At 55.7% G+C, this 531,009-nt stretch overlaps 12 protein-coding genes and 1 long non-coding RNA gene across 24 annotated transcripts; 7 read left to right on the forward strand and 6 right to left on the reverse strand.

Annotated features, from left to right (window-relative positions):
- Positions 1-5,378: 5,378 nt before the first annotated feature.
- IFNAR2 (interferon alpha and beta receptor subunit 2) lies at positions 5,379-29,448 on the forward strand. The gene is made up of 9 exons (XM_054713441.1): positions 5,379-5,504; positions 12,958-13,048; positions 13,732-14,006; positions 15,135-15,258; positions 16,866-17,041; positions 19,885-20,045; positions 22,724-22,892; positions 23,969-24,099; positions 27,386-29,448. Exons 3-9 carry the CDS (start codon positions 13,748-13,750, stop codon positions 28,019-28,021), a joined length of 1,656 nt encoding a protein of 551 aa, XP_054569416.1. The 5' UTR covers positions 5,379-5,504; positions 12,958-13,048; positions 13,732-13,747; the 3' UTR covers positions 28,022-29,448.
- Positions 29,449-31,043: 1,595 nt separating this feature from the next.
- Positions 31,044-53,779, forward strand: IL10RB (interleukin 10 receptor subunit beta). 2 transcript variants are annotated; one of them, XM_054713443.1, is made up of 7 exons: positions 31,044-31,212; positions 34,122-34,245; positions 37,931-38,088; positions 40,712-40,878; positions 44,324-44,471; positions 47,449-47,609; positions 53,196-53,779. In XM_054713443.1, the coding sequence occupies exons 1-7, from the start codon at positions 31,158-31,160 to the stop codon at positions 53,370-53,372; spliced, it is 990 nt and encodes a 329-aa protein (XP_054569418.1). In that variant the 5' UTR covers positions 31,044-31,157; the 3' UTR covers positions 53,373-53,779. The 2 variants fall into 2 exon arrangements, with proteins under 2 accessions (XP_054569418.1, XP_054569421.1); XM_054713446.1 differs by lacking the exon at positions 47,449-47,609 and having other exon boundaries at positions 53,196-53,361.
- A 26,156-nt stretch (positions 53,780-79,935) lies between these two features.
- On the forward strand, positions 79,936-100,399 carry IFNAR1 (interferon alpha and beta receptor subunit 1). The gene is made up of 11 exons (XM_054713440.1): positions 79,936-80,115; positions 83,825-83,960; positions 86,004-86,185; positions 87,095-87,252; positions 87,328-87,478; positions 91,139-91,253; positions 94,382-94,578; positions 94,674-94,819; positions 95,747-95,897; positions 96,979-97,121; positions 98,633-100,399. Exons 1-11 carry the CDS (start codon positions 80,043-80,045, stop codon positions 98,906-98,908), a joined length of 1,728 nt encoding a protein of 575 aa, XP_054569415.1. The 5' UTR covers positions 79,936-80,042; the 3' UTR covers positions 98,909-100,399.
- Positions 100,400-115,747: 15,348 nt separating this feature from the next.
- LOC129147665 (uncharacterized) lies at positions 115,748-119,060 on the forward strand. The gene is made up of 2 exons (XR_008554942.1): positions 115,748-115,969; positions 118,760-119,060. It is a non-coding gene; the product is annotated as an uncharacterized LOC129147665 (long non-coding RNA).
- Positions 119,061-120,025: 965 nt separating this feature from the next.
- On the forward strand, positions 120,026-141,486 carry IFNGR2 (interferon gamma receptor 2). Its single transcript, XM_054713454.1, has 7 exons — positions 120,026-120,183; positions 125,202-125,334; positions 128,623-128,831; positions 135,394-135,542; positions 138,957-139,116; positions 139,465-139,622; positions 140,880-141,486. Exons 1-7 carry the CDS (start codon positions 120,123-120,125, stop codon positions 141,030-141,032), a joined length of 1,023 nt encoding a protein of 340 aa, XP_054569429.1. The 5' UTR covers positions 120,026-120,122; the 3' UTR covers positions 141,033-141,486.
- Positions 141,487-145,110: 3,624 nt separating this feature from the next.
- TMEM50B (transmembrane protein 50B) lies at positions 145,111-172,251 on the reverse strand. Its single transcript, XM_054713459.1, has 7 exons — positions 172,127-172,251; positions 155,861-155,994; positions 154,377-154,489; positions 152,376-152,443; positions 150,012-150,104; positions 147,430-147,487; positions 145,111-146,356 (listed from the first exon to the last, which is right to left on the reverse strand). Exons 2-7 carry the CDS (start codon positions 155,957-155,959, stop codon positions 146,311-146,313), a joined length of 477 nt encoding a protein of 158 aa, XP_054569434.1. The 5' UTR covers positions 155,960-155,994; positions 172,127-172,251; the 3' UTR covers positions 145,111-146,310.
- Positions 172,252-178,115: 5,864 nt separating this feature from the next.
- On the reverse strand, positions 178,116-181,604 carry DNAJC28 (DnaJ heat shock protein family (Hsp40) member C28). The gene is made up of 2 exons (XM_008145802.3): positions 181,545-181,604; positions 178,116-179,626 (listed from the first exon to the last, which is right to left on the reverse strand). The coding sequence occupies exons 1-2, from the start codon at positions 181,602-181,604 to the stop codon at positions 178,439-178,441; spliced, it is 1,248 nt and encodes a 415-aa protein (XP_008144024.2). The 3' UTR covers positions 178,116-178,438.
- Positions 181,605-191,810: 10,206 nt separating this feature from the next.
- On the reverse strand, positions 191,811-215,413 carry GART (phosphoribosylglycinamide formyltransferase, phosphoribosylglycinamide synthetase, phosphoribosylaminoimidazole synthetase). The gene is made up of 22 exons (XM_054713469.1): positions 215,288-215,413; positions 212,677-212,856; positions 210,181-210,276; positions 209,568-209,742; positions 208,533-208,644; positions 207,112-207,180; positions 206,537-206,662; positions 206,170-206,257; positions 205,903-205,988; positions 205,170-205,338; positions 204,150-204,381; positions 202,482-202,576; positions 201,816-201,925; positions 201,278-201,476; positions 198,944-199,195; positions 198,221-198,373; positions 196,203-196,409; positions 195,001-195,135; positions 194,514-194,644; positions 194,121-194,262; positions 193,101-193,216; positions 191,811-193,018 (listed from the first exon to the last, which is right to left on the reverse strand). Exons 2-22 carry the CDS (start codon positions 212,819-212,821, stop codon positions 192,827-192,829), a joined length of 3,030 nt encoding a protein of 1,009 aa, XP_054569444.1. The 5' UTR covers positions 212,822-212,856; positions 215,288-215,413; the 3' UTR covers positions 191,811-192,826.
- Positions 215,414-215,835: 422 nt separating this feature from the next.
- On the forward strand, positions 215,836-249,601 carry SON (SON DNA and RNA binding protein). Of its 5 annotated transcripts, none has more exons than XM_054713473.1 (12): positions 215,836-216,385; positions 219,812-219,978; positions 222,752-228,607; positions 230,601-230,761; positions 232,666-232,812; positions 232,986-233,174; positions 240,218-240,328; positions 241,931-242,047; positions 246,098-246,245; positions 247,845-247,916; positions 248,020-248,135; positions 248,671-249,601. In XM_054713473.1, the coding sequence occupies exons 1-12, from the start codon at positions 216,309-216,311 to the stop codon at positions 248,827-248,829; spliced, it is 7,320 nt and encodes a 2,439-aa protein (XP_054569448.1). In that variant the 5' UTR covers positions 215,836-216,308; the 3' UTR covers positions 248,830-249,601. The 5 variants fall into 5 exon arrangements, with proteins under 5 accessions (XP_054569448.1, XP_054569451.1, XP_054569453.1 ...); XM_054713476.1 differs by having other exon boundaries at positions 248,618-248,739; XM_054713478.1 differs by lacking the exons at positions 240,218-240,328; positions 241,931-242,047; positions 246,098-246,245; ... (1 more) ...; positions 248,020-248,135; positions 248,671-249,601 and adding an exon at positions 233,276-234,072 and having other exon boundaries at positions 215,837-216,385.
- DONSON (DNA replication fork stabilization factor DONSON) lies at positions 232,952-260,287 on the reverse strand. 6 transcript variants are annotated; one of them, XR_008555484.1, is made up of 13 exons: positions 259,942-260,287; positions 259,534-259,635; positions 258,268-258,471; positions 256,906-257,084; positions 255,940-256,118; positions 254,760-254,841; positions 254,542-254,646; positions 253,636-253,834; positions 250,998-251,210; positions 250,414-250,559; positions 244,783-244,879; positions 239,269-239,352; positions 232,952-233,106 (listed from the first exon to the last, which is right to left on the reverse strand). XR_008555484.1 is itself a non-coding variant. In XM_054713500.1 (11 exons), exons 1-10 carry the CDS (start codon positions 260,230-260,232, stop codon positions 250,422-250,424), a joined length of 1,692 nt encoding a protein of 563 aa, XP_054569475.1. In that variant the 5' UTR covers positions 260,233-260,287; the 3' UTR covers positions 232,952-233,106; positions 250,414-250,421. The 6 variants fall into 6 exon arrangements, 3 of the variants coding, with proteins under 3 accessions (XP_054569475.1, XP_054569481.1, XP_054569470.1); XR_008555482.1 differs by lacking the exon at positions 244,783-244,879; XR_008555487.1 differs by lacking the exons at positions 232,952-233,106; positions 239,269-239,352 and adding an exon at positions 241,964-242,034.
- A 727-nt stretch (positions 260,288-261,014) lies between these two features.
- CRYZL1 (crystallin zeta like 1) lies at positions 261,015-292,260 on the reverse strand. The gene is made up of 13 exons (XM_008145730.3): positions 292,165-292,260; positions 281,177-281,248; positions 280,310-280,387; positions 278,023-278,095; positions 274,429-274,473; positions 273,116-273,184; positions 269,093-269,226; positions 268,261-268,372; positions 267,707-267,805; positions 266,017-266,138; positions 264,517-264,622; positions 262,329-262,374; positions 261,015-261,211 (listed from the first exon to the last, which is right to left on the reverse strand). The coding sequence occupies exons 2-13, from the start codon at positions 281,240-281,242 to the stop codon at positions 261,112-261,114; spliced, it is 1,050 nt and encodes a 349-aa protein (XP_008143952.2). The 5' UTR covers positions 281,243-281,248; positions 292,165-292,260; the 3' UTR covers positions 261,015-261,111.
- A 601-nt stretch (positions 292,261-292,861) lies between these two features.
- ITSN1 (intersectin 1) lies at positions 292,862-448,397 on the forward strand. Of its 2 annotated transcripts, XM_054713510.1 has the most exons (39): positions 292,862-293,096; positions 338,008-338,063; positions 340,134-340,226; positions 341,246-341,309; positions 347,655-347,815; positions 350,038-350,205; positions 351,520-351,616; positions 354,331-354,431; positions 356,676-356,739; positions 358,175-358,312; positions 359,590-359,702; positions 363,555-363,817; positions 364,578-364,727; positions 364,815-364,955; positions 375,768-375,855; positions 375,974-376,113; positions 386,273-386,400; positions 387,973-388,199; positions 390,069-390,190; positions 396,290-396,537; positions 397,896-398,052; positions 399,441-399,646; positions 400,261-400,343; positions 403,947-404,113; positions 409,443-409,488; positions 411,156-411,277; positions 412,947-413,064; positions 414,967-415,158; positions 431,579-431,700; positions 434,560-434,666; positions 438,286-438,469; positions 440,179-440,277; positions 440,706-440,873; positions 442,535-442,747; positions 444,138-444,259; positions 445,150-445,232; positions 445,475-445,558; positions 446,470-446,643; positions 448,101-448,397. In XM_054713510.1, exons 2-39 carry the CDS (start codon positions 338,036-338,038, stop codon positions 448,247-448,249), a joined length of 5,130 nt encoding a protein of 1,709 aa, XP_054569485.1. In that variant the 5' UTR covers positions 292,862-293,096; positions 338,008-338,035; the 3' UTR covers positions 448,250-448,397. The 2 variants fall into 2 exon arrangements, with proteins under 2 accessions (XP_054569485.1, XP_054569483.1); XM_054713508.1 differs by lacking the exons at positions 431,579-431,700; positions 434,560-434,666; positions 438,286-438,469; ... (6 more) ...; positions 446,470-446,643; positions 448,101-448,397 and adding an exon at positions 415,460-415,548.
- A 12,579-nt stretch (positions 448,398-460,976) lies between these two features.
- On the reverse strand, positions 460,977-469,388 carry ATP5PO (ATP synthase peripheral stalk subunit OSCP). The gene is made up of 7 exons (XM_008145727.3): positions 469,283-469,388; positions 468,124-468,174; positions 467,120-467,230; positions 465,977-466,106; positions 462,948-463,060; positions 461,386-461,472; positions 460,977-461,158 (listed from the first exon to the last, which is right to left on the reverse strand). Exons 1-7 carry the CDS (start codon positions 469,316-469,318, stop codon positions 461,045-461,047), a joined length of 642 nt encoding a protein of 213 aa, XP_008143949.2. The 5' UTR covers positions 469,319-469,388; the 3' UTR covers positions 460,977-461,044.
- Positions 469,389-531,009: the final 61,621 nt, after the last annotated feature.

Below are 531,009 nucleotides of genomic sequence, written 5' to 3' on the forward strand. Positions count from 1 at the left end.
GCTGTGCCAGGAGCCGGGGGGCGGGGGCGGGGGGTGCTGAGCCAGGAGCCGGGGCGGGAGCTGTGCCAGGAGCCGGGGCGGGTGCTGTGCGGGAGGGTCGCCCCATCAGAACTCTCCAGCCGGAGCGGCCCTCCCTCGGACAGCTGCCAGTCGATTCTCCGTATCCGAGTCTGCTTCTATGTTGATTGTGAGTCGTTTTTGTTCACTAGATCCCACATGAGAGAGATCACACGGCATCGTCCTTCTCTGACCGGCTCAGTGCACTCGGCACACTGCTCTCCAGGTCCCTCCACGGAGTGGCAAAGGGCAGGCGTTCCTTCCGTGTACGGCCGAGTGGATTCCACGTGCTGATCCCCGGCCTGCGACGGCACCGGGGCGGCTCCCAGACCCTGGCTGCGGTGAACACGCCCAGGGAGCCCAGGGGTGCGTGCCTTCTCTCCCACTGGTGGCTCCTGCTTCTCCCTCTCCCCCACCAAGTCCCACACAAGGACACCCCCACTGTCCTTCTCCACACACCGCCCTCCGGCCCTCCTGCTCACCTCGGTCTCAGCCGCGACTCTCGCCTCCCCCATGCTCCCTGCGAAAAGCAGAAGCTGTCAGACTCTCTTACCTTCAGCCCAAGTCCCCCACCTTGTCTGCCTTCCTCTCCCCGTCACAGAGAACGAAAGGTCCCTGCTCCCGCCTCAGACCAGCCCCACGGGGCCCCTCTCTCTCCCTCCCAATGGCTTCACCTGCCGTTATCTCCTCTCTTCCCGGGACCCAGTTATCTCTTCCCTCCCTCCGCTCTGCTCAAGAGACTGTGAACTTGCATGATGATCTCCCACCATAAAAACACCCTCCCTCTGTTTAAATAACAAGGAGAGCGCCAGCCGGAGTGGCTCAGTGGATAGAACGTTAGCCTGCGGACTGAAGGGTCCCGGGTTCGATTCCAGTCAAGGGCACGTACATCGGTTGCAGGCTCCTCCCCAGCCCGGGCCCTGGTCGGGGTGCAGGAGGCAACCAATTGATGTGTGTCTCTCACATCGATGTTTCTCTCTGTCTTTCCCTCTCTCTCCCACTCTCCCTAAAAGTCAATGAAAAAATATCCTCGGGTGAGGATTAACAACAACAACAACAACAACACACACACTCACACACACACACACACACACTCTCACACACACACACTCACACACACACTCTCACACACACACTCACACACACACACACACACACACACACTCACACACACACACTCTCACACACACACACACACACACACACACACACACACTCACACACACACACAAAAACCTGCCAAGGATAGACCCCCTGCCGTCTATCAGAACAGCTAAATCCCGGACGCAGACAACCCCCAAATGCAGGGAGGATGTGGAGCGACAGGAACTCGCGTCACCGCTGGCGCAGGTGTAAACGGGACACGCCACGTTGAAGTCCGTCTGACAGTTTCTTACAAAAGAATGATCTCTCTTGTTGCATTTATCGGGGTGACACGGGTTAATACAGTTGTGCAGGTTTCAGGTGGACGGTTCTCCGCATATTGTACTGTGTGCTCACCACCCCAAGTCAAGTCTCCTTCCACCGCCTCTTCCCCCCTCCCCCCTCCTCCCGCCCCCTCCCCTCCCCTCCCCTCAGGGAGTCGCCAGCTGCTGTCCGTGTGTGAGGTGTTGTGTGTGTGTGTGTGTGTGTGTCCGTGTGTGTGTGTGTGAGGTGTTGTGTGGAGCTCCCTCCGCGCTGACAGCTGCGGTCTGTCCTGTCTCCATGGGCCTGCTTCTATGTTGATTGCTATTAGTCTTGTTCATTAGATCCCACATCTGCGTGAGGTCCCAGGGCACTTGTCCTTCTCCGACAGGCTCGGTGCCCTCGGCATGCTGCTCTCCAGGTCCCTCCAGGCCATGGCGAAGGGTGATGAGACTTCCTTCCTCTGGACAGCCGAGTGGCATTCCATCGCGTTCGTCCCGCGTCTGCTGCGGGCACCGGGCTGCTGTAAATGCCGCTGCGGTGGACACGGGGGCAGATCTGTTAGGACTCCCTCTTGCTGGGTGGCCTTCCGTCGTGCGGGTCCGGAGGCCCCGGGCAGCCCCTTGCTCCCTGAGCCGGCGCTCCCGGAATGCCCCGTGTGGGATACGAGGGCCCTCCTGGTGGAGGCGAGTCTGGATTGCTGTCGGCCTGTTCGTGCCCCGGGCGGACCCTCAGGCTGGCTGAGTGTGCGGCCTGGCCCTGAGCACGGGTCCGAGATGCCGTGCAGGGCCGACCGCGCGTGGGATCCGCCCCCCAGGTCCCCGGTGCCCGCGAGCTCGTCCTCGGGACACGCCGCTCGGAGGCTCACGGATCCTGCTCCCTCGCGGCTGGACTGGCCCGGGGAGTGCCGGTTCTGGGCTCCCGAAGGGGCCCTGGTCCGGGCCCGTGTCCGAGGCCCCGGACTGGCTGGGCGGCCTGTCTGCAGCTGCACAGCACCCCAGTTTGTGGCGTCGCGCTCGGCCTGGTGAGCGGGGAGGACCGGCCGTGCACGAGGGCTGGGTTTACCGGCCCCGCGGCCCCGGCGCTGGCTGTGGCTCCGTGGGCGGCAGCGGCATCCCTGCACCAGGGGGCGGTGGCTGCGATTCGTGGCCAGGGCACACGCCTAGGCTGTGGGGTCAGGCCCCAGCTGGGGAACGTACCGGCGGCGATCGATGTTTCTCTCTCACATCGACGTTTCTCTCTCCCTCTCCCCCTCTCTCTCTCCCTTCTTCTCCCTCTAAAATCAATAAAAGCAGATCCTCAGGTGAGGATTTAAAAGGTCATGAGTACCCGAGATGCCCCTCCGCCCGCCCCTGCCTGCTGGCTGCCTGTGGGCTCGTCGCGGCCGGAGTGTCCGGCGGTACTGGGGTCCCACGGCGAGGGCTCCCCGGGAGGCACCGGATGGCTGCAGGTTCACACTCGGGGCCAGGGCTGTGGCCAAGGCCTCAGCACACGCCCCAGGCTCACCAGTCCTGTGTGTGTGTGTGTGGGGGGGGGTCCCAGGGAGTGTCAGGGTGAGGCCAGCAGCGGGTACCAGGCCGAACAAACCCAGGTCTGGCAGTGCGGAGGGAGGGCACTGCGCCCCCTGGGGGAGGAAATGGCCCATCCCGGGCCACACAACTCCGTCTGTCCGGACCCCGCCAGGCCCCAGGCCAGCGGCGAGACCTCCGGGAGCCGGGAAGGCGGGCCTAGTGGACCTCCCGTGAAGGCGAGGCGCCAGTCAAGTTCATGGGAAGGGAGGGGAGGCCCCAAAGCCACGGCCCAGTACCAACATCTCGCTCCAGTGCTCTGGGCTGAGAGGCCTGGCTTGGGGGTAGGCCCCAGGCTTTGCAGGGGGAACCCCCACAGCGATGTCCCTGGGAACCTCAGCTGCCCCTCCTCTCCCCGCCCCCCCCCCCCCCCCCAGCAGGGCCAGCCCTTCCTGTCAGCCTCGATGTGGCTGCTATGACCCCTCGGGGGTAAGACTCCTCCTGGGGTCAGGGGGGTGTCAGGACAGCCTGTTCCAGCTGGTTCCGGGGAAGGAGAGCATAGCTCCCGCCGGGTTTGCTGCCATCTTGTAACCCCCCAGAACTAAAGCGCTCTTCATGATGTGATCCAAAGTCACACGCCCTGGTGTTTACCCAAATGGCTGGAAAACACGTCCACGCACAAACCTGTGCGCGCGTGTCTCCCGCAGCCTTCCTCCTCGCCGCCACGCCTCGGGGCCCGGAGTCGCCCTGTGTGGGTGGCGGACAGACACCCTGTGCTGCGTCCCGACGGCGGGACACTGTTCGGCACTGGAAGGAACTGAGCTGCGGGGCCGGGGCAGACGTGGAGGAAGCGTAAGGGAATCGCTGAGCGAACGGGGCCATCCGAAAGGCTCACACCGCGTGATGCCAACAACACGTCCCGCAGAGAGAGCAAACACGGAGGCAGTGACAGGCTCGTGGGGCCGCGGGTTAGTGGGGCGGGGAGGGGAGGAGGGACACAGAGGCTGTTTAGAGCGATGAGCCCACTCGTGTGCTCCTGGATGGCGGATACGTGGCCTCACGCACTCGTCAAAACGCACAGAACGTGCAACACACAGAGCGAGCCGCCACGGAACCCAGGGACTCCAGTGAACAGTCAGGTACCGACATTGGCTCGTCGGTTGTAACAAATGGGCCCCACAGAGCGTGTCATTCGGGGAAACTGAGGGCGGGACAATACGGGCACCCTGCACTGTCCACTCACTTTCTCCGTCCGTCCAAAGCTGCTTAAAAGTAAAATCCGTTCAGCCCGGCGGCGTGGCTCAGGGGGGCCCAGGCCCGGGTTGCGGGCTCCATCCCCAGTGGGGGGCGTGCAGGAGGCAGCCGATCCGTGATTCTCTCTCATCATTGGTGTTTCTCTCCCTCTCCCTTCCTCTCTGAAATCAATAAAATATATTTTAAAAATAAATAAATAAAATCGATTCTTCTTTAAAAATAAAAATATCCACTCTTGCCCCCACAGCACCCCCGGCTCCCATGGTTGATGGTTTTGCTTCCCTCGCGGAGAAGACGTGTCCAAAATGCGCCGTGTCACTGAGCCATGTCGAAGAGAGGGCTGCCCAGGCGGAGTTTCACGGTCTTGCGTGTAAGTCTGGAGCCCATTTCGAGTTTGTTCTCGTGTGCGGGGTAAGAAAGTGGCCCGGCTTCATGTGTGTGTGTGTCTGTCCAGTTTCCCCAGCACCATTTGTTGAAGAGACTCCGTACCCCACGGTACGTCCCGGCTCTTCTGTTACAGGTCAGTCACACATGAAGGTGCGTGTTTGCCTCTGGGCTCTCCGCATGTCCCACGTACACATGTGCCTGTTTCTAGGCCGGAACCACGCTGTTTTGGTCACTATGGCCTTGTAGCATCGAGCCTGCAGCCCAGCAGGTGCCGGCCGGGGACCCAGCCCTGGCCTCCTGGTTCCCAGGTCGAGGCCCCACCCTGAGCCACGGGCTGTCACTGCGTCTGGGGAGGGCGGGCCGGGCCGTTAGTGATGCTGCTTCTGGTGACCCGTCCACGGAGCGCGTTTTTACTGAATAACACGCGCCAGGCACCGTGCTGAGGGCCAGGCGGTGTCCCCAGGCCCCTGCCGAACCCCGAACCCCGGGAGGATGTGGGGCGAAGGGCGCGTGGGGGGCGGGGGCGGGGAGGGCGGGGAGGGCGGGTGCTGTCAGCGGATGTCAGTGAATTCTGTGACGCGTGTCCCCGCCCCCCGCCCGCCCCGCCCACGACCCCGAAGGAGGCGGGCACTCCGCGCGCGCACCCGCGGGGACTTCCCCGCGCCGCCCGGGTCTGGGGAGGACGCGGAGGGTCCCGCCCGGCGCGTGGGGAGCAGAGTGTCCAGGCCCCACGGGCCGCTCCACCCGCTGCACCCGCTGTGCCCGCTCCACCCGCTCCACCCGCTGTGCCCGCTGTGCCCGCGGGAGGGGTCGCCGCGGAGCCGGGAGCGCGGAGCAGCTGCTGGGGGCCCAGGGCCCGCGTCCCGACCGGAGAGGCGACCGCAAGCTGCCAAGGTAATGGGGCCGCGGGGGGCGGGGGCCGGAGAGGGGCCACCAGCGCGGCGACCGCCCGGCCTGTGCGCGCCGCGGCCGCTTCCCGGAACCCCTGCGGGGCGCGCCTTCCCTCCCGCCTTCCCTCCGCGGCCCGCGGGCGTCCGTCCGTCTGTCCCGGCCGCGCTGGGCTGGCCTCACCCTGTCCCACCTGGACCCGCACCCCCTCCCCGAGGATGCCCGAGACCCCCCCCCCGCCCCCGCCCCCGCCCCTGGGCTCCCGGCTCCGGGCTCCGGGCTCCGGGCTCCGGGCGCCGCGGGTGCGCGCGGGCGGAGGGGGGCGCAGAGGAGCGGCCGGACCCGCCGCTGGGGAGCTGGAGGGGCGGGAGGGAGGAGGGGACCCCTCCAGGGTCCGGACGGGACGAGGAACGGGGTGCGAATCGAACTGCGCTTCCACCCCGAGCAAATGGGCCGGGAATGAACCTCAGTCCGAGTGCTGGCCTCACCTCTGCCGGGATGGCTCTCCGGGAGCGGCCAGCTGTCTCCTCCTCCCGGCACCCGCGGCCTCCTGGTCCTGGTGTGTTTTCCTGGAGGTCTCACCAGTGCCGGGGGCAGACGGGGGAGGGGTCAGAGGCCGGCCGGGGAGCCCTGGGGTCCACCCCCCACGCCCCCGCTCCGCCGGGGTCACCAGCCACACTGGCCGCACACACCTGCCCTCAGGTGCAGGGAGGAGCAGGGCCTCAGCACACATCTGTGTGGCCTTTTATTCGCATCTGCATTTCCTCTAACGCTTCTCGTTCTCGTGTATTTATTTTGAAAGCGAAAGAAAATCGGCCCGGAATTTGGCTCCTATGACTTGACAAATGGTAATTTGTCTTAAAAAAAAAAAGAGAGAGAGAGAGAGAGAGAGAGAATTAGAAGAGCCATGGTCCCCGAGGTACTGTCTGAGGAGTGAAGCTTTTCTTAAAACCCGACCCCACGGAGCCACGAGGGCCTTTTCCGGTTCGGGTGGAAGCCGCCCTCCAGGGAGGGGCCGTGGCCTATACATTCTCTGACTCTCGGTCATTACATCTCACCAAATCTAAAATGCTGTTGGGCCCCAGCCGGTGTGGCCCAGTGGACAGAGCGTCGGCCTGCGGACCAAAGGGTCCCGGGTTCGATTCCGGTCCCGGGCATGTACCTCGGTTGCAGGCTCCTCCCTGGCCGGGGCCCTGGCCGGGCTGGTGCAGGCGGCAACCCATCGATGTGTCTGTCTCACATCGATGCTTCTCGCTGTCTCTCCCTCTCTCTTCTACTCCCCCTAAAACCAATGGAGAAACATCCTCGGATGAGGCTGAACAAAAAAAATAAAAACCGCCGTTGAGTGTAAGATGCCCTTTTACTTCCTGTGACCGAGTGAGAAAAGCGCTGTCGTCCACGCCGCACGCACCGCGGGGCGCACGCAGGTTTCAGGGTGTCCGCCTGCCCGGAGGAAGTGGGCCCTTCCAGTCTGGGAGGCAGTCTGCGCCGAGGGAGCGAGCGGAGCTCAGCTGCCCCTCCCGGGACTCCCGCTGCTTTGAGGGATGAACCGGACCCACGGGCTCGGGAAGAGCGGGGCTCGCGGAGGGATGGGCCCAGGTAGGTGCTGGGAACCGGAGAAGACAACAGAGAAAGAGCGAGCCCGCTGGGGCTGCAGGAAAACGCACCCCACCCGCCCGCCCGCCCCGTGTCCCGCAGGCCGGGGCGCTCCAACGTACGTGGGAGAGGTACTCCTAAGCATTGCCGTCGCTGTTTTAGCTCTGAGGTTGGAAAAATATGTAAAATGTGCGTGTGCACAGCCACCAGAAACTAGACCGGGGAATCGGCGAATTGAAAATGCCCCGGTGAGGAGGGAAGGAGGAAGGGGCCTTCGCACGCTTGCGCTCTCCTTTTCTTTTCTTTTTTTATATATTTTATTGATTTTTACAGAGAGGAAGGGAGAGGGAGAGAGAGTTAGAAACATCGATGAGAGAGAAACATCGATCCGCTGCCTCCTGCACGCCCCCTACTGGGATGTGCCCGCAACCAAGGTACATGCCCTTGACCGGAATTGAACCCGGGACCCTTCAGTCCGCAGGCCGACGCTCTATCCACTGAGCCACACCGGTTAGGACTGCTCTCTCCTTTTCTGACAGAGTGTCAGGCCCTTCGTGCTGGTCAGAGGCCAGGGTGGTGGGCAGGTGCCGGGGCGAGCAGGAAAAGCCAGCCCGGACCAGGAGGCCCTCCCGCGGACCAGTGGTGGCCGGGAGCCGGGAACCTGCCCGCAGGACACTCCACAGAACCGTCCCGGAGGGTCCAGGCGTTCGCACCGAGGTGCACCCCCTTGTCCCCATCCCAGCACCACCCTCTGAGCCAAAGTCTTTACAGAACAGCCCAGCCGGCCGCTGTGGCTCAGGGGCTGAGCATCAACCTGTGAACCAGGAGGTCAGGGTTCGATTCCCGTCAGGGCACAGGCCCGGGTTGCAGGCTCCATCCCAGTGTGGGGCGTGCAGGAGGCAGCCGATCCATGATTCTCTCTCATCATGGATTTTTCTATCTCCCTCTCCCTTCCTCTCTGAAATCAATAAAAATATGTTTTAAAGAAATAAGCAAAGCCTTTACAGAACAAACCGGAATCGGGCACCGTTGTAAGAAGAGTCAAGACTTCACGCCGCTGCATCGCACTAAGGGGTGACAGCCGCCGGGTCCCAGCGAGCTGGCGGGCGGAGACGCGGGGACGCGGGGGAGGAGGGTACCGGCCGTGCCCGCAGGGAGTCTGACGGCAGCGGAAGTAGCGCTCTTGTTCCGACGGAAATGGCTTTCGATCGCCTCCGGTCCTCCACCGACTCGATGACGATAAGAATTCAGCGAAACGCGCTCAGAGGTGAGAGAGTGGGGACTGAGGTGAGGAGGAGGCTGCAGCCTCGAGAACGGACTGCAGACGCTGGGACATCCCACGGCGGACACAGGAGGCAGCCGCTGGGCGAGCACCTCGGCCCACGGACGGCGGCATCGGCCCCGGACGTCACGGGGACAGGGCTGGGGTCTGAGGAAGAACCTGGCGTGGGGCGCACAGCCCGCCAGGCCTCGGGGAGCGGCGGCCTGAGGGGGGCCCGCCAACGGGGCCGCAAGTGCCGCACCAACGGGAGGAAGGAGAGGGCGTTGAAACGAAGCGCAGACGGTCCTCGGGCCCAAAGACAGCGCGTTCCCGGGGGAAGTGCCCGCACCGGCGCCCCCCGCCCAGCGGCGGCCTCTCCGCCATCAGCGCCTGGCGCGGCGTGTTAAATCGCTCCTGAGCGTCCTTCCAGCTGAAAGTGAGGTTCTCCACCGGGCGCCTGCTTTCCCGCCTGCTTTCCGCGGTGCAGCCACATCCAGCCGCGGGGACCCGCTGCCACGCGCATGGGGAACCCCCGAGGCCACGGCCTGGAAGAGAGGGTCCCGGCGCTCCCGGCCCGAGGGGCGCTCGCTCGTGACGGACACCCAGGCCCGGAGCACCTCCCGCAGACACCGGGGCCCTCGGCCTGAAGGTGCCGGCCCCACACCCAGCGGGTGGGCTCGCGGGAGTCAACTCTCCCTCCCCAAGGACCTGCCCCCCCAGGCCTTGGCCGGCTGACAGTGTCCGAGGGCCCTGACCCTCTGCCCCCGCCGTCTGGGATCGGGGGGCCGTGGATGCCACCCCCGGGGAAGCAGGGCACTGCCGGCCTGGGAGGGGCCGCTGCCCGCTCCCTGCACACACCCCGGGAGGCATCGCGGCCACGTGGGCTCCCGGCCGTGGGGTCCCGGGCCGTGGGGGCACCCTCAGCCTGCAGAGAGAGGACGGGGGAGCCAGGCCGAGTGAGCCGAGCCCCAAGCCCAGGGCTCGGGGTCCCGTGGGCCCATCGGACGTCACTGACAGAAGACCATGCGGAGATGAAGTCGTTCGGAACTTGGCACGGCCACCCGGGAGCAGCCACCGCGTGTGGCCCTCTGCGCACGGGCCGGGGACAAAGCCGGGTGCGGGGCCAGTGGCTGGTCCCCGTCATCAGGGGCAGACGGGCAGCTTCGTGAGCCATGTCGGGCGGGACGCCAGGGCGAGGCAGGGACCTGCTGAGCCAGGAGAACCCAGCCCCAGGCATTCCGTGGGAAGCGGGGTGTGAGCCCCACGGGTGTGGCTGAGCATTGACCCACGAACCACGAGGTCACGGGTTCTGTTCCAGTCAGAGCACATGAGGAGTGGGCATGGGGGGGGGGGTTGTGGGCTCGATCCCCAGTGTGGGGCGTGCTGGAGGCAGCTGATCAAGGATTCTCATCGTTGATGTTTCTATCTCTCCCTCTGCCTTCCTCTCTCTCTCTAAAATCAATAGAACATATTTTTAAAAAGAGAGAGGCGGGGGGGGGGGGGGCGTGTGAGTCACCAGGAACCACGAGGGGGAGGGGCATTTCCTGGGTCCCGGGCCCAGAGTTGGAGAGCAGACTTCTTTGTTTATTTCCTCAAAATGTTTTAAAAGTCTTTATTGTTGAAAGTATTACACGCGTCCCCCTTTTTCCCCATTGACCCCCCCCCAGGCCTTCAGCACCTATTGTCTGTGTCCACGGGTCATGCAGGCATGCACACAGGTCACCTCCCCGCCTGCCCTCGGAGATTTGGAGAGCGGACTTCTCATTGTGTGATTGTGTGTGTGTGGTTGTGTGTGTGGTTGTGTGTGTGTGTGTTTGTGTGTGTGTATGATTGTGTGTGAGGTTTTTGTGTGTGTGTGGTTGTGTTTGTGTGGCTGTGTGTGTGGTTGTGTGTGATTCTGTATGTGGTTGTGTGTGGGGGGGTGTGGTTGTGTGTGATTCTGTATGTGGTTGTGTGTGGTTGTGTATGTGTGTGTGTGGTTGTGTGTGTGTGGTTGTGTGTGTATGTGGTTGTGTGTGTGTGTGTGTGTGTGTGTATGTGTATGTGTGCATGTGTGTGTGTGTGTGTGGTTGTGTGTGTGGTTGTGTGTGTGTGTGTGGTTGTGTGTGTATGTGGTTGTGTGTGTGTGGTTGTGTGTGTGTGTTGTGTGTGTGTTTGTGTGTGTGTATGTGGTTGTGTGTGTGTGTGTGGTTGTATGTGTGTGTATGGGGGGGCGGGGTGTCTCGGCTGCGGGAGGCACTGAGCTAGCCCGGTAGGTGCAGGCGCAGGGCGGGGCCCAGGAACAGCCCACGGGCTGCAGACCTGCATCCAAGGCCTTTGGTTGATCACCTCCGCCCACCCCGTCAGCAGAGGCCCCGGGGCCGGTGGGCACAGGGAGCCACGGGGGGCATCCTGCCATCTGGGTGCCCGCGGCTAAGGAATGTCCCCGCCACGCCCGCCTCTGCTGGGGGAGGGGGAGGCGCCCCGGGTGACAGACAGCGCTGTGGGCGCTCCGAGTGGGCGCGGGGTTAGGGGCTGCGCTGGGGCAGAGGGGCCTGGGATCTCGGGGGGGCGGGGGGGAGTCCAGGTCCCTCGAGGGAGCACCTGCCGGCACCCTGCCCTGCCCCCCGCAGGCAGGAGGGCTCGTTGAGGGGGCCGGGGACGCCCCGCATCCACAGAGCCCCCGTTTGGATGCGGCAGAAGCTCTGAGGGGGGACGTCCGTCCCTCGTCACCTCGGAGGAAGGGGGCTTTCTGGGGAAAAATGCCGTCGCTGAGAAAGAAGACTCCTTTAACTGTGAAAACACAGCTCAGAGCCTTCGGCGTGGCTCGAAAAAACAAACACAAAATCCAGCGTAAACAAATCGATGGGCAGCTGACAAGGAAAGGAGAGAAAAGGGGTTCTCCCCCCCGAGGGCCGGGCCTCCCCCCCACCCCCCCCCCTCCCCTCGCCCTCCCCACCGCCCTCACCCCACCGCGGGCCAGCGTGTGAGCTGCGGCCACCCGGGCGGGCGGGCGAGAACGCGGCCTTTCCCATCGGAATCGCAGCCGCTGCCTCTGTGCCCGGCGCCGACCGCTGCCCTTCCAGACCCGCCTCCACTCCCGCCCGTGGCTCTTCGGACCCTGTCTTCTGCGGGGACAGCCGCAGCTCCTGCTGGCTGACTTCCGGCTGGTTCAAGCCCGAGGGCGGGGAGGGCGGGGAGACCGCGGTGGGTCGTTCTCCGTCCTCAGCGCCCTCCCTGCACGTCCGCTCTGTCCATCCGTCCGGGGCGGGCCGAGTCTGGCTCCGGCCACCGCCTCACGGGGGCCTCTCCTCCCAGAGCCCTGAGCTGGCACCGTCCCTTTGCCCCTCGAACCCAGGCTGGGAGACAGCCCCGCTGTGGTGCCTTCCGCTGCTCCGTGCACAGTTTGCCTACATCCTGTTCACACATCTGGTTGAAGGCTGTCTCACCATTTCCTAACGTTCAGGTGCCGTTTGCTGTGGGGACTCTGACTCAGGCCCTTGGGCCATCCGTCCAACCTGGAAAGTCCCCCTTCACTCAGACACGCCCAGGAGCAGAAGGACGCGTGTCCAAGGTCGTTCAGCCCAGGAAAGAGGAGAAGCAATTCCAGTCGCCGTCGTAGGGACTAGGGATATGAATGATGCTCGTTCGCAGAGGAGGCAGGGCGACTGCTTAAACACAACAGGAAACTGGTGCTGATGTAGACAGATCCCCCCCCCCACGTGTGTAAGTGGGAAGAGCTGGGGCGGGACAGGGCACGGATATGCCATCTTTTATATGAAAACGTGGGAGAAAAATAGGTTTGTTTTGCTGATGCATAAAGGTATTCTGAAGGACTCACCAAAAAAAAATTATAGCTGGCTGGTTGGCTCAGTGTTGAGTGTTGACCTATGAACCAGGAGGTCACGGTTCCATTCCCAGTCAAGGTACATGCCGGGTTGCGGGCTTGATCCCCAGTAGGGGGCGTGCAGGAGGCAGCCGATCAATGATTCTCTCTCATCATTGATGTTTCTATCTCTCTCTCCCTCTCCCTTCCTCTGAAATCAATAAAAATATCCTATATAATCCTATATAATAAAAGGCTAATATGCAAATCAACGGAAGGGCGGAACAACCGGTTGCTATGATGTGCACTGACCACCAGGGGGCAGACGCTCAACACGGGAGCGCCGCTCAGCCAGAAGCCGGGCTCACGGCAGAGCACAGTGGGAGCGGCGGGAGCCTCTCCTGCCTCCGCAGGGGGCAGGCCTAAGCCGTCAGTCGGACATCCCCCGAAGGCTCCCGGACTGTGAGAAGGCTCAGGCCGGGCTGAGAGACCCCTCCCGAGTGTACGAATTTCATGCACCGGGCCCCTAGTAATAAAAAAGTAATAATAAAAGTAGTTTTCTAAAGGAAGCAAATCTCTTCACTGTCTACTTTTTTGTGTGTTTAAAATTTTGGAACCAGATTGCTGTGCTACCTGCTCAAGATTAAAATTAAAATCTCTTCCTGCCTCGGTGGGGACTCGGTTGCTCGTGGACGTGGGGGATGGGCCAGCTCCCAGCCGTCTCTCCTCATCTGGCCTCCGCCCGTTTGAACGAGGCGCTGCCGAATTTTGATCGCCCGATATCGATTCCCTTTCAGATGTGAACGTGAGGAAGGACGTCGGAAGCAACAAAGATGCTGTGGGCCCGCAGCGCCGCTGCGATTAGACTGGCTAGTTTGTATCTCGTGGGTAAGGGACACTTTTTATCGTCGCTCTTGTGGGAGCCAGCCTGTGACGCCATCGTCACTGAGCCTCGCGGGGGGGGGGGGGGGGCGGGTGCGCAGCTCGCTGAGACCCGGTCTCGGCCTGCCCACGGTCCAGGGCCAGGGGAAGGTGGACAGGAGGCCGGTGCCGATAGGTTCCTGCCCCACGGTCGCTTTTAGGAAAACAGGCGGGAGAAAAACAAGAACGGCTGAAGGCTCGCTCAGGACGGCCCGCGCCTGTGGGCCTGGGAGAGGGGTCCCGGGGGAGTTAGTGCGACTCCGATTCGGAGCGAGGCCAGGCCCTTACCTCCGACCAAGGTCACCACCCTGGAAGGCAACCCTGAACCTGGGCGTAACGCTCCGATTATTGTGGGTTTTCCCTCCCGTCATATGTGTGCCTGGCTCCGCCGCTCCGTGACTGCTTTAGCAGGCCTGTGTCACCTGTCTGTCCTCTGTCCGGGCAGGACTGCCCGTCCCTGCAGTGAATCTGCAGCTGCCGTGGCCTCCGCGGGCGGAAAATGTCCCAGCTCACCGTGACATCCGGCGGGCAAAGGACAAGCGAGTCCCCATCCCCTGCACCCTCCCTCCCCCCCCCCCCCCCCCCCCGCCCTTGGTGCCCATCCTCACCTTTGAGGTTGATTAACGAGCAGCGTGCTTCTTTACATCCAGAGGGTTCTCCAGGCGCATGACTGCTTCTCGGGACAGCCCCTCCGCCCGCCCGGCAGCGCCCCCTGGGCTCAGCATCCGCTCCCACGCCGCCCTCCTGTGGGGTCCACGCAGCACAGGGAGGTCTCCGTTCCGTGCTCCCACGCGCGTGGGGGAGAAGGCCCGACGCGGCGCGGCGCGTGTGCACGGAGCCCCGAGAATGTGCCGTCTGTCTAACGTGGCTTTCCTCCTCCTGGTGCACGTGGGGCCCGCGCTCGGAGCTCCGCAGGCCTGGTCTGGTAAGAGACGCCCCCCCCCCCCCATGGACTAACGGCTGTAGAGGGTCGGGGGGGGGGGGTGGCCTTCAGACGTCTCAGACGTGGGAAGTGTTCTGTCCGATCCCAGACCTGTGGCCCATTTTGTTTGAATCTTTTTCTCAAATGCTTGTCTCTGTAAAAGGAGCCAATCGGATGCTCCCATTTGCCTCACAAAATTATTGTAAGAAACGAACCCCAGAGGCCATTGTAAAACCCTTAGAAGACTCTCCCGTTTAAAACCCCTGCGTAGAAGAGTGAGGGAGACGCAGGCTATGCCCAACAGAAAGTGATCCAGGAACAATTCCCCTGCATTCGGCATCCTCCCGCCACCTACTCCATGCCTGGGGCCAGATAAAGGAAAGTACACGTTTAATTGAACGTGTGGGCTGACACTGGCTAATAAATGTACACAGGCTTCGGGTATACGATTCTACAGCACATCGTCTGTCTATTGTATTGTGCATTTACCACCGCACGTCGAAAATCATCTTTAAACTAAACTTCTTGCGCACACATGCAAACCCGCCCACCAACCCTCCCTCCGTGTTACATGCGTGTCCAGCTGAGAGGGTCTGAAGCGCCGTGAGCAGATCAGGCAGCTCTGACAGGCGTAGCTTCCGAGACTTGCAGCTCCCGGGCCCCGGCTGCCTAGCACTGGGTGCCTCCGGGCTCAGTCTCACAGTCTGCAGAATGGGTCCGCAGCGCCTACGGCAGCTTTGCCTGGGGCACAGGTTCTTCTCCCCCTCCCCCTGGGGGCGGGGAGTGAGGTCAGTGGGGGATTCCCAGGAGGAAGGGCCCGGAGAGGAGTTGGAGGGGAGCTGGGGGGATGGGGGGCCAGGACGGCACGGGCATTGGGTCCAGGGAGCCCCTGAGCTGGATCTGTGTACACGTTGCTGGCGGCCTGTGTGTGCCCTGAGCGCCCGTTTCCTGCGCTGCTCTTGGCTAATGCGATCGGGAGAGCTGCTTCCTTCCCGAGGGTCCCAGAGCCCCGGGCTGGCTCCGGGCTGCTCTGCCGGGAATGTGGGCCCCAGGTCCCGGGGGGCTGCGTGGCCAGGACCCGGCCCGGGCTCCTGTTAAGCCTCGTGTGGTTTTCCTCCTGCTTCCCTCTAGTGTCTTCGGATGAGTCCTGCATTTTCAGCCTGACCTTGAGGAATTTCCGGCCAATTTTATCCTGGGAATTAAAAAACCGCTCCATTGTGCCAACTCACTACACGCTGTGGCACACGAACATGAGGTCAGTTTCACATCTCGTTCTTCTCTGCTGAATACGTTACCTTTCGACGTGGTGGGAGGGAGGGTCCACCCTGAGACAGAGCTTCTCTCTCTCTCTCTCTCTCTCTCTCTCTCTACCCCGAACCCCCGCTCTCTGTGGGCAGGGGGGGTAGGGGGGGAGGTGTGTGTGTGTGTGTGTGTGTGTTTTATTGGGAGCTTTAAAAACCCAAAGACAAACGCACATCCTTGTTTAACTGAATGGAACACTTGGGCAGGTCACGGCCGTTTGGGACAAAGCTCACGTTGGTGACCAAAGCCAGTTCCTGCACTCAGAGCCTCAGGAGCAGAGAACGATGGTGTGTGGGCCCCACGGTCCCGTCCTCATCCGGGACGCGGGCTCTTTAAAAGGGCGCCCTTTCCTGGGACGGGCGTCCAGAGGCCCGAACCAGTGCCAGGGCCGGGCTCGCTTTGCTGAGCTCGGGGAGACGGAGGCGCAGGGCAAAGCTCCCGGGCCCAGAGTCCGACTGGGTCGCCCTGTGGCCCTGTGACCCTGTGACCCTGTGACCCTGTGACCCTGTGGCCCTGTGACCCTGTGGCCCTGTGGCCCTGTGACCCTGTGACCCTGTGACCCTGTGGCCCTGTGACCCTGTGGCCCTGTGACCCTGTGGCCCTGTGACCCTGTGGCCCTGTGACCCTGTGACCCTGTGCTACCCTGTGACCCCTTAGCAACGTCTGAGCTCAGCCTTCCGCCTCGGCCTTGCGGGGTTAACGATGTGGTGGACGCGCCTCCTTTGCTCTCCGCTCCCCGCGTGGGGCAGTCACCCCGGGTCCCATCTGGGCCCAGGAGGCCCACAGGGTCCTTTGGGTCTTTGCTTATGGCATCAGGCTGTTGCCACTCCTGACAGACACGGGGGCGCCTTTCCTTTGTAAACTCTATTTTTATTTCAGAGAGGGCGGGAGAGGGAGAGGGAGATGGAAACATCAGTGATGAGAGAGAGTCATGGACCGGCTGCCTCCTGCACGCCCCACACTGGGGGTGGAGCCCACTACCTGGGCATGTGCCCTGACCGGAATCGAACCCTGACCTCCTGGTTCATAGGTCGGCGCTCAGCCACGGAGCCGCGCGGCCGGCTGGGAGGGCTCTGGGAGCCTCTGCGGTGGCCCGTGCGCGCCGCTGCCTCTCCGAAGCCGAGGAGACCGAGGGCCGTGCGCCCTCATGGCCCTGGCTGGCTGGGCACAGGGCCTTGGGGTCCTCAGCTGGGGAGAGATGGGGTCTCGGCGGGGCAGCCGCGATTGCCCGGGAGGGGCAGGGAGCCCCAGGGCCTCCCCCATGAACGCCCCAGGTTTGCTCGATCATCCATGGGGGGGGGGGGTTTCCTGAGCGCCTGCCACATGCAGGGGGCAGCCGTGACCCCGCGCCCTGCCTGCTGCAGACCCCCCGACAGTGGGCGCAGAGGCAATAAGCAGATCCCGGTTCCCTGAGCAGGTGGGACGTGCTCTGAATGGACACGTGCAGGGCGGGGCGGGCGGAGGGCGGGACGGGGGAGAGAGACTGGGCCCCGGGCGCACCCCAGACGGCGTCTCCTCACGTAACACCGTGTTCCTCGCCCGTTTCTCGTCCCGTCGCAGTGAAAGAGAAGTCCCCCTGGAGCTGGTCCCGGAGTGCGCCAACATCACGCGGCCCTCCTGCGACCTCACGCACCACTGGCGCAGCCTGGCCGAGATGTACCTGCCCCGGCTCGTCGGGTCCCGGGGCAGCGCCACGCTGGTCGACTGCGGGGGCTCCATCTACCCGGACGTGGACAGTGAGTGCTCCGCTTCTCAGCCTCCGTGTCGCCGAGCTCAGTGTGGTTTCCTGCGGGAAGCAGGCCGGTCTGCGCAGGTGCGGGGCCTCGGCCCGGGCGCCCCTCCCGCCGGCCGCTGCCCGGCTCCGTGGCCGAGCGGTTCCTCGCTGCTCTGAGCCTCGGTTTCCGTCCGGACCGTGGAGCGGCTCCCCGGTGGGAGGCAGGCACGGGCAGTACCGCTGCTGCCTGTTGGCTTGTTCTTTTGTTTTGTTTTATATTTTTTTATTGATTTCAGAGAGGAAGGGAGAGGGGGGGAGAGAGAGATAGAAACATCAGCTGCCTCCTGCACGCCCCACACTGGGGATCAACCCTGCAACCCGGGCCTCTGCCCCGACCAGGAATCCAACCGTGACCTCCTGGTTCATAGGTCGACGCTCAACCCCGGAGCCGCGCCGGCCGGGCGGTGCTGGTTTGCTTCACCGCCTGACGGGAAGCGGGAGCAGGGTCCCCACCCCGGCCTGTTACCTGAGCTGTCACCCCTCTTGGGGCCAATGTTCTCCTGAGTCCCGCAACGCCTCCCCCAGATCGCATCTCAGGAGGCTTTTGACACGTGGGCGCCCGGGAGGGGGTGGGCATGCCCGGGGCCCCGGCTCAGACAAGGCTGTGCCCGGCGGCCCTGCCCTCCCTCCGCTCCTGACGGCGCCGGTGTTCACAGCCCGCGGCAGTGACGGCGCCCAGCCAGGCCCCTCGGCTTCTTGCTTTCTCCGTGTCCTCACTGCGGCTGTTCCCAAGGGAAAGACTCGTGGAAGGCGGCGAGGGCGCGCTCAGCAGAGCGCCGACAGCCGTCTGCCCCGGGCGGGCAGCGCAGATGGAGGCGGCCGTTCCTGTGGGTGTGTGCCCGCCGAGAAGAAAGGCACGGCTCACGGGCCGGGGCAGTGAGGGCATTGAAGAACGCTTGTTAAAGTAATGACATGCCCGGCCGGCGGGGCTCCGTGCTTGAGCGTCGACCTGTGAACCAGGAGGTCGAGGTTTGATTCCTGGTTGGAGCGCATGCCCGGGTTGTGGGCTCGATCCCCAGTGGGGGGCGTGCAGGAGGCAGCCGATCCATGATTCTCTCTCTCTCTCCCCCTCTCTCTTCCTCTGTGAAATCAATAAAAATATATACTTTTTTTTAAAGAAAGTAATAATGAGATACCATCTTTCAAGACTCCAAACGGCAGGTATTAAAAATATATAAGTGCCCAGGTTTAAAGGAAAGATAAGGCATTTGCTTTGGCACCGTCTTTCTGAAGGTATCGCTGTGAGTATTAGAAACCTTAACACCTGCCTGCCCTAACCCACAATTCCCCTGTAGTAGTTTATCCTAGAGATGATGGGCAAAAGCAAAGATTTAGCTCCAAGGATATTCATTGATACAGATTCTATTCAGAAAAACGAGAGTCAGCCTAAGTGTTCAAAGCAGTGAGTCCGTTCAATCGCGGTGCAGCCGCCTTGCGGGAGAGAATTAGCCGTGAGAAATTGCGAGGAAGGTCAGGGGTCAGCCGACTCTCCGTTGGGGCCAGAGAAAAGCACGTTAGACTGTGTGGGCCACGTATGGTCTCTGTGACACAGTCTTCATTTGTTTACAGCCCTTTCAAAGCTAAAAACCCTCTCAGCGTGCAGGCTGTGCAGAAGTTCACCCACCGGCCAGCGTTAGCCAGCCCTTCACATAGATACATGTATGTGCTGATATGTTTATGAAATAAGTGGAGACGTGTACCGGGTAAAACAGTGTGGGTAGAGAAGGGTTTGATTTTAGCTTAGGAGGGTGTGTGTGGGGGGTGTGCACACCAGTTCCATTGGTACATGTCTGTGTATGTTTACACGCATACAATAGAGACAGAATGACCGACCACGTTCAGAAACAGTTGTCCGTATTCTCCGATATTCCTGCAGTGGTTGTATGTTACCGTTGTTCTTAGGGTTTGGCCGGTGACGCGGGCTGTGAAAGAATTCACACGGAGGGAAGAGGTGCCGAGAGGAGGTTTTTATTACTTTCCGGGGAGGAAAGGGCCCAATACTGCTGCTGGTTGGTTCAGGGCAGGGAAGAAAGGGCGGCCTGATCTCTTAAGCAGGGGCTGTTGCTAAGCAACGAGGAAGGGTGGGGGTCAGGGGCTGGGTTGAGCAGATACCAGGGGCTCTCCTGAACAGTTAGTTTGTTTTCTAGGAACCAGGCCGACGTCCTAGGGAAGTGTCTCATCGCTGTTTTCCCCAGCCCTGTAAAACATGCTTAGGGCAAAGGCTATGGAGCTCAACAGAGGCCTGTTTGGAGGGGAGGGCGAGGGGACTTTCCTTCTCACTAGAGATTCGTTGGTGTGAATTGCCCCTGAGTTGTAGAAACAGCAGGGAGGTGGGGGGGATGCAAGAATGTAGCCTTGAGAGTAGCTTATCTTATCCCCTTGGAATCAGAGGAGCCATCAGTCTTGGGGTGTAATTACCAAGTGCTTCTCATAAATGGTGGGAGGAGGCCACAGCCAGGAAAGAGAGAGGCCGTGTCCCGTCCGTACAATAGTAATGGGGAAGGAAGTCACTTTTACTTCTGTATTTGGAAGGTAGCCTGGAAATTGGGCAAGGACCGACTTCTGTCCCACTTCGCGGTAACAGGAAGCAAGTCACTTTTGTTGGTCCCAGAGTTCCGTCAGTTAAACAGAGGACAAAAAGAATGCTCCTGAAAAATAACTAAAAACAAGCCACAGCCGGGCCTCCGGGAGGGCCGCGGGCAGGTTGGAAAGGAGGCAGCCGGGCCGGAGGGAGGAGGCCCTCTGGGGACGCGGGCGCGGCTGCCGGCCGGCATGGGGGTGCTTCTCACTTTGTTTCCTCTGCAGTGACTCTGGAACCCCCCGAGTTCGAGATCGTTGGCTTTGTGGACCACATCAACGTGATACTGAAATTCCCACCCTCCTTGCCCAAGTTGCCACCTGGGGAAGGATTGTGGCTTCACCTGTCACTTTCCATAGAAGAGGAGTCAGAGGGGATTGTAAAGAAGGTAAGAGGTCAGAACAGTTCGGAGCGGGTGATGACACTCTTTTACAGATATACTAGGGGCCCGGTGCACGAAATTTGTGCACTCGGGCATGGGGGGGTCCCTCGGCCCAGCCTGCACCCTCTCGCAGTCCGGGAGCCCTCGGGGGATGTCCGACTGCCGGCTGAGGCCCGCTCCCCGCTGCACTCTCCATCCGTGAGCCCAGCTTCTGGCTGAGTTCTACAACTCAGGGATAGTTGACCACCAGGGGACAGCTCCTGCACTGAGCAGGATCAGGCCAAAACCAGTTCTCTGACATCCCCCAAGGGGTGCCAGATTGAGAGAGGGCACAGGCCAGACCGAGGGACCCCACCGGTGCACAGTAGGGGATGTGGGAGGTTGGCCAGCCGGGGAGGGACCACAGGAGGGCTCCAGTGCATGTCCAGCCCGTCTCACCGAGTCCCAGTTGGCCAGACTCCAGTAGCAAACTAACCTACTGGTCAGCGCGTCTTCCCCCTGGTGGTCTGTGCACGTCATAGCGAGCGGTTGAGCGGCCTTAGCATATCATTCGTATATTATGTTTTGATTGGTTGAATGGCCAACCAGTTGACTGGACTATTAGGCTTTTACTATATAGGCTATACACTTTAAAAAAAAATAAAGTTATTTCGCCCTAGTCAGTTTTGCTCAGTGGATAGAGCATCAGCCTGTGGACCAAAGGGTCCCGGGTTCGATTCCAGTCAAGGGCACGTACTTTGGTTGCAGGCCCCTCTCGGCCCCGGCCCCGGTCAGGGTGTGTGCAGGAGGCATCCAATTGATGTGTTTCTCTCACATTGATATTTCTCAGTCTTTCCCTCTCTCTTCCACTCTCTCTAAAAATCAATGGAAAAATATCCTTGGGTGAGGATTTAAATAAATAAATAAAATAAAGATAAAGGTATTTGTAATGATTTGAGCAATTAGACCCGAAGGGTCGAGGTCAGCGTGGTCTGATTTCAGGAAAGAGGTCTCCAGCGTTCACTCATCATGGAACGACTCTGACTCGGCCCGCAGCACAGACTGCTTCCGGGAATTAGCCGTGGGCAGGGACACACCGGAGAGAGGCACATGGTGCCGGCGGGAGAACAGGCACAGCTCCCCACTCCGGGGAGATCTCGGAAGGGGTTGGTTTAGCCTCACATAAAAGGCATCTGCCTCTCCCGCTCCGGCCCCCACACGCAGCTCTGCTCCCTCCCCCCTTCCCCGAAGGACTAACTGGAGGTCAGGAGCCTCGGTGTTTCCGGTGTGAGAGAGACCTGGATCTTCCGGGATTTGTCCCTAAGAACATTGGAATGAGTCCGGCCTGCGTGGCTCAGGGGCTGAGCATCGACCTATGAACCAGGAGGTCACGGTTCAGTTCCCGGTCAGGGCACAGGCCCGGGTTGTGGGCTGGATCCCCAGCAGGGCCATCCAGGAGGCAGTCGATGGATGATTCTCTCTCATCATTGATGTTTCCATCTCTCTCTCCCTCTCTCTTCCATCTGAACTCAACTAAAAATATATGGATTTTTTTTTAAAAAAAATACATTTTACTGATTTTTACAGAGAGGAAGGGAGAGGGATAAAGAGCTAGAAACATCGATGAGAGAGAAACATCGATCAGCTGCCTCCTGCACACCCCCCACTGGGGATGTGCTCGCAACCAAGGTACATGCCCTTGACCGGAACCGAACCTGGGACCCTTCAGTCCGCAGGCCGACGCTCTATCCACTGAGCCAAACCGGCCAGGGCTAAAAATATACAGATTTTTTAAAAAAGGAACAGACCAGAGGGTGATGGGGGCGGACGCGGCAGCACCCAGACCCACCTCCAGGTGGGCTGCCCGGTGCTCCTGGGAAAAACACGCCCGTGTGGTACTCAGCAGCACGGCGGTGCCGGCCAGGCAGCCACGGCAGGGCAGGCAGCGCATCCGACCGGAGTGTGGCCGCCTGAGAAATGCGAACGAGAAGCTAAAGAAAAGACCCAGAAACGCGGTGCCGGTCTCGGGCCGTGGCCACAGCTGAGGAAGAACGCGAGGGGCTCACCGGGCGGAAGTGGGCCGTGCCTGTTCCGAAACCAGAAAGCTAGCCCGGACTTGGAAAGCCGTAGGTCGTTACGCAAAAGGACCTTCCTGGCGTCTGTCTAACTCCAGAACGGCCCTGGGAAGGAAGAGGCCAGGGTTTCAGGGAGGAGCCAGGGAGCCAGGCTCGGCCTCAGTTCTGCCCCAGGCTGTGTGGCCTCGGGGAAGTTGCTTACCCTCTCTGGACCACAGGAATGACGCCTGCTGGGCAGACGGTTCTGATTGTCCAAGAGCGCAACGAGAGCACTTTCTGGAATGTCAAGTGGAAGGTACCATTCATACAACAAGGCCCCGGGATGGCGCGCTAAGACTGGCTTGCAAAAGTGCCGTCATGGAGACTGTATTCCTCACTGGGCTTTCTCTCCTCGTCTGTGGAATGAGATTTCATGGTTTAGACATGTGAGCGTGTGTAGGCGTACATGTAGTTTCGTGGTAAACAGCTCGTCCCAGGTGACGAATGAACCCCTTTCCTTGCCGAGCGTAGGATCTTTCTCTCCCTCTGTGGGGCCTGGAGGCCACGCCCCAGGGGTGCTCTCAGGGCTTGCTTCTCAAGGAAACTCTACGCCACGGCGCACTGACCTGTTGTTTTTGCTTCGTTTCACAGCATCTGCTCAAAATAGATGAACGCACCACCGGGAACTTCACTTACGTCATCGACAAGTTGATTCCAAACACGAGCTACTGTGTGTCTGTCTATTTGAGGGGTAACATTCTGTCTCGATCACTGAGGTCTCCCTGGAAGTGTACCCGCCTCCCGCCCAGACAGGACTCAGGTACGCCCGGCCCTGGACACCCCCGCTCCGCTCTCCCCCGGAGGGGGCGCCCAGGGAAACGCAGGACCCTGCAGGCCGGGTCCCTGCGTGCCCAAGATCCGCCACCCTCCTGCGGGGGGAACACTTTTATGTCAAGGAATCGGGATTAAATTCAGTTCTTTCTTTCTTTTTTTTTTTAATCCTCACACGAGGATATTTTTCCATTGATTTTTAGAGAGAGTGGAAGAGAGAGAAAGACAGAAACATTGACGTGAGAGAAACACATCGATTGGCTGCCTCCTGCACGCGCCCTGACCAGGGGAGGAGCCCCGGGGAGGAGCCTGCAACCGAGGTACGTGCCCTGGACCGGAATCGAACCCAGGACCCTTTAGTCCACGGGCTGACACTCTATCCACTGAGCCACACCGGCCAGGGCTGGACAAGATTCTAAGATGGGACTCATAATAGAACAGAGAGAGTTACGCAGAGCCCGGACTTGGGGTCCTGGCGTGACCCAAGTCCACCTGAGGGTGGCCAGCTGTTGATTTTAGGCAGAACTCCCTCGCCCACTTCCTACCGCCCACAGCGCACACGGACATGTGGCCCGTGTGACTCAGGAGCTGAGGGGTGTTTTCAGTTTTGATAGATTAAATTTCAGTGGTCTCGTCACGTGCGGCTCACGGCTGCCGTGTTGGACAGTGCTGTCATAGAGCCTAAGTACGAAGCGAAGCACCCGGCCAGCGTGGCTCCGTGGCTGAGCATCGCCCTATGAACCAGGAGGTCGCAGTTCGATTCCCGGTCAGGGCACAGGCCTGGGTCATGGGCTCGATCCCCAGTGTGGGGCGTGCAGGAGGCAGCCTTCCTCTCTGAAATCAATAAAAATACGTTTTAAAAAATGAAATGGAAGTAATCTTACTTTTAAAAATTAAACCTGTCATTTTTATCATTTGAAAATGTATATTTGGGTTGCTTTCCATTTTCATTTTCGTATTTCACACGAGTCTTCCCAGCTATTGCTCCTTCGACATCCCCTTTGCCACCTGCGCGCATCTGTTGGATTTATTTTGAAATAAAGACATTTGATTTTTCCCCCGCAGAGTCCTCCGAGTCGGCCGCGGTGGGAGGCCTGGTCATTCCGTTTCTGGTAGCCGCCGTCCTCGGTAGCGTTGTCACAATACTGAAGCGGGTTGGTTACATATGCTTACGAAGCAAATTCCCCAAAGTGTTGGTACGTAGCTGTTTGTTCATTTCTGTCCTTCGTATTTTAGCTTAAGGATGGTTTTTTCTGCACTTGCGTGTTTGCAGCAGGAGGTCCCATTTTCTGGAGACGCCGAGGTGTTTCGTGGCTCTGGGCCCTTTTCCACCCTCAGAAACACACCGTGTGCATTTTAGGGTTTCCTTTCCGCTCTGCCCACGTGTTGCCTTTCTCTCAGTCACATCCCGGCTGGGGAGCACGGACCGGGATTTCCTTTTCATTTCTTTTCCTTTGATTTCTAAGAATAACACAGTGGCCCGGCTGGCGTGGCTCCGTGGTTGAGCATCGACCTAAGAGCCAGGAGGTCACGGTTCGATTCCCGGTCAGGGCACAGGCCCAGGTTGTAGGCTCCATCCCCAGGGTGGGGCGTGCAGGAGGCAGCCGGTCCATGATTCTCTCTCATCATGGATGTTTCTCTCTCTCTCTCCCTCTCCCTTCCTCTGAAATCAATAAAAATACTTTTAAGTTAAAAAAAAAAGAACGCAGTGAACATGTTTGTACAGGTGACCTTTCCACTTGGCATTACTGCAGTGGCGCCTGCACACGCGTGATGAGAAGGTAAAGAAGGAACTTAGACGCCAGCGCTGACACGGTGTGCACCCTCCTCCAAAGCTCTGCGGACGTTGGTCGGTCCCGGGGACCCCTTCTTCCCTCTGTCGGGGGTGATGCCCCACACACGCTCTCCTCTGCGTTCCCCTCGTTGTCAGTGGAAACCAGCCGGGCTTCCCGGAGCTTCCCGGGGCAGCGTTTCTGCTCAGAGCCTCCACGCATCGCCCCGTCTGGGTGTGGTACGTGTTTCTGAAACCTCCTCCTGTCTTCTGGCTCAACTGCGTCTGCCCATCATCTATCATCTCCCCTATCCCGTCGCTTTCTGTTTTTTTAGTATATTCTTATTGATTTCAGAGAGGAAGGACAGGCTGAGAGAAACATCAACGATGAGAGAGAATCATGGATCGGCTGCCTCCTAATCGAGCCTGTAACCCAGGCCTGTGCCCTGACCGAGAATCGAACTGTGACCTTCTTCTGGGTTCACAGGTTGACGCTCAGCCACTGAGCCATGCCGGCCAGGCCCACTGCTTTCTTTCTATATTAGTTTTGTGATTTTTTTTTAATTTTATTCAGAAATATCTTATTTTTCTACTAGAGGCCCAGTGCACAAATTCGTGCATGGGTGGGGTCCAGTCAGCCTGCCCTGATGGGAGCCCATCTGGCTGGGCCGGCGAGGGGGAGGGGCCACGGGCAGTTGGCCAGCTGACCCCGCCCCCAATTGGGGTTTTGGGGGCTGGGCTGGCGGGGTGGGGGGGCACAGAGGGGAGCCAATCAGAGCCTGCATCCGGCTGGTTGGCTGCTGCAGTGTGCGTCAGCCACCGGTCATTCCGCTATTCCCATCATTGGGCTTTTATATAAATGTAGATGTTTGAACTCATTCACCTTATCCTTCTAATCTTTTAACAGCCGCATGTTTAAATATTCCTCCACAGGTGATAAAATTGAACTCTTCTTCTTCTTGCTGTTTCTATCGGTTCGGGTGGGTTGGGGGAGAGTTCACTGGGGCGGGAAGTGTGCTTTTGGAGATTTTAATCCCCATTAGTATTTGAGCTCAGCTGGCATGGCTGTGCCTTTGGCGGCGGCCGGGCGGGTGGGGTTTCGCCCGCACTGTGATGGGAAAGGCCAGACTGTCCGTGTTTTAGAAGCGACACGGATTCTCTGTGGCCCTGGCGTGAGGAAGGGCCTCGGACACAGAGACCAGCACCGTAAAGGGAGACACCGCGGCGCCTTCTGACGTGAAAACGAACCCCCTTTCCTCCTCGGAAAGAGCAAATGGTGACACCACAGACAGGGACAGTCCAGGAGACAGAACCGCCCGGGAGCCACATCCGGGTGACGGAAGGCGCTCCCGGGAGTCACTAGGGGAAAGGTGGGCCGCCCAGTGGGAGACCCACCCGAGGCTGGGCCTGGGGAGCAGGCTGTCGGAGGCAGGCCGCCGGGGACCAGGGAGAGCGTGCTGCCGGGCCGGCCCGCGCATAGCCACGCCCGGCTCTGCGTCCCCGGCCCTCGGTGGTCCGCGGGGGACAGCGCACGCCCGCCTGCCTGCGTTCTCCTTCGTCTCCCCCGCGTGTCCCGGAGGCGTCCTCGCGAAGGGCTGGACCAGAGGGGGCCCCAGTCTCGGTTGTCCAGACCCTTTCAAGGCCAGTCCAGGGGTTCTGGCACCAAAGGAATCAGCTGCCTCGGTCTCTCCTCAGTTTCCTGACACCCCTCAAGCGTGTCTCGGCATTCCAGAACGGGGGTGTCTGGCCGGAATGCAGGTGGCGGCGAGGGGCAGGTGCAGGGACAAGTGGCCCGGACGTGGGCTGAGCCTCGGGGCCTAGTTCTCATCTCAGTCACACTCACCGGTCATGAGCCCTGGGCCAGTTTCTCAACCCGTGTGCCTCGTTTTCTCATCTGTAAAGTGGGGGTAGGCATAATAAGTTTAGCCCGGCCGCGTGGCTCAGTGGTTGAGCGTTGACCTATGAACCAGGAGTCACAGTTCGATTCCCGGTCAGGGCACATGCCCTGGTTGCGGGCTCGATCCGCAGTGTGGGGTGTGCAGGAGGCAGCCGGTCCGTGATTCTCTCATCATTGATGTTTCTATCTCTCTCCCCCTCTCTCTTCCTCTCTGAGATATATATGTATGTGTGTGTATATATATATATATTTTGGGTTTTTTTTGTTTTTTTAAAGAACAGTAAATCTTCTTCCCGGAGCAGGTGTGAGGGTGAAGTGAATGTTGAGTGCTCGGCCGTGCCTGGCCATCGGCAAACGTTCTAGAACTGGTCGCGGTGATTTCCGTTGTTGCCATCACCACCCCCATCTCTGTGCAGCTCACCTCATTAAGTTTTCGTTTTGTTTGTTCATCGTCACCCGAGGACATTTCTCCATTGATTTCAGGGAGAGTGGAAGGGAAAGGGAAAGACAGAGACGCACCGATGTGAGAGAAACACACTGATTGGTTGCCTTCTGCACGCGCCCCGACCAGGGCCTGGGCCAGGGAGGAGCCTGCCACCGAGGTACGTGCCCTTGACGGGAATCGAACCCGGGACTCTTCAGTCCACAGGCCAACGCTCTAGCCACCAAGCCAAACCGGCTAGGGCGATCGTTAAACTTTTATTACATCCACAAATGAAAAGCAAATACTCAGCTCTCTCTCTCTCTCTCCCCCCTCTCCTCTCTCTCCCCCTCTCTCTCTCCCCTCTCTCTCCCCTCTCTCTCCCGCCCCCAGAACTTCCACGGCGTGGCCATCTGGGCGTTTCCCGAGCTGCCGCCCTTGGAGGCGGTGGCCGTGGCGGAGGTCATCCACATCCACAGGAAGAGGAAAGTGTGGGATTACAACTACGACGACGAGAGCGATGGGGACGATGAGGCCGCCGCCCGAGCCAGCGCCGGGGGCTACACCATGCATGGGCTGGCCGTCAGGCCTCTGTGCCCGGGGTCCCCCTCCTCGGGCACCCTGGGGGGCGGCGAGGAAGCCGAGTCCCTGATGGCGCCGGGGCCCGAGCCCTGGCCGGCCGAGCGCAGCAGTGGAGCCTACGAGGGGAAGGGGAGTTGGGGGACAGAGCGCAGTGGGGCCTCCGAGGAGGAGGGGGCCTGGCCGGCGGACCCCTTTCCCAAGGAGGACAGCGGCCCCACCGAGAGCCCCGGGCACCGCATCTTCTTCAACGTGGACTTGAACTCCGTGCTTGTGAGGGTCCCCGATGGGGACGACTCCGGAGCCGCCGCAGTGTTCGGTCCTCCGGAGGAGACGGCGGGCTTGGACGACCCCGAGGACAGCGCCGCGGGGCCCGAAGAGGCTCCTTGTGATGAAAGTGACACCCCCACGTCCAACACGGGCATCGGGGACGGTTATATGATGAGATGACCCCAACATACGGCCTTACCCGCAGCTAGCTCTCCCCCCCTCGCTGCTCCTGTGGCGGGCAAGTGTTGGGGGGGGCAGAGCGCCCCTTCCTGGGACACCACCTATGCAAATGAGGGGAAGGGAGAGAGGGGAGACCGAGTGTCACCGTGTCGTCACCGGGGCCTCTCACATGTTCAGAGGGACAGGCTTTGCAGGGAATGCCCTGACCTCTATGCACGCACTGATCCCATTTCTGCCTCTGTTTCCCGAAGGAGCGGGGTCCCCTGGGGTTTCCAGGGGTGGCCCTGGGCCCTGGGGAGTAATTAAAGGGGCAGGGGAGGGCGTGGGGGAGAAAGCAGACGGTTCGGCCGCCGCAGGAGCCGTCCGCAGTGGCCCCCGCGGGCTCCGGGACAGAGCAGGAAGGCAGAGGGAGGACCCAGGAGGCCTTCACGGCCTCGGAAGAATGAAGGCCTGAGGTTCCCGGGCCTTCAGCCATCGCCGTGTGTGCTGACTCCAGATGCCCTACCTGTGACTACAGTCCTGTGAGGGGGGGGAGGGGCAGGCTCCAGAGCCTCAGTAGCAAACGCCCAGGACTCCCGCCTCTGAGCCCATTGTGCTGTGTGGCCCTGAGCCCTTTGCTCAGCCTCTCTGAGCCTGTGTACTCACTTGTGAAATAAGGCGACTGGACAAGGTCATCTCCGAGACCCTGTGATGCTGGGAGAAATATTAGGAAACTAGAGGCCCAGTGCACAAAATTCGTGCACCGGGAGGGTCCCTAGCCACTGCCAGCTGCCGGCCGGGGCCTCCCTTCGTCCCGCGCCGCTCCCTGGTGGTCAGCGCACGTCATAGCGAGCGATCGAACTCCCGGTTGGTTGAACTCCCAAGGGGACACTTTGCATATTAGGCTTTTCTATATCTAGATACACAGGTCTGATGACGGGCAGAGGGGCCACAGCCCAGGAGGCTCCGGGGTGAAGGGAGGGTATAGAAAACCCCCCCCCCCGCCCCCAACCTCGGCCCCTCACCCAGGAGCAGGGTCCTCGGACCTTCCTTCTGGATCCTTTTGAGGCTGGGGGACAGAGTTTACAGCAGTCCTACTAGGTCAAGGACGTTGAATAGATTATTTTCTTGTTGCTCTAAAGTAACTCAAAAGACAGGTCCGAGAGAGCGCGAGGCGGCGGCGATCTGATGGGTTCTGTAGCAAAGGGACAGGGTCACAGACCAGCGGTCGCCAGCCTTGCAGGCCTCACGGACCACCGGTTGGCGAACGCTGTTGTGGACGTCCGTCCCTCTGCCTCCAAGTGCCGCCGTCGGCCGTGCCCTGGAAGATTGCCAGAGTGACCCCTCCCGGTAGCCCCTCTCTGGCAGCGTGTGTACCTGTGTTTTTAAATTTTGTATCAGGGTTGGCGGTTGGGAAAGGATAACACAGAGATACTTTTTAATGCAAACGTGGCGCATTTTGTTTTCTTGATCCTCGCCTGCCTGAGGACGTGCTTAGAGAGAGGGGGAGAGAGGAACGTCAGTGTGACAGGAACTGCATCGGTGGCCTCGCACGTGTGCCCCACCGGAGGGAGCCGAAGCCAGGCGTGCGCCGACCCTGACCAGCCACCCGTGCGTGCACATTGAGCCGCCCAGGCCCGCCCAGCGTGCCCGCTGGAGGGCTGCTTCCCAGCGAGAGCGCATGCCGTGGGCTGGGGTTCTCTGGCGTCGCCACGTTGCACCAACTGCCTCACCGCTGCGGGACCGTGCGCTCGGGCATGTGGGGCCTCTGGCAGACACAGGCGGTCCCGGCGCTGACCCTGCCCCGGGACTCCCAGCCTCTCCCTGTGCAAGTCTGAAAAGAGGAAATCAAACCTTTCTCGTAGCCAAATGGCTGACTTGGGTCTGTGTCTCTTGTTCCTGGAGGGGAGGGGAGGGGAGGGGAGGGCAGGGGAGGGGAGGGGAGACCGGGTTTGCCAATGGACTGCTGTAACGTCAGCGTGTGTGCGGGAAGGGGACGGGGACTCGCTGGTTCACGGAGGACACGGTGCCAGGAGACACCCCGCCAGGTGATGCAGCAGACACCCCGCCAGGTGATGCCAGGACACACCCACCAGGTGATACAGCAGACACCCCACCAGGTGATGCAGCAGACACCCCCGCCAGGTGATGCCAGGACACACCCAGCCAGGTGATGCCAGGACACACACAGCCAGGTGATGCCAGGACACAGCCAGGTGATGCCAGGACACACACAGCCAGGTGATGCCAGGACACACACAGCCAGGTGATGCCAGGACACACCCACCAGGTGATGCAGCAGACACCCCACCAGGTGATGCCAGGACACACACAGCCAGGTGATGCAGCAGACACACAGCCAGGTGATGCAGCAGACACCCCACCAGGTGATGCCAGGACACACCCACCAGGTGATGCAGCAGACACCCCGCCAGGTGATGCCAGGACACCCCGCCAGGTGATGCAGCAGACACCCCACCAGGTGATGCCAGGACACACCCCGCCAGGTGATGCCAGGACACCCACCAGGTGATGCCAGGACACACCCACCAGGTGATGCAGCAGACAGGATGCAGCAGACACCCCACCAGGTGATGCCAGGACACACCCACCAGGTGATGCAGCAGACACCCCACCAGGTGATGCCAGGACACACCCACCAGGTGATGCAGCAGACACCCCACCAGGTGATGCCAGGACACACACAGCCAGGTGATGCCAGGACACACACCACCAGGTGATGCCAGGACACACCCACCAGGTGATGCAGCAGACACCCCGCCAGGTGATGCCAGGACATACACAGCCAGGTGGCGCCTCGGATGCCTGGCCTGTGTGAGCTCCATTCCGGGACCCTGAGCGCCAGTTTCGCAACCCGTTTCACGGTGTCGGTGTTTTCCACTCAGGAGGGCGGGGCTCAGGCGCTGGGGCGGCGGGAGGGGGCGGGGCCGGGAGGGGCGGGGCCGGGAGGGGGGCGGGGCCGGGAGGGGGCGGGGCCGGGAGGGGCGGGGCCGGGAGGGGGCGGGGCGGCGGGCGAAGGGGCCCCGCCCCGCGAACCCGGAAGCGGCCTGGGGCTGGGCCGGTGCGTCGCGGCGGAGGGGACTCGGGGGCCGCCTGCCCGCCGCCCAGCGCCCTCGGGCGGGGACCCGGCGCGGCCATGGCGCGCGGCCTCCGGGGCTGGCTGGGCGGCTGCCTGCTGGTGACGGCGACAGGTGAGGCCTGGGCGCGGCTGGTGCCCCCACATCCCCCCCCCGGCCCCGCCACCTGCGCGCCGACCGGACCCGCGTGGGGTGGGCCCCGCGTCCCGGCAGAGGCGCGCCGGGGAGCCCCGTGGGGCAGCGATGACCCCAAGGGCCACCCTGAGGGGTCCCCTCAGACGCCCTGGACGTACCCAGTGCTCCCTGGGCCACTCGGGCTGAGCACCCCCCGTCTGAGCTCTGCCCCCAGCTCCGGGCTCCGTGGTTCCGAGTCCTCAGCCCAGGGAGGCCTTCCTGCCCCGACGGACAGAGCGGCCCCCACCCCGACCCCCACCCCCCACCCCCCCCCCCCCCCCCCCCCCCCCCCACCCCCCCCCCCCCCCCCCCCCCCCCCCCCCCCCCCACCCCGACCCCCCCCCCCCCCCCCCCCCCCACCCCCCCCCCCCCCCCCACCCCCCCCCCCCCCCACCCCTCCCCACCCCCCCCCCCCCCCCCCCCCCCCCCCCCCCCATCCCCCCCCCCCCCCCCCCCCCCTCACCCCCCCCCCACCCCCCCCCCCCCCCCCCCCCCCCCCCCTCCCCCCCCCCCCCCCACCCCCCACCCCCACCCCCCCCCCCCCCCCCCCCACCCCCCCCCCCCCACCCCCCACCCCCCCCCCCCCCCCCCCCCCCCCCCCCCCCCTCACCCCCCCCCCCCCCCCCCCCCCCCCCCCCCCCCCCCCCCCCCCCCCCCCCCCCCCCCCCCCCCCCCCCCCCCCCCCCCCCCCCCCCCCCCCCCCCCCCCCCCCCCCCCCCCCCCCCCCCCCCCCCCCCCCCCCCCCCCCCCCCCCCCCCCCCCCCCCCCCCCCCCCCCCCCCCCCCCCCCCCCCCCCCCCCCCCCCCCCCCCCCCCCCCCCACCCCCCCCCCCCCCCCCCCACCCCCCCCCCCCCCCCCCCCCCCCCCCCCCCCCCCCCCCCCCCCCCCCCCCCCCCCCCCCCCCCCCCCCCACCCCCCCCCCCCCCCCCCCCCCCCCCCCCCCCCCCCCCCCCCCCCCCCCCCCCCCCACCCCCCCCCCCCCCCCCCCCCCCCCCCCCCCCCCCCCCCCCCCCCCCCCCCCCCCCCCCCCCCCCCCCCCCCCCCCCCCCCCCCCCCCCCCCCCCCCCCCCCCCCCCCCCCCCCCCCCCCCCCCCCCCCCCCCCCCCCCCCCCCCACCCCCCCCCCCCCACCCCCCCCCCCCCCCCCCCCCCCCCTGGCCCCCCCCCCCCCCCCCCCCCGCCCCCCCCCCCCCCCCCCCCCCCCCCCCCCCCCCCCCCCCACCCCCCCCCCCCCCCCCCCCACCCCCGCCCCCCCACCCTCACCCCTCGGCCCCCCACCCTCACCCCTCGCCCCCTCACCCTCACCCCTCGGCCCCCCACCCTCACCCCTCGCCCCCTCACCCTCACCCCTCGGCCTCCCACCCTCATCCCTCGCCCCCCCCACCCTCACCCTCACCACTCGCCCCCCCACCCTCACCCCTCGCCCCCTCACCCTCACCCCTCGGCCCCTCACCCTCACCCCTCGCCCCCCCACCCTCACCCTCACCCCTCGCCCCCTCACCCTCACCCCTCGGCCCCTCACCCTCACCCCTTGGCCCCCCACCTGGCTGCCGGAGCAAACACTAGACGGGGGCGCAGGGGGGGAAGACGGCTTTGTCCTGAGTGGCGCCCCAGGAGGACGGGCGGCGGTGGCCCAGCTCCCCAAAGCCGGGAGGTAACCCACGTGGCAGGGTGGGGCTGGGGGAGGAGAGGAGGTGAGGGACCCTCTCCCCGGCTGGGGGAGCTCTGACACCGCCCTGTCTGCTGGTCTCCCCGAGCATCGCCAGCAGCCGGCCCACCCCAGGGCTCAGGAGCCGAAACCAAACTGAGGCCCGGTGTCCCCTCCACCCGCCGGGGTCCCACCGGTGACCCGGGTGGCTGGTGATGGGGGGCCCCGGGTTCGAGGGTGTGGGAAGATGGGGTTTCCCGGCGCGGTTTTGAAACGGACGGCATCCGAGCCTGCAGCCCCTGGTCCCACGCTTCTCGGAACGGCCTCCCAGACACGGGGGCACGGGGACACGTCTCTCCCCGAGTCTCCTTCCCCTCCGTGTTCCCAGGTTCGTGCGGCCTGCCTCTCCCTCCCCGCACCCCTCCCTCAGCCGCACCGCGGCCCGGCTCAGACCCCTCTGCCGCGCCGGCTGGGGGACGGCCGTGGTGGTCTTCTCCTCTCGCCTCTGCTGGTGTGGATGTCAGACATTCCCTCTTAAGCTTAAAAATGACGTCCATCTCCAGCCCAGATCTGTCCTCGGCCCTCGGAGCCACTCATCCCGCTGTCCAGACACCCCCTGGGCATGGCTCCAGCACCCCAAACCTCATGCTGCTAGGACGGGGCGCTCGCCTCCCCTGCCCCAGCCCACCCCGGCGTCAGGTGCTCAGGCCGGGATGGAGATTGAGTTCGGGTCTCGGCCGCAGACGCGCTGAAATCTAGCCTCGATGCCTCTGGGACGTGTCTGAACCCGCCCGCCCACCCGCACCCGCACCCTTCCTCCCGCGGCGCCCTGGGCGCGGGGAGCGCGGGGGAGGCCGGAGCGCGGGAGCTGGGCATTTTCTTGGGCGACCTTTTCTCTTTAATCCTCACCCAGGGCTACTTTCCCGCTGATTTTCAGAGAGAGTAGAAAGGAGGGGGGAGGGGAGAGAGAGAGAAACATCCATGTGAGAGAGACACATCGACTGGCTGCCTCCCACATGCATGTGCCCCCGCTGTAAACGGGGATCGAACCTGCAACCCAGGCACTTGCCCTTGACCGGGATTCGAACCCTCGACCCCTCGACCCCTCGGTGCACAGGCAGGCGCTAACGCGGACGCAGCTGGCCAGGCTGGGTGACCTTCCAGAGGGAAAGGCTGCAGCCGCTTTCCCTTCATCTCCACAGCGTTCGGAGCGGTGCCTCCTCCAGAAAACGTCAGGATGAATTCCGTTAATTTCAAGAACATTCTGGAATGGGAGTCGCCCTCGTTTCCCAACGGGACTCTGACTTTCACAGCTCAGTACCTCAGGTGAGTCTGGGGCGTGGGCGGCAGGAAGCTGCCGAGGACGGTGGCCCCGGGCCGGGCTGGGCCTCGGAAACGCGCCTGCGTCACCCACGTGCCGGTGACAGCCACGGGCCGCCCCGTCTCTTCCTGCCCGGGACGTGCCGGTGAGAGCGCGGCCCCGGCGGACAGGTGAACCGGGTCCCCTTCGTCCCGGTGCCTGGCCGGGCCCCGCAGGGGCGGTGGGAGAGGGAGGCGCTTTGTCACCGGGACGTGGAGGCCGTCGGCCACGTGGTCACCGACGATGAAGCGAGCTTCTCGGGTTTTGTTTTGTTTTTTAAATATATTTTATTGATTTTTTATAGAGAAGAAGGGAGAGGGATAGAGAGTTAGAAACATCGATGAGAGAGAGACACCGATCAGCTGCCTCCTGCACACCCCCCACCGGGGATGTGCCCACAACCAAGGCACATGCCCTTGACCGGAATCGAACCCGGGACCCTTCAGTCCGCAGGCCCACGCTCTGTCCACTGAGCCACACCGGTCAGGGCTTTGTGTGTTTTTTAATAGGAGACATCACTCTGGAACTGGCACAAACCGCAGTTTTTAAATTTTATTTCATTTTTAAATATATTTTTATTGATTTCAGAGAAGAAGGGAGAGGGAGAGAGAGAGAGAAACATCAGTGATGAGAATCATTGATTGGCTGCCTTTTGCACACCCCCTACTGGGGATCCAGCCCACAACCTGGGCATGTGCCCTGACCGGGAATCAAACCCAGGACCCTTCAGTCCGCAGGCTCCATCCACTGAGCCATACTGGCTAGGGCTCTTTTTATTAATATATTTTTATTAATTTCAGAGAGGGAGAGAGGGATGGAAACATCAATGATGAGAGACTAATTGATCGGCTGCCTCCTGCACACCCCCTACTGAGGATGGAGCCCGCAACCCGGGCCTGTGCCCTGACCGGGAATCGAACCCTGATCTCCTGGTTCCTAGGTCGACGCTCAACGCTGAGCCACACCGGGCAGGCACATGGGTGTTTTTAAGAGAAACTGTTGCTGACAGCACCCCAGCTACAGAGTCGTGTTGCTAGAAGTCAGCAATGCCCAGTGGAAGCTGTCCAGGAGGGTGGAGGCCAAGTCCGAACGCCCTTGCCACCTCCCCTCCCCCCAATGACAGACCATAACCCCCCCCCCCCGCGCCGTGGGTGCAGGTGGTTCGCACAGAGGGTGCTCCGTGGCCATGGCAGAGACTGAGCAGAGACAGCTCCTGCCGAGCAAGGCTGGTCCCCGAAAGCTGCAGGGAGGTGCGAGGTGAGGGAGGGCGAGTGTCCGACCCGAGGATCTCTGTGGGGTGCTGACCTCCCAGACCCGGCCTGCCTGCTGGTTTCCCTCTGCGCCGGGCCTCCCTTCCCAGCCGCCCCCGCCCCCCGCACACCATGGGCTGGCCTGCAGGGTGCAGACAGAGGCACCTGCTGGCGGGTGACACAGAACCCACAGACGGACGGTCCCCTCGTGGAGCAGGAGGAAACGGGTCCAGGAGTACTCCCATGAACCCCACGCTCCTCCCCACCCAGCCTTCCGCCCGCAGACACAGGCCTGCGGGTGAGAGGAGCGGGCGGACGCGGAGGACAGCCTGGCGTGCCTCATTCCTCCCTTGATCGTCCCGAGGAATCCCGTGCTCACCCTACGGTCCCCAGAGCTTCCCAACGGCCTTACCCGGGCTCCCAGCTCCCCTGCCGCTCAGCGTGCCCTTTGCCCTCTGCTTCCCGGGGCGTTTCCTAAGAGCAGGGAGGTCTCGGCTCCGCGGCCCAGCACCCCAGCTCTCACACCCACCGCCCTTGGCTCGGGAGCTCGGCTGAGAATTCCGCCCTCGTCGCCTGGCACAGACCGCCTCCTGTGTGCGCATGGGGGCGGGGGACGGGGCGGGCACTCATGACTTCCTTGTAGAAACATCTAAACAGTGAAACGTAAAGATGGGGGAGGGGTCGCCTTGCCATTTAATGGGGAGGAAAATGCTTGTAAGTGCCACACAGGGGACCTGGCGGAGGAGAGGTTACGCGGAGCCACTTGGAAATACTGTGTCCCCCCCCCAGTGGATGCTTCAGTTTAACGGAAGGGGGGCCCCTGGGGGTCACCCCCTTAATGAAAGGGCCCTGGGGTTTTCCGAACGGCGGGCGGGGGCGGGGGGGGCAGCTGCGTGGCCGGCGGAATGTGGTGTGTGGAGTGGAGAGCGGGGTGTGAAGCGGGCATCTCGCCTGCTTTTCCCCAGACGGTCCGCTCCCCCGGGAACGGCAGGTCCCTGCTGGCCCCGGGCCCTGGCGCCCAGCAGGCCTGCGCGCCTCAGCCTCCCGCCTGCCGTCACCTGTGACACAGGAGCCGTGTCAGCCGCCCTCCTGGGGGGGACAGCACACCGCGTGCTCACCTGAGACCGCGTGCGACAGGTGTGAGCTGTCGGCAGTTTATCAGCGGCTTCCTGGTCACCTCGCTGGCGGTGGGCCCAGACGGCAGGTGGCGAGGAGCCGTGGGACAGAGCCCGGCTCTCCTGGGGCAGGTGGGGCTCAGGGCGCCTCCCCTCGGGGCTGGGGGAGGAGGAGTCACACCCCTGGGGTGCTCCCAGACACCCCTGTTCTGCCACCTCACGTGGCGGCCCCCTCCCTCCAGTGGCCGGGGTCAGGGCCGGGAGCGGAGGTCCACGAATTGATTCCCGTTTCTCCAGAGAAATCCCAGCAAAGTCACGCGTGGGGCGTTACCGAAATCGCTGCCACGTGCTCGTTGCGGCTGAGCGTGTGTGTCCCCCTTGCACAGCGTGTCCCGTCCTCAGAAGCGCGTCCCCGGGGACGGGGCGGCCTTCGTCACCGTGTGGAATGCTTGGCTCCCTCGGGGAGGCACGTGCTCCCGGGACGGGAACGTCTGGAACTTCTGTGTGAGCAGGCGCCTCTCCACGCTCAACCCAGCTTGTGCCCCAAATTGTTTGACCCTGGAACGGACCTTTTTTAAAAACAATGTGTATGTTTTTACTGATTTCAGAGAGAAGGGAGAGGGAGAGAGAAACATCAATGATGAGAGATGCCTCCTGCACGCCCCCCACTGGGGATCGAACCCACAACCCAGGCCTGTGCCCTTGACCGGAATCGAGCCCGGGACCCTTCAGCCCGCAGGCCGACGCTCTGTCCACTGAGACAAACCAGCCAGGGCTGGAACTGAACATTTTTAAAAACGTATTTTTATTGAGTTCAGAGAGGGAGAGAGAGAGAGAGAAACATCGATGATGAGAATCATTGACCGGCTGCCTCCTGCCTGCCCCCTACTGGGGATCGAGCCCGCAATCCAGGCACGTGCCCTGACCCAGAATCCTAGACCTCCTGGTTCACAGGTCGACACTCAACCACGGAGCCACGCCCACCGGGCTGGAATCGTTTTTTAGATCTCTCCATTTTTAAAATAGTTCCAGGAGTGTCCAGGCCCCGGGGGACTCCGTGTGTGAAATGCTCATGAATCGTGCATCCTAGTCGTCAGCACGGATGATGAATTTGCTTGCTCGCCTGGCTGGCGTGGCTCCATGGTGACCTGTGAACTAGGAGGTCACAGTTCAATCCCGGTCAAGGTCACATGCCTGGGTTGCAGGCTGGATCCCCGTGGGGGGCGTGCAGGAGGCCGCCGATCGGTGAGTTAGCAGCCTCAGGCGTCCCGTCTCCGGTTCTGTAGTTACAGGAAGTTCCAGGACATTTGCGTGGGCACCGCCGCCACGGAGTGCGACTTCTCGGAGCTCTCCAAGTACGGCGACCACACCCTGCGCGTCAGGGCCGAGCGCGGGGACGAGCACTCCGACTGGGTGAACATCACCTTCTGTCCCGTCGACGACAGTGAGTCGCCCCGCTCTCCGTGTCGTTGTGATGTCCTCGCCACGCCTTGGGGTCTTCCCCATCGCTGCCCGCCAGCCAGAATCCTTTGGGTGCCCACAGAGTGGGTGGCCTTGTCCCAGGAACTGGGGGAACACACAGCAGAGAGGATCGTGGCCTTCAGGAAGCCCCTGGAGAGACGGGAGGGTGGGCAGGAAGTCAGAAGGGTGACTAAGGAGGAATTTAGCAGCGGAATGCCTTCGAGGTGAGACGAGTTGGGCCAGGGCTGTTCAGGAGAAGACCTGGGATGGTTAGCGTACAGTCATGCACCGCTGAGCCCGGGGACCCCCTGAGAAGTGTGTCACCAGGTGATCTCAGTCCCCATAGCGACCCCCACATACCTGGACGGCACAGCCCACGGCACACCTGGGCGGCGTGGCCCAGCCCACGGCTCCTCGGCCACGGCCTGACCAGCTCGTTGCTGCACTGAATTCTGGAGGCAGGTGGGACGCCATGGAGAGTATCTGCGTATCCAAACAGACAAGGGCCCAGCCGGCGTGGCTCAGCGGTCGAGCGTCGACCCAGGAACCAAGGGGTTACCGGTTCAATCCCCAGTGAGGCCACATGCCCACAGTGCAGGAGGCACCCGGTCCATGATTCTCTCCCATCATCGATGTTTCTGTCTGTCTCTCCCTCTGCCTCGCACTTCCTCTCTGAACTCAATTAGGAGTATATGTATATACTCTATAGCACCCCCTGCCCTGGCCCCGGGGGCTCCCCCAGTTCCGCTCACTCGGGGAGGGAGGGCAGCCAGGGAGTCCTTCCGCCCTTCCCCAGTTCCCAGGCTTACGCAAAAACACTCCTTTCTCTGGAGTCAGAAGTTATTCAAGTTATGTTATCTCTTCTAAAGGCGTCTCTGTTAAATCTAAGAAAAACGTCATCGTTGAGAAATACAGAGCCGCGTCAGCAGTCAGGGGCTCTGCTCGCAGCACGGGCTCTGCTCCTGGAGCTGCGAAGCCACTGGCCAGTCCTGACTCGTTACCAACCCGCTTGGAGCATCTTGTTCTGGAAGTTCCCTTTAGGAACGGGCACAGAGATAGGGAAGGAGCTTGCCCAGGTCACAGCGGTAAAGAGCGAGGGACCCGGGCTCCTGCACCGCTTTCAGCAACAAGTGCCCCGTATGGGACATTTGCCTCTCAGTTTATGTGACAGGAACGTGCTTCGGGTGTCGTGTGGAGCTGTTGGTGCTTGCTGTGGAGAAACCGAGCGGGTTTGTGTGCCGGTGGTTAGCCCCCAGCAGGCAGGTTAGCAATGAGGTGGGGGCGGGCGGCAGGCCCACGCGCAGCCGCCGGAGGACAGCACGGAACAGGACGCGCCGCGGGCTTGCCCAGAGCCAGTCATTCTTCCTTCCTCAGTTGCTCCCGGGCGCCCGCTGTGTGCAGGCACATTCTCGGGCTGACGCTGCGGCCGTGAGCAGGACAGCGATGAAATCCTGCCCTGGGGAGCCTCCTTTCTAAGGGGGAAGGCAGATAGCGTATTTTTTAAAATATATTTTTATTGATTTCAGAGAGAAGGAGAGGGAGAGGGAGAGAGAGAAACATCAGTGATGAGAGAGAATCATGGATCGGCTGCCTCCTGCACGCCCCACACTGGGGATGGAGCCCGCACCCTGGGCCTGTGCCCTGACGGGAATCCAATGGTGACCTCCTGGTTCGTAGGTCAACACTCAACCCCTGAGCCGTGCCAGCCGGGCTGGATACATGTTCTATGACAGAGAGTGACCGTGTCTGTCAGGAGAATACAGCCAGGCCCCGGGCAGGAGGCGGGGAGCGGCTCTTCACACGGGGGTGAGAGTCGGCTCGCTGTGGAGGCAGCGATGGAGCTGAGACCCAGCCACATGCACGTCTAATCTAGTAAAAGAACATGTGGAAGGCAACAGCTTCAGACTCCCCTGGAAAACGTATGTGGTTAATGGTATCTGTTAAACTAAAAATAGCAGCAGTACCATCTGGAGCTTCTAACCCAGCCACGGAGATAAAGCCAATTCAACCTAGTAAGCCGGGCGGGGGCGGGGGGCGGGGGGCGGTCTTCACAGGAAGCAGAAATAAGGTCCGTGGGATGGTTCGGAAGACATCAGGAACTACAACAAATGTAAACGAACCACGATGGTTAATAGAAGAAAAGGTCATCAGGTTTGTTTTCCAGAAACAAAACCCAGCTGCCCTCAGCCACGCCCGTCCGGGCCCGGCAGTGGGGTCTCCAAGGGCAGAGCGCGCCAGTAGACGGCGGGTCTGCACGGTGATGAAAACTAAACGCTGACGTTTTTATTGTTTTTATTTTTATTATTTTTTTAATGTTAGTGACGCCTTCTTTTTCTTTTAAACATTTTTTATTGATTTCAGAGAGGAAGGGAGAGGGAGATAGAAACATTAATGATGAGAGAGAATCATTGATTGGCTGCCTCCTGCACGCCCCCCCACTTGGGATCAGGCCTGAAACCCAGGCATGTGCCCTTGGCCAGAAGCAAACCTGGGACCTTTCAGCCCGCAGTCCGACGCTCTATCCACTGAGCCACACCGGCCAGGGCAACGCTGACGTTTTTAAACGATGATTTTTGATTGTCATTTCGCTCTGTTCTCACCCGCAGCCGTTATCGGACCTCCGGGCGTGCGAGTGGAAGCGCTGGCTAATTCCTTACACGTCCGCTTCTTAGCCCCGAGGATCGAGAAGGAACATGAGACGTGGACCATGAGGAACATTTATAGCTCGTGGGTTTACAACGTGGAATATTGGAAGAACGGCTCGGACGCCAAGGTGAGCGGAGCAGGCTCTCTGCTCTCTGCTCGGTGTGGGTCTGAGGCCAGGATGATGGGGGGGGCGCTAGGGGGCCCTCCAGCCAGGGTCTCACCAGGAGGCAGCACCCTAAGGTCCAGAGGACCTGAGGCCTGAGAGCACCCAGAGCTCCCGGTCGGGGGAGGACCGTGTCCCCGGCTCCGCTCCCAGGCCCCGGGGAAGCGCAGGAGCAGCCTGGCGGGGCGCTGGCGGCGAGAGCAGACCCCGTGCCCTCCCGAGGGGAAGCTGCAGGAGAAGCCGCGCTGACTCGGCGGTTGGCTGGGGAACTTGGGGAGGCTGAGTCGGGAGATCCACTGAGTCAGGTGGTCGCTGAGTGACGGCTGTTTCATGGCCTGAACCCCAAGCCCCACCTCCACCCCGGACAGTCCCGTCCACGGTCAGGCAGCCCACCCCGGGCTGAGCGGGGTCCATGGTACCTGCTGCGGCCACTTTTCCCATCGCTCTCCCCCTCCCTGGGGGGCAGTCCCTTCCAAAACATGGGCTGGGGAGGGAAGACCTGTTGGGACGTGGCCCCTGCCACCGAGGGACTGTGGTCACATGCTCGACCTCAGCTTCCTCATGTCTGCGCAGTGGCCACCATGACCCCCTTCGTCAGCAAAGCGGGGGAAGAGCCGTGGCTGGGGCGGCTGGGGGCGGCGGGGGCGGCTGGGGGACTGGATGACAAGGAAGAACGAGGCCGCGCTCCCTCGCCTGGCCAGTGTGACGGGCAGCACCGGGGCCCCTTCCCCGGACGCAGACACGTGAAGTGGTTTCCTCTCGTCCTGGGTCAGGTTTATTCCTGTTCTTAGTGCTTCTCAGCCGAAAGCCACGTGTGGCCCTAAACGGACGTACCTGTGTGTTATGTACCTTACGTTACATACATGGGTGTTATCTCCTCCGCATCCGGTGTTGATTTTATCACTTAATTCCCAAGCGTTCGGCGGCAAAGGGTCAGCCATGTGTGTTGTCTTAGGAATGTTGTCATTAAATTTACATGTACGTACTGCGTAGCCCCCCGCAACATTTCAAGTTAACTTCCCCCCAGAAAATGCTCCATTGAAATATGCAAGATATCCGCCTTCCTTTTAAAAAAAAAAAATTTTTTTTTAATTGATTTCAGAGAGGAAGGGACAGGAAGAGAGAGATAGAAACCTCAATGATGAGAGAGGATCATGGATTGGCTGCCTCCTACACGATTGGGGATGGAGCCCACAACCCGGGCCTGTGCCCTGACCGGGAATCGAACCGTGACCTCCTGGTTCATAGGTCGATGCTCAACCCCTGAGCCACGCCGGCCGGATGCCATTGCCGGTTGATCTGTGCTGTGGCTGGGTGTCTGCGTCCCCCACCCCAGGTCCACGTGTTGGAACGTAAGCCCTCGTGGGATGGTGGCGGAAGGAGGGGTGATCGGGTTGTGAAGGGGGAGCTTTTATGATGAGACCCCGGAGACTCCTCGCCCCTCCGGCCCTGTGAGGACTCCCAGGAAGTAGCGCCTTCGAGCCAGGAAGTGCGTCCCCGCCAGACACCAGGCCTGCTGGCACCTGGACCTTGGACTCCAGCCTCCGGAGCTGTGAGGACGCCTGTTTATAAACCCCCGTCTGTGGTTTTCTGCCCAGGCAGCCCCCCCACTTCCCCAGCAACAAGACCAGGTGGTCCCTTCGGCCTGCAGATGCCGCCTACAGGCCCGAGTCAGGTTCCCAACTGATAGCAGACGCGGCTCTTAGAAACGCTATTGCTTCCTGATGGGAGAAGGGAGACCAGGAGTGCCCAGAGGGAAGGGGGGCCGGGGAAGCCATCGGAGCGCACCCCCCCCCCCCCCGCCCCGCGCGCCGCTCCCTCTCTGCCTTGGGCCCGCCTCTCAGGGTCGCCTTTGATAGAGCATCGCACGTGCCAGAGCGATTGGATTTCTAGGAACGAACGCAGGAGTTGGGGCTTTTCCCTTTTCGTTTTAATTAGGAGTCATGCCATCCTCTTCATGTGCCCGGTGGGTATAACCCAGTCCCTGCCCTCCGCGGATTTAGCTTCTCGTGCAATAAAGGAATATCCACAAGCTGTCGGTCAGCCCAGTCCCCAAGGAGAGAGAACCAACGCCCAACACAGCGCAGGTGTGCCCCCCTCCTGTGCGGTTCCTGCCCCGCGGCCGGCTGGCCGGGCCCCTTCCCCGGGCAGCTCCCACCAGGGTGGGCATGCACGCGGCAGGTGCTCCTGATTCCCTGCATTTTGCCAGGAACGGCTTTGGGTTCTCAGATTCCATCATGATCGCTTACATTCAGATCAAGCTAAGAGGAGTCGGGGATGCCCCCTCCAGGCAGGCGGCGGTGTGGGCCCTGCGGGGGAGGTGGGCCACCGGGGGAGGGCACCCTGGGTGCAGGAGCGGGGAAGCAGTGCGAGGGAACCCCAGCAGCCAGGCTCAAACCCGGACTCCTGACTTGGAAGGAAAGTCGCACTGAGTCTTCCTGTAGCCGACCGTGTACCCGTCAGCTCGGCTGCCGTAACAAAACACCCCAGGCGGCGACCTCAGGACAGGGTGATGGCCTCCAGGTTCTGGAGGCTGAGGCAGATCATGGCATCTGCAGGGCTGGGTCCCTCCAGGCTGAGGGACCGGCTGCTCCAGGCCCCTCCCAGCCCCTGCTGGTCGCTGATAACCTTGGGCTCCGGGCCTGGAGCCACATCGCTCCCATCTCTGCCCTCATCCTCACAGGCCGCCTCCCTGCCTGCGTGTCTGTGTCCACACGTCCTCTCCGTATGGGGACACAGGGCATGCTGGCATCCTCTTAACCTGATTGCCTCTTAAGGATGTCATGGTAGCCTGCTTGTCCCTGTAAAGCCCACACTATATCCGGCGAGGTCTCTAAGGCACCGGGGTGAGGACTTCAGCGTGTGAACTGGGGGGTGCACGATTCAACATCTACAACTAGTAGGTCCTTTTTGAAAAGGAAGTGGAATGGTTTGTGTGTTGTTTAAACTAGAGAATCGAAGAAACACATTTATGCTCTGGCCAGTGTGGCTCAGTGGATAGAGCGTCGGCCTGCAGACCAAGGGTCCCGGGTTCGATTCCGGTCAAGGGCACGTACCTCGGTTGCAGGCTCCTCCCCGGCCCGGGCCTGGTCGGGGCTCCTGCAGGAGGCCACCATTCTGTGTGTCTCTCTCTCTGTCTCTCTCCCTTTCTCTCCCTCTCCCTCTAAAAATCGATGGGAAAATCCCCTCGGATGAGGATGAACAAAATAAAACAAAGAAGCACGTGTGTGAGGATCAGTCAGTGCTCGCCCCCTCTTAGAAGGGACCCCGGGATGAACTGGGAGACGTGCGTGGTCCCCTCATCTTCCTGTTTCGAGCCTGACGTCCAGATTATACCTGGGAAGAGGGGGGCGGGGGGCGGGTGTCCCTTCCCTGCTGAGGCCGGTCCTTACTTTGTCTCCCTCACCAGCACCCAGTGACCTGTCAGTATGACTTCGAGGTCCTCAGAAACCTGGCGCCGTGGACCACGTACTGTGTTCGAGTCCGGGGCTTTCTTCCCCATCGGAACAAAACCGGGCGGTGGAGCGAGCCCGTCTGCGAGGGAACCGTCAGCGACGGTGAGTCGGCACTCCCGCCACACTTCCAGGAGCTTGGCACACGCCGTGCGGGTGGGAGGCCCCTCCACGTCACCCGTGCCTGTCACTCCCGGAGCCAATCCAGCGGAGACGGGGTTGAGTCCCAGATGAGCGTTTATTCCAGTCCCGCCGGCGGCACGGGAGCGCAGCGGGTCACCCACAAAATCTGCTCTGCCCCCCCTGAGCCGGCTGCTTGTGTGGGTAGCAGGACGCGGTTACCCGGGAAGGAGGCCATAGGGTGCCAAGTGGGCCGTTACAGGTGAGGCGGCGGGAGACTTGCCAAGGCCTGTGGGTGTGCACGGGGCCGGGGGTCAGAGGGCTGGCGGCTGCGGTCTCTGCCGAGGTTGTCAGTCTTCCCACGACCACAGGCAGCTCCCGACGGGGCGGACGGGCCGCGCTCCCGGTGAGCCCCCAGGTCCCCCGCGCACCTCCCAGCCGGGGGGGGGGGGGGGGCGGGGGGGGGGGACGCGCCTTCTCCCCTCAGAGCAGCACAGAGAGCGAACAGCACGGCTCGTGTCCTCACAGCCCGCTGGCGCCCGGCACTGTTTCCGCCCGTCGGTTCGCCTGACTCGGCATGCGGCCGACGGCCAGCTCTCCTCACGGCTGTTTTGTCTCTGAACTCATTTCTCGGCCATTTGCTTTGTCTCGTCTGCGGCTTGGCCCAGAGGAGCGGTGGGACCCTTGCCCCCTGGTCCTCAGAGTCAGAGCGTGGGTGTGCTCCGGGGCACCCCCACACCCCCCCCCCCCCGGGGCTGCGCACCGCCTGCCTGCAGGGCGCCAGCCGGCGGAATGGGGCGGGCTGTTACATACGCCGCTGGTTTTCCTGGTCCACAAAGGCGTGGGAGAGACTTTGCAGACATCAGCTGCAATGGACACCCTGGGCCGAGGGCGCCTGGGGCTGAGCCGGCAGTCCGGCTGCCTCAGGGTGTGTTTCCTCCTGGAAGAGCCGCCCTGGGGATCCGCATTCTTGGCGTAAGTGACACCTGGTGGAGGGTCCGCCACGCCTGCCGGGCGGCCCACTTGACCTGTGGTTCACCCCGCCCCAACGGGAGCAGCCACTGGGCGCCCCTCCTTCCGGGTGCCCGGCGGCTGTTCTCCTAGTCACCGCCTGTCTGAGCGGGCGAGGCTGCCACGGACGGGGCCCTTCTGGAATGTTCGTGTTGTTTCCGGAGAGCGGCCTCGAGCTCCTCGGCCCGTGGTTCCGGAATCGTCCCGGTGGTTCCTCTGCTTTGGTAAACGCGCCAGCCGTTGGCGCGGGTGCGGGGATCCTGCCCGTCCCGGGCTCGTGACCGCGGCTTCGTCTGAGCGGAGGGCGGGGGTCTGCTGCCTCTCGGGAGGGACCCCCTGGCCGCCCTCCTCCCTCTTCCTGCTGCCCCCCCGCTACCACACCCCCTTGCCCGGCCCAGGGTCAGTGGCGAGGGGACCCGCCTGCCCCTCCCCGGTCTCGGCCGCACCTTCAGATAACAGCCGCCAGCCCTCGGGGCCCCACCTCCGTCCCAGACCCGCCCTCACTGCAGTCCTCAGCAGTCATCTGGGCTGGGACCTGGGGCCCCATCCTGCAGTCACTAGAACCTCTGGCCTTGCAGTCACCCCTCTTTCCTCTAAACACCTGCCATCTGCCTTCCCAGAGCTTCACCAGGGCCCGACGGTCCCCACACCCCGTCCCTCCCGCTGTGAGCGCCACCCTCATGTGACCGGGCCAGGTCCTGAGCCGCCTGTGCCTCAGCGGCCGCCTCTGTGACACGGGAGGAAGGAAAGGGCCGCGGGCCCCGAGTGTGTGCCAGACCTCGTCACTGTGCCAGTAGCGATCGTACTGAAACCACGCCGCTGAGTGCTCCTATGCCAGCCGACGGGGCGGGAGCCATATAACTTGATCAAAAAGAACAATTTTCCAAGTATTTGGGGACGATAATGATCGCCCATTAACTGACAAAAACCGACATTTTCTCCCAGAAAAGGGGAAGTTTGCCCATTGAAAGGGGCTGTGGTCACACACCCCTCGAGGTTTGTTCAGACGGGGTGACCTCATTTAAAGCTCGCCGCCCTTTCCCGTGAGAGCTCTGTAAGGTCTCCTCTGCTTCCCCAGGAGGAAAAGGGAGGTGCGGAGGGGTGAGCTCACTCGTAAACGGCCGAGCACAGGCGGCGAGGCCCAGGCCGCCCGCGCTCTGATGCCTGCAGCTCCCTGGGTGGCGCAGCGCGTGCAGCGCCGTGTGAGGGCGGGTGGGCCGATGGGCGCCGGAGCCCCCGCCTGTGGGAAGCAGGTCCTCTCGGCCTCTCCTCCCTCGGGGTCCTTCTCACCACGGGCTGTGGGGGGCGGGGTGTCTGAGTGGGGCTCCGGCCCGGGGAGAAGAGGTTTTTCCAGAACAGGGGGCTCCTTGCCGCGGCGAGGGGGCGAGGGGATCCAGTTCCTGTTTGTTGTGTGTGTGTGTGTGTGTGTGTGTATGTGTTTGTGTGTGTGTGTACGCATGTGTGTACGTGTGTGTGTTTGTGTGTGTGTATGTGTGTACATATGTGTGTGTGTGTATATGTGTGTGTGTTTGTATGAGTGTGTGTTTGTGTGTGTACATATGTGTGTGAGTGTGTGTGTATGTGTTTGTGTGTGTGTGTGTGTTTGTGTGTGTGTGTTTGTATGTGTGTGCGTATGTGTGTGTGTTTGTGTGTGTTTGTGTGTGTACGTGTGTGTGTGAGTGTGTGTGTGTTTGTGTGTGAGTGTGTGTGTGTGTACGCGCGCTCACACGCCTCATGGCTGAAACCACGCTTGGAAAAAGACAGGAAAGGGTGACACTTGCTTGAGATGTTGGGTCCTCCCTCAAACAGCTGCTGGGTCCCCCCCCCCCCCGCCCCCGGGATGAAGGGACGGCCCTGCTCCGGGTGTGGCCGGACCCGGTGGTGGGGACAGTGTTCGGTGGCTGTGAGCCGCTTGGCAGGGACAGAATGTAACCCCGCTGCCTCCCTGCAGACAGCGCCCCCTCCTGGATCGTGGTGGCCTCGGTGCTGGCGGCCTCGGTGCTGGCGGCCTGCCTGCTGCTGGCCGGCTGCTTCGCGCTACTGTGGAGCATCTACAAGGGCACCAAGTACACCTTCTCCCCCGGCAACGCGCTCCCGCAGCACCTGAAGGAGGTAGGCGGTGGGGGCGGGTGCCGGGTGCAGGGCGGGCCCTGAGCGCAGGGAGCTTCCTCCTGAGTCGTTCAGGCCTGCGGGCGCCCGCTGGTCCTGCCTGGCGCCCGCTGGTCCTGCCTGGCGCCCGCTGGTCCTGCCTGGCGCCCGCTGGTCCTGCCTGGTGCCGGCTGGTCCTGCCTGGTGCCCGCTGGTCCTGCCTGGCGCCCGCTGGTCCTGCCTGGCGCCCGCTGGTCCTGCCTGGTGCCAGCTGGTCCTGCCTGGCGCCCGCTGGTCCTGCCTGGCGCCCGCTGGTCCTGCCTGGCGCCCGCTGGTCCTGCCTGGCGCCGGCTGGTCCTGCCTGGCGCCTGTGCTCAGCCGCGGCCCGAAGGGAGGAGCAGAGGTCGTCCCAGGAGCTGTCCCCCCACCTGGAGGTCGTGCCCTTTCCGACCTTCCTGCCTGAGCCCCAGGCCGTCGGGGAGCCCAGGTGGCGATGGCTCTGGGACAGGAAGGCGGTGCTCAGAGTGGCACCGGAGAAAGAAAGGGAAAACCCTCGGCTCCGGGCCAGCAAACAGCTGGGAGAGGGATGGTGTGTCCACGTCGGGGGCGCCCGAGTGACCGGAATGATGGGCGTGTGCCCTAGACTCAGAGGCTTAGGGAGGAGAGGCTGTGTCTGGATGGAGCCGGAGGACTCAGCTCAGCGGCACAGGGCTGTGCGCGGACACTTAGAATGAAACAGGCCTGCCCTAGCTGGTGTGGCTCAGTGGATAGAACGTCGGACCGAAGGGTCTCAATTCGATTCCGGTCAAGGGCACATGCCCAGTTTGCGGGCTCAATCCCCAGTCGGGGGGCGTGCAGGAGGCAGCCAATCCATGATTCTCTCTCTCTCTCTCTCTCTCTCTCTCTCTTCCTCTCTGAAAAGAAAAAAAAAAAGGCAGGCGGGGCCCAGCCCCAGAGGGCCCATCGCTGGTCTCACGCACCAGCAAGGACTCTAGGCTGGAGGTTGGCGTCCAGGAGGCGTAGTGGGGAGCACCCGTGGGAATAGTGCCTCTAGGGGTGCAGGGCAGCAGGATGTGGGGGCCCAGAGCTGGGATGCAGTCATAGCAGCGGCCTCAGCCGGTCTGGGGGCCTGGAGCTGGGACGGCTCTTGGGAGGTGCCCTACACTGAGGCCAGAGGGCCTGTGAGCCCCACGTTCCCCGGGGGGGGGGGGGTGGCTATGCCCAGGAGGGGGCTGCCGGCAAGGGGACCACTCGGCTGTGTCAGCGGCCAGCAGGCTCTGGGCACCCAGGGGGAGTGCCCACTCCCCGAAGGAGGTTGGGATGCACCTCAGCGTCCACGACAGGCCGCCCTGTGCCCGGGTCCATCGGAGCAGCGCCCGCAGGGGTCAGCCTGCTCCTGGGCAGTTACAGCAGGCCGGCCAGTGGCACCGGTCACACTCCTGGCCTGCCGCTCCGAGATCCCTCCACAGCCTCCGCCCGTGGCCAGGCTCTGCTGACCTGGCTGGGCGCCCGGACACTCGGCTCTGCCAGGGCTGCACCTCCGACCACCAGGCCCTTCTCCGGCCGTGGCTGCAGCCTGTAACCACCGCACAGAACTGGGCGGGCGCCACCAGGAGACGCCCGGTGACTGCGAGTGCCACCCATGGAGCGCGGCCTTGGCGTCTGCCTGGCGCCTGTGCTCAGCCGCGGCCCGAAGGGAGGAGCCGTCCCCCCACCTGGAGGTCGTGCCCTTTCCGACCTTGCCGGCTGGTTTCTTGGCCAGAGGGGCCTGGCGTGAGGAGGGGCAGCCTGACTCCGGGGCCCACGGGTTTCTGCTGTGTCTCCTGGGGGAACCCTCTCCGCCAGAGGTCAGCAGATATTCTTAAAGGGCCAGAAAGCAAATAGTTTAGGCTTTGCGGGTCAAGAGGCAAAACCGAGGTTTTATGTAGATATTTATATAACCACTTAAAAATAAGCATTTGGAACGCTAAAACTGGCCAGACCCATGTGGCTCAGAGGTGGAGCGTTGACCTGTGAACCAGGAGGTCACAGTTGGATGGTGGGCCCCATCCCCAGTGTGGGACGTGCAGGAGGCAGCCGATCAGTGATTCTCTTTCATCATTGATGTTTCTCTCTCTCTCTCTCCCTCTCCCTTCCTCTCTCTCTAAAAAGCAATAAAATAGTTGAACAGTAACTTTAAAGAAAGAATCTCCTGGCGGTGAAAGGCGAGACCCCGCATTTGCAGCAGGAAACACAGCGGGCGGCCCTTCCTCTGGGTAGAAGGCGCCTTGTAAATGGAGACCCGAGAGGAAGTCACGCTGTGGTGTTATTTTCGCTCCGGGCTTCGCCCTCAAAGAGACAGGAAAGGAGTGGGGGGCTCTGTGACAATCAAAGTGGAGCCCCCCCGCCCCCCAGGGCTGGACAGCTCTGCAGACGTGACCAGGCGCCAGCCCTGTAACAGCAGAGAACCAGGCGGGGCTGCTGGACAAGGGCCCTCGAGGACGGGAGCCCAGGAGCTGGGAGCGGGTCAGGCTCCTCCCAGGCCGCTCTCCCCCGACTGCAATGCAGAGGGTCGCGCCCCCCCCCCACCCCCCGGGAATGCTTCGGGCTGGGAGGGTTGCTGGGGTGGGGCGTTGTGGCTGTGAGCTGCATGCAGCCGGGATGCACTGCGCCACCACCGGCTCCCGGTCCCCCAGCAGCGCCGCCTGATGGGGCGCCTGAGCCCGAGCACGGCTCCCCTGTTCTCGCCTCTCCCCCTTTTCCAGGAGAATCGACGCAGCTTCTAGTCCATTCTCTGCACCCCCTGGGTCTGAGGACTGGGGGAGGTTCCTCTTTCCCCGGCCTCCTCCTTTACCCACAGAGAGCGGGACATACTTCCCTCCCCCTCCCCCCGGGCAGATCCTGGGGGCCACCCCAGGGGGCAGTGCAGCCAGCAGCTGACATCAGTCATGTCAGGGCGGGTGAGGTCACATTATGTTGCTACAGCACGTCAACTAACTGTAATGATAAAAGCATAATATGCAAATTGACCGAATGACCGAACAGCAGAACTACCATCCAGAGGACCACGCTATGACAGACACTGGCGCCAGGCCAGCCAAGGCGGGTGCAGTTCGATTGGTGGAGGGGGGATGGGGGGTTCCCGCCATCAGTCCATGATCGATCACCCCGCAGAGGGAGGCCCAGGCCACCGGCTGTCACCACGATCAATCGCGGAATCCCAGCCGGGTAGTCTGGGCCTCCCTCTGCTGGGCAGTCGATCGCAGGGCCTCCCTCTGTGGAGCCATCGATTGCGGAGCCATTGACCACGGAGCCATCGATCGCAGAGCCATCAATCACGGAGCCATCGATCACAAAGCCCCGCAATCGATCACCCCACAGAGGGAGGCCCAGGCCACCTGGCTGGCGGCGCTGCGGTGGGTGGGCGGGGCCTCCCTCTGCGGGGTGACCGATCTGGGGGCCCTGCAGTCAATCTCCCCACAGAGGGTGGCCCAGGCCACTGGCCAGCGATGCTGTGGCGGGTGTGCGGGGTCAGCCAGCGATCGCCCCGCAGAGGGAGACCCAGGCCAGCCAAGCGATCGCACCCCATGCCTGTCACCCACAGAGGGAGGCGACTGGTGGCGGGGAGGGGCGCAGCGCTGCACAGATGGCAAGCAGTGGCAGCGGCGGGGGGTGGGGGGACCAGCTCCATCAGCCAGGGGAAGGAAAGCCCCGATAGGCCCTGATGGCCGGCCAGGCCTAGGGACCCTACCTGAGGGGTCCCGGATTGCGAAAGGGCGCAGGCCGGGCTGAGGGACACCCCCACCCCACTCCCATGCACGAATTTCATGCACTGGGCCTCTAGTTATGGAATAAAACCTCACACGGTGGGAAGTAACGAGTGGGAGGCTGGAAAGAGCCCGGTACAGGGCGGACACGGGCCTCGCCATGAAGTGCGGCAGTGAGGTGTCACCTTCCGGAGGGAGGCACAGTGGAGCCAGACTCAGCCCCCATCCTCCTCTCTGGCTGCGACCTGCACAGGATCGCATCCGGGAGGGGCCCGCTGCTGGCCTAGAGGGGGACGAGGAACAGGCTGGGGACGGGTGGGCGTGCAGAAGGGTGCTTTTACATTGACATGACCTCCTGGGGTCACGTTCCTCCTGTTCCAAAGAAGGCTCCTCCGTCTCACCCTGGAGAGGAGGAGCGCGGTGGCCCCGGGGATAGAAACACGGCCGTGAAATCAGCAGGCCGTTCAGGGACCAGACACTGGACACGGGTGACTGGACGGTGGCTCGGGCCGACTCGCCCCGGCTGCCCTGAGGAGCCCATGTCCGTAGCATGAGGAGCCCGTGTCCGTAGCATGAGGAGCCCGTGTCCGTAGCATGCACTGGGTGGACACACAGGAGCCGCCGTGTTCAAAGTGAAAGGGGACAGACAGCCATAGTTGTAACCGCTGTATGGGACCCAGCATGTCCGAACGGCAGCGATTGAAACACCCTCCTCCGCACCAGCCTTCGGAGCCTGGCGTGTGCTTTGCGCTTAGCGCACCTGCTGATGGGGACCAGCTGCGTCTCGGGGGGTGGGGGGGGCTCGCGGCTCCCCAGCTGGACAGAGGACTGAGGGCTGACTCCAGGGACGCAGGATGCTGGGAGCAGCCGAGGCCCCGGCTCAGCCCCAGGACGCTCCCCCCGCCCGCGCCCCCCCACTCCGCCACCCCCATGCCCGCGACAGCCCTGCTTCTGGGGGAGATGGCGCGTGGGCTGTGTCGGGGCAGCCGCGGTGACGGGCCCCAAGCCTCCTCCCAGGCACCTGTGGGCCCTCGGGAAACGAGGTGCCGATTTGTCGTTTCTTTCTCTGTTTTTATATGTTTTTATTGATGTCAGAGAGGAAGGGAGAGGGAGAGAGAGAGAAACATCAATGATGAGAGAATCACTGATCGGCAGCCGCCTGCACGCCCCCCACTGGGGATCGAGCCTGCAACCCGGGCCTGTGCCCTGACCGGGAATCGAACTGCGACACAGCTCGACACAACCACCGAGCCATGCCGGTCGGGCAGAACGCCCTTCCCTTCTAGGCCGAATGCCATTCCCTTGTGTGGATGGACCACACGCTGTGCATCCGTTTATCTGCCAGGGGGCACCCGGTTGTTTTCATCTCTTGGCTGCGGCCGCGAATGTTGCCGTGACCTTGGGGGTGCAGGTACCTCTCCGAGGCCCTGCCTCGGGTCTCTGGGGGTCTCCCCAGGAGGGATTGCTGGGTCACATGGTCACTAATTTTGTGAGGAACTCTCATACTGTTCTTGTCATATTTTTTAAAACCGGGTTTTCCAGACCTAGCCAGTCTGGCTCAGTGGATAGAGCGTCGGCCTGTGGACTGAAGGGTCCCGGGTTTGATTCTGGTCAAGGTCACGTACCTAGGCCCTGGTCGGGGCGGGTGCAGGAGGCAGCCAATCAGTGTGTCTCTCACATCGATGTTTCTCTCTGTCTTTCCCTCTCCCTCCCACTCTCCCTAAAATCAATGGGAAACACCCTTGGGTGAGGACTAACTAACAAGTAAACAGAAAGCCGCGTTTTCCAGCCCGGAGTCCAGTAAAAGCTCTGAGCCCAGGCCAGGGCCCTCCGGTCACTCGCTCGCTCTCTCCTCCCCTCGCAGTTCCTGAGCCGCCCCCAGCACAACCGGCTCCTGTTCCTCTCCTTCCCGCCCTCGGACGAGAGTGACGTTTTCGACAAGCTGAGTGTCGTCACCGAAGTCTCGGGAAGCAGCCCGCAGCCCCCGGGGGACAGCGGCGGCCTCGGGACCCCGTCGGGGCAGGGCCTGCCCCCCAGCTAGCCCCTGGGAGGGGTACACCCCACTTCTCAGCACTGCCTCTGAGGGCGACCAACCACGAGGCCGGGACCCCAGCCCGGGACTCAGACGCTGGGCCAGGTCCGGAGCCTCGAACCCAAGCCTGGGTTGACCTGCCAGTGGACACTCGCCAGAGGACGCCTCACGGGGCCTGGCCGCACACACCTCTCGGCGCCCTGACCTAGGAACCGCGCAGTCGGGAGAAACGGAAGCGCCAGCCCGGGGATCAGAGCGGAAGCGGGAAAAGCCGACCCACCGCCCGACGCCATCAATCGATGGGGAAGGACGCTGGACAGCGCGGACTTGGGTTCTCGGGGTGCCTCCTCGGGGTCATGTTCCTCCTGTTCTATGTGGGGCCGGCGCCCCAATAAAGTTCTCCTCTCTGGTCGGCATGTGTTCCCAATGCCATCCGCAGAACTGTCTTGCTGCAGGAGGCTCTCAAGTGCGTTTATTATTATTATTATCATCATTATTATTATTATTACTAGAGGCCCGTTGCACAGAGATTTGTGCAATAGGCCTTCCTTCCCTTGGCTTCCAGCACCGGTTTTCCTCTGGCACCCGGGACCCAGGCGGAGTGCCTGCCATCTTCTCTCAGGCCGGAGTCTGCCATCTTCGTTTTCGCTGCAGACTCCGGAGTCTGCAGTCTTGTCTTCACTGCAGCACTTGGCTCCTGTAGGTCCCTTCGCCCGCCCCACCTGCCCAGCCTGGCCACTCTGTGGCTGGAGCAGCTGGGCGGCCGCCATCTTTGGCCTTCTAATTTGCATACTCACTCTGATTAGCTGTGGGTGTAGCAGAGGTAGGGTCAATTTACATGTTTGTCTATTAGGTAAGATTATTACTACTACTAGAAGCCCTGTGCACGAAATTCGTGCACGGAGGGGGGATTCCCTCAACTCAGCCTGCACCCTCTCCAATTGGGGACCCCTTGCGGGATGTCCGACTGCCATTTTAGGCAGTCAGACATCCCTCTCACAATCTGGGACTACTGGCTCCTAACTGCTCGCCTGCCTGCCTGCCTGATTGCCCCTAACTGCTTCTGCCTGCCAGCCTGAGCACCCCTAACTGCCCTCTCCTGCAGGCCTGATGTCGCCCCCAACTGCCCTCCTCTGCTGGCCAATTTGGTTCTCATTGGTCAGTTCCTATGCTAGTCAGCGTCAGAAGCTCCGCCTCCTAGGCAGCCATTGGTTCCCCACAGCACCCACCTTTGGTTCTGATTGGTTGGTTCCTATGCCAGTCAGCATCTCCAGGCCCATCTCTGGGCCTGATCAAAGAGGCGGGGCTTAACCGCAGCCCCGGGAGGCGGGGAGAGAAAGAAAAGCCTGGCTGCTGGTGAAGACCAGAAAGAAAGAGGGAGAGAGAGAGAGAGGTAAGTACACAGACCAACAGCTTCCACTGAGGCTGCAGTTCAGACCCCGACTTACTTCCTGGGTCTCAGCCACCCAGGCAGTCAGTGTTGGGTCTCAGGCTGCAGCTGGGCAACCCAGCGCTGACTTCCGGATGGTCTGCGTTTGGTCGCAGGCTCGGCCCCTTCCCAAGCCCCAGGCTTTAGGCTTGGGAAGTGCCACCCCCCCCGTCCCGCCCCACCCCTCCAATCGCAGGCTCAGCCCCTCCAATCGCAGGCTGGGAGTGACCTGGGTGCGAGGAGGTTCCCGGGACCCAGGTATGTACGCAAATTAACCGCCATCTTGTTGGGTTAATTTGCATACTCACTCTGATTGGCTGTGGGCGTAGCAGAGGTACGGTCAATTTACATGTTTCTCTATTATTAGGTAAGATTATTTTGGTTATTCCTCACCATTTTTCCATTTATTTTTATCTATTTTTGTTATTGTTGTTGTTTTGTTTGTTTTCTTTTATTGATTTTTAGAGAGAATGGAAGGAAGGGGGAGAGATACAGAGATAACGTCAAGGTGAGAGAGACGCATCAATTGGTTGGCTCGTTCGTGCATGCACCCTGACCAGGGCCAAGGATCAAGACTGCAACTGAGGTACATGCCCTTGACCAGGGTGGAGCCTGGGACCCTTCAGTCCACAGGCCAATGCTCTATCCAGTGAGCCACACTGGCCAGGGTTTGCTGCCATTTTTATGTCCATTCACTCAGTGGGTATTTGGTAGTCCTGCCTGCTGCCTGCACACAGTAGGTGCTCCCGCTCCCCGCACACAGCAGGCGCTCCACGAAGCCGTTCTTGCCTGAAACATACTCTCGTGGGTGTGACCTGAACTCCACATACAGCTCTGCCACACCCCCCTTCCCTGTGCCACATCACCCAGCAAAGCAGATTCAAAGGCCCCCAAAGAGGAGAAACACAACCTGAAATCACGGCATTTTTTTTTTTTTTTTTTTTTTAGTTTATTTTTTTATTATTTTTTTTTTTTTAAATTTCTTTATTGATTAAGGTGTCACATATTTGTCCTCATCCCCCCATTCCCATCCCACCCCTCTCCCCACGCATGCCCCAATCCCCTGTTGAACTTAACCGTTGGATAGGCTTATATGCATGCATACAGGTCCTTTGGTTGAACTCTCCCCCTCCCCCCACCCTCCCCCTACCCTCCCGTATCCTCCCTCTGAGGCCCGATAGTCCGATCGATGCCTCCTTGCTTCTGGTTCTGTTCTTGTTCCTCAGTCTATGTTGTTCATCATTTCCTCTAGATGAACGAGATCAAATGTCACTAGATATATACTAATAAGAACTGAATGTGAGACGAGCAATAATATTTATGCTGACAGGCAAATGAATCAATCTGTAGCGAGCTTCCCCCTGGACCAACAGTTCTTTTGAGACCCAATTTCGATGTCCAGTAGTTCCTTATGTGTACATGTCAGCACTGACCCCTCAGCTCTGGATGGTGGACAAATGGTGGTAATGGAGGTCTGACTCCCTCTGGTTTGGTCTCGGCCGATCCCAGGGGCACGGCGTCACCTGGACTAAGGGGCACGTGGCCTCACCCATATCCAAGGGGCGCGTGGTCTCACCCGGGCCTGGGACCCAGCCTCACCCGGATGGATCCAGGGGCGCACGGCTTCACCCGGACCCAGGATCTGGCTTCACCCGTACCCAAGGACACTTGGCCTCTCCCAGACCCAGGGGCACGTGGCCTCACCCGGGCTTAGTTGCACAAGGCCTCACCTGGATCCAGGGACACATGGTCTCTCCAGGACCCAGGGACGCTTGGCCTCTCCCAGACCCAGGGCCACTTGGGCTCACCCGGGCCTAGGTGCACGAGGCCTCACCCGGATCCAGGGACACATGGTCTCACCCGGACCCAGGGACGCTTGGCCTCTCCCAGACCCAGGGCCACTTGGGCTCACCCGGGCCTAGGTGCACGAGGCCTCACCCGGATCCAGGGACACATGGTCTCACCCGGACCCAGGGACGCTTGGCCTCTCCCCGACCCAGGGCCACTTGGGCTCACCCGGGCCTAGGTGCACGAGGCCTCACCCGGATCCAGGGACACATGGTCTCACCCGGACCCAGGGACGCTTGGCCTCTCCCAGACCCAGGGCCACTTGGGCTCACCCGGGCCTAGGTGCACGAGGCCTCACCCGGATCCAGGGACACATGGTCTCACCCGGACCCAGGGACGCTTGGCCTCTCCCAGACCCAGGGCCACTTGGGCTCACCCGGGCCTAGGTGCACGAGGCCTCACCCGGATCCAGGGACACATGGTCTCACCCGGACCCAGGGACGCTTGGCCTCTCCCAGACCCAGGGCCACTTGGGCTCACCCGGGCCTAGGTGCACGAGGCCTCATCCGGATCCAGGGACACATGGTCTCACCCGGACCCAGGGACGCTTGGCCTCTCCCAGACCCAGGGCCTCTTGGGCTCACCCGGGCCTAGGCGCACGAGGCCTCATCCGGATCCAGGGACGCATGGTCTCACCCGGACCCAGGGACGCTTGGCCTCTCCCAGACCCAGGGCCACTTGGGCTCACCCGGGCCTAGGTGCACGAGGCCTCACCCGGATCCTGGGACACATGGTCTCACCCGGACCCAGGGACGCTTGGCCTCTCCCAGACCCAGGGCCACTTGGGCTCACCCGGGCCTAGGTGCACGAGGCCTCACCCGGATCCAGGGACACATGGTCTCACCCGGACCCAGGGACGCTTGGCCTCTCCCAGACCCAGGGCCACTTGGGCTCACCCGGGCCTAGGTGCACGAGGCCTCACCCGGATCCAGGGACACATGGTCTCACCCGGACCCAGGGACGCTTGGCCTCTCCCCGACCCAGGGCCACTTGGGCTCACCCGGGCCTAGGTGCACGAGGCCTCGCCCGGATCCAGGGACACATGGTCTCACCCGGACCCAGGGACGCTTGGCCTCTCCCCGACCCAGGGCCACTTGGGCTCACCCGGGCCTAGGTGCACTAGGCCTCATCCGGATCCAGGGACGCATGGTCTCACCCGGACCCAGGGACGCTTGGCCTCTCCCAGACCCAGGGCCACTTGGGCTCACCCGGGCCTAGGTGCACGAGGCCTCATCCGGATCCAGGGACGCATGGTCTCGCCCGGACCCAGGGACGCTTGGCCTCTCCCAGACCCAGGGGCACGTGGCCTCACCCGGGCCTAGGTGCACGAGGCCTCACCCGGATCCAGGGACACATGGTCTCACCCGCACCCAGGGACGCTTGGCCTCTCCCAGACCCAGGGCCACTTGGGCTCACCCGGGCCTAGGTGCACGCAGCCTCACCCGGATCCAGGGACACATGGTCTCGCCTGGACCCAGGGGTGTGTGGGCTCTCCCAGACCCAGGGGCGCTTGGCCTCGCCCGGGCATGGGGTCCAGCGTCATCCGGGTCCAGGGGCACTTGGCCTCACCCGGACCCGGAGTCCGGCCTCACCTGGACCCAGGGGCATGTGGCCTCACCTAGACCCAGGGACGTGAGGCCTCACTTATACCCAGAGGCGTGTGACCAGACCCGAGTCCAGAGGCGCGCAACCCCGCCCGCACCCGGGTCTCAGCGGGGCCCCGTCTTCCCGATCCCAATTCCTGCCGGTCAATCCCCCCTCAGCAATTCCCCTGGCCATCCTTCCAGAGCTCCAGTATGGCTGCTGCAGAACTCGTCGGGCGGCGGCTCGGCGAAGTTCCGGTGCACCCGGTGCATGGCGGTGGGCCAGTCTGGCGTCGCTGCGTCGGCCCTTGGGTCTGCATAGGTGGCCGGTCGCCGAGCATGCGCACCTGGCCGCTTCCGGGGCGTTGAGATTCTTGACGGACTCAGAGGTCAGCAAGCGCGGAGTCTCCCACCCCATGTCTCATAGGGGCTCGTCTGTCCGTGCTTGGCTGCCAGTGGAGCCGTCCCCTTAGCCGGAGACCGCCGGGGGAACTGCGCCGAGCACGTTCCAGGCCGCTGTTGTATCGCCTGAGCCATAGTTCTTTTGTGTCGCCTGAGCTGTAGTTCTTAAAGTGTGGTCTTTGGGTCACCGGCATCAGCATCATCCCACATACCCCTCTTTTATTCTAGTTGTAGAGCATCTACTCAGCCAGCCCTATGGTGGTCTTGGATGGTGTCTGCTCTGCTCTCTTGTCGTAGTCTCAAAGTTGTTGTGGTAGGCAACAATCAGGCTTCCGCCCTATGCCTCCATCTTGGTCCTCCTTTGTATAGTTAAGTCTTGATTGTTGTTGGTGTCACTGGGGGGGCTCTCTTTGTCTATAAAGGAAGAGTTGCTGTGCAGGAGACACGTTTATGGGCCGGGTCTTGGTGCAGCAAAGCTTTGGCGCTCACTGAATATTCCCGTTGAATGTGTCCCTTATGCACATGGTTGAAATCTGGTGTCATCTCCCACAGACCACTAGATGCCCTCGTTTCTGGGTCTCCAATGGGGTGTAGATCAGCTACTGCCTTAGGCACTCAGCAAGGATTACAGCAAAAACTGTAGTTTCTTCCTCCTGTCTGAGTGGCCCTGGAGCAGTCCGACTAGAACAGCAGATCATCTGGTCCGCTGCCAGAGGGCAGGCCACCCACATGCATAAGCCGTTGCTTGGGGCGCAGGTGTGCCTGCAAGACTTGCGGGGCAGGTCTTCAAAACATGCGGGGCGGGTCCCAGGGCGGGGCGGGGTCTCAGGGCGCCAACAGGCCATGGTGCGGCGAGCCTCGATGGCTGTGAGTCTGGTCCTTCTGCCTTCCATGTATCTAAGTCCCCTCGTTCCGCACTCCAGCGCAGCAAACACTGATTGCTGGGCGCACCTCTGCAAGAGTCCCGCCTCTCCCCGCAGGCATCTGGGTCTCCCGGGGTTCGCCAGAAGATGGGTTTCAGGGTGATGGAGAGCTAATCTCCCTTAGGTTTGGAACAAAAGCCCCTTTCCCCCGCCACCAGCCAGACCCACGCACCTCCACACCTCATCCCCTCCGATTTCGCTGGGTGCGAGGCAACAGAACAGCCTTTAACCTCCGCCGCCATCTTTTTCAAACTTCTCAATTTGTACTTCTTAATCCCTTCATTTCAGTCAACTCTACTGAAGTCTAGCGCCGCCGGGAGGTGCAGGGAAAGGGCGCCCGGGCTTCCGTCCGGTTCGCGGTGCGCGCGTCCCGCGGAACCAGGCGCGCGAGGGCTGCGCGGCTGGGACGGGCGCTGGGCGGCCGCCGAGCTCCAGGCACCGCCATCACCGTGTTCCGGACGTCGCCGCCGCGGCGTCCCCCCAATTTATACTTTTTAATCCCTTGAATTCAGTCAACTCTACTGAAGTCTAGCGCCGCCGGGAGGTGCACGGAAAGGGCGCCCGGGCCTCCGTCTGGTGCGCGGTGCGCGCGTCCCGCGGAACCAGGCGCGCGAGGGCTGCGCGGCTGGGACGGGCGCTGGGCGGCCGCCGAGCTCCAGGCACCGCCATCACCGTGTTCCGGACGTCGCCGCCGCGGCATCCCCCCAATTTATACTTTTTAATCCCTTGAATTCAGTCAACTCTACTGAAGTCTAGCGCCGCCGGGAGGTGCACGGAGAGGGCGCCCGGGCCTCCGTCCGGTGTGCGGGGTGCGCGGCCCGCGGGACCAGGCGCGCGGGGGCTCCGCGGCGGGGACGGGTGCTGGGAGGCCGCCGGGCTCCGGGCGCCGCCGCTGCGGCGGCGTCCCCAGCGTCCCGGGCCGGGCGGCCTGCGGGGGCGGCGGAGTTGCGAAAGTGAGTGAGTTTCCCAGGGTTTCGCCCGGAATGGGGTTCAGTGCAATCGGAGCCGGTGCTCAGCGCACTCCGGAGCCTTTATCTCCTTCCTGCCAGTGAACGCCGGCCAGGTCATCAGCCGCCCCCTCCTCTCCGGTTCCATCCTCCCCGCAGGCGCGTGTGCTCATGTCTCCGCCCGTTTCTCCATACCTCAGGCTTTTGCGGCTCCCCCGACTGTCCCCGTGGCCTTCTCCTTCCCCCCAGCTGTGGGCATTTCAGTCCGCCAGCTCTCCTGTGGTTCTGGACGATGTCCGTTCTGACCTCTAGTTGTATTTTTGAAATTGTTGTGCCCGGCTGCAGGTTAGGTGTTTAACCTATGCCGCCATCTTGGTTTCCCTTCTGAAATCACGGCATTTTTAATGACGCGCCTGGGTGGAGACCAGAAGTCTGCGCTTTCCTGGTGTCATTTTACGGTGCGGAGTTTTAAAATCAGTCCCATAGCGGACTGTGAGGGCGTGACCGCTGTTTTCCGTTCCCAGTGCCCTCACTCTAGCTGGGGCTTGTCTCCCTCAGGGAGACATCACTTCTCTCCCGTAGGCTCCTCCCCGTGCGTGACGGGAGGCCTGTGGACGCCTGGGGCTCAGGAGGGAAGAAAGGAGATGCCCATGAGCACCCTCCCCCCCTGGACCCTCCGCATCCTTCCTGCCGATTTGCCTGAACCCCTCGTCCTCACCCTCTCCCCTCCTCTCTCACAGCAATAAAAACCATATTTAAAAAGAGAGAGAGCCCTGACCGGTGTGGCTCAGTGGATAGAGCGTCGGCCTGCGGACTGAAGGGTCCCAGGTTCGATTCCGGTCAAGGGCATGTACCTTGGTTGCGGGCACATCCCCAGTGGGGGGTGTGCAGGAGGCAGCTGATCGATGTTTCTCTCTCATCGATGTTTCTAACTATCCCTCTCCCTTCCTCTCTGTAAAAAATCAATAAAATATATTTTAAAATAAATAAATAAAATAAAAAATTTTTTAAAAGAGAGAGAGAGAGGGGCACTCTGCGTGGGTTCCCAGTGAGGAGTGGACGGAGCAGCTTCCCCCACAGGTGGGAGTCCTGGGGGGACAGGACGAGCTGGAGGCTGGGGCCCCAGCCCCCTCCCAAGGGCAGGGCAGGTCGGGAAGGGAGGGAAAGAGGGGAGGGGCTGACCCCGGGTTTATGCTGTGGGTGGGAACAGAGGCTTCTCCACGAACAGGGGCTCAGCTCACCTCCCCTGCACACACCTCCCCCTGCACACACCTCCCCCTGCACACACCTCCCCCTGCACACACCTCCCCCCGCACACACCTCCCCCCGCACACACCTCCCCCCGCACACACCTCCCCCTGCACACACCTCCCCTTACACACCTCCCCCCGCACACACCTCCCCCCGCACACACCTCCCCCCGCACACACCTCCCCCTGCACACACCTCCCCTGCACAGACCACCCCCTGCACACACCTCCCCCCGCACACACCTCCCCTTACATACACCTCCCCCCGCACACACCTCCCCCTGCACACACCTCCCCTGCACAGACCACCCCCTGCACACACCTCCCCCCGCACACACCTCCCCTTACATACACCTCCCCCCGCACACACCTCCTCCCGCACACACCTCCCCCCGCACACACCTCCCCCCGCACACACCTCCCCCCGCATACACCTCCCCCCGCACACACCTCCCCCCGCACACACCTCCCCTGCACACACCTCCCCCCGCACACACCTCCCCCCGCAAACACCTCCCCCCGCACACACCTCCCCCTGCATACACCTCCCCTTGCACACCTCCCCCTGCACACACCTCCCCTGCACAGACCACCCCCCGCACACACCTCCCCCCGCACACACCTCCCCCCGCACACACCTCCCCCCTCACACACCTCCCCCTGCATACACCTCCCCTTACACACCTCCCCCTGCACACACCTCCCCTGCACAGACCACCCCTGCACACACCTCCCCCCGCACACACCTCCCCCCGCACACACCTCCCCCCGCACACACCTCCCCCCGCACACACCTCCCCCCGCACACACCTCCCCCCGCACACACCTCCCCCCGCACACACCTCCCCCTGCACACACCTCCCCTGCACAGACCACCCCTGCACACACCTCCCCCCGCACACACCTCCCCTTACATACACCTCCCCCCGCACACACCTCCCCCTGCACACACCTCCCCTGCACAGACCACCCCTGCACACACCTCCCCCCGCACACACCTCCCCTTACATACACCTCCCCCCGCACACACCTCCCCCTGCACACACCTCCCCTGCACAGACCACCCCCCGCACACACCTCCCCCCGCACACACCTCCCCCCGCACACACCTCCCCCCGCACACACCTCCCCCCGCACACACCTCCCCCCGCACACACCTCCCCCCGCACACACCTCCCCTGCACAGACCACCCCCTGCACACACCTCCCCCCGCACACACCTCCCCTTACATACACCTCCCCCCGCACACACCTCCCTCCGCACACACCTCCCCCCGCACACACCTCCCCCCGCACACACCTCCCCCCGCACACACCTCCCCCCGCACACACCTCCCCTGCACAGACCACCCCTGCACACACCTCCCCCTGCACACACCTCCCCTTACATACACCTCCCCCCGCACACACCTCCCCCCGCACACACCTCCCCCCGCACACACCTCCCCCCGCACACACCTCCCCCTGCACACACCTCCCCTGCACAGACCACCCCCTGCACACACCTCCCCCCGCACACACCTCCCCTTACATACACCTCCCCCCGCACACACCTCCCCCCGCACACACCTCCCCCTGCACACACCTCCCCTGCACAGACCACCCCTGCACACACCTCCCCCTGCACACACCTCCCCCTGCACACACCTCCCCCCGCACACACCTCCCCCCGCACACACCTCCCCTTACATACACCTCCCCCCGCACACACCTCCCCCTGCACACACCTCCCCTGCACAGACCACCCCCTGCACACACCTCCCCCTGCACACACCTCCCCCCGCACACACCTCCCCTTACATACACCTCCCCCCGCACACACCTCCTCCCGCACACACCTCCCCCCGCACACACCTCCCCCCGCACACACCTCCCCCCGCATACACCTCCCCCCGCACACACCTCCCCCCGCACACACCTCCCCTGCACACACCTCCCCCCGCACACACCTCCCCCCGCAAACACCTCCCCCCGCACACACCTCCCCCTGCATACACCTCCCCTTGCACACCTCCCCCTGCACACACCTCCCCTGCACAGACCACCCCCCGCACACACCTCCCCCCGCACACACCTCCCCCCGCACACACCTCCCCCCTCACACACCTCCCCCTGCATACACCTCCCCTTACACACCTCCCCCTGCACACACCTCCCCTGCACAGACCACCCCTGCACACACCTCCCCCGCACACACCTCCCCCCGCACACACCTCCCCCCGCACACACCTCCCCCCGCACACACCTCCCCCCGCACACACCTCCCCCCGCACACACCTCCCCCTGCACACACCTCCCCTGCACAGACCACCCCTGCACACACCTCCCCCCGCACACACCTCCCCTTACATACACCTCCCCCCGCACACACCTCCCCCTGCACACACCTCCCCTGCACAGACCACCCCTGCACACACCTCCCCCCGCACACACCTCCCCTTACATACACCTCCCCCCGCACACACCTCCCCCTGCACACACCTCCCCTGCACAGACCACCCCCCGCACACACCTCCCCCCGCACACACCTCCCCCCGCACACACCTCCCCCCGCACACACCTCCCCCCGCACACACCTCCCCCCGCACACACCTCCCCCCGCACACACCTCCCCTGCACAGACCACCCCCTGCACACACCTCCCCCCGCACACACCTCCCCTGCACACACCTCCCCCCGCACACACCTCCCCTGCACACACCTCCCCTTACATACACCTCCCCCCGCACACACCTCCCTCCGCACACACCTCCCCCCGCACACACCTCCCCCCGCACACACCTCCCCCCGCACACACCTCCCCCAGCACACACCTCCCCCCGCACACACCTCCCCTGCACAGACCACCCCTGCACACACCTCCCCCTGCACACACCTCCCCTTACATACACCTCCCCCCGCACACACCTCCCCCCGCACACACCTCCCCCCGCACACACCTCCCCCCGCACACACCTCCCCCTGCACACACCTCCCCTGCACAGACCACCCCCTGCACACACCTCCCCCCGCACACACCTCCCCTTACATACACCTCCCCCCGCACACACCTCCCCCCGCACACACCTCCCCCCGCACACACCTCCCCCCGCACACACCTCCCCCCGCACACACCTCCCCCTGCACACACCTCCCCTGCACAGACCACCCCTGCACACACCTCCCCCTGCACACACCTCCCCCCGCACACACCTCCCCCCGCACACACCTCCCCCCGCACACACCTCCCCCCGCACGCACCTCCCCCTGCACACACCTCCCCTGCACAGACCACCCCCTGCACACACCTCCCCCCGCACACACCTCCCCTTACATACACCTCCCCCCGCACACACCTCCCCCCGCACACACCTCCCCCCGCACACACCTCCCCCCGCACACACCTCCCCCCGCACACACCTCCCCTTACATACACCTCCCCCCGCACACACCTCCCCCCGCACACACCTCCCCCTGCACACACCTCCCCCCGCACACACCTCCCCCCGCACACACCTCCCCCCGCACACACCTCCCCCCGCACACACCTCCCCCCGCACACACCTCCCCCCGCACACACCTCCCCCCGCACACACCTCCCCCTGCACACACCTCCCCTGCACAGACCACCCCTGCACACACCTCCCCCTGCACACACCTCCCCTGCACAGACCACCCCTGCACACACCTCCCCCTGCACACACCTCCCCCTGCACACACCTCCCCCCGCACACACCTCCCCCCGCACACACCTCCCCTTACATACACCTCCCCCCGCACACACCTCCCCCTGCACACACCTCCCCTGCACAGACCACCCCCTGCACACACCTCCCCCCGCACACACCTCCCCTTACATACACCTCCCCCCGCACACACCTCCCCCCGCACACACCTCCCCCCGCACACACCTCCCCCCGCACACACCTCCCCCCGCACACACCTCCCCCCGCACACACCTCCCCCCGCACACACCTCCCCCCGCACACACCTCCCCCCGCACACACCTCCCCCCGCACACACCTCCCCCCGCACACACCTCCCCTGCACAGACCTCCCCTGCACACACCTCCCCCTGCACACACCTCCCCTGCACAGACCACCCCTGCACACACCTCCCCCTGCACACACCTCCCCCTGCACACACCTCCCCCCGCACACACCTCCCCCTGCACACACCTCCCCCTGCACACACCTCCCCTGCACAGACCACCCCTGCACACACCTCCCCCTGCACACACCTCCCCTGCACAGACCACCCCTGCACACACCTCCCCCTTCACACACCTCCCCTGCACAGACCACCCCCTGCACACACCTCCCCCCGCACACACCTCCCCTTACATACACCTCCCCCCGCACACACCTCCCCCTGCACACACCTCCCCTGCACAGACCACCCCTGCACACACCTCCCCCTGCACACACCTCCCCCTGCACACACCTCCCCCTGCACACACCTCCCCCTGCACACACCTCCCCAGCACACACCACCCCCTGCACACACCTCCCCCCGCACACACCTCCCCTTACATACACCTCCCCCCGCACACACCTCCCCCTGCACACACCTCCCCTGCACAGACCACCCCTGCACACACCTCCCCCTGCACACACCTCCCCCCGCACACACCTCCCCCCGCACACACCTCCCCCCGCACACACCTCCCCTGCACAGACCACCCCCTGCACACACCTCCCCCCGCACACACCTCCCCTTACATACACCTCCCCCCGCACACACCTCCCCCTGCACACACCTCCCCTGCACAGACCACCCCTGCACACACCTCCCCCTGCACACACCTCCCCTGCACACACCTCCCCCTGCACACACCTCCCCTGCACACACCTCCCCTGCACACACCTCCCCCTGCACACACCTCCCCCCGCACACACCTCCCCCTACACACACCTCCCCCTGCACACACCTCCCCCTGCACACACCTCCTCTTACATACACCTCCCCCGCACACACCTCCCCCCGCACACACCTCCCCCTGCATACACCTCCCCTTACACACCTCCCCCTACACACACCTCCCCTGCACACACCTCCCCCCGCACACACCTCCCCCTGCACACACCTCCCCCTGCACACACCTCCCCTGCACACACCTCCCCCTGCACACACCTCCCCTTACACACCTCCCCCTACACACACCTCCCCCTGCACACACCTCCCCCTGCACACACCTCCCCCTACACACACCTCCCCCTGCATACACCTCCCCCTGCACACACCTCCCCTGCACACACCTCCCCTGCACACACCTCCCCCCGCACACACCTCCCCCCGCACACACCTCCCCCCGCACACACCTCCCCCTGCATACACCTCCCCTGCACACACCTCCCCCTGCACACACCTCCCCTTACACACCTCCCCCTACACACACCTCCCCTTACACACCTCCCCCTACACACACCTCCCCCTGCACACACCTCCCCTGCACACACCTCCCCCCGCACACACCTCCCCCCGCACACACCTCCCCCAGCTCTGACGGATATTGGTTTAGTTGTGAAAACAAGTCCTCCCACAAATTCTCTGTCCTCCTAACAACTCTTTTTTTTTTGTTTTTTATTGTGGGTTTTTTTTTTTAATATATTTTATTGATTTTTTACAGAGAGGAAGGGAGAGGGATAGAGAGTTAGAAACATCGATGAGAGAGAACCATCGATCAGCTGCCTCCTGCACACCCCCCACTGGGGATGTGCCCGCAACCCAGGTACATGCCCTTGACCGGAATCGAACCTGGGACCCTTCAGTCCACAGGCCGACGCTCTATCCACTGAGCCACACCGGTTTCGGCTGTTTTTTATTGTTGATAATGTTACAGATGTCTCCCATTTCCCCCACTTTACCTCCTTCCCCCCAGTCCCCCCCCAGGTCTTCCCCCGCTGTGGCCCGTGGCCCTGGCTGTGCCCATAAGTACACACGGTCTCTGCTCTGTCTCTTCTCGTCCCCAGCCCCACATCGAGGTTGTGGGTCTGGCCCATGCCTCCTGCTGCGGGTCTCATTCTGTTGGCCCATCTGTTTGTTCATTAGATTCCACAGATGAGTGAGGCCACGTGCTCTGTGTCTGTCTCGCTTTGGCTTATCCCACGGAGCATCATGCTCTCAGGTCCCTCCACGCTGTCCCCAAGGGCAAGCGACCCCCCTATTGCAGCTGCGCAGTGTTCCACGGCGCACTGCCCCCCGCTGTCTCTCCGCTCCCCACGGACGGGCCCTCGGGGTCCCCAGCTCTCCGCTATGGTCTCCGATTATGTCTTAACTGTCGCTTTAAGGATCAAATCTGCCACCCTGGCCCGTGGGGCTCAGTGGTTGGAGTGCCCCCCCCCCCCCCCACACACCCCCCCCAAAGGGTCGCAGGTCCTATTCCAGGTCAAGGGCACGGACCTGGGTTGTGGGTTCCATCCCCAGCCGATGGGGGCACATTCGGGAGGCAGCCCATCGATGTTCCCTCCCTCTGTCTCGCCCTGTCCCTCCCACGATCTCTGAAAGTCAACGGAAGGATACCTTCCGGGGGTTAGAGTGTCAGCCGTGCACCAAAGGGTCACGGGTTCAATTTCCGGTCAAGGGCATGGACCTGGGTTGCAGGCTCGACCCCTGGCTCCAGTCAGGGTGCGTGTGGGAGGCAACCAATCCGTGTCTCTCTCACGTCCATGTTTCTCTCTCTCCTCCCCCCCCTCCTTCCCTCCCTCTCTCTCAGCCTCTGGATCTCCTGGGAAACAGCCTGGGAGGCTCAGCAGAAAACAGAACACTCGGGCTGCTGCAGGGGTCGCAGGACCCGCACGGCAGCATCGTGAGAAAGAGGAGAAAGAGCAGAAACACCCGGAGGGCCACAGCCCCGGCCAGGGAGCGGCGCGGGCGCGGGCGGTGACTGGGACCCGCCCCGCGGCTTCTGTTCAGGCTCTTACACGGCTCGCTCTTCCTCGCGGCGGGGGCTGGGGCCGCTGTGGTTCCCCCACCCCGTGGCTCCCTTCTCGGGTCTGGGCAGCAGGACGTGCCGGAGGGGAAGGAAGTGCCGCCCTCGCGTCCCTGCAGCTTGTGCTGGGAATGGGCGGCGCCTCCGCCCACAGGCCTCCGCCCGCACGCGTGGCAAAGGTCAGCCGCGGGGTATCCAGGCGTTCAACGCTTTTATAGATCTGAAAGCTCCCACAGTGAAAAGTTGGGGGGCTGTGATGGATATGCAAACGCTTCCAACAGTCGTCCTCCCGCATGTATCCAATTCCCATGCGAGTCCACACAGAACCTTCTGGTCTCCGCTGACAGCGGGCCTGTCGGGACCAGCCTGTGGCCTCTCACGTGTGCCTGCCGCTCCGGTCAGCGGGCGGGGGCCTCGGACTCGGCGTCCCTCTGCCCCCGAGGACGCGGCAGGGCCCCGGGAGCCGTCCTGCCCTGGCGAGGCCCCCACGCCGCTTCTTTCGTTAACCCTCCCTGAAGATGCGTGTTTCTCATTGATTCTACGGAGAGAAGAAGGGGGGGAGAGAGAGAAACACCAACTGGCCGCCTCCTGTACGGTCCTGACCAGGGCTCGAACCTGAAACCTGGGTAGGTGCCCGGACCGGGGATGAACCCGAGCCCTCGGTGCCCGGACGACGCTCTAACCACTGGGCCACACCAGCCAGGGCTTGGCATGCTGGCTTCGTCAGCTCAGCACGTGAGGCCTTCCCTCCCCGGGATCGCCGCTGTCTGTCTGGCGTCCTGGAGCCGAGTGCAGGCTCCCCTCGGACGTGCAAGCCTTCTCTCTGAGGGAGGCCGAAGGGCGCGGGCCGTGTGCCCGGCTCCGGGAGGAAGGCGTGGCATCACTCTCCTTCCGAGCCATCGTGGGGGAGCCGTCGCAGGAACTTCCGCCACTGCGGGAAGGAAGGCCCGTCCCGGACGCCTGCACAGGCCGCTGTGCCCGGCCCGGGGCCTGGGCGGGGCCTGGGGGCCCGGCGGCACCGAGAGGGATGTGGGCGCTGTGAGGGGACGAGGAGGGAGGGGCACACGTGGGAGAAAAGGCCCAGAAGGGGTCAGCAGGTCACCTCGTGAGCCGTCACTACGCGTCGAGCCATTTCCACCGGCATCACTCCTGCACCGGCCCTGGTCCCGTCAGGCACTGTGCCCACGTGACCCTGCGGAACTGTCGGGGGGCCGTGGGCGGAGGTTTCTGGGAGCCCCCGGCCTCGCCTCCGGTCTGCACACGCCTCCCCACCTTGGGGGCCAGCGCCTCGCCCCAGCGTCAGACGCTCACCCAGAGGCGAGGAAGGAAGAAACGGGGGCCTGCGATGAGGGTGGACCAATCCTGCGAAAGAAAAGTGTGTGAGCCCGGCCCGCGGGCTCAGGGGCTGAGCACCGGCCTAGGAGCCAGGAGGTCAGGGTTCGATTCCCGGTCAGGGGCACAGGCCCGGGTTGTGGGCTCGATCCTCAGTGTGGAGCGTGCAGGAGGCAGCCGGTCCATGATTCTCTCACATCACTGATGTTTCTCTCTCTCTCCCTCTTTCTTCCTCTCTGAAATCAATTTAAAAAATGTATATTTTTTAAGATTAAAAAAAGTGTGTGAGGTTGTTTTTTTTTTTTAAATCAGTGTCTTCCCTTTTTCTAGTTTCCAGAAGTTCTGTGTGGAACGCACAGCTGGCGTACATGCTTTTTTAAATGACAGCAGGTCTCATGTGCTTGTTCATGCAGACGAGGGAACAGGTAGTTCTTGTTTTAACCCACAGGAAGCTGCTGCGGCTCACGGCGCGCTGGGGTGTCGGGGTGTCCGCCGGAAGAACGCGGGGTGCTCCTCGCCCGGCCGCGCCCTTAGAACTTAACCAAAACCCAACCGGCCGTCCTGAGGCGCCGTGCGACCCTCCCGGTTCACCTGCTGGGAACGCGCAGCCACCTCGTCAGCACACGCTCCGTCCGCATCACCGTCCCCTCCCCCAGAGGGACCCCCGCCCCCCATGAGCCGTCCCTCCCGGTCCTCCCGCCCTCAGCCGCCACGGATCTCCGCCCCGTGCCCGTGCGTTCGCCTCTCCCGGGCGGTTCCTAGGAGCGGGGTGACTGTGTGTTTGCTGAGCGTGTTGCCGAGGCCCGGTTCAGGCCCCGAGGGTTCCCATTGCAACATCCGCTCCACGGCAGGACGGACCGCGGGGTGCGGTCATCATTAGTTGACAGACATTTGTGTTGCTCCCATTTTTTTATTTTTTAATATGTTTTTATTGATTTTATAGAGAGAGGAAGGGCGAGGGAGAGAGAGAAGCATCAGTGATGAGAGAGAATCATGGATCGGCCGCCTCCTGCACGAGCCCACAACCCGGGCGTGTGCCCTGACCGGGAACGAACCCTGACCCTGACCTGTCTGTGCACGGGGCCACCCGCGGGCTCCGCTTCTCGACGGCTCTGATGTCCCCGTCTCTCCCGCCTGCCTCGCTGAATACACACACGGATACCTGAGCACGGGGGCCAGGAGGCGCACGCTCCTGATTCTCCTTGGGTCTCCCCGTTTGCAAACCAGAAACACGGCTGAGCAGAGAGCAGAGCGCCCAGGAGCGCTCCGAGGAACAGGGGAAGCTTCGGGCTCTCACAGCAACGCCGCCGCCTGGAGAATGCCGGCCTGCACTCAGCCCCGGCCAGGACGCGGGCGCAGCCGTGTGTGCCAGGGTCTCCAGACGCCGCCTGGACACGGGCCAGAGGGCGGTTCGCCCTTCCGTCTCAGCACACAGACTAACCCCCCCAATTCTGTGCCGCACCCAGAAATGCGCTGTGTTCTGACCCCCTGACCAGCAATAGGTCTGATCTGGCTGCACTCCCCCCTGGACAGCAATCGTCCTGCTGGCTGCTGTCCTTTTCCACGCGACAGCCTGAGGGGAAAGGTCATCCCCCGACCCCGCAGGCCGGTGCTGCCCGTTTCCACTCCTGCGGAGCGGGTGCGGGTCAGGGGCGTCGGCGTCCCGGCTCCCGCGGAGGCTGCCGGGCGCTGCCGGGAAACGTCAGGTGGACGCTGCCCCGCTGGCTGCCCAGGAGCGGCATCTTCTCCCCACGCCTCAGCCTTCTGGGTTCTGTGGCCTCGCAGCCTGACCGTGCTAACTACGCCCTGTCTTCCCTCCGGCCCCCGGGCCGCGGCCGCCGGGCCCTCGGCATGGTGAGCCGGGCCCTTGGCATGGTGAGCCGGGGGGAGCGGCCGGGGGAGCCTGACCCGCTCCCGGTTCCCACGCTGCCTGCTCCTCGCGGCCCTCGCCCAGCAGCCCCGCCTGCTCCTCGCGGCTACAGGCTGGCCCCGGCCACGTCTGCAGTCGTGCAGCCCGCAAGCTGGGCTCCTGCCAGCACCCCGTTACCATGTCCCTCCACTTTGATGTGCACGGGCCCCTGTCCTTACCTGCCTGACCTCTCTCTCTCTCTCTCTCTCTCTCTCTCTCTCTCTCTCTCCTTTTTTTTTTTTTTTTTAATATATTTTTATTGACTTCAGAGGGAAAGGGAGAGGGGGAGAGAGAGAGAAACACGGGCGTGTGCCCTTGACCAGAGTCGAACCTGGGACCCTTCCGTCCACAGGCCGGCGCTCTATCCACTGAGCCCAGCTGGCTAGGGCCGGCCCACCTCCCTGATGGCGAAGCCCGGAGTAAAAATACCACCACAGCGTGGCTTCCTCTCGGGTCTCCATCTACAAGGCGCCTTCTACCCAGAACAAAGGAACGCCCCTCTGTGTTTCCGGCTGCAAACGTGGTTTCTCACCTTTCATCTCTAGAAGCTTCTTGGCTCACTTTGGGCTGCCGTCCCGCCGGCCGTCTGTCTCTGGCCGAAGGCTCCAGCTGCTCGGAGGCCGTTTCCTTTGGCCGTGCGCCCACCTTGAACCTTTAGAACAAATCCTTTCAAGTCTGGGATCAAAGGAAACATGACTGGGGAAACGCACCGAGTTACACTCCTCTTTCGTCTGCACCTGGGACCCACGTCACGCTTTCTGCTCTCGGGGCCGCTCCCTGCCCCTGTGCCTGGGCGCACGCAGCCTTCACTTGTCCTCAGACATTCCGGAAACGACTTCCCCGCCGTCCGAGCACGGAGCACCTCTAGCTTTTCCTGGACAGGGCCGTCACGGAGGCCGCGTCCCCCCACTCCGTCCACGGGGCACCAGGCGTTAATTAAACCATGGGACTCGTTAGGCGGCAGGACGGGGTGATGTGGGGGCTGAAAAAACGGCCCCTACAAGATCCCCAGGTCCCAATGGCTGGAACCTGGGAAAGGGGTCTTTGCAGGCGGGATAAATTCCGGGTCCTGAGATGAAGATGTTATCCTGGATTATCGGGCGGGAGCCCAGATGCCCTTGATGTCCTTGTACGAGAGGCAGAGGCAGATGGCATTGACGGAGTGGGAGGCTGTGAGCACAGAGGCAGGAATGTCTGGGACCCGGGAACAGATTCCTTCCGAGAACCAGTGACGGCCGACACCTTGACGTTGGCTCGGTGGAACTTGGGAGGATCGGGAAGGGGCCTGTCTTTGTCTTTGCTGGGGCCTCCGCAGTCTAGGAGAAGCACCTGGTAATCATTCCCCGAGACGGTTAGCGCCTCTGACTCAGGCGGCCCCTCTGTTCAAACTGCAAGGCAGGGAAGCTGCTCTCGAGGCTACATTCTTGCATCCCCCTCCTCCCTGCTGTTTTCACAACTCAGGGGTAATCTGCACCGAGGAGTCTCTAGTAGAGGTCCCCTGCCCCCCCCTTCAAGCAACCCTCTTCTGAACTCCTCACACCTGTAGCTGGAAGCAGGCTTTACAGACCTGAGAAAAAATGCTGATAAGACACCTCCCTGGGACATCTGCCTGGTCTGTCTCCCGAGGAACTAAAGGAAGACAACCCCCTGCTGTCTGCTCAACTTCACCTAGCAACAGCAGCCGAGGCCAATCCCCCTCCCTTCCTCGTCACCTAGCAACAGCAGCCGCGGGCCAATCCCCCTCCCTTCCTCGTCACCTAGCAACAGCAGCCGCGGGCCAATCGTTTCTTTCCCTGTACTGATTGGCAGTGCATCGGCCCTTTCCTATGGTGGAGAGTAAAGAGTGAATAAATAGATAAACAAACTTCCTCTCTGCACCTCTCTCTTCTCTGAGCTGTGAATTCTTTCGCCGCCCCTGTCACCGGCCAAACCCTGACGGCACTGAGTTTGGGTTCTTTTCCCCAGGACTGTGGGAGAATAAATTTTTATTGTTTCCAGCCACACCCTCTGCGGTACTTGGTTACTGCAGCCCGCCCCAGACCATAAACACGACCTCAACTTGAACTTGCCCCGAATGTCTTGCTAGCTGTTCTAATTTTTTATTGACTCGTTAAGAGGCGTATCAATTGATTGCTCTCCTCATCTAAGCGCTCACTGGTTGGTTCTTACAATGCCCTGGCCGGCTATCAGGGAAGGTCTTACGGGTGGGGACGTGACCTTGTGCCCTGAGGCAGCCGCCGGGCCTGTGTTTCTGGCTGTGTCATTGCTGGCTGAGCGACCTTGGCCCAATAGTTACCCTCTCTCTGCCCTAGTTTTCTAATCTGTCACGTGAGAGGTGATGAAACGGGGCAATTACCTAAATGACATCTGATTGGGGGAAGGGGTTCTAAGGAAAGTGACCGCCCAGGTGATCGGATCCTAAATCCCTAACGGGGCGGCTCACGGTGGGAGCCAAAGGCTGATCTCTGCCTCGAGCAAGCCCTGTGCACCGTGTCCGTGCGTCCAGGTGAGCACACCTTTAAAGTAAGTCTTACCCGCCCGCCAGAGAGCAAAGCCCCTGTTCACCATCCTGTATCCCAAACCCCCTGGCTTCCTCCCACCTGCCCGGCATCTTCCTGCCGGTCCCCGCGTGGGCCTGAGAAAGAAGACACCTACGGGAAAGGCCTCCTGGGCTCAAGCGTAAAAGCAGAGTCCGGCAGCCATTCTGCACAGGGGCTCTCAGCAAGCCGACTCGGGGAGCAGCCGGCCCTGCCCTGCCGCCCGCCCTGTGCCGCCGCCTGAGTCAGCAGCCCTTACCGGCGGCTTCCGACCTCTTTCAACCAACAGTGTTCCCGGAAAGGGGACCTGGCGCCGGACTGCCGGGGCCGGCCTGTGGTGTGGGTTCTTGACTGTGCAGGACAGATGTCACCGCCCGAGCCCAGGTGATTGTGAGGAAGGTCATTAAAGTGGGGGCCGTGAACCCAGGAAGGGCCCAGGATAGAAGCAGCCACAGAAGAGGAACTGGGAGGGGAAGGGAGCCCAGGCTGGGGGGGGGGGGGGCTGCTCTGGCTCACGGGGGAGTCAGAGGAAGGGGGACCTTGGGGCAGGGGCAGGGGTGAGCCCAGGACGAGCTGCCGCCGCCCGCTGCTCCCCTGTTTGCAAGTCTCACGGGTCCCTTGGCGTTCAGGAGATGCTGCCTGTGGGGGAGGGGGTGGCACAGGCGCGCTCCCCGGAGGGAGACGCGCTGGGACGGGAGGCCCTGTGCAGACCGGGAGATGGCACCTGCCAGCCGAGGGAGGGGCCTCCGGAGGAACCAGCCTCTGGTGCCGATTCCCGATTCCCGCCGCTGACGTGAGAGAAAACAGCCTCGTTGGAGCCCAGCCCCAGGCGCTCAGACAGAGAGGCAGGCAAACAGCAGCAAAGCCAAAGCAGAGCTTCAACCTGCGGACCAGGAGGTCGGGGTTCGATTCCCGGTCCGGGCACAGGCCCGGGTTGCAGGCTTGATCGCCAGTGTGGGGTGTGCAGGAGGCAGCCGATCCATGATTCTCTCTCATCGCTGATGTTTCTCTCTCATCCCTCTCCCTTCCTCCCTGAAATCAATAAAATAAAAGAATTAAAGTAATAAAAATAAAAGGAAATGGACGCATAGTTGATGACTAAGGTCTCCAGAGACAAGGCTGTTCCCCCATGTTTCAGACACACTTGGGGAGCTGCCGCTGCTCCAGCCGGGGTGCCCCCCCCCCGCCCCCCCACTCCTCCAGCGCCCTCTCCCCCGCGGCCTCGCCCCGCGCCCCTCTCCACTCCCACCTGCCTGCGCCCTGCGGCCTCCTCCCCGGGTTAGGCCCTGCGGCACCCCCTCTGCTGTGACTCCCGCTGAGGTCTGCCCGCCTCTCCCTCCCCTGCCATCCCCCCGCCACTTCCAGGACACACCGTGGCCCACAAACTCCTCAGGGGACCCTGTTCTCCCTCCTGGGCACACGGGCACATGCCTCGGTGTGAGGGGAGCGAGGGGAGCGCGCAGCGTGTCCTGGAGATCGGGAGCCGCGTTGCCGTTGACAGAAGCCGCGCGGCATTTGCCGTGCGTTTGCGCACGTGGACGGCTGTTGGAAAAGGATGCGCTTGCTGGCCCCGGACGAAGGGTCTCGGGTTCAGTTCTCAGCCAGGGGCACCTCGGCTGCAGGTTCCATCCCGGCCCAGTCAGGGCGCATGCAGGAGGCAACCAACCGATGTGTCTCTCTCACACCCATCAGTCTCTCTCTCTCCTCCTCCCCCTCCCACCCTTGCTCTCTCTCTCTCTTCTCTCTCTCTCTCTCTCTCTAAATATCAATAGAAAAAATACCCTTGGGTGAGGATTTAAAAAAATAATTTCAGGTGCTTTTTAAAAAATATATACATTTTTATTGATTTCGGAGAGGAATGGAGAGAGAGAGAGAGAGATAGAAACATCAATAATTGTGAGAGAGAACCATGGATCAGCTGCCTCCTGCACGCCCCACACTGGGGATCGAGCCCACAACCCGGGCCTGTGCCGATTGTGAATCGAACCCGGGACCCTTCAGTCCGCAGGCCGACCCTCTTTCCACTGAGCCAAACTGGCTAGCGACATTTTAGGTGCTTTTGAAACTAAAGAAAAACAACAGCCTTTGACCTTTTCAATATAAATGGACAGCTGAAGTGTCCTAGAGTCAAGGACCTAGAGCAGGGGTCCTCAGACTTTTTAAACGGGGCCAGTCACTGTCCCTCAGACCGTGGAGGGCCGGACTATAGTTTAAAAAAAACTATGAACAGATTCCTATGCACACTGCACACATCTTATTTTGAAGTAAAAAAACAACACGGCAGAAGCCCCCGCCTGTGGCCCGCGGGCCGTGGTGTGAGGACGCCTGGCAGACGATGAGAAAACCAGCGGCACAGGAGGGAGCGGCAGAGCAGCAAACAGCCACAGTCCTTTGCGGAAACTGTGTCGAACACCAAACGGAGCAGGTTGGCGCTGCCCGGGGTGAGAGGACGGCCGACGGGGTGAGCCAGCCGCGGACACGGGGGATCCTAAGCATCCCGTCGTCAGGAACCGGTGACTCTGACCGTCCACGGCCACAGCAGCAGACCACGTGGGAAGCTAGGCGATCGCAGCGGAGAGCCGCAAAAGGCCGAGGCTGCGGGGACATCACATTCCTGACCGCGATGGCTCTCAGTGCGTTTCCTGGACAGACTGGCCTCCGGGAACCTATAGAAACGCAAGTGGTGAGAGTGCGACGAGAGGGGGTACACAGGCTGGCCGCCCCCCAGGCCTGGCGCTCACAGTGAGTCGTCTCAGCAGTGGTTGAGGAGAGCCCGCTCTGGGGGCTCATGGCCTCTTATGGCCTCCAGGCGGGGCGTCGGTGAGGACGCTCTGGAACCATTCTAGCACCCGGCCTGCTTCGCTCAGCGGTTCAAGCGTTGGCCCCTGGACGAAGGGTCAAGGGTTCGATTCCCAGTCCAAGGCACAAGTTGCAGGTTCAATTCCCGGCCCTGGTCAGGGCATGTGCAGGAGGCAGCCAATTGAGGTGGCTCGGTGGATAGAGCGTTGGCCTGCGGACCAAAGGGTCCTGGGTTCAAGTCCGGTCAAGGACACGCACCTCGGTTGCAGGCTCCTCTCTGGCCCGGGCCCTGGTCGGGGCTCGTGCAGGAGGCAACCCCTCGATGTGTTTCTCTGTCTTTCCCTCTCTCCCACCCAGTGGAAAAGCATCCTCGAGTGAGAATTAAAAAAAAACAAAACCGCTGGAGAGCTTATCCTCCAACTGGAGGAAGGGTGTCTGCCTCCCAACAGAAGGCAGGCAGGGGGGAGGGCGGCGGGTCCGGGGCGGCGGCGGAGGCCCGCTCTGGGCGTGGCGTGCACTTTGTGAGCAGCTGGGAGCCGGAGGGAGAGCACCTGCTGAGTGAGAAGTGGGGGGCCCAGATGTGCAGGAGGCGCCGGCTTTCGGTTTCAGCCTGTGGGGGTTGGAAGATGAAAGTGTGATGTGGGGGCCATGTGACCCCTCAGGTTTCTCAGGCAGAACTGACTCTCCCCCCTGAGCCTTTCGCGGGTGAAAATAGCCAATATTTAGCCCGGCTGGTGTGGTGCAGTGGTTGGAGGTCATGGTTGAGGGCTGAAATAAAATATATATCTAACTTAAAGCCAATATTTATTTTTTTAAATGTATTTTATTGATTTCTTACGGAGAGGAAGGGGGAGGGATAGAGAGTTAGAAACATCGATGAGAGAGAACCATTGATCAGCTGCCTCCTGCACACCCCCCACTGGGGATGTGCCCGCAACCAAGGTACATGCCCTTGACCGGAATCGAACCCGGGACCCTTCAGTCCGCAGGCCGACGCTCTATCCACTGAGCCACACCGGGTAGGGCAAAGCCAATATTTCTTGAACACCATGTGCCAGACACTGAACTCTTTATGCACTAATGACTGTAACCCTCATCACAGCCCTATGGCGTGTCCTCTGACGGCCTCCTTAAGGAAACAAGACTAAACAGCCCGGTCCCAGGCTGACAGAGCTGGGAGCGCAGCCCAGGTCAAGTCCCTCCAGAGCTCACTCTTTTAAAAAAATATATATGTTTTTATTGATTTCAGAGAGGAAGGGAGAGGGAAAGAGAGAAACATCAATGATGAGAGAGAATTATGGATCAGCTTCCTCCTGCACACCCCCTATGGGGAAGGAGCTCCTGGGCAGGTGCCCTGACTGGGAATCAAACCGTGACCTCCGGGTTCAGAAGTCCACGCCAAACCACTGAGCCACGCCAGCCGGGCTGACTCTTGCATTTTAAAATATATTTGGGGATATTTTCATTTGGATGTGATTTTTGTTACCAAAAACACTGTGTGCATCTATAAAAACTCTAGCTGTCCAACAAAGAGTGTGTGTGTGTAGGGCAATACACTTAAAACCTTTCAGATGAAATGTTTGTGGGTCTGGGCCCACTGTCCCACATGTAAAAATGCAGCCTGCTCCATCTAGTTTGCCAGAACAGCGTTGGACAACAGGAAATGGAATTTTAATAAAAACCGTAAGTCAGCGTCGCTGGGAACTCTCTTCATGAGTATGACTCGGTCATCGCACCAGGAATGTCCCTCCGTTTTGAGTTCCGGGCTTCTCGGGGTATTTTTCCATCCACAAATCGACGTCGTTCAAACAAAGCACTGGCATCGGCAGGATCGTCCAAAGAGCCACCGAATGGCGGAGGGGAGCCCCGTTTCCGGCTGGATTGACCAAAAACCTGCTCACAGCAAAGGCGGCCGGGCGGCCTGCGGACCTCGCCGCGTCCTCTGCAAACAGCCGCTCCCGCGCTGGGAACGGCTGGGCCTGGGATTGCCCCCTGCACCCTCTTCGTTTCATCTTTTCCCTTTTGCTCTTTTCATCATCTATGAGGTTCTTAGCCGACTGAACGGCGGACCAGTGATCACTGATGAGGTCCCCGGTCCCCGGTCCCCGCCCAACTCTCTCCCGCCCGCTCGCCCCGCCGCCGGGCCGCCCCGAAAACGACCACTGTCCCGGGCCCGCGGCGCTCCGGCAGGACCCACCCGGCCTGCCCCTTCCGGCCTGCCCGCAGCACCCGCTTCCGGCCTCCCCACTCCCCCAGGCGCCCCGAGGTCGCCGTCGGGCCGAGACCGCGAGCAGGGCGGGGCCCGCGGGGACGGGGCCGACTCCCAGACGGCGAGGCCTGCGCAGGCGCAGTGGCAACGCGTCGCCCCGCTGAGAACCCAGGGCGCCCGGGAGGCGCGGCTCTCGGGGGGGGGGAGGGGGGTGCTGGGCGGGGGGACCTCGAGTGGGCAGTCACTGCCCGGAAAGAGGGGGCGCGAGGAGGAGCGGGAAGGCTAACACTCCCCAGGCGCGCCACCCACGCCGCGGGCACCAACCCTCGCGGAGGGAGGTGGGAAGCGCGTGCGCGGAGGGAGATGGGAAGCGCGTGCGCGGAGGGAGGTGGGAAGCGCGTGCGCGAGGGAAGTGGGCGGAGTGTGCGGGGCGGGAGGCGCGTGCGCGAAGCGCTGGGGGCGGGGCGATGGGCGGGGCCTGGGGAGGGGCGGGGCGAGCGCTGGGGCCGGGCCGCGGCCCGGAGCGGATAACCTCGGGCGGCCCCGCGCAGCTCGGAGTGCGCCCGGCCGTGAAGGCGGCTCAGCTGCGGGCCGCGGAGGATGTTCGCCCTCCTGGGAGTGACGACCGTGGTTCTGGTCGCCGGGGCGCCGTGGGGGTCGCCCGCAGCGGCAGGTGAGAGACGGGGATCCCGGCGCCGGGCGCCACGGCCCCGGGAGGAGGGTGGCCCGGCACGGGCGTTCGGGGGGACCTCGGTCTTCCGTGGCCACGGCGCTCGTGGGGCTGGAAACTCGAACGGGAGGACGTGGGGTTGGAGCTCCGTCCAGCCGCTGGCTCGGCGGCCCGCGCCGGGTCCCGGTGCCCCCGCCCCCCGCTCCCCGGCCCCGCCCATCCCGCGGCGCCGGGTGCCGAGAGCCTCCGGCCGGGCTCGCTTCCTGCTTGGGAAGCCGGCAGCCCGGCCGGGCCGAAGCCCGTCTCCTCCGCTCAGGGAGCAGCTCGTCCGCGCGGGACGGCGGTGGGGGTCGCGGGACTTCCGTGCCCCCGGGTGCGTCTAATTGAAAGTAGCCCCAAAGGAACGTGCACCGCCGGCCCCCCTCCCCCTGCAGCCCCGCCCCAGCCCCAGGGGTGCTGCCAGGCTGCGGAGCCGGGACCGGGGCGGGGATGGCCTGTTGGGGCAGGAACCCAGGGGTCCGGGGGGCTGAACTGTTGGCTTAGAAAACTGCACCCCAGTGTGGTCCATGGCGCCCTCTTTCTCAAACTCTGCCGCAGACATGGTGTCCGGGATAGCATGTGGGTGCTGTAGGGCCTTGGTGCAATCCGTGGTCATTTCTTTGATGCCTTTGGTTCATGAACATTTGCATTAAACTAGTGTTTGCTTTAATATAGGAATTTTCACGTAAAATTAACATTACAGGAGGATGTGCATTAAGATCTGTAGTTGAAAAATTAAAAAATATTTTTTAAAAAGATCCTAATTTTAATTTGGATTAGCGGAGAGCTGCTAAAAGTAAGTTTTTATATATATATATATATATATATTTTTTTTTTTTATTGACCTCAGGAAGGGAGAGGGAGAGACAGAAACATCAATGATGAGAGAGAATCACTGATCAGCTGCCTCCCGCACGCCCCCCACTGGGGATGGAGACCGCAACCCAGGCCTGTGCCCTTGACCAGAATGGAACCCGGTACCCTTCAGTCCGAATGCTCTGTTCACTGAGCCAGACCAGCTGGGGCTAAAAGTAAGTTTTCTACACAGCTGGCATGTCCTGAGCCCTTAACTGCACAGCAGGCACTCCAGGTATTTTAACGGTAGGAACTCCTTCAGCCTTCAGAATGGCCCGAGGCACCGCCATCCTCGTGGCTGTGTGCTGCTGAGCCCGAAAGACCTGGAGAGGCTGAGTCACTGCCTACGGCGGTGGCGGCTGGGAAATCAAACTGGGAATCGGCCCCGAGGCTGCCTTTCATTAACCTACTTTTTTTCTCCGAAGGAAAGTAACGTTCAAAACTAAATGAGCCGAAACCGGTTTGGCTCAGTGGATAGAGCGTCGGCCTGCGGACTGAAAGGTCCCAGGTTCGATTCCGGTCAAGGGCATGTACCTTGGTTGCAGGCACATCCCCAGTAGGGGGGTGTGCAGGAGGCAGCTGGTCGATGTTTCTCTCTCATCGATGTTTCTAACTCTCTATCCCTCTCTCTTCCTCTCTGTAAAAAATCAATAAAATGTATTTTTTAAAAAACTAAATGAAACGTTAACCCTAACTTGAGATCATCGTGTTGCTCTGCCTTTCAAGTACTCATACTTTTACACCTACTAAGTGCCATCCCGGGACCCTCACCTCAGACAAGGATCCGAGCTGAGGGAGGAACACTCTCTTTGTATGGACGTATGTGCTGGGATTCATGTCACTTTAAAAACTGGTAAACATGTGTCCGGTGGTCGGTGTGAATGGGAAAGGTGGGGGGCAGCCAGTTGTATAAACAGAAGTTTGGATTAAGTGCCCGTGTATATAATTTACATGCTAAAGGGGTGAATAAACTATTGTCAGAAGAATATTGCTAATAGTAATAGAACGAAATCTGTGAAAGCTAAAATCCTGTTTGATAAATCTGCCTCCCAGTCTGTCCATCAACCTGCTGACCTCACCTAGGCCCAGCGGCCTCGCCCGCAGGCTCTCCCTCCTCCGGCAGAAGGGCCGCGTCCCTGAGGAACCCCTGCTCACACAGTCAGAGCCCCTCCGCCTGTCCAGGCCCAGGACCGTAGCCGCAGGATGTTCTAGAGTGGACACCACAGATGCCACCAGGCCCTTTGTCGACCCCGTAAACCCAGCCTCTGCCTTAGATGCCTGGAACCGATAAAACTCCAACCAGCGGGTGGGAATTGAGTTTCGAGGAGGGGCAGGGGAGTATTCTGCTCAGGGATGAAATCTCAGAGGATATGAGTGTGAAATAGGAAACAGAGGCTGGGGGCACTCACCAGGCACCTCCGAACATTTTGTAAAAAGTCAGAAAAGGTTTTCTCCAGGGGCCCCCTCCCCCACTTTGGACGCCGTACCGTCCTCTCCAGCCGAGAAGTAGCAGCAGCCGTCCCGGTACAGAACGGGCTCTGCCCCGGGCCCAGCCCCTGCTGCTGCTGCAGAATCCACAAGGAGGTGGCAGGCTGCAGAAGTAAAACTGGAAACGTGGTAGGAACCAGAAATAAATCTGAAATCGGCCAGTCGCAGTCTGTGACTCACAGTGAAAAACCAGGCCCTCGTGCATTGAAGTTCGTGCGCCCAGCACGGCTGAGCGCTCTGAGGGATGATCTGAGGGATGCCCGGGGCGGTGGGGGGGGGGTAGGCCTGCCCGCCCTCGGGGCCTGCCTCAGGTTGGAGATCTGTGTTTTAAAGACTGTTCCCCCGGGTGTGAGAGCCTGCCAGCCGGCGGGCACCGGGCTGCAGGACTTCTCGCCGATTCCGGTGGAATGGGCAGCGCGGGCCCCCGGTCCGCGGGAGCTGGGTCTTGGAGGACTGGTGGTCAGAGAAGAGAGACGCGGTTGCCGTTGCCCGAAAGGGGAGAAAGGGGCGAGGGCACGCAGCGGTGGGAGATGAAAGAGTGGGCCTCTGTGGAGGTCCTTGGGGGCCCCAGGAGGCCCCCCCTGATTTCTCGGGTGCCTGAGGGCGTGGCCGACAGGTAACGCGCAGGGATGTCTCCCTTCTGTGACGAGCCGGCAGCTCTGAAAGCACAGCTGCTCCGTGCTCTGTGGCGTGGGAGGCAGAGTATCTGCCTGGAACTCAGACTGGGAAACCGGCTTGAGGCCGTTAAACAGTGAGCCCTGTCTCCTTCGCATCACGTGGCTTCCCGGCCAAACACAAACTCGCTTTTATACAGAGAACATTCTTCCAATTAAAAGACACAGCCCAGCCCGGCTGGCGTGGCTCAGTGGTTGAATGTCGGCCTATGAGCCAGGAGGTCACGTTTCAATTCCCGGGCCGGGCACATGCCCAGTGGGGGGCGTCCAGGAGGCAGCCGATCAGTGATTCTCTGTCATCGCTGATGTTTCTATCTCCCTCTCCTTTCCTCTCTGGGATCAGTACAAATACTGTTTTTAAAAAGACAAAGCCTGCTTCCCCCCTTTGTTTTCCACCTTCATTGGGTTATACCAATAGCTGACGTACGACGCTTTTTGTAGGTTACAGAAACGCAGTCTCTCCCAGCCCTCAATGCAGGGGGATAACTCGCTAACGGCCGCCCTGTGCTGGGTCAATCCGGGCCGTGCTTAGGTGTTCGTACACTTACCTTGTTGCATGTAACTGTTCCCGTGCTCTCATCAGCGAGGGGGAGGGGGAGGGGCACTTGGACGGTCTGTAGCGTGTCTGTAACTCTTCTTTCTTGTTCCCTGTGTAGGCGGAACAAGACTAAAGCCTCCCCAAAATGTGCACGTCGACATCATCGATGACACCTTCACCCTGCGGTGGGACCGGAGCGGGAGGCCTGCGGGGGCCGTGGCCGTGGCCGTGGCCGTGTCAGCGGATTACCAAGTGTACGTGCCCCCACTGGTGGCCGAGCATCTGAAGGATTTTCATAGTTTAATGCCAACATTTCTTTCCAGTTTTTGGAGCACTTGGCGCTTCCCCCCAGTGTTTAGAGAAAGGTCATGTCTACGTAATGTTTAGGGCTTCGTTTCGGCAAACAGAGACAGAGTCAGATTTCTCGTTGGGCGTTGCCGCCAGAGGGCGGTGGGGGTGGCGATGGCGGCAGCTCCGTCCGCAGCGCCGTCTCCGCCCTGGGCGCCGGGTCCCGGAAACCAGCCTGCCCTGGAGCATCGCGGTCACCGGAGGGGGGAGGGGGCGGAGGGCTGCGAGGCTGTCCCCGTGGAGTAGGACACGGGCCTCCCGGCCGCCGCTTCCTGTCGCCTCCATCTCGCTCGGCGTGTTCGTGTTAGATGGAGTCGGAAGCAGCTCCGTGTGTCTGGAGGGTCAGTGTCCCCTCCCCGGGGCTGACCTCCTGCTTCCTAATCGCCGAGAGGGTGGGCGGCGGGAGCGGCAGCAGAGAGGGTTCCAGAAGGAAGCGGAGCTCGGGACAGTGCGTGGTGCCGGGCGCCGGGCCTGTGTGCTGACCGCCCTGGGCGAGAAGGAGCAGGTGATGGTGGCGAAGGAGCAGGCGCAGGGCGTCGGGGACCGGAACCCCTCCCTGCACCCTGCACCCCGCACCCCGCACCCCAGCCACGCGCTCTTGTTCTCCAGTGGGTGGTCGATGAAAGTGGGAGATGGGTAATCTCACAGCTTTGGTAATTTTTTTAACTTGATTTTTAGAGAGAGGGAGGGGGAGAGAGAGAAACATTGGTGTGAGAGCGAAACATTGACGGCTGCCTCCTGCGGGGGAGTCTCAGGCACGTTCATGGGGGAGTCTAGAGCTCAGGCAGGGCAAGGGGGAGGTGACTGGCCTGGAAGGATGTGTTGTTTTTGGTAATTTTTTTAAAATGTGCCTTTATTGATTTTTAGAGAGAGAGGAGAGAGAGATAGAAACATCAATGATGAAAGAGAAACATCATCAATCGGCTGCCTCCTGCACGCTCCCTCCCAGGGACCGAGCCCACGACCCAGGCGTGTGCCCTGACCGGGAATCGAACCATGACCTCCTGGTTCATGGGTCGAGCTGTGCCGGCTGGACTATTTTTGGTAATTTTTTTAAACGTTTCCTTTTTTAAAAATAAGGTAGACTTGAAATTGGGTCGGCACCAAAATTATTTGGATACCATTCCTAGTTTCTGTTGTCATAAAGCATCTTTAAAATGAAGTCTATAATGTCCCCCAAATCAGCTAATGCCGGGACTGTGGACTGAGCTGCACAAAGCGCCGCCTCCGACCAGTGTCCCGGGCGGGCAGGGCCGCTGGGCCGGAGTCGGATCCCACCTCTCGCTGCCTCCCCTCCTCGCCCTGTCGCAGCACGGCCTTCGCTTGAGGCGCTGGTGACCACGGCTTCCTCCTGCGTCGGAAGAACCTAACGTTCGTCCCAGGGGCTTTGGGTTGACTGAATCCACTCTGAGGGCTCTGCTAGTGACAGTTTCTGTGAGTCCCTTGTTGCTGGTGACGGGACAGCAGGAAGGCGGGGTCAGCAGGCAGAGGGGGTCTCGTATTGAGGGCAGAGGAGGCTCTTAAACTCTCAAACTCTACGGACTCCGAGGTCTCTCTTGGGCCGGTGGCTGTTCATGGGAGCAGACCAGCGGGGCCATCAGCTGCAGCCCCAGGCTCCCCGTAGGAGCAGAAGGGCCAGGAGTTAAGTGTTCGGCCAGCGGGCACCGCTGCTTCCAGCACAGTCCACTTCTGCCTTGTGGGTCCTTCTCTCTCTGCTTCCCCCACAAAATTACAGAACCGGGTATGAGAGTCACTCCGTCAGACCCGCCTTTTATGACTCAGAACCTGCTGTCTGCATTGAGAAGGTGGAAGGGCACTAACATGTTAGCAGGACAGAAACTGGAGTAGAAGTCGCCGTGAGCTAGCTGCACGCGGCGTGCGCAGACCGCCCGGCACGCTCCCGTGTTCAGACAGTCGCTCACGCGTTCTCGTGCCTTTTCGTTTTGCAGACCCGGGACGGTGGATAACTGGACCAAACTGCCTGGGTGTCAGCGTGTGACGAGTGCCGCGTGCGACTTTTCTTCCCTCAACACGCATGTTTATGAGGAAATTAAACTGCGAGTGAGAGCAGAAGAAGGAAACCATACTTCTCCGTGGCATGAGCTTGACCCATTCATCCCATTTCAGCAAGGTGAGAACAGCTGCTGGGATTGCCGTGTGTGGGCTGTTCACGTGACCAGGCAGCGCACTTCCCACACCCGCTCGTTTGCATGATGAACGAGCTCCATCTTTTTTTATGCGTATCCTAAAGGCCCGGTGCACAAAATTCGTGCAAGGGGCTCGGCCCTCACAGCCCCAGCTTCACCTGGAAGGTCGTCGGGAGGGTCTTTCTGCGGTTTGGTCTAATTAGCATATCAGCTCTTTATTCTATAGGATATTTTTCTTGATTTCAGAGAGGAAGGGAGAGATAGAAGCATCAATGACGAGAGACAATCATTGATCGGCTGCCTCCTGCACGCCCCCTACTGGGGATCAAGCCCGCAACCCGGGCATCGTGCCCACAACCTGAGCATGTGCCCTGACCAGGAATCGAACCATGATCTCCTGGTTCATGGGTCTATGCTCAACCCCTGTGCCATCCCGGCTGGGCCCAAATATAAATCAGATCATGGCATTCCTCCAATCAGGGCCCTCAGATTCCTTACCGCCGGGCCACGAGTGACCTCTCTGACCTCATTGTCCACCACCCAGCCATTCCAGCCCCTCCTGTCTCTCGAGCATGGGAGCCCCTGCCCACCTTCGGGGCCTAGGCCCGAGTGCCCGCTGGAACACTTTCTCCCCAGCTGTTTGCACGGTCACGTCTCAGAGGCTCCCCTGACTAACTCGCCTGACGTCCCTCGCTCATCCTCTGGCCCTGTGTGATCTTCATGTTTCCTTACAGCATGCCTGCCACACGCGTGTGTCTCTGGGGGTTCCGCGTACCCCGGGCAGTGGGCTCACGGGGACTGTTTCACGCTGGGAGGCTCGGGCTGAGCACCGAGGCGTGTGGGTGCGTGGCGTCGCGGTGATGAAGCGCACAGTAAGAGTCCTGATCTTACAGCTCGGATCGGCCCTCCGAAGGTTCGCCTGGAAGCCGAGGACAAGGCCATAGCGGTCAGCATCTCGCCGCCCGGAGCCGAGGACAGCGTCATGTGGCACCTGGACCGCGGGAACTTCGCGTACAGCGTGGTCATCTGGAGCAACGCGTCCGGGGCGCCGGTGAGCGCGGCCTGCCCTGTGGCCGGGGAGACGGGCCCGCTCACCCTAACGCTTGGCTCTGCTCTTCTCTGACAGACAAGGAACGAAACTCTCCACTCCAGATACCCCAGAATCAAGATTCACAAGCTCGTGCCGCAGACCACCTACTGTGTGACCGTGAAGGCGCGCCTGCTCCTGCAGCGGAACCCCGCCGAGTCCAGCCCCGTGCGCTGCGTGAGCACCACAGGTGGGGCCGCGGCCGCGGGCATCGTGCACGTTGGGTGCTGCTTCATGGGGTGGTTTAGAGGAGAGTTAAACAAAAGCATCTACATGAGAACCCACAAAAGGGGTGGCAGTTGCTGGAGGAACAGTCAGCCTTGCAAAGCTGCCTTCCAGGCGAAGCGTTAACATGGAAACGTCCCGGGAGGTTTATTTCCTCAGAGACATCAGCCAACGAGTCCGGTCAAGGGGAGGAGCTTAGGTTTGTTTATTTTATTTTTTTTTTATTTTTTTTTTAAAAATATATTTTATTGATTTTTTTACAGAGAGGAAGAGAGAGGGATAGAGAGTTAGAAACATCGATGAGAGAGAAACATCGATCAGCTGCCTCCTGCACACTCCCCACTGGGGATGTGCCCACAACCAAGGTACATGCCCTTGACCGGAATTGAACCTGGGACCCTTCAGTCCCCAGGCCGACGCTCTATCCACTGAGCCAAACCGGTTTCGGCAGGTTTGTTTATTTTAATTATAAATGTAGTATCCTTTGTGGGGGTTTTGTTTGTTTGTTTTTTATAGATTTTAGTTTGTTGTTTTTTTAATATTTTTTATTGTTTTCAAAAAGGAACGGAGAGGGAGAGAGAAATAGAAACATCAGTGATAAGAGAGCAGCATGGATCGGCTGCCTCCTGCACACCCCCTGCTGGGGATCGAGCTCACAACCCGGGCCTGTGCCCTGACCAGGAATCCAACCGTGACCTCCTGGTTCAGAGGTCGATGCTCAACCACTGAGCCACGCTGGCCGGGCTGTGCTTTGTTATTTAAGTCAAACCACAGGGCAGGGTGTGAAGTGATGGTTTCCACTGGTCAGAGAGCAGGTGGCTGGCTCCTGTCAGCATGTACGGACTTGCAGTGGTTCTGTTTTTGTTTGTTTTTATCTTTATAGTTCAGATTATTACAGATGTCCCTCCTTTTCCCCCCATAGCTCCCCTCCACCCGGTTCCCACCCCACGCTAAGCCCTCACCACCTCACCGTCCTCATCCATAGGTGTAAGCTCTTTGTCCAGTCTCTTCCCGCACCCCCACACCCTCGTCCCCCCGAGAATTGTCAGTCCGCTCCCTCTCCATGCCCCTGATTCTATTACATTCACCAGTTTCTTCTGTTCATCAGATTTTTTTATTCATTTGATTTTTAGATTCACTTGTTGATAGATATGTATTTTTTTTGTCACTGTTGTTCATATTTTTTATCTTTACCTTTTTCTTCTTCTTCCTCTTCTTAAAGAATTCCCTTCAGCATTTCACATAATCCTGGTTTGGTGGTGATGAACTCCTTTAGCTTTTTCTTGTCTGTGAAGCTCTTTATCTGACCTTCAATTCTGAATGATAGCTTGGCTGGGTAGAGTAGTCTTGGTTGTAGGTTCTTGCTATTCATCACTTTGAATATTTCTTGCCATTCCCATCTGGCCTGCATAGTTTCTGTTGAGAAATCAGCTGACAGTCGTATGGGAGCTCCCTTGTAGGTAACTAACTGTTTTTCTCTTGCTGCTTGTAAGATTCTCTCTTTGTCTTTTGCCCTTGGCATTTTAATTATGATGTGTCTTGGTGTGGTCCTCTTTGGATTCCTCTTGTTTGGGGTTCTGTGCGCTTCCTGGACTTGTAAGTCTATTTCATTCACCAGGTAGGGGAAGTTTTCTGTAATTATTTCTTCTAATAGGTTTTCAGTATCTTGCTCTCTCTCTTCTTCTGGCACCCCCATAATTCGGATGTTGGTATGCTTGAAGTTGTCCCAGAGGCTCCTTACGCTATCTTCATATTTTTGGATTCTTTTTTCTTTTTGCTCTTCTGGTTGGGTGTTTTTTGCTTCCTCGTATTTCAAATCTTTGACTTGATTCTTGGGATCCTCTAGTCTGCTGTTGAATCTCTGTATATGATTCTTTTTATTTTTTTAAAATATATTTTATTGATTTTTTATAGAGAGGAAGGGAGAGGGAGAGGGATAGAGAGTTAGAAACATCAATGAGAGAGAAACATTGGTCAGCTGCCTCCTGCATACCTCCTTCTGGGGATGTGCCTGCAACCAAGGTACATGCCCTTGACCGGAATCGAACCCGGGACCTTTCAGTCTGCAGGCCGACGCTCTATCCACTGAGCCAAACCGGTTAGGGCTATTATTCTTTATTTCAGTCAGTGTATGCTTAATTTCTGACTGGTCCTTTTCCATTTTTTTGGCATTCTCACTCAGATCCTTGAAGGTCTCACTAAGTTCCTCGGAGATTTCTAGAAGATTCTTGAGTAACCTTATAACCGTGGTTTTAAACTGTATATCCAGTAGTTTGCTTTCCTCCATTTTTTCATTTGTGACATGTTTCTTTGTCTCCGCATTTTGGCTGCTTCCCTGTGTTTGTTTCTATGTACTGGGTAGCTGCTAAGTCTCCCTGAGTTGATAGAGTGGCCTTGTATAGTAGGTGCCCTATAGGGCCCAGTGGCTCGGCCTCCCCAGTCACCTGAGGTGGACACTCTTGGTGCGCCCCTGTGTGGGCTGTGTGCACTGTCTTGTAGTTGAGCCTTGATTGCTGTTGGTATCACTGGGAGGAATTGACCTCCAGGCCAATTGGCTGGGACTACAGTGGAAGAACTATAGGAGACACCCGTATGGGGCAGGACTTGCTTCAATGGGGCTCTGGTGCTCACTGAGTCTGCCCCCTGAGTGTGTCTCTTACAGATCTGAAGAGTTGTAATCTGGATGGTCCCACTTTGACCACTGGGTACACTGGCTCTTGGGTCTCCAAGGAGGTGCAAGGTCAGCCACTGTCTGGGGCCACCCAGCAGGAGCTACAGAGAGATCTGCAGATTCCTCCTCTTTGTTTGGGGTTTGGAGGCGCCCAGACGAGGCCCAGCTGTGAAGCGAGGCAGGTGCTGGTGCCGGCCTTGGGCCCTTTATTGATAGCGTTGGGGCTCCCTGACCCAGCTGCAGCTTGTTTGACAGGTTTTAGGCTGAGAAAGGACAGGCCATTCCTATGCAAAAGCCTCTGTGCACAGCTTGGGCGGGGTCTCAGGGAATCACAGGGCGGAGCAAACGGCCCCCACGTTCCTGCCCCGATGCCAGACAGCCCAGTTTCTCCCCGAATGTGCCTGGGTCCCCCAGGGTGTCGCCCGGAACTGAAGTTCAGAGCAAGCGGGAGCATGTATCTCCCTCCCGATTAAAAGAGCGGCACACCGGGTGCCAGCCCGTTCCGCGCCTCCTCCCAGTCTCAGTGCGCTTTCTTCTTCACCTCTAGTTGTAGAACTTCCACTCGGCCAGCTTTCCCGCGGTTCTGGATGATCGCTGTTCTGTCTTTTAGTTGTAATTTTGATGCGGTTGTAGGAGGCAGCAAGTACAGTGTCTGCCTATGCCGCCATCTTGGTTCTCTGTCGGTTCTGTTTGGTTTTAAATTCTAAAGAAGGCCCTGCTACGTACATGTGACGGCCGCTTGTTTCAGCCGGCACGTTGAGGCTCTCCTTGTATGTCAGCAGGCACGCAGGGCCTCCCCATCCTCTTACGTGGCGGCAGAGCCGTGCCCGCGTGGACCGCCGCATGACTACGGAACCACGCGGTGACAGAGCCTTCCCCTGCCCGCTGAGAGCGAGCGTTCTCGCCACGTGGATTTCGCTCGAGCAGACGTGTTCTGTGTTCTGTGTCTTCCAGTGGAAAATGAGCTGCCTGCTCCCGAAAATGTGCAGGTCGTTCTGGAAAACCAGGCCTATGTCCTCAGGTGGAACTACACACGGGACAACGTGACGTTTCAAGCCCAGTGGCTCAAGTAAGTTCCGTCTGCACGCCCCCACCCACCTGCTGTTCGTGCTCCCGCGGCCCCCCACCCACTGGCCGGCCCCCCCACCCGCTGGCCGGCCCCCCCACCCGCTGGCCGGCCCCCCCACCTGCTGGCCGGCCCCCCCACCCGCTGGCCGGCCCCCCCACCCGCTGGCCGGCCCCCCCACCCGCTGGCCGGCCCCTCCACCCGCTGGCCGGCCCCCCCAACCGCTGGCCGGCCCCCCCACCCGCTGGCCAGTCCCGGGATCGTGTTGTTGGAGACGGGGCATCTCATGCCAGCGCTGGCTCTGCCCGCGGCTGCTGCTGGCCTCTCTGGGCCTCAGTGTCTTCATCTGTTGTAAGATGTGTGTGTTCTGTGACACGGATGGTGTAAGATGTGTGTGTTCTGTAACATGGATGGTGTAAGATGCGTGTGTTCTGTAACATGGATGGTGTAAGATGTGTGTGTTCTGTAACATGGATGGTGTAAGATGTATGTGCTCTGTTAAATGGATGGTGTAAAGTGCGTGTGTTCTGTAACATGGATGGTGTAAGAGGTGTGTGTTCTGTAACATGGATGGTGTAAGATGCGTGTGTTCTGTAACATGGATGGTGTAAGATGCGTGTGTTCTGTAACATGGATGGTGTAAGATGTGTGTGTTCTGTAACATGGATGGTGTAAGATGCGTGTGTTCTGTAACATGGATGGTGTAAGATGCGTGTGTTCTGTAACATGGATGGTGTAAGATGTGTGTGTTCTGTAACATGGTGTAAGGTGTGTGTGTTCTGTAACATGGATGGTGTAAGATGCGTGTGTTCTGTAACACGGATGGTGTAAGATGCGTGTGTTCTGTAACATGGATGGTGTAAGATGCGTGTGTTCTGTAACACGGATGGTGTAAGATGCATGTGTTCTGTAACATGGATGGTGTAAGATGCGTGTGTTCTGTAACATGGATGGTGTAAGATGTGTGTGTTCTGTAACATGGTGTAAGGTGTGTGTGTTCTGTAACATGGATGGTGTAAGGTGTGTGTGTTCTGTAACATGGATGGTGTACGATGCGTGTGTTCTGTAACATGGATGGTGTAAGATGTGTGTGTTCTGTAACATGGTGTAAGGTGTGTGTGTTCTGTAACATGGATGGTGTAAGGTGTGTGTGTTCTGTAACATGGATGGTGTACGATGCGTGTGTTCTGTAACATGGATGGTGTAAGATGTGTGTGTTCTGTAACATGGATGGTGTACGATGTGTGTGTCCTGTAACATGGGTGGTGTAAGATGTGTGTGTTCTGTAACATGGATGGTGTAAGATGTGTGTGTTCTATAACATGGATGGTGTAAGATGTGTGTGTCCTGTAACATGGGTGGTGTAAGATGTGTGTGTTCTGTAACATGGATGGTGTAAGATGTGTGTTCTGCAACATGGTGTAAGGTGTGTGTGTTCTGTAACATGGATGGTGTAAGATGTGTGTGTCCTGTAACATGGATGGTGTAAGATGTGTGTGTTCTGTAACATGGATGGTGTAAGATGTGTGTTCTGCAACATGGTGTAAGGTGTGTGTGTTCTGTAACATGGATGGTGTAAGATGTGTGTGTTCTGTAACATGGTGTAAGGTGTGTGTGTTCTGTAACATGGATGGTGTAAGATGTGTGTGTTCTGTAACATGGATGGTGTAAGATGTGTGTGTTCTGTAACATGGATGGTGTAAGATGTGTGTGTTCTATAACATGGATGGTGTAAGATGTGTGTGTCCTGTAACATGGGTGGTGTAAGATGTGTGTGTTCTGTAACATGGATGGTGTAAGATGTGTGTTCTGCAACATGGTGTAAGGTGTGTGTGTTCTGTAACATGGATGGTGTAAGATGTGTGTGTTCTGTAACATGGTGTAAGGTGTGTGTGTTCTGTAACATGGATGGTGTAAGATGTGTGTGTTCTGTAACATGGATGGTGTAAGGTGCGTGTGTTCTGTAACATGGATGGTGTAAGGTGCATGTGTTCTGTAACATGGATGGTGTAAGATGCGTGTGTTCTGTAACATGGATGGTGTAAGGTGTGTGTGTTCTGTAACATGGATGGTGTAAGGTGTGTGTGTTCTGTAACATGGATGGTGTAAGATGCGTGTGTTCTGTAACATGGATGGTGTAAGGTGTGTGTGTTCTGTAACATGGATGTGTAAGGTGTGTGTGTTCTGTAACATGGATGTGTAAGGTGTGTGTGTCATGTAACATGGATGGTGTAAGGTGTGTGTGTTCTGTAACACGGATGGTGTAAGATGCGTGTGTTCTGTAACATGGATGTGTAAGGTGTGTGTGTCATGTAACATGGATGGTGTAAGGTGTGTGTGTTCTGTAACACGGATGGTGTAAGATGCGTGTGTTCTGTAACACGGATGGTGTAAGATGCGTGTGTTCTGTGACATGGATGGTGTAAGATGCGTGTGTTCTGTAACATGGATGGTGTAAGATGCGTGTGTTCTGTAACACGGATGGTGTAAGGTGTGTGTGTTCTGTAACATGGATGGTGTAAGATGCATGTGTTCTGTAACACGGATGGTGTAAGGTGCGTGTGTTCTGTAACACGGATGGTGTAAGGTGCGTGTGTTCTGTAACATGGATGGTGTAAGGTGCGTGTGTTCTGTAACATGGATGGTGTAAGATGCGTGTGTTCTGTAACACGGAGTGCCGACGGCTCTGTCTGGCAGAGGCGTGGTTCTGGCTGCGATGTCGCCTCCCCGAAGGGAAGGTTCTCCCTCAGAGCTCACTTCTCCGCGGGGCTCGAGTGGCCTCAGTCCCGGCCCGGGGCCTTGGCCGCACCCCCACGGCCGCCGCCCGGCGCCGCCCGGTCAGAGCGCACGGAGAGCTGCCGGGCTCCACGCGAGTCGGCACCCCGGAGCCATCGAAAGTGCAGCCAACAAGACGCCGCTCCCCGCTCCTGTCTTCTCCGCGTCCCCGCAGCCCCGCGCCCCCGGGTGCTCCCCCGGGACAGGCTCTCGTCCCCGGGCACCCAGTTCCCGAGGGCACCGTTCACCGTTACAGCCCGCCCCTCGCAGGGTGGCTGCCTGTTACGGCGCTCCATACAAACACTGACTAAATCAACGTGTTTGGAACTGAAAACAAACAGTGTTTGTCTTTAAAGCTCCTATTTGAAAAGGTTCCCTGGAAGCGATTCAGAGAAGTGGGCGCACGTGCAGGGCTGCGAACGCGCCCCCGTGGCCCGGTGCGCCCTGCCCCGGGACCTGTTCCGGAAGGAGGTGTACTTCCGTGTCCGGGCCGCCCGCGGGAACCGCTCGTCCCCCTGGTCCGAGGAGGAGAAGTTTGATGCTGGAAGACGAGGTACGCAGTCGCCTTTACTCTGGATCCCAGTTCTTCACCCTGGAGGTCCTTTGATCTCCTCTAATCTGCGTTAACGCCGGCCTTACCCCTCCCAGCGGTCATCCCCCCTCCGGTCGTGGCCTTGAAGCCCCTGGACAGCCACTCGCTCCAGGTCGCCATCGGCTTCCCGGACCGGACCGAGTTCCAGTTCTACCTGCTCACCTACGAAGTCAGTTTTTGGGAAAACACTTCCAATACAGAGGTAAAAAGACTACAGCTTTGTAATTGAGCGTTATAATTGATTGAGTGAAAATAAAGCTTGGCTCGGCCGGCGTGGCTCAGTGATTGAGCATTGACCTATGAACCAGGAGGTCAAGGTTCGATTCCTGGTCAGAGCACATGCCCGGGTTGCAGGCTCGATCCCCAGTAGGGAGCGTGCAGGAAGCAGCTGATCAGTGATTCTCTCTCGTCATATCTCTCGCTCCGTCTCCCTTCCTCTCTGAAATCAATACAAATGTATTTTTTAAAAGCTGCACGTTACGATTATAGGGACATTTTTAGACTTTAAGACTGTGTGAGCACGCTGTCCCTCCAGGGGGCACGTCCGCACTGTTCCCCCCCTCCCCCCCCCCCCCCCCCCCCCCCCCCCGGGCGCCCGTCTCCTAACCTCAGACCCCAGGAGACGTGCGGGCCGCTCGCCCCCAGGCCCGTTCCTCTCACTCCCGGAGCCAGGACCGGCTCCGCTGCTGCTTCTGTTCGTCCTTCCTGCGTCACTGTCCGCGGCTTTGGTAACGGCCCCGACACACAGTGAGGAGAGACGCCGGCCGGCCCGGCGGGGTCAGCGGTGAGCGGAGCCCCTGCGCCGAGGCCACACCTCAGCCCCGTCGGGGCGCAGGCTGGGGGGCGGCCGTTCTCTCTTGGTTGACGTTTCTCTCTGACCCTCTCTCCTCTCTAAAGCCGACAAAGACATTGTTTCCATTGAAATTTAAAAACGATCACACGGCTCTTCGGCAGCGGCATCGCTGACTCTGGCTCGGCACCGCGTGTTGTCCCATCACGTGTGTCTCCTGAGCCTGTGTCCGCCGTGTGGGAGCCAGTCTTGGGGCGAATCTTAGAGAATCGGGGCAGGAGACGTTCCCCGTCCGAGCCCGCGGGGCTGAGTCCTGCGATGGCGGCTTGTCTTTCACAGAGGACCATCGTGGAGCAGAAAACCGACTTCCTGGTCCCCGGCCTGAGGCCGCACACGGTGTACTGCGCGGCCGCCCGGGCGCTGCTGGAGGCCGGGCCGAGGAGCCAGCGCAGCGGCCCCAGCAACACGGCGTGCGCCCGGACGGAAGCAGGTGCGCAGCTCCCGCCGCGTCTCCCCGAAAAGGCAGCCTCAGCCCTGGCCAGCGCGGCTCCGTGGAGAGCGCGTCGGCCTGCGGAGCAAAGGGTTCCGGGTTCGATTCCGGTCAAGGGCATGGACCTTGGTTGCGGGCTCCTCCCCGGCCTGGGCCCTGGTCAGGGCGCATGCGGGAGGCAGCCCATGGACGTATCTCTCTCACTTTGATATTTCTCTCCCTCTCTCCCTCTCTCTTCCACTCTCTCTAAAAATCAATGGAAACATATCCTTGGGCGAGGATTTAAAAAATAAAATACAAATGCAACTTCATAAAAATAACTCCGCTCGCTGAGGAGCGTGCAGTGCTTCATCCACTGCAGACGCGCGTCTGAGCTCAGGCTTGGCGTCTGGAAACTGTTAATGGTCACTCAGCTCAGTGTTTTAATGCTCACTCCATCCCGCGTCCACCCCGCTAACCTGTGGCCGCTGCCCGTTAGCGCTAACGACCCCCCTTCCCAGCTCCTCGGAGTTACCCTGTGGGAGTCCGCTGGCTCCGCGGGAGCTGGGTTTCTCTGGGAACCGCTCGGTCTCGTCTGGTTCTCGTTTCTGGCTCTGGTCCCCGTGCGGCCGTGTGGGAGGCGCCGGGTCAGGCTGTCCCTTCCCCTGGGTCCCGGATGCCCTCCAGGCCCCTCTTAGGAACGCCATGGCCAACAGGAGGCGTAGGCTCTGCCACCAGAGGTATTTCTAAGGCTATTGCAGTAGCCTTTTATTTAATAGATTTCCTGCCCTGGCTGGTGTGGCTCAGTGGATAGAGCATCAGCCTGTGGACTGAAGCGTCCCGGGTTAGATTCCAGTCAAGGGCACAGGCCTGGGTTGCAGGCTCGGTCCCCAGTAGGAGGTGTGCAGGAGGCAGCTGATCCATGATTCTCTCTCATCATTGATGTTTCTCTCTCCCTTCCTCCCTGAAATCAAGAAAAAATATATATTTTAAATAAACTTTAAAAACAGATTTCCTTCACCGGCTCTTGCTCTGCTGCGAACTCTCGGGCTCTGAGGTGTCCGTGTGCCAGACCCCCGGCTGACGTCTGTGCTTGTTTCAGGAGGCGCCCCCGGAGCCTGGCTGGCGGCCGGCGTTAGCGCTGTGCTCGCCGCCCTGCTCGGCCTCTGCGCTGTGGCCGCCCTCGGGAAGCTGGTCCATTACGTGTTCTTCCCGTCGGGAAAGCCGCCCTCCACCATCGACGAGGTGGGTGCCTCCTCTGTCTGCGGCTGGACTTGCCTCAGATGAACGCACGCGTCTCCCTGCTGTTAGGAGCAGTGCGGCCCTGGGGGTTTGCTTCCAGCGCCCGTGGGAGCGGCCGTGAGGGCTGTACCAGCGGGGGGCCTCGGCCTCCCTTTCCCGGCCCGCGGGCCGCCCGGCATCTGGTCACTGTCGGAGTGGTTCGCAGAGCTGTCCCGGGTTCTGTGGCGAACGCGGAACGTGAACCAGCAGCCTTGGTGTCCTTCCCGTCACCTCTGAGCGGGGCTGGAGCGCTGCTGTGAGGTCAGGTGTTGCCAGAAGCGCTCACTGATGAGGGCGCACCCCCAGCCTCCGCCCGGGCGGGGTCCATGGGGGGCTCCGGGCCTGTCCCAGAGGACAGCGCAGCCTCAGCTTTGGGCCAGAGGCGCTGCAGCTGAGGGGTGCTAGCTGATGCGTTTGCACTGCACGCTCCGTGACCTTGGCGTGCCCTTGGCTGTGAGGTGGGGCCGGGGAAGCCTCCCGCAGAGCTGTGAGCAGAGATGAGCCGGGAGGCCGGGCCATGCAGCCCGCGGTGTGTCACTCTCAGGGCCGGAGTCCGATCTCCCTACAGACTCTGCTCCTCGGGGCTGCTCCTTACAGCTCGCTGGGATAGCGAGTCCTGGCTGAACAGCGAGTCCTGGCTGAACAGCGAGTCCTGGCTGAACAGCTAGTCCTCGTTGAACAGCTAGTCCTGGCTGAACAGCTAGTCCTGGTTGAACAGCTAGTCCTGGCTGAACAGCTAGTCCTGGCTGAACAGCTAGTCCTGGTTGAACAGCTAGTCCTGGCTGAACAGCGAGTCCTGGCTGAACAGCTAGTCCTGGCTGAACAGCTAGTCCTCGTTGAACAGCTAGTCCTCGTTGAACAGCTAGTCCTGGCTGAACAGCTAGTCCTCGTTGAACAGCTAGTCCTGGTTGAACAGCTAGTCCTGGCTGAACAGCGAGTCCTGGCTGAACAGCTAGTCCTGGCTGAACAGCTAGTCCTCGGTGAACAGCTAGTCCTGGCTGAACAGCGAGTCCTGGCTGAACAGCTAGTCCTGGCTGAACAGCTAGTCCTCGTTGAACAGCTAGTCCTGGCTGAACAGCTAGTCCTGGCTGAACAGCTAGTCCTCGTTGAACAGCTAGTCCTGGCTGAACAGCTAGTCCTGGCTGACCAGGGTAAATTAACTTATCATTTGTGCTGCCGGAGCTTTGCGGATGGATGTTCAGTTTTTTATTATTTCGCAGTGAAATGCCCGCAGCCCCAGGGCCCTCGCTGTCCGCCCCTCGGCCTCTGCCCGCCAGCGCCGTGCATCTGTCTTAGGTCCCGTCAGATCCTCGCCAGAGACGACACCGCGTGTGCGGGACTCACGGACGGGTTTGTTCCGAACGTCGTGATGCACGCGATGTGCTCGGCACCGACTTCTGTGAAACTACAGCTGTGAGACCCGCAGCTGCTTCGTCCTTTAATGACCCGTTTCTCTCCTCTTCCTTTCAAACTAGTATTTCCCCGAGGAGCCGGTGAGGAACCTCTTGCTCTCCACGTCCGTGGAGCAGACGGAGAAGTGCTTCATCATTGAGAACGCAGACACCGTCTCTGCACACGTGACGCACGTGGATGAGGATCACAAAACATACAACTCCCAGACGAGCCAGGACTCGGGCAACTACTCCATCGAGGACGGGAGCGCTGAGAGCGGCGGCAGCCACACCGGCGAGGAGCCGGGCCCGCCGGGGGCGGGGACAGGCGCGCGCTCAGCGGGCGGGCGGTTTGCGTGACGCTGGGAGCCTGAGCCCGGCTCCTCCGGGAACTGTCGAGAGGGTCTCGCTTGTGGGAAAAGAAAAAACGCCTTCGGAGCACAGGCCCTCAGCGCGCAGGCTCGCTCCCGGTCTGTTGGCAGGTGAAGCTGCGGGAATCGGACGCCGTGGAAGAGCAGCCGAGTCGCCCCGACGGCGCTGCCCTGGTGGGACCTGGGGTCCGGTGCCAGCTCAGCCAGGGAGGCCTGGTGCTGCCAGTTACACTGCCTGGTGCCCCGGCCGTGCCTGGCCCGACGCATCCCCGTCCCCGGAGACAGCAGCCGCTTGGTCTTTGCTTGGGCGCTGACGCGGGCCCTGGGAGACGTCCTCTGACCCCGTTCTGAAGAGGGACTGACTCTGGAAGACGCCCGCCCCGCCCATGGCTCCGGGGGTTGGGCATTGTCCGTGCACGGAAAGGCCGCCGGCTCAATTCCCGGTCAGGGCACAGTGCCCAGTAGGGCCTGCCCAGCACGTGGGCCCCGGGCCTGCCTGCCTGTGTGGGGTGCGCCGGAGGGAAATCCCCGACGCCCGTTAACACACCAGTGGGGGCAGGCCCCTAAGATGGGGCGCACGGCTTCAGGGCCTCTGTGGTCCTCGGGGGCCGGCGGCCGGGCAGCAGACAGGCCCGGGTGCCTGCTCACCGGCCCCGCAGCCTCCGTGGTCAGCACAGCTGGCCGGCCTGTTTGCAGCTGACGGGGTTTCTTCTGAAAACCATGGACTCGGGAGCCCAGGAACCTGCCTCGGATTCCAGCAGGAAGGGTCTCGGGGAGGCCAGACGGCATCTGGGAGTGTACACGAGGCTTCTCAGCGCCGCCAGAACCGGCGTGTAGATTAATGTAGGCGTGAATGGCGACACGGCTCCGAACGTCACACTTACACCTGCGCGTGCACACCCACCCGAGGTGGCCCAGGTCCAGAAGCACCAAGTGCAGGTCCGTCAGAAATCAGCAGCTCAGAACGTCAGCGTCTGGCTGGGCGCGGTTTTAAAATACAACCTGGGGCGTGCGGCCGGCACGGGAGTGCCCGGGGATTTGGAGGGTGCACAGACACACACCCGCCCCCACCCCAACTGCCTGGCGCATCGTGCATTTGTTTTGTCTGCTGTCTGCCGTGCATTTGTTTTGTCTTCTGTCTGTCGTGCATTTGTTTTGTCTGCTGTCTGTCGTGCATTTGTTTTGTCTGCTGTCTGTCTGCCCTGCCAGGCCGGGCTCAGAGCACGCCTTCCCGGTACCCCGGGGCCCCCGGGGGGCAGGGCCTGCACACAGGAGTGCAGGAAACGTGATCGCGTGGATGAAATGGGACATTTGAACCCCGTGCGTGCTCTGACAACATCTGTATGTTTATTGCGTTCTGGAAGGACATACCAACATTTTTATGCAAAAATCTTTTGTACCAATAATTTCATTTGTACTTTTGCCCGAAGCCCTGTTGGTGTAAATAGTTTTATATAATAAAACTGGAGCCAAAGTCTGATCGGTTGTTGTGCTTGAACTTCGTAAACTTCTGTACGCCAACGGGGCTGCCCCTGGGGCCTTCGCCGAGTTTTCATAAGGGAGGGGCTGGGGCCAGAGCCTGGGCCTGCGATCCCGCGCAGCGTCCCCACCCCGCCCCTGCCCCTCCCCCCATCCCTGCCCCCATTGCCCCTCTCCCCCCACCCCCCAAGCCGCCTAGGTGTTTCCTTCCCAACCTCAGCTCCCTTCGGGCGGGCGGGCGGCGGCCTCAGGAGGGGGTGCAGGTGCCTGCTCTGTGCGCTGGACTCCATGGCTGTCCTCGTGCAAATGCTTCTTTTCCTACAGGATAAGCTCCTCCTACGGAGACCCCCACCCACGCGGCCCTGCCTCCTAGGCTTCTGCGTCTGACATCCCGTCGGGAACCCTTCCATTTCAGTGTTCCCAATGAGCCTTCTCCGTTTTCCCCCGAATGGACAGGGAAGCGAAACACTTAGTCCATCCATCTCTGATGCCCGAGAAGTGCCCCGTCCCTCGGCAGCAGCGACAATGCCAGCAGGGGCCGCGGGTCACTCCCCTTCCCCGGGTTAGGTGCTCCCAGCAGCTCGGCTCGGCCACGGCCACACGCACACGCACACGCGGGGGTTGGCTGGGCTGCTGTTAGGGAGGAAATGAGGAACGTGGATCCCACCGGAGGGCAAAGGAAAGGCGGGAAGAGGGCGTGACGTGCCCATGCAAAGGGCCTCGGGGTCCCGCCCCCCTGTGGCCGGTGCCCCTGAGCGCGCGCTCCCGCAGCGGGGGGTGGGGGGGGCCGCGAGTGGAGAAGCGGTGACGGGTGAAGACGAAGAAAAGAAGCAGTTGGAGCAGATATTCTGGCTCAGAGGAGAAAGGTCATGGGAAGGTCATGGGAAAGGGGGACTCTCCACAGCGGGTTTAATGGGACATTCCTCCCCGTGATTTCAGCCACGAGTGACTCCCGCCGCACCCCGTCCGGAGGCCATCCCAGCCCGGCAGCGAGGACGGGCTGCGGGGAGCGGAGGACGGAGAGGAAGAACATTTTCTTTCCTCTCCCGTGGAACGAGGAGACTCCCCAGTTTTCACCACGCTTTGGTACTCCGGAGTTTTGCTCATAAAAAATGACTGAATTTTATAGAATAAAAGTGCATCATCCGCTCTGAAATCCGCCCCAAAGGCCTCCCCCCACAGGGAGGGTCTCGTGTCCATCTGTCCGTGACCAGGCCCGGCACGCGCCCTGGGAGAGAGTGTCCAGTGTTTGCCCGCAGCCCCAGGGCAGCCGGGCTGTCTTTTCTGTTAATCCTCACCCGAGGGCATTTTTCCATGGATTTGGAGGGAGTGGACGAGAGAGGGAAAGACAGAGAGAAACATGGATGTGAAAGAGGCACATCGATCGGTTGCCTCCTGCACATGCACCCTGACCTGTGCCCTTGGCCAGAATCAAACCTGGGATCCTTCAGTCCAGAGGCCGACGTTCTGTCCACTGAGCCACATTGCCGGGCAGGACTCTGTTTTAACTTTGCAGCTGCCCCTTGAAGCGGTTAATAAATGTTTACGTGGATTCGCCGCCAGAGGGAGACAGCGCCCCTGTTTAGACTCACAACCAGCTGGTATTTCAGAAACTGACTCCTAACCTGAAGGAGGCGGCGTGTGGCTGACGCTGCTGTTACTTCGTTTAGAGTTGCTAGATTTCGCCAATAGAAATGCTGGCTACCCAGTTACATTTGAATTTCAGGTCAACAATAATTTTTGTAGCTGAAGTGTGTGCCAAATAGTGCATGGGACATATTTATAATAAAAATACTTTTTGTTGTAGAACGCTTTGAATATTCTGGCATTTTGCTTGTGGAAAGAGGTGGTTGTGAATTTTCTAGTATGGGCGTATATCATCCCCTCTTTGAACTCTCCTAAATGATTCTACCACATCAACACGTGCAAGTCGTGGGCCCCACCTGTAGTTTCAGATAAACAACCACCTCCAGTTTATGTCCCTTGCAATACTTGGGACGTACTTGCCGTGAAATATTATTCATTGTTTCCCTGAAATCCACACGTGGCTGGATGTCCTGCATTTTCAGTGAAGCCCTCGAGATGTTAAGCTTCAAAAGGACTATTGGGCCCTCCCAGGCCCACAGACCAATGTACATAACGCCCGACAGAGACGTACACCAGCCACATCACACACGACATGCTTCACCCACCACTGAAAACAATGGTTACAAACATTATTCAGGGAGAGTTATAGTTGTTCTTATGGAAAACAATACAATTATATATATATAAAGAGCCAGGGTCCATAACGTCCAAAACGACTGAATGGATGACCGAACACTGGAAGTCAGTCCTGCAGTCAGTGCTAGGTTGCCACGGCGACCCAGCACTGAATGCCGCTGCTGCAGGTGCTGAGACCCAGCACTGACTGCCGAGGGGGCTGCGGATCAGGCCCAGAGAGAGGCCCAAAGAGAGAAGCAGGGTCTGATCCGCAGCCTCCGTGGCAGCTGTTGATCAGTCCTTGCCTCTCTTTCACTCTGGGTCTCGCCAGCAGCTGTGGAGGCTGTTGATCAGCCCCGCCTCTCTGATCAGGCCTGGAGATAGGCCCGGAGATGCTGACTGGCATAGAAACGAACCAATCAGAACCCAATCTGGGTGAACTGCAAAGACAGAACCTGAGGAGGGGTTTTAAGGGCAACAGCTGTTTGGTGTAAGGTGTAAGAAAGTGGTTCAATTTTTTAACGACCTGTTTGGCAGTATAGTGCATACGGCTGGATATCAGTTCAGTTATAGGGATTATGTATTTTTGTCTGCCAAGAGCATCTCCTCCTGCTGAAAAAGGCTTTTTCCCCCCATTTAAGCGATCCTATCCTATGTAACCTATCTATACTAATAAAAGGGTAATATGCTAATTAGACCATGTAGACTGGCCATCTTCTGGATGTCTGACTTCCTTTCAGACAAAGCCATGGTGGTGGGGGCCAAAGCAGAGGCAGTTAAGGGTGATCAGGCCGGCAGGGGAGGGCAGATGGGGGTGAGATCAGGCCGGCAGGAGAGGGCAGTTGGGGGTGAGATCAGGCCGGCAGGGGAGGGCAGTTGGGGGCGAGATCAGGCCAGCAGGGGAGGGCAGCTGGCTTCACTGCTTGTTCAAGAGACGAGGGTAAGGGGGTGAGTCAGTGCTCAGAGTCATCTCAGCCACACGGTGTGCGGGCAGTGATCATGCCCTGGGCCAGGCCTGTCCCCTTTCAGGTCCAGCTCAGCTCAGACTCACGACCTACTCCGTCCAGCCTCCCAGGGCGGTCACAAGGGATGTGGCGCTTCCTTCTCCCGTTCTCCCTCACTGTAATGCCTGCTCCTTAGGAGACAAGCTTGCAGCAGAGAAGGCGGTGGCTCCGGGTCTGCCCACCTGCTCCCATCCTGCTCAGGAAAACCAACAACCAGACCCACCTGGGTCAGGACATGGCGGCCAGCTCGAGTCTTCTTTCGCTTGCCCTTTCCTCGTTGCTCAAAATGAGATGTTGCTGAATAGAACTTCAAGAAACCCCTTGCTAGCCGAAACCGGTTTGGCTCAGTGGATAGAGCATCGGCCTGTGGACTGAAGGGTCCCAGGTTCGATTCCGGTCAAGGGCATGTACCTTGGTTGCGGGCACATCCCCAGTAGAGGGTGTGCAAGAGGCAGCTGATCGATGTTTCTCTATCATCTATGTTTCTAACTCTCTATCCCTCTCCCTTCCTCTCTGTAAAAAATCAATAAAATATATATTTTTTAAAAAGAAACCCCCTGCACAGCCACATGCTGAGTACGTATTGTGAAGGACTGATATGCAACAAAGCATGACCCTTGACCACAAGAGAATGAAATTGGAAATCAATTCACAGAAGGACAGTTGAGACATTCACATACATGTGGAAATTAAACAGCGCACTCGTGAACAGCAGGCGTCACAAGGGGAGTGAAAACCTTAAAGATGTTTCAAAAGGAAGACACAACACACCCAAACCATGGGATGCAGCTAACGCTGTGCTCAGAGGGGAAGTTATAGCTGTAAGTGACTATGTGAAGAAAGAAGAAGGATCTCAAGTCAACAACTCAACCTTCCCCTTTAAGAAACTAGAAAAAAGAAGATCACACTAAACCCAAAGAAGCAGAAGGAATATTAGAGGGGAAAATACATGAAACAGAGAATAGAAAAACGATAAGGAAGATCAATGAAACCAAAAGCTTGTTCTGTGAAAAGATCAAGAAAACTGACGAGCCTTTAGCCAGACTGGCCAAGAAAAAAGAAAGACTGACATGACTAAAATCAGGAAAGACGCGACATTACTCTCAAACTTACAGACATAAACGGGCTGTAAAGGGATGCTGGGAACAAGTGCACGAAATATTAGATAACCTCGAAGAAGTGGATAAATTCCTACGACACAGACGACAAAAACGGGTTCAGGAAGAAACAGAACATCTGCCTAGACCTGTGGCCTGTAAAGAGATTGGGTGAGTAATCCAACCAATGACAACCCAGCGTCCCCCGCGGAAGGGCCTGGGTCCGAGGCGCCCCATCAGCCAGCGTTCAACGGAGAAGCAGAACCGCCGCGAGGGACACAGGACAAGGTTCCGCGGAGGCAGAAACCCAAACTCCAAAAACTGATTCAAGAAAAAACAGAACACCTGACTGGACCCGTAGCATGCAACCCGGGCATGTGCCCCTGACCGGAATCGAACCCGGGACCCTTCAGTCTGCAGGCCGACACTCTATCATCATTGAGGTTTCTATCTCTCTCTCCCTCCCCCTTCTCTCTGAAATCAATTTTAAAATATTTTTTTAAAAAAGAAGAAGGTAAAAGAGACAGAAAGCGTGACTTGGAGGGGCTGAAGGGAGGGGCATGGGAGCTGTTGCTCAGACTGAGTTTCAGTTCCGCTCGAGGAGGAGCCGGGGCCGTATTCCTCGTGGTTAGCGCCGCGCGGGGCCCTAACCAAGGAGGAGATGGTCCATTTCAGGCTGCGTGTTTTCCGCCGCGTTTCTAAGAAAGAATGGCCCGCCGTGTGCTCTGAAGTCTGTCCTTCCTCGTCTGGGGAAGAGAAGGCTGGCTCTGCCCGGGCGTTGACCACGTGCTCAGAGGCTCGGGCCGCTTTGCCGGCTGCGTGTCCGTGTCCCGGCTTCGCTGTGGAAGCGCAGACCTCCACGTCCTCACACGTGTGTCCGGGGGGGTGCTGTGTGCCTCCTTCTTTCTGGCGGCGAGAGTCGGGTCGGGTTCCCTCACGGAAAACACGGGAGGCGTCGAGTCGCACACGCGGAGTCCGGGGGGCCGGAGGGAAGCGCTCGGGGTCCGGGGAGAGGCCGACGAGGGGAAGGCGGCCGTGTTCTCATGACTAACGGGCGCCGGGCCTGACGGCGCAGCTGCAGCCGAGGTTCCTGGTGCGTTACTTCCTCCTTCCCCGGAGCCCGTTCTCCTACCCCCCACCCTCCCCCCGTGGTCTTGGCTGCCCAGAGTTCAAGGCCAGAAGTGCTTTATCACACGCTTGGATCACATGCAAATCTCTTTCGAAAGCAGCATGTGTTAGTCCCCGGCTGCTGCGGCTGTTACCGTCCAGCGTTCAACTTCCCCGTTGCTCTCACCCCGACGGACACCCGTCAGGAGGCGGGCGGGCAGCTGCGAGTCCTTCCCCGACGTTGGCTGCGAAGCCCCTACAAGAACGCACACGGCCGGACCCCGCACACGTCCCGACGTCCGAAATGTGTCCGAGAGTTTAAACAGTTGCAAAGGATGTACTCTGCAGTCGGTTGTAAGTGTTCACATTAAAAATAAACGTTGTTTATCGCTCACAAATGTCTCCAGTGTATACGTGTATGTTTTTTTTAAATATATATTTTTATTTCAGAGAGGAAGGGAAAGGGAGAGAGAGAAACATCAATGATGAGAGAGAATCATTGATCGGCTGCCGCCTACACGCCCCCTGCTGGGGATCAATCCCGCAACCCGGGCATTGAACCGTGTGCCCTGACCAGGAATCAAACCGTGACCTCCTGGTTCATAGGCCAACGCTCAACCACTGAGCCGCCCGGCCAGGCTTGGATGCATATACATTTTTTTAAATATATTTTTATTGATCTCAGAGAGGAAGGGAGAGGGAGAGAGAGATAGAAACATTAATGATGAGAGAGAATCATTGATCGGCTGCCTCCTGCACGCCCCCTACTGGGGATGGAGCCCGCAACCCGGGCCTGTGCCCTTGACCAGAATGGAACCTGGGACCCTTCAGTCTGCAGGCCAACGCTCTATCCACTGAACCACACCAGCCAGGGCGGATGTATATGTTTTGACTTAAACAAGCAAACTTCAGAGAAAGAGAGAGGGGAGTTTATGACGTTCGTGAGACAGTTAGAAACTCAAGCACTGACTGCACTTTTATAACGTGAATTACTCCTGGCCGGTGGCTCAGTTGGCTAGAGCATCGTCCCAATACACTAAGGTTGCGGGTTTGATCCGCGGTCAGGGCTCAGACAGGAACCAACCAGTGATGCACAGATAAGTGGAACCACAAATCGATGGCTCTCTCCTCCTCCTCTCTCTCCCCGCTCCCTCCCTCAAATGAATAAATAAAAACTTATTTTAAAAAGACCATACTATGAATTTTTAGTTTATTTTGGGCAATGGTCCCTTGTAAGTCAAAGACACAGAAACGTCTATAGATGACGTCATATGGTAGCCGGATTGAATTCGCAATCACCCCGATGAGTGGGGGGGGTGCCCCCAGTCGCTGCGATGCCCCTCGGAGGGAACAGCACATCCCTCCCGCCCCTGCCCCCACCCCCGTGTTGCCAGGAGGCACCGCCCTGACAGTGCCTTCGGGGGGCCTCGCTGCGGAGCCCCCGCCCACACCAGGGTCCTGTCCACGAGGGGCTGACCCCCTGGGACCCCCCTGAGGCCCTCCCGCCACAGGGCTCCCTTGTGCAAAGGGAGTTGACCCTGAGCCAGAGCCGCTCCCCGGACCCCACTCTGCAGCTGAGGAAACAAGCGGGGCCACGGGGCGGGGGGGGGGGAGGGGGCCGGCGAGCATTCTCGAAGCGGGGTGTGGGGGGCCGCGCTCAGGGAACGGCCCTGCCTCTCACAGCTGGAGCCCGAGCCATGATGGGTTCCGCTCCCACGATTAGGTTCTCCTAACCCCCGTGACCTTGAGACGGGCGCCAGCTGGGCCTGGGCCTTGTGAGCAGGGAGTTTCCTCTGCTCATCACAGAAGAGGAAGTCAGAGGCCCGCACCCCATCGCCGGCCTGGAGACGGAGGGAGCCACGAGGCCAGGCCGCCCTGTCAGCGCGGGGCCCGAGTTCTGCCCACGACCAGGAGGGACCTCTTTCCCCGGAGCCTCCGACAGGAGCTGGGCCCCTGCTCCTCGATGTCCACGTGGCGCTGAGAGAGAGCCAGCCGAGCCTCAGGGCCGCAGCCTGGGCTGCGAAGGGGGGCAGTGAGCGACGGGACAGCTCCCCGCGGCTCAGGGACGCGGGTGCCCTGAGCAAGGCTGTCCTTCCACAGCAGTGACATCTGGCTGCGGGGACAACCGCTGCTGTCCGCGCCGCCTGCCTTCAGAGAGAGGAGCTGGGAAAGGCCGCCTCCCTCACGGGTTTTCTCTCAAACCCGACCAGGCCGCCCCAGCCCCTGGCACCGCTTCCCGCGCTCACACCTCCCGGCGGCAGCCGCCAGGAGAGATTCAGAGATGCGGGAGCTGAAGCCCCGCTCTGCCTCCTCCGCCATTTCAGGGGCAGGAAGCTGGGAAGCCAAGGCCAGGGGCAGCCCCTCAGCCCCCAGAGCGGTGGGTGCTGGCCGCAGGGTGCAGCCCGCCTCACCCCCAAGGTCAAGGCCGGCCGCCGTGCCCCCCCTCCTCCCTCCCCCCAGGACACAGGACCGAGGCGGCTCGGTGCGGTCCGTGGGAAACAGCTCCGTGGGGAAGTGCACTTCTCGGATCCCGTGGGGCCGGTGGCCCGGCGGCCTGTTAACCCACTTCCTCAAACGGGAGCGCCGCCCGGACGGACGGAGCGCGGCGTCTGCTCAGACTTCCTCCCGCAGGCCCCGTGGCTCCGTGTGCGGGCCTGGGGAGCTCAGTGCCCCGGGGGGTACAGGCCACCCTCTTTCCCGGATGGGACCGACGTCCCGCCTTGCAGCCGGGCACCAACAAGTGCATCCGACAGACGGGCCTTCGGGGCATCCTCCCCCAGGGCAGCATGTCCCCCGTCCCCTCCCCCCTCCCCAGCCTAAGGGACCCCTGAGACTTGCCACCAGGGGAGCAGCGGGCAGTGGCAGCTGGTCCGAGCCTCCCCCCACCCTTTTCTCGGCTCCCCAGGGAGCGAGCCGCCCAGCCTGGGCCCTCCCGCGGCTGCTCGGCCCTCGCCCGGAGCTCTGTCCTAAGACCGTGGAATGCTGAGGAACCGTGGTCAGAAACAGAACCCGCTCTGTGAGCCGCGCTTGCCGTGTTCTGGCTGAAGAACGCACATGCTCCCCGGCTCAGGAGTGACCCTTGTCCCTGGCGGTCAGCCTCGCGGTGCGGTCCACCCCTGGGAAGATGAGCCTGCCCGCTTCCCCCGGCCGGCGACGCCTGCTGCCCACGTCACCTCTGTCCTCCCCAGTGGGAGCCGCCGGCTCCTGGGGGCAGAGCAGGCGTTTGCGGGTGACCCGCGGCTCGCCCACGCTGCCGGCAGGACAGGAATCGTGGCTCAGAGGATCCCACCCTGTCTCTGCCGAACCGGCTCAGGTCGGGACAGGCAGCCGACCCCTGCGTTGTCTGGTTTCATTCCTGCTGCAGCCAGGAAATTCTTGCTGAAAAAAGACGGGGGCTTCAAGGTGCCGCCGGGGTCCAGTCCCCTCCCCGCCCCTGTGGCGTGTGAGGCGGGCAGACGCCGGCCGGGGCGGCAGAGGAATGACGTGAGACGGGCGCTCACCCGGGCCACGGGGATGTCGCGGGGATGAGCAGTTTCTACGGCAGTTCGTGGTTTCAGGATTATCTAGGGGATTCTAGAATCCTGAGCTCCAGACACACTATCTTTTCTAAAATGTCAACATTATAAGGTGAGAGAGCCTGTCCCGCTGGCGGGGCTCAGTGGTTGAGCCTCGACCCACGAACCAGGAGGTCACGGTTTGATTCTGGGTCAGGGCTCAGGCTCCATCCCCAGTGGGGGGCGTGCAGGAGGCAGCCGGTCCATGATTCTGTCTCATCATTGATGTTCCTCTCTCTCCCTCCCTCTCCCTTCCTCCCTGAAATCAATAAAAATATATTTTTTAAAATAAGTAAAAAGAGAGAGACTGCTGCTGATTTGAAATCAAACCGACATTGCCAGCCTCAGACTTCCCGCTGCAACAAACAAACTCCTTCCTGACAGCGGCCAAGACCAAAGACTCAGAGCCGCTCTCGACCCGCGCCCCTCCCCCCACGTCTCACTCCGTCACTCAGGAAATCCGCCCGCACACCACCAGAGCTCTGAGTCTGACCACTTTCACCGCCTCCACGCCACGGCTGCCGCCTCGTCCAAGCCGCCATCACCTCTTGGTAGATGGTTGCAATTGCTTACAAGCTGGCCTTCCACCCTTCGCCTCCTCAGTCATTTTAAATATATTTTATTGATTTTTTACAGAGAGGAAGGGAGAGAGAGAGAAACATCGATGAGAGAGAAACATCGATCAGCTGCCTCCTGCACACCCCCTACTGGGGATGTGCCCACAACCAAGGTACATGCCCTTGACCGGAATCGAACCTGGGACCCTTCAGTCCGCAGACCGACGCTCTATCCACTGAGCCACACCAGTTAGGGCTTTTGTTTCTTTTTTCTTTTAATCTCTTTGAGTCAGCATCCCCAATGCTTAGAAAGTGCCTGGCACACAGTAGGTGCTCACTAACAATTAATGGTTACATGAATGAATGAGTAAACAAATGATTTATTCACCAAATTACAAAGTGGTAAGAAATTGGGAAGTGTTAAGCCTGTCGGATGGCTCAGCGTGACGCTCCCTGGAGTCGCAGTGGGAGGAGGACGGGGCAGGTCCGGTCGGCAGGTCGGGGAAGCCAGGCCTGCACAGGGCATGGCCTTCCCTCTACCACCTGCCTGTGAGAACTGGAGCACCTGTGGGCGGCACGGCCTCTGCCGACCTCCCGGCCTCATCACTCTCACAAAAATAAGCTCACGTTATTAAAAATTAAACTTGGACTCTCCAATCTGAGTGTTGTGAACTGAATGTCTGTGTCCCCCCAAAATTCACATATTGAAACCATACCCCCCATGTGATGTATTAGGAGGCGGGCTTTTAGCAGATAATTAGGGTTACACGAGGTCATGAGGGTGGAGCTCTCACAAATGGGATTAGTGCCCTTGTAAGAGTCACCCGAGAGCTTGCTCCCCACTTTGCTCTCTGCCAGGTGAGGACACGGGAGAATTTGGAGTCTGCAACCAGCAGGGGGCCTACACTCTGACCTTGGACTTCCGACCTCCAGAACTGCGAGCTTTCATAAACACACTCTCACAAGCCACCTGCAATCCTGCTGGGAAATCTTTCCTGCATGAAGTCAAGAACCCACACACTGCCCAGCCGGTGTGGCTCAGTGGTTGAGGGGTGACCCAGGACCCAAGAGGTCAGTGGATCCATTCCTGCTAGGGCACATGTGAGGGGTGCAGGCGCCATCCCCAGTAGGGGGTATGCAGGAGCAGCCAATTGATGTCTCTCTCTCCCTCTCCCTCTCCCTTCCTCTCTCTGAAATCAATAAAAAAATATTTAAAAAAATAAATTAATTAATCCCTAGACAGTTTGGCTCAGTGGATAGAGCACTGGCCTGCGGACTGAAGGGTCCCGGTTTCATTCCAGTCAAGGGCACATGCCTGGGTTGCCGGCTTGATCCCCAGTGGGGGGGCGTGTAGGAGTCAGCTGATCAATGATTCTCTCTCATCATTGATGTTTCTTTCCCTCTCTCCCTCTCCCCTCCTCTCTGAAATCAATTTTAAAATATATATTTTTTAAATTCCTTAAAAATAAATAAACACAAATTTCCGTTGGCCCCACCACCTCCTCAACTCACCGCCCTGCCGAAAGCGCTCCTCACACCCACTCTCTGGCTAACCCCCTGGTCCGGAGCCGCCTCCGGACACCCCCTCTGCGAGTCCCTGTGGCCGCCCCACCCGGGCTCTGACCCAGCCTCCCGGTCCTCTCCCCGGCAGTGGGCAGGGTGGACCCTGCTGACCAGCGCTCCTCTAGAATGGCCTCGGCCCCGCGGCCGCCTTCTCCCGGCCCCGCGCCTTCTCGCCTCTCCTCTTGTTTGGTGACAAGTCCCCGGAGGCAGCGTCCGTCCGTGTGATCAAGTCACACTCTTTGGAAGCTCACGTCTCATCCGCCCTCGAGGAACATCGGCCGATGTGCTCACTGGTGCTGTGAGTGCATTTGCTGCGCCATGGAGCCTCGCTGGCTCTGGGGTGGGACCCGAGGGCACCGCGCATCCGAGGGCACGGCCCGGCCCAGCCCCCGCCTGGGGGCACCGCATATCCGATCTGAGGGCACGGCCTGCACCTCGCGGGGTGCACACCGGCTTCGAGGAACGGCTGCTGGGCTGGGCGGCTGGGCGCTCACTGTTCCTCCACCTCCGCTGAGTAACCTTTGGGACTGTGGTTATAGCATGATAACCACATGTCACCGCTCGCCGTCAGCGGGAACGCGGAGGGCTGTAACCGCGGTAAGTGTCTTCTCACCTCGACCACAGCCTGCAGCGCGGGAGCAGGCGGCGGCCCCGTGGGCGCGGGCGGCGTGTCCCGGGCAGGAGGGCTGCTGGCTGCGCCGGGACCGGACCCGCGGGCCCAACCTGCGCTCCCCACCCCTTTCCTGCCGGGCTGACCCGCTCAGGGGCGCCCGGGGGGCCCGGGGGGCGGCCTCGCCTGCCTGCGCCCCTGGCCTGGCCCCCGCTGCGGTGGAGCTGCTTCTGGGCGGGCGCCTGGGGCGGGGACGGGCCGCCCGCCCGCGTGTCCAGCGGCTGGTCAAGGCCACGCTGCCCTCCCCGCTCCAGGGCGCGGCACGGAGCCTGGCTGGCCCGAGGGCCTGACCCTGCCAGGGACCCGCCAGCCCAGGTCAGCCCAGGTCTCCTCGCCACCGCTGGCCGCTCCGGGTCAGGAGGGAATAGCAGCTCTCTCCTAGCCCCACGGGGGATCCCCCGGCTGAGAGGCAGGGCGCTGTGCCACCGGAGTCAGCGCCGGGGACATTGCCGGCACCTCAGCAGGGTCCCAGGCCCCCTCTGCGCTGTCGGTGGTGACCTGGCCTCGGGGTTCCTGTGAACGTGTCCCGTGGGCCCCCCCGGCCAGCCCAGGTCTTGGCACCTTCTCAGGGTCCCTCCCTCGCCAGGCCGCTGACCAGGGACCAGGCGGCGTGTGGCTCTGGCCCGGGCCCAGGCCGTGCTCAGGCTGGGCAGTCAGCTGTGTCTGCAGAGTGTCCTGGAACTGGGGGCAGCCGGGTTCTACCAGCCCGTGACACACAACAGATTCCTTTCTATCTTGTCCCCATTGTGGGTCGCTCCGACCACTGAGCCACACGGGCCAGGGCCCGAGGGTGGTTTTCCTGGCCTTCTCAGAGAGGGTGCGTTCGCGCTGCCTCCTCACACCTCACGGGTGCTCGAGGGCCTGGGAGTTTCAAGATGTAAACTGTGGTCCCTTCTGGGGTGTAAGATTACGGGAAATTGTTTCTCTTTATGATTTTTCTGTAGTTTATAGATCCCCCCACAATCAAGTGTTGTTATTATCACAGGAAAACAATAGTAAAGAAAGCTGGCCTGTGTTACGTGTACAAGTCCCAAATCCATGGAAATTCTCCTTCAGTCAGACACACGCCCGCCATCCGGGCACGTGCCCTTGACCTGGAATCGAACCTGGGACCCTTCAGTCCGCGGGCCGACGCTCTATCCACTGAGCCACACAGCCAGGCCCGGCGGTGCACTGGTTACTCGGTGCCTGAGAGCAGAGGGCGCGGCACAGCGCTCACGCTCACTCTGCGTCAGCGAGTGGGTCCGGCTGACTTTTCCCAGGTCCCGCCCGCAGCCCGCGGGCCGGGATGGACTTTATCCCGTCGCTCCCCAGCTCGGCTGGACTCTCACGTCCGGCAGAGTCTTTTCAGGGGGAGTGCGGGCCCAGAAAAAAGGTTGTTTGTGGAGAGGAGGGCTTCGCTGAAGAAACCGCTGTCCCCCATCCACCCCTCCCCTGGGGCCCCGCAGACCCCACACACGCTCTGCCCTGCTTCCTGGCTCAGGGCTCCCGAGGCCCTGCGGCTCCTGGGTGGCAGGTGTCGTCTGTCCTGATGGGTGACTCGGGGTGGCCCTAGGATGAGGCTGGTCCCACAAAGTCAAACCTTGATTAGAACGGGGAGCACCAGCCACCCCGACTCCGTGGAGAAGGGAGACCGGCTGGAGGTTAATGGTTAACTTGCCTACGTGAGCGGCTCCACGAACCCCACGGGGTGTGCCCCGCCCCGCCCGGACCCCACCCTGTGTGTCTCCACCGCTGTCACCTGAACCCCTAACCACGCCCTCAGTCACCGGGCAGAGGTGGTCACTGCCCCTGAGGTCTGTGAGCTGCTCCCGGGAGGGGTCATGGAACCTCGATTTGTAGGCAAGTCAGACAGGATTGTGGGTGACCTGGGGACCTGCTACTCACAATGACTTCTGGAGCGGGGGGCAGTCTTGTGGGACAGAGCCCCGAGCCTGTGTGTCCGATTCACTCCAGACGGATGGGTCAGGATTGAGTTAAATTACAGGACACCCGCTCAGCTGGCGTGGCTCCGTGGCTGAGCGTGGACCTATGAACCAGGAGGTCGGGGTTTGATTCCCGGCCAGGGCACATGCCCGGGTTGCAGGCTCGATCCCTGGTGGGGGGAGTGCAGGAGGCAGCCAATTGATGTTTCTCTCTCATACCTCTATCCTCCCTTCCTCTCTTTATAATCAATAAAAACATATTTTAAAATCTATAAAAAAAAAATAGGAAAAGGAGGTGTGTGCATCGATGGATGAGTGGATAGAGAAAATGTGGTACATACTATGTGGGTGGACCTCCAAGGTACTGTGCTAAGTGAAATGAGTCAGATAAAGAAAAACAAATACTGGATAGTCTAACTTACATGTGAAATCTTTAAAAAAATAAAATAAAACACAAAACAAACTCATACGCCCTAGCTGGTCTGGCACACTCTCACACAGCCACACACACACACACACACACAGTCTCTCACACAGTCTCACACACACACACACACACTCACACACAAACACACAAACACACACACATGCACACTCTCACACAGTCACACACACACACATGCACACTCTCACACAGTCACACACAAACACACACACACGCACACTCTCACACACACACACACATGCACACTCTCACACAGTCACACACACACACACTCATACACGCACACGCACACATACACACACACACACACATGCACACTCTCACACAGTCTCTCTCACACACACAGTCTTACACACACACACACACACACTCTCTCTCACACAGTCACACACAAACACACACACACATGCACACTCTCACACAGTCTCTCTCACACACACAGTCTTACACACACACACACACACACACACACACACACACACACGGGGGGGGGGGAGCCCCTGTTTTCTCAGTGAACAAACCCACCGCAGACAGAGGCTCCAGGGTCCGTTTCCCAAACACAAACAGTAGCAGTGACCACACCAGAAGACGTGTGTGCAAACAGAGATTCACATGTGTGTTTCGAAAACAAGGGAATCACACAGGTGAGGAACATATCCGACGAGATTCACGTGTGTGCAAAGGGAGTTTCGAATAAAATTTTAAACACAGTTGTAACCTGTGTTTGTAGGACGGTGGCGTTAAGTTCTGGGCTGGCGTGGGGCCGGCTTCCCGGGAGAACGCTTCAAGCAGCGGGCCCTGCGGGAACTCCGCGCCCGCGGAGGGAGGTTTTCGGTGGTTTGGCTCCGAGGAGGTGTGCACAGGAGGGGGCCCGGCACCCAAACCCTCTGGAAGGGGGACTCCTCCGGCTGAGACTCCGGAAAGCGCGCGTGTCCCACCGCTGCTGGACGGGGAGAAGGCAAGACGCGGAGCCACCCAGCCTCCTGCCGTTTGCTACCAGGACGGAGGCTCCCCCCACAGACCCCGGGGGTGGGGCACGTGTCCTGACCCGAGGGAGAGGGCGGGTGACTCATCGATGTCCCTGCCCTGCCCTGCCTGCCTGTGCTTGTCTGCTAACCCCCGCTGAGGCCGCCCGCTGCTGCGTCTGCAGAGCCAGAGGCAGATCTAAGCACATCCGGGTAACGATAGGATCGCAATCTTCCCAGAAAACCGGGGTGCATTTGTGTTTCTCTGAATTACAAAACCCCAAGGGGCTCAGGACACACGCCCTGCCCCCAGGGCCCACGGAGGGATCCCCGGCCCACGCCTTCCGGTTCCCACGGCTTCCTGAGGCCGCACCGGCCCGGCGGCTGGGGCTTCGCAGGGCTCACCGGGGGCAGGACCCCGAGAGCCTCGGCATGTACCTGAGCGCAGGCAGAGCTTCTCTCTGGAGAGGGTTCAAGGACCAGTAAGTCTCCTCCTCTGCCTGTCTCTCCTGCCTGCTTCCGGAACAACAGGCGGTGCCGTCCCCCGACACCCGCCGGGCCCTCCAGCAGGGAGAAGGGGAGGAGAGAGCGTGTCATTTGGGGTCAAGGTTTTATTTTATTTTTTAATTTTTAAAAATGTATTTTTATTGATTTCAGAGAGGAAGGGAGAGGGAGAGTCAGAAACATCAATGAGGAGAGAGAATCATGGATCGGCTGCCTCCTGCACACCCCACACTGGGGATCGAGCCCACAACCCGGGCCTGCGCCCTGACTGGGAATCGAACCCTGACCTCCTGGTTCCTAGGTCAATGCTCAGCCCCTGAGCCTCAGCGGCTGGGCTGGAATGAGGTTTTGTGGTGGCCGTACGGGGGAGCAGAAATTGGGGAAGATGAAGGAGGGGCATGGGGACAGAGTGAGAGGACAGGACCGTCACCGGGCCCGGGACGAGCCCGCCCGGCCTGCAGGGGCACTTCCTGAGCAGCGGGCACAGAGCTCTTGCTGCTCTGTGGGGATCTGGGGGCGTCATCTCAGTGGAGAGCGACGCCGATCGAGACAGTGTCAAGTAGAAAAGAGGGTGATGGGGAAAGTGACAAAGCTCTCAGGATGTGGCAGCTCAGGCGAGAGATGGAGTCTTAGAAATCAGGTTGTGGGTACGGGAGGGGGAGGGGGAGAGGAAGCACGGCGGGGGCGGGGGGGGCGGGGAGGACGGGCAGCCTGGGAAGAGACATGGTGCACGTGACCTTCCAAAGCGCGTCTTCTTGTTGGCGGCCCGTGGGAAGAGTGCCCGGCAGGGTGAGGAGCGGGTCCGAGTGCACGGGGCTGTGGAGCGAGATGGGCCGGCCAGGGCCCACCCACCAGCGCCTGGCTGTGTGACGCGGGGGCACGACCGGTCAGCTTTGGATCACAGACACAGAGCACCAGCCACATCGTGTGTGTCGTGTGTGTGTGTGTGTGTGTGTGTGTGTGTGAGTGTGAGAGAGAGAGATAGAGAGAGAGAGAGAGAGAGAGAGGGATCTGACCTTAGGCAATGGTGGGCGTGGCCAAAGCCTGTGTCACACTGTTCTCGGGCTGGAGCCTGGAGTCCGGGCAGGGGCGGGGGGGGGGGGGGGGGGGGGGGGGGGTGGACGGAAGTGGAGGACGCAGGACAAGCTGGAACCGGCGGCCGAGCGGGAGCCCCAGGTCTCTCCCCATCTCCAAGCCTCCAACGTGGACGACTGTGCGTGTGTCCTCCGGAAGGCCGCCCTCTCATCGGAGCGGAACGGCCGCTCAGAGAGGCTGCAGGGGGCCAGGAGCTGGAGGAGCCGGGCGGCCGCCTGGTGCGGGTTGAAATAATGGTGATGATAATAAATTCATATCCGTTCATTACATCCTGCTGGACATACCTCTCTAATACTCTTTTACCTACATTTTAAAATATATATTTTTATTGATTTCAGAGAGGAAGGGAGAGAGAGAAACATCAATATGAGAGAGAATCACGGATGGGCTGCCTCCTGCACGCCCCCCACTGGGGATGGAGCCCACAACCCGGGCCTGTGCCCTGACCGGGAATCGAACCCTGACCTCCTGGCTCACAGGTCGATGCTCAGCCCCTGAGCCGCGCGGGCCGGGCTCACCTACATTTTTATTGTAATCTTTGCCTCTACATACGACAACCTTTTGTAATCGCACTGCAGAAAGTTCACTCAGTCTTTCCTCTAGAATAACTGATCACAATGTTTAATAATGATACTTAGAAGTGTTTTTTTAACGTCACGACTTGTGGTTGATGTATGATGTCCCAAACGTGGCACAGCCACCCCACCCCCAAGTCAGCGAGGGAAGGAGGAGTGGGGAGGACAGACCCAGGCCTACAGCTGGGAGAAGGCCTGAGCCTGCAGATTCCCCGGAAGCATGAGACCCTGCGGGGACAGTGCGGCCGCCCCCCAGGGCCTCGGGGGGGCACGGCGAGGGCCGGAGGTCTAAGCGCCCAGGTTTCACAGCGGTCCTGCCTCCAGAGGGGACCCGCTCGAAGGTGATGTGCGCGATACAGGCACTGCATGATCTGGGGGAGGGGGGGCCCACCAGACACCACCTCACCCTGATCAGGGCTCCGCGAGGACCCGAGGGTGGACCCGAGGATGGGTGCCAGATGAGCCGCCAACGGGATGGGAATGCCACCCGCCAGGAACTGGCTGCTCTGTGGCGAGCCGCTGCGGGTCAGGGCCGGCCCCTTGCTTTGGGGACACGGTGTCTCTGAGGTGACCGCAGGCCGCGCAGCACGGGGGGCACGCTCCCTTTAGTGCTCCCCAGGGCCTTCTGTGGGACCAGGAAACGGGTACCGCCCCCAACATCACAGGCTTCAGGCATGGCCTGGGCCGAGACAGGTGCACCTTCGTCCTGTTCAACAAGATATTTCTGTCGCCGAGACTGGTGTGGCTCAGTGGATAGAGCGTCGGCCTGCGGACTCAAGGGTCCCAGGTTCGATTCCGGTCAAGGGCATGTACCTTGGTTGTGGGCACATCCCCAGTGGGGGGTGTGCAAGAGGCAGCTGATCGATGTTTCTCTCTCATCAATGTTTCTAACTCTCTATCACTCTCTCTTCCTCTCTGTAAAAAATCAATAAAATATATATATATATATTTTTTAAAAAAGATATTTCTCTCCTGATTACAAGCGTTAAAATATGTCCATGGGGGCGGGGGGGGGGCGGGGACCACTGCCCACGGCATGGAGTATTCAGTTTCCGCCCGTCATTTTCTTCTTTTTGATTTTTACTTCTTTTATTTCAGAGGAAAGGAAATAGAAACATCAGTGATGAGAGATTGATGGACGCTGCCTCCTGCACGCCCCCCACTGGGGATGGAGCCCACGACCCGGGCCTGTGCCCTGACTGGGATCGAACCCTGACCTCCTGGTTCACAGGTCAACGCCCAACCCCTGAGCCACACCGGCCCGGCTCCAGCCATGTTCCACGCATCATTTTTGCAAGGATTCTGACGTGTGTCCCTGCTTTTTTCACTTCACATAGAACACGTCTCTGTCTTGAAAAACTCACATCATTCAAATAAAGCCTGGCTATTTCGTCACGTGTTTTTAAAAAGGGGCCCATTTCAGGAGTCCCCCACGAGGAAGTAGGAAGAGCCGAGGCGTCCATGACTGGAGGGAGGCAGAGAGCGGGGTGCAGGGCGGGGAGGGGGCCAAGGGGGGAGAGGGTGCGGGAGGGAGGCAGAGAGCGGGGTGCCCGCCCGGCTGAGCTGAGCGGGTGTGGGCCCATCTGGGGGACAGAGGGACTCGTCCTGCGGGGGCGCCCAAGGAGAACAGCGCAGGCTCAGGGCCCCTCCCCGCCCCACAGCCGTTCCCCCGTACCCCGCCCCCCCCAGACCCGCAGGCCCCCCCGTGAAGAGCGGGGCGTCCTCCCTCCCCCCTGCACGGTCCCCTCAAACCTGCTCCCGAACCAGAGTCAGCGCCGCCCCGGCCGCAGAGGCTGAGACCCAGGCGTTTGCCCGGGGGGGGGGGGGGTGCCAGGGCGGAGGGGGCACAGGCCGGTGCGGGGGTGCAGGAGCAGCCACCCAGGTCCCCTCTCTCCCCTCTCTCCCCTGTCCCCCTGAAATCCATGAGGCACCTGTAACAGGAAAAGCACGACGTGCTAATTAGAAGGACCTTCCCCAGAGGCGGGGGGGGGGGGGGGGGAGGGGAAGGGGGGAGTGGGGGGGGGGGAGGGGGAGGGGGGAGGGGAAGGCCTGCTCTTGCGCGGATTTGGGGCCCCGGCCCCCCAGCATTTAAAAAGAAAAAAGGCAAACGTTTGAACCGAAGGCCGGGGGCCCCGCATTGTGCGGGCCCGGGGGTCAAGGAGCGATGGGGGCGCAGCGGCGGGGGATGGGGGTCCACTCGGCGCGGGTTTGGGGGTCTCCCCAAGGGTCGCGAGTGCCCGCAGGAGGGTGTCCGCGGGCCCCTCCGCGCCCGGCGCCGCAGGGAACCCCGCCCGGGAGCGCGGGGGCGGCCGTGCGGGAAAGTCCCGGGCGGCGGGCGGAGCGGGGCGGGCGGGGCGGCGGGAAGGGGCGGGCCCGCCCTGCGCACCCAGGGCCGCCGCGACCTCAGCGGGTCGGCGGACCCCGTGCCGGGGCCGAGCCTGCGGCGCCCAGAGCCGGGGCCATGCGGCCGCCGCTGCTGTGGCTCCCGCTGCTGCTGCACCTCCGCGCCGCGGCCTCGGCAGGTGAGCGCGGCCTGGCCCGGCCTCACGGAGCGGCGCCGCGGCGGGGAGCCGGGGGGGGGGGGCGGGGAGCCGGGATCGGGTGGGGGGGGGCGGGGAGCCGGGATCGGGGGGGCGCGGGGAGCCGGGATCGGGTGGGGGGTGCGGGGAGCCGGGATCGGGTGGGGGGCGCGGGGATCCGGGATCGGGTGGGGGGTGCGGGGAGCCGGGATCGGGTGGGGGGCGCGGGGAGCCGGGATCGGGGGGCGCGGGGAGCCGGGGCGGCGGCGGGGAGTTCGGGGAGTTCCGGGAGCTCCGGGCCGCCCCGGGACTGGCCGCTGGGGACGGAGCGGCGAGGGCGGGACTGCGCAGCCGCTGCCGGCTTCTCCCGGGAACAAAGGGAGGTCGGAGTCTGGGCCCCCCCCCCCCCCCGGCTCGGTCCCGGCGACGCGCGTTGCTGTGAACGGCCTGCCCGCGGCTCCCGGCCGAGCGGGCGCGGACCCAGGCCGGCCTCGCCCCTGGGCGCTGGGCCGCCAGCCCGGGCGGGGACCGCGGACCGGCAGCGGGTGCGAGGCCCGGTGGCCGCTGTCCAGGGTCCGGTCGGTGGGGTGGGGCGGGGGCCGCGGAGCCCGTCCGGACCGCCCTGCCCGGCGCAGCCCCGGCCCCACGGCCTCCCTCACAGCCGAGCCCGAGCCGGTTCGGGCGGAAGGAGCCCGGCCGCTGTGGGTGGAGCGTTCGGCGGTTCCTTCCCGCGGAGCGGCCGGCGCCGGTGGGGCTGCGCCCGGGACGGCTGAGCGTTTGGAGGTCACCGGGCCCCCAGCGCCCTGGGGAGGGGGGCCCGGCCCGGGTCCGGGAAGCAGCCCGGTGGCTCCGGCTCCCGCCCGGCCCGGGCCTCGCAGAGGCGGTTTGGGAGCCGCAGGGTGTGGGCGGGCGATGGACTGACGGACGGAGCGGCGATGCTGCCCGCGGGAGGGGCGGGGGGAGCAGGGACGCCTGCACGGTCCCACGGCTCACACGTGTCCTGTGGGACCGTGAAGTTGTTTTTATGGGAAAAGGGGGGAAATGGAGTATCGGAGCCCTGGCCGGTGTGGCCCAGTGGATAGAGCGACGGCCTGAGGACTGAAGGGTCCCAGGTTCGGTTCCGGTCAAGGGCCCAGGCCCGGGTTGTGGGCTCCATCCCCAGTGGGGGGCGTGCAGGAGGCAGCTGATCCATGATTCTCATCATTGATGTTTCTATCTCTCTCCCTCTTCCTTTCTCTCTGAAACCAATAAAAATATATAAAAAAACAACAACAAAAAAAGAGAGTATTGGAAACAAATTTTTTAAAGGGAGACTTACACTATCTCCCCTTAGAGTTGTTTTAGGGATGATATATGTCAAATATGGGCCCTCACCCCATTTGTAGTGACCCTTTAAGTCAGGGGTGGGGAAGCCCCGCCCACGGGCCTATAAGGCCCAAGAAATCACGGGTCCGGCCCTGCCAAGGCAGCTGGAAGCAGACTCGAAATGCAATAAATCGAGGAGGTTTTTCAGAGCATAAATTTACATTAAGTGATTCTCTTCAGCGAATGATGTTATAAATGTGCAAATGGCCCTCGGCAGAAAGGCCCCCCCCCCCCCCCCCCTGCTGTAAGCGGGGCAGTTGCTTTGGTTAGAAACCTAACGGACAGCATTGAAGTGCAGCCCGGCAGCGGACTCCTGAGCAGTAAGCCTCTGGGCGCCGCCGGAGCTGCTGCTGGATTTTCCAGCGGGTTGGACCGGGCTGCCGGGGAGTTCTCACCGTGACTCTGACTTGAATCCACAAAGCTCCTACACCCCGAGAAAGACGGTAGCTCCCCGAGACAGAAAACCACTGCAGATGAGCCTGCATCGAGTCGCTCCCGTTCGCCGGACTTTCGGCAGTGGGAACGCCGGGATGTTTGGGGCGCACGCTGCCAGCGATGGGGATGACCCCCATTTGTGGGGCCGCTCTCCTGGGCAGCCAGGGGGCTGCGGCTTCGCATACATCCTCTTAATTTCCCCAGCCACCCTCTGAGCGGGGTAACCGCCCCGTTTCCGCCCCAAGAGACCAAACCACCCTTTGGGAAGAGACCGGTGGTCAGGGTAAACAAGCCGCCAGTGTCCACTGAGGGAGCCGCTTCCTGCTTACGGGGGGGGGGGGGGGACCCGGGTTTTATTTTGACCTCTGGCCTGCAGGGGGCTGGGGCGGGCTCACTTATGGTCGTGATTGGTGGTCACCAAATGCCCGGCCCAGAGGGGGACCTCAGGATGGGGGCGGAGCCTCAGGATGGGGGCGGGGCCTCAGGATGGGGGCGGGGCCTCAGGATGGGGGCGGGGCCTCAGCGGAGAGCCCTCAGCACTCCTGCACCAGGCTCTGAAGCCGGGGAGAGCAGTTAGGCAGTTAGGGGGATCAGGCAAGGAGGGGAGAGCAGTTAGGGCCATCAGGCCAGCAGGGGAGCAGTTAGGGGCATCAGGCAGGCAGATGAGCGCTTAGGAGCCAGTGGTTCTGGATTGCAAGAGGTAAACACCTAACTGTTGCCTACCACAACAATTTTGAAACTACAACTGGAAAACAGAGCGCACACCGTCCAGAACCACCGGAAAGCTGGCAGAGTGGAAAACCTACAACTAGAGAAAAACAGAGAGGGGGACGCTGAGCCTCAGGAGCTGTGGAGGTGCGGAGATCCGTGAGCGCGGAAAGGGCGGGCGGCTGAATACGTGGCAGGCTTGCTCGCAGCGCGGAGAGGGAGGGCAGCAGACGCTGCGTGGCGAGCTTTCTCGTTTGGGAGAAAAACAAAATCTCCCGACTGCACTGAAATCCAGCTGCGGTCGGGGAGAAACTGGGCTGTGTGGCAGCGGACGAGGCTCGAAAGCTGCCTTCTCTCAAGAGGCGCGCAGCCATTGATTAGGGCATGGAGAAACCGGCCCTCTTAGGGCGGAGCAGACGGGAAACCAAAGCTTGTCTGCGCCATTCTGAGACTCCGCCCCATCCAAGCTGAGCACAGAAGCTCTCCCAGCAGAGACACTGCTGATCCTCACAGCCAACTGGCTTGGAGATCAATTCCCGCCAGTGATACCAACAATCCCAACCACTCTGAACTCCAGTTTCTGGGGTCACGCGGGGGACCCAGACGCCTACGGGACTCTCGGCCATCGGTCGGAGAGTGAGAGTGACTTTTCTGTCGGTGTAGACGACACCAGATTTCAACCACTCTCATAAGGGACACATTCAAGAGGCAGACTCAGTGAGCACCAAAGCCCTACTGTGTCTCCAGCACAGCAATTCTTCCGTTATAGACACAGCAGGACCTCACAACCAACTGGACAGGAGGTCAATTCCTCCCAGTGTACCAACAGCAATCAGGGCTTTTAACTTCACCAAGACTTTCCACTCAGCCCACAACGAGGTGTACCAACAGCGACCACCTAGGGTGATTGGGGAAGCTGAGCTACCGGCCCCTATAGGTCACCGACCACACAGAGCCACTCCATCAACACAGGGAGGCAGCCAAAATGTGGAGACATCGAAGTATGTCACAAGTAGGAGAAATAGATGAAAGCAAACTAATGGACGACACAGTGTTCAGAACCATAGTTATAAGGTTACTCAAGAATCTTCTAAAAACCGCTGAGAAACTTGAAGAGACCTTCAAGGACCTTAATGAGAATACCAAAAAAATGGAAAAGGACCAGTCAGAAATTATGCATACACTGTCTGAAATAAAGAATATACAGAGTAGACCACCGCACCCGAAGAGTCAAACCAAAGATCTGGAATATGAGGAAGAAAAAAACACCCAACCAGAGAGGCGGAAAGAAAGAAGAATCCAAAAGTGTGAGGATAGCATAAGGAGCCTCCGGGATGGCTTTAAGCGTACCAACATCCGAATTTTGGGGGTGCCAGAAGAGAGAGAGCAAGATACTAAAAACCTATTTTAAGAAATAATTACAGAAAACTTCCCCCACCTGGTGAAAGAAATGGACTTACAAGTTCAGGAAGCGCACAGAACCCCAAACAAGAGGAATCCAAAGAGGACCACACCAAGACACATCATAATTAAAATGCCAAGGGCAAAAGACAAGGAGAGAATCTTACAAGCAGCAAGAGAAAAACAGTTAATTACCTACAAGGGAGCTCCCATACGATTATCAGCTAATTTCTCAACAGAAACTATGCAGGCCAGATGGGAATGGCAAGAAATATTCAAAGTGATGAATAGCAAGAACCTACGACCAAGACTACTCTACCCAGCAAAGCTATCATTCAGAATTGAAGGGCAGATAAAGAGCTTCACAGATAAGAAAAAGCTAAAGGAGTTCATCACCACCAAACCAGCATTATATGAAATGCTGAAGGGTATTCTTTAAAAAGAGGAAAAAGAAGAAACAAGTAAAGATAAAAATTATGAACAACAAATACATATCTATCAACAAGTGATTCTAAAAATCAAGTGAATTAAAAATCTGAGGAACAGAATAAACTGGTGAACATAATAGAGTCAGAGGCATAGAATGGGAGTGGATTGATAATTCTCAGGGGGAAAGGGGTGTCTGTGTGGGGAGTATGGGAAAATCATACACCTATGGATAAGGACAAAGTGGGGGGAGGGAACCGGGTGATGGGGAGATATGGGGGGGAAAGGAGAAACAATTGTAATAATCTGAACAATAAAGATTTATTTAAAAAAAAAGAAAGAAATGGAGGCGTTCTGGCGGTTACCTGCGCAGTCACACACTCGCAGAAACAGGCAGGCGTTCCAGGCCGGCCAGACTCCCAGCCCAGGGCCTGCGCGGAGGGCCGGCAGGGGGGGAGGCAGCCCACCCCTCCTTCCCCGGGGCCGTGTCGGCGGTGCCATCTCCGGTCACAGGTGGAGTGGGCAGCCTCCGGTCACAGGTGGAGTGGGCAGCCAGGGAGAGCAGGCAATGCCATTTCTAAACGGACAGACCGGAGTGTGTAAGTGGACCCACAGCGTGCGTTTCAGTACGTTTGTCATTGATTTGTCTTCTTTGCCCCCTTTTCTCCCCCCCCCTCCCTTTCAAGACTCTCCCTCCCAGCTGCCTGCTCCTCAGAACCCGAAGATTCGCCTGTACAACACGGAGCAGGTCCTGAGCTGGGAGCCGGGGCCGCTGAGCCACGAGGCGGGGCCGGTGGTGTACCAGGTGCAGTTCAAATAGTAAGCGGACGCTTCTGTGGGGCTGCGGGGGCTGCGGGGGGCTGTGGGGGGCTGCGGGGGGCTGTGGGGGCTGCGGGGGGCTGTGGGGGCTGCGGGGGGCTGTGGGGGCGGGGGGGCTGCTGGGGGCTCTGGGCAGGACTGCAGCAAGCACGCGGGAGCACAGCTTCCGCTCCGGCTGCTGGACCTGCGAGGACAGGGGTCCCAGCACCTCCCACTCACCAGAGAGCCCGCCGTCGAACCACGTGGCTTCTCAGTGTGCTGGGGTGACTCACTGGTTTCGGGGGACAGAAAGGCAAGCACAAGCGCTCCGTTGTTACTTATCAGTGACCGCTATTGGCTGAGCCCTTTTCTGAGACCCGATAAACCAACGTGAACCAAACGGTCCCGCCCCGGGGGGGTGAGAACGGGGCTGGCGGGTAGTGTGGGGGCTCCCCGGCCCTCCTGTCCATTCAGAGCCGCAGGAATGCCCGCAGTGCTTGCCCCCTGGGTGGGTAAGACAGCCCCCGCTCCCCACCTGCTCCATGGGGCGGGGCGGGGCGGGGCGGGGCGGGGGCCGTAAAACCTGTGTTCGTGATGGCATGCACCCAAGTGTGTACTCACGGCCGTCCACAGGAGAGGGGCGAGTCGGGTCCTGTGAACGCGCAGCTGAACGGCCGTTTCGACGGTGCCATTTGGAAAGCGTCTGTGGCCCCACCAGGCAGAGGCCCTGGGGAAGGTGTTGGAGGAGTGGCTTTCCAGAGGATTCTTTTTCATCTTTAAATCTCCACTCTAACAATACCTGCCCGCCCCAGCCGGTGTGGCTCAGTGGGCAGAGCGTCGGCCTGCGGACTGAAGGGTCCCGGTTCCATTCTGGTCAGAGGCACATGCCAGGGTTGTGGGCTCCATCCCCAGTGGGGGGCGTGCAGGAGGCAGCCGATCAATGATTCTCTCTCATCATGGATGTTTCTATCTCTCTCTCCCTCTCTGAAATTAATGAAAATATATTGACAAAAAATATCTGCTTAAAAACAGATTCTGAATTGGGGTTTAAGGTTATCTCTGAATCACATGTATCCCTCAAGGAATTATATTACCAACGTGATCGTCTCTAATAAATGGGCCAGCCCACTGGGACCAGCAGCATAACCTGCAGGGCCCATTGGGAACGAAACAGTGAGACCCCTTGTTCAGAGGTGACAGCAGAGCTTCAATCCCGGTGACCCCCAAAGGCGGGCTCTGTGCCTTGCTCGGGTCAGGCCGGAAGCTGCCCTACCCGGCGGTTAGGAAACTGTATCCTAGGGCCCAGCAAGGTTTCAGCAAGGGGAGTCCCAGCTGACGTACTGACTAGAAGTCCTTAACCTTGAACACGGAAGTACACTTGTGTGTTGACCGAGTGCTTGTAAATATTAGAAATATATGGTATACACTAGAGGCCCAGTGCACAAAAATGCGTGCTCTCGGGCATCCCCCAGCCTGGCCTGCGCCCTCTCGGAGTCTGGGAGCCCTCAGATGTCCCCCTGGGGAGCGGGCCTAAGCCGCAGCCTCGCCTCCCTCTGGAGGTGACCGGCGGGCCAATCAGGGATGGCCTGTGAGCGGCTGGCCCGGCCCCCATTACCCCGCCCCCCCAATTGCCCCTCCGCCACCTCTGGTTGCCACCACCCCCTGGTCACCATCCCTTCCCTCTATCCACTGGCACCCACCTCGGCCGGCCTGGTGCCGCCCACTCGCCAGCCCCACCCCCTGCTGACCGGTCATTCCGCTGTTCAGTCGATTTGCATATTACACTTTTTAAAAAATATATATTTTACTGATTTTTTACAGAGAGGAAGGGAGAGGGATAGAGAATCAGAAACATCGATGAGAGAGAATCATTGATCAGCTGCCTCCTGCACACCCCCCTACTGGGGATGTGCCCGCAACCAAGGTACATGCCCTTGACCAGAATCGAACCTGGGACCCTTCAGTCTGCAGGCCGACGCTCTATCCACTGGGCCAAACCGGTTTCGGCTACGCTTTTGTTATATAGGATTAATCCTTACCCGAGGATGTGTATTTCGGCTCCTCCGAGGATGTGTATTGATTTTTTATTTTTAGAGAGCGGGGAAGGGAGAGAAAGAGAAACATCGATATGAGAGAGAAATATCCATCGGTTGCTGCTTCCCATATGCACCCCGACGGGGATTAACACGAAACATGGTCATGTGCCCTGACCGGGAATCAAACCTGCAGCCTTTTGGTGTACGGGACGCTGCTCCAACCAGCGGAGCCGCCGGGCAGGGCTGTCAGAAATAAGTTCTGAGAGCTTTGGACAGTTTCCTGGTACAGACCACCTCACGGCACTTCGCCTTCTTTCTGGAGGAACTTTTCAGGCTGTAGAGGCCGGTTTTGGAAAAAGAAACAACGGCTGGAGGGCTGAGACTGTCCCTGTTCACAAAAGCCACGGGGCCACTAAGAACTCAAACAGGATGCTTTTTTGTTTGTTTTTCATGTTTTTATTGATTTCAGAGAGGAAGGGAGAGGGAGATAGAAACACCAATGATGAGAGGGAATCATGGACCGGCTGCCTCCTGCACGCTCCCGACTTTGGATCGAGACCGCAACCCGGGCCTGTGCCCTTGACGGGAATCGAACCCGGGACCCTTCAGTCCGAAGGCCGGCGCTCTATCCACGGGGCCACACCATCTAGGCTGCTTTGGTTTTCGTTTCCAGTCGCAAACTCAGTGATGAGAAAGGGCTTTGCTTTTATTTGTTTTAGACACTTTACATGTTTGGGGTGTTTCGGTCACACTGATAACTTAATGTTGAGGCCCTTCTATAGTTATGAGTAGAAACCACACACGGGCCTGTCGGCAGATGAGTGGACCAACCAGACGTCCTGTCCTCCTACGACGGGACGTTACTGGGCCATTATTCAGCCATTCGAAGGGCTAACATACTGACAGATGCTGCAACGTGTGTCATGCTTCAAAACATGCTAAGTGAAAAGAGCTTCTCACAAAAGGCCACACAGTGCATGATCCCATTTACAGGAAATGCCCAGAACAGGCGCGTCCATAGGGACAGGAAGTAGGTCCGTGGTTGCCTAGGGCCTGGGGCTGGGGAGAAGGGGGTGACTGTGATGGTTCGGGGTTTGGGGGTGAAACCTCCTGAGAGAGATTGTGTGGAGGTTGTACACCTGTTGGAAGGCGGAGAGTCAGAGTCACGCCCTCTAAGCGGGCACATGTGTGGCATGTGATCACATCCCGCCCCAGGAGGGTTATCCGCCAGGAGAGGCGGCTTCTGGCACGTGAGCTCCGGTTTTCGTTCCAGCCCCAGCAGCCGCAACTGGTCCGACGTCACGGTGAACAGCATCGGGGTGAACTGTTCCAAGATCTCGGCGACCAAGTGTGACTTCACCCGCACCGGCCTGTCCGGAGGCTTCCTGCGCTATTTCAACGTCTCCCTGCGCGTCCGGGCCGAGCTGCCGGGGCGCGTCTCCGCCTGGGCCTCGGCGCCCTGGTTCCAGCACTACCGGAACGGTAAGTGCCGGGCAGAGCCCTCGGCGGGTCCCCCGCGTCCCTCTCCGCCGAGCTGTGTGGCTCCACGTGCCTCGGGCCTGCCTCTCACCTGAACCACCAGCAAAGAGGTGGGCGCCCGGGCACACCCAGGTCCTGGCTGTGATGGGCAAACCCGGGGCCTGGCAAACCCACCGCCTGTTTTTATAAATGGTTTTATTGGGACGCAGCCACACCGGCTTCTAGCTCGCTGCGTCCGCTGCATCGGGCCGTCTGGCCTGCAAAGTCTGCGTTTGCCCGGGCCTTCACTGAGAGGTGTGCTGCCTCGTCCGGACGGACACTGGCGTGTGGCGCACGGTCTCCCTGTCCTGTCCTGGCACGGCTTCCTTTATGCTCTAGAAAGACTTTAATCCGCATGAACAGCGCCTGGCACGTGGCACATGCGGTGAATACCTGTTGAACGAAGGACTGAAACACGCGGTCCCGGCTTGCACGTGTTCCCTCGAGGGGTCGGTTCCCTCTCGGTGACTGTGGTTCATGCAGCACAAAGCACGGAGGTGACTGAGGCCCTGACGTAAATGAACGGGAGTGCGAGGCCCTTGAGGAGACGGGACCACCGCCTCGGTGGCTGCTGACACGTTAAGCCCTTACTATTCACTTATTCCAGCTGTTAGTTACAATGGTATCCGTGTGTGTTTTTAAAGGGGGTCCTGTTGTTTAGAGATACTACTGAAGCTCAGTCCAGATGAGATGATGTAATGTCTGAGATTCAATCAAAATAATGCAGAGAGGCCCAGCCGGTGTGGCTCAGGGGTTGAGCATCGACCTAGGAACCAGGAGGTCAGGGTTCGATTCCCGGGCAGGGCACAGGCCGGGGTGCGGGCTCGCTCCCCAGTGTGGGCCGTGCAGGGCCCAGCCGCTCCCATCGCTACGGTCCCCACGGGTGGAGGGGGATGAGCGAGCAGCGTGACGATGGCTCCCCAGCGCTAGAGGTGGAAGGAGCTGGCGCCACGCAGACCGGGTTCACATCCCAGCTCTGCCACTGGCTGTCCCTGGGCTTCGCTTCCTGCTCTGGGCCGCGGGGCCCCTCCTGTGGCTGCCGAGCGAGCTGGTGGACACGTGCACGTCCACGCCGCCTGGTGTGTAGCCGCTCAGGACGTGGCCACCGCTGCGCACAGCCCGCCGGGGGTCAGCGCGGAGAGAAGCCCGGTCCTCGGGACGGCCGGTCAGCTGGTGTCAGAATCCAGGTCGGGGCGCCCTGCAGAAGGGCAGGTCTGTGGGCGCTGACGTGCAGCGATGAAGGGCCTGCTCAGGGCTGGCTCCCAGGCCCCACGCCTCGCCCGGGGGTGCGTCACGGAAGTCTGGAGACTGCCTTGCGGCGGGTGCCCGAGCAGCGGCTGCCCCTGCGGGTCCCGGACTCCCGGGCTCCCGCCATTGCTCTGTAAAAGGGAAGCTGGAGCCCGGCCAGCATAGCTCAGCTGTTGAGCATCGACCCAGCAACCAAGAGGTCACCGGTTCGAATCCCGGTCGGGGCACATGCCAGGGTTGCAGGCTCGATCCCCTGCAGGGGGCATGCGGGAGGCAGCTGATCCATGACATTTCTCTCTCATTGATGTTTCTCTCTCTCTCTCTCTCCCCTCTCTCAAAAATCAATAACAACATATTTTAAAAATAAATAAAAAGAGAAGCTGGAGAGCACGTGGCAGGTGGCAGCACCTGCGAGCAGGGTCCGCGAATGAGCTGTCGCTCGTGGCCCATCGCGCACCGCCTCTCGCCTGCTGCGGGCCAGTCCCGCCCTGGCCCCCCCCCCCCCCCCCCGGCCCGTCAGGATCAGCTCCTCCAGCAGAGCACGTGCTCGGAGGGTGCGGGCGGAAGCCTGTAGGGACCGGTGACTCGGCGTAGAGAGGAGGGTGCTGACCGTACGCCTGACCCCGCCCAGGGGAGCGTGTAGGGCGCAAGGGGAGTCAGGCCACTGTCATGAACACAGCCTCTCACAGCGCTGTGATCATCTGTGTGTGTGACGTCTGCGTGTGTGGCGTCTGCATGTATGACGTCTGCGTGTGTGGCGTCTGCATAAGCAGCCTCTTTGAGCTTGGCGGGTGAGACTTGCCCTGTTCCCGGAGTTCATTTGGTTAATTGTACAGTTTATTTATTTGTTGTTAATCCTCACCTGAGGATGTTTTTCCATTGCTGTTTCAGAGTTGGAAGGAGAGGGGGAGAGAGAGAGAGAGACATTGATGTGAGAGACACATCGATTGGTTGCCTCCTACATGCACCCACCACCCGGGTGTGTGCCCTTGACTGGGAATCAAACCCCAAGACCCTCTGGTGTGCCCCCGAGGTTCTAACCACTGAGCCCACCGGCCAAACTGCGCCGTTTAAATGCTTCCTTGACAGTGTTGTCACTCGTTTATGGCACCTGCGTCGCGGCCTGGCTGGCCTGTGAAGTCCGTGAAAAGCCCTGACAAGTGGGCTTTGGCGGTAGCATTTCTCAGTGACGATATTTCGACTTTGGGTCCTGAGAAGCTGGCAGACAAGTGGTTTAAAGGCGGGTGCGTTTACATGACAAAATGTACGGAGTGGGGAAGGGCCCTGGAGACCTTTTCCCGTCGCATGAAAATAGGACCTTGGTTAGCCTCCCCCTCGGCTTCTCTGGAACCTGACCAGGGCGGGGTGTCTGCCAGGAACCTGGCCGCGTTGCTGTGGGCGCGGCCCTGGCTGGGACACGGCCTTTCAGCCGAACGGCCTGCAGTCCCGATGGGCAGCCGTGTCCCTGGCTGTGCTGAGCGCGGTGGTTCTGGGAACTGGGCCGTATTCTTGTGGAATGATGGATGCTAAGAGGTACCGCCTGGCCGGGCTGGCTCCTGGACAGAGCGTCAGCCCGAGGACTGAGGGGTCAATTCCCATCAAGGGCAGCACCCCGATGCAGGCCGGATCCCCAGGGCAGGAGGCAGCCAGTGGATGTGTCTCACATGGATGTTCCGCTCTCTGTCTCTCCCCTCCCTTCCACTCGCTACAAAATCAATGGAAGAACATCCTCGGGTGGGGATTAACCAAAAATAATCTCTGTGTACAAAAAGCCAGCTTCTGTAAGGACCAGACCGACCAGAGACCAGAACACCTGGCCCCTCGCCCCGCGGGCCCGCCCCCCAGGGAGCGGTTAGGGGCGCCCCTAGGCAGGCCATAGGGTGCGAGTTTGAGGGGGGAAGTGGAAGAAATGGGGGAAGGTCTTAGGGCCTGCGGGGTTGGGGGGTCGGCGGAGGAGGTTCGGAGTGAGCGGGGGAAGGAGGAAGATCCGCTTGGGAAACGGGTCACACAGAACCGCTCATGGCGGACCGGGGCGCCTGGGACCGGACCGGGGCGCCTGGGACCGGACCGGGGCGCCTGGGACCCGCGTGCTCCGGAGGCGGCAGGGCTCCCCAAATCACCCCGGTTCCCGACAGCGAACAGCCATCAACGCCAAAGAACAGAAAAACCCGCTCCAACCGGAGGCCCTGGACTTGCAACGCGACAGAAGGAAACACACCGGAGGCGCAGCTGCAGGGACCGGAAGTGGCGGCCGGAGGACTGGGATGGGGAGGACGCCTGGCCGGGCGTATGGGAGCCTGTCACTGCGCATGCGCACGGTCAGCCCCGCGGCCGCCGCCGCAGGTTTGGACGTGGCTTCCGGCGGGAAGTTGTTTCCATTGGGGTTTGCTGTTCCTGCGGCGGGAAGGTGGGAATGGAAGGTTTCCTTTGTTACCTCGGTGTGGAGGGAGGACCACCAGCCCCACGAGGGGCGCACGCGCCGTCGGGGCCGCAGTGCAGCCGCCCGGGTCGTGGAGGGGCAGGGCCGACTCGGAGCCGCGCACAGGAGCGCCCGGAGCTGCCGGTGAGGGCCATGCAGACGGGGTGCAGAGGGCCCCGCCGACTCAGAGCGGCGCACAGCGCGGAGGTCCGAGAGCCCAGGAAGCGGGCCCAGCTGCGGACACAGGCCCGGGACACCGGGAGTCGGTGGGCGTGCACGGCCTGCAGCCGGGCCTCAGCAGCTGCGCAGACCCGAGACCGGCCCTGGTCTGGCTCAGCGGACAGGCGCCCGGCAGAGGGAACCGAGGAGAGGCTGGGGACCAAATGAGCCTGCAGAGCGGAGTGCGCCGCTGGGGTGAGGGTGGCCCCTTCCCCCGTGAGAGCAGCCGGCGGGCCGCGGGCCTGCTCCGTGGGGGGGACGGCGACACCAAGCCCTTCATGGGCCGCCCGACAGCCTGTGGGGCCCCTGAGGAGCCGGTGCTGCGTTACCACACCTCCTCCTGCAACACAACGATGCCCTCCCCGTCACTCTGCACGTCCCGTGCGAGCCCTGGGCCCCGGCCCCCTCACGTCCCGCTGACTCATACCGAGCAGGACGCCTGTCTGTCTGTCTGTCTTCTTTGTGAATCTCTGTCTCAATCTCTCTCTGGCTTTCTCTGAGTCTCTCTTCCTGTCACTCTATCCCCATCTCTGTCCTCTGTCTCTTAGTCTCTGCACCCCTAAATCTCCATTAGAGGACATACCTCCTCCACCCCACGCCCCCTTTCCCCATGGGCACCAGTTCCTGCAGTCCCCCAGCTCCCCCTGCCTGTACCTGCCATGTTTACAAAGGCCCTGGGGTGCTCAGCCCCAGCCTGGCGCCCTGATTTTTATTAAACCATAGACCTGGGGTCGGGGCAGGAAGGAGGCAGGAAGGAACTTCGCTGCCATTTCAAGAACCTCAGCGCCGGTCCTGCCCCACAGACCCAACTTCCCGTCCAAACCCTGAAGTGAAACCCACACCGGTTACCCCCACATGGAGCTGCTGCCCAGAAGCCCTCCTCCCACAAAAGCAAAATCATTAAAAATAACCTCAAGAGCGGGGCCCTGTCTGACCCCAGGCTTCCCGGAGCCGAGACGCACGCTGCCCCCAGCACCCCCGCTCGATGCAGCTTCAAGGCTTCTCCTTGATCGTGTTGGGCTCTGACTTTGCTTCCTCGATTGTAAACCCATTTTCTCCTCTTTTGGGACAAGAACCCCGGTGTTCTACGCTGCCATGGACCCCCTCCTGCCCGCCCAGCTGGGCTGGCCGGTGGGTTCTGTGTGGTGTGTTGATACTGATGTGGATATAAAACGTTGAACTGAAAAAAAAAGGAAAACGGGACGGTGACGAGTAAGAAACTGGGGACAGTGGAGGGTGCTGAGAGCGCAGAGTCAGAGTTCAGTTGGGATAGAAACCCTGCTAACGGCACCCGGTGCCCGAACCCTGAGCACTCGCCTCCGGGTGTTCCATTCAAGCTTTGGAGGCCGCCTGTGAAAACACTCCTGGCTGGAGAGTGTTTGTACAGAAGCCCATAAGTATTACGTGTTTGCTGTGCATGCTCAGCTCTCTGTAGGAATATGGAGTAATGTTAAATGCCTCATGTTCTCAAGAAGCTTGACTTTTAAAATAAAAAATAAAGAGGAAATATAAATATTAAAAATAAAAAAAGAAGAAGCTTGAGTTTTAGGGGCAAAATCAGGCAGGCAGGCGAGTGGTTAGGGGCCATCAGGCAGGCAGGCAAGGTGGTTAGGGGTGATTAGACAGGCAGGCGAGCAGTTAGGAGCCAGCCGTCCTGGATTGCGAGAGGGATGTCCGACTGCTGGTTTAAGCCTGATCCCTCAGATCGGGCCTAAACCAGCAGTCTGACATCCCCAGAAAGGTCCTAGATTGCAAGAAGGTGCAGGCTGGGCTGAGGGCCCCCCCCCCCCCGTGCACGAATTTCATGCACCGGGCCTCTAGTAATAAAATAAAAAGATAAGAGGTACTGGCTCTCTCGGCTTTTAAGCCAAGGAGGCTCCGTGCCTGCCGACGTGGGTCTCGGCCGCTGGCACCTGAGCGTCTCCACGGGGACCCGAGAGACTGGGTCTGGGCCGCCGTGTGGACGGCGCGGGCCCCTCCCCTGGAGCTGCCCGGCAGCCCTGCCCGGCTTCCCGCCCTGCGGCCTCGCAGTGGGACGCGTGGCGGAGCAGCCTCCAGTGTCTCGTGAGCCCAAATGAATCTGTAAATAGATGCGTGTTTGTGCGTGCAGGCCAGGCGTCCTCAAACTACGGCCCGCGGGCCACATGCGGGTGTTTTTGCCGTTTTGTTTTTTACTTCAAAATAAGGTATGTGCAGTGTGCATAGGAATTTGTTCATAGTTTTGTTTTAAACTATAGTCCAGCCCTCCAACGGTCTGAGGGACAGTGAACTGGCCCCTGTTTAAAAAGTTTGAGGACCGCCGAAGCCGGTTTGGCTCAGTGGATAGAGCGTTGGCCTGTGGACTGAGAGGTCCCGGGTTCGATTCCGGTCAAGGGCATGTACATTGGTTGCGGGCACATCCCCAGTAGGGGTTGTGCAAGAGACAGCTAATCGATGTTTCTCTCTCATCGATGTTTCTAACTCTCTAGCCCTCTCTCTCCCTCTCTGTAAAAAATCAATAAAATATATTAAAAAAAAAAAAAGTTTGAGGACCCCTGGTGCAGGCCATATATATAACATTGTATACACGCACACGTTACACATAATGCAGTATGACGTGTGTACTTACACAGCTTTGTTCTGTTTGTGATTCTGTTTCAGTGACCATCGGGCCTCCAGGACACGTCTGGGTGACCCCAGGAGAAGGCTCCCTGGTCATCAAGCTGTCCCCGCCCTTCACCATCGGGGACCCCTCCATGGTCACGTTTCGCTATTACGTCCATTACTGGGAAAAGGCCGGAAACCTACAGGCAAGCGCGTTTTTAAATATTTTTATTTTCTTTGCTTGGAGTTCCTGATACAGGGAAAGAAGGTAGACATTAAAATGGCAAGGACAGCCCTGGCCGGTGTGGCTCAGTGGATAGAGCGTCGGCCTGCGGACCATCCTGGGTTCGATTCAGGTCAAGGACACGTACCTGGGTTGCAGGCTCCTCCCCGGCCCAGGCCCTGGTCGGGGCGCATGCAGGAGGCAGCCAATTGATGTGTTTCTCTCTGTCTCTCCCTCTCTCTCCCACTCTCTCTAAAAATCAGTGGGAAAATGTCCTGGGTGAGGATTAGAAAGGAAAATGGACAGGACCGGCTGCCCCGTGTCTCCCCAGCCTGAGACCGGAGCCGGCCTGCTCCGCCTCCTGCAGGCCTGTTTCTCCCCCACTCGGCGGCTCCCTCCCGCACTCCACGAGGGTCCCTCCATCCCAGTCACACCGCCCCGTCCCCAGGGGCCCAGGCTTTGCCGACACATGGCTTGTGGCGCCTGTGCCACGCTCTGGAGTTTGGAGAAGGTTCTAGTGGGTCAGTCTCGACACGGAACCCACCACGCCAGCCGCCACGTGTGACTGTTTAACTTCCTCTGGTGTGAAGGGTTTGCGGAGAGGCTCGTGTGAGCAGGGCGGCGTCCACTGGGGGCGAGAGCGCCCTGGGGGGACGGGACCGGAGACAGGAGCAGGCGGCCAGGGCACCCGTGGATCCGCCGGAAACTCACGTGATGAGGGACTGGGGCGGGGCGTCCGTGGACAGTGGGCCAGGCCGAGGGCCTGGTCGCTGCTGGGTGGTGCGGGCAGAGAAGGGCGGCTCTCGGTCTCTCTCATCCCGGTGCCCGGCTGGCTGCCACGGTGCATGTGATGAGGGTCCCTGTCCGTGTGTACGTCACCATTTCCCAGTTTCCGCATGATCACAGTTTTACGGTAAGAGCTGTGTGCATCGAGCGCTTTCTTCGCGTCCGGCACGGCAGGCGTCTGAGATGCATCATCCGTTTCATCTTCCCACGGACCTGCTGCCCACGAGGAGCCAGAGGGGCGGGCGCTGCCGGGCCAGCCGCTCTCAGCCGGCAGCGAGGGCGACCGCCGGCCCGGGCCCTGCGCACGCGGCTCCCCCGCCCCCCGTCACTCACACGGGCACCTCCTCGTCCTGGCTTCGCGGTGCGCTGACGTCCCCGGGGAGGCGAACCCCACTGAGCACAGGCTCGAGGCGCCCAGGGAAGAAGAAGGGCATTGCTTCCCAGGCCCGGGGGCAGGAGCTGGCCCTGGGACACAGGCCTGGACAAGCCGGGGCCGGAGCCGGGCGCCCTGACCGCGTTTCTCCTCCCGGAGAGCGCCTCTCGCCAGGGTGGCCGCCGCCTGCCCTTGCCCTTGTCGCGCAGGCTGGAGCCTCTGGCTGCCCTCCACGCATCGGCCCTGCGGGCGGGGCTGCCCGTGCTGAGGACTCGGCCTCCAGGAACGCACGCCCGGCTCGTGTGGCAGGGCCCACGCTCCCGCACCCGCAGCAGGTCCCTGCCGCTGCCCACGGGTGTGGAGTGAGACAGCTGCGTGGGACCCGGGGCCCCACGCCCCTCCCGCTCCAACCAGAGCGCCTGAACTGGGCTTCCGTGAGCAAAAGGCTCGAGAGCTGGGAGGACCCTGAAAGCCAGCAGCGCCTCCACCGGCTGTGCGTCTGTTGGGGTCCCGTGGTCACCAGGAAGGACACGCAGCAGCGCCCGCGCCGGGGGAAGCAGGCACGGCGTCCGGGTCCCGTCCCCCAGACTCACCGGCCCACGTGGCTCCACGTCACGGCCCGGGTCCGGCGTGTGCGGTGTCTGCGGGGCAGCGCGGGCGAGACTCCGTGCCCAGGGTTCCTGGGGCTGGTGCTGTGGGCGTCCTCTCCCTGCCCGTTCCAGAGCCACACGGCCGGCGGAAAGAGGGGTCCAGCCTACAACGTCCCCCGCCTCCCTCATCGGCTGTGGGCGCCGAGCGCCAGGTTCGGGGCCAGCCGTGCGGGCAGCAGGCCTCCCCCGGGGCCGAGGCTCCGGCCTGAACGCCGGCTCTTCCCTGCAGCCGGGGTTCCACCGTGAGAAGTGCCAGCCCGGCTGCCGAGGGGGGCCTGGCGGAGCTCCGGCCTCACAGCTGCTTCATGTGCGGCGGCAGCTTCCCCGCTGTGCCCGGCAGTCCATCAGCAGAAGCCGAAGAAATGAAACGAAAACTCACCTGCCACCTCCTGCTCGTGACGACGCCGTCACTTGTGCCTTTGAAGTGGGGTCGGGCCTGTGCACGATGAAGAGGCTGCCTTTTGCGGTCAGCGCCATCGCAGCCCCCGTTTCAAATGGCTGCCGTGCGTCACTGCCTCCGCGCCGCCCTCCCTCATTTCCCTGGGGGCGCGGACGGCCTTGTCCGGACCAGGAGGAGCCACTGACCAGTGGCCGGTGTGGAGGCCTGAGGGCGGGCAGCCTGCGGGGGGAGCAGCCAGAATCCTCGGAGAAGGGGGTCCAGCTGTCAGCCGGTTACATAAATAGCTCGGGTCATTTTGACCAAAACAAAGAGAAATCCGCACATTTCTGTTAAAACTGGAAGCAGGTTGGCAACTAAAGGCACATTTTTCCCAGAAGGCTTTGTTGTTGTTGACTAACTTGGAGTATCTAGACTAGATTAACCGCCAACTACAAAACGCTCCTTTCAAAGGAGAGAACGGCATTCTGGAAACTGGGAAGCTCCCGGGGGCCCCCGTTGCTGGGTGTCTGAGTCTCCGATGGGCCTGGAGGCCTCGCGGTCAGAAGCAGCGCCGAAGCCGGGGCGCCGTCCTCACGCTGCGGGGCTCACAGTAACGGCGCCTCGCCTTAAACGGCGGCTTGAACCCCGCACCTGCTCACAGGCCTCTGCCAGCTCCTTCCAGGGCTGGGCCCTCCCGAGGTGCCTTCGAGGGCGGTCAGACCAGCACCAGCTCTTACTCTGCTCGTGGGAGCTTCACAGAAGTGGTGTCTTGTAGGCTGAGAATGGGGCATTTAAAGCCAGAAAACTTGGGGTTTCTAACCAGTTTCATATAAACAAACATCTAAATAACCACTCATGATAAATACAATTCCACAAGTTATTTGCTTTTTATCATCTTAATTTGGAAACTGAAAAATAAGAATGCAGAGTTAAAACATTCTCCTTGGGATTTTGGGATTATGTACTGGAGTCAACTTGTAAAACGTTTTATATCAAATTTACTCTTAAAAATCTCTTAAATTGTTCACAAAGTAAAATTCCAATAAAGTGGATTTTACCTCCAAAAAAACCACAACCTGCCCCCTGCCGGCGAGGGAGCGCTCAGAACCGTCCGTTCTCCGGGATTGGGGGGGGGGCGGGTCCGGGGGGAAGGGGACCGCGGCTGCCCGGCTGGGGTCGGTCGCTCACGGGCCGGTGTTCCTCCCGCAGGAGAGGGGCCCCTTCAGGAACAGCGCCTTTGTGCTGGGGGGCCTGCAGCCCCTGAGCCAGTACTGCCTCCAGGTCCAGGCGCACCTGCTCTGGGAATCCCAGGGCCTCGACAGACCCGGGCTCTCAAGCAACGTCTCCTGTCACGAGACAGCAGCGGACGGTAAGATGTGCCTTCTCGTGCCCTTTCCAAGCGGGGACAAGAACGCCCCTGAGATAGTGAAACCGGGGAGCACGGGTTAGGTGAGGGGCGATTGTAGGGGGAGAGCCAGAGGGGAGGGGAGCCAGCGCGTGCTGAGGGCTCTCAGCAGCCAGGCCCCCGGCGGCCACAGCCACGCCCCCGGCCTTGGCTCGGTGTGAGGCTGCCTCACTAGCTACTGGTTGCGCATATGGGGCGGGGAGGGCCCCTCTCTGCCCGTCCCCCTGGGACAGGAGCAGGTGCGCAGGAGAAAATGACCCCAGGTTTGGGTCACGGGCTGGCCCTCTCGTTCACCTCGTACCCTCTCTCCAGCCGCCACCAGGCTGCAGCGAGCCGTCCTGATCGCCGTGGCCGCCTTCCTGTTGCTGGCGGGGCTGGCGGGCATCTGCGTCATCCTGATCCTGAAGTTCCGCAGCCACATCAAGCACTGGTTCCACACCCCGCCCCGCATCCCGGTGCAGATAGAGGAGGTGCGTGTGCACACACCGGGGGAGGCGTGGGCACCCACGGCCTCAGAGGGCGGGTGGGTACAGCCAGGGACACAGGGATTGGAGAGAAGAGGTGCAGGCGGCCTTGTTCACAACAGCCCCTGAGCGCCAGCGGGTGAAGGTGTGAACACGTGATACACACACACACGATGGAACATCACGCTGCCTCCAAAGAGCTGACCCGCTGCAGCATGGACGGCCCTGGAGGGCATTGTGCCGGTCAATCAAGAGACAAAAACCACTGACTCCATGCCATGAGGCACTTCAGGTCCTCAAGTTCATGGACAGTGGAGGCGGGTGGGTGCCAGGGCTGGGAGGGGGGTGGGAGTTTGCGTTCAGTGGGGACAGAGTTTCTGTTTTGCAAAATGAAAGTTGTTGAGCTGGAGGGTAGCGGTGTTGCACAGCAGTGTCCGTGTACTCGCCACTGCTAAGCTATACGCTTATAAATGGTTCGGTGATCGTTTTTGTTATGTGTATATTAACACAATTTAAAAAAAAATTTTAATGGCACCAGGTTAGCCAAAACGGCAACCTGGCCAAGAGATTGGCGGCAGGAGGGCCTTCTCTCGGGCAGCACAGCCGCCGGGTGCTTTCCGGGGACGCGGGGTGAGCCTGGCTGGGATGCGAGCAGCGGAGACGGAGGCCAGGAGAGAGCATGTGCTCCGGGCAGGCCGTGTGCACTGGGGCTTCTAGAGGGAACGCACCCAGAGCTGTGAGCACAGGCTTTGCACACCGGGGCCCAAGGGTGTAACTAGTGTGGCAAAGCCCTGCAAAAGGTTGGGGGGCTCTTGAGGGAAATCTCGTTTCCCTGCACAGCCCCCAGGCTCTGGAGGCAGCGGGCCCTCTGAGGTCAGTCGGGACGGAGTAGGGGTAGAAGCTGATAGAGAATTTGCTTCCGGCTGCGGCCAGCGGGCCTGCTCTCCCCATCGCTGACCGAGAGGTCCCAGTGCTCCTTCGCTGGGAACCAGACCGCGGCCTGCCGGGATGGGTCCCCACCACCGCGCCCAGTGCAGCGGGCAGGCCCCCTTTCCTGAGAGACCCCCTTGGTCACGGTCAGGGTCTGACCCGGTCAGAGCGCCAGGCCGGCGCAGGCCGGCGGCGCTCAGGGTTTGGAAGTGGTTCCTCGGGGCAGAATAGGAAGTGAACCTGAGTAGCACGCGATGGTGCCGACGAGACTCGAGTCCGAGGCCTGGGCTCGGAGCTGGGCAGCTCCTTACGGTGTTGGTTTCGCTCTCCCAGTATCTGAAGGACCCGGTCCAGCACATCCTGGAGGCCCTGGACCAGGACAGCCCGGCAGAGGACGATGCCTGGGACTCGGTGTCCGAAGTCTCGTCTGCAGAGCAGGAGCCGGGGACGCTCTCCGCGGCAGAGGACGCGCTCCCGACACTTTGAGCCACGGCGCTGTCGGCCCGGCCTGCGGGAGCCCACGCGCCCCCTGCTCCTGTCAGGACTTCCCGAGCCCAGGACTCACGTCCCCGCTGCAGACGGGCCATCGGGCCTGGGGTACAAGCGGGCCTTGCTGGGGAAGACCGTGTATTTTTTCCTTTAAGAATTTTCTAATCAGACGATTTTCTAGAATGATTACAGAGCTACCCCCCAAAACGGTTTCTCTTAAACACTAAGAAGGCCTGTCATTCGTTGTTAGCAAGTGGCCCTGGCGCTCCGGCGAGGTCCCCCCTGGACTCCGCAGGTCCCGCCGCCCGAGCTGACCGCCCGGCCGGCCCAGCCGGGACGCTGAGCGCCTTCACAGCCAGTCTCCCGGCTTCAGACGGAATTAATCCTGTAAATAGTTTCCTGGTAATTTAAGGGTTTTTTTCAACCTAGAAATAAAAGACTGTGTACTTAACTTTTTAAAAAGTCTACGTGAGCTTTTCCCTCTCCGCTTTGCCTTCTTATTTTGGCTATTTTCTGTGTTTCACGTTTTTACGTTTCCGTACCTCGACTTCGGTTCAAGGACGCCCAGCAGAGTGGCGAGAACTCCATGCGAGGGGCGCCTGGTTCCTTGGAAAGGTGTAACGGGACTTCCAGAAGCCGTGTCACCTTCGTTTCATGTGGTGGGCACACGGGCTGACAGCGGGTTGTGGGCAGCACCGAGAATCGGCCGGTGGCCGAACCCATGCCCACGGCACGCGCGTCTCCTGACTGGGAGTGCGGACGGCTCCACTGCTCCAAGCACGAGGGTTAAACTCGCTCCTACGACTCGGCATTTAGAAGGTGGATGTGTAGCTTCACACACACCCGCACACACACCTCACACACACCGCACACCACACACACACACACACACCGCACACACACCGCACACCACACACACACACACACGCACACACACCCACACACACACACACACACACACACCCGCACACCACACACACCGCGCACACACACACCGCACACCTCACACACACACACAACCGCGCACACGCGCACACGCACACACACACACACACCACACACACACACACACACACACATACCGCGCGCGCACACACACACACTCACACACACACACGCACACCACACACACACACACGCACACCCGCACACACAGTGACACAGGTGCTGTACAGTCTGCTTCAGAAAGACGCCCCTCCTGGCCACCTGACCTTGACATTGGGAAGAAGACAGCGACTGCGTGGCCATGAAGCTTCTAGCATGAACTGATGGAGCCCCCCCCCCCTCTCAGTTGGGGTCTGTCCTGCAGGTGAGGAAGGGCTCCTGGGCGGGCTTTCTGACCGAGCACAGTGCCCTGCCATCCGGGTGACAGGAGGTAAAGGGACACCCACCCGCCACCTGCACCGCAGGCCCTCTGAGCACCTACTTCATCTGCTGGGTGCCCCTCGCTTGGCGCAGAGTCAGTAGCTGGAAACGAAGGGCCTGCTGGGATCATTCGAGGTGGAAGAGCGCCCCCTGCTGGGCGGGTGCAGCTGCCGGGAGGCCGTTAGGCAGCAGCAGGAGCCGGTTAAGAGTTCAAACCCCTGCCCTGGCTGGTTTGCTCAGCAGATAGAGGGTCAGCCTGTGGATTGAAGGGTCCTGGGTTCGATTCCAGTCAAGGGCACATGCCAAGGTTGCGGGCTTAATCCCCAGCAGGAGGCGTGCAGGAGGCAGCGATGAAATGATTCTCTCTCAGCATTGATGTTTCTATCTCTCTCTCCCTCTCCCAACCTCTCTGAGATCAATAAAAATATATTTTTAAATAAAAAGAGTTCAAGCCCCTGCCCTGGCTGGTTTGCTCAGTGGATAGAGCTTCGGCCTATGGACTGAAGGGTCTTGGGTTCGATTCCAGTCAAGGGCATGTACCTAGGTTGCAGTGTGGGAGGCAGCCAATCGATGTGTCTCTTTCACATCAATGTTTCTCTCTCTCATCTCTCTCCCTTCTTCTCTCAAAAAAAAAAAAAAATTAATGGTAAAAATATCCTTGGGTGAGGATTAACAATAAATAAATAGTTCGAGCCCTGCAGAAAGGGGGCAGATCAATTCTGCCAGGAAGTTAGAAGTGAAGTTTGAAGTAAGCTCACATGTGCCCCCCTATGAAAAAGCGGGTACAGCTTGGCAGGGGCAGGCGGCTGGCCCTGGGGACGGATTCTGACCAGGCTGGACCCAGCCCGGATGGATTCGAGCTATGTCCCGGGGCGGCAGGTCGCCCAGAAAGGCCCTTCAGAGTCCAAGGCAGTGGTTTTTGTTTTTTTGTTTTTAATATATTTTACTGATTTTTTACAGAGAGGAAGGGAGAGGGATAGTTAGAAACATCGATGAGAGAGAGCCATCGATCGGCCGCCTCCTGCACACCCCCTACTGGGGATGTGCCCCCAACTAAGGTACATGCCCTTGACCGGAATCGAACCTGGGACCCTTCAGTCCGCAGACCGACGCTCTATCCACTGAGCCACATCGGCCAGGGCCCAAGGCAGCGGTTTAACCTGGTGACAGACCCGGAGCCCGAGCCCAGGACCAGCGCGGGGTCCAGGCGCCCCTCCAGGGCCAGGCTCACCATGGCTACTGCCTCACAGGGAGGGCACTCACCACACGGGGTCCCCAACACCCCGATGTGCTGCCCCCTGCAGCCCTCCACCCTCCTAACCCAGTAACCACCATGCCCAGTGGGTGTGGGGCTGGCCTGTTAGGAGGTCAAGGCTCAGGTACGGAAAACACCGTCGGACACCATACCAGGCCTTCGACAGGAGGCGCTCACAGCGGACTTTCCGGGGGATGTTGAACCTCGTTCAGCTCCTGGCCGGGCACACCTTCTCCTGGAGGCTCGCGGGTGTGGAGCAGGGAACTGCCGGCCGGAGGCAGGGCTCCCGTCGGGAGACGCGCCTGAGCCGCCATCACCTGGGCCGGGCTGACCCTCCAGGTAAAGCTCCCCCCTCCGGGCGGAGCAGGGCCCGGGATGTAGAAGTTCTCGGTGAGGTCCGCCATCAGTGGAGAGAAAGAGGACGTGAGGAGACGGGGCCCAAGACGGAAGCTGGGCCTCTTCCCTGGTTGGTGCGCGGAGGCTCCTACTTGGTCTGTGACAGCCTCAAGGACCGTGTGGTCCCCTACGACCACAGGACTCCCCCAAACTACGCGGTGCCTGGACCTTGTGCTGTCTGCGGACGCACGCCCTCCATCAGCAACAGATCGCCCGGCAGCATCAGGACTGCCCGCCGCAGGGCGTCGCGTGGACACAGCGTCCCGTACCGCGTACCGTTTGCAAAACCGTCCCTTCCTCCTGCTGGGGAAGGAGCCGGCCGGGTCCCTCCCGCGGGGCACAGGTGGCGTGTGCACCCCGCCTCTGCCTCTGGCCGCCCAGCAGGGGCCACCCACAGCCCCGCCCCGCGCTTTCCCTTCCGGCCGCTCTGCTGGGAGCAGGTCCTCCAACAGGCGCAGGAGGCCCGCCTGTGCTCTGGGCACCCCACGCTCCCAGGCAGTCCACGCGCATCTGACGGCGGGGCCACCGCTCCCCGCGCGGTAGGGGGACAGCGGGACTTCCTGCGGGGCCTCTCCGGCCGTCTGGTCTCCTGGCGGCCCCCCAACGGCGAGCACGCGGACCGGGAAAGCCGGGACAGCACCGGCTCCGCGGGCAGAGAGCAGAGCGGGACCGGGGAGAGGGGCGCCCCAGCCTGTCCCTGAGGGGCGGCCACGTACGGGGCACAGGCTGGGCAGCAGGACGAACGGATCCTGGAGCCTGGCAGGTGCCCACGACTTCCATGTGGACAGGGGCGGGGTCACGGTCCCAGAAGATGAGTGCCGCCAGGCTCGGGGGTCACTGCAGCTCTGTCATGCAGGAGGAGGTGCTGGCCAGGGAGGTGCTGGCCAGGGAGGTGCGGGTCAGCTGCGGGCCGCCCCCATCGGGCTGGGCCGGCTCACGGGTCAGGCAGGGGCAGGTGGGGAACAGCCTCTCCCCACCCCCCTTCTTTCATAAAGAGACACTGCTTCTCTGACGGGGTCCCCTCAAATAATCGAAAAATAAACAGCAAACCAATGTGTATGGCTTGTTTTCTCCAAGATTTAATAACATCAGGGTGTGCGAGGAGCGATTATTGCAACAGGTGACAAGAGAACGGGAACATGTCATTAGCCTGACCATGTGTTGAAGCAAGACAGACACACGGACAGTGAGACAGCAACCGCCAGGACAGGAGGCCGCAGGCCCGGCTCGGCGTCAGCACCCGCTCCGCACGCACGTGGCCCGGGGAAGGGCGCCGCGGCCGCACGGCTGCAGACGGCTCACCGACGGCGCGTCCTCTGTGAAAGGCTGTGACAGCCCCCGGAGGCAAACGTGCGACACAGACCTGCAGGGCCCGGGAGCCGCCGCAGCGAAGGGCCCGGGGCCCCTGGCCGCTGGCGGGGCCACCAGGGCGGTGTGTCCAGCTCCGCGCGGCTGTCGGGCGGGGCCGTGGCGCTTCAGGACAGAGCACCTGCAGGACGCGCCCAAGCCCAGAGCTGGAGCCGCTGCAGGGAACTACGCGGATCCTCACCCTCCCCAGGTCAGAACCCCGGGGGAAGGACTGGATCTTGAAACGCGTCCGCCGGGCCAGGCCGTGCTTCTGGGCGCAGCTGCCTCAGCCGTGCTCGCTGCCGACCCCCGCGGTGCCAGACGCTGCTGCTGGGCCGCCCGCCGCCCTCCATCTTCACGGAAACCACACGGAAGCGGGCTCAGCGCATCGGGGTCCCCTCCTCAATTAGTCACAGTCAAGGAGTCGTTTCCAAAATAGGCTTTCAAACCAGTCCTTCAGGCATTTAAAAATTCTTCATAGAAAAATCCACTTCTTTAATACACAACAAACATTTCCTTTAAAAAATGTCATTTTTAAGACAAAATAAATTACAATTTGCTGAAACACCCTTTGAATGGCTCGGCGCTTATTTGTATTTTCTGGTACATCTGGGGACTTGGAAGCAAAGCAGTGAACTCTGCATCATGTGATGATACCCCGACTCGGGACGCAGACCCAGCCTCAGCAGGAATAAAAGGCGATACCCTCTATCTGTACAGTCTTATATACATATCAACAATCTAGTCATTAAAACACAGAAAACTATTTCAAAACTCAGAGCATGAAAGTGTAAAGCAACACAACATTAATGTACAACCTATTCTATCTGACGATGTGAAAGCTACATTGAACGATAATAAAAACGTATCTACAAGTAGAATATGGCAGAGGAGGAGGTTTCGGAAGTGACCTCAGGTCCACAGCTCTTCAGTTCTCCCGAATTTGTAGACGAGCGTGCTGAGGACAGGAAAGCAGCCGTGAGGGGAGCTGGGCCGGCACCAGGAAAGCCAGCCCCCAGCCCGGTCTGTGCACACGGGCGCAGCCCCATCCGGGTCTTTTTAAATAAAGGCACCGCCTACGTTTGTGCTTGTTTGTTTTTTAAGAAAATACAGGCTATGGATGCAGCGACCTGGGGTCAGTGTCAGCTCTGCACCCCCGGCTGGGCATCCCTCCGTCAGCTCTGCACCCGCCACCCCCTGGCTGGGCGTCCCTCCGTCAGCTCTGCACCCCACCCCCCGGCTGGGCGTCCTTCCGTCAGCTCTGCACGCCGCCCCCCCCCCCCCCCCCGGGCTGGGCATCCCTCCGTCAGCTCTGCACCCCCCCCCCCCCCGGGCTGGGCGTCCCTCCGTCAGCTCTGCACCTCGCCCCCCCCCCCCGGGCTGGGCGTCCCTCCGTCAGCTCTGCACCCCCCCCACCCCCGGGCTGGGCGTCCCTCCGTCAGCTCTGCACGCCCCCCCCCACCCCCCCCCGGGCTGGGCATCCCTCCGTCAGCTCTGCACCTCGCCCCCCCCCCCCCCCCGGGCTGGGCGTCTCTCCGTCAGCTCTGCACGCCCACCCCCCCACCCCCGGGCTGGGTGTCCCTCCTTCAGCTCTGCATCCCCCCCCCCCCCGGGCTGGGTGTCCCTCCTTCAGCTCTGCATCCCCCCACCCCCCGGCTGGGCGTCCCTCCGTCAGCTCTGCATGCCGCCCCCCCCCCCCGGGCTGGGCATCCCTCCGTCAGCTCTGCACCCCTTGCTGGGCGTCTCGGTCAGCTCGGGGCCGTTTCTGCGTCTATTAAATGCGAGCACCCCTGCTTTCTACGTTTAAGGTCACTAAATGGGAATAAAGGGCCAGTAGAAAGCCCTGCACACAGCGGCCCCTGGTACACGGCCTGTGCACGCTCTTCATCGCAGACGGCTCCGTTCTAAGACGCTCCGTGCATGGTCCTAGCCTAAGGGTTCGTGTGTGCGAGTCCCCCCGTCCACGCTGCCCTTACAGGAGAGATGGCATCTCCGCACCTGTTCTAAGGTGGCTGAGAAACCAGCACCTACCTTAAAAAGATCAGCGCGTTCTGGAAGAACACCGCCAGCCCTGGGTAAACATCGGTATCTGCGGAGGACAGCGCACGGTTACACGGGCAACGGCTCGAGCATCACACAACCTGCGGCCACTCCTTCCTCTAAGACGGCGGTCACGAAACTGAACTCAGAAAAGGCTCGTCTCTGCGCCCAAACCCAAGGCCTGCTCTCCCTCTGGACGTCCTCCTCCATCACCGGACAGAAACACAGGGACACGAGGGACTCCTGGTGACGCAGGTCTGACCGTTCCTTTCCCTCTCGATTCTGAGTCTGCGTGCAGGTGCGGCAGGGAGAAGGGCCATTGTAACCCCCCACGTCCTCCCACCGGGTCTCCCCGGGCCAAGTCCCCGTCTCCACACGAGGAGAAGGGAAGTTGGCACCGGCTCCCATCGCTGTGCACAGCCAGGGTCCGTGGGCTACGGAGCTGATGAGAACCACCGCGGGCGAGGGCACGTCCGCGTGGGCCTCTGGCATGCAGCGGCGGGCTGAGCGCCAGGGCTGAGCCACACCCGGCCGCACCCCAGCTCCACCACTAAGCGCATGACCACCAACAGATGGGTCCCCTCCTCACGCCTTGGTTTCCCCTCTGGAACATGGGCATCGGGGCAGCACAGCCTGGCACGAGGGAGGTGGGGCCACGCAGTGCGCAGTGCAGGACGGCCCCTTGGGGCTGCGGCTCGCTGCTGGATGACAGTGAGTGACTGACAGTGAGTGACAGTGAGTGACTGACAGTGAGTGACTGACAGTGACTGACAGTGAGTGACTGACAGTGAGTGACAGTGAGTGACTGACAGTGAGTGACTGACAGTGAGTGACTGACAGTGAGTGACTGACAGTGAGTGACAGTGAGTGACTGACAGTGACTGACAGTGAGTGACTGACAGTGACAGTGAGTGACTGACAGTGAGTGACTGACAGTGAGTGACTGTGAGTGACTGACAGTGAGTGACTGACAGTGACTGACAGTGAGTGACTGACAGTGAGTGACTGACAGTGAGTGACAGTGAGTGAGTGACAGTGAGTGACAGTGAGTAACTGACAGTGAGTAACTGACAGTGAGTGACTGACAGTGAGTGACAGTGAGTGACTGACAGTGAGTGACAGTGAGCGGCGGTGTGAGACAGCTGCAGTGACAGTGAGCGGCGGTGTGAGACAGCTGCAGTGACAGTGAGCGGCGGTGTGAGACAGCTGCAGTGACAGACCAGGAACGTGTGTTGGAAAGAAAGGCTCCGAGGTGCAAGCGTGCTCCGTTCACGAAGAAAGGAGAGCAAAGCGCACTATGAACAACGCGAGGAACACGGGGCGAGGCCCACGGCCCAGAGGCTGCTCGGCACGTGCCGGTTCTTCAACGATGAAGACGCAACCGCTGAGTGCACAGCCCGCACTGGCCCGGACCTTCCCACACGCCTGTTTCCTAACAGAAACCGGGACGTTCACGCGTTGCTTCAAGTAGCCACGCAGGCCCTCCACGGAAGCCGGGCCTCACCGCCCGCAAGTCAGGGGTCAGAGAGCGGACAGGGGTCAGAGAGCGGACAGGGGTCAGAGAGCGGAGAGCGCGCTTCCCTCAGGACCCGCTTACACCAGCAGGCCAAGCTGCCCGGAGCAGGAGCAGGTGCCGGAAGCCAGTTCCAGCACGGCAGTGCAGCAGGGACGGCTGAATCAGGCAGAATCATCTGGGACGGCTAAAGAGCATCTCCCCTAAACTGAATAGGACTGAACTGCCAGACAGCTCAGGGCATGATACTGCCTCCTGTTGGCCAAACACCGGAACAGCTGTAGGCTATCCCCAATCTGACAATCTCTGTAAACCCTCTGAAACTGTACCTTTGAAGTGTATGTCTCCACCTGCCTTAGGACACATTGTGCTATTAAAAGCAGGTCCTAGACAGGAGGTAGTCTTCAGTTCCTTTAGCTGAAGCTCCCCTGACCCCCAATGCCTTTCAAAATTACCTTTCGTCTTTGGACTCCTTCTTCATCTACGCACAGCCCCTTCTCCAGATTGCCGAGCCCTTTGTAAGGCTGGGACCAGAACCCCGGAGCAGGGGAGTGCTGTCGGGCCGGGAGGGTGGCGGCAGGGACCGCCAGGGGGTCGGGGCTTTGTGGGGCGACAAGTCCTGCAGTGGACCTGGTGGCGGGCACAGCGCTGAACTTACACACTGAGCTGTATGCTGGATGGCGAGTCACAGGACGTGACACCACATCTCAGTAAAGCTGATTTAAGATGCGCTTTCCGCCCAGGGAGGGCACACGCACTGGCCATCAGGGTTCGGAATGAACTACATGACACGCCTTGGACACATTGGGGAGCAGTGGTGTTCCAGCACAGTCCCTCCCCGCTGTTCCCTTGCGCTGCCCGACTCTGTGCCACGGTCTTGCCGGTGGCACGTGTCCTGGCCAGGCCGCCCACTGCACCCCACAGCCCCTGCGACGACACCTGCAGTCTCCCTGCAGCAAGCGACTGAGCACCGACACTCAGCTCACTCCAGGGGAGGAGCAGACTCAGTGAGCATCGGGGACCCCTCGCCTCCCCGAGAACACAGGGAACGCTTACTCACTCTGGGTAACGTAGGCACCAAAGAGAATCCACATGGAAGCGATGAGCGACCCGAACATCAACATGAAGCCGATGAAGAGCCAGACGCGAGCACCTGCGTGAAGAACAGCTGCGTGAGGTCGCCCGCCCCGCACTCCGTCTTAGGGAACCTAACACCGGAGACGCTGCTGACCTCACACACGCTCTGCATGTCACACACGTCACATGCTCACATGCACCTGCTCGAACAGCTAACTGAAGGAAGATGTTTAAAAACTCCAAGGGAACATTACCTTTCTCCTGGCTAGAGAAACTAACGGCTGAATGAACTAAACCAGGCAAGCTTTGTAATTATTTGACTAAGTTGATTAATTACACCCTAACTGAAAATTTACCCTGTTGTATACTAGTACATTGCCAAAGTAATTGTTCCGTTAGAAGTAGCAAAGGTGTTTCAGGTAGCCATCGCCACGAAGGAATGAGAGGCTGTAAGGACCGATGTTGAAATCCTGCCGTTACTCAGTGTGGTGCGACACGTGAGCAAGCCTACCAAACCCTCAGCCCTCACTTCTTAAGCCCTCCCGCCGGATGCAACACAGAAACACGCAAAAACCACATGGCACGCTTCCTCTGTGTAGGGAATGGTCATGGCATAACACACAATGACTCAGAGAGGGTAAAAGTACGGGCTCTGGATCCAGAGAGACCCAAGGCTAATACACGTCCTACTTTTAAGCTAAAGAATCCAGGGAAGGTGCAATGAAATTTTCCACAGAAAACAGTTACTAGTCACATAACCCACAGCAATGTCTGTCAAATAAGAGTGGCCAGGAGGTGGGGGGAAGGGGTAACCACAAGGCGGGGAGGGAACTTCCTGGAGTGATGGCAAAGTTCTACATCATGATGGTGGCAAAGTCCCACAACTGTAGACATTTGTCAAAACTCACTGAACTGGGCACTTTAAACTGGTGAGTTTTATTTTCTACAAATTATACTCAATCAAGCTGACAATATCCTATATAATAAAAGCCTAACATGCTAAGTGTCCGACCGTTCACCCAGTCACTATGACACGCACTGACCACCAGGGGGCAGACGCTCCGACCAGTAGGTTAGCTTGCTGCTGGTGTCCGGCCCATCAGGACTGGTCGAGATGAACTGGACATAGCCTAGAGCCCTCCCACGGTCCCTTCCTGGCCCCAATCGTGCACCGGTAGGGTCCCTTGGCCTGGCCTGCACCTTCTAGCAATCCGGGACCCCTCAGGGGATGTCAGAGAGCTGGTTTTGGCTTGATCCCCACAGGCCAGGCCAATCCCTGCAGGCCAGGCCGAGGGACCCCACTAGTGCACGAATCCGTGCACCAGGCCTCTAGTGTATGTGTGTATGTATGTGTGTGTGTGTGTGTGTGTGTGTGTGTGTGTATGACCACATCAGACAAAGAGGCCAAATGCTCAACTAGAAACAGCAATGTGGTGGCTAACAGCCGGGCTTAGAGCCAGGTGGTGAGAGTCAAATCCCACTCCCTCGCTTGTGAATTCGGACAAGTTACGTAAGCAGCCTGTGCCCAGTGCCTTCACCTGAAAGTGGGGACAAGAGCACTACCTCCCGGGAACGCCGGGCCGGTTAAATGGGGTAACGCCGCAGCACTCGGGACAGTCCCTCCCGGGAACGCCGGGCCGGTTAAATGGGGTAACGCCGCAGCACTCGGGACAGTCCCTCCCGGGAACGCCGGGCCGGTTAAATGGGGTAACGCCGCAGCACTCGGGACAGTCCCGGCACACACCAGGTGTTCTAGAAGTAGTCCCTAGTATTGTTACGCATCTTTCAACGCCCCCACTCCAAATTTCCAGCCATAACCGCACAAACCCCTGCCTCGTCCTTAGAGGCCGGAAATAGTTTCTAGCCCCGCCTTCTGCATACAGCACGGAGATCCCACTGAAAACAGACCCCGTGGTTCCAGCAGATGTGTTACAACCTGAGCAAAAGGAAAAGACTACTGGTGACGATTCAAACTCCAGAAAAAGGCTTCACAGACAAACAGCACACGCTCGAAGCGATGCTGCCGCAGGGCGTGGTGGTTACCGGTAACCAGAACAGACGTGAAACACGAGCCCCGGCCTCATCTCCCGACGGCCACTCTGCCTGGTCGGCGTCTCGGGCAGCAGCACTGGCCGGCGCTGGTAAGAACAGGCCATCACCGCCGCGGGAGAGTGACTGAGCCACCACCCGCTGGCTCTGCGCAGTAACGTTCATCTCCACCCATGCGCCGTCACATGACACACACAGCAGCTCCGGCGGAACCTCCACTTTCCTAGGACTTAGCCGCGCCGGCCCCCCCGGCGCACCAGCGGCTTCGCTCTGTCTGCTGGGAGGCCTCTCCCTTTACCTGTTCTTCCCAAACAGCCGCTCTCGTAGCTGTCGCCTCTCACCTGGGCATTGGACACCGCGTTTATCCTGAAACGAGACAAAAGCCCGAAATGAGCTTTCTCGGCGCTTCAACACTCACAGGTGCCTACACACCATCAGCAGGAAAGCACTCCTCAGTCACGTCAGCATCTGAATAACTGAACGTACCTTTCACCTTCATCCCCTGTGCACACAGAGGTGCTGCTGGTCTTAGCTTCCCACGGTGCACCCCAAACACCCCTGCTTGCAGAGATGACTGTGGCTGGTCCCCAGAGATGAGGAGAGGCCATTTTTTGGATTCTCTGCCTGGCTTACATTTACCCCGATGACTCAGGGTGCGCCCCACCATTTAAGGTTCTTGTTATAATGAAGGGTTTCAAGGTTTCAGTGGTGATTGAGGGGGAGTGGAGGGGGAAATTAAAATAAAATAAGGAGAAAATATTGTAAAGAGCTTCAAGGTCTCTTGGTGTTGAGTGACGTGCCCTGGCCCATCTCTAACCCTCAGAAAACGAGGTCTGTGGGCCGGCCGCAGGCCGCTCTCGTCCACGTCGTCAGGCCAGTGCTTCTGCAGCAGAAACGGCCTTTTCGCAGCGTTCTGAACGCACGGGAGCGATTCCCCCACAATGAAACTGCAACAAGGTCCTGACAGTCTAAGGAAATTCTATAACCTTAATGTTCGACGTTTTTTAATTATTAAATGACATCCACGAAAAGCTTTCAAATTCTTTTATGAAGTGAGATAATGGATAAACCTGAAAATGATTTAATAAAAAAGAAAAGCCATTTCTTTCTCATTTGAGACCAATCCTGCCCCGCCCCACCCCCAATAATGGCAAACACAGTCAAGTAACCCATTTAAAAAATAATCCTCCATGGTGAAAGTTGAGTGCATGACAATACTTAAAGATGATTCACTAAAAATCTAGAAATGTAACATATTTCATTAACTCTAAGATGCCTTGATTTTTAAAATTCACCATTACTTTTTAAACTGCCAAGAAAGAAAAAATGTTATCAACCGTAATTATAAGACACCACTGACTACACTGAGTGGCCAGATTATTATGATCTCTGAATGCATAATAATCTGGCCACTCAGTGTCTATCCTATAGAATAAAAGGCTAATATGCAAATTGTCCCCTCGACCAGGAGTTCAACTAGCAGGCAGACCAACCAACCACCCATGTCCCCTCCCCCTGGCCAGGCTGGCCGGCCCCCACCCATGCACGAATTCAGGCACCAGGCCTCTAATATATATATATATATAAATATATACATACACACACACACACACACACACACACACACACACACACTGAGTGGCCAGATTATTATGTGTTCAGAGAGCATCATCATCTGGCCACATAAAAAGCACCCTGAGCCCTGGCTGGTGTGGCTCAGTGGTAGAGCACTGGCCCACACACCAAAGGGTCGAGGGTTCAATTCCTGGTGAAGGGCATTTACCTAGGTTGAAGGCTCTTTCCCTAGCCCTGGCTGGGGCGTGTGTGGGAGGCAATTAATCAATGTGTCTCTCTCCCCCTCCCCTGAAAAAAAAATCAATGGAAAAAATATCCTCGGGTGAGGGTTAACAATAACCAAAAAAAGCACCCTGATATTCAGAGGTATTAAAATATAAAAAATAACCTTGGCACTGATAGAGTGATCAGTTTAACAAATATAAGGAGAAAAATCACATGACAATCTTTATAGGTGCTAAAATGATATCTGACCAAATCAGCACTCATTTTTCCTTTTAACGTGGGAATGTATTTATTTATTTAGCAGTTAAAGAAGACTCCATCAGGGAGCATTTGAGATCTTGCTCCCCAGCATCTGTCACCAGTTTGACTTATATAAACTCTTATATAAATTCTCAAAAAAAAGAAGAATCCATCAATTGAACTAGTCATTTCCGACAGCAGACAGCACCAAGCCTCAGGCAAGCATCTTTCCGGGCTCCCGGCTGAGGGCCTGCCTTACATGAAGAAGGCCAGCGTGGAGAACACCCCGCAGGTGTGGAAGGCGGGGTTCAGCTGCTCGGGCTTCGCGTACACCACGGCCGCGTCGATCATCACCCACCAGCCTGCGGAGAACTGGAGACAGAGCCCGTCACTGGGAGCACGCGTGCCGCCCGCCCCCTCCCTGCCCGCCGGCACCACGGCTCAGGACGTCTCTCTGCTTCGAGTTTGGGATGTTGGAAAATGAAAAATACGAATCCCTGTTTACTTGTTCCTGTGAGTGAGCCGCTGTGAAACCGGTGTCAGATCCTCAAGTTCTGCTCTCAGTGCGCATGGAAAGTCATCATTTGGCACGAACTGTCTGACCTTCCCCCACTGTCCTTACCGCCACCACGGCTCTGACCAACCTCCAACCAACGCGCTTCCTGATGACGGTGTCTCACCCTCTGAACCGTCCTGGCTTAATGTGCCCTCACCTCTGCTTCCACCAGTGAGCGGTCAGCTGTCATGTCTCCAAAATGATTTAGCCCACTACATACTAGTTAAGCAATCTGATTAAATCCTGTCTGACTGACTGCACATAAGTTTGTCAAGAGCAATGCTTCTATGTAAACTAGGCTGAATGGACTTAAATTAGACACGCTGCTAATGAATTTCATAGACAAATTAAGGGCAGACGAGATGACCATGAAAAGCAAAAAGACTTGGAAACACCTGAAAGAATTCTGCGTGGAGACTGCTTCACAATTACCTTTAGTTCCTGCGGTGATTTTTTTCTATTGGACTTCAGGCAGAGAACTATATACTCAAAGAGATGAATTTGTAAATGTAATAGAAACTGACATTTGTTTTAAAAAAGGCGGTTGGGGCAAGGAGTGGTTGATGGAATGCTAAAGAAAAATTGGTCATGATTTTATTTTATTTTTTTTTGAGGCTGGATGGTAAGTAAAAGGAGTAAGATGGGAGAGGGGCTCTTTACACCAGTCTCTCCATTTTTGTTTATATGCCTGACATTTTCAGGAATAGAAAGTCAGAAGTGCTGGGAAGCAACGGAAGTTGAGCAGGTCTCTCCCGCTCTCCTGCTCCTCCAGCGCTGCCGCTGGGAAGGCCTGGGCTCCCTGGGGCCTGCGGCTTCAGCTCCCCGAGCCGAGGCCTTCACTGCGGCCCACACAGCCGAACGCCAAGCCTCACCACAGTGACAATGGCTGCATCCAATCCCGAGCCTCTGAGGCCCCTAGAGGACTTACACAGCAACTTTAAAATGCCTCTGCCTGCAACAACTGTATCATCGACGAGACGGAAGAGATGACTTTACGTTTGCAAGTTTCCAGGTCAAACGAACCAGGGCTTTCCACACTGTTCGGTAACAGCCCCCAGACTGCGATCGCTATTCACACAAACCGCAGGGACACAAACAGCTCCGATGGCAGTCACAGCTCCAAGGGATCAGCATGAACGTTCGGGGCGAACAATGAGCCTAAATGTGGCCAAGGGGCTTTCACTTACCAACACGCCTGCCACCACCGAGGCCACGGCGTTCCTGCGCTCGCTCCAGTCCACGCACTCACACTCCGGCCAGCGGACGTTGTCCAGGAAGCCCGCCATGGCCCCGGAGGCCGCTTTGTCGTTAAGTGCCGTGTCTGCAAATAAAGACAAAACCACAGAGGGAATACGTTAAGAAGTGGAGCGTCTAACACAAATGTCCCTTTTAAAGCTCTAACACAAATGTAAAGCTTTGAAACTATTTACTTGACCACAAATCTACCACAGCCAAGAAGAAAATCCAGTACTTCCACGAATACTACCGAGATGTACCAGGTGCGCGCGAGGACTGTGCTAGGACACGGGCTCACGGCTTGCTGACCGAGCACGTGGTTTTACAGCACGTGGTTTTACAGCACGTGGTTTTACAGCACGTCTGCAAACTGTGCCACCTCTCCCATTCCAAGTGGTAAAAGAGCAAAGACCTACAACCAAGACCACCCTACCCAGCAAAGCTATCATTAGAATGGAAGGACAGAAGTGAGCCTCCCACACAGGAAAAAGCTAAAATAAAAGAGCTCATCACCACCAAACCAGCAGCACATGAAATGTTAAAGGGTGTTCTTTAAGGAGAAGAAAAGAAAAAGGTGAAAAATATGAACAATAAAATGGCAATAAATACTACCTATCAACAACTGAATCTGAAAAACAGAAACAAGCAGAACAGAAACAGGCTCATAGATACAGAGAACATTTGACGGCTGCCAGATGGGCGGGTGCTGGAAGGCTAGGTGGGGGGAAAAAGGTGAAGGGATTAAGAAGTAGAAATTGGTTGTTACAGAATAGTCATGGGGTGTAAAGAACAGCACAGAAAATAGTCACTAATCCTATATAATAAAAGCTTAATATGCTAAGTGTCCGGTTGTCTGTTCAACCAATCAAAGCGTAATATGCTAATGATATGCTAAGGCCACTCAACCTCTCGCTATGATGTGCACTGACCACCAGGGGGCAGATGCTCTTACTCACAGGTTAGCTTCCTGCTGAGGTTCAGCCAATTGGGACTGAGCAAGAAGGACCGGACATGCCCTGGAGCCCTCTGTGGCCCCTCCCCTGCTGGCCAATCTCCCGCATCCCTCCTCGGCTTCGATCATGCACTGGTGGGTCCCTCGGCCTGGCCTGCACCCTCTTGCAACCCAGGACCCCTCGGGGGATGTCGGAGAGCCGGTTTCAGCCCGACACCGGAACGACCAGTTGCTATGATGTACACTGACCACCAGGGGGCAGATGCTCAACGCAGGAGCTTCCCTCTGGTGGTCAGTGTGCTCCCACAGGGGGAGCACCGCTCAGCCAGAAGCCAGGCTCATGGCTGGCAAGCACAGTGGCGGTGGCGGGAGCCTCTTCCGCCTCCATAGCAGCTCTAAGGATGTCTGACTGCCCCCAAGGGACCCGCTCCCCCAGGAGTGCACAAATTTCATGCACCGGGCCTCTAGTACTGTAATAACTATGTGTGTGATAGCAGATGGGTGCAAGATTTATCAGGATGGTCACTTAGTAAGTGACAGAATATCTAATCACTGGGGTGTACACCTGAAACTAATCTACACTAATAAAAGAGAAAGATGCAAACTGACTGTACCTTCGCGATGCCCACCAGCCAATCAGGAGTGAGCATGCAAATTAACCCAACAAAGATGGCGGGTTAATTTGCATATGCAGGTGCCGAACGGCTGGTAGGCGTCGCGTGGGAAGGCAGGGCTGGAGCAGAGAGAGGCGGCTCTGGGGGCCAGAGCGGAAAGGCGGTGCTGGCAGCCAGGGAAAGGAAGGCCCATTCTTTTTTTTTTTTTAGGAAGGCCCATTCTTGCACGAATCTTCATGCATTGGGCTTCTAGTGTATTATAAGTCAACTGTAATTGAAAAATAAAACATAAATAGAAAAAAAAAGACCTGAAATGGGCAAAAGATTTAAAAAGTCAATTACCAAAAGCATATAAAAAGGCATTTAACATCATTGATCATCAGGGAAATACAAATGAATGGAACACCACACCTTCACTAGAGCGGCTACAATGTAAAAGATGACACTAAATGTTAGCAAGAACGTAGAACTGGAAATCCCATGCATTTCTGGTGGCCGTTTCTCATAAAGTTAGAAGTAAACCTCCCTATAACCCAGCAATTCCATTCCTAGTATCACCAAGGGAAGTAAAAGCACATCCTGCACACAGAAAAGGTCTGTGCACGAAAGTTTGTAGTTTTACTCATAACAACCCCGAACCCAACCTAAATGCTCCTCAACAGAATTATCACCAAGGCACACAACAGAACCCTACTGAGCAACAGGAGAAGGAACTGGCTCAGAGCCACACAGAGAAAACCTCAGAAACACGACAAAGGGAAGAATGCCCACACAAGGAGCACAGGCCGTGTGGTTCCATTTACATGAAGCTCAGGAGGCGAACGAGTCAATGGTCCCGGCCATCAGAGTGGCTGCCCACAGGGCCCGAGAGCCGTCTAGGGAGCTTCTGGGTGAGGAAACGTCCTGTGTCCTCACTGCGGGGGGGGGTGTGGGGGGGGTGATGCAGGTGCAGGCGTGTAGCTGGGACGATGCTCAGCCACCTGAGCCACCACCAGGCCAAAAAGCCAAGATTTTAGAGCTGAACTAGGGGTCACTGGTCTGACCCACAAACCTTCTCACACGTCAGGTGATGTTCCTGTCCCTAATAGAAGCGACTCTCTCTGAGAGAAAATCTGACTCCTTTTCAGGGGGCTTTTTTTATTTTTTTGGTTAATCCTCGCCCGAGAATATTTTTCTTTCTTTTTTAAAACACATTTTTATTGATTTCAGAGAGGAAGGGAGAGGGAGAAGGAGTTCGAAACATTAATGATGAGAGAGAATCATTGATTAGCTGCCTCCTGGGCATGGAGCCCACAACCCGGGCACGTGCCCTTCACCGGAATCAAACCCAGGACCCTTAGTCCGCAGGCCGACTGAGCCAAACTGGCTAGGGCCTGAGGATGTTTCCCATTGATTTTAGGGAGAGTGGGAGAGAGAGGGAGAGACAGAAACACTGATGTGAGAGAAACACATGGATTGGTTGCCTCCAGCACGAGCCCGACCAGGGCCTGGGCTGGGGAGGAGCCTGCAACCAAGGTCCGTGCCCTTGACCGGAATCAAACCTGGGCCCTTTGGTCTGCAGGCCGACGCTCTATCCACTGAGCCAAACCAGCTAGAGCTAGTATATTTTTAAAAAACATATCCAGACAGGCAAAGCCTCCAAAATGTTCCTCTTCTTGTCAAGAGGGGCTGGAGTTTGAGCGCCAGCAGATCAATAGAGGACAGGAAAGGCGCGTCACGGGAGAGCTGAGCAGAGCAGCTGTGCCCCAGGCGAGGGGTGAGGGGCCAGGGGAAGCGTGGAACTTCAGACACACCTGTCCCGGCTGCTCCCGCAGCGTCTCCCTGAAGGACCGACTGCGGGAACCGGCCCAGATCCCATCTGTGCTCAGCTGGGCCGGCTGGGCCTGCTCACGGGCTAACACAGCTCCCCCTCCTCCCACCCAGCCGCTGCCTCAGCAGGGGACCCTCACTCCCTGCAGAGGGCTCGGCCTTTTTTTTTTTTTTTTTTTTTTTTTTTTTTTTTTTTTTTAATTTCTTTATTGATTAAGGTGTCACATATTTGTCCTCATCCCCCCATTCCCATCCCACCCCTCTCCCCACGCATGCCCCAATCCCCTGTTGAACTTAACCGTTGGATAGGCTTATATGCATGCATACAGGTCCTTTGGTTGAACTCTCCCCCTCCCCCCACCCTCCCCCTCCCCTCCCCTATGTCACTAGATATATACTAATAAGAACTGAATGTGAGACGAGCAATAATATTTATGCTGACAGGCAAATGAATCAATCTGTAGCGAGCTTCCGCCTGGACCAACAGTTCTTTTGAGACCCAATTTCGATGTCCAGTAGTTCCTTATGTGTACATGTCAGCACTGACCCCTCAGCTCTGGATGGTGGACAAATGGTGGTAATGGAGGTCCGACTCCCTCTGGTTTGGTCTCGGCCGAACCCAGGGGCACGGCGTCACCTGGACTAAGGGGCACGTGGCCTCACCCATACCCAAGGGGCGCGTGGTCTCACCCGGGCCTGGGACCCAGCCTCACCCGGATGGATCCAGGGGCGCACGGCCTCACCCGGACCCAGGATCTGGCTTCACCCGTACCCAGGGACGCTTGGCCTCTCCCAGACCCAGGGGCACGTGGCCTCACCCGGGCTTAGTTGCACAAGGCCTCACCTGGATCCAGGGACACATGGTCTCTCCCGGACCCAGGGACGCTTGGCCTCTCCCAGACCCAGGGCCACTTGGGCTCACCCGGGCCTAGGTGCACGAGGCCTCACTCGGATCCAGGGACACATGGTCTCACCCAGACCCAGGAACGTTTGGCCACTCCCAGACCCAGGGCCACTTGGGCTCACCCGGGCCTAGGTGCACGAGGCCTCATCCGGATCCAGGGACACATGGTCTCACCCGGACCCAGGGACGCTTGGCCTCTCCCAGACCCAGGGCCACTTGGGCTCACCCGGGCCTAGGTGCACGAGGCCTCACCCGGATCCTGGGACACATGGTCTCACCCGGACCCAGGGATGCTTGGCCTCTCCCAGACCCAGGGCCACTTGGGCTCACCCGGGCCTAGGTGCACGAGGCCTCACCCGGATCCAGGGACACATGGTCTCACCCGGACCCAGGGACGCTTGGCCTCTCCCAGACCCAGGGCCACTTGGGCTCACCCGGGCCTAGGTGCACGAGGCCTCACCCGGATCCAGGGACACATGGTCTCACCCGGACCCAGGGACGCTTGGCCTCTCCCCGACCCAGGGCCACTTGGGCTCACCCGGGCCTAGGTGCACGAGGCCTCACCCGGATCCAGGGACACATGGTCTCACCCGGACCCAGGGACGCTTGGCCTCTCCCCGACCCAGGGCCACTTGGGCTCACCCGGGCCTAGGTGCACGAGGCCTCACCCAGATCCTGGGACACATGGTCTCACCCAGACCCAGGGACGCTTGGCCTCTCCCAGACCCAGGGCCACTTGGGCTCACCCGGGCCTAGGTGCACGAGGCCTCACCCGGATCCAGGGACACATGGTCTCACCCAGACCCAGGAACGTTTGGCCACTCCCAGACCCAGGGCCACTTGGGCTCACCCGGGCCTAGGTGCACGAGGCCTCACCCAGATCCAGGGACGCATGGTCTCACCCGGACCCAGGGACGCTTGGCCTCTCCCAGACCCAGGGCCACTTGGGCTCACCCGGGCCTAGGTGCACGAGGCCTCACCCAGATCCAGGGACGCATGGTCTCACCCGGACCCAGGGACGCTTGGCCTCTCCCAGACCCAGGGCCACTTGGGCTCACCCGGGCCTAGGTGCACGAGGCTTCACCCGGATCCTGGGACACATGGTCTCACCCGGACCCAGGGATGCTTGGCCTCTCCCAGACCCAGGGCCACTTGGGCTCACCCGGGCCTAGGTGCACGAGGCCTCACCCGGATCCAGGGACACATGGTCTCACCCGGACCCAGGGATGCTTGGCCTCTCCCAGACCCAGGGCCACTTGGGCTCACCCGGGCCTAGGTGCACGAGGCCTCACCCGGATCCTGGGACACATGGTCTCACCCGGACCCAGGGATGCTTGGCCTCTCCCAGACCCAGGGCCACTTGGGCTCACCCGGGCCTAGGTGCACGAGGCCTCACCCGGATCCAGGGACACATGGTCTCACCCGGACCCAGGGACGCTTGGCCTCTCCCCGACCCAGGGCCACTTGGGCTCACCCGGGCCTAGGTGCACGAGGCCTCACCCGGATCCAGGGACACATGGTCTCACCCGGACCCAGGGACGCTTGGCCTCTCCCCGACCCAGGGCCACTTGGGCTCACCCGGGCCTAGGTGCACGAGGCCTCACCCAGATCCTGGGACACATGGTCTCACCCAGACCCAGGGACGCTTGGCCTCTCCCAGACCCAGGGCCACTTGGGCTCACCCGGGCCTAGGTGCACGAGGCCTCACCCGGATCCAGGGACACATGGTCTCACCCAGACCCAGGAACGTTTGGCCACTCCCAGACCCAGGGCCACTTGGGCTCACCCGGGCCTAGGTGCACGAGGCCTCACCCAGATCCAGGGACGCATGGTCTCACCCGGACCCAGGGACGCTTGGCCTCTCCCAGACCCAGGGCCACTTGGGCTCACCCGGGCCTAGGTGCACGAGGCTTCACCCGGATCCTGGGACACATGGTCTCACCCGGACCCAGGGACGCTTGGCCTCTCCCAGACCCAGGGCCACTTGGGCTCACCCGGGCCTAGGTGCACGAGGCCTCATCCGGATCCAGGGACACATGGTCTCACCCGGACCCAGGGACGCTTGGCCTCTCCCAGACCCAGGGCCACTTGGGCTCACCCGGGCCTAGGTGCACAAGGCCTCACCCGGATCCAGTGACACATGGTCTCACCCGGACCCAGGGACGCTTGGCCTCTCCCAGACCCAGGGCCACTTGGGCTCACCCGGGCCTAGGTGCACGAGGCCTCATCCGGATCCAGGGACGCATGGTCTCGCCCGGACCCAGGGACGCTTGGCCTCTCCCAGACCCAGGGGCACGTGGCCTCACCCGGGCCTAGGTGCACGAGGCCTCACCCGGATCCAGGGACACATGGTCTCACCCGGACCCTGGGACGCTTGGCCTCTCCCAGACCCAGGGCCACTTGGGCTCACCCGGGCCTAGGTGCACGCGGCCTCACCCGGATCCAGGGACACATGGTCTCGCCTGGACCCAGGGGTGTGTGGGCTCTCCCAGACCCAGGGGCGCTTGGCCTCGCCCGGGCACGGGATCCAGCGTCATCCGGGTCCAGGGGCACTTGGCCTCACCCGGACCCGGAGTCCGGCCTCACCTGGACCCAGGGGCATGTGGCCTCACCTAGACCCAGGGACGTGAGGCCTCACTTATACCCAGAGGCGTGTGACCACACCCGAGCCCAGAGGCGCGCAACCCCGCCCGCACCCGGGTCTCAGCGGGGCCCCGTCTTCCCGATCCCAATTCCTGCCGGTCAATCCCCCCTCAGCAATTCCCCTGGCCATCCTTCCAGAGCTCCAGTATGGCTGCTGCAGAACTCATCGGGCGGCGGCTCGGCGAAGCTCCGGTGCACCCGGTGCATGGCGGTGGGCCAGTCTGGCGTCGCTGCGTCGGCCCTTGGGTCTGCATCGGTGGCCGGTCACCGAGCATGCGCACCTGGCCGCTTCCGGGGCGTTGAGATTCTTGACGGACTCAGAGGTCAGCAAGCGCGGAGTCTCCCACCCCATGTCTCATAGGGGCTCGTCTGTCCGTGCTTGGCTGCCAGTGGAGCCGTCCCCTCAGCCGGAGACCGCCGGGGGAACTGCGCCGAGCACGTTCCAGGCCGCTGTTGTATCGCCTGAGCCATAGTTCTTTTGTGTCGCCTGAGCTGTAGTTCTTAAAGTGTGGTCTTTGGGTCACCGGCATCAGCATCATCCCACATACCCCTCTTTTATTCTAGTTGTAGAGCAACTACTCAGCCAGCCCTATGGTGGTCTTTGATGGTGTCTGCTCTGCTCTCTTGTCGTAGTCTCAAAGTTGTTGTGGTAGGCAACAATCAGGCTTCCGCCCTATGCCTCCATCTTGGTCCTCCTTTGTATAGTTAAGTCTTGATTGTTGTTGGTGTCACTGGGGGGGCTCTCTTTGTCTATAAAGGAAGAGTTGCTGTGCAGGAGACACGTTTATGGGCCGGGTCTTGGTGCAGCAAAGCTTTGGCGTTCACTGAATATTCCCGTTGAATGTGTCCCTTATGCACGTGGTTGAAATCTGGTGTCATCTCCCACAGACCACTAGATGCCCTCCTTTCTGGGTCTCCAATGGGGTGTAGATCAGCTACTGCCTTAGGCACTCAGCAAGGATTACAGTAAAAACTGTAGTTTCTTCCTCCTGTCTGAGTGGCCCTGGAGCAGTCCGACTAGAACAGCAGATCATCTGGTCCGCTGCCAGAGGGCAGGCCACCCACATGCATAAGCCGTTGCTTGGGGCGCAGGTGTGCCTGCAAGACTTGCGGGGCAGATCTTCAAAACGTGCGGGGCGGGTCCCAGGGCGGGGCGGGGTCTCAGGGCGCCAACAGGCCATGGTGCGGCGAGCCTCGATGGCTGTGAGTCTGGTCCTTCTGCCTTCCATGTGTCTAAGTCCCCTCGTTCCGCACTCCAGCGCAGCAAACACTGATTGCTGGGCGCACCTCTGCAAGAGTCCCGCCTCTCCCCGCAGGCATCTGGGTCTCCCGGGGTTCGCCAGAAGATGGGTTTCAGGGTGATGGAGAGCTAATCTCCCTTAGGTTTGGAACAAAAGCCCCTTTCCCCCGCCACCAGCCAGACCCACGCACCTCCACACCTCATCCCCTCCGATTTCGCTGGGTGCGAGGCAACAGAACAGCCTTTAACCTCCGCCGCCATCTTTTTCAAACTTCTCAATTTGTACTTCTTAATCCCTTCATTTCAGTCAACTCTACTGAAGTCTAGCGCCGCCGGGAGGTGCACGGAAAGGGCGCCCGGGCCTCCGTCCGGTGCGCGGAGCGCGCGTCCCGCGGAACCAGGCGCGCGAGGGCCGCGCGGCTGGGACGGGCGCTAGGCGGCCGCCGAGCTCCAGGCACCGCCATCGCCGTGTTCCGGACGTCGCCGCCGCGGCGTCCCCCCAATTTATACTTCTTAATCCCTTGAATTCAGTCAACTCTACTGAAGTCTAGCGCCGCCGGGAGGTGCACGGAGAGGGCGCCCGGGCCTCCGTCCGGTGTGCGGGGCGCGCGGCCCGCGACACCAGGCGCGCGGGGGCTGCGCGGCGGGGACGGGTGCTGGGAGGCCGCCGGGCTCCGGGCGCCGCCGCTGCGGCGGCGTCCCCAGCGTCCCGGGCCGGGCGGCCTGCGGGGGCGGCGGAGTTGCGAAAGTGAGTGAGTTTCCCAGGGTTTCGCCCGGAATGGGGTTCAGTGCAATCGGAGCCGGTGCTCAGCGCACTCCGGAGCCTTTATCTCCTTCCTGCCAGTGAACTCCGGCCAGGTCATCAGCCGCCCCCTCCTCTCCGATTCCATCCTCCCCGAAGGCGCGTGTGCTCGTGTCTCCGCCCGTTTCTCCATACCTCAGGCTTTTACGGCTTCCCCGACTGTCCCCGTGGCCTTCTCCTTCCCCCCAGCTGTGGGCATTTCAGTCCACCAACTTTCCTGTGGTTCTGGACGATGTCCGTTCTGACCTCTAGTTGTATTTTTGAAATTGTTGTGCCCGGCTGCAGGTTAGGTGTTTAACCTATGCCGCCATCTTGGTTTCTCTCGAGGGCTCGGCCTTGACCTACCCTGAGAACTGCAGGCAGGCGGCCCCCGCCCTGGGCCCATGTCTCCCTCGACCGGACCGGACCGGACCGGACCAGACCAGACCAGACAGACCGTACTTCTGCTGTCCTTGCAGCGCTGGGTCCACACAGGAGGCCCAGAGGCCCTGAGGGAGGGGAACCGTTGCCTGGGACCCCCTCGCTGCCCACCGCAAGTGGAAAGGCCGTCCGCAGGCAGGGAAGCCGGAGCCGTTCTGCTTGCTCCATCCCTGGCCCAGGGACATCTCCGGCCTTGCCTGCCGTCCGGTTTGTGCCTACGATTATGACAGTTTTAATCGCGTTTAGAAAGCTCCAGCATTTCCTATGAAGCCTATTTGGATCTCATATGCCCTCTGGGGGGAAAGAATTTTGTTATCAGTTTATTTAATAAAAAATCCACTGTTAATAAAGGTACAGTGTATAGTCCTATAAGGTTGAAATTTAACTGCAGAAATTAATACGGTGCTATGATTTTATGGCCTGGTAGAAAATATTAACTCCAAAGGTCTGATTTTGTTGCTCTTTGGAACATTAACCAATTATATGTAACTTATTGAGACATTTCTTTCCCTAAGTACTACATAAACACCTAATCCTTAAATCCTCTTAAAACCCGTTCTTTGTGGCACTCTCAGCAACAGTGAAAAAACTGAGACGTGCTACCTACTTGTAAGGGAATTTTATGTTTAACACCACTCATTCAAAACTACTAGGTGTACTGGTTAATAATGCGGATTTTTTTTCACTAGCTGGAGTTACACATATGTTGATATATTTGATATGTATGCTATTTTGTTATATTGACAACAAGCTTCAAAACTCCATGTCAAATTTGCTGAAGGTGTTAACATCATACATATTTTTACGCTTAAAAATGTCGAATTTTGTGCCAAAAAAAGAGCATTTGCGGGAAGTTTTAATTCATTACTTCATTTTCAAGATAAAGTTATCGTATACTTCGAGAAGCTTATGGTGAACATGCTCCATCTCAGGATACTTGTGAACGCTGGGTTAAACGCTTTAAAAGTGATGATTTCCATGTGAAAGACAAAGAACGTCCAGGTCAACTGAAAAAGTTTGAAGATCAACAATTACAAGCATTATTGGATGAAGATGCGTGTCAAACTCAAAAACAACTTGCAGAAAGATTAAACGTTGCTCAGCAAACAAATTCCGATCGTTTACAGGCGATGGGAAAGATTTTAAAGGAAGGAAAATGGGTGCCACATCAACTGAACGAAAGACAAATGGAAAACCGAAAAGTCATCAGTAAAATGTTGCTTCAACGGCACGAGAGTCTTTGTAGCATCGAATTATCAAATTGTGACTGGCAATTAAAAGTGGACTTATTTTGAGAATCCCAAATGTATGTCTGGCCTGTCCTGCTCAGTCCAGATTGGCTGGACCCTAGCAGCAAGCTAACCTACCAGTCAGAGCATCTGCCCCCTGGTGGTCAATGCCTGTCATAGCGAGTTGAGCAGCCTTAGCGTGTCATTAGCATATTACCCTTGATTGAAGGGCAGACCAGACGACCAGACACTTAGCATATTAGGCTTTTATTACATAGGATGTGTATATACAGAGTGTCCCAAAAAAATGTAAACACACTTTGAATAATTATAAAGGCAGTGTTTATTAAAATACATTTCATTTGGTTATATGGTTTTATTTTATTAATATATATAAATATATAAACACACACACATACACACACACACACACACATACATATTGATTTCAGAGAGGAAAGGAGAGGGAGAGAGAGAAACATCAATGATGAGAGAGAATCATTGATCAGCTACCTCCTGCGCACCCCCTATTGGGGATCGAGCCCACAACCCAGACATGTGCCCTGACCGGAATTGAGCTGTGACCTCCTGGTCGACGCTCAACCACTGAGCCATACCAGGTGGGCTGTTTTTATTGATTTTTTAAAGAAAGAGGAAGGAAGAGGGGTAGAGAGATTGGAGAAACATCAATCAGCTGCCTCCTGCACGCCCCCTACCAGCAATCAAGCCCACAACCTAAGCATGAGCCCTGACTGGGAATCGAACCAGAAACCTCTTGATCCATAGGTCTACACCCAACCACTCAGCCACACCAACTGGGCACATTTCATTTTCAAAATGTAATAGAATCAGCTGTTAAAGTGTGTATACAGCCCAGCCAGCTGTAGCTCAGCAGTTGAGTGTTGACCCAGTAACCAAGAGGTCACCGGTTTGATTCCTGGTCAGGGCATATGCCCAGGTTGCGGGCTCGATCCCCAGTGGGGGGGTGTGCAGGAGGCAGCCAATCATGATTCTCTCTCATCACTGATGTTTCTATCTCCCTCTCCCTTTCTCTCCAAAATCAATAAAAAATATATTAATAAATAAATAAATAAAAATAAAGTGTGTATACATTTTTGGGGACATCCTGTATATGTGTATTTTTACGTCCTATATAATAAAAGGCTAATATGCAAATTGTCCCCATAGGTGGGAGTTCGACCAACCGGGAGTTAGACATGCACTGACCACCAGGGGGCGGTGAGGAACATGTGGGTGTTGGCGACTCTGCACTGGCACCGGGTGGCAGTGGAGGTGCTGCCAGCCCTGAGAGGCCCCAACGAGAGTGGGGACCACTGCGGGATGGTGGAGCAGATGAGCAGGCAGTGCCAGGCCAAGGCAGGTGCAAAGGGAAGCCCCAGCCAGCGTTGAATAAAACTTATTTGTTTTAATCCTCACTGAGGATATGTTTTCATTGATTTGAGAGAGAGAGAAAGAGAAACATCGATGTGAGAGAGAAACATCAATTGAATGCTCCCCATACACACCCTGACTGGGGATCGAACCTGAAACCTTGGTATGTGCCCTGCGACCTTTTGGTACATGGGACAACGCTCAACCAATTGAGCCACATCAGCCAGGGCATGTAAAGCCTATTTAAAAAGCAAGAGAACCCTAGCAGGTTTGGCTCAGTGGATAGAGCGTCGGCCTGCGAACTGAAAGATCCCAGGTTCGATTCTGGTCAAGGGCACCTGCCCGGGTTGTGGGCTCGATCCCCAATGGGGGACTTGCAGAAGGCAGCCAATCCATGATTCTCTTTCATCATTGATGTTTCTATCTCTCTCCCTCTTCCTTCCTCTCTAAAATCATAAAAATATATTAAAAAAAAAAAAAAAAAAAGAGCTGAAACCGGTTTGGCTCAGTGGATAGAGCGTCGGCCTGCGGACTGAAGGGTCCCAGGTTCGATTCCAGTCAGGGGCATGTACCTTGGTTGCGGGCACATCCCATTAGGGGGTGTGCAGGAGGCAGCTGATCGATGTTTCTCACTCATCGATGTTTCTAACTCTCTATCCTTCTCCCTTCCTCTCTGTAAAAAATCAATGAAATATATTTTAAAAATAAAATAAAAATAAATTTTAAAAAAGAGCAAGACAAAGATTCACCAAAATAATCAGGACAGAGGCTACTTCTGGAAGATGTAAATGTCTTGTTTCTTCATCGGTGGTAGATACAGTGATAATCACTGCAATAATATTCTTTAAAGTAAATATGCATATCTGTTTTACATCTCACAGTAAAAGAAGCTTAGTCAAGCCTCGCCGACTGGCTCAATTGGTTGAGTGTTGTCCCATGAACCAAGGAGTAGCCAGTTCAATTCCTGGTCAGGGCACACGCAAGGTTGTGGGCTCAATCCCCAGTGGGTGGAGTGTGGCGGGGGCTGCCAAATGGATGTTTCTCTCTCACATCAATGTTTCCATCTCTCTCCCCCTCTCCCTTCTTCTCTCTCTAAAATAAAACGAATCTGCCCTGGCCGGTTTGACTCAATGGATAGAGCGTCGGCCTGCAGACTGAAGGGTCCCGGGTTTGATTCTAGTCAAGGGCACGTGCCCGGGTTGTGGGCTCAATCCCCAGTGGGGAGCGTGCAGGAGGGAGCCTATCGGTGATTCTCTCTCATCATTGATTTTCTCTCTTTCCATTTCTCTCTGAAATCAATAAAAATATATTTAATAAATAAATAAAATAAAACAAATCTTTGCCTCTAGCCAGTTTGGCTCAGCAGATAAGAGCATCAGACTGCAGACTAAAAGGGTCCCAGGTTTGATTCTGGTCAAGGGCACATGCCTGGGTTGCGGGCTCAATCCCAAGTGGGGGGCATGCAGGAGGCAGCTGATCAATGATTCTCTCTCATCACTGATGTTTCTATCTCTCTCCCCCTCTCCATTCCTCTCTGAAATCAATAGAAATATTTAGAATAAATAAATCCTATCCTATATAATAAAAGGGTAATATGCAAATTGACCCCAACAGTGGAACGACCAGGAAAGACCGGTCACTATGATGTGCACTGACCACTAGGGGGCAGACGCTCAACACAGGAGCTGCCCCCTGGTGGTCAGGCGCTCCCACAGGGGGAGCTCCGCTCAGCCACAAGCTGGGCTGACGGCTGGGAGCACAGTGGCGGTGGCGGGAGCCTCTCCGGCTTCCTCGGCAGCGCTAAGGGTGTCCAACTGACGGCAGGCCCAAGCCGGCAGTCGGACATCCTCCGAGGGCTCCCGGACTGCCAGAGGGATATCTGACTGTCAGCTTAGGCCCGCTTTGGTGGCAGGTGGACATCCCCCAAGGAGTCCTGGACTACAAGCGGGTGCAGGCTGGTCTGAGGGGGACCCCCACCCCCGAGTGCACGAATTTTCGTGCACCAGGCCTCTAGTAAATAAATAAATCTTTAAAAAAGAGAGAGGGACAACAAGAGCCCTGGCCAAGTAGTTCAGTTGCTTAGAGCATTGTCCCTATTCTCCAAGACCGCAGGTTCGAACCCCGGTCAGGGCACATACAAGGTTCAACCCATGAGTGCATAAGTAAGTGGAGCAAACTGACATCCCGGTCTCTGTCTCTCCCTCCTTTCCTCTCTAAAAGCAATCAATAAAAATTTTTAAGAGAACAAGAAGTCCTCTTACTGTTGGACATCCAAGGGGATTACCACCAGACGTTATTAAACAAAATATGTCAATTCCCATTTCTCTCCCTAAAGGCCCTCTCTATTCTTGCCAAGCCAATCAGAGTCAATATAACCTGAAAGTCAAGCCACTAAGTGGCAACAAAGTTAATTACGTTCCCCATATTAACCTGGTTCTCAAAATTTTCTCAATCCAACCTCTAAATATAAAAGGACACACAGCTTCTAAAGGCATTCCAACAGAACTAGCTCCTGCCTTAAATGATAAAATCCGCTCTAGGAAGATGGAAAAGAACATTAATTTACACTGATCTGTTTAATAGCTAATTAACTTACCCTACAATGCCAAAAGGATTTTTACGCAGCAATGCTTTTAATAGCTGATACCCAGGAACAACCAAAATGTCCATCAACAAGGGACTGAAAAATATATCAGAATACTTCCAAAAAATGGGATTTTAAAAATGAGGTAGGTTCACAGAACTGATTCAAAAATGTGTCTTTTTAGTAAGCCAAGTACCCAACAGTATTACGGTCTGATCCCCTTCTAGGGAGTGGGATTCAGGCTGTAAAGGAGGCAAAGCGAAGAAATAAGGAATTCTACCTTTATACTTTATATACTTTTATGCTGTATGAATTTTTTACTTGTTCTTCTGTGGTGTTAAACTTACAACCAGAATATATGGCTGTAATCAATTAAAAGGAGCAGATAGGAACAGCTGGTCAGATAAATGCTGAAGCCTGGACCCAGAAGGGAATCAGGGAGACCAGCCAGTTCAGGCGGCCGGACTCCGAGGGCACCCTCCGAGGGCACCGAGGGCAGAGGCTGCGGGGGGGGGGGGGGGGGGCGCGCCTCCGCCCCTGCGCCCCAAACCTGCTTTTCCACCCCATCCACACGCAAAGCAAACGCTGACGGCCCCTTTAAGAAGGGAGCCACTAGGCTGCGCACCTGAAACCAGTGCAAATACTGTTGAATGTGAACTAATGGAAACATTAAAAATCTGTTAAAAAGAAGGAAATCTTGCAACGCCATTCCCGGTAAGAATGTTTAACGTCTGTTCTTCGTCGGAAAGCTCGGCAGGTGGAAAGGAGAGAAGTGACCAGGATGGTGGGAGGAAGGGCCCGGGAGGGACTGCTAAGAGGGACTGACTCAACAATAAAGATTTAACTTAAAAAATCTTCAAAAATAGAGAGAGGGATGAGGACAGGCAGGCGGGGCTGAGAGGAGGGCATTCACGCCTTGAAGAAGCGTAAACGCTGGTGACACAGCCATTCCCATGGGAGGCAGACACGCAGACACACACACACACACACACACACACACACAGGTACACCCCGCCATGTGTTACACACACACACACACACACACACACCGCCCTGTGTTACACACACACACACACACACCGCCCTGTGTTACACACACACACACACCGCCATGTGTTACACACACACACACACACACCCGCCCTGTGTTGCTTTCACATTAATTCCCTCGGAAGCCCAGGTGCTCGCCGTAAACCACACGCCCTCCCGCCCCAGCGCCCTCCCGGCACCTCCGCTCCGCACCGGGGACCTCGCCGCGCGGCTCCCTCCGGGGAGGCCGACCCTGCCCTCCACAGGCTCGGGCCCGGCACAGGCTCGGAGGGGCCGGAGCGACCACGGAGCCCCGAGCCGCCCCGCGCGGGCCTGGCCCTGTCCTCCCGCCGGGGAAGCCGGCGGGCTCGCCCCGCAAACCTCCCCTGACCCCCCACCCGGTGCAGCCCTGCGACGGCGCGGCAGCGCGGAGTGCGACCCGCCCGGGCCGAGGGGACGCGGCTGGGCCGGAGGGGGGGCGGAGGCCCCCGTCCCGAGGCCCGCTCCGCCGGGCACCGCCGGGCACCGCCGCCCTCCGCAGGCCCGGCCCGGCCCCCTGGGGCGCCTCCCCGGCCGCGGAGACCGCCGCCCGCACTCACCCGACTCCCGCCGCCCACGCCGGCCCGGGGGGCGCCGAGGGGAGGCCTGCGCCGCGGCCCGGCCGGCGGGCTCCGCTCCTCTTCAGCCGGGGCCGCGAGCCGAGGGCGGCGCGAGGGGAGAGCGCGAGGGGCGGGACGCGGCGCCGTGCGCACCGCAGCGACCAATCGGCGCGCGGCAAGTGGTGGGCCGGGGGCGGGGCGAGGCTCAAGGGGCGGGGCGAGGCTCTAGGGGGCGGGGCCATGGCCGCAGCTCTGCGGGACTCCGCGCAGTGCGACTGGCGGCCGCACAGACCGGCCCCGTGCGACCCTCCGGCGGCCGCGCCGGGGCTGCCAGCGCCGCGTTTCTGCAGCGACCTCACGTGCAGCGTCGGGGAGGCCGCCTGCGCCCCTGCACCTGAAGGCGGGGCCCTCGGTGCCTTGGAACCGAGGCCGCACAGATGCCCTCTCCAGCCCCCCACCCAGCCATGGAGGCCCCCCCTCAGCCATGGAGCCCCCCCCTCAGCCATGGAGGCCCCCCTCAGCCATGGAGGCCCCCCCACCCAGCCATGGAGCCCCCCCACCCAGCCATGGAGGCCCCCCACCCAGCCATGGAGGCCCCCCCTCAGCCATGGAGGCCCCCCCACCCAGCCATGGAGGCCCCGCACCCAGCCATGGAGGCCCCCCCCTCAGCCATGGAGGCCCCCCCCCAGCCATGGAGGCCCCCCCTCAGCCATGGAGGCCGGGGAAGGGAAGCGACTGGTCCAAGACCACTAAGGAGTACTGTACCCCGAGGTGTCCGCGCAGTGCACCTGCCTGAGCTTTCCCGGCCACCCACCCAGGCAGGCAGCTTGCTTCTAGTCAGGTCCCTTCCTCCCGTCTCCCTCACAGACACGGCCTCTTGCCCTCACCGGTGTGGCTCAGTGGATAGAGCATCGGCCTGCGGAATGCAGGGTCCCGGGTTCGATTCCGGTCAAGGGCATGTACCCTGGTGGCAGGCACATCCCCAGTGGGAGGTGTGAAGGAGGCAGCTGATCAATGTTTCTAACTCTCTATCCCTCTCCCTTCCTCTCTGTAAAAAATCAATAAAATATATTTTAAAAAATAAAAATAAAGACACGGCATCTTGAATTTTCAGTGTAACTCCAACAGCCTTTGAAAGCCCCTTCTACATCTCCTCCGACCAGAAAACACCTCTTAGTTGTTTGAGGAGAAGACATGGTGTAAATCCCGGCACTATCAGTGGGACTCGGAGAGCCTGCACCTGAGGGATAATGGAATAAAAGGTTTTGTATCACAGAGTGCCATGCACTAGACTCCGTTCCTGCTGTAGATCTCAGTCCACATGTAAGAGGAGCAATCCCTGCTTTCCTTCTGCTTCCACTCTCTCCATTCTCATTTCCATGGAGACTATTATTTTGTCAATTGTCAAGTAATACATGTATCGTTACATTATCTCTCATCTTTTTTTTTTTTTTAATATATTTTATTGATTTTTCACAGAGAGGAAGGGAGAGGGATAGAAAGCCAGAAACATCGATGAGAGAGAGACATCGACCAGCCGCCTCCCGCACATCCCCCACCAGGAGATGTGCCCGCAACCAACGCACACGCCCCCGACCGGAACCGAACCCGGGACCCTCCAGTCCGCAGATCGACGCTCTATCCACCGAGCCAAACCGGTTTTGGCTATCTCTCATCTTGATACATGTGCTAGGTAGGATCTAGGTGCTCAGTAAACATTCACTTAATAAATTACTTTTGAAATATGTGCAACCTTAAAAAATTAAATTGCTGACCTGTAAAGGTTGGCTTTTTAAAAATAAGTTTTCGAATCTGGCATGGCTCCCTGGTTGAGTGTCGACCTGTGAACCAGCACAGGCCCGGGCTGCGGGCTCCGTCTCCAGTGGGGGGCGTGCAGGAGGCAGCCGATCAATGATTCTCTCTCATCACTGATGTTTCCATCTCTCCTTCTCCCGTCCTCTCTGAAATCAATAAAAACAAAACAAAACATTTTTTTAGAAAGACCTATATGGAGACAAATTCTTCAGTGGATAACAGGATAAGATGGGCCAGCAAAAGACACAGTCATACAGTAGTACCGGACGCCATAGAGCAGTTAGGTAGAGGGCCTTTGGGGACCATATAAAACAGAAGCACAAGCGGTGACCCCAAAATTAAGAAATCGCTCCAACACGCGATGTTTACACTATAGATTGTCATTACACTTGAAGAGTAGCACATATGAAATATGTTTAAAACAATGTTAAGACTCATGTATGCCTATTACATTAGTTATCTGTTGCTATATAGCAAATCATCCCCAAATTTAGCAACTTAATACAGCAAACATTCATTATTTTGCAGTTTCTTTATTTTTTCTCTTTTTTTTATTTCAAAGAGGAAGGGAGAAGAGAGAGATAGAAACACTGATGAGAGAAACATTGATCAGCTGCCTCCTGCACACCCCCTGCTGGGGATCAAGCCCGAAACCTGAGCATGTCCGTTACCTCCTGGTTCATAGGTCGACGCTCAACCACTGAGCCACCCCAGCCAGGCTGCACAGTTTCTAAGGGTCAGGAGTCGGGGAGCAGCTTAGCTGAGTGATTCCGATGCAGGACCATCATGAGTCTGTGGTTAAACTGGCGGCTGGGGGTACAGGCATCTGGAGGCTCTGCGCCCCCTGCGGCTCACCCCCTGGCTGCGGGCTGCAGGCCTCAGTGCTGGGCACATGCCTGTCTACACAGCTGCCTCGGACATGGCAGACAGAGAGAGAGAGAAAGAGAGAGAGAGAGAAGGAGGGCAGGAAGCTTCTAGGCTCAGAGAAACATGCCCTCACACTGGCTCTATTCTACCGGTCACACAGACCAATTCTCCGACGTGGTGAGAGGGCACCACACAGAAGGTGAATATCAAAAAGGGGGATCTTTGGGGGTCATCTGGGGTGCTGGCCATGACATCATAGCTTAGTAATATTTGGTTCTAAATGAAAACGCTCCCCAGTCTCCTCTGGCGCATCCCAGGGCAGACTGCCGGAAGCGTGTGCTGGTCTAGAGCCACGAGCCAGGGGCCAGCCGTAATGCTTCCTAAGATGGGGTCCAATTCCTGGTAAAATTCCCAAGAAAATGAAGGCAATTCTCATAGCAGTTGCATTTGTGTGTGTGTGGGGGGAATGAGTGTATATAAATCATGCAAAAAGTATGCTGTTGATATGTAAACTAGAGGCCCGGTGCATGGGGGGGAAGGCGGGGAGGAAGAGTCCCCTCAGCCCAGCCTGCACCCTCTCCAATCTGGGACCCCTGAGGGGATGTCCGACTGCCAGTTTAGGCCCGATCCTGGGGATTGGTCCTAAACCAGCAGTCAGATATCCCTCTCACAATCCAGGACCGCTGGCTCCTAACTGCTCACCTGCCTGCCTGCCTGATCACCCCTAACTGCCCCCCCCTGCTGCCCTGGTAGCCCCTAACTGCCCCCCTTGCTGTCCTGGTTGCCCCTAACTGCCCCCCCACCAGCCTGGTCATCCCCAACTGCCCCCAGACAGCCTGGTCGCCCCCAACTGCCCCCCACACCCCACTGGCCTGGTCGCCCCACACAGCCTGCTGTTCAGTCATTTGGTCGTCCCTCGCTAACCCCCCACCAGCTTTGTCGCCCCACGCAGCCTGCTGTTCGGTTGTTGCTGTGAGGGCATCCTGACCAATTTGCATGTTACCCTTTTGTCAGTGTAGATGTAATTCTGTTCTAGGCCTAGGTGGCTATAAACGCACTCTTCACCCACATGCATGTCTGGTGGGATGTTGGATGTTGGGCAGGACATGGAGAAATTCCTCCTTTTGCTCGACTGCCCTGTGCATTGTGAGCACCTGCCTCCCTGGCCCCACCTCCTACAATGCCTGTGGTCAGGGGTGATGCTCAAAATATTGAACAACCAATCAGAATAGATGCCAGCCAGCACCGCGTCCTGGTGGAATGGGCTAATAGAAGCTCTACCTCTCTAATCAGACGGTCAGCTGAGGATCCCCCCCCCCCATTTCCCAGATGTCCTCTAGAGGGCAGTGCACCCCCGCTGACAGCCACCAAGACCCACGCTGCACCCCGCCCCTCCTGTTCACCTAGGATTACAGCAACCCTGCAGGGTGGATCGGAGGCACTCCTTTGCCCGATGAGGAGAGGGGCGTTCAGGAAGGTCCACATAACCAGTGACTGGCAAAACCTGGATCGAAACGCAGAGCTCCCTGGCTCCAAGCCCACTCACTTCCCTGCTTCACACTGCCGGAGCTCACTGGGTTAGGGTTTCAGAGAGGAAGGGAGAGGGAGAGAGATAGAAACATGAATGATGAGAAACATTGATTGGCTGCCTCCTGCATGCCCCCCACTGGGGATCAAGCCGTAACCCTGGCATGTGTCCTGACCAGGAATCGAACCCGGGACCTCTTGGTTCATAGGTCGACGCTCAACCACTGAGCTACATCACCTGGGCCAGAATTAACTTCTTAACAAGAATAATCTATGTCACAGGCAGTTTTGATATCATCCATCTAAAAGATTTTTTTTAAAAAAGCATTTAGGTGGTCAGCCAAAAATACGGTTATTATTATTTTTAAACTCTTTATTGTTGAAAGTGTTCCATATGCCCTCTCTTTCCCCCCCCCCATTGACCCCTTCTAGTCCGCCCGCCCCAGTGGTTATTATTATTAGCTGTTTATGTAACAGTGGACCATTGATTAATCATGAAAATTAATTTTATTAACATTTACAAATATAAAGTGTGCTGTGCTAAAATTAAGGATTTACCAGAGTTTTCTGATCATTCCACCTTCCAATTATCCAATATTGAAAGTGCTTTCCTTGCTTATGGTCCTTCAATGCAACTGGGTGTCACACACTGAATTCCCTTTTTAGCAAGACTCACAGAATCATAGCCTTCTCGATGTTCCGGAACTCAGCCCTCACTATAAAGCTATACTCGTGTGTTGTGCTGTCACCATTTTGTTTGGAGTAACGCTATCATTCTAGAAGCCAAATAACTCATCAACAAAATAATCACACACTATAGCAATCAATGCCCATCTCTAAGCAAAAGGGTCTGAAATTTCCTTTTGAAGATGTAGTTTTGTTTTAACTCTCACGTTTCACAGAATAGCTGTTCCTCACACACGAGATGGCCCGGGCCACGCTCTGAACCGCGTCCAGAACGCGGCGCTCTGGGGTAGGCGAGGACATGACCTGCTCCTTTTGACCCCTCTCCAGACCCTTCCGGTTGCCCAGTTCTGTGGCCAGAGCACTTACACGGACCTCAGAAAGGCAGCTCTTCTTAACGTGGACGGGACACAACCATCTGACGGATGTCAAACTCGTGTCATCTGCCGAAGGTGCAACGTTCCGGCATCTTGTCCTTGTTCACTGAAGGGTTCCTAAGACAGGAAATTCGAACCCGAAGGCAGGAAACTGAGATTGTCATGTGGCTGACAACGGCTCTGGGGCGTCCCACACATGAAGAGACAGGCCTCAGGCACGTGTATGCAAATCTACCATTTCAATCTCTGAGGAGAGAGGAAGCCAGAAGTGAAATCTCACGTTTCCGTTGAGCCCAGGGGTTTTTCACTCCTGGAAGATCGGAATATGCCCTCAAAACTCTCTAACAGTGGACACGGGGATCGATTTCTAGAATAGCTATGTCACCAGCATGGCCGGGCCATTTCTGCAGCCAATGGGTCGTGAAGTTAGGGAGGAAAAAGTACAACCCAGATATACTTTTTAAAACTCAGGGCCCGCAGAGAAGACCTTTATAAGGAAAAGCAGTGACTCCCGAGGCTGATGTCCTCATCTTAACATTTCCACCCACAGGGTCCCAAAGCCTTACAACAGTTTTGAGCTTTGATAACCCAGCTGCCTACATTCTTGTTCAGGTTGATGACTTTTGATGTTTTGGGTTTGTTGTTGTTGTTGAAGTGCTGGTGTCTGCAACTGGCAAATGCAACTGGTTTGAAGTTATTAGAGTTTAAATCTGCACTACGACGTTTGGAATACCCTTTATGATTCCCAGCCCAAGCCCCTGTCCTAACGCATCTCACCTGATGACTGACAACTAAACTTGGAAATGGATTAAATTGTTTTTTCTTAGGGCGTCTCTTCTTCCCTTGCTATTTTCCCAGAGCAAAGCTGGCTGAACATTTCTGTGCCAGTCTCCTCCAGCTTTCTCCTCACACATCACCGGAGCTGTGACCAGTTTTGTGAAAAGTACGGCACACGGTTCTCTGACGCCTGTGTAACAGCCTCTATGTGTGACGTCAGCACAGCGGAAGATGATTTGGGCCGGGGCTGTGAACGTTGAAATGGTCAGGTTTTAATGAATTTCCACACATTCGTCCAGTTGAAAAACCCTGTCCTGACTCCAGGTGTTTTCTCCCCTTCACCCTGATCAATGCTGTTTGCGTTTCCCTCTGCGGCTTCTTTGGATTTGATAAGGGTCTCGTATACTCCCTGGGCTCTTGCGATTTCTTTCTGCGCATCGAAATGGACCTTTTGCCTGGTTAGGAGGGGAACAATCAAGTTAAAATCGTTCACTCGCTTGTTCAGTTTTCTGATGTCTTCCTGAAACTGCTCACAAACTTGCTTCCACTGTGTCTGTTCCGTGGGCGTCATGGGGTTCCCCAGTTTTTTCCTGGACACTACAATGGACTCTCGGAGTTGATCAATAGTATCCTTTATCTCCTTTTGCATTAGGATCCATTCTGGTTGGTATCCGTTATCTATCAATATTCTGTTCAGGTTGTGAGTCATGGGATCAATGTATGAACAGCCAGAAAACTTCTGTAGAGGCTTTCCTTTCCCACTGAGGTTATCGAAGTCTCCCCTGGCCATAGACTCCTGAATGAGATCCTCCACTAAGCGCTCTATTGCTTGAGTTATCTTTTGTTCTTTACTGTGTCTCACATCTTTGACAGTTAAACCTTCAGGGAAGTACTGGCTATGCAGTTTCTGCTTCTGATATTCCAACACCTGCTCAGCGGCACGGTCCGCTCTGAACTGCCTGTACTGCTTCTCTCGTTGACTTGGCGTTCCAAAACCAATACCTTCGAAGCTTAAGTAATGCCTGTGCTGGGGAGCTTTGTATTTGGAGTTTTCTTCCTCATCCTCTGCATCTTCGATTTTCTTCTGCCTGGCACTGGTTTGCTGCATCACGTGGGAGCGCACCGCCCTGTACGCTTCTTCGATCTTTATAAACGTCGCAGAATCCGCCGTGGGAGAGCCACTGTCTGGATGGTATTGCTTGGCGAGCTTCCGAAAAGATTCCCTGACATCGTCTGCAGAGCATCCTTCTTCCAGGTTCAGCCGCCTGTAATATTCTCTCATCTTCTTTGGTGATTTCTGAGTTGACATCATCCTGTTTCTAACGACTCCAAGAGATGAAAGCACGTTCATTCGATTACGAATCACTGCAGCGTTTATCAGACGAGATCTTAAGAGTTGAGCCATCATCACATACAAGGTGTTATCACGCCCAGAGTTCTTCCTAGCAATGATCTATAAAATGACAACAAATAAAGGGGATGAGAGTTGCTAATTTCATATTTTCAGCAACAAGGAAGAAATTGCAAGCACAATATGGGGCAGTTCTTCCTAAGGCGGCTGCCAACATTCTTTTTTTAAAAATATATATATAATTTATTGATTTTTTACAGAGAGGAAGAGAGAGTTAGAAACATCGATGAGAGAGAAACATCAATCAGCTGCCTCCTGCACACCCCCTACTGGGGATGTGCCCGCAACCAAGGTACATGCCCTTGACCGGAATCGAACCTGGGACCCTTGAGTCTGCAGGCTGATGCTCTATCCACTGAGCCGAACCGGTCAGGCTGCCAACATTCTTCTAGCTATATTTCACTAATGTTAGCAGAGAAATGGAAGTTGATGATGTCTAGCGTTAACACATTGTGATGTAATCTGGATTCTACTCACTAAGCACAGAATTTTAGAGCAGGCAAGTTCTTAGAAATCAACTAATCCAGTCTCCTATTTTTAAGAGAAAATGTAAGCCCAGAAGGTTAAGCAGCGTCACCAAGTCGCATAACCAAGCACAGTGTAAGCCAAATGGTTAGGGTTAGGGCACACTCAAATGTCTGGCCCAGCTGCCTGGGTGAGCCGCAACCTATGGTCAGGGCACGTGCCTGGACTGTGGGCTCAGTCCATCACTGATGATCTCATCATTGATGTTTCTATCGCTCCCTCTCCCTTCCTCTCTAAAAATCACTAAAAGTATATTTTAAAAAAGTGTTTGTCTGCATCCCCGGCTGGCGATAAACTTCATCAGCACCATTGTTCCCTTGGTGTTCGACTGTGTCCTCATGTGAACGAAAGGAGCCACATGCTAACCTGACAAGCTCAGGGGAGGCCTGCGTGGCAGTCTTGCAAACTCAGAGACCTGAAATAACCACAAAGGATGGTTTGAAAATTAAATATTTAACTACAAACAGGTTATAGTGGGCAGTCATGTCCTAGGCCAGTATCTTCCCTGACAAAGGTCAACTTAGATCTTTACTGAGCCCATTTGCCTTTTTGCCTCTAAGATAACATATCTGTGAGATGTCTGTGAGATGTCTGGGTAACTTGTAACTTCCTTCTTTTGCTGGAGCCCCTGGGGCACAACCAAATGTGGTGGGCGCCAGGATAGATACTTCAAATTCCTTCATTATCATGTTAATTGTTCCTGTACCCACCTAAGTATGTGTCCATCATTTTGCTTTTTATCCAATCCCAGGGGTTTCCCACCGGTTGACTTTATCCCACCTCCTTAATCCATCACCAATGAGTTTCATGTAGCCGACCTATGTCCCTCCTCTGATGGCAATGTATAAATACAGATGTAACCCACCATTTCCTCGGAGCATTATCTCAATTCATTGAGGTTCTGCTTCCCGGCATATGTCGACATTTTGGCTCAAATAAACTCACTAAAATTCTTTACAGGTTTCAATGTTTTTTTTTCGTTAACACTCATCTCAAGGACGATGAGACTTACACACACGCGACCCAGAGGAAGGACGCGGCCCAGAGGAAGGACGGGCCAAGCCTGCAGCTAGCTGAATGAATGGAGCATCCAAGCCTTTCATCGCCAGGCTCGTCAGGAAGGGGCTGGCTGCTGCCCGCGGGGAAGCCCAGTAAAAGGGGAGCCCCCCAACATGTCAGCCGTTCTGTAAAAACAGACGGAGCGTGCAGGAGAGAGACCGGGCACGGGAATGGCGATGCAACGGTGCCGAGGTCCAACTGTGAGAGGCATCTGGGTGTGTGAACGCTAACCCTGAGCGCCTGGAACCCCACCTTTCTGCACAACTGGGGTCCAGGGCTTCCAGACTAGTTGGGAGGTGGTGGTAGTGCCAACGGGGGTCGCCGCGGGGGAGCGTCCGTCCCCACGCGGGACACACCCCGCCGGGCCCCCACTCACCTTCACCGCCGCGGGGAAGGGGCTGCGCGGCTCCCGCCCCCACGCCGCGCCTCCGCGCATGCGCGCGCGGGCCGCCCTTCGCTCCCCGGAGTCTCCGCGCGCGGCCGGGGTCTCCTCCGGGCCGGACCATGTGCCGTTTACCCTGAGGGGACCTGCGAGGCGGCGGGGCACCGAGTCCTGCCTAACCGGGACAGGTGTCCTACCTTCCCGGGATCCCAGGATCTCTCTCAAAACGAATTCTGCCCACGAGGACACAGGCAGGACATTTCAGGAGGCCCGGTCCCGCCCCGGGGCGACCTGGTCCACCTCCCCCCCCCCCACCTCGAGCGGGAGGTGGTCCGGCCGATTGGGATTGTGGGAGATGTAGTTCGCGGAGAAGTGCGACGCGCCCTGGACTCCGCAGTGCGCCTGCGCCTACAGTGAGAGAGGTGGGAGGGAGCCGGATGTAGCGGAGCTGTGGGAGCAGCGGAGGTGTCGTGGAGTGGGCGGAGGTGTGTAGGGCTCGTGCAGGGTGTGCACAGCATAGATTGGGCCCCTTGAAGTCTTTTTTTTTTTTTTTTTTGGGGGGGGGTATTGATATCAGAGTGGAGGGGAGCTGGGAAAGGGGGACATCGGTGATAAGAGAGACTCACTGATGGGCTGCCTCCTGCATTATCAGAGCTCAAGCTGTAACCCAGGCATGCTGGGAAGCGAACCCTAACCTCCTGGTTCATAGGGCGAGGCCCAGCTGCTGAGACACGGAGGCCAGGCTTGAAGTATTTTTTTAATTTATTGATTTTGAGAGAGAGACAGGGAGAGAGAAACATTGGTTTGTTGTTCTGTTGTATTGTCAATCATCGAATGAGATACAAGACGCCTTAATGAGCCAATTAAATAGGAGTCATTTATTGCTCGAGGCCCAGAGGGAGGTGTTTCTTCCAAATCTCTCAGCCCTGAAATAGAGGAAGTGTCTCGTATTTATACTTTTCGAGCCTCTTTGCAGATATTACAAAGGGCTCTGTGTGAGTTATTGTTACAGACAGTTGTAACCTTGAATACATAATGAGTTAGTACTTGGCATAAGAATATGGGAATTATTATCAGTTTTAGTCTATTACATTGGATGGCTAGCTTGCAAGGTCAGACAGTTAAGTTTATCTTTTTCTGTTATTTGAACTAAAAACAAAGTCATTTTACAGAATAGCAGACTGTCTTAAGGTGACAGAGTTTATAGTGACAGAGTTCACAGGACCAGGGACGATCTAACAATAGCAGAGAGTTTCAAACAGCAGTTTTTTACACAAGATGGAGGTCACTCTGCTTCAGCTCCACTTGTTTATGCATCATTGGTTGCTTCTTGTATGTGCCCTGACCAGGGATCCAACCCACAACCTTGGTGTATGGGGACAGGTGCTCTAACCAGCTGACTACCTGGCTAGGGCTGGGATCCTTGACCTCAGTCACTTGTTTTGGGGAGGGAAGACGAGTCATTTCCCAGAACAGCCTCTTCGGGGCAAAGATCTACTGAGTCCAGAAAGATCTACCGAGTCCGAACCCGGCTGGACGCCCCGCCTTCATCAGCTCAGCAAGTATTTAGTGAGCAGCTCGCTTAGCCGGGCGTTGGGACAGGCTGAGGACAGTCGAGGGCAAAGTCAAAACCGGGGTCTCCTGGCTTTACGTGGGGACTTACTGTGGGCAGGTAGTTAAGGAAAGAAAAAGAAACTTGGGAGTCAGACCTGGGTTTAAAATCCTCTTTCTTTCATTCGCTTTTCTCTGCGCCTGTCTGTCTGTAAGATGAGAGCACCAGTCCCTGGTAAACGTGTATGTGGCACTTAGTTTTTGCCAGACTTGGTGCCAAGAGCTTTTAAATAGAGTCCAGTGATCCTTACAACAGCCCTTGAGGCAAATGCTGCTGTTTCCCCACTTTCCATGTGAGGAAACAATTGCACCAGACTCACTGGGTTTTTGTGAGAGTTGCACCATTAATATAAACCACCGTGCCTGGCACGTTAAGCAGTATTTTTTAAAAATATATTTTATTGATTTTTTCACAGAGAGGAAGAGAGAGGGATAGAGAGTCAGAAACATCGATGAGAGAGAAACATCGGTCAGCTGCCTCCTGCACACCCCCCACCGGGGACGTGCCCGCAACCAAGGTACATGCCCTTGACCGGATCCGAACCCGGGACCCTTGAGTCCGCAGGCCGACACTCTATCCACTGAGCCAAACCGGCTTCGGCTTTTTTTTTTTATTTTTTATAAGCAGTATTTTTTATTGTGACTATGCCTCCTAAAAAGAGCCGAACTAGGTCCTAGCTGTCCGGAGCTCCTGAGGGACAGACAACATGATAATGTGTTACCTTCTCTCTAGGTGCACAGGGAAAGCTTTACCTGCTGCCGCACAGGGATTTCCTTACAGGCCAACAGTGAGCATGGACGTGCCTACAGGTGTTTCCTCTTCTGGCCCGCATCTTAAACACGGCGTCGGAAAGCATCCGTGCCGCTTACCACACACTCAGACTTGCATGGCACTTAGCGTTTCACAAAGCTGCCATCACAAATCTCACTTTGATGTTTGCATCTTGTAAGTGACTCGTTTAAGTTGTTAAATGGCAAATCCAGGACTAGAATTGTAAGTCCATTTCTCTTTTCAGAGGATCAGTTTTTTTATTATTATTTTGAATATGTTTTTATTGATTTTAGAGAGAGGAAGGGAGGGGGAGAGAGAGAAATATCCTTGTGAGGGAGAAACATCTGTCACTTGCTTCCTGTATGCACCCTGAGCCAGGGGACGGGACCTGCCACCGGGGCATGTGCCCCGACTGGGAATCAAACCGGCAACCTTTCGGTGCATGGGATGATGCGCCATCAACTGAGCCACCCCGGCCAGGGCAGGACTAACTTGAAAGTATCTTGGGTTAGATCAGCAATTTCCAACTGGTGTGCCACGACAATTTTTAAACATCCACTACCCGCCGAGACCGGTGTGGCTCAGTGGATAGAGCGTCGGCCTGCGGACTGAAGGGTCCCGGGTTCGATTCCGGTCAAGAGCATGTACCTTGGTTGCAGGCACATCCCCAGTGGGAGGTGTGCAGGAGGCAGCTGATCGATGTTTCTAACTCTCTATCCCTCTCCCTTCCTCTCTGTAAAAAATCAATAAAATATATTAAAAAAACAAGCAAAAAACATGTACTACCTGACTATTTAGTCAGGTACTGACCTTTTTAAAAAAATTTTTTTTAAAAAATATATTTTTATTGATTTCAGAGAGGAAGGGAGAGGGAGAGAGAGATAGAAATGTCAGTGGTGAAAGAGAATCATCGATCGGCCACCTCCCACACCGGGGGTCGAGCCCACAACCAGAGCATGTGCCCTGACAGGGATTGAACCCGGGACCCTCCAGTCCGAAGGCCAATGCTCTATCCACTGAGCCACACCAGCTAGGGCGGGTACTGACCTCTTTTCTCTTAGGTTGTCAAATAAAAAAATGACAGCAGCCAACACCACAATAGCCATCCGGTGTGAATGAATCAAAATTATACCTATTTTTCTTCTCAGATCGGCAAAATATAGATATCTTTGGTGTGCTGCAGATTTCTAGTATTTAGTTTATGTGCCATGAAATGCAACAACGGTTGAAAATCGATGTTCATGACGTTTCCTAGTTTAGAGCATCTTTTTCATAATCCTGTGTCCTCACGATGTAGTTGAGCATTTTGAAACAACATTTTCCACAAACAGGAGACTAGACAGCTGGCGAGAACTCAGTGAGCGCATCCAAACCTTTACTCGTGGTGTTGCTGAGGGCTGGGAAGTAGATGACGCGACTTTAGAAAGCGACGGAACACCGGACGTCCTGACTCCGCGGTGACACGACACGTGTTGGCCGCCTGCGCAGCGCGGCACGGGCCACGCCGCGTGTCCTTTGTCTGACGGCTGTAATTTCCCACCTGGACCAAAGCGAGGGCGGGCTCTGCTGTAACTCACCGGCGTTTCATTTCGTTTCTTTCCGTCTGCTGGTTGTGTGGTGACCGCAAAGAAGGGGGTTTCTTCCTGCGAGCTGCAGTGCCATGCTGACCCAGACCCCACCTCCCTGACAGTTCAGTCTGGATGCTAAGAGCCGACGCTGTCCAGTGCCCTTTGCAAACAGTATCCTCTGCAGCCACAGTTTCTAGAATCCCCGTGAAAGTGCTTTCCCAGGTGGCATCCCCATTCTTCTTCTTAATCCCCAGCCGAGGACATTTTCCCATTGATTTCAGAGAGAGAGGAAGGGAGAGGGAGAGACAGGGAGAAACATCGATGTGAGAGAGAGGCATCGATTGGTTGCCTCCTGCCCGAGCCCCGACCAGGGCCTGGGAACCTGGAACCGAGGTACATGCCCTGGACAGGAATCGAACCCGGGACCTTTCAGTCCACAGGCGGACGCTGTATCCGCTGAGCCACACTGGCTAGCGCTGCATTCATTTCTTACTCTCTCTGGTCAGGGAAGAGCTTGGCATAGACTGTCGGCTTGAAGAGAAAGAAGGCGGAAATTAGTTTACGTCCAACGAGTGTGAGCTAAGGGCGGGTGTCCTGACAGGAGTCACACCCATTTGGGGTTGGTCCCCTTTCCCTCTGCCCCGCCGGCTGGCCAGCTACTCAACGACCCTCCGGTGGCCAGCGAGGGCCCCCCTCAGGGTTGGGGCATCTTTGTTCATGAAAACTGCCCTTCCGGCCAGGGTGCCTGATGGCCATTTGGTGTCGAATTCATGAGATGACTTATCTGACTGAAGCTGGTCCTTGAAATTATGAATAACGTGTGCCCCTCCCCTCACGGCAGCCACGCGTGGGAGGACAAGTGCGCGCCAGCTCCCTGGGCCCCACGATCCGCACCCTCCCAGCCTCCCCCTTGCTTTCCTCGCCTTCAGCAGCTGCGTCCCGCTTTACCGAGGAGCGATGGACAAATACTGTGTATATTTAAGGTGTACAACTTGGTAGTTCGATATACGCATATATTGACATATTCACCACAATCAAGCTAGTTAACATACTCATGTAGTTACCATTCTCTTTTTTGTTGTTGTTAATCCTCACCCAAGGATATTTTTTCCAGTGTTTTTTAGAGAAAGTGGAAGGGCGGGGGGTGGGGGAGATACAGAGAGAGATACATCCATGTGTGCTGGACACGGCAATTGGTTGCTTCCCACACGCCCCTACTGGGCCTGGGATTGAGCCTGCAACTGAGGTAGGCGCCCTGATGGGGAATGAACCGTGACCTCCTGGTTCACAGGTCAGTGCTCAGCCACGGAGCCGCGGCAGCCGGCGTGGAGACATTTTTGATGGTTACAGTTGGGCGTGGTTACTGGCGTCTAGTGGGTAGAGACCAGGGCAGGGCAGCTGCTCAGCACCCTACAATGCGCAGGACAGGACGCCCCACAACAAAGAGTTACTGGGCCTCGGATGCCGGTGCTGGGTGCTGAGGTCAGGCTGTGGCCTTCTCTGTGGTCACGCCACCCCGTCTGTGGTATTTCCGATAGGGGCCTAGCAACCTCCTACAGCCGGCCTCCCTCAGCCTCATGGTGCCTCAGTGCACGCCAGGGGTTTGTATTATCCCATCTTCCTCCAAGAGAGAAACTAAAAGCAAGTAGAAGCTTCAGCCTCCTCCCCTCCCCCAGGCTGGACACGCCCTTGGCCACCTAAATGATAAAAGGCCTTCTGCAGTGAGAGGCAACGAGCATTCTGTTTAATACTAGAGGCCCGGCGCATGAAATCCTGCACGGGGGTGGGGGGAGGCGGGTGTCCCTCAGCCCAGCCTGCGCCCTCTCACAATCTGGACTCCTCGGGGGATGTCGGGCCTAAACCGGCAGTCGGACATCCCTCTCGCAATCCGGGCGCTGCATGCACCAGTGACCATACTTTTCACACAGGTGAAAGGCATCTTGCTGTTGTATGGGCAGCTGCATTTTGCGCTGATTATATAAAGTAGTACATAACACGATCCTTCTGAGGCAGTAGTACCATTTTCCCCATCTTATGGGTGGGAAAACTGAAGCAGAGAGAAGCTAAGTAATTGGCTTTGTCACACAGTTGTAAGTGTCAGAATCAGGGCTGACCACAAATGTGCAAGCCAGAGTCCATGCATGTCATCACTGCATCATCCTGTTTTTTCAGTGTTAGAGGAGCCTTGCCAGGTTTTAATGTTTAAATCTAAGAGACTGTTCCCAACATATAGGGTAGGGTCCCCAGGCCTGGCTGGGGATCAGGGCCACCTGCTTTGGCTGGCCCCGCCCCCCATCACCTTGGGTCTCTGGTCAGTGGTCAGTGCGTGTCATAGCGACCGGTCGTTCCGCCGGTCATTCTGCCGTTTGGTCGATTTGCATGTTAGGGTTTTATTATATAGGATTACAAAAGAGAGGATAGCTGTTTGGGGAAACCCCAGCAGGACTCCGATCAGGAGAGGGAGGCCGGGGCAGTTAGGGGAAAGCGAGGGAACAATTGCATCCGTAGAAAGCCAGCATTGCTGTGGCTTCAGATGAGGTGGCAGAGTAGCCTAATGCTCAACCATGTATTGAACCTGCAGGTCCCTGGTCCTCAGTCCTCAGTCTCACCTGCGTCCTTGTTGTCCTCGCAAGCAGTTCTCCGGCACACGGTGTGCTTCAGGCCCAGAGCACAGGTCAGTCTGCCCTGTTTTCACCCCCGAAGGTCGGAGGCATGAGCCTGCCAGGCGGCTCCTCGGGGGGGCGGGAGGGGGGACAGCTCCATTTTAAAGCGACTCCTTTTATGGTTATTTTCACACCCTGTCCCATTGGCCTGGCTTTGGGTCGCTCCTCCAGGGCCATCGCACCACAGTGGTGTTTGTATTTTTTTGGGGGGGGGGGGGCGGGGCGTGAGCCTCCACTGCAGACTACGATCTCTCTCCTGGGCCCAGGCTTTCATTGCAGTGAGTACAGGTGGGCTCAGGAGTTGGCATTTTTATGCCTTTTTAAAAAAATTTTTTTTTAGAGCGAGAGGAAGGAAGAGGGGAGTTAGAAATATCGATGATGAGAGAGAACCATTGATTAGCTGCCTCCTGCACGCCCCCACTGGGAATCAAACCAGGATCTCCTGGTTCATAGGTTGACACTTAACCACTGAGCCATGCCAGCTGGGCCAAAACTACTTCTTTTTCTTTAAATATATTTTATTGATTTTTCACAGAGAGGAAGGGAGAGGGATAGAGAGCTAGAAACATCGATGAGAGAGAGACATCGACCAGCTGCCTCCTGCACCCCCCCCACCGGGGGATGTGCCCACAACCAATGTACATGCCCTTGACCGGAATCGAACCTGGGACCTTCCAGTCTGCAGACAGACGCTCTATCCACTGAGCCAAACCAGTTTCGGCAAAACTACTTCTTAAATACAGTTGGACTTTCAGTTCCACCAATATTTCCATTTGTGAGTCTTTTTTGCAACGTGAAGTAGATCCAGAACATTCCAATCTCCGGGCTCTCACGCAGTGCTGAGCACAGGTGGGCTGGGGAGGTGGCGTCTTGAAGGAGCTCACCCCCGAGAAGGGCCAGGTTCCCAGGTGGAGGGCCTGAGGGCCAGGACGGCCACGGACAGTGTTTAAAACGCTCTGTCACAAAGCATGAAGTCCTGTCCGTGTTCACCCGCGTGGCTTCATATGCTGCCTGTGGAACATTATCATGTAAGTGTGATGCGTTTTACAACATAAGATTACATGTAATCTTGATGTACTTCAAAAACCATGAATTGATTGTTTTACAGTGACAGAGGAACTGTACCTTTCTTGGGGAAGTTTTATTGAGATGGAAGTCACGGCCACACAACACACCTGTTTAAAGGGCACAGTTCAGTCCAGTGGCTTTAGGCAATGTTCATGGGGTGGCGGACAATCAATAGTCAACTTTAGAAATTCTCAGTCCCCAGAGAAACCCTGCACCCTTCAGTCATCGAGCCCAGAGGCTCTCCCTATCCCAGCCCTGGACAAACACCGATCCGCTCCGTCTCGGGATTTGCCTGTTCCGGGAATTCCGCGTAAACAGAACCGACGGTGTGTCCACAGGGCACTGGGTCCTCCCGCTTAGCCTAACGGTTCACCGTCCAGGTCGTAGTGTCTGCACTTCATTCCTTGTAAAGACCAAAGAACGCCCCAGTGTATGGCTAGACCACGTTGTTATCGATGCAGTAGCTGAGGGACACTTGGATTGTTTCTACTTTGAATTTCTAAGCGTTAATTTACAACAGGCTCCAGGTAAGAGAGAAGGGCCTTGTGTGTGGTAAACAGAAGGCTTGCCTGGCTTGAGAAAGAAGGGCCACCAGATGGTCTCTCAGACGGTGGAGGTGGTGGCACCGTTTACATTGAAGGATTGGTCAAAAGCAGCCCAGAGTTGAGAAGCCAGCTTCAAAAATAAACTGGATTTGCTCTGGCCGGTGTGGCTCAGTGGAGCGTCAGCCTGGGGACTGAAGCGTCCCGGATTCGATTCCGGTCAGGGCACATGCCCAGGTTTCGGGCTTGATCCCCAGTGGGGGGCATGCAGGAGGCAGCCGATCGATGATTCTCTCTCATCATTGATGTTTCTCTCTTTCTCTGCCTCCCCCGCTTCCTCTCTGAAATCAAGAAAAATATATTTAAAAAAAACTTAAAATAAAACATTTTTATTGATTTCAGAGAGAAAGGGAGAGGAAGATATAGAAACATCCATGAGAGAGAATCACCGATTGGCTGCCTCCTGCATTTCCCCTACTGGGGATTAAGCCCACAACCTGGGCACGTGCCCTTGACCAGAATCGAATCCGGGACCCTTCAGTCCCCAGGCGGACGCTCTATCCACTGAGCTACGCCGGCCAGGGCAGAAACTGGGCTTTATGTGTCTTCCTGAACCCCTTGCTGTTGCAACATCGCTTCAGCTGTGGGGCCAGACCTTTGTCCCAGGGGTGGGGGAGGAGGCTGCTGAGCTTGGCACCCATTGTCAGGTGAGTGGCAGTGTGACCCCGGCTGAGGGCAGGTGGGTGACCTAAACATGGCCAATCAGGTGACCCCGCCTAGGACTTTAAGGCTGAATGATCGACCCAGAGATACAGGCGACCAGAGCGTGTGGCCCATTTTTTTTCTTAGAAAAGCAAGAACTTACTGACCGAAGCCAAAACACACTCAGGACAGTGCAACAAGGGCAGAGAGGCAGCAGGAGGCCAGGCTGGGCTGCTCTGGCTCCCGGAGAAGGTCTGGGTGAGCCAGGACCAGCGGCTGCTGCCCACCGCTGCCCTGGCCGCACGTCTCCTGGGGTCCCGTGGAGGTTAGACGCGCGCCTGTGGGAGGAGAAGGGACAGGGTGGGCGTGCTCCCCGCAGGGAGAGCTCACCAGTGCGTCTGGCTGTGGGGCAGCCACAGGCCGAGTGCCCACGGGAAGTGGAGTCCGCAGGGCCCTTGCCAGCCTCTCCCTGGGGCACGATTTGGGCTATTTCTGGCCACTTAGCACGGAGAGAGGAGCCCAGGAGAGAAGTGATGAGTGACTAGCAGCACATTACTAAGCGCAGTACAACTACACAACTGCCTTGTACTGGAGTTAGTTAAGTTTGTACAGCAGTTAAAGGTAGTGAAGCATTGCCCTGAGCAGGTGGCGCAGGCGGTTGGAGCATTGCATCCGTGTGCCCAAAGGGTGCGGTCTCGATCCCGTCAGGGCACATACGAGGCTGCAAGTTCAATCCCTGGTGTGTGTGTGTGTGTGTGTGTGTGTGTGTGTGTGTGGTGTACAGGAAGCAACCAATGGATGTTTCTCTCATATCAATAAAAACATATCCTTGCCGAAACCGGTTTGGCTCAGTGGATAGAGCGTCAGCCTGCGGACGGAAAGGTCCCGGGTTCGATTCCGGTCAAGGGCATGTACCTTGGTTGCGGGCACATCCCCAGTGGGGAGTGTGCAGGAGGCAGCTGATCGATGTTTCTCTCATCAGTGTTTCTAACTCTCTATCCCTCTCCCTTCCTCTCTGTAAAAAATCAATAAAATATATTTAAAAAAAACCCCAAAAAAACACATCCTTGGGTAAGGATTTAAAAACTGTAGTAAAAAACTGAGAGGGAACCTGTAGACGAAATCGCTCTTAGAGATAACATCCCTCTTGAGGACATTTGAACTCACACCTGAATCCTTTCTCTGACTGCTGTGTGTAGCCTGCAGGGCTCACTGATGATGGGGACCCCCCCCCCCCCCCGCCCCGTCTCCCTAGCTTCCTACCTGAACACAGTGTCCTCAGGGGCCGAGGTTTCACGCCTGCTTACACAAACAGAAACAAAGACATCTAGAATAAAATGTCCGTGTTTATTACACCAGTAAAATATTGACATGTTTTTATCCTGTTTGTTATGGCTTTGTCATGGCTTAAAGGACCTTCTCTGTATCATTATGAACACATGCCACATGTCCAAATAATACTCCTCACAAGACGGGCTGTCAGCTGAAGCACCCCTGCCAGTTCCAGCTGTGTGCGCGGTTTCTGGCAATCCGATGTTCACACATTTTGGTTCTTCCGGCTCCAAGACATGGGCTTGGCGGTGCCCCCGGAGCCAGGGTCCCGTTAGTGGCGGCCGCGTCAGAGCGAGCTGGGAGTTTACTTCCGACGTCTGAACCTTACGCTGGTCTAACTCACCTCTCGGCACTGGCCTCTACCTTTTTTTTTTTTTAAAAAAAATATTTTTATTGATTTTTTTACAGAGAGGAAGGGAGAGGGATAGAGAGTCAGAAACATTGATCAGCTGCCTCCTGCACACCCCGCACTGGGGATGTGCCCACAACCAAGGTACATGCCCTTGACCGGAATCGAACCTGAGACCCTTCAGTCTGCAGGCCGACACTCTATCCACTGAGCCACACCGGTCAGGGCTGGCCTCTACCTTTAAAGCATGAGATTTTTTCCTATGAACTTCACAGGCCAGGGTTTGGCTTAACATCCAGGGAACGCTCCAGAACCTAAGGGCCGACAGTTCCTGAGCGAGGCACCAGAGTGCGGATGCCCGAGCCTGTTTATGTGATGACCTGCTGCCTCCAGTCGGCGTGAGGAAAGGGTGTGGCCAGAAGAAGAGGGAAGGAAGGCGAAGAGCTGGGAGTCCTGCTTGGCGGACGGCGGGAGGGATTCTGAATGACCAGCTGAAGCCCGCACAAGGTCGTGAACAGGTAACCCTACAGACCCCGGAGGCAACATCCATGTCCCGGGGGTGCCCACCAGCCAGCCTGTAAGGAATCGGTTTGTTAAAAACGGCCAAAGAGGAAACGGCGAGTTTCTGGGCTGAGGACGTGAGAAAACCACGGGACCGTGCGGGCGGCGTCACTGCTCCTGGGCCCAGCGGAGCCGGCCGTCCTCGCCCAGCCGCACGGCGCCGCTGGCCACCAGCTGCAGGGCGGCGGGGAAGATCCTGTGCTCCGCGGCCTTCACCCTCTCGGACAGGGTGGCCACGGTGTCGGCCCTCCTCACCGGCACAGCTTCCTGTAAAACAATCCGCCCGGCATCCACGTCTTCCTGCAAAAGGAAGCAACGTTGTGAACCCGACGTCCCAGCCGGTACCACTCACCCCGACCCCCAGGCCACGGGAGAGACTCACAGCCACGAAGTGCACGGTGCACCCCGTCACCGCGACGCCGGCGTCCAGGGCCTGCTCGTGGGCATTGGCGCCCTTGAAGGACGGCAGCAGGGACGGGTGGATGTTGAGCATTCTCCCTGGGAGGCGAGCACAGGGTCAGAGGGGACGTCCGTGTCCTGTTTCAGGCCGGCGCGCTCTCCTGGCGGGAGCAGGAGCGGGGGCAGGCTTTCTCTGGAGGGTGTTTTCTTCGTCAGAGACAGAAGGCAAAGGGAAACACAGGCTCGCGTCCCAGGACGGCGGGGGCGGCAGGTCCCTGCCCTGCACGGCTGAGGACTCGCCGAGGGACCCGCAGTGACTGAGGTTGGACGGGGACGGGGCGGGGCAGGGCGTCTCTGTGGGCCCTGGGGCTTTGGAAGATAATGCAGCGTGTCGCTGGCACACACTGGGAGACACACCACACCCTCGCCGTGTCCAGTGGGACCAGTGGCTCGCCCACCAGCCAGATGCCGGCTCAGCCCTGCGCCTCGCACCGAAGGCCCCGCCTGCTCATGGCGTGAGCGCCGCCGTCCTCTTAGGGGAACGTAAACCCTTCGGAGAGGAAGCGCATTTACTGCTCAGACGTGCACCGCACACAGCAGGGCGCAGGGGAGCTTCTGTGGGGAAGGCAGGGACCCAGGCATTTTGTTTTCTGGCCACAACGGCCCCTGCCTCCTCCAGCAGCGCCTGCACTGCCCGAGGAGCCACTCTCTCTTGCTCCCAGACAAGTAAAAAGGCCTCCTCCGAGCATGGCCTCAGAAGAGGAAGTACTGTCTGTGTGTGGGAAACGGCCCGCTGTTAGAAAAGCGCTAATACTCAGGCCAGAGGGACGGGTGACAGAGGACCCTGTCACCCTGGGCATGCTCTGGGCTAAGGCGAAGGAAGTGACTGTGACCGTGCCTCACTGTCAGTGTCACGGAAACACCACTGGGGTCGCCTGGCCAGTTGACCGCCTGAGGCCCTTTCACGAGGCCTCTCAACGTGGCGCCAGGCAGCTCCGCTCACCGTGCCACTTCCTGACGAAGGGGCCAGACAAGATCCTCATGAACCCTGCCAGGCAGACGATGTCCACGGAGAACTCCTCGAGGACCTGGTCAACGGCCGTGTCAAACTCGACACGGCTTTTATATAACTTGTGATTAAGCACCTGGAGGAGAAAAACAAGCACGATCTGTTTCACTGGAGGACACAATCGTTCCACACTCGGCCTCTCCACAGACCGCAGCCCACTTCCCTGCGAAGACGCGCGACAGAAAGAGGTAGGGAATGGACGGGACGAAGCAGAAAGGTCGGCCCAGCACCACCCAAACCCAGAAATCCCGAGGCCACGTGCCCGAGCCCCGGCCTGTGGGCGCGGAAGACACGTGTAAGCAGCGCGGCAGGACACGCAGGCCGTACCCTGGTGGGAATGCCCGCACGCGCCGCTCGGTCCAGCCCGGCCACCGCGGCCTTGTTGGAGACGACCACGGCGATGTGGGCGGCGCTGCTCGGCTCCCGGGTGCTGTCTATCAGCGCCTGCAGGTTGGAGCCTGAGAAAGACAAGCACAGCAAGCTCACGCTTCTTAAAGAGACCCGTGCCCTCAAAACCTTTCCCCTTTCCAATTCCAGTTCACATCCCACATGGGTTTCAGGGTTCAGCGTAGTGGTTAGGCAGTTACGTAACGTACGGAGTGGTCCCTCGCAGAGAAGTCTAGCCCCCACCTGGCACCCAGTTAGTCCGTCACTGACGGGACCCCTGTGCTGTGTGACTGACTAGATTCCCGGGGGCTGCAGAGATGACACCCCTCCGTGACCCCGCCCCTGAGTTTTTTTGGGGGAAAGGGTGGGGGGGGGGGGGGGGGAAGAGCGCCTGCAGCGCTGTAGGAAAGGGGAGGCCGCAGCTCACCTGTCCCGGAGATGAGGACGGCCACTCTGGCCTTTTCCGGGGCCGAGCAGGGACTGGGCACGGAGCCGTTGTGCAGCGCGGGCCCGCTCAGCCGCAGGGCGTCCAGCAGGTGCCTGACTCTCACTCGGGGGGAACCTGCAGTTCAAACACCAGGAGAGAAGCAAGCACAGCCATGACTTAACAGCGAGGACAGGCGGTCTGTGAACACTTCAGAACGCTGCATTTTATTCGGAAAAGATGTGCGAGGACTAAAGCAACAGCTTGTGTTACTTAACACCACTCGTTCATAGAAGCCCCCTCAGGGGAACGCACTGAACGCTGTAGCACAGGACGAGACCTAGCCAGTGGCGACACCCCTGCCTGCAGGGCTCCACCCGCCCTCCCCGCTCATCCCCGACAGAGGGGCGCTCCGGGCTCCCGCGGAGGCATGGGGACAAGCAAAGCCACTCAGAGCTCGGACACAGGACGCTGGCAAGAGAGGGCCTTTCTTACTGCCACGTGAGCTGAAGGACGTGGGCTCATTTTCCCGGTACTGGGAGAAACTGCCTTAACGTGAAACCGACACAACAAAGGAATGAGGGGTGAAGACAAAGCCCCACGCTCTGACATGCGTGGAGAATTCTGAGTGGGTCCTGCCACGCTGCTGCCTGCCGGCCCGTGAACAAGCCCCCGGGCAAGCAGAGCGCTGGGCAGGGTGCTCGCTCACCACGCCCGGGTCTGAGCCGAGCCCCAAACCACCGCCCGAGGGAGGTCTGGGAAGCGACCCCGGACCAGCGTGCGGACTGGAAGCGCAGCCAGTACAGGGCTGGGCGGGAAACCGGCGCCCACGCGGGCAGCGGGGCTCGACGCCCTGGGCCCTCGGATGGCGCCTCAGCACTGCTTCCCCTCTCCCCGGAGTGGCGCTTCACTCCCCGGACTCACCCCCCCCCCCCCCCCCGCCGGCCAAGGCGCTTCCCTCACCGGCTCTCACCCCCTGCCCCCGCCAAGGCGCGGCTGTGTGTGTGTGTGTGTGTGTGTGTGCCTGTGCGGCTGCTAGGGAGGCCTAGCCCCGCGGCAGAAGCGAGGAGGTTCATGGTGTCACCGTGTGGCTGTGGTCAGGCTACCCTGTGCCACAGCGATGCCGGAGCAAGAGGTGGACGGGCAGCGTGAGGTGGGACGGGCACTCAGGGTTACACGCCGAGAGCTAAGTAAGCAGTGACTACCTTCAGGGCGGGCCACCACCCTGCCGACCAGCCAGGCCTCCTCCTGGTGCTGCCGCACGTCCCTCAGCACCTGCTCCGCCAGGTCCCCCGACACCACGAGGGCAGCGCCGAGCCCGCAGTTAAAGGTCCTGGCCATCTCCTCGTCCGAGAGGCGTCCTTCGCGCTGCAGCCACGAGAAGATCGTGGGGACCCTCCAGGCCCGGGCATCTGGAAACGGCAAGCGTTGTCTGAGTACCCACCGTGGCTCCCGCAGAAAGGATGAAGGGAAACCTCAGAGGCTGAAGCAGGGACCGAGGGTCCTTTGTGTCGGGACAGACGTTTGCGAATTCAAACCAACCAAACCGGCTTTTAGGAACAGGGCCACACCCACTCAGTTCCCGGGTGGCGAGCCCTGTGTCCTTTTCAGCCAGCGGTGCTCGCGCCCGCCGGTGCCGGCAGCCGGTCCAGCCGTTAAGAATGGCCAGGAAGGGAGGCTGACACCGCAGGAACGGGCAGACGCCCCGGAAGCCCAGCCTCTCGCTCCATCATCAGCACGCCCCCGCTTTGAACGACTTCAAGAGGATGAGTGCTTCTTTAAGTTCTGCTTATCCTCACTGGGAACCTCTCCCCAGGGGTGTCCTAACCACTACGTTAACCCGTGGGCCCTTGCACGCTGCACTGCTACTGAGGGGGGTCCGTGCCGCCCCCGCCCCCCCTTCAGCTTCTCTCTGCTTCCTGGAGAGGCGCAATCCCGTCTGACCACTCTCCTCGCTCACGCCGCCCGTTTCCTCGCTTTCACAGCCGCCTATTGTGCCTCTTCGGACTCTCCCAGCTTCACGTGTGCTCCGACAGGAGGGCCAGCTCAGCACTTCTACAAACCCGCACCCCCACCCGCTCAGCCCAACCCCATCAGCCCCATCACTTCATGTTTTTCTGTTCTCGCTCCAAGGCTACGCATGCTCTTTCTCTGGGAGGAAAATGACACAACCAGCTTCAACTTCTCCTTCCGTCCTGCTTGCCGTCCCCGTCCGCCAGCCCAGGCCTGCGCGGGTCACTGAGCCCGTCCGCCTTCACTGGGAAAGGCACCCGTTTCTACCCCTCAGACCAGTGTGTGCAGCTGACGGACAGCTTGCCCACGTGCTCTGCCTGTCTCTCTCCCCTATAAACACAGGGGACACCCGTCCTTCACCTTGCTCTGAGCAGAAGTCACTTCCCCTCCCCTTTAACCAATCAGTTTCTGAGTCAGTGCTCTCCATCGTGGTCTTTGTATCTCTCCCCCCGTCAAGCTGCTTGTTGACCCCCCCTGAGAGGTACGGGTCTATCCTGGCCCTCATCCTAGAGCTACACGGCACCTGACACGGCCGACCGGGGTCCCGCTCAAGTCCCTGCTGGGGCTGATACCTTTACAGGGCTCACTCCCCGACGGCTCTTGCAGTAACCCTACCTCTGCCAAGGCCAGGCACTGAGGACAACCTCTGGCCCCTCCACTCTCTGGGCGTTAGCGGCGACTACCCACCTGACCTTCCATCTGACCTCACTTCTGATCAGACTCCTTGCAATAAGACCCTGAAGAGCTGAGACACAGACTCCAACTCCTGCTCCGGATCTGCTCTCCCTCCTGTGCTGGACGCTCCACCCTCACCTGCTTGGCTTAGCACTTGCTTTCCCTTCTGAGCACAATGACTCAGCCCCGCCTCCTCCCGCACGCCGTGGTCCCGGCTTCACCCCTGCAGAGGCCTCGTCAGGCTGCCCCTGCCCTCCCTGCACGTTCCTGGGTCCGACACGGCAGAGCTGAGACTACCCACCCCCGGAGGACCTAACAGCACTTCATCTGCTAGAAGACAATCACATGCGAGGATTTCACGATTTACAAACATGGCAAATAAGCAGAAGAGGTAAAAAGGGCAGCCCTGTCCTTTCCCCCAGACACCACAGGGATAAGAATGTTCCACGTGTAATCACACGTGCACTAACCAGCCATAGTGCCCCCAGCGTATCTATTCTCCTAACGGTTCCGAGTGAAAGCTCAGCGCGCTCACCTAACTCCACCCCGCACCTCGGAGGGAGGGCCCGGGGGATGTTCTCCAGCAGCCCGCCGCCGGTGATGTGGGCAAAGGCCTTGACACGGCCCGAACGCAGGACCGGTAACAGCGAGTGGCTGTAGATTCTGGTCGGAGTCAGAAGTAAGTCCCCTGGATATTGGAGAGAAAAGACAAAAACTTAGCCAGTGAATAGAAAACAACAAAATGCCCAGGACGGTGGCTCAGGGGCTGAGCATCGACCTCTGAACCAGGAGGTCACGGTTCAATTCCCGGTCAGGCCACATGCCCAGGTCGTGGGCTCCATCCCCAGTGTGGACGTGCAGGAGTCAGCTGACCAATGATTCTCTCTCATCACTGATGTTTCTCTCTCTCTCTCTCTCTCCCTCTCTCTCTCTCTCTCTCTCTGCAGGAGTCAGCTGATCAATGATTCTCTCTCATCACTGATGTTTCTCTCTCTCTCTCTCTCTCTCTCTCTCTCTCTCTCTCTCCCTCCCTCCCTCCCTCTCTGAAATCAATACAAATATCTTAAAAAACCCTAAAACAGCGAAATGAAAATGGAGGAGAGAATGCTCGGGACTCCGTGCAGGCACCCCAGTTCTAGAACCAGGTCCAGACAGGACCACCGGCAGTGCCGTTTGCTCCAGCTGAGCCACGAGAGGCTGCCCGCTCAGCGGTGCTCAGACATCCCCGAGCAGGCGTTTCCAAGGAAAGAGCACTCACCCAAGGTCTGGTCGCCGCAGCCGTGGGGTGCCGGGGAGGAGTACTGAAGGGAAGACTTCGCTACAATCTTCCTCACAAGGCTGAACCCGTTGCTGTGGAGACCAGATGACGCTATTCCAATAACAACATCCCCTTCAGCGATGCTTTCCAGGCGAGGGAGTTGCTGGTCCCGCTCCACGGCCCCCACGGCGAACCCGGCCAGGTCGTACTCCCCAGGGGGATACATGTCCGGCATTTCTGCTGTTTCCCCTCCTGGCGGGAAGACCAAACGAGAACAAGGAGGCTGTACTATTTATGCATCTATCAGGGAAGCAGTGCCACCAGCTACAACGAAACCCGTGCGGTAATCCTAAACATCCCTTCAGTGCACCCTGTGGGCTGCCCAGCAGCACTTTTAACCCAGCAGGATTTCAGAGGAAATAGCGCTAATTTCCAAAAAGGGCGCGGCCGCCTCCAGACATCGCTTGCATGAGACGATGAATAAAACGTCACGTCCCAGCAGTCTGGTCTCGGCAATGCTTTCCCTGCGGTTGATCTTTACAGCCACTCTACCTATGTTCTAGGTCAGCGGTCGCCAATCGGTGGTCCGTGGACCACTGGTGGTCCGCGAGGTCCGAAAGGTTGGTGACCTCTGTTCTAGATGACGGTACAGGCTGAGACAGCGATAAATCAGCCTGCCCAATGCCCAACGCCAAACGCCCCGGCCTGAAAAGCACCCACAGGTCACTTCAGGATAACATCGTGCAAAGACGGGGTCTAGTCGCTCAGACTCCAAATCAGAGGCTGTCCTAGAAAATGGCTGCAAAGGCAACTCTGGCTTCTGGAACGGACCTGTCCACAGAAACGGTAACACCAGGAGGTAGCTTTGTGTCTTGGTCAACCTGGATTCACTCTGCACAAGTCTCACACACATTTACGTAGTCTATATATATATAAAAGGCTAATATGCCAAGTGTCCGACCGGTCACTATGATGGGCACTGACCACCAGGGGGCAGACACTCAATGCAAGAGCTGCTGTGATGTGCACTGGCCATTTACAGAGAAAGGGCACCTTGGATCTGGTGCCCACAGAGCAACACTTGGCTTCCCCCAAGTGGGAAATAGGCCCCGTCACACCCTGGAGCGACACCCCACCATATCGCAGCTGACGGTGCTGAGAATGCAGCCCACAGCCCAGCCCAGCCCAGCCCAGAAACGGTGGCTGTGGGCCCAGGTAATGATGTCATGTAGCAATGCCCGGCTTCCTCTCCCTAGCAACTAGCCTCCTTGCAGTTTCTTCAGCCCAGGAACACGAATTGCTTTCTAGCCAGGTGGAAACACTGTACACTGTAACCAAATGTCTGTGAAGCGTTTTCCCAGTCCTCATCTCATTTGATCCTCACAGAAGTCCTGCAGTAGGTAGATAGGAGACTCAGTGGAATCCTATTTTCTTTTCATTAGCCGGAAAACGGAGGTTTAGAAAGCTTAGAAACTTGACCCGACTGAAAAGAAGAAATGGTGGACCTTGAAAATGACTTCAGATTTTCTCACTGCGCAGAATATAGTCAAACACTGCTGCAGTTAGATATTTCACCCTTTGTTCTCCCTGCGTGATCTACAATGATAATCTGCTTCATGTTGGTATTTACTGCTGTGTTGCTGACAACTACCTGAAAGAGAAGTTGGGGTGCTTCACTGGGCTGGAAAAAGTTTAGCTGCATCAGAAAGCAGGTCTAATTAAGCAAGTTTATTCTATATCTGTAAAAGGCTAAGTTGACTCACACATGCACAACACATATAAAGCTCTTGCTGGCGCCAATCGCATGTGTGTGTTTCGATCTGTCATTGTCGATCGTGAATTTGGTTGACACTTCTATTATAGAGAAAGGGAGGATAGCGATATTAAAATATTTCTTCTAATTAATTTCCTTTCAATGTGCATGAATCTGTGCACTGGGCCACTAGTGTTGCTATAAACCATGGGCACTTTTTTATTTTGTTTCCCTCCTGTGGGAAAAGTGAAGATTTAGATGCCCAGAACCCACCTGCCTGTGCTGCAGGGCCAGTCCCAGAGGGCATGACCCACCCTGACTGTCCGAGAGGCCACCGAGAAAGATGGGATGCAAAGGTGCCAAAGACCAGGGCGACAGGGAGGCCCGGCCGGCACAGGAATGTGAGCCCAGGAAGCACCTGGGGAGGCGCCGGGACACCAGGGGCCACGTTCTCTCGGGCAGTGTGGTTTCTACTTTCCTGGCCTCATCCTGTGATATGTGGTCTTGGCTGTATCGGTACCGATCCCACTTATACACGGGCTAACACACAGCGGAGGACACGTCACGGAAGGGGCTCCTACCGAGGAGGGCACACCCAGCTTTCCTGCACGCTTCGGCGATGCCGGCCACAACTGCTGCGGCCGTGCCGACGTCGAGGCGCCCGCAGGAAAAGTAGTCGAGGAAGAAGAGGGGCTCCGCCCCCTGGGCCAGGACATCGTTCACGCACATCGCCACCAAGTCCTGGCCAATGGAACCGTGCTGGTCGCACTGCTGGGCAACCTAGGAGCAGCAGAGACACCGTGGGAGGTTAAGCTCCAAATTACAGCGCGTCATTCAGCAGCGGAGGCGCAAATACTCTCAACTCCCGGCTAGCTGCTCTGAACAGTAAAGACAAAGAACACTAAATCCTGATGTTACTTGGTCCAAAGTACCCCCTTAAGTAACCCTTCCATCCAGATAGAGCCTCAACATTATGCTATAAAACATGTGGGTATTTTAGTCCTATTATATGGTTATTTGGGATGGTTCTTTTTAGTGCTTGAATGTTAAAAGGGGAAAAATACGTCAATTCTCTCTCTGTTCCACGCGAGGCCTTTATTCACAAAGGTGTCTGATTACCTTCAGCTTCGTGCCAACGCCATCTGTTCCACTGACCAGGAGAGGATCCCTGAAACCTGCTGCTTTCAAGTCAAAAAGACCAGCAAAACCGCCAAGATCCACATCACAGCCTGCCGGGGAGGAAACTCTTTAGTCGATGCATTTCTACAGGTCAGGGCAACGTGAGTACACAGAACACTTGTCCATGCCTGTCCAGAGAACGCGAGAGTGCACGTGCCTAAAGCCCGACCGGTAATTAAATATTAAAGGGACAGACATATCTCACTGAGTTTAACATCATAAATAAGAAATGGTTTTTCTTTCTTTTGTTGTTGTTCCTCCTCACTGGGGAATATTTTTCCACTGATTTTTTAGAAAGAGTCGAAGGGAGGGGGTGAGTCAGAGAGAGAAACATCGATGTGAGAGAGACACATCGACTGGTTGCCTCCTGCACATACCCTGACCAGGGCCGGGGATCGAACCTGGGACTCTTCAGTCTGCAGGCCGATGCTCCACCCACTGAGCTGAACTGGCTAGGGCAATGAGATAAGAAAGCAGAAAACTGTATGTCTGTCTGGCTTCCAGGGCATCAATTTCGAATATTATTCTTTGAAAACTACAGAGCCCCAATCAGTCCAGAGCGCTTGTCAGAGCTAATGGACTCGCCAAGGACTGGGTCAGACTCACCTGGTCTGGAGGTGGCTTTGGCTAGAGGCTTAATTTTCTGCACCAGCAGATTTCCGGCTGCAATGTCTACCCCCGAGTCCTTGTACGTCAGGCCCCTAAAGAATTAGAAAAACAAAACCAAACCGAGGCCATGACCTACAAGCCAGGGGAGATGATCGTAAGGGTAAACTGAGGACCGCCCCGGGGGAGGAGCCCGTGCCATCACTGCCCAGGAGGACTGCTCTAACTTATTTCCTCCATCAGCTCCTCGCACAGGGGAGATGCCGACAGTGCGCCACAGCCTTCTCTTGTGTTGGTGTGGGAAGGAGTGTCAAAACTAAGTCCAAAAAGTACAAATTAGCATTCTCAGAACTGGACACAGAAATCCTTAAATGGAACAGCTCTCACTGCAATAAAAGAGAGTTGTGTTTCCTGATAGCTGAAGCCAGCTACGCAACAAGGTGAGCACTATGAAGACAGCCCGGGATAACGGTGTTGGGCGCTCCTCCTTCTGTAGCAGGCCCACGTGGGGGAGCGGCACGTGAGGAAATCAAGCTCGAGTCGCACTGTGGGTTCAGTGGTCGCGCCTTACAAAAGCGAGAACGCAGGCCTCGTGGGATGCAGGGACACACGGAGAAATGTGAGGCTTTAAAAGGTGCAGCGGTAAGAACAGACTTGGTTCTACTGTTTAAAAACCTTCATCCTTAGAGTGCAGTCCCTGCCCAGCCACTGTGGCTCAGCGGCTGAGCGCCAACCCATGAACCAGGCCTCGGTTCGATTCCCGGTCAGGGCACATGCCTGGGTTGTGGGTTCGAACTAGCTCTCTCTCCTCTTCTCTCTCTGAAATAAAAACATATTTTTCAAAAAGTTCATTAAAAAAAAAAAAGGATTGTAGTCCCTTGAAATAGGTCATTCCAATGGAATTTACTCATTTTAAATTAAAACATAAATTTTTATCATGGTATTTTAATGTTCTTATATAAGAAAAAAGCTAGTATTTAAACTTTAAAAAAACTTCCTACAAGTAGCAGTATAGTTTGAATTAAATTGTTAAACATTTATTTTGCCCTAAAACTTACTTATTTTTCATAGTTGAACTCAAAAAGAATAGTAACTCTGATATTCAGTTAAGAAAGCAAAACACCCATACTTGTGACGAAGTTTATTGACTTTCACAAAGGAATAGCTGTACATGTCGATAAATGAACCGATGAGGGTGGAACCCGTTTCAGTGACAGACGGAAGTGCAGTGACAGAGAAGACCGCCCAAGTGGACAGTTTCACCAAATTAGGCCACAAAAATGGATGACCAGTAGTTTCACCTTGAATTCCTCCACAAAACCAGGAGCAATGATACAAGCAGTCAGTCACGTTTAAACATACGGAAACTCACGGAGTAAGAATGTCTTCGCTAGCTTTACTGATGAATAACAAATGACCGGATATATTTAAAGTGGACAATGTGAGAAAATCCTTCCCATCACTGTTATTTACTGGGCTTTTCAGAGGGAACTACCAGGACGTTTTTTCCATTTCAGTTGACTAGTGTTGTAAATTGTTTTGATTCAAACTAAATGCAAATCAAAGTCTGATCAGTCCCACCGGGAGGAGAGCGGGATGCCCGAGCACGGGGTCGGGGGGACTGCGCTCTCCGCCTGCCCGCGTGAGCTGCCGGCCCGAGGACATTACCTGGGCCGCTGGAGGAAGGCTATGGCGCGGCCGCCGATGTCCTTCCTGTAGACGGCGCCCTCAAACCTTATAGCAGCCAGTCCTTGCTTGGCCCCTTCGAGGGCTGCGACAAGAGTGTCCCGGATGGCCGTCACCGTGAGGACTCGCCCTCCGCTGGTCACCACTTTGCCGTCTTTCAGGGCGGTGCCTGCCTGGAACACCTCCAGCCCCAAAGCCTGGGCCTCGGCGACCCCTGTGGGACAGCACATTCGGCTCAGTAGCTGCAGTGAAAACGTTCTACACAGATGAGCTCCTTGTCATTCCCACAAGTTTTCTTAGAAATAAAATCTTTATTTCACTTTAACGAATCCGCACAAGAATCCTATCAGGAAGGCATTAATGCATTATAACAGTAAACAGACACTTCTCCCAAGAACAGTCTGAGAACTACCAGGAAGTTTTTTCCATTTCAGTTGACTAGTGTTGTAAATTGTTTTGATTCAAACTAAATGCAAATCAAAATCTGATCACATCTTTTACTTAAAAGTAAAGGAATCTCTCTCTTATCACAGCTACCCAAGTGAAGGTGCTTGCTTTCTTTCTTTTTAAAATAACCAATAGGGTCACTGCATTGAAAACACATTCTTCTGAAGGCGTTGGAATTCTGCCACCCAGGAGACGATGGAGTGCAGTGCAAATGGGGGACCCATTTATGATCATTCCGAGATCACACGCGTGACACTGATCTCATCGGTGTAGCTCACACTAATGTTCTCCTAACCCTCCGAGTCCCATTATCTTCCTGCCGCATGGCCAGGCCCATCTGTCTTTCCTGCCCAGAGGGAAATGGAGTGCAGTGTTCAAACACAGTAATTCTGGAATCTGAACACCCACATCGACAAGCAACATGATGATGAGAAGAGCCGCTGGAAGGTTTCTGACGGCTTACACCCTTAAGAACAGAGGATGGAAATAAAAGAGCAGAGCCGCCCGGGAGGGAGCCTGCTGCGGCCGACACCAGCTCCGCCCTCCAGCGCTCACCTGTTACCTCCACACCCTTGGCGTAGGATCCGGGATAGCCCTGACTTGCCATGACAACAGTGACGGCCGCCCGGTGTTCAAGCCAAACAGGCGGAGCTGCGCAGAGCAGGCCGTCCAGGGTGGACTGAATCACTTCGTAAAGATCGCTTTTAAGAAGCGGGAGGATCACCTGCAAAAACACAGTCCGCATGGCAACGGGGAGGAGTTTCCGTTCCCAGACACGCTGTTCACCGGCTTCGTGGCAAACCGCACCCCCAGCTGACCCACGAACAGGGAACGGACACGGAGCGAGGGGCCCCGACCCCTCCTCAAAAATTCACATGTAGTTTACGACTCCCCAAAACCTAACTACAGCTGTCCCTTGCTGTCCACAGGATATTGGTCCCAGGACCCCGCCGCAGATTGAAAAATCTGTGGATGCTCAAGTCCCTTATCCGAGACAGCGAAGATCAACGCACACGGCCAGGCCTCTAATCCGCGGACTTGGACCTGAGGCTGCTTGGACCTGAGGCTGGTTGAATCGACAGATTCAAAACCCAGGTACAGGGAGGGCTGACTGTGTATTTATTTTAAAAAATCTGCATTTAAGTGGATTCACACAGTTCAAACCCGTGTTGTTCTGAGTCAACTGTATTTCTCAAAGGTAATTATCTCAAGGCTCTAAGATCCGGGATTAAAACAACTCACATCTTCTACAAAGCAATGCTTGGTATTATCTGTAACCATTACCCACCTGGCACTCGGGGTCCCCGAAACGGCAGTTAAACTCCAGAACCTTCGGGCCATCCCTGGTCAGCATCACACCCGCATAGAGAACACCTGCGTTCCAAGGGGAAATCTATGATGAAGACTCTTGTGACCGACAATGAGAACACAGCCTTCTGACACGCAAAGGCACAGAGGGCCGTAATAACCGTTCCCTCGGGGTCAACGGAAGGTGGTGAAGGAGGAAACGGGGGCCTGTGAAGCCGCGCAGCCCGAGAGCACCCACAGCGCGCACCTGCGTACGGCGTGCCCTCCTGCTGCATGCCGTCCACTGTCCGCTGAAGGATGGCATTTCTAATCTGCAGCAGCAAATCCTGAGAGACCTGGGGAACAAGCAAGCATGCCAATGTAACTGGTATTTAAAAAGTCATCTTGTAGGCCATGGCACACGGGACAATGAAAGGGGACAAAGAAAATCATCACTTTAAATCCATAAACCTTTAAAATCCCCCCTACTCGCCCTATCAAGTCGGTACCTAGCTTTATTCTTACGAAATAGGAAAGGTGTCCTCTGAGAGTTAAAAATGACCATAAACAGCAGAGCACTGCTCAGAGCCCTTCGAGAAGACCACCCCCATCGCCTCCGCGGAGCTGGGACACACCTGCGGGGCGGGGCAGCAGGCCCCCATCCCCCCGGTGTTGGGGCCGCGATCTCCCTCCAGCAGCCGCTTGTGGTCCTGCGCGGGGGGCATGGGCGCCACGGTCCTCCCGTCGGTGAAGCACAGACACTGCACAGAAGACAGAAGAGTCCACTCACCTCTCACCCAGGAAGTACAAAGTTCATTAACAAGGGGAGCGTGAACCCTAACTTTTCTTACAGGGAGCTTTCTTTTTTCAAAGTAAAACGAGTTAAAACACAACCCTAAGCTACGTACATCAAGAATCAGGTTAGGTACAAAATCAAGCTCCTCTCAGATACAATATTTCAACCTTTCCTCCCTTTAAATAACACCTGATATAAGTCCACGTCCCTTACTGAGAACCGGGGATGAGTAAAAGAGGGCAAATCCCTTTTTCACTCGCATCCCCAACACCAAACACAAACGCGCTCCTTGGTTCCTGCTGGGTTTATGTTTTCAGGTGAAACACCAGGAATAAACCAAGTGTGTTGGGGCCCAGCGGTCAGATAACCCAGCTCCCAATACTCCGTAAGGGTCCAGAGGATGAACATACTTACAGAAACCTCTTCTCCTTCAAGAAGTTCTTCAACGACAATCGTTTCTCCAGCTGCTCCAAAAGCTTTATCCTTATTGTAGATTAAAAAGTACAAAAGTAAGTTGTAAGCTCTTAACATTTACTTAATTGGCTGTTACTTCCTACCATTTGCACTATAGGCCAATGCCTGGTGTTGTCATTTCCCTTTCCCTTTCTGAAAGCCTCCAAGGGATCTAGGAATGTTTCCTGTAGGGAGCGGCTATAGGGTTAAGCCTCGACTGACCTGTGGCAGAGCCACAAACAAGTCCCAGCTTGGAGGGCAGAGCCCTCCAGCACAATTAAGCTTGACCTTCTAGTCCTCCCTTGTTCCTAGGTAGCTAACGGGCTGTGGAGGTGCAAAGTGCTGCCAAAACAAGGCTTGAGTAAGAAATAGATTTGAAACTCGCAAGAACATTGTAAACATGTTGACCACTCCCCTTGTTTTGCTTTGTGTGATCTGACATAAAATAAAGCTTCGCTTACAGGCTGTGTCACTGTGTCCTCATCCAGGCACAGTGATCCACCTGGCCCCAACTGTATTCTCGTCTGTCTTCTTTAATCCTTCACCACCCCTCCTCAGGTTCACCCCTGGCCGTGGTTCAGTCTCCCATTTTTATTTATTTATTTTAAAAAAATATATTCCATTGATTTTTTTTACAGAGAGGAGGGGAGAGGTGGATAGAGAGTTAGAAACATCAATGGGAGAGAAACATCAACCAGCTGCCTCCTGCACACTCCCTTCTGGGGATGTGCCCACAACCAAGGTACATGGCCTTGACCGGAATTGAACCTGGACCCTTCAGTCCGCAGGCCGACGCGCTATCCACTGAGCCACACCAGTTCGGGCCAGTTTCCCATTTTTAAAGTGGCAATGATACGGAGCTGGCACAGGTAGAGATGAAAGGTAAAGGAAAGAGATGTCTTCACCTTCTCATTTTCATTTCTGATAATTTTATACGTTTGACTAAATCATCATTCTAAAGAATGTCTGTGAAAGTAGATCTCTATAAGGAGGGGACCTACAGCAACCAAGATGGATCAACAAAGAAAGCAACGTCCGCGAACTCATCGCTTCACTGCTCCGAGATGCGGAGCACGAAGGGGGGACTCCTGTCCTTGGTGGGGTTGAGGATTTACCTGGAGGCTCTGCCGGCCGAGGCCCTCCCACCTCTCAGCAGCAGACAAGGGGCGCTAGGAGAGCCCAGGCTCCGCCATCAGTGCGGAGCGGCCGGACTCCTTCAGAGGTGGGTCAGAACACAGTCTCATGAAAAACAGCCTACCTGCGTGTTTGCTGGATACGGTCTCCTTATCGCGAGCAAGTTTTATAAACTTAAGAGTGGAAAACTGTATGCTTTCCCCGGTGTGGGTGTGGCTAGGTGATAACCGTCTCCAGGAGTCCCCTACCTGCATGATCTCCTGCACGGCTCTGCAGGCCTCTTCTCTGCTCTCTGCCACGATCACCCCCTTCCCGGCGGCCAGGCCGCTGGCCTTCACGACCAGAGCAGGGAAGTCTGCACTGTGGAGACAGGTTAACCCTCAACACCCACACACCCTTACAACTCAAAAATGTAAGCTGCTCTGGGATTTTGTAATGATGTGCTCCAGCAACGAGAGGAAAGCAGAGGAAATTACTGATCATACTGACACCATTCTGTACTTCCCAGTTTCCTTATGCAGTCCTTTCTGGTTGTGATCCATGGCACACATAATTCCTCTCCCTTCCCCCCTCCGCTTATTATGAGACCATACTGATGCAATCTTTGGACAAATAAAGCAGCTGTAAATCGGGTATGGAATCATCTTTCAGAGACAAAGCAGTGAACCACACACTCATTCAAGTAGAAGATGTGGCTGTGTACGAGCAATATGACCACGGACACATGGACATTCCTCCAAGGGCACGTGAGAAACTGTTGCTGGTAGTTCCTTCTGTTGAGGGAGAGGGAGATCTGAAAGGACACTAAGTAACCAAGTCCTTAAACCCCCAGGCATCCGGCTGCCGGGAAAGAACACTGATTTTATGCCTGAGAGGCGAGTAGTGGTGGCACAAGGCCACCGAGTGCTGCCTCCTCACTCTGGTTAATTATTTATGTAGAAGTCCTACCCTTTGTTTCTTAAGTTGTCACTGTATACATCCAGCATGGGCCCGCCGGCCGCCAGTTTGACGTGCTCGGTGTATATCAACTTGGCTGTGAGAAGACTGCATGACTGCAAAACCAAGTACATCTCTTCCCCCAGGAACTGTTCAGTAATAAATAATAAATTCACCTTTCTGCAAGGCCGCAGGATCTACTACACATGCAGAGAATTCCATTTTCTTCTGATGTTGGAAAAAGGCAACCCAAATAGCACGAGCCCCTCCCCCATTATCTCACGTCCAACGGGCGACGTAAGAGTGACCCAAACAGGGGACTGTCATCGGAAACAGCGCCCTCCCACCTCAGGATGAAGCTGCGGGCCTCCTCGAGCTCGGTGAAGGCCCTCCACCGGGCGGTCGGGATGCCATGGCGGTCCATGAACTCTTTGGCAAACCTTTTGCTGGACTCTAGCCGAGCCGCTTGTGCTGTGGGGCCAAAGCACCGCACGCCGGCCGCCGCCAGGTCCCCGACGATCCCTACGAGGGAAAGAACACCTCCGCTGAGCCAGGCCCTCCGGGGCCTCTCCACCCTCAAGAACTGGGGTCACATGAAAGCTCCATGGAGACCAGGCACATGACTGCTGGCAAGATTTTCATGTTGTCTACAGAACAGGAACAAAAATGCTACAAACGTGACTCAGATCCCGAAGTTATTTGTTATACTGAAATACATGGATCACTGAATAGGAACATATAAAAACATATGTTTCCTGTGGCTGCAAATTTGATTTCTCATTCATCACATTTCTGCTGCTTGAGGAAAAATCAACCTAAACCCATAAATTTCAAGAGGGCGGAACGCCTTTTTCCAATGTCGAATCTCATTAGAATCCTCATCTCCAAAGCGAGCTGGGTTCGATGCTCCCGAGCTCCTTGGGCGCCGGACACAGTGACAATAAACAAAAACACACGTACCCGCAGCCAGAGGTGCCTCTGGTCCAACAACTACGAATTCAATGTTCTCATCTTTGCAGAACTGAGCGAGGGCTCTGTGATCGCCGACGGAGATGGCTGCGAACAGAGACAAACCACCTCGTTACAGACATTCTTGCAGTTACTGCCCCCTGAACAAGTGCTCAGCGCTGCCACGCCCATTCACTGGGGGCAGAGGTTTCCTCCCGGGACAGCCGGGACCAACAAGGCATAGCTCTCTGCCGTCACTGCAGCGTCAGACACGCAAGACCAGGAAGCGTCCCAAGGGCCTTCTCAACTGCGGTGTTTGTGTCAGTGTTGACTGCACAGTCAACAAACGTGCACGCACGACATACTCAGAAACTGGCTTCAGACTTCACTCGTTCAGAGGTACTGAGGACCGCTGGGTGCTGGGTGCTGCCCGGTCACTGGTGAGGACGTGAACACAAACAGGTCCCTACATGCAGGATGCTTAGAGTCCACCGGGGGGATGCTGGGTAATAAATATTCGAGGAGAAAACCCCCAGGTGTGAACCAAGTAGGCACATTTGGTCTGAGGTGAACTGGGAGGCCATTCTGGTCGAGTCAGGGAGGGGCCCCTCGTGCAGAGATGTTTACACTACGAACTGAATGACTGAAGACGGGTGCACGGCCGCCTGGTCAGACAGGCAGCTTTCTTTGCGGACGGAGTGCCAAGTAACGGGCAGAGGGCCAACCACGCACTGAGTCAGGCTGCTTCTCTAGGTTGCTCCCGCTTCCCGGCATCTGGACCACCCCCCTGGTCAGCCGGTTCGTTAGCCCACACAGCGCCATCCTGGTGACGAGCAGGGACGAGGGGGGAGGACCTCGCACGCTGGGCCAGCAGCTGCGAACACCCTGGCTGAGCAGAGCCAGCGACCTCAGCAGAGCGGAAGGCGGCAAGAGGAAGGGGCGCACCTAACCTGCCTCTGCCAGTGGCCGCAGCCTCGTGACGGGCTGAGATGTCACCTGCCTGCAGGACGGCAACTGCTTCTGGAGGAAACGTGCCCGTTCCAGAGCGAGCAGACACAAAGTCTCACCCCGACCTCAGATCCCGGGAAGCAGGCCTTTTCTTAGTGATCGTTTCATTTTATTTTTGGTCCTGTGCATGCAACCATCTTCTCCCAGTCTGTGGCTGGCTGGGTCACGGTCTTCTCTCCATACATACCGTGTGCCACATAGGGTACAAGGCATGGTGCACACAGTGCCAAACAGGACAGGCGAGTTCCTTGCCCTCATCTGGCTTATAGTCAAAGGCTTAGGTTCTAGAGAGGAAATGAGGATAGAAGACAGACAATAGGAAAGTAAAAATAAATACAGACAATGGTTCACAACTGAAAACATGAAATGGGGTGAGCATGCTTTATTTGGAACTTTAGGAAAGGCCTCTGTGAGAGGGAACATGTAGGCTGAGACCTGGACAGAGGAGCCAGTCATGCGAGGGGTGGGAACAAATACAAAGACCAAGGCAGCTGTGCTTGGGAAACCGGCAGGACTGCCTGCATAGAGCAGCGAAAGGACGCAAAAGATAGAAAAGATCAGGCTGGAAGGGCAGGCAGAGGCCAGATAGCAAGGGCTTTGTAAGGAACATCGGGGAGGCTGAGTTTTATTCTGAGCCCTATGGGAAGCCACTGAGGAGTTTAATGTAACCTAAGAAGTGGTCATTTTTTACTGGTTGAAGACATAAACCTTGAGATCTATTATGGAGCTAGAACTGTCAGAACTTATACTTAATAGCATCGCTCAACTTTTTTTTTAAAAATTGATTTCAGCCCTAACCGGTTTGGCTCAGTGGACAGAGCCTCGACCTGTGGACTGAAGGGTCCCAGGTTCAATTCCAGTCAAGGGCATGTACCTTGGATGCGGGCACATCCCCAGTAGGGGGTGTGCAAGAGGCAGCTGATCAATGTTTCTAACTCTCTATCCCTCACCCTTCCTCTCTGTAAAAAAATCAATAAAATATATATTTAAAAAAATTGATGTCAGAGAAGAAGGGAGAGGTAGAGACAGAAACATCAATGATGAGAGAATCGTTGATTGGCTGCCTCCTGCACGCCCCCTACTGGGGAATCAAGCCCAGCAACCCAGGCACGTGCCCTGACCTGGAATCAAACTGTGACCTTCTGGTTCATAGGTCAACCACTGAGCCACGCCAGCGGGGGTGGGTGGGGGGCATTGCTCAACTTTTCATGTCCAAAAATATACATTAAAATGCCTTTAACCTATATTAGGCACTTGCGACTTTAATGGATGTGACTTATAAGGTTTAAAGTAATTTAAGATAAGGAAATGCTACACTCCAAACAACAGAATACCTTAAATTTGCAATAGATGGCAAGTATTCAAACTACCCCACAGGTTTTAAGGTTAAGGAAAGCATTCAAATCTGAATAGCAACTGACCTTACAAAAGCACAGATGTAGCTGACAGTTTACCATTTATAATTGTTAATTATCACTCCCCACGTGAAAACATGATTACCGGCGTTTGAAATCTTCTCAGAGCCGGCAGTGCCTGCATTTCCGGGGGCGACCAACACCTGTTTGACGTGGGAAGACTGCGCCAGTTTCCAGGCCAGCGTGTGCTCTCTGCCCCCATTGCCAACGACAAGCACTCGGGCGGCCATGCTGGCGGCAGCAGGACTCCAGCAGGAAAATGCAGCTGCAGGAAGACCAGGGACAGGTCAGAACGCACACGCTTTAGAAATCACATTTCCTAATTTCGATGTCTACCCCCGACTCACTTGTGGAACATTAGGATTCGGAAGTTGAGAAATACGGCTGCATTCCTAAGATATTAGGGAGGATTTTAAAAATGAGGCAGACTGGCTAGAGAGCCAAGTTAAGGAGTGAAATGACAACTTTACTCCTTAGTTGATTAAAAAACAACAAAACTCCAGTGAACAATAACCCTTCTGTAGCCTTCGCTTCTAGAAGCTAGAGTAATCACCCAGCCTCAGGGAGACAGGAGTCCTGATGTTCAGACCAGAATTTAAAGTAACTGTTTTTAAATCTCGACAACAGACTTTGAGGGCCACAGTCTGTCACAACCACTGAATTCTGCCCTGCGTGAAAGCAGCCAGCAGCAGTGCGTGGTAAGTACCTGTGGCCACGTCCCGGAACTCACAGGAAGAGGCTGTAGGAAGCGGTCAGAGGTTTGTAAAGAACCATGGCTGGGTTTCAGTACCTTGAGGCACAGACATGGCAACGTGAACTTTATACTTTTCATGTGCCGTAAAAACATTCCTCCTGTAATTCTTTTCACCCACTTAATGATGTGAAAACTATTCTCATTTGGTGGCTGTATAAAAACAGGTGACAGGAAGGACTGGCACAGGGGCCATAGTTTGCTGACCCGACTTAAGAAGTGAGTGCAATGTCAGAAAATTCGCAGAGATGGCAAAATCAAATCTGAACACATCTCACATTAGTTCTGGCATTTGATTCTCAGCGCAACAGCTATCTCTCAACTGAAGTTAGCGGGGGATCTTGGATAAGCTCTATTTGTACTTCAATTTCTTCACATCTTAAAAGATGGAGGAAAGGCTACGTAAGAATGAACTGAAACAACATTTATATAAACAATTAGCACAATTTCTGACATTCAGCAGCAGTAAATGCTACCTTGTTATATTTTATTACCTACTTTTATCTAAATTAATACTTTAGGGATAGAAATAAATTTTAACAGAAAAAAAAGCCAACCCCCCCCCCCCAAATAATTTGTCACATTAATGTACTAATTTCCAGAGGCATTTAGTTATGTAGAAAGCAAACTGATAACAGGAAAAAGAAAACTGCAATCTTTAATTTCTTACATGATGCTAGGATTACACATTTAAGTAAAAATCTAAGCCCTGCCCGGTTTGGCTCAGTGGTCAGTGTCCGCCTGCGCACTGAAGGATCATGGGTTCGCTTCCCCCATGTAGCTCAGCTGCACTAATGGATATGTCTCTATCACATTCCCACTGTCTCTAAAAATCAATGGAAAAATATCCTCAGGTGAGGATTGAAAAAAAATCTAAGCTGATGATGCTGTATTCCAAATGGTTATCATGAATTAATCTCCATAAATTTATTAGGTAGATACTACTCCCACTCCTGCAGTACAGATAAGAAAGGGAGGTATTAGCCCTGGCTGGTTTTGCTCAGTGGATAGAGCCATTTGCCTGTGGACTGAAGGGCCCTGTGCTTGATTCCGGTCAAGGGCACATGCCTGGGTTGCAGGCTTAACCCCATAGGGGGCGTGCAGGAGGCAGATGATCCATGATTCACTCTCATCATTGATGTTTCTCTCTCTCCTCCTTTCCTCTCTGAAATCAATAAAGATATACTTTTTTTAAAAAAAAGGTGAGGTATTAGGTAGGTTAGGTAACTTGCTGAAGGTCACAGGGTTAGAGGGGGTGGACCCAGGATTGCAACACAAGCCATGTTCCATCAGACACTGGAACAACTGAGACGGTAATCATTGAAAATCTGAGAAAGAAAAAATTTCTGAATTATCGTTCCCGAGAGGGGAAAGCTATTGTAGCTCAATGGGAACCCCAGATTTGCCACGTGGATGGAAATATCTGAAATACACGTAGCTTTGCATTTAGTTTGAATAAGAGGGGAAGAGCGTCCACACCAGGCGTGGTCAGGAGGCCTCAGCCCCGGTGCCTTGGTTTGGGGTGAAACTCTGTCCCTTCCTAGCTAGACACCTTGAGGACTTGACCTTCTGGGCCTGGGTTATCTAAAGGAGCAACACAACGAGACCAGCGAGCCAGGGGGAGCCTGGGAGGCCGTGGTGAGGAACGGAGAGTAGAAAGCAAGTGCAAAAGTGCACCCATCTGCCCGACGATGGGTGCATAACAGCAGCAAAAAAAAGGCAACTCAGGTGGACCACCCAAAACGGCACGAGAACACAAAAGGCCTGAGCCTTAGCGAGGAGGAGTGGCAGCTCCGAGGTCAGCCGCAGTTAAAAGGAAAGAGCAGATGGCCGCCCCCACCCCCGGCCTTTAACACTCGGTGAGGAGCCCTGCAGCCGCACCCCTTCCCCCTGAGCTCCATTCCACTCCTGAGACGAGAGCCCCAGAGACCCGGCGGAGGCGTACTTTACTGATGGCGGAGGGGCTCGCGCACCGACGCAGGGCGACCAGGCGGGCTGCACGCCGCACTCACACGCTCGCTGCGCGCCGCGCCGGAAGTGGGCCGGGGGAGAGCGCGGCGCGCGCCGCCCGGGCCCCGCCCACCCGCGGGGGCCTCGCCTCCCCATTGGCCAGCGCGCACCGCGGCTCCTACCGCGAGGAATTGGGGCGTGTGAGGCCCGGGCGCCGCGGGGCGCGGCCCGAGGCGGGCCGAGCAGCCCCCGGGCCGGCGCGTTTACACTGTAACACTGTAGCGTCCAGGGCCACCCCACGTCTCACGCCGCCCCTAGGCCCTCAGCGCCGAGGAGGGGGCGGGGGGCGCCCTGAACGCTGGCCACACGCAGCGAGTTATGAGGCTGACGAGTCCGAACGGCCTGGTTCCCGACCCGAAGGCACCGGGCTTTGAACGCGGGCTGCTCACGACCTCCCGCCTAGTGCTTAACCAGCTCCCCACCGCTTCTAGGGTGTCATGGGGAGATGGGGGGGGGGGATCGTGTTCTTCGCGTTGCATCACTGTAGGGGCGGGCGCTGGCGGTGCTTCCCCGGGTACGGGTCCCTGCTGAAACCACCTGGGAACGTTGGGGGCCCCGTCGACCACCACGCCGCCCTTCTGGGCGCCTTCCCTTGTGCCACTGAACCTCGGGCACTGAGCAGCTAGGGCCTCTCCGGCCCCCAAACACCGCTGGGGGATGACAAAGTCGCCCCGAGAGAAACCTCCTGTAATGGCGCCTGCGTCACTCACTAACATGGCGGACAGAGCCGTGCGCGGCGCAAACGTCAGCAGCTCTCCCCCGGCGGCTCGGAAACAGCGGAGCAGAGCCAGGCCGTGCGCTCTGATTGGTCCTGAGGCGGAGCGTGCGTAGCCCAACGTTCCCACAGGAGCCAATCAGGACGGCGGCACACGGAATTGGCCGCTGCGCCCTCTCCCGAGGCATTCTGGGAGCCTGGAGGACTAGCGAGGAGGAGTTGAGAGAACGGAGCGGACGCCATGGCGACCAACATCGAGCAGATCTTTAGGTCTTTCGTGGTCAGTAAATTCCGGGAAATTCAACAGGAGCTCTCCAGGTAGGCGCTCTCCAGGCTCTTCTGCCCCCCAGGGACGGACGGGGCCCCGCGCAGGGCACCTTTATTCACAGTCGCCGTCGTTCCTCGCCTCGGGCCCCGCTACGGCCCCGCCTGGGCCCGGGATCCATTTTCCGCCCTCCGCCCCCCCCCCCCCATCCGCTCCCTTCCCAGCGCGGAACTTCGCCCTTTCCACCGTAACCCCGACTCCCTCTCCTGAAACCGAGCACCGACGCTCGCCCCACCGCTGTTCGATCGCCCCCTACCCTCCCGCGGCCGTGGGCCTGCTTGTGCGCCGACACGGCCTAGTTCCTCTTCGGCTCCTCCTCCGCCTCGCGTTTCCCCTCCCCCCCCGCAGCCGCCGCCGATTTCGCCGGCCGGTGCCTGCGACCGGAAAGGGTCTGTGCGGGCCGATGCCGGAGAGCAAACTTAAATCCGCTTCGTCCTGCGAGCTCTAGGCCGTCTCGGGGTCGGGATCCTCTAATTGGATTACGTGAGCCCCGGAGTACTGTGCCTTCCACCGGGCAGCGTCCTAATCGGCTAGAAATTCAAATGAAAACACCTCCAAAGTAGTTGACAAAAGACTCGAGGGAAGGGTGGGAGGGGAGTTTGAATCATGAGCAGTTTCTTAGTTTAGCAAGTGGACGGTGGGCTTTGTGTGCAGACACACATTCTTATTTGCTGCCCTGGTCCCAGTGGACGCGTTTGAATAACTCGTGGCTCCGGCCATTGCTGGTCGACATACCCTTGGTTCCACACCATGGAAACTGGAACCGATTTCCAAGGAAAAGTTGTTGACTCGGAAAGGAAACGAGCAGGGGTCGTGCTGTTCACCGGTTGGCTGTCTGAGTGTTTTGAGGCTGCATAACGTATTTGTTGCGAGTTCAGATGTTCTTGGTAGTTGTATTTTACAGGCTGAGAGCGAGCGTAATACTACGTAAATTTGAAAATCAGCCGAGGACGCAGTTGTAGGTTGAGTGCTCAGGTTCACCTAAGAGTTACCGGGGCAGTGATAGACAAATCTAGTTTTGTTTAGGACCGCTGTTTTTACAGGACACGTTATTTTAAGTGCGAAGCATATCCGCCCATTCAATTCGTTCCTTTTTAAAATTTTGCTATTACATGCTTGTGTTTTTAGGGTAATGAGAAAAGATTTGAGATAAGGAAGGTGTAATTTTTGAAAACTTTAATAGTCATGCAAATAAGTGATGGCGTTTGCTTATTGTAATGTCTTTATGCCTTTAAGAAATCAGTTTTTATTAGAAAGTAAGTGTGGTTGTAAAAAAACTTAGGAAAAAAAATTTAAGAACCTTTACATAGTCATTGATGTTCTTTCCCCCCCTGTGCATACAGAAGCACGTACATGTTTTGTGAAATGTGATCATCTCGTGTAGTGTTGATTTTTCACCTGAGAATTGTGAACAAGTTTGTCTTTTATCATAGTCTCAGTAGTCTTTTGGGATATTTGTCATGGTTCCATAGAATTTTGTTTTGATGGATATTTAGGTTGTTTGAAATTTTTATCTCAAGTATTTGCTGTAAGCATTCTAAAAGCTTTAAGATGATTACATTCTCGTAGACTTTTTTTTTTAGTTGTGCTTTTCTGATTTTTAAATCCGTTGCTTTTTTAGTGAGGTAATTATGTACGTGTAAGGAAAAGTGCAAAATAAAGAGCTCCTGAAGAACGGCGAAAAACAATGTTTGACAACGCAATTTATTACTAGAGGAATATTAGCTTCTCAAGTAACATGCAATACATTATTGGTCTAAAATTAGTTAAGATAAGCTATTAAAATAGATGTTGGTTAAGAGTATGAGTTCTGGCTTTAAATACCTGCTTCACTTCTTGATAGCTGTGTGACCTTCAGCTAGGTTTCTTGTCTTCTCTGGGCCTCATATTCCTCATTTATAAAATCAGAGTGATAGTGCTGATTTTAGAGTTTGGTTAGGATTAAGTGAGTTTAAAAGTGTAGAACCTTGTTTTTTTATTATGGGATTCATTGTAGTAGAAAACCAAATTTTTAAAATAACAATTAGTTAACTTTGCTGATGTATTTTTTTGGAATTTCAGACTTTTATCAGGTAGTGGAGCATAATTGTTCTGTTTTGTTAGCTAAAAATTAGGTTAGTTGAATGTGTTGAAATTATTTTTCAGAAACAATTTTGCAAATTGCACAAAAATAGTAAAAACGACTAGATAAATGGCATGTCCTTATGTCTGTTAAGATTCTTCTATGTAAAAAACAACAAACTCAATACGGAGAGCAGATAGATTGGTAGTTGTGAGGTGTTGGGTGAAAGGGGTCAATTGTAAGGTGATGAATGGTAACTAGAATTGTGTTGAGTGAATACAAACAGATGTTAAAATTATAATGTTGTACACCTGAAATGTTTATATATATTATACACACACATACACTTGAAATGTTTATATATATTACACACACACAATTTTACCTCAACTAAAGGAATTCTTTTGGCGCTGTGAATTGAAATATATTAAGCCATCCATTCATTGTTAGTATAAGTGAATTGTTACTTCTTTTATGTGAAATTTTTTGATCTCCAGAAATTTAATACTGGGATTTTTTAAAGTATATTTTTTATTGTTAATATAGTATTACAGATAATTACTAGGATTTTTTGTGACTGTCTAAAAATTATATATTTTTTTATTTTAAATATGTTTTTTAAATAATTGATTTCAGAGGGAGGGAGAGTTAGAAAGAAACATCAGTGATGAGAGAATTATTGATCGGCTGCCTTGTCCATCCTGCAAGCCCCCTGCTGGGATCTAGCCTGCAACTTAGGCCTGTGTCCTGACCAGGAATCGAACTATGACTCAGGTTGAGCCTCAACCACTGGCTGGGTTAATATATTTTTTCTTTTAAAACTTTTGGGCATTTTATTAACTGACCAGAGGCTATATGTTACCTTTTTACTTGACGTTTCTGTGGTTAACTTTATGTTCATTGTTATTGTTGATGATTGTGATCCATGGACAGGTGTGGCTTTATGGTGGCTATAGCTTCTATTATAATGTTGTCATATATATTTGGGGGGATTTTTGATTGTGATTTTGATGACTTTTCTCTCCTGAGATAAATATGCAGGTAACTAAAATCTAATTCAGTTTATATTTCTGGGAGCATTTTATTTTTTAAAAAGATAGGCTTAGAAACCTGTTCTAAAGGTTTTTTTCTCCATTCATGATCCCAAAAACTTTAATTATGTGAAAACAAAAATGTACCACCTATAAGTAGGAAGTGTTAAAGAAGTACAACTGGTAGGAAATACCATCTGGAAGTAATACAAAAATTGTGAAATGTGTTAATATGAGGTTATTTTAATAATTGAATTACAAATATTAATTTGTTACATGGTATGGTAAAAAATATTAATGAATTTTGATAAACTTTTCTTGTTAAGTGGAAGGAGTGAAGGCCAGCTCAATGGTGAAACAAATACACCTATTGAAGGAAACCAGGCAGGTGACGCAGCTGCCTCTGCCAGGAGCCTACCGAATGAAGAAATAGTTCAGAAGATAGAGGAAGTCCTTTCTGGGGTCTTAGATACAGAACTCCGCTGTAAGCCAGGTAAGTTGGAGATAATCAGCTGTCTACAAAGCCTGAAGATTTTGTTTAATGGTTTAACAGTAGATGTAATGTGCAGTAGACCTAAAACTTCAGTAAATTTAAGTTTTAGTTTAATTGGTTTACTGAAAATGTTGTTTGACTTTGAAATATGAGTAATGATGCACTTGTTTGCTTTGGTGGTGGGATACGACTTTGATTTGTCTTAAGCCTTAGTCCAAGGATTTTGAAAGCAGGTTTTCATTGAACAATTGTGTAAATATCCATTTTGGAAGGTTCAGGAGCCTGGACCACATTTGTAATGACTAAAACCCTGGGAGGTTTTATTTAAAAACCGCGTGTAGAGATTGCCTTGTTTTTGCATCTATCCCTCTTAAAAGTGCAGTGAATGCAAAGGAATCATTGCTTGGATATATAGCATTTTTGGAATTGATTAAATAATTGATGCTTAGAAATGAAAGTTATAGTCAACTACAAAAATTATAATATTTTCATTGTGTTTAAGAAAATGTGATAGGATTTTTTCATTTTAATTTTTAAAGTTTTTTGTTTTTTACTTAGGAATAGGATAGTCTTTTTAAGAAATATGTATTTTTATTGATTTTAGAGAGGAAGAGAGAGGGAGAGAGAGATAGAAACATCAATGATGAGAGAGAATCATTGACTGGCTGCCTCCTTCACGCCTCGCAACCCAGGCGTATGCCCTTGACTAGAATGGAACCCGTGACTCTTCAGTTCGAAGGCCGACGCTCTATCCACTGAGCCAAGCTGGGCTCATTTAAAAATTTTTTTTAAATTAAAATTTTTATTTTGGGTATAGGATATGGTTAAAAATAAGCAGAGACTTTAGCCATACTTAGATTCATGGGTCTAGTAACTTTTTCTTTTAATGTGTTTTTGTTGATTTCAGAGAGGAAGGAAGAGGAAGAGATAGAAACATCAATGATGAGAGAGAATCATTGATCGGCTGCCTCCTGCACACCCCTCACTGGGGATGGGGCCCAAAACCTGGGCATGTGCCCATGACCAGAATCGAACCTAGGACCCTTCATTCCACAGGCCAATGTTCTATCCCCTGAGCCAAACCAGCTAGGGCCTAGCAACTTTTTATTGATTGAAAGTATAACTTAGCTAACTAACAATTTGCTGCATAATAAACAATTGATAGAAACTGATTAGTTTTGTTTTGGAATAGGTCTTGTTAATATGTTTGTTTTATTTTTTTCCATAACCTTAATGGACTAACTTTATAATCAGCTTTTTCTGGGATCACTAAGATTTATCTAATTTGATACTGGCATTAGAATAAATCCCATCTGGTTGTAAAGTGGAATATAAACTACTTCCCTTCGGATGAATTGACATATTCTTTCTTTAAAAAAATATTTTTGTCTCAGAGAGGAAGAGAGAGGGAGAAAGAGATGAAAACATCAATGATGAGAGAATCATTGATCAGCTGCCTCCTGCAGGCCTCCCACTGGGGATCAAGCCTGCAGCCCAGGCATGTGCCCTGACCGGGAATTGAACTGTGACCTCTTTTTCATAGGTTGACGCTCAGCCACTGAGTCACGCCGACTGGGCAAAACGTTCTTTTTTTTTTTTTGTCAATCCTCACCTGAGGATATTGAAATATTCTTAAGTTACATGTTAAGGGCTATAAGAAATTTGTTTCCAGAATGATTTTATTATGAGTATGTTTTTTGGAGAAACATTAAAATTGTTAGCAATTTTAGAAGATTATTGTGGGAAAGGATATTATTTTTATTAGGATATAACATGTGTGATTAAGATAAATTCAAGTTCCATATTTATACTTTCCATTTGTTATTCAGACTTAAGTATATAAGAGCAATCACTAGCATTCACTGAGGGCTTACTTGCACCAGGCATTGTCCTATGTTCTTTGTATGTTTTAACTCACGTCATCCTTTACTCTAGGTCACAGTGTTAGTACTTTGGCCTAGTCCATTCATCTAGTTAGTGGTGGATTGATTCAGGATTTGAAAGCAATCAGCTTGTTCCAGATCCAGTGCCATGTTACTCTCTGTATAAATAGGGTTACAAAATACAACAATTACTTAACTATTTTTTTTTAAATAGGAGAAAATAAAAATTTTAATACAAACCTATGGGGAATTCACATAAGCATGAAAATTCCACGTGGGTATTTTTTATAGACATTCTAACAATTGATAATATAAAAGATTCATCTATAAGTGTAATTTGCTATAATTTGAGAGCTGCAGAAAATAATTGTTTTAAATTAATTTAATTGAAACACATTTTAATGTAATTCTAAAGCTTTTTGTTATAAACTACGAACTTAAAAAAATTATTATAATCCTTCCCCAAGGATATGTTTTCATTGATTTTTTTAGAGAAGCTAAGTGGGGAGGGAGGGAGGGAGGAACATCTATTGGTTGTTTGCCTCCCATATGTGCCCCAAGGGGATCAAACCCATAACCTAAGTATGTGCCCTGACCAGGAATTGAATTCACAACCTTTTGGTGTGCGGGACCATGCTCCAACCAACTGAGCCACCAGCCAGGGCATAGGCTAAGAATTATTTTTCACCCAGTCTTTAATTGGAGAAGTATTGGAGAAGTGGCAGTCTTCAGGTAATTGGCTTATGAAAAATAGTTTATTTGGTATCTTTTTATTTAACAAGTGTTATACTGTGGTGTCTTATCATGGAATGTAAATCTTGGCTTATATGATTGACCTAAACCTACTGTGAGGAATGTTTGACAAATTAAAATTAATTTCTCAATTTCAGACTTGAAGGAGGCCTCCAGAAAAAGTAGGTGTGTGTCTGTACAAACAGACCCTACTGATGAAGTTCCCACCAAAAAGTCAAAGAAACATAAAAAGCACAAAAATAAAAAGAAGAAAAAGAAGAAAGAAAAGGAAAAGAAGTACAAAAGGCAGCCAGAAGAGTCCGAATCAAAGCCGAAATCACATCATGAAGAGAACATGGATTTAGAATCAGATTCCTTTTTGAAGTTTGATTCTGAGCCTTCAGCAATGGCACTGGAGCACCCTGTAAGAGCTTTTGGGCTATCTGAGGGCAGTGAAACTCCTGCAGTTGTGCTCGAACCTCCTGTAGTATCAATGGAGGTGTCACAGCCACACACCTTAGAAACTCTGAAGCCAGCTACAAAAACTGCAGAACTGTCCGTTGCATCTACATCAGTAATCGCTGTGCAATCGGAACAGACTGTGGCAGGAATGCTGGAACCACCCATGACAAAGATTCTGGATTCTTTTTCAACAGCACCGGTGTCTACTACAACAGCAGTGCTAAAGTCATCTGAGCCAGTTGTGACGATGGCGGGGGAGTATCAGATGAAGTCTGTGCTGAAACCTTTGGAGTGCACATCTCCAGAGCCATCAAAGACCATATTGGAGCCTCCGGTAGCAAAAGAGCCAGAGCCATCAGAAACCCTTGTGGTGTCCTCACAGGCGCCTATTGAGGTATACCCTGAGCCAAGCACATCAACAGCAATGGATATTCCAGAGTCTTCTGAAACTGAAGACCTGAGATTGCCAGAGCAGCCTGCAGAAGTACCGTCGGAGACTGCAGATTCATCCATGACAAGATCACAGGAGGTGCTGGAGCTACCCAAGCACACGGCGGTGGAGCTGCCGGAGTCGTCGGTGGCCTCAGCGATGCAGTTGCCGGGGCCACCTGCGACCTCCATGCCGGAGTTGCAGGGGCCCCCTGTGACTCCCGGGCTGGAGTTACCTGGGCCCTCTGCTACCCCGGTGCCAGAGTTGCCAGGGCCCCCTTCTACCCCAGTGCCTGAGTTGCTAGGGCCCCCTGCGACAGCAGTGTCTGAGTTGCCGGGGCCCTCGGTGACATCAGTGCCTCAGTTGTCGCAGGAATTGCCGGGGCTTCCAGCACCATCCATGGGGTTGGAGCCAACACAGGAGGTACCAGAGCCACCTGTGATGGCACAGGAGTTGCCAGTGCAGCCTGCGGTAACAGTAGCAATGGAGTTGACCGAGCAACCTGCGACGACGACAGAGCTGGAGCAGCCTGTGGGGATGACGGCGATGGAACATCCTGGGCAGCCTGAGGCGACCACAGCAACGACGTTGCTGGGGCAGCCTGAGGCAGCGATGGTGCTGGAGTTGCCAGGGCAACCAGTGGCAACGACAGCGCTGGAGTTGCCAGGGCAGCCTTCGGTGACTGGGGTGCCCGAGTTGCCAGGGCTGCCTTCGGCAACTAGGGCACTGGAGTTGTCTGGGCAGCCTGTGGCAACTGGGGCACTGGAGTTGCCTGGGCAGCTCATGGCAACTGGGGCACTGGAGTTCTCGGGGCAGGCTGGGGCAGCTGGAGCACTGGAGCTTTTGGGGCAGCCTCTGGCAACAGGGGTTCTGGAGTTGCCAGGGCAGCCTGGGGCGCCAGAGTTGCCTGGGCAGCCTGCGGCAACTGTGGCGCTGGAGATCTCTGTTCAGTCTGTGGTGACAACGGAGCTGTCAACGATGACCGTGTCGCAGTCCCTGGAGGTGCCCTCGACGACAGCGCTGGAATCCTATAATACGGTAGCACAGGAGCTGCCTACTACATTAGTGGGGGAGACTTCTATAACAGTAGGAGTGGATCCCTTGATGGCCCAAGAATCCCATATGTTAGCTTCTAACACCATGGAGACCCATATGTTAGCGTCCAACACTATGGACTCCCAAATGCTAGCGTCCAACACCATGGACTCCCAGATGCTAGCATCCAACACCATGGACTCCCAGATGCTAGCGTCCAGCTCCATGGACTCCCAGATGCTAGCGTCCAGCTCCATGGATTCCCAGATGCTAGCGTCCAGCTCCATGGACTCTCAGATGCTAGCGTCCAGCTCCATGGACTCCCAGATGTTAGCAACCAGCTCCATGGACTCCCAGATGCTAGCGTCCAGCTCCATGGACTCCCAGATGCTAGCGTCCAGTTCCATGGACTCCCAGATGTTAGCAACCAGCTCCATGGACTCCCAGATGTTAGCAACTAGCTCCATGGACTCCCAGATGTTAGCAACCAGCTCCATGGACTCCCAGATGTTAGCAACTAGCTCTATGGATTCTCAGATGTTAGCATCTGGCACTATGGACTCTCAAATGTTAGCTTCCGGCACCATGGATGCGCAGATGTTAGCGTCTGGTACCATGGATGCCCAGATGTTAGCATCTAGTACCCAAGATTCTTCTATGCTGGGTTCAAAATCTCCTGATCCCTACAGGTTAGCTCAGGATCCTTACAGGTTAGCTCAGGATCCCTATAGGTTAGGTCATGACCCTTATAGGCTAGGTCATGATGCCTATAGATTAGGGCAAGACCCTTATAGATTAGGCCATGATCCCTACAGACTAACTCCTGATCCCTATAGGATGTCACCTAGACCTTATAGGATATCACCCAGGTCCTATAGGGCCGTTCCCAGACCTTATAGGTTAGCACCTAGACCCCTGATGTTAGCATCTAGACGTTCTATGATGATGTCCTATGCTGCAGAACGTTCTATGATGTCATCTTATGAACGCTCTATGATGTCTTATGAGCGGTCTATGATGTCCCCTATGGCTGAGCGCTCCATGATGTCGGCCTATGAGCGCTCTATGATGTCAGCCTATGAGCGTTCTATGATGTCCCCTATGGCCGAGCGCTCCATGATGTCAGCTTACGAGCGTTCTATGATGTCAGCTTACGAGCGCTCCATGATGGCTGACCGATCAATGATGGCTGACCGGTCTATGATGTCATCTTACTCTGCTGCCGACCGGTCTATGATGTCATCGTATTCTGCAGCTGACCGAACTATGATGTCATCTTACACTGCTGACCGTTCAATGATGTCTATGGCAGCTGATTCTTACACCGATTCTTACACTGATACATATACAGAGGCATATATGGTGCCACCCTTGCCTCCTGAAGAGCCTCCAACAATGCCACCGTTGCCACCTGAAGAGCCACCAATGACTCCCCCATTGCCTCCCGAGGAACCGCCGGAGGGCACAGCATTACCCACTGAGCAGTCGGCATTAACAGCTGAAAACACTTGGCCTACTGAGGTGCCAACATTACCTCCTGAAGAGTCTGTGTCCCTGCCTGAACCGCCTGTGAGTCAAAGTGAGATTTCAGAGCCTTCGGTAGTGCCTGCTAGTTATTCAGTGTCAGCAGCAGAGCCTGCCATGTTAGTGTCAGAGGCTGCCGTGACTGTTCCAGAGCCACCGCTGGAGCCAGAGTCTGCGGTTGCATCAACACCTATGGAGACTGCTGCACTAACACAAGAGCATGAAGTTCCAGAGAGACCAGGGACTTACATGGTATCTGAAACTACCATGATGTCAGCTGAACCAACTGTGCTAACATCAGAGCCTTCTCTTATGTCAGAGACCGCAGAAACCTTTGATTCCATGAGAGCTGCAGGACATGTTGCCTCCGAGGTATCTGTGTCTGTCCTGGAGCCTGCAGTAACTATTCCAGAGCCGTCCGAGAGTGCTCCAGAGCCCCCAGCTGTGGCTGTCCCGGAGCCCCCAGCCGAGGCGGTCCCAGAGCCCTCAGCTGAGGCTGTCGGAGATCTCTCAGCTGAGGTCCCGGAGCCCTTGGCTGTGACGGTCCCTGGGCCACTGGCCATGGCTGTACTGGAGCCATCACCTGAGGCTATCCCAGAGCCCGTGGCCTTGGTTGAGCCAGAGCGTGTTACCGTTCCTGTGCCAGTTGTTTCTGCCCCGGAGCCTGCTGTACCTGTCCTGGAACCAGCAGTGTCAGTTCAACCTAACATTAATTCAGAACCCCCTGTTGCTGTCCAAGAACCTACAGTGACAGTTGCAGAGCCTGCTGTCACTGTCTCAGAGCAGACTCAAATAATACCAACGGAGGTGGTTTTAGAGTCTCCATCTGTGCTGCTGAAGTCTGGTGTTATAACAGGAATGAATTTAATATCTACTTATCAAGATCTTACTCCAGAGATTGGTATGCAGGAGGCTTCCATGCACTCAGACGAAGAGCCACATGCTGAAGAGCACCTGAAGAATGACTCTTATGAAAGTGAACATGGTATGAATAGAGACCTTGATATAAACAATCATTTCATTGCTAAAGAGATGGAACATAGCACAGTGTCCACTGCCAGCACTGGTGCTGTTGGTGAAACTGGTGAAGAGAACACTTTGGCCGTCAGTGAGACTGAACAATGCACAGTGTTGGCTACCTGCCCTAGTGTTAGTGAAGCCGATGTGGGAGGAGCTCTGTCTTCTGCTGGTCCTCTTGCTGTTGAACCTGACACATTGGGAACTAGTAAGGGTTTTGAATTTGCCACAGTATCTGCTCTCAGTTCAATCAGTAAATATGATGTTGAAACTACTCAAGATACTGAACATGACATGGTGATTTCCACTAGCCCCAGTGGGGGTAGTGAGGCTGACATAGAGGGACCTTTGCCTGCTAAAGACATTCATCTTGACTTGCCATCTAATAACTTTATTAGCAATGATACAGAAGGACCATTACCTATAAAAGAGAGTGACCAGACATTAGCAGTTGCTCTCAGCCCTAAAGAAAGTAGTGAAGATAAAGAAGTACCACTCCCTACTAAAGAGACAGTGTCTGAATCTGGATTTCCTGCCAATATTGAAGATATTAACGAAGCAGATTTAGTGAGACCATTACTTCCTAAGGACATGGAACGTCTGACAAGCCTCAGAGCTGGTATTGAAGGACCTTTACTTGCAAGTGAAGCGGAACGTGACAAGGCTGCTGCCAGTCCAGTTGTAATGAGTGTGCCAGAGAGAGCTTCAGAGTCCTCTTCAGAGGAAAAAGATGATTATGAAATTTTTGTGAAAGTTAAGGACACACATGAAAAAAGCAAGAAAAATAAGAATCGTGATAAAGGTGAGAAAGAAAAGAAAAGAGACTCTTCACTAAGATCTCGAAGTAAGCGGTCCAAGTCTTCAGAACACAAATCACGCAAGCGTACCAGTGAATCTCGTTCTAGGGCAAGGAAGAGGTCATCTAAGTCCAAGTCTCGTCGCTCTCAAACACGTTCAAGGTCACGTTCCAGACGCAGAAGGAGGAGCAGCAGGTCAAGATCAAAGTCTAGAGGAAGGCGATCTGTATCAAAAGAGAAGCGCAAAAGGTCTCCAAAGCACAGATCCAAGTCCAGGGAAAGAAAAAGAAAAAGATCAAGCTCCAGGGATAATCGGAAAACTGTGAGAGCTCGGAGTCGAACCCCAAGTCGGCGGAGTCGGAGTCACAGTCCAAGTCGGCGAAGAAGATCTAGATCTGTGGGGAGAAGGAGCTTTAGCATTTCCCCAAGCCGGAGGAGCCGCACCCCAAGCCGGAGGAGCCGCACCCCAAGCCGACGGAGCCGCACCCCAAGCCGACGGAGCCGAACCCCAAGCCGAAGGAGCCGAACCCCAAGCCGACGGAGCCGAACTCCTAGCCGACGGAGCCGAACTCCTAGCAGACGGAGAAGATCCAGGTCTGTGGTGAGAAGACGAAGCTTCAGTATATCACCAGTCAGGTTAAGGCGATCACGAACACCCTTGAGAAGAAGGTTTAGCAGATCTCCCCTCCGACGTAAACGATCCCGATCTTCGGAAAGAGGCAGATCGCCTAAACGTCTGACAGATTTGAGTAAGTTATTTGAAAATGTAATGGTAGAGCATGGTTTAAGTCTGAGTTTTTCCTGCTCTGAGTCAAATGGAATATTTTGGGTTATTGGTTTAATTTAAATTAGCTAAGCTTGTGTTTAGAAAATGTAGGGATAAGTACTTGGGTAGTTTGAGTTCAGAGACCTCCTTTGGAGCACGGTAGAACCAAGGTGGTCCCATACCTGAAGGTTCTGCTTTGCCTGAACCCGTCTTCATAACCAGAGTGGGAAGTAGAAGTTCAGTGAAGTTCAAGGCTAGTATTATGGGATGCGTTTCAACATAAATCTTTACAAATAAGCCTACGGTTGCAGTATTTCTTCTGAGGTCAGTTACATGTGTGAAAATGGCAATATCGGACCCTTAAGTGTTTGTGTAGGTAATTCTAATGGTATAATGGGTAGTGGAGGTGCATAGGGAATTTTGTATGTGGGGAGTTATTTACCTGGGTAAAATAAAGTGATAGTAAAGCGATTTTAATAGTCGTGCTTAAAAAAAAAGTGCTCTAGTGTTCCTGATTTTAAGAAGTGCACATAGATGGTTAAAGATCGTGGGATAATGCATGACTACCGACAGAAATAATGGACAATTATTATCCCAGTAGTTGGACATTTCCAAGTTAGTGTCGTCTAAAGAGAAAGATGCCTAGCTGGTGTGGCTCAGTGGACAGAGCATCGGCCTGTGGACCAAGGGTCCTGGGTGTGATTCTGGTCTGGGGCACATACCTTGGTTGCAGGCTTCTCCCCCACCCAGGCCCTGGTTGGGGCACGTGCAGGAGGCTGCCATTCGATGTGCTTCTCTCACATCAATGTTTCTGTCTTTCCCTCTCTCTCCCACTCTCTCTAAAAGATCAACAGGAAAATATCCTCGGATGAGGATTAGCAACAACAACAACAAAAAGACCCTAACAGAACAATAAGGGAGAATGCATTCAGTTCAACAAAAAAGTTTTGAGTTCTTTTTTTATTCAAAGTAGAGGAATAGTATTTAATTCTTGAAGTGATTACAAGTTAGTAGAGGAGGCATGGGTAAAATACATATATGTCTCTTTTGCCAAATAGTAAAACTGCCAAAAAGAGCAGCATGTTATGATTGCTGTAAGTCCTGGGATAGGTGAGGTGCCTTGAAAGCACAGTGGAATGTTAAATTATGACTGAAGACTTGTTAGAAATGGTGACACTTGAATTGGGATCAAGTGGTTTATAAGTGGTTTAAAATGTCAAGATGTTTGAAGAAAAGTAAATTTTTAAAGATTTTTTTTTAAGAGGGAGAGAGAGAAAGAGACATCAATGTGAGAGCAAAACATCGATAGGCTGCCTCTTGCACGCCCCTTACTGGGGACCAAGCCCGAAACACGGGCATGTGCCCTGATCAGGAATTGAACCTGCAACCTTTTGGTACACGGAATGACAGTCCACTGAGCCACACTGGTGGGGGCTAAAAGGAAAGTAATATTAAGGCCGTGATAATTTTGGAAAACAAAGTAGGTTTTGGCAGGTATGCATCTTCTGGCAGGTATGTGGCAAGGTGATTGTAGTTACATTTAGTATTTTCTATGGTATTTGCATGGGAACCTAAAAGTGGACCTAATTATTTAAAAAAAAATATTTTTTATTGATTTCAGAGAGGAAGGAAGAGAGAGAGAGAGAGAAAGAAACATTGGTGATGAGAGAGAATCATTGATCAGCTGCCTTCTGCATGTCTACCAGGGTTCGAGCTGGCAACTGGACATGTGCCCTGACCTGGCATTGAACCGTGACCTTCTGGTTCATAGGCCAATGCTCAACCCCTGGGCCACACCAGCCAGGCTGGACTTAATTTAAATAGGCATTCTCTTAAAAACTAAGAGAGTGATTTGATTACTGTTGTAAGTTAGGGCAGAAAGTTGATGTATTCAATTTTGTTAGCATATAAAACTGTAGATAATACAAAATAATAGCCTTTTGGAAAAACTGCTTCTTGTATTTTTCCTTTTACAGATAAGGCTCAGTTACTTGAAATAGCCAAAGCTAACGCAGCTGCCATGTGTGCTAAGGCTGGTGTTCCTCTGCCGCCAAACCTAAAGCCCGCACCGCCGCCTACCATAGAAGAGAAGGTCGCTAAAAAGTCAGGAGGCGCTACTATCGAAGAACTAACGGAGGTAAGCTACACGGAATTTGTTTCCATTCTTAAGTGGATTATTCCAGTGATGTGGACTCTGGCGCGTGCCAAAACCCGAATTGTGGGCTGAACTGATAATGGCTGGCACCGAGCGGCCCAAACCCGAAACACAGGTGTGGCAGCGGCAGAAGCTCTGTTTAGCAGGCCAGCATCCGGGATGGCTAAGCTCCGCTAGCTAAACGTTACTTCCCATTACTTTTGCTTTCCAGTTTTAGAAGCCAAACTGACTGAGGAGTGGGACGGTTCGTTTGAATGGAGGAGGTGTTGAGTGAGCAACACGCAGAAGCTCGCCGACAGTTTCGTTTCCATTCACGACGTGTTCACTGATCGCCACGAGTGTACTGCATATACGCAAAGACACAGACAATCTTCAGAAATGATCTTTTGCCACCGGAGCTTGGAAATTAATGAGAATAGCTGGCCATTGCCTGAAAGGAACTTCTTTCGCATCATCATTTCGGGTTTTGGCTGTTCGGTACCAGCCATGGGTGATAATGGCCGGCCATTATCAGTTCTTCCTTGCGGTTCGGGTTTTGGCAGTAACATATATATTTTAAACACACTTATTTTTGTTCTTAAGAATTTGATCTTTTCAAATGAGGCTTGTTTTTGGCTTTGTTTTATTAATATTATTTTGTTTGTTTTCGGGGAGGGGGGAGGATGCTGAAATATTGCTGCTAGGATCCAGAATACCACACTGTTTCACGTATTGAAACTTGCTCTCGGCTAGCCTTATGCCAGCCTGCCACTGTCAATATATTCTGTTCCCCTTGGTTACAAGCGTAGCATACTCTGTTTTTGGCTAAATGAGCTTTTTATCCTATTGTAATATTTTCAATTGATAATGGATGTGACATTCTGCTTGTAAAGAGACAAGTCCACCCAGATTTACTCTGATCTTTTTATAAAGCCAGGCAATGGGGTCTGTTCCTTCGGACAGGAAGGAATTGACTTTGCTTTATGTGTCAGACCTCATCCATTACACCCCTCTCCATCATGCCTTATTTTCCAATCTTGAGTTCTAGTCCTTTAGAGACTCAACCTACGAGACATTTATGGAGAGATATTACTATCCAACCCAATTGCAATGTTTCACATCTTTCATTTTACCATACCTTTGGGGATCATAAAGTTTCTTAATCTGTTTCATCATTTAGATTTACTACAACATGAATTACAACTTTTTTTTAATTTAAGGACCTAGGAAAGGCTTTTACTGTTTGCTTATCAAACCCAAACTCCTTACTCGAGACCTATGAACAGTGTTTCCCTGTTTTTATCCTCCTCATTAGCCCTCTTGTCCCTCCTAATAAATTTTTTCTCACTTTTTTTTAACACCACCTGGCGAGGATCAACTTCTTTTCCTTTCCCTGCCAGTCCTTGTTCTCAACTCTGAAAATCTGGCTTTGAACTCTTCAAGGACTACCCTTTGATTATCAAATTCTGCCTGATTCTGTTCTCTCCTAAGCTTTTGTTCTCTCGGCACTTATGTACTCAGTTTGTATTTTATCAGTTTGCACTTGTTCCTTGTGCTGCTCTGTAAAAGCGTTCCTCAATTATTTCATGTGTATGTATTCTGTCTCTTAAACTAGATTGTAAGCTCCTTGGGAGCAGGGACCATGTCTTCTCCTTTTTTTTGTATGCCCTGGACAGTGCCCAGTACAGTGCTCTGCGCACAGTAGGTGCTCAATAAATGTTGTTGACTGACTGACCAGCAGAGTGTGCTTAAATAACACTAATCAGCCAGCATTCTATCTGTAACCCAGCATTAATCTTGTTTTAGTTTTGAAAGTTGATTTTATGTGGTTTTCATTCTTTTAAGAAGGAACATTTTATATTTTACCTAAAGTGTAAGATTTATCTTGTTTGTTTTTACTTTTTAAGAAATGCAAACAGATTGCACAGAGTAAAGAAGATGATGATGTAATAGTGAATAAGCCTCATGTTTCGGACGAAGAGGAAGAAGAACCTCCTTTTTACCATCATCCCTTTAAACTCAGTGAACCTAAACCCATTTTTTTCAACCTGAATGTGAGTATCAGTGTTTATGGATTGATTGAAACAGCAGGACTTAGGGAACTTTTAAACATTTGAATAAGACTCAAGTGGACTTTAGCTTAATTTTTGAATTAAATTCCAAGCAGTAAAGAACAAAGTCATTTTGAGACTGTTGAAGGAGTAATTAAGAAACTTTACTTTTTTAGATTGCTGCCGCAAAGCCCACTCCTCCAAAAAGCCAGGTCACGTTAACAAAAGAATTTCCTGTGTCGTCTGGGTCTCAGCACCGAAAAAAGGAAGCAGACAGCGTTTACGGAGAGTGGGTTCCTGTGGATAAAAACGGTGAAGAAAACAAAGATGACGACAATGTTTTCAGCAGCAATCTGCCCTCGGAGGTAAGTAAGAGAAATATTATGTGTTTTTCTTTTTTTATGCCTGAATCTGCCATTTTATTGTTACTTTATATCTGATTTGGATTCTGTTTCACTCTTCTTAGGGCCGGGGTAAACGGCAGGGCCGGGTTAAACGACAGATGAAACAACCCGCAGCTTCTCATTTGACAGTAACTCGATGCAATTCACTTTGTGGAGCCAAGCCACAAAGTGAAAAGCATCGAATTGCAGAGAACAGTGTTGTCACTTCCCTCCCCAACATTGGGCCCTCCCTGCACTTGTGGGAAGGCAGCCCACGGTACAACTACTTAGCTTCCCGTTTTGCTTCGAGGCTTTATAGCTCTAGGTTTTGGTGGTAGCACGTGTACCGGGTGGAGGGGTTGAGCGGACAGAGGCAGATCCTCAGGTTCAACACAAGAAGTGGATGGAAAAGGTCATTGTAGGCTGATGTGAGCATCTTGAATACATAGCCTGTTGCCCTGAAATGATGGTTTCTTAACTGTTCCCCTGGGTTGTTTGTCAGATAGCCCTTAATTTTAATCATTTCCCTTCCCTGTGCTACCTGGCCCTTTGGAATTCTTGTGTTTAACCTAATGCTCAGCCGTGGTGTACTCCATTTCCCTTCTCCTTTCTCTCTTTGCTACTAATGAAAGTTGGAGAAGTGGAATTCACACCCTGAAATTTTCACGAGGCTTTAGTTGTACCTTGTCATGATGCAGTAATAACGCCAGTGTCAAAAGAACCCCATTAAAATGCCACCTGATTTACAGAATGTGCTGCTAAATAGAGTGCACATGAAACAGCAAGACTGTATATATATGTAAATATATATATATGTACCTTTGTATGTATCTCTGTATCTGTACCTTTGCTGTATCTTTTAATAAACAGTTTACTTTTATTTAACTTGTTGTGCAAAATCACGCTTGGGGGATACGGGAGGGTGGAGACTTACTAGGGGGGGTGGGAGTTTTAAAAATCCCATAGACTAGTCATCACCTCTTGCCCTTTGTTTCCAAAGCCCAGACATTTGTCTAAGGACTGGATTAGATGCCGATGCCCTTACAATGTGGGACTTCTTCCCCCCTCCCTTTCCGTGCAGTTCTGGGATGTGCAGGTTAGAGACCTGTGCTCTCTCTCCACCTCAGGTTCTGTTTATCGCCCATGTGGTCATCTTCCACTAAACACCTCCAGTATTAGAAATAAATCAGAAAGTGAACAGAACCCAAATCAGAAACCTTTTCCCCTGAGCTATTCACGGGACATTTTCACTGTGTGTGTGCGGGGGTTTTGACCTGTAGCATTTTAAAGGAGAAAAGTTCTATACAGTGAAGCTGACTGGACCTGATAACTAGCCAGTGTAACTTACAGCCACCAGTGATGAGCAATGTTACATAGGGTCCAAAAATCTAAGCAAGTTATGCCATCACCAGTGAGGTTGGGGTAGCTGGTTTGGATAGTATTTTATTGAAACCACCTGATTGGCCAGTTGCTAATCCCCAAATCCGGGTACCTGCACATCTTAACAGGGAAAGGGGGAACTGATATTTGCAACTAACTTAAATTTTGTAGTAGTTGAATATTAATCATGATAAGAGGGCTAAACTGACTTAGAAATTATGATTCATATGCTTTTAGTAATTTCTTACAGATTACACATTTAACAGAGTTGGGACAAACTTTGTAGGGTGGTAATGTGAGAAATATTTTCTGATAGAATGAAGCCCTAGAAATACTGCAAAATTCCAAGGGTTTTTTCTGAGAAGATAGTGACTATAACTACTCAAGTGCTGAGTGATGCTGCTGAGCATTTCTTTTTGACTGAGAGTTTATATATACATCTACTTAGATATTTATATTAGAAATTTAGTGCTCAGCCAATTTTAGTCTTAACACTGATGGGGGGCGGTTGCCTTAGTCTTGGCATCAAAAATGGTTGTCAGAGTTTAATTAAAAGTTGATAATTATTTCAAAGAAATTTCAGGGGAAAAGGTGGGTATTATTTTATAATCAGTATAAAGGAGTGTTTTATTAAAGCAGGAGGGGAAAAGCTTCTATTCCTAAAGCCACATAAATAGAGCCGATTTTCCCTTTGGCAGGATGTACACAACTTTTTGATATTAGAACTCGAAGCTAGTTTTGTAGAAGATTAGGCTCAAACAATATATAGGTAAACTTTAATTTTAAGCAAAACAATCCCAAAGTTTTAGGAAAAGGGACAGGATCTCTCCCCCTCCCCCCCCCCCATCCCCCTCAGGTTTCTGTAGCAATAAAATAAAACACCTAGAGGAAATGTTCATATAAAATGTTTCGTTCTAGTTATTTAGCTGTGTCTTAGAAATATGTGTCTTAAAAACTATGTTTTTAAGATCGATGTTCTATATACCAGTGTTTGTGGAATACTATCAGTGACATTTTATGAGAGCATTAGCTCTCTTGATTCCGTCAGGGGTCTACAGTCTTAGGCAAAGGTCACAGATTTGACCTTAGTTTTGCTATAACCCTTAATCCCTTCCATTGTCTTGCTCTTTGACATAACTGGATAGACGTGGATGGATCAACAAATCCATTGCTTATGGATTGTCAGCTCATCAGATTGTGCTCTACTGCCAAATCCGCATCATCGACAGTAAAGAATGACTACAGAATTTTGACCATATTTGTGTGAATCTGGTTGATAAGCAAGGAACAGAAAAAATGTTGGAAAACTAATAGTTAAAAAATGGTCCTCAGGGCCATTAATTCTTGGTAATAAAGCCAGCAAAGACTTACTGGGGAGAAGATTTAAATGTAATCTGGGACAAAACTTCCTTGGGTTTGCTATCAGGCACCAGTACTTGAGAGGTCCAGAAGTTGCCCTCCCTTAAGTTCTAGTGATTATTTACATGTGAAGATAATGTTTTTGTCTTAGGCTGTGTGATTGGTTTTTATTACTGAAGAATATTTCCACATCCCAGTGGAGCTAAAAATCTCAGTGTTTAGAAGCTCTAGATTTATAAAGTTTTTAGTTTAAGTTCTTGAGGCAAGATGAAAATTTCCATTGGAAATTGAACACACAGTTCCTAGCGTACCGCAGTGTAAATATAGCCTTGATATTCATTCTCTCCTTAGATGGAATTAGAATTCACTGTATTTCCTTAAGCCAATAGGTTATCTGTTTGTTTTTCTGTTATAATTCATTTAGTTTAAATGTATAAGTTAAACCTAAGCATTGCACTAAATTATTTTATTTGATAAAAATATCCATAATTCACCTTTTAAAACTAATCAAACACATTTAACAACTGAAACATTCTCGATTTAATAGTGTGGCTTTTGTTTTTGTAGTTGTCATTTTCTTTTATAACTGAGCTTTTGTATTTTTGCTAAATATTTTAAAATCACGTTTTATATATAGATCATGTTTTTCTTACAGTTCCACTATAATTAAATTTTTTTTCTACGCTGTCTTCAAGATACCTGCAATTACCTGTGTAGAAAATAATTTTATATCCTTTCATTGTCTTTTTAAGAAACACTTAGAATATTTGTTCTGTCTATGTAAATAGATTAACAAAAGGGGGAAATAAATTGACTTAAAAGTTTGTTTTTTGTTTAAGGGGTGGTGGTGGGAGGGAAGAGAGAAACATTGATGTGAGAGAGATACACATCGATTAGTTGCCTCCCAAATTGCCCCGTCCAGTGGCAGGAATCAGACCTACAACCCAGGTATGTGCCCTTGACTGGGAATTGAACCTGAGACCTTTGTGACCTTTGTGCGCAGGCCTACGCTAACCACTGAGTCCGGCCAGGGCAACTGAGAAGGATTTTTCAATGAGAAGATAAAGAACATACATTTATAACTTAAGGCTCTGAAATGCATCTTCCTCGGTGCTAATGATATTACATATTTTACTATTCCTAATGCCTTTTGGGGGGGCGTTCAGTGAAGAAGGGAACTGCGGTGGGGATACAGCCTGGCTATCTCAGTACAGCGGTGAGGCAGCCTGAGGCCAGGCCTGCTGCAGTGAGGCGGCTCTGGCGGCTCTGGTCTGATCCGCTCCGCTGTGCCCCGCACTGCCCTGCCCTGCAGACACTAGCCAGGGAGCACAGTCCAGGGGGAAGGCAGGTGTGCTGCCACCGCCTTCTAGGTTAGAGAGGAAGTAGTAAGACAAGAGAACCTGAATAGGTTTCTACAAATGTGAGAACTGGGGTTATTCCCAACGCTTAAGTAGATTTCATATTTTAAAACAAGTCCTAGGGAAAAGGAAATGAAATATTTTCCTCATAATGTCTGGAATATTATTACAGAAGTATAATTACGCTTTAGATCATTATACTTTATACATTAGGTTGAAAGTCTATAGTATATCTGTGGAAAAGGCTTGCTGATGACATCTTGATCAAGTATTCTATAGGATTTAAGTTTTTTCCTTGGTTTTTATAAGGCCTTTTGGTATCATTTTGGTGCCTTTCACACATTCCTGTTTCTGAGCAACAGTAAAAGATGGTGAAGGCTCTGAGGCTTCACTATATGATACAGTTTACTCTGTCCCATCTGTATGTGTCCTCCAGTACAGCAGTCATCAGCCACCGAGAAGTCAGGTGGCTTCACTGCACTGGCCACGTTTCTAGGGCCATTAGCTGTCACTAGGAAATTCCATTGGACATTGCTCATGTAAAGGGCAGCTGTGTTTTACACGGATACACAATGTTTGGCCTAGCCCATGAATATCAATGCTTTGGGGATTATATAATTGCCTTTCATGCATTGTTGTATATCCTGCATTACCTGGAAAACTGGGAAACGTGCTTTTTGATACAAACTCTTAAGGTCCTTTAAGAGGGTAAGATAATCCTGATTCATTCTGAATATATTTCTTCACATTTAAAAAGATATGAAATTAATAGTCAAATTATTATTTAACTAAGTTCTGACATGATCTTACAGCTAACTTGCTAAGCCTGTTGAAGAATAAATGAAATTATATCACCTCAGCAGAAAACTGGTTGTAATTTTATCTGATGAAATTTATATTAAGCATCCAAGGTTGCTATGTTTAAGTTCTTTTCAGAATGTGATGTGAATTTGACATAAAATATTACTGAGATTTGAAAGAAGTTTCATCCTGGGGATAAGTGAGGAAGCATTAGGTCACCTGTTTCCACAATAAAGGCTTAAAGAGAAAGAAGTATGAAGATCTATAGAATGTCTTCAGGAGGATGAATTCAGAGAGGTAGATTCATTTGGTTTCCAGGTGGGAAGGATTTTGTTCTAGAAAAGTTGGAGTTTTCAGAGCCATATTAATTACTTTGTGTGTGTGTGGCTAATTTATAGTTGGAGATTGGGGATCAGGGATTGGGAATGGTTGGTTGGTAGGTAGATTTCCCCCCACTATCTCCTGAGTTTAGGCTTTTAGAATGAAACCCTATTACTAACGTATACCTAGACAGCAATGAGATCCAAAGTAACCCTGACAAGGGCTATGAACAATACTTAAGTTATATTCTCTGGGCCTTTTAAAATTACATCAATAATCCTTAGAGTCTTAGGAAACCTCTGAAGTAGGCCAAAGGAATATAAATTCTGACCAGAAAGTCCCAGCAGTCAGAATTCTAATAGAAATGAAAAGTGAAAATATAAAAAGTATTTTAGCTTGTTAGTCTGACTTCTTATAGGCCCCCCAAATAATTCTAATTAGTGTGGATAATTTATTAAGTTGACTAAGAAATTAAGATCTTCATTTATGAGATCTATAAATAGTTTAGTAAATACAGTGAATTCAGTTTAATTGTGCTTTCATTTTAAGAAGATAATGTATAAGAATCTATAGTGCTACTTTGTAAGAAAGTCTTTAATTTTGTTAAAGAACTATTAGAACTAGGAGTGATAGGGTGATTAAGGGGCTCTGAAGTTAGGAAAAGAAAGGTTAGTAATCCTTATGCATGAGGTAGAATTATTCTCTCTTAGTCATTTATCCTTCTCTAGATATAGCTCTTACTTTGAAAGAAGTCTTATACACAATATACAATGAAATTACAGGTAGCCTTTACTTAGCTTTTTAAACAAATCCTTAGCTGTGAACTTATTTTACTATCATACCCATGCAGTGCTTACTAATTATTCTTTGTACATTAATATAGGGAAACCTTCCGATGACATACAGCATTTTCCAAAAATGAATTTTCTTGGGTGAAATAACTAGGAAATATTAATGGGTTATGTTGTGTTAGAAGAAAAAAAGTATTAATAACTGGTTAGTTGATACAGACCCACCTGCACTCTTAATATTAGAACAAAAAACATCAGATACTTACTCACTTGATGGCTTTTTCCTTCTGTGGTTGAGCCTTCATTATGAAAATTTTTTTAAAGTTAAGTCACTGTCACCTGCTTAGCATAAGGTTTTTACAGGCAGACTCTGAACTTTGAAAAGGACTTAAGACTTCTCAAACATGTCTCAACTCTGTGTTTTATATGTACTTCCCCCCGAAATATTTTAACTGGTCATGAATGTACATAAAGTGAAAAGAGATCCATTTATTTACATAATGAGTATTTTGATAAAATTAGTTCTTAAGACCAAACTGCCAGGTGAGGAGACCCATCCGCACAGGAGTAGAGGACAGGTCATTGACACGACAGTGGTTTTCTGCTGCTTATTCAAGAACCTTGTTTATTGCTTCCGAAGGTTATGCTCACAAGCAGTTTAAAATGAAAACTGCTAGTAATACAAGATAGTTGAAAAAACTCTGTTTACCGCAAAAGACTTATTAGTGAAGGTTGGAGATTAAGTTTTTCATGGGATTTTCTATGATTGTAATTTGATATAGAAAACAAGCAGTCAGATTTTGCTTCCTCTGACACATTGTAACTTACCTGAAATACTCCTTGTCAGCTTCCCAAGGTTACTTTACCTTTTTGAGTCTTCTGCCTACTTATAAGACTGTTAATATGTATATAAGACTATTATTTTGTTTTTGATATATAGCAACTAAATACATGAGCACTTTTCTGAACTTAGGGGTTCTATCGTAATTTGAGATAATTATGTTTTCTTTCTTAGCCTGTGGACATCTCTACAGCAATGAGTGAGCGGGCACTTGCTCAGAAAAGACTAAGTGAGAATGCATTTGACCTTGAAGCCATGAGCATGTTAAATCGAGCTCAGGAACGGGTATGTAGCAGTTTAATATCTAAATAAGATTTTTACTAACTAGATTGTTGTGACATAAGCAAAATCAGTGGCATGCTGTTGAAATGTAGGTTCTTATCTTAAAAATCCAAGGGAAAAATCATTTTATTTTTTTTAAATCTTCACTGGAGGAGTGAAGATATTTTTTCCATTGATTCTAGGGAGAGTGGAAGGGAGGGGGGAAGGTAAGGGGTAAGGAGAGAGAGAGAAAAGCAAAGACACATTTGTTAGATGTCTTTCACATGAGCCTCAGGGGGGTGGGGGTGGGGGTGGGGATCGGACCTGCAATCCAGGTATGTGCCCTTGATCTGGAATTGGACCTGAGACCTGATGCTCAGGCCAATGCTCCAACCACTGAGCCATGGCCTACTTAGCTTATTTTAAACTAGAGACCCGGTGCACGACATTCGTGCACTGAGCGGAGGGGGGGGTTGGGGGGGCGTCCCTCAGACCAGACTGCAAGGGGATGTCCGCCTGCCGGCTTAGGCCCGCTCCCCATGAAGCTGGTAGGCGGACATCCCCGAGGGTTCCTTAGCGCTGCCTTGGAGGTGGGAGAGGCTCCCGCCACCATGGCTGTGCTCCCCAGCCATGAGCCCAGCTTCTGGCTGAGCTCCTCCTGTGGGAGCACACTGACCACCAGGGGACAGCTCCTGCCCCCTGGTGGTCAGTGCGCATCATAGTGACCGGTCATTCCGCTGTTCAGTCTATTTGCATGTTAGCCTTTTATTATATAGGATGGCCATGGCCTAATTAGCTTATTTTAATGATAGTGATTTGGGTCCTGGTCCTTCATTCAATAAATGTTTATTGTGTACTATATGACAGGAACTGTTCTTGAGCAAATAAAATAGAAAAGAATTCCTGCTGAGTTTATAATCCGGTTTGTAAAAATAGCACAGGCCATAACAGGTCTGTGAGATGTAAGTAGTAGTATGAGTTCCTGCTTTCCAGTGACGCACACTGAGCTAAAGAGTGGTTAACTGATGGCCAAGGTCACAAAACTAGTAAGTGAAGAGGGTGGCATTCAACCCAGTCAGCAGGGTCCAGAGTCACATGATTTTAACAATGGACAGCTTTCCTTCTACCTTTCTGTCTGTAAGTACATGTTCATACAGATAGGAAATCCATTGTTTGATGATACTGTGTTAATGGGATTCATTGAATGTTATTAAACTGCTGCTGATTTGAAATGTTTAAGAAAAAAAAAATTTTTTTTAAGAGAGTGGGATGGAGCAGGGGGAGACACATTGATGGGTTGTCTCCCGCATGCGCCCTGATCAGGGTAGGGATAGTGGGAGCAAGCCTGCAACTGAGGTTGTGTCCTTGACCTGAAGAGAACCCGGGACCCTTCAGTCCGAGGGCCGACGCTCGACCCACTGAGCAAAACTGGCGAGAGCTGGAAAACAATTTTAAATATGTGTAAAATCACTATATTCTCTTAAAAATTGAATATCTAAGCCAGTAATACAGCATTTCTGGAACTAAATAAACCATTTCTTTTAGTAAATTAAATTGTTAATTCCAGTGGCATTTTAACCAGCCGAGTAATTTTAATTAGTAATTGAGTCATCATCTTCTCTTCAGATCGATGCCTGGGCTCAGCTGAACTCTATTCCTGGCCAGTTCACCGGAAGTACGGGAGTCCAGGTCCTGACACAGGAACAGCTGGCCAATACTGGCGCCCAAGCCTGGATTAAAAAGGTACATGACATAATGCACACACCAAAGTGTCCAAGTAGAAAGCTCAAATTTTTTAGAACGTGTTTTATTAAAAATGCATTAAGAGGCCAGTGACTAAACAGAGTTCATGAGTAAATTGCTGTGTGTGCACTCCAGGATGGACACTGAGGATGGACCGGATTCATGAGACAATGGCCAGTGTATAAATACGGCTCAAGAGCCATGGGTTTATATCCTGAGGTTATTGTTATTCTTGCTGCTGCTGGTCTTTGGGGCGGGCGGTCTCTTTAAACTGTGTTTTGAATGCTCACACTGTGTCTCAGGTGCTGTTCTGAATGGGCCAGTTCCTGTTGGATGCTAATCTAATGATTTCAGAGCGGTGGTTCTCACATGCTTTCTCATCCGGGGATACTTTGTTACAGGTTTATTTTTGGTGGACACTGCCCCCAAGAGCCCTTTGCCACCCTCATTTCCATTTCTCTATTCCTCTGCCCTCTGCCCTTCCTTAGTGCCTGCACCTCCTTAAGCTCCCGTGCTCCCCTCGCCCTCTCGTGATCTTCAGGCCCAGGGCCCCGTGGTTGTCAGCTGTTGTTACAGCAAGTGGTGGGGAGGCCCCGGTATTAGCACTGCATGTGGTGATTTTGCCAAGGGACTGGAAGGCTGGGGGGACGGCTGGAGCGTGGGGTGGGCGTTGCCGAGGGTGAACGGGGTGGGGTGGGGTGGACAGTCCCATCTGTGGACCACCACGTGGGCCCTGGTGGCCTTTGGTGGTCCACAGGCTCATTGGAGAACCACTGGCCTCAAGGAAAAGCAGGACATAGAGCCCTAAATTCAAGGGAGGACGGACGCCGTGCTGTGAAGATGTAGGTGCCCCGGTGTCCGATGCCTGCAAGGAGACCTGTGAACTCCGCCCACGGCTGCCTCGCTGTGGGCAGTCTGAGGTGGTGCCAAGGGCTTCCGGGGCATGTGTGCTGGTGGAGGGTGTGGCTTGCTCGGTGGGGGGTGGTGGTTTGTTTCAGGAGGACGGGCAGCGGCGCTGCCACTGGGAGGCTGCGGGTCTAATGGATCGGGAAGGTCTCTTTAGCCTGCTGTACGGACTCCTGACGCCTTTTGTGGCCACGGGCCAGTACTGACGTGGAATTCAGCCTACACGTGTCCCAGAGAAGACAAGTCCCTTTCCTGCCTCAGGTGGGAATGTGACAGGTGCTGTGGAGAAGCGCCAGGAGCGCCAGGGAATGAGCTGATTTCTGAAAAAAGGAGATTTGGGTTGTTTTGGAACTTTTAATCTCATAACATTTCAATTTTGATTGCATTATCTCTGGTGATCCCCTTATTAACAAATTAATATACAAGTTTCACTTTGCCTGCCATTTTTTTGGGGGGGAATAAGCACTCTTAACATGTGTATATTTGAGTACAAAGATTCATTAAAAAATTACAATTTACATAGTTTACTAGGGGGTTGGAATTGGGAAAAGACGACGAGAATCTATCAGTTGTTAAGATTTAATTAATTTTGGACTAATTATATTACATTTCCAATGTGAAGTGACTTGTGTAGGATTTGAAAAATGCCTTTCATCTCATTGGGAAGAATTACAAAAGTACACCTATTTCTTTAACAGTTTAATTCTTTAAAACTGCTTAATCCTAAAGCTGAATACTCCGTATTTCAGGAAGTGAGACTTGAAACTTATATAAATGTTTTAGGCACATAATCATTAGTCGTGTACATTACTAGTTAGAAACTTTTGAGTGTGATTCTATTGCAAAATTTAATCTAATATTTATGTATAATGAAAGTGCTAATCTATAATGCTTCTAAACATACTTCTAAACATTGTGTTAATTTATGAAAAGTGAATCTTTTATAGATTCAATACCCTATAAACTTTCCCTTAATTTTTAAAAAATTTCCAGTTTTGTAGGCAGTTGACAGATTTTTAAATATTAATTTAAATCATTTTGATAAATTCTCATACCTTAAAGCTGTGTTCATTTGACCTAATTTTTAAATAACTGAAGAAAGCAATGCTTTCAGGAAAACTATTTGTATGTTACTTAAAGAATATTTGCTACTAACATCAAGGAAGGAATGCTTTATTTATAAAAATGAGGTAGGACATGTGGAAAAGTTATTAGGCAACAGGAAACTTAACACTACTTACTGCAGACCGTCTGCTTGTGTTTAGGAAATGTTCCCAAATGCTCACTTGGCTTTTCTTGCCTTGTTACAGCTCAGTGCCCTCTTCGTTAAAAGCCGCTTGGAATGCAGCATTTCCCTCACTCCTTTGTATTTTGTTGCAGTAAATCAATATATTATTAGTAGATAAAGGAGAGTTTTATTTTTTTTTTAAGTAAAAATTTAAAAATTGTTATTAAAACAACCTTTATTTTTTGAGATGGTATCATTTGGACATGACCTGATGAATATTGTTAACTATTGTAGTCTCATTAATGAGCTTTTTTGTTAACTATATACATCCTGGGGTAAAGAAACATGAATATATCAGAATGGAAACGAAATTGGACACCTGGGTTATTTGGGTATTTGTATGTACTCTGCACAGTTGCCCTTTTTTTTAGGAGTGTTTCCTGGAAAAGAGGGGCCGATGAACCTGGAAGTAAGTAAAAGCCATTCTAGGTGTGTAGCAACAAGGCAGTTGATATCCAAGCATCAGCTAACTTTTCTCTCAATACATCAGCACTGCATGGCCTGCACCAGATAAGGAACTGAACCAGGGGTATGTTTTTACCTCCACAGCCGCCTCCTTCCATCAGAGCACCTTGTTGGACTTAATGTCTGTCACACAAATCATTGGCATGCTTTCTCCCTAGCATGTAATTAAAAAGCTGGGGAGAAGAATATACAGTTTACATACTGTCAGAAAACAAGATTTAACAAATTTGGTATTAACTTGTCAATACAGGAATGTGATTAATGAATACTATTTCTAGACTTACCAAAAATTTTGATCCCCTCTATTGATAAGTTAATAACATCTATATATTTGCTGGAGAATGTAAATTTAAAATTTAATAACAAGGGGAAATAAAGAATGATTTGGCGATATCACACACACACACAAAAAGACCAACAGTAGAATTTAGTAGTAATTTGTTATCTGTATATGGACGCCCGAGAGGCATCACGGATTAATGTGTGACAATAATTGACTTGATCATGCTAATGTATATACTTGTGCATCTTATGACATTAAGTGGTTTGCTGCTTTGATGGAAATTATGGTTCAGTGGGTTGGATACAAGAGAGATGACTGTTCACAGAATAACCTGTGAACTTTCACCCCTCTGTATGGAAACTTGTTTCAGGGCCCAATCCTTGTAGCTGTCTTCTTGCCCCGGTCAGTGCCAGCCCTACTATTCACAACACTGCTGCCACCGAGGCCTAGGTATGTAAACGCTTAAGGAGTTCTTTAAGTCTTTTAACATCGAGCGAGGTTTTAAAGGAATTCCCATTCAGTTTGGCATAATAACAGGTTATTTTATGTGGTTGTCTTCCATTACTCACTGTTGGTTGATTTTATAGAGTTATTCTTTTGCTGCATAGGGTTTTTCTATGTAAAATATTTATACCTGCTCCATGGTAGAATGGGGAAATAAAATGGGCGATAACAGTATGCTTCTTCAGTGTCCGAACTATTTCTAAAATGACTTCTGGGCTTTATTTATTGACTAGGTACACCTGGGACAATTACTGACTGTTTTAACATTGCCTTCTTTTTATTTTGCAAGCTGAGAAGAGATACCAGTGAACGTAAATAGTGGACGAAAACAGGAGTGTTCTAATTTTTTTTGGAGGGGGCACGAGGGCCACTGTGTTAAAACTGCCATTTATATGCCTTACGTGACTTTCAAAATACTATTATGTTAATGTGGAAAAATTAGAACATACACACTACAGTATGTATAAGAAGCACTTAAATTTAACTGCTGTAACTGTAACAGATCTAGAAGTAAAATAAGATTTCTTTTTTAAAAACTTACACTGAGTTTACAGTCAATTTCTAACTGTAAGATGGGACATTTTACCTTTCTTTCTTTGGACAGGATCAATTCTTAAGAGCAGCCCCAGTAACTGGAGGAATGGGAGCCGTTTTGATGAGAAAAATGGGCTGGAGAGAAGGAGAAGGATTAGGGAAAAACAAAGAAGGAAATAAGGAACCTATCCTAGTTGATTTCAAGACTGACCGAAAAGGTAAACAAGTTTTGGGGGAAGTTTATTGTTCCCCCTTTAACATGGCACGTCTCATTCCAGTAGCTACATTCTTTGGATGTCTGTGATCCTGATCTGCAGGCATTCTGCTTATACAGCTGTTTTGTTGTTGTTGTTTTTCTTTTGGGGGGGGCGGGAGTTTAACCCATTCCCAACAGCTTATATAATTATAGGAGGAAACACTAATTTTAGCTTTAAAAAGGCAACCTGTGTTAATGTTAGTTGCTAAAAATTATGGAACTTTGAATCTATGATTTATATTTTAACTAGATTTTATATTTATAAAGCGGCCATTTTATTTTGATGGAATATATTCTTATCTTTATTTCTAGGATTTTTTTTTCTTAGATATTTTATCCCACGTATTCTTTTTATTTCCTATTAAAGTGCTGTTTAGTCTCCGCCTTATAAACCCTCTTTTCAAGCTCAGTAATTCCGTTCTTTTGGCTTGGGGAATAGCAGATCAGCTGCCTACAATAGTGCAGCTTTTTCAGAAGGCCCCGAGTTTTGGGCGCCCAAGTATAACCCATGGGAATGTCAGCTCAGTGTGATGATTGGAGCTTATTTAAGTCTGATTTTTAAATCTCAGATCTGTTTTCCTCATCTTTGTATTCAAATAGAGATTTCATTGAGATTAATGCAATTGCATTATTCTTTCTTATTGACCATGGAAACGGAATAGCTCCAACTAAATTTTTCTTATTGTTTTGCATCAGATTTTCTACATTGCCATCCATGTAGAATACCGTGTTGCCATTTTATTTCAAACTGGTGGGAATATGTTGTAATAATGATAATAAAAAAGAGCATGGGAATAAGATTGACAGTCATCCTGTGATATAGCATTAATTCAAGCTTTAAATTAAATTAGGAAAGGGCATTTTGCTAGTTATGTCACATTGACATTTTATTGCTTGTACAAGCTGAATAGATTATCTGTGTCACGAAAAGGTGGTTTATTGGAAGAAAACATGGTGGATGCATTGCATAATTCCGGGGAGCAACGTTCATGGGTTGGGTTTGGGAAAACAGGAGCAGAATTAGAAATTGGGAGAACTTTGGTTTTGCATAGTAACATAGCTAAACTGTGGAAAGAGAGGTTACGCAGTTGTGTGTGTGTCTTTCGAGAACACCTCTTATTTGATGAGTCAGAAAGGGCTTCGTTGCCGGGGGTGGGGGGAATGAACCCATTTATCAGTTAGACAGCGCTTCTCACTTTTTTACTTGTGTGTGACCTAAAATCCTCATCTTTTGAGGAATATACTTTTTACTGAGCATCTTCTTTTAAAGGATGGGCAACCTTTAGAAATCAGTTGCAATGAATAGCCACTACTTTTTAAACTTACAAAGCAACAGACCTGGAGTTGATAATTATGGCACGCAATTATATGTGTATTCACATACTAAATGCTTATTTCCTGAACATTTTATATCATTTCCAGTACCAGGGTATATGAGTATGTATATTTCTATGTTGAAACATAGCAAACTAGAAGTCCAGATTGATCTAGAAACAAGGGTAAGGGGACTGTGTTGAAGATTTCCTTTGAAGTTGATTTCATGAACATTGGTTTTTTAAAGGTCTCGTGGCTGTGGGAGAAAGAGCACAGAAGAGGTCTGGGAACTTCTCTGCGGCAATGAAAGATCTGTCAGGTGAGGGGACTCTGGGGTTCTTCTCACCCATCCTTACTTTCAATTCATAATTGGTTGCCACAGATGGTGCAGATAATGAATAACTGTTATTTTTCCTCTGCAGGCAAACATCCTGTGTCTGCCTTGATGGAAATCTGTAATAAGAGAAGGTGGCAACCACCTGAATTTCTCTTGATCCATGATAGTGGCCCTGATCATCGCAAGCATTTTCTCTTTAGGGTAAATATGAATTTCTGCATTAATTGTACACATTTATTAATTTGATGACAATGTTAGCGGGTGAGGGATAAGTATATGATCATAGGATTGATATATTGTTTGTGGGCTGGGAGTGTATATATGTAATAGGTAGAGAGGAGGGGTTTTTAAACATACAAGTATGCCTCTTAATATGACTTTTAAAAACCTTATTTTAAAAATATGTTGGAAGGGAAAGGTGTGGGCAAAATCTTGTGAACTATTTGTTGCCATATTATAGTAGGAAATGGGGAATTAACTTAGAACTATCGGGCTTTTTTCAAATTGGAGACCTGCTTTTAATTTGCTGTCTCTCTGATTTGCTCCTTCTGGGTTGAGGTTAATTTGACTTACATAGTATGGGTTTATGTTTTAAATTAGTTTTCTAGCATTTAGTGAAAAAATAAAAAGCTAATAGATATTAAAGTTTGATGCTGTTCTTATTGTATGTTTTTCTTGAATAGGTATTGAGAAATGGAAGCCCTTACCAGCCCAATTGTATGTTTTTCTTGAATAGGTATTGATAAATGGAAGCGCTTACCAGCCCAGCTTTGCCAGCCCTAATAAGAAGCATGCTAAAGCCACAGCAGCTACTGTGGTTCTTCAAGCAATGGGCCTTTTACCAAAGGACCTCATGGCTAATGCCACTTGCTTCAGGAGTGCCTCACGTAGATAGGTTGAGGTTTTATATTAATCATTTCAGATAATTCTACTCCGCATCAAAATGTATTTCCTCTTTAATGTTGTAAATATTTGGCAATTTAAAACATTGTGTAAAAAGCAATCTGTACAAACATCTCCCGGCTTTGATTTTTGTACCATGGAAATTGTATTTAACCATACAGGGTTTTGGTATGTTTATATTGTTTACCTTAGTGATGTATTTGTTTAAGTGGCTAACATCCAAACGATTGTTTGAAGGCATCCGTAATCTTCAGTGTGGAATGTTAAATTACGCTTTTATACTGTATTTTGTACTATGATGTAACTCCCCTTCCTTCTGGCTAGGCTGCTGTAACACTTGCCTGTAATCAGTGAAGGGCTGCGCACCTTGTACTAGTTCACAATGGGTTCTGCTGGACAGATACTGGGGCCAGTGTTATTGATGTAATCAAGCAAGATCTGTTCACAGGGCTGAAGCCACCATCTCCCCTTACAATTTTGTAGAAGTTATAAACAGAAAGTGGTATGTTGTGTGATGATCAGCACTAAGTCCTGCGTTCCCGTCAAAGCCACTTGGGCCATGAGAAGGGAGTCAAAATGAAGTCTGACTAGAATTCTACTGCAGAGGCCAAGTCCATTTAGTATGGCATTGAGTTGTGATATAGTTTTACTTTGATGTGCATTTTGAATTTCAGCTACACCTAGATAGACGTAAAATGATAATTAAAATGCTGTAACCAACTTATCTAATAAAATTGGCACCCAGCCACTATTTTGTTGACTGAGAGAGTTTAAGTTTATGTTAATTTTTAGGGTCTGATAGAAAATTTCATGTGTATTACAGTGGTATTCATATGCTGTCTATACTTTATTTTCAAAAGCTTAAGGCCCGAAATACAAACTTCTCTGGAATAAATGTGGTGTTTTATTTTCTGGAATATAAAGTGAACACATACTTCTTCACTAAATACTATTGTTTCTTTACCCAATGCTTATGATTTCTAAGCACTTTTATTTAAGAAAATTTGAACTAGACACACACACACATTAAATACTATGCCATGATGGATGAGCGTACTTTAAACTCAATACACTATTCTATGTGGAATACAAAATACCCTGACCTGAATTAACATATATTGGAGAGAATTGTAAAAAAGAAAGTAAGAAGCATCAACAATCAACTCAGCAGATGCCCTATAAATTTGGTTTCTACCTTTACAAGCTAGAACCTGCTCATAATACTTGGTTCCAGTTTTGGCCAGATGTCATTAATTGATACTAATTTAGCCTCAATTTTCCATTTGGAAGGAAGCACTTGACATTGATTGAATTTTCTATTCAGTTTATAATTAGGTTATAGGGATCTAGTTCTCATTCAAGTTACCCGAGTTTTTCATGTCTGAATATCTTCTCAAAAAATAGTAAAATGAGAATATTGATCTAAAATCTTAACATGCATATAATATTGACGGTTAATGTTTATAAACATTTGAATATTCCTCTAACTTCCAAAATGAAATTTAAAGCCAACGTATAAAAATGTTGAATTTCCTTGCCAGAGGCTTTTTTCCTCAAAGATTCCGTTTAGGCTTACTTTGGTGGTCAGGATCTCCAATTATAGACGTAGTCACTCATTTCCACACTCCGTAAGGAGGATTTCCCCAGTACTGGTGTTTGGCTAAGTTGGTCCAGAGTTTTAGGGTGCAACCCACAGTTGGCAAGCTCCTCACGCACAGTCTCCTGTGGGAATTGGGACACCAGTCAGTGAAAGCACACCAGCCTGTCTGAACACTCAGTTTTTAATAGTCACTGTGGGAACTTCGACACCAATACCTTCGTACTATTCATTATCAACAGAAGTTGACTTAAAAGAATTTTGCATAGTTTTAATTATAACCTCTAAATAAAACTTGAAAACGTCAAAAATTAAAGGCCATTTGTTAAATCCTCATACTGACTTGCCTTTTTTTTCTGGTGGGGGTAGTTTTTAAGTCATTGCTAAGTACAATAGCTTGAAATCACAAAACTTACATAGATACATTATCCCTTCCTCAGTAATTATAATTGAAAATAAGTAGTAAATACAGTTTAATTACTTGAAACAGTTTGGCTCATTATAAATCATTTCCTTCACCTACTTTGAGGAAACTGTCAGTCTGTTTACAGCTCTCCACTTACCTTTCCCAGTACTTGATCCACGGGTGGGCAGATGTTAAACACAGCGGTAGGCTCGTGTGTATACAGTCCTGCAGAGAAGGACCCCCTCTGTGAGGACCTGAGGAGCATGGTCACAGAATGTAGAGAATGAGGCATGATGGGACCTGTGATCTCCAAGCTGAATTGATCTTTGTATCCAGAAACACCCTGCTTCTTCACATTCACACTTCGTGCCTTCCAAAAAATTGAAGGGGAAAAAAATTATGGTCATCATCTCTCAAGCTTTTGTCGCTAGCTAACAATGTATTCACTAACTTTTCATTAGGATTTTCCTCTCTTTAAGAGTTATGGAACAAAAGTAGTTCATAAGACATGAAAAAAGTGTAATAAGAATAAAAGTGTTTAGTAAATTCTGTCTCCGGCATCCTTTATTCCAAGTTATGAGATTGTCAGTTTAAGTAGATTCTAGAAAATAGAAGTTTTTCATATGGTATTCACTCTGATTTAGTAATATACTTTCAATACAGACTATTGGGAAAACAATAAATTGATTCTACTGCCAACAGTTTTTGAGATAATTCAATATTCTTGTCTCTTGAGACAAGCGCCCTGGGCATTGTGGCTCGGTTGGAGCGCCGTCCAGAATGACAAAAAGTTGGTGATTTGACTCCTGGTCAGGGCACACACCCAGGTTGTGAATTTGATCCCCAGTCGGGCCATGTGAGGGAGGCAACCAATTGATGTTTCTCTCTTAAAAACAAGAAAGAAAAAGAAATGCGACAACTTTTTTTTTTTATGGCAAAAAAGATTAACACCAAAATGTTTTTGTTGCCAGTTTTACACTTGGTAAGAAAAATTATTTCCATATAATTCATATATTTTCATGTTTACTGGGAGAAAAAGCAACATAAAAATGCTAATAAAGCAAGTCAAAAATTTATCCTATCAAAAAAGAAAAAGTACTTTTTAAGAAGCTAGGTTCCTTCCTTCCAGTCAAAATAGCAGAGTAGGTCGGTGAACATTGTCCACCTCCTCCCATGACCCCATCAAAATTGCAACTGAACTATAAAACCACCATCATTCAGAACCACCTGAAAGCTAGCGGAACAAACCCTACAACTAAGGATGTAAGAAAGCAGCCACAGAGACTGGTAGGACAACTGAGGATGCAGGATGGGCTGGTAAACCCACGTGGCGGGTAAAACCAGGATGGATATCGCTGCAGAGGTCCCAGCCCTGCAGCAGGCCCCAGGCAGGGCTCTAAGGCCAACAGAGAAGTCCGAGTCACTTCAGGCCGTGACAACCAGCAGATGTGGCTGAGTGAGACTAGCACAGCTGCAGTCCCAGGTGTTGCTCTTAAAGGGCCCGCACATAAATTTCCTCGCTGACAGACTCACCTGTTCTGAGCTCCAGCGCTGGGGCAGCGGCACAAAAGGCACCAGAGACAGGGCCCACACAAGACACATCATCATTAAAACACCAAGGGTTAAAGCCGGAGAGAGAAAAGCACTGGGAGCTCCCATAAGATGGTCTGCTGATTTCGCAACAGAAACTTTGCAGGCCAGATGTGACTGGCATGAAATACTCCAAGTGATGACAAACAAGGACCTACCACCAAGACCACTTTACCCAGCAAAGCTCTTTCAGAACTGAAGACCAGACAAGGAAACAGACAAGGAAAAGCGAAGGAGTTCATTACTGCCAAACCAGGATTACAAGAAATGTTAAAGGATTGCTTTGAGAGGGAGAAGAAAAATATGAATAAAATGGCAATAACTATACCTATCAATAATTATTTTAAATGTAAGTAAATGGATTAAATGCTCCAATCTGAACGGATATTAAAACAAGACTCATACACCTGCTACCTACAAGAGGGCCACTTAAGATAGAAAGACACTGAGTAAAGGGATGGAAAAAGATATTTCATTCAAAGGGAAATGAAAAAAAAAAAAAAAAGCTGAGGTAGCAATACTTGTATCAGACAAAATAGACTTTTAAAACAAAGGCTGTCACAAGAGACAAAGATAGGATCCAGTGATTCCACTTCTAGATATTTATCTAAGGAAACTAAAAACAATAATTCAAAATGACATGTGTATCCCAGTGTTCACTGCAACATTAACAATAGCCAAGATACGAAAGTAACCTAAGTGTCCGTCAATAGACGAATGGTGAAAGATGTGTACACACAGATGTGGCCATTTACGACAACATGGGTGAACCTTGAGTGTATTATGCTAATAAAATAACTGAGACAAAGAAAGACAAGTACCATCTGATTTAATTTATGTGAATTTCAAAAAACAAAGAAACAAAACAAACAAACAGAATGAACTGATGGTTGTAAGATGGGAGGGGGGAGACGCGTAAAAGAGGGCAAGGGATTAAGATGTACAATTTGCCACTTAGAAAATCACGGGGATGTCCAGTGCAGCATGGGAGATAGTAAGACTGTAACACTGTCTGGTGTCAGATGAGTACTAGACTTCTTGTGGTGATCCCTTCCTAAGTCATATAAATGTCTAATCACTCTATTGTACAACTGAAATTAATCTAATATTGTATATCAACCTTAACTGAAAAACAAAAAGTTATTTTTTTAAAAAGAAGCTAGGTTATGAAGATCAGTGTAGAGTTACCCTCCAACCCCTTTTACCTTCAGCATCTGCATGGTGGCACCCCGGAACGCTCTCGGGGACAGGAGAGTTGGCGGAAGTCCTGCCTGTGGACCTGAAGCAGCGATCACGCTCCGACAGTTGATCAAAAAATTCAGCAACGTCAAGGTGTTTGCTCCCTTCACCAACACGACAGACTCAGGTCTGTGGTCCACTTGTACCTCGTGTTTCTCTTTACGCCTGAAGATGACAATCAAGGAAACTGCAAGTACAAATCCCATGCCAACGGGAAAAGCAGTTATCTTGATTCTCAATCACCTGGGACCCCTTTTCCCAATTCCAAACTGGAAATGCTCGTTATCACGTCTTCACTGCAATTAGAAGGCACCTGTTTAAATCAAAATGACCTGACTTTAACCTGAATTTGCTAGAAATTGACACCTAACAGAACCTTCTTCATTAGTCAAAAAATATATTCTGTTCCCCCCACAAACTTCAACAACATAGAATGTTTGCTCTTTTTAAAATACAGCTTCCTAGTTTATTGGTACTTAGGGTTTGTTACTTAGTGTCATGATGGTGAATTAATTTTAGTATGATCATAAGATAACTTAAGATTATGTCAGACAGGCTAGCGTGGTTGAGAAGTTGAGCATCAGCCCATGAACCAGAAGGTCACCAGTTGGATTACTGGTCTGGGCACTTACCCAGGTTGCGGGATCGATTTTCAGTGTGGAGAGTGCAGGAGGCAGCTGGTTGATGTTTCTCTCCCATCGATGTTTCTCTCTCTCTCTCTCTCTCCCCCTTCCCTTCCTCTCTCTCTAAAATCAATACAAACATATTAAAACAAAACATTACGGTCAAATAAAACTGCCAGTCAATATTCCATTGCTCACTAACTTACTTCAATGACAATCAATTCTAGTTCACAGCAAATGAAAGGATACAGCTTGATGGAGAGCATGTCTGGCTTTTTAATTTTATCTTGCACACCCATCTCTTCCAGCCAGGAGAAACTTTCTTCTTCATCCTCATCACTGATGGCTTGCTCCCTAAAAAATTGCTATAGTTAGATTCCCCATTTCATAAAGCTGTTTCCTCTACAAAACTATTGCACCGAGTCAATAGCCACTGGATGACGTAAAAGGTTATTTTCATCACATACTCCCCAGGTCCCAAGCTTGTCCCAGATGCTTTCTTCTTCTCATGGCCACTTTCTTTTACTAAAGGCAGAGAAAATTCGATACCTACATGAGAAAAGAAAAACATAACTGAGTTTTCTTTACTACACTAGTAATTTAAAAGAATTTAACAGGTATGCCCTACTTTTAGAGAGTCCAAAATTTGAAAATGTGAGTCTTTATATTTGATTGTTTATTAAGGCAGTAGCTTTCAAGCTTTATTTTATTTTTCAATTAGTTTACATTCAGTATTACCTTGTACTAGCAGCCCATAACACACCCATACATACCCATATCTCCTTGAAACAAAAGGTTCAGGAAACAATACATTCTTACTACATGTGGTATTCTTTCATAAAGTATATACTACTCTATTTCATTTTTTAAACTGCTGATTAAACCCAGTAAAAATATTTTATGTCCACTCATGGGTTGACCCAGTTTGAAAACTGTTAAAAGTGGTAGGTAATTTGTACTATAAAGAATTTTAAGAAGCATATATTCAGATAGGGACTTTCCAACCCAGTATGTGTTTAGAGATCCGTGAGAGGAAGATCATTAACTTAAAGCAATGTATAAGGAACAGCTTAAACAACTGCTATAAAAAGAATCAGAAAGAAATAAAATATTTCTTAATATAGTTAACCTTTTGCACTCGGATGTCTAGATTAAAATTACTCTTTGAATGCATCAATAATTTGAAATATAAAAAAATCCAAATAAATAAATTTGTATGAAAAGAAACTCCAGTTTTTTATTCTACTGCTGCGCTTTGTAAAATCTGGGGTATTTAAAAAATTAAATCCCGAGCAGAATAAAGGAATCGAGAAAAAAGCAAGCGAGTGCAAAGGGTTAAGCCCAGCCAGTGTGGTGCAGCAGTTGAGCGTCAGCCTGTGAACCAGGAGTCACGATTCAATCCTGGTCAGGGCACGTACTCGGGTCATGGGCTCGTTTTCCCAGTGGTGGGTGTGTAGGAAGCAGCCGATCAATGACTCTCTCATCACTGATGTTTCTCTCTCCCTCTCTGAAATCAATAAAAATATATTTTAAAAAATAATATAGCTAAAATTAATAAAAGACAATTCACCTGACAAAGGGTATTTTTAACTTTCAGGAAGAGTTTACTCTATAGTGTAGTATCCTTATTTTAAACTATAGTTTTACCTTCATTTTTCATAGCTTCTCTTATACCTCTAGTTGTAGGCGATATGAGAGCCGTGATTACATCATTTCCTGCTAATCCTGCTGCACGAAACAGGATAGTAAATTGATAGGTACAAACGTAGAAATAGGGGCAAAGTTTTGTCTTCAGAAGATTATATAAAGAAGTGAAGCTCACAGACCTATGAAGCAAAAATTTTCTTTAAACATTTAATTCCACATCTAAAATGTAATATTGTATAATTTAGCTTGATATTCACCCTGATTTGAAACACAACATAAATATTACAAATAATGGTTTTCATTTTTTACAGACAACTTGGCTTTTAAATAACTGAAACTGATCATGAGACTCACTGATAACTTCTACATATTTAGACAGTGTTTACCATTTAAACACTAACCATTTTGTTCTTTAAATAAAATTTAATTGGTAACTTGTTGATAATTATCTTTGTGCAGCTTTTGCTGGGAATGGAAGCAGTCATTGACAAGAATCTTAAAGAATTATATTTAGCCCTAACCGGTTTGGCTCAGTGGATAGAGCGTCGGCCTGCAGACTGAAGGGTCCCAGGTTGGATTGCGGTCAAGGGCATATACCTTGGCTGTGGGCACATCCCCAGTAGGGGGCGTGCAGGAGGCAACTGATTGATGTTTCTCTCTCATCCATGTTTCTAACTCTCTATCCCTCTCCCTTCCTCTCTGTAAAAAATCAATAAAATATATTTTTAAAAAAAGAATTATGTTTATGTGTATTTACCAAACACTTAAATGACTTTCACAATTGCAAAAAGAGTGATCAAGAGCTAAACAATTTAAATGTGGTTATTAACAGTCCCAATAAAATCATTCAGGAGGAATAGCAATCTTTCTACCACTAAATATTTCCACATCAGAAATAAAATAAGAAGAGAATGCCGCTCAGATGAACATTCACTATTGGGTCACACAAGTTTCTACAAATCTTACCAGTCACTCATTAAAATGTGTTGTAGGGATTCATCATTCGACCAAGGGCTTGTCTTTGCAGACATTTTCCGGTCAGCTCCAATCCGCGGGAACAGGGAGAGCCAGGGAAAGGCGGGGTGCAGCCAGTAGACCAGGCTCTGCTGGAAGGCACATCGCAGCTCAGTGCAGAGCTTGGGGTCCTGAAATCCAGGCAGCGCACAGGTGTGAGCCCAGAAAGATACACTTTCATTAAAAAGACCCTGAATGTGCCACACACTCACCTTCACTGCTTCCTGTAGTAACGTCTTAGTAACGTTACGGGGGCGAAAATGTAGTTCTCTCTTATTTGGGAGGACCTTTCTTGTCAGCAATTAGAGTCTACCCAGCCATATGTCACAAGGAACACTTAAACAGAGATGGGAACATTCTCCTGTCTCTACCATCCTTGAGAAAATGACTCTTTTTTATCAGGAGGGCAGGGACTGTGTGGGTGCATGCGTGCAGGCATGTAGGTAATAAAACCTTCAACCGCCCGCCCCCCCAGCGCTGTTTAAAAAGTAGCCAGTGCCCTCGCCAGTTTGGATCAATGGACAGAGCTGAAGGGTCCGGGTCTGATTCTGGGCAAGGGCGCACGCAATCTTGGTTGCAGGGTTGACCCCGGTGTGGGAGTCAGTCAATCCATCAATGTGTCTGTCTCACATCAGCGTTTCTCTCCCCCCCCCCCCCTCTCTACTCTCTTTAAAAATCGATGGAAAAATGTCCTCAGGTGAGGATTAACAACAACAACAACAAAAGATGTAGCAAGTAAAAACTGGTAACCCGAGTCCCAAACCACCCTTACCCATGTACTAGAAATGATGTACCAAGGCCTCTTTTAGGTGATCCTTTCTAACCTCGTTTAAGTTGATGAGCTGCTTCAAAGTAATACTACTGCATTTCTCTAAAAACATTCTAGAATTCATCAACTCTAGTAAATTTAAGAGACATCATCATTCAAGTAGCAAGAGTTAGTGCCTTTAAAAAAGAGTGTACATTATGTGAGTAAATGAGAAAAATAACCAGTCTGCCTTAGTCACCCTATTCTTCAATTGCTTTTCATTTATTTTCCTTACATTTTCTTTCTCAAAAGCCTTAGAAAAGAATGGTTTAGTTCAAATAATGCCTCCCTGCAACACAGACTGTTTCTCAGGACAGGTCTCTAAATTTAATGGGCAGTCACTGAGTCTGATTAAAACTATATAAAAGCACCATTTTGGCAATACAAAATTTCCAAGTCTTTATGTCAAAAGAAAAACTAGAAGGAAATATCTCTGGTATTTTTGCAGAGAAGTAAAATTTACCCTGAATTTGTTACTCTAAACAGCTCTTTTCTTCCAGAATTACCTGTATACTTGGAGGCAGAGTAACGTCTACTGCTCTGCAATGCTGGACGACACCCTGGGCCTCTTCCTGTGCTTTCAAGTGATCTGCCCAGGCGAAGGGGTGAGAAGAGGTGAAAAGGAGTCGCGTTTTAAGACTCCAGTCCACAGGTAACTCTGCACTTCCTGAGGGGGGCATATCAGATTCGGAGAATGATCTGTGTGAAGTCTTAGAAAACAAAGAACACAAAAATTAGTCGAGTAGCAAGGGAGAAACCGTCACTCTACAGATTTCATTAACATCCACATGACCACTGAAATGCCAACATTTTAGAAAACGTGTAATAAATAGCATAGATAATCTACTACACACCATGAAAAAGTCTGTGAACAGTAGTATCTCTGGGAAGTAGGAATTTCTGGAGGTGGTGGTGGTAGAGATACAGATTTCACTGTTCAGTGTAGACAGTTCTATAAAGTTTAGTTATAAAAGGCATGTGCTGCCCAGCCGTTGGCTCGTGGCTGAGCGTTCACCTACGAACCAGGGGGTCGCTGGTTCAATTCCCAGGCAGGGGATGTGCCTGGGTTGTGGGCTCCATCCCCAGTGTGGGGTGTGCAGGAGGCAGCCAATTGATGAAATTTCTTTCTCATCAGTATTTCTATCTCTCTATCCCTATCACTTCCTCTCTCTCTAAAAATCATTGAAAAAAAGTCTACAAAAAGACATGTTATTTTCGTGATCACAATGAAAGAATAAAAACTATTACTCATGTTGCTACCGAAGCTGACATCTTCCAAGTCTCTCACAAACACCCTTAAGCCACTCCAGCTGAGCGGGCTGAGCTGCCTGCAGGTAACCCGGGCAGGGCGAGGAGAACAGTTAAGTCTTCTCCACAGGACAAGGGCTTTCTCAGGTGACATCACAGAACCACAGCAGGGAAGGGGAACATTCCAGTGGGTCCTGTGAAGGCCATTTCTTCACCGGGAAGGGAGACTGGTACTGGGGGCCACTCGCTGTCATCAGGACCACCGCGCCCTGGTGGCGCCGCCACAGCAGCAGTGTCTGGGGAACGGACGGGGCGTGCGTGTGCGTGTGCGTGCGGAGGGGAGGGGGTGTCAGCCAGCCCCAGGGCACCACATCCCGTGGGGTGGGGTGGGGACGAAGACTCAGGGGAAAGCTAAGCTCACGCGCAGCGGCGGCATCCGCAGGAGGAGTGTTGGGGGCCCAGCAGCCCACCCGCGCCCTCCGCCCGCGAGGCCACCGCCGGCCCCTGGGCCTAACAGGACGCACATGCGATGGCATCTCGGGCGCTCCCTGGAGCGGTCCGGCCAGGGCTGTTCCTTCCGGCTTCTCTGCCCGCAGCACGTCACGCTCCCGACGGGAACCTGGAAACTGCGGGAGGGGTGCGGGCGTCAGCTGTCCCCGCCGGCGCTCAGCGCGCGGAGCTCCCGGGCTCACGCTCCCCCAGCCGGTGCGGGGCCCGGGACTGAGGGTCTGGGCGCAGCTGCGCTGACCCGCCCCCGGGCTTCGGGGTGAGCCGCTCTGGCGCAGCGGAGCCAGGGGTCCCCCGTGGGCTGCTCACCGCCAGCCCCAGGGCCGCTGCCCCAACGCCGCCCAGGCCCCTCGCGGAGCGCCCCGCACACCCGGAGAGGCCCCCGCCCGCGCCCAGGCAGCCCTCGCTCGCAGGCCCCCACTCACCGGGCCCGGCGCCTGGGGCGGCCCGTCCGGAGGCTCCGCGGCGGCCCGCGGCCGGTTGTCCAGGCGGGCGAAGGGGTTCCTGCCGGGCGCGCCCGGGCCGCCGCCTCTGCCCGCCGCCGGATAGGGGCGCAGGGGCAGCCCGGCCGCCAGAGCGGCTCGGCGGGGCGCCGGCTCGGGCCGCCCCCCGGGCGCGAGCTCGGCCCCCAGGCTCCGGGCCCGTTTCCGTCGCAGCCGCAGGGTCTCGGGCGGCTTTTTGAAGCTGGGCGAGTAGCCGGGCACCGAGGAGGCCATGACGCGCGGCGGCCGCACAGGACCGAGCGGCCACCACGGGCGCTTCCCGCGCGCGCCGGCCCCGCCCCGCCCCCCCCCCGCGCGCGCGCGCGTGCGCCCTGGGACGCCCCGCCCCACCCGCTGCGCGTGCGCCCTGCGCCGCCCCGCCCCGCCCCCACCCGCCGCGCGTGCGTCCTGGGCCGCCCCGCCCCCACCTGCTGCGCGCGCCGGCGGACGCCGCTGCCGGGCCCGGGGTGCCCGACGCCCCTGGCGCTGCCGCGGTCGCGGTCCGGTGGCCGGGCGGAGTGGCTGAAGCGGTGCCGGCTGCACGCCCCTGTGGACGGCGAGGGGGGACGAGCCCGGCCGCCGCCCGGGGGAAGGAAACGCCAAGCGGAGGGCGGAGGTGACCGCAGCCCGGCCCGGCCGCCCCAGCCCGCCCTCGCTCCCGCGGTGGGCGCCCCGGAAGCCGTCAGGGGGTGGACGCCAGGCCTGCGGCCGGGTCCCCGGAGGCCGGCAGGTCCGCCCAGTGAAGTGACGGCGCTCGGTCGGCCGGGCCGGGCGGGCGGAGGGGACGCCGTTTGGCCAACCAGCGCCGACCAGCCTGCCCACAGGAGGGCTTTGGCCGAAACCCGTTTTCTGCGGGGAAAGGAGGCGGTGACGGAGGCAGTGGGGGGACTTCCGGAACATTCCCTTTGGGTGTCGTTACAGACGTGTCCTGGCTGTTTGAACATTAACTTTTCAGACACTTTCCCGGCATTGGAAAGAAAGAACCATCTGTCGCAGCAGGAAGACAAGCTTACAAATGGACAACCGCTTTTATCTCCCTGGACGTTTCTGAACAATTTCCAAGGAACTTCAGATACGGGGCTGGGTCATTCACCTGAGCGCTGGGGAAGAAAGTTAAAACTGAACAACTTGCTTTTTCCTTCCTTGGTTTTCCTGGACCATCGCCATGGACAGCTGGGCCTCCCGCAGTGCAATGGGCTCCTCCAAGCGAGGCCTGAGGAGGGAGGAGAGGACCAGATAAGTAGACACAGGACGGAGGCGGGAAACGCCCACCTCCGCGGCTTTGCTTTAAATAATACCCACTTGGCCATTAGTATGCCCACCATCAAAAGTCGTTACTTTAAAAAAATGTTTTTATTGACTTTAGAGAGAGACAAACACCGCTGTGAGCGGGAAGCCTGGGTGGGCTGCCTCCTGCACGCCCCCTAGAGGGCGCCCAGCCCCAACCTGGGCGTGCGCCCTGACAGGGGAGCGAACCCGGGACCTCTGGGTGCACAGGATGGCACCCAACGGAGCCACACCGGCCAGGAGGAAGTGGTGACATTTTAAAGGGGAAAAACAGCTCCCTCTTTTTGATAAGTAGATAAAAAATGGTTTAACTTCCCTCCTCTCAAGCTGTGTCCCAGGTTGCTTTGGGAGGGCGATGAGGTGGGTGTGGAATGGAGTGAGGAACGCTCGGGAGCCGCTTGTATCTTTGGGAACAGTTGTATCTGTGTCACCACGTACAATGAGACGTGTGACCGCCCTCGGTCTGGCTCAGTGGATGGAGTGTCGGCCTGGGGACTGGGGGGTCCCGGGTTTGATCCCAGTCAAGGGCAAGTGTCTGGTTTTGGGCTCGATCCCCAGTAGGGGGCGTGCAGGAGGCAGCCGATCAATGATTCTCTCATTGATGTTTCTATCTCTCCCTCTCCCTTCCTCTCTGAAATCAATAAGAAAATTTTTTTTTTTTAAAAAAAAGAGGAATGTTGCCGAAACCGGTGTGGCTCAGTGGATAGAGCGTCGGCCTGGGGACTGAAGGGTCCCAGGTTCGATTCCGGTCAAGGGCATGTACCTTGGTTGCGGGCACATCCCCAGTGGGGGGTGTGCAGGAGGCAGCTGGTCGATGTTTCTCTCTCATCAATGTTTCTAACTATCCCTCTCCCTTCCTCTCTGTAAAAAAATCAATAAAATATATTTTTTTTAAAAAAGAGAAATGTTAAGGAGCAGCTATTTAAACAAAATACTAAAAATATGGAGGCCATAGGTGTGCTGTGAAAGCTGAAACAAAAATGCCAGCCTTATCCCCTTGAGAACAGAAAGATAAACAAGAACGACGAGTTGGTATCCAGTACCTGAAAACACCAGTCGCTAACTTCTCCATCACATCTCTTAAGACACGTAGCTGGAAGAGCAGTTAAGGTGGCAAAGTGAAAGACAGCTTTAAAGAAAGCATTCAATCAGCCGATGATGCTAGGCAGTTCACTTTTTTTACACTTTCCTACTCTCAAAATTAAAAAATGGTTACAAATTCTGTAAACTGTCAAATTTCTCTCTAAAAAAAGGGGGGGGAAATGGGAAATGATATGAGAGTGGTGGTAACATAAAAGAGCCTAAACCCCTAAAAACAAGTGGGGAAAGCAGCGAGCCTCCTGCCTGTGTCCTCAGGAATGACGGGCGTTTCCCAAAAAGGTGGTCACTCAGCACCACTTAGTGACTCTGTCAAAACACCACTTCCTGTGGGTGCACGTTTATTTACGGAACGGCTGTGGACTCCACATTGTGTGCAGGAAAGTTCATAAACCGTGTCTGACATAAGCAACTAAGAGTCAGAAAACGAAAATTTTAAGAAATTTAGTCATTTAATTAAAATTCGAATACTAGAATTGAGAGTCTATGTAATCGCTAGTACTGGAGAACTATTTATGATCATAATGGGAAGAACTCAATGTTAAATCACAAGCAGCAACACCTGGGAGAGGCTTGTATAAGTGAGACTAAAATCTGATTCCGGACTTAAGAAAATGTAAATTAAAAAATATGAACATAAGACATTTTAAAGATTTTTTTAAAGGACCTAAAGAATATGGATTTACTTATTCATACTATAAATTCTCTTTCTACTTCTGTTAATGAAATTGCCAACAGTATGCATAAGAGAGCATTTGTCACGTGTATTTTTGATTTTTGAAAATTTAACATTCATTTAAACATGTCATGTGTCAGCATGGTCCAGGGGTTGTTAAGTGGGTTAAAATCATCTCTGGTGGGGAAGGGAGGGCAGTGAGAGAATTAAGTAACATAGGCAAAGCAGCCATCCTATATTCTGACAGGTAAAATTCAAAATATGCTAATGCTTTTAATACATGTTGTTCCTCTATTGTTAATTCGTATGGTGTTCTTGATTGCTATAATGTAATTGGACATTTAAGTTGCTTTAAATTGAAATTGCAACAAAATTCTTCTAGAAAGTTAAAGATTAAGTTTGTTTTCTAAATTTAATAGGAAAATGTTGAATCAGAAATAGTTTAATCTCAGGCTAGTACGCTCGCTACATTAGGGGCCTTTCCGGTTTTGAAATGTACTCGTTAAACCAGCAGACACCGCGCACTGAGGCTCTGCGCCCTGACCTGCTCCTGGGCCGGCTGCCCTCTGTGGGTCACCCCCGGAGCTGCGCCCGCACCTTCCCGCCCGCACCTTCCCGCCCGCACCTTCCCCCCAGGGGAGAGCCAGGGAGCAAGCCTGGGCTCCTCCCTCACGCACAGGACACTGTTAAGCTGAGAACTGAGTTTTGACCCAGTTTCTTAAAGATCTACAAGTGCAGCTGCCGTCAGGACAGTCGTCTTAGAAGTAAAGGGTTTATTTGTAAGGTCACCTTGCTCTGAGGAGGTCTGGGCCTTTCTTTTGGAACAGCTTTCCTATTCTCATGAAAACTTTCCATTACTTTTACTCAAACTAGAATGATTTGGCTTCCTTTACCAGATTTGTCTCCGAGTAACTTCCATTTTAAAAATCAAACTCATCTTCAGTTGATGAAGGTTTCCTAGCATTGGTAATCTTGAAAACACCCCCCAAACTCTTTAACTGAGATGTGTGTTGTGAAAGGTTCTGCACAATGGAACCACCATAGGTGTAAGAATGCCACCTCTCCAGGTGACGTGGAACTTCCGTAATGCCAGGGCCAAACCAAAACAAACTCTTCCATGGAACTACAGCTTCTCTCCCATTCAGACACACGCAAGACTGCCTGGGTACGATTCCAGTCCGGCCACTTGCCAGCTGAATCCCTGGGCTTGTATTAATTAACCTTTCTACAATTCAGTTCCTTCACCTGTGAACTAGGAATGATAATACTACTACTCACACCTCAGAGGGTGGTTTTCATATTGAAGTAAATTAATACACAGCCTGTGGAATATTGTTTGGCATGATCAATGAAAGTTAGCTGCTATTATTTATTAATACCATTATTAAAGAACTTAATTATGATAATGCAAGGTAAATTTCAAGCCAGAAACTCAAGTCAGTAGAAAAAAAGGATATAAAGGTACTTTCCTTGTTGTACATTTGACAAGTTCCAAACTTCGTCATTAAGGAAAGCCACCGTGGCTCCCTTGAGGAAGAGGCAGTGGCTATCTGGAGGGTCCAGCTTGGATGGAATGCACAAAGACTGATCAACACTGAGTTTAACAGCAGGAAGAAGGCTGGTATCTTGAGCCAATTAAATAATACCCAAATCATAAATAACCAGCACACAAACTTAATAACAATATGTGAATCGTGTTTTCTTTTGCATTTCATTCTCCAAAATGATGAAATAGCAAGGTCAGATGCAAGGCCAAACCAGAATCCTGATGATGGAGTAGTAGAGGGTGTGTGTGTTAGATTTCTGGCTGCTACTTCCCAGTCATTTTCATGAGGATGTCAGAAAATCCTGAAGACTGGTATATGAAAATTATGGTATTTGCATATCAGCCATGATAAAAATATTTAATTTCAATTCTGTTAAGAAATGTACTTTTGGGAGACAGTGTATATCCTATCCTATATAATAAAAGCCTAATATGCAAATCAATCAAATGGCAGAATGACCGGTTGCTATGATGCACACTGACCACCAGGGGGCAGATGCTCAACGCAGGAGCTGCCCCCTGGTGGTCAGTGCGCTCCCACAGGGGGACCGCCGCTCAGCCAGAAGCCGGGCTCACTGCTGGCAAGCGCAGCAGTGGTGACGGGAGCCTCTCCCGCCTCCGAGCAGTAAGGAGCAGCGAGGAGGTGGGTGGTAAGGAGCGAGGGGTCCTGGACTGCGAGAGGGTGCAGGCCGGGCTGAAGGACCCACCCCTAGTGCACGAATTTTGTGGACCGGGCCTCTAGTATACATATATATACATACATATATGTGTGTGTGTGTGTGTGTGTATATATGTGTATATATGTATATATGTATATATAAATACATATATACATACACACACACACATATTCATACACACACACACACACACACACAGAGTATATTCCAATTAGAACAGTTAGGAAATTGTGATAAGTTTGTGTAGAAATATTTTGCTAAGTATATGTCAGTGTTTGTTACTAAGAAAAAATCCTTCCTCTGGCTTGGTTGGTGGGAGCACTGGCCCATCCACCAAAAGGCTGCAGGTTTGATCCCCAGTCAGGACACACATGGGAGGCAACCAATTGATGTTTCTTTCACATCAATGTTTCTCTCTTTCCCTTCCTCTCTCTCTCAAATCAATAATAATAAAAAAAATCCTTGGGTGAGGATTAAAAAAATCCTATTTGAAATAGTATTAAATTCAGAAGTCAGTGCCTCCAAACTACTAAATAAGTTAAATGAACTCCTCTACTAGGCACTATTTCAACATTTTGGCAAACATGTAGCTAAACTGTAAAAACTACCGCTCTTTAAAAAATAGGGTATAATTCAGAATTCACACAAATTTAGCAGAAGACTTAGGCATTATTCTTTGTTAACTGTACCTTTTTGGCGGAATAGTCATGCTTTACTGTTTCTAGTCGTACCTGCAGGTTTTCTTCTGTCGTCACCCAGTGGCCTCCGACACCCAGAAGTGTGAGGATATCATGCTTATGTGGTAGTAGTTGTAATTTTACAGCTGGTTCATCATCTTTACTATATAGTCTCACTTACAAGGGAATAGTTTTAAAAAAGAGAGTAGAGAAATACATATTTTAGTCATCTGATAAAAATTTATTCTTCAGACAAGTTCTCTTTACTTTTTAATGTAGGAATGAGGAAGCATTTTTTAAGAAAAAGTCAACACAATGTATTCAGGCACCTTAAAATATACTTTTGCATTAAAACTGGTCATAAACTTCAGATTTAATTATCAGTGAAATAACTAAAGATAAAAGTGTTTTTCAGCCCTGGCTGGTTTGGCTCAGTAGATAGAGCATTGGCCCTTGGACAGAGGGTCGAGTGTTTGATTCTGGTCAAGGGTGCATACCTCAGTTGTAGATCCCCGTTGCAGACCCCCAACCAGGCGTGTGTGGGAGGCAACCAACCGATGTGTCTCTCTCACATCAATGTTTCTCTCTCTGTGTCTCTCCCCCTCCCTTCCACTCTCTAAAAATCAATGGAAAAATATCCTCGGGTGGGGGATTAACAAAAAAACAACAACAAAAAGTAAAACAACTACAAAGAAAGTCTTTTTTTCATTTGAGAACCAGGCAAGGTAATGTAACATGTAACTAAGTCTGATGGTTTTAACCATAACATCAGTTGCTTGATACTTTGGGAAAAGTTGACCTCTGATTAAGGAACGCATAGATTCAAGATGGTCATACTTTGACATAATTATTGAAATGTCAACTTGAAAAGCTAATGAAGTATACATTCGCTTCCACTGAAAGATTTTTTTGTAGTTAATTTAAAATCCTGATATTCTGGCAACAAGAAACACACACGATGGCCACATGTAGCTGTATTCACCTATGATTCTCACGGTAGAGGATAAATTCTAATGAAGTGTAAGCAGAATGCCTTTGCAGATTGTAAAACCTACCCTTAAGGTGAGACAGCACTACTAACTGTACAATTAGGTGCCAAACAACCAAAGTGCAAGGAGGGTGAAAGTGGAACAGAATTCTCTTCGTTTTCCAAATAGAGACTGTATGTCACCCATCCAGTAGAGGGCCGTATATAGCAAAAGTGACTGAATGAGCAGCTGGCTGGACTAAACTAATGTGTATCATGTGGGGACCGTGGAAGAGATCATGTTTGTAGATTCTTGTAGGGATACTTCAACTCCAGTGCTATACTTTAAAAGGCAAGCATGCTCTCTCTTCCAGACAGAGTTTACAATGGGATAAAATGAAGAAGTGCCAATTTGAATAAGAAACCCAAAACTAACCAGCAATTTAAAAAATATGTTAAAAACTATTTCCTGGGAAAAATATGTATTTATAAAATATATATATTTTTATTGATTTCAGAGAGGAAGGGAGAAGGAGAGAGATAGAAACATAAATGATGAAAGAGAACCATTGATTGGCTGCCTTCTGCACGCCCCAAACTGGGAATCGAGCCTGCAACCCTGGGCATATGCCCTGACCGGAATTGAACCTGGAACCCTTCAGTCTGCAGGCCAATGCTCTATCCACTGAGCCACACCAGCTAAGGCTGTTTTGTTTTTCCTAAAATTCAGCCATCATCCTAAAATTACACAGACTACTGATTTAGTGAAGTGCCTACCTCCAGCATCCAGGACAATGTCTACCCCCAGGCCACCTGTTTCTTCTAAACAGCTTTCAGCAACATGGCCTTTCCCACTGGACACGTCGATCACTCGGGCTGTAAAGGACAGGAAGCCAGGCAGCTGTACTGCTCTGTATGTGGTCAACACCAGTCAGAGGAAAAGAGCAAACATCTGTCCTCTGAAATGAATTAACTGGTTCAAACAATACTGAATCCAAATATACTTTTTTCTCATCTAACCTGATATTGGTAAGGATCAATTTAAATGAAGGGACTGGCATATTCAATACACCGATTTATTGACTAAAACCAAAGAGGCACCAGGTATTTCTAAATTGTTTCAGAGTTCACCTCATTCCAACTTGGCTAAGTTGATAACAATGGGACAAAGAAGAAAAAAATATTGAAAAATGTAGGTTTAAAAAACAAAATAATTCATTAAAACTATTACTTAAGTAAGCTTAGACTTAGCACAGATACTAAGTGCATTTCGAAAGGTGCTATGCCTTCAAAGTTTTGTTTTAAAGTCTTTGTTGCGTAGGTTTACCCACCGAGAGCAGGCCTGAGTCCTTCAAGGTACTGCTTGTCTTCCAGGCTGCCCGCTGTGGAAATCACTTTGGCTCCTCGGTGGTGTGCTAACTGAATAGCTATTGTCCCAAGTGCCTGAGTGGGGAATACACAGACAGGGCAGAGGCCACCTCTGAATTATTGTAGGCTGTTCAATAACGTGTCAGACGTTAGTGGTACTTTAGTATATTTTTAAATGTTACCTGACAGCAGAAGAAAAAAGTACGGACAAGTTTAGTAGGATTAAACATCTGACTGGCTTTCTTCCTCAGAGGGGGTGGTAGAGAGCCGCCTGGGCCACAGGCTCTCACCCAGTCTACAGAGCAGATGCTTGCAAGGAGGGAGGCTGAGTGAGGGAGCAGCCTTGGAATGAGAAAAAGGGCCTTTAAGGATTTCTATGTATTTGCTTTTAGTGTAGAATTATTTTTTTGATGATGCATGTAAAATGTTTAAATTGGCACTTATTTGCATCTATAAATGCAACACCTTGTTAACGTAAGTGTAAACGTGAGGGATAGGACATGAAAGTGGTAGGGCGTTCTGAGGTATGGCTTCAAAGACTGCATGAGCTATTTCAGGCTTTGTGCAACTGGCACGAAACAATTTGCTTTTGTAATTACTAGCACATTCAAAGTAAGAAACGCCTCAAGTCCATCTCTTATGGATAAAAGCTGCTTATTTTCACAAAATAGGAATTTGGTAAAAATGTAAAAATCAGTGAGTGAGCTACCGGCAAAGACTTGTATTAGTAAATGGATGGGCCGGGCCTACGTTGCCGTGCTTTGGCCGGTTCGTGAACACACTATTAGCACCTACACTTGCTCCGTCCACGATCAGCACCCACTTCCCGGGGGAGAGCCGAGACAGGTAATGCAGAGCTGTGTAGGCGCGCACTCCGTCCCGAACGGTTCCAGCGGCTTCTGTCCACGTCACTTTTTCTGGCTTGTGAACTATCACAAAGAACAGGGAACGATCCGTTAGCAAGTCCCGTCGGTCTGGGCTCCTGCGTCTGGGCATTCCCCTGGGCCACCATTCCCACCAGGGCCCTGGTCCTAGCCTCCATCCTACAGCGCCGGTCTCCCGCCTCCATCCCCGCGCACCCGTCAGCCCCTCACCCACAGCCTATCTCCCACCAGGTCACCCTCTTCTCTTTTAAATTGGGATATGATTGACATCAGAGGTCACCACCACCCTAACTTAATTTCTTACTTGCTTCCATAGTTTAGTACTCAAGTATTTATTCCTAAATAATGTAACTTAGTTCTGTCTGGTTTTAAACTTTACCTAGATGCAATCCTATCCATATGTAGTATTTTCTGTCTTGCTTTCAATGCTCACCATTGTCTTTAGCCCACACCTGCTTTTGGCTGTCTGTTCTCAGGCGAGGAACAGCTGTGGTTCCGTTCGGGGCACTGGAGACAGTGCTTGTGGACAGGTAACGTTACACGGGCGCACACGCCTCCTCTAGGCTGTGTACTGAGGAACGGGATCCTCGGGCCCCGCCCCGGGTGTTACCTGCGACTTCACCCCCCTGCCCAAAGGGCCTGAGTCTCCTCTCCCACAGCCGTGGGTCAGGTAAAGTGAGGGAGGACTGCTTGTACCGTGAAAGGCATTAAAACAGCAGGACGTACTAAGCTAATTAGTGTGTAATTAGTCACCGCTACCAGTCTGTGCGGTCCGCCTCCTTGGGCCGTGGCCTTAGTGCGCCTCTACCCTCCCGTGGGTGTGGAGGCTTCCTCCTCGGATTTCAGTTTGCTTTCCCCGGGACTGATGAAGCTGCGCACCTCTCCGTGTTCTTGGCCATTTGTTCAAGTGTTTATCAGCTTTTCTTTGTATTGTCTTTTTCTTATTGATTATGGGAATTTTTTATGTATTCTAAATGAATTATTTATTTATGCATTATAAATATTATTTTCAACGTTATGGCTTCTCTTTTCAATCTGTTTGTCTTTGAAAAATAGAAACGTATCAGAATGATCTTTTAAAAACATAAATAACATCCTAACACTTCTCCGCTTAGAAGTCATCAATGGCTTTCCACTGCATTGGAACAAAATGCAAACTTCTAATACAATTTATTTTTAATTTAAAAAAATTAAATGTATTGATTTTGAGGGAGAGACAGAAACATGGGTTTGTTGCCCACTTATTTTTGCATTCATTGGTTGATTCTATATGTGCCCTGACCAGGGGATCGAACCCACAACCTTTGCATTGGTTAGGACGACACCCTACCCACGTGAGCGGCCCAGCCAGAGAGCTCTATGGAGCTGACCCTCAAGCTGCGCCTCGTGTTCCATTATTTACTTTTTGTTTGGTCTTTATTTTGTACACGGAATGTGACCTTTTCACAGTGCAATCAATCCTTTCTCACTTTTCCTAAAGACCAGTTTTATAACACTGTCCATAGACTCTACCAGCTCTTTCAAATCTTTTTCCTGTAATGGCCACAGTCCTCATCGCTTTTACCAACAACTAGCGCCATCTAGTGGGGGAGCCGAACATCCACGTATACTAGCACATGTTGAAAACGTTACAGACAAGCAAGGCATTACAACAGCAAAACATAAGCTGGTTAGCATGTAATTAATCATGTGCTACATAACAGTGTTTGTCACCAATGGTCACATATATGACGGTGGGATCACATATAATCACATAAAATTATAATGGAGCTGAAAAATTCCTATTGCGTAGTGACCTCTTACAAAACCCATTCCTCACGTTGTGGTGAAGCTGGAGTAAACAAACCTAGCACACTGCCGGTTATAAAAGTACAGCATAGCCCTGGCCGGTTGCTTAGTGGTTAGAGCACTGACACACGGGCCTAAGGGTCTCAGGTTCGATTCCCAGTCGAGGGCATATACCTCAGTTTGATTTTTGGCCTCAGTAGAAGGTTCGTGTGGGAGGCAGCCAATTGATGGGACTCTCTCACGTCGATGTCTCTCTCTCTCTCAACCTCTACCTCTCTAAAAATCAATGGAAAAAATATCCTCAGGTGAGGATTAAAAAAAATTAGACTGCAGTGATGGTTGAATAACTCTTTAAAGATATTAAAAACCACAGACTCCTGTACTTTAAATGGTGCATTATATGGTATGTGGTGTAAATCTGGCTAAAAGGATGAGTGTGCATCCTTTTAGCCAGGTTTTGACAGACCCAGATTCCTGCTCCGCATTTAAATTCCAAAGACAGAAGAAAAAGTACAGCACATACAGTACGTACAGTACAGCTACTGGATAATGGTAACGAACAACTGTTACTGGTTTAGGTTTTTACCATTTTCTATTGTTATTTTAGAGTGAACTCTTTCTACGTATAAAAAAATTTGCTGTAAATAGTATGCTGTGTATTCATACACCTCGTGCTTACCGTGTCTCTCGATGGCATTTATCTTGTGCTTGAGGTGACCTCACGTTTTGTGAAGTAACGCGCTGTAGGGCTGGCAGCCCAGGAGCAATGCTGCCCCCGCCACACAGCGCAGGTGTGTGGGAGGCTGTGCCGTCTCGGTGTGTAAGCCTCTAGGGTGTTCGCGTGACAGTGAACTCGCCCAATGCCTAATTCTCAGGCTGCATCCCGTTGTTAAGGGGTGCACGGCTGTGATTAATTTATCTGAGACCGTGTTGCTAACGGCTTGAATGTCAGACATCCGGATCCACAGGGCGGACACACAGACAGGCCATCTGGGGCGCACCTGGGTTCCTCTAATGTGCCTGTTTAATTTACATACAACTTACTAATATGGAATTTGGGGAACACACTCCATCTTAATAATTGGGATTACCATTTTCATTAGAAAATCAAACAAGTGGTCCTTAAAAAATACTAACAGGAATAAAATTATGTTTAAGATCACAACAGCTCTGGAATTGCATTGTTAGATAATGCTAAATTATTTTCTGATGCTTTTGTACCAATTTACACTTTTATGTGCATAAGAGGTCCCATTGCTGCACATCCTTGCTGACCCCTGGAATGGTCAGGTTTTATAACACTGTCGATCCTGTGGGTACATAATGACATCTCTAAGTGGTTTTAACTTGCTTTTCCCTGATTGCTAAGGAGATGCTGCAGCTTTTCACGATGGCTTCATGCAGTATGTCTGTGCTTATATTTATTATAATTTAAATATTCAAGTAATTACTATAAGAAAAATTAAAAATTAACATTTCACTTAAACGGAACACTTATCAAAATATGTTAGCAATAGAAACCAAAGACAAGTGTTCTTGGTTCTTTCCTGTCTCAGACTCTACATGGATTTCCTAGATTTAAAAAATAATTTGATTGATTGATTTTCGAGAGAGACAGCGATCTGTTGTTCCACTTGTTTGTGTTTTCACTGGCTGTTCTCGTGTGCGCCCGGCTGGGGGCCGAACCTGTACCTTTGGCGTACTGGGATGACGCTCTAACCATCTGAGCTGGCTGGCCGGGGCTAAAATGAATTTTAAATTAACATTTCCATTTCAATTAGCAACCAAGCATAAAAAATAAAAATTTTTTTTACGCCCTGACTGGTTTGGCTCATCGATGTTTCTAACTCTCTCTCTCCCTCTCCCTTCCTCTCTGTAAAAAATCAATAAAATATTAAAAAAAATTTTTTTACTAGGCATATAATTTTAGAGAAACTTCTTTTCAAACCTCTAACCAGGAGCTGTGTGAATGAAACTTAAAGGTCTCTGTACTGTTTAGTCTGAGTATACACTTTATGGTACTAAATTATAAGGACCAGCCAGCGGTTCTTTCCTCTGTACACTCACGGTAGACACAGAAATGACACTGTTACCACACACACCCGCGAAGTGAGAGTGATTGAACGCCCGCCTGAATGCCACATACCCAGGTAGTGCTCATGCACTCGCACGACTTCACAAAGTCCCGGGTCTTCGGAATCCAGGGGTAAGATTCCTGAAAGGCAAACCGCGACACCTGAGGGAGTCTCCACATGATGACTCCGTTCCTGACGAGGCCAGCAGCCGTCTGACTTGTGCAGCGAGTTCTGAGGCAGACGCCAGCGATCACCAGCGTGGGGGAGAGGAAGACTTGAGAAATGGGAAAGGGAAGGGGACACTTCCTTCTCTGACTCGAACACGACATCACCTGGGCTCTCTCTCTCCTTTTCTCCTTTCCTTTCACCCTTGAGGGCGGGAAAGACGATGGCTGATCTACTCCGGGCAGGCCGGTCTGGGGGCACCTCGGTTCCTCAGTAAACTGGCCCTGATGCACAGCTGCCTTCCACGCTGGGGTGGAACAGCGGTCGCCAGCCGGTGGCCCGTGAGGTCCGAAAGGTTGGAGAACGCTGGTCTAGAAGATACCTCAGTGCCCCCAATGAAATCCCACTTCTACTTGAGCTCGTCTGGTTTTATTTGGGGTCTCTTACAAAAAGAATATTGAGTAATACAGTGTCACTGACCTCTTGGCCAGATAAAAAAGATAAGACAAAAAAATTAATTCTTCAAGAAAATACTCGTCAAAGGCGGTATCGTAAGAAGCTAACAAAAACATTCCGACAAATCTATTCTTAAAGCCTCAAGCATGCCAGAAAGTTAACCATTTTCTAAGTTTACTTGAATATCTTCCTATGAATATTTTCTTTGGAGAAATGGTCATTTTAAAGACTAGTACTAAAGTCATATTTATGTCTGTGTGATGGTCTAGGATATATGTAAATGTGTGTGTGTGTGTGTGTGTGTGTGTGCGCAAAATAGTATTAACTATGGGTTTTAAAAAAATAGTAAATGAAATGTTACCAGTAAATCCTAGTTTTACAAGAGTAGTAAGGGAGAGGTCCCATACAATTCAAGTTGAGGTGCAGAGGGAGCTTCTATGGAGCCAGGTCGGTCATGCAGATGACCTATGACCTTTCTCCAGGGCTTTCGGTCTGGCCGTAGACTGAGGTCTGGTCAGCCAAGGGCTGTGCCAAGCACAGTAACAACTATGGCCTTTTTTTAAAATCTCTGACATTGTTCTCCAGCCAAACACGGAAACGTTTCCATGCTCTGCTATTGAGATCAAACTCCCAATTCTCTTCATCAGTGGACTTTTGAGAGCAAATTCCAAAAACCAGGAAAGTTCTTGTATATGAAGCAAGGTCACGGTAAACAACAACTGCACAGAGAAAAGAAGAGATAATAGTAAAATAGACAACTTACCGACTACTTCATCATCAGGTTGGAAGAATGATACCTTACTTCCAACTAAAGCATAGAGAAAATTAATAATTAGTATTATGAGGTTATTAAATATAATTCTTATTTAACTATTAAAATAAAACGATAAAAAGTTACTAACTCAGAGAAAAGGCCAAGAACGTGGAGGACATTTTGATGGTCTATAGAGACTGTTGGATAGAACACTTCAAATTTGGATTCTCATCCTGGCCAGGTTGCTCAGTGGTTAGAGCATCATCCCAATATGCCAAGGTTTGGGGTTTGATTCTTGGTCAGGGCACAAACAAGATCCAGCCAATGAATGCATAAGTAAGTGGCACAACAAATTAATGTTGCTCTCTCTCTCTCAATTCAATCAGTAACATTTTTTTAAAATAAGATTCTTTACAAATTTTTCTACAAAATCTGGGCCACGTGGCTGTTGACAGCACAGAGAAGAATGTCTCTATTTGGGATTAAGGAATAAAGGAAAACAGTCCACAGCTCCTATGATGGTTACATGGCTGCCACCCCGGCCCCATTTCCCATCATTATTTTAGTTGCAGAATCTCAGACACACGGGAAATTGTGGTAAGAGTCACATACACAATTACTTCGACTTGGAATCATGGAAATACATTCCAAGTGGTGCCAAGCAGCTTCCGGGAACTATACAGAAATGACAGTCACATTTCTCGGCACGTGTGCAGAAAGAGCCCCTACTGTCAGCCAAGGCTTTGGACTATTTCTGTTCGGATAGTTAAGAGGAAAGCGGGGAAACACTAAACGTCACTGACTGCAGTGGACGCTGGGGGGTTCTGTCATATAATGGCCCCCGGGAACTCGCAGTCTGATGTCCCCACGGCCGGCCCTCTGGTTCCTGTGTGTCGGCTCCCTCCTGGCCGGCCTCCTGCAGGAGCTGAGCCTGCTGGTCCCCTGCACCTTTCTCTTCTCTCTGCTCCTCCCTCCTCCTGGGACCACGCTGGTGCTGGGCCGTTTTCCTGGCTTCCCTCACACTCCTCTTGCCTGTCCCTCGAATTAGCATCCCCAAGGGCTCCATGCTTATGCATATGCCCCTTCTCCATTGCTACTACCCCCCCCCCCCGTGAGTTCATCAGCTGTTATTTCCAATTAACCTACATGCTGACACCTCTCCAATACACCTCTTCCTGCGCAGCCTCACCTTTGAGCTTAAATCACAATGCTGCTCACTAGACATCTCCAGGGGACCTCACTCAGGTACCTGCGCTCAACAACCACAAATCTAACCTCTCCGTCTTCCTCCTAACAAAACCCTCTCCCCTTGTCAATCCCTGGCACCAATCCATAGCTTCGCCAGAGTCCCGGGAGTCACTCCTGGCTCTTGCCTGTGTTTAATGCCCGGTTCCAGTCCATTATTAAGCCATGCCGACTTTACTGCCTCCGTTTCTTGCATATGCACGTCTTCTTCCCCTTTGCCACCAGTGCCTCGATTATGGACGCCATCGTCTCTTGGCTGTTGGTCTACAACCCAACCAGCCCTACCCCTTCCCAAAGCCCGGGTTCCCTCAATCTCCCCTTCACGTGGCTACTCTGATCACCTCCCTACACCCAGGCTGACGTAGGAGGCTCTACATGGGCCTGGCCCTTGCCTACCCTCATGCCTCGTTTCCCCCCATTTCTTTGTAATCCTCATCTGAGGATGTGTTTATTGATTTTAGAGAGAGAGGTAGAGGAGAGAAAAAAACATTGATGTGAGAGAAACATCAATCGGTTGTCTCCTGTACCCACCCCAACTGGGGTCGAACCCGAAACCTTGGTCTGCGCCCTGACTGGGAATTGCACCTGCCACCTTTAGGTGCATGGGACCGTGCCCAACCAACTGAGCCACCCGCCAGGCCGGTCTCATTGTCCAGGGGAAAGCGATCAGTGTCCACAGCATCACTGAAGCATGAGGGTCACTGTCTTACTCTGCGGTGTGAAGAATTCTCCTGACAAGACGTTTCTGTGCCGAGTGTCTTAGCCAACACCAAACTCTGCCATCTTTTCTTCCCTTTAGTCCTTGCATGCATGACAGTATTGCCTCTGTGCCTCGCTCAGGGCCTCTCCCTGAGCGACTCCTGCCCGCCCTCACTTTCCCGCTCACTCCAGGAGCTTCCAGTTTCTTCTCGCTGGGCCGCACCTGTCCTCAGACCTCCACATGCTCCCCTCATGTGCGCATCTGTCTCTCCCCTACAGTGTGAACACTTCGTTTTTGGCAATCCAGAAAAATGTTAGAGGATATTTTTCCCCATTGATATTTTAGAGAGAGTGAAAGTGAGGGGAGTGAGGGGGCAGGGGGAGAGAGAGAGAGAGAGATGGATGATGTGAGAGAGACACATCGATCGGTTGCCTCCAGCATGTGCCCGACCTGGCGGGGGGTGGGGGTGGGGTGGAACCTGGTGCACAGGCCAATGCGCTAACCACTGAGAACACAGGCCAGGGCTAGATTATGAATCCTTTGAGGGTAGGGACTCTATCTTATTCATCTTCAGATATCAAGCACTTAGCAAGTGCTCATTAAATATGGAATAAATGAATAAATAAATGATTACTTGTCTTCTGGCCATTATAATTCTTATTTTTATTTTCCTATAGCGTGAGTAGAAGAAAGGAGAGGGAGTGAAATTATGATTTAGCTGTTAGAAGATTACATTGAGAAAGTATCAAGTATATTATGGGTTAAAATTACAGGCAAAACTCAAATAGTCTAACCCACTGTATTCCATGCTCATTCACTCACATGCAGAAAGAGCAGCCACACACTCACTGACCATGAACTACCCACCAGCCGTGAATATGAATGGCTGGTCTATTTAGAAACAAACTATTTCAGGTACTTAGCTTACTGCACTGCATGTTAAGACCATTATTTACTAAATAAAACGTAACAATCTTTTTACTTAAGGCAATCATAAAATCTTACTAGTTATTTCTCCCCTGAACCCATTTTTATTAATTTATTTACTTTAAAATATATTTTTATTGATTTTAGCGAGGAAGGGAGAGGGAGAGAAAGATAGAAACATCAATGATGAGAGAGAATTACTGATCGACTGCCTCCTGTACGCCCCCTACTCGGGATCGAGCCTGCAACCCGGGCCTGTGCCCTGACCTGGAATCAAACCCTGACCTCCTGGTTCATAGGTCGATGCTCAACCACTGAGCCACCCCAGCCAGGCCAGAACCCATTTTTAGATGAGCAAACTGCTAAACTTTTAAATGTTCAATTTTACACAAACTTTAAAATTTAATGTCAGTGTATGTGAATTTGGGCCAAAAGCCAATGTACAGAAGGAATTTGTGCTGGTTTGTAAACAATATTGGTTATCCTATTCAATATGATTGCTGATGGATTGAAATACATAATCCCTAAATATTTACTGAGGTATAATAAGCTCTTTAATTGTAAAACATCAGTTAAGTTCTATTTTTCTTTAATTTAAAAAGGAAAACATTTTGGTGTAATTACATTTCCTATTTGAAGACGAGTGTGTGATTTTGTGTGCCGGTTCCCACTGGCTGCCATGGAATTCTACCTCAGAAAGCAGACACAGGTATTTACTTCTGGAAACTTACCATCTAACACGATTCCAGCGATTTCTCTCCCAACAGGAAAGAAATCCTTCTCCATCTTCATTTCCGCCAGAAGCTAAATCATGACAAAGGCTATTTATTGTCAAAAACAAATCCTGGCTTCTTGTACCAGAGGGAAGCAAGAGCACAAATCAAACCACAAGAAAAGCAAGTATGACTCAACATTTGGAACAAAGACAAAGCAAATAACTTCACCAGATAGGTTTCTCGTTGAGTAAGAATTAGTGGTTACGTAGGAATTAGGTATGAGTATCATTATTCCAATCACCATTAACATACTTTGTTTAACATCTCTCTTCTTCCAAGTATGAAGGGAAATTATGTCCTAGATTTACCAGTCAACTCCTTAGATGGGTGAGGGAGCTTGGGGAGGGTGCTGTGAATGAGGGGGTGAGGGAGCTGGGGGAGGGTGCTGTGAATGAGGGGGTGAGGGAGCTGGGAGAGGGTGCTGTGAATGAGGGGGTGAGGGAGCTGGGGGAGGGTGCTGTGAATGAGGCGGTGAGGGAGCTGGGGGAGGGTGCTGTGAATGAGGGGGTGAGGGAGCTGGGGGAGGGTGCTGTGAATGAGGGGGTGAGGGAGCTGGGGGAGGGTGCTGTGAATGAGGGGGTGAGGGAGCTGGGGGAGGGTGCTGTGAATGAGGGGGTGGCTACTGAGAACAAAGCCTCTCCTTCCCACAGCCTTTAACATTCCCTGAGTGTTGTCTTCGGTTGAGAAGCAGGTGGGAAGAGGTGATGGATATACTTAGGAAAATTGCCATTTATTTTCAATTTGGAATTTTTAAAAAAAGAATAAATCATATATTTTTGAGAGATTAGTGTTTTGTTAATATTCTGGCCAAACTGAGCACTTGACTTTTGAAGTGACAGAGCATATACTAGTACAGATAAGCCTGTAGTTTAAGTTCCTGCTATTTATACTTTCATAATAATACCAGAGCCATGGAACATATTTGTAGGTATCATAGTATTTTAGGAACAGTACGTAAAAAGAAATGGAAGTAATTCTCTTGTATATATTTTTTATCTTTCAATATTTAGATCTCCTATATAAGATCATCTACATATACCTGGTTGCCGGAAAAATCTTTCAATGTGGGACTTTGTACTTTTGCTAAGATGACAACATGACACTCACAGAAATACTGGATGTTTTACATTACAGCAACTGCACCCTGCTTCCGTCACTCACCTTAGCATTTTTGTACATCACTGCACGTTTTCATCACCGTGGTGTTTAGTAGTTGTGCAATATTTCATTGCATTTACCATACTTCGCTATTTCTATTAGACATGAGATAATTTCCTAGACTCGGGTTTTCCCCTCTTTTCCAATTGCTGTATCTTTTATATTTTTTCTTGCTTTATTGCACCTTCGAGGGCCCCAGTACCCCAGAGATGTTAAGTGGAGGCGGTGACAGAAGCCCAGTCTGTCCTTTCTTTCCGTTCTAGACGGGCTGTTAATGAGTTCTCGTAGTTTAGAAAGGACGCCGTGGAGGGCTGAGCACAGAACCCGCAGGCAGGAGCGGGCCCCTCGTCCTGCTCACAGGCCGCAGAGCGTCTTCCCTCTCAGGTCGTGCTCAGGCACAGAGCAGCCGAGGGAAGCATATGACTTCGTCCTGTCATTTCCCTAAATGTGGCTTCACCGCAGAAAACTTTTACATTCCTAGAAGTGATGGTGACATTACACTCCAATAATGGAAGGGTCCAATAAGACTTTGGTATTCGTTTTTACAAAATCGAGTGAATGGCCCTGCTGTATCTATCACAGCACACTCAGCCACGGTTTACCATCTGAAAACTCTCCAGGTATTTCATGGTCAATAATGGAAGATAACTAGGGGTAGTGAGAGGCTGGGGATGTGTGTGCATGAGAGAAAGACAAAGAGAAATGTCTGTCTAAAGACGCTAACTAGAAACATCTATAGAATAGATAGTTAATAAATTAGTTGATTCAATTTCTACATTTTACTATATTTATAAAAGTGTTTTCTTCCTCGATTATAGGCCTCAGTAATTATAAATTCTCAGCTTTTCACAATGTAAAGGAGCTTATAAGTTGTTTTCCTGTAATAATGTAAACCTCATGACTTCAATTAGACTAATATCTTAATATGGAAACATACACATTCACACACACTTTCCCCCTAGCTATTCTATTCTGCTAAGGATGACAATAATTTCTTGGCACTCAGAAGTCAGTCATTATATTAGTATACTGAATAGACTATGAATTCTCATCTGACTTTTGGCCCAAATGAAAGCACCAATACCTTTGTATTTACGTGGCTCAGAGCACAAGCTTTAACTTGAAGTTTCACATAGTTATCCTCGGCAACAGGAAGATTTTCCTAGAACCAATGAAAACAGAACGTTACACATTCATTGGAGCCCAGGCCTTTATGATGTGAACATTTTCATACACAACTGAACAAAATTAAACAGGCCCCAAATCTAACTTTAGGGATGAAAAGTAAGAGCTATTTGTGTGCCGTACTTGTATATTCCATAGTTTAATAAGGATTTCGGAGCCATGAACACAACCCAGTTTTCCTCTGTCATCTTCCACTAACTCCCAAAATCATTTAAGTCAAGAGTCAAAATCTCAGACAGCTTGCTTCCACCACGGGATTGATTTTGGCTTGCAACAAGCCTCTCAAACAATCACGAGTACATGAAAATTCCACTATCTATGCTTAAAGTGGAAAAAACAACCCAGAAACCATTTAAAGCTTAGTGAATAAGGTAACTTTGCAAAGCTCAGAAATTAATGTGGAAAACAATGCTTTTCCACCTCTTTTATTTCACAGTTTGAGAGAATGTATTTTCTGAAATATGACTACAATCTGGAAATTTACTTTATTGTGGTATTCAAAATAAGTTGAGTTAATTTTGCAACATATAAGACTATTAAGGTTGTATTGTTTTCCTAATATCTTTTATACCACCACCCAGGGGACTAAAAACTTTTGTAGCAACTCTTTTAAAAATATAGTTATATTACAATATGGACCACCACTGTAACATATAATTAAAGGAAAGTAATTTTTAGAGTTTCGTTTAAGTTTCACTAACAGATCATTTAAACTGGGTAAATATACTTATCTTATTTTGTTTAATGATTAAACAATTTTTCTCACCCGTTCTTGAAAAACAAATGTTATTTTTTCATCTGTAGAACTCTGTTGAAAATATAAGCCTTTCATAGTCACCTAAAGCAAAACAAAAAAAGAAAAATATATATACATGAAATAAACCAACAAAATGTCATCTATACCAAATGAAAGCAAAAATTAAAAAATAGTGCTGGCAAAGGATAAATTGACAACTAGCAATGTAGTTTTCAAACAAACACATTTAGATAATAGTGCTTGAAAGTGATCACAAGTGAATATGCCATCTTAGCAGGGAATGGCTTACAGGTCAGCTTTCCACATGGAGGTGAGCATGTGCTTAATTTCACTTTGCTATTCAGTAAAAACGATCAGACGTACTTGGGGGAGGCGGGGAAACGGGAGAGGTTCAGAGAGCTCGACTGTAGTCACCAAGGGTGTCATTTAAAAGGCGTTCAGGGTCTTAAAAAAGACCATTCGAAAGGGAACGTGGCTCAGCTGGTTGAAGCACTGTCCCTACACCGGAAGGCTGTGGGTTGATTCCGGGTCAGGGCACATCCCAGGTTACAGGTTTGATCCCTGGTCCAGGCCAATGGGAGACAACCCGTCAATGATGTTTCCCTCCCTCTTTTTCTCTCTCAAACCAATAAAAACATACCCTTGGGTAAGGATTTAAAAAGAACAAAGTGTCCCATCAAGACATCAAAACTGTGCCCCTAATTCTGTAACCATTTACAACCATTTAATGGAAGTATTTAAATCTGTAGTCTGGATCCTTGAAGCACATCTAAGGATTCCAGTTGTTTCTTTAATTTTCATAATAATTTTATGAAAGACTATTTTATTATTTTTAGTTTAGAGATAGAGGAAGGGGGAGGGGTAGAGAGAGAGAGAAACATCAGCTGACTGACTGGCATGTGCCCTGACCAGGAATCACACCGGTGACCTTGTGGGGCACAGGATGGCGCTTAATCAATGAGCCACACTAACCAGGGCAGGACGATTTTTTTTTCCTTTTCAAATTCTCACCCGAGGATATTTTTCCATTGACTTTAGAGAGAGTGGAAGAGAGAGGGACAGACGGAGAGAAACATCGATGTGAGAGAAACACATCGAGTGGCTGCCTCTCGTGCCCTGACCAGGGCCCGGCTGGGATGGAGCCTGCAACCGAGGTACTTGCCCTTGACCAGAATCAATCCAGACCTTCGGTGCGCAGGCCGACGCTCTGTCCACTGAGCCAAACCGGCCAGGGCAAGACTGTTTTCTTAAGTGAATTTATAGATGAGTACGACGCACACGGGAGGTGCGGAGGCCCTGCGGCACAGCTGGCTGGTCTTTCTTCTGCTCCCCGCCTGCTCCCCACCTCCCTCCCTGGGAATACTGGATCGCTCCTGCTCCTGCACAGGTTCGTTTGGTCCGTCTCATTTTCTGTAGAAGAAGTTACATTCCTTTGTGGCCATTTCTTTTTCCCATACCACGTTTGTTTCCCCCACAGGGTGCTGGTAGTTGTAGTTCATTCATTCTCATTGCTATAAAATATTACTGTTACATTAACTCATTACTATTTATTAATTCCACTCTAGATATTTGATTTTTTTCAGTTTGGGGCTTTTACAAATTATCCTGCTGAGAACATTCCGTACCTGCTTCTTGGTGAAAGTATTATGACATTATTTATGAGGAGGAAACGGAGTCTTACAGAGGTTAAGGCACATACGGAGGGTCTTACCGCGCCAGCTGGGCCTGATCTGGGACAAACCAGATGCTACCAACTCCCAGTCATTTCTCTTAGCCCTCACACGGGACGGTTTTCTATTGCGCTGCTAACACTAGACTTTCCACCTGAAACTAGAATCCCATGTCCTTTAGCTTAGGATTGTCACCTATGAAGTCCTTGTTGATAAAACTGGTACATAATCTGCAGAGCCCAGTGCAAGTGAAATTGCCCGGGAATGATGAACATTTCAAGCTGGTGACCAGAGCATGAAGCCTGCTGAGCGTGAGGTCCAGGGCGAATGTACGGGCCCCTGCCCAGGACCCGCCTGATGTTAACCCTCAGAGGGCCTCACGCAGCCTCTGAAGGGTTTTCAGTGAGTGAAGTCAGCAATGCTCACTGCCTCTAGAACGTGACGATCAAATTCTGAGACTGAAAGAAATGAACACACATCCGAGACATACAGTTATGTGTGGCACGTACCAACAGACTGTATTGAAACAGTGAGCTAGGTCAGATGACATGAATTCTACCCTCTGGTAAGAAGGGCTGAGTGTGCATGTCAGTGCGTGTTGGGGTGCCTGCAGGGGAGGGAGAAGCCAGCACAGACACAGCAGCTAGGTGTTCGTTCCCCTGACAGTAAACCGACCCTCTGAGCCCAGCTCTCAAGGCTGTCGAGGGTGCAGTACCGCTGCCCTGGTCCACCTGACGCCCCGTTTTCCCAGCGCACACCTGTCCGATCTAGTCACTACGACTTCACACCACATGGCCACGCGTCTCAGGGCTTCCAGGCATCGCTTGTTCGCTGAGACTGCGCTGTCCTTACTCTGCAGATTCTGCGACTAAATCAAGCTCAACCCTGCCCCCTCTGCACAGCCTCCCCCAGTGACACGCAGTCCACCCCATCTGCTCCCTGCTTCTGGATTTCATTACATACTAACAACCCTGCTTGAGTCACTCACTCACTCGTGGGTTTTCCCAGCTCGTGCTTGGCAGAATCAATATCCGTTACCATTAAATACTGAAATCCTTGCTCCTGCTCAGTCTGGAGCTCCTGGAGTTGCCTTTTGAGAAATAGAACCTTTACACGGCAACACCTTGATTTCAAAACACCTCCTTCTGAAATGCGGGAGGCACTGTTTCCTCCGTCCACTGCATCTTAGCACGTGGGCTGTCTCCCAGAGCAGCAGTCACATGGCCCTCAAACCGCAGCACCCCAATTTCAAAGGCCTGGGCAGATAACTGCACTACAGCAAGTATTATACACGTAACAATCACCAATATTTTTAGTCAGATCACCCTACATCGTTTCTCTAAATTTTAGGTTAAAATTGGCCTGGCTGGCAGAAAAAGTAATGCTTAGTTGGTCCAATAAAGAACCAAGTGGGAACAAAAATATCCTCAAAATTACAAAGGGAAGAAAGAGAAGTGTATTACAAAAGTAGCAAGGAGACTGAGGAAACCTTATTTGTTTTACAAACCCAAAAAAGGAATACTGAGTTCTTGACACTAAGAAATGGTAGAATGGATGGTATTCAAGGCCCAAGTAGTCTCTCAGGCATTGGTCTAGATTAGTGGTCCGCAAACCGCGGCTCGCGAGCCACATGCGGCTCTTTGGCCCCTTGAGTGTGGCTCTTCCACAAAATACCACGTGCGGGCACGCACGTACAGGGCGACTGAAACTTCGTGGCCCGTGTGCAGAAGTCGGTTTTCGGCCTGGGCGAGTCTATTCTGAAGAAGTGGCGTTAGAACACTCAAGGGGCCAAAGAGCCGCATGTGGCTCGTGAGTCGCAGTTTGCCGACCACTGGTCTAGATCAAATGGAACACTTAGTCTATTATGTCAAAAAATTTTTATTGAATGTAAATATACTTGCACACAGGAAATAAATTAACTGAGCACCTTATAAAATAAAAATATAAGTTAAAATATAGCACTTACCATGCCATTTCCAAGAATGAATATCATTAACTTCAAAATTATGTTCTTTTTTTCCCTCAAGAAAAACGATTTTAAATATGATTTTACATGCAATAAACACCAATTATTCAAGAAAAATGACCTTATGTATAATAATGCAATGAACATTAATATTTCAAGAATAAAAGGATTCTAAGTATAATAATATTACCAAAACTGTACTAACATAGTATATCATAAAAGTTGTAGGAAATATTAAAAATCTGCAGATAACAGGATTACTTCTATTATAGTCTAGTATATATATATTTTCCCTTCTGGCTCTATTTTTGTTCATCAGTTTATGTTGTTCACTATATTCCACACATGAGTGAGATCATATGAAATTTATCTTTCTCCGACTGGGTTATTTCGCTTAGCATGATGCTTTTAAAGTCTATTTTGTCGGATGTGAGTATTGCTACTCCAGCTTTTTTTTTTTCTTCTTCTTTTCCATTTGCATGGAAAATTTTTTCCGTCCCTTCACTTTCATCCTGTGTGTGTCTTTCATTTTGAGGTGGGTCTCTTGTAAACAGCATATAGTTGGGTCATGTTTTTGTATCCATTCAGCTACCCTACACCTTTTGATTGGAGCATTTGATCCATTTACATTTAGGGTTATTATTGAGAGGTAGTTATTTATAGCCATTTTAATTCTGTATGGGTAGGTTTCTCTCTGTTTTTTCTTCTCAGCAATCCCTTACAGCAGTCCCTTTAGCATTTCTTGTAATGCTGGCTTGGTGGTGATGGACTCCTTTAGCCTTTTTTTTTGTCTGGAAAGCTCTTTGACTGTCTATTTTGAATGACAGCCTTGCTGGATATAGTAATCTTGGTCTCAGATCCTTGCTCTCCATTACCTGGAGAACTTCATGCCATTCCCTTCTGGCCTGTAGAGTTTCTGATGAGAAATCAGGTGTCAGCCTTACGGGAGCTCCTTTGTAGGTAACAGTTTTCTTTTCTCTTGCTGCCTTTAAGATTCTTTGTCTTTAATTTTTGGCATTTTAATCATGTATGATATGTCTGGGCGTGGGTCTGTTTAGGTTCTTCTTGTTTGGGGTTCTCTGTGCCTCCTGAACTTGTGTGACTTTCTCCTTTCCCAGGTTAGGGAAGTTTTCTACCATTATTTCTTCAAACACCTTCTCTATTCCTTTCTCTCTTTCTGCCTCTTCTGGCATACCTGCTATTCTAATATTGTTACATTTCACATTGTCCCACGCTCCCTTAAGCTGTCCTTCTGTTTTTTAATTGTTTTTTCTTTTTGGTTCTCTAATTGAGTGATGTTTTCAACTCTGTCTTCTAATTCACTGATTCGATCCTCAGCTTCCCCTAATCTGCTGTGTATTCCTTCCAATGTGTTCTTTATTTGTGTTATGACATTCTTTATCTCAGACTGTTCTTTTTTCATAGTTACTATATCTTTTTTCATACTTTTGAGCATTTTTAACATCATTACTCTGAACTCTGTTTCAGATAAATTTCTTATCTCTGCTTCATTTATCTCTTCACCAGTTCTTTCATTTGGGGGTTGTTTCTTTGTTTCCTCATTTTGGTTGTCTGTTTGGGTTTGTGACTATGTTTTAAGTAGATCCTCTATACCTCTCAATCTCTAGTATAGGACAGTGTTAAAGGCTGTTTCTGACTAATTGGATCAGGCAGAGACTCAAAGCCTCCAGAAGACCACCTCTGTCTACAGACATGCAGTCCTTGGGTTACATCGTATGTCGTTTTGTGGTTACGTCGCCATCTCCCATTTACAGTATTTATAAAGAAAAAAAGTTCCGTCATTTCGACTTATGTACATATATGCTTTATGTTTTTTATTACTTATTTACCACAAGTAAAGGTCAGGAGTTGTTATCTTTCTTTTAAATATTTTTTACTATTTCACTTCATTACTGCTGTGTATGTGCTCCATGTGAGTGACATAGGTGCTCATGCAGGTGGGTTCCGACGGCAAAAATCACGTTGTCCCGCCCTCCCATAGGAACAGATCTCCAAAGTAACCTGAGGACCTACTGTAATAGGATTCTGACTTGGATTACCCCCAGGCAATTGTCCTCAGGCGTGGTGAGTTTTTTTTCAACAATTGCTTCTGCCTGGAGGCTACTTTTAATCTCTTAAGCGGCCTCAGGGCGAGGTGTTTTCCAATAGGGGGTGTTCTGTCGTCCAGAACACCAGGCGGGGCAGATGTCTATGGGGAAAGATGTCCTCCACTGCCTGAGGGAATGACCAAGCCCAGGAAACTCGGGGTGTCTGCCTTCTGAGCTCTATCCCCCGAGGCCCCAGTCCTGGGTTCTGCTCTCACAGCTCCAGTCCACTTCACCCTCCCTCTGCCAGAGCACAAGGTGGGTGGCTCCACAGGGAGTTTAGTGCGTTGGCCCTTTAAGAGGGTGCCCGAACTTTCAGCTGCCACTCCCTGGCAGACAGCACCCCATGCTTTTCCCAGCCAGATGTTATGTGGGTACCCTCCTCAGTTTGGTGCTCTCTGCTGGGGAGCCCAGCTTGGGGATTAGATCCCCGAGTTCTCCGTGGCACCCCCACAGCTGAGATATCTCTCCGGGACTTCAGTTGCCGTCTGTGGGCGCCCGGCCAGCCCTTTCGCGCCTCCGCCCCTCCTACCAGTCTCTGCGTCTCCACCTTCGGTCCTTGGGTATCAGGTTCTCTCCTGTGCGTTTTCCGTTGATTATTCAGGAAGCCTCTCCGTGTTTCCGTTGTAATTCCAGCTTGTTCCTGGGAGCCTGTCCGTGCCTCAGTATGTTCCTGGGAGCGTGTCCGTGCCTCAGTGTTGTTTAGAATGCTTCCCCCTTCTCCATTTTCAGAGTCAGCAACATGGCACTTCTATGACCCTGTCTCCATAGTCACATCTCTCACTCCTATGTTCTACTCTTAACTTTCCTTTAACAAAGAAGTGCTACATAAAACGTTTAAATGAAAACAAACCTGTTTAAAAATGTAGGCTGGCCCGGCCAGCATGGCTCAGTGATTGAGTGTCAACTTGTGAACCAGGAAGTCATGGTTTGATTCCCCATCAGGGATCGGTCCCCAGTGTGGGGCGTGCAGGAGGCAGCCAATCGGTGATTCTCTCTCATCATTGATGTTTCTATCTCTCTCTCCCTCTCCCTTCCTCTCGGAAATAAAAAATATATATATATTTTAAAAAGTAGGCTGATATGCCCTATAAAAAGCATAACAACCTACAGTTAAAACTGTAGGTTAATTTTTCCAGGTACATTAGATTTTAAATATGTTGGACTTAAATCTACAAATTGAGGATTATGTTTGTAATACTTTATACATTTATAATGGTCCACATGAAACCTATTAGAAAATCTGGAGAAACAAAAGTTAAGACACCTGTTTTAAATAATTTTTGGTACAAAGCAGAGGACTTTGAAGAAATGAAACATTTGCTATAAAAACACTTAAAAAGAAAGCAGTTAGTAAAGTACTGATCTTATAAGGAATTCTAAAAAGAGCCGACGGGAAGACATTTCCAATGGCATCCTCTTAGTTGTAACGGCAACATGAACTCTACTTGCTCTCCCGCTACGCTGACCCCCCGAGGAGCTCATCTATTAATAATTGTAAGTGAAGCCTCTACAGATCGTTCCTTATCTGCACCTTCAGACCAAAAGCGTTCTGAGTATCAGGTCAGCCTCACATTCAAGGACATAAAGCTGGACTCATCTTTCTCCAAAATGCGATTTGCTGGCCATTCTTCAGTCACCAAGGGCATCTGAGAGTCTGTCACAATCCCTCCTCTGCATGAAGTTAGACCATAAACCTTCCCTTTTCTTTGGAGATTCTAGCTCTCCTGCTCATTTCATGTTCTGATGGTGTGAGCACACCTGATGTGCTAAGTGTAACGCCTCAGGCCTGGGCTATGGCCACCGGCCGCTGAACTGCTTCCTGCCTTCCTCTCCTCCAATCCTCTGTTACTCTGCGGACAACCTAATTCCCGAAAGTCCAACTCTTTCTGTCCTCAAATCTCTACTGCTCCCCAACACAGACTTCCTAATACTGTGGCCACTCCCGCTTCGGGTTCAGTTGGAAGATCTCTAACCCACCCTCATCTTGTTTCAAGGAAAGCGTAGGTGTCGTCCAGCAGCCAGGCTGCGGAAAAACAGAGAAATCAGTTCTCAAACGTGGCCCCAGAGCTCACCGCTACCCAGGACGGGTGCACTGCAGCTCGATATAGCTGGAGGGAGAAATCTTCAGCTGTACTGAAGAGGTGGCTTAATGTTAAGGTGGTTTTTTTAATTGATTGACTTTAGAGAGAGAGAAACAGGGGGAGAGGGGGGGGGGGGGGGAGAGAGAGAGAGAGAGAGAGAGAGAGAGAGAGAGAGAGAGAGAGAGAACGAACCATGGATTTCTTGTTCCACATACTTAGGCATTCAACTGAGTTTGCATGCGTGGGGGCACAATCTTTATATCTCACACAACCTGAGATCGAAAGACAGGTGAAGAATTAGGAAAGGATAATTTTTCCTTTTTGACATAGGCTTTAGGCAGAAGATAAAAATAAAAAAAAGGCTTTTGCTTGCAGATGTCAAATCGCTGCCTATCTGCGCAACGAGTGGTTTCAAACGTCCGTCTAGAACAGTGGCTCCCAACGACTTCTGAATCTCAAAACTTGTTTTCATTAACTCTCTTGCCTCCAAGGGAGCTTAACTTTTATTATTTACTGACCTACACGTAGGATTCTTACCGGAGGCATTCCCCTGCCAGTACCTCTAGGGGGTGAGTGATAGTTGGGGGGTGGGAGGGTCATTATTGTAGGAACAGAAATCTTTGGCCCAGTGACTCGTCAATGTAGGGCCATTTATTATTATTTATTTTTTATTTTTTTTATTTTTTTATTTTTTTTTTTAATGTAGGGCCATTTAATTAGTAAGTCCCAGAACAACAGAAACGTGACTTCCATTTATCTGACGAGTCAGCATCACATATTCCTCTAGGGTGCCAGGGACACAGTGGACCAATGTGGTGAGACAGTCTTCTCCTGAGGCTGGCTTAACCATGTGACCCTGTGACCACGCAGGTGGTGAGGGGGACCTCAGCCACTGAGGGATCTTCCAGTCTCTACCCCACTTTCCCTCCTCCCAACGGACTTCACCAGTCTTCTCCACTATTGTTATTGCAGTTTGTAAATGCCTATTTAATTTTTCAATTCACCACAGAATCTTTAAAAAAAATTTACTGATTGATTTTAGAGAGAGAGGACAGGAGGGAGAGAAAAGACAGTAGAGAGAGAGAGAGAGAGAGAGGAGAGAGAGAGAGAGAGGGAGAGAGAGAGACACTAATTTGTTGTGCCACTTATTATGCCTCATTCATAGGTTGATTCTTGTCTGTGCCCTGACAAGAATCGAACCTGCAACCTTGGTGTATCAGGACGACGCTCTTACCAGCTGAGCTGCCCCACCTGACCTCACTACAGCATCTTAATGAAACCATCTCTTGCTTCAGATGCAAGATAGAAATTGCAATTTTGATTAAATATTTACTAATAAATTCACAATCGAGAGAAATAATCTACAAAATGTCAAATTTATTGTAATGTATAAAGTTAGAAGAAAATTATTTTGCAAAATACCATATTTTAGCATGTGTGGCTATATGTATTTTTACTCTTCTATTCACAAAACCTCTCCTTAGTTCCAAGTTCATTGCGTCTAGAAAAATCACTAGTAAAGTTGTCTTTGAAATATTCTATGTGAAGTTCACATGAGCAAGAAATCATTAATTTTTACCAATTAAAAAGTGATTTCACCAAAAACCAAACACACCATGATTCCATAGTGAAACATTTTAAGAAGTCCTAACTTTTCCCATCTTCATGGAGGTACACCAATGAATCAAGACACAATACTGCTGCCCAAGGTATAGTGCCTCTCCAGAAGCCTAAATATCTCCATGTTTAACACCCCTCTTCAGTCCAGAACTTTGATTTTGAATACACAGCACCGAGAGTTGTAAAACTACCAAAATATTTCAGTGCAACTGACAGGCAACTTGACCTTCTACAGGGAATCCTTTGTTTCAAATCTGAACAACTCATCCCCTGGCATAACCTGGAGCAATGACATGAAATTAGTGACAAAAGGTAGAAACTGTACCCTGAGTGGTTGACAGGTAGGATTTAGAAATCATAACGGAGAGTCTGAATCCTGGCTCTCCTACTTGCTAGCTATATGACTCTGGGCTACTTAATTTTAACCTTCAGATCTATAAACCAGAGGTAGCAGTTATGGCACGGGTTGCAATAAGGATTAAATGATATATGCAAAGCACTCTCTAAAACAAGCGTTCAGTAAGGGCTGGCTGTTGTTACTGTTACTTCTGTAAGTTGGGCAGAGAACCTCTGCGTGGTCCTGACGCCCATCTCAAAGGGTTTGGTCACATGCAACCCGAGCCTGGACACCTCTGAGCTCCCGCAGGGGACAACTGTGTCACCTGGATCTGCCGGCCCAATAGGGTGGCCACTGGCCACAGGCGGCGAAGGAGCCCTGGAGCTGTGTCCAGTCGGAATTGAGATGTGCTGTACATGTAAACACACATCAGGTTTCAAAGACAATAAGGAAAAAAGAACGCCTACTATCTCAATGAAAAATATTTGTTTATTGTTGAAATGATAATTTTTTTGGGGAAATACTGGGCTAAATAAAACATTAAAATTAATTTCACGTGCTTCTTTTCATGTTTTTTAAAAAATATTGATATCACCAAATTTAAAGTTACAGCCGTGGCTCGCCTTCTCCCTGCCTGGACAGAGCTGATGGAGAATCAGCACCTGGGAGCCCCGCCCACCCCCCTGCACCCCAGCTGCGCCGGAACGTGCGGCGAGGTGGTGCTCACGTTGGCTCCAGGGTATCAGCTGTTTGGCTGAAGAGGCGTCCTGGCCCTAAAGTCACAGGAATGCGAACGGCCTTGCTTCATTTAGGTACCTGCTCCCAAAAGGAAAGTGAAGGGGTGGGAAGCGGTGGCAGGAGTCGGGGAGAAAGAAAAAGAAACTCAAATTACGGGGACAAAATGCGGCAGGTGGGGAAGCAGGTGGGGATCAGTGAAGGGGACGTGCAGACTTCTGCTCCTTTAAAGGGGGAGCGAGATGCAAACAGAGAGAAGACCTGTAAGGAAGGACCAGGAAATCGCCAGGCAGATCCAGTCTTCCCCGCCCCTCGACGGCCTCAGCTCCGCCAGCTAGGCCCGGGCCCGAGGGCATCTGAGGTTGGGGTGCGGCGCGAACCTCCATCCGCCCCGGAGCTGGAGGGTTACGCGGGGCGTCTATCGATCTTTGGTCCGAAGCCGCGTTTCCCAGGACACACGGCGCACTGACCGGGACTCACCTGCTTCCGAGAGGCTCTAACGGCCTGCCCCTCCGCCACCGCCACCTCCGAGTCCTTCTGCAGAGAGCCCGCCCCCGCTGGCCCAGGCCCTACTCCCATTGGCCAGGCCGCTCGTCACTCCCGGACTCCCGGAGCTGTCGAGACCGCCATAGCAACCGAACTCGGAACTACATCTCCCGGCATGCTCTGCTCACAGGGGCTACCAATAAATGGGTGACGTTGTAGTCCGTTTTATGCAAATTTCAGTTAAAGACCACACCATTTTTCATTCCAACCGTTTGCCATACCGCCTTCCTTTTCGCCTTAGTTATCCTCTTCTTTAAAATCTTCCTTAACCAGATTAGTTGGATGCATCCTAACTAGTGTCTCGCATGCCAAAGGACAGACGCACTGATCCCAGATCGGAAGCTTGTGGTTACGCCTTCTGGAAGGGGGCGGGGAAGGAGAATCTTGTGCCCGCCTCCTTTGCGCTTGATGATTGGTTTACTGGAATGTCACTCCGTCCTCTTTCATCTTTATTGGTTCCCCTCTACGGGCTCCCTAGGTGGGCGGTGCTAGAGGCGAGGGGCGGTGAGGAGGCGCGGACCCCTTCTTCCGATTGGCAGGCTGTGTGTCCCCACCCACCTGTGGGCGGGGACGGAGGGTGGATGGGCGGGGCAGGCCGCGGAGCGAGATGAGCAGATAGGCGGGAGCGAGGGAGCGAGGGAGGGAGCGGCGGAGGTAGAGAGGAGCGGAGAGCGGGAGGCGCGCAGCTTGGTTGCTCCGTAGTACGGCGGCTCGCGAGGGAGAGCCCCTCGCGGACTCGGGGACGCCCGGAGAGGCGGGCGGGCGGGGATGGTGTGCGGGGCTGCGGCTCCGGCGTCCCTCCCCGCGGCGAGCGAGCTGCACTGATTTGTCCCGGGGGCGGCAGCGCGGACCCGCCCTGACATGAGGTGAGGAGCGGGCTGCTCGGCGGCCTGGGCCGGGGACGCGGCGGGCGGGGGTCCGCGCGGGGGTCGGCGCGATGGCCGCCCGGGGCTCCCGTCCCGAGGGCCGCCCTTCAGCCTTCGCCGCGCGCCCGGGAGGCGCGGCCACGGCGCCCCTCGCCTCGTCCTTCCCATCCTCCCGGGGGCGGCCGGCTGGCGGGCGCCCGGAGGCCGAGGGGCCGCGGCGCGCGGAAGGGGTGGCGGCCGCGGAACGGGCTTTGGGTTGAATGGGTGTCCGCCGCCCCTGTCGGCCGGGCGGGGTCCCTCCCTCCCCGGGGGGCCGGGGGGCAGCCGGTCGGTCCCTCAGGGCTGACCTCGCTGCCCTCGGCCGCCGGAGCGCGGCGCGCCGGCCAAGCCTCGCCTCCCCGCCCGCCTCCCGGGATCCGGAGCCCGCGGGGAGCGGCCGCGCGCCGCCCGCCTCAGCCCGGCCTCGGGTCCCGGCTCCTCGTGCGCCGGCCCAGCCCGGTGCGTGCCGGGCAGGGGGCGCCGCCGGCCGGCCGCTCCGCGCCCCGGGCTGCCGCGGGCCCCTCCGTGCGCCGGGAGCGCGTCCCCGGTGTCCGCTCCCGTCCCCGCGCACCCGCACGGGCCCCCGGGCGCACCGGAGCACCCTGCGGGCTCCGCTCGCTGGAACGGGGAGCTGGGACCAGAACCCCCGGAATGGAAGCCGCCGCGGAAGGGCTGGGTTTGCCGCTGGGTCCGCGAACAGCTGGGTGGGCACGTCCTCGGGCCCCTTTTGTGTGAGCCGGACGCGGAGGCTGGGCCCGGAGGGACGGAGTCGGGCTTCCCTGCAGCGGGAGGCGGCGGAGGGCCGGCAGCCTCCGGTGGGAAAGTTTCCCGGGAACTTCGCCCAGGCAGCGCCGGCTGACATCGCCCGACCCCGGCAGACGCGTTTCTTTGTGCCCGTCCGCCGGCGCCCTGCGCGGCGCGGTCCGGGGCGCACCGATCCTGGAAACAGGTCCGATGAGACGTGTGGATGATGAAGACAAATGCCGCACCACTGGGTGCACCCGGGGAGGCAGCCGGTCCGCGGGGCGGCAGCTTCACCACTGATCCCTTTGACCAGATGAGGGGCAGGCGGGGCGATCTCCCGGTCTGGGGGCAGGAACGGGGCCCAGCTGGCTGATGGGGTGCTCCGCTTACCTCTAAAATAGGCGTGTGTTGGTTGGGATGCCCTTGTTAGGAGATGACTTAAGGTGCTTAAACACCCCTCAAAGTTATGATTTCTATTTCTGAGAACTATATTTTTCTTTTAATTCCTTTTAATAGTTTACTTGAAACATTTATATTGTCTTAAAATATTGAGAGTGGGGGTCAGAGGGGAAAAAAGGGGGGACATCTGTAATCCTTTCAACAATAAAGATAAATTAAAAAAAAGAGAAAATATTGAATTCTGCCTGTGGGAGGTTTGATGAGAACCCAGGAACTTTTAAGTAATCTACATTGAGAAATATGGGACAGGAGTGATGGCATTAAAACTATTTGTAAAACTCCTTTAAGTAGCTCCAGTGAGGAGTTTCTGATGGAACTTTTCTTTAAAGGTATTTTTAAATCTAAGCGTGAGTGCATTGAAGTTGCTGCGGGACGCGGTGCGGTCACAAAACCATTATCACTGCCTGAGCAGGAGAGGAACGGACGAGGCTGTGATGTACTTTGGAACCTGAGGATTGTCCAGATACCAGGCATTGTGAAACGGGGCATAACACGAGTGGTGGTAGTTCCGCAAAACGTCTGTCCCTCTTAGCATTTTTTTTTTCTTTCAGATGACTCACGATTTTCTTTTTCTGAATGCTTATCTCTAATATCGGTAGTAGACCTCTACTTAAGTTTCTCTTTTCCCCAAATGCCTAGAGTGAGGCAAATTTAACTCTCCTGTAAGAGGCTCAGAGGAGGTGCTGATAAATTCCTCTACTCTAACCCATCTTTTTAATTTGCTGGAGTTGTCAATTACCAGGGCAGAGAATGAATTAATCACAAGAGGGTTGGGTTTATTACTCAGTTCAAATTCCACCGCTGTGGAGTTTTGTCTTCTGAATGGCCATTCCCTTCTGAGTGGCTCTCGTTGCTGGTGGGTTTCTCCGAGCCGGGACCTCAGATCGCTTACAGCTGCCTGAGCTGAGGTTCTGGTTCAGAATGCGGGTATTTGTCATCTCCCCTCAGAACCAGACTCCAGGTGGTGGTATGCTTCCTTCTCACTGAGTCTCCTCAAACCTGTCTCTCGGAGTGGATAGAGCGAGTTTTTCGAGTAACAGTGCTTTTTCACCTTAGGCTGCTAATGAAAAGGATGACCTTCGGATGTGTAACCTGCGCACTAAACCTTCCATAGGGCAGGCGCGTGCGTCATCATTGTATCCCCAGCGCCTAGGATAGTGCCTGGAGGAACTCACTGAAGTTTATGAGTGAACTACATTGCAGTGAGACCACATTTTAAAACCTTTACTTGTAAAGTTATGTTTATCACTTAGTAGCACTGATTGCAGAAATAAGATCCACAAGTACTATTCCCCAGGCATTTCCGGAAACTTGATTGGCTCTGGGAGGAGACAGCCTTTCCCATGACAGAGTGCTGGAGGTGATGAGCCGGGAAGAAGACGCCTCCCAACACATTTGCTTAGAGACTCCAAATGTAAACTTAAGCCCCAGTGTAGTGGTCAATGACTATGTTATCACTATGTCAGAATACCACTTTGTAAGCTGTATAAGCCCAACATAATGCTCTAAGAATTGGTTTCCAAAAACACAGAAAATTGGCACATTTTCCAATTTTGTTTTCTCTACTAATATGACCATCACTTCCTTCTTTTAGAGCAGTGGTTCTCAACCTTTCTAATGCCGCGGCCCTTTCATACAGTTCCTCATGTTGTGGTGACCCCCAACCATAACATTATTTTCGTTGCTACATCATAACTGTAATTTTGCTACCGTTAATGAATCGTAATGTAAATATCTGTGTTTTCCGATAGTCTTAGGCTCTACAGCAGCGGTTCTCAACCTGTGGGTCGCCTAAGACCATCGGAAAACAGATATTTACATTATGATTCATAACAGTTATGAAGTAGCAAAGAAAATAACTTTATGGTTGGGGGTCACCACAACGTGAACTGTATTAAAGGGTCGCGGCATTAGGAAGGTTGAGAACCACTGTTTGGAGTATAGCATGGGCCCCACAAGGAACAGCTTTGATCATGTGATTGAGGGCCCTGGGTTGTTAACAGCGCAGCCTCCAGAGCACTGGGTTTGACCACACATAGTCTGTGACTTTCATCGTCTGACCCCTCCATGCCTCAGTTTCCTCAGTTAAAAATGGGAAGAATAATAAAGTTTATATACTGCTAAGTACTCAAGACAACCAACTTTCATCCGTTCAGCTTAATCGTATATTTGAGAACCAAACTAATAATTTGTTTATGATGATCAGCTAATATCCCTGGTATTTTAAAGAAAGGCATGTTTATGGTAGAAAAACTGAAATATAGAAAAGTAAAAAGTTGAAAACTATAAATTGCTCATAAGTCCACTACCTGAGTACATATCTCATCAAACATCAAATCCTTTTGAGTGTGTGTGTGTGTGTGTGTGTGTAGTTTTTAATATATAATTTTTTGGTAACAAATATGGGCTCTTGCTATATACATGTATAATTATTTCATAGCCTGTTTTTTTGATTTTGCTTAACATCTGAATCTGTATTATCAGTTACAATAGTTTAGTAACTGAACATTCATTGTATGGAGCTTTGATCACCGAACCAGTTTATTTTTGTTATACATTCGTTTATTCCCTGCCCCACTGTTACCATAACTCAGCAGTGACTCTCCACCCCTACACACACCTCTGCTCTGTATATACTTGTGAGGTTTTTATCCTTAGAGAACTTTCTAGAAGTGGATTTGCAGGATCAAAGAACCTGCTAAGTTTTAAGGATTTTGATACATATTTCCAGTTTGCCATTTAGAAACGTCGTAGCAGCTTAGATTCTTACTGTGGTGTCCGAGTTTGGTTTCTCTCCCCCTCCTTTTCTCCGAATGGTTAGCCAGTGACAGGCCTAGTGAGTTATTTTTATTTTTAGGAAGAAGAATGGGATATTAATGTGACCTGCCTAGTAGTGCGATGTGGAAAGTCAGAAGATTCGTACACTTACAAGAGAGGTAGCCACCATTGGTCAAGTCTTTTGCCAGTTCATTCCGTGTCCGGAGAACTCTCCTGCTTTGAACACACCTTGGCACTGAGGCAGCAGTGAAGTCCCTTAGAGCCAGCAAGTAGCCGCCCAGGCTTTAGCTCCAGGGCCCGGGCCCGGACCTCGTGGTCACAGCGCTGGGCTGCCTGCTTCCCGGGCATGCTCTGTAGGGATCGGGGCACTTTTTCATTCCTGGTTTCTGTTCTGGAATAACCCAGAGGTTCCCTGGTAAGCACTAATTTATAGATCAGGCGGAGCACAGGTCTGTCGCCCTCTTGTTGAGGAGTTGGTCCCATAGCTTAGCTCCCAGGTCAGCCTCCTGCACTGTTGAGCATTCAGCTCTCAGCAGCTGGGTGCGCCCTGCAGGGCGAGCAGGCGGCCAGGCCCGGGTCCGGGGGAGGCCGCGGGCCTGGGAGGCAGCGCCGTGGTGTGCACTTGCCTTGCAAACATGACCACGGACAGGAGTGTGACGGGGTGACGGGGAGACGGTGGAGCCTGCCCGCCTGTCTGCCTTCCCCAGTTTGGAGCCGAAGGCGCCTGTGGCAGTTCAGTTGAGGAATGCGAGGGCCACACCGGAGAGAGGGCTCCGATCCACTGGGAGGTCCGTGCGAAAAAGACTTGTTAATAAGTAGTTGTTTATTAATAATAGATGATTAAAAACTAATGAATGATGTTCAAAGAGCATTACTGTTTTGTGACTAATGTTTGCAGTCCTCTAACAAGGTGAGTTTCAAGCAAGTGAATCTAAATGAGCTCTCCAGTGTTTCTGGTGAATGAGTGATTGGCAGTGTGTCTTGCTAGCTCATTGCCCGGAGAGAGCGCTGGGAAAGGGTTTTGGCTTCAGCTCCCTGGCCTGAGCTTGTCTGCTGCCGGCTCCGTTTGGGCCTTTCACCACCCCCTGCTCACTGCGAGGTGCAGGCTTCCCCAAGGCCGTGCCAAGTGGCACTGAATACGAATGGCACTGAGTAGTTTCTCTCCTAAGGGAATGGGAGAGCCCGGAGCCCGGCTCTCAGAGGGGGTGGCTGAGCTGTGGAGTCACCCGAATCTGAATGTGAAAACTACAAGGTCATCGCAGTGGAGCCGGTTGGCGGTTCTTGATCCTTGGTGGGTACAGTGACGCCTCCTCTCCTGGGGAGGGGGCATGCTTTCGTCCCCGTGGCTCGGGGAGCATTTTCTCTGTTTTCTCTGCTGGCGATGGTCTCGTTGGCCCTCGCAGTTGGTCTGCAGTCCTCTGTGTCCGGGCGTGAATGCAAGACACGGGTGGCTGCAGCCGGGAAGGAAGGCAGCGCCTGGCTGCACACAGCCGGTGACGGAGACGCTGACTCCGGGTGAAAGTGTGGGAACAGGATGCCATGGAGCCATGGGTTGTGTGCGTGTGCGTGTGCCCGTGTGCGTGCGTGTATAGGGCCATCACTTCTCCCGGACAGATTCCTGCGCAGTTTTATTGTGTCCAGAGCAGGGTGTTGTGCTGGAAGCTGTTTGATAAACAACACCCACTCCTCTGCGCTGTCTCTAAGTCTCTCCATCGTGGATCAGTGTTTTACAAAAGTCAACCCTTTCTGCTGTAAACGTAAAAGAATTGATTTTATTTTATTTTTGCCGTTTTAGCTCACCAATAATTGACTTTAAAAGCAAGGACTCTTTCAGCTTTTGGAACGATTGGACCCTCAGCAGCTCCGTCCTTGCAGAGCTGGGGTAGAGCATTTTGGTCACTGACATAGAGGCCGTGTGGCCAGCAGTGGAGAGACCTTGACCAATGGGTTCAAACCCAGTGCCCTTCCTGGTCTAGAGCGAGTTTCAGTGACAGACCCTTCCTTCCCTTCTCCCTCTCACCTGTAAACAGTAATAAACATTATTTATTAATGTTACTTGTCAATAATCAATACTACGGAGGTTCAGTAAACAGGGATATGCTTTCTGAGGTGACACTGCTTGTTTGCAGACGCCACAGGTAGTCACTTCAGATGCCGCTTCATATTCTTTAAGTCGGGAGGGAGGGCCTCAGTGGGGGTGCTGGGGGTTAGCTCTGGGGGGCAGGAGCTCGGTCTCCGCTGCTCCCTGCCTTTCCCGGGACCGGGACCGGCCCGGTGCTGGGCACTCAGGTGTGTGGAGTAGATTGGTGTTTGAGGACCTGGTTGCCTGGAGGCCAGAGTCACCCAAGTGCAGTGACCACGGGGTCCGTAGTGAGGAGAGGGGACAGGGCGGCGGCCTTTGGAGTCAGTGACCACGGGGTCCGTAGTGAGGGGAGGGGACAGGGCGGCGGCCTTTGGAGTCAGTGACCACGGGGTCCGTAGTGAGGGGAGGGGACAGGGCGGTGGCCCTGAGAGTCGGTGACCAGGAAGCCGATGTGAGTTTTACGCGGGCCATGGTGTGCTGTGTCTGAGGAGGCCGCTCTGGGGTCCTGTGGGAGGGAGTGGCTGGGGACCGGAGAGAACTGCTGAGCGCACTGCACTGTCCCTGCGCAGGTTAGCACCCTGCCCGCCCGCACCTTCTCTTCCCGTGAGGGTGACACGGTTTACCTCTGAGGTCTCCGATGGCGTGAGATGAATGGCGATTTGGGTCAACTTTCCGAGTTTCTGAGGAAAAGAAAACCCCATAAACTACTAGTATTATTTATCAAATGAAATAAAACAGTGTCAAAGATGAGGAGGTATTTTAACTTTTTAACATTGCGTTAGTTGAGGTTGTGAATAGGAGATGTTCTGTCTACGTATCTCGGTGAACGTAACATTAAATATATGGAATGAAGTTTAAAGCAGCTGTTTTCTGAGTCGAGTGTCCGCAGAAGCGGTTCGCTCCGGGAAAGTGCTCTGATCAGTGTGTGGGTGTGTGTGTGTGTGTGTGTGTGGGGGGTGCCCGCCTGCAGCCCGTCCCCCCGTTACTGCCTCAGCTCAGTCCCTTCAGCCGCAGGCCCGTCGTCAGCGTTGCTTTGAGCTCGGTAATGGAGTGGCATTGCGGTTGCGATTTGGCGATTTAAAAGTGTCCGGCTACAAAGCAGCTTATTAAAAAAAAGCAGCTTATTGAAGAAATGTTTGGGAATACGGAGCAGGGAAGGGAACGAGCCTGCCTGCACCTCTCTGCCCGGCGCCCCTCTCTGCCCGGCGCCCCTCTCTGCCCGGCGCCCCTCTCTGCCCGGCGCCCCTCTCTGCCCGGCGCCCCTCTCTGCCCGGCGCCCCCCTGCCTGGCGCCCTCTCTGCGCGGCGCCTCTCTGCGCGGCGCCTCTCTGCGCGGCGCCCCCCTGCCCGGCGCCCCTCTCTGCGCGGTGCCCCCCTGCCTGGCGCCCCTCTCTGCCCGGCGCCTCCCTGCACCTCTCTGCCCGGCACCCTCTGCCCGGCACCCCTCTTTGCCCGGCGCCCCTCTCTGCCCGGCGCCCCTCTCTGCCCGGCGCCCCTCTCTGCCCGGCGCCCCTCTCTGCCCGGCGCCCCTCTCTGCCCGGCCCCTCTCTGCCCGGCGCCCCTCTCTGCCCGGCGCCCCTCTCTGCCCGGCGCCCCTCTCTGCCCGGCGCCCCTCTCTGCCCGGCGCCCCTCTCTGCCCGGCGCCCCTCTCTGCCCGGCGCCCCTCTGCCCCCGATAATGACCGCTCCTCGCCGGGAGGGGTCAGCCTGTCTAATGACCCGAGGTGAGGGCTGGGAAGGGGCTTAGTCTGGGACACAGGAAGGAGGTTGGGACTCGGCACTGCCGGGGGCCGCCGGGGGCCCCCGGGGGCCAGGAAGGCCCGTCAGCCCGACGCTGTGGCCAAGGCACACCCGTCCCACCACCCCTTCTCGCTCTTCGGAAGAAGCTGGAAACCTGGAAACGGGTTAATAGGAAATCTGGGTTTAATGTGGGTCACAGTTCTGAAACACCCCGGGGGTCAAACAGCCCTGCTGCCTTCCGGCTGGCAGCCTCGGCCCGGTCAGTTTTGCTGCCTTTCCCGCCCAAGGCCGGGCGTTACCAGGCTGGGGCCGCCTCCCGCCTTCTCCCGGCCGCCTGCGCCGCTTCCTGCCCCGTCCCAGCACTGGGCAACCCATCTCACAGCCATCTTTGGTTTGCCTGAACTTGCAGGGTTTGATGCTACCAGCGAGCCTGAACGTTTAGTGAACGGTCATTGACCTGACAGATGACTGGGCAGCCAGCCACCTTGCTGGAATCCTTAGTCCCAGCAGCGCATCGCTCACCGATTCAGTGCTTCTCAACATGCTAACATCATAACGTGGTGCCGCCTTAGCACCTGGTAATTGGTCCTAATGCAGGCGCCATCCCCCAGGCTGAGGGCAAGCAGTACCGTGGCACACCCGTCACCGTTGACGGCTCTGTGCTCGTGAGGTGTGAGTGCCCATGGCCCTGGGGACCTGGCCTTGAACCAAGGCGGGATCTCCGCCTTCCAAGACCTTACGTTGTTTTCCTGTTTGTAAAAGGTGACTTGTTTCTAGGGCTCCCCCGTCATTTTCCACGTCTTCGTGGACATGAACGCCCGCAGCAGTGGTGGGTGCTAGTTACCCTGTCAGCTCCGAAATTCAGCTTCATTCTCCTAAGTTCTGCTAAACTCCAGACTCAGCAAAAGTCTGAAAGGACTTGGGGACAGTTCCTTATTAAGCTGGGGATGAGAAAACCAAGGTCAAAGCGGGGGCCGTGCAAGGGGGCCTTTGGGAGCCTCTGTCTGACCCCCACGGATCCCTGAACTGTCCTCTAACCCACACACTCCTCCCTCCAGCTCCTCCCCACAGAAGACACGGGCTCGAACCACGTGCGCCTGTCATTTCCTTCTCTGACGCCAGACTCTCAGCCTGAGTTTCTAACTGTCAGGAGATTGAACTGCAGTGTAGGTTACCTGGGTCAGCGCGCTCTTAGGTTAGTGTCTGCCTCCTGGCAACGTCATAAAACGTGTGCTGAGTGTAAGCAGCCCACCCCCCCCAGGAGCTGGTGGGAGGGGAGGAAAGGAAAGGGACAGGAAGAGAAGGATTGTGGGAGAGAGGACAGAGCTCAGTGCCACCGTTTCCTTATTCATCGCTGTATTTGCTGAACTTCTCACTTGCAAGTGGAAAAAGCACAGGTGTCTTAAGAAAAATGGAAATGGGTTGCCTCTCGTACCTGCTAAGTCCAAGCTCTCTCGGGCCTGGCTGATCACGTGCCTGAACTAATCACCGGGGCCCGGGAAATCGGGACTCTGACTGCTGTGTGGGCCTTTGGGTCCACCTTTTGTACCAGCCGGCGAGGTCAGTACCTAAACTCCTGGAATCCAGAGAAGAGGGAGAGGGGGATCAGTTACCAGAAGCAGGGATTCTGGGCAGACAGCACACATGTCCACACTCACCCTGTATGGTGCTCCTGTGGGGAGGGCCGATGGGACCCTTCTTTTTCTGTTTTAAATTTGTTTTTATTGATCTCGGAGAGGGAGAGAGAATCACTGATTGGCTGCCTCCTGCACGCCCCCCACTGGGGATCGAGCCCGCAACCCAGGCATGTGCCCTGACCGGAACCGAACCTGGGACCCTTCAGTCTGCAGGCTGATACTCTATCCACTGAGCCAAACAGGTAGGGAAACCCTTGACACTTTTCCTGACCTGACAGTATGCCCCTTTAAACGATATCCTTTAATAAAGCAAAACAATAAATCAAAGTAATAAAAAACTATCTCCTCAGTAAAGTTTGCTTTTTAAAATTAAATGCTCTACGTGCTGCCCACAGAATTTGTGTTGTTTCTATTAATTTTAAAATAATACATTTTACTATTTGGTGATTCCTCTAGAGCTGCGGTTTGCCGCTCTGTTGACTCATGAGTTTGCCGTCCACTGGACTAGACTAAATGTTACCGTGTAGTTGGGAGCTGTGAGGATTAGGCAATTGTGGCATATTGTGTGCAAAGAGGTAAAGGGGAGTATATGACAGTGGTCGGCAAACTCATTGGTCAACAGAGCGGTTTGCCGACCACTGCTCTAGAGCAAGCATGTCAAACTCGCGGCCGGCGGCCCGGCGTTTGACATGCTCGCTGCGGACAGAAGGAAGTGGGGGCGACGCAGCTGTGCTGTTGGGTCACCTGGGTGCGGACTGAGGCCGTTACCTCGCCGTGTGCTGCTGCTCTAAGTGCAGGTTTCTCAGTGCCTCCCCTGTGCCGCCGTCTCTCCGGGCCCCCGGTCGGGGCTTCTTAACCTCAGGCCCCGGGAGCTGCTGGGAGAAGGTGCCCGGCCCTGGGCCAGCGGGAGCTGGAGGGGGCACCTTTCCGCAGCCGTTCGCTCTGTTTTCAATCGGGCTCCAGGAAAGACAGCAACTTGACCTTCCTCAGAGGGCATGGCCAGTCTGACTTCCGCTCTCAGGGACGGGTAAGAGCAGGTGGAGAGCTGTGTCTCTTGAAGAACATGCTGCGCTGACTTTCAAGTCCGTATCTGCCGCGTCATTGGTTTCACACGTTTGACTTCAGCGATTCCTTCCAGAAACTAGTTCCTGGGCCTTCTTCCTTCCTCTCAGGCCAGCTTCCTCCGGTTCACTTCCCTCTCTCTGCAGCTGGGGCCGAGCCGATGACTTAGCCCTTCCTTTTCTGCTGTCCTGTCACTCTGGCCGCAGCCTCCATCCAGACCGGTCAGCGCTGTGCTGTTTCCTGTCTCTGTGCTGCTCGCAGCTGGCGAGCCCCAGCGTGGGCTTGGTCCCTCCTGCTGGCTGTGCTCAGCTCTGCTCCTCTCAGCCTCTCCCTCCTCAGCCATGGACCCGCCTCTGCCCTCCCCACCCCGCCTCCGAGTCTGCCTCCTGTGGGGGCCACGCTCTTCCTCCCTCTTCCCCTGGGCTTCTGGGATGGGAGGGAGGAGGAGGAGGTGTCCCGTCCCTGGCCCTCGGTCTGTCCTTCGCTGTGGCCTGAGACTTGGCGCCGTTCTCTGGGCGCGTCCCTCCGGCTGTGCCACAGCTGTATCCTGCTGGACGGCTGCGTGGTGACAGTCCCTGTCCTCACTCCTGCCCCTGCCCCATCGCACAAACGACCCCGCCGCGGGAAGCCCACAAAGGAAGCACTCAGGAGGACCTGCCGGCTGGCGGCGTCCCGTGGCTGGGGGCCTGAGGCGGGGGGAGGTGAGTCCAGGCTGAGGCCAGCACCGGAGCAGGCGGGGGCCTAAGGGCCACAGTGTTCCTGAGAAGAAAGCCACGTGCGGCCCCGAGAAATGGGAGAGGGAGGCAGGTCCGACCATGCAGGGCCTGGCAGGCTGAGAACAAGGTGTGCGCCCTCTAACGCCCGATCTGAGCTGGGCTCATCTCTGTCCCCCGGGTCCGGGTCCGGGTCCTGTGCCCTGCTCCTCCTTCACCTCTGCCCAGGGTCGTCTCACTTGACCCCGTGCTCTCTCGGACTGTGGCATCTCCTGTCTGCCTCTCAGCCATGTTTCTGAGAGTCGTCTGTGTCGGCTGTCTTTGTTCCCGTTCCCTGTGGCAAAGTGGAATGGGGAAACCGAGGCAGGTAGCTGAACAAAGTGGCCGAGCAGTTTACAGCCAGATAATAAACCTCACGGTCGTAACCTTGCGCACGCAGACCACGCTGGGCAGACGGCGGTGGTTCTGGCCCTGGGCGCCTCTTCAGTGGCGTTCTTCGAAGGTGACACTGACTGAGATTAATCTCTATGCTCCCTTCGTTGTTAATCCTCCCCAGAGGACATTGGATTGTTAGAGAGAGTGGAAGGGACGGGGAGAGACAGAGAGAGAGAGAGACATCCACTGGTTGCCTCCCACACGTGCCTGGCCAGGGCCAGGGACTGAGCCTGCAGCCGAGGCACAGTACGTGCCCTTGACCAGAATTGAATCTGAGCCCCTTCAGTTTGCAGGCCAATGCTCAGTCCTCCGAGCCACACCAGCAGGGCTGAAGCATCAGCATGTTCCAGGACACACCTGGAAAGCTGATAAATATCCTATATCCCGAGACCTCGCCTGAAATGCCCGCCTTCAGAAAACACAAAAACCCTGAGACAGAGGACCCAGTGCTGGGTCTCAGACACGCCCCTGCCTTCTTTCTCCAGGCTGTGTCTCTGCTTTCTTTCTCCTGAGCTCTAGGCCCCTGAGACCTGCAACCAGGGGGTCTGTGGGCACCGCAGCTTGTCCTGGGCTCACCCCGAACCCGTCTCCCAGATCCCTGCTGTCGCCTCTGTACCGTGCTTCCTGCGCCCGCACAGCCCGCGGTTCCTCTCTGAGCAGCCTGCGGGCCCTCTCCCGAGTGCGCGTTCGCCTCGCACGCTGACAGCCCTCCTCTGTGCTGAGTCCGCGGCTCTGAATTCCTCCTGCGCTGAACTCGGGAACCGGGAGCCGCCGCCGTGAAGTCTGCCCCGGCCCTCCGTGATTCCCAGGCAGTTGTTTCGTGACCTTTTTGTGACATTCAGCACGTTCTTCTGTAGAAACACTTGATTTGTTGGTTTTCTGTGCCTTGTACTGTTCCCTCCCCTCTCTCATATCTGGGACCTCACTGTCTCCGCTGAGGAGCCGTTATCCATTAGTGTCGCCGTCCCTGCCTTTCCTACCCTCTGTCTCCCGGGACAGTCACCTCCACCCGAGAGTCTGGCTCCAGGAATAAGCCCGTCACCTGGGCCCCCGGGCGCGGTCCTTCCTTCTGAGCTCCAGCTCTTCAGCGCTGCTGTCCTCCTGGGCTCCTGACTCCGGTGTCCAAAACTCAGCCCGCCCGCCGGCCTCTCTGCCTGTTCCATTTCGGTGGCTGATCGTGGTGTCAGCCTTTTGCTCACTCTTTCAGCGACTGACTGAGCACCTGCTGTCGACACCCTGAGGCCTCACAGACAAAATATGGGGCTGTCTTTGTCTCTGGTTCCGGACTCCGAGCCCCCTGAGTCCCTCGGAATTTCCTGAGTGATAGGAGTCTGATATTCCGAGGAGCCCTGTAGACCTTACCTGAGATTCTGCTAATGAAGCGACTTTCACCCCCCCCCCCCCGCCCCCCGCCTTCCCCAGCTGCCACCGCCACCTGGGAGGGGAGAGGGACTGGGCTGGAGTTCAGTCCCATGGCCAGCGATGCACTCACAGGCCTCGGTGGTGCCCCATGGAGAAGTCCCAGGGCAGCGAGGGGAGCAGCTGGTGTGGTGGGCGCTTAGGGACGGGAAGGTGGGCAGCGGCTGGCACAGAGGCCGCGAGGCCGTGAAAACCCTGCCCGCCCGCACCGGCTCCCTGAGTCTCTCCCACGTGGTTGTTCACGAGTTGTGTCCTTTACAGTAAAAGTGTGAGCCCTAGTATCGCGCTTTCCTGACTTCTGAGTTGTTTCTTTCTTTTCTTTTTTTAAAAGAATATTTTTATTGATTTCAGAGAGGAAGGAAGAGGGAGAAAGAGATAGAAACATCCAGGATGAGAGAGAATCATTGATTGGCTGCCTCCTGCAAGTCCCCCACTGGGGATCAAGCCCACAACCCAGGCATGTGCTCTTGACCGGAATCAAACCTGGGACCTTTCAGTTCACAGGCCGATGCTCTATCCACTGAGCCAAACCGGCCAGGGCCTGAGTCGTTTCTAATGAAGGATTGAACCTGGGGGGCAGGCGTGGGATGCCTGGAATTTGTAATCTGCCTGGTACCTTGCGGATACTCAGGGTGTAGCTGACATCAGGTGGGACTGAGCCCTGCCGCTGGAGTCTGCATTAACTCCAGGAGGTGGTGGCAGAGCTGCTGGTAGCACCCAGCCTCTGACTGTGGGTGTCTAGATGCCTCTACACAGCCAGGGCTGCAGAGTGGCATTTCTGTTTGTGATGGACCACTTGTATGATACCCGAAAAATTCCCATCACCTAGTGACGTCATGGCAGTGCAGTTCGTGGTGATGCTGGGGTAGAGGAACCTGCTGCGCTGCCAGTCAGTCGTGTAAAGGCACAGCACATGCCATGTGCACAGTACATACAGGCACAGCACATGCCATGTGCACAGTACATACAGGCACAGCACATCCCGTGCGCACGGTACATAAAGGCACAGCACATCCCGTGCTCACGGTACATAAAGGCACAGCACATCCCGTGCGCACGGTACATAAAGGCACAGCACATCCCGTGCTCACGGTACATAAAGGCACAGCACATGCCGTGTGCACAGTGCCATGACTGGATAGTGACATAAACGACCGTGTTACTGGCTATGTGCTTACTGTACTGTTTATCGTTAGGAAAAGAAGTTTGCTGTGAACAGCAGCCGTGTTAGCGGGCAGCAGCCTCCTGCGTCTCGTGTTTACGAGTCTCCCGATGGCATCGTGGTCTCTTGTGCTTCATTTACTCTCCCGTTGTTTGTACAGTAACTGCTTACAGCTCTTAGCCGGGGGGGGGGGGGGGGGGGGGAGGCGGGAGGCTGGACGGTGCAGCCTCCATGTGGAGCAGCTGTCGTCCTCGGTTTGTGTTGAGGGCTCTCTGTGATGTCCTCACACCGACGAATGGGCCTCACGACTCATTTCTCAGGACGTATCCCTATGGTTAAGCGGCGCCTGACTGTAGAGCATGGACTCGGTACCTGTCCCACGCCGGTGGGTGGCCAGGCAGTGACAGCTGAGCCCGCTAGCCTGGGTCCTTGGCTCCGACCTGCCGGTTCTGCCCCTGCACTGAGTCCAGGCCTCTTCCTCTCCCCGGGGTTAGCCCAGGGGCCTCCTTTCCACGTCACTGCGGGCTCTCGGCTGCGGCTCCCGCCTGGGTCCCTGATGCGCTGGGTGTTGCCTCCGCATCGTCACAGGTGCGCGGTCAGGTGCTGCGTCACGGCATCCGCCCGTGCCCCCCTCCCGCGGCCGCGCTCTCAGACGTGGGGTCAGGACGCGGGCCTGTACCGTCCGACGTCGTGGAGGACCGGACCGCAGGAGCGCTGCTTTGTGTGCATTTAGCCGTCTGTTTGTCAGATTAACAATGAAAACTTGAGAAATTTATTGAAATTGTCTGTAATTAACCCATTTCATGCTTATGTAAGTAACAGTTTTTCAATGAAAGCTGTCTTACAAAACAAAAAGTACTTAGTGAGCAGAGAGCCATCATGTACATTTTGTAGGTTCTGTAACGTCTGCCTGAGGAGAAGCGGCGGGTCCCGTGTCTGCCCCGCCGCCAGCCTGCTGCGTGTTTGGGTTGAAGTAGTTGAAGAAAATCTGTCCTCACAGACATGTAGTGGGAGAAAGCAGGAGTCTCTTAACGGCATTTTCAGAAAGTTGTGGTTATTCTTTGATACTATACCAAAGCTTAACCTGGCGGTGTCGTACGGGTTAGTTGCAGTGTGGAACCTGAGGTCACATGAGTGAGCTTTCCCTGTTCTGTTGCAGTAAAATCTATTGCTCCATCTTGCAGTCTGAGGGACGTCTTCCCAGGGGGGTGTCTGTAACGTGTACTGGTTGGTTATTGGGGAAACACTGGTTTGCGGAGTTCTGTAGCTCCTGCAGATACATTTCACTAAACAGTATCACAAAACCCTGTTAATGCCCCCACTTACCTTACTAGAAAATTCACAAATGGCTGAAACAACTTTTCCAAATGTCTAATTTCCACTCAAAAGCTCAAATTTTATCATTAGCACCCAGTACTGTGAGTTATTTTTCTTGAAGCAACGAGTTCACTTCGTTTATGAGCCACCGTCTGCCGGACACTCAGGTCTGAATAGCCATGGCTTTCCGGATGCTGCTCTTCTAGATGGAAAGCGTTTCCGGAGAAAAGCGCTAGCTCAGCTCGCAGCCCTGTTGCGCAGGCGCGTCTCCTGAGTCACCAGGCCTCGGCCCGCCGTGCGGTGCCTGTGCCTCCTGCCCCTTCGTCAGACGTTAACCACCCTCCCAGCTGGGCCTGTGATGCAGTGATCCTCCCTGGTGACTCATCAAGGACATTCTGAAGTGAAACTTCTTTTTCAAAATATATTTTTACTGATTTCAGAGAGGAAGGGAGAGGGAGAGAGATAGAAACATCCATGATGAGAGGGAATCATGGATCGGCTGCCTCCTGCACGCCCCGCACTGGGGATCGAGCCCACAACCTGGGCCTGTGCCCGTGACCTCCTGGTTCATAGGTCGACGCTCAGCGACTGAGCCACACTGGGGGGCCGGAGAGACTTTTTGGATGAGCGTGTGGCAGCGGAGAATCCAGTGCCCGCCAGCGGCTCGGTGCCCTGCTGAGGTGGCGGCAGCTCTACCCGCCCGGTGATGGTATCAGGGCCAGCAGACAGACAGGGAAGGGAGAGCAGTGCCTGGCTCTGACTTGGATAATAACACTGACCTTCCAGATCCCTGAAGGCTCCTGGGAACCTCGGGGTCCGGGGGCCGCACGGAGAACCGCTGCCTCTCAGGTTAACGCTCCAACCTACGCACATCCCTGCCACTTTGCTCCCTTCCATCGGCGCCTCGCCTGCCTGACTCCGGGCGCCTGCCTGACTCTGGTCGCCTGCCTGACCCCGGGCGCCTGCCTGACTCTGGTCACCTGCCTGACTCCATCACCTGCGCCTCGAGCTGCGGTCCTTCGCCTCCCAGGTACCTTCCCACCCACTGTCCGCAGCCCGATGCTCCTCCGCCCTCTGCCTCTGTGTCTCCAGCTGGTCTGGCCTTCGAAGCCGGATGGGTCCCGCCCGGCTTCTGGTCACTCCCCGTCAGCCGCCCCTCCCGGCCGCCTGCCTCGACTTCTCTCCGTCTGCTTACTGGGCTCCTGTGGTTCAGTTACTCTCCTCGTCCTGCCCGAACAGGAAGGCGTTCTCAGCCCTCTTGTGACTTAACCTTCCTCATGCCGTGTACTGAACCTTTTTGGTTCTAAGTAAGGGAAACGCGGACAGACAGGAGTGGCGTAGATGCTGGACGTCTCCTCCAGAAATGCCATGATAGTAGGTCCAGCGGAGGGATCGCTGACCTCCCCCGTGACCATGGATGACCCCCATTTCCTAGTCAGGAAGCTCTCCCGGGTTTGTCTAGCTTCTGGGTACACGAAGCCCAGGTCATCGGTTAGTGACCTTGAAGGTGAGAGAGCAGAGTGGTGCCTGGCTCCTGGGAAGTAGGGTTAGAATGCCTCTGGTGGTACCTGACCCCGCCGATCGCCTCCACCTCCACAGGAATGCGGGAGGCCTGGGTGAGGGGCTGGCACGTCCCAGCTGAAATCTCGGTTCCGTATTCCGGAGTGGACGGGACGTACCCTCCGTGACAGATGGGAAGCAGCACCTCGCATCTGCTACCACGTGTGTAAAGCAAACCTCACCCATGGCGTTGGGCAGCTGAACGGAAATACACAATTGTCGCATCACCACGAAAGCACACAGGAGCCGTCTGACCTGTGGAATGGCATCCGGCACACACCAGCGTTTAGGAGGGCGGCGCACTCAGGGCTTCCGTCTGCCTTTTAATTAGAGAAGGAGCAGGAGTGGTGATAAAATATTCTCCCAAAGATGGCCGGACGTTCCTTCAATCCTGAGGTCCCATACACTCGGGGGGTCGCAGCCGTGCTAGATGCATCCGGCAGTTACGCCTGTAATTTGTGCTCAGAAATAATTGTGTTCATATTGGCTTTATTATGAAATACATTACCTTCCAGATCGCTTCTCAAGCTGGTGGTTCAGTTTACAAAGCCATTAACCAATATATAATTTTACTGCAAATGACGGGTTTGAGCTGGACGGGCCTGTGGGCCTGGTTTGGTGGTAACTCTGAGCTCTTACAACTGCAGCCGGTAGCAGCCAGATGCTCTCGGGAAGGGGCTGCTGAGTCGGAATGTCCTGAGGAGTCTTTTGTCAGATTCAAAATGTTAGCAAAGATCTGAGCTGGGATGGTGGGATGACACTCACCCATCTGCTTTGGGGCTAGCTTCTTTGTGACATTCCTGAACCTGCTTAGAGAGCAAGTTCTAGAACCAAGAATTACTTAAAACATTTGTGCAGTCCTCGCCAGTTGGGCTCTGGATAGAGCGTCGGCCTGTGGACTGAAGTGTCCTGGGTTCAATTCCGGTCAAGGGCAAATGCCCGGGTTGTGGGCTCGATCCCCAGTAGGGGGTGTGCAGGAGGCAGCCAATCAATTTTATCATCATTGATGTTTCTCTCTCCCCCTCTTCTTCCTCTCTGAAATCAATAAAATATGTTAAAAAAAGAGATTTGTGCAAACAGTGGCAGTTGGAACTTGAAAGCGACATAATATGTAGCTATGCGCATTTTCCACTAGTAAAGCGTCTTCGGTGAGGCAACTGGCCAAGGTTTATTATTATTATTATTATTATTTTATCCTCACACAAGTATACGTTTTTATTGATTTTAGAGAGAGAGGAAGGGGGAGAGAGAGAGAGAGAGAGAGAAGAGAGAGAGAGATGTGAGATGTGAGAGAGAAACATCGATCGGTTACCCTAACTGGGATTTGAACTTGCACCCTTTCAGTGTATAGGATGACACGCCAACTACCTTGAGCCACCTGGCCAGGCAAAACAAACTTCTCTTGCATTATACTCCCAGAAAACAGGGCATACAGTAAAAGCTTTAAAAAAATCCTTTGCATCTATATGTAAAATGGAGTTAGGTTCTGGGTTCAGATCATTATAAATGGAGTTTCCCCTACATGAATGTCTGGAGAGACATTCGAAAGTCACATGGGACAGTTCCTTGTATGGGACTGTTCTGAGTAGCCTGTTAAATGCCAGTGATGCCTCCCAATGAATGTGATAACCACAAAAAGCCATACATATTTCCAATTACCCGCTGCGGAATGACACACACCCATTGAGAGCCACTAATTAATGGAATCTTGGCAGGGTTAAAAGTATTTTAAAAAATGTTGCATGGTCATTTTAAAAATAACTTACATAATGAAAGAATTTCAGCACAGAAGAACAATTGCCTGTATTCTCACCGCCCAATATAAGCTACAATATTTTGTTCTCTGTTCCCCTTGCCTGTTTTTGTTATTTTTCTCTTACACATAACTTTTCCCATTAAAAAATGGGATCATCTTACTTGGCTTGATTTTACCTAATTCATGTATCTTTTTAAAATAACAAAATCTTTTTTATTTTTATTTGATTGTAAAATTAGCACAATCTCATGTTATATGCAAAGAAACACGGGCTTAATGTCTCTTTTTAACATTGAAAGTGGTGCTGACAGGTGGAGGGAGCCCGGAGCTTGGAGCAAGTAGTGGCCCTCAGTTTCCTGGTCTCCGTCAAGTGCTGGAGATGGTGGACGGGAAGTTCCTGCCCTGGGGCAGAGGGGCGGAGGGTGGGGGGGAAGGGACTGAGGGGCGGAGGGTGATCCCCGCCGGCCCCCCTGATCCTCAGTGGCTGCAGGTTCCGGAGGGCAGGGTGGGTGTCTGCTGGGTCATTAATCCATTAAACAAACGAGGGGAAGAAACACTGTATTTTGTTGGACTGTGAATAAACTTAGTTTCGTTTCTATCATGGCTATTTACCTTCATCACAAGTAAATAACTGGGTTAATCACAACGGCAAGCCTCATAATCCTGCCCCAATGGGATCGTTTATTAGTTGGAATAAGGATGCTTCCGAAGCTTTAGCACACCTGACTGTTGTATTTACGTCTGGAGGTGGCCTGGACGTTGCTGTTACTCAGGAGTGGGCAGCCCGCCTGTGCCGAGTGCTGTTAGGGGAGTTTAGGGTGTCCCCTGAGGAAGCGGGCTCCTTCCCCCCAGGCCTGTGGAAGGCTTGCCTGAGTCTCCCGGCTCCTCGGCACCTTTAAGACTTCTGTGTAGTGTGGTTTTCTTTCATTGTTGACCATTTTTGTCTGCAATGTTGTTTTCAGCTGTTAAGGCTCAAGATTTAGTTGCTCAGTTTCCTTGAATGACTTACTTTACGATTGGAATTTTGAAAAATATAATTTTAGGGGCCGGTTTGGCTCAGTGGATAGAGCGTCGGCCTGCGGACTCAAGGGTCCCAGGTTCGATTCCGGTCAAGGGCATGTACCTTGGTTGCGGGCACATCCCCAGTCGGGGGTGTGCAGGAGGCAGCTGATCGATGTTTCTCTCTCATCGATGTTTCTCTCTCTGTCCCTCTCTCTTCCTCTCTGTGAAAAATCAATAAAATATATTTTAAAGAAAAGAAAAAGAAAAAAAGAAAAACATAATTTTAAAAATGATTTGAGTGTTTTTGGGAGAGCGTTGGTTTCTGAAGGCCAGAGCATGTCGGCTGGAACAGGTTCTCGGACGTTCCCGCAGGCACCCGAAGCGCCGGAGGTCCTGGTGAGGCAGATGCTCCGGACGGCCTCCCGCCCTCACTCACTCACTCACTCGGTCGGGTGGGGCCCACGTTCGGCATTTCTAACGAGCTCCCTGTTTATTCTGGGCTGCAGGTCCCCGACCTGCACAGGAGAGAGACTGGGGGCCTGGCGTGTTTCTGGGGATCCCTTTGTGCTTCCCAAGATGTTAGAATTACCAGCGGCCCGGTGCACGGATTCGGCACTTTGAAAGGAAATGAATTAGAAGAAATATTTTAACATCGATATCCGCCCTTTCTCGATAAGAGAAGTGTCAACCAAATTCACGATCGGCAATGACAGATTGAAACACGCATGCGATTGTCGCCAGCGAGAGCTTTATATGTATCGCGCATTTGTGAGTCAATGTTTATTTTTAAATTGCCGGTGTGCGTCATATGTACTGTCCGGTTGGTTGGTCGGACGGTTGGACGTACGTATGGTTGCACACTTAGCCTTTTATATTTATAGATAAAGAAAAACTGGTTTTGGAACTTGAAGAGAAGGAAAACATAGGCATAACTGTGAAAGTATTGTGTGATCTTGTAATGGTTGTTAAAATTAACGCAACAAAAGATAATTGGAAATAGTTAATTTAAAAAAGTTTACCCTTTTAAAACCAAGAGTAATGCATATTCATAATGGAAAGTGTCATAAATACAGAAAAATTTCTATTCCAGAAGACAGGAAAAATTTCCCGATTACATTTTACCACTTGGAGATATCTTTTGTTAATTATTGGAGGTAATTTTCATTCAGAATCTCTTTTATGCATAGGACTTTGGTTTTATTTTTTCCCCAGTGAAATTTTTATTATCAAACAATACAGGCCCAATAGAATGAAAGAAAAAGATCATAAAGAACTCAGTCTCTCCAGACACAACTGCTGTTAACTTCCTGCACTTTATTATCTCTTTATACGAATATACCTGTTGATATGTATTATCCTGACTATGTAGTTTTATAATCTGATTCCTTATGCCAGTGGTCGGCAAACCGTGGCTCGCGAGCCACATGCGGCTCTTTGGCCCCTTGAGTGTGGCTCTTCCACAAAATACCACGTGCGGGCGCGCATGTACAGTGTGATTGTGGCCCATGCGCAGAAGTCGGTTTTCGGCCTGGGGGAGTCTATTTTGAAGAAGTGGCGTTAGAACACTCAAGGGGCCAGAGAGCCGCATGTGGCTTGTGAGCTGCGGTTTGCCGACCACAGGTTTATGCAATATTTTTTCATGTAATTCTGTATCTTTTTTAGATACAGAGTATCCTAATCTAAAAAACATAATTTGTACCAGAGTCTTTTCCAACAACCCAATACAACCCAGCATCCCCCCACCTCCCCTAAGTAGACGGTAGGACAAAGAGCATGTGAACTCTAAGGCTGTTGATATATTTGATCAGATTGTCTCCAGAAAGGGCTTAGGAATTGGTGCCCAGGCCCCAAGTCTTCACTCATTGCCATGTAGTATTTGTTGCTTGATAGGTGGCCAATGGTATCTCCTTTTTTAAATTCTTTTTTTTTTTTTTTTTGCTGATGAGAAGCTTAGCACTTCTTTTCATGTGTTAATTGCTCATTTATATATCTTCTCTTGAATTTCTGTGCGCTCACACTTAGGGAAATTTAATTTCATATGTCATAAACTTCGGAAGCTTCTTCCCAACATTTCATTGGCTTTAAAAAATCACTTTTATAAAAACTGTTTAAGGCCTCCCCTGTTCCCCACCCACTGTTACTTTTCCTTTTTAAGGGTTTCTGCCCAGGGTGTCCAATGAGAAAGTCCTCTCTCTTCAAGATTTTGTAACTATTACCCTGAATTTTTGTAGCATACTGTAATTTTTCATTAGACTCTTTAAATAATCGGTCATTTATTTTGGTATGAGCAAATAAATGTATTCTTGTGTGAGCAAATGCTATTTACATGTTCTTAAAATGTAATTATTTGGTCACTCTATGCAAACAGTAGGCAATTTAGGTAGCAAGTTGGAGGTGAACACTTTGTCATGAGAAGAGGAGGGGAGGAGGGCAGAGCTGAGCAAGTGTATCCGGTTCCAGCTCCACCTCCTCCCAAGAGCGACAGACGTAGACGTCAGCTAGGCACCCAAAGCAGATCTTCCCGGACGCTCTGGAGAGGCCGTTCAAAGTGCCCTGGTCCAGGTGTGCGGGATGCCACTCCCCTGCTGACCTTCATCGCAGTAAGCGGGGCCGCTGTCCACCCATCGCACCGGCCCCGGACCGCATAGCTGCCCGATGCTTCTCTTCTCCCACCTCAGCTGAACTCCACCGGTGAGTTCTGTGGGCTTTCCTCCCACCATCCTCGCCTCTGACTGCGCGCATCGCGTCCAGGACCTGAGTGAGCGTCTGCCTGCCAGGGCTTCCTCGCTGGACGTCTTGTCGTCGTCTTCCTTCTTCTTCTTCCTTCTTCCTTCTTCCTCGTTTGTTAATCCTCCCCGAGGACGTTTTTCCATTGACCTTTAGAGAGAGTGGGCGGGGGGAGGGCGGGGGGAGGAAGCTGGGGAAGGTGGTGGGGGGAGAACACACCCAGAAGCACCGACGTGAGAGAGACACGTTGGTTGGTTGCCACCCGGATGTGCTCCAGCCGGGCCAGGATGGAACCTGCGTGCCCTTGATTGGAAATCGGAAATCGAACCCGAGATCCTTGGTGCGCGGACTGGCACTCTAACCACTGAGCAACACTGGCCTGGGCTCCTCGCCGGTTTTCTTGGTTCTGTCCCTCCTGCCCGGAGTGTTCGTCACGGTAGCTTGCACAGTGTGACTCAGACCCTGTTATTCCCACGGCACGAAAACCCAAGGCTCACTTTAGGAGACCCTGGGTCTGTGCCCCCGGCTGGCCTCTCGGGTTTCCTCGCACCCGCTACACTGGCCTCTTTCTAGTCCTTGTCCAGGTTCCCTTCCTTTCTTTTGATTACCCTTTTTTTTAAAGTCCTCACCCGAGGATGTTTTTATTGATTTTTAGAGAGAGAAAAAAAAGGATGTTCGAGAGAAGCATCAATTGGTTGCCTCTTGTATGCACCCCAACTGGGGGTTGAACCTACATCCTAGATGTGTTGGGTCTTTGCACTGGCTGAACTTTCTAGAAACTACCCTGAATGTCTTCTTAGCGAGGCTTTCCTTGACAACTCAGAAACTCCAAATACCGCCCCGACACGGTCCACCTTAGTACCTCCCTTCTCCCTGGGCGCGGTTCTGTGTGGCGTGCTGGTATTCACTGGTGCCTCCCCTTGTAGAATGTCGCTCCCTGGGGCGGAGACTCCGGCCCCTCTGCGTCCCTGCACTGGGCCGGCCCCTGGCTCAGGGGGCTGGGGAGGCACCACACTCCCGGCACAGCTCTGCTCTCACCTAAGCTGTGCATTCAGTGCAAGGTTTCGTTTGCAGAAGGTTTTCCTGGTTAACCAAAGCTGCACATTTCCTCCGAGGAATCTGAGGAAGGGGCGTGGTTACTTTGACGTTGCTGTCGGTGTTCTGGCTCCTTCGTGAGTGTATTGGAGGTGTGGCTCCTGACCTTCCCACCCGAACTGAAGGACGTGAGGACGTGAGGACGGGTGTGACTACCGTTTCCTGCCCAGGGCTCCTTTCCTTCACATTCCGATGCACCCGCAGCCGGTTCTTATCCTACAGTTAGGACGATTGTGAGATTATACCATCTTATGTTTACTCTTCTTAAAGAGCCCTTCCCGCCCTGACCGGTGTGGCTCAGTGGATAGAGTGTCAGCCTGCGGACTGAAGGGTCCCAGGTTCGATTCCGGTCAAGGGCATGTGCCTTGGTTGCGGGCACATCCCTGGTGGGGGGTGTGCAGGAGGCAGCTGATCGATGTTTCTCTCTCACCGATGTTTCTAACTCTCTATTCCTCTCCCTTCCTCTCTGTAAAAATTCAATAAAATATATATTTAAAAAAAATAAAAAATAAAGAGCCCTTCCCGAAGCCCCAGCCAAGCCCGTGGACAGCTCTGTGTGTGAACATCATGCTCCAGGCGTGTCCTTCAGCCGCGGGGCCTGTGCCCCCCTCGGTCTCTGGATATCGCCTCGATCGTTCCCCCGTGGCCCATGGACGGGTAGACGCTCTGACTCCGCTTCCCCTTAAACTCCTCCCTGATGGGGACTCGCCTTGTGCTGGTTGCATTGGACACTGATTTTGGTCACATTGTCCTGACAGTTTCAGTGTTTTAGTTTTAGCGACTCTTAATTAGAGACACACCTCAGGAGTGCGTTAAGTTGTAACCAGGAGGTACAAAGAAATGGTCTTTCATTTTTGCTTTAAGTGTTTTCATGGTCAGTTTTCGGAGTATAGAGTTTTACAGCTATTTTCTTTGTGGATTATATATTTCTTGAAAAATTTTTAAAAATCACATAGCTTTTTCCTTGAAATGGTATTTTATTAATTGTAGTGACTCTTCCTGTCTTTTTGTGATTATTTTGTAGGTCCTTCCTCATCCCTTTGTTGTTAAGCTCTTTATTGTAGGTGTATTCTAGTTAGCGTGGCTTGCTCTCTTTTTACTGTAGCCTTTTTTTTATCCTCACCCGAGGATATGTTTATTGATTTTAGAGAGAGGAAGAGAGAGAGAGAGAGAGAGAGAAAAAACATCGATGTGAGAGAATATCATTCCTTGCCTCCAGCACGCACCCTGACCGGGATCAGACCCACAGCCTAGGAGTGTGCCCTGACCGCGAACCACCGCAGCCTTTGGTGCCCGGATGATGCTCAGCCAGCGGAGCCAGCTGGCCGGGCGCAGCAGCCCGTTCCTCAATAGGTGCTGTGTTCTTCTGCGTGTTACTGTTTCTAAGGCAAATACCTTCTAATTTAAAATATACTTCCTTTTTAAAAATTGCGATGTAATTGATAGATAGCGTCATGTTAGTGTTAGGAGGGCAGCCTATGTGGTTACAGCTCGGCTGTTTCAGAGGAAGGGCAGGTGCCAGTCCTCCGGGCACTTCCTGTTCCCCAGGCCCGGGCTCTCCCCGGGCCTCCTGGAAGGACTCCCTCCGGGAGGGGCATCTCTCATGGCTGAGGCCGAGAGAGAAGCTCCAGGTGCCTGAAGCGCAGCAGGCGCCCCGACCACAGCGAAGCCGCAGGCACCGGGCTAGCGGCTGCAGGGTGTGGGGACCGGACTGTCCCGCCTCCCTCTGACCTGACAGCCCCGTTGTAGGTATGGAGCGGGCCAGCTGGCGGGAGGGCGCGTATCCCTGCCTCCGCCGGCCGTGCGGGAAGTGTAGTCAGGGCGTGTGAATTAGTCAGCGTTGCTAACCCATGGCGCCGGACAATCCACAGACCTCCCCCAGTCTCCCTTCACAACAGACGTTTATATGGGCTGCATTCCCGGACGGACAGAGTGAATTCCCTGCGCTCCTCCAAGTGGCCAGGCCAGTCCCAGGCAGGGCAGGCAGCCTCCGCGGCAGGAAGTGCGTTCTCGGGACGGGCAGGGAGGGCAGGGTCGGTAGAGCGGGGCAGCAGATGCTTCCGTCATCCTCTTCGTCTGCAGTGTCTTTTTGGACGTGGTGACCTTACAGCGACGGTTAGTTGTTAGAGGGGCATTTCAAGCTGGAGACGGGGGCAGGCAGGAAGATTTCAGCTACGTCCGCAGCACCTTGGCCATGAGATTGACTGCTAGCTTTGTTACCACGTGGCTCTGGTACGTGCTAGCTGCCTCACCATGCTTGCTGGGCGAATGGACAGAGCTAGCAACAGGAAGAAAGCCATTCTCAGTGTGGTGAGCGCCCTTTGCAGCTTAGCAGCAGATGTTCTAGTGGGTTCCGTGAATCGCACCTTTCCATGTGAAGTGGAAATGCTTTCGGGGTCATTTTTGCCTAAGAAAAATTGTTTTTCTTAGCAACTGACATATTCATTGTAGGAAATTTGACAAATGTGCATTAAGTACAAACAGAAAAGATCGTCCTCTCTCTGGCTACTAGGACCACTGCTGATAATGTTTACTGTGTATCCCACTGTATTTCCTGTTCCTTTTTGTTGTCCTTCTAGTTTTTGAACATTATCAATGTTTATAGTCTTACTAGAGGCCCCGTGCACGAAAATTTGTGCACTGGGGGGTGGGTCCCTCAGCCCGGCCTGTGCCCTCTTGCAGTCTGGAACCCCTCGAGGGATGTCCACCTGCTGGCTTAGGCCTGCTCCTTAGGGGATTGGGCCTAAGCTGGCAGTCAGACATCCCTCTGGCAGCCCGGGAGCCCTGCGGGCCTAAGCCGCAGTCGGACATCCTTAGTGCTGCCGAGGAGGCGGGAGAGGCTCCGGCCACCACTGCTCCCTGGCAGCCCTCAGCCCGGCTTGTGGTTGAGTAGCACTCCCACTGCGGGAGCACACTAACCACCAGGGGGCAGCTTCTATGTTGAGCGTCTGCCCCCTGGTGGTCAGCGCACGTCATAGCGACCGGTCATTCCACCAATAGGGTCAGTTTGCATATTAGCCTTTTATTGTATAGGAGGATTATAATCACTTAGTTTTCTTCCTTTTGCAGTCTCTCTTGCTTAACTTATAAGGTTGTGAATAACAATCGAAAGTGCCGTATAGGACATAAACGAGGATTATAAGGTTAATTTTAACTTTCCCTCATTCTCTTTCTCTCGTCATGACTCGGTTCCTCCATAGGAAACGTTCACTCAGTCTGTTCACTCGAGTTTCACCCTGTCCTGACCCCCTCCCCCCCCCCCCCCACGGCGAGAGGGATGAGGAAGGTGGGCTGCAGGCGGCACAGGAAGGGGGAGTGATTCTCAGAGAGCTGTCAGCCCCGGAGACCCAAGCTCGTTGTCTTCCTTTATTTGGTCTTTTTCTTATTTTACTCAAGACATCACTTTTTTGTATCTTGGGGTTGGCAGTCTTTTGAATGATGTCAGTGTCAGGAATTTGCTAAGTTGGTTTTAGTCCTGTTACCTTTTTGTGGCTGTTACTCTGGGCCGGCCCCTGCTTGACCCTGCATAGAGGACCCTCTTGAAGGTCGAAGCATCTTTAGTTAGCGACTGGCTTTTTGTGAGCAGCCTGTTGTATAAGCTCGGCCTGCCTCCCTCCTTGGTGTCCTTAACCATCCCTCTGAGCTTGGACACCTGCTGCATCTTGGGCCTCTGGCTGGTCCAGGCCGCCCCGCTGAGGAATGCCCGCGTCTGCGTTGTCTCCGTGGAGATCGGAGACCTGCTTTATCTCCCGAAATGCACAGGTTGAATTCCTTACGTGTTACTAAAAGGTACCTTTTGTGTCCATTTTACAAAGGGATCTGATCAAGGCCGGACAAGTTGCCGTAAAGATGACATGATTAACCTAACTGTTTATTAAACTCTGGAGTAACTCCTGTGCTGACTGTAAATTCCAGTGGTTGAAATACCCGGTGTTGACACGGGGAGCTGTGGCCAGTTTCTGAGTTTTGGTGAATTTCTCTGTTTTAATTTTTGTAGTTGCTGTCCCTTTAGAAACGACCCCTCTGCCAAGCAGGTTGGGTCATGAGAAGGACAGCTCACTGCTGTGCGTGTTCGCTGTGGAAGCTACCAGACCCAGAGGAGGAAGGGCCGGAGGAGGGGGGCCCAGGTAACGCCTGTTGGGGACCCCCATGAGCCGCAGCGCAGCCTTCATTCAACAGAACAGCTCTCAGGTGCGTTCCCCCAAGATCCGCGGTCTCCCCGAATGACACGAGACACCTGCCAGTCCAGGTCAACGCCATGACTTGGTTTTAACGGTCCCTGTTCTGTTAAAGCGCTTTGATGAGTTCCGGATCAGGAGCGCTGTGACTTCTCAGAGAAACGTGCTTCCGAAGCACGTGGGGTGACGGCTTATCCACTCCAGCGCCTGCCTCCTTTCAGAAGAGGGTCCGCTTAAGGGCTGCTCGCCGGCCCGGCATTGACCTGGACTGACAGGTGTCTCGTGTCATTCGGGGAGACCGCGGATCTTGGGGGAACGCACCTGAGAGCTGTTCTGTTGGAGAAAAGACAGGCAGGGCCTGCGTACGGGAGAGCATGATGCATGGGAATGTTTATTAATGCACTAAGGTACGCTGTTAAAAGCTTCATTTAGTTCGATCTAAGTTTAGCTCTTAGAAACTGGTGTAAAGAGAGTGTAAAATTGCTCGGCGTTATTTAAAGCCTGGTTTTTGGGTAGAAAGTTTCCCTGGAGTATCCCATAATTTCCTTTAATTATTTCGTAAAGACTATCTGTTACCAGGAAAAGAAAAAAGAGAAACAGTCATTCTTTTAAATTAGGCCCAATTGCAGCGACATATAAAGGAGAAATCATATTAATCCGGAGACAGGCAGTTTCTTAGTTCAGGCGTTCACTCTGGGAACAACAGAAAAGCCTGAGGTCACCCTAACTGTTTTATCACTAGAGAATTTTAACATTCTTGCTCTGTTCCTTTGGAAGTCCCAGCCAAGAGACTCCTTTCTGAGTTGGCAGCCTATAGAAATAAATAGGCTAATTAAGAGGCCTTTACTTTCTAAAACTCACTTTCTCCTTTTTCTCTATTTGATCTTTTATTTTGAAAATTTAAATAGTGCGCAGCTGAGGTGGGTGGGGGTAGAAAGCCCTAGAACATGCATTTCCCAGCTTCACTCAGGAGCTGTTAACTCCTGGCCGCCCGGCTCCCCCTGTCCCTCCGGCCCGGCTCCCCCTGTCCCCCGGCCCGGCTCTGTGGTCGGAGCCGATCCCAGCCCTCGGTCACTTCGCTCAGGTGGCTTGCCTTTGATCGGGCAGGGGGAGCCCTGTCCCTCTTGGCAGAAGCACCGACGCTGAGGACTGAATAGAATCTGTAAGGAGACAGACTCGGCTTTGAAGAGCTTGCCTTTTCAGAAAGGCGCTCCTACTTTCTTCAGGGTTCTCTTGTCTTTCAAATGAGGGCGTATTTGCAAGTTTTGAAGTTCTTATCTGTTTAGGAATTCCTGCCGCAAGTTCAGGTTTAGTCACCGGTAACTGTTCGGGCTGTGCCTTATCTAAATTGAAGGCTAGAAAGAATGATTTCACCCAGCGTTGCCGCCGGGAAGAAGTTAGATGTATTGGGTGTATTTAGGAAGTGCCCTTAACGCTGTAATAATATACTAGCTTTTAAAGGGGCCTCATTGCAGTAGCTCTTAGGAAGCACAAATAAAACACTCACAGGTGATCTCTTTTCCTCGCCATCAGTGGGACAATTGAATTCCTATTTTGAGTCAAAATAAAAATGTCTTTCAAGTACCTGGGATCTGCAAGTATTGGCTGGCGCATCCTTTGTGGTTGAACCTATTGGTTCCCGGGCCCGTGTGGCCTCTGTGGGCGCTGACCTTGCTCTCTGAACCGAGTTCCCTTTGTCCTGGAAGGAGGCATCCAGCGGTCAGCTCCCCGGTCAGCGGTCAGCTCCCCGGTCGGCGGTCAGCTCCCCGGTCAGCGGTCAGCTCCCCGGTCAGCGGTCAGCTCCCCGGTCGGCGGTCAGCTCCCCGGTCAGCTCCCCGGTCAGCGGTCAGCTCCCCGGTCAGCGGTCAGCTCCCCGGTCAGCGGTCAGCTCCCCGGTCGGCGGTCAGCTCCCCGGTCGGCGGTCAGCTCCCCGGTCAGCGGTCAGCTCCCCGGTCAGCGGTCAGCTCCCCGGTCAGCGGTCAGCTCCCCGGTCAGCTCCCCGGTCAGCGGTCAGCTCCCCGGTCAGCGGTCAGCTCCCCGGTCAGCGGTCAGCTCCCCGGTCAGCGGTCAGCTCCCCGGTCGGCGGTCAGCTCCCTGGTCAGCGGTCAGCTCCCTGGTCGGCGTGAGGAGTGGAATTTTCACTTTCTCTGTGATTTATAAGTTTCAAGTGGCTTTGATAAGTGTAACCGTTTCTCAGTTTACTTCTAAAAGTAGATTTGACAGGTTAAATAGAACGACGTGTTTCCTTCTGAAACGAAAGCCGATTTTACCTTAATTGTGAATTCTTAGAGCTTAGTTCTTGGACACGGAAAACAGGGCCACTTTATGTCCTGCCTGGTGGCAGTTTCTGAGGGAGCTGGTGACTCGGCTGTGGCTGCTGGACTGCGCTGGACCCCGCGTCCGACGTGCGGTGTGATGTGTGTGTTTTTCTTCCGTAGCTCCACCGAAGTGATACGGATAGTCCACCTGTTCCGCAGGTGTGTAGTTAGAAGGGTTAGAATTAGATTTTTTTAAATTTGCAACAATGTGTGCGCTGCCCACAGGCTGGTGCTGTTTCCGAGCGCGGGGTTCCTTACCGCCCGGGCCCGGGGCTCGGAGTTGGAGTGCCGCGGCCTGTGCACCAACGGGCACAGGCCCAAGTGATGGGTTTCACCCCGCTGCCCCCGGCCTCCCCCCCCCCTGCCTCCCAGCCTCCCCCCTGCCTCCCAGCCTCCCCCCTGCCTCCCGGCCTCCCCCCTGCCTCCTGGCCTCCTCGCTGCCTCCCAGCCTCCCCCCTGCCTCCTGGCCTTCCCCCTGCCTCCCGGCCTCCCCCCTGCCTCCCGGCCTTCCCCCTGCCTCCCGGCCTCCCCCCTGCCTCCCGGCCTCCCCCCTGCCTCCCGGCCTCCCCCCTGCCTCCCAGCCTCCCCCCTGCCTCCCGGCCTTCCCCCCGCCTCCCAGCCTCCCCCCTGCCTCCCGGCCTCCCCCCCCCCCCCCGCCTCCCAGCCTCCCCCCTGCCTCCCGGCCTCCTCGCTGCCTCCTGGCCTCCCCCCGGCCTCCCCGCTGCCCGGCTTGGGTTACCGTTCACAGCGCACGCTCCCTGTCTGCGCTGGGCATGCGGAGGCAGTGTGCTTGTGGCCTGGCCGTCTTGAACTCAGTTTTGGGCTCATGTCTATCGGCTGTTTTATATCTTAACTTTCCGGGGAGATGAGTGCTGTCTGATCAAGAGCGGGTGAGGGCCTTCGCATGATGTGGCACGAGTCACAGTGAGCAGACCTGAGACTCCCCAGGATTTCTGGGCTCCATTGTGTGTTTCTGGGTGAAACCGTTTTCTTTACCTGCTTTGGGTTGCATTGTTTGAAAAAAATCAGGACGTGCATCATGTGTATTTTGCAGAATATTCATTTTCTTTGATCCCTAACAATATTTAGTCAGCCTTACACGTAGCTCGGCTGAAGAATTTTAAACATGGTCGTTAAAGAATTTTCCAGCCTCATTGGGATGCTTCCAGGCATCGGTGTTGCACATAATGAGCTGCTCTGTGATGCTGTCAGTTTTCATGCTCCTCCTTGACAGAGCTTGGCCCTCAGGGTTGGGGTAGCAGTTTTAAAGGGAACAGGACTCTTTCTCAGGGTGGTCTGTGTTACATTATTCCGTTGACCTACTCAAAGGGTCGGTTTCTGTTACATTTGGAAACAAATTAGCTTTAAAAAGAAATATTTCTATTGATTTCAGAGAGGAAGTGAGAGAGAGAGAGAGAGAGAAGAGAGAGAGAGAGAGAAACATCAGTGATGAGAGAGAATTCTTGATCGGCTGCCTCCTGCATGCCCCCCCATTGGGGATCAAGCCTGCTGACTGGGAATCGAACCATGATCTCCTGGTTCATAGGTCGACTCTCAACCATGGAGCCAAGCCGGCCTGGCAGAACAAATGAGCTTTTAAGAACAAATAGGATGGCAGGACAGCATTCCACATATCTAGGTGGGACAGCTGTAGGTGCTTATGAAATGTTTGATGTCAGACTTGAGCTGGCATCCTGTGATAACTGCCCTGCTTTTAAGCGGCCCTTAAGGAACAGCAATAACATGCTTTGGTCCTGAGCAAATAAAATAAACAAAGCCTCTGATGTGATACTGAGTTTGTTGGATTTTAAGGCCAACTAATAAAGTCTGCTTCTGAGGAAAGCTGTGCTGTGTGCAGATAGAGAGAAACCTGGTGAGCATTTTGATTTTTGCTTCCAAAATAGCAGATTTCTGGAATGTGATTACCTGTTTTCATTCCTAGCTGTTTTCTTGAAAAGCCACCCTTACTCTTGGGCTTTCTGGTTGGACTGTTTCTGTCAGAACTCCGATCCAGGTAGTTGATTTGCAGATTGCGTGGCTGCTGTGATCCCAGGAGGTTCAGGGAACTGGTTCGTTTGTGTTGTATTCCTTGGAAGACTTGGGGGGCCATCATCAACTGTTAAAATCATAACCTGTTTGCCGCTCTGGAGAGTTGGCATTGCTTCCTGAACGTCCGTAGGGCACAGTAGCCGGAATCTGACGGGAAAGACGCCCCAGCGGCTGCAGGCGACCCCTGAGGTGGCAGAGCGGCCACGGGGAATCCCCAGAGCTTACTCCCTCCACTCGTTCTGCCACCCATTCCTTCAGCTCACATTGTCTGTGGGCCTGCAGGGGCCACGCCATGGTAAAGGTGCTGGGAATTAAAAAAGGAGTCTTGCCCGATCAGCGTGGCTCAGTGGCTGAGCATTGACCTGGGAACCAGGAGGTCACGGTTCAATTCCCGGTCAGGGCACACGCCCGGGCTGCAGGCTCGATCCCCAGTGTGGGGCGTGCGGGAGGCAGCTGGTCCATGATTCTCTCTCATCATGGATGTTTCTCTCTCCCTCTCTCCCTTCCTCTCTGAGATCAATAAAAACATATTAAGAAAAAGAAAAGTCTTACTCTGAAGGGACCACAGTCTGGTCCAGGAAACAGGGAACAGGTGCAGTGGCTCTAGCTGTAAGCTTAGAGCATGCCAGGGGACAAAGAGGAAGTCCGCAAGGCACTGCTCCCTGTAGAGGGAACTCTGCGTTCTCCGTGTTGTTAGAGAAAAGTTATACTGACACGGTGACAATGGTGGGAAGACTTTATTCGAGACTGTTGCCATGGAGGAGCGAGACGGGGCTCAACTCTGAATGCAAGAAGTGGGGGTTTATAGGCAAGGAGCAGGCGAGGAGGTCCGTGGATGGAAAATCACTAAGAGGAGACGGCCGGGGGCGGGGGGGGGGCATTCTGCTAAATGACCGGACAGGATCTGGGTGTAAATATGAAAGGTTGGGGATGAGGGACTTGATCAGAGACGGAGTGTGATTAGATTCCAGCGGCCTGGGCTGCTCCCTAACTGACCGACGGAGATTCTGGCTGAAACGGCTGAGCAGGCTGAAGGACGGAGAGAGCCTTTGCCGGTGAGTTCCAGGTTACGTACAGCGGTGACCTCTTAGAAATAAAGTCTGAGCCGCTCACAGGAGGCTCTCCACAGCCAGTGAGTGCCGGAGCTGGTGCCGCTGGCTTTCCATCGGGTGCCCGCGCCCTTGGTCACCCCGGACTGCGCCCAGCCTGCGCCCAGCCTGCAGCGGCTCAGCGGACCTCCGCGAGCCCGTGGGAAACAGCGTGCCTCTGGCTCAGGGTGACCCGAGGCCTCGCCGTCGGCGCTGCCCCGCGGCCCGTGCTTCCGCCGGAGCAGCGTGCTCAGGTTGCAACGCAGAGTGACATCTACACGTTAGCAGAGTGACATCTACACGTTAGCAGAGTGACATCTACACGTTAGCAGAGTGACATCTACACGTTAGCAGAGTGACATCTACACGTTAGCAGAGTGACATCTACACGTTAGCAGAGTGACATCTACACGTTAGCAGAGTGACATCTACACGTTAGCAGAGTGACATCTACATGTTAGCAGAGTGACATTTACATGTTAGCAGAGTGACATCTACATGTTAGCAGAGTGACATCTACATATTAGCAGAGTGACATCTACACGTTAGCAGAGTGACATTTACATGTTAGCAGAGTGACATCTACATGTTAGCAGAGTGACATCTACATGTTAGCAGAGTGACATCTACATGTTAGCAGAGTGACATTTACATTAGAATTTCAAGTAGTCGGGGTGCCTGTTCAGCGATAAACGGTGCCGGCTGGCTTTCCGTCGGATGGCCTGAGGATTTACACCCCAAGTCCTGTTAGGTCATTTAGCAGAATGCCCCTACGCTGGCCGCCGCCTCTGAGTGATTGTCCATCGGATGGCCTGATATGTATTCAGCACAATAGCATTTGTCACTCGGATTTCTGCGTCTCACCTCCTGAAATATAGCCACAGAGGGAAGAAATGTAAAACTTTAGGACTTCAGATGTCCTGGACATAAAAGGTGATTTTACACAGTAACCAATAATGTCTATCCACACAGAACTCTTCAAATGTGGCTGAGTTATCCAGTAAGCTGTACCAATTGGCGGTAAGTGAAATATGACCATTTTGTGTGATTTTACCCAGCTGTCCAAGAAACATGAAAATTGAACAGCCCGTGGTGGCTGCCTCAGCGGTGTGCATGGAGGGAGGCCGCGGTAGCACCAACGGAAGGCTCCTTAGCTCACACGACATGTGGCTCTGCCCTCGGCCGCTGGGCGCCGGTCCCTGCACAGCATTTCCTCCGTCTCCTCGTCCCTTTACGTTCCTGCCATTCCGAGTTCCTGCCTACTCAGTCCTTGCATGCATTTGGACTGTTACCTGGTGCTTTGGCCCTGCCCGTCTTGCTGTTCTTTAGTCTAGAACGCTGTTCCCAAGTACTTCTACCAGCTCCTGTTCCAGCCGCTCTCACGGCGCCTTGCCAGGCCTGTCCTCCCTCCGGTTGGTAGCTTCCCTCTGGGCTGTCACAGGAAGACCGCAGGGTTCTCTCATTGGATACAATGTACACGAAAGTAGCAACCCTCATTGGATACAATGTATATGAAAGTAGCAACTCTCATTGGATACAATGTATACGAAAGTAGCAACTCTCACTGGATACAATGTATATGAAAGTAGCAACTCTCATTAGATACAATGTATACGAAAGAAGCAACCCTCATTGGATACAATGTATATGAAAGTAGCAACTCTCATTGGATACAATGTATATGAAAGTAGCAACTCTCATTGGATACAATGTATATGAAAGTAGCCACTGTGAATCGCTGTACACGTTGTAAATGTTGATGATAATATTTATAACACTTTATATACAAGTTTTAAAGTTTTGGTCTATGTCAGTGAACTTTTTTTAAATCCTCACCTGAGGTTATATTTTTATTGATTTTTAGAGAGAGAGGAAGGGAGAGAAAGAAACAAACATTGATGTAAGAGAGAAACATCCATCAGTTGCCTCAGCTGAGGATTGAACCCTAAACCTAGGTATGTGCCATGACCGGGAACTGAACTGCAACCTTGTGGTGTGTGGGACGATGCTCCAACCAACTGTGCCACCTGCCAGGGTTGTATTTTTTAAAAACAAAAACTTGGTGGGCATAATACCTTATATAAAGTTCTATACTTAAAAAAATATGTATTTTCTCATTGATTTCAGAGAGGAAGGGAGAGGGAGAGAGAGATAGAAACATCAGTGATGAGAGGGAATCATTGATTGGCTGTCTCCTGCACGCCCCACACTGGGAATTGAGCCCACAGCTCCCTGTGCCCTGACGGGGAATGGAACTGTGACCTCCTGGTTCATAGGTCGATGCTCAGCCACTGAGCCACGCCGGCCAGGCGTCCTCCTCCTCTGGGCGCCTGTCTTGCCGCAAGCGCATGCTCTCCGGAGGGAGGGGTTGCGGCAGTTACACTCCCACCAGCAGTGCGAGGGGCCCGCTGCTGTCCCGTGAGAGTGGGAATCGGCAATAATAAACTTGCTTATCTTGAGGCCTCACTTCATTCCTTTGTGGTGAGCTTTCCGAGTTGGGTTGACCTTAAGTAAATTGGTTCAAATTCCCAAGTAAAATTTCTCTTTTCTCAAAAACTTAATAAGATTCATTTCAAAAGTTGGGATATAAAGGAAATAAGAAAAGCTTTGTCAGAGAGGGAATAAAAGGTTCGTTTTATAATGTCCACATCTACATGAATATTAATCAGTGAAAATATTAAATGATTAACTTTACTTCCCCTTCAGTAACAATAGTTATCTTTTCAAAAATCTTTTGCATGCTTTTTGGAATTGTAACACTTAATAGCTCTACTGGATTTCACTTATTGAAATTAAATGCAGTCACCTTTAAGTGTGCAAACGTGCCTAAATCAGAATTCTCCATAAATGAATCATAATCCACATTTTGAGTATAAAAACTGGCTTCTACAAAATTTTTATATTATGAGATGTTAAAATCTTTTTAAAGAAGATACAAAATTGAGAAAATCTGGATTTCCTTCCTTTCCAACTTTATTCCAGATCACAGTATATTCATGATTTTTAAAGAAACTTCCAAGCTCCCACTCTGTATTTGAATGGTCCATCCGGGGCTACTGACAAAACAAACACACAAACAAGAACCTGAGTGAAATCCTCAGTAAATGACCAGGATGCTGTTCAGCTTTTCTCTTTTTTTCTGGGGCTTAAATATATGTGGGTGTAGCTCAGTCACGTGACTTGAACCTGACGCTCTGAATGGGCCTCTGGGCGCTCTGGTTCTCTGGCTGCAGGCTGCTTGGTGGTTGGTGATGCTAATGCTGTCGAACGGGCTTCTTAGCCCCAAACGTCCTCGCGGTGACAGACGCCGCCCTGCGTGGAAGTCCGGGGTCACCTCGCAGGGCGCAGCTGGTTTTGTTGATGACTGCGTTGTCGTTTTCGCTCATTCGTGACACTGACTTCATTGATGCTGCAGGAAGGCTCTCTGCGGACTTTCCCGCCCTTCACGGTTAGGAAATAATCTTCAGCCGCATCCCATCAGTGTGGGTCAGATGGTCAGTATGTAGCGGTGTAGATTTCCTTTACCTCCTGATCAGGCAATCACCTGCCAGGCCTTAGCAGAGAATCTAAGAGATGGAAACGAACCTCCCCTGAATTCCCCTCGCTGGCAGCGGGAGGCGGCGGTGGGGTCGGGCGGTGTGGCTGCCGTGTCGCCCGGTGTGGCCCAGAGCTGGGAGGCGGTCGGGGATGGGAAACGATGCTGGGGTCTTGGAGTGTGTTTGTTACTAGGCCTCACCGGCAGCAGATGTATTTTGGTGAGTATGTTCACATGCAGAGCATGTCACAAGTACTGGCACTGGTGGTTTTTCAGGGAGCATGCGTGTGTCTCACCTCTTGTTGACCGTGATGTGTACACTCGGGATGTCTCCGGTGGCAGCCGTGGCACCAGTGCTGGAGTGGGTGCCACTCTGCAGGCGCCGCGCTGGCCTGCGCTCGGCGGGCTGCAGTTCTGCTCGCACAGGGTGCGTTCGGCGGGGCTGCTGCCTTCTTTCCTGAAGCTGAAGGCGTTCTCTGACCGTCTGCCTGTTCCCGGGCGAGCTGGGAAAGCCGGCTTTGGGTGCTGGCTCTGTTGGAGGGTACCGTTAGTTTCCCAGGGAAAAGGCGGCAGTGGACACTAGAACACTGTACGAGGAGTCTCGTGCTGCAGCCTGGACGTTCATTTTTAATGTTTGCCTTTACGTGTGCATGTGCCTTGTCATTGTTGAAAAACCAGTTATTTGAAAGAAATCCTTCAGATCATCTCTTATTGTGTGTGTGACCATATAAAACCACATCACACCGATGGCATTTGTCTCCCATTACCGAGCTCCTTACATATTTCATGTGATAAAATAAGTGTTTTCAATTATTCGTGAAATTTTGAGTTTTTGATCACTTAAAAATTTATATTTGAGAAGGCATTGAAAGTTTGTGAGTTGAAATAGGTTAAAGTTATACAGTTTGATTATTAACCCTTTGCACTCGCTTGCTTTTTTCTCGATTCCTTTATTCTACTCGGGATTTAATTTTTTAAATATCCCAGATTTTACAAAGCGCGGCAGTAGAATAAAAAACGAGTTTCTTTTCATACAAACTTATTTATTTGGATTTTTTTATATTTCAAATTATTGATACATTCAATAACTGTCACACTCGACATCCGAGTGCAAAAGGTTAATTTGGCTGATAATCTTGAAGTTGCCTAAGTTTTATATTTAAAATAAAATTTTGATCTGAACTGACCTTTTCCCACACAGTGTTTCTTAAAATTATTGTTTGGTATTTGGTTCGGGGTGATCTGCTTTCTCCATTATTTACTTCTCAGCTTTCAGTACCTTGAGATAATGTTTTATTCTTAATGACCCTCTTGAAATGGACCCTTCTGGAAGAGATAAAGGCCTCGTTTACTGTATTGAAGCCAGGCGGATGGCTCTCCGCCTGTGCTGTGGGCGTCGGAGCCTGCTTTGTCCCATCGCCTGGACAGACCCTCTCGGTGACTTGCTCCTCAGGGTTCCCCGCAGTTGCTCCTCTCAGTTGGTGTCCAGGTGGGAATAAGCTTCCAGGGCCGCTGATTTGCACTCAGCTCTCACCGCAGGGATCTCCTTTGTTTCTGCGCCCGATTTTGCAACATTGTAGCAACATCGTAGCAACATTGTAGCTACGTTTTGGTTTTACTGCTCCCTGATGAATTCTCCCTTCTATCCACTAGTCCAGTGGTCGGCAAATTCATTAGGCAACAGAGCGGCAAACTGCGGCTCGCGAGCCGCAGTTTGCCGACCACTGCCCTAGTCCAGTAAGGGTCATTGAGAAGAACGAGGTGAGCTCTGCCAGTGGGCTGGGTGGGTGGAGATCCTGGTGTTTCTCTTGGTGGAAGAAGCGGCAGTTAGTGGACCCGTCAGGCAGAAATGCCAACGAGTGTTGCCAAGTGATGTGTGACAGCTGGCCGGACCTGTCCCCTTCCCAGCTCTGTCCCCGCCTCCTCCCTCCCCAGCGACGGAGCTCTGGGAGGAACGCGTTTCCTTCAGAGCACGGCTGGCGTGCTCACGGCAGTGTCCGGCAGAACCGCAGCGGCTCCCTGGACTAGTCCTGAGGTTCTCCTTTAATGGGGGGCGTTGTCCCTCCGCCGGTTAAACCTCCCCGTGAACGGCTGTCCGTCCCTGCCGGTCACCCTGCTCCACTTCCCACAGCGGCCATGGAGAGCCACATGGGCCAGGCTCCAGACCCAGCCGGGCAGTGATCGGCTCGGCTGTCCGTCTGGTCTGTCAGCGCCTTGGTGCGTTTGCCTGGCTCCGGTACCTTTTCCCCGGGTCCCCAAGGGCTTTGTGGGCCGCCTGCCCTTGTGCGTGACCTCACGCAGCCGAGTGGGTGGAAGGCAGTGCTTCTGTTCCTTCCAGGCTGTTCCTTAACCAGGAAGGGATTTCCTTCCATTTTTCTTCAGATTTTCCAATTGTGAATTTCTAGAGATGTGAAGGCCTCCAAGAGGAGAAGACATTGGCAGTAGTGGTTTTTGTGTGATTCCTTTGAGTTTTTAGCCTCGATCAGGGGTAAATATGCTAGACTCCTACCTAAATCCCGACTCTCACAGCTCGAAGTATCCGATAGCATCATGATATGACTAGAGTGTGCTTTTAAAAAAGTTTAAGTATGTCTTTATTGACTTTAGAGAGAGAGGAAGGGAGAAGGATAGAGAATAGAAACTTCGATGAGAGAGAGACATTGACCGGCTGCCTCCTGCATGACCCTCACCCAGGGATCGAGCTGCAACCTGGGTAGATGCCCCTGACCGGGAATCAAACCGGGACCTCTTGGTTCAAGGGTCTGTGCTCAGCCACTGAGCGACACCAGTGGGGCTACCATGTGCTTTTTTCCAACATATTTTATTGATTTTTTTTTTTTTGTATTGATTTTTTTACAGAGAAGAAGGGAGAGGGATAGAGAGCTAGAAACATCGATGAGAGAGAAACATCGATCAGCTGCCTCCTGCACACCCCCCACTGGGGATGTGCCCGCAACCAAGGTACATGCCCTTGACCGGAATCGAACCTGGGACCCTTCAGTCCGCAGGCCGACGCTCTGTCCACTGAGCCAAACCGGTTAGTGCTAGCATGTGCTTTATTTTAATGTTTCTGAGGATGTTTTTATTCCCTTTTGGGTATTTAAAATATGTGTATGTTTTCATTTTCATATTTCTGTTCCTTTCCCCCCCTCAATTTTATTGATGCCAAATTTCTAGACATTTAAAGTTTCTCGTCTGTACCTCCTACCCTGTAGGCCCTTTAGTCTAAAACTAAACCTATTGAACAACTTTAAAATAAAAATTAAAAAACATTTCTTTATAAGAAATGAATTTAATTACCATAGTGCCATGAAAAGATATTTCAGATAAATAAATTAGCTGAAGGGACTAATTGTGGGGAAGGGACCCCATGACGGCGTCAGTGAGATGCCTTCTCTATGGAGAGGGCGTTGTCAGGGTCGGCCAAGTGCTCTGAGCGCCCCCCACTGGGCCCCTCCTCCGGCAGCCTTCACTTGGGTCTGATTTACGGAGGAGGGTTTCAGGGTTTTGTGAGAGAGTGGATGGTCAGTAACTCAGTGGAAAGCAGTTAATGTGTGTTTAGAATCTCTCTTGGGCTTTGGGTCATTCATCGAAACTCGCCCTGTTTTGGTAGATTAGAAACCTGCTAATTATTTGAATTGAATAATTGTGAAGATTCCTTTGTCCTGTGAGTGATTATGTATTTGAATTCCCTCATTTCATCTCGCAGAGTTGTTTTATAGATACCCATTTTTAGAGGTCTTCTCTAAATATGTCCACAGTTGGGATTTTAGTGTAAATGCTGAAATTAAGGATCAACATTCCTTTAGGTTTCTATAATTAGCTTTCCTTTCTGAAGCTGAAATGACGGAAGATTAAAGACTTCTCAAACATATTCTAGCTTTTGGCTTAAAGATCCTAACATTTATCCAAAGTTTTAAAAGGTACTACTCTTTACCTGTCTCTTGATTGCTCACTATTTAGTCTGTCTGTTTTTCTATTTTTTTAATATGTAATTAGAGGAGTGTTTGCCTCACTCTAAAAATTAATGTTTATAAAAGGTTTTTTAAAATTTAATATTTTTATTGATTTCAGAGAGGAAGGGAGAGGGAGAGATAGAAACATCAATGATGAGAGGGAAACATTGATTGGCTGCCTCCTGCACGCCCCCTACAGGGGATCGAGCCTGAAACCTGGGCATGTGCCCTTGGCTGGAATCAAACCCGGGACCCTTCAGACCACAGGCCGACACTATCCACTGAGCCTAGCTGGCTAGGGCTATAAAAGGTTTTACGAATGGGTTATAACGTAAAGGGTGCAAAAGAGGGAAACAATTGTATATTTATAGGGAAAAGGCTAAATGGGGATATAAATCCCAAGCTGGTGGGTGGCTGCCTTGTCTGCCTGTAAGAACTCTAAAATACCCCCCCCCCCCCCCCGCATTGTATCAGCCCGTCCTGCTGACCCTCCCAGCCTCCGCTGGGCAGCTCCTGCCTGCCTGCTTCTCCCAGGCAGTAGGGCCTGGGCCCCCGAGGGCCCCTTCTCTGCTGTGCTCTAGGCAGGCTCTGTGCTCTGACTGCGCTCACTGCAGGTGACCCACCCTGTCCTGTCGCAGTCCTAGCTCATGGCTGGAATTCCTGCCTTCACTCGCTTTAGTTTTATTTTGTATTTTGGTGTTTTTTTAAGAGAGAGTCGAGGGGAGGGAGAAGGGGGAGAGAAACATCGATGCAAGAGAGACACATCGACTAGTTGCCTCTGGCATGTGCCCAGACTGGGGCTGGGATCGAGCCTGCAACTGAGGTACCTGCCCTTGACTGGGAACCGGCGCTCTAACCACTGAGCACCACCGGCCGTGTGTGTGTATGTGTGTATGTGTGAGTGTGTGTATGTGTGAGTGTGTGTATGTGAGTGTGTGTATGTGTATGTATGTGTGTGTATGTGAGTGTATGTGTGTGTATGTGTGTGTGAGTGTGTGTGAGTGTGTGTATATGTGTGTGAGTGTGTGTATGTGTATATGTGTGTGTGAGTGTGTGTGTATGTGAGTGTGTGTGTATGTGTGAGTGTGTGTATGTGTATGTATGTGTGTGTGTATGTGTATATGTGTGTGAGTGTGTGTGTATGTGAGTGTGTGTGTATATGTGTGAGTGTGTGTATGTGTATGTATGTGTGTGTGAGTGTGTGTGTGAGAGTGTGTGGTGCGACTTCCAACTTCCGTTCAGTAAATGCTTGTTTACACTTAAGGAAGCTTTGCTTTTTGCATGAGAAGTAAAAGCTCTTTGGAGTTGATGGCAAATGCTCAAACTCTCTCCCCATTCAGTTTCCTCTGGGGGCTGCTCCGCGCACAAACCTGGTTTCCCTTTTTCTCCTTTTTGCTTTCCAGGCTTTGATGGCTGGGAACAGTCCCCCCGCCCCCCAGCTCCACCCGGCGGGTACCAGGCTGGCTGCTGCCTGCGGGCCGTGCGTTTCTCAGTCCCCAAAGGCTGGCTCCCGGCTGCCGTTAATGCTGTGTCCGCTGCGGCCTCAGCCTCCACTCTGTGGACGGGGTGGGATGCTGTTTAGCTCACAGGTGCTAACAGGACTGAGTCCACTAATACAGCCCGAATGTGTTAGCCAGCAGTTAGTAAAGTTTTGGTTTATCATTTGTTGGTTCCATGTTTCCATTGCTTGCTCCTAATGGCTCTTTCTATGTACACACACAGACACAGACACACACACGGATTCTTTGATGTGTGTTTCTGTCCCCTGTGTAATTGTAAGCTCCCCCAGCTTTATCGGGCACAGTGGACAGCTGACAGCTGCACGGACTGAGGGTGTACAGCACTGATTTCACGTGAGTGCCGCGAGGCGGCGAGTGGGGGGCAGCCCCCGCCCCCCGATTGTAAGAGGAGCTGAAGGGGCAGCACACTCCTCTGTGGGAAGGCGCCACACGCTGTTGCTCCGTGTTCTACTGCAGGCGTGTTGCTCTCCGCTGGGAAACGACCCATTCCCCTCTCTGCACATTGAAGACCGTGTGTGCCAGTCGGCGCACCACTCACCGCCTCTGAAACAGAGACCCGAGGCCCCGGAGTGAGACAGGGCTGAAGAGTCATCTCAGGAGGCTCCGCTTCGCCGAGGTGGCGGTCCCCGCGCCTGGGTGTGACGTGCCGAGTGGTGTCCGGGGCGGGAGGACCCCTCCGGGGAAGGCCGGGCCGGGGGGCGGGCTCTGAGCGCCGACGGCCTTGTCCAGGGAGCGCTGGATGGAGTCGGCGTCTGATCCCGAGTGAGAAGAGGGACGAGCAAATATGCGGGCGCTAGACTTTCCCAGTTACCTCAGCTTTTGAGAATTTCATGTTGGAGGAACTTTCTGTTTGGAGAACTTTCCTACCAATCCTCGCTTTCTGAGCGTTTTTACTGTTATTGGGCGTAGTTTTTATCAAGAGCTTTTTCCCGTATTTGTCGGACCACGCGGGTTTCTGGAAATATGGTGAGTCACGTTAACTGGTTTCCAAACGCCGGTCTCGCGCTTCCGGGCCAACCTCCTCCGTGTCCCTGGTCCGTCCTCTGGTGCTGCCGAGGCCCGTGTTGCCTGCTCCGTGGGGGAGCCGCACTCGTAGGCTGTGTTCTGGGCGTCTTCCTCGCCCTGTGCTCCTTGGGAATGTCTGCCGCCGCCCCCCTCGCCCGCCCTGCAGCCCCAGCTCCCGGGACCCTGGGCACCCCCTGTGGAGGTCTCCGTGAGAGGTGACGGGTCCCCGGCCACTGCGTGGAGGAGCCTGTCCGTGAACACACGTGCGGCCCACGCTCAGCTCCGGAGACGTGTCCAGCGCCTCCTGGGGACATGCGGGCGCACAGGGACCTCAGTCAGCCCGCCAACAGGGGACCACGTGGTGCCAGAGACGGCAGGACGCTAAGAGCAAACGGGGAGAACCCGGAGGGGAAGACCTCGTGCCCGTCAGAGGGGGAAGGGGGGCCCATTCCAGTCGTGGGAATAGAGGAGACCGAGGACGAGCCGTGGGCAGTTGAAGCCGCCGCCCAGGACAGGAGGCCCCGGGACAGGTGGGGGGGACCGAGGGGGAGTCACTGTGCGGTGCCGGGACGGAGGCCCAGCGGCATGGACTTCCCGGTTGAGGAGGAGGCCGGCTTGGTCCCCGGGGCAGTGCGTGAACAGTGGCCGGTGGGGGGGGGGGGGGGGGAGGGTGGGTGCTCCTGTCCGCAGACTCAGTGCGAGAAGCGCTGTTCACGGGCCTAATGGCAGACTGGTTCCCATGGGGGAGCGCAGGCGGGGAGTTTGCCGCCCCTGCTCCATCCAGCCCGGCACCCCGGGTGCGGCACTGCCTCCTCCCTGCGCCTCGGTTCTCATTTCCCCGTCCGTGACATGGGAGGTCATCACAGCACCAGCTCTCGGAGCCGGGTGGCAATGGAGAGCGCTGAGCCTGATACCTCACCCGGCACAGTGGGCAGCGTATTCTGAGTGCTCCTTAAAAGGAGCTGCTGTTGGGGCCCCCAAACAGATGGACTAGGCCAGTGGTCGGCAAACTCATTAGTCCACAGAGCCAAATACCAACAGGACAACGATTGAAATTTCTTTGGAGAGCCAAATTTTTTAAACTTAAGCTTCTTCTAACGCCACTTCTTCCAAATAGACTCGCCCAGGCCGTGGTATTTTGTGGAAGAGCCACACTCAAGGGGCCAAAGAGCCGCATGTGGCTCGCGAGCCGCAGTTTGCCGACCACGGCACTAGTGTATGCAGATGGTGAAGAAAAAGATACACAAAGTAACCGGTGGCCATCCTGGGCTCACGGCAGGGCTCACCAGACAAAGCCTCCTGTTGCCACGGTCTTTCGCCAACATTCCCAGTGCCCTTGGACCTTAAGAATCTGCAGAGAATGAACGAGTGAGTGAGTGAGTGAATGAATGAGCCCCTTAGGTGTAGCTCTCACTTACGGGGCTGAACCCTCGCTCGGGTACCAGTCTTCTGATCGTTAAAGGAACAGCATGTCAGAGTGCTTATAGGCCTGCAGAGTGAAGCCTCGTACACTGAAACGTTCCCTTTCCATTGCAGGCGCCGGTCAGCCAGGTAGAAGGAGAACATGGCTCAGTTCCCGGCGCCTTTCGGAGGTAAGCGTTCAGAGCTCTTCGTTTTTAAGTGCGTTTTGGAGCCGTATGTTAATCACTCAGTATTGTGGCACGTTTCCGCGGTACACGTAAGCAGAGGGAGCAATACAATGAACCCATCTTCTCTGTGCTCATCTCAGTTTCAGTGGCAGCAGCCATGGCCAATATTGTTTCATCCGGATTCTCTGGAAACTCTCCGGCATCAAATCATTTCATTCACAAGTATTTTAGTACCTGTTTCTAAAGGATAACACTTTTAAAGATGCCGTTACAATCCCCTTCGCGTCCCTGCACAGTGGCCAGGAATTCCTGAAGGGCAGTGCTGGTCAGGGTTTGTTCAGATCGGGGTCCAAACAAGGCGCGTGCGCAGCTGTTAGTTGGTTCCTGCGTCTCCCGCCCGAGTCTCCGGCCGGTGAGCGCCCCTCCGTCCCGGCTTCCTTTGCAGTTTGTTTGTTGAGGTGACCGGGTCACTGAGTCTGCTTTTTCTGAGGCCTGGGTTTGAAGTGTGACACTTGTATTTGCTTCACTATCTGCTGAAAACATCCTCTCCATCTGCAGAAATGTGCTTTGGGGTAAACTTTCCTAACGTGATGGGGAACCCGTGGAACACCTGTTTCTGCTCGCTGGCTAAGTGCTCTTTCTGAAGCGGGTGCCACGTGGAGGGCGCCTGCTGCCCAGCGCGTCATCCCGGAGGAGGCCCGCTGGGTCCCACCTGCCAAGTCCCTATGGGAGTCCAGTCCGGAAGGAAGTCGGCAAAGTTCTCGAAACCATTCGTGTTACTTTATCTTGTGTTTTGATTTCGTTTGCCTTCTTAATTACTTTTTAATTTGTGGTTGTGTTTTTGGTTTGTGTTGTTTATAGTTAGAGATGAATTCTGACGGGCAATGAACAGCTCTTCCGGAACATACACGACTGTCAGGGAGGGACCGGGTCGGAACGTCCCCGCTTCACCCCCGATGCCAGCCCAGTGCTTGGCACCTAACTCTGTTCAGTCGTCTGTCTCCAGCGAATCGCTGCCACCTGCCTCTGCCAGCGCAGGCGCCAGGGCTGGCGGTGTCCAGACACGTGGCTTTTGCTGGGCCTCGTCACGTGTTGCCTGAAACATGCACACACCGTCTGTTCCCCTGCTGGGGCGGGTCTGACATTTGAGAAGCTCTGCCTGTGGCATCTAACGTGGTTTGGGTGAACGTGAGGAGACCAGGGCTGAAGGGAGAAGGGTCCCAGACGCGAGGGGACTTCTGCTCATTCTCAGCTGAAACTGAAGGAGAAGCTAAATCCCATTCTCTTTGGTTTGCCATTAAAAAACCCCCACAAAAACCCACAGCCTTAGAGAGGTATAATTTACAAGCCATAAAATTCATGGTCTTAACCGTGCAACCTCAGTGTTTTTTGTGAATTTATAGTCATTCAGCCATCATGAGAGTCCAACACCTGAGTGTTTTCCTCGCCCCCAGAGGTTCATGCCCTCCCCAGACCCTAGCTGAGCTCAGCTTCTTCCATCCCCTTCGCTTGTGGCATTTAAGACGGTCTGTTGCTTAAGTGCGTGTAAATGAGTGATGAGCGACTCACTGCATCTTCCTGCGGGCCTGCTCACGATGGGTTCTAGGACAGTTCTTATAACAGAATTCGTGCCAGTTTCCTTTTTGGGTGGGAAGGGCTGTTTATGCTTGATTTTCTTTCTTTTTTTAAAAAAATATTTTTATTGATTTTTTTACAGAGAGGAAGGGAGAGGGATAGAGAGCTAGAAACATCGATGAGAGAGAAACATTGACCAGCTGCCTCCTGCACACCCCCTACTGGGATGTGCCCGCAACCAAGGTACATGCCCTTGACCGGAATCGAACCTGGGACCCTTCAGTCCCCAGGCCGACGCTCTGTCCACTGAGCCACACCGGTTTCGGCTACGCTTGATTTTCTGACTGTGTGTGCATTACGCCCAGGACAAACAGGTGCTCACTTATCAAAGCATTGCTAACACACGGACACACTCCTCATGTGACGGGAAAGTTTATGTGAGTGCCTGCCTCGTTCTTGATCGTGTACTAACCCGCTTGTCTTTCCTTCGGATTGCAGGCGGCCTGGATGTCTGGGCCATAACCGTGGAGGAGAGAGCGAAGCACGATCAGCAGTTCCACAGCTTAAAGCCGATCTCTGGATTTATCACTGGTAATGGGCCTTAGCAGTTTCACATCTTCACTTCTCAGCAGTGCATATATTTTGAGAACCTGTTAGCAAGCTCAGGTGGGCTTCCGTGTGACTGAGGGGCTAGTTACCCATCTGCCTTCTCCTTGACCTGCACGGTGACAAGGGCTTTTCCAAGAATGCACTCAAGCCTGTTTGCAGTCTTAAGGAATCCTCTGTGTCCTGTGTCCCTAGAGTTCCCTCTGAACTTTGCCTTTCCCGTTATCTTTCCTGTTTGTTCCTCTTCAGGCATTGCTTTCAGGAAAACGAGGCCTAGATTCCCTGGGCTCTTGTTTGTGTGTGTGTCTCATAGTTCTCTTTAACTTATTAAATCTTAATAAGTTAACTGATGTGATTGTTAAAAACCATGGTTACTGCCCTGGCCGGTTTGGCTCAGTGGATAGAGCGTCGGCCTGCGGACTGAAGGGTCCCAGGTTCGATTCTGGTCAGGGCACAGGCCTGGGTTGTGGGCTCGATCCCCAGTGTGGGGTGTGCAGGAGGCAGCCGGTCCATGATTCTCTCTCATTGATGTTTCTCTCTCTCTCTCCCTCTCCCTTCCTCTCTGAAATCAATAAAAATATTTAAAACAAACAAAAATCCGTTGTTACTTACTCCCTGTAAGTGCAGGAATTGTCGGTGTCGGGAGTGACAGGGCTGTTTTTAAGAAGTAGAGGTGAGCGCCCCGCTTTCTGGAGGTCCCCGCAGATGTGCTTATCACGTGTGTGGCTGTCACCGTCCTGGTTAACAGCAGCTGAGCTCATGTGGACAGTGTCGGCCCGCCAACGGCCGCCCGTGGCGACGCTGGTTTAAGGCGCTGAGCTCCAGTCAGTGCTGACGGCCGGTGTTGCCGTCCTGTGGACCTGCTGTCCGGCGTCTGTCACACATTCAGGGCCGTGGTTGCAGGGTTCCCAGCCTCCTCCTCAGTCCTGCAATTTCACTGTAAGAAAATGTCTCCCGTTGTTTCGCTGTTTTTCTGTTCTGAAACTTTCCCCTTTATTTTACAGGTGACCAAGCGAGGAACTTCTTTTTCCAATCGGGGTTACCGCAGCCTGTTTTGGCTCAGATATGGTAAGTGGGACTTCACATACCGAAGATAAAATGTCCCGGGGGTAGAATTTCTGACTGCGGGCGGGGACCTCCACCTCCTGGCCGGAACACTCGCTGCTTCTCACCGGAGAGACACTCGGAAAGGAGGTTTGTCATGTGGAACTAAACAAAAGGGGTGACATTTGCCAGATAAAAGGGTGGAATTTCCAGTTGAGAAATCTACGTTTTGATATTTTCTCACTAGTTTGTTTTAACTGCACCCTTCCTCATCTGACTGTCCCACATTTCTTGCTTTATTATGGAGGGTTCTGTATCTTCCATGGAATAAAAGGCAACACACACACACACACACACACACACACACACACACACACACGAGGGTTAGTAGGGGAATAGTGTTCCGACATAGCAAAGCTTTCCTGGGGCACGCGGACACATTTGGGTGTGGATATGATGAATGTGTTCCTGTTGAAACCAAATGGCGCCACATTCCTGTCTTCGGTGTCCGCTTTCTTTTCCTTCTTGGCTCTTAGCATGTCGGCTGCCAGGCCTCCCTTCCCACTGGAGAGCCTCCTGCTCTGACCTCTGATCTGCTTTGAGCTTGGGAAATCAAATAACAGGAATTTCTTTAAACATTTTTGGAATTACTTTTAAAATTAAGTAGAAGGCAGAGAGAGAGAGAGAGAGAGAGAGAGAGAGAGAGAGAGAGAGAGAACCGACCTGGTGAGAGAGAGAGAGCATGAGCGAGCACCGACCTGTTAGTGGGTGCCTGAGTTTGAATGGAGGAGGGGTGTGTGTGTGTGTGTGTGTGTGTGTGTGTGTGTGAGAGAGAGAGAGAGAGAGAGAGAGAGAGAGAGAGAGAGAGCGGGGGGTGGGGGGTGGGGGCGGGGAGGGGAGGGCACCGACCTGGTAGTGAGTGCCTGAGTCCCTTTGCTCTGCGCTGATGTATGATTGTGTTTCACACCATCAGTCAGGATCACGCACTAGAACCTTCCTTCCCCAGCATCACTCCCTGCATTGAATCCGCTTTTATGCTCGTTCCCTGTGTAAGAGGTTCCCTCAGGAAGCAGACTTACGATGCTCACTTCCCATGTACTCGTTCAGCGTGGGAAGATATTCATCAGGTGGCGACTCTGGGTCGGCGAGCATTGTAGGTGCTGGGGATGCAGCGGTGAACAAAGCAGACAAAACCCGTGCTTTCATGGAAATCACAGCCTGTAGCTAATCGCAGTATAAAATTTGTCACACGTGATAAGTACGTATCACCCAGTAAATTTCATTTTTATAGATTAAGTTGCTTTCTAAACTGTTTTAGGATTAGTGTATCAAAGTCATTTTTCCAACTTATTTTATGGTGAAAATTTATTAACAATAAGATGATGAATTGCTAGTAAAAAATGTTTTTGTCTTTAATTTTTGTGTGAGTTTGTTAAATAAACTTGTGATGTCATTTTTTTTTACAATCAACAATTTTTTTACTTGAACTGATGTTAGGCTCTAGCCGGTGTGGCTCAGTGGATAGTGTCGGTATGCAGACTGCAGGGTCCCAGTTCCATCCCGGTCAAGGGCATGTACCTCGGTTGCAGGCTCGATCCCTGGCCCTGGTTGGGCACGTGTGGGATGTGTCTCTCTCATATCAATGGTTCTCTCTCTCTGTCACCCCCCCCCCCCCCCCTCCCCTCTCTAAAAATCAGTGGGAAGAGGTCCTCGGTCGGGGATTGACAAGGGAGAATTGCTGTCGGGGAAACACTCCCAACGTCTTTCCCAGGGAAGTCTCTGGCAGGGGCTGCGGCCCCCGCGCCGGGTGTCAGACGGTGCTGGGCTGCAGGGCTCCCCGACCGCCCTGTCCTCGCTCTGCCACCCTGAGTGGCGCTTGCCTTCTTCAGATTCAGGGTTTTAAATTTATCAAGGAGAGCAGCTGACCTCACGAGTGGTGTCGCCTCCTCTCTCTCACGCTGATCTGTGTTCTCATGTGGCTTTGCTAGTCGGGCGCCAGGGAAGGCCCATGCCTCGTGGCAGACAGGAAAATGGGTTTGCAGCTCAAGTTTCGCCCCTCCCTGTGTTAGTCGTCTGTGCAGCGGTAACTGTTTGGATTGAGGATGAGGAGCCAGTTCTGGTCTGTTCTCCGGGCCCGACTTGCTTTGCTCTGGACTGGATTCCCGTGTGTAAGGGACGTGGGCTGCCGGAGGACGTCAGGAACTTTCATGACTTTGATCCACGTAGAACTGTATTCCAGTGGCCTCGTTTGTGACTGTTGAGCTGTGGCCTGCTCGTACTTCAGGGCTCCCCGTCTAGCCAACCCGACTTCCCAGTCAGAACACGAGGAGACGAGTTCTGGGAGCACGGAGTCAGGTCGGTGCGGGTGGGGCCGACGCCGACACGCCTTCCGGAACTATCTTCCTCACGAGCTGGAAGGTCGCTGCAGACAGCCCGTGTCCTCGGCCCTCAGTGCTCACAGCGGCTCCAGCCGCGGCCTGCAGTGGCGGGAGGAGGGGAGGCCTGGGCAGGAGTCCGAAGGCGCAGGGGACGAGGGCGAGTGAGGGCTTTGGAGTCAGAGGCTGCAGGGGCCGCAGACGGGGGGTGAGAGGCTTCTGAGGAGAGAAATGGGGTGGGAGCACCACCTAGAAGTGGGCCCTAAGCGGGAGGAGGAGCCAGAGCCAGAGATAGAAATTGGGACAGCCGGTGACCTGGGGCCGGTGACCTGGGGCCGGTGACCTGGGGCCGGTGACCTGGGGCCGGTGACCTGGGCCGGTGACCTGGGGCCGGTGACCTGGGCCGGTGACCTGGGGCCGGTGACCTGGGCCGGGCGCAGGGCAAACAGCCGAGGGACATGTCCTGCCTCCGGTTCCTCGGAGCGGCCTTCAGCCCCAGCGCCACCAGCGCCAAAGCCGGCGCCAAGGCCAGTCATGCTGGGCTCGCGTTCCGCTCCCCTCCCCCGCTCCTGGTCTCCGTCGCGGTTCCTGGCGTTGAGCGTCGGTCCCGCGTGGGCGCCATGCGGCACTCCTCCCTGCCTCCCCGTCATCCCGGCCCTCAGCGCCACTGGTTCCACGTCCCGCCTTTGTCCCCAGTCCGGCCCCTCGGCTCCTCTGCCGGCCACATGTCACTTCGCCTGGCCCGCTGCCTGAACGTCCGTCCGACTGGAGCCCCTGGAGCTCCTGCCCCTTCAGATTCCAGCCTCCAGATGACATCCGGGCAGCCTGCAGGTGGCAGCGGGGAGAGGCCCAGCGTCACTGCCACGGCGCAGGCCCCGAGCCCTACCGGCTCTGGCGTCGCCTCTCATCTTCACCTGCTTCTCGTTTGGTGCATCCAGTTTCCCTGGCCTCTCCCTTCCCTGCGTGGCCAGGCTCCCCAGCCAGCACTGCAGCCCTCCGGACTCCCACCCGCTGGTCCTGCCACCAGGGGTCAGGCTGGCCTCCCCTCCCAGAGGCCTGCGTCCTGACCACGGTCCCGGGACTCCCGCTGACCCTGTACCGGCCACGGTCCTCTCCCGCCGCCTGGCTTCATCCCCTCGTCCGGCCACGGTCCTCTCCCGCCACCTGGCTTCATCCCCTCGTCCGGCCACGGTCCTCTCCCGCCGCCTGGCTTCATCCCCTCGTCCGGCCACGGTCCTCTCCCGCCGCCTGGCTTCACTCCCTCGTCCGGCCACGGTCCTCTCCCGCCGCCTGGCTTCATCCCCTCGTGGCACTGCCCATCCTGTGGAATGAGCTGGCTCACTTTCTTGTTTCCTGGCTGAACTAAAAGGCAACCTCTGTGAGGGTGGGAACCTTGTCTGTCTTTCTCACAGTTGGAACCCCAATTCCTAGATATAGTGCCTAGTTGTTGGAAGAGGTGACCCTCTAAAAAAATACCTGTTGGGCTCTAGCCAGGTTGCTCAGTGGATAGAGCGTCGGCCGGAGGACTGAAGGGTCTCGGGTTCGATTTCAGTCAAGGGCATGTACTTCGGTTGTTGGCTCGATCCCCAGCCCTGATGGGGGTATGTGCAGGAGGCAGCCGATTTATCTGTCTCTCTCACATCAATATTTCTCTCTCTCTCCAAAAATTAATGTATTTAGCTTGGATGCCAATAGGGTTGTTTGTAGATAAAGATCTCAAAGTTCATAAGGAAAAAGAGATCTCTGTGAGTAGCCTCACAAAGTTTTTAAAAACAACAAAAAAGCCTGGCTAGAACATACCCTAGAGCAGGTGTGATCAGATCATGGTCACGTTGATGCAATTGCCCAGCAGAACAGATAGTCAGAAAGAGGTCTCACTGCAGATGAGCGCTGAGTTCAACGAGAAGAGGAGGGGTTCTCTTAGTAAGCTGATACATGCTGCTGCGAAGGCCAGTATCCACCGGAGGAAGTCAGGCCGAGCCCTGGGTTAGCATACCACGCGCGTGCGTGTGCGCACACACACACGCACACACACACGCACACACACACACACACACACACACAGTTACGGTTGGTTTAAAGGTTGACATGGAATAAAATAATCTTAGAAAACAAAGGACTAAAAACCTGCAGGCTGTGTGATCAAAGAAATACTTTATATGTAAAAATGTAAACTTTCTGACAGGAAGACACCATACGCAAAATGAACAGGTAAGTTTTTAACCATCTTCCAGCAGTTGCCCGATAGCAGTTCACATATAACACACAATGAGTTCCTATCAGCGGGTAGAAAGGACACGCAGCTGTCAGAAAGCTTGGCGAGGGCTGTGAATGAGCGATTCATGTATGAATCCAAGTGACCGAGAAGCGGGGCTCCCAGGCGGTGGGCGGTGCGCTGAAGGGGCTCATTGACGGCGGGAGGCGGGGGCGGCGCTCTGAGGCCAAAGGAGCTTCCTGCAGCCGCGGGGTTCCGGTTCCTGCCTTGTGACCTTTTTTATTTCCAAAAGAATACTGTTGACTTTTACAAATTGTTTTTTAAAATATATTTTTATTGATTTCAGAGGGGGAGAGCAAGATAGAAATATCAACGATGAGAGAGAATCATGGAACGGCTGCTTCCCACACGCCCTCCACTGGGGATTGAGCCCGCAACCCGGGCCTGTGCCCTTGACCGGAACCAAACCTGGGACCCTTTAGCCCCCAGGCTGACGCTCTACCCACTGAGCAAACTAGCTAGGGCGGCTTTTACAATTTTTAACGTTTTTAATCTTCGTTATATGTCATGCTTTTTAATTGTTTCGTATTTTCTCTCTCTGAGTTAACTCTAGCAGTACTGTTATACTTATTAATTACTACAGGGTTATTTCCTAAGAAACTTACTTTTCTTTTCTGGGCGCTCCCTGCATGTGGCTCATTGAAAAGATTGCTCATCATGGTATTTTTATTTTTTTATATTTTTATTGATTTCAGGGAGGAAGGGAGAGGGGGAGAGATAGAAACATCAATGATGAGACTCATTGATTGGCTGCTTCCTGCACGCCCCCTGCAGGGGATCGAGCCCGCAACCCAGGCATGTGCCCTTGACTGAAATCGAACCTGCGACCCTTCAGTCCACAGGCCAGTGCTCTACCCACTGAGCCATACCAGCCAGGGCCGTCATGGCATTTGGATTGGAGCAGCCGGTCTTAGCATTTGATGTTTCAAATAAAAATTTCTTAAGATTGGTTTAAAAAAAAAATCCCCACTGTTCTGATGTCCAGACTAAAGAAATGAAATCTGAACGAGCGTTTTCACGTAGAGGACGCCACGTCGTGAACACGCACGGCGGTTTGCCTCGTGGCTCCCAGCTGCAAGTGCAAACCCTTTCTTCACCTACAGCTCTTGGCAGGTCCCACGTGACCATTGACGTTTCAGAACCGTTTTAAACAGCAAGCACACTGGAAGCTCCCATATTAATTTCCAGCGTTAGGAGCCTGGGCGGACAGCGGCCTGGCACGGCCTGTCCCGGGGCGAGGTCTGGGGAACCACGGAGGACCTGGTGCAGTCTAGTCACGACCTCTAGCGAGAGGCTGTCTGTTCCTCGGCGCCCTTTTCCAGCACTTTGAGGCGCAATCCACAGAATAGAAGTCCCCTGAGAGTCTTAGCTCCTTGGTTTTCGTCTGTCCGGAGCTCTGCAGCCATCGCCACTATCCAATGTCAGCCATTTCCATCCCCCGAAAAGAAGCCCCGTTTGATTTCCAAAGTCCGTACCCTGACATTCACACGGAAAGCCGCCTCCTGTCACATGAGCAAAGACAACACAGTGAGGGGCGTTGTGTGATGTCAGAGGTCAGTGCTCCGGCGGACTCCTGTCGCTCGAGACACGTTTTGTGTTGCTTTGTCTCTTCTGCTCTCCCCAGGATCGGGGGGCTGGCGATGTTGTGTCTGTGTGGGTGGGGATTGGGGGAAGGTCACGGTCACGGTCACGGTCTTGAAGCCGGGTGTCGGTCTGCAGGGCCCTTGCCGATATGAATAACGACGGGAGGATGGATCAGGTGGAGTTCTCCATCGCCATGAAGCTGATCAAGCTGAAGCTGCAGGGCTACCAGCTGCCGTCCGCGCTGCCCCCCGTCATGAAGCAGCAGCCGGGGGCCATCTCCAGCGCCCCAGCCTTCGGTGAGTGTGAGAGCAGCGGTTTGCCCCGCCCCTCGCAGCCTCGAGCACTGCAGTGCCGGGAGGTGACCCTGCGGGAAGGGGTGGTCCCAGGGAGGAAGGAGGTGCTGGGGGGGGCAAGCTCCTGCTGCCCCAGCACCGGCTCTCAGGTGACTGGGGGCAGAGTCGGCGGGGACCCCGCACCTGCTGCGGCTCCTGTCTTCTCTCCCGCTGCGTTCTTGACCTCCCGTTGTCGCGGACTTCCTCCTGGTTTCTGGTTCCTGAGCACCTTTCCTTTCCTGTGTGTAAACAGCGCCTCTGGATGACGGCGTCTCACAATGTAGTTTAGGTTCACAGCATCTCATGAGGCAATTGGCCACATAGATCCTCTCAGGACAAAATGAAGCAGGAACAGCATAAGCAGTGTCACCCGGCCATAAAGGAATGTGTGAAACAGTGCCTTAGCCTGAGATTTCCTTCACAACCACCCGGTAGTTAGGTGACTGAGGTCAGCGCTCTGACTCTGTTCGCAGCGCGGACTTGGGCCGTGTGGGTGGACTGAAAGAGGACAGTGTCAGATGGAGCCCCTGATGTACGGGACAGGCCCGGATGTGGCTGCAGGTGATGAAGCGAGGAGACGAGGGGGAAGACTAGGCCGGAGGAGGGCTGGGTTTGACGGTCTATGATGACCTGGACAAGCAGGTGCATGGAGCTGGGGGGCCGCAGCCTGGCCGGAGGCTCGGAGAGGGGCGAGTGGAGCTGGAGGCGCAGGCGCTGGAGGGGGGTTGGGACGGGAATTCCCATCGTGTGCGAGTGGGAGGAAGCTCGGTGACTGAGGAGCAGTTGCAGGGACAAGACTCAGCACGCGCCGGGCGTTGGGGGGCGTGGGGGGCTTGCCGGGCGGCACTGGAGCGTGTCACCGCCCTGGCACGGGGCCAGAGGACATGGAGGGACCGACGTAGGGCCCAGGGGCAGAAGGAACCAAGAATTCCGTGTCCAGAAAAACAGTGTTTCAACCCTCCGGACACCACCTTAGTGTCGAGAAATTCACTTGGACCCGCACGGACCACGGCGTTAGCGGCCAGTCCACGGGTAAAGGCTGTCCCACGAGACTGCCCCCACGTGAGTCGCAAGTAATGGGTCCCCAGGTCCCCACTCTTCTGTGTGACTTCACTTCATAGTTAGAGGTTCCCACACCCCCGTCTCCGCTTTTCTCTAATTTGCTGACAGCTCACAAACTGGGAGAAACTTCCGGTTGCAGTTAGCGGTTTGTTATAGAACAAAGGCTGTTCGGAGGGAAGGCTGTCCAGGGTGGTCCTGAGCGCAGGGCCTGTGAAGTTGGGGTGCTCCCCCCTCCAGCTGGAGGACGTGCTCCCCAGCCCGGAGCTGCCCGAGCCCTCCGTGTGGGTTCTCGGCGGTTTCGTTGGGTGGGCATGAGGGACCGGCCACGGGCCACGGGCTGTCCCCCTCCAGCCCCGCTCCCACCTGAGGTCTGTGCGCAGGCAGGTGGGTGGACTTTCCAGACCTCCAGCATGGCTTCCTATTTCCTGTCCCCGGCTCCCATCCTGCAGCTATTTAGGGGCCCCACCCCCTCAGCCACCTCATTGAGGTGCAGACAGACATCCCTGCAGAGGCCCCAGGGTCGGAGAAGTTCTCGTGTCGGGAACAAGGACCAAGACCAAATATGGTAGCAAAGGCTGTTGCTGTCGGTCAGCCAAGTACCAGGGGCTCGGGACCCGGAACGGCGCAGGCCGGCGGGGCCTCCCTCGGTGACGGGGCGAGAAGAGCGGAGAGGACGGAGCATCCATTGCACTCGATCACTTCTCCGTTGTTCGGCTGGAACCCTTCTGGAGGGAGAGGCCTCCCGTCCTGTCCGGCTGCTCTGAGGCTCGGTGTGAGGAGGCACGGCAGGAGAACGCGTGGGTTGGTTCATTCCCCGCGTTCACTGGTTTGCAGACAGGTTGAGGACCGTGGTGACCCGCCAGGGCGTTTGGCTGGTTGGTTCCGACGGCCCCGTGAGTCCCCGCGTCCAGTCTGTGCTGCTCCAGGGCTTTGCAGCTCTGCTGTTGACCCTTCGCTCTGGCCAGCAGGTCCCTCCTCGGCGGGGTCTGGTCCTGCACAGAGTTTTGGTGCTCTTCCACGCGGGGGCCCCGGATGCAGGTTCTAGAGGGAAGAGCTCCTTCCAGCAGACCGGGTGACGGTCATTAAGAGGTGACACGTGCCCCCCTGTCCTCCTTCCTCCGCAGGCGTGGGCGGCGTGGCCAGCATGCCTCCGCTGCCGGTGCCAATGGGGACCATCCCCGTGGTCGGGATGTCGCCCCCCCTCGTCTCCTCCGTCCCTCCAGCAGCAGCGCCTCCCCTGGCCAACGGGGCCCCGCCTGTCATGCAGCCTCTGCCTGCGTTCGCGCATCCTGGTACGTGGCCGGGCACCGCGGGCTGAGTGTTCGCCCACGTTCTCGGAAATCTGTCTTCTTCCTGGTTGTATTCGAGTATTTTATTCCAGAGGAAAGTCTGTTCAGTTAATTTCTCTCTTTTTTCAACGTATCAAATGGGAGGTGTGAGGCTGAACTGAAGAAAAGGATTAAAAAGTTCCCAGTTTAATTTAGAAACTTTATCCATAGTCTTTTTCCCTGCCATTGAGAGAAGCCTGGAGTATAAACGGAGACGGCCTTAGTCTGACAAACCTTACCGAACTCATACCGACACGGAGCGGGCACTTGTTAAAGCACTTTGGACGTTCGAGCAAATTCGGTGCTGATGCCAGTGTGGGCTGTAGCGTTTGAACGCGAGTCCTGCGCTCAGCCTGGTTTATTACACACACAGTCAGGGTGTGTCTGTAAGTTACAGCCAAAGAATGTAAGGGAGCCTCTTTTAAAACTTTTAAAAATTGTTATATGTTTTTATTGATTTCAGAGAGGAAGGGAGAGGGAGAGAGAGAGAGAAATATCAATGATGAGAGAGAATCATTGACCAGCCGCCTCCTGCACGCCCCGCACTGGGGATCGAGCCCACGACCCGGGCCTGTGCCCTGACCGGGAATCAGACTGCCCTCCTGGTTTTAGGTCCACGCTCAACCACGGAGCCACACCAGCTGGCTGAACCTCTTTTGTTAAAGATTTTCTTGTCACAGGTCGTTCCCCTGTCACACGTGACCATGGCTGCGGACGTGCTGGCCGCGAGGCAGCGCCTGCCGCGGTCCCAGTGAGGCAGGGCCTCCAGCACCCCCTGCTTTCTTTCGGGGCCGAGGGCACGGGCCGCAGCACGTTAGGCAAGGGTGCGGGACTGTGGCCCAGGGCCCTCCCCGACCCGGCCCAGCAGCCGCACCCGCTGGCCCGCCCACCCCCCAGCGCCCGGGGCCTGGCCCAGCGGTCTGGGCTTCTCTCTCTTCCGCTTGGGACTCCCTGCCGCTCCTCGGTGCAGTGAGCAACGCGCCGTCCATGTGTTTAAGCTCTTCCTCCTCTGACTGTTGACAGATCTTATGAAATGTGATGCTAAATGTTTGATGAAAGCAAACTTTGTGGGTGTAAACTACTACTTAGGTGACTTTCCGTGGGCACAAGTAAATCTAGAAACATCTGGCCAGAGGGTGGGGAGCCAGGCGGGATGGGGAAGGAAGGAGGAGTAATTCCTGCCTCCGACTTGATGACTCTGCTTTTTAATTTTTGTAAGCGGGAAAGTTTCTTATCTTTGTGGAATTAAAATTATTCAACATTTATTTATTTTTACAGCAGCCACATTGCCAAAGAGTTCTTCTTTTAGTAGGTCTGGCCCAGGGTCCCAGCTAAACACTAAGTTACAGAAGGCGCAGTCACTCGACGTGGCGAGGTAAGTTGGCGTGTTCTGAATGGGCAGTTTGGTGAAGTGTTATCTGAGGAACTCATAACTGAAAATGCCCGAGCTGTGTTCCTCATTACCTTTTCTTTTGTGGAGTGGCAAACATGTCTCACTTCTGGTTTGACCATTTGTTTGTTGCAGAGATGACAGAATCAAGGACACGACATTTCCTTTAAAGGTTGTTTATTTTAAGAGGATGCGCAGTAGTAAATGTTTAAATTTGTGTTAGTCTTGAAAGGTTTACACATGTTTTATATGAAGATGAGAGCAATAATTGGCCTTACTGTAAACTCCAGCTCAGATAACCTATGTCGTCCTTGAGAATCGACAGTAGAACCGTATTTAAGGACCATTTTCATGAAATGAATCATTCAGATTAATGGACAGATGCTGTCCACCAAGTGTGTGCCTGCCTCAGTTTTGGCAAAGCTTGCATGATTTTATTGCTTATATTTGGCCAGTCTTGGTTTCATGTCGTCTCTCATACTTTCATTTTCTTTACCCTGACCTCTCCCCTGCGTGTGGCCGCACCACGCGGGAGAACCAAGCTCGGCTTGTAAGCCGTCTCAGCGCCGATGGAAGGACAGGGGCCTGTGGTGAGGGCGACCCGTCCTTCTGTCCTGTCCTCTTTAGAAACCTCCCCTACGCGAATCAAGGCGTTTCCACTTTAAAACGTGTGTTGGGTATAATTCCAAAGTGCCTCGCCTTCTAAAAAACGATTTAAAGAAAATCTGTAAACTGAAAAGCACTGTGCCTAACGCTTTATGCCCATTACCTCGCTAACCTCACTTCTCCCGTGAAGTGCCTCTTCCTGCCCCGTGTTCAGACGAGGAAGCGGCTCGGAGACCCTGAGAGCCGTGCTCAGACCGGCATCGCCCTCAGTGCCCGAGCTCCTGATGGGAGGGCGTGTTCTCACCTGGGGAAGTTTGCTCCCAACCTCAGTTACTGAGAGAAAACAAACACACTTCGGTTACTGTGGTTACAGATACCTGTGTGCCACTTCGTCGAGGCTCCACACTAAGATTCAGGAACCTTTGCTGAGCATCTGCTCAGCAGACACCTGGTTAGCCCCACCCCACCCTCCCCTCCCCCCGCATCCTCCTGGGCAGGAAGGATTGTCTCAGAATTGTGCCCGAGGACATGAACCCAGAGAGGCCGGCTGCTCACCCAGGGGCCACGGCTGCTCACCCAGGGGCCACGGCTGCTCACCCAGGGGCCACGGCTGCTCACCCAGGGGTCACGGCTGCTCACCCAGGGGTCACGGCTGCTCACCCAGGGGTCATGGCTGACCAGTGCACCGCTGAGGTGGACACTCGGGTCCTCTCGCCCTGAACCCCACATCTTCTTCCTCCAGCACCGCGCCGGGGCTCAGCTTCCTGCTCTCCGCTGGGATGGCAGTCTGTCTTAATGTTGATTTATGACATTAGGATGAATCAGTAATCGGCACTCAGCAAACAGTGAGGCTGTGGAGACGCTGTGTTTTTAGGTAGTCATCTTGTCAGTGATGTAAATTTCCAGCCGAGTCCTGTAATGTGGCCTCTAACTTTTGGTTGCCTGTTGATGAGTTCTTAGTCCATTTCCGCTCTCAGGAGGTTGGCAGGAACTCTGCCTTGATAAGTGTAATCTGGGACGGCTTCTGTGCGCAGCGCCCGAGCCCGGGTGCAGGGGGGAGATAACAGCCTCGGTCGGACGGTCAGGGTGGCGGCAGCACGCTGTGCGCCAGTTGCAATGAGGGAGCTGCTGCGGAAGTGCGCACAGCAGGCCGGGCGCCGGTGAGTGCTTCCGTGCGGTGTGATGTGTGAAAACGGACCAGGTGGCCCTGCCGGGGGCCGGGGGCCGGGGGCCGGGGGCCGGGGCCGTTTCCTGTGCGAATGGAGCCTTACTCATTGAGGGCCGGGTCCGCAGACGCAGGATGGCTGGGCGGCTCAGCTGATGTGACGGCTCTGCTTTTGCCTGTGAGAAATAGGTCTTTTCGTGGAAATGAAGGAAATGGCCGACGGGCACTAGGCTCCTCAGCCCGGGATGGAGGCCGCTGTTGCGGCACCGGGTTTGTTGTTGGCTCCTCACAAGCCCGGGGCCGTGGGACGCGGTGGGGCCTGCGCTCCGGGCGGGCGGGCGGCCTGGGCCGGGCTGCGCTGCAGTCGGGCGGAGCCAGCTCCCAGCGCCCGGTGCCAGGCCCGGTGCCAGGCCCCGCGCCCGGGCGCTCCTTTCTGGGAAGGCCTCCTCCGTTTGTGGGAACTGGAACTTCCCAGAATAGGGTGACTTCCCGGATTAAGAAATACATCCTGTGTGTTGGTGCGTAGAAGGTGAGACATTTGGAGAATTAGTACCTGTCAGGGCAGGGGTTTGTCAGCTGTCAGCATCGCTTTTCAAACCAGAGAGAACTGCTCTAGAGGTTTGAAAGCCTGGACGTTGTTGGGCCATCTCAGTTCCAAGGGTCCATGCCTTTGTAGACCCTTGGAATTATTAAATTGTGTGTAAAAGTCGTGTTGCGCTTACCCTGGATTCTGGAAAAATCCTAAGCTCATTTGTGTCTCTGATGAAAGAGATGTTTATCACCTTAAAAAGTGGACATGCTCACTACAGAACATTCAGGAATGGTGGTTCCGAAGTGAGCAGAAGGTCAAAGGCAGTTTTCCAGAGACGGCTGACCGCCAGTCCTGGGCGGTCCTGCGGCTCACGCCTCCCTCCGCTTCCTCCCGCAGCGCCCCGCCGCTGGCCGAGTGGGCGGTGCCCCAGTCCTCCAGGCTGAAGTACCGCCAGCTGTTCAACAGCCACGACAAGACCATGAGCGGACACCTGACAGGTACTGAGAGGAGATGGACTCGGGGAAAGGCGGCCTTTGTGGGGAGGGCGCGTCGTTTCTAGATGTCGGGCCAGAGCCTCTACCCGCCTTTCCCTATTGCCCTTTCGAACAGGGTTTTCATGGGGTTCTTACCCTGTGCCGCCCCCCCCCCCCCCCCCCCCCCCCCCCCCCCCGCTGATACAGCCGTAGTTACTGTGCGCTTGTCCCTCTTGGTAAATGGAACGAGACCTGGACCCTCCTCCGCTGCCTCCGCTGGCGTGCACAGCAGGCCCTGGCAGAGAGACCCTGCTGGGAACCCCGCGCCAGGTCCTGAGGTCGGCTCTGTAGGTGAAGGTGAACTTGGCACTGCCACGCACAGGCTACGGCAGTGAGAAGGGGAGGTGACGGCGGGGGGTGGGGACCCAGCTCTGCCCCCAGCGAGGTGGAGGCCACTCTACCTTTGGATCTGACCTCACGGGTAAGAGGCCAGAGTGCAGTTGTCTGATCGCAGGGGAGAGGGTCCGGGAGACTGGCTGGAAGCCTTTCTGAGGGTGCCCAGAGCCGTGCGGAGAAAAGCGTGCTGTTAGCACAGGGCAGTGAGACCGCCGAGAGGAGTACTCCGTGCGCAGGGGAGGAGGGCGGAGGCCCGCTTTCTGGGGATGGGGGCGCACCTCGGTGCCTCCCTCTGCACACGGTCGTTACACGCATCCTCTGTGTCTCCCTCTGCACACGCATCCTCTGTGTCTCCCTCTGCACACGGTCGTTACACGCATCCTCTGTGTCTCCCTCTGCACACGGTCGTTACACGCATCCTCGGTGCCTCCCTCTGCACATGGCCATTACGCACAGCGTGAAGACACCCCCCCCCCCGGGCCGGCCCTGGGGAGTGCTGGGCAGGGGAGCTGTCAGCTGCTTAGCATGGTTTGCTTGGTCCCTTCATTAAGCTGCATCCATGTGCACATGTGCAGGTACATAGGCACATAGTCATGTGTGCTCTTACATGTAAGGTAGACGTTGACAGTAATGGGAACTGGCATTTATTGCGTGCCTTCTGTGTGCTGGATGTGCTGGCCCTGGGCAGACTCCTGCTGTGGCTCCTTGTGCGATGGGTCATCGACTTGGAAATGTGGAGAGGGTTCGGGTTCGGGTTCGGGTTAGGGTTAGGGTTAGGATTGGGGTTAGGATTGCGTTGGGGTGTGGATTGGGGTTAGCATTGGGGTTAGGGTTAGGGTTAGGGTTAGAGTTCGGGTTAGGGTTAGGGTTAGGATTGGGGTTAGGATTGCGTTGGGGTGTGGATTGGGGTTAGCATTGGGGTTAGGGTTAGGGTTAGAGTTGGGGTTAGGATTGGGGTTAGAGTTAGGGAGGATGCTGCCTGCCCAGCCCCTCAGCACATCCTGGACTGAGCCAGGCCGGAGCCCCGCCCCGGTCACAGTGCTTTTGCTGGTGTTCTCTGGGGCCTCCTGTGCGGGAACCTGCGGTGCCCGGCGACCCCTCACCCTCGGCAGCCCCTGTGGGAACGCCCACGCCTGCTCCTGAAGAGTGAAAGCACTCAAGGCACGGTCCGTGCCTGCGGCCGCTCTGCACTCCCGGTGGCCACCCTGGGACCAGGCCCTTGGGGCAGCGCCGGGCTGGAGAGACGCCCGTCCCTCCTGGTGCCGGTGATGGGGACTCAGCGCTCCCTGCGGCTGGGAGCCGAGGGCTCGCTCAGTTCCAGAAGGGAGACGTTTACCAGTAATTCCCTAATGGAGCCGATGGTGGGAGGAGAGGTGAAGTTCCAGGAATTCTTTCTGAGGCTGTGCTACTCGCCAAGATATTGCGCAACCTTGCGCCGTCGCTGTTTCTGGTCACATCTGCGCTGAAATGGCTCTCGGCAAGGCCCTTCCCCCCCTCACGTCCTCTGCGACCTCCCTTCTGGTCTGCCGGTCGTCGGGGGGCAGCGGGTGTGGAGACGCTGCTGGCGTAGACAGACGGCTCAGCCTTGGGAACGGAGCCTGACTCCGAGGGAGATGGTGCTCCGGACCGAGGGGCAGCTTCCAGTTCGAAGCTGGTTTTTCCACTCACCCTGTCTGTCATCCGTGTAACAGACGTGGGTTATGTGCTGTGCTGCGTGTTCCTCCCGCTTCCTGTGGGGTTTAGTTTCCTTTGAAAAGCCCCTGGAGTGAGAGTGAATGCGTGAAGCGGGGGCTGCATGGGGTTGCGTGGCCGGGGTGCTGGGCAGTGGCGGGTGGCTGGGTCACGTGACACTTTCTTCTGGCTCCCGCGCAGGTCCCCAGGCGAGAACGATTCTCATGCAGTCGAGTCTGCCGCAGGCGCAGCTGGCTTCTATCTGGTAAGGGGGACGGCCTTGGTTTGTACAGAGAGACCCCGGATTTCTTACATTGGGACGGCTTCACCAGTCTTTCGATTAATGCCGTTATTTATAGGGGGGCATGGAATATGCTTACTTTTTCAATGACTTGTAATGATTACCTGTCTTACATGTTCCCATTTTGATTCTGAAAAATGCAAAAGCAGAGAGGTTACTGTAACAGCTCTCAAGAACTCAGAGCCCCACCTGAACGGTCTGCACTCTGGCCAGCCTGTCCTCCCTCCTCTTTCGGTTATTTACAGCCAGCTCTGCTGTGATGTCCTTTTCACCTGCTAATATTTCAGCTCGTGTCTCCAAAAGAGACGGGTTTTTCTTAACATGACTACAATACCAGTTATTCCACCTAAATTTAATAGTAATTCTTAACACATTGCGGATGGATCATGAGAATTCTCGCTTCATGTTACACAGTGTTTTACAAAGTATCATACTTTGAAAAGATATTTGCTTGTGAGAACATAATAAATAACTTCAGAATGCAATGGGTATTTAATTTAAAGTGTGCCTTTAACATTTATGTAAAACGTTTTTTGTACTCGTTCAATAGAAACTTATCTGGCCAGTGGGTAAAGCCAGCAATGAAACTACTGGTCCCAGTGTGTTAAGTTAGTCAGATGGAATTCCACCTGAGGAAATGTCAGGGTTAAGAGGAGTTTCTTGACTTAAGGCATCAGCCAGGCCAGCTGCCCAGGGCAGCCTCCGCCCTGTCGACGTGCTGTGAGCAGCTCTTGGTGTCCACAGTGTAAGTGGGATCACATTCTCGGACTTGCCAGGAAACCTGTTTATGCTAATGAGCTACTAGTGCAGGCTGGTTATGGAGAACCGTGGGGATTGAATCCTCAGACTGAAGAGCAGAAAACACCTCAACTGTGGCTGGAGGCCGTAGAGACCCTCCGTGAGGCCGGGATCAGGGTTGGCCAGCTGAGCCCAGCGGCTCGCACCTGCTCTTGTACGAAGTTTTGTGGTAGTGCCCCGCCTGTTTGTTTACACAGCGTTTGTGGCTGCTTTCTGCTACAAAGACAGATTCAGTGTGAGAGGCTGTGTGAGAAAAGCTGAAATGCTTACTGCCTGCCCTGCTAGTTTGCTGAGCACAGTGTTCAGGCACACGTAGACTGCAAGTATGATCCATTTTAACCGGGCTTGCAGGATAGAGGAGAGTGTAATTATAGCGTAGTAACCTTTGTTGGATGCTAACCATCCTTTCAACTCGATGGATTGTCTCATTTCATCTTTGCAACAGCAGTATGAAATAGGTGCCGTTTTTATAAACTGAGGCACAGAGAGACTTCATTGGCCTAGAGGCAAAATAAGCAAATAGAACATTTAGATGACGCGTGAGGAGTAGCCAGCACGCGTCTCCGGGAAACCAGGTCACAGCGCGCTTCTTGTTGGGCAGGAACCTCTCTGACATTGACCAAGACGGAAAGCTCACGGCAGAGGAGTTCATCCTGGCCATGCACCTCATCGACGTGGCCATGGCTGGCCAGCCGCTGCCGCCCGTGCTGCCCGCGGAGTACATCCCGCCCTCCTTTCGGTAAGGAGCACCTCCGGGGCCCGTGTGCCCAGCGTGCAGAGGTCACACTGGCTCTGGGGGCTGTGTGCTGGCCATTTTTATTCCTGGCGAGGAGACCAGTGTCCGTGAGCTCAGGAGACCCTGTCGAGGCTCTGCTCACCTGGGCGCGCTCCTCACGTCCAGGCTGCGGGACACTGAAGGCGAACCCTCTACCGCAATCTCTGTGAAACGTAAAGCGAAGCACAGTGAAGCGAGGCCTGCCCGTGTCAGTGAACCGTCCAAAGACGGGAGCTGTTTTACCGATCGGTGGGCCTGAAGCTCGCCAAAGTCTCGGCAGTGAAACTGCGCGCCTGTCCGGGGCAAACAGGCGAGGCGTCTGCCGGTGGAGGGGGGACGCTGGCGATGGAGACGTTGTAGTCAGGACGGGAACAGAAGCGTTTCCAGGCTGAAGCCCAGCCCGGGGGTGGGGGGTGGGGAGGGACCGAGGTCCAGGGGGAGAACCTGCAGCGACCAGCACCCCCCTGCACAGCACCCCCTCCCCTCCCCTCCCGAGAGTCCCCGGAAAAGACAAACCCGAGGCCTTACAGCGCAGAGGGAAAGAAAGATACGCGTTTCTATACTAATTCCTCAAACATCAGGAAAGACGACAGAAAATGGTATCCTAAGAGTTAGAGAAAGGGAGCTGTCTCTGTCAGGTGCCGGGACAGGGGCAGGCTGAGCAGGCCCGGGGTGGCAGTGTCTGCGGCCGGAGGGCGGGAGGTGGGGGGGGAGGGGGTCATGCTTGGAGGTGGCTCTGGCTCTGGAACTGAGAGCAGGCTGACGAGTCCAGTGGAACCCGTCAGTCACCCACGTGTTTTAAGGGCGTCAGAGTGCAGGCGTTGCGTGTTTATGAAGTGTAAGGCGGACAGACGTTACATAGAGGGAACGAGATGCTCCCTCCCGGTGAGCGAGTCCAGGCGGAGTAGAATCCCGTGAAGGTGAGGGTGATGGCGATGGCCATGGCGCGAACCCCTCCTGTGTCCTGGCCTGTCCTGGCCCCTGGGGCTGCTCACCGATTCATTTCTCCGGGGTGCCCTGATTCTGGCGGTGGTTCCGAACATTTGAACACGTTGGCACTGAGCCCGACGACGCTCACATACTTAACTTCTGTAAACGTTGTCAATAGTGAGGATCCAATCTTTTTCCCACAATACCATGATACAGAGCCCAATCTCTCACAAATCTTTTCCACAGTTTGCTCAATCCCACCGGACAGCTTGACGTCACTTTCTCTTTTTTCTTCTTTTCCGCCATCGCAGGCGCGTCCGCTCTGGCAGCGGCGTGTCGGCCCTGAGCGCGGCCTCGGCGGACCAGAGGCTGCCCGAGGAGCCGGCGCTGGAGGACGAGCAGCCGCCGGAGAAGAAGTTGCCCGGTAACTCACGTTCTCGTTCTGTCAATCAGGCTTTCTCTCCGAGGCAGAGGGGCAGGAATACACCTGATGGCGTTCTCGCTGTGTTCCTTTAACTGACCTTCGAAAGGAAACACGGTTAACACGCTTTTGGATTTGCATGTATGTATAGAAATGAGAATGTAGTGTACTCTGCAAACGCACCTTGTTCCAGCTTTTACATGGACATCGGATTATTCACGCAACAAAAAGCTTATCAATGTTATTTATATAGCACTCACGTTAATAAGTCTTTAAGGAGATTGCTTAAAACCACCAGAAATAGGAACTGAAATCGCTACTGTTACTTTCTCATGCTGTTGGGGAGAATTGGAGAAGTCTTAATAACAAGAAGCTATTTTAAACATAACGTGTAAATAATCCTCATTCACGAGGATAACCCCATCACAATATTAAAATACCAGAGGCCCACACTTGGGGGTGGGGTCCCTCAGCCTGGCCTGCGCCCTGTCGCTGTCTGGGGCCCTTCCGGGGATGTCCGACTGCCACGGAGGCGGGAGAGGCTCCCGCCACCACTGCTGCGCTCACCAGCCGTGAGCCCGGCTTCTGGCTGAGCGGTGCTCCCCCTGTGGGAGTGCACTGACCACCAGGGGCAGGTCCTGCATTGAGTGTCTGCCCCCTGGTGGTCAGTGTGTGTCATAGCGACTGGTCATTCACTGGTTGGTTGATTTGCATATTAGCCTTTTATTATATAGGATTCTAAGGCAGCTGTGAATTATTATTATTTTTAAATATATTTTATTGATTTTTTATAGAGAGGAAGGGAGAGAGATAGAAAGTTAGAAACATCGATGAGAGAGAAACATCCATCAGCTGCCTCCTGCACACCCCCCACTGGGGATGTGCCCGCAACCAAGGTACATGCCCCCGACCGGAATCGAACCTGGGACCCCTCAGTCCGCAGGCCAATGCTCTATCCACTGAGCCAAAGAGGTTTCGGCAGCTGTGAATTATTTTTTATTTTTTTTTTTATTTAATAAATCTTTATTGTTCAGATTATTACAATTGTTCCTCTTTTCCCCCCCATACTCCCCTCTACCTGGTTCCCATCCCACCCTCTTCCCTTACCTCCCCCACACTATCCTCATCCATAGGTGTACGATTTTTGTCCAGTCTCTTCCCGCACCCCCCACACCCCTTTACCCCTGAGAGTTGTCAGTCCACTCCCTCTCTATGCCCCTGATTCTATTCACCAGTTTATTCTGTACATCATATTTTTAATTCTCTTGATTTTTAGATTCACTTGCTGATAGATATGTATTTGTTGTTCATAATTTTTATCTTTACCTTTTTCTTCTTCTTCCTCTTCTTAGAGAATACCCTTCAGCATTTCATATAATACTGGTTTGGTGGTGATGAACTCCTTTAGCTTTTCTTATCTGTGAAGCTCTTTAGCTGACCTTCAATTCTGAATGTCAGCTTGGCTGGGTAGAGTACTCTTGGTTGTAGGTTCTTGCTATTCATCACTTTGACTATTTCTTGCCACTCCCGTCTGGCCTGCATAGTTTCTGTTGAGAAATCAGCTGACAATCGTATGGGTGCTCCCTTGTAGGTAATTAACTGTTTTTCTCTTGCTGCTTTTAATATTCTCTCTTTTGCCCTTGGATTTTAATTATGATGTGTCTTGGTGTGGTCCTCTTTGGATTCCTCTTGTTTGGGGTTCTGTGTGCTTCCTGGACTTGTAAGTCTATTTCTTTCACCAGGTGGGGGAAGTTTTCAGTCATTATTTCTTCAAATAGGTTTTCAGTATCTTGCTCTCTCTCTTCTTCTGGCACCCCCATAATTCTGATGTTGGTACACTTGAAGTTGTCCCAGAGGCTTCTTACACTATCTTCAAATTTTTTGATTCATTTTCTTTTAGCTTTTCCAGTTGAGTGATTTTTGCTTCTTTGTATTTCAAATCTTTGACTTGATTCTTGCGTTCCTTTAGTTTGCTGTTGGGTGTCTGTATAATATTTTTTATTTCAGTCAGTGTATGTTTAATTTCTAGTTGGTCCTTTTCCATATCCTTGAGGGTCTCTTGCATATCCTCGAGGGTCTCGCTAAATTTATCGGCCTTTTCTAGGAAATTCTTGAAAAACTTTATAACCGTGGTTTTGAACTCTATGTCCAGTCGTTTGTTTTCCTCCATTTCTTTGGTTTGTGATCTGTTTCTTTGTCTCCGCATTTTCGCTGCTTCCCTGAGTTGGTAGGGTAGCTTTGTGTGCTAGGTGTCCTATATGGGCCAGTGGCTCGGCCTCCCCAGTTACCTGAGGTGGACACTCTTGGTGCACCCCTTTGTGGACTGTGTGTACAGCCTTGTTGTAGTTAAGTCTTGATTGCTGTTGGTATCAGTGGGAGGAGTTGACCTCCAGGCCAATTGGCTGTGAGGATCAGCTGTGTCTATGCCGGGAGACAGCCTTATTCAACTAGACTTGCAAAATTGTAAAAGCCTCTGTGCTCAGCTTGGATGGGGCGGAGTTTCAGGGTGGAGCCTACAGCCTTGGCTTCCCATCAGCCCTGCCCTATGAGGTTCCTGGGTCTCAGTGTCCCTCTGTACTCCCTGCAAACACCTCTGAGAGAAAGGCGCCCTCGAGTTTCGCCTGCTGCCAAACAGTCTAGTCTCTCCCCCAATGAATCTGGATTCCCAGATTCTCGCCCGGAACTGGGGTTCAGTGCAGTCGGAACTGGGGTTCAGCGCAGTCCGGAGCTTTTGTCTCCTTCCCACCAGGGCAATCCTGCGGCACAGTCAACAGACCATCCTCTGCGCGCATTCACATGCACGCCTCCGGAGCTCTGCCTTTTGCTGCTCCCCTGAGTTTCTGCCTTACAGCCCAGATTCCCCCAGTATGAGCCTGGGTCCCCAGGGTCTCGCCCGGTACTGGGGTTCAGTGCAGTCGGAGCTGGGGTTCAGCGCAGTCTGGAGCTTTTGTCTCCTTCCTGCTAGAGAATGCCAGCCAGGCACTCAGCCGCCCCGTCCTCTCCGCACGCCCACGCCCGTGTCTCCGTACCTCAGGCTTTTACGGCTCCTCTGATTTTCCTTGTGGTTTTCTCTTTCCTTCTAGTTGTAGGATTTCCACTCAGCCAGCTTTCCTGTGGTTCTGGATGATGTCCGTTTTGTCTTTTAGTTGTATTTTTGAAATTGTTGTGCAAGGCTGCAGTTTAGGTGTTTACCTATGCCGCCATCTTGGTTTCTCCAGCTGTGAATTATTAATGGTGATGATAGTGATACTAAGAATAAGTGAAATGTACTAGGGAGTTTCTGTGCTCAGTACTTGGTCAGTGTTGTTTTGTTGCATTTAAAGTGCTCGGTGGTTAACTGACGTGCTCAGGACACCAATTTTCCCAGTTTCCTCTTTAAATTAGTGTGCTCACTGATGAGACACTAGTGGAAATGTTCGTGCGAGTGTGCTGAGGACAGTGAGGAGTAAACGTTAAGAATGCGTGGTCCTTGCCTCCAGAAGGTGATGTAACTGAGGGTCAAACGTCCATGGAGAGAGTCATCAGGGCAGAGCAGGGGTCACCTGCCGAGTCAAGGTCATGGAGAAGGAGACGTAGAGTAACCGCAGGAGAGGAGGTTGCCGTAGACGACGCAGACTTGCCATGGGAAGAGTCTGGAAATGGCGCTCTGAACGCCATGATGTGGCGCTCATCGTGAGGCGGGAGTGTGTGGGCAAGGAGCGAGGGGAGGCATTGTCGCTGCTCACGAAGGGCCCGGGCAGGAGGGACGCAGGGGCCCGGTGTGCGCTTCTGCCACAGGCCGGGGGCCTCGAGGTCGTCCTCCCACAGGGCATGTTGAACATGACTTTCCAGAGCTGTTGGTTTCTCGTTTCAAAGTGACCTTTGAAGATAAGAAGCGCGAGAACTTCGAGCGCGGCAGCCTGGAGCTGGAGAAGCGCAGGCAGGCGCTGCTGGAGCAGCAGCGGAAGGAGCAGGAGCGCCTGGCGCAGCTGGAGCGCGCCGAGCAGGAGCGCAAGGAGCGCGAGCGGCAGGAGCAGGAGCGCAAGCGGCAGCTGGAGCTGGAGAAGCAGCTGGAGAAGCAGCGGGAGCTGGAGCGGCAGCGCGAGGAGGAGCGGAGGAAGGAGATCGAGCGGCGCGAGGTGAGCCCTGCGGAGCCCTGGCACGGGCGCCGTCTTCCTTTCCTCTACCGCCCGTGGTTCCAGGACATTCAGAAATGTGAAGCCGTCATCAGGTCTGATTCCAGAACATTCCACCCCCTAAGAAACTCCTTGCCCACTGAGCAGTTCCTCTCCCTTCCCCCCACCCCCTAAACCCCCCGATGTACCTTCTGTCCATGTAGGTCTCTCTGGCCGTCATGTAACGGGTCGTACAGTGTGCGGCCTTTTGTGTCTGCTCTCGCTTACATGCTGTTTTCAGGTTCACCCACATTCTAGCATGAATCGGTACTGTGTTATCTTCTGTGGCCGAACAGTACCCCTCTATGTGAATATACCACTGGTCACGTATCCATTCATCGGTGATGGATATTGGGTTATTTCTACTTTTTGGCTACTATGAGTAAGTTTGCTACGAGCATTCACGTACAGGTTTTTGATAAGACGGTTTTATAACAAGCCACAGGTACCGGCTAAGTATGTCTCCAGACTTTCCCCTGCACTCGTGTACAGTGTAGAGACACGGAGGTTTGTTTGGTGGAATGGGTGGGGATTCAGTGCAGATTTTTTAACCGCTGTATTTATCTAAGTTTTATTTTCCTGTTTTGTAATGGAATTTCTTGAAATGTTTAATAATATTTCATCCCTAAAGGAAAAGACTTTCCCGCTGTTAACGTTTATTAGGAGACAGTGTACAGTGGAAGAGCTGAACAGTTAACAGCCCGTCTGTTTCTGTGTGTCCCAGGCCGCAAAACGAGAACTGGAAAGGCAACGACAACTTGAATGGGAACGAAATCGAAGACAGGAACTATTGAACCAAAGAAACAAAGAACAGGAAGACATAGTTGTCCTGAAAGCCAAGAAGAAGACTCTGGAATTTGAATTAGAAGCTCTGGTGAGTGAGGTTGGATTATGTTTTGGGAATATATTAACATCAAACCATTAAAATGGTAATAATTTTATTATTTTTCATTTATTTAAGAATGATAAAAAGCATCAACTTGAAGGAAAACTTCAAGATATCAGATGTCGACTGGCCACCCAAAGGCAAGAGATTGAGAGCACAAACAAGTCCAGAGAGCTGCGGATCGCCGAGATCACCCACCTGCAGCAGCAGTTACAGGTGAGGACGGTCCCTGGACGCTCAGCCAGCACCACGCGCTTACCATGCACTCTTAGCACGCACTCAGCACCACGTGCTTAGCATGCACTCTTAGCACGCACTCAGCACCACGCGCTTAGCATGCACTCTTAGCACACACTCAGCACCACGCGCTTAGCATGCACTCTTAGCACGCACTCAGCACCACGCGCTTAGCATGCACTCTTAGCACGCACTCAGCACCACGCGCTTACCATGCACTCTTAGCACACACTCAGCACCACGCGCTTAGCATGCACTCAGCACCACGCGCTTAGCATGCACTCTTAGCACGCACTCAGCACCACGCGCTTACCATGCACTCTTAGCACACACTCAACACCACGCGCTTAGCATGTACTCTTAGCACGCACTCAGCACCACGCGCTTACCATGCACTCAGCACCACGCGCTTAGCATGCACTCAGCACCACGCGCTTAGCATGCACTCTTAGCACGCACTCAGCACCACGTGCTTAGCATGCACTCTTAGCACACACTCAGCACCACGCGCTTAGCATGCACTCTTAGCATGCACTCAGCACCACGTGCTTAGCATGCACTCTTAGCACGCACTCAGCACCACGTGCTTAGCATGCACTCTTAGCACACACTCAGCACCACGCGCTTAGCATGCACTCTTAGCATGCACTCAGCACCACGCGCTTAGCACGCACTCAGCACCACGCGCTTAGCATGCACTCTTAGCACGCACTCAGCACCACGCGCTTACCATGCACTCTTAGCATGCACTCAGCACCACGCGCTTAGCACGCACTCAGCACCACGCGCTTACCATGCACTCTTAGCACACACTCAGCACCACGCGCTTAGCATGCACTCTTAGCACGCACTCAGCACCACGCGCTTAGCATGCACTCTTAGCATGCACTCAGCACCACGCGCTTAGCATGCACTCGGCTCTGTGAAGTCGCGATGCAGCAGATCAGGTCCTTGAATCAACAGGCTGTTGAGTAAACCCCCTCAGCCACGTTAGCTGCGCGTTGCCGGGCCGGGCGCTCCCTGGGCACGAGGGTCCAGCCGTGAGCCGCAGAGGGGAGGGCCTCGCCTTCGTGCAGCTTGCCTTCTGTGTGCAGGGCAGACAGACACTAACAAGACAGTCAGGCACGCCCTCTGTGAGAGCGCGAACAGTGCGCTGCGGCGTGAGCAGGGAGGACACCGCCTGGGTTGAGAGGGTTGCGATCTTAAGGTGGCGGGACAGGCCTCGGTGAGGGTTTCATTTGCCAGAGACTTAGGAGAGGAGCGGCTAAGCCGGGGGAGGTGCGGCAGCGCAGGTCCCAGGTAGGGAAACAGCGGGGAGAGGGTCCCGAGGCTGCAGTGGGTCCCTAAGGTACAGGTGCAGCGGGGAGACCCTGTGGCTGGGGCAGGCGGGGCTGGATCCATCACGGGACTTGGGCTTGATCGTGATCATGACAGTGAAGAAGTGCAGGAAGTGTTTTGGGGGGAGTATGAGAGACACACGGAGAGTAGGTGGGGACACAGTAGAGTTCAGCTTTGATCTTATTGCCTATGCAGATGACCACCAAGCTGTCATAACATCACCTGGTCTGGTTTCGGTTGTTGAAGCGGGGGGTGGGGAGCATCAAATTCAAGTAGATATTGTTCTGCATATCATCATGTTTTAACTGATTTTAAAAAAAATATATTTTATTGATTTTTTACAGAGCGGAAGGGAGAGGGATAGAGAGTTAGGAACATCAATCAGCTGCCTCTTGCACACCCCCTACTGGGGATGTGCCCACAACCAAGGTACATGCCCTTGACCGGAATCGAACCTGGGACCCTTCAGTCCACAGGCTGACGCTCTATCCACTGAGCCAAACCGGTTTCGGCTGTTTTAACTGATTTTTATCTCAGCTTCTTTTCTCAGCACGATGATCGTGACATTTATCTGTTTTGTTGCGTGAATCAGTAGTTTGCTCTTTTTCATCATTGAGTAGTGTTTCCTTATTTATCAGTCACCTGTTGATTGACATTTAGGCTCTTTCCAGTTCCAGACTTTTGTGAAAAAAACAAAAACAAACCTGCAGTGGTCATTTATTTCCAGGTCTTTATGTGGAAATACGTTTGATTTCTGTTGGTTAAATTTTAGGAGTGGAATTTCTGTGTCATATAAATGCGTGCTCAACCCTATCCGACTGTTTCCAAAGTAGTTGTACATCTTGCATTCTCACCAGCGGTGTAGGAGCGGTTGTACATCTTGCATTCTCACCAGCGGTGCATGAGCGGTTGTACATCTTGCATTCTCACCAGCGGTGTAGGAGCGGTTGTACATCTTGCATTCTCACCAGCGGTGTACGAGCGGTTGCACATCTTGCATTCTCACCAGCGGTGCATGAGCGGTTGTACATCTTGCATTCTCACCAGCGGTGTATGAGCGGTTGTACATCTTGCATTCTCACCAGCGGTGTACGAGCGGTTGTACATCTTGCATTCTCACCAGCGGTGTAGGAGCGGTTGTACATCTTGCATTCTCACCAGCGGTGTATGAGCGGTTGTACATCTTGCATTCTCACCAGCGGTGTATGAGCGGTTGTACATCTTGCATTCTCACCAGTGGTGCACGAGCGGTTGTACATCTTGCATTCTCACCAGCGGTGTAGGAGCGGTTGTACATCTTGCATTCTCACCAGCGGTGTAGGAGCGGTTGTACATCTTGCATTCTCACCAGCGGTGTACGAGTGGTTGTACATCTTGCATTCTCACCAGCGGTGTACGAGTGGTTGTACATCTTGCATTCTCACCAGCGGTGTATGAGCGGTTGTACATCTTGCATTCTCACCAGCGGTGTATGAGCGGTTGTACATCTTGCATTCTCACCAGCGGTGTATGAGCGGTTGTACATCTTGCATTCTCACCAGCGGTGCACGAGCGGTTGTACATCTTGCATTCTCACCAGCGGTGTATGAGCGGTTGTACATCTTGCATTCTCACCAGTGGTGCACGAGCGGTTGTACATCTTGCATTCTCACCAGCGGTGTATGAGCGGTTGTACATCTTGCATTCTCACCAGTGGTGCACGAGCGGTTGTACATCTTGCATTCTCACCAGCGGTGCACGAGCGGTTGTACATCTTGCATTCTCACCAGCGGTGTATGAGCGGTTGTACATCTTGCATTCTCACCAGCGGTGCACGAGCGGTTGTACATCTTGCATTCTCACCAGCGGTGTATGAGCGGTTGTACATCTTGCATTCTCACCAGCGGTGTATGAGCGGTTGTACATCTTGCATTCTCACCAGCGGTGCACGAGCGGTTGTACATCTTGCATTCTCACCAGCGGTGTATGAGCGGTTGTACATCTTGCATTCTCACCAGCGGTGTACGAGCGGTTGTACATCTTGCATTCTCACCAGCGGTGTATGAGCGGTTGTACATCTTGCATTCTCACCAGCGGTGTATGAGCGGTTGTACATCTTGCATTCTCACCAGCGGTGTATGAGCGGTTGTACATCTTGCATTCTCACCAGCGGTGTATGAGCGGTTGTACATCTTGCATTCTCACCAGCGGTGCATGAGCGGTTGTACATCTTGCATTCTCACCAGCGGTGTATGAGCGGTTGTACATCTTGCATTCTCACCAGCGGTGCACGAGCGGTTGTACATCTTGCATTCTCACCAGCGGTGCACGAGCGGTTGTACATCTTGCATTCTCACCAGCGGTGCACGAGCGGTTGTACATCTTGCATTCTCACCAGCGGTGCACGAGTGGTTGTACATCTTGCATTCTCACCAGCGGTGTATGAACGGTTGCACATCTTGCATTCTCACCAGCGGTGCATGAGCGGTTGCACATCTTGCATTCTCACCAGCGGTGTATGAGCGGTTGTACATCTTGCATTCTCACCAGCGGTGCATGAGCGGTTGTACATCTTGCATTCTCACCAGCGGTGCACGAGCGGTTGTACATCTTGCATTCTCACCAGCGGTGTAGGAGCGGTTGTACATCTTGCATTCTCACCAGCGGTGTATGAGCGGTTGTACATCTTGCATTCTCACCAGCGGTGTATGAGCGGTTGTACATCTTGCATTCTCACCAGCGGTGTAGGAGCGGTTGTACATCTTGCATTCTCACCAGCGGTGTATGAGCGGTTGTACATCTTGCATTCTCACCAGCGGTGTACGAGTGGTTGTACATCTTGTATTCTCAGCAGCGGTGTACGAGTGGTTGTACATCTTGCATTCTCAGCAGCGGTGCATGAGCGGTTGTACATCTTGCATTCTCACCAGCGGTGTAGGAGCGGTTGTACATCTTGCATTCTCACCAGCGGTGTACGAGCGGTTGTACATCTTGCATTCTCACCAGCGGTGTACGAGCGGTTGTACATCTTGCATTCTCACCAGCGGTGCATGAGCGGTTGTACATCTTGCATTCTCACCAGCGGTGTAGGAGCGGTTGTACATCTTGCATTCTCACCAGCGGTGCACGAGCGGTTCAGTTGTTCCTCATCCTTGCCGACACTTGGCATTGTTATCATTTTTTGCTTTAACATTTCCACTTGGTGTGGAACAGTGTCTGACAGTGGCATTAATTTGCATTTTCCTGAAGCTAATGCCATTGGGCATCACTTCCTATGGGTATTGGCATGTGTCTTCTTGTGTATGTCTTTTTGTGAACAAATCTTTTGCCCATTTTCTTATTGGGTTGTTTTTATGAGTTTTTTATTCTTTTAACAAGTCCTTTGTCAGATATATGACTTGCAAATATTTTTTCCCAGTCTGTGGTTTGCCTTTTTTTTTTTTTTTTCTAATGGTGCTTTTTAAAGTTTTAAATTTTGATAAATCTTATTAAGTTTTTCTTTTATGGTTCATGGTTTTTGTGTTCTATCTAAAAAAATCCTCGGCTAGCCTAAGATTGCAGATATTGTCTCTTCTGTTTTCTTCCAGTGGTTTCGTAGTTGTATTTTCATGCTTAGGTCTATGATTCATTTCAAGTCGATTTTTATGTAAGTAGAAGGTGAAGGGTAAGGTTCATTTTTCTCCATACTAGTACCTAGTTGGTCTAACTACATTTATTAAAAATACTATCATTTCCCCACTGAATTACCATGGCAGCTTGTTGAAAATCAATTGATCGTATTTGTCAAGGTCTTTTCTAGACTCTGCTCCCTTGATCTGTGTCTTTTCTTTCACCGGGACCTTACTCTGTTGATAATTGTAGCTTTATAATAATTTTTTAAACCACTTACTCTGAGATCTTCAATATTCTTTTTTTTCTTCACACTACTTTGGCTAGTTTAGATCCTTTACAATGCCACATAAGTTTTAGAATCAGCTTGTTAATTTTTACAAAGACACTTAGAATTTTGATTGGTGTTTCATTGATTTTATAAATCAATTTGGGAAGAATCGACATCTTGACAATATTGAGTCTTATGGTATACTAGTATTTCTCAATTTTATTTCAGTTGTTTTAAATTTCTCTAAACAGTGTTTTGTAGTTTTTAGTGTATAAGTCTTGTACATATTTTGTAAAGTTTACCCCTAAGTATGTCATGGTTTTGGATGTTATTTCAATTTCCTATTATTTGATGCCAATATATAAAAATATAATTTATTGCTATATACTGACCTCATATCTATGATATTGCTTAACATTCGTATTCCTTAGAGTTTCTGTGTACATAGTTCATTGTTTGCAAATGAAGACAGCTATTTCTTATTTCCAGTCTGTCTACCTTCCATTGACGTTTGTATTTATTTATTTGTCCGAACTGCATTGATCACAGCCTCCAGTGCTGTTGTGGGTAGAAATGGTGAGAGGCCTGGTTTTGACCTTAGGGGAAAGGCTTCAGTCTCACCATTAAGGACGGTGCTAACTGCAGGTTTGCTGGTAGCTGCCCCTTTTCAGGTCGAGGGACTTCCCCCCCCCCTTTCTGCTGAGAGCGGTGGTCAGGAACAGGTGTCTGATTGGGTAACTTTTTTCCTGTTTTGGTTGAGATGTTTACATGTTTTCCCCGTTTGTTTTCTTTAATATATTTTATTGATTTTTTACAGAGAGGAAGAGAGAGGGATAGAGAGTTAGAAACATCGATGAGAGAGAAACATCGATCAGCTGCCTCTTGCACACCCCCTACTGGGGATGTGCCCGCAACCAAGGTACATGCCCTTGACCGGAATCAAACCTGGGACCCTTGAGTCCGCAGGCCGACGCTCTATCCACTGAGCCAAACCGGTTTCGGCGCCGTTTGTTTTCTTTAATACAGAGGGGGGCAAAAGTAGGCTTAGAGTTGTTTACTAGTATATGGAAAATAATGTGAAATTATTAAATAACAATACAAGAATAAACTTTCCAGTACTCAACTGTAGACCTCCTTTTGCCCCACCTGTACAATGGCTTACTTTGGTTGAAATTTGAATGTTAGACTACCTTCTGTTTCTGCAATAAACCACACTTGGTCATGATGTATTGTCATTTAAAAAATATTTTATAAGATTCAGTTTGCTGTTATTAAAGATTTTTCATTGAAATTCATGAGAAATATTAGTTGATAGTCTTCTTGTAATGTCCTTGTCTAGTTTTGGTCTCAGGGTAATCAATACGAAAACAAGCTGGAGAGTATCCTTTTTTCCCTATTTTCTAAAAACGTTTGTGTTGAAATGGTATTTCTTCTTTGAGTGGCATTCACCAGCGAAGCCTTCTGTGCTGAGAGTTTTCTGTATGGTAGGACTTTTAATTGCAAAAAATTTATTATTATTATTATTTATTTATTTTTAAAAATATATTTCTTTTATTGACTTCAGAGAGGAAGGGAGAGCGAGAGATAGAAACATGAATGACAAGAGAGAATCATCCATTGGCTGCATCCTGCATGCCCCCACCGGGGATCGAGCCCGCAACCCGGGCATGTCCGTTGGCTGGAATCAAACCCAGGACCCTTCAGTCCGCAGGCTGACACTATCCACTGAGCCAAACCACCTAGGGCAAAAATTTATTCAATAGTTGTAGGGCTCCTCAGATTCTCTGTTTCTTCTTGAGTCTTTTGATAATTTCTGTCTTTCAATGACTTTGTCCTGTTCCTCTAAGTAATCAAATTTATTTGTATAAAGTTATTTACAGCATTCTCTTATTATTCTTTAGAAGTCTGTAGTATCTGTAGTAATGTCACGTCTTTCATTCCTGGTACTGAAATTTTGTATTTTCTCTCTCCCTCCCCATCTCTTCCTCTTCCTTCTCCTCTCCCTTCCCCTCTTCCTTCTCTTAATTCTCTCTTCCCTTCTTCCTCATCCTTTTCTTCATCAGTTTTTGCTAGAAGTTTATTGGTTGTATTGATTTTTTAAAGCCTTTATTTCTATTATTTTTTTTCTCTATGGTATGTTCATTTTCTGTTTCATTTATTGAGGCTTTTTATTTCCTTCTATCAACATTGAGTTTAATTTGCTTATTTTTAGTTTCATAAAGGGGAAACTTACATGATTGAATTTGGACCTTTCTTCATTTCTGATATAAACATTTTAAGCCATAAATTTCCCTCTAAGTATTGTTGTAGCCATATTACACAAAACTTTAAATGTGTAGTGTTTTCATATTCATTCAATTCAAAATATTTTTTATTTCTTTTGTCATTTTTCCTTTGATGAGTTATTTAGAATTATGCTGTTTAAACTCCAAATATTTGGAATTTTTCCAGATATCTTTCTGATTGCTTTATGGCTCAGCATAGGATCTGTCTTGGTGAATCTTGCCTGTCACTTGTAAAGAATGTGCCCTCGTGGTTGGGTGGAGTGCCCCGTAACGGCAGCCAGATCACGCTGATTCATGGCGGGGTGTCTTCCACGTCCTCACTGGTTTGTGACTTCCTTCGGCTGCTGGGAGAGGGTGTTGGACTCTGTCATTTTCTACATGTGGGTTTCTCTTCAGTCCTGTCAGTTGTTTCAGGTTCTTGGAAGTCCCAATCAGTTGGAGACATAACGTAATAGTATCAGATGTTCACTGCCACAGATGGCTTGAAAACATTATCCCAGCTCTCTCTGTCTTTCATTAACTCTTTATGAGCAGTTTCATAAAACATTCCCTTGGAAAACTTAGGAGTGAAGGCCATGTGCTTATTCATTATCGCACCAAACACACTTTTATTATTTAAGATTGACACTTAGCATGTTCACTTATCTACACTAATAAAAGAGAAACATGCAAATTGACCGTACCTCTGCTACGCCCACAAGCCATGCCCATCAGCCAATCAGGAGAGAGTATGCAAATTAACCCAACCAAGATGGCTGTGGCCACGGAGCGAGCAGGAGGCTTGGGTTTCCCCAGCAATGGAGGAAGCCAAGCTTCCCGCCCACTCTGGCCGGCCTTGGCCTCCGCTCAAGGCTACAAAGTTTCAATTATAGAAGATAAATAAATCCCAACAAAAATGGCGGCAGCCTTGGATCTGGAGAGAGCAGGAGGCTTGGGTTGCCCCTGGCAATGGAGGAAGGCAAGCTTCCTGGCCGGCCCTGATCTCCGCTCAAGGCTACAAAGTTTCAATTATAGAAGATAAATAAATCCCAACAAAAATGGCGGCGGCCACGGAGCTGGAGAGAGCAGGAGGTTTGAGTTGCCCCTGGCGATGGATGAAGGCAAGCTTCCTGCAGCCCTGGCCTGCCCTGGCCTTTGCTCAAGGCTTCAAAGTTTCAATTATAGAAGATAAATAAATCCCAGATACCAGGGCCTCCGCTTGGGTCGCCAGGGGGTGTGGCCGGCCTGCAAACCACCTCAGGCCCCTTGCCCAGGCCGCCCCATGCCCCAAGGGAACCCCCACCCTGATCTGGGACACCATTCAGGGCAAACCAGCTGGCCCCCACCCGTGCACCAGGCCTCTATCCTATCTAATAAAAGAGTAATATGCAGATTGACCATCACTCCAACACACAAGATGGCTGCCCCCATGTGGACACAAGATGGCCACCACAAGATGGCCAGCAGGGGAGGGCAGTTGGGAGGGACCAGGCCTGCAAGGGAGGGCAATTGCGGGCAATCAAGCCTGCAGGGGAGGGCAGTTAGGGGTGACCAGGCTGGCAGAGGAGGGACATGGGGGGCGACTGGGCCTGCAGGGAAGGGCATTTGGGGGGGACCCAGGCCTGCAGGGGAGGACAGTTGGGAGGACCAGGCCTGCAGGGAAGGGCAGTTGGGGGGACCACACCTGCAGGGGAGGGCAGTTAGGGGCAAACAGGCTGGCAGGGAAGTAGTTAGGCATCAATCAGGCTGGCAGGGGAGTGGTTAGGGGGTGATCAGGAAGGCAGGCAGGCGAGCAGTTGGGAGCCAGCAGTCCTGGATTGTGAGAGGGTTCAGGCTGGGCTCCTGTGCACTAATTTCGTGTACCGGGCCTCTAGTCCTATATAATAAAAGGCTAATATGCAAATCTTCTCCTCAATTGGGAGTTCGACCATGGGGCGGGTCTGACTGGCCAACCACCCGCAGCCCCTCCCCCTGGCCGGCCTAGCCCCAATGGGGGTGAGCCAGCTGGTCCCCACCCATGCATGACTTTGTGCCCCAGGCCTCTAGTTGATAATAAAATATAAATCAGGGTTCCTGAAAATGTGGTGAAGTAAAAAATAAGACATGTTTGAAGAAATCCAGGTCATGGTAGGCTTTGAGACAGGGGCTCCCTTTCCTTCCTGGAACGAGGGGTCCTTGCTGTGCCAGTGAGTCAGGGAGCCCTTCATGTGGTTTTGCCGTATTTAGCCACATGGGCTGTCACATTTACATGCGTAAGAGGAGCTGAGTGGTCTGAGCCACGCTTCTTGGTGCTGCTCACGGTTTGACGTGGTTCCGGAGAGACTGGTGCTGGAGGCGGCCTGCCTTCGTCCGGGGAGACGGGAGGAGCTCGTGGCTTTTGGGGAACGACCTGTTTTGTCCAGATTGGCTGTGTGTGTGGATTGTTCACACGAGAAGATCATTCCAGCTCCTCCCTGTGCAGCTCCTAAACCCCGCTGCTCCTCACACATGCGGCACTCAGTGACTGCTGACACGCAAGCCAGGGTGTCTGAGGGTGGTTGTTCCAGAAGACTGGCTCTGAACCCGGATGAAAAACATTTTTAAAGATACTTCTGTTTTTTCAAACCAAAAGCCAATATAGAGAGATTTTTTTTTTAAATGTAGGTAAAAGTAGAAGTTAAATATTCCTCATTATACACTGGAAGGCTGTCATTTTACTGAAACGTACAGAAACTGTTAGGGTGATTTCAGCTGAACTTAAGCAGGTCCAGTGCTTGGCAAGTCATCCATGACATAGCCTTGTCCCGTGTGATGTGGGCTTTTTCTCATGTCGGTTAAAAAATAGTTGTTTCAGGAATTGTGGTGCGCCTTGAAATGGCAGCTCCTTTCCGAGTGTGGGGCGCCCTGTGGCAGCCCCGTGCCAGGCTGGAACTCTGGTTTGTGTCCAGCTTCCCGCGTGTGGTCGGCCTCTGCGGGGCCCATTACAGAGCCACGTTCACAGCAGCTAGTTCCCGTTAAACCCCGCCCCCGGCCCAGCGCCGCGGAGAAACCGGTACTTTAATGTCTCGCCAAGTACACTTTTTAAAGCTTATAAACAGGCAGGAAGTCAATAAAAGTTTAAGAAATATCGAGGGAGCTATGACCATCTCAGCTTGATCTCAGCGCAAAGCATTTGACGAACAGCGAGCTCCTGGAAGAAAGTAGGACGCGCCCCCACTGGCGACGGCACGCGGTTCACCCCGAGGCCTGGGCTGCGGGTGGGAGTCTTTGGGGCACAGACGGACTGAGGTCTGTGTGGAGGGTCAGCCTGGCCCGGGCCCTCCCTCACTCACCGCCCTTGCTCCCCCGCAGGAGGCCCAGCAGATGCTCGGAAGGCTGATCCCCGAGAAGCAGCTGCTCCATGACCAGCTGAAGCAGGTGCAGCAGAACAGCCTGCACAGTAGGTGTTGCTGTCCTTTCGCTTTTACTGACGAGAATTTCCTCACTTGAAAGAAAAGTAAAAACCGTTTCCTCGCCGCCAGGTGGTTTTCTTACCTTGCGATGTTTTTCCGAAACAGGAGACTCACTCCTTACGCTCAAAAGGGCCTTAGAAGCAAAAGAACTGGCTCGCCAGCAGCTCCGAGAGCAGCTGGATGAAGTTGAGAAGGAAACGAGATCCAAACTGCAGGAGATCGACATTTTCAACAACCAGCTGAAGGTACCGTGCGGGCCTGCCCGCCCTGCCCTCTCCCGTCCCGCCAGCCCGGGCGGCGCACGGTACTCAGTCCCGGGCGTGAGATCCATCAGGCTGGTTGGACGTCAGACAGTCTGAACGCATGTCTCTCCTCTCACACGGGGAAGTGATTCTGGCATCTCTAGATGATGGGGAGTGAGTGGCCCCGCGTGGCGCCCGTGTGAGCTGAGTCCGTCCCTGTGCGTCCCCCCCCCCCCCCCCGTTGTCTGTGGCTAACTACGGCAGGGTGAACGCCAACGCCAGGTGCGAGAGCTCCCCTTCCTTGGGGTCTTTGAAGACGGCTGGAGAGGGGCTGTGTTCTCTTTTAAAACCAAGAGTTTTTCTGCCACTTTGTATCTTCAGGATTGTCCTGGAATGTAGGTCTTTATTTTGTTGCCTTTTATTTTAAGTTTATTGTTCAGTGGAGTGATTGCTTTGTCTCTGTCCGGAAGTGGTGTGTGAATTTGTCCCATTTGCACCAAGTTCAGAAAATGCCAGAGCTCGGAGGGGAGTGGAAGACGGTTGTCCCGTCCCCCTCTGATTGGGTGCCTTCAGTTTCACTGCACAGCCTCGTCCCCTGAAGAGTGTGACCCTGACAGTAAGCCCAGAGCGCACGCACTTCATTCCCCATCAGCAGTGACCACAGACTTTAGGCTGAAGTAGATAGTGGAGCTTTTAGTAATTACATTCTGATATGAAATTGCATTTTATACGTTTTTTTCAGGGACTCATTTTCCTTTTATAACTTAAAATCCTTTGTACTGACTTCAGCTAATTTAGCTTTTGTAACTAAGAAAAAAGTAAAACTCCTATTATTTTTTATTAAAAATAGAAAAATTAGGAAGCATATTTGAGATTTTTAGTTGACCTTTGAATTGAGATTCCAGGCTAAATTTTCTAGAATCTGAGTTAAGATATTTGTGCTTTTCTTTTTCCCCCCAATGATAGGTAATACAGTTTTCTCAATTGTACAATTCCAGGAAAGTGCTCTTAGGGGAAATTTTTTTGAGCCAACTTAGTGATTTCTTTTCACTTGGCTCCTGTACTTACACAGAGTGTGTGTGTGTGTGTGTGTGTGTGTGTGCGTGCGCGTGTGTCTGTGTGCTAAGCTTTCTTTGTCAAAGTTAGTAATGATTAGTTAATTAAAATTAATCGTCTTGTCTGAGTGAGTCTTCCCTCTTGACACACTGTGTGCGATGGTGGACGCTCCTGGTTGCCAGCTGGGGAGGCACAGCCCGCTCGTCTTTACAGCGGGCCGTGTGGGCCAGTGCGTCTGCCACGGGTGCCGCCGTCGGGAAGAGACCGCCCGGTGACTGGCCCTGTGCGCGATCCATCACACGAGAAACTGAGTCGGTGTACTGTTGCAAAGGTGGACGGTATTTTGTATCTTAACAAAACAGAATGTGTAGGATGAACTCAGAATCAGGAATTACATTCCTCACGTTCGTGGGCCATCGGGCTTACCTTCGAGCCGGCGGTTCTGGCAGCATGCTTCCTGCCTGGGTGACAGCCGCCTCCAAGCCGTCCCCGGACCGGGCTGTGGGCAGGCCCGTGAGGCGGCTCTTGGCTTCAGACACCGGCTTTCCTGGCAGGCAGTTCCCTGCCAGGGCAGCGCAGGCCCCGTGTCAGCGGCCGGGAGGGAGCCACGCTGGAGAGAGCTGCAGGGCAGACGTCGGGAGGAGCGTGCTCGGGAGGCGCGTGCGGGGAAACTGAGGACAGGAGAGACCCAGAAGGAGGAGCAGGGACGGCGAGGCCAGTCGTGGGAATTCAGAGAATGGGCCGCTTTCTCGCACCGTAAATGATGTTGGGCTGTTCCATGGTTTGCTGTCTTGTTTTGTTCGAGATTAAGTTTTATTTGTACCTGCGGGTCATTTTGAAAAGCCCCTTTCCCAGAAGAGATAAGTCTCCGGCTCACTCACAGTGCGTGTGCGTGGGAACTTGGCGCAGATCCCGTGAACGTGGAAACGAGCAGGACACTCCGAGGCCCAGAAGAGCCGGCAGCTGCCGTGCCGGGTTCGGTGCCAGCCCCGGTGCCGCTGTGGCCGGCGGGGGAGTGTTGTTAGTTAGGGTGTGGGTTACTTTGTTTATGAGATTTTAAAAACATTTAAGAAAAGGTGATCTGGGAAAAGGCAAAACTCAGTCTGTTGCCCCTGCCCGTGCCCCGACCGGGAATCGAACAGAAACGTTTAGGTGCAGGGATGACACCATCAGTGGGCCACCGGCCAGGGCAGATCTCAGTCTTTAGAAAAACCTACGTTCCTTTCGATTCCCTTGTTTAGCCAAACCTCTGACCATTGTATCCTTCAGATGGACATGCATTCAAAATAATGGGATATTGCCTTGTAAATAAAGCTCAGGCATCTCAGGGAAACTTAGATTTTCCAGACAAAATGGAGCCCGCTTTCTCTTTCTGGGGATGTGAGGGCGCGTGAGAGCGGGTTCTTCACAAGCTCTTCCTGCTGCCAAGAGGACAGCATCTTCCGGCTCTTTCCCTCTCTGTCCACCTGTTTCCTGACCCCTTCACACGCACATATACGTGCACACACATGTTGTGTACACACGCACATGCGCACACACACACACCCCATATGCACACCCTCCCCAGTGCATTCCTGTTGGCAGCCGGCTGTGCTGCAGGGAATTGGACTTGTGTTTGGTTGAGTGCTGACCCCGGGTTAGAGGTCCTATTTAAACATGTCTTAGAATTTAAATAACCATCACCGTTTCTGTACTCCTGCTGCTTATGGGTGAGGAGTGAACATGCTTTATGGTTTTGTGGTGAGTGGAATATCAGTTGACCCTGATTTCGGTGCAGTTTCTCGGTTTTGTAATACAGCGGTTTTTCAGGCTTTCACACAGGGACTGACTGCCCTGTCCTTGTGGGGTTTGGTAATTGGCTTGTAAAAGTAGCTTTCGATTTGTTTTGCAGCCTCTTAATTGGGCTAAGTTACTGTAATTTAAGACCCAAAGGCTTTTTGAAAATTCTGATATTGTGTGCTACGTAATACTCCCGGGTGACAAATAAGTGAGGCTGGTTTATGTAAAAGCACTTACGTAGGCATTAGATTCAGACAGAGCAACACCCGTGTTTGTGATGCTGGTGCCTAGATCAGTTTCCAATTTAATATTAACACGAAGAAAATTATTATAAATTAAAAGATGTCTCCTGATTTAGATTTAATGGGGTTGAGCTCATGAACTTCAAGTAAGTAAGGTATACTAATTTTGTCTCTTTTCTGAGACAGCCTGAGGCAAAAACCAGAAGCAGAGTTCTCCTCCAAAAAAGTTAGCCCGAATGAGCAGGAAATGCCCGTGAGCGCGCTCTGCGGGGCCCTCTCTGCGCCAGCGTCTGCGCGGGCGTCTCTGAAAGGAGTCCCGTCATACTGTGCAGGGGTGCTGCTTTCTCTCCAGTGACCCCACTTCACGCGGCACCTCACTGTGCGTGTCTCCAGAAGCAGGGAGCCGAGCCGTCAGTGTTCAGGTCAAGTGGCCCTGTGCCCCGCACAGCCCAGAGCAGCCGGCTCCGCGAACTCGGCAGCGGGCCAGGCTCTGAGGCAGAAGCTGGCTTCTCCAGCATTTAATTTGTCAAGCGATGGCTTTAGAGACACTTGGCTGCGCGCCAGAGCTGCCCGGAGATGTTTTATGGCGATAACATCTCCATTCTCCGGGGAAGGAGTGCGCTCCCTCCTCGGGTGAAGGGATCAAGTTAACAGAAGCTGGTTTTCACTTATCTTAATACAAGATAGGATCTTTATTTGCCCGTCATTTTCTTACGGAGGTTCGTGATCTGTTTGATCAAAGCGCTTTGAAAGTCAGAGTTCTCTGCAGGAGGAGGCCCACGCCCCCCTTTGGCGAGCGGCTCAGTGGTGCTCGCGAGCCAGAGCTTGCGCACGGCCCTGGTTACGAAACTGCTGTTTCCCAGAATTCTGTGGGCATTGTTGGTGATGAAGACCTCATTTTAATGTATATCCACTTCACACTTACGGGAGTTTTATCTTCCCTGTATTTGTTTGTGACATGTAGCTAACACTTCTTTAATGAACATTTCGTAATTTCTTACTTCCTAAGAAAGGTATCATACTGTTATTAGGAGGTAGGTTAAATTATTACACACTATGTCTAGTGTAAGACATATCAGACCCTTGAATAGAACTCATAGAAGAAAAATCAGCAAAGTTGTACTCGATATCCTATTGTTGGAGAAATATGCAGCCAAGACACGAGTCATTAGTTTTAGGGAGACCCACCCGTGAGATACTGAGTTTTGATTCTTAGCAATTTTGTACTGGTTCGGTTTTTATCTTGGTTTTAATAGAGAAGTAACTGACACGATTGAATGGCATTTGCAGGGTCCTGACCACCAGCAGCAGCTGACAGAACTGGTGACGCTTTTCTGAGCTGGTCTCCCAATAGTTCTGTCCTTTCCCAAGGAACCAAGTTAGTGACGCCTCCAGCGCTTTCCCTGGAGATGAAAGGGCGCTCTTCGGTAACGTCACTGTGCTCGGGGCTTTTCAACTGTTGGGAAGGAAGGAGCGACAGGGCAGCCCTCGGCTCCGCTCGGTCCCCGGGGCCCTCGGGCCTCGGCGCAAGACACCAGCCGTGTGCAGTACGTGTTCCTGCATTCTGAAGAGGGCCTCTTCTAAGTTCAACTTTGAACAAGTTAGCAGCTTAAGAATCCTGTGTCCTGCGTGTCTTGGTTCATGCCAGCTTACCCTCCCAGTGCGAGAAAGGGGAGGACGGGCCGGACGCCTGCGTTTGCGGCATCTTGGTTGTCTGACAGCGATCGTGGTCCAGCAGGTGGCGTGGCGGAGACGATAGAAAGGCGTTGCAGTCTTAGATCTGGATCCTAAGATGCCAGCGTCTGTTCCTTGCTGTGACGTCTGTTGTTTCATGGCCCCATTTCCGCGAGGAGCTCGGAGCTGCAGCTTCTGCAGCCGGTTCCAAAGACAGGCTCCGCCTGCCTCGGATGCTGATGTGCGAACGCATCGGTGCGCTTTAGTTTTTAAATATCTGCCTTCATGTATCTGATACATTTAAAATTGTTTTTCAAACTACCTCATTGGCATGATTTTTCCCTGTAGATTCTTTAAATTCACTTCTTTTTTTTTAAATGATAAATGCATCTCATTTATTTAGATGTTTAAGCTCTCGCATTAAATTTTTATAAGCTGGTAAACACTGACAAATTATTCCTCCCACAGAGATATAGCCACACATGCCCAAACAGTATACATATCTGGTTGAACTAACATCGAGACACATCACCATTGTATCAATTACATAATAAAACACATGCTCAAGTATCCAGACATTAAGTTCCACAGCGGATGAAACATTCGATGTCTGCTCAATTCATTAGCAGAAACCCACCCCCTTTTTTTTGCAGGAGAGGGAGGGGAGGGAAAAGTCACACTTCAAACAAAATAAGTTGGTAAACAACTTCAGAATGTATGAAAAAGATCTAAGAATTTCAGAATTTTTGTGGTTAAGAATCGTTTTAGCTCCAACATAGCATGTCTACCTTTAACAAAAGGTTTACCAAAGAGCATATTCTACATGTTCCACGCAAGACGAAGGCAGCATTTTACTAGAAGCACTTATTAGCCCCTCATTCCCTCGCAGGCCCTCCCTGTAAGCTGCACATCAAGTGCAAACCTTAAAATTAGCGGGAAGCTCTCCGCCTGGAGACGTCAGAGACGTGCGTCTGCACGTGCAGGCTTCCCGGACGGAGGCTTTGCGTGCAGCACGGGAGGCTGATGGCGGGACGCTCAACCCTGACTCAGACCTGGCGTACAGACCAGGCGGCTGAGCAAAGCTGATGTGTGCGCGTGTGGAAGCGGGAGAGGTGAGCACGGAGTGGGCAGGCCGGTGCCGCAGAGGCCCTGCTTCTGGGTTTGAAGTGGCCGGAGGGATAAACCACGGAAGGTCCAGGCTGCGCACGGCTCCTGGGACGCTAGTGCTGCGCGGAACGAAGACACACAAGCGCTGTGCTGGGTGTTGGCACCTAACCTTCCTGCATCCCTTCTATAGCGATGAGATTCCGGCTGGGAATGGGTTTAAAGACATAACTCAGAAGGCATGATTTCAGGAACAGTAAATTGGTGCAAATGAGAGCACATTTAAATGCTGAGAGTAAGCATCTTTTGCCAAGGGTCAAATGGGCTGATCAGAACCAAACATGGAGGCTGCACTCTGTCGAGCTGTGGCCGGGAAACTGCTTTTCAATCCTGTGGCAGCCTCATCAGACCGTCACCACGCCCGCGTGTCGGCTCAGATGTAAGACCAGGTAGGTCCCGTCTCACGCTCCACCTCCAGGGCCATGGCATCGGGCCCCGCGTTCCCGAACGCAGCGGTGGTTTCGGTGACCGTCCGAGTGTCGGAAGAACTTGCTTGCGGTTACAAGCTCCACGCCTCTGTCTGAGGAGCCGCACTGCCTCTTCCTGTCTCATTCCACCTTGGACCGAGGCGGGCAGCCCGCACCGAGTCCTCCAGGCCGGCAGCACGAGCCGCGGTCCCACGCCAGCTTCTTCGGGCGCTCGGTTGTCACAAGACGGAACCGCGTCACCAGCCTGGCTGGATGGTGGCGCCAGCACCGAAGGCCGGTCAAGAACACGGAGTTCCTTCTTCCCCACGACAGGAGGCCGGACACTACTCCACACTCTCCGCCTGGAGACGCCGTGCTCCCAGCTTCCTCTGGGCGTTCGCTTGAGGTCGCGGTGGTTGGACCGTGTGCCATAAGAAAGCTCACGTCTGGTCCAACCACCGCCACTGCCACGGGAGCGGGCGGCTCTGCGAGCCGTGATGGTTAGAAAACACTCAGCGGGCGATGAGAGAATGTGACCACTGAATGCAGAAAGGATGCAAAGAAACGGAGTCTCCTTCCGTGTACCCCCCGGGGCCGTCGGTGCTGCGAGGGACGCTGGGAGCAACGGGAAATGAAACGGCCCTGACCGGAAGCAGCAGCTCTTCAGCCCGGTCACTGAGCGACAGCCAGGAAGTGCCCGAGGGTCACCCCTTCCCGGCGGAACCTGTAACGTGCCCGGCAGCTTGCCGTTCTGCGCTTCGGGGTGCGGCCGGCCTCCCCCGGGGCTGCGTGTGGACAGCAGTGCGTTCTGCACGTCACTCGTGGCACAGAGGCCGTGCTGGGCCCGGCCATCTCCCCGCCCTCAGACACGCCGTCAGCGTGTGACCAAGAGCACCGCAGCACGGGGACTGTTTTCTCCGGGGAGAGGGTGGTCTCGTCACACAGCTGGTCCCGAGGCTGCTGCGGGCAGGGAGGCAGGGGGAGGCGGGGGCACCGCGCTCTGCCCCGCGGGGACCGCTCCGGGAGAGCACGCAGCTGAGCCCTGAGCTCACTTCTTCCCGCTTTTCACTTGATGGAGCCGCCTAATGCGCCTCGAGCGTGGCGTGACTTTGGTCCCGTGGCCCGTACAGGGCATCTGCAGTGGTGTGTCTTTGATCCCGTGGCCCGTACAGGGCATCTGCCGTGGTGTGACTTGGATCCCGTGGCCTGTACAGGGCATCTGCAGTGGCGTGACTTGGGTCCCGTGGCCCGTACAGGGCATCTGCCGTGGTGTGACTTGGATTCCGTGGCCCGTACAGGGCATCTGCCGTGGTGTGACTTGGATCCCGTGGCCTGTACAGGGCATCTGCAGTGGCGTGACTTGGGTCCCGTGGCCCGTACAGGGCATCTGCCGTGGTGTGACTTGGATTCCGTGGCCCGTACAGGGCATCTGCCGTGGTGTGACTTGGATCCCGTGGCCTGTACAGGGCATCTGCAGTGGCGTGACTTGGGTCCCGTGGCCTGTACAGGGCATCTGCAGTGGCGTGACTTTGGTCCCGTGGCCTGTACAGGGCATCTGCAGTGGCGTGACTTTGGTCCCGTGGCCTGTGCAGGGCATCTGCAGCCCGCGCCAGGAGCCAGGGACGCGGAGTGCTAACGCGCAGAGCGAGCCTCGGTGGAGGGAGAAGTGCCCCCAGGACCTGGGGCCGAGGATTGTGACTGTCGCTCTGCCTGGGGCCACGTTTCCCGCGTGAAGTGGCTTTTCTCTTCCACACGCTCGGGCTCCTGGGCGTCAGACCAGCGCTGCTCCTTCCTGCCCTTCCGCCGCCTCTGTGTTGGCTTTCACTCAGTCACTTTGCTTACCGCTCACGCCTCTGGTTCATTCCGCGCTGAGAACAGAACCTGAATGACAGACGCCGAGGGAAGGAAGGCATGTTTGTAGTGAAACGTCTACGGCGGAACAGGCCAAGCGGAGGGAGCCCGCTGCGCTGCTCGGCCGCCTCGGCCGCTGGGAACCGGGGTCAGCCTGCCGGTGCCTGTGGCGGTGCCCCACCTGCTCGTTGTCGTCCATTTCCGTAAACCCTCCTCTGTTCCAGAGTTTGCCACCATCGGGGCTGCAATTTAAATAGCATCGGAAGGGACTCTCCCGTGGCCTCGGACCTGCCTTTTAAAGGGCGCCGGCGCCGGGCTGGCGGGAGAGCAGCCTGCCGTCCGCGCCGGTGCCGACGGGGCCTCGCAGGGCACTCGGGTGGCCGGTGTCACTCCTGCACGTCCTTGTGTGCAGACATGCGTGTTACCGTGAGCTGAGGGTGCAGATCATACAGCAACAGGCATCGGCCCGCTTTGTCTTTGTCTCAGAAACAGCAGACTCAGAGATTAATCCCATTCTCATTGGTGTCATCAGAGAACCCTGTTGATGCCTGAATCCAAATTCCTATGGGAAGGAATCCCGCCGACTTCTTAATCACATGAGAGCTTTACAGCCCATGGTTGACGGTGAGGAGGATGGAAAATGGGCTTCTTCCCGGGGGAGGTGGGGGGGCTGTTCTCAGCGCCGTGAAGTCAGGAGGCGTCATCGTTGCCCCCGTCTGCAGTGGTGGCATCCCCGCCCCGCCCTGTCCAGCCAGCTCGCCCGGGCGCCCTTCATAAGTTGCAAGCCCTGTGCCCAGGGCTGCTGCCATCGGGACCAGGCCGCCAAGTCGCCTCTTTCTGCTGCACCCTGCCTGGCGGGTGCCCGCGTCCCCGCTCCCTCCCCCCCTCCCTCCCCCCCTCCAGGCCCTGTCCCCCAGGCCTGTCTCCCCCTCACCTCCTGACCTCCAGGTACGCGCTTCTTGTAGCCATTGGTCCGGGACCTCGCAGGGCCTCTCGGTACAGATGCGGGTCGTGTGTTCGGCTTCCTCTTAAGAGAGCCCAGCGCGTGGGAAAGGTTAGCCTCCCACTCGGGCTCTTCTCGAGGAATGAGCACGTGTTAACGTGACCCTGGGCTTCCGTCTCGGAGCGAACCTAGAGGCGGGAGCTCCAGGCAGGAAGAGCCACCTGTGGACTTGCCAGAGCCGCGGGCCTCAGTCCTGTCTCCCCACAGACCCGCTGGCCACGGGGCCCGACCCTCGGCAGCCGGCCGCCAGCCCCGCAGGCCTGCGGGCTCCTGGGATTGTTGCTGACGCGGTCAGATCCCAGGGTTCCAGGACGGCACGTCCCAGGGCTCCTGGCCAGCGTTTCGCGCCCCGTGGCTGCGGGCTGGTCGAGTGGGCGGCGACGCCGTCACGGGCTTTAAGAGAGCAGATGCTCTGAGAGCTGATTTGAAGGCAGACGGGCCTGGGTGGGGAGAAGGAGGTCATGGAGCAGAGGCATGGCCATTTGTTCGAAGGCCGCGCAGGAGGAGGAGGTGAGGTTTTAGTGGAGATGGCACGTGAGGAGGTGTGTGCGCTGTCAAAGCCAGTGGAGGCTGGTGTTCTTCATGGTCAGCAAGACCTTGAGGTTTCAATCATGATCATCACCACGTCTTAAAGCCAGTCACGTCCCATTGCTATTGCTGAGGAATGCCCTTCCCAGGCTAGCACGCCTCTGAGCCCTGGTGGAGAGCGGTGTGCACGGGGCGTGTGCACGGCTCCCTGCAGCGGCCTCTGAGCCCTGGTGGAGAGTGCAGCGTGCACGGGGCGTGTGCACGGCTCCCTGCAGCGGCCTCGGGCGGCCCCTGGAGCACCGCCTGCCAGTGTGGGGAGGGTGGCAGTTTCCCGAGGCCTCGCTCTCCACCTCTGAAACGTTCTGCCTAAATGCCGAGGCCTCTCCGCTGGGAAGTGTGGCTCACAGACAGCGGCAGTGCTGTCGCCTCATGAGTTACCTGTTTCTTGATTTTTGTAGGAATTAAGAGAAATACATAATAAGCAGCAACTCCAGAAGCAGAAGTCCATAGAGGCCGAACGCCTGAAACAGAAAGAACAGGAGCGAAGGACCATCGAGTTAGAGAAGCAGAAAGAAGAGGCCCAGAGGTGCGTCTTCCGGGGGCGGGGCCAGCTGGAGGCACTGTGTCTGCTCTGTGCCCAGAACGAGCCTCCGTCTGCGTGTGTGTGTGTGTGTGTGTGTGTGTGTGCTTGCGTGTGTGTGTGTGTGTGTGTGTGAGCGTCTACTCTGTGCCCGGCTTCTCCAGGGTCTTCCGCACAGAAAGAGCCTCCTTCTGAGTGTGTGTGTGTGTGTGTGTGTCTGCATGTGAGTGTGTGTGCGTGTGAGTGTGTGTGTGTGCGTGTGAGTGTGTGTGTGTGTGTCTGCACTGTGCCCGGCTTCTCCAGGGTCTTCCGCACAGAAAGAGCCTCCGTCTGCGTGTGTATGTGTGTGTCTGTGTGTGCGTGTGTGTGTGTGTGTGTGTGTGTGTCTGCACTGTGCCTGGCTCCTCCGCACAGAAAGAGCCTCCGTCTGCGTGTGTGTGTGTGTGCGCGCGTGCGTGTGTGCGCACAAACACAAACACGTGTGTATATAAATCTTTGCTCGTAAGCAGCCCTGTGTTGGCTTGGTTCCCAGAGCTCTCCTGAGTTCCGGCTCCGGTCAGCGGGGCTGTCCACGCACCCGGGCCTGGGCGCGCTCCACCCTCTTCCAGGCACAGCCTCTTCCAGCGGCGCGGGGCTGGCCACAGCCTTCCTCCGCGGGCCGCCCTCTTCCTCCTCTTCCGCAGCCGCCGGTTAAGCTCAGGACCCGGAGAGCGTCCGCTGCCTCGGGAGGCGGCTCAGCCGTGTGTTTCTGTCTGAGAGTCTGGTCCTCACTTGTAGCCTCCGCGGTGCATTGTAGACGTTTATCTGCAACTGTTGGTGTGTCTGACTTTGTTGTTGGATATTTGCTTTTTACGTTTCCACTAATTTTAGACACAAATAACCAAATATCCCAATGAGACAGTATAAACCGTAAAGACGGATTATTGAGTTCAGACAAAAACGCGAAGAGGCAGCCGCTGACTTGGTGGCCGGCTCTGTCGCGCCGGAGTGGCGGGGCTGGTTCCGCGTGCGCAGCAGTTTGAGTCTGTACTTGGGTTTCTCTCATGCGGGGCGGGGGCGGGGGGTGAGTAGTTGTTCATGGAAGTTGTGTCCCGTGGCTTGTGGCTCTGGTGTTCTGCAGGTATGTACCACTTTAAAGCTGAGAAGCGGTTTTGTTATTGTTCTAACCCAGTGGTCGGCAAACTCATTAGTCAACAGAGCCAAATATCAACAGTACAACGATTGACATTTCTTTTGAGAGCCGAAAACCGACTTCTGCGCATGGGCCACGAAGTTTCAATCACACTGTACGTGCGTGCCCGTACGTGGTATTTTGTGGAAGAGCCACATTCAAGGGGCCAAAGAGCCGCAGTTTGCCGACCACTGTTCTAACCAGTTGCTCAGCTACATCAGACATCAGAACGTTCTTTCTGTGATTCTCTGAGCTGTGGTTTCATCTCAGAGGGGGGCCCCAAGAGCCTTGGTTTCACTGATGCAGAGCGCTCTGTCCGTCCGGAGGTCGTTAGCATCCCATCGGCTGGGTGTGGTTTCCGTGTGAACTGGAGCCGCTTCCCCGGTAACCGAGCATCTCGTTGGCAGGCGGGCTCCGGAGCGGGCCGGGCAGGGCCCCGAGCACGCGCCGCAGGACGATGAGCAGCCGCGGCGGAGGCCCCAGGAGGAGCAGCGCCTCCGGAGGGAGGAGAGCGCCAGGAGGAAGGACGGCGAGGACAGAGGCAAGCTGGAGGCGCAGGACAGGCTGGGCCGGCTCTTCCCGCAGCACCAGGAGCCCGCCGCGCCGGCCGTCCACGCGCCCTGGTCCACCGCAGGTATGGGGGCCGGGCGTGACCCGGAAGCTGGGTCGTCTTCTCTCCCTCATCCTTCTGAAACCCCCACGTCTCCCGGGCCCGTCCTGGCTGTGAATGGAGGCGGCCACGCCGGGCTCCTTGTTTGGGACAGAGCAGCCTTCGTGTGGGGCGTTGGGGCCTGTTAATTCTGCCACCCTGTGCCCGCCGTCACGCTGGATCAGAAGTCCGCAGACCGCAGCGCCTGCGTGTCACTGAGACGCCTGGGCTCCGGGAGAGGCCTAACCTCGCCGGCGCCTCTCGGGCTGCAGTTCTTGCTGGGCTCTCTGGGCTGCCCGGGAGCAGGGAGTGGCCCTCGCCCTGCTGCCTGCGTGCAGCCGCTGACCTCAGTGCCCGCGGAAGGCGGCTGCCCCTTCCTAAGGGCGAGGCTGTTTTTGCCCTTCGATCGTAAGTTGCCCGCTAAGGAATGATACGTGGGAACCTCAGAAATAGCTAGAAGGCATCCCTTAAACAGGTGCAAACGGGTGGGTTTTAAATTCTTGTGCGGCTGTGAGATACTGGACTGCTTGGCAGAGAACCCGCTGAATGGAGCGATTGCCTCCTTCTTTGTAGGAAATGACACTGATGGCATCGGTCTGATCACCAGTGTGCTTTCCACTGGTGCACAGGAAGAAAAAGACAGTCTGTAAGGGCTGGCTTCCTGCCGGGTGGGCAGGGGCGGGAGGGGGCTCCCAGTTGGGTCCGCACCCTCCATGCTCAAGGCGCTCGCCGCCCAGGGAGGAAGTCAGCAGATCCCCCGGGAGCGCCCCGCACGAAGGCGGAAGGTGTTTGGATATGAAAACCATTTCCCCGTGACTTGATCACGGGCAGTTAGTTTATGTCTCTTGTGTTGCTTCCTAGTCAGGACTTTCTCCTTCGGTCAGTGGGAGTCCCGCAGCGCACCCCACTTCCAGGCTACAGGAGGGCAGCCCCCTCCCCCCCTTGCTCTCGGGGAAAGCAGATGCGTCAGCGAACATGGGCAGACAGTCAGAGGGCATGCTCAGTCCTGCCTACCGAACCCAGACTGTCCTCTGCTCTCGTGCATTTTTAAAACTTATTTCGTTTCAAATCTAAGCCATTTCATCTCGGGTCCATGCCTGGGCGCATGCGCCCCTTCAGCAGGATGAGCACAGCGCCTGGTCTGGTGCGCGCCGCGGGGATCTGTGGGACTGCGTCCAGGCCCAGACAGCAGCATGGCCACGTGTTTAATCGGAAAGCTGGGCTTCTCCGCCGCCAAAGCGCTTTTTGTTGGCGAGTCCCGGCCTGGGTCCCATTGGGTCTGCTGGGTGGGCGGGCCTCGGTGCTCCCAGGCCTGGGTGCTGGAGCCTCGGTCCGGAGGCCTTAGCCTCACTGCACTCGGCATTGGGGTGGCCTTTGCTTACTAAGCTTTATTCTTTCTTAAACTGGTCCCTATGGTTAAGCCTTAGAGCAGGGGTCCTCAAACTACGGCCCGCGGGCCACATGCGGCCGCCGAGGACATTGACCCGGCCCGCCGGGTGTGTTTGCCGCCGCGGCCTGTCCTGCTTAGCAGCCGACTTAGCAGTGTGCATAGGAATTTGTTCATAGTTTTTATAAACTATAGTCCGGCCCTCCAACCGTCTGAGGGACAGTGAACTGGCCCCGTTTAAAAAGTTTGAGGACCCCTGTCTTAGAGGGTCCGCTGATGCTCTGGTGGGTCTGGGGTGCCGACATCGGGTTCGGCTCCCCGGCAGGTGTGTGCTCAGAGGCCCAGGTGGATGGGAGGTTCGGGGTTGAGGAGGCGGTAGAGGGGACAGCAGCTATTGGCTTGTCATGCATTCGTGTTCCGTGTAATGTTTTATTTCCCCGTCTCCCCCACCCCCACCTTGTCCACAGAAAAAGGCCCGCTCACCATCGGGGCCCAGGAGAACGTGAAGGTGGTGTACTACCGCGCGCTGTATCCCTTCGAGTCCAGGAGCCACGACGAGATCAGCATCCAGCCGGGCGACATCGTCATGGTAAGGGCGGCCCCGGGGCAGCGCCCGCTGTCCGTGGGCAGCACCGCCTTCCTGTGGACTTGACTGACAGCTGTGAGCTCGTCGGGGGGCGTGAGAGCCAGTAACCCCGCCCTGGGTGTCCGAGCGGGAGGCCGTCTTCTTCCCTTCCTACTAGAATGGGAGAGGACCTCTGACCCTGCGCCAGCATCGCCTGAAACCAGAGCCGTGAAGGCGACCGGCTCGTATTTCTCAATCGGTGCCGATCGGTAGCCTCGGAGTGTAGGTGACTCCTCCAGGACTGCAGTAGTCTTCAGGGAATAGCCTGGCATGTGAAATGCTCCAGCAGCATTTTCATAGTTGCCAGTTAAATATATTCTTATGATTGTAACTAAAACATAGGGACCAGTGTAAGAAAGAAGAAAGCCATGTGGTTGACCTAAATTATTTTCTAAAAGAAAGCGTTGCACCTCAATCTAGTTCTCAACTTCAGATTCAGAGTCTGGAAGTGGCCACCTTCGCATGGCTGCTCACGTTGAGAGGGCAACCGGGCAGCGGGCCGGCGTTTTAAAAGAGCGAGGAGGTGGGATGGAGACAGACGTGTTTCTCCTGCCAGGACCCCGGCTCTGAGGGAGAGGTGTGTGCCGTGACGCGTGCATCCGGGTGCACAGCTGAGCTCTGTAGAATGTGTGATCTTCAAGGGGCCAGGACAGAAAGAAAGAACAGAGAAATCAGTCCCATTCCCGCTGTTATTTCAATGGCCTTTTCTCTAATTGTGGGCTAGAAACAGGAGGGCCGAGGCCAAAGGGCCGGAATCTTCCCGAAGCTCAGGAGCGAGTGTGTCTTCAGACACGCTCCCGCCCTTCACAGACGGGCTCTGGCCTCCCTCTTGCAGAGAGAACTGGCTCCCTGAGGGGTGGGCACCGCTCCGGACGTGGTGGTGCCAGGCCAGGCCCAGCCTCTCCCCACCTCCTGCTGCGCTCGCACGGCCTCGTCTTTGAAACGCCGCCCCTTTTAAAAGTGACGCAAGTGCAGTGCGACATCAGATGGGGCCTCGTTACAAAGTGGTCTTGTTACACTGGAAAAACCAAGCTTAATGTTTTCATACTTGCATTTTGTTGCAACACAAGTTGCAGAAAAGTAAGTGCTCTTCTCGAGATAAGGGAGTGTTACAAATGTTGCCATAGGAAATGTTAACAGATGATCTGTATTTTAGTGAGAAGATACTGCTCTTTCTTTGCAACGTGAATTTTTTACAATGATACTGAGTCCTTTTCCTTAAGTTGGCTAGTTAACCACCAGCTGGACTAGATGAATAGTTAGATGCACTGTAAGAATAAGCCTTTCATTAAACATCTGTTTTGCTTGCTTTCAAACCTTTGCTTTCCGGTGGAGGTTAAAGGGGAATGGGTAAGTGCTCTGTGGCTGTCAGGAAGTCTGCACCTCGTCGGTGTTGTGTGCCTTTAAGTCGGTTCAGTCCTCTGTGGGTGCCCTATCTGTGGGTGTTGTCGTGGTAGTGGCGGTCCGTTTGGAGTGTGTGGTGTGTTGTGCCTACAAAAACCAGGAAGGAGAGAGGCGTGCAGAACGGACAGGCCTCCCTCGCGGGGGCCGTGGCGGCTCATTCGAAGGCTCTGTAGTTGGCAAGTTGTTAGGTCAAGTCTCTGCCTCAGCCACGGGCAAACACAGGCTCCAAAACGAAAAGATAAAATTTTAAAAATACTTTTTAAAAAGGTGAATATTGGAATAATTTATGGCTAAGAAATGCGCCTGTAGGTTAAAACCAGAAGCCATAAATGACAAAAATGAACAGATTTGACAATATAAAAATTATATTGTGTACGTCACAAAGTACACGAGAGACAAAAGGTTAATATCTGTATTGCATAAAATATTCCCAAAGGTTAACATGAAAGAAACACAACTCAGAAAAGCTGGTGGAGGATATGAAGAGACAGGCAGGTGAAGAAAAGTAAATGAGTTAAAAAAAATAAATGAAAAGATCATCCATTTCATTGGTGATCCGGAAAATGCAAGTTAAAAAAACGAGATAGTATTTTCCATCTCTCAACTGAGCAAGCGTAAAAGCTCGCTACTGCCCGGCTCTGTCAGTGTAGGCAAGTGGATGGCTGTCTGAATTGGCTAAGTCCTTCGGCAATGCCTCTTCCCAGTTCACATTCTCTGAAAGTCTGGTGTTCTCCCTCGCAGCTGCTTTTGGCATGTGTGCAAAGATGTGTGCACATGGCTGTTCATCAGTGTGTGGGTAGAAGCAGGAGTGCCCAGCCGAGCTGGCTGGCGGGAGGGTTACGTGAATTCCAGCGGAACGGAACAGTATAACGGAGGTGTGGAAAAACTATGTAAATGCACATCGACAAACAAGCTTTCCAGTCGGACGGCAGAAGCAGAATAGAGTATACGTGGGTTTTGGTTAAGGAAGAGCTGTGTGTCTGTGGATGTTTATGTGTAGTTAACAGTCTTGAAATACAGACTCAAACTGTTAACAGCGGTGCCCCCTGGGCCGTGAAGAGGCTTTCGTGTTTAATTTTATCTACTTCTGTGTTATTTTCATATTTACACATGTGTGGACATTGTAATTTATAGCAAACACTAAAAGTAAACCCAGCTTTGATGGGTACCAGCATGTCCACCCGGGCCTGGAGTGGCGCTCGCTCTGCCTTAGACATTGGGATGCGTGAGGAGCGCGCAGTGCGCCATGAGCAGGGCAGCGCCCGTTTTCTGTTACACCATGCAACATGCCCCCCCCGACATTCAGGTCTTACCTTTGTAAGGTTAACAACATGGGGGAGGGGAGGAGGGATTGACATGTGATAGTAACAGGTTTTATTTCATTGCAGTTAAGAAATGTGGGCATGAAAAATATGTAGTTAGAACGTTACCGTCAGCCCCTCTCAGGGAAACAATCCCGAGTTCCCTCATTCTGTGGCACAGCAGCCATCCGATCTCAGATTCCCTCAACGTCTTGGGATCCAGCCGCACGCACCTGTGAGACTCGAGCAGCTGACCACGATTCCCTTTTCAAGGCAGGCAGGCTGGCGGGGGACTTTAGAAAATATTTTGCTTTTGAAAAAACTTGACTATCAGCTTAGTTTTCCTCAAAAATACAGTTTTTGTGGTTCACAGAATTAAAGTGCTGTCTGTACACAGTCCTGTGCTAAGTGTCGGGAACACAAAGAAGTCTGAGCGACGCCTGCCACTCACGTTTAAGATCTCCGAGGAAACAGGAGACCCGTGGGAGCCGGCGCGTGGGGAAGGCGCAGCGAAGGCTCACTGAGCTGCCAGGAGCCGCGGAGGAGCAGGCCCGGGGCGAGCCGGCATTGCGCCGACTCTGAATGAAGCTTCCTGTTGGGTTTGAGCTTGACCTTGACAGCCACGGCTTAGGCGCTGCGGGACTCTGTGGCTCTTCTCGTCTGGGGGTCCCAGTCCCTGGGGCGAATGAATCCCGTTTGACCTCTGCAATGTGTTGGAACAGCTTCAGGACTCGAAGGCCTTCGCTCTCTGCTGTTCCGTTGAGGTTTATCTTAGCCCAGGCGGAGCCTCTTGCTCAGCAGGTTCGGGTGCAAGACCAGGCCCATCAGAACCGCTCCACGCGCCGCCCGTGGGTGGATGGGTAGAGCGCGTGGTACACGTGCACAGCGGAGCGCGTGCAGCAGGGAAACAGAAGGCTTTCTTCCTCCTTAAACCTGATCTCTTCTTGTCAGGACTAGTCCTGGATTCTTTGTGGACAGTGTCTCTTGAAATACCCAGAAAAGGAGACCTCTTCAGCAGCGGTCAGCCACAGCCCTGGAACGTGTCTGTCTTATGGTTTAGCGTTTCTGTCATAACAACTTAAACCCACGTTGGTCTTTTCTCCTCTCGATGGAGAATTTTTCTCAGAATACAGTCGGCACCGTTAGTGTAGTCAGTACTTCCTTCTTGACATGTAGGCCATCCCTTTCCTGCCCGCCTTCCTTGGGCTCACAGCTCGCCGTCTGCTCAGGGTGACGGTCACAGCCGTGCAGTGTGGGGGCTGCGGGTCAGCTCTGCCGGCGCCTGTTTGTGACGGAGCTGATGGCAGGCACAGCCAGGGCGCTTCCGGGGCAGAGTTGGGTGGTTGCGACAGTCGGGGACAGTTTGTGTCCTCCCCACGGGAGGCGGGAGGGGCAGGCGGGCGGGATCAGTTAGCCGGGGTGGAGCCAGGCCTGCCCACCGGGCGGGGCGGGGCACTCCTGGGGGCTTCACATCCTGTAAGAGGTCAGAGGTCGGCCAGCAGCCTGCCCACCTTGCAGGAGTCCAGCATTTGCAGGGAGCGCGCCTGCCGGGCACGGCCGGGACGGGTTCCAGGCCCTGAGGCATTCCCGCGGCCGGAGGTTCCTGTGCACAGGCCTCTGGGCACGGACTCCCCAGTGAGAGCCAGAGGTGGTCCCGGGAGGGGGGTCAAGCGCAGGCCAGGCTGCGCAGGGAGCGGGAGCCGGGAAAGAGGGCGGCAGTGCGGAGGCCCGGCCTGGGAGGCGGCTTCAGGAAGCTCATGGAGCCCAGCGGGTTGCTCAGTGGTTGAGCATCGACCTCTGAACCAGGAGGTCACGGTTTGATTCCAGGTCAGGGCACAGGCCTGGGTTGTGGGCTCGATCCCCAGTGGGAGGCAGCCAATCGATGATTCTCTCTCATCATTGAAGTTTCCATCTCTCTCTCCCTCTCCCTTCCTCTCTGAAATCAATAAAAATATATTAAAAAAAAATCCTCATTAGAGAACCAGTTGGGGCTGCCCCGAAAATGGAATTAGAACAAGCTGTGTGGGGAGTTGGAGGAGCAGTGACCAGGTGTCCACCCTGACTCAGTGTCAGCGAGGGTCACCGGACTGCTCTGTCTCCGGGACCCGCTGCGGGGGGTCCCTCAGCCTCAGACGGCTCCCACCCGGGACAGCAGGGCTCCCTGTGGGGGGCCAACCCGGGGTGGGGGGGAGGCGAGCAGGAGCCTCCAGTGGAGTCACAGTTCAGTAGTCGGCTGGGTATTCCCCTCTCTCCACCCCACCCCCCCCAAACACCTTGTTAATTCAAGGAAGCAAATGACTACTACCCCCCCTACTCTACACAGAGTACAGATAGATGTTTGGGTCTATAGTTTTTTGCTTTTTTTTTTTTTTTGAAATTTGAATGGGTTAGAAAACTGGTATTTTTGCCAGTTTTTCTAAAATCATTAAGACCCTGCCTACTCACTTCGGTGATTTCTAAAAAGTGATAATGCCCAGTGACGTGTTAAATGTGTTACCTCCTTAGAATGTTAAGGGATTCACAATCAGATGAGGTCTCTGCTCGCCCCTGTTTGGCCTGGAGCAGTGAACAGACTTCTCTACCAGCGAGTGTAACTGTCCCCCCTCGTCCTCCCGTAGCTCCTACGACGGGGGGGTAACTTGTAACGAGACGCAGACTCACTCCGCTGGGGTCCAGTCACCCTCAGACATGAGGAGCGCCTGGGGGAACGCACAGCCTCTGGAATTCTGAGCTGCGGGGTTTCACATCCTCACATGCGCTTCCTGAGAGTTAAAGCTGAATTTGTACGGCAGGAAACTGTGGACTTAATGAAAGTTGCTGCTACGAATAATTACGTCCTTCCTTTTCTCATCACGCACCTGCGCGGCTTTCCCTGCTCAGCAGCGGCCCGCTCCCTTCCCGGAGACCCGCCGCGGCCGCTTGTCTCTCTCGCCCTCCGCGGAGCCGCTCCTCGTTGGCAGAGGTTTAGAGGATGCGGAGTGTATGTTGCTGGCCCCCGGAGCTTCCGGCTCTCAGGAAGCACCCGTCACGTTGTCCGCAATAACTAGCTGGCTTCTGAGGGTGACGTGTGGCCGGCACTTTCCGGTTCCCGCTCGTCTGAGCAGGTGCGCTGTGGGCCTCGGGCTCAGGCTCTTGGTCTGAACTGCCGCGGTCAGGAAAACGGAAACCCCGCCGAGGGTAAGAGCTGGCGGCTGGCCCCTCCGGTTGGCTCAGGCCAGGCCTCGGGCTCCCCCGCAGACCTGCCTGGGGTCGGGCGCAGGCCGCCGGGGTCAGTCTGCCGGGCCGGGCCTCGTCTGTGTGTCCGGTGTCTGCGGGCTGGTCCGTCCCGCCCGAGTTCAAGCCCGTGGCTCTCCTGCAGGTGGACGAGAGCCAGACTGGAGAGCCGGGGTGGCTCGGAGGCGAGCTGAAAGGCAAGACGGGGTGGTTTCCTGCCAACTACGCCGAGAAGATCCCAGAAAACGAGGTTCCTGCCCCCGTCAGACCAGTGACGGACCTGACCTCCGCCCCCGCGCCCAAGCTGGAGGTGCGGGAGACGCCGGCTGCCCCGGCGGTGACTGCGGCCGAGCCCTCCGCCGCCCCCAACAACTGGGCCGACTTCAGCTCCACGTGAGTGCAGCCGCCATTGCTGGGACCTTCGGGTTACCCGCTTGGTGACCTTTCTTAGGGGCCGTCATAGTCGGGGGTGTAGCCGTGACCGGTCCCAGGCGAGTGTGGGTTCCTCTCCCGGAACGGGGCTAATGTGCGTTGCTCCGTGATCGCCGGGGCAGAGTCAGTCCGTCCGGGCCTGTCGTTCCCGGGAGGAAATGGAGAAAGTTTCCTAACCGTCTCTGGCAGCCACGCCAGCCAGCAGCTCCTCAGCATTTCCCGCATGTCAGCACGTCTCAGCTGGACAGACGGACAGGACTTCGGTCCTCGGCCGGAGGGAGACAGGAAGCTGCTTCTGTGCCGCTCTCCTCTTCCGTCTTGGACGGACGTGCAGAGTGGGGAGCGGGGTGCCGGGCCGTGACGTGCCCTTGGTCTTCAGGAAATGGCATTGAGGACGGGTCAGCAGAGGCTGGGCGCGACAGCTGAGCCACTGCCACTTGGTCAGAGACACGCATGTGCGAGGCGTGCAGGTGTCTGAACCCCCCTCCCCGCCCGCCCAGGCACAAGCGACAGAGTAAAAAGCGCTTCCGGTTTTTCTCGAGTCTCACTGTCCTTCAGGAGAAGCCCGGCTGGAGGGAGGGGCTGAGGTGGCCGCCCCCTCCCCCCATCTCCCCCCCGCCCCCCCATCTGGACTGAGAGGCGCCGACTTTGAGCCGAGGCGCAGGCTACAGAGGCGGAGGCCGTGCCCTGCGGGCTGCGTGGCTGTGGGCCCAGCAGCGTGACCTCCTCGGGGGACGGACCTCCTCGGGGACGGTGCTGCGCAGCCGCTGCCATTTCGGGCCCCTCGGTCCTCAGCCCGAGCCAGGACGTGCGGTCCGGCCAAGGCGCCGTCTTCACTTCCAGCTGCGTCCGTGCCTCACAGACGTAAAGAGTAGCCCCCGTGGGCCTCACACAGGCGTGGCTGTTTCAGGCCCGAGTTACGAGCTGAGTCCCAGAGGGCCGGCGCTGGTGACGGGGGATGGAGGGAGCAACGGTGTTGGGGGCGAGCCGCAGGCCGGCACGTCCACACGTGGCGTGCGACTTCCCTTCGCCGGTGTCGCTGCTGCTGTCACAGTGACAGCGACGGTCAGGGCGGGTGTTGCTGGTGCTCCGTGGTTAGCGTGTCTGCCCTCCTGGTGTTTCACGTGACCCTCCCACCAGCCAGAGGGCGGAGTGACCTTCCCGCTGGTCAGCGAGGCAATCGAGGCCCAGAGAAGCCGCTGTGGTTTGCCGGAGGCTCCGAGCCTTTCCTCCTCCTCGCCTGGAGCCGCAGGGCCTGTGTCCCCGGGGCAGCTGGTGGCGGGGAAGGGCCTGCTGCTCACCGGCTGCTTCCCTCCCAGGTGGCCCAGCCCGGCCGAGAAGCCCGACACGGACAGCTGGGATGCCTGGGCGGCCCAGCCCTCGCTCACCGTCCCCGGTGCCGGCCAGGTGCGGCAGCGGTCGGCCTTCACTCCGGCCACGGCCACCGGCTCCTCTCCATCCCCGGTGTTAGGCCAGGTAAGCAGCTGGGGGGGCGGGGGGGGGGGTGAGCCGCACGTGCTGTGGGGATCAGCGAGGTCAGCAGGTGCCTGCGGCTGGGCGGCCGTTTAGAAGGAGCCTCGTCAGATGCGCCCAGCTCCGTCCTCCGCCGCCTTTCAGGAGCCTGGGGTGTGCCTGCCGAGGGGGTGACCTCCCGCCTGGCCGGTCAGGGGCGCGTCTGAACAGGGGCGAGGGGGACATAACTGCCGCGGTGGACACACTGACGCGGGAAGGAGACGGTCGTCTCCTCCTGGGAGCGGGAGGGGGGGGAGACGCAGGAGAGAGGAGGGGCCTTGCTCCCGGGCAGCCTCGGGATGGGGGGTGCCCAGGGCCTCGGGAGGCGGGAGGAGGCTGGGCTGAACGGAGCCGGGGTGGGCCGCACCCTGTTAGCTGCACGCGCCGCCCAGCGGGGCGGAGGTGGCCGCGTCCAGGCTCTGCTGCCCCCTCAGCTGTGGCTTAAGGTTCGGTCACGCTTCTGTGTTCTCAGGTCTGCGCCTCCCCTGCCCTCCAGCCTCCGCTCCTCCCACGCCCCCGGCACCGAGGCTGAGGCCGCAGGGGCGCCCCTCCTCCCGGGCCCGTGCACAGCTGCACCCAGGCCTTTGCCGGTGCCCGGCCCTCGGCCTGGAGGGCGCTTCCTCTGAAGCCCTGGTGGCCGCATCCTGGTGCTTCAGGGCCTGGTGCCGGCCCGTCCCCTGTCCCCGCCGCCAGGCCCCGCCCGGCCCTGTCCCCTGTCCCCTGTCCCCCCGTGTCCAGCTGGAGCCTCTGTGCCCCCTGCCGGGGGCGTTCGCAGTTGCTTGCGTCTCTCTCTTCCCGGGAATTACGGGTTCTGACGCCACGCTGCCCCTTTTACCGCACTGGACGGTTTATGAAGGGTGTTTCCCGCCCCCCTGAGGTACTTCGGGGGGCAGATTGGCATCTCATCTTGTGGTGACCCCTGTGTCTTGCAGGGGGTTGTCCAGTAACTGTGATTGCAGTGGGTTCGGGCTCGCCAGGCCTCTGTTCTAAGAAGGAACGGAGCTGGCAGGGTCCGGGCGGCCCCTGGACTGAGGTGCCAGCTACTCACCGGTGGGATTTCTTAGGGTTTCTGCTCCGGTGTTACCCTTCCCCTGGTGTGGGGGTGCCCGGGCAGCGCGGGAGTGAACAGACCAGAACGTGGAAGGACAGGCTGGGCAGCGGCGTTTGGTGGCGAGTGCCCCACGCCAGACGTGGCTTCGGGAATGGCCGGCAGCTTCCGCCGCCGCCTTGGAAGACAAACGATTCCTGAGAAACGGGGTGTCTGTACCCCGCCGTCCGCCGCGGCCGCGCGTGCCCGGTGTGCTCCCGGAGAAAGCAGGTCCCCCCGTGACGAGGCCGTGTCGTCCCCGCAGGGCGAGAAGGTGGAGGGGCTGCAGGCGCAGGCGCTGTACCCCTGGAGGGCCAAGAAGGACAACCACCTGAACTTCAACAAGAACGACGTGGTGGCCGTGCTGGAGCAGCAGGACATGTGGTGGTTCGGGGAGGTGCAGGGCCAGAAGGGCTGGTTCCCCAAGTCCTACGTGAAGCTGGTCTCGGGGCCCACCAGGAAGGCGGCCAGGTACGTCTGCCCGCGTGCTCTGTGCGGGGAACACGGGGCCTGCGCTTCTGTTTGCGTAGTTCCATTCCTCCGCGTCTGTCACTGTGGAAGTTGGGGCCTCGTAGAGAACGTGCTCATGCCCTGCCCTGGGGGAGCCTGGGCGTCTGCTCCATTAACGCCCGCGAGAGGGTTGTCCGGGGGGCCGTCCGGGCGGACTTGTGGCGATTGCGCCTCTCCCACGCTCAGGCGCAGCCCTCAGACTCGCCCCGGAGCCCTCGGGAGCTGCCGGGGGGAGAGTGTCTTTCCCACCAGGAGCCTGATGGCCAGCTTCCTTATAATCGTCCCAGCCGCACGGGGCTCCAAACTAGCCGTGAGTTCATAGAAGGGAAAAGAGCAGACAGCGCCGAGTCTGTCAGGCAGGCTCTGAAGCAGACCCGCACGCTGCTGCGTGTCCCGCACGGCCACGGGCCGAGAAACGAGTGAGCGTGGCATCGGGCCCCGAGCGAAGTGCATCTATTGCAGCTGTAGATTGTCCGCCGTGTTTAACATTAAACAGTTTAAAAAAGAAAAACCGGTGTCTTGTACTATTTCCTTTGAAGATAAAAACTAAAACACTCTCCCCTCCTCTCTTTCAGCACGGATTCTGGCTCTGCAGACAGTCCTGCGCCCCTAAAGCGAGTGGCTTCCCCGGCGGCCAAGCCGGCCCTCTCGGGAGAAGGTGAGAGCCCCGTCTCGCTGGGCCCGGTGGGGGGCGGGCGGCTGGGAGCACCCGCCGCCGGTGTGCGAGGCCAGCCGGCTTCCCTCTAACAGACGATGCTGTGTGCTCAGTAGGTGAGCCGCTCAGGTGAGCGCAGCTCTTCCAGAGTCACGGCTCTCTGTGGAGATCCAAATGCCGTCAGACACGCTGACCACAACCCTGCCTTTCCTCCTCCTGTTCGATGAGCGCCCGTTGGCCTTGGAGAGAGCCCATCGGAGTCCCGGAGGCTCAGGCCTCTGAGCACGCTGGCAGCTGCTTGTAGACCTGGCTGTTCTGGACTCGGACGGGAGGTTAAACCGCAGCCCACCCGGCAAGCCGTCCCGGCGGCACCAGCATCCCCTGTTCTGTCCAGTTTCTAGGTTCCATGGAAGTTACCACACCAGGTTATTTAGGCCTAAAATTTCATTCTGCATTTTATTACATAACAACCGATTGCTTTGTTCCCTGGTCTTTGCTTCACGACAGAACCCTAAGGACGCCTGTGCCGATAATGACGCGGGTTTAAAAGGGACCGAAACCTGCCTTCCTCAGGCTCCCACGGAAGCCGCAGCCTCTTCCCCCCTCACAGCGCTGTGTGGCCCTCAGTGCCGCCGCCGCTGCGTTAGCCGGGCCGGCTCAGGCCGCGTCTGAGCAGCGTGGGCTCCCAGCGTCTGCCCAGCCGGAGAGGACACTCCCGGGCCCGGCATCCGTGACCGGAGGCTGGGTGTCCGCAGCTCGTGTGCCGTCAGGAGGCGGCTGCACTCCTCGGAAGCCTTGGCTTATGAAAAACAGAATTAGGGAAGCAATGGTTTCCATGGAGACAGCGGGGTTAAGGGTTAGTGATGCTGCAGATTCACAGTGACCCAGGCTCCTTTCAGGAGGCGTTTTAGAGGCACGTTTCTTAAAGTACAGGTGTGGGTACAGACGCTCATCGTCACTAACACAGCGCTTTAGTGCAGTGGTCGGCACACCGCGGCTCGCGAGCCACATGCGGCTCTTTGGCCCCTTGAGTGTTCTAACGCCACTTCTTCAAAACAGACTCGCCCAGGCCGAAAAACCGACTTCTGCGCATGGGCCACGAAGTTTCAATCGCACTGGACGTGCGCGCCCGCACGTGGTATTTTGTGGAAGAGCCACACTCAAGGGGCCAAAGAGCCGCATGTGGCTCGCGAGCCGCGGTTTGCCGACCACTGCTTTAGTGCATCCTTTTTTTTTTTTTTTTTTGCTGTTACCACCAAAACAATCACCAGCATAGCTCTCTCTGTCCATGCTTATCATCCTGGTGATCTCTTTCCCCGCTGTTAGGAGAACGAGGCCAAAAGCCCTTTCACACTCCCCACGTTCAGGGCGTGATGCCAGTTGAGTCTCACTGGAGCGCCCCCCCCCGCTCCCCCAGGAACCGTATAATGTTGGCCTGGCCCCCCTCCTCAGGGGCAGCGGGAGTTGGATTGACAGGGCTACGCGATCACATGCGTGAGGGATTTAGAATAAAGGGCCGTGACGTCTGCTGCTTCGGCCCCTTTGCCGCCTCCTGGTTATGGCCGGAGCGCCCGCAGCGCGGACGGACATGCCCAGAGGCCTCAGGAAGCAGGTCACCGACGAACCCACACATACGAACGCGGGGTGCCCTTCATTCCAGCCACTGAGATGATTTGCATATTAGACATTCGTACACTAGGAACGTGCTCCTGAGATTCGGAGACAGGCTCTTTACAGACACGAGTGGGCTGCTTGTTGGTCTGCATTCGGCATCATCACCTTAAAATAGACCCCCCCCAGCTGACATGGACCCCCAGGGTGGGTACGTCCTAAAATAGTGGCCCGGGGACGGCCAGCACCCGTGGTAAGTGGCCAGAAGGGTCTCGGTGGGTGCCACTGTGTGTCGGCCTCACGTCCCCGCAGGTCCCTGCGTGTGGCGGGCGCGGGCAGCCACGTCCTGCCGCCGCCTCCCGGCCCTGCGCCTGCGGCCCTTCGTGCTGCCGAAGCTCCTCGGCATTCTGGGAGTTGGTTCAAAATTTGGCTCCGATTCTGAGAAAGCGCCTTTTAAGCGCAGGGACCACTGGGGAAGCATCGCCCTCACCTGCCGGGGCGGCAGGACGCGGTGGTTACCCTGTCAGGTGGCCAGGCGTGAGCGAAGGCCCACGGAACAGAGCAGATGGAGAGGGGAGGTCAGAGCAGGACCACAGAGGACTGTGCTCAGGGGAAAGCGCGTCCCGTTAAAGCCGCCGGACGTGGCTGCCTCGTGCGGGACCATCTCCCCAGTTTGAACGATGGAGGTGGCGCTGCCGGCACCAGAGGCTGAAGACGGGCGCCCTCCGCTCTCCCGGCACACTCGGGCCTCGGGTCTGCCGGGGCGCGGCCAGAGCCCGGAGGTGCAGCAGCCCGGAGCCTCCCGCACGGGGAGCCTCCCTCCCGGAGGCCCCTCACGCCAGTCCCCTGCCTGCTGGTTGGGGCCAGGCTCGGCAGTTCAGGCGCCATCCGAAGTTCCAGCCGGGAACAGTGTCCATAAAAGTGAACTGGTGGGGTGCAGTGTGACTTTTATATTGATTAAAAATATATACATGCTGACGATAAATGGAGCGAAGGTAGAAACAATTTTTTGCCCTGTATTTAGTTTAGCGTCTAAAATGTGTGGCCGGCGATCCTTCTTAGCCTGTGACGTGGTTTCTAATTGAAAAGGAGAATTGCCTCTGCAGTACACTCCCCCCCTCTCAAGACAGTAGAGAACGTTGGCTCTTATTCTTAAGGCTCAGTTACGTGAACAATGAAGTGTAAGAAACTGATTTTCCTCTTCGATTTGTTAAAAAGGGCTTGCTTATTTCTGGGATTGGCCGCGCACTGCTTTTGTCCTCACTGGGAAAAGCACTGCTCGCCAAGCACCTGTCGTAGGTGGCCGCTCAGGAGCGAAGGCACAGCAGCTGAGCCAAATGGAGAGGGAAGGTCAGAGCAGAGAAACCCAGAGGGCTGTGCTCATGGGAAGCGGACGTCCTGTTAAAGCTGCCAGACGTGGCTTCCTCGTGGAAACCCGTTCCACCTGTGTCTGCACTTGAATGACAAGTAGAGGCCCCTGTTTAATGAGATAATGTATGTTTTTTACTTCATGTTCTAACAGCTCCTGCCATTTGTGTGTATGGCAGTCGGTAAACATTTTCATGTGGGCATCGAACAATGAAAGGCGTGCCTTCTTTGATTGGCATGAGGGCACACGGCTGTACCTACAGTTTACTGGACTGTGACTCCGTCCCCTCCGAACTGAGGCACAGCATCTGATGGCACCCCAGGGCTGCAGTCTGAGTGCGCAGTAACTGTCAGAAAATGCAAGTGTTTCCACTTTGGAGGAAGCCAGGATGCTACATTGTAGCGCGCTCGGTGGCTGGTGTCCTGCCCCTGCGGGGACTGAATTTCCTGTGCCGCTGAGGTTCGCAGCCAGGGGTGCCTTAGAACTCTGCATTTTCCCTGTGACTAGCCTTCCTCTTGAATGGCTCCTCTTCTAACCTCCTTGTTCACGAACTTTCTTTTGCAAAGCTGTCTGGGGCTTCTGTCAACAACAAGCTCTCTCCGTGTCTCCATGTTTCTCTCCACCAGAGTTTATTGCCATGTACACTTACGAGAGCGCTGAGCAAGGCGACTTAACCTTTCAGCAAGGGGATGTGATTTTGGTCACCAAGAAAGATGGTGACTGGTGGACAGGAACAGTGGGCGACAAGACCGGAGTCTTCCCGTCTAACTATGTGAGGCTTAAGGACGCAGAGGTAAACCGCTAACTGTTCCTCCCTCTGCAGCGTTCTCTCCGCAGCGAGGCCGGACCTCTGCCGGTGGAGCACTGGCCGGGTTTGGCTCAGCTCTGCGGTGCGGCAGCTGAGACGGTGTGGCCTGTCACTTTGAACTTGTCATTGGTGCTGCCCGGTAAGCGTCGGCTGCCCACCAGCGGAGACGCCCCAGCAGCAGCGGGGAACAGTGCTCCGTGTGGGTGCCCCGTCCTGTGTGACCGATGGAGGACTCGGTAACGTTCTTAATCAGGCCTTCACGCCCCTGATTTGGGGCCCCCAAGGGACACAGCAACGTTTGGCCGTGTAAGGGGAGTGTCTGGGTGACCCTGCCCGGAAGACGGGCAGGAGGGCGTTTCTGAGCCTTACGTGTTTGCCGACACGGCAGGAAGACACGAGGTCCCAGAGGTGGTCCTGCTTTGGGCCTCGGTATCCCTGTGGCTGCGGGGCTGCGCTGACTGTGATGCTGTTCCACATGGGACATGGCCCTTGTTAAACGGGCTCTAAAAGCTCTAAAAGCTCAGTGGCATACACCGGTCTTGAGATGGTTGAGTTTAATGAAGGGGGGGCGGGGTGAGGGGGCTCGCCGGGTGTGGGAGCCCACCTCGTGGGGGCCAGTTTCACGTTTGTGCAAGGGTTCCAGGGTGTCCATGCAGTGGACAGCATTGCTCAGACACAGACCGGCAAGGACCGGCCGTCAGCTCAGCTACGCACCTGTGCAGGGCGGAGGCCTGTCAGCACCCAGAGAGCCCCCTCCCCAGCGATCAGCGTGGACACAGCTCTCTGTGACCTTTGAAGCTGGGGGGGGCGGGGTAAGAGGGGTCCAGCCTCCGCAGCCCGGCTGCCCTGGGAGTGAGGCTGGGCCTGTGACCGCTGCAGCCTCCATCCCCCGCCTCCCCTCCCCTCGGGCCCAGGAATCGCTTCCTGCTGTCCTCCTAGGGAGGGTCTTCATGACCGTCTTGCTTTCTGTGTTCCTGGCTGTGGTCTGAGAACCCACAGGGGGAAGGAAGCCCCCTCCCTGTGGGACAGCCCAGCGGCCCCTGGGTCCCAGAATCATGCAGATGATATTGGGGGGGGGGGGGGGTGTTTGATGGCCCTAAACACGAAACTCGCTTTCTGTTACCATGCACAACTTTTAAAGTGACTGCACCTTTTGGATTAGTTAAAACAAAAGCCGTTACTTATATTTGGATAAATACAGCTTTCTGTAGAACTCCACCTGCAGCCACTCAGTAAAAAACGCATTTTAAAGGAAAGGTCAGCTGTGAGGGGTTCCTCAGCCGCAGTCTGAAAGGACCAGTTTTGGAGAGGAGCGGTGCCACAGGTTTGGGAGGTTTAGCTCCATGATTTCATACTTGAAAAATCTCCCGTCAGCCGTCCGCCCTCCGTCCTCCTTGGACGTGGCTCAGCGTGTAAGGGGCCAGCCTCCCACGTTACGGCGGCCTCGGCCTGGGTTCCAGCGCCGCCTGTGGCTGTGGGCGGGGCTTCTCTCCTGGGGCCTCCCGGCTGCGAAGGGCCACAGGGGTGCAGGGCGGAGCCCGGACAGGGAGCAGGGAGCACAGCGGAGCCCCTCGAGCCCCTGTGGGCATGGCCAGTGGCTGCCCCTCCATGGGAAGTCGGGGGTTGGCTACAAGCCTGTCCGGGAAGGCGATTCCACTGCGCTCCCGCAGGCCTTCCCTGGATGCGCAGCCGGAACACAGGGCGGGGAGGCTGTACGCGTATCCGTGAGGACAGAAAGCATCATCGGAGTAAACCCTCCACTCCAGCTTCCCCTGGAAAACGGCTGTTAAACGTCAGTAACTGAAGTAGAGGGACTGGGCAAGCTGTGACCCGTGTAGAGAAGTTAATGTTTTTACTCCTGGTGCCCCTGGAAGCGTGCTGAGCCCGTGTTCTCATCCGAGTGTGAGGAGGGGAGGAGGCAGGGATTGGAGGGTGTGAGTTACTGTGAGGAGGGGAGGAGGCAGGGATTGGAGGGTGTGAGTTACTGTGAGGATGGGGAGGCAGGGATTGGAGGGTGAGTTACTGTGAGGACGGGGAGGAGGCAGGGATTGGAGTGTGTGAGTTACTGTGAGGACGGGGAGGAGGCAGGGATTGGAGTGTGTGAGTTACTGTGAGGACGGGGAGGAGGCAGGGATTGGAGTGTGAGTTACTGGGAGGAGGGGAGGAGGCAGGGATTGGAGTGTGAGTTACTGGGAGGAGGGGAGGAGGCAGGGATTGGAGTGTGTGAGTTACTGCGAGGAGGGGAGGAGGCAGGGATTGGAGTGTGAGTTACTGCGAGGAGGGGAGGAGGCAGGGATTGGAGGGTGTGAGTTACTGTGAGGAGGGGAGGAGGCAGGGATTGGAGGGTGAGTTACTGTGAGGATGGGGAGGCAGGGATTGGAGGGTGAGTTACTGTGAGGACGGGGAGGCAGGGATTGGAGTGTGAGTTACTGCGAGGACAGGAGGAGGCAGGGATTGGAGGGTGAGTTACTGCGAGGACAGGAGGAGGCAGGGATTGGAGGGTGAGTTACTGTGAGGACGGGGAGGCAGGGATTGGAGTGTGAGTTACTGGGAGGAGGGGAGGAGGCAGGGATTGGAGTGTGTGAGTTACTGCGAGGAGGGGAGGAGGCAGGGATTGGAGTGTGAGTTACTGGGAGGAGGGGAGGAGGCAGGGATTGGAGGGTGTGAGTTACTGCGAGGAGGGGAGGAGGCAGGGATTGGAGGGTGTGAGTTACTGCGAGGAGGGGAGGAGGCAGGGATTGGAGTGTGTGAGTTACTGTGAGGACGGGGAGGAGGCAGGGATTGGAGTGTGTGAGTTACTGTGAGGACGGGGAGGAGGCAGGGATTGGAGGGTGTGAGTTACTGCGAGGAGGGGAGGAGGCAGGGATTGGAGTGTGAGTTACTGGGAGGAGGGGAGGAGGCAGGGATTGGAGTGTGAGTTACTGCGAGGAGGGGAGGAGGCAGGGATTGGAGTGTGTGAGTTACTGTGAGGAGGGGAGGAGGCAGGGATTGGAGTGTGTGAGTTACTGTGAGGACGGGGAGGAGGCAGGGATTGGAGTGTGTGAGTTACTGTGAGGACGGGGAGGAGGCAGGGATTGGAGGGTGTGAGTTACTGCGAGGAGGGGAGGAGGCAGGGATTGGAGTGTGTGTGAGTTACTGTGAGGAGGGGAGGGAGGCAGGGATTGGAGTGTGAGTTACTGTGAGGAGGGGAGGAGGCAGGGATTGGAGTGTGTGAGTTACTGGGAGGACGGGGAGGGAGGGATTGGAGTGTGTGAGTTACTGTGAGGACGGGAAGGCAGGGATTGGAGTGTGTGAGTTACTGGGAGGACGGGGAGGGAGGGATTGGAGTGTGTGAGTTACTGCGAGGACGGGGAGGAGGCAGGGATTGGAGGGTGTGAGTTACTGTGAGGACGGGGAGGCAGGGATTGGAGTGTGAGTTACTGTGAGGAGGGGAGGAGGCAGGGATTGGAGGGTGAGTTACTGTGAGGATGGGGAGGCAGGGATTGGAGGGTGAGTTACTGTGAGGACGGGGAGGCAGGGATTGGAGTGTGAGTTACTGTGAGGAGGGGAGGCAGGGATTGGAGTGTGAGTTACTGCGAGGACGGGGAGGCAGGGATTGGAGTGTGTGAGTTACTGCGAGGACGGGGAGGGAGGGATTGGAGTGTGAGTTACTGTGAGGAGGGGAGGAGGCAGGGATTGGAGTGTGTGAGTTACTGTGAGGAGGGGAGGAGGCAGGGATTGGAGGGTGAGTTACTGTGAGGAGGGGGAGGCAGGGATTGGAGTGTGAGTTACTGTGAGGACGGGGAGGAGGCAGGGATTGGAGTGTGTGTGAGTTACTGTGAGGAGGGGAGGGAGGCAGGGATTGGAGTGTGTGAGTTACTGTGAGGACGGGGAGGCAGGGATTGGAGGGTGTGAGTTACTGTGAGGAGGGGAGGAGGCAGGGATTGGAGGGTGAGTTACTGTGAGGACGGGGAGGAGGCAGGGATTGGAGTGTGTGAGTTACTGCGAGGAGGGGAGGAGGCAGGGATTGGAGGGTGTGAGTTACTGCGAGGATGGGGAGGGAGGGATTGGAGTGTGAGTTACTGTGAGGAGGGGAGGAGGCAGGGATTGGAGGGTGTGAGTTACTGCGAGGAGGGGAGGAGGCAGGGATTGGAGTGTGTGAGTTACTGCGAGGAGGGGAGGAGGCAGGGATTGGAGGGTGTGAGTTACTGCGAGGAGGGGAGGAGGCAGGGATTGGAGGGTGTGAGTTACTATGAGGACGGGGAGGCAGGGATTGGAGTGTGAGTTACTGTGAGGAGGGGAGGCAGGGATTGGAGTGTGAGTTACTGCGAGGACGGGGAGGCAGGGATTGGAGGGTGTGAGTTACTGGGAGGACGGGGAGGGAGGGATTGGAGTGTGTGAGTTACTGCGAGGACGGGGAGGAGGCAGGGATTGGAGTGTGTGAGTTACTGTGAGGAGGGGAGGCAGGGATTGGAGTGTGAGTTACTGCGAGGACGGGGAGGCAGGGATTGGAGTGTGTGAGTTACTGCGAGGACGGGGAGGCAGGGATTGGAGTGTGAGTTACTGCGAGGACGGGGAGGCAGGGATTGGAGTGTGTGAGTTACTGCGAGGACGGGGAGGAGGCAGGGATTCAGAATAAAGCGCCGGGGATGCACCGTGTGGCCGGCTGGTGCGGCCGCCCCATGTCTCCGAGGCAGGTCTGCTGGTTGGAAATGCCGTGAGCGTCCAGAAGGAATTCACCGGCGCTCGGGGACACTTCCTGGTTGGAAACATGTGTTCTCGTGAGGGTTATGCGCCCCGCTGAGAGAGAACTGAGAGTTTAAGCGGTGAGAGGTTTAGGGACAGAGGAGGATGGGTGGGGAAGGGGTGTCTGACTTGCCACTGTAGTTCTTTTATTTTTTAAAGAAAACTCTAAAGGAAATGTAGCAAAACATTCATATTTCCATGTCTTAAATCTGGGCGCTGGGCTCACGGATGTCTATGCCCTTTAAGTGTGAAATATGTCAGAACTGACATGTGAACAGGAAGCATGAGAGCATGTGTAGGAGGTGGGCCTGCGTGGCACCTGTCAGACGTGGCGGGGACAGAGGTGCCTGTGCCGCCCCGGGACCCGAGCCCCTGGGGCCTGCAGGCTGCGTGTTTGGGGTGCGTCCTCTGCCCCGTGTTCCCCCCTCCTCCCGTCAGGAGACCCAGCGCCGCTGTTTCCCGGGATGAGTGGCGGGGGCGGGGAGGGGGCGGTTTTCAGGGCTCAGCGGGTTGTGTCACCGTTAATGTTTTTAAGTTGCATGACCAAAACTCTGCAGCACGCCAATGAGACCTTCTGCTCTGTTTTAAGGGCTCTGGAGCTGCTGGGAAAACAGGGAGTTTAGGAAAAAAGCCTGGTAAGTCCCCCGCGCTTCCTTTTCAGAGCGTGTGTGCTGGCCGCCGCTCCCGCTCCCAGGTGCCCCTCCGGGAGGGGCTGGGCTGCTCCCCTCCTGGGAGCCTCGTCCTGGACTGGCTGTGGGATGGGCCGTGGCTCCACTCGCGGGGCCGGGACCCACAGCTGTGCCCGCGGCGCGAGGCAGGGGTGCTGCAGCCTGGGGGGGCGGGCGGGGGAAGACAGCTGTGAGCTGCGGGTCCCCCTCGCCGGGCTCAGGACCCGGCCGTAGTGATGGCTCAGCCAGGGACCCGGCTGTCAGGGCAGGGCCCCGGCAGGCGCTCCTCAGCCGTGTCCTCCTCCTCCTCAGCGTCAGCACAGCCGTGTCCTCCCTCCGCCTCAGTGCGGTTCATCTGAACATGGAAGCGTGTGGCTGTGTGACGTCCTCCCCACCTCCAGCCTGAGGAGGTCACAGGCTGAAGTGCCCCGTGCCAGGGGGGCCCTGTGTGTGCTCAGCGAGGGCCTGCCCTGCAGGGGAGTGGGGCTCAGGCTGTGGGGGTCAGTCAGGCTCAGGTCTCCGCTTAGGGGGAATGGTCTGCTGCTGAGTTGTCCCTCCGCAGGGCCCGGTGGGCTTACCTCCGCCCTCAGCCAGCCCTGCTCAGGGCGCGCGAGGGCTGGGCGGCTGCTGGCCACCGGCCTGGGGGGCGCAGACATCTGAGCCTGGACTTGTCCGGCCTCCGGCTCTGGCCGCCAGGGCTCAGGCTGCTTGTGTGCCTTAGAGGAGGCGGACATACCGTCTGGGGGTGGCTTCACCTCTTCTCTCTCCACCTCAACTCCCTCCCTCCCGCCCTCCCCGATGAGGGTGGGGAGGATGGGGAGGGCGGGGAGGGCGGGGAGGGCGTGTGCCGAGGTGAGGGCCGTGCCTGTGTCACTTCTGGAAGCTCGGGAAGCAGTCCCTGCACATGCGCATGCGGCAGAGAAGAATCTTGCCCTCGCGCCCCCCTGCCCAGCGGCCGCCCCCCTGCCCAGCGGCCGTGCCCCCAGAGCCGCGTGCTGCTGGGATGGTCCCCTCACGGGCTCGCAGTCGGGGAAAGGCTGTTCCCATTTTCTGTCTGACTTGTTTTTGCGTAAACTTCCCACCTTCACTCCAGGTTCTTCCTTTAACTCAAAACACAAAGCAGTGAACTTGCATTGGCACGTCCTGCCGCTATTCAGGGTCGCTCTCAAGTGTGAGCCCCGGAACGGCCGGCGGGCGGGAGGGTCTGAGCCGCAGCGAACTGGGCAGAGCCGGCTCAGTGGGTCCCGCAGGAGCCGGCGCTTCCCTCCACCGCGCTTCCCCGTGTCCCTGCCGCTCCCCGTCCGTCCGTGGGCGGGCGGGCGGAGGGCGAGCAGAGGGCACCTGGGACAGAGGAGGCCCGGCTGTTGGGGAGGGGCTAGGACGGAAAGTGCTGGAATGGGGGGGCAGCTTGTGGAAGGACTGACCGGGCCCTCAGCAGGCGGGGCCCGCGCGCTGCACTCGCACGTCAGCCTGGGGTGGGCGATGGGCGATGGGCGATGGGCGATGGGCGATGGGCCTTCCCTCCGAGAAGACGGGCCCCGAGGCTGGCTTTGAGGGGTGAGCCTGTGAGCCGGGTGCTGTGCTCGCACACGCCCTCCGGACTGACCGTGCGCCGTGTTGGTCTTGTTTTCCAGAAATAGCCCAGGTCATTGCCTCCTACACGGCCACGGGCCCCGAGCAGCTCACCCTGGCCCCGGGCCAGCTGATTCTGATCCGGAAGAAGAACCCAGGTGGATGGTGGGAAGGAGAGCTGCAGGTGGGTGCCGCCCTGTGGTGTGGACTCCTGTCCGGGGGCGACGCGGTCACATGGGACACTGTTCCGTCAGTCGCCCTGCGCTTGGGCAGCGGGAGGTGCGCGTGTTGCCGGAGCCCGTGGGGTGCCTGGGCTCCGGCCCGCCCGCAGCAGGGCGCGTCTGGAGACGAGGCAAGTGGTTTGGGTCCCTCACTCGCTGGGACTCGGCTGGGGACTCGGCTGGGGACTCGGCTGGGGAGAGCTGGGCCAGAGTCAGCGGTGAGGGTCCCCGCAGTCGCCCTGGGCCCTGCCTGTCCGAGGCGGAGCTCGCCGTTGGGCCGTAAGGTCCAGTAGTGGTTCTGTGTGTCCAAAGCCACCTCTGCCTCGTAAGAGTTTTAGTTCCTGTGTGTATGTGTGAGTGCCTGTGTGCACACGTGTGTGTGTGTGAGTGTGCGTGTATGTGTGCATGTGAATGCATGTGTGAGTGTGCATGCGCGCTTGTGTGTATATGTTGTGTGCGCGCGTGAGTGGTTTTGGCCTCTGTTTCGGGCGAACACAGCCCTTGTCCCGGCCCTGACTGGTCTCTGCCTTCTGTGGACTAGTCAGGACTGTGAGCCTTGGCTCCTGCCTTGACTCCGAGTCCTTCTGGGCCACACGCCTGTGAGCACTCGGTGCCCGGATCTTGTGCTGAATTAGATCCACGTGAAGGAGAGGCTGGCCGTGCACCAAGTGGCCGCTGGTTTCTTTCTTTGTTTTTTTAAATATATTTTTATTGACTTCAGAGAGGAAGGGAGAGGGAGGGAGAGATCGAAACATCAATGATGAGAGAGAATCATTGATTGGCTGCCTCCTGCATGCTCCCCACTGGAGACTGAGCCCACAACCCAGGCATGTGCCCTTGGCTGGAATCGAACCTGGGGCCTTTCAGTCTGCAGGCCGACGCTCTGTCCACTGAGCCACACCAGCCAGGGCGAGGGCCCTGGTTTCTGAAAGCAGTGTCAGGTTCAGACTGCTGTCGGAGTGCATGGGCCTTGTGTCTGCGGTTGCCTGCTCTCCACTCAGAGTGCAGACGTGCGTGGGACCTGGCTCGCCACCAGCTGGGACCGCGGGACGGCCCCTCGCTTGCCTGCGTCACGCTGTCCTGTGGATGGTGCGGTACGTGCACAGCCGTGCCGGGCCCGGGCCTCGCTCACGAAAAGCACGCAGCAAACCGCGCTGTTGTTATCCTGAAGCCCGCAGGTCTCGGCGACATTAGTGTTTGTTAAGTTTATTGATTTTAGAGAGAGGAGGGAGGGAGCGAGGGGAGAGAAACATGGATTTGTTGTTCCACGCGCTTACTCACGCGCTCCTCGGTTGACTCGGGTCTGCCCTGACCGGATCGAACCTGCATCCTGTGGGTCGGGCTGAGCTCTCACCAGGGATGTCAGCAGCCGGGAGCAGGTGCGCGTGGGCAGTGCTCTGTGCGCACGCGTGGCTCCATCTGAACCGTGGTCCCACGGCCGCCCTGCGGGGCCTCGGCCGCTGCCGGGGGCTCTGCCGCAGCTGCACGCGCTCCCGGGTCTTGGTTTGCGATGTGGCCCCGGGGGTTCCTGTGCGCCGCTCGCCGTTCAGCTCTGCGCGGCCAGATACGTCCTGAGAGAACGCGAACCTTGTACACGTTTTGATGCCCCCCCTTTTTTTTTTTTTTTTTTAGGCTCGTGGGAAAAAGCGCCAGATAGGCTGGTTCCCTGCGAATTACGTAAAACTTCTAAGCCCTGGGACAAGCAAAGTCACGCCCACGGAGCCGCCCAAGCCCCCGGCGTTCCCGGCAGGTGAGCGTTTTCCCAGCCCCACGCAGACCCCCGCGTCCGGCCTTCCACGCGGCCCCGAGCAGGCGGTTCCGTCAGCGGAGGGCTCCGGTCCCGGATGCCATGCGGGGTCTGTGTTCCTACAGGACCGAGCGCCAGGCAGCTTCGTGCGGCGCACGGCAGGGCCCTGGCGGGTGAAGGCTGTGGCCTTAGAGCCCCGGGTGCCTTGGCCCTCGGCTGTTTCAGCAGGTTTGACGGGGAGGGACGGAGAGGCCTTGTCAGTATAAACGTGGGCCTGGCGGCGAGGGGAGCTGGGGCTGGAGGCCAGGCCTGCTGGCAGGGTGCTGTCCCCGAGACTGGATCGCTCCCTGTGACCTCTCCTGTGGGCGGGGAGCGGGGTGGCTCGGCCCCCCAGACGGACCAGGGCAGGGCTCCGCCCTGAGCGGCCGCTGTCTGCTGGCTGGAGAGGTCAGGCTAGGTCTGCGGCCGCATCGGAGCTGGGCGTGTCCGTGGGCTGTCAGCCCCGGTGGTGGGAGAGGCAGACCCCGTCCCGGCACCGCGGCCGCGTGTGCCGTGTGACCCAGTGGAACGCGATGGGAGCGGGCAGCCTTGGCCAGCAGTCAGCGTGGCAGGTGCGGTGACCGACTCCGGCCCCAGCTGGTCCCCCCGCGGGAGGCCCGGCCGCGTCCCTGCATCGGGTGGGTTGAAACCTCAGAACTAATTTGCTGGCGCAATGGAATTGGCTGGAGAGTTTGAAAACCTTAACCCACAGGCGAGTTGGTTATGGAAGATCACCTGGGCTCCAGCCCAACTCTGCACACTTCCCCGACGGTCCACACGTCAGCAATGGCAGCAGTTCATCCTCTAGGGCCGTGGTCGGCAAACTCATCAGTCAGCAGAGCCAAATACCAACAGCACAACGATTGACATTTCTTCTGAGAGCCACATTTTTTAAACTTAAACTTCTTCTAACGCCAATTCTTCAAAATAGACTCGCCCAGGCCGTGGTATTTTGTGGAAGAGCCACACTCAAGGGGCCAGAGAGCCGCATGTGCTCGCGAGCCGCAGTTTGCCGACCACGGGGCTAGGGAATGAGGCAGCAGCTGTTCCAGGGTGCGGACATTTCTCTTTCAGACAGAGTTTGAGGTGCAAAGGCACAGAGACTGAAACACTAGATTTTTTCACTAAGGTTTGCAGTTTCTGGAGGTCAAATGGTCATTACCTTCCACCTTAACAACAACAACCCGCAGAGCGCCCTGCGGGGAAGCCCCGGCCCAGCCGGGCCCGTGGCCGGCTCCCAGGCCACAGCGAAGGGTCCCACTGCTCGGGGACCTGTCCACGCAGGCATCCTGTTGTCACTGAACCTGCTGCTGACACGGAAACAGGAAACAGGAAGACGTTAGTGGGACCTTGTGCCACTGTCTTGGTTTTGAGTCCGTGGGCTGCCCTGTCGCTCACGCTGTGTGAAGCCCATCCTGTGGGGGGAGGGCAGACTGTGGGGGGGGCAGACTGTGGGGGAGGGCAGACTGTGGGGGAGGGCAGACTGTGGGGGAGGGCAGACTGTGGGGAGGGCAGACTGTGGGGGAGGGCAGACTGTGGGGGGAGGGCAGACTGTGGGGAGAGGGCAGACTGTGGGGGAGGGCAGACTGGGGGGAGGGCAGACTGTGGGGGGAGGGCAGACTGTGGGGGAGGGCAGACTGTGGGGAGAGGGCAGACTGTGGGGGGAGGGCAGACTGTGGGGGAGGGCAGACTGTGGGGGAGGGCAGACTGTGGGGAGGGCAGACTGTGGGGGAGGGCAGACTGGGGGGAGGGCAGACTGTGGGGGAGGGCAGACTGTGGGGAGAGGGCAGACTGTGGGGGGCGGCAGACTGGGGGGGAGGGCAGACTCCCCGTGCCGACCTCACCGCCCCCCCCCCCCCCCCGCAGTGTGCCAGGTGATCGGGATGTACGACTACACCGCGCAGAACGACGACGAGCTGGCCTTCAGCAAGGGCCAGATCATCAACGTCCTCAACAAGGAGGACCCCGACTGGTGGAAGGGCGAGGTCGGCGGGCACGTGGGGCTCTTCCCGTCCAACTACGTGAAGCTGACCACGGACACGGACCCGAGCCAGCAATGTAAGTGCGGGGCGCGGCCCCCCTCGCGCCTCTCGGTCACGCGGCATTGCTCTGGTTCTGCCCGCTTTGCAGAGCGCAGGCGAGGCCCGCTCCTCCCAGTCTCTTTGAAGACCTTCTGCAGCGCACGCTTCCCTGCGGGGCTGTTGATTTCTACTCCTTCGTGGCATGTCCCGTCCCTCCCGCCCTTTTCCTTTTTTTAAGTCATTGGCACCATGCTGTGTACATGCCTGACTCATTTTCCTGGCTTGAATTTTGCTCATTGTTTTGTTTTGCTTATGTGTTGTTTTCCTCCTTTTTCTAGGAATCATATGTTGTCCATCCCCCCCTCAGGCTTGAAAGTCCTCAAAGAGACCCACTATCCCATATCACTGCCCAGAGGGATGATGGGAGATGCAGCCTTGATCATGTGACTTCCAGCATGATCACCTACTGCCTTCTGAGTAGAAGAACTCACTGCAGAGCAGTTTACCTCATTTGACCTTAGTTGCATGTGATGGCAACGTGGAGTTACTACTCGCAGAGATAGAAGCAAAAATTACACACACACAGGGTAGTGGGTCCTTTTGTGGCTTTCCTGGTGACTCACAGTGACTGCCCCACCTTCGCACAGGTGCTTTCAATCGTTTTAAAATTATTTTTAAATATATATTTTAGCCTTTTAATAAAATAAATAAAGAAATTACTCCTTTGCTATTTTGGTTTTGCAAAAAGACCCACTATCAAGGAATGCTGCATGTGCTATTAAAAATGTTCCAGAAGTCCGTGAATCTGAGACTCGCCCAGGGTGACCAGCTCCACGGGGCGGAGGGTTCCCGGCGGTGGGAGCGCAGAGGGTCAGTGTGTGTGTGTCTCAGACGCGTAGAACCAGCGATTGAACCGACGTGTTGTGCTGTCTGTGTGTTTCCGATGTCCCTGTGAGCATGTGACCACACCCTGTACATAAAGGGTTCCTCCCACGGCTGAAGTCACCGCCTTGTCCGATGCGCTCGTCCCATGGCACTGACTTAATTTGCACAGCGACCTTGTAGCCACCTGAGAAGCACCTGGCTTTCTGTTCGGTCTCAGATTTACCGGGTTGAGTTGGTGTTTTCTGTTTTGGGTTTTAAACTTTGCGTGTTTTCACACCATAAATCAGTAGACAATGCCATCGAGGTTGTCATGAGCAGCAGTGTATGCTCCTCGTGTCTGTTACACGGCGTTTCCTTCCCGTGACTTTTCACGGAATGACGTATTTTGAACAAGTCATTTTCTTGACAAGGAAGAATGTATAGACGTCTCCCTCAATGTCCGATGTTTACATTTTAACTGGACTGTGGGTTTCCGCAGCGTGTGGGGCGGCCACGTCCCTGTGTGTGGGTGTCGTAGCCGGAGCCCTGTGTGTCTCTAACACTCGTGGGAAGCTCTCCATCGTGCCCGCTGCCGACAGCCCGCGGCACGGCGGGGAGCCTCAGCACAACCTAGCAGTTTAACCGTGACTTTAACCCGTAGTGACCCGTTGTCTGTCTCTCCCTGGGAGACGGCTGGCTGCGCGGAGCCCTCCCTCGCTCGCGTGGCTGCGGGGACCCTCCTCCGCGCTCCCCTGCTTCAGTATTTCATGGAAACGAATGTAAAATATATAAATACACAAGCCTGCGGCTTTAACAACTGTAACTCAACTTTGGAATAGTGACGTGTATAGATAATTAAATTCTTCCTACAAAAGCTGAACGGGTGTCTGTGTTCTTACCGGGACCTGGCGGTGTGACGGAGCCACACGGACGGCCCGCAGGCGGCTGCTGCCCCCGAAGTGCAGACTGCATGTCCTCCCTGCGCCCTCCCACGGCCTCCCCTCCTGGACGCGCCCGCCCTGGCCCGTGGGCACCTGCGGCCCGTCGGGGCCTGGCCTGGACCAGCTGCTCCCAGCTAGCGGCTCGCCAGCTCACGGGCTGGAGCTCCGTTACTGCTCCCCTGACGGTGTGTGCGTGGACTCGGGGTTCAAAACATGTCTCCCCAAGATGGGTCATAGGAAGGGCCTGTTAACATCCAGAAAGCGTGGTAACGATGGCACGCTCACCCTCCCACACCGGTCACCGTCCGTCCCGCCTCGCACACGCGTCGCCTGGGCAGAAGCACACGGAGCTGTGACGGCGCCCGCGCCCCTGACTCTCACGAGCCCCGCCTGCGGGTCCTCCCCTGCCGCGCGGGGAAAGCCATTTCCTTCGGGACAGCAAACATTTGGGGGATCCACAGGTGTGGGCGCCCCACTGGGGTCCTGGGGTCAGTGTGTGTGGGAGATAAGGAGCCGAGTCCCCCCCTTAGGAGAATTGGGAGGCCAGGCAGCAGGGAGCGGCCATGGGGGGGGGCAGTGTCCGGTGACAGAACCTTCCAGGAGGCGGGGCCTGAAGCTGAGCCCTGAGGGTAAGCAGGACCCCAGGAGGCGGGAGGGCGCGGAGTGGCGCCTCTGGGTGGAGGGGGCCTGCACGGGCCCAGGCGGGCAGCGAGCTCGGTCCCCGTCCCTGTCCCCGTCCCCCTCCCGGGGAGCACGCTCAGGCCCAGCCCCAGCTCCCACCGGCCTCCACCCGCCTGGGCCGGGGTGCCTCCAGCCGGGCTGGGCAGGAAGGGGTGCAGCTGTCAGGATGGCCGTGCCCCCTACGATCCGGCACCTCCGTGCACCCTCCCGGGAGGCCATCCTGGGCCTTGCTCAGGGCTCCCCGAAACCGCTCTTCCCTCAGCATCCGCTGCCGGCGAGTGTCCACTGTGGCCCAGGCCTCTGACCGGACAGTGAGCTGCAGGCGTCTGCGGGGTGCAGCCAACCCCCGGGCCGCCCCCCCCCCACCCCCCCCAGTGCTCAGGACAGTCCTCTCCACAAAACGCCAGCCCCAGGTCCCCCGGGGTCTAGTTTGTGAAAGACGAGAATCGGCGATAAATCCTGTCGGCAGCTTGTGAAGCGCCGTGCGTGATGGCCACAGGCCGAGGGGGGGAGGCGGGCGGGCCGTGACCCGCAGGAGCGGCGTAACGGGGTGCATGGGGGCCGTGCACCAGCGAGATGAATGTCCCCTGGAGGGCAGAGGCACAGTGCCCCCACATCTGGCCGCGCGAGCCGGGATGTCACCAGCCTGAGAGGAAGCGGCTCCCTGCGGCTCAGCGGCTCCCCCTAGACCAGGTGGCCGGGCGCTGCTCCAGCACAACCCGAGGCCCCTGCTGCCCTCCCCTCTGCCCTGCCCCCCCCCCGCCCACTCCAGGCCCCGCCCACAGGACAGCAGGGTGGGGTGGGGTGCCCCCACAGATTGAAGGGTGAGCTGAGGCCTTGGGGGAGAGGGGCACCGGCCCTGGGCCTTGGAGCTTAGAGCTCAGAGGGTCTGGGAGCAGTGAGGTGCTCAGGGGCCCCCCACTCCCCGCCAGCCCTCCTCCACGCGGGGCTGTGCTGGGGCCTCAGCAGCCCGTCCACAGAACCAGCGCTGCAGCCCTGTGGGGTCCCTCCCTGGTGGGGATCCCTCCTTCCCTCCCTCGGGGGCTCCCTCCTCGGGGGGCTCCCTGGCTGCTGGGCTGGCTGGGCAGTTTGGGGCTATTGGGAAGGAGCCCAGCACCTCCTGCGCCTCCTCAATGCGCAAGCTCAGGACAAAGCCAGGCCCCCAACTCCAGTCCTCACCCCGACAGCGACGGCGGGCGGATGTCCCAGAGACAGGCCTGCGGGGACGCCGCTCGGCCACCTGAGAGCACGGTGCAGAGCCCAGAGCCAGGCTTCTCTGCCCACCCGCCTGCCAGGGAAGTGCCCGGAGCACCCTCACGTCCATTCCCGGGAGGGCAGCAGCTGGGGCGACAGGGTGGGCACTGCCCCCAGGACCCTTAGGGGGGAACAGTGCCCACTTCCTCCTTGGGGGTGGGAGGGAGGTGATGGCACCTGCAGGGGGAGCCCCAGGGCAGGGCGCGAGCCTGGGGTGCGCACCCCGCCTCCCTCACCGGCTTCCTGCGTTGACCAGACAGCGCGCAGCTTGGCTGCATTTTCACACTTTTCCGAAACGGTGCTCTCGCAGCTGGGGTCTCAGCGGGAAAGGACCGCAGCTCCCCGCGCTCCGTCAGACTTCAGGGGCGCAAGGCGGGGCCTCTTCCCGCCCGCTGTGCGCAGGGACCGGCCTCGCCGCCTGGCCTCAGCCACAGACCCCGGCGATGGGGAGCCGCCCGGTGGGATGTGCCGGGCTCCGAGCTTCGGGCGCACCGACCGCAGGTCTGTTCCCTCCCGCGTGCCGTGGCCTCTGTCCGCTCGCCGCAGAGACTGGGCCGCGCAGCTCCAAACGCGCCAGACTCGCTGTTTTGTGTGTTTTCATATATTTTTTATTGATTTCTGAGAGGAAGGGAGAGGGGGAGAGGAGAGAGAGAGAGAGAGAGAGAGAGAGAGAGAGAGAGAGAGAGAGAGAGAGAGAGAGAGTCATTGGTCAGCTGCCTCCTGCACGGCCCACTGGGGATCCAGCGCGCAACCCGGCCTGTGCCTGACCTGGCTCATAGCTCGTCCTTCAACCGCTGACCACGCAGGCCAGGCTCACGATTTTGTTTTGAAAGCAGCCAGGCCTTTGTCTAGGGGTGCTGCCCACGGCCTCTCCCACGCAGCCCCCCAGCAGCTCACAGTGGAGGCCCCTCCTGCCCGCCGTGGGCACCCACAGGCCCCTCCTGCCCGCCGTGGGCACCCACAGGCCCCTCCTGCCCGCCGTGGGCACCCACAGGCCGCTCCTGCCCGCCGTGGGCACCCACAGGCCCCTCCTGCCCGCCGTGGGCACCCACAGGCCGCTCCTGCCCGCCGTGGGCACCCACAGGCCGCTCAGCATCCGAGCCTTGAGCCTTGGGGCCTCTGCTCTGTTTGCCGGGCCTCCCGCAGAGCGAGCCCCAGTCTGCCCAGCAGAGCGGCAACAGGGGCCCCCTCTCTGGGCGTCACCTCGGAGTTCGGAGGCCATGGGAGGCCCCAGGACCTGTATCCTCAGCAACAGCCCCCAACGATGTGCCTCCAGAAGGACCCTCCCCCCTCCCCCGCCCCCCCCCTGTCCCCACACTGTGCCAAAGGCTTGGGCGTCCCCCGGGAGACCAGGGGCCCCGCCTGCCCACATGTCCCCGGCAGCCAGCCCCTGTCCCTGGACAGGGAGGGCGGCTGGGAAATGGGGGCGCTCAGTGCGCCCTGAGCTGTGGACGCCGGGGCGGGCACAGGCAGCCAAGTCCCCGCAGCTGCTGGTGGACGAGACCGGACAGAGTGACCAAGGTCAGGGCGCGGCCGGGGTCAGGCTGGGCGGCTGGGGCCGGGAAGGCCTCTCTGGAGACATGGCCGGGAGGGCTGACGGCGGGGGGTCGGCAGGCAGAGGTCGCGGGGAAAGGGGTTCTAAGCCCGAGGAGCAGCAAGTGAAAGGCCTGGCCTGAGGGTGGATGGGCTTCTGCCCCCCCCCCCCCCCCGGAAGGACACACCCTCTCTGACCCCAGCCCCAGGCCTGGGGGAGACCAGGACCTCCTGGGGGGTCCAAGGCCGCCCCAGGCCCCCCACCTGCACCCCTGTGCCCACTGTCCCTCCTCAGGGAGCCTGCCCACCTGCCTTCCTTTCCGCGTGGGGCCCGGCCACCAGCAGGGCTGCTGTCACCCATAAACCTTTCCGGCGTCCGCGCAGGTGGGGGTGCCGTGGGGCAGGGGAGGGGCGCGGGGCCCCTTGGGAGCTGGTCTCCAGCAAGGGCCAACTTCCGGGTCACGGCCATGGGCCTCAAGCCCAGGCTTCCGCTGCCCGGGGTTCCACGGGCCTCAGCGGCTCCCGTGGGGCCCCCGGACCACGCGTGGGAAGGTGCGCTTTACTCCCGGTCCCCACGGCGGCGCCGGCCCTGGGAGGGCAGAGGGGGAGCAGGCGCGGCGTGGGGCCTGGTCTCCGCTGGAGACGGTGACAGCCCAGGCCGGTCCCCCAGGGCCCCGAGCGCCGGCACGCCCCGCGGGAGGTGGGAGGTGGTGCGTGGGCTGGGGCCCCGGGACCCCCACCACCCCGCCCGCCCCATCGGGTCTGAGCCGGCCGACCCCCCTCTGTCCCAGGGCCCTGAGTCTCCCCCTCCGGTGCCCATCCCCCTCTCTGACGCAGGGACAGCCGGGGTTCGGGTCCCAGTTACCGGCACATGCCCCTGAGCGGGGTGCACAGGCTCGGGGAGGCTCTCCCCGCCCTGAGACCGAGCTCCGGGCAGGGCCCCCCGCGGCCTGCGGCACAGAGAGCGCCCGTGGCTCCGCCTCCCGGGCACTGAGGACCCGCCCGGCTCCCCGCTGGGCACAGGCGGCAGCGCTCAGGGTGGTGTGGACAGTCCTGGGTGGACAGTCCTGGGTGGACAGTCCTGGGTGGACAGTCCTGGTTGCCCCCTCGTCCCACAGGCTCCTTCCTTCCCACGAGGCTGTGCCGTGGATGGGGAGGGGGTACCTCCCCCTGGTCAGTCTGCCCCGCCCCCTCGGTGGCCGAGGCCCCTGCACAAGCCTTTGGGTGGGAAGGCGCCATTTGAAAGACAAACCCTAGAACAGGGAGTGAGCGTTGAACCCTGAGAGCCGGCCTGTGTGATGGGTTTGGGGGTGTGTGTGTGTCTTCCCCCAAGAGGGTCATGGCTCGGGCTGGCCCTGTGTTCCAAAGGGCTCAGCGTGCGGAGTGAGGGGCGACCCGGGGACCCAGTGAGAGACCCACTGGGGACTTGCCTCCCCCCCCCCCCCCGGGGCCGGCTTCCCGCGGGCCGGCTCGGTGTGGGGTGCCGGCTGCCCGGCTCGGTGTGGGGGCGCCGGCTGCCCGGCTCGGTGTGGGGGTGCCGGCTGCCCGGCTGCAGGAGGCGCCAGAGGAGTGGCCGGCCACGCGGTGCCGAGCGGCCTGTGGTCCCCGCCGCCGCGCACAGGCCGTGTCGTGACAGCAGCCTCCGGCCACCTCTGGGCTCCGTGTCCCGTCCAGACGATGAAGGTGCTCAGCGAGGACCGTCACCCCCGGCCGTGGAGCCGAGGAGCCGGGGGGCAGGTGGCGGCGCGGCTCCCGGCACCCAGCGCCCCGCCCTGCGAGCAGCTGCTGAGCGACCTGCCGGGTGCCGGCCACTCGTGTCGCCGCCAGGACAGGCACCGCCGCCCCTGATGGCGTGAGGGCCTCCCCTGGGCCGGGAACCACCCGGCAGCGTCACAGTCACGGCACCGGGTGTCCGGCGGCGGGTTTGATGGGTCCCGGGCCGGCAGGGGCACTGGGCTTTAAACGCGCCCCGGGTGGATCTGAGGGGCATGGACACGGGGCCACAGCCCTGTCCCCCGCCCGCCGCTGCCACGGCGACCCTCCCGAACTACAGCCCAAACCTCCCTGCTCTGCAGCCAGAGGCGAAAACACAGCCGCCTCGCTCCACTGTTCAGAGCTCCTCGGCTGTGTGCCCCACTTGTTTGGGGCTGAATTGTGTCCCCCCAAAATTCATATGCTGGAGCCATAACCCTCAGGGCCTCAGAGCAGGCTGTATTTGGAGACGCGGCCTAAAGCTCATTCAGTTGAGGCCTGGGACTGAGCCCTGATCCTGTCTCCGTCCCTGTAAGAAGAGGAGATTGGAGCACCTTTGCCAGGGATGATCACGTGGGAGGGAAGGCCACGTGGGGGGGGGGGAAGGCCACGTGGGGAGGAAGGCCACGTGGGGGGGAAGGCCACGTGAGGACTCACAGAAACGGCGTGTCTGCCAGCGAGGGGAGAGGCCTCTGAGGAAAGCAGACCTGCTGCACCGTGACCTTGGACTTCCAGACTTCAGGCTGAGACAGTGTTTGTGTTGTCTCAGTGCCGGACTGGGGAACCTTGTTACACAGCCGGAGCGGACTGATACACCGCCCCCCCAGCAGGTGTTACACAGCCGGAGCGGACTGACACACCGCCCTCCCAGCAGGTGTTACACAGCCGGAGCGGACTGACACACCGCCCTCCCAGCAGGTGTTACACGGCCGGAGCGGACTGATACATCGCCCTCCCAGCAGGTGTTACACAGCCGGAGCGGACTGACACAGCGCCCTCCCAGCAGGTGTTACACAGCCGGAGCGGACTGACACACCGCCCCCCCAGCAGGTGTTACACAGCCGGAGCGGACTGACACAGCGCCCTCCCAGCAGGTGTTACACAGCCGGAGCGGACTGACACACCGCCCTCCCAGCAGGTGTTACACAGCCGGAGCGGACTGATACACCGCCCTCCCAGCAGGTGTTACACAGCCGGAGCGGACTGACACACCGCCCTCCCAGCAGGTGTTACACAGCCGGAGCGGACTGACACAGCGCCCTCCCAGCAGGTGTTACACAGCCGGAGCGGACTGACACACCGCCCTCCCAGCAGGTGTTACACAGCCGGAGCGGACTGATACACCGCCCCCCCAGCAGGTGTTACACAGCCGGAGCGGACTGATACACCGCCCTCCCAGCAGGTGTTACACAGCCGGAGCGGACTGACACAGCGACCTCCCAGCAGGTGTTACACAGCCGGAGCGGACTGACATGTCACCCTCCCAGCAGGTGTTACACAGCCGGAGCGGACTGACATGTCACCCTCCCAGCAGGTGTTACACAGCCGGAGCGGACTGACACAGCGCCCCCCCAGCAGGTGTTACACAGCCGGAGCGGACTGACACGTCACCCTCCTAGCAGGTGTTACACGGCCGGAGCGGACTGACACACCGCCCTCCCAGCAGGTGTTACACAGCCGGAGCGGACTGACACACCGCCCTCCCAGCAGGTGTTACACAGCCGGAGCGGACTGACACAGCGCCCCCCCAGCAGGTGTTACACAGCCGGAGTGGACTGATACACCGCCCTCCCAGCAGGTGTTACACAGCCGGAGCGGACTGATACACCGCCCTCCCAGCAGGTGTTACACAGCCGGAGCGGACTGACACACCGCCCCCCCAGCAGGTGTTACACAGCCGGAGCGGACTGACACACCGCCCTCCCAGCAGGTGTTACACAGCCGGAGCGGACTGACACAGCGCCCTCCCAGCAGGTGTTACACAGCCGGAGCGGACTGATACACCGCCCTCCCAGCAGGTGTTACACAGCCGGAGCGGACTGATACACCGCCCTCCCAGCAGGTGTTACACAGCCGGAGCGGACTGACACAGCGCCCTCCCAGCAGGTGTTACACAGCCGGAGCGGACTGACACACCGCCCTCCCAGCAGGTGTTACACAGCCGGAGCGGACTGATACACCGCCCCCCCAGCAGGTGTTACACAGCCGGGCGGACTGATACACCGCCCCCCCAGCAGGTGTTACACAGCCGGAGCGGACTGACACACCGCCCTCCCAGCAGGTGTTACACAGCCGGAGCGGACTGACACACCGCCCTCCCAGCAGGTGTTACACAGCCGGAGCGGACTGACATGTCACCCTCCCAGCAGGTGTTACACAGCCGGAGCGGACTGACATGTCACCCTCCCAGCAGGTGTTACACAGCCGGAGCGGACTGACACACCGCCCTCCCAGCAGGTGTTACACAGCCGGAGCGGACTGACATGTCACCCTCCCAGCAGGTGTTACACAGCCGGAGCGGACTGACACACCGCCCTCCCAGCAGGTGTTACACAGCCGGAGCGGACTGACACAGCGCCCTCCCAGCAGGTGTTACACAGCCGGAGCGGACTGACACAGCGCCCTCCCAGCAGGTGTTACACAGCCGGAGCGGACTGACACAGCGCCCTCCCAGCAGGTGTTACACAGCCGGAGCGGACTGACACAGCGCCCTCCCAGCAGGTGTTACACAGCCGGAGCGGACTGATACACCGCCCCCCCAGCAGGTGTTACACCGCCGGAGTGGACTGACACACCGTCCTCCCAGCAGGTGTTACACAGCCGGAGTGGACTGACACAGCGCCCTCCCAGCCAGGCGGGCGCAGTGACTAAGAGCGGGTGCTGGGGGTCAGACTCCTGCTGCCAGTGATTAACGGAGACTTTGGCAAGTACTTACCATCCCCGTGCCTCAGTTTCCTTTCTGCTCACTGGGGAACAATAGCAGTAGCTACCACACAGGGGTTACTGGTGAAGGTTCAAGGAGGTCATGTAGGTGCAGGGCTGGGGACGGGGTAGGGGTGGGGTGAGGGGGCGCTCACACTAGCCATCAGGGTTCCCGCTCCGCCCTGTGCCGATGTCGTAGGGAATTTTTATGAGTTTATTTGAAACAAAACTGAAGACAGTTGCCGGGAAGCAAGGCCTCAGATCCTCCGGAGAGTGCGTTTTGCAGCTTCTTTTATGTATTTATTATTCCAGCGGGAACACGAGGACCCAAGGAGGTGGGAGGACGCAGGCGGGACTGGGGTACGGGGCGCTGGAGAGAGGACGCCTCTCTGAGGGCGGCTGTGCCTTGAGGGGTGTATTTCTGGCTTTTCCAGGGTGTCACCCACAGACAATGGACAGGGCTGGAATGTCTTTCACTGAACAAGTTACAGGCCTGGGGGTGCCGCCCACCATGACCTGGCAGTGAGGGGCTTGTGGTTTATGACTGCACCCGCTTTCCACCCACCCCGTCACCCCAGCATCTGCTCCCTCCTCCGCACCTGTTTTGGGCTCCAGGCCCCCCCTGCTGGGACCCCCTGCTAGGCCCTCTGCTGGGACCCCCTGCTGGGACCCCCTGCTAGGCCCTCTGCTGGGACCCCTGCTGGGCCCTCTGCTGGGACCCCTGCTGGGCCCTCTGCTGGGACCCCCTGCTGGGCCCTCTGCTGGGACCCGCTGCTGGGACCCCCTGCTGGGACCCCTGCTGGGACCCCCTGCTGGGACCCCTGCTGGGACCCCCTGCTGGGACCCCCTGCTGGGACCCTCTGCTGGGACCCCCTGCTGGGCCCTCTGCTGGGACCCCTGCTGGGCCCTCTGCTGGGACCCCCTGCTGGGACCCTCTGCTGGGACCCCCTGCTGGGCCCTCTGCTGGGACCCCCTGCTGGGCCCTCTGCTGGGACCCCCTGCTGGGCCCCCTGCTGGGACCCCCTGCTGGGCCCCCTGCTGGGACCCCTGCTGGGACCCCCTGCTGGGACCCCCTGCTGGGACCCCCTGCTAGGCCCTCTGCTGGGACCCCTGCTGGGCCCTCTGCTGGGACCCCTGCTGAGACCCCTGCTGGGACCCCCTGCTGGGCCCTCTGCTGGGCCCTCTGCTGGGCCCTCTGGTGGGACCCCTGCTGAGCCCTCTGCTGGGCCCTCTGCTGGGCCCACTGCTGGGACCCCTGCTGGGCCCTCTGCTGGGCCCTCTGCTGGGCCCTCTGCTGGGCCCTCTGCTGGGCCCCCTGCTGGGCCCTCTGCTGGGACCCCTGCTGGGCCCTCTGCTGGGCCCTCTGCTGGGCCCTCTGCTGGGACCCCTGCTGGGCCCTCTGCTGGGCCCTCTGCTGGGACCCCCTGCTGGGACCCCCTGCTGGGCCCTCTGCTGGGACCCCTGCTGGGCCCTCTGCTGGGACCCCTGCTGGGACCCCCTGCTGGGCCCTCTGCTGGGACCCTCTGCTAGGCCCTCTGCTGGGACCTCTGCTGGGACCCCCTGCTAGGCCCTCTGCTGGGCCCTCTGCTGGGACCCCCTGCTGGGACCCCTGCTGGGCCCTCTGCTGGGCCCTCTGCTGGGCCCTCTGCTGGGACCCCCTGCTGGGCCCTCTGCTGGGCCCTCTGCTGGGCCCTCTGCTGGGCCCTCTGCTGGGACCCCCTGCTAGGCCCTCTGCTGGGACCCCCTGCTGGGACCCCTGCTGGGCCCTCTGCTGGGACCCCTGCTGGGCCCTCTGCTGGGACCCCCTGCTGGGCCCTCTGCTGGGCCCTCTGCTGGGCCCTCTGCTGGGCCCTCTGCTGGGACCCCCTGCTGGGACCCCTGCTGGGCCCTCTGCTGGGACCCCTGCTGGGCCCTCTGCTGGGACCCCTGCTGGGCCCTCTGCTGGGACCCCCTGCTGGGCCCTCTGCTGGGCCCTCTGCTGGGACCCCTGCTGGGCCCTCTGCTGGGCCCTCTGCTGGGACCCCCTGCTGGGACCCCTGCTGGGCCCTCTGCTGGGCCCTCTGCTGGGACCCCTGCTGGGCCCTCTGCTGGGCCCTCTGCTGGGCCCTCTGCTGGGACCCCCTGCTGGGCCCTCTGCTGGGACCCCTGCTGAGACCCCCTGCTGGGACCCTCCCCACCGTCTGCCCAGCCTGACATTGGCCTCTGGAAGCCCAGCTCCAGTGCCTCCTGTTCCAGAAAACACTCCCAGGTGCCTCCAGTCAGACTCCTGCCGCCTCCTCGGGCTCCAACAGGAACGTTTCCCGCTCTGACCCGCCACCTGCCTCTGCACCCAAAGGAGCCCCAGGACCGCAGGGGCGCGCACTGCCAGCAGGAACACGGGAGCAGGAAAAGCACGCGTGGCGTCCGCGGGCCGGGACCCCCGCACAAGTGCCGGCCACGGGCACCGCCGCCCGGGGATTCCAGCGTCAGCCACGCAGCCGCGCGCGCCACGCCTTCAATGACGTGAAGGCGGCGCTGACGGAAACCGAGCGCTGGCAGGTGCCCGGTCATTTCACCCCCGCCCCCCATTCTCGATGGCTCAGCGCCCCCAGCTGTGGACGGGCGCTCCTTCCTGGAGCCCTGAGGCCTGTCTGGAGCCACGTGGCCATTGGAGCCCCTGGTTGGGACCGAGCCGCGAGTGGCCGCCCAGCCTCAGGGCCGGGTCCCAGGACGGGCCGGAGCGGGTGCCGGGCCCCCAGCTCCCGAGACCCCTGGAGCCCAGGCCGAGGGTTCACAGCTCTGCGGCCCGGCCCGGAGGCGGTGGGAGGAGGCCCGAGCGCCCGGCAGACCCAGGCCCTGGGAGGGCGGGGCCGTCCTGCTCAGTCCCCGACGGCCCGCAGCCCTGTCGCTGCAGGAAGGCCGGCCCGCGGCTTAGAGACCTCGCTCACGGGACAGCGCGGGGGCCACGGAACCGGCCGTGCGTCCCTCCCCCGGGCCCGCCGCTCCTGCTCCACAGGCTCCCGGGCCCAGGCAGCATTAGGTCCATTTCCGGGGAGTCGGGCTGGCCTTGGGGGTGGGCTCGCCGGGCAGCAGAGACCGGGGCCGAGGCCCTCCGCGTGGACGGGAGCGCCTGGGACCCATGTCCGGCTGACCCGGGGGCGCGGGGCCAGAGGGCCGGGCCACACGTCCTCAGCGACGCTGGCACGTCCTCCCCTTGGAGGTGAACCGCGGCCCGGGCTTCCGTCCGGCTGGTCCCTCGGCCTCTGCTCGCCTGCACGCCGGCCCCACCCCCCAGCGGGACAGCCCCTCGCACCGCTAACCGCCGTGGGCAGCAGGCCTCAGGGTCACCGTGAACTGGCCCGGCCCCTCGGACGCGGCCCAGGGCGAACCCGGCCAGACCTCCGGCCGCTGCTCTGGCTCCGAGCTCCAGGACCGCACCGCGGGCAGCTCGGCGCCTCACAAGAGCTTCCGGAACCAGCGCATCGCGCCGTCCTTCCCCACAGGCCGCCCAGTCCCGTCCCGTCCTCGGCTCATCGCACCATCGCGCAGTCGGCCTGGGCTGGTTGGGTTGCCGCCTTGTAGTAATGTGACTGCTTCTCACGGGATGCTGTTGGCGTTGGGGTGGGCAGTCCGCTGTCCTGGTCCAGGCCACCCAGTGCCAGCCTTCAGCTCTAGTCACATGACCCCCAGGGCTCCATGCTCAGCCTCGGGCTGCGAGGGTGCAGTACCACCTGCAACCTGGCGGGGCAGCACCGCCTTCACCCTGTGGGAGGGCAGTGCCACTTCGTGGGGGCGGGGGGTTGCAGTAACCCCCACATCTGGGGACCACTGGACCCCAAGGCTCTTAGCTGTACACTCTGCAGGCGGGGACTCCTTTTCCGCCGTGAACCCGCAGCACCCGCCCAGTTAGCGCCGGCTGGCGGGAGGACGTCAGCAAACACATGTCGAATGAGCGAGTGAGATCCAGGAACAAGCTTGAAGGGCCCGTGACCCCTACAAAACTGTGTGCACATGTGTGCATGTTGTGTGCGGTGTGCACGTGTGTGTATTTTGTGTGAGGCGTGTATGTTGTGTGCGGTGTGCATGTGCGTGCATTTTTGTGTGTGTTGTGCATGTTGTATGTGGTGTGCATGTTGCATGCTGTGTGCACATGTGTGTGTTTTGTGTGCGGTGTGCACATGCATGTATTTTGTGTGCAGTATGCACTGTGTGTGTTGTGTGCGGTGTGTGTGTTGTGTGCGGTGTGTGTGTTGTGTGTGTGTTGTGTGTGGTGTGTGTGTTGTGTGCGGTGTGTGTGTTGTATGCGGTGTGTGTTGTGTGTGGTGTGTGTGTTGTGTGCGGTGTGCACGTGTGTTTTCCGGGGCAAGAGTCCAGCGCTATCGCGTTCTCCAGGGGAAACTGACCGACAGGACTCGGACACGGCCCAGCCAGGGCCCGGTCGGCCGTTGGTGTCCCTGCACGCGCCTGCGGGTGGGGGTGGGGGTGGGCCCGCACCCCACCACACGCCAGTGCCCCCGGGGAGGCAGGTCCTGAAAACCCGGGAGCTCACGCCGGCTCGTCCAGGGCCGCCTCCCGCCCTTGACCCGAAAGGCTCAGGTCCTGGGTCGCGGAGTCACTAGCGGGAGGTGTGGCGAGGGCGGAGGCGTGAGCCTGTCCCCCAACTCGAGGCCGTTCCTGGGGGCTGTCCTGGGAGAGCCGGGACGCGGGGCCGGCCGGCTGGGCGGGCAGCCCGCAGAGGTGGCTGGATGACTGTTTCCGTCACGCACAACCCGCGCCCGGGAGGCAGAGCAGCGGCCGGCGGGCGGACACATCGCAGACCGCACGGGGGTTCCTGGGGGGCTCGCGGCTGCGGGATGACGGCCGCGGCTGTGGAAGGCCGGGCGGATGGCCTGACAAGGATGGCTCGTCCTGGCTGCTTCCCGCCTCCCTCCGCCTGTCCCCCCGGCCCGTCCGTCGGGGAGAGAGGCCGCCGCATTCCGGAGGCCGTTCGGCCAGGGCAGGGACCCACCGGGCAGGCGCTCCCGGCCAGATCCACCCCCAGCGCAGGGGAGCCTTTGCCAGGAATCCCGGGACCTCGCCGCCCGCACAAGCTCCGGCACAGACCAGGGCAGCCTGAGCGGCTCCCGGGGGAGAGGGAACCGGGAGGAACCCGGCGGGGCCAGAGCCGCTGCTCCAGCTCGCGGGCCGACACCATCACCGGAGGGCTGGTCCCGGGCAGACCTCCGGACCCCGAGGGCTGAGCACGGCGTGCCTAAGGCTCCCGGGCCACGCTGTTGGCTGGTCCCTGCAGGCACCTCGGGCCGGTCCCTGTGAGGGTTTGCGCCCTGTGCTCCGTGGCGCCCCCGCTGGGGAGAAGGCAGGAGAACAAGTGACTGGGACCGCCCATCCCCCGCCCCGCAGGAGCCTGCCAATCGACCTCACAAACCGGATTTCTGGGATTCAGTGAAGAACCGCTGATCAAAGGGAGGGTGACCTCGGGCTGGAAGCGGCTCTCCCGAGAACGGAGCCTCCCCCTCACTCCGTGGCGGCCCCGGGGCAGCCTCTGCCCACAGCCCACACCTCCGAGAACCAGCGAAGGGGGCAGAGGCCCCTCAGCCCTCCCAGGTCTCGGGCCCGGCCTGGCCTGGCAGCCCGTTTGCAGCCGGAGGGGTTCCCGCTCTGCCTGCAGGCTCCTGCGGGCTCCGGGCGGGGCCTGGCCTGGCCTGGTCCGGGACATGCTCCCAGCCTGGGGGTCCCCAGGCCATCGGGGCCGCAGCACAGGGTCACCGTGTCCCGGCTGCAGCGTGGACCAGGGTCTAGGGCAGAGCCCGGCATCAGGCAGAGTCAGGGTGGCCTCGGCGTCACCACCGGCTGAGAGCCGCGGGAGCCTGTTCCCTTGCCTGCGAGTCGGAGACAGCTGGTCTCTGAGCACAGACACGGCGCCCATGCCCGGCTCCCGCACCCGCCCGGCCCGAGCCGCAGGAGATGGGCCGGCCGCAGCCCCTCTCCCCACGCGACGTCGGTGGCTTTGGGGCCGCAGTGAGCCCGCGGGGCCGGCTGACGCTGTGTGACGGGGCCCGCGGCTGGTGGCTGGCCTAAGACCACAGGAGCGGATGCCTCGCGGGGCTGGACACGGCCAGTCCGCCGTCCGTGCAGGCGGGGCCTGTCTCCGCAGGCTCCGGGGAAGGTGTGCCAGGCCCCGCCCGCGGCTGCCCGCTGGCATCCTGGCTCGTCCCTGCCTCCGCCGTCCAGGGCGCTCTGTCTGTCTGTCTGTCCTGTCTTCCTGCGAGGACGCACGGGCGTGGGACTGGGGCCCACACGGATGCAGTGTGAGCTCGTCTGAACTTGAGGCCATCGGCGGAGACCCTGTCTCCAAACAAGGTCACCCACAAGCGCCAGGGCTGGGACTTGAACATATTTTCGGGGTTCGGGGGGGCACACGTCAACCACCGCAGCGCCCGAGAGTGAGGCCGCCGGCCCAGCAGCCTCGCCCCGGGGTCCTCACTGCAGAGCCCCCAGACGTGACCTGAGCCGTCTGGCGGTGTTTTGCAGGGTGCTCCGACCTCCACCTCCTGGACATGCTGACCCCCACGGAGAGGAAGCGGCAGGGCTACATCCACGAGCTCATCGTCACGGAGGAGAATTACGTGAATGACCTGCAGCTGGTCACCGAGGTAACGGCCGTGTGTGTGTGTGTGTGTGTGTGTGTGTGTGTGTGTGCGCGCGGGGGGGGGGCGGTGCCCAGGCAGAGGGGGGACGGGGGCCTGCAGCTGGTCACCGAGGTAACGGCCGTGTGTGTGTGTGTGCGGGGGGGGGGGCGGTGCCCAGGCAGAGGGGGGACGGGGGGGCCTGCAGCTGGTCACCGAGGTAACCGCCGTGTGTGTGTGTGTGTGTGTGTGTGTGTGTGTGTGTGTGTGAGTGCGGGGGGGGGGCGGTGCCCTGACAGAGGGGGGGACGGGGGGCCTGCAGCTGGTCACCGAGGTAACCGCCGTGTGGGGGTGCGGGGGGTGCCCTGACAGAGGGGGGGACGGGGGGCCTGCAGCTGGTCACCGAGGTAACCGCCGTGTGTGTGTGTGTGTGTGTGTGTATGTGTGTGTGTGTGTGAGTGCGGGGGGGGGCGGTGCCCAGGCAGAGGGGGGACGGGGGCCTGCAGCTGGTCACCGAGGTAACGGCCGTGTGGGGGAGAGGATGGGGTAGGGGCCTCTGCCTGAGCCACTTGCGGTGTTTGGGGAGCATCCAGACAGTGAGCCACGCGGGAGAATCTGACCCAAGAACGGAGGTTACCCTCTCAGCCGTGGCCAACTCCTTGTCCTGCCCACGGAGGGGCCGGGGCCACGCAGGCCAAGGACACGGAGTCTGTGTGGAGTCGCGTGGGCAGACATGGGAGCCGGGCATCGGCAAGGCTCCTCCCCGGCCCCGGCTCGGCGGCGTGGGGCTGCTGTCGGGTCACCCCCAGGGCTGCGTCTGCCCGTGTCCTCCAGGCCCCCCCGCACCCTGTCCCAGACGACCCCCCTCCCCTCTCCCCCCGGAGCCCCGCGGGGGGCCCTGTGCGCACCTGGGAGGGGCCTCGTTAGCACAGGGTTTGCCGAGCTGGTCGTCAGGGTCCCTCGACACCTGAAAAGCCCCTGCCCCCCTCAGGGCACCCCCAAAGGCTGTTGCCTGAGCAATAGGAGAGCCGGACTCAGCCCCCCGCACCCCCGCACCCCCGCACCCCCCTGCGGTGCTGAGTGAGTGTAGGCGCAGCGGGTGCTGGCCCCCGAGGCCCCACGAACAAGGTGCCACTGGGAAAACGCACCCCTTTCTCGGCAGACTGGACCGTCCCCCACACAGCCCAGGGCGTGCGGCACCCTCAGCTGGGCACCTTCGGGCAGTGGCTGGTGTACGTCAGGGTCAGCACGGGCTAAGGGCTCCGGCGTCGCAGGCTGACAGCGTCCGGGTGGCCAAGTTCACGGAGACCGCTGTCCCGGCCCGGGACCTTCAGGGGGCCCCTGCCCCAGGGGGGTACGACCTGCCTGCGGGCAGGGCCTCCCACGCGGGTTCAGCTGGGATCTGTGGCCACTGCAGGCGGCCACCCAGCAGTGCAGGGCGCGGCCGGCACGCTTACTAGTATGTCCCAGGGCCCAGGAGGGCGCCGACCCCCTGTGTACCGGCTCTGTCCCCACCCTGCGTACCATCTCTGTCCCCACCCTGTGTGCCATCTCTGTCCCCACCCTGCGTGCCATCTCTGTCCCCACCCTGTGTGCCATCTCTGTCCCCACCCTGTGTGCCATCTCTGTCCCCACCCTGTGTGCCCTCTCTGTCCCCACCCCGCGTACCATCTCTGTCCCCACCCTGTGTGCCATCTCTGTCCCCACCCTGTGTGCCATCTCTGTCCCCACCCTGTGTGCCATCTCTGTCCCCACCCTGTGTGCCATCTCTGTCCCCACCCTGTGTGCCCTCTCTGTCCCCACCCTGCGTACCATCTCTGTCCCCACCCTGCGTGCCATCTCTGTCCCCACCCTGCGTGCCATCTCTGTCCCCACCCTGCGTACCATCTCTGTCCCCACCCTGCGTACCATCTCTGTCCCCACCCTGTGTGCCAGCTCTGTCCCCACCCTGTGTGCCAGCTCTGTCCCCACCCTGCGTGCCCTCTCTGTCCCCACCCTGCGTACCATCTCTGTCCCCACCCTGTGTACCATCTCTGTCCCCACCCTGTGTGCCAGCTCTGTCCCCACCCTGCGTGCCATCTCTGTCCCCACCCTGCGTGCCCTCTCTGTCCCCACCCTGCGTACCATCTCTGTCCCCACCCTGTGTGCCATCTCTGTCCCCACCCTGTGTACCATCTCTGTCCCCACCCTGCGTACCATCTCTGTCCCCACCCTGTGTACCATCTCTGTCCCCACCCCGCGTACCATCTCTGTCCCCACCCTGCGTACCATCTCTGTCCCCACCCTGTGTACCATCTCTGTCCCACCCTGTGTACCATCTCTGTCCCCACCCTGCGTACCATCTCTGTCCCCACCCTGTGTGCCATCTCTGTCCCCACCCTGTGTGCCATCTCTGTCCCCACCCCGCGTACCATCTCTGTCCCCACCCTGTGTGCCATCTCTGTCCCCACCCCGTGTACCATCTCTGTCCCCACCCTGTGTACCATCTCTGTCCCCACCCCAGGCAGAGGCCCAGCAGTGCAGTCTGTCCCAAGGCCGCAGGGCTGCTCCCTCAGATGCCTAGGAGTCACTCGCCGCCACATGCACCTAAACCCTGTCCCCTGTGCCCTGTGCCCTGTGCCCACACCCTGTGCCCTGTGCCCTGTGCCCATGCCCTGGCGGCAGGTCCGACGGTGGGCGGCTGCGTGCAGGCCTCAGCTGTGTCCTGGGCGTGCAGGCTGGCCCTCCACACTCCAGGGCCCCGCTTGCAAATCAATGCAGACCTGCTGGGGTCCCCCTGCTTCAGAAAGGCCGGGGGCGGGCTCTGCTCGGGCTCCGGGGCTCCCGCTCTGAGCAGGGTGCGTGGGGGCCGCTGCCTCGCTCTGAGCCGCTGCTCTCTGCGTCCAGATCTTCCAGAAACCCCTGATGGAGGCCGAGCTGCTCACGGAGAAGGAGGGCGCGATGACGTTCGTTAACTGGAAGGAGCTGATCATGTGTAACATCAAGCTGCTGAAGTAAGCCTCACCCGCCTCGCCCCCCGCGGCCGGCACGCTGTCCGTCCGTCCGTGTGTCCGTCCTGCGTCCCGCCATGCACGCGCCGCTTCCTCTGCCTGTGCTCACCTCCACACCAAGCACCGTCGCTCTGGCTGTCCCTCACGCTTTCCTGACCCGCCCCCCCCCTGCCCCCTTCAGGGCGCCCGGGCCTTTGTGGGCTGTGGGTCTAGGATCTCCAGAGCCAGGCCACGGGCTCCGCTGGCTGCTGGCTGCTTCCGGGCGTGGGGCCCCCACACGCCTCCCCTCGGACCCGTTCCCACGGGCGAGGGTCGGTCTCCCGGGACATTCCTGGCCCCGCAGGTGGAGACGGTGGCCCCGGCCCGGCCCCGGCCCGAGCACTGCTGACCTCTTATTCCCGGTCGGTTCTCAGAGGCAGTGGCCAGGGGTAGGAGACCTGCTGCTGGAGCCCGGCTCACTGCCCTTTAAGCCTCAGTTTCCCCACCTGCACAAAGAGAGGATTGGGTTACATCCTCACCAAGCTCCCGGCCAGGCCCTCGGTGACACCCTGGCCGGGACCCGGGCGGCCAGCGGGGAGCAAGGACCTCCCTCTCCCTGGGCCCGACATGCTCGGCCCCGGACCTGCCCAGCCCTGAGCGCTGAGGTCACGTGGTCAAAGCCGCTTCTCCTGAAAGCGGTCCCTGGGTTGTCCTTGCAAGTTCAGGTCCCTGCTTCCCTGAGGGTGTGGGGGGGACAGGGACAGAGAGGAGGCTCCGCGCTGGGCGCGAGCAGGATGTGCGGCGTCTGCTCTCTGTTCTCGGCAGCGATGTTCCGCTGGTGAGGGGGTGGGGAGGCTGCCACGGGCGTTTAAAACACGGGACACCTGACTTCAGTCCGGCACATGCCTCTTTTCCCTCCGATTGTCCAAGAAAAAGACGATCACAATCCGGCTGGCGTGGCTCAGTGGTTGAGCGTTGACCTATGAACCAGAAGGTCAGGGGTTTGATTCCGGGTCAGGGCACATGCCTGAGTTGCTGGCTTGATCCCAGTGAGGGGCGTGCAGGAAGCAGCTGATCAATGATTCTCTTTCATCATTAATGTTTCTCTCTCTCTCTCTCTCTCTGAAATCAGTAAAAACATGATTTTTTTTTTTTTTAAAAACAACAATAGCCGTCCGGTGTGAATGAATCAAAATTATACCCTTTTATTTAGTCAGATTGGCAAAAATGTATTTCTTGGTGTGCCCAGGGTTTTGGTCATTAGTCCGTGTGCCCTGAGATGGAGAGGAAGGCGGGAAACCCTGCTCTAGAGGAAGGCGACCAGGGGCCTCAGAGGAAGAACCTTCATGCCCTCCCTGAGGGCGCTGAGGACGGGGAGGGAGGCTGGGTCACATCGGGATCACAGACGCTATTCCCGCCGCCGTGTGTCCCTGAGCAAGTCACTCCACTCCCCGGACCTCCATGTCCCCATCTGTGAGGAGGGCCCACGGTGATACCCACCACGCAGGGTTCTTCTTGGGGCGCCTGGTGCGTAGTCAGTGCTGGGCTGGGGCCCTTGGAGGGCGCTGCCTTCTCTCCTGGCGCAAGGGGGATGTGGTGACCCCGGAACCTACCGGTACTGAGCCTGAAGGGTTGAGACAAGCTGTTTAAAATAAACTCAGAGGTTTTCTTGGGAAAACACACCTGCAGGTTAAAGAGCCTTTTGCTTGGCAGCTCTCCGTGGGGGTGGGGAGGTGGTGGGTGTGTCCCCAAGGGGTTGGCCCAAGGAGGTGTGGCTGGAGTGGCTCCCCAGGCCTTTCTGTGTCTTCCCTCCCTCCACCCATACAACCACCTATCCAACCATCCATCCACCTACCCATCCATCCACACACCCATCCATCCATCCACCCACCCACCCATCCTTCCATCCACCCACTCATCCATCCATCCACCCACCCATTCATCCATCCATCCATCCACCCATCCAACCACCTAACCATCCATCCATCCATCCATCCATCCACCTGCCCATCCATCCATCCATCCACCTGCCCATCCATCCATTCATCCACCTATCTATCCATCCACCTACCCATCCATCCATCCATCCATCCATCCATCCATCCATCCATCCATCCATTCATCCATCCATCCACCTATCCATCCATCCATCCATCCATCCATCCATCCATCCATCCACCCACCTATCCAACCATCCATCCACCTACCCATCCATCCACCTACCCATCCATCCATCCACCCACCCACCCATCCTTCCATCTACCCACTCATCCACCCATCCACCCACCCACCCATTCATCCATCCACCCACTCATCCATCCATCTACCCACCCATCCATCCATCCATCCATCCTTCCATCCACCCATCCATCCACCCATCCACCCATCCATCCAAACACCCATCCATCCATCCATCCATCCATCCATCCATCCATCCATCCATCTATCCATCCATCCATTCATCCACCTATCTATCCATTCATCCATCCATCCATCCATCCATCCATCCATCCATCCATCCACGTACCCATCCATTCATTCATCCACCTATCTATCCATCCATCCATTCATCCACCTATCTATCCATCCATCCATCCATCCATCCATCCATCCATCCACCCACTCACCCATCCATCCACCCATTCATCCATCCATTCACCCATCCAACCATCCATCCACCTACCCACCCACCCATCCATCCATCTACCCATTCATCTACCTATCCATCCATCCACCTACCCACCCACCCATCCATCCATCTACTTATCCATCCATCTATCCACCTACCCACCCATTCATCCACCTACCCATCCATCCACCCCTCCCGCCCCCCCCATGATCACTAGGGTAGGCAGAACACACTCATGGCCTCACCTGCTGTGGTCCTGCCCTCACAGGGCATCGCTGTCCTTGCTGTGTGGGAAGCTCAGCGCCCTTTCCTAGAGTCCAGTGTTGGGGTCACGTATCACAGGTGGCAGGGATGGCCCTGAACACGCAGACGGCAGCCAGACCCCAGAGCAGCACCGCCAGGCGCTCCAGGCCCTCTTGGCTGCAGGGCACACACTGTCTGGGTCCGCTGGTCTGTTAGCTTGTTCCCGGCTCCTCCCTTCAGAGCTCCTCTCACGGGGGGAACGTCAGGTTGGCCGCAGGAGGAGGCAGTGAGTCGGGCATCATTCGCCCTTGGCCTTGGGCAGTTAGCAGGACTGTTTTCTGTGGTAGCCGATGTGCCTCCTTGGTTAGGTGGTGTTTAGTCTGAGCGTGAGCCTGCATGTCCCCGGCCACCGTGTGTCCCTTGGGCGGGATCGGCCCTGAAACAGGCTCTCTCGGGGCCACACGGGCTGGGTCCTTCGCCGCAGATGACCCGTCCAGGGACACGTTGACACAGGGACCCTGTCTGAGTGACAGAGAATGGATCCCGTGTTTGTCCACAGGAAACTTGATTTATGCCTAAGAGCCAGCAAACAGCCGTCCCCTCCAAGAGAAACGCTCCGATGACCCCGTAGCGCTGGACTCCTGTCTTTCTCTGTCCCTGTCCCCACGTAGGCCCCTTAGTGGCCCTTGGGCTCGTGTCCCTCACACACGCCCCGTTTCTGTCCGGTCGGACAGCGCGAGGGCGGGTCTCACCTGCCGTGTCTCCGCGCAGAGCGCTGAGAGTTCGCAAGAAGATGTCGGGGGAGCGGATGCCGGTGAAGATGGTCGGGGACATCCTGACGGCCCAGCTGCCGCACATGCAGCCCTACATCCGCTTCTGCAGCTGCCAGCTCAACGGGGCCGCCCTCATCCAGCAGAAGACGGACGAGGCCCCCGACTTCAAGGACTTCGTCAAGGTCAGGAGCCGGGCTGGGCGGGACCTGCCCCAGCGGCCATCCCGGACCCCTGGGTGCGTCAGGAGCTAATTCAATGCCAAGTTCTGCTAAAGGCCAGCGCGGCCCCAGGTCCTGGCTGAGCAAGAGGGCGGCACTAGCTGGCAGGTATGGTTGTGACCAGTGCGGGTGGTGGGGGGGGGAGCTGGAGAGGAGGCAGGCCTGCACCCGGAGCGGGAGCTGCTGTCCAGTTGCCAGTGGTGATCGGACTCAGGTTTAAGCTCCCCATCTCATTCCCAGGCCCGGGAGGGCGGGCGGGCAGGCCCGGGTTCCTGCTCTGGTTCAGCTGGGAGCCTCTGCTCTGTGCTGGTCTCTGCCCTTCGCCTGGAGGGAGCGGCCTGCAGCCCCAGGACCCTGTTCCTTCCCCGCTCGGTGCTTCCTGACGGGCTTGGACCCCAGGCAGCCGGTGGGGGGCATGCGACGTGCCAGGGCCTCTGCCTCGGGGGGAGCAGGGGTCTGGAGACCTGTGTGTCCACGAGGGGCTGTGGGGAGGTGCTGCTGGGGGCCCAGGCCCTGTGTCTGCGGCCCTGGGAGTAGGCCGTGGCCTGGGGGGTCCCTGCTGGGCATGTCAGCCCTCACAACCTCTCCCAGAGGAAGTAAAAAAAGAAGAGAATAAAATACCTTCTGTTAAACGGGTACGTTTGCTGAATAGAGAACAAGACATACTGATCTGCCACCTGTCTGCACCGATGCACGGGGCACGCGACCCTTCTCCCCACCGGTGGTGCCTGAGGGCCCTCCCTGCCGGCTCTCCTCGGCCTCAGCTCGGTCCTTCCCCTCTGAGCTCCTCTACATTAAACGCTGCTGTTTGCTGCCAGCGCGTGGGGCCCTGCACAGTCAGTCCTAGGGGAGGAGCCGGTCTCGGGGTGCACGCTGCAGAGCGGGGCTGGGCTGCCGGGTGGGCGCCGTGGCCACGGGGCTTCAGGCCGGGCGGGTCCTCCTGGCCCAGGCTGGAGGAGCTCACCCCCATGCCCCTGACCTTCAGGGAAATGCTGACACCGGCTCCGGGACGGGCCTGGTCGCCCCTCCTCGCCTCCCCGCCCCCAGACGCTCTCCCGCCTCGTCCCTGGGGGCGTGTGACAGGCCTCTGCTGCTGGAAGAGTGGCGTCCGCGCCGGGCAGGTGCAGCGCCCCGTCCCCAGCCGGGCGGTCCCCCCCACCCCCCGCCCCCCGACTGGGGAGAGGGTCACTTCTGGGGACAGAAGGACTCTTTCCTCCAGATAAATGGACAGAATTGGCACAAGGGGTGGAAGAAGAGGCGGGAGTCCTGGGCGGAGACACCTACAGGCCCGAAGCCAAAGTCCTGACCTCTGACCCCGCCTGCCGGGGTGCCATGGGCATGGGCAGGCTCCTCCGCACAGCCAGCGGCACAGCCAGCGGCACAGCCAGCGGCACAGCCAGCGGCACAGCCCTCGGCGGCCTGGGACGGACGGGGCCTTTCTATTCACCTTGCGCTTGGGCCTGTTAGGGAAATGTTGCAAATGCCCAGGAGAAACAGTCCCTAATCTCCTCCCCGAGTGGGGAGCCGGGAGCCCCTGGGGGCACCTGGGCTCAGGGCCTCACCTGGTCCCGCCCGGAAAGTGCCAGGTCCCGGACCCCGATGCCCGGCCCGGCGGCCCACCCCCGGCTCCCGCGGCCGCTCCCGCCGCTCCGCCTCACGGGCCCTCCTTGCAGAGGCTGGCCATGGACCCGCGCTGCAAGGGGATGCCGCTGTCCAGCTTCATCCTGAAGCCCATGCAGCGGGTGACCCGGTACCCCCTGATCATCAAGAACGTGAGTGCCCCCCTTTCCGCGTGCGGGAATGCTCCTCACTCCTCCGCCAGGGCCAAGGCGTCCGGCCTGCCCCCCTCCCCACCCCCGCTGTCTGGGGGAGATCAGGCACCAACGGGGTGGAGGCATCTGCGCTGTTTATCCCGGAAGAGCTACTAATACGTGACCTTCAGCCGAGCCACCAAGTGGCTTTGACCTTGAACTTTGGAAGTGAGAGCTGGGACCTTGATTCTGTCCCTAGTGCAGGCTCGGTGCCACTCCCCCCTCCCCCCCAAGTGCAAGTCATGTGGCACCCCCACCTCCCCGTCCCCCAGGGGCCCTGCCAGCAGGGGCCCTCCTCCCCGCGAGGCGCCTCTGCCGTCCCGGCCCTCAGGACAGCGAACCGTGGGCGCCCCCCCCCCCCCCCCAACGCTGTGCTCCGGGCCCCGCAGATCCTGGAGAACACCCCCGAGAACCACCCCGACCACAGCCACCTGAGGCTCGCGCTGGAGAAGGCGGAGGAGCTGTGCTCGCAGGTGAACGAGGGCGTGCGGGAGAAGGAGAACTCGGACCGGCTGGAGTGGATCCAGGCCCACGTGCAGTGCGAGGGCCTGTCCGAGGTGAGCGCGGGGGGGGGGGGGGGCACGGGCCCCGCTGACCCCCGGCAGCCAGCCCCACGGGGACAGACCATGGACCGTCCCCTGTCCAGCCCACAGCCCTGGCCACTTCTCTTGTGCTGTTGGACCCGTCCTCTGAGTTTAATGCCAGTTACTTCCTTTTCCGTTTCCGGCAGCTCTGTTCAGTTTCTCCAATTTGCTGGTTTCTTTCTAGCGTCTTATTTCTCGCACAAGTGGCCTTACTCCTCCTTTATTTCCCAACACGTTTTAAACACAAATCCTGTGTGTTTCACATCTGACAATCCCAGTATCTGCCGGTATGGCTCTCTCTTTGTCTGCTGTTTGCTAGCCCTCAGCACAGGGCAGGCTGTCTGTGCTGTGGTCTTTGTGGTGAGCTCAGTGTTCCTGGGGATTTTATCTATGGGGTCTTCGCAGTCAGGGAGCTCTGGAGGGTCTGGACCTCTGGAGAGACCCTCGGCTTTGAGGCCCGATGTGACACCTGGGGCCTGTGACACCTGCCTGGGTCACACTGCCGCCCGGGCATAGCTGTGCCTTCCTCTCCCTCAGCCCCCGCTGCTGTCAAAAAAGGAGGCTTTAGGGAGGTTGTTCCTGCCTCAGTCTTCCTCTGCCCCTTCACAACCTGCTCACAGGAGATGATAGAGCCACGGGGTGACAGAGCATGAGATGATAGAGCCGGGAAGTGACAGGGCATGAGATGATAGAGCTAGGGGATGACAGGGCATGAGATGATAGAGCTAGGGGGAATGATAGAGCCTGTGTGTGTGTGTGTGTGTGTGTGTGTGTGAGAGTGAGAGAGAGAGAGAGAGAGAGAGAGAACAAGATGATAGAGCCGGGGGGTGGTGATAGAGCACTAGATGGTTGAGCTGGGGGGGTGATAGAGCATGAGATTATAGAGCCAGGGGGGATGAAAGAGCCTGGGTGTGTGTGTGATAGAGTAGGAGATGATAGAGCCAGGTGGGGGTGATAGAGCCAGGTGGGGGTGATAGAGCCAGGTGGGGGTGATAGAGCCAGGTGGGGGTGATAGAGCCAGGTGGGGTGATAGAGCTGCATTTTAGCCCTCAGGGCCATCTCTAAGGTTTGGGAAGCAGCAGGGAGAAAGTTGTACACTTCACATTTCAGCACCAGTGAGTTGGATGAGGTGGATTCGCGCCAACGCAGTGTTTATTCTGCTTGGCTTTGTGTGAGTTTTGCATTGCCTAAGGTCTTCAAAGCAGTCCTTTAAAAATTTGTTTTAAATTAAATTTATTGGGGTGACATTGGTTAATAAGATTATGTGGGTTTCAGGTGTACAATTCTGTGATGCTCATCTGTATATTGCATTGTGTGCCCACCACCAAAGTCAGGAAGGGAGAGGGAGAGAGAGAGAGATAGAAACCTCAAAGATGAGAGAGAATCACGGACCGGCTGCCTCCCGCACGCCCCCCACTGGGGATCGAGCCCACAACCCGGGCCTGTGCCCTGACCGGGAATGGAACCGTGACCTCCTGGTCCCTAGGTCGACGCTCATGCCTGAGCCACGCGGCCGGGCTGCACGATAACCTCACGGTCTTTCCGGCCCAGATCCACGCAGCCCGTGCTTCCGGCGGCAGAACCTCCAGCCTCACTCCCTCCTGCCTTCTCTGGGTTTTGTCTTCCTTCCTCAGCAACTTGTGTTCAATTCGGTGACCAACTGCCTGGGGCCGCGCAAGTTCCTGCACAGCGGGAAGCTCTACAAGGCCAAGAGCAACAAGGAGCTGTACGGCTTCCTCTTCAACGACTTCCTGCTGCTCACGCAGATCGTGAAGCCCCTGGGCTCCTCCGGCACCGACAAGGTCTTCAGCCCCAAGTCCAACCTGCAGTACAAGATGTACAAAACCGTGAGTGCACCACGGCACGGCGGGGGGGCCGTGGCCGGAGGAGGGGTGCGGCGGCCAGGGTCAGGGTGACTGCACGGCCACTTCCGTACAGGCATCCCCGGCTTCTGGAGCTTCTCTTTGTTGACCTTCACAGAAATTGTGTTTTTTTAAAATATACATTTTTTATTGATTTCAGAGAAGAATTGAGAGGGAGAGTGATAGAAACACCAATGATGAGAGAGAATCATGGATCGGCTGCCTCCTGCACACCCCCCCAACTGGGGATCGAGCCTGCAACCAGGGCCTGTGCCCTGACCGGGAATCGAACCGTGACCTCCTGGCTCCTAGGTCGATGCTCAGCCACGGAGCCCCGCGGCCGGGCTGGAATTGGGTTTTTGATAAAAGAAGGCCAGAACCTCCGGGCAGAAAGCCGCCGCTCGCTTCATTGCGCGGTCGGGCCCCGCCCGCTGTCTCCGCGCTGAGCCTGTGCTCAGGAGGGCGGCGCTCAGGGCGATGGGTGAGCGTCCGTTAGCTGCCCAGCGGCTCCCCCAGACCCGACGAAGGCACACCTGCCCTGGCGGGGCTCACGGTCAAGTGTGCAGATGAGCCGGGCACGGGAGAGGTGCCCACCTCCCCAATATCCCCGGGCCCCCTCCAAACTCCCCCAGGCAGCTTGACACCTCCGTGCCCCACTTTCCCAGCCGATCAGAACAGGCCCTGGGTGGGGTCCCCGAGCTATTCCTTTAGTCTGCTCCCACGTGCTGCTGTGCTTGTGTGGCTTATTGTCACGGGACAGTTTTTCTAAAGTTGTCCCTGTGGGGTGTCCTGACAGATGAATTTTCTCTGGAGCAACAGCCGTAGTTTAGAAAAAGAACAATGAACACATCTAGATCTCCCCTAGCCACTGTGCATGGAAATCTTTGGAGGGATTGCTTGGAGGCAAAGTTGAGAGGTTCTCATTCAGAAGGACTTAGAAATACCTGCAGGCCCAGCCGGTGTGGCTCAGTGGCTGAGCATTGACCTATGAACCAGGAGGTCACAGTTCGATTCCCGGTCAGGGCACAGGCCCAGGTTGCAGGCTCCATCCCCAGTAGGGGGCGTGCAGGAGGCAGCCGATCCATGATTCTCTCTCATCCTTGATGTGTCTCTCTCTCTCCCTCTCCCTTCCTCTCTGAACTCAATAAAAATATATTTTAAAAAATACCTGCGGAATGGGGAGTCCCACATTTATAACTTGCTGCCTATGAAAGTGGTGTTAACACAAGATCACCGTTCTGGTAGGGTTCACTAGAACACACACACACACACACGCACACACACACACGCACACACACACACACACACACACACACGCTCCGAGTTCCCGGGCACAGGTGCCGTCGGTCTATGAAGCCTGTGCGTTGTTTTCCAGCCCGTTTTCCTGAACGAGGTTCTGGTCAAGTTGCCCACCGACCCGTCTGGGGAGGAGCCCATCTTCCACATCTCCCACATCGACCGAGTCTACACCCTCCGCGCAGACGGCACCACCGAGAGGTGAGACCGCCGCCTCCCTGGGCCGAGGGGCGGGCAGGGCCTGTCCTTTCTTCTCGAGCCCCGAGGAGGCTGACACGTGGCAGGAATGTTCCAAATAGAACGAATCGGAGCGCATTTTGCTGAGAGTTCCCGGCAGGAGTTTTCGGCGTTGAACTTTCTGAGTTCTTTGAGATGAACGGACAGCTCTGGCCTCCCAGGCGGCAGGAAGCAAAAGGAAAGCGCCTTGGGGATTAATAGGACCCCCTCCCCCCTGCAGCCGGCTCCTCTGGACCCTGGAGCTGTGGGCACTTTGCTGCCGTGTCTGCCTGGAGCCAAAGGAAATGGATCGGCTTCCGGGCGGAGCGGACACAGGCCAGAGCATTCAGGGAGCGTGTGTGCCACGCGGAAACGGGCCAGGTTCCGTGCAGGGAGCGTGTGTGTCACACAGAAACAGCCTGGGTTCCGTGCAGGGAGCGTGTGTGTCACACAGAAACGGGCTGGTTCCGTGCAGATGGCCCGAAAGATGAAGGCCTGCCCGCGGCGTCTGCTCCCTCATGGGACGCGGCCGCTCACCTGGGAAACGGTTCCCGCTTCCCTGGACGTGAGGGCGCCTGAGCCCTCGCCTGCTGCCCTGGCTGAGCGGGCAAGTGTGCCATGCTTCCCAGGACGGGAGGGGAGCAGCAGGGCCCACGTCGCCCCGGGAGCGTCCAGGACGCGATTTTCTCCCACGGCGCCATGAGGTCTGGGGAACACCCCTGAACGCGCCCTCGGGCCTTTCTGGCTACCGGCAGGGTAGCTGGGCGTCACAGGACGTAAGCAGAGCTCGCTCTCCCAGCTGTGCTGCTGGCCCGAGTGCCCTGAGCCGGAGCCTCTCCGTCCGTCCGTCCCCAGCTCTCCGTCTCTCCTTCCAGGACGGCCTGGGTGCAGAAGATCAAAGCGGCTTCCGAGCTCTACATCGAGACGGAGAAGAAGAAGCGCGAGAAGGCGTACCTGGGTGAGGCCTCCTGCCCGCCGGGGCCCTGCGGCGGGGCCGGGACCTTGGAGCTGAGGGTGCGCCTGGCGGGGGGGGGGGGGGGGGCCGGGGAAGGTGGAGGTGGGGTGCAGGATGGGGGGCGGCAAACTCCAGAGCCAGACGCCGAGTTTAAGGGGAGGGGAGGGGTCCCCGAAGGGGGCAGGCAGACGGGAGGGTCCCATGTGGAACTGAAGCGCTCGGGGCTGCTTTTTCCGCCGCCGTAGTCCGTTCGCAGCGGGCGACCGGGATCGGAAGGCTGATGGTGAACGTGGTTGAGGGCATCGAGCTGAAGCCCTGCCGCTCCCACGGTAAGGGCCCGGGAGCCCCTGCACCCCACCATCCAGCCCCATCAGATGGCCTTTCCCTCACCCCGTGTTTCCTTCCGGACTTGGTTGCCCAGCTCTTGCTAAGAGCCTGGAGCTCTTTCCTTGACTCCTTCCCACCCTCTGCCCTCGGGGAGGCCCAGCCCTCGGGCCGCCTCTCAGGCCCCGTGCCAGCCACACGCCGCCAAGTGCCCAGTGGAAGTGCGATGCCAGAGGCGGAGCCGTCGCCTTTGCCTGGTTCTCCATCCGACGCCACTTGTTAAGCGTGGAAGTGGAGGGAGCAGACATGATGGGTGCCGAGGGCAGGGCTGCCCACCTGACGTGACCCGCCCCGCGCCCCGAGAGCCCACTCCGCGCCCCGACAGCCCGCCCCGCGCCCCAAGAGCCCGCCCTGCTCCCCCATAGCCCGCCCCGCGCCCCGACAGCCCGCCCCGCACCCCGACAGCCCGCCCCGCGCCCCGCGTCCTGAGAGCCCGCCCCGCACCCCGCGCCCCGACAGCCCGCCCCGCACCCCGACAGCCCGCCCCGCGCCCCGCGCCCCGACAGCCCGCCCCGCTCCCCGAGAACCTGCCCCGCGCCCCGACATCCCGCCCCGCTCCCCGAGAACCTGCCCCGCGCCCCGACAGCCCGCCCCGCGCCCCGCGTCCTGAGAGCCCGCCCCGCACCCCGCGCCCCGACAGCCCGCCCCGCTCCCCGAGAGCCCATCCCGCACCCCGACAGCCCGCCCCGCACCCCAACAGCCCGTCCTGCTCCCCGACAGCCCGCCCCGCGCCCGAGAGTCTGCCCAGCGCCCCGAGAGCCCGCCCCGCGCCCCGACAGCCCGCCCCGCTCCCCGAGAACCTGCCCCGCGCCCCGACATCCCGCCCGGGCGGAGTCAGCAGGCCCGTTTGCTCCAGGGAAGAGCAACCCGTACTGCGAGGTGACCATGGGCTCCCAGTGCCACATCACCAAGACCGTGCAGGACACCCTGAACCCCAAGTGGAACTCCACCTGCCAGTTCTTCATCCGGGACCTGGAGCAGGAGGTGCTCTGCATCACCGTGTTCGAGAGGGACCAGTTCTCCCCGGACGGTGAGTCCCCGCCCTCGCGTCCGGCGCGTGTGCCTGGCAGCCAGGCCAGCGTGGCTCCCTCCAGAGAGCCGGCTCCCTCCAGAGAGGCGGTGGGAGCCGTCGAGGCTCAGCCTCCTCTGCCGGGCGCCTCAGAGCAGACACAGTGCCGGGCCTCAGGGTCCCGCCCCCCACCAGCACCTGGGCCTGTGCTTCCCCAAAGCAGGTGGCTACGGGGGCCGCACCCCAAGCCTCGGCCCGGGCCTTAGGACGCGGCCGAAGCCCCTGGGATACGGACACACCGGCCGCTGAGCCAGGGGCACGTCCGCCGGTGTCCTCGGGTGGCGTTTCTGGGGGGTCCGGGTGGCACCGTGCTGGCCGCTCACCCCTCCCCTTTGCCGCGTCTGCTCCGAGCCGGGAAGAACGGGTTCGGCCGGCAGTGACCTGGGCCGGCTCACGCTGCCCTCCCAGCTGCTCTGTCTCAGGAGAGCTCGTTGCTGTGGGGGCTGCGCAGGCGCCTCCGTTGGGGCCTTCGCCGTGCGCCCTGCCGGCTCCTCCGGTGCGTGAGGTTTGAGGCCGCACTGGGTTCCTTCCTGGAGAAACATCAGTGACACCCGCACTAGGTGTGTGTTGAACCTCCCGGCATGGTTTCTCTTTAAACACTTTATACTTAAAATATTTAGAGATTTTTTATTGATTTCAGAGAGAGAGGGGGAGAGAGAGAGAAACATCCATGATGGAGAGAATCATCGATTGGCTGGCTGCCTCCTGCGCACCCCACACCGGGGATCGAGCCCGCAACCCAGGCATGTGCCCTGACCGGGAATTGAACTGAACTGTGACCTCCTGGTTCAAAGGTCGATGCCCGTGAATTGCACGGCGGGGGGGGGAGGGAAAAGGGGGGCTCACGGCGTGTCTGTCCACCGGGCAGGCGTCCAGGGTTCCACAGGAGCCGTGGGAGAGGTGCTTCCTGTGCCGAGAGCCTGGGTCCTAGGAGACCCAACAGACGGCTGTCACGTGACGGGGAAGGACTGCTGGTCCGAGCCCCCAGCACCACCGTGTGTCACAGCACCTGACAGCTTTCTAACGGTCCGCGCCCATTCTCGTGTGGACACTCAGGTTGGACGGGCAGAGCGCGCCCCTGTGCCAGCCCAGCCTTCGTCCAGATGTGCTGGTCACGGACATGGCAGGTGGGGCGGCTGCCATGACCCCTGCGTTGCCGAGGCCTCCAGGCAGCCGCAGCCCGAGGGAGGCCCCGGGGGTGGGGCCCGAGTCCGCATCTCACTCCTCCGGACGCCCCTCCACGCCCACCCCTCCTCCTCTGCTTCTTGCTCCACGTGCCACGGAGCCGTGGACTCCGCGCGCCAACCTCACTGCCTTTGCGCAGGAGGGGAGGACGCTTCGCGGGGAGCCCCCCACGCCAGGTCCGTGCCTGGGCGGGCAGGAGCCCGTCCCGAGCAGGCCGTCCGCTCTCCTTGCAGATTTCCTGGGCCGGACGGAGATCCGCGTGGCCGACATCAAGCGGGACCAGGGTTCCAAGGGCCCGGTGACCAAGTGTCTGCTGCTGCACGAGGTGCCCACGGGCGAGATCGTGGTCCGCCTGGACCTCCAGCTCTTCGACGAGCCCTAGGGCGCGGCCAGGCCGCACCAGGCCCAGCCGGCCAGCCGATGCCCCGGGCACGGTGTGCTCTCCCAAGACCGGCATGCGGGCGGCCGCGGGCCACGGGCGGCGAAGACAGGCCCCTCAGTGACGTGGGAGTCATTCTCGACAATCCCCCCCCCACAGCCTCCCGTTCTATGGACCAAACTGTCTCCCTCCGTCCTCACTGCGGCCTCCGCTCCGCTCGGCGGCGTGGAGGGGCTTGGGAACGCGCTGCCCGCCGGCCGGGGGGTCACTGGCAGTGTCTGCCCTTTGGGAGAACTCACGCCCCTCCTGCCTCTCCCCTCCGCCGGCCCCGTCGCCCCGGGGCCGGCCCCTGGTTGTCAGAAGAGATTCCGATGGTCCGGCCGCTGTCTGGAACCTCATTCCCCTCTGGGGTCTCGTCCGACACGCTGCCCTGGCTTCACCGGGAGCCGGGGGGCGGCTCCTGAAGACCCCAGCGGGCGGGCGGGTGCGCCCCTGGCCCCTCCAGGTCTCGTACGGACCGTCAGTGAGCAAGCTCCCTGGCCACGCGCGGGTGATTCGGTTCTGATTCCCAGCAAGCCGGGGTGGGGGGGGGGGGGGGGGCGATGGTGGAGGAAGCGGTGACGCCCTGGGGCTGTCCGGCCGCAGTCACGGAAAGGCTGCCTGACGCTAGCATCCCGGTCGCTGGCCCAGGTGCCCGCTCTCGGCCGAATGTGCCATCGCAGTCCCGGCGGCCAGCTCCCCAGCTCCGAGCCGCTCCTGCTCCACACCGGGCCCTGACTGCGCCCTGACTGCGGCGGTTGCAGGAGCTGGAATTCCCCAAGAGGCGCCTGGGGCACGGACGGCGGAGGGAGAGCGGGAGGGCGGAAAGCTGTGAGGGTGCGTGGTGGGTGGGCCGGACCCCGGGGCGCGGGCCTGCGGGAGGAGAGGGGAGCCTGCCCGCCCTCCGCAGCCCGCAGCTGGAGCCTGCAGCGAGGAGCCCACGGCGGCTGTGGGTTTGAGTTCTGTGATCGCCCCGAACCCCAGCCGCTGGGCCGGTAGTGAGATGACGACTCGGTTCGCTCATGACACGCGTGGGTCATGTTCCGCTCGCAGGTCACCGCTCTCAGTCCCGGCGCGTTGCGGACACGAAATGCTCTCTCGGTCCGGAGGCAGCTGCCCGTGGGCGGCTCTCGGGGTTCCTTAGGGCCGCGGCGCTCTCCCCGGGACAGCAGCGACCGCGGGGTCCCGCCACGGGGACCGGTGTGTCTCCATCTTCCCTGAGAGCCCTGTCGCAGCACACGCGGTTTTTAAAGTGTGTGTGTGTGCGTGTGTGTGTGTGCGTGTGTGTGTGTGCATGTGTGCGTGTGTGTGTGTGCGTGTGTGTGCGTGTGTGTGCGTGTGTGTATGTGTGTGTGCGCGTGTGTGTATGTGTGTGTGTGTGTGTGCGTGTGTGTGCGCGTGCGTGCGTGTGCGTGTGTGTGTGCGTGTGTGTGCATGTGTGTGCGTGTGTGTGTGTTGGGAAGGACACCATGTTTACATTTCATACTTTTAAAAACAACCATTTTATTATTTATTTGTTGGAGACAGTGTAGACTTTGTATCAGGAACAACAGACGTGCGTGTTCTGTGAAACAAGCCATGTTCCCTGCAGTTGGAAACGTTCCAGTCTGGGCCGGTTTCCCCGGGCGCCTGGCCTGTCACACGGAAACGCGGGCGCCCTCCGGCTCTGTCCTGGCGGCTGAGCAGAGCGGCTTCCAACGGCACCGCCAGTAGCCGTGGCGCTCACGCCCTCGTGTCCCGGCGTCGGGGCGTCTGGAGGGCGTGTTGCGGGGCGGAGTCCTCCGTGGCGGTGAGCGGTGGACGGGCCGCCGTGCCCAGCCGCCTGCTGTCCCTCCTCTCACTGGCCGTCCCTGCGTGTCCGCGTTGGCATCACTCCCGCGTCGTAGGATGTGCGCGCACGAGGACACATGTCCTGTGGCCCTTTAGGACGCAGAGTCCGGGCGGGCGTTAATGTCGCCGGAGGAGCGGCGTGTGGCCGTGTTCCCCAGGGGACTGTCCTGGCACCCGGCGCTGGCCTCGGGGGGCAGACTGGGGCAGGGTCCGGGCTCAGTGCTGGGTCTGTGCTGGGACCCACCCTGATCGTCCTGTCCTCCGGTGCGTGTGGCTGGCCCGCGGCCCCGCTGTGACGGGTGGGCGGGCCGGGGGAGGCGCGTGGGGGTGCGTGGAGCCCCTGGCTCGGCCGTTTCTTCCCGTCTGCCTTTGGGGCGAGGTTGCACAGACGCCGTGTCCCTCGCAATAAGCACCTGCGCCCTGGCTGCCTGCCCCCCCTCTGCCCAGCCCCCTCCCCCCTCCCCCTCCCCCTCCCCCCTGCCCACTTCCCTCGCTCTGGGCGGCCGTGCCCCTCACCAGCCAGGGCTCCTCCGCTCGCAGGGCCAGACCCGAAGGCGGGAGCCCTGAGCTCGGCTTCCCGGGCCAGCGGTCCTGGTGCCGGTCCTGGTGCCGGTCCTGGTGCCGCTGGGGCAGCGTCTCTGGGTGGCGAGGTCCCCGGCCCGCGGGTAAGCAGCACCCTCCCCGGGACACGTGGCTCCTTCAGACCAGGCCCGCCTGCCCCTGGGGCCGGCCTCTCGGGACGTCCGTCCTGCACCGGAGGGAGGGCTGCACCGGTTCGCCGGGAACCAGGGCTTCTTTCCCGCGGTGGCGGGATGGCTGCCTTTCCCCTCCCGGAGCCCTGGTTTTGTGCTTTTATCATCAAAAACGGACACTCCTGTGCGGCTCTTTCCAACGCTGTGTTCCTCTGCGTCCCTCCTCTGCCGCCCCATCCCTCCCGGCCTCCCGTTTCTGGGTCTAAACCAAACGGGGCGCAGGGCACAGAGGGTGACCCAGGAACCAGAGGAAGGGCGAGGGGCCCGCCCAGCCTTCTACCCGCTGCCGCCACGGGTGGGCGATCTCCCTCGGGAAGCGGTGGTCCCGCAGGCAGGGCCCAGGGTGCTGGCTCCCCTCCCGCAGCCCCAAGCCATGGCCACTTGCTGGGGGTCTGAGGTGATGGAGCGCGAGGGCAGGGAGTTAGGGCTTGACCCCCGCCCTCCCGGGGGTGCCCAGGACACGGAGCCTTTCCCTGCTGTGGGGGCTGGGGCTGTGCGGGTCCTTAGCCTTCCCCACGTCTCTGCATCTGATTGGCTGAGAGCCCCTGAGGTCGGGTGTAGGGGCCTGGGGTTCAGTTGGTGTCGTCCATGGGGGGCTGGCCTCTGGCTGGCTCTGCTCCCCAAGCAGGACCCCCTCTGTGCACGACTGACCGTCTCTGTCGAGGCTTGGACGTGCAGGACTGTTGTGGGGATGCAGACACCCCATGCGTGTGTGTGTGTGTGTGTGTGTGTGTGTGTGTGCGCGTGCACGGGCCACGGGGAAGGAATGGGTGAGTGTCTTGAGCAGGGAGGCAGGTCGGCCTGACCCTCGGTTGTCGTGCTCAGAATCTGTGGGCCGAGACAAAGGAACCCGCGAGGCTCCTGTTCACAATTATTGAGAATTTCGAGGCGGCGACAGCAGGGAATTAAACTGAGCGCCGGCCCCTCTAGCACAGGTCCCGTGACTGCAGGTCACGCCCACAGCGGCCCGGCCACACTGTTTCCAGCTGGTCCTCGGCGCGGCCTCCTCGGCGGGGCCTCCTCGGCGGCTCCCGGCTGTGAGTCTCCGGCAGGCGTGCGGAGCTGGGCAGACGACAGCACGCACGGCCTGCACTGTCAGAGGGACGAGACCCAGGCCCCCTGTTGGCAGATAGAGCCCGGGTGCACCACGAGGCACCAAGAGGCCTTTGAGCTTTGACCCTTGACCCACCAATTTGAAAGAAAACCCTCCCTTGTGGTCTGCGGTCATCCGCAGGGGTTTTCTCCCAGCCTCGTCGACCGTCGGGGACGGGTGGGGCAGTGCTCAGCGCCCTCCCCGGGGCTGGCCGCTGCTCCTCCCTCGCAGCTCGGGGAGAGAGGCCCTGCCCGGAGCCAGCTCCCCGCCCTGCTGGGCCGGATGGACCCCGGGTGTCGGGGCACCTGCTTCTGAGCGGCAGGGACGCCCCCACTGGGCTCTCCCGCAGGATCCCACCTCTGGCCTGTGAGGAGGGTGCTGTCAGGAGAGAGGGCAGAGCCCCCCGGCGGGGGGCCCCCCGTTCTGGAGCCACAGCTCCGGGGGCGGAGGATCAGAGTCGGGCGGCGGCTCACGGGCTGCCCCTGCCGGGCCGGACGCTCCGCAGCCGTGCCAGCCCCGCTCGCCCTCCGCAGCGGGTCCCAGTTCCACACGCGCAGCAACAACCCTCTCTCCGTGTGGGTGTCTTCTTGGGCAGCGAACGGATGTCCGGTTCCGCGAATGTTTTATCAGGCGACAGCCTTCAAACGTCCGCCGCTCACGGCTCGCCGTCGGAGGCAGACATTCCAGCGGGTGTTTGGTCGTGCTGTTTGTCTGTCCACGTGCATTTGAAACATGCGTGGCCAAGAGCCCAGAGTCTACGGACTGAAACCAGCCTCAGGGCGTGCCCTCCGGCGCCTGGCCAGCTGTGGGCTGCCCCTCGCTGCCCTCCCCTGCCCTGCGTGGACGGGGAAGCTGGCATTCACGTGGTTCAGGCGTGTTGCCTTAGCGACAGGAGCTTCGGGCCCTCACATGCCCCGGTGGTCAGCATTTGTGTAAATATGTGTGTGCAGATGAGAGATTTGTGCAGAAACGTTCTGTGTGGTCAGCGGCCCTCGCTCCCGGCTCCCTGCGTGTGGTGTGGTCTGCAGCTGAGAAAAGGGCGGAGTCCCCTCCACGCGTGAAGTCTGTCTGCTGTTTAAGTGGTGTCTGCTGCGCCCCTGCCGTGTGTCTGGGGACTGTGCGCGGGGAACTGTCTGCCTGGTGTGTAAGCCGTGCTGTCACATGTTGCAGATTCTGTAGGCCGATATTTAACTTGTTATCGTCACGTGTGCTTTTTCACTGAGAGATTATTTTTCTGTATGTATAGGAGAGTATTTTAGGTATCTAATTTAAGGGTATAAAACGATAGGAAAATGTTAAAACCTATTCCAGGAGTAGACAATGCTCCATCAGAGAGCGTGGCTGATCTGACTTGCGGGCCACGCCCTTCTGGATGGAGCAGTGCATCCGTTGGTGTCTGCATGTGGGTGGGATTCCTGGGCGTCTCCCCGCCTCCCCTACTGCACAGCCCCGGGGGGGGGGGGGGGGGGGGGTGCAGGGTGAAGCTGCTCCCGGCATCACAGAGCAGCCTGCAGTGCCCATGTCCCTGACGGAGACCCCGGGTAAGAGGCCTCCTCCCCTCCCCTCCCCTCCCCTCCCCTCCCCTCCCCTCCCAGGAAAGGGATGGAAGTCCAGGCTGCCTGGGGCACAGACCTCGTCTATGGGGCATGAGGAGTGTCCCTGCGGCCACTGAGGGAGGAGTGGGGTGCAACCCCCCAAGAAACTCAACGTCTAAACCCCTGACAGATGCATTTGGGAGCCATTTCGGGTGGTGGCCACCCAGAGGCCAAGCCTCACCCAGCAGGCGGGCGAGGATGCCTCCGTGAAGCTAGCGGGTCTGGTACGGCGGGGGTGAAGCTAGAGGTGAAGCCAGCTGGGCCTGGTGTGATGGGGTGAAGCTGGCCGGGCCTGGTGTGACGGGGTGAAGCCGGCCGGGCCTGGTGTGACGGGGTGAAGCCGGCCGGGGCTGGTGTGACGGGGTGAAGCCGGCCGGGCCTGGTGTGATGGGGTGAAGCCGGCTGGTCCTGGTGTGACGGGGTGAAGCCGGCCGGGCCTGGTGAGGTGGGGGTGAAGCCGGCCGGGCCTGGTGAGATGGGGTGAAGCCGGCCGGGCCTGGTGAGATGGGGGTGAAGCCGGCCGGGGCTGGTGAGACGGGGTGAAGCCGGCCGGGCCTGGTGAGATGGGGGTGAAGCCGGCCGGGCCTGGTGTGATGGGGTGAAGCCGGCCGGGCCTGGTGAGGTGGGGGGTGAAGCCGGCCGGGCCTGGTGAGATGGGGTGAAGCCGGCCGGGGCTGGTGTGATGGGGTGAAGCCGGCCGGGCCTGGTGAGGTGGGGGTGAAGCCGGCCGGGGCTGGTGTGACGGGGTGAAGCCGGCCGGGCCTGGTGTGATGGGGTGAAGCCGACCGGGCCTGGTGAGGTGGGGGTGAAGCCGGCCGGGGCTGGTGTGACGGGGTGAAGCCGGCCGGGCCTGGTGTGACGGGGTGAAGCCGGCCGGGCCTGGTGAGGTGGGGGTGAAGCCGGCTGGGCCTGGTGTGACGGGGTGAAGCCGGCCGGGCCTGGTGAGGTGGGGGTGAAGCCGGCTGGGCCTGGTGTGACGGGGTGAAGCCGGCCGGGCCTGGTGAGGTGGGGGTGAAGCCGGTCGGGCCTGGTGTGACGGGGTGAAGCCGGCCGGGCCTGGTGTGACGGGGTGAAGCCAGCCAGGCCTGGTGTGACGGGGTGAAGCCGGCCGGGCACGTGGGTCACTGTGGAAGTGCAGGGCCCGTGGCTTGACGTCGGGGAGTGTGAGTTTTAGGTTTTCAACGTTCCTTTCCACGAGTCGCTCTCCAATGGGCTGAAATGGGCCGATGCTGGAGTCCGGGTGGCTTCCTGGACTCGAGGGGGGAGCGGGGGGTGCGATTTCCAGAAGCTTCCTGGCATCGCTTCACTCACGTCGCCTGCGAACGCCGGAGGAGCTGCCCGCGTGGATGCAGCGGACCTGATTCCCGAGGGCGGAGCCGCTGGCGAGCGTGTGTGCCTGTCCCGTGTCCCGTGTGTGGCCGCCATCAGGGCACCCGAGCTCGGGGCCTCCGCCCGGGGCTGGTCCAGGCCCGTCCCTAGCCCCACGCCCTCTTGGCCGGGCAGCAGCTTTGTTCCAGAAAGTTCCAGCCACGCCAGCGGAAGGGGCTCCGCCCCCGTCAGGGAAAGACGGTCTCCATCCTGACAGAGGCCTGTGTTTCAGTGACCGAGGTCCCAGGCCGCGGCCACGCGCCCCTCACAGCCTGCGGGGAGCACAGCGCCCCGGGGGGTCCTGCTGACTGTGATCTACTTCTGCTTCCCACGGAGCGGACGCACTGTCGGCGGGCCGGCCACGGAGCCCTAAAGCCACGGCCCGCTGTGGACGTGCCGCTGTGTGTGTGTCTCAAGTTGGACGAGGCGGCCGATCGTTAGTCCTCTTTTTTGCGTTTGAAAGGAGATGCGGTTCCGTTTGCTGTTCGTGTTTCTGTGGCCCCTTCGATGTCCGGACTGTAGGTCTCACCGACGCCGACGGCGGTGCCTGTGCTGTGTCCCCCTCGAACCGGTCGCCGCGCACCAATGCTCCTGTCCCCGTGGCTCTCCGGGGAGAGGAGTCCCTGCCACGGCCGCCGCTGACCTGTGCGTCTGCCCCCCCCCCCCCCCAATAAAGTGAGAAAAGCCGGCCGCGGCCGCGGCTTCTTCGGGTTCTTTCTGTCCCACCCCCTTTCCGAGCCGGCAGATAAGGCTGTGGTTGTGGAAGGAAAATTATGTAAAAATAACCATAAAATACCAACCAACCCCTCCCAACCGTCCCTGGCCTCCTTCAGACAAACCTCAGCACGAAGCAGACACGAGTCCCGGTCCCACGTACTTCTGAGACCCTGAGGGTCCGTGTGTGCAGCAGGAGAAGCGGGGGTGGGGGGGGGGGGGGCGCAGAAGCCGGATTGTCCCACAGACACTCAGGGCGGCCTGGCTGCCCCCCAGGAGTTTGTCAATTCAAACAGCTCAAACCTTCACTGTTAACTCTCGCCGACCGACAGCAAACCGCCCCTGGATGCGTCTCCTCAGTCTCATGGGCGATAGCACCGTCTCTGCCCTGGTTTTAAGGTAATTCTTCCTGTTTCCTCACGGATTTATCTCAACATGACCCAGGCCTCCAGCCCTCTGCTCGGCTTGGACAGTAGTTGATGGTTAGAGCACATTTTACAAACTGACCCCCATTGGAAAAGCATAAACATCACATGCCCTTTTCCTGGGGGTGATTTGAAGTTTTAAGAAATAAATCAAACGTCACTAAAAACAAGAGCCTGAGCCAGCTTTCTCCGGGACTGACAGGGCCCCGTCCGCACTCGCCGGGACGAGGAGACACTGGAATAAAACCGGGGATAATTCCTCTTTAAGCAGAACTGTTGCCAACATAATCCAGGCACTATCTAGTCTAGAACATTAATTACTTTCCCTCTAATTACAGAAGTCACACTTGTTAATGCAGAAAATGCAGCAAGCACAGGGAGCACAAAGAAAACGAACCGCTTAGTGGCCATCCTCCGCTCAGAAACGGATGTTAGCTTCCTGCGCCGTCTTTCCTGGACTTCTGTGCCTGCGCGCGTGCCTGTGTGTGTGTGCGTGTGTGTGTGTGTGCGCGCGCCTGTGTGTGCGCATTCCAGATTCTCTGTATCATTTAATTGCTAATACGCACCAAGCTCTTCTCATGGGCAGGCACAGTTCAGTCACATAATTTACATAAATCACCCCGCTTATATTTTGAATGCTGTAAATCAGATTTCTTTCTGTGTATACACACACACACACACACACACACACACATATATACATATATTGAGGTATATGTAGATATATAGAATAGACATATATGTTGAAGAATATATATATTTTAAATATATTTTTATTTATTTCAGAGAGGAAGGGAGAGGGAGAGAAACATCAGTGATGAGAGAGAATCATGGATCAGCTGCCTCCTGCACGCCCTCCACTGGGGATCAAGCCTGCAACCCGGGCCTGTGCCCTGACCGGGAATCGAACCGTGACCTCCTGGTTTGTAGGTTGATGCTCAGCCATGAGCCACGCTGGTTGGGCAGAAGAATATATATATTTATGTATGTAAGGACTGCCTTGCATCCCGTTGTCTGAATGAGCCCGAGTTCCCCTGAGTTATCTAAACAAGCTGAATGGTGCAGGTTTAAGGCGCTTCAAAACGTCGCCGTGGTGCCCAGGGCTGTGACGGACGTCCTGGTCCATGATCCCGGGCTCATCGCCGATGACCGCGGGGCGCTGTGTGCAGCACCTGCTCATTCCCCCCACGCCAGGGGCGTCAGCCCCAGGAGGCTCCCGTGATTCTGAAGGATTTGGGCGGTAAGAGGCTCCCCCGCGGGTCTGGAGGCTGCGGGTTTGCGGGATGTGGAGTGCAGCGTGGCCTCGCCCATGGCGGGTGAGCTGGGCGGACGCAGGTGCGTGCGGGAACCTGGCTGTTGGTCAGGAACAGGCCCAGCTGCCAAGACTTAGAGGGCGAAGCCCGTGGCTTTCCTCCTCCCTCCTGTGCGCACTCCGTGGGCAGGGCCGGCAGGCGGCTCTGCCCTTAACTCACCTGGCCTTTCCCTGGGAGCGTGGCTGCTGCAGCTCCCACCGTCTCCCCTGCTTCCAGCCCGCGGGCCGGGGGCCGCGAGGAGGCCCCCAGGGAGGCCACGCGCCCGCTCCCCGCTCTCCGCCCCGCTCCCCTCCTCTCCATCGGCTGGGACTCGCTCCCTGATCAGGTACGGCCGGGAGGCTGGGTGCGGGCTCTGTCCCTGGGTGGCCCTATGCTCGCTGAGCGGGAGGGGGCGGAATTGGGGCCACGCAGCCCCCGGGGGACTCCCGGCTCCCGGGAAAGTACCCAGAGGCCCCAACGTGGTGTCTGCCTCCCGCGCCACCTTAGGAGGTTGTGTAGCTGGTTTGCGAGGAGGAAGCCAGGCTTCGGCCAAGGTGACAGCAGGAGGTGATGTGGTGCCAGGTGGGGGCACGCTGGTCCCCGCGGGGACGGGGCGTCGGGGCCCAGGGACCTGCAGAGCTCCGAGCTGCAGAGGCCGGCCCTGCCCACCAGGGGGCTCTGGGCCGTCTACTATTTGCTGGGTGAGCGGGTGGGTGGGGCATTGGGGGCTCGTGGGAGAGGCCCCGGAATCAGCTAGGACTGGCTTTGCCTGGTGGCTCCAGTGAGGGCAGCCGAGGAGCCAGGTGTGGCCGGGGACAGGGTGGCACCGGCAGGAAAGGGGGATGAGAGCCCGGCTGACCCACCAGCGGTGCGAACACGGGGTCCTGCGCCACCCCAGGCCCCATCTTCCTCGGCTGCAGAGGGGCCTGCGGCTGCCCGGGCGGCGCGGGAAGTGTGGGCGGGAGGTCCGAGGCTGCAGAGCACCCACGAGGGTCACGCGGGCTGAGGGCGCTTTGCGGGAGAGGCCCCCTGGAGGCTGAGGCCGGGAGTCCTGAGCAGGCCCTCGACGGCGAGCCTGCAGGCGAGACCGGGCGCGCTCTGTCCAGGTTCAGTCCATCCGTCCCGGGCGCGGGTGCCCAGAGGGGTGAGAGGTCATGGAGCCGGAAACTGGTGTTTACGAAGGTCTTAGCGCGAGGCCTGCACGAGCCTCTGAAAGTGGCGCTGTGCTCCCAGGACCCGGGGACCCCGGCTCCGGTCGGGCCGGCCCCGAGTCACTGGCTTCACCCCACGTGTGTCCGCCGGGAGCAGAGCAGCCGCCCGTGTCCTGGGACTCACGGAACTTTCCGGACAGTGGCGCTGTGGCCCGCTGGCGAGAGGAGCCCATGTTTGCGGAGTGGATGTCGTTGGGGCTCTTCCTCCCCACCCGGCTCCTCTCCAGGGTCACACCGCCGCCGTGAGCCCAGGGCACGGCCACCCCTGGGCCCGGCTGTCTCCGAGGACAGCGTTTCGCCCTTGTTGTTTGTTGTGCTAAATTCTGCTCATAAATTCTGCGGCACACAAAAATATTTTTTGCGAATCTGACGAAAAATATGGGTATAACTTTGGTTCATTCACACCGGACAGCTGTTGTTGTGTTGCTGTTTTCATTTTTTTAAACTATCTGAGGGACAGGAGGCCAGTGCCCCCGACCAGCAGGTAGCGCGTGTCCTAAGAATCCCAGCACCACCGCGTGGAACAGCCGCTGTTCTCAGGCCATCTCAGGATAGAATGGTCACAGGAGCCAAAGGGTCCCCTCCCTGTTTGGCTCCCAGCCTGCTGATTGGCTGGAAGCCTTGACTGGCGGGCCCCCTGGGCCTTCCCTGGAGTCCTGTCTCCCGTCGGGGCTGACCCTCGGGTCACGGGGGGGGTGGGGGGGTGCGTAGCAGGTGAGAAGCCTGTTTGCTGCCTCCTCTTGCCGAGACAGCGCTGCCCTGGCCCACGGAACGCCTGTTAGCACAGCACTCTTCCACTCTGATTCTGGAGTGGAGACATCTGTTCTGCCAGAATCTGTCAGAGCCGACAGGAAACATGGCTGCCTTTACACTAAGACCACTCTGGGCTCCCACCAGGTCGAAATGCACAGGACGGGACAGCTCCTCAGGGGGCGGGATGAGCACCTGGCTCGTGCCATTCAGTTGGTTGAGCGTCGCCGGTACACCGAGAGGTTTGCGGTTTAATTCCTGGTCAGGGCACATGCCCGGTGGGTGTGCTCCTGCCGGGTGCATACAGGAGGCAATCGATCGATGTTTCTCTCTCATAAAAACAGCCCTAGCCGGTTTTGCTCAGTGGCTAGATCACTGGCCCCTGAACTGAAGGGTCACTGGTTCGATTCTGGTCAAGGGCACGTACCTCACTGCAGGCTCAATCCCGGGCCTTGGTTGGGCTGTGTGCAGGAGGCAACCAATCGATGTGTCTCTCTCACACTGATGCTTCTCTATCCCCCTCCCTTCTACTCCCAATGGAAAAAATATCAATGGGTGATGATTAACAACCAAAATAATCACTACACACACACACACACACACACACACACACACACACACACGAATAATTGGGTGAGCACCACCGAGCACTTCAGGAGACCCAACCCTCTGGGCCAGTGATGGGCTGGATTCTGGCGCTGGGAGGCAGCAGAGAGAGAGGGGGGTGCCATGTCGGGCCCATAGAACCGCTTTCAGGATCCTTGTTTGAGATGGACTCTGAAAGCAGAAACGCCAAGACCAGCAGCAGCCTGGTTCACGGGTATCCCCCCCACCCCTGCACCGGCTGAGGCCAGGGAGACAGGTGTCAGGGAGCCAGGCATAAAATGAGGCTCAAGGGTAACTATTTTTCCTAATGGACATGAGCTTCCTTAGGTTCCTAATAATCTACACACACTAGGTTCTCTAGCCAAAGGGCCTCTAGTCTTCACACAAGGAGATACTGTAAGAACAATCCTATGTAATAATGAGGTAATATGCAAACTAGTCGACTGTCACACCCCCACAAGATGGCTGCCTATGACTAGGCCAGCTGGGGGGGGGGGCAGTTGGGGGCAATTAGGCTGGCGGGGGGGGGGGCAGTTAGGAGCAACCAGGCCAGCAGGGGGGCAGTGAGGGGCTATCAGGCCAGCACGCAGAGGCAGTTAGGGGCGACCAGGCAGGCAGGTGAGCGATTAGGAGCCAGCGGTCCAGGATTGTGAGAGGGATCCCAGACTGGAGAGGGTGCAGGCTGGGCTGAGGGGACACTCCCCCCTCCAAGCATGAATTTTGTGCACCAGGCCTCTAGTCCTACATAATAAAAGGCTAATATGCAAATTGTCCCCTTGGGAGTCCCACTGGGAGACCAGGAGTTCAATCGCTCGCTATGATGTGTGCTGACCACCAGGGGGCGGTGTGGAACATGGCAGGCGACCAGTGGCGGTGGCCAGGAGCTAAGGGAGTGAGGGAAGGAGGAGGCGGGGAGGCAGGGAGGCAGGGAACCTGATCGGTCCTGATCCCCGGCCAGGCCTAGGGACCCCACCCCTGCACGAATTCGTGCACCAGGCCTCTAGTATAAGAATAAGGCACCCTGTGTTTCCACTTGAAGAACAGTGAGCAGTATATTCTGTTCAGGAAGCATTTTATTGTTGCTCCAAGTTTGACATTTTCACCGACAGAAACATCAGCGCGTTCAGAACACCTCCCGCATGGCCTTGCTCAGCTTCTGGATCTTGGTTTTCGCAGACATGTCAACATACTTCTCTCCAATGCGCACAATCATCCCGCCCATGATGGACGGGTCCGTCTAGGAGAGCAAACGGGATGGAAATGTGAAAACACACGGACCTTGCGCCAAGCAAATGGAACGACAAAAAGTGCCTCCAAGGCCACGTGTGCTGACGCTGAGACGTGAGCACACCCAGGGGGGGCCCGGTCAGCTGTTCCGACAGGAAGTGCCAAGTCCCAGGACAGGCACAGCCGCCCGGACAGCCCTGAGTGACAGCCCGAGGAAACACCACGTAACAAACCTACCTTCACCTCCAGCTTCAACACTTGGCCTTTCCCCAGGAAGCTGTTCAGGACCGTCTTTAATTCCGAGAGAGAGGCTTCATCTAAAGCCTGGAAAGGAACATAACCCTCTTTACACTCAGAGGAAGCAGAACGGACACTCCCCACATCGCCCCGGGAGGCCCCACCACCCCGGGAGGCCCCGTCGCCCCGGAGGCCCCGTCGCCCCGGGAGGCGACCCGGGAGGCCTGCATCAGCCCGGGAGGCCCCACCGCCCCGGGAGGCCCCGTCGCCCCGGGAGGCCTGCATCAGCCCGGGAGGCCCCATCGCCCCAGGAGGCCCCACGCCCGGGAGGCCCCGCCGCCCCGGGAGGCCCCGTCGCCCTGAGAGGACAGCAGCCATTATTCCCACTTCACATATGTGAGAACTGAGGCTCACGGTGGCTAAGAAACTCACTTCACGTATGTGAGAACTGAGGCTCACGGTGGCTAAGAAACTCACGCAAGGTTGCCCAGGGAGTGAGGACCAGCGCCAACATTTGAAATCAGTCTATTTCTAACGTCGATGCCCTTAGTCACTAATCAAAGTGTGTGTCTTATTAAAGAGTAGAGCGACCTGCCCCGGGCCTGGCCATGGGACAGTGTGGCCCTCGGCTGGTAAATGTCCCTGAAACTGGCCCGGCCAGGTTGGAGCATCGTCCTGCTACGCCAAGGTTGCAGGTTCCACCCGCGATCAGGGCACACACAGGAACCGACCACTGGAGGCACGGATAAGTGGAACCACAATCCATGTCTCTCTCCCTCTGTCTCTAAAATCAATAAACGAAATGGAATGGGACGTCCCTGACACCGCCCATTGGAGACGCAGAGCGCCGTGCGGACTAGGAATGGCCGCCAGGAGGCCAGGCGCCGCCGACTCCGAGCACACCTGCTGCCCTCCGGGGCCAAGTCCCACAGCCGGTTCCCTACACTGAAGCGCAGCAGGAAAAGACAGACTCAAGACAAGACAATGAACTCTGGGGAGGGGGGAGCCGAAGGAGCATGGGCTGCTGAGAGAGGTCTGAGTTCGAATCCAGCGTCACCGCTTGTGACCAGAACAAACAACTTAACCTCCCTGGCTTGCTCCCTTGCCTGTAACAGAGAGAATCATGCTTCTACTTCGCACGGACCGCGGACAATAAATTACACAAGTTCCCAGCACATGGACGGGCTCAGCAAATGGCGGCCATTACAGCCCACGCCATCCAGTCAGCAAGAGTAAAGGGCCTGTGTGCCCCACACTCGCCCCTTCACCCCCAGACTGGAAACCCGAGTCTCAGTAACTAACGAAGAACTCACACCTGCATCGGAGCACAAACCTAACACCCTCAGCCCGGCTCCAGCCTTAGGAACAGCCTCCGGTCAGGGAGGCGTGAAGGTCACGCAGCCGCTCCAGAGCGCAGGCTCACGGAAGCTGGCGAACAGAGCAAACCTCCAGGGACAGGTCACCTTTCCCCAGGCCTTGATTTTCGCCCTTTTTTTTTTTTTGTTCTGCCAAATGCGATGCACGAAATGCCAGGCGAACGCAGCGGCCACAGCCCCACTTACAGACGCAGTGGTCACAGTGCAGGGGACCTCTCCCCGGTGGACACTCATCATGGTGGAAAAGGCAGAAATGACGGCGGGCGTGCTGGTCAGGCGGCCATTTTCAGCGAGCAAATCTGGGGAAGTGAAGGTGTTTCAGTCACTGGACACTCATTTAAAATGGTCCTTCATGGGTTTATGGTCACCTCCAAAGCATCATTTGTGGCCTGAAAATATTGTATTCAGCCCTAGCTGGGTTGGCTCAGTGGACAGTGTCGGCCTGTGGACTGAAAGGCCCGGGTTCTATTCTGGTCAGGGCACATGCCTGGTTGCAGGCTCGATCCCCAGTAGGGGGTGTGCAGGAGGCAGCCGATCAATGATTTTCTCATCTGTGATGTTTCTATCTCTTTCTCCCTCTCCCTTCCTCCATGAAATCAATAAAAAAATATATTTTTAAAAATATTATATTTAATGCTCTTTAAGAATGTGAAGATGTAATTGTTATTCAATATTAGTTTGTTTTCTTAAAGAAGACTGCACCAACATGCATTTAAATTAGTAAGGGGTGTGTGCCTTACCCCAATTTGCAAGATGTAATTTGCTTAATCCCTTCACCTCTCTCAGCCAGCCCAGTGTGAACTGCATCTCTGCGTAGTGATGGTGAGCACCTTCTCCTGAGTATTTGCCACCTGCATGCTCTCTTTGGAGAGGTGTCCACTCAGGTTCTTTGCCCGTTTTTTAAATTGGATTGGTTTCTTGGTGTCGAGTTGCATCAGTTCTTTATAAATTTTGGATATTAACCCGTCGGATGTATCACTGGCGAATATGTTCTCCTATTCAGTGGGTTGTCTTTTAATTTTGTTGATGATTTCTTTGCTGTGCAAAAACTTTTAAGTTTGATGCAGTTCCACTTTTTATTTCCCTTTTCCCCAAAAATATATTGGAAAAAAATAGTGCTACAAGAAATGTCTGAGACTTTACTGTCTATGTTTTCTTCAAAGATTTTTATGGTTTTGAGTCTAACATTTAAGTCTTTAACCCATTTTGAGTTTATTCTTGTGCATGGTGTAAGAAGATGGTCTAGTGTCATTTTTTTTTTTTTTTGCATGTATCTGTCCAGTTTTCCCAACACCATTCATTCAATAGATTATCTTTGCCCCACTGTATGTTCTTGCCTCCTCTGTCAGATATTAATTGACCATAAAGGATGGGTTTATTTCTGGGCTCTCTATTCTGTTCCATTGATCTAAAGGTCTGTTTTTATGCCAGTGCCAGGCTGTTTTGATTATTCAGGGTCTTTTGTGGTTCCATACAGATTTTTTGAATATTTGTTCTCGTTCTGTGAAATCTACCATTGGTATCTCAATAGGAATTGTGTTGAATCTATACATTGCTTTGGCTAGTATGGACATTTTAATGACATTACTTCTTCCTATTCATGAGCATGGTATATGATCTACTCGTATCTTCTTCAATTTCTCTCTTCGGTGTCTTACAATTTTCTAAGTACAGGTGTTTTACATCCTTGGTTAACTTTATTCCTAGTTTTTGTGGGTGTTTTTTTTTTGTAATGTGACTGTCATTGGGGTTGTTTTCTTAGTTTGCCTTTCTGATAGCTCATTATTGGTGTATAAATATGCAAATGATTTCTGGATATTTTGTATTCTGCTACTTTACTAAGTTATCAGTTCTAGTAGTTTTTTGGTGGGATTTTTAGGGTTCTCTCTCTATATATAGTATCACGTCATCTACAAATAAGTTTTCCTTTCTAGTTTCCAATTGGATGCCTTTTCTTTTTTTTTTTTTTATATTTTATTGATATTTTACAGAGAGGAAGGGAGAGGGATAGAAAGCTAGAAACATCGATGAGAGAGAAACATCGACCAGCTGCCTCCTGCACATCCCCCACTGGGGACATGCCCACAACCAATGTACATGCCCTTGACAGGAATCGAACCTGGGACCTTTCAGTCCGCAGACCGACGCTCTATCCACTGAGCCAAACCGGTTTCGGCGGATGCCTTTTCTTTTTTTTGTCTGACTGTGGTGGCCAGGCCTTCCAGTGCTATGCTGGATAAGAGAGGTGAAAGCTGACACCCAGCTTGTTCCTGATTTTAAGGGCAATGCTTTTAGCTTCTGCCCGCTGAGTATGATGTTGGCTGTAGGCGTGTCATATATAGCCTTTGTTATACTGAGGTATGTTCCCTCTATTCCCACTTTGCTGAGTTTTAATCATAAATGGTTGCTGGATTTTTATCCTTCAATTGGTTTATGTGCTGTATCACATTAATTTATTTGCATATATTGTACCAGCCTGCATCCCTGGAATAAATCCCACTTGGCCATGGCGTATGATCTTTTAAATGTATAGCTGGAGATCTGACTTGCTAATACTTTGCTGAGGATTTTAGCACCTGTGTTCAGGGATACTGGCCTATAATTTTTTTCTCTGTGGTGCCTTTATCTGGTTTTGGAATTAGGATAATGCTGGCCTCGTAAAAGGAGCTCGGGAGCCTTCACTCCTCTTGGACTTTTTGGAATAGTTAGAGAAGGAGAGGCGTTAGCTCTTGTTTGATTGTTAGTTCTTCTAATATTTTGATCACAGCTTGCAATCTGATTTTCAAATGGAGGGCACAGAATTTAACATTCGGCTACAAATCCTCAAATTAACACGGTGTATATTAAAAAATGGTGCGCGAACACACATGCTTTGGAACTTGTGTTCTGAATTGACCGGGCGGTTTGGAAGCAGCCTGATGAACCGAAGGATGCCAATTTCTCCAAGGACAGAGGGACAGCCAGGCTCCCAACCATTCTGTTGGTGTGACTCCCACTGGGGGCCCGTGGGTTGAGATACTGAGATTAGACGTTCTTACATCTCAGCATCTTTAGCCAGTGCCCCTCACACCTGAACCCACAGACGGTTCACTGGGGAGAGTCACGGACAGGCGGGTGAGGCCTGACTCACTGTCAGGGGCAGCTGGCGCCCATGCGCCTGCCCGGCCCGCACCCCACGCGAACCTGCAGCCTCGGGAGAAAGGTCTGGTACTTACTGATCAGGTTGGACGTGAGGGGCGAAAACTTCTCTTTGGTGGTCATGTCATGCAGGCTTTTCACTTTAACAGAACGCTTTGTAAAGGGATTCAAAATCGAAGCAGCCATTTTGGGTTCCTTCAGGATTTGCTGAAAGTGCCAAAAAAGAATTTCTTAAGTTCTTTAGAGCACCAACGATCCCAGCTGCCATACACATACTTCTTATGAATCATGTATTTCATGAATTAAACAGGCACTCTCAAAGCACAAAGAACAGTTTACAATCAAGTAATTTTCTCTGCCTTTAAGAATACACCACACCGTGATTTCACACAGGAGACACTATTTCTTGAAAAAATGTAGACACTTTTTGAAATTTCTTAAAATTAACTTTTGCTTTTCGACCGAGACTATAAAAACGGTAAGCACCCCAAGATCCAGTTCACTGCGTACTTAACGTATTTAATACGGGGACTACCCTAGATTTTCACGTACCGAGAGGACACTATCCACGCCAGCACTCAGGTGCAGACCTACACGGTGCCACCCCTGGGGGGCCTCTGTATTTCAGGCTGACCCTCTGTGCTACCTCTCCGAGCTCGAGACCCAGCCCAGCCCGGGCGTGTGGTGCTTCCGAACAGCCCCCCCCCCCCCCACCCCCCCCCCCCCCCAGTCCGGGAGGGAGAGCAGGCAGGACAGGAGTGCAGGCCCCGGAGAGAGCCCTTTGTCTCCCTTTGTGAAACCACACGTCTGGATCCAGTGACCGACGCTGCTTCCATCCCTGTTACACCCCGGCCTGCCTGCCTGCCCTCAGTTACTGCGTCGGCAGCTTCTCCCTGGCGCCCGCCTGGGTCCTGTCTCTGATCCGCTGCCATCTACTGAGAAACTGCCATGTGGTGGCCCCACACACACGTGCTTCCCGAGCCACGCTGGATTACATACATGAAAGCATTCTGGAATCTGCGCTGCCCAATGGACAGTCAGGGATGCCCTGGAGCCCACACTTTTCTCTCCCTCTCACTCACAGCCTTAAGGCAGGGGCTCCTTTCTACGTCTCACCGACTTCCGGTTTTAGCCGAACCCCGTCCCACAACCCAGGTCGTTCTCTAAAGGAAGAACATACAGTTGGAACGTAGTACGAAACGGGCAGGAAAGCTACTCACTGCTACTCTTGCCAACTCCTTTTCTACTTGTTCCAGTTTGTTCTGTTTAGATGCAGCGGAATACAGAGCAGTGGCATAGCGGCCTTCCACACCGTATACCTGAACAGGTGGCTTTAAAAGAAGGCGGGCAGGGGACACAAGGAAAATCAGTTAATATTGTCAATAGCAGAATTAAATAGTTGTAACTTTAAAAAGACACCTTTTGTAGCATACGAGGTTAACTATGTTGTCAGAGAGCTATCCTGATGGCAAGTCTCAAATTGGACGTCTTTCCCCGGCCGGTGGATCCCTGAACCTCCAGTTCCTCCCGGAGAACAAGGGCCTTGGGAAAGATGGCGTCCAACACCCCTGTCAGCCAAACTACCGAGACTCAAGTCCATTAACTGGGAGATGGGCTGGCTTCCTTGGAATGCAATGCTGGTCAGTTTCAAGTATGGGAGGTTTTAACACCGATGGGAGGCAGTTTTGAACATGTGAGAGCCACGAAAGCAGGCGTTTATGAAACATGTAAAGCACACTCCGTGCATGTCACAGGAATGCTGTCTCTTAGAGCCTCCTCACCTGCGGAGCCCTTTAGCCATTTACTATGTGCCTGCGGCTTGACGTGTTTCTCACAATCCGCTGCAGGCTTCCTCTGCTCCCGCCCTCGGTGTACAACTACCCCCCAACCCCAGCCCACCCCCCGAGGGGTGCTGTGTGGCTGCAGAGAAAAGCTAAGGCTCTGAATGAGGTCTGGTCCCAGGGTAGTCCCAGGACCAAGCTGAGTGACACGGGACAAGTCCTCCCGGAGTCTCCATTTCCTCTTGTGCAGTGGGAAGGCCAGCTACTCCCGACCCTTGTTCCGGGGTTCAGGGATCCTCCTGTGTAAAGGTTACGTATGTGCCAGCCGCACAGCAGGCATTCGACACTATCCGTTCCCTAGCCCCATGCCCACGGGCGTTTTGGAACCACAAGAGTGCACTCCCGCTACGGCTGCTTCAGTCACAAAGAGGAAGCGGACCTACCCGCACGAGCTTGGCGAACGGCCGGGCCACAGACGTGCTGAAGCATCGCACCTTAGAAACAAAGGAAAGCAGGTCAGGCTCGCATACCGAGGGCTGTCTACACTGACGCCAGCCAGTCATTCAACTAGGACTGGGCCGGCCAGCTTCCCCTGCTGCTCGGGGTCATCACAGGCTGAATGAGGGGCGCTGCTGTCAGGAGAGCATTCCCCGCGGAGAGCCAGGCCCCGCTGCTTGGGAAACTGCCCTCCCACGGACCAGCTCGTGCGCGGGGACAGGCTGAGGCCGGCACACAGAACACAGAGGAAACGCTCATTTCGATGAACCTGGTGTTTCAATGTTTAGCATTTGGAGTACCACCCGCGAGCGGGATTGTACCACAAAGTGGCCGGATCCCGCTCATCCTCTGCAGGAGCTGTGCCTTCTCAGGCCCAAGTGCCGCCTGGGAATAAGGCTGAGCCCGGAGCTGGGAGCGGGGGCTGGTGTGAGAACCGGCCCCGGTTCTGAGGGCAGCCCGGCCGCGGAGGGCCAGCCCCCTGCAGGGCCCGGGTCACCTCCACACACCGGCTCCGCCGTTCACAACGAAGCCGGCTGAGGACGGAGAGCCCGGGACACCGGCGGGAAGTGAGGGCGGTCAGAGGTCAGGACGGTGCAGCGTCGCGCGGGCTTCCTCTCCCTCTGCCGTGAGGCTCCGGGGTTCGGCCCTCAGCTCTGCCCCGACCGGCGGGGCAGGACGGACCCTTGAGCCGCGGCCGCCTCACTTTCCTCGTCAGAACGCGGGACGTGCTTTCCGGTCACTCATTCCTCAGCACCACGACGACCCCGCGGCTCAGAGCCGGGCCCCGAAGGGAGCCGGACGGGCTGGGGGAGGGCCGTGTCCTGAGCTCGCAAGCCGCGGAGGCCGGGCGCCCAGCTCCCGGGGACTCAAGCCTGCGGCTCCCCGGAGCCGCTCGGAGGACGCCGAGGTCAGGCCCGCGCCCCCCGCCCGCCGCGCCCGGGGTGCGGGTGCGCGGCCGCCCGAGCCGCCCCCACTCGCCGGACCCCGCGACCCTGAACGGCGGCCACGCTCCCCAGCCGGGGCCTCGCCCTGTGGCTCTAGGGGTCCGGCGCGGTCACCCCGGGAGGCATCCTCCCGCCGGCCTTCAGGGCTCCGCCGTCTCACCTGCCGGGAGAGCCCGGACACCGCTGGCGAGGCCATCTTCTCCCCGGCGGCTGGAGGTCAAACCCGGGCTGGGAGGGAGGTGCGAGGGCGCATGCGTGCGTCAGCGTAGCCGCTCGGCCCGCTGGGAAATGTAGGCGCAGGTCGTCAGGCCGCATGCGCTGGCTGCTCCCTCGGGCTGGGAGTTGTAGTCCTTAGAGGCGGGAGGTAAACTACTGGACTGCGGCTGGGGCTGGTGGGCTGAGAGCACCTGAAAATGGAGTCCTTGCTTAACGGGGTGGCCCTGGCGGGTCTGATCTTACTTGGGAATGGACGTAGTGTCCCCAGCTTTACAGTTTCCACGTAGATAAGCACGGTGGCATTTGTGCCCCGTCACATGCATCACTGGCATCGTTAGCATCTGTATCCCTTCTTCCAACCACCCAAAGGGTTTCAAGCGCAGCTCCTCACGCTGTATTTAAAAACAACAACCCACCAACCAACCAACCTTACAGCTCCAGAAGCAGACACTACGTGCCTGTACCTGGGACACGACTGCCCTTCCACCCCCCTCCCCGCCCCCCAGCCCCATCTCACCTGAGTACTGAGACTATCTGTCGGTTTGTGAGACCCACCTAGACTCTTGATTCTGGGTAGTGTGATCATCTGAGAACTAGACCTAAAATAGGAGCCCTGGGGTTTGAACAAGCGGCACTGAAACTGAGGGCCCAACACTCGCCTTCATAAAAACAGCCCATGTCCAACCTGTCTCCCCCTAAGTGGAGCTCACCCTAACGTTCTCTTCTGTGCAGAATGGAGTTGGCCCACAGAGGGCGGGTTGGAATTACCTGGCTGTAATAATGGGGTCCTGCGGTCCATTGAAACGTGTGTGTTTTTCCTGCTCAGATCTATTATACGAACACAGATTTATTCACTAACTTATCCTTTTAGAGTGCAGTTTTACTCATTATTACAAAAAACCCCACACAAAAACTTGTAAAAATGCAAAAAAAGAAGGAATGTAATTGCCTCTTTCCCACACCCAGAGGCAGCTGTTATCGGGATTTGGGTGTGTTGTCTCCCGGTATTTTTCAAGCAGTGACCGCTCAGGCCGCTTGAATCCCAGTCCTTTTGGTGACCTTGGCCCAATTATATAACTTCTCTGTGCTTCAGTTTTCTCACCTATAAAATGGGCATTGTAAGTAATAGCACCTGCCTTATAGGTTGTTAGGAAGATAAGGAGGTTCATATATATGTAAAGTATTTAGAACAATTGCTTGACACAGTGGCACCCAATAGCGTTAGTTCTTTATTTTTATTATATATACAGATTCACAATTTGTATATAATTTAGTATAAACGGAGTCACTTTTCAAGCTGCTAAAATTGCTAACACGATGAAGTGACGGCCTGAGGAAGGGGTATTCTTGCTCTCATTGGCCCGGGAACTTCAGTTGCTTTGAGCTTTCCGGTCTTGTGTCAATGCCTCCGTTTGCATCTGGACGCCCACCAGACCTCCAGGTAACCCCCTAGTGAGCCCCCAACAGACGCACAGGCACCCACCTGGCATCTGTCCTCCAGGCCATCGGCTGTTCCCAGACCTCCTGGTGCCCATCTTCTGGGCCACCTGGCACCCATCACCCTGGCCGCCTGACCCCTGACTCCTAACCGCCCTGGACCATCCTGGGGCTAGGGATGCAGGGCTGACAATTCTCAACAACAGGCTTTTTAGTCTGTGAATGTTTGACGTTTTCCTCTTCTTTGGAACACTTCTGGGTCTTTGCCTGACGGTATTTCTAGGTTGCAAACGTCAAGACCCTGGAATAAATCTCTATCATTTATTTCTAGCAAAGCCTCTGGACTCTTTTTCAGTTTTTTTTTGACAATATCATCTTAATGGCTGCAGAGTAAACCATCAAGTGGATAGTCTGTGACTTTGGTCAATTATTTTTTAACATAATTCAGATGGTTTCCTTTTTTTAAAAAAAAAATTCTTTTTGACCATTTTAAACAATACTGCATCTCCTGAGCATCTTTAGACACAAACTCCCGCCCCCCCCCCCCCCCCACACACACTTTATACTTAGGATGATTTCCAAATAGATGTCCTGAACCGGCACAACTTGGCGACAGGGTGTGAGCATTTTAAAAATCGGTCATCCCCTCTGCTTTTCAGAAGTTTTAACACCTTTATGCTTTCACTAACAGTGCAGATGAGCTTTGTTTCACCTCCCCCCCCCCCCCCCCCCCCCCCGCTGCAAACTATCTTTCAGAGGCTGGTTTCAAATGAGCCTAACAAAGTATAGGCAACACATTTTATTGAGCAACTATTACGTGCAGGCAGCTGTTCTGGCCCTGAAGGCCCAGCAGGGTGCAAGGCAAACCGCTTCCCCCCATAGACCTTACGTTCTATGTGACACCGCCACCGACCCCACGCTTCCAAGTGTGGGGGTGCTAATAGACGCCGCACACATGAAATGTCCCGGGGCCAGATACACCTAGAACTCTCTAGACTCTTTATGGCATCGGTAATCAATCAGGAAACTGTTTGTGACGGTGCAGAAACTTCATTCCTTTAATTTGACCGTTTCTCCTTCTTTCCTTTGGACTCAAACTGGCCTCGTCCAGCCTGGAGCACCCTGCCTCCCCCCTCCCCCCGCCTCGCACAGCCCCTCCCTGAATCATTAAGCCCTCCGGACAACGAGGCTGGGTCAGCAGCAGATAATGTTAGAAACAGGGCCTTGGGCTGTTGGAGTTTTAGGGTTGATTAGGTGGCTGCACACCTACGGTTTCATTTTTATTCCGAGTCTCAGGACACCCCCATTTTCTAGGCCGTGAAACTTCTCAGCTCACCTAGGAAGCGCAGGCCTGGGTCAGGATGGATTTCTGGGCGGGGATTTCGATGCTGCTTCCATCTGGGTGACCCAGACAATCAGAGGAACACGGAAGACGCCCGATGCCCCCACAGCCAAACCTCTTTCCCTCCGGCTCTGGGCCTGGGCACCTACGGAAGCCCCGCTGAGGCCCAGCCCGCAGGGACCGGCTGGGGCTGCAGACGCGGCGGCAGGACAGAGTTTGGAAAGTAAAGGACTCGGAAAGGAAAGAATTTTGTCCCGTAGAAGAGAAGACTTAGCACTCTGCTTTTACAGCCCCTTCCCTCGTACAAACCGCAGTTGTTGAAAAGTGGCAGCAAAACCCGGACGTCAGATCTGGACTTTCATCTTTTGTGCTGACTTTTGATTTCAAACACATCTTTCTCGCTGTTTTATTTCCTCATGCCACATGTGTGTGTCATGAGCCCTCAACTGCATATGTTTTAAGAAATCTGGGGGAAGGTTAACGTGCAAAATGTTCACGTCGCTCACTTTAAAACCGTGAAAAATCGGAAACAAACGTCTGCGGGGAGGAAATGGCTTTTTAAATCGTGCGGCCATTACAGAGAGATTGGCCACGGATGTTCAGGGACATAGGAAATACTTACTGACTCTGAAGAAAAGCCCACAAACCACCTTCTGTGTTTTCCTACAACGCGCAGGTGTCCCTGCCACCATCAGAAGGAGAGGAAGGCGGCCACGGAGCTGCCCGTCACGCTGGGCGCCCGGCGGCCACGGTCCGGCTCTGACAGCGCCCGGCTCCGGGCTCCGGGACGCGGCCCTGCTTCGGGCAGACGAGGTCCAACAGCCCTCCAGTCTCCTTCCACGCCGCTCCACGGTTAGCAGCAAGGCACACACCACCGGCCTGGAGGTCACTTCCTTCCTTTTATGCCTACTTCTTTTAAGAATTGACTTTTATATGAGAGAGTGGGACATCGATCCGCTGCCTCCTGCACCCATTCTTGAAACCTATGGGATCCCCCTTAGGGATGGAGCCCTCAGCCTGGGCATGTGTCCTGACCTGGGATTGAATCAGCAGCTTTGGGGTGCAGGGGACGATGCCCAACTGATGGAGGCCCACGGGCCAGGGCTCTTTTTTAAATAATCAAATTTGTTGGGGACAACGTTGGTTAACAGCATCATGTAAACTTCAGGTGTGCAACATCATAATCTGACACCCCGAGTCTAGTCTCCTGTCGCCAGGGACTGGACCCCCTTCACTTTCTTCCTCCTCCTCCACCCCCTTCCCCTCTGGCCACCACCACACGGCTGTCTGTACCTATGGTTTTGTTTCTTTTGTTCATTGCTTTCTGTTTTATATCCCACATGAGCGAGATCAGAGGGTTTTTGTCTCGTTCTCTCTGGCTCACTTCACGTAGCATGATATTCTCAAGTATTTCATCGTTTTCATGGCTGAGGACTCCACTGTACACCAGTATAGGTGCCACGTCTTCTCTATCCAGGCATCCATCGTCGGAGGACATCCGGGTTGCTTCTATGCCTTGGCGGCTGTGAACAACGCTGCGACGAACGCGGATCTACACGTGTGTTCTTCATCCCGTACTTATCTCGGAGGAATTCTGCATCCGTGTCTGTCCTTTTCCCCTTCCGATCCTCCAGGAGAGAGCAGAGCCACTTCCCGTCCTGGGCCGCAGGCTGCAGCCCGATTTAACCTTCACATGGAGTTCACGTTTCCATTTAACCTTCAGAACAGGGAAATGACCTTGTCAGCGTTCTACACACGTCTCTGTGGCCTCTCCATGTTTAGGGGGTTCGGGGCAGTCCTGCCACCGGCAGAGACTTCTGAGCTGGGTCTGGTCGAGATTTGAACAAGAAGTGTTGCCCGGCCGGCGTGGCTCAGTGGTTGAGCGTTGACCTATGCACCAGGAGGTCACGGTTCGATTCCAGGTCAGGACACAGGCCCGGGTTGCAGGCTTGGTCCCCCGTAGAGGGTGTGCAGGAGGCAGCCGATCGATGATTCTCATCATTGATGTTTCTCTCTCTCTCTCTCTCCCTCTCCCTTCCTCTCTCTGAAATAATAAAAACATATTTTTTTAAAAAAGGAAACGTGTTAAAGAGAATGGACAGTGGGGTTCCCGGGGCCCCACTGCCCTTTCTCATTAACATTTTTCTTTTTTTAAAAAATGTTTTTAAAAAAATATGACCGTCGGCTTGACACTGTTTATCCTTAGGATGTGGCCCACCTGCCACGGAGGAAGGAGCTCACAAAACACGTGACGGCTCAGTGTGTCTGCGTCTCTGGAGAAGCTGCGGCGGGAGGGCTGTGGCCCTGATGGCCAGGACCCGGGGGCGGCGGAGGGAGCACCTGGCACCGTGGGCAGTGGTCCCCCTGGGCACTGGCCTCCTCCCCGCCTTCCCCTCCAGGCCTCAGGTCCTGCTCACCTTGAAGCCATCACCTCCGCACTCAAGGTCACGGCTGATGCTGCGCCTGGACCGCGGTTCTGAAGGCGCGTTCGGACACGAGGGGGCGCCATCTCCTCGTGTTGTAAAAGCCCGTGGCCTTGGAATGCACTTCTTTCTAGAGCTTTCTCCGTTCAAACCTCCCGTTCCTGCTCCTCCGAGCCAGCAAGGACGGGAGGAGTGCATGATTGACAGCCCGCACGCTCCAATCAGACGCTCCAACCAGGCTCCGTGTGGTCGGGCCCGCACGGTGGGGTCTGTTCCCGCCACGGACACCGCGCCCTCCGCACCCCACGGCGCAGCCTTCTCTCCATCGGGGACGCCCCGGGCTCAGCCCTCCTCGCCTGCCCGCAGCCCGGGGCGGACCTCAGCGTCCCGAGCCCAGGCCTCCTGGTCCGGCGGTTCCGGAGGGCGCCCTGTCGGGAGGGGCGGTGCGGACCGAGCCTCCGGCCGCTGGTTCACACACGCGGGCGCTGCCACCCGGAGGGGGGGGCAGCCTTTCCAGGGCCTGGGCGCCGGGAGGGACCTGTGCCGCCCCCGGAGCTGTGGCCACGGCCCCCCCGAATCCGCTTTCACCTTTGAACGTCACCTTCCTTTGCTCGGTTCCCGGAGGAGATGGGTTCCTCCGTGAAGGAGACTGAACCGCACGGAGCCCCAGGCTCTGGGCTCCCTCTGCTCCCTGATGTGTACATTGTGGGGTCCCCCCCCCCCCCCGCCCCGGTCTCTGGGCCCCAGGGACAGCATCGCGCTCCGTCCTGCCTCGGCAGCTGATGGCGACAGGACCGGGAACGAGGTGACACGGGGACCTCGCCCGGGCGGGCGGCGCTGCTGTGTAGACAGAGGGGGCACCGGGCGGATCTCACTCGAGCATTTGCATAAAAGTGATTTCACCCCAGAAGACATTCTGGGAAATACAAACCTTCCCCCACGGCGTGTTTTCTGATGGGAAATTACTTACCTTCAGCCTCTAAGCCCGTGTCCTTCGTGGTCCCCGCAGGACAACGTCAAACCGGATGATAAAATGCGCCAGCCGGTTCCAGACCGCGCTCTCCGGACACCGCATCCCGGGGCAAAGGGCAGGAGAGCTTCCCCGCAGCCGGGCTCGCTGCCTGCTGACCCGGGACCGGCGCTCAGGAGGTCGGCCGGGCCTTCAGGAGGTCGGCCGGGCGCTCAGGAGGTCGGCCGGGCGCTCAGGAGGTCGGCCGGGCGCTCAGGAGGTCGGCCGGGCGCTCAGGAGGTCTGCCGGGCGCTCAGGAGGTCGGCCGGGCCTTCAGGAGGTCGGCCGGGCGCTCAGGAGGTCGGCCGGGCGCTCAGGAGGTCGGCCGGGCCTTCAGGAGGTCGGCCGGGCCTTCAGGAGGTCGGCCGGGCGCTCAGGAGGTCGGCCGGGCGCTCAGGAGGTCGGCCGGGCGCTCAGGAGGTCGGCCGGGTGCTCAGGAGGTCGGCCGGGCACTCAGGAGGTCGGCCGGGCGCCCAGGAGGTCGGCCGGGCGCTCAGGAGGTCGGCCGGGCGCTCAGGAGGTCGGCCGGGCGCTCAGGAGGTCGGCCGGGCGCTCAGGAGGTCGGCCGGGCGCTCAGGAGGTCGGCCGGGCCGTGGGGACGCGGGAGGCTTCCTCAAAGCTGGGCAGGGGCTGCGAGGCTGGGAACTTACTGCCTTTTTGCTCAGTAGCAACACTCACGTCTGAAAGAAAACCCATCTTGTTTTTCCACTCTTTCTTTTTTTGTAACCGATGATCTGCAATTATTATTATTTACATTTTTAAAATGTTACTGCGATGTAGTTCATATACCACAGACTTCACACCCCCTTTGAAACACACATTCCGTGGTTTTCAGGACAGCCTCCATTGTCGGCTCTAACGCAAGGACGTGTTCATCAGCCCGGCCGGCGTGGCTCCGTGGCTGAGCCTCCACTTACCAACCAGGAGGTCACAGTTCGGTTCCCAGTCAGGGCCCAGGCCCAGGTTGCGGGCTCGATCCCCGGTGGGGGGCATGTAGGAGGCAGCCGACCAATAATTCTCTCTCATCATTGATGTTTCTGTCTCTCTCCCTCTCCCTTCCTCTCTGAAATCAATAAAAAAATATTTTTTAAAAAGAACATTTTCATCAGACCAAAAAGAAACTCCACGCCCATTGGCAGCCACTCCCCGCCCCCACCCCCCCCCAGCCCCTGGCAGGTGGCGATGGTGTCCAATGGCCCGATCTTCCCTGCGATTAGATTCCTGGAGCCCATGAAGGGCCTCCCTCTCCCCGCGGACAGCGGGTGCTCGGCGAGTGGTTCGTCTGTGACAGCTCTCAAGCTGAAGAGGCCCGATTGCCTTCTGGTCAGTGTGAGGGTTTAAAAGTTATCTTCCAGGGTGGGAAGGAGGAAGCAGCCATCTGAGTTCCCTCCCCCTCCCCTCCCCCTCCCCTCCCCTCCTCTCCTCCCCCTCCCCTCCCCCTCCCCCTCCCCTCCCCTCCTCTCCCCTCCCTTCCCCCTCCCCTTCTTCTCCCCTTCCCCCTCCCCTCCCCTCCTCTCCCCTCCTCCTCCCCTCCCCTCTCTCCCCTCCCCTCCCTCTCTCCCTCCCCCTCCCCTCCCCTCCTCTCCCCTCCCCTCCCCTCCTCTCCCCTCCCCCTCCCCCTCCCCCTTAGGAAGACTGGATGCAGAGAGCCACCTCCGCCAGATCAATGGCTTTTTTTAAATTTCAGTTTTTTTTCTTAATTTTTATTGATTTCAGAGAGGAAGGGAGAGGGAGAGAGAGATAGAAACACCAATGGTGAGAATCACTGATGGGCTGCCTCCAGCACGCCCCACACTGGGGATGGAGCCCAAAACCCGGGCCTGCGCCCTGACCGGGAATCGCACCCTGACCTCCTGGCTCACAGGTTGATGCTCAGCCGCTGAGCCATGCTGGCCGGGCTAGATAAATGTTGTTTTAACCTTGTATCTAATTCAGTTTGATTTAGGGCCGTGGTCGGCAAACCGCGGCTCGCGAGCCACATGCGGCTCTTTGGCCCCTTGAGTGTGGCTCTTCCACAAAATACCATGGCCTGGGCGAGTCTATGTTGAAGAAGTGGCGTTAGAAGAAGTTTATGTTTAAAAAATTTGGCTCTCAAAAGGAATTTCCATCGTTGTGCTGTTGATACTTGGCTCTGTGGACTGATGAGTTTGCCGACCGCTGGGCTAGGGGAAGACAGGACAGCTTGGGTCTGACAGGGTTACCTGAACACGGACAGGGCAGTGACCCTTCCCGCTTGCCCAGCTCAGGAGGAGCCGGCGAGGAGATCGGAGATCGCCGGGGGGGACGGGGAAAGCAGGCGGGGTGCTGAGGCCGACCGCGGGGGGTCTGAGTCGGCTCAGACAGAGGGAAAGGCGGCCCCACGGCTCAGCGTGGCTGCGTTGAGCCTGGGAATCAGCAGAGCCCACCCTCTCCTTGGCCGGACATGAAAGCTCGGATAATCCCCGGTCCGGCGGCGTTCCTTAATCCACGGAACGGGCTTTGCAGCCCAATGTTCCTCCCGGGAGTCACACAGGCTCGGGAGACAGATGCACACGCTTTGTCTACTGAGAGTCCGTGGAAAAGCTTGTCGGGAGAATGCCCCGCGGCTACTGCCCAGGAGGACAGCTTTGGGCCCGAGTGCCCACGTGCCCACGTGCCCTCCACCCCATTTTTATTTTTATTAAGTTTAAAAAAAAATATATATATATTTATCATTGATTTCAGTGAAGAAGGAAGAGGGAGAGAGCGAAACATCAGTGATGAGAGAGAATCGTCGATCGGCTGCCTCCTGCACGCCCCCGCACTGGGGATCGAGCCCGCAACTCAGGCCTGTGCCCTGATTGGGAATTGAACCGTGACCTCCTGGTTCATGTGTCGACACTCAACCACTGAGCCACACCAGCCAGGCTTCAAAGCCACCTTTTAACGAGGAAGTCGGATCGCCAGTCGGCTGAGATCTGGGGACAAAAAGTACAGGCCGGTGAGGAAGGCTCTCACGGCACAAACTCTGCCCAGGGCTCCGCGGAGGCCCCAGCGTCGACTGCGGGTCGGGGCAGAGTGGACCCGGCCCCCGAAACCCAAGGGCCCGTGAGCACATGGAGCCCAATTAGGACGTGGGCCAACTCACCCGGACCTGCCCCGGGGCGGGGGAGGGCAGCACAGGCCCGGCCCGGCACCTGGGCCTCCGAGCGGACGGCTGGCATTCCCGCGGCAGCAGGGGCTGCTCCAGGCCCACCCGGGGCCCAGGGCCTCCCAGGCCCGTCAGCTGATCCGCTGAGGCCGGTCAGAGGGAGCACAGAGAATGCGCTTAGAACACACACAATGCCCACCGAGAGGCACAGCCGGACGGAAAGCAGATTAGTGGTTGCCAAGGGCTGGGCGGGCGGGGGAGGTGGGGGGGGGGGAGGGGAGAGAGGGGGAGAGACTGCTAATGGCACGGGGTGTGTGTGTGATGAAAACATTCAGGAATTAGATAGCGGTGGTTGTTGCACAATTTGAGAATATGCTAAACCCCATGAAATTCTGTGCTTTAAGAGAGCCAGTTTAATGGGACACGAGCATTATCTCAGGTAAAAAAGGTTTGCTGTCCAGCCTCCCAAGGGGTTAGAATCAGAGTGCCAGGCGTCCGGCTACAAGGGCGATGATGTCGCGGCTCTGTCCCGAGGGAGGCGTTCGCTGAGTAAAACCATCCCTGTCTCCGCCATGGCCACAGCCACGGCCACGGCCACGGCCACGCGCGGTGTCAGACCTCCGTCCTTGCCTGGATCCGGGCACTAAGGAATGTTGGCAGCTGGAAGGGACCTTAAGGCCCAGCCCTCTCACTCGTCAGGTGAGGACGGAGGCCAGGGACAAGCCATGTGTTCAAAGTTGCCTGGTGTGTGGCCAGGCCTGAAACCGTGTTTTCACCGGACATTTTGGGCCAAAGCTCTCCTCCCTCTCCTCCATCCTTCCCATCCTCCGCCTCTCCCTCTCCTCCATCCCTCCCTCTCTTCCATCCCTCCCTCTCCTCCATCCCTCCCTCTCCTCCTTCTCTCCCTCTCCTCCATCCCTCCCTCTCCTCCTTCTCTCCCTCTCCTCCATCCCTCCCTCTCCTCCATCCCTCCCTCTCCTCCATCCCTCCCTCTCCTCCATCCCTCCCTCTCCTCCGCCTCTCCCTCTCCTCCTTCTCTCCCTCTCCTCCGTGTCTCCCTCTCCTCCATCCCTCCCTCTCCTCCTTCTCTCCCTCTCCTCCATCTCTCCCTCTCCTCCATCCCTCCCTCTCCTCCGCCTCTCCCTCTCCTCCGCCTCTCCCTCTCCTCCTTCTCTCCCTCTCCTCCATCCCTCCCTCTCCTCCATCCCTCCCTCTCCTCCATCCCTCCCTCTCCTCCGCCTCTCCCTCTCCTCCTTCTCTCCCTCTCCTCCGCCTCTCCCTCTCCTCCACCTCTCCCTCTCCTCCACCTCTCCCTCTCCTCCATCCCTCCCTCTCCTCCGCCTCTCCCTCTCCTCCTTCTCTCCCTCTCCTCCATCCCTCCCTCTCCTCCGCCTCTCCCTCTCCTCCGCCTCTCCCTCTCCTCCTTCTCTCCCTCTCCTCCATCCCTCCCTCTCCTCCGCCTCTCCCTCTCCTCCATCCCTCCCTCTCCTCCATCCCTCCCTCTCCTCCACCTCTCCCTCTCCTCCATCCCTCCCTCTCCTCCATCCCTCCCTCTCCTCCATCTCTCCCTCTCCTCCATCCCTCCCTCTCCTCCTTCTCTCCCTCTCCTCCATCCCTCCCTCTCCTCCATCCCTCCCTCTCCTCCATCCCTCCCTCTCCTCCATCCCTCCCTCTCCTCCGCCTCTCCCTCTCCTCCATCCCTCCCTCTCCTCCGCCTCTCCCTCTCCTCCATCCCTCCCTCTCCTCCGCCTCTCCCTCTCCTCCATCCCTCCCTCTCCTCCGCCTCTCCCTCTCCTCCATCCCTCCCTCTCCTCTCCCTCCCTCTCCTCCTTCCCTCCCTCTCCTCCGCCTCTCCCTCTCCTCCGCCTCTCCCTCTCCTCCGCCTCTCCCTGCCCAGATAAGATGGGACATTCCACGTGGTCCTGAAACCGATCTGGCGTCACCCCCCTGCTGAAAGCCTCAGTCGCTCCTACCTCCAGCTGCCACGCGGGCCCGCACAGTGTACCTCGCCATATCACGCCTTTGTCGCGTTTGTGGCCGAGCTTTGTGTATGTTTGTGCCTTCCCTCCTCGGCGAACCCCGGTTCTGGAAGACTGAGAGCACGTCGTGCCGCATCTTTGGCCTTGGGTGCCGGCACAGGGCCCGTCCTTGAACTTGACCGGGCTCCGGGAATATCTGTAGACCCGTTGATTCCATTCAAGGCTGTAGCTGCCCCAGAGGGGCCAGGGGTCGCAGAGGGCATCTGTTCATGTCCGTTCCCACGCTGGAGCTTGGTGAGCTTTGCTGGAAGGCTCTGCCTGTCCCTCCCTTGTCCTTGGATGTTCCGGAGCCCTCCTCGTGCTCACGGAGGCAGGGCCTGGGGCGGCCTTGCCCCTGGTGTGTGCCCGCACGGTACCTGGCAAGGAACTGACATCCACCCGGCCGGCCGGCTCAGGGGCTGAGCGTCGACCTGTGAACCAGGAGGCCACGGTTGGATTCGCGGTCGGGGCACAGGCCCCGGTTGTGGGCTCGATCCCCAGTGGTGGGTGTGCAGGAGGCAGCCGGTCCATGATTCTCCCTCATCACTGATATTTCTCTCTCTCTCTCCCTCTTCCTTCCTCTCTGAAATTGAAAAAACAAACGAACTTTTTAAAGAAGGACTGGCATTTAATAAGAATTTGCTAATGAATGGATGGATGAGACGCGCATGAATGATGTCCTTTGCCTCAGACGGCGTTCCGTCCACGGTCCCTCGGGAGGCATCAGAGAGGGATTCTACGTGTCGGTTGTCGGAGCTGGGATAACACACAGGCCAGGGACGTGTGCACGGACTGGGTAACGGAGGCGTCCCATCCCCATTCTCATCCGGGTCTCCTGTGGCCCTGAGGGAGGTCTTCCCACTTGGTTCCGCAGGTAACGGGTGACCAGGCTCTGTCCCTCTGTGGCGGCTCCCCTCCGCTCCGTCACTGCAGACACCCCGTTTCTCTTTGGTCGGACAGGTCCCTCCGCCGCCAGCGGGCGAGCCTGCGGCTCCCGGACCTCAGTGTTCCTCGGGCCGCCTGGGGCTCCGCGGTCGCCTCCTGAGTCATCGCTCGGGCGGTTTGAGGCAGGCGGTCTGAAGAGCTCACTTGGAGGAACATTCGCTTAAATATTTCAGGTTCAGTGTTTTGTGAAGCAGAGGAGGTGGCCCCGGGGGCTGCCGGGATGGTCACCAAGCATCAGCTGGCCCAAGCTCCGGTTTCCACGGAGACCGGGACTGACAATACACCGTCCAAGCGCTTCACATACACTTTCTTCTTTTTGAAACAATTTTTAAATTGATTTCAGAGCGGCAGGGAGAGGGAGAGACAGAAACACCCGTGATCAGAGAGAAGCATGGATCAGCTGCCTCCTGCATGCCCCCCCCCCTGGGGATGGAGCCCGCAACCCGGGCATGTGCCCTGACCGGGAATCGAACCCTGACCTCCTGGTTCCTAGGCTGATGCTCAGCCACTGAGCCACACTAGCCGGGCTGCAGTATCTTCTTTAGTTCTCCGAGGAGCCGGTGGAGTAGGCCCCATTATTGCCTCCTCTGCACAGGAAACTGAGGCTCAGGCGGGGAGGCGTGGCTTATCTACAACCAGGCGAGGTGGCCCGTGGGGTTGGGTAATCAAGTCTGACTCCTGTGGAGGGGAGGAAGCCCAACTGTGGTTGTCAGAACCGCGGGGGGAAGCGGGTGCGGGTCGTTGGCCGATGGGAAGAGGGATTCACCTTCCGGCTTCTCCATCCATGGCCGCCGCTGCCCTGTGTGAGTTGCTCTCGGCAAACAGAGGGACGGTGAAATTCACACGCTAGCCCTCCTCCCCCTGCGTGGGGCCAGCCACCTACTAACCTCAGGCTCTGTCACCTCCGCGCTGGGCTGTGCCGTCGGGAAATTGGAAGACTGACTACTGACCAGATATCGGACGATGTGAAAGAGTGGTCGTGCTTTTTGTTTTGTTTTTGCTTTAGGTATGATCCCGATGTCATGGTAACGATAAAAAAAAGTGTTCGGCCCCACGGGCATGGCTTAGTGGTTGAGTATTGACCTATGAACCAGGAGGTCACATGCCTGGGTTGCGGGTTCGATGCCTAGTAGGGGGCGTGCAGGAGGCAGCTGATCAATGATTCTCTCTCATCATTGAGGTTTCTCTCTCTCTCTCTCCCTCTCCCTTCCTCTCCGAAATCAATAAAAATAGATTTTAAAATGAAAAGTGTTCATGTTTTAGAGCAGTGGTCGGCAAACTCATCAGTCAACGGAGCCAAATATCAACAGGACAACGATTGAAATTCCTTTTGAGAGCCAAGTTTTTTAAACTTAAACTTCTCCTAACGCCACTTCTTCAAAACAGACTCGCCCAGGCCGTGGTATTTTGTGGAAGAGCCACACTCAAGGGGCCAGAGAGCCGCATGTGGCTCGCGAGCCGCAGTTTGCCGACCCCTGTTTTAGAGCTATGCTCTAAAATAGGCACAAATGAGATACTAGGAGGTTTGGATTTACTTCAAAATAATCCAGCTTGTGGGGAGGGTGGATGAGGAGGACGGTGACTGCTGGCGGCTGGTGGACACACAGGGGTTTATCTGAGCACCTGCGGTTTTGCGTGTTGAAACATTTAATCCCTGTCTCACGTCCCACCCACTGTCTGTGGGTTTGATAGGTTCACCTACGGCACCAGGTGCATGACGGGTGAGCACGGGGCAGAGAGCATCCCCTTCTCAGCAGGCTCTTCCCTGCCTGAACCCAAAGCGTCCCGTGGTGTGGAGGTTCCAGGCATCCCCCCACCTGACAGGGGAGGTGTTTCGTATCGGCTCCCACCCTCTCCTCCCCGGTTTACCCATGTCCAGAACTGGTCCTGATCCCTGACTTTGGAAACACTTTATTTTCTTAAACAAGCAGCCTAATTTTACTTTTTGAAATTATTTTTTTAAAAATAGATTTTTATTGATTTCAGAGAGGAGGGGGGAGGGAGAGAGAGAGAGATAGAAACATCAGTGATGAGAGAGAATCATGGATCGGCTGCCTCCTGCACGCCCCCTACTGGGGATCGAGCCTGCAACCCGGGCATGTGCCCTTGACGGGGAATCGAACCTGGGACCCTTCAGTCCGAAGGCCGACGCTCTATCCACCGAGCCACACCGGCCAGGGCGCTTTAGGGACACTTGTGGTTGTCACTGCCTTTTGGGGAGCAATGCTGTATAATCTAACCCCAAAATAAAAGGCCTTGCAAAGTGAGGGGCAACGCGCGTTTACGGGGATCAGTGAGAACAGCTGTTGGGAGGCCCGGGGGCTGGATGGGAGGGGGCGGAGCAGCGGGTGGGAGAAGGCGGGCGCCTCAGGGCGGATAACGGACCACAGTGACGCGAGTTCTAAGCGATGTTTGTACTTCTCAGTCCTCGTCACCAGTGCCGGCCCCACAACCACCGCCTCCCGTTATCTTTGCAACCCCCCCCTCGCCCCCAAGGCTGCTTAGGCCTGTGCAGGGGTCAGTCTGCCCTGCTCTCCGCGCCCCAAGGTCTGAGGAGAGGCCGTCCCAGCAGCTCCCGGACAGCAGCCCCGGCTCCGTGGGAAGGCGGCTCCGCGCACACGCGTGTTTACAGGGAGACGCCTGTGCAGAACATTCCGCTCCGTCCGCAGCTCCCACCTTCGCTCCTGCCCTGGGAGTGGACAGGGCCTGGTGCTGCGTGTGGGAGCGCCCGGGGCTCGGGGGGCTCACTGGGCGTAGTGATTGGGCCGGTAAGGAGTTCTCCCCTTCGGCCTCCTCTCCCACAAACGGGCAGCACGCACTGAGCGCCCACTGGATACGGAGCACGGAGAGGCCTGCCTTGGGGCGCTCACACTGTAGGGGGGAGCCCGGTGGCGCAGTGCATGAAGGACCCAGTGTGTCACCACCCACGCTGCCTTGCGGGAAGATATGGATTTTAAGCTGTTTATTAAGAAACAAAGGACTCAGAGCCTCTGACACACCCCCCTTTCCTGCCCGAGAGCGTCAAACAGAGAAAAACCCGCCCGGGAAGCGGGTGGAGGACGGAGCCTCAGCCCGATTGGAAAGCCTGCCCCCCAGAGGCCTCTGGGCAGGGCCTGGGCTGGGCGCCGCGCCCAGGGGTCCGGGCTGCGTCCGGGGAAGGAGCTCCGCGTCGCTGCTCCCTCTGCAGCCCCCTGGCGCCGCCCTCACTTCTGGGTCTCAGACCCCGTCCCCCCTTCGCCTTTGTCCACAGTCTCCCACCCCCATGTTGCCTCTCGGTCGTTGGAATCTGGGTGCTAATGTGAATTCCCCGGGCGCATGCCTCTGAACTCCCATCTCCGCCTGCCGATCTGGGAATGTGATGAGTGGCCGCAGGAGAACGCGGGGGGGATGGGGGGGAGGAGAACAGGACGGAGACACTTCAGCCCCCGAGTACATCGGAGAGGTGGCGGGTTTCGGGGAGAGGGAGACTCGTGCGGGATCACGCAGGTCAAGGGGAGGGTCATCACCCCCCCTTCCCCCAGCTCACGCCCCCCCCCCCCCCACTGTCAATGTCAGAATCGGACCGGACCCAGACATCTGGGGTTCCGCCCCGGTTGGGGCCGGCCCAATGTCTGTGTTGCACTTCTCTCTGTTTTAAAAGATTATCTATTTTTAAAAAATTGATTTCAGAGAGGAAGGGAGAGGGAGAGAGAGAGAGAAACATCTATGATGAGAGAGAATCATGGACTGGCTGCCTCCTGCACGCCCCACACTGGGGATGGAGCCCACAACCCGGGCCTGTGCCCTGACCGGGAATCCAACTGTGACCTCCTGGTTCAGAGGCCGGGCTCCATTTGCGTCTGGATCTTGATTGTCTTTGTTCCTCCTGATGCCGCGGGTTTTTCTTACCGCCCCACACGGACCTGGCTCTCCGCTGCCCGGATGGAGCCTCACGGACCTGGCTCCCCGCTGCCCGGATGGAGCCGCACGGACAGGGCTCTCCGCTGCCCGGATGGAGCCGCACGGACCTGGCTCACCGCTGTCCGGATGGAGCCGACCTCTCCGTCGGGGATGCGGGAGCTGGGAAAGCCTGGGTTGGGGGCAGAATGGGGACCAGGCTCCGTCTTCCAGGGTGCAGCCCGGGGGCGTGTCCCTTCCTGGGGGACCCAGGGGACGCCCTCACCCTCACCCGCGGGGTGACTGCCCGCAGAGCCCCCCTCGCCGTGTACCTGTTCCCACACCCCCACACTCCTCACAAAGCCACAGCGCGACGCGGACATGTTTTAAGCACCTGCCCCCTCCCTGTTTTGAAACGTCAAGCGCCTCAGCATCGAGGAGGGAGAAAGCTGACTCAGGGCCGCTGACAACAGCTCCGGAGGCAGGGGGAGCGCCCGGCCCGCCTCTCCGGAGGGAAGGGGCCGGGCCCGAAGGAAAATTCCACTTCTCCCGGCCGCCCCGCCGGAGTGAGACGTCCTGGGCTCCTTCCAGCCCGGCCCGGGGAGGGCTCTGGGTCCCCTCCAGGGGTGCCGATCTCCACAGGAAGTCGGAGAGAATGGAGATTAATAACTGGGATAAAACCGTCATCTTCCCGTGCCCAGCGCCGTGCTCAGCCAGCCCTGCCTGCTGCTGCCAGCCAGCCAGGCTGCCGGGGTTTCCTGAAGGGTGTTGGGTTGCTAAGCAACAGGGCTGGCAGCATCCATCAGGCCCGGCAATGTCAGCGCCAGAGTGCGGCCTGTGAGCACACTGGCTCCCCCCGCCCCCCGCCCCCGTCCTCCCCTCCCCACTCCCCCACGGAGCAAGGCAGTTTGCCTCTTGGGGACCAGGAGCCGGGGCAGGTGACTGTGTATGAAGCACCACCCAGCAGCCCTCGGAACGTGAGTCCTGTTCCTGCTCATTGCGAAGCAGGGCAGGTGACGGCGCCGCAGACACAGCGTCTGTCGCCTCCGCCCGAGCGTGGCCTCCGTGAGCCGGCACCGGCCTCCCGCCTCCCAGTCACGCTTCCTCCTGCCTCAGGCATCCATCCTGCTGACCCTGTCCGTCCACGGCCACCCGCACCTCGGCCCGTGGTCTCCGGGGGATGGAGTTCTGGTTGGTGTGGGGACAAAGGAGCCTGTTTCCAGGTGGGGTCTGGCTCGGGGGTGACGGTTGGCCCGGGCAGCGCCCATGTTCTGGGCAGGGCTCCACCTGGGCCCCGTGGGCTGAGCCCGCACTTCCCTGGAGGGCCCGCAGGCTGAGCCCGCCGAGCAGGGGCCGAGGCGGCGTGGGGGGCAGGGGAGAACCTCAGCTTTGGGCACAGACAGACCCAGATCCACGTCCTTTCTCTGCCCGGCCAGCGCCGGCGTCTTGCACATCTCTCCCACTTCTGAGAAGAACGTGCAGGGAAGCCTCCCGGGTTATCGGGCCGGCCGCGGTGACTGCGCTCATGGCGGGCCCACGATGTTCAGTAAGGGCAGGCATTTCCCATGATGCTCAGTCAGGGGCAGGCATTTCCCATGATGTTCAGTAAGGGGCAGGCATTTCCCATGTTCAGTAAGGGGCAGGCATTTCCCATGATGCTCAGTAAGGGGCAGGCATTTCAAAGGCTGAGTGAACCACAGCTGACCCCCAGTTGGAAGTGCAAGAGGTCACCTGGCCCTGATGGTGTGGCTCTGTGGATGGAACGTCCACCTGTGGACTGACGGGTCCTGGGTTCGATTCCAGTCAGGGGCACATGCCCGGGTTGTGGGCTCAATCCCCAGTGGAGGGCATGCAAGAGGCAGCCGGTCAATGATTCTCTCTCATTATTGATATTTCTCTCTTCCTCTCCCCTCTTCTCTGAAATCAATACAAATATATATATTTTTAAAAAGATGCCACCTGGCTCAGCCCAACACCCAGGGCTGAGGGGGATTCTAGCTCCTCCCTCTCCCAGGGCGGGGAGCAGAGGCGGAGGTCACTCCGCACGGCCCTCAGGGTCCGGGAGGGCCATAGCTCTCAGGCTCCCGCCCAGTGGGCTTCCTTCCTGGCCCCCATGTAGCCACTGCCTTCCTTACAGCTACCTCTTGGCTGCAGGGCTCCGCAGGGGACGAGAGTCCCTCCTTGTAGAACAATGCCACGGGATGAAAAAGAACTCGTTCCCTCATTGTCACCTTTGCCCGAAATCAAGTGACCGTGGGTGCAGTGGCCCACCTCCGGATCCTCTATCCTGTCCCACCGGTCTGTTTACCCCTGTGTCAATATCACATGGCGTACGGTCACCCGGCTTTACTATCAGGCAGAGAACGCCCTCCAGCGTCTCCAGGTTGGTCTTGGTTCTTCTCACCTGCTGGGTTTGGGTAGGGATCCAGGGAGCTCTAGACAGGCCACCGTGTATCTACACGTCAGAATCGTTCCCCGTGCGATGGCAGAGCCCTGGTCCACAGTTTCCATGACCCAGCCCCTCTGCTTTTCATGGTTGTTATGCTCTGTAAATTCCTCACGTAGGTGGTGCGGACGGAAGGGGCCACATGCTGACCTGACCAGCTCAGGGGAGGCCTGCACGGCGGCCTTGCAAACTCAGAGACCTTACGTCACCACAAGGATGGTGTGAAATGAAACTGTAACTAAAGCAGTGATGGTGGGCAGTCACGTCCTTGGCCGGTATCTTCCCCGAGAAGGTCAGCCTTTACCTTAACTGAGCCTGTTGTCTTTTTGCGTCTAGGATAACATACCCTTGAAATGTCAGCGTAACCGTCAGGGCACAACCAAATGCCCGGGGCGCCAGGACAGAGACCACACATTCCTTCATGTTATTGTTGTCATGTTAACTGTTGACTCTTAACTCTCCTGCACCCACCTGAGTAAAAGAAGCGTGTCCATCATTTCACTCCTTATCCAACCCAGAGGCCCCCCCTCCCCGCCTTTGCTTGCTGCCGCCTCCCTAATCTGTCACCCATGGATTTCCTGTAACCCACCTCCGTCCCTTCCTTTGATTGAAATGTAGAAAAACAGGGGGAAAACCGCCATTCTCTGGAGCATGATCCCAAGTCGGTTGAGATTCTGCTTCCTGGCAATTGTCAACAGTTTGGCTCAAATAAACTCACAAAAATTCTTTACAGGTTTGAATGTTTTTACCTTAACAGTTCAAGGTTCAAACGTACATTACCTATTCGAATTGGGGATTCCCATGCTGAGACACGAATATAAAAGTGGGTCTAAGCAGTGATAATATCCCTGCGATGTCTATCAGAAGCCAGTAAAAATCCAGGCAGCTCGAGATTGCTACAAATAGAGGCATGCTGAATGAGTTCACACCGCAAAATTACCCATCAGACAACGAACCCGTCCCCACGCGCAGGAGTTCAGCAAGTGACACAAATGCCAGAGGAGGCCCCGGCCACTCCCGCTAATCGAACTGTCAAATAAACATATTTAAAGGATTAAAGACTGAAAAGAAGGCATGGAAAGGTATAAAGAGGACAAGACATTATTTAAAAGAATGAAGTGGATTTAGAAAGAACCCTAATACTAACAAAAATAAAAATCTAGTTATGGAATTAAAAACTCAGTGGAGAGACTGGACCAAGCCGAAGGAGAACCGGGGAATTGGAAGGCAGAGCAGAGGAAATTTCACAGAAAGCAGCTCAGGAAGATTGCAGCTGGAAAATCTGAGTGAAGGGACAAGTGGGACAGGACGAGAAGTTCCAACACACACACGATGGGATTTCCAGAGGGCGAGAAGATAAGTAAGGGGGCAGAAGCAGTGCTCAAAGCAGTACTCAGAGTGACCACGGCAAAGACATTTTTGGAATTGATCGCAGATTTGAATCCTAAAAATCAGGAAGCCCCAGGAAGAGCTGAGCAGAATCAAACAAAACATCTGTCGTGTAGAGGGAGAGGGAGAATCAATAAAACCCAAACAATCCTATAAAGAAAAAGAGAAAAAAGAAACAAACAAACAAGCTAGGAAAGTACAAAGTAGGTCAATATGATAGGAGAAAAAAATAATACAGACAAATGGGAGACGTTATTCAGTTAAAAGACAGAGATGTTAGAATAGGCTACACACACAACCCAGCGTGCCACTTATTTGCAAGACTAAAAAGGAAGGTTGAAAACAAAGTGATCTGAAAATACACACCCAGAGATGTCAATCAAAAGAAAGCTAGTGCAGCGATAATAGCATCAGACAAAATAGCCTTCAAGTGCAGAAGTGCTGTTAGGGAGAAAGCTAGTCGCTGTATCTGATAAAAGGAACCTCCATTAAGATACCGCCGCCGGGGTGGCACCTAGCAAGCCCACCTTAAAAAAATCTATAAAGCAAAAATGTAAATAATGACAGGGAAAGAGTGAGGAACCCACAGTCATCATGGGAGATTTTCACGTACCTCTCAGAGTAACTGAAAAGCCAGGAGACAGCAAAGGAGAAACATTATAGAAGATTTGAGCAACATAACGAATAGGCTTGAGCAATAATCATAACTGTGGTTCTATATTCAGGAATAGAGGATACACATGTTCTTTCTAAACAAATAGGAAAAAATCATAGGAGTTGATTATGTACTAGATTTTATGAGGCCATTTGACGTAAAGCTTGAAAACTTATAAAACTATACTGTATAATATTTGTGGAGCAATTAGGCCCCGCATTCAGGCTGTGGGTTTGTCTGCGTGTGGATGGAGGGAAAGGGGACGAGAGTGGGGCAGGTTAAGATTCTCAAGTGCTGTTTAGCATCTGAAGTGCGTTAGAAAAAGAACTTAAGTGGAAGGGAAGATCAGCTTCCTGTCCCGGTCCGGAGGGAGGACCCCCGCTCAGCCCGGGCCTCCCACGGGTTCCCACTGAGCCTGCACAGAGGAAGCGCTGTCTGCGGAGCCTGCTCAGGCCTCGCGGGCTGGGGCAGGGCGTGGAGACTTGAAGAGTGATCCATTCAGGGGCAAGTGACTAATGTCTCCTCTTCTGTGCCCCAACTTGGACTGGAGAGCAGGTTGGTCGTGGAACTAAAGTTTTGAGGGAAACCCTCTATTTTGGCCAGAAGACTGAGAAGAGGGGTTCCTGGGAGCTCCTGGGTCCGAGACCTTGAGGATAGACGTGGAGAAAGGGGATCCCAGATGCTGTGTGTGAACCAACTCACACCCTGGGCTCAGCCTGGCGCTGCCTTCGCCCGGGACAGGCCAGTCTGTGACCCTGGACGCCGCAGACAGAAGAGAAGGCAGAGCCAATGGCTTGAACCCAACGGGTTGATTGCCTGCAAAACCAAACCAGGCAAAACCCACGCCTTCTAGAGCAGCGGTCGCCAGCTGGAGGTCCGTGAGGTCCGAAAGGTTGGCGATGGCTGTTCCAGAGCTTGCTTTTTTTTTTTTTTTTTTTTTAAATGGGATCTAGCCCTCGCCGGTTTGGCTCAGTGGATAGAGTGTTGGCCTGTTGACCGAAGGTTCCTGGGTTCGATTCCGGTCAAGGGCACATGCCCAGGTTGCGGGCTCAATCCTCAGGAGGAAGCGTGCAGGAGGCAGCTGATCCATGATTCTCTCTCATCATGGATATTTCTATCTCTCCCTCTACCTTCCTCTCTGAAATCAATAAAAATATATATGAAAAAGGGGATCTAAAGTCTTACAGTATACTATTTAAAATATGCAAGATACAATTCAAACTTACTTGACATGGGAGAACCAGGAAAATGGGACCAATTCTTAAAGGAAAAGGGAATCACTGATGGTGATCCTGAGATAGCCTAGATGTTGGAATTACCCAACAACTACTTTACGGCAGTGATTAGAATCATGCCCACGGGTAAAGGAAACACCCTCAGATGGAAAGATAGAAGTGGTCAACAGGGAAACAGAAACAATAAAAAAAACCCAACCACACACAAATTTTAGAAATAAAGATGATAATATCTTAATAAAAAATTATTTGAACAGATTCAATAGCAGAATGGAGATGATAGAGGAGTTAGCAAATTTCACGACATTTAAAAATTCCACCCTGAAGGACAGAGAGAAAAATAATTGAAGAAAAAACAAAACAGAGCAGTCTCGGGAGCGTGTGGGACAAGACCGAAGGTGTAACGTTCTGTCCTTGGAGCAGCCGTGGGGGAGAGGGAGGAGATTGGAGCAGGGAATATATTTGAGGAATTGATCGCTGAAAATGTCCCAAATTTGGTGAAAAAACACGTATTTGTAGATTCAAGAAACTCAGCAAACCTCAAGCAGGATGAACGAAAAGTGTAGCCTGCCCAGACACATCATAAACGTTCTCTGTTGAAAACAAACTACAACGGAAAGATCTTGAACGCACATAAGATGAGCAGCATTATATCTGGGGGAACAAGGACTCACATGACTGAGGATCACAGAGCAGGGAGCCCGGAAGACAGGGGAAGGACATCTTTCGAGAGCTGGAAGAAAAGAGCTGCTGATCCAGAGTCCTATGTCCAGAGAAAAGAAGCCTCAGAAATGCAGGTGAAATAGAGACCTGCTCAGGTGAAGGAAAAGTAAGAGAATTCTCTGCCGTCAGAGCTGTCCTGTAACAAAAGGGTAATATGCAAACTGACCCTAACGGCAGAACGACCAGAACGACCCCTGGACCAGTCAGACACGCGTGTCATAGGTTCACCATCACTGCACTATGAGGTACACTGACCACCTACCTCTTGGTCTCTTTCCCTGGCTGGCAGGCTCTGATTACACGATGGCGAACGGGGAACTAGGGGTGGGTGTTGGCGGGGGGCGGGGCTGGCTGCAGGCAGCTGGGATTTCGTGCACCAGGCCTCTAGTTTTAAAATAAATGCTCAAGGAAGCCCTACAGGCTGAAGGTAACTGATACCAGAGGGAAACTCAGAACTTGAGGAATGAAGGAAGGAAGGAAGGAAGGGCAACAGAAATGGCAAATTACTCAGTAAACCTAATAGACTCTTTTCTTTCTCCTCTTAAGTTTTTAAAATGATGTCTGAAGCAAAGATGGTGACATTAATAGTGTCCTCAATAGATTTGGGAATAATACAGTTATGACAAAATAGAAACAGGAGAGTAAAAGGATTTGTATGGTTGCAAGGCTTCGATGTTTTACTAAGCGGTAAAAGAGTAACTTGACTGTGAAAGGTTAAAAATGTATATTGTAATCTCTAGAACAGCCACTCAAAATATAATACAAAGAAATATAACCAAAAAGCCAGCAGATACATTAAGATGAATACTTAAAAAAATTCAAACAACTCAAAGAAGACAGAAAAGAGTGAACATAAACAAAAACCAGAGGGGATAAACAGAAAACAAATACTAAAATGATAGTCCTAAATCCAACCACACCCATAATTACACTAAATGTAAATGATCTAAACACACCAATTAAAAAACAGAGATTGTCATATTGGATAAAAAAAAAGAAGAGCAAAATATTAGATTTAAAAAAAGGACCCAAGCTGTCTGTCTACATATAATAACAGGTTAAAAAAAGGAAAACAATATAAGGCAAATACAATAAAATGATAAAACCAGGTGGTAGGTACCAATGAATTAATTATATTACTTGTTATTATACTCAATATGTTTGAAATTGTTATAATAATAATAATCTATCTATATATATATATATATAAAAGCCCAGTGACCAGAATGGCAGAATGACCAGAACGACCAGTGGCAATGACGCACACTGCGGCAGCCAACTGGCCTGATCCAGGCCCAATTGCACCCCAGCCAGCCAGGCCCCTGATTGGCCCCAACACCCCTATTGGGGGTGGGGTCGGCCGGCCAACCTCCCGTGGCCCCTCCCCCGTGTTGGCCCAGCTCGATGGGCCCCCATTGGGGCAGGCCGGCTGGACCCTACTCATGCATGAATTTGTGCATGGGGCCTTTAGTAATAATAATAAAAGGAGGTTGGAAAAAGAAATTTTCCCCAAAAACCTCCCATGATTCCCTTTGGCAACTGAGATAAAATCATATAAGATCTTAAGATGTCTGGTCCCTCAAGTCGCCTATGTAACTAGACAGTGTAGGAGCCAGGGCCAAGATCAGGAATCAGGCAGCCAGACTTCAAGTTTTCCTGCTTCCCTGCTGAGCCTGGACTTACCCTCTTTAAACCTCAGAGGCTTCGGCTGTCAAATAGACGTAACAGTACTTGACCCTAGGGGTTTATTTGAGAACTAAAGCAAATAATGTGTAAAAATCACTCGTTACTTGGCACATGCCTCACATTTATTTTATTTTGTTCTAGAGGCCCGGTGCATGAATTCCGTGCACGGGTGCAGTCCCCAGGCCTGGCCGGCGATCAAAGCATGAGCATCTGGCGTGGAAGGGCAGGTCCCAGCTGACCTTTGGGCCCTGGGTCCCCTCGTGTCCCCCTCTGCCTGAGTCACAGAGCCTGAGTCCCCACGTGAAGATGCGGTGAGCGCGGTTGGATGCCGCTGGCCGGGGCACAGTGTGGGCCTCTGGGCCGCCCAGCAGCGCCACGTGGAAGCCGGGCGGGCAGCGCGCTTCCCCCCAGCCGGCCTTGCAGACTGGCTCCTGCGCAAACCCACAGGGAGCCCAACCGGCCCCTGTGGTCCTGGTGGCTGAGGCCCGGCTCACCTGGAAGAGGCCACACAGGTGCTGGGTGGGCTCCTCGTGGGCACCTGGCACCTGAGCGCAGGGAGGAGCCCTGGCATCCCGGGGGAGGGAAGCAGGGGGTGAGCGCAAGCTCAGCGGACACCCCGCATTCTTATTGCACCTCCGTCCCTGTCACCCCCACCCCCAGGTAGCCGGTGAGAGGTCGCAGCATTTCGCCGATGCCTGCCATGTTCCGTGCCACCCCCTGGTGATCAGTGATGTCATAGCAAGTGGTCGAACTTCCTGTCTCCCGGTCAAACGCCTGCCCGAGGGGACAATTTGCATATTAGACTTTTATTATATAGGATACTTTTTATTGTTGGTAGTATTACAGATATCTCCCATTTCCATCCCCTATTCTCCTCTCCTCCCAGCCCCTACCCACCCCCATGCCTCACATTTAAATATATATATTGATATTAGAGAGGAAGAGAGAGAGAGAGAGAGAGAAAACATCAGTGATGAGAGAGAATCATTGATCGGATGCCTCATGCACATCCCCCTACTGGGGATTGAGCCCACAACCCAGGCATGTGCCCTTGACTGGAATCGAACCCTTGACTCTTCAGTCCACAGGCTAACACTCTATCCACTGAGTCACACCAGCTAGGGCCTGCCTCACATTTTATGTGCTCAGAATAAAAGCTACAGATTCCAGCTGTGGGGAGGGGCCTGGTGGGCCACAGGGCTTGCTTGTAGACGTTCAGGCTTAGCAGCTTTACGGAAGAGATTGCAAAGTACATGCCTTAGGAAGATGGAAATCTCTCTCTTCCTATCATCTAACAGTCCAGCGGTCACCCCTCCCGGCCCGGCAGGTCAGCTCTCTGTCCTCAGAATGTTTTACATCTCTGTGCTCAAGGATACGGTCCAGTTCTCATCCTCTCCTTCCAAGCGGAAAGGGGGAAGGAGATTGGGGGTGGGGAGAGGATTATACTCTAACTAGAGGCCTGGTGCATGAATTCGTGCACAGGTGGGGTCTGGCCAGTCCACCCCAATCAGGGTTGATCAGGCTGGGCTGGTAGGGGGGAGGGGCTTCGGGTGGTTGGCTGGCTGGCCCTGCCCCCGATTGGGGTGGGGGGGCTGATAGGAGGTGGAGCTGGCCAGGGGGAGGGGCCACAGGCAGTTGTCCGGCCAGCTCCACCCTCTGTTAGAACTCCCGTTTGAACTCCTGGTCAAACTCCCAGTTGAGGGGGCAATTTGCATATTAGCCTTTTATTATATAGGATTCTTTGAGGGCAAGATCAAGATACAACCCCCATCACTTCTGCAAACATTACCTAGTCACATGATCACACCCACTGCAAGGCTGGCTGGGAAATGTAGTCTTAGGCAGATGGCCATGTTGTCTGCTAAAATGTTGCACTGTGGAAGAACAGAAATTGGGGGGCAACCAGCAGCCTCCTGTCACTACCAAGGACCCCATAAAGGGCCAGCATGAGAGTTCCTTCTCCAAAGGGCCCTCTGCCAGATTCCCACAGCAGCAGAGCGTGGGCAGAGCCAAGCTCCCCTGAACCAGCGGGCATTTAGGAAATGATTCAGGCTGCCTGGCTGACTCGGGCGCTGAGCGTCCTGGAGAGATAAGTGGCCACACACCCCTCTGGGGCTTGGGGCTCAGTGAATAATAATAATGATGACTTTGGCCCAGAAAGCTTCCTGAGGGTTAATGAATGACTGGCGTGGATTAATAGCCCAGATCGCCGCCTGCGGCCTATCAACACCTCCCAGCTTCAGAGCAATCTACAGGAAGTCCCGTGCCCGCCCAGCTATTACTGCCCGAATCTCACAAAATGAAAATGAATGGGTGCTTCACTGGAACGCGGAGAAAAGCGTGGTGGCCATTGTGTGTGGCCGCCGGGCCATCGTGGTTTTTTCCAGGCACATTTCCGGCCTTTTCTTTGGTTCCCTTTCTGGCTTCCCTCTGCGCATGCGGTACCGGCAGCACAGCTGGCCCTGAAGATTAGCTCTAATCCCCTGGCTATTTATAGCTGCTCCGTCATCTTGCATGTGATTCCCTGTTGAAATGTGTCTTCCCAGCCCAGCCGGTGTGGCTCAGTGGTTGAGCGTCAACCTATGAACCAGGAGGTCATGGTTCGATTCCCAGTCAGAGCACATGCCCGGGTTGCAGGCTCGATCCCCAGTGGGGGGTGTGCAGGAGGCAGCTGATCGATGATTCTCTCTCATATTTGATGTTTCTCTCTCTCTTTCCCTATCCCTTTCTCTCTCTGAAATCAATAAAAGTATATATTAAAGCCCTAGCCCCGTGGTCGGCAAACGGCGGCTCGCGAGCCACATGCGGCTCTTTGGCCCCTTGAGTGTGGCTCTTCCACAAAATACCACGGCCTGGGCGAGTCTATTTTGAAGAAGTGGCGTTAGAAGAAGTTTAAGTTTAAAAAATTTGGCTCTCAAAAGAAATTTCAGTCGTTGTCCTGTTGATATTTGGCTCTGCTGACTAATGAGTTTGCTGACCACTGCCCTAGCCAGTTTGGCTCAGTGGATAGAGCATTGGCCTGCAGACTAAAGGGTCCCGGGTTCGATTCCGATCAAGGGCACATGCCTGGGTTGTAGGCGCAATCCCCAAGAGGGGGCGTGCAGAAGGCAGCCAATCGATGATTCTCTCTCATCATTGATGTTTCTCTCTCTCCCTTCTTTCTGAAACCAATAAAAAATATATTTAAAAAAATTTGATCAGTTTCCCAAGAGAAGAGCCGGAAGCAGAAAGGCAGGGTGTGGACGTGGCTGTAGAGGAGGAGTCTAGCGGCGTTGACCTGTGGACGGTGGAGAGACCCCAGGGGCGTGCTCAGGTCACCAGGGACTCCTTGCCTGTGGGGACTCCCACTGTGCGCCTGGCCCCAGCCCTGCGCCCGTAGATGGAACGGACGAAACACGCATGTTTCCTCAGCGGAGCCCTGCCTCAGGGGGCTGGCGTCTACCGGGGGCTCCAGGCTTTCTGCCCTGCGGTTCAACCCTCCCTCCTTGTCTGGCTGGTGATTGGCATCCGGGAGGACTTGCCAAGCGAAAGGTACAAGCCCTGAGCCAGGAGCTCCCAGCGCCTCTCGTCCTGGGGCTCAGTGAGCCGAGGGGCGCCACGGCCCTGCCGCGTGGAGGGGGCCCCCTGGGCCATCAGAAACCTTCTACCTGATTCCACACGGGACCCCCAGGTGGGCTTCAGACAGCCCCCCGCCCCCTAATCAGAACAAGTGGAGCGGGGCAACTAGCGAAGCCCCTAGAGAAACGCCGGGGCCAGGAGGGAGTGTGGGCGGCTGCCACACCAGGGGCGGCGTGGAGAGAGAGAAGCGGAAGCCTGGCGGGGAGCAGGTAGGTGGGAGCGGGATTAGGACTCAGAAAATGCTTGTTTCCTCCTGTTGTCCCTAGGAGAGCTGATAAGGGCAGCTCAGAGTTGGGGGGGTTGGGGGGGGGGGGGGACTTGGGAAAGAATGAGGGACTTTAATCACCCAGGGACCTTTCCGACTTCTGTTTCCCCGAGTTCCCCGCACGGCATGTTTGCCTGAGAAGTCCAAGGGGCCGAAGGCAGGGAGGACGCCCGGGAATGACGCTGTGACCGCCGTCTCCGGGCGGGGCCTCTGCTTTCCCCTCTGTTCAGCCCAGGGCAGGACTGGAGCTGCGCCGGCTCAGGTAGTCCGCGGCTTCATGTCCAAGCAGCATGCTTTACCCAGACATGTATGTACACATACACACAGAGATCATTAAAACTAGGCGAGGGGGTAGGGGATAGCGAAGTGTTCATACGTGAAACCATAGCTGAGCACACACAGACCTTCACGCTGTGAAGTGACTTCCTCAGAAGATGGTGCAGGGAGCTGAGGCCTCATGGACTCAGAGCGCCCAGCAGCTGCCCTCCGCCCCTGAACCTCCCTGGGCCTCGGGCTCCCCGTTAAGGTACCCCAGGACCCTTCCCAGCCTGTGGTTTCCGGAGGCGCTGAAACTGACAGAGAAAAGGCCACCTGTGCGGGTGAGCAGGGTCTGGGGGGGCGCTCCAGCGCACAGGGGACCAGCGTGCACAGTGACGGGGCGCCCACCGCCCTTTAGGAGGGCACCCGCTGGGCCCCGCGCCTTCGGAACCGGCGCGCTGGGCCGAGTCTGCCGTGGCCACCCCTTGGCCGCAGAGACGAAGGGGAGGGTAGAGCTGTGGGACCAGAGGCCGGGTCCCCAGGAAACTGCAGCCGGGGAAGTCCCTGCCGCAGGCGGAGGTGCCACCTGCTCCTCCCTGCCCCTCGCCCTCGGGTACACCAGGACTTCCTCCTCTTTGGGCCTTTGGGGGTGGGGACTGTAAGCCAGTGCTGGGCTCGCCGACCAGGAGGAGGGCGCCCTCGCTGGTGCGTGCTGGGAGCTCTGGGCCCCTCACGCGGAGCCTCAGTGCTGACACAGGCATGGGGTCATCCCCTGGGCATCGGCCCCTCGATCAAAGCTCAGCATCATGGGCCATGGAAGCGGAATGGGATCTCCCAGATCATCCGCTCAGGGAGGGACAGGGCCCGGCTCTGACGGAGGGTGGGGGTGCCGGCGCCAGGACCAGAGCAGGGCCCGCTTCTGAGCTCAGGGCCCTGGGCGGGAGGCTGCGGTCCCCCTGCAGTGGTGCTGAGCGGGGACCAGACCCGCCCTCCCCTGGCGACAGGCGGACAGGAGCCCCAGACCCCTGCCTCTGGGAGGCCGAGGCCGTCCTTGCAGGTGCTGATTGAAGAGAAAGAAACTTCCTCAGGAAAGTGAGTGGCCGGCGGGTCTCATCCCGCCCCTGTCCAGAGCAGTGCCGTAGGGAACACCAAGAAGTCAAGGCTTCGTGTCACGGAATAATGGGATTTAGTTACTTTAAAAACTTCCTATTTTGTTCCTCTGTCACATTATGTTGCTTTAATAGACTGTATGTATCATCCTATATAATCAAGAGCTAATATGCTAATTAGACTGAACAGCCAAACGACCTTCCGACATCCTTCCGGACAACCTTCCGGATGAAGCCTGGGCTGGGAGGGACTGGGAGGGCCGAGCCCCTTGCACGAATTTTGTGCACCGGGCCTCTAGTCTATATAATATGAGGTTTATTCAACAAATACTTAGCATGTCCTACCATTCAGCCCTTCTGCAAGTGTTTACTGGGTCCGTAGTGTCGAGCGCAGCTGGGCCGGTGGGGAGAGAAGCGGGGCTGGTGTTATCTTCCTCTCTCTCCCCCCTCTGCTCCCCTTCCCGTCTCCCACACCCACACCCGGGGAGGTGCGCTGCAGGGAATATGCGGGGTGTATCCCGCCCGCTTCTGCCAGATCCCGCTCTGGCAGACTCTGCGAAGCCACCGCCAAGCGCTTTTTATTCATGAGTCACACGAAGTAACTGTTCTGAGACGTTTCTCCAGGTCACTTAGGGGTTCCCGTGTTTTCCCGGGGGTTGTATGTACATTGCAGGGGCTTTAGCCACGATATGAAATGTGTGGGTGCATGGGTTCTGGCCGATGTCCTTGATCCCCAGGCTGAGTGGGGTCCCCCCCCCCCCCGGAAGCCCTGTGCTCAGGCCCCTGTCTCTGCTGCTGCCCCTCGGTGCCGTTTTCCCTGGGGTCTGGGCCCCCTTGTTGGGAGCGACCGGGGCAGAGAGGCCCAGGACACCCCTGCCCCCAGATTCCACGAGGGCTTGTCCAGCAGCTGCCTGAGCTGGGGCGGGGCGGGGGGGGGGGGCTCTCACATCGGGACCCACCGGCGTCTGAGGCCCACGCCTTCCCTTGGGTCTTCCTCCTCTCACTCCAGGGGCCTCCTGAGACTGGGGTGCTTGTTCCTGGGCGGCTCCCACCCCTGGGCGAGGGGGCCTGAGGTCCTTTCCCGGCCCTGGGAATCTCAGACCCTGCGAGGTGGGCGTCCCTCCCCTCGCCGAGGCGGTGGCACCGGCGTCTCCCTGTCGGGGAGGAAGGAGCGAGGCCAGGGCGCGGAGACGTGGTGAGCCCACGCGCCTCCTCTCAGGGACCTCATCCCGCCGCCGGAGACACGCGTGGGAATAAGGAAACTCCGGGCGCCCGGAGCACCTCCCTAGGAAGGGTGATGGCTGTCGACAGATGACGGGTGATCTTTCTGTGTCGTTATCTACATTTGAAAGTCACGCACAGTATTCTATTTGTTAGATGATCGCACCCGTGTCGGAGTCTTTAAATACCACGGGCATGCGCCGATCCGCCGGCCCGAGCAGCAAGGGTGTGAACGGCGCCGGTCCATGTATACGTAGATTCTGGTTTCCAGTAAAAGCAGTAAATGCCCTTCTCTCCCTTACGATTTTCTCAATCCCATTTCCTTCCCCTCGCGTCCTTTGTGGAAGGATGCGGCCTGATTCCTACCACACACAGACGGTGACTGGCTGCAAGGCTCCCGCTCAGCAGCAGGCTGTGAGCGGTTACGTTTTGGGGGAGTCAGACGTTATATGAGGATTTCTGACTGTGTGGGGGTGAGTGCCCCTAACCGTGGGCTGTTCAAAGGTCAAGTGTAATTCAATCCTTACGTCTGTGGCCCAAACCCCGTCTCCGGGCTCCCATCACAGACGTGTTGTCTCCCCCCGAAGGTCTCATAGGTGTCACCAATTTAAAAATCCAAAATGGAAATCTTTTTAAAAATTTTATTTATATTTTATTGATGTCAGAGAGGAAGGGAGAGGGGGAGATGGAAACATCAATGATGAGAGAGAATCTTTGATCGGCTGCCTCCTTCGGATGGAGCCCACAGCCCAGGCCTGTGCCCTGACCTGGAATTGAACCGTAGCCCCCTGGTTCATAGGTCAATGCTCAACCGCTGAGCCATGCATTCTTCCCACTCCTGTTCAAAAATGTTTAAAATGCTCTTTTCTGGTCCGGGCTGGCGTGGCTCAGTGGTTGAGCGTTGACCTATGAACCAGGAGGTCACGGTTCAGTTCCCGGTCAGGGCACAGGCCTGGGTTGCGGGCTCGATCCCCAGTGTGGGGCGTGCAGGAGGCAGCCAATCAGTGATTCTCTCTCCTCATTGATGTTTCTATCTCTCTCCCTCTCCCTTTCTCTCTGAAATCAATAAAAACATATATTATATATATAAATATATATATATAGCCCTAACCGGTTTGGCTCAGTGGATAGAGCGTTGGCCTGCGGACTGAAAGGTCCCGGGTTCGATTCCGGTCAAGAGCATGTACCTTGGTTGCGGGCACATCCCCAGTAGGGAGTGTGCAAGAGGCAGCTGATCGATGTTTCTCTCTCATTGATGTTTCTGACTCTCTATTCCTCTCCCTTCCTCTCTGTAAAAAAATCAATAAAATATATATATATATTTTTAAAATATATATGTATCTAGTTTAAAAAAGAGGCGGTGAGGAGCTCGGGGGAGCACTGGAGCAGAGTCTGGGGTCACTGCGCCTGCGGCCGGTGACTAGCCCTGTCCCCCGCCTGTTTCTTCTTCTGTGAGAGGAACGGGCCGGGCACATGGCTCTTGCGTGTGGCGGTGAGGAGGCGGGGCCCCTGAGGAGGTGTCCCCGCAGCTACAGGCTCCCCAGAGGACGGTCCCCTCACTGCCGCCCCCGCGCTGCCGCCGGCCGGACACGGCGCTGCTGTCCCATCGAGGTCGCCCCGCAGCAGCTGGAGCCGCCTTAGTCCGCGTGGGGCCAGTTTCTGCGCAGGAAATCCCGTCGCAGGACCGCGGGGGCCGGTGCCTCGCCGCCCGTCCCGGTGAGATGCCACACAGCAGGCGCTGGTCGTGTCACCATTGCCACGCGCAGGCGGTGGCGGAGGGGCGCTCTCGCCCCTGAGTGGGGTCACCCGGCCGAGCCCGTACCCCGCGGGCCGCCGGGACCTGCTTCCCTCGCTGCGGGTTCGCCTGGGCCCGTGGTCGGCAAACCGCGGCTCGCGAGCCACAGGCGGCTCTTTGGCCCCTTGAGGGTGGCTCTTCCACAAAACACCACGGCCTGGGCGAGTCTATGTTGAAGAAGTGGCGTTAGAAGAAGTTTAAGTTTAAAAAATTCAGCTCTCAAAAGAAATTTCAATCGTTGTCCTGTTGATATTTGGCTCTGCTGACGAATGAGTTTGCCGGCCTCGGGCCTAGGGGGACGTATCGCAGGAGCGGACCTACTGTGTGGCCTCGTGTCCGCCCCTTCACTTGAGCGTTTCTGGGGTCACCGTGCTGCACGCGGACCTTCTTCGTCCCGTTCAGGGCCGCGCGGCACTGCGCTGCTCACGGTCCGCTGTGACGGGCCTCGGGGTGCCCCCGTCTGGCGGCTGGGAGCAGGGCCACTGCCTTCAGCCCGGCACCCGGTTTACATGTGTTTTCCTTGGCTTCTTGAGAGAGAGGAGGGAGAGGGAGCGAGGGAAGCGCCGGTGAGAGGCCCGGCAGCTGCCTCCTGCACGCCCCCACGGGGCACGGAGCCTGCAGCTCGCCGGGTGGGCACGGAGCCTGCAGCTCGCCGGGTGGGCACCGGGGGGGGGGGGGTGCGCACAGGGGCTGCGCCGCTCTGTGTTCCCACGAGCCGTGCGTGCGGTTCCCGTTCCCCGGACGGCGCTGGAGCGCTGGCTTTATGCAATGCCCTCACCCCTTCGGGTCAGGATGGGGGGCGGGGCCAGCCGGCCGCTGGCTCCCTGCTTTCTTGCTGTGGCTGGAGCCCCTGAGAGCAGCCAGAGGTCGCCCACTGTGACCCCTCAGTGGCTTCTCCTAGGGGTCACAGTGCTGACCCCGGCAGAGAGGTCAAGGGGATGCAGGTGGCCAGAACCTCGGGGGCAGGTGCGGGGCAGAGGACAGCCCTGGCCAGCGGGGACGGTCCCTGCCCCCCCCCGCGCCCAGTGCCTCCTCCTCGCGGCCCCTCGCCTGCGCTGCTGGCTGAGGAGTGGGACCGGGCGGAAGCTCTCTCCCAGGCCGCGTCCTCCGCATCTCCTCCCGCTGCAGGGGGTGCTGGGCCGGGTTTGCTCTCCACGAAGAACAGTCCATTGTCTCTCTTTTCAATCCTTCCCCAAGGGTATTTTCCATTGATTTTAGAGAGAGTGGGAGGGAGAGGGAGAGACAGAGAGAAACAGCGATGTGAGAGAGACACATCGATGGGTTGCCTCCTGCACACGCCCTGACCAGGGCCCGGGCAGGGGAGGAGCCTGCAACCGAGGTACATGCCCTTGACCTGAATCGAACCCGGGACCCTTCGGTCCACAGGCTGACGCTCTGTCCACTGAGCCACACCGGCCAGGGCCGTCCATTGTCTCAGGGGAGAAGAAGAGGTGGCCCGCTTTATATTCAGACACACGGCCGTGAACTCATGATAACACGCAAACCCGCAGTACCTGCTCCCCTGCGGCCTGGGCTGAGTTATCTGCCAGCGTGTCGCCGGGGAGAGCGGGCTCGGAGATCCTCGGCCAGCGGTGTGACCTTCGGGTGTGACCTTGGGCCCTCGGCGCCGTGTCCTCTCCGCTTACGTGGGGGTCACTGAAGGTCCATGGGAGCACATACCTGGTGCCGCCTCCCGTGGCTGCACTTCCCTCCACGGTCGCCTCGGGTGACACGCCGCCCACTGCCCTTCGTGTGGCTGACCGCTCTGCGGGGGGCGCCCCGAGCGCCCTGGGGGGGGGGGCGCCACCTCGGGAGGGGGCCGGGGGTCGGCCGGGGTCACGGATGGAGGAGCGGGCAGAGGGCCGGCGCCGGCCGCATTCCGTCTTCGCTGCTAGTTCCTCACGAGCTGTTACAGGAAGCGATGTTTTCCCGAACAGGGCGCCCCCCCCCGCGGCCCCGGTCAGTGCCCGCCACGTCCCCCGGCCGGGGAGGGCCCCACACACGCGGGCGCAGGAGCGCGGGCCGTGCGGCTGCATAACTTTCGCGGCCTCTGCCCTCGCGGCGTCCGCTGGGAGCCGGTCCGTCCAGGAGCCGCCGGGCGGGGGCTGGGCCTCGGCTCCCCGTGGGCTCCGTGCGGGGCTCGGGTTCCAAAGCTGAAGGGCACGCAGCCAGTGCCCCTCAGATGCCCGGTGCGTGCGCCCCTTTCCAGGGAAATCTGTTCCCATCCGGCGCTGTCGGCCTGGTGGGTTCCGGGGTGTCCATATGTGGGGTGTCGATCTGGGGGGCACGCGTGGTGGAGGGTCCGACACTCCCGGGCTTCCCCTCTTACTGTGTTACTGTGTGGTCTGGTCTTGCCAAGTGCATTTCCAAGCCAACGAGGAACACGGGCGTCTCTTCCCGCCGCGGGGCCCGGCTGCGCTGCCCGCTGAGCCGTGTCGGCTCCCTCAGTTCTAAGGCCGCTGCTCGGCACTGAGTCCCAGGGGCAGGGGGAGAGGAGGAGAGATGAGAGGCAGGGGCAGAGGAGGAGAGATGAGGGGCAGAGGAGGAGAGATGAGGGGCAGGTGGATAGGAGAGATGAGGGGCAGAGGAGGAGAGATGAGGGGCAGGGGGAGAGGAGAGATGAGGGGCAGGGGCAGAGGAGGAGAGATGAGGGGCAGGTGGATAGGAGAGATGAGGGGCAGAGGAGGAGAGATGAGGGGCAGGGGAGAGGAGGAGAGATGAGGGGCAGGAGGGGAGGAGAGATGAGGGGCAGGGGGAGAGGAGGAGAGATGAGGGGCAGGGGGAGAGGAGAGATGAGGGGCAGGGGGAGAGGAGAGATGAGGGGCAGGGGGAGAGGAGAGATGAGGGGCAGGGGGAGAGGAGGAGAGATGAGGGGCAGGGGGAGAGGAGAGATGAGGGGCAGGGGGAGAGGAGGAGAGATGAGGGGCAGGGGGAGAGGAGAGATGAGGGGCAGGGGGAGAGGAGAGGTGAGGGGCAGAGGAGGAGAGATGAGAGGTTAGGGAGAGGAGGAGAGATGAGGGGCAGGGGCAGAGGAGGAGAGATGAGGGGCAGGGGCAGAGGAGGAGAGATGAGGGGCAGGGGGAGAGGAGAGATGAGGGGCAGGGGGAGAGGAGGAGAGATGAGGGGCAGGGGGAGAGGAGAGATGAGGGGCAGGGGGAGAGGAGAGATGAGGGGCAGAGGAGGAGAGATGAGGGGCAGGGGGAGAGGAGAGATGAGGGGCAGGGGGAGAGGAGGAGAGATGAGGGGCAGGGGGAGAGGAGGAGAGATGAGGGGCAGGGGGAGAGGAGAGATGAGGGGCAGGGGGAGAGGAGAGATGAGGGGCAGGGGGAGAGGAGGAGAGATGAGGGGCAGGGGGAGAGGAGAGATGAGGGGCAGGGGCAGGGGCATGTTTGGAGCAGCCCCCTAAGGCGGGTCCTGTCCCTCCATGTGTGGATCCGTGCTTGGCACCCTGGGAACCGACTCCTGCGTGACCCCGTGTGACCCGGCGTGGCCCTGTGGAGTGCTGGGCTCTGGGGGGGCATTCCAGCTCCGGCTCCACGGAGGCTGTTTTCCATTGATTTTTAGAGAGAGTGGGAGGGACGGAGGGAGGGGGAGAGAGAGAGAGAGAGAGAGAAAGACATCGATGTAAGAGAGACACATCTGTTGGTTGCCTCCCACATGCACCCGGGCATGTGCCCTTGATCGGGAATCAAACCCTTGACCGTTCAGTGTGCAGGCCAATGAACTGAGGGAACTGGCCAGGCTAGAAGTATTTTTATTTTTTAAATGTATTTTTATTGATCTCAGAGAGGAAGGGAGAGGGAGAGAGTGAGAAACATCAGTGATGAGAGAATCACTGATCGGCGGCCTCCTGCACGCCCCCCACTGGGGATGGAGCCTGCAACCCGGGCCTGTGCCCTGACGGGAATCGAACCGTGACCTCTTGGTCGACGCTCAGCCGCTGAGCCACGCCAGTGGGCAGATCACTCTTCTGAGTGGTCGGCCCTGTCCCCACAGGAGGCTGTGCCCCATTCCCCTGTTTTAATGGCATGTATGACCATTGGGGTGATGTTATTTATTGACTTGTCTCCTGTCCTGTCCCTTCCCCTGCCCCCACCTCCATGGACTGTAAACCCTCCAGAGATCCTCTGGTTTCGTGGCTGAGCCTCGTGCCCAGACGTGGCGGCGCGCGCTGCGGCAGGAGGGTTGCCTGAGGGATCCCGGGCCCCCGCAGCACTGGGCTCCGTGTGAGGTCACAGAGCTTTAAAAATGGTCCTTCCCACCAAAATGTGGGCATGACCCTGGTGTTCTCCAGAAAAACAAGTTCACGAGGACGTCTCACAGACAAGGCGTGTGAGGTGGGGATGCGGGGAGCGGCGGGTCCGGCTTGCGTGTGGGGTGCGTGGGCCCTGAGCGTTGCCACAGTCACCAGGCAGATGGCGGAGCTCATGGAAGTTCAGCACAAGCTTCTGCTGTATCCTGCCCTGAATCCCTCTGGTGCCCAGCGGGAAGCTGGCAAGAAGCAGCCGATGAGGGCACGGGCCGGAGCGCGGGGGCCTGGGCCCTTGTCCTGTTCCGACATGCCAACGCCTCAGGGAGATCGCACTCTCAGCACCTGGCCCGGCTCTCCACCAGCCCTGGCGCCGTGCCCAGTGCCCCGGGCGCCGAGGCCCGGCTGCCGCACAGGAGGCAGGAGACCTCCGGGGGAGCGTGCGGTGCTGACGGGGCAGAGGGGTGACCGGAGCCGGCCCGGCTGGAGGGGCGCCTGGGGCGGCTGGGAACAGGGCTGCCTCTCCACCAGGTTCCCGGCGCCCTCTGACCTCACTCGTCAGGGACTTTGCCGCTCACCGGCCTGCGTGGCTCAACCCGATGCGGCCGGCCCGCTGGAGGCAAGAGGCGCTTCCTTGTGCGGGAGCGCCAGCAGCCTCCTGGGTGGCCGTGGGAGCCTCCTGGGTGGTCTGGGTGGCCGTGGGTGCCTCCTGGGTGGCCTGGGTGGCCTGGGTGGTCTGGGTGGTCTGGGTGGCCTGGGTGGTCTGGGTGGTCTGGGTGGTCTGGGTGGTCTGGGTGGTCTGGGTGTCTGGGTGATCTGGGTGGTCTGGGTGGTCTGGGTGGCCTGGGTGGCCTGGGTGGTCTGGGTGGCCTGGGTGGCCTGGGTGTCTGGGTGGTCTGGGTGTCTGGGTGGCCTGGGTGGCCTGGGTGGTCTGGGTGGTCTGGGTGGTCTGGGTGGCCTGGGTGGTCTGGGTGGTCTGGGTGATCTGGGTGGCCTGGGTGGCTGTGGGAGCCTCCTGGGTGGTCTGGGTGGTCTGGGTGGCCTGGGTGGTCTGGGTGGTCTGGGTGGTCTGGGTGGCTTGGGTGGCCTGGGTGGTCTGGGTGGTCTGGGTGGCCTGGGTGGCCTGGGTGGTCTGGGTGGTCTGGGTGGCCTGGGTGGCCTGGGTGGTCTGGGTGGCTTGGGTGGCCGTGGGAGCCTTCGGGTGGCCTGGGTGGTCTGGGTGGCCTGGGTGGCCTGGGTGGTCTGGGTGGTCTGGGTGGCCTGGGTGGTCTGGGTGGTCTGGGTGGTCTGGGTGGCCTGGGTGGTCTGGGTGGTCTGGGTGGCCTGGGTGGTCTGGGTGGTCTGGGTGGTCTGGGTGGTCTGGGTGGCCTGGGTGGTCTGGGTGGTCTGGGTGGTCTGGGTGGTCTGGGTGGCCTGGGTGGCCTGGGTGGTCTGGGTGATCTGGGTGGTCTGGGTGGTCTGGGTGGTCTGGGTGGCCTGGGTGGTCTGGGTGTCTGGGTGGTCTGGGTGGCCTGGGTGGTCTGGGTGGTCTGGGTGGTCTGGGTGGTCTGGGTGGTCTGGGTGATCTGGGTGGTCTGGGTGGTCTGGGTGGCCTGGGTGGTCTGGGTGGTCTGGGTGGCCTGGGTGGTCTGGGTGGCCTGGGTGGTCTGGGTGGTCTGGGTGGTCTGGGTGGTCTGGGTGGTCTGGGTGGCCTGGGTGGTCTGGGTGGTCTGGGTGGTCTGGGTGGCCTGGGTGGCCTGGGTGGTCTGGGTGGTCTGGGTGGTCTGGGTGATCTGGGTGGTCTGGGTGGTCTGGGTGGTCTGGGTGATCTGGGTGGTCTGGGTGGTCTGGGTGGTCTGGGTGCCTGGGTGGTCTGGGTGGCCTGGGTGGTCTGGGTGGTCTGGGTGGCCTGGGTGGTCTGGGTGGCCTGGGTGGCCTGGGTGGCCTGGGTGGTCTGGGTGGTCTGGGTGGCCTGGGTGGCTGTGGGAACCTCCTGGGTGATCTGGGTGGTCTGGGTGGTCTCAGTGGCCTGGGTGTCTGGGTGGCTTGGGTGGCCTGGGTGGCCTGGGTGGCCTGGGTGGCCTGGGTGGTCTGGGTGGCCTGGGTGGCCTGGGTGGTCTGGGTGGTCTGGGCGGCCTGGGTGGCCTGGGTGGTCTGGGTGGCCTGGGTGGCCTGGGTGGCCTGGGTGGTCTGGGCGGCCTGGGTGGCCTGGGTGGTCTGGGTGGTCTGGGTGGCCTGGGTGGCCTGGGCGGTCTGGGTGGTCTGGGCGGCCTGGGTGGCCTGGGTAGTCTGGGTGGCTTGGGTGGCCTGGGTGGCCTGGGTGGTCTGGGTGTCTGGGTGGTCTGGGTGGCCTGGGTGGCCTGGGTGGCCTGGGTGGTCTGGGTGTCTGGGTGGTCTGGGTGGTCTGGGTGGTCTGGGTGGCCTGGGTGGCCTGGGTGGTCTGGGTGGTCTGGGTGGCCTGGGTGGCCTGGGTGGTCTGGGTGGTCTGGGTGGTCTGGGTGTCTGGGTGGCCTGGGTGGCCTGGGTGGTCTGGGTGGCCTGGGTGGTCTGGGTGGTCTGGGTGGTCTGGGTGGTCTGGGTGGTCTGGGTGGCCGGGGTGGTCTGGGTGGCCTGGGTGGTCTGGGTGGTCTGGGTGGTCTGGGTGGTCTGGGTGTCTGGGTGGTCTGGGTGGTCTGGGTGGTCTGGGTGTCTGGGTGTCTGGGTGGTCTGGGTGGTCTGGGTGGTCTGGGTGGTCTGGGTGGTCTGGGTGGTCTGGGTGTCTGGGTGGCCTGGGTGGTCTGGGTGGTCTGGGTGGTCTGGGTGGCCTGGGTGGTCTGGGTGGTGTGGGTGGCCTGGGTGGTGGAGGTTGGCGTGCAAACCACAAGTCTGACCAAATCGCCTTTCCAGGTGCGCTTTGCCCTGGAGATGGAATTGGCAGTGGAAAGTGCTGGTGAGCGTTCTCACGGGCCGTGGCGGAGGGCGTGTCTAGAAAAGCCCTCGGAGGTGTCTCGGTGTGCGGGGCAGTGAGGGGGTCTGGGGTCAGTCAGCACAGGCCGTGGCGTGTGGGAGGCTTTGGGTTTTGGCTTCCCCAGAAGGCCCCGGAGACGGAGGGATCCGGGCGATGGCGAGGAGGCGTCTGGAGTGGGTCACCCTTTGGATGGAGCTGAACTCTATGTCATCTCGTCGGAACCGTGTGCCCGCTCCGTGCCGGGCTCTGTGTTCGGTGCTGGGACAGGAGGCTAAGGTCCCTGTCATGGCAGCGTGATGATGGGGGGTGGGGTGTGGGGGTGGGGGGGCGCTGTCTCGTTCTTAGCTGAACGCGAGGAGTTGGAGTCCCAGATCCCGTTCAAGTTCCCAACCCCCAACCTCTAGCCATTGACTTTGGGCCAATTAATATTTAAAAAATATTTTTATTGATTTCAGAGAGAGAGGGAGAGAGAGACAGAAACATCAACAATGAGAGAAACCATGGATCCGCTGCCTCCTGCACGCCCCACACTGGGGATGGGGCCCGAAACCTGGGCATGTGCCCTGACCGGGAATGGATTCATGACCTCCTGGTTCATAGGTCGATGCTCAACCACTGAGCCATGCCGGCCGGGCTAGTATTTTTAAGCCCTGGTTGTCTGAGCTGTAATATGAGGAGATGACATCGGCCCTGCCTACGTCATGGTTGACGCGAGGATCTGATGAAATTGTTTATCTGAAAGCCTGTGAGCACACGAGGAGGCCTGGGAGGTGCTGTGGGGACATGGGGATGTTGGTTTGGAGCTTTCGATGAAAATCTCCTCTGCTCACGGTGACCCTAGCTATCAATGGGCTGTGACAATGCAACAAGGCTGTAGACACGCCATGTCCCACATGGAGGCCACGGGCCACAGGCCACGGGCGCCCGAAACAGGCTGAGTCTGAACGGAGATGGACACTAGGATGTCAATTTAGTAAAAGAAAAGCAAGCATGTGAGACGCCCCACTGACAGTTTTACATTGAGTAGATGGTAATGTTCTCTAACGATATGTTCAAATGACCGTATTTTGGGAAATTTTGGGTTAAACAGAATACGTGATCAGCAGCAGTTGGATTGCTTTGTAAGCGTGGCTCGTGGAGAGCTCTAAGCTACGCACGTGGCTCGCACGGCGTTTTCGTGGAGGGGCCGCAGAGGCTGCCTTCGGAGTGTGCTCTGTGCGCAGCTCACACAATCGTCCCTGTAGGAGCGTGGCAGCCCCTGGAGTCCCAGGCTCGGAGCCCCAAGAGCGATGGTTGCAAGGCCGCGTTCCATCTGCATTCAAAACGCGTGCGCAGCCCGTCCGGTGAAAGAGAAGACGTTAGGGAAACGCCCGATGGGGGAAAGGGCTCATCGTCGTCTCGGATGAGACAAGCGGGTCTCGGTGACAGACACCTGCCCGCCACCCCAGCTGTGGGCTGGGAGGAGGACGCTCTGCCCGGGCACCTGCCCGCGATGCTGGAGGGCCCCGTGGGCAACCCCTCCTCCCGCCCATCTCCCTCCTCTCACGGAGGAGAGACAAACAGACGGCAGGACGGCCCGTTATATTCCTCATCTCATTGAGTCCCCCCAGCCCTCGGGGTGTCAACGGCTTTTATCCGTTGGGGAGCAGAGGAGGCTCAGAGCAGCTCGGACACCGGCCAACGGCACGGGGAGCGGGGGAACTGGGTCCGTCTCCCACGCGGGGCTGCCCGAGGCCAGGGGAGGGAGAAGGGGAGCGAGCACCCCGCCCGGGTCTCAGGAGGGCAGACGCCGGCCCGCCCGCCGCCGCCTTCCTTCTGCTTCATGAGAAGGAAACTGGGGGTTTGCCAGCGCGGGGCACCCAGGCCGGCTGCAGGCGCTTCCCGTGGTTCTCGGGGAGCCCTCTCTCCTGCTTCCTTCCGGAGGAAACTGCCCGCTGTTCTCAGCAAAGCAACCCCGAAACCAGCCCCGAAGCACAGACTCAACCCCGGCTCTGGGCGTCCTGCTGTTGGGGTGAGCGGTGGTTCCCGCCCACGGGAGCCGGGGACACAGCTGTTCCACCCACAGAAGGTGGGCTCTCCCGGGGGCTGGGCTCCGTGGACGGGGAGCGAATGGGACTCGGGTGGGCCGGGCCCAGCAGAAGCAGCGGATCTGGGCCCAGGCCCGCGAGCAGGGGGGCCGGTGGCAGGAGAAGGGCGAACAAGCAACAAGGCCTTCTTCCCGGGACGCCCGCGGCCGGTGTCAGTCGGACTGTGCCCCGAGGAGACCTAACCGGCCTTCACTCCGCGAATGAATGCCAGTCGCTGGGCCATCGCGGGGCGGCCCAGGAGCCCTGCCGGGGAGGTTTGGTTTACCCCCTCCTCCCGCGGCCCGTCCGGCCGGACGAGGAGACAGGGGACAGTGGCAGAGGCGCCGCCGGGGTCCGTCCCGGAGAGGAGCTGCGGTGGCATCTGTGTTACGTAAACACGGGAGACAGGTGAAGCGTCGGGGACAGGCGGTGCCTGCGTCACGGGGTTGGTTCCGCTTTAATGAGTGTAGACGGACACCCGAGCGACTCGGCTGTCAGAGTGTGTTTTCAGGAAACACTCCGCTCGCCCGGGGAGGGGCTGGACATTCCTGATGTGGGGTTTGGCAGGTCGCGATCACAGGCGCCCCAACGCTGGCCTTCAGACACCCACTCCCCACCGGGCCCCACGGTCTACCGCGTCTGGCCCCAGCGAGGGGGGCGCCTCCGTCTGGGCAGAGGGCCACGCGCTGACAAACACCCGCTCGCCTCCCCCGGGGATTCTGGGTCCGGAAGGCCAGCGATTTCTCTTCCAAGGACCTTCCCTTCCTTCCTCGGAAAAGAGCACGTGGGATGAGAGTGCTCAGGGTGCGTCGGGGCCGCGGGAGTCTGACACAAGCCAGGGAGCCTCCTCATGGGCCACGCGAGGCATGCTCTGTCCCAGCCCCGTGCTTCCTGCCCTCATCAGCTCACCCAACAGGGGTGCACCTGTAAAGTGAAAAAATGAAGTTGTCTTTAAGGTAAAAATCCACTGCGTTCAAGGGCTGGGGCTCTGTCTTCTGAGGAGTGTCTCCTGCAACATGGTCTGGAGAACAGCCCACCTGCATCGGAATCGGGGCACCTGTTTCTTTTCTTTTATTTCTTTTAAAAATAATATATTTTTACTAGAGGCCCAATGCACGAAGATTCGTGCAAGAATGGGCCTTCCTTCCCCTGGCTGCCGGCACCGCCTTCGATCCAGCCAGAGCAGCCTTTCTGCCTTCCCATGCTGCCCAGAGGCCTGGAGCAGCCAGGGGTGGTGCGGAACACCCCGCCCCCGGCCACTCAGCACCTGCATATGCAAATTAACCCACCATCTTTGTTGGGTTAATTTGCATACTCACTTCTGATTGGCTGGCGGGCATCGCAAAGGTACGGTCAATTTGCATATTACTCTTTTATTAGTGTATATTGATTGCAGAGAGGAAGGGAGGGAGAGAGAGATCAAAACATCAATGATGAGAGAGAGTCATTGATCAGCTTCCTCCTGCACACCCCACACTGGGGATCGAGCCTGCAACCCGGGCATGTGCCCTGATTGGGAATCAAACTGTGACCTCCTGGTTCAAAGGTTGATGCTCAGCCACTGAGCCACGCTGGCCGGGCCAGGGCACCTGTTTCAATTGCAAATGTTTGGGCTCCTAATCACCTCCCACATATACGGGAGCCAGAGCCAGGAATCTGCATGGCGCCAGCCTCCCGGGCAACCCTGACCCGCCCCGAGGGTGTGGGCCACGTGCTGTGAGAGACCCCCCAACATTTCCAGGCCTCATAGCCCCTGCAGAGGGAAAAGGGAGTCGCTCCTTGTTTAATTGCGAGTCTATTTCAGGGGAAGTCTGGCCACCGAAGGCGGGGTCCCCTTCCAGGTTCCGACGCTGCTCGTGGGTCTGTGTGTCTCGTCCTTTTGCACTTCCGGCCCCTCATGGGCCCAAGAACAACACGGAGTCGTTGCTGCGTGTCTTCTGGGAAGAATTTGACCTTCGGTCTATGCGATTGCAGCATGCTGATAAAGCTAAAGAAAAACCACAAAACTATCTTGTTGAATTTCTCATTTCTCTGAAGCAAGCAGCTTCTAAGTGATAAAAAAGCGACCGGGCAGGGCTTCCTGGTCAGGTTCTGATGCGGCAGAACGCGCGTGGACTTGCGTGTCCGTGCACTGACCCAGGCGCCCGCCGTCGCCGATCTGAGGTGCCCGGTCCTCCGAGAACACCGCTCTGGCGTGTGCGCTGTCCCGGGACCCGCACCGGCATGAGGCCAATGCCGCACGGAGTGCAGTGGAACACGGGTCCATTTCAGAGACGTTGGTGGGTCTAGATGGCGTATTTAGGACCAAGTGAGCTTTTTAAACTCTCACATTTTAACCCATCTGGCTCACATATGCAAAGTCTAATCCATCAGACAGCAATGATACCCCCCCCCCCCCCCCCCAGCGCCCCCCGAAAACAAACGGACCTTCAGCCACGCAGCCTCCTCAGGAGCTGGGAGAGGCCGGGAGCTCTCCCTTGGGTTCGGGTGCCCAGGGGCCCCAAGACGGAGCCTTCTGTGGAGGTTGTGGTGCTGTTTCCTGGACCCGGAGGGCGGGTGTGGCAGCCCCGTTTGGTGTTTTTCCTTTTCCCAGAGCATCTGGACAGGGATTCTCAGGCGGCTCTGGAGCCCCTGCAGGAGCAGCCCGGAGGCAGGAAACTTGTTAGAAGTGCAAATCCCTGGGCCCCGTCCCAGACCTCCTGAATCAGACACCCCAGGCGAGGCGCCCGCCTGCCTCCCCGCCGCTGCAGCCGTCTCCTGGTGAGTCAGAGGCGGTAAAGTCCCGGACCCACTGCTCTAAGGGATGCAGGGCGACCCAAAGCTTCCCGCCCGGAACCTGCAGGTATTGCGAACTCCACGCTCTTGAGAGCGACGCACCGGGAAGGAATTAAAAGCCTGCTGAAGGAGGAAGTTAAATTCAGGACCCGGACAGCACCAAGCGCTGGCACGGATGCGGAGCCACAGCCGCCTGGGTCACTGCTGGGGGAATGAGAGACGGAGCAGCCTCGTGGAGGTCACGGGCCGCCCCTTAGCGCAGGGAACAGTCTCCCAGCCCCCGGCCGGTCGGCCGGTCGGGCTGCCGCACTCCGTGGGGGCTACCCAAAGGCGCTGGAAATGTGTCCACGCAGAAACCTGCCCACCGTCCACAGCGCTGTCCTCATTGCACCCCACACGGGCAGCACGCTGTCCGGCCGCAGGCGATGGTCCGCCCAGAGCAGGGCAGACTACTCCGAGGGAGAAAGAAACGAGTAGCACCCTGACCGGTGTGGCTCAGTGGATAGAGCGTCGGCCTGCGGACTGAAGGGTCCCAGGTTCGATTCCGGTCAAGGGCATGTACCTTGGTTGTGGGCACATCCCCAGTGGGGGGTGTGCAGGAGGCAGCTGGTTGATGTTTCTCTCTCATCGATGTTTCTAGCTCTCTATCTCTCTCCCTTCCTCTCTGTAAAAAATCAATAAAAGATATTTAAAAAAGAAAAAAAGAAATGAGTATCAGGCCCAAACCAGCCATGGAGGAGCCTTCAGTGCCTGTTTCTACGCGACAGAGAAGGCCGCAAACGGTGTGACTCTGACTGTGTGGCCTCCGGGAAAAGGCAAACCTATGGAGACAGTAAGATCAGTGGTTGTTAGCGTGCAGGGGGCCAGGGGAGGTTCTGAGGCCAAACATCCTGTTTCTTAGGGTGGCAATGGACCCAGCTGAAATTCTCTCCTGTTAGCTAGAGGGGGCCCGTGGGCAGTGTCAGCCAATGAGGGGAGCCCTGGGGGCAGTGTCAGCCAATGAGGGGGTCCCCATGGCAGTGTCAGCCAATGAGGGGGCCCCATGGCAGTGTCAGCCAATGAGGAGGCCCCATGGCAGTGTCAGCCAATGAGGTTTAAGAAGGTGGGTATGGGCGGGGCTTCCAGGAAAGCTTTTGGAAAACAGGGACATGGTGGAGGGAGGACACGCCCTGGTCCCCCGTGGCCAGAATGCGGGGGCTGGGCCTTCCCCCCACGTGTTTACATGCAGAGACTTTCCTGCTCCCTAGAGAACCATTTTCCCAGAAAGACCGTGTCCACCCTCGCAGCCCGCGATGACCAAGCAGCTCCCACGAAGGCCGGCTTCCCTCCGTGGCTGCTCTTCCCGCACACTGTCCACTGCGGCCTCCCCACCCGCGAGAAGGAGGATGGCGGGACGGCCACACCGCCTTTGGCCGCCGGCCTGGTTCGAGCCGCCGTGCGGGGAGAAGCCCAGGAAAACACGGGGACGGTATGTGAACTCCTCACCTCGTCGCCCATGCCACTGGGCTGTGGGTGGCATTGGCCGGCGTGCAAGCTCCCCACGTGGGTGTGAGCATGGGGCCGAGTGACAAAGAGCCAAAGAGGGCGCGAGCGCGTGTGCGGCCAGCGGAGAGCCACCAGGAGCGGCCCACCCACCGCTCAGTCCCCTCCCTGACCCGCGGGGGCTTCGCTGCACCTCTCCACCCTGTGACCCTGTGACCCCGTGACCCCGTGACCCCGTGACCCTCCCAGGGGCCAGCCCCTCCCTCGGGGTTGGAGGTTTTCGCCCAGCAGTGAGCGCTCTGGCCAGCCCCTCCTCAGCTCCTCTGGCCCCAGGGGCAGGACACTCGTGGGTGGGGGTCAGGCAGTGACTGCCCCTCCCGCACCCGCTTTTCCTTGCTGGCGCCCCGCTCTCCGCCTGCTGGACGCCACCAAGTCTGAGCGGGGATTAGCGTGCTCAGTGCCACCTGCTGCCCCAGCAGCCCGAGCCCAGCGGCCCAGCCGCACACACTGTGTTGGCTCCGCGGTCAGTGGCTCTCCCACGGGCAGGCGCAGGGCCCAGCCCTTCCACCTGGCGATGCCGCCAGAGCGACTCCGGTGGGAGGTGTGGAGAGCGTGGGCCACGCCACGTGGGCTGGGCTCACCCCTCCGGCCCCCACCCCAGTGGCCAGAACCCAGTCACGTGCCCTCCATGAACAGCAAGGGAGGCTGGGACGTGGGGCCTCCGTGTGCCCAGGCAGAAGAACGGCCTGGTGGGCACAGAGCGTCTGCCTCCGCGGGTGCGGCTGGGGTGGTGCAGCAGGTGCGCCCACGAGGACCCTCCTCCGCCGGGGGCGGGGACGGGCAGGTGCCGCCCGGGGCCCCTGACGCACCATGAAGCAGCCGATGGTCAGCCCCGACGGTGCTCCCTCTGGATTTCTTTCTTTAGTGGGAGACAATAGACCTTCCTTACGACCCAATGCTTTTGAAACGGCGAATTGGTTTTTTTGTGTGTGTGACTTCCACCCCAAAACATCCCCATTCAGAAACCATGAATTGAATCACACCGTGTAACCAGTGGCCACTGTTAGATTGTTCTATTTCATTTTAGGCAAAGAGGCGGAACACACGGAGGGTCAGAGCATCCGCCTCGCTGGGACGCGTTGGCAGCCGCGCTGGGAAGGGGGGCTCAGAACACTCTGTCTCCGAGTTAAGACAGGACAACGTTGGCAAGGAGTTCACATTCCCTAAGACGCGATCAGGAATGCGGCTACGCCGACGGGCATCTCCAACAGCCGGCCTGACCGACCACACAGATCGAGGCTTCACGGACCGCGAGGCCCCTCCCTCACCCACGGACGTTTGCGTAGGACCCACTGTGTGTGATTGGCTCCGACCTTCACCTGCTGGATGGCGCACTACCCAGGAATGATATTTCTCTCGTTTATTTTATCCTTGTTCCCTGGCAAACAGGATTTGATACACAGATGGCACATAAATAGAGATTATTTTTTGAGCCCTGGCAGGTGTGCTCAGTGGTTAGAGCATCAACCCTCAGACTGAAGGGTCGTGGGTTCGATTCCCAGTCAAGGGCACATTCCTTGCTTGCAGGTTCCCAACCCTGGTAGCAACCAATTGATGTGTCTCTCAGGTTGATGTTTCTCTCTCTCCCCTCTCTCTCTCTTTCTCTCTCCTCTCCCTTTCCTCTTTCTCTCCTCATTCCCTCCATTCTCTCTAGAAATCAATGGGGAAAAGCATCCTTGAGTGAGGATTAAAAAGAAAAGATGTGTTGAATACACTGTGATCTGGTTTCCCGTGGAGTCGACCACACGTGGTCCCAGCTCCAGGCGGGCGGGTGGAGTGCGGACTTGGACGCGGTCACTGGGTGAGCTCGGGGGAGCTGATGCAGCCGCGCCCCGGTCCTGCCCGTCCGGGTGAGAGTCCAGAGTCCACGGGAGGATGTGTAAGTTTATTCCTGGCACAAACGGGCGCATGCAAACGGCTGCTCTCTTCCTCCTCCTCCTACCACCTTATCCATCAAGCCCCTTCCTATTTCCTGATGGATGAATATTCTAGAGACTCAAGTTTTATGGTAAACACAATTAAAGGGTGAATCTGCTGCCGGAAAATCCTGGAAAGCACTTGCAAATTCTTTTTAGTTTCTTTCTTTCTTTTTCCTTTTTCTTTTTTTTTTTTGGTTGATCCTCACCTGAGGATATTTTTATCCATTGATTTTTAGAGAGAGTAGGAGGGAGGGAGGGAGGGAGAGAGAGAGAGAGAGAGAGAAGAGAGAGAGAGAAGCATTGATGTAAGAGAGACACATGGATTGGTGCCTCCCGCATGCACCCTGTCCTGGGCCGGGGTAGAACCTGAAACCCAGGTACGTGCCCTTGGCCGGGAATCTAACCCGAGACCCTCCAGTGCCCGGCTGGCGCTCTAACCACTGAGCACACTGGCCAGGGCCATTCGTTTCTATTTTGCCTGCTCTATGTCAGGGTTTCCTGCTGATAGGACAGATAACTGAGGACCAACGACTTCCGCTTTAACAGCCACGTGCTCAGAGCATCTCCCAGACCAGTGGTCGGCAAACTCATTAGTCCACAGAGCCAAATATCAACAGGACAACGATTGAAATTTCTTTTGAGAGCCAAATTTTTTAAACTTAAACTTCTAATGCCACTTCTTCAAAATAGACTCGCCCAGGCCGTGGTATTTTGTGGAAGAGCCACACTCAAGGGGTCAAAGAGCCGCATGTGGCTCGTGAGCCGCGGTTTGCCGACCACGGTCCCAGACGCACCAGCGCCAGGAACATCTCCTCCCCGTATCTGGGTGCTGCTCCTTCCAGATGAGCGACAGGGGGGCCCAGTTCTCACGCTGTGCCCGCGTCAGAGGCTCCGGCCACCACCTCGCCCGTCAGTCCTCTGCCAGGGGACCGGGAGACGCAGTCTGATGACAAGGCCAGGCAGGTGACGGCTGCCCCTGCTGGTGCGGGTGGGCAGAGGGCGCACCTGGGCCCCCCGAGTGAGGGACACGCAGCCGCTCGGGGCCGGACGCCCCGGGTTCGAGTCTCTACCCTGGGACTCAGCTGCGGTGTGATGTTGGGCGTTTCACGTCAAATGGGCGCTGGCCTCGCCTCCGTTGACCTGATAATCCTGGAGGCCCCGGAGCTCCGGCGCTGTGCGAGGGTTTCTCGGCTCTTCCTGCTCCTCTCGATTTCTCATTTCAATACCCACGTCTTCAATAATTCAGCACCGAGCAAAGCCAGCCAGTGGCCACTCCCTTCCGCAGGAAACAGGATGAGACAGCCCGATGTCCAACGAGAGGAGCAGGGCTGAGGGCGTGAGGATGGACGATGCCCGCGGGGAAATCTGTATCCACGGGTCCAGAGGGATGTGCACGGCGCCTCCTCACAGCGGGACCCCGTTCCCTATGACCGTCGCCGAGAGCGGCGGGAGGCGAACGGTCCCTCGGCCGTGGCAACAGCCGTCTGGAAAGCGAACCAGCCCGAGTGCAATGCTCGAGGGGAAAGGGAGAACAACCGACACATAAAACATGGCTCCGTTCTCGCTTCTTGTCATTTAGGGTTTTTTTTTTTTTTTTATAATATATTTTATTGATTTTCCACAGAGAGGAAAAGAGAGGGACAGAGAGTTAGAAACATCGATGAGGGAGAAACATCAATCAGCTGCCTCTTGCACACCCCCTACTGGGGATGTGCCCGCAACCAAGGTACATGCCCTTGACCGGAACCGAACCCGGGACCCCTGAGTCCGCAGGCCGTCGCTCCATCCACTGAGCCAAACCGGTCTCGGTCATTTAGGGTTTTTAAAAAATATATATTTATTGACTTTTAGAGAGAAAGAGAGAGAGAGAAACATTGATGTGGGAGTGACACATTGACTGGCTGCCTCCTGCGCGCCCCCTACCTCCCAGGACTGGACCTGCAGCCGGGCCCGTGCCCTGGCCGGCAATGGAACCGGCAACATTCCGGCGCCCAGGACAGCGCTCCGCCAACGGAGCCGCAGCCGGGGCGCAGGCAGGGTCTCCTGGGCGCAGCCCTGCAGGTGGGCCTAAGCCTCGGGGGTCTGGGTGCCTCCAGGGGGGCAGGGGCTGAGCTCAGGGAGATTGGATGCCAGACCCGCCCTCCACTGTGTCCAGCTCTTTCCACACCGGGGGTGGGGGGGGGGGGGGTGCGGGGAGCTGGTCCTGGCGACCACTGAGGAGGAAACTGTGTTCCCAATAGACCACCTTTGTTTCTCTCTCCCTGCCCCCCCCCCGCCCCCGTTTCCTTTTCTTGTTGCCGTTTCCTCTCCCTGGATGCTCTTTCATCGAGGCACAACTTAGACACCATTAAGTGCTGGATGGCCGGTGCACAGCTCCTGGGTTCTGATCAATGCACACCCCCCCGCATAGCTCCCTCGCTAAGACACAGCCCGACCGGAAGGCCTGTGTCTCCCTCTGGGCCGCCCCGCCGCCAGGGGCCACCGCCCTGACTTGACCCTCACAGGTTAGGTCAGGGGTCGGAAAACTGCGGCTCGCGAGCCACATGCGGCTCTTTGGCCCCTTGAGTGTGGCTCTTCCACAAAATACCACGTGCGGGCGCGCACGTACAGTGCGATTGAAACTTCGTGGCCCATGCGCAGAAGTCGGTTTTCGGCTCTCAAAAGAAATTTCAGTCGTGGTCCTGTTGGTATTTGGCTCTGCTGACTCATGAGTTTGCCGACCGCTGGGTCAGAGCCTTCCTTCTCGGAAATGATCGCACGGGCCTCCGGGTTCTGGTCCGGCCTCTTTCGCTCACTCACTGATTTAAGATTCACCCGTGTGTGTCTGTGTGTGTGTCTGTGTGTGTGTGTGTGTATGTGTGTGTGTGTATGTGTGTATGTGTGTGTGTGTGTGTGTGTGTGGTGTGTGTGTGGTGTGTGTGTGTGTGTGTGTGTCTGTGTGTTGTGTGTGTGTGGTGTGTGTGTGTGTGTGTGTGGTGTGTGTGTGTGTGTGTGTGTGTATGTGTGTGTGTGTCTGTGTGTGTGTGTGGGGGGTGTGTGGTGTGTGTGTGTGTGTGTGTGTGTGTGTGTCTGTGTGTATGTGTGTGTGTGTGTGTGTGTGGTGTGTGTGTGGTGTGTGTGTGTGTGTGTGTGTCTGTGTGTGGTGTGTGTGTGGTGTGTGTGTGTGTGTGTGTGTGTGTGTGTGTGAGTGTGTGTGTGTGTGTGTGTGTGTGTGTCTGTGTGTGTGTGTGGGGGTGTGTGGGGTGTGTGTGTGTGTGTGGTGTGAGTGTGTGTGTGTGTGTGTGTGTGGGGGGTGTGGTGTGTGTGTGTGTCTGTGTGTGTGTGCGTGTGTGTGTGTCTGTATGTGTGTGTGTGTCTGTGTGTGTGTGGTGTGTGTGTGTCTGTGTGTGTGGTGTGTGTCTGTGTGTGTGTGTCTGTGTGTGTGTGTGTGTGTGGTGTGTGTGTGTGTGTGTGTGTGTGTGTGTGTGTGTGAGTGTGTGTGTGTGTGTGCGTGTGTGTGTGTGTGTGTCTCGGCAGCTCACTCTCTTCCATCCCCAGGTAGAATGTGCCTGTGGGAGACTGAGTCACGGCCTCCAGAATATCGGGGTTCTAATCCCTGGGCCCTCGGAAGCGCCTGTTGCCCAAAGGGCTTTGCAGGTGTGACTGAGCTCACCCCTCGAGGTGAGGGGAGGAGGAGCCTGGGCGATCGGTGGGGCCCAGAGGCAGACACAGGTGAGGGTGGGACAGGCCCAGAAGAGGAGGAGGCGAAGCCGGAAAGGCGTGGAGGCCCAGGACGCTGGAGGAGCCGAGGCGCCCGCTCTCTCCTCTCCGGAGCCTCAGGAGGAGCCAGCCCCGCCCCCCTTGACCTCCCAGCGACGCCCAGATCCGGCTTCTGACCCCAGAACGGTGAGAGGAGCAATTCCTGTAGCTTCAGGCCTCTGAGTGGTGGTAACTGTGCCAGTGGCAGCCGGGAACGAACACCGTCCGCTGTGTGGGCAGACCGCGGCGTGTGTATCCGTTTACCTCGCCATGCTTTTCGGTTGTTTGCTGTTTGGGTTTTTCTGAATAAAGCTGCGAGGGCCCGGCCGGCTGGCTCAGGGGTTGAGCGTCGGCCTATGAACCAGGAGGTCCCGGTTCGATCCCCGGTCAGGGCACACGCCCGGGTTGCGGGCTCCTTCCCCAGTAGGGGGCCTGCAGGAGGCAGCTGATCCATGATTCTCTCTCATCATCGATGTGTCTATCTCCCTCCCTTCCTCTCTGAAATCATGTTGGGAAAAGAACAAAAAACTGCCAGGAGCCTTCTTCCAGTCCTCGCGTGGAATCTGTTTTCATTTCTCCGGAGTGAGTATTCCCGCGAATGGAATTGTTGGGCCGAGCGTAGGCGTGTGGTTAGCTTTGTAAGACACTTCCTTTACTGGCAGTTGTTCCGTTTCACACATCTATCCTCTTAAAGACAAACAAGCAAGCAAGGAGCCTGGTCACTCACCCCAAAGGCTAAGGGGTGGGTGGGAGTCTTTCCTGGATTCTTTCTGGATGGTTCCGGACCCTGATTACTTCCAGAGTCCTCAGCGTGAGTTCGGGGACAGATTTATGCCTGGATGTTTTTCCTCTCCTTTCTGTTCTTGGAAAAGAAGTGATTTACCTGCCTAATTGCCCCCTCCCCCTCCTCCCCCGTCCCGTCGGCGCTGTGTTCCCCATCAGCACCCACTCTTCCTCCCTGTGGGTGTGAGTCACAGCCCCAGGGGCCGGACGGACAGCCCGGGGGCAGACCTCGGGGTCCTGGGAGGGAGGCCGCGGGCGAGGAGGCAGCGCCTGAATGCCTTTCCGGTGGGGGCAGTCGACCGTGTTCCTCACTTAATGGAATCTTCCTGCTCCTCTAATTCGAAAAGCACCTGTATCCCTGCTGCACCCCGCAGCCGTCGATAAACCCCGAGAGAAGGGATTGGGGTGTGTGTGTGTGGTGGGGGGGGGGGGGGTGGGGAGGGAGGGAAAGGACTGTGTGGTTGTTTTTGCTTTGGATTTTTTTACCTAAAAGAAATTTGCCAGGGCCACGTCCACGTCCACCAGAGCCTCTGAGCTTAAGGTCAAGGACAAAGCGGCGGTTGTTTTCCAGACGTGATCTTGGGGAGCAAAGTTTGTTTTTTGTTTTTTGTTTTAACATATTTTTTTAAATTGATTTCAGAGAGGAAGGAGGAGAGAGATAGAAACATCAGTGAGGAGAATCACTGATCGGCTGCCTCCTGCACGCCCCACACTGGGAATCGAGCCCACAACCTGGGCATGTGCCCCTGACTGGGAATCGAACCCTGACCTCCTGGTTCCTAGGTTGACACTCAGCCCCTGAGCCACGCTGGCCGGGCTGGAGAGCGAAGTTTTGACACTGGAAAGCGGATCTGGGATCTGGGATCAGCTGGTTTGTCCCCCGATTCTCACACTTGTTCAGGCCGTGGGGGGTTGAGAAATGGGTCATCCGCTTGCTAACACACTGCTCCCACCTCTTTCCCTGCCAACGGCCTATGAAGGAACCCCTCGCCCAGCACGGAACCCCCACGCACACGCCCTCCCTGGGAGCACCGCTGGGACGGCTGAGTCTGCACACGTATGACCCCTGGTGTGTTCTGTGTCCGCTGGCTGGTCTGAGGATGATGGGAACCAGAGCCCGCTGCCTCGTGTGACCTGGGGGCCGAGGAGAGTCTGCACAGCAATGTCCGCGAGGCCGGCCGGGCTGGCTCCAGTCCCGGAGCTCAGCTGCCCCTTGGCAGCGCCTGAAGGGGGCGCCCCTGCCAGGCCCGGCGGACGTTGGCCCGGGAGCCCCTCTGCACGTGGTGGGACAAGTGCTCCCCCGCCGAGCAGCGGCCACAGCTCTGCCCTGAGCGGGGTGTGAGGGGGCGCGAGGTCACACGGGTGCAGGCGCCTGGGGGTGCGGTGCGTGGCCTGGGGCACTTGGACAGGCCCCCAGCGGCACGCTGAGTGAGAGGTGGAGGCGGGACTCCCACAGGCATCTTCTTTAAAAATATATATATTTTTATTGACTTCAGAGAGGAAGGGAGAGAGAGAGAGAAGAAACATCAATGATGAGAGAGGACCATTGATCGGCTGCCTCCTGCACGCCCCCCACTGGGGATCGAGCCTGCAACCCGGGCCCGTGCCCCGACCGGAATCGAACTTGGGTCCCTGCAGTCCGCAGGCCGAGCTCTGCCCGCTGAGCCACACCGGCTCCAGAGCGTCTTCTGCACTGAACTCCCAGCACCAGCCATTTGTTGTTCCCACCGTGACAGTGCGGGCGTGACCTCCACCACCTCTTTGTCTTCTCCGCACCCCTGGAAGGTCAGGAGGAGAGAGGGGGGCGGCTCCCTCCAGGTGCCCCCCTTCCCCCATCTCCTGCCAAGCCCGGGCTCTGGATGGGGGAGCAGCGAGGGCACTGCCCATCCTCTCTCTCCGGGGGGAGCCCCGCGCAGGTGCAGCCACGGGCAAGCGCAGGCCGGGGTCGGCCACAACGAGGGTGTCATCCTATGGGGGAGGGTGTGGGGGTGAGCAGGACAAGGATGGGGGTGCGGAGGGGGGTCCTTGTCTTCCGTTCTGGGAAGGAAACAGGTGACATCTCACAACTGGAAACTGAACGGGCGACCAGACAGACACGCTGTTTGGAGCCGAGGAGCTGAAGGGGTGGCCGCCTCGGAGGAGCGGGCGCAGCTCCCTGACAAGCTGCAGAGCGGGGTGCTCCCTGAGCGTCGGCGTGCGAGAGCGGCAGGGAGGCAAGCGGACTGAGCGCGCTCACCGGTGGGATCTGCGTTGATGGATCGGGACACGCCTATGATTTCCTCTCCAGTAAAAAGCAAATTTCAGAGCAATGTGAACGGTGTGCCGCAACATCCATTCCTTTACAATGACGAGAAAAGAAAACGTCATGGGTATGTGCATGTACTCGCATGTACATGTTCATACAAGCTGCAAGAACGGTACATGTGACCCTGGCCTGGTAGGTGGGTTAGTTACAGCCGTGTCCTCAGACACCGAGGTCGTGGGTTAGATCCTGGTCAGGACACATACCAGAAGCAATCGGTGCATACACAGGCAGAATAACACATCGATGTTTCTCCTCTCTCTCTCTCAAATAAATCAATAAAGAAATTAAAAAAAAAGAATGTGTTCAGATTCACACTAAACCTTAAACAGTGCTTGTGTCAGGGCATGAACTAGGGAGAAGGGAGAGAATTGTCATGGCCTTTGTGTCTTTTGCATTTCTGACTTGCTATTAGGACTACAAATTCCTTTTGTGATAAAACATTAAAAGTGGCCTCTTCTGCCCTGGCCGGTTTAGCTCAGTGGTTAGAGCGTTGGCCCTTGGACCAAAGGGTCTTAGGTTTGATTCCCGGCTAAGGGCACACACCTGGGTTGCAGGTTCGATCCCCGGGCACCAGCGGGGGGCATGCAGGAGGCAACCAATCAGTGTGTCTCTCTCACACCGATGTTTCTCTTCCCCGCCTCCTCTCTTTTGTCTTCCACTCTCTCTAAAAAAATCCATGGTCTCTTCTTTGCAACTTGACAATGGGGTTCTAAATGCTTTTGGTTTTCTAGACCCATGGGACCATTTAAGAAAATAATTTGAGAAATCGGTGTCAAAATTAAGTACTTTTCCATCAGATATGAAAGTGCTTTCTAAATTAAAACAAAACAACAAGAAAACGGGACCACAGTCAGAGGCCGAGGCCGTGAATGGAGCCCTTGACTCCCGCCGAGCCTCCCTCCCTGGTCTGTGGGACAGAGGCGGCTCTCGCTTCCTCCCGGGGGCGAGGTGAGCCCACAGCGGCCTCCCCGGGGCCGTAGACGGTTGTTCTTGGTGGGGAGGTGACACTCCTCCTGGCAGACTGAGCGAGCGCTTGTCTTTGGCAGGAAATGACAGCCAGTGGGGAGATGAGCACCCGAGAGAGGGGGGGGTACCCCGGGGGAGGATGAACCCTGAGGGGACGGAGCGGAGGCCGGGCCCAGGGGGACCCTGGAGACACTTGTCACCTGATTTGACCTGGAAAAAGACATCCTGGCAGAGGTCGGGTGCGTCCAGGTCCCAGACCGGCAGGGCTCGGCCCGCGGTGGGGTGTTCTAGAACATCCCCTCGTCCACAGTGGTGTTAGATTTCTGCCCAAGGAACACGAGTTAAAATTAAAGTCAACATCGCCCGGGATCAGACTGCTCTCATGTTTCTCCTGCCTGGAAATACCTACAATTCCTGAAGACAATGGTCCATTTACCCGAGGCCAGTGGCATTTTCAAGTGTAATCCCCCACCCCGCCCCCACTTTCCTGCCTCCCACTCCTGTGATCTGGAGACGGCAGCCACACGGACTTCCCATGGTGGGGCGGGGAGAGGCGGCTCACCCTGTGCTGTGCACCCCTCCGCGATGCCAAGCAAGCGCTGCCCTCACCTGCTGTGACTCCGGTCGGATCCTGGGAAGGAAGTGGGCCGGTCATAATGGCTTTGTGATGGGTCTTTTTTTTTTTTTTGTAATTCTTTACTGTTGAAAGTATTACCTATGTCTCCTTTTTCCCCATTGACCTCTCCCCGGCCGCTCCCACCCCTCAGCACAGGCCCTCATCCCCCACTGTCTGTGTCCATGGGTCATGCTCATATGCCTGCATCCAAGGCCTGTGGTTGATCTCTTACCGCCTCCTCCCCCTCTGCCCCCGCCTTCCCTCTGAGGTTGGATGGTCTGTTGGATGCTTCCATGTCTCTGGATCTATTTCTGTTCGTCAGTGTATGTTGTTCCTCAGATCCCACACGTGAGTGAGATCATGTGCTCTTACCCTCCTCTGACCGGCCCGTTCTGCTTAGCATCACGCTCTGCAGGCCCCTCCGTGCTGCTGTGAACGTGGGAGTTCTTTCTTTGTCACAGCAGCGTGGTGTTCCATGGTGTCGGGGTACCACAGTTTTTAAGTTGTTATGTGTCTTCAAACCCCCCCGACGTGTCCTCGCGTTCGAAGGACCATCGGCCACGTGGACGTGGGGCCGTCCCTTCGGCCCGCGGGCACCGGCGCTCGCCCCTGTGGTCAGGGCCCGTGGCTGGCAGGTTCGTCTGTCTGGTAAACACCGAACCACTTTCACGCTGGTTGCCAAATCACCGTTGTCTGGCTGCTCCCGAACCTCGCCAAGGGCCAGTGTCCGTTCTCGCTGGTCGACACCTGCTCTTACACTGATGGTGAAACCGTTGTCACCCCCATTTATGGGGCCGTTAAGACAATCCCCGCCCGCATGGGTGGTGGGAGGTGCCATGCCGTCCCTTGTCAGGAGTCTCGGTGGTTCTCCTCGGGGGCGAGGGGACCCTAGCAGTGTCTCTGGTCAGGTGATGGAGGAGACGGGTTGGAGCAGACACTCCACCCACAAGGACCAGGATCAGTGTCTGCTGCGTGGTTGGCGTGTGGATCTGAGATGAAATCAGCAGACGCGGGGCCTTAAGAGAGATGACGTTTGTCCGGCAGGTGTGGCTCAGTGGTTGAGCGTCAACCCATGAACCAAGAGGTCACCAGACCGAGTCCCAGTCAGGGCACAGGCCGGGGTTATGGGCTCCATCCCCAGCAGGGGGCGTGCAGGAGGCAGCTGATCAATGATTTTCTCTCAATATTGATGTTTCTATTTCTCTTTCCCTCTCCCTAAAAAAAAAAAAAAAAAAAAAAAATCAATAAGATCTTATAGCATCACAACAGCATAGTCACTGGGCATCATCTTAGATTCTGATTACCACACACATGAAAAAAGTTCAAAAAGGTGAAATTAATTTTAATACTGTTACTGAATCCAATATGGCCAAAATATTATCATTACAACATATATTCCAAGTAAAAGCTGTTACAATATTTCGACTCCCTTGTTGTATTCTTTGACCTCCAGCGTGCATTTTACATCCACATCTGAATTCGCAGGAGCCTCGTTTCAAGGACGTGACAGCCACCCGTGGGAGTGGACCCGGTACTGACAGGGCCCTCCCGGAGGTTTGAGAGTCTCCGTCAGAACTATTTTCTCGGACGCCAGCCCTGCAAGCTTCCAAGCCTCCAAAAATTTCCTCTTCCACACAGGCCACGAGAACCCTGGCAAAAAAATGTCAGAATCAACATTTTTGAACTGGAGGTGACTCAAAGGCTGGCAATCTGGGAGCATTTCTCCAAGAAGAGAGCTGAGCGTTGGTTAGAACAATGAGCTTTGTGTCACGTTCACTTCAGGTCCCCGTCCCCTCCTCCAGCAGCACAGTCGGTGGCCTTGAAATTCAGCAGCCGCTCTGGCTCCGCTCAGTGGGCAGAGCGGGCGGGAGCTCCAGAGCCTGTTCCCGGGGCCCTGCCCTCACTCCATCGGCCTCGTGAGCAGCTCAGAGCCCACCTCGTGTGCGGAGCGTTTCCCAGGGGCGCGTGGAAATCATCGGAAGCAATGCAATTACCAACATCCCGGCTGCCCGAGTGGTGGGGTCCTGCTGGGACAAACAATAGGCGAATGGGCCTTTAAAAGGAAAAGCCGGGACTGGAGGTCCCCCTGTCCATCGAGGCTTTGCACCTCTCTGACACATTCCTGGCGTCTGGAAGGCCGTGTGCACAGACAGGGCTGTGTGTGTGTTTAGGGAAGACCCGAGCAGGCTCTGGCTCTGGCTCTCACGACCGGATGAGATGAAGTTGTCACGTGCGTGGCTGAATGTGAGGGTGTCTGTCAAAACAGAGACATTCTCGCCCTAGCTGGTTTGGCTCAGTGGATAGAGCGTCGGTCTGCGGACAGAAGGGTCTCGGGTTCGATTCCAGTCGGGGGCACATGCCTGGGTTGCAGGCTCGATCCCCAGTAGAGGGCGTGCAGGAGGCGGCCAATCAGTGATTCTCTCTCATCATTGATGTTTCTATCTCTCTCCCTTCCTCTCTGAAATCAATAAAAAAATATATATATAAAAAAAAACACAGAGAAATTCTCGGCCAAGGCTGGGGGCCGTATGGGTTCCAATGATCTGAGGAAGCCTCTGTTGCGTCACTAACCGACCGCCACGCTAACGGGTCAGAGACTTCCGTGGCCTCGTGCAGCAGAGAATATACGCTTTGCAGAATGAGCTCAGAAAAGTCAATACACAGACCAACACGCACACAGCAGCAGCAACGACAACGAGCCTGGGCTGGGGTCCGTTCCCAGCGTGGCTGCCTGATGTTATTTTCAATGCCCGGTCTTCAACAGACAACTGTGAGGTGCAAAGGAGCAGGAAAACGTGTCCCACCTCGGGGAAGAGGGGTCCACAGAAGCCGTCTCTGAGGCAGCAGCCGCTGAGCCCACCAGACAAAGTTAAGGGGTCATGTTAAATCTGTTGCAAAAACAGCGACAAGAAAACCATGGCTCAAGGACCAAAGGGGGGAAATCCCGAGGAACCCACAAATATGCAAGATCCATCTGTGAAAATTAGCAACGAGCAATCCAACAATGAAATTAAGAGTACAATTCCATTTGTAATAACATCCGTAAAATACCGAGGAATAGGTTTACTAAGAAAGTACGAGACGTGCACACTGAAAACTACGAGACGTCGGAGAACGAAACCAAAGAAGACCCACTGAAGTGGAAAGACATCCGGTGTTCGTGGTTTGGAAGGTGGCCATGCTTCCCAAATTGATTTTCAGGTCGTACACAGTCCTTATCAAAATCCCAGCTGCTGCTCTTTCCCAGAAACTGGCAAACTGACCCTAAAATTCAAATGGAAATGCAAGAGCCATAACAGCTAAAACAATTTTGAGAAGAAGAAAGAAGTTGGAGGACTCCCATTTCCCAATTTTAAAACAAGAGCCGCAGTACTCAAGACTGGGTGACACAGACCTAGGGTAGACTGTGGACAATGGAATAGAATCGAGAATCCAGAAATAAACCCAGACATTTGTGGCTGACTGATTTTCAGTAAGACTGTAAAAACCATTCAATGGGAAAAGCATTTTCCACAGATGGTGCTGGGACAACCGGATATCCACATGTAAAAGAATGAAGTTGGATCCCTACCTCACACCATAGTCAAAATGTAACTCACAACGGATCAAAGACCTAAATGTAAGTGCTAAATTTGTAAGTCTCTTAGAAGAAAACATAGGTGTAAATCTTTATAACCTTGGACCAGGCAACAGTTTCTTAGACATGACAACAAAACCACAAGCAACTGAAGAAAAGAAATAGATAAATTGGATTTCATTAAAATTTTAAGAATTTGTGCTTCCAAGTACATTATCAAAAAAGTAGGAAGACAAGCCACAGAATGGGAGAAACTATTTGGAAATCAGATATCTGATAAAAGTCTAGTATCCAGAATACATAAAGAACTATTATAATTCAACAATAAAAGACAACCCAACTTAAAAATGGACTAAGAATTGAATAGACTTTTTTTTTTTTCAGTGAAGATATACAATTAGCTAATGAGCACATGGAAAAATGCTTAATATTATTAGTCATTAGGGAAAGGCAAATCAAAACCACAATGAGATACTACTTCACACCCACCAGGATGGCTAGAGTCACAGACAGCCAACGTGTGCTGACAGGGACGTGGAGAAACTGAGTCCCGCATACGTTACCAGTAGAAATATAAAAGTGTGCAGTTGCTTTGAAAAAGTTGAACAGTTCCTCAAAAAGTAAATATGGGGTTTCCATATGACCCAGAAACCCCACTCGCAGGTACATACTCAAGAGAAATGGTCACAGAGGACTTGTACAGAAACGCCCACGGCAGCAGTGTTGATAGTATCCAGAAACTGAAAACATCCCGCAGGCCCATCAGCTGCTAAAGGGACAGACAAAATGTGGCATGTCCATACAGTAGACTATCATTCAGCTGTTAAAAGGAAGGAGGGACTTATTCACGCTACAATATGGATGAACCTTAAAAACAGGCTAAGAGAAAGAAGTCAGGCATCGAAGACCACAGATCGTATGATCCCAACACTATGAAAAATTGGAATAGACAAATCCGTAGAGACAAAAAGCAGATTAGTGGCTGCCAGGGCCTGCGGAGGAGGAAAAGGTGGGGCGCGGTTGTTAATGGGTGTGGGATTCCTTTGTGTGGTGATTAAATAAGATAGTGGTAATGGTTGCACAACTTTGTGACTATGCTAAAACGTACTACCCTGTACGCTGTGTTTTTTTTAATCCTCACCCGAGGATATTTTTTCATTGGTTTTTAGAGTGGAAGAGAGAGGGAAAGATAGAGAGAATCACGATGTGAGAGAAACAGACCGATTGGTTGCCTCCGGCAGGCGCCCCGACCAGGGCCTGGGCCAGGGAGGAGCCTGCACCCGAGGTGCGTGCCCTTGATCGAAATTGGTCTACAGGCGATGCTCTATCCACTGAGCCACACCGGCTAGGGCTAAACTGTACACTGTTAAAAGATGAATTTAATGGTATGTGAATTATATCTCAATTTAAAAAATAAATTTTAAAAACATGGGAAATAAATTTTATTCTATGTTCTTAAATTTTTCTCTATTTTTGCTCAATTCCCCCTACAACCCAGCTCCCAACGTCCCCCCCTCCAACACACACACACACACACACACACACACACACACACACACACAGCTGTCAGCCTGCTCTCTATGAGTCTGTCTCTATTTTGATTATTAGTTTATTTTGTTCATTAGATTCCACATATGAATGAAATCATAT

Source organism: Eptesicus fuscus, chromosome 3 (assembly GCF_027574615.1).
Source record: "Eptesicus fuscus isolate TK198812 chromosome 3, DD_ASM_mEF_20220401, whole genome shotgun sequence".
Classification (NCBI taxonomy): Eukaryota; Metazoa; Chordata; class Mammalia; order Chiroptera; family Vespertilionidae; genus Eptesicus; species Eptesicus fuscus.

Excerpts from the sequence above, each read along its gene's own strand:
- IFNAR2 (XM_054713441.1), top strand. The coding sequence starts at position 13,748 with ATGACTGCTTCTCGGGACAGCCCCTCCGCCCGCCCGGCAGCGCCCCCT. Across the intron at positions 14,007-15,134 it reads AGCTCCGCAGGCCTGGTCTG|TGTCTTCGGATGAGTCCTGC; the intron begins GTAAGAGACGCC and ends GCTTCCCTCTAG. Across the intron at positions 15,259-16,865 it reads CTGTGGCACACGAACATGAG|TGAAAGAGAAGTCCCCCTGG; the intron begins GTCAGTTTCACA and ends GTCCCGTCGCAG.
- IL10RB (XM_054713443.1), top strand. The coding sequence starts at position 31,158 with ATGGCGCGCGGCCTCCGGGGCTGGCTGGGCGGCTGCCTGCTGGTGACG. Across the intron at positions 38,089-40,711 it reads CTTCTGTCCCGTCGACGACA|CCGTTATCGGACCTCCGGGC; the intron begins GTGAGTCGCCCC and ends TCTCACCCGCAG. Across the intron at positions 40,879-44,323 it reads AGAACGGCTCGGACGCCAAG|CACCCAGTGACCTGTCAGTA; the intron begins GTGAGCGGAGCA and ends CTCCCTCACCAG.
- IFNAR1 (XM_054713440.1), top strand. The coding sequence starts at position 80,043 with ATGTTCGCCCTCCTGGGAGTGACGACCGTGGTTCTGGTCGCCGGGGCG. Across the intron at positions 83,961-86,003 it reads GTGTCAGCGGATTACCAAGT|ACCCGGGACGGTGGATAACT; the intron begins GTACGTGCCCCC and ends TTCGTTTTGCAG. Across the intron at positions 97,122-98,632 it reads CGCCCTCCACCATCGACGAG|TATTTCCCCGAGGAGCCGGT; the intron begins GTGGGTGCCTCC and ends CTTTCAAACTAG.
- IFNGR2 (XM_054713454.1), top strand. The coding sequence starts at position 120,123 with ATGCGGCCGCCGCTGCTGTGGCTCCCGCTGCTGCTGCACCTCCGCGCC. Across the intron at positions 135,543-138,956 it reads AAAAGGCCGGAAACCTACAG|GAGAGGGGCCCCTTCAGGAA; the intron begins GCAAGCGCGTTT and ends TTCCTCCCGCAG. Across the intron at positions 139,623-140,879 it reads TCCCGGTGCAGATAGAGGAG|TATCTGAAGGACCCGGTCCA; the intron begins GTGCGTGTGCAC and ends TCGCTCTCCCAG.
- TMEM50B (XM_054713459.1), bottom strand. The coding sequence starts at position 155,959 with ATGGCGGGCTTCCTGGACAACGTCCGCTGGCCGGAGTGTGAGTGCGTG. Across the intron at positions 152,444-154,376 it reads TCCACGCTGGCCTTCTTCAT|GATAAACGCGGTGTCCAATG; the intron begins GTAAGGCAGGCC and ends GTCTCGTTTCAG. Across the intron at positions 150,105-152,375 it reads CGGCTGTTTGGGAAGAACAG|GTGCTCGCGTCTGGCTCTTC; the intron begins GTAAAGGGAGAG and ends TTCTTCACGCAG.
- DNAJC28 (XM_008145802.3), bottom strand. The coding sequence starts at position 181,604 with ATGCGCGGAGGCGCGGCGTGGGGGCGGGAGCCGCGCAGCCCCTTCCCC. Across the intron at positions 179,627-181,544 it reads CCTTCCCCGCGGCGGTGAAG|ATCATTGCTAGGAAGAACTC; the intron begins GTGAGTGGGGGC and ends GTCATTTTATAG.
- GART (XM_054713469.1), bottom strand. The coding sequence starts at position 212,821 with ATGGCCGCCCGAGTGCTTGTCGTTGGCAATGGGGGCAGAGAGCACACG. Across the intron at positions 206,258-206,536 it reads CCTGCTGCCCCGCCCCGCAG|GTCTCTCAGGATTTGCTGCT; the intron begins GTGTGTCCCAGC and ends CTTGTTCCCCAG. Across the intron at positions 194,645-195,000 it reads CGTCCTCATCTCCGGGACAG|GCTCCAACCTGCAGGCGCTG; the intron begins GTGAGCTGCGGC and ends TGTCTTTCTCAG.
- SON (XM_054713473.1), top strand. The coding sequence starts at position 216,309 with ATGGCGACCAACATCGAGCAGATCTTTAGGTCTTTCGTGGTCAGTAAA. Across the intron at positions 219,979-222,751 it reads AGAACTCCGCTGTAAGCCAG|ACTTGAAGGAGGCCTCCAGA; the intron begins GTAAGTTGGAGA and ends TCTCAATTTCAG. Across the intron at positions 230,762-232,665 it reads CTATCGAAGAACTAACGGAG|AAATGCAAACAGATTGCACA; the intron begins GTAAGCTACACG and ends TTACTTTTTAAG.
- DONSON (XM_054713500.1), bottom strand. The coding sequence starts at position 260,232 with ATGGCCTCCTCGGTGCCCGGCTACTCGCCCAGCTTCAAAAAGCCGCCC. Across the intron at positions 258,472-259,533 it reads CGCCCGAGATGCCATCGCAT|ACTTCACACAGATCATTCTC; the intron begins GTGCGTCCTGTT and ends TTGTTTTCTAAG. Across the intron at positions 250,560-250,997 it reads TGGATCAAGTACTGGGAAAG|GAGACTGTGCGTGAGGAGCT; the intron begins GTAAGTGGAGAG and ends CAATTCCCACAG.
- CRYZL1 (XM_008145730.3), bottom strand. The coding sequence starts at position 281,242 with ATGAAAGGCTTATATTTTCAACAGAGTTCTACAGATGAAAAAATAACA. Across the intron at positions 280,388-281,176 it reads CATTTGTTTTTCAAGAACGG|GAAAATCTTCCTGTTGCCGA; the intron begins GTGAGAAAAATT and ends CATTGGTTCTAG. Across the intron at positions 269,227-273,115 it reads AGTGCATGAGCACTACCTGG|TTCACAAGCCAGAAAAAGTG; the intron begins GTATGTGGCATT and ends TCTTTGTGATAG.
- ITSN1 (XM_054713510.1), top strand. The coding sequence starts at position 338,036 with ATGGCTCAGTTCCCGGCGCCTTTCGGAG. Across the intron at positions 390,191-396,289 it reads AGCCGGGCGACATCGTCATG|GTGGACGAGAGCCAGACTGG; the intron begins GTAAGGGCGGCC and ends GCTCTCCTGCAG. Across the intron at positions 438,470-440,178 it reads ACTTCAAGGACTTCGTCAAG|AGGCTGGCCATGGACCCGCG; the intron begins GTCAGGAGCCGG and ends CCCTCCTTGCAG.
- ATP5PO (XM_008145727.3), bottom strand. The coding sequence starts at position 469,318 with ATGGCCTCGCCAGCGGTGTCCGGGCTCTCCCGGCAG. Across the intron at positions 466,107-467,119 it reads AGGAGTTGGCAAGAGTAGCA|CAAATCCTGAAGGAACCCAA; the intron begins GTGAGTAGCTTT and ends TGGCACTTTCAG. Across the intron at positions 461,159-461,385 it reads TGTTGAAGCTGGAGGTGAAG|ACGGACCCGTCCATCATGGG; the intron begins GTAGGTTTGTTA and ends TTGCTCTCCTAG.